General features: G+C 52.2%; 14 protein-coding genes and 1 pseudogene across 26 annotated transcripts in view; 9 read left to right on the top strand and 6 right to left on the bottom strand.

The window, feature by feature from the left end:
- Nucleotides 1-1,904, top strand: part of LOC133277030 (dromaiocalcin-1-like) — a 5,347-nt gene extending 3,443 nt beyond the window's left edge. Inside the window, exons 4-5 of the mRNA XM_061468542.1 lie at nucleotides 1,489-1,594; nucleotides 1,747-1,904. Coding sequence (XP_061324526.1) covers nucleotides 1,489-1,594; nucleotides 1,747-1,814 — 174 coding nt within the window. The 3' untranslated portion in view covers nucleotides 1,815-1,904. The remainder of the gene's footprint in view (nucleotides 1-1,488; nucleotides 1,595-1,746) is intronic.
- A 269-nt stretch (nucleotides 1,905-2,173) lies between these two features.
- LOC133277029 (C-type lectin Cal-like) lies at nucleotides 2,174-4,716 on the bottom strand. Its single transcript, XM_061468541.1, has 6 exons — nucleotides 4,523-4,716; nucleotides 4,352-4,423; nucleotides 3,724-3,857; nucleotides 3,506-3,646; nucleotides 2,692-2,806; nucleotides 2,174-2,301 (listed from the first exon to the last, which is right to left on the bottom strand). Exons 2-6 carry the CDS (start codon nucleotides 4,416-4,418, stop codon nucleotides 2,234-2,236), a joined length of 525 nt encoding a protein of 174 aa, XP_061324525.1. The 5' UTR covers nucleotides 4,419-4,423; nucleotides 4,523-4,716; the 3' UTR covers nucleotides 2,174-2,233.
- LOC133277043 (dentin sialophosphoprotein-like) lies at nucleotides 4,512-5,155 on the top strand. The gene has a single exon (XM_061468552.1). The coding sequence runs from the start codon at nucleotides 4,512-4,514 to the stop codon at nucleotides 5,073-5,075; it is 564 nt and encodes a 187-aa protein (XP_061324536.1). The 3' UTR covers nucleotides 5,076-5,155.
- Nucleotides 5,156-9,830: 4,675 nt separating this feature from the next.
- On the top strand, nucleotides 9,831-12,640 carry LOC133277028 (struthiocalcin-2-like). The gene is made up of 5 exons (XM_061468540.1): nucleotides 9,831-9,923; nucleotides 10,162-10,256; nucleotides 10,730-10,897; nucleotides 10,965-11,070; nucleotides 12,524-12,640. The coding sequence occupies exons 1-5, from the start codon at nucleotides 9,863-9,865 to the stop codon at nucleotides 12,589-12,591; spliced, it is 498 nt and encodes a 165-aa protein (XP_061324524.1). The 5' UTR covers nucleotides 9,831-9,862; the 3' UTR covers nucleotides 12,592-12,640.
- Nucleotides 12,641-34,589: 21,949 nt separating this feature from the next.
- LOC133277041 (SH3 and multiple ankyrin repeat domains protein 3-like) lies at nucleotides 34,590-336,679 on the top strand. The gene is given in 24 exon segments (XM_061468551.1): nucleotides 34,590-34,710; nucleotides 35,251-35,375; nucleotides 35,378-35,644; nucleotides 57,358-57,561; nucleotides 60,787-60,858; nucleotides 69,573-69,681; nucleotides 86,559-86,710; nucleotides 87,215-87,382; nucleotides 88,381-88,497; nucleotides 89,868-89,945; nucleotides 108,947-109,013; nucleotides 123,052-123,385; nucleotides 158,011-158,198; nucleotides 205,701-205,814; nucleotides 228,030-228,105; nucleotides 258,231-258,313; nucleotides 268,686-268,810; nucleotides 290,029-290,164; nucleotides 292,729-292,809; nucleotides 295,444-295,467; nucleotides 298,369-298,496; nucleotides 299,224-299,329; nucleotides 310,199-312,524; nucleotides 336,048-336,679. Coding segments are annotated over 24 exon segments (5,745 nt in total). The 3' UTR covers nucleotides 336,592-336,679.
- A 6,779-nt stretch (nucleotides 336,680-343,458) lies between these two features.
- Nucleotides 343,459-355,204, bottom strand: MAPK8IP2 (mitogen-activated protein kinase 8 interacting protein 2). The gene is made up of 12 exons (XM_061468575.1): nucleotides 355,058-355,204; nucleotides 351,384-351,489; nucleotides 350,597-350,836; nucleotides 349,160-349,262; nucleotides 346,694-349,030; nucleotides 346,127-346,202; nucleotides 345,834-346,006; nucleotides 345,640-345,749; nucleotides 345,425-345,544; nucleotides 345,273-345,343; nucleotides 344,978-345,076; nucleotides 343,459-344,512 (listed from the first exon to the last, which is right to left on the bottom strand). The coding sequence occupies exons 1-12, from the start codon at nucleotides 355,120-355,122 to the stop codon at nucleotides 344,440-344,442; spliced, it is 3,573 nt and encodes a 1,190-aa protein (XP_061324559.1). The 5' UTR covers nucleotides 355,123-355,204; the 3' UTR covers nucleotides 343,459-344,439.
- A 4,644-nt stretch (nucleotides 355,205-359,848) lies between these two features.
- On the top strand, nucleotides 359,849-361,135 carry LOC133277040 (acrosin-like). The gene is made up of 2 exons (XM_061468550.1): nucleotides 359,849-360,097; nucleotides 360,548-361,135. Exons 1-2 carry the CDS (start codon nucleotides 359,849-359,851, stop codon nucleotides 360,947-360,949), a joined length of 651 nt encoding a protein of 216 aa, XP_061324534.1. The 3' UTR covers nucleotides 360,950-361,135.
- A 334-nt stretch (nucleotides 361,136-361,469) lies between these two features.
- On the bottom strand, nucleotides 361,470-365,466 carry LOC133277055 (arylsulfatase A-like). The gene is made up of 8 exons (XM_061468574.1): nucleotides 365,156-365,466; nucleotides 364,615-364,855; nucleotides 363,946-364,164; nucleotides 363,326-363,495; nucleotides 362,700-362,824; nucleotides 362,411-362,538; nucleotides 362,008-362,110; nucleotides 361,470-361,896 (listed from the first exon to the last, which is right to left on the bottom strand). Exons 1-8 carry the CDS (start codon nucleotides 365,446-365,448, stop codon nucleotides 361,595-361,597), a joined length of 1,581 nt encoding a protein of 526 aa, XP_061324558.1. The 5' UTR covers nucleotides 365,449-365,466; the 3' UTR covers nucleotides 361,470-361,594.
- Nucleotides 365,467-366,901: 1,435 nt separating this feature from the next.
- On the bottom strand, nucleotides 366,902-378,551 carry LOC133277053 (rab-like protein 2A). 5 transcript variants are annotated; one of them, XR_009746076.1, is made up of 9 exons: nucleotides 378,415-378,551; nucleotides 378,303-378,332; nucleotides 378,089-378,168; nucleotides 372,039-372,118; nucleotides 371,068-371,179; nucleotides 369,100-369,197; nucleotides 368,771-368,854; nucleotides 368,133-368,519; nucleotides 366,902-367,854 (listed from the first exon to the last, which is right to left on the bottom strand). XR_009746076.1 is itself a non-coding variant. In XM_061468573.1 (9 exons), exons 5-9 carry the CDS (start codon nucleotides 372,078-372,080, stop codon nucleotides 368,442-368,444), a joined length of 414 nt encoding a protein of 137 aa, XP_061324557.1. In that variant the 5' UTR covers nucleotides 372,081-372,118; nucleotides 377,522-377,569; nucleotides 378,089-378,168; nucleotides 378,303-378,332; nucleotides 378,415-378,431; the 3' UTR covers nucleotides 368,005-368,441. The 5 variants fall into 5 exon arrangements, 4 of the variants coding, with proteins under 4 accessions (XP_061324557.1, XP_061324554.1, XP_061324556.1 ...); XM_061468573.1 differs by lacking the exon at nucleotides 366,902-367,854 and adding an exon at nucleotides 377,522-377,569 and having other exon boundaries at nucleotides 368,005-368,519; nucleotides 378,415-378,431; XM_061468570.1 differs by lacking the exon at nucleotides 366,902-367,854 and having other exon boundaries at nucleotides 368,005-368,519.
- A 29-nt stretch (nucleotides 378,552-378,580) lies between these two features.
- On the top strand, nucleotides 378,581-382,038 carry LOC133277052 (nucleoside diphosphate kinase 6-like). The gene is made up of 6 exons (XM_061468569.1): nucleotides 378,581-378,716; nucleotides 379,012-379,114; nucleotides 379,200-379,239; nucleotides 379,671-379,831; nucleotides 380,086-380,262; nucleotides 381,729-382,038. The coding sequence occupies exons 1-5, from the start codon at nucleotides 378,627-378,629 to the stop codon at nucleotides 380,229-380,231; spliced, it is 540 nt and encodes a 179-aa protein (XP_061324553.1). The 5' UTR covers nucleotides 378,581-378,626; the 3' UTR covers nucleotides 380,232-380,262; nucleotides 381,729-382,038.
- An 8,118-nt stretch (nucleotides 382,039-390,156) lies between these two features.
- On the top strand, nucleotides 390,157-391,780 carry LOC133277039 (olfactory receptor 1G1-like; annotated as a pseudogene).
- Nucleotides 391,781-393,681: 1,901 nt separating this feature from the next.
- On the bottom strand, nucleotides 393,682-411,589 carry LOC133277051 (hematopoietic lineage cell-specific protein-like). Its single transcript, XM_061468568.1, has 15 exons — nucleotides 411,284-411,589; nucleotides 409,185-409,268; nucleotides 407,483-407,556; nucleotides 406,601-406,730; nucleotides 405,305-405,415; nucleotides 404,639-404,693; nucleotides 401,861-401,971; nucleotides 401,296-401,406; nucleotides 400,633-400,688; nucleotides 398,666-398,735; nucleotides 398,287-398,420; nucleotides 397,208-397,324; nucleotides 396,438-396,729; nucleotides 395,649-395,720; nucleotides 393,682-395,289 (listed from the first exon to the last, which is right to left on the bottom strand). The coding sequence occupies exons 2-15, from the start codon at nucleotides 409,266-409,268 to the stop codon at nucleotides 395,153-395,155; spliced, it is 1,554 nt and encodes a 517-aa protein (XP_061324552.1). The 5' UTR covers nucleotides 411,284-411,589; the 3' UTR covers nucleotides 393,682-395,152.
- A 3,781-nt stretch (nucleotides 411,590-415,370) lies between these two features.
- LOC133277050 (golgin subfamily B member 1-like) lies at nucleotides 415,371-460,660 on the bottom strand. Of its 8 annotated transcripts, XM_061468559.1 has the most exons (23): nucleotides 460,586-460,660; nucleotides 458,218-458,335; nucleotides 457,468-457,620; nucleotides 456,553-456,705; nucleotides 453,051-453,209; nucleotides 450,980-451,102; nucleotides 450,437-450,550; nucleotides 448,371-448,782; nucleotides 447,610-447,701; nucleotides 447,227-447,326; nucleotides 441,598-441,671; nucleotides 438,840-438,924; nucleotides 438,039-438,106; nucleotides 432,203-437,223; nucleotides 429,236-431,183; nucleotides 427,905-428,083; nucleotides 426,532-426,697; nucleotides 424,716-424,847; nucleotides 420,970-421,128; nucleotides 420,738-420,835; nucleotides 419,665-419,799; nucleotides 417,420-417,525; nucleotides 415,371-416,209 (listed from the first exon to the last, which is right to left on the bottom strand). In XM_061468559.1, exons 2-23 carry the CDS (start codon nucleotides 458,329-458,331, stop codon nucleotides 416,075-416,077), a joined length of 9,726 nt encoding a protein of 3,241 aa, XP_061324543.1. In that variant the 5' UTR covers nucleotides 458,332-458,335; nucleotides 460,586-460,660; the 3' UTR covers nucleotides 415,371-416,074. The 8 variants fall into 8 exon arrangements, with proteins under 8 accessions (XP_061324543.1, XP_061324544.1, XP_061324545.1 ...); XM_061468560.1 differs by lacking the exon at nucleotides 460,586-460,660 and having other exon boundaries at nucleotides 447,230-447,326; nucleotides 458,218-458,697; XM_061468561.1 differs by lacking the exon at nucleotides 460,586-460,660 and having other exon boundaries at nucleotides 450,980-451,087; nucleotides 458,218-458,697.
- A 1,806-nt stretch (nucleotides 460,661-462,466) lies between these two features.
- LOC133277049 (guanylyl cyclase-activating protein 1-like) lies at nucleotides 462,467-473,868 on the top strand. The gene is made up of 4 exons (XM_061468558.1): nucleotides 462,467-463,929; nucleotides 469,609-469,758; nucleotides 472,036-472,126; nucleotides 473,153-473,868. Exons 1-4 carry the CDS (start codon nucleotides 463,732-463,734, stop codon nucleotides 473,278-473,280), a joined length of 567 nt encoding a protein of 188 aa, XP_061324542.1. The 5' UTR covers nucleotides 462,467-463,731; the 3' UTR covers nucleotides 473,281-473,868.
- A 2,634-nt stretch (nucleotides 473,869-476,502) lies between these two features.
- Nucleotides 476,503-480,814, top strand: LOC133277048 (N-alpha-acetyltransferase 20). Of its 2 annotated transcripts, none has more exons than XM_061468557.1 (6): nucleotides 476,503-476,592; nucleotides 476,737-476,761; nucleotides 476,838-476,928; nucleotides 478,385-478,445; nucleotides 479,457-479,602; nucleotides 480,487-480,814. In XM_061468557.1, exons 1-6 carry the CDS (start codon nucleotides 476,540-476,542, stop codon nucleotides 480,570-480,572), a joined length of 462 nt encoding a protein of 153 aa, XP_061324541.1. In that variant the 5' UTR covers nucleotides 476,503-476,539; the 3' UTR covers nucleotides 480,573-480,814. The 2 variants fall into 2 exon arrangements, with proteins under 2 accessions (XP_061324541.1, XP_061324540.1); XM_061468556.1 differs by having other exon boundaries at nucleotides 476,504-476,592; nucleotides 478,310-478,445.
- The last annotated feature ends 19,186 nt before the right edge of the window (nucleotides 480,815-500,000 follow it).

Raw genomic sequence — 500,000 nt, 5'->3', positions numbered from 1 at the left:
TGTCCCTGCCCGTCCTTGTCCCTGTCCCTGTCCCCATCCCTTTCCCCTCCTTGCTTGTCCCTGTCCCTGCCCATCCTTGTCTCTGTCCCCGTCCTTGTCCCTGTCCCTGCCCGTCCTTGTCTCTGTCCCCGTCCTTATCCCTGTCCCTGCCCGTCCTTGTCCCTGTCCCTGTCCCCATCCCTTTCCCCTCCTTGCTTGTCCCTGTCCCTGCCCATCCTTGTCTCTGTCCCCGTCCTTGTCCCTGTCCCTGCCCGTCCTTGTCTCTGTCCCCGTCCTTGTCCCTGTCCCTGCCCATCCTTGTCCCTGTCCCTGTCCCCGTCCTTGTCCCTGTCCCTGCCCATCCTTGTCCCTGTCCCCGTCCTTGTCCCTGTCCCTGCCCATCCTTGTCTCTGTCCCCGTCCTTGTCCCTGTCCCTGCCCGTCCTTGTCTCTGTCCCCGTCCTTGTCCCTGTCCCTGCCCATCCTTGTCCCTGTCCCTGTCCCCGTCCTTGTCCCTGTCCCTGCCCATCCTTGTCCCTGTCCCCGTCCTTGTCCCTGTCCCTGCCCATCCTTGTCCCTGTCCCTGTCCCCGTCCTTGTCCCTGTCCCCGTCCTTGTCCCTGTCCCTGCCCATCCTTGTCCCTGTCCCCATCCTTGTCCCTGTCCCTGCCCATCCTTGTCCCTGTCCCCATCCTTGTCCCTGTCCCTGCCCATCCTTGTCTCTGTCCCCGTCCTTGTCCCTGTCCCCGTCCTTGTCCCTGTCCCTGCCCATCCTTGTCCCTGTCCCCATCCTTGTCCCTGTCCCTGCCCATCCTTGTCTCTGTCCCCGTCCTTGTCCCTGTCCCCGTCCTTGTCCCTGTCCCTGCCCATCCTTGTCCCTGTCCCCATCCTTGTCCCTGTCCCTGCCCATCCTTGTCTCTGTCCCCGTCCTTATCCCTGTCCCCGTCCTTGTCCCTGTCCCTGTCCCCGTCCCTGCCCATCCTTGTCCCTGTCCCTGCCCATCCTTATCCCTGTCCCCGTCCTTGTCCCTGTCCCTGCCCATCCTTGTCCCTGTCCCCGTCCTTGTCCCTGTCCCCGTCCTTGTCCCTGTCCCCGTCCCCGTCCCTGTCCCCGTCCTTGTCCCTGTCCCTGTCCCCGTCCCTGTCCCCGTCCTTGTCCCTGTCCCTGTCCCCGTCCCTGCCCATTCTTGTCCCTGTCCCGTCCTTGTCCCTGTCCCGTCCTTGTCCCTGTCCCTGCCCATCCTTGTCCCTGTCCCATCCTTGTCCCTGTCCCCATCCTTGTCCCTGTCCCTGCCCATCCCTGTCCCTGTCCCGTCCTTGTCCCTGTCCCCATCCTTGTCCCTGCCCATCCTTGTCCCTGTCCCGTCCTTGTCCCTGTCCCCGTCCTTGTCCCTGTCCCCGTCCTTGTCCCTGTCCCCGTCCTTGTCCCTGTCCCTGCCCATCCTTGTCCCTGTCCCGTCCTTGTCCCTGTCCCCGTCCCCGCCTCTGTGGCTGACCCGTGGCGGTGCCCAGGGCCAGGCCTGGTCCTGGGTGGATGGGTCCCGGCGGCGCTACTCGGCCTGGGACGGGGACGACGGGGCCGCGGGGCCGCGCTGCGCCGCGCTGGAGGATGCGGCCGGTGAGCGCCTGACAGGGATGATGGGCGGGGGGATGCGGGTGATGGAGGGGGATGTGGGGTGGTGGAGGGTGGTTGGGGGTGATGTGGGGCAGCTGGGGGAGGTTGGGGGGCAGTTACGGGGCCTGGCCTAAGTGCTGGTGCCTCTCCTGCAGGTTTCATGTCCTGGGACATCGAGTCCTGCAGCGAGAGGAAACCCTTCATCTGCAAATACGCGGCCTAAGGAGGGGCACCCAGAGACCTGTCCCCCCCCATCAGCCCCGTCACCTCCCGCCACCCCCGGACCTCCACGTCCCTCCCCTACAATAAAGTCCCCCCGAGCACGCCTGGCCCCGCGTGTTCTCTGCTGTGTCCAGGAGGCGTCCCCGTGGCAGCAGGAGTCCCCCATGGCAGGGGTGCTCCCACAGCCCCCCTTTGTCCCCGCTGCCCCCATCCATGGGAAACAGGTGGTTCTGGCGGGTGCCCACCCGTGTGGTGGGAGAAGAACGGGCGGGTGCTGGGTGCTGGGGACGAACTTTATTGGTGCCCGGGGTACTGGGGGGGTCATGGGGAGGTGCACGAGGGGGATGCAGGGCTGGGGATACACTGCGGGGTGCAGGCAGGAGAGCTTCGCAGGGTCCCCCCTTCCCAGGGCGCAGCTCCTCAGAGCTGGTTCTGGCACAGGAAGGAGAACTTCCTGTCGCAGGGGTAGTCGTGCCACAGCTTGAAACCTGGGCATGGGCAAGGGTTTTCAGAGGCACCGCCGGCACCAACCAGCACCCACAGGCACCCACCAGAACTCCCCTCCCACCACCGGCACACCCCTTAGACCACCAGCCCCCACTGGCACACCCGAGCACCCCTCTTCCACCAGCAGCACCCGCCAGCAGCCCCCTTCCACCAGCAGCACCCCACGTCACACTCTTTTACATCCATCGCCCCGTCTCTGTCACCCCTTTCTCCATCATTCCCATCTCCATTTTCCACCTACGTCATCTCATCTCCATCACCCCACCTCCATCACCTCTGTCACCCCTTTAGCACCGACGCCCCGACTCCCCCAGGGTTACCACACACCCTCATGTCCCATGCCCCCATGTCCCCTTGTCCTCGTGGCTCACCTGAGAGGTGGTACAGCACCACACAGTCCTCCTTGTCCCACATGTTGTTGGGTTGTCCCACGTCCCACTTTTTGAAGTCGTAGACTGAGTCATCCGTCCACTTCCACTGTCGGGACTGGAGGCACATGGGGGGTCCGTGTGTCTTATGGGGGTCAGGGGGTGCCATGGTGTGTTCATGTCCCCATGCTGTGTCTGTGCGCCCATGCTGGGTCTGTGTGTCCCATGTTGGGTCCACGTCCCTGCACTGGGTCTGGGTGCCCATGCTGTGTCAATGTGTTTCATGGTGTGTCCGTGTCCCCACGTGTGTCTGGGTGCCCATGCTGTGTCAATGTGTTTCATGGTGTGTTCGTGTCCCCACGTGTGTCTCTGTGCCCATGCTGGGTCCGTGTGTCCCAGGCTGTGCCCATGCTGGGTCCGTGTGTCCCAGGCTGTGCCCATGCTGGGTCCGTGTGTCCCAGGCTGTGCCCATGCTGGATCCATGTGTCCCAGGCTGTGCCCATGCTGGGTCCATGTGTCCCAGGCTGTGCCCATGCTGGGTCCGTGTGTCCCAGGCTGTGCCCATGCTGGGTCCATGTGTCCCAGGCTGTGCCCATGCTGGGTCCATGTGTCCCAGGCTGTGCCCATGCTGGGTCCGTGTGTCCCAGGCTGTGCCCATGCTGGATCCATGTGTCCCAGGCTGTGCCCATGCTGGATCCATGTGTCCCAGGCTGTGCCCATGCTGGGTCCGTGTGTCCCAGGCTGTGCCCATGCTGGGTCTGTGTCCCCCATGTCCCCATGGTCTCCCCGTGTCCCGGGTCAGCCCCACATCACTCACGTGCTCCTCGTCATGGAGCCCGATCCAGATGTGGTCTGTGGCGTGGCTCTGGCTCTCCAGGTACGCGGCCAGGACACGGCTGGTGCCTTGGCTGTGGATGGAGGCCAAGTGCCCCTTGGGCCCGTAGCGCTCACACTCAGCCTGGGGGGCACGGGAACGTCAGCATCCAGCACCAGCACCCCCGGACCCCCCCCTGCCCCCGGACCCCCTGGACCTACCTCAGCCTCATCCCACGTCAGCTTCTCCTGGAAGAACCCATAGCAATAGCCCCTGAAGAGGCGCCAGTTCTGGGGGCAGGAGGCTGCGACTCCCCCCTGCACAGGGGCGGGGGCCGGCAGGGCACCCAGGCACCCTGCAATGCACCGGGCACACAGTGATGGGGGGGCACCCAGAGCACCCTCTGCTCCCTAAACCCAGGGACACCCCTTCATGGGACCCCCCATCCAGGGACACCCCCATTTCCCTCAGGGGAGTCCCTGGGAGGGGTTCCATGGGCAGGGCTGGGACTTGGGCTCCCATGGGATGGAGATGAGGATGGGATCAGGGACTGGGGACCAGGGGCTGGGAACTGTGGAGCAGGGAGTAGGAACTGAGATCTGGGAACAGGGATTGGGGTTGGGAATTGGGGTTTAAGAAGCAGGGAGTGGAGATGATCGGGGAGCTGGGATCAGGGAAGAGGTGTCAGAGATCTGGGATGAGGGATTTGGGATCAGGGATGGGGGTGTTGTGGTTTCAGGGTTCAGGGGTGCAAGAGATGGGGGTTTCGGGGGGTGTTGGATCGGGCGCTGCCCGCGGGGGGGTCACAAGGAATTCCAGCGGTGTCCCAGGGCTGGGCTCAGGAATCACCTCCCAGGCAGGCAGCGAGGAGCAGGCAGCCGAGCAGGCGAGGAGGGAGCCAGGACCCTGCGCGCATCCTGCCTGCGGATGGGACGGCATCGGGACGATGGGTGGGGCTGTGCACCCCACGGCTGGGTGTAGGATGGGTGCTGTTTGGGTGCTGGCTCCCATGGCACTCACCAGTCAGCTCCGACGTGTCTCTGGCGGTCAGTGGGTGTCGGGGCCCAGGCTGGTCCCTCGGTCGCTCCCTGTGTCCGAGCTGATCCGGCCCCGGTGCTCAGAGCTTTTATGGCTGATCCGGGGGCACGTTCCTGGAACCCCCAACTTCTGCTTTCCTGGAATGGGGCTGGTATTGCAGTGCCTCTGCAACGGCTCTGGTGACACCAGCGAGACCAGTGACACCAGCAGCACCAGTGAGACCAGTGACACCAATGAGACCAGTGACACCAGCAGCACCAGTGAGACCAGTGACGCCAGCAGCACCAGTGAGACCAGTGACACCAATGAGACCAGTAAGACCAGTGACACCAGTGAGACCAGTGATATCAGTGACACCAGTAAGACCGGTGGCACCAGTGATATCAGTGACATCAGTGAGACCAGTGGCACCAATGTGACCAGTGACACCAGTGAGAGCAGCGAGACCAGTGAGACCAGTGTTAACAGTGAGACCAGTGAGATCAGTGTTAACAGTGAGACCAGTGAGATCAGTGAGACCAGTGGCACCAGTTAGACCAGTGGCACCAGTGACATCAGTGACACCTCCTGTGGGGCAGCAGCAGTAGGACCGCAGTGTCCTGAGGAGTGGATCATGGCATGGGATAGGTTGGAAGGGAATTACCATGGAGTCAGTGCACCGGCAAGAGAGGGGACAGCAAAGAAGCTCCGTGTGACCACGGGTCCCCTCCCTGAGCTGCTGCTCACGCTCTGGGGGTGCAGCCCAGCACTCGGGGGGGGGGGTTCTGGGCTCAAGCACACCCTGCAGCCGGGTCATGGGGAGCTTCTCCTCACTCAACACCCCAGGTCCTTCTCCTCAGGCTGCTCCATCCTGTCCCCCCCAGCCTGTGTTTGTGCTGGGGCCTGCCCTGACCCCGGGGCAGGACCTTGCACTTGGCCTTGTTGAGCTCCATGATGTTCACATGGTCCCACCTTTTCCACCCCGAATGTTCAGCTCTGGGCCCCTCACTTCAGGAGAGACATTGAGGGGCTGGAGCAGGGCCAGAGCAGGGCAATGGGGCTGGTGCAGGGCCTGGAGCACAGGGGTGATGGGGAAGGGCTGAGGGACCTGGGGGGTTCAGTGTGGAGAAGAGAAGGCTCAGGGGGACCTGATGGCTGCCTACAAGTGCCTGACAGGAGGATGGAGCCAGGAGGGGCTGGGCTCTGCTCCCAAGGAACAAGGGATGGGACAAGAGGAAACGGCCTCAAGCTGCACCAGGGCAGGTTTAGATGGAGCTGAGGAACAATTCCTGCCCCAGAGGGTGCTCAGGCATTGGAACAGGCTGCCCAGGGCAGGGCTGCAGTCACCGTCCCTGCAAGTGTTCACACAGCGTGGAGACGAGGCCTCAGTGCTGTGGGGCAGTGGTGGCCTTGGCAGTGCTGGGAACGGTTGGACTGGATGAGCTTGACGCTGTTTCCCAGCCTGGTTGGTTCTGTAGTTTTATGGTTCCATAGATGTTCTATAGGCAGCTGTATGTGTTGCATAGGAGCATGTGCATATTATGTGGGCATCCATGTATGTTGTGTAAGAGCCCATGTATGCCGTATAGGAGCCTGTATGTGATGTACAGGAGCCTGTGTATGTTGGGTAGGGGCCTATATGAGCTGTGTAGGAGCCCATATGTGTCGTTTAGGCACCTGTATGTTGTGTAGGAGCCTGTTTATGTTGTGTAGGCACCCATATGCTTTGTAGCGTCTGTATTTGCTGTGCAGGAGCCCATATGTGTTGCTTAGAAGCCCATATGTGATGTGTAGGAACCCACATATGTTGTGTAGGAGCCCATACATGTGGTGTAGGAGCCCATATGTACTGTGTGGTCCCTCCTGGCACCCGGCACAATTGCCCTTTGGCTGCGCTGATGCTGCTGCTCCTCATCCTCTCATGTTTTGGGAACACACAGACACATTCTGCAGTGTTCTGACCCCCAGCACCACTGCAGCTCACCCGGCTCCAGCACCCGGCCCAGGGATGCCCAGGCCATGACATGCCTGGAGAGGGGCCAAAGACCATCACCATAGCCAGAATGGGGTGTCCTGGTGTGTTTATCACCTCCAGCATCTTCTCCCCTCATCACTGGCCATGCTCCCCCTTCAGCACAGCCGGGGCTGAGGCTGGTTTGTGACTGTTGTGGTTGTCGGCTCTTGACACAACCAGGACCCAAAGGCAGGTACTCACTCCCCTGCATCTCCTCTGCATCCCTCCTCTGCATCCCCCCTGCATCCCCCCTCCGCATCCCCTCTGCATCCCCCTCTGCACCCCAGCATCCCACTCCACACCTACCCCTGCACCCCAGTATCCCCTCTGCGTCCCTGCTCCCTCCATCCCACTCTCAGCCGCCCCATCTCCATTTTCCATGGCTGCCAGGGGCTGACATGGCTCTGAGAAGCAGCACCGGCCGTTGCCCACTTCTGCTTTCCTGGAAGGGCGGCTCGTCCTCACTATCATTGTTCTCGTTATCACCGTTATCTCTACCGCCGTTATCGTTATCACCGTTACCGTTATCGGCGTTCTCGTTGTCTCGCTATCTGGTGATCAGCGTTGCGCGGTCCCTGGGCCCTGTCAAGCGCCGCAGGCTCCAGCCAGGGCGGCTCCTTCCACATCAGTAGCTTTCCATTACAGCCGCTGCCCCGCGCTGCCTGCCAAAACAGTGCTGAGCCCCACGGCTGCCTGCCTATCCCATAGATGGGTATCAAACCCCATTGCTGTGGGCTGAGTCCCACGGCAGGCGCTGAGCCCCAGCCCGTGGCACCGCGGGGAAGTTCTGTTCCTTTCCGGGCCGTGCAAGGTTTGATCTCGGGGCGTGAAGCGCTGGGGGAACCTGGCACAGGACCCCCGGGTTCGGAGCCAGGGACACGGAGGCACCCAGGAACCGGCACCGCGGCCAGGGGTTGCGGCTGCAGTGGGGCCGGGGGCACCCGCGGGCACTGTCCTGCAGAGCATCCCCTGCCCTCATCCCGCACGGAGCTGGGCATCCCCTGCCCTCATCCCGCACGGAGCTGGGCATCCCCTGCCCTCATCCCGCACGGAGCTGGGCATCCCCTGCCCTCATCCCGCACGGAGCTGGGCTCCCCTGCCCTCATCCCGCACGGAGCTGGGCTCCCCTGCCCTCATCCCGCACGGAGCTGGGCATCCCCTGCCCTCATCCCGCACGGAGCTGGGCATCCCCTGCCCTCATCCCGCACGGAGCTGGGCTCCCCTGCCCTCATCCCGCACGGAGCTGGGCTCCCCTGCCCTCATCCCGCACGGAGCTGGGCTCCCCTGCCCTCATCCCGCACGGAGCTGAGCATCCCCTGCCCTCATCCCGCACGGAGCTGGGCATCCCCTGCCCTCATCCCGCACGGAGCTGGGCTCCCCTGCCCTCATCCCGCACGGAGCTGGGCATCCCCTGCCCTCATCCCGCACGGAGCTGGGCATCCCCTGCCCTCATCCCGCACGGAGCTGGGCTCCCCTGCCCTCATCCCGCACGGAGCTGGGCTCCCCTGCCCTCATCCCGCACGGAGCTGGGCTCCCCTGCCCTCATCCCGCACGGAGCTGAGCATCCCCTGCCCTCATCCCGCACGGAGCTGGGCATCCCCTGCCCTCATCCCGCACGGAGCTGGGCTCCCCTGCCCTCATCCCGCACGGAGCTGGGCATCCCCTGCCCTCATCCCGCACGGAGCAGGGCATCCCCTGCCCTCATCCCGCACGGAGCTGGGCATCCCCTGCCCTCATCCCGCACGGAGCTGGGCATCCCCTGCCCTCATCCCGCACGGAGCTGGGCATCCCCTGCCCTCATCCCAGGGCTACAAATTGCACATCCCTTGCACAGCACACTTCCCAGTGGAGCACCCTGAGCTCTGGATGCTTCTCCCTGTGCCCTGAATCCCTGCTACTGGTGATCAGTGCAGCGGCAGCACCCACCAGCTGTGCAGGAGTCAGCATGAGGTGAGAGGCCACCGGAGCAGCACTGGTGGTGGGGGACACACAGCACCCACAGCACCCACAGCACCCACAGCATCCACTGCTCACGTTGCTCCCATGGCACGTGGCACATGCGTCATACACGTCACACGTTACACGCATCACACGCGGTACACGTGGCACAGGTGGCACCTGCAGCACATCACACACTGCACACGCAGCGCACGCGTCACGCAGGGCCCATGGAGCCTCTTTCATCTCTCCTGTGCTGGCTCCCATCAAAGGCTTCGGGGCCACGCGTGGCTGAGCTGCGGCACTGGGGCCAGGTGACACCGTGGGGCCAGGCCCGGTTGCGTTGGGGTGATGCTGTGGGGCCGGGTGACGCTGTGGGGCCGGGTGACTGTGGTCCTGGGGTGACACACGGGCGGCTCCCGGGCCAACATGGATAAATCCCTCCAGTGCAGCCGGTGGTGCTCAGGTCCCGCCAGCGCTGCGGCAGCACTGAGCACCGACACGTGAGTCCCTGCGGCACCGGGGCTTGGGGCTGCAGCTCTGCCTGAGGGTGCTCTGGGCGTGGGGTGGCCGCTGGAGACACTGCACCCCACCCCTGCACCCCAAAACCTGCTCCCTTGCACCCCAATCCCCTGCACCCCAAATCCCTGTAACCCTGCTCCCTGCATCTACATGCCCTATTGCTCCCTCCTTGCACCCCTGCATGCTGCACCCTAAATCCCCCTGTCCTGCACCCCTGCTCACTGCATCCTTGCTGCCCCCGCAACCCCACTCTGCAGCCACAACTCTTCAGGCCCCTGCACCCCTGTATGACTGCACCCTGCACCTTTGCACCCCTGCACCCTGCACCCCTGCACATAACACCCTGCACCCTCTGTCCTGTATCCCAGGACTCCTATACCACACAGCATGAGTCTGCACCCATGCATCCCATGCTCCACACCCTGCACCCTAGCTCCCTGCATTCACCACATGTGCTGTTCCTCACACCATGCACCCCTGCGCCCCAAATCCCTCTGTCCTGCAGCTCCCACTCTGCACTCCTGCACCCCATAACACTGCAACCACTGATCCTGCATCTCTCCTGCGTCTCTCCCCATAATCCTTCAACTCTCCTGCACTCCTCAATCCTGTACCTTGCACCCCATAACCCTTCAACCCTGCACCCCTTCTTCACTTTGCACCCCACAACCCTGCACCCCATAACCCTGCATCCCTGCACCCCACTGCTGCTCCCTGTGCACTGCTGGAGCACCCTGACCCCTGAAGCTGCACCCCATGGCCTCCTCCCGGCCAGGCTGGGGGTGCCCATGCCCCTGCCATGGGGTCTGGGGGCTCAGCACGGAGCTAAGCATCCCCCATCCTGCCCAGTGCCCCCTGGGAAGGGACTGATGGCCCCCACCAGGACACTGGGGCTGCTGAGCTGCCTCCTGCTTCTGCCCCGGCTGCACGGTGAGCACAGGGACACACAGGGGACATGGAGGGCACAGGGGGACATGGGGGGATGGGAATGTGGGGGGACACGGAATGCAGGAGTACATGGGGGGACACAGAGGGACACGGTGGGGGGACATGAGGAGGCAGAGGGGACATGAGGGTACAAGGGGAGGACAGTGGGACATGGGATGCACAGGGGGGCACAGGGAGGACACTGGGGATGCGGGTGTCCCCCCGCCTGACCCCCCTGCAGGGCAGGACGCAGCCGCCTGTGCCTGGGGCTGGGTGTCCTTCCAGGACGGGTGCTACCGGGTGTTCTGTGAGGAGCTCAGCTGGACGCGGGCCGAGGTGAGGAGAGGAGAGGCCTGGAGGGACCAAAGGGGGGGGTGGTCTGGGCCGCGACCCCAGTTCTGCATCCAGACCCCAGCCCCCGCTCCCCAACCCCTGTCCCAGACCCAACCCCTGACCAAACCCCCAGTCCCATTCCCAGACCCCAATTCCCATTCCCAGTCCCCAGCCCCTGCTCCCACTGGGGGACTCTCCCCCACAGCAGCCCTATGGCCGCCCTGTGCGGCACTGTGGGCACCGCAGCACCCATTCTGCCCCTCTCCTGCTGCGTGCAGGCAAGGGGGGACCAGGGGCTGGGTTGGAGCGTGTCGGGTCTGGGATGAGGACGGGGGGTCTAGCGCAGTCTTTGAGGAGCCGGGGCTGGGTCGGGGCCAGGCACTGGTGCCGGTGCCCGGGGCTGGCGTCGGTGATGGGGGCTCAGGGTCAGGTCCCGCGGTGGGGCCGGCACCGGCGTCACCCCCGTCCCCCCACAGGCCTTCTGCCGGCGCTTCGGGGCTGAGGCTCACCTGGCCTCGGTGCACAGCTCCGGCGAGCACCGCGCCATCGCCGCCATGCTGCGCTCCGGCCCCTGCGACAGCGACGAGGACGACGAGGAGAGCAGCAGCGCTGGCCTCTGGATCGGGCTGCACCGTCCAGAGGGGGTGAGTGCGGGACCCGGCCCCCCATGCTCCGGTGTCACCGCCGGTGTCACGGCGTCCCCCCTTGCAGAGCCACCGCTGGCACTGGTCCGACAGCTCCGAGCTGGACTACGGCTCCTGGCACCAGGCACCCACCGCCGAGAAGAGAACCTGCGCTGCGCTGCGGGGCACGGGAGGTGAGCGCCACACCGGGGACACGGGGACATGGGGACACGGGGACACGGGGATATGGGGATATGGGGGCACGGGGATATGGGGACATGGGGACATGGGGATATGGGGACATGGGGATATGGGGATATGGGGACATGGGGATATGGGGATATGGGGGCATGGGGACATGGGGACATGGGGATATGGGGATATGGGGACATGGGGATATGGGGATATGGGGACATGGGGATATGGGGACATGGGGACATGGGGATATGGGGACATGGGGACATGGGGACATGGGGATATGGGGACATGGGGATATGGGGACATGGGGACATGGGGACATGGGGATATGGGGGCATGGGGACATGGGGACATGGGGACATAGGAACATGGGGACATGGGGACATAGGAACATGGGGACATGGGGATATGGGGATATGGGGACATGGGGGCATGGGGACATGGACACTGACATCCCACACCCCCCCATCCCCGGCCATCAGCATCCCTGGTCACTGGCACCACTGCTCACCACTGTCAATGGTGACTGCCATTCCTGGTCACCAGCATCCCGAGCCAATGCGTGTCCCCAGTCCCCCTGGCTCCTGCCAGCACGGTGGCGGCTGGCACCTGGGTGTGCACACACATGAACACGTGCACAGGCACACACATGCTGCGTGGCATCAAACACGCACATGTATGTGCACACATGTGCACACTGCATGCACACACATGAACATGTGCATACAGACACAAGTGCACACACACTCGTGCACACACACACACATACACAGACACAAGTGCACACACACGTGTGCACACACACATGCACACACACACACACCCCCTCACACGTGTGCACACACACATGCACACACGCACACCCTCACACGTGTGCACACACACATGCACACACACGCACACCCTCACACGTGTGCGCACACACATGCACACACACACGCATACCCTCACACGTGTGCACACACACATGCACACACACACACGCATACCCTCACACGTGTGCACACACACACGCACACACATGCACACACCCCCTCACACGTGTGCGCACACACATGCACACACACACGCACACCCTCACACGTGTGCACACACATGCGCACACACGTGTGCGCACACACACATGCACACATACACACACGTGTGCACACACACACATACACACACACATGCACACCCTCACACGTGTACACACACATGCGCACACACGTGTGCACACACACACATGCGCACACACACACATGCACACCCTCACACGTGTACACACACACATGCGCACACACGTGTGCACACACACACATGCGCACACACACACATGCACACACACACATACACACACACGTACACACACGTACACACACATGCACACTCACAAGTGTGCACACACACACGTGCACACACACATTGCACACACGTGTGTCTCAGGGTGACGGCCACCTTCCCTTCCAGACCTCAAGCCCTGGTTCAGCGACTCCTGCACCAAAAGGAAACCTTTTGTCTGCAAGTGCAGTGCCTAAAGCTGCACCAGCGCCGACACTGGCACCCAGCACCCAGCACCCGGCACCCCTGCAGGACTGCACCCAGCACCCTGCTCCCGGCCACTGGCCACAGTAAAGGTCCCTGAAGCCATCCTGGTCTGTGTCCTTCATCGCCCCTGACCCGGTGTAATGATGGAAGCACAGACTGGGCACCCTACCCCACCCCAGAGCCTCGCCACCCGCACAGCACAGGACCCCTCCTTACATCCAACCAGCTGCCCTTTGCCAACCACCCTCCCCAGGCCATGAGCCCAGCCCCGAGCTGGCCAGGCCATGCAAGGACCCTCCTGGCCACTTCCAGGCTCGGTGGTAGGGCCGGGAATGCTGCCTGGAGCAGGGGGGGAGCTGTGCACCCACAGTGCATCCTGCACTGGGTCTGGGGACATGAAATGCCTCAAGCAGCTCCAGGGTGCAGCTGGGGGCATCCAGAAAGCCCTGGATGAGCCGTGCTCTTCTCTGGCCCAGGGAAGCTGTGGCTGCCCCATCCCTGGCAGTGCTCAAGGCCAGGTTGGACACAGGGGCTTGGAGCAAGCTGCTCCAGTGGAAGGGGTCCCTGCCCATGGCAGGGGCTGGAGCTGGAGGAGCTTTAAGGGCCCTTCCAACCCAAACCATTCCATGTTCTATGATTCCATGTGGTGCCGTAGGAGATGCCTCAATGTGATCATGACATGGGTTTGGGGAGTCACAGGCAGGGGCTGGGCGCTGCCATCGGTCTGCTCCAGCCTGGATCAGGCTCATCCCAGATGCTCAGCGGGATGCAGGTGCTCACAAAGCCTGTGCTGCCGGAAACATGGAATATCCTTACAGCAGGCTCAGAGGCTGCTGCTGGCAGAGCCCCAGGCTCACCTCTGTCAGCCTGGGAGATGTGACATTTCAGAGGTGCTCCACCACCCGAGCACGAGGAGAAGACAGAACTGCTCCTTCTGCCCTCATCAGAGCTGGGAAATGCAAACCTCACCCTGCGTTTGTGCGGTTTTAGAGCTTCCTTGGACCACCAGCTTTCTGTCGGACACCCCGGGATGGCCGTGAAGGGAGCAGCAGGGGATCCAGCCCATGGGACGTGGCACAGAGGAGCAATCCTGGGAAATACCAGCTTATTCTGCGGGCGGCCACAGAGGACTCAGTGCAGGGGCAGGATGCGGCCAGGCAGGGCTCGGTGCAGGGGAAGGTGCATCCAGGTCCAAGCAGACCCCAGCTGCAGCGATTGCACTCACTCCAGGAGCACTGCCGGGCGTTGGACATGGAAGGGTGATGGGGGATAAATGCTGGGTGCCTTGGTGGTGTCAGAGAAGAGCAGGGGCTGGAAGGAGCCTGGTTTGCTCTCAGCAACCCGGCCCTGAGCTGCCACGGCTCATCCTGGCTGGGAGCAGGGTCCCTGTGCCCGAGGAGCCACGTGCTCAGCCATGGCCTCATCCAGAGCTTCAGGCTCCTTGTGCTGGACCAGCCCACGGTGCACTCTGCAGACAGGGACCCACCCTGAACCCAGCTCTCCAGGCGGTGGGGCTTGTAGCACACAGAGAGCGGGGTCCAGAGAAGGGCACGGAGCTGGTGCAGGGCCTGGAGCACAGGGGTGATGGGGAAGGGCTGAGGGACCTGGGGGGTTCAGTGTGGAGAAGAGAAGGCTCAGGGGGGACCTGATGGCTCCCTACAAGTGCCTGACAGGAGGATGGAGCCAGGAGGGGCTGGGCTCTGCTCCCAAGGAACAAGGGATGGGACAAGAGGAACCGGCCTCAAGCTGCCCCAGGGCAGGTTTAGATGGAGCTGAGGAACAATTCCTGCCCCAGAGGGTGCTCAGGCATTGGAACAGGCTGCCCAGGGCAGGGCTGCAGGAACCGTCCCTGCAAGTGCTCACACAGCGTGGAGACGAGGCCTCAGTGCTGTGGGTCAGTGGTGGCCTTGGCAGGGCTGGGAACGGTTGGACTGGATGAGCTTGAAGGGCTTTTCCAGCCTGGTTGACTCCATGGTTCCATGGTTCTACGATTCCTCTCCTGGGAGCCATCCCTGAGCACACCGAGTGCCTCAGCAGTGGTGTCTCTGTGCTGAGAGGCGTTTGCTGGCAGTCATGCAACGGTCGGGAAGGGGCCTTCCAGCCCAAACCAGTCATGATTCAATGACTCTTCCCGAGGCCATGACCAGAGCTCCTTCCCTGCGGGTGTGTGTCAGCACCAGGGCCTGCTCAGCTCCCTCTGCATGGTTCCCAGCCCTGCCCCGTGACTCAGGCTCTGCCTCTTCCCCAGACCCTGCCTGCTCTGCACCACCCTCCTGCTGCCAGGCTGAGGGACCAGATGGGCTCTGCCTCCGTCTGGCCGTGCTCCTGTCGGGACAGCTTCCTGCTGCGTCCCACCCGCCACACTGCCGCTGCCACTGCTGGGCTCTGCCCTTTGCAGAGGGGAGCGCAGGCAGAGAGCTCCGATCTGCGCGCTGAGCCCTTGTCTGCAGCCCTGCTGCTGCTCCCTGCGGATGGGGTCCTCAGAGCGTGTCCCCCACAACCAACTGCCTCATGGCTGGGCCCCTGTTCGGGACCCCCCTGAGCCAGAGCACATCTGTTCACGTGCTCATTCAACCTCCGGCCTGATCACAACAGCCTGACCTGCCTGAGGAGCTTCCACATGTCGTGTCATGCCCAGGCATCTCTTTGGAGCATGAGTGTCCACTGGGACAAGCACAGCCCGTGGTCATCCAGGGTTGTGTCCATAAACTTCATCTCTACATGGACACAAGCATCGGTCCCCTCCACAGGACTGCGCTGGGGCTGGGGTGAGTCCAGAAGAGGCCAGAGGAGGCCATGGAGATGCTGCAAGGGCTGGAGCAGCTCTGCTCTGGAGCCAGGCTGAGAGAGCTGGGCTGGGGCAGCCTGGAGAAGAGAAGGCTCCTGAAGGGGAGACCTGAGAGCAGCTCCAGTGCCTGAAGGGGCTGCAGGAAAGCTGGAGAGGGGCTTGGGACAAGGACCTGTAGGGCCAGGCCAAGGGGAATGGCTTGAACCTGCCCGAGGGGAGACTGAGCTGAGCTCTTAGGCAGAAGCTCTTCCCTGGGAGGGTGCTGAGGCGCTGGCCCAGGGTGCCCAGAGAAGCTGTGGCTGCCCCATCCCTGGCAGTGTTCAAGGCCAGGTTGGACACAGGGGCTTGGAGCAAGCTGCTCCAGTGGAAGGGGTCCCTGCCCGTGGCAGGGGTTGGAGCTGGAGGAGCTTTAAGCTCCTTTTCCAAAGTCTGGGATTCCATGATCCCTGTCTTGGGGGTGCTGTGTGTGCGTGTTGTGGCTCATGCATGTATAGACATTGTGTGGGGCTCCTCATCCACACTACATGTGTCAACGGCTGCAGGGGCCCCGTGGCCAAGCACATCTTTGTCTCTTCTCCCCTCAGTGGTGTCTCTCCTCCCAGCTCACTCCAACTCCGTTTCACATTTGGTTGGTCCCAAGGGAGCTGCCACATTCCATGTCAGATGCTGCTCTTGCCGTGCCTGGTGTGGTGTGAAGGAGCTCAGGAATGAGCTCCCCTAGCACAGCTCAGGGACACCTGGAAAGCGTCTCCCATTGCCCTCCCTGCTGCTGCTGGGCACAGGAACTCGTTCTGCCAATGGTGCCCTCGCAGTTCTTACCATGATGGAATGGTTTGGGGTGGAAAGCACCTTAAGATCATCCAGCTTCAGGATCTGCTTGGCCTTGTGTGGTTTTGCGTTGGAGGGACATTCAGGGCTGTGACTGCAGCGCCATCCCACTGCCCTGCGTCCAAAGTCGGTCCCATTCCCACACCCCAGGACCTGTTTCCCTGATGGAACGTGTTCCCAGTGCTGCGGTGCTGCAGACATGGGCACAGCACCAGCTCTGAGCTGCTGATGTGAGCCCTGCAGCACCTGGAGAGCACTGGGAGCAATGGGACCAGGGGAAGGTGTCAGCTCCACAGGAACAGCGCGTCCTTGGCTTTCCAGGATCCTGAGGGAAATCCGGAAAGTTTGGCTTCATGATCTAAAAACTACCCAAAGGATCACAGCTGAGCATCTCCTCATCAAAACCAGGCCAAAGGCAGAGGCTGGTGCTGCTTCCCAGCCCCTGGAGTGGCAGCACGGACCTGGGGAGCAGCAAAGACATCCACTGATGGCTGCAGCTGGGATGAGAGGGATGGGGATGGGGGGACACCAGGAGGCAGATGATGGGGACGGGGGACACCAGGAGGCAGATGATGGGGATGGGGGACACCAGGAGGCAGATGATGGGGACGGGGGACACCAGGAGGCAGATGATGGGGACGGGGGACACCAGGAGGCAGATGATGGGGACGGGGGGACACCAGGAGGCAGATGATGGGGACGGGGGACACCAGGAGGCAGATGATGGGGATGGGGGGACACCAGGAGGCAGATGATGGGGATGGGGGGACACCAGGAGGCAGATGATGGGGACGGGGGACACCAGGAGGCAGATGATGGGGAGGGGGGACACCAGGAGGCAGATGATGGGGACGGGGGACACCAGGAGGCAGATGATGGGGACGGGGGACACCAGGAGGCAGATGATGGGGACGGGGGACACCAGGAGGCAGATGATGGGGACGGGGGACACCAGGAGGCAGATGATGGGGACGGGGGACACCAGGAGGCAGATGATGGGGACGGGGGACACCAGGAGGCAGATGATGGGGACGGGGGACACCAGGAGGCAGATGATGGGTATGCGGGGACTGTCTGTTCGTCCGGCCGGCACTGCTGCAGCTCTCAGGCTTCCGTCGGGGTTTCCTCCCGGATCGCGGTGCTCCCACAGGAAGGGAGAATCCCGGCTCCAGCAAAAGGTGCTTCCTGGCTCCCAGATAGGCTGCAGAGTCACATCCTGACCCCCGAGAGCGAAGCTCAGCACCCCCCGATGATGCTCAACATCCTCAGGTGACGCTCAGGACCCCCCGGTGTTGCTCAGCACATCCCAGTGATGCTCAGCACCCTCTGGTGATGCTCAGCACGCCCCAGTGATGCCCAGAACCCTCCAGTGATGCTCAGCACCCCGCGATGATGTTCAGCACCCCCTTTTGGTGCTCAACATGCCCCACTGATGCTCAGCACGCCCCGCTGATGCTCAGCACAAGCCGTCGATGCTCAGCACCCCCCGATGATGCCGGTGATGTGTGGGGTGACACACGCGCGTGCACGACGGGACCTGCGACCTTGCCCTGGCACGGGACATCCGGAGGCTGAGGCCGGACACCGGGAGCGGAGGGCGCGGAAGCCTGGCGGGGGCCGGGGGTGTCCCGTCCCCTTCCTGGCAGGAAAGGGGCTGAGCTGGCGGCCGCGGGCTTCCTGGAGGCTCCAGCTCCGAGGGCGCCGGGAGCTTGTGCAGGAGCACCGGGATCTGCCAGGTAATGGCACCACGGGGACTGGGCCTCGGCCGGGTGACGGCGGCACCGGGGCTGGGGCTCCTCTGCTCGCTGCCGGGACAGCCCGGGCAAGGGCAGCCGGGTAGCGCCGTCGGGGCCAGCGGCGCCGGGGCTCCTCGCCCTGGGGTCACCGGGCGGGCTGGCCCCGGTACTGTGCAGCGGGACCGGTGGGGCGGGACGGGACCGGCAGCGCCGTGAAGTGGCCTCGACGTGAGGGTCCCTGCCCGGCTCTGGGGGCAGCCCCCGTTGCCGGGGCTCGCTGGGGCCTGGCGCTTCCGCTGCCCGCAGATGGCGAGGGGGGAGGGAGGTCCGAAGCGGGGCCGGGGCAATGGAGGGGTCGCGGCGCGGCGGGACCGGGGCAATGGAGGGGTCCGAAGCGCGGCCGGGGCAGTGGGGGGTCCGAAGCGGGACCGTGGCAATGGTGGGGTCGCGGCGCGGCAGGGCCGGGGCAATGGGGGGCTCCGAAGCGGGGCCGGGGCAATGGGGGGTCCCGGTGCGGCGGGGCCGGGGCAATGGGGGGCTCCGAAGCGGGGCCGGGGCAATGGGGGGGTCCGAAGCGGGGCCGGGGCAGTGGGGGGGGGGCAATGGGGGTTCGCGGCGGGACCGGGGCAGTGCCGGGGGTGCCGGTGCCGCGGTGGGCGGGCCCGGTCCCGCCGAGGTTCCCGCCCGCCGCCCCGCCGTTGCCATGGCAACTCCCTAAACTAACGCCCGCTGCCGGCGGGGGCCGCGCTCGCAGCTTCGGCCGCCCCCGCCCCGCCCCGCCCCGCTCCCGGCGGCCGCCGCCGCTGCCCCCCGGCCGCGCCGCCGCGATGGTGGCTGGGGCCGCGCCGAGCCCCGCAGGTAACGGGGGGAGCGGCTGCGGGGGGTCCGGACCCGGGGGTGGCTCCGAGTTCGGGTCCGGCTCCGGCTCCGGCTTCGGTTTCGGCCCCGGTTTTGGCCCCGGGTTCGACTCTGGGTTGGGCTTCGCGTTCGGCTTCGAGTTCTGCTTTGGCTCCGGTTTCGGCTCCTGCTTCGGGTCCTAGTTCGGCTTCGGCTTCGGCCCCGGGCTGGGTCCGAGATCGGGTTCGGCTCCGGGTCCGGTTGTGGATCCGGCTCCGGGAGGGCTCTGCCGCCGCGGGCTGCCCCCGTTGCCGCGGGTGCGGGTGCAGGGCGGGTGGGATGGCGGCGGCAGCAGCCCCCGATACCGGCGGAGCTCGGCGGCGGGGGCCGGGGTCTGTGCGCTGCTGTGTGTGGGATGCCGGGGGCGGGACCGGTGTCAGGGTCTGTGGTTGGTGCTACCGGGGCTGTGTGCCGGGGAACTGGGCCGGTCGGTGCCCATCCAGGGCTCGCGGTGGGATGTGCGTATGGGGCGGCAGCAGCGCTGTTTGCAGTGGGATGCCTGCGGATTGGGGCCGTGGCTGGCACCGGGATCCGGCGCTTGGGACCAGCAGCTGTGTCGGAGCCGGGAGCTGTGCTGGGCTGTGCCGTGCTTTGGGGTGTGTGGGATGGAGAGCGGGGGCTGCGGCTGTCGCGGGAGGCTGTTTCGGGGTAAGGGCTGAGACTCGCCGCAGCTCGATGTGCTCGGGGGTAGGTGCTGTCTGCAGCCACACGGACGTGCTGGAAGCAGGGGCCGCAGTTTGGGACTGGGGATGTGCTGAGAACATACTCGCTGCTTTTCAGAGCCTGCATCAGGGATGGGGACCATGACACCCGCGGGGTGGTCCAAAAGCATCAGGTAGGAGTGGGACTTGTGGGGAATGCATTTGCTCTGGTAGTGTGGTTGCTTTTGGAACAACCTGTTTGTGGTCCTTGTACCCGTGCACAATTGGGTGTATCTGCTCCCAGGACTCTGCTTGGATGCTCAACACACCATTTTCCTGTGCTCCTTTGTGTGTAAGCACCGTTTGCCTAGTAAGACGGGACAAGAGAGAATGGCTTTAACCTGCCCGAGGGGAGACTGAGATGAGCTCTTAGGCAGAAGCTCTTCCCTGGGAGGGTGCTGAGGCGCTGGCACAGGGTGCCCAGAGAAGCTGTGGCTGCCCCATCCCTGGCAGTGCTCAAGGCCAGGTTGGACACAGGGGCTTGGAGCAAGCTGCTCCAGTGGAAGGGGTCCCTGCCCGTGGCAGGGGTTGGAGCTGGAGGAGCTTTAAGGTCCCTTCCAGTCCAAACCATTCCAAGGTTCTGTGATTTCAAAGCCATCTCCCCCTCAGGAAGTCATGGATAAGGAGCTGTTCTCTGGGATGGGTTGCACGGGGCAGTCTTTGTAGGGGTTTTGTGTGGGTTTGGTCTCGTTTCTGGGCCTCAGCTTGTGATTTTGTGTGTCCCAGGGAACTGCTAGAGAAGTGACTGTGCCACATCCTGCTCCTCAGACCTGGGACAGGGGAGCAGGATGCTCCAGAGCTGGGTTTACCTGCCCTGGTGCTGGTACCCCTAAGTGCCTGTGAGTGCCTGTGTAAATCCCGGTGCCAGGGTGGAGGGAGCAATGGATTAAGCAAACAGGATTCAAACAAGTGCTGTACCTGCTGCTTCTTGCCTTGATGCCAATGGGCAGGGACCCTCAAAGCCTTCAGTGATGGAAAGGTTGCAGCTGCCAGGCATCGGTGAGAAACAGCCTCAGACACGAGGCTAGCTCTGCAATGGCACCTGTGGCAGGGCATGGTGGATAGACTCTGGCTGTTCCGGCCCATGAGATGCTCTCTTGCCTCCTGTGGGTTTGTGCCAAGGATGTGGGTTGTAAGGGGAGGAGCTGGGGACTTGGCATCAGCTTCTGCATGGACCTGCTCTTGGTCCAGCTCTCCCGAGGGATAAACTTCACTCACAACTTCCACTGTCCTTCTGTCTCAACAGCGACATGCGGGTAATGGAGACACAGAACAAGGTTCCATAATGTCAATGTCTTTTTATACCCACACTTTAATGTAAGATAAGGTTTGTGCACACTTTGCACTGCACAGGACCCCTTTGTGCTCTGCCCATCTGGCCAGATATGTGGTGAAAGGGGCTGAGGGCAAAGAAGGGCGTGAAAGAGATTATTACAAGGTCGTCTTCGATAATAACTGTTTGTGTTGTTGCTGTACAGGCTGTGTAACACCTCAATACGCAGAGAATCATAGGGCTGCTGGAGTTGGAAGGGGCCTCAGGATAACACCCAAGTATTCCTAATATTAGTACTGTGGTATGAGTAATGCTGTACTGTGTATTCTCTCACACCAGTGCTGTGTCCGGGGGGGGGCACAGGAACAGGCACCAGCAGCTCACTATAGAGTGTGCTGCTGAGATTTCATCAGCTAAAAATTCCCGCTGCTGCCTCCGCACTCCCGAGCAGGAGCACATCTGCAAGTGGTGAGGAGCACCATGGTGATGGGCACGGGAGTGGGGATGGGGTGCAGAGCACAGCAATGCATGTGTGGAGCTGAGGGGTCTCGGTGGGATGCGGGTCCCTGAACATGGGGGTTATGGAGGCTGGGCCTGCCCTGGAACGCAGCACAGGATGTGGGGCAGCGGTGGGGCTGCATGGAGCTGGGCCCAGGCTGAGGGTGGCGTTTGGGGTATCACAGAATCATGGGATGGTTTGTGTTAAAGGGACCTTAAAGCTCCTCCAGCTGCAACCCCTGCCACGGGCAGGGACCCCTTCCACTGGAGCAGCTTGCTCCAAGCCCCTGTGTCCAACTTGGCCTTGAACACTGCCAGGGATGGGGCAGCCACAGCTTCTCTGGGCACCCTGTGCCAGCACCTCAGCACCCTCACAGGGAAGAGCTGTGTGATGAGATGTGGGATTGGAGCAGCCTTTGGGTCTGAGGAACAGTCCCAGGACAGGAGGTCAGGCTGGGAGGGCTCCTGCCCTGTTCTCCTCTGCTCAGCAGGGCTGGAGGGGCAGAGAGGAAGGGTCCTCTCCATGTCCTGCCCTGCTCCAGCCCAGTGCTGACCGCTAACCCGGGAGGTGGGATGTGGTGGCCCCTTGGCACCAGGAATACAGGGGGGAGGAGCCGGGGTGCAGCAGGAGCTTGATGGCCTGGTGGGGCAGGACCACACCCCCTCTGTGGGGCAGACTCCCCTATGGGGCAGGACTGGATGGGGGGGAGGGGGGCGTGCAGCTGAGAGGAGCACAGGGAGTGAATTGCCATCCCACTCCTGCACACACGGAGCTGCTGTAACTGTGACAACAGGCACTGCGCTGGTTCCGTGTCTTGGCTCCTGATGGCAGCGTGGGAAGGGCAGCGCTGCCTTTGTGCGGGATCAGCCCGAACTTCCCTGAGCGGGGCCCTGTGCCACCGCCACCACCATCATCATCATCATCAGCAGCAGCAGCAGCAGCACCTCGGTGCGGGGACAGGGACTCGGTAACCGGAGAAGCGGGTCGAGAGCAGGCTCCGCTCATTAAACATTGATGGAAGCGCTCCGACCGCAGCGAGAGCTGCCCGCACCGGCCCCGCGCGGGGCCTCTGGGTGCTGCAGGGACCCGGCTGTGCCCACCCGGGTGGCTCTGGGGAGCACGGGGCTGAGCAGAGCCCGGGGTGTGCAGGATGCGCCCCACGAGCATCCTCCCGCTCGCTCTGTTTTCAGGGGCTGCTGGCTGGGGAGGAGCTGGGGCTTTGGGCTGCTCTTCCATGCCAGGGCGATGACCGCAGGACAGTGGGGACCTCAGCGGGTTGGTGGTTGGTTGGGCTCGTTGGCACTGAGAAGCCTTCAGGTCAGAACCGCTGTGTCCTGCCCCCCCCGGGGCTTCGGGCTGCCTCCCCGGGACACACTGGCATTCCCGGCTCCTTTAGGGTGTGGTTGGGCTTCCAGGTCTGGATCTGTCGGCTTTTTATAGACATCCTCATGGGAGCGCAGAGAATGGGAGGAAACGGGAGCGCTCGAGCCTGGCCGCGGCTGTTCCGCAGGGCGGAAGCGGGTCCGGGCAGCACGGGGGCACCTTCCTGCCCGCAGGAGGCTCCGGCCCGGCCCCGCAGCGTGGCGGAGGATCCCTGGGGAAGGGAGTGCGGCTCCTGCGTGCGGGGTACGGGACATAGGGCACTGGAGCATGGGGGCTGCGGGCTGAGCCCCATCCTCTGTGTCTCCTACTTGAGTGAGTCCAGAGGAGGCCACGGAGCTGCTGCGAGGGCTGGAGCAGCTCTGCTCTGGAGCCAGGCTGAGAGAGCTGGGCTGGGGCAGCCTGGAGAAGAGAAGGCTCCTGAAGGGGAGACCTGAGAGCAGCTCCAGTGCCTGAAGGGGCTGCAGGAAAGCTGGAGAGGGGCTTGGGACAAGGGATGTAGGGACAGGCCAAGGGGAATGGCTTTAACCTGCCCGAGGGGAGACTGAGCTGAGCTCTTAGGCAGAAGCTCTTCCCTGTGAGGGTGCTGAGGTGCTCGTAACCCTATGGACATTCCCCTGTGTACAAGGGCATTCCCACAGTCTCCTGACATAGGAGTCTCCAGATGCTCCCCAGCTCCCAGCTGTCTTGGGGCTGATTTTACTTCCCCTGACTTGTTCCTGATCATGTCGTGTCTGTTGGGTGGCTGGGACCTGCTGCTGTGCTTACTGTGAGTCTGCAGCTGCCGCTTATCATAGAATCATAGAACCCCAGCCTGGTTTGGGCTGGAAGGGACCTTAAAGCTCCTCCAGCTCCAACCCCTGCCACAGGCAGGGACCCCTTCCACTAGAGCAGCTTGCTCCAAGCCCCTGTGTCCAACCTGGCCTTGAACACTGCCAGGGATGGGGCAGCCACAGCTTCTCTGGGCACCCTGTGCCAGTGCCTCAGCACCCTCACAGGGAAGAGCTTCTGCCTAAGAGCTCATCTCAGTCTCCCCCGTTCCAGTTTTTATCCCGGAAAGGGAAAAAGCTGCAGGAAAAGACAGGAATGTGGATGTTTGTCATCCAAGAGTCAGACTTAGACAAGCATGAGGCAGAATTGCCGTTCAGGAGCAGGAGGAGTAGCAGCCTCCCTGGCGCGCTCCCTGCTCCTCTGAACACAGCCCCTCTGGCTCCAGAGCCTGCAGGATCCTCAGGGATTGAGGGCCGGGATCCTGCAAGCTGCAGCCTAAATACATTGCGTATCGTCTGCATAATTTGTTCTTCTGTGAAGAGTTTAATTTGTCAGGTCCAATAATAAACTCATAAATCTCCTCTGCTTGTTATCAGCGCTGGGAGAAGATGCTCCTGTTCCAAGCATTTCATTTATCTCCTGAGCCGCTTCCTGTGCCTCTGCTGTGACCGGTTGTGTGTTCCCATGGCTGATGCTGCTCTGGGGCCTGCTTACCTGGGGGCAGGAAGGATGGAGCTCGGGGGCAGAAGGTTGTGCTGGCCCCACTGTGTGCTGCAGGTCCTGGTGGAATGGGGATGGGGTGGATGAGAGCCAAGAGACGGAGCGAGGCCGAGCAGCCGCTCTGCAGCTCGGAGCCACCCTCAGGACCAGCTCCCTGCCCTCTCCTGCCTCTGGCACTGCCGTGACCTGCTGGGGGTGATCCCGGCACAGCCCCATCGCTTGCTGGTGTCAGCCATTGGTATCCTCGCTCGTGGGACCCTCCACACAGGGAGGGAACCGTCGCTGTTCTGACCCCATGGGCTCCCCCGCAGGCAGCTGCACCATTCAGTTACGGTGCCACATCCCAGTGTTCCCTCAGTGCCACATCCAGGCCATTTCCCACTGCCCTCGTGCTGTGAGATGAGGACAGCAGAAGCGCTGCCTCCTTCCCACAGTGTCCAGGGTGCTGCAGGCTTTTACCATGTCCCCTGTCACTACACCTGCTTGGGCACTGATCTCGCTCCTGCCTTTCTCTGAGGCCAGTTTTTCTTTCCCTTTGGTCATTCCTTCCTCCTGTTTCTGAGTCCTCCTGGCTCTGCACCTTCCCAGGGAGCCTGGTGGGTTCCCTGAGGCCACACAACTGATGGTGCCCAGTCCTGCACCCATCAGAGGTGTGTGGCTGTGTCCGGGCTCTGCAGACACCTGTTCCCCATGGGAATAGCTCCAGCCCAAGCCCACTGTATCCGTGGGCCCTTGTTGGCTTTGGACCATGCTCTGTGCTGCAGGAAGAGATTCTGGATGGCGCATGGATGGAGGGGGGCTGGTCGGTCCCACCCTGTGCATCCCTGTGCCCAGCAGTGTTTCCCCCAATGCTTGTCCAGGCCTGATGTCAGGCAGCTGAGTGGTTTCCTGTGTTTCATGGCACACGTGGTCCCATGAGCTGCTCTCAGGAGGGGTGTCAATGGGGCGGCAGCAGCTCTGTCTAGAGCACCCTGTGATGGCCCCATGGGACTTCAACAGTGTCGCTTTACACTTGTCCAGGTGCCAGCAGTGCTCCCGCTGGAGCTGCTCTTAGGAAGGTTTCAGCCCAGTGTCACCCCCCTGTCCCCGTGCACCCACAGGTAGGGTCCTGGCCCTCGCCCCCCACAGCACGCAGCGCCCGCTGGCACCGCTGCAGCCCTGCTCCATGGGATATGGCTCATCCATGTTCAATGTTCCACCTTGGAGCAGCCATCTCAGCCGCTCGCCCGGGCAGGAGCCGTGGTGAGGAGCGAGCAGAGAGCTCACCGTGCCCAGCACAGAGCAGTGTTACGGACACCTCTCTGCTTCACCTGCCCGTGCCTGCTCCTGTCTTAGCCCGGGGCACTGCAGTCACCTGCTGGAGGTGGTGAGAGGTGCCGGAGGACCCCGACCGACCCATGGTGGCTGCATCACCTTCCCTGGTGCTCTGACCTGGGCTGTTCCCTTGGGAAGCTGCGTTATCCTCATGCATGGTCCCACTGAGCTGTGCTGTGGAGCAGGGGCTTGAGGGGCAGAGCACCTGTGGCTCCCCTTGGAGGGCAGTGAATGTGCTGTCTGTGGGGTGAGGATGGGCCCACAGGGCTCAGGCTGCTGCTGCAGTGGGGCAGCACATGCTGGAGGTGACTCTGCCCCTCTCTTTGGTGTCCTGCATGGCACTGGTGTGGTGTTGGTGTGGCACTGGTGCACTGACTATGTACTGGTGCTGCAGTGATGCTGCAGTGATGCTGAACTGGTTCCCTGCTGACGCTGTCCTTGCTCTCTTGTCCACAGGTTGATGAAGAGGGAGCGCTGTGACCCCGTGCCCGTGCCTCTCATTCCAGGTAAGCTCTGCCCTGTCCCTAGGGAGCACCCTGGGAGGTAATGGCAGAGGCTGGGGCTTGGGGTCCAGCACTCATCCTGGGGTGGGGTGACCTGCCCAGGACACTGGGACAGAGCCCCCAGCCCTGGTGCTGGGGGCAGAGCTGAGGATGCAGGGGTTGGGGTGAGATCAGGCTGTGAGTGGTGCAGGAGAGGGTCCGAGTCAGGGGTGGGTCATTGCTACGTGATGTGTTTGAGGAGATGTCAAGGGGAGAGGTCCTGGGGGGATGGACCAGCCAGGTCTGCACAGGCCCATCCTGCTGGTGTCCCTGCCCGTGGCAGGGGGTTGGAATGGGACAAGCTTTAAGGTCCCTTCCCACCCAAACTTGGTCAAGTTCTGTGATTCTAAGTCCATCCTGCCTGCTCCCAGAGCACATCCGTGACTTGCAGGTCCCAAACCCGTTGTGTGGCAGTGTCACAAGAACACTTGGAGCAGGTCACTCCACAGCAGACAGCTCTGTCCTGGTCCTTCTCCCTCCACAGCAGATCCCGGCGGGAGCAGGGCCGTGGAGCTGGACCTGGCTCAGCAATCCCTGTTGCTTGTCCTGTTCCCAGCCCTGCAGGGGAAGGTCCTTCCCTCCCTGTGCAGCAGGAGCCCAGGTCTGTGGGACACGGGGAGGTTGTTCATCATCACCAGGTGCTGCCCCTGCTGTGCCCATCCTGTGGCTGCTGCCTGGACCCTCTTCCCAAGCAGGATGGGAGCAGGAAGGGGAGGGATGCCGAAGGGATTAGTCCCAGACAGGCAGATGGAGGCAGCGTTATCCTATTAGGCAGGAGCTAAGCGGGAGCAGCTCAGGGTGGTGGCGGTGCAGGATGTTCCTGTGGGCTGGTGGCCACCCCGGCACCAGCTCTGGAGAGTGTCTGTGCCAGGCGGCACCGAGCCCTTGGGAACAGGTCAGAGCCGCACCGAGGCACGGGCTCAGCACCCCTGCGCTCTGCTGGGGGGCTTGGGGGAGCCCCAGAGGGGCTGGGGTGGTGCTGGCGCTGTGCTGGGACAGGGACCCACTGCAGAGAGGCTGGGTGAGGGCACGGTGATGGGACCGCGCTGGTGGTGGTGGTGAGAACGGGGAGCAGGTCCTGCACAGCGGGTTTCTTGCTTCTTTCTGCCGTGGGTCTGTGCTCCACGTGAGGACACAGAGGAGCTTGTGAGTGAGGGCGGGATGTGTGAGAACATAATGACTGGGCTTCCTTGTCCTTGGGCAGCCGCACCCTCCCGGGCTGTGCTGACCTGCAGGGGTGCCCATGACAGGGGCTGGAGCTGGAGGAGCTGTAAGGTCCCTTCCAACACAAACCGGGCTTGGGACCCTGTGACTGTGTGTGCTTTCTGCCAGGGCCTTGTTCCTCCTGGCTGTGTCCTCGTGTGTCCGTCCCGGGCATGATCCTTTCCTGCCCTGAGATTGTGCCTGTGTCCTTATGCTCTGGCTCCATGTGAGGAGCTGATGGGTTCAGTGACTTGTGGGATGGGAGGAGATTCCAGTCCATCCCATGCACATGGAGGAGATGGCAGAGGGCAGGACCCGGCACCGCGCAGGGCACGCATGCTAGGATCAGGGACCCCAGGGCAGGATCAGGGACCCCAGGGCAGGATCAGGGACCCCAGGGCAGCATCAGGGACCCTGCAGGGCATGCAGGGCCTCGCATGTGCTCGGTGGCAGCGTGTTGTGCTGATGGCAGCATGTTGTGCTGGTGACAGTGTGTGGCTCTGGTTTCCATGGTGACTGTGTTCAGTGATGTTCCCATGGCTACACCCGTGCTCAGTGGCTTCGGGGGAGCACGAAGCCCCTGGATCCCAGTGCATCCCGGTGAGGCTGCCCCATTGAGCCCTGCTCCGGGGTGGCAGAGGCTGCAGGGGCAGGGTTCAGTGCAAGAAACAGATCCCGAGAAGTGGCATGTGACAGGAACCTGGATTTGGGAGGCTACAGATGCTCTGTAAGGTCCCTTCCAGCCCTAACCTGGGATTCTATGGTAGAGGCACCGCCAGGGCTGTGTGTGCAGTGTGATGGGGCTGGTACTGACTTCCTACCCCAGGCCTTCACTCCTGCTCCTGTGTCAGTTTGCTCTACAGCACAGCAGGAGGGGTAGCTGCCTTCAGGGCAAACCAGGCTGGGACATAACCTGGGCCAGCAGCGTGGCTGTGATGGGGAGGGACGGGGCTGGGAGAGTGGATCCATCCTGGAGCTGGGGATGTGCGACCTGGAGCTGTGCAGGCTGTGACCTGCAGGAAAACCAGTGTTCAGGGACAGGGGTTCCCAGTGCCCATCCTGTGGGGACTGGGGTCCAGCTGGGACAGTGGCTGGAGAGAGCAGGAAACTTTGTCTTGGCCGAGTGAGGCTGAACAGACCTATTCTGTGTTCCATTCTGGACCCCTCACTACAGGAGAGACATTGAGGTGCTGGAGTGGAGCCAGAGCAAGGCAATGGGGCTGGTGCAGGGCCTGGAGCCCAAGTGTGATGGGGAAGGGCTGAGGGACCTGGGGGGTTCAGTGTGGAGAAGAGAAGGCTCAGGGGGACCTGATGGCTCCCTACAAGTGCCTGACAGGAGGATGGAGCCAGGAGGGGCTGGGCTCTGCTCCCAAGGAACAAGGGATGGGACAAGAGGAAACGGCCTCAAGCTGCCCCAGGGCAGGTTTAGATGGAGCTGAGGAACAATTCCTGCCCCAGAGGGTGCTCAGGCATTGGAACAGGCTGCCCAGGGCAGGGCTGCAGGCACCGTCCCTGCAAGTGTTCACACCCCGTGGAGACGAGGCCTCAGTGCCATGGGGCAGTGGTGGCCTTGGCAGTGCTGGGAACGGTTGGACTGGATGAGCTTGAAGGGCTTTTCCCACCTGGGTAATTGTATCATTCCCCAGCAGGGAATCTGCTCCTGTGATTCCTCAGTGCTGCACTCACTGGTGGCTGGGCTCTGGGCTCCTTTCCTGCAGCAGATGCAGGCAGCGAGGGGCAGCTCTCAGGAATCCCTGTGCCCAGCACTATCGCCCAGCACCCCACAGACAGGATCCCTGTGTGGGCACAGGATGCTGCTCCTCATCCCGCTGCTCTCTCTGGGGTCAGCACCACTCTGCAACCCCTGCCTGCTGGGGCAGTGGGTTTGCTCCCATGAGCAGTGCAGTGGGACTTGCCCTTTAGTCATCCACATATCCCAGGTGACCCAGTGACCCTGAAAAACGGGCAAAGGGAAAATCCATGGGCATTAGCATTAGCCATCAGGTGCTGCAGGACACCGCTGGCAGGCGAAGGCGGATCAATGGGCTCCGCTCCTGCTGCTCATGAGCTCCCTCCATCCCGAAACTGTGGGGCGAGATCTGTGCCTGCCCTGCCCTGCCCTGCCCTATGGGTCAGCTCTGGAGGCCGGGGCAGCGGTGGCAAAGGGCAAGGCTGGGCTGGTACAGACCACGCTACCGTTGACGTGGCGCTGGGACGGAGCCACGGCAAACACTGGTGCTGGGTGACCTGGACCTGCTTGTGCCAGATAAGCACCGAGGGCGGCTCCGGCCCTGCGGGGCCCTGGCGCTGGGCAGGACACCAGGACCAGCCCTGGGTGCTGGGAGCGTGGCCTGGGGGAGCTCTGGGCTCCTGACACAGGTCAGGTGTGCGGTGGGGACAGAGCCCCCCCAGGGAGCCCGTCCGGTGCCTGTCCCCGTGTCGGTGCCTGCGGGCATTGACCGCGGCCCCGATCAATCGGTAACGCTGGGGCTGTGCGGGAGGAGGCTCTGCTGGTCCATGGGCTCTGCCTGCGGCGAGCATGAGCGCTCGGACCCATTGAGGTGGGGGTGCTGAAGGGGCTGGGGGGCTGCAGGCAGTGCTGGAAGCGTGACCAGGGGCTCCCGGTGTTGGGAGCAGTCGGAACTCCCGTGATGGAGCTGGAGCAGGCTCCCAGGGGGAGCCTCTGGAGCGAGCACGGCGCCGGTCTGTAGAGGGGGGCTCTGAGGCAGGGGGGATGCTGGTGTGGGCAGGTGGATGTGCCCTGTCCCAGTGCAATGCCTCGGTGCTGGTCTGGAGCAGAACCATGTAATAGTTCAGGTTGAAGGAACTTTAAAACTCAACCATTTCCACCCCCCTGTGTTAACAGGGACTCAACTGCAACAAATCCCAACCCCCAGCAACCTCTCTAATCATTAGGGCAGAAATCCTGACTCGTTTTTGCTCTCTGACGCAATGAAGATTAAATTAGTTAATGCAAATCATGTATTTGAACAGGACAGGTCAAGAGTTTCCCTTCACCAGCTGCCTGATGGTATCCTAGGATTAGAACCATAGAATCACAGAACCCCAGACTGGTTTGTGTTGAAAGGGACCTTAAGATCATCCAGCTCCAACCCCTGCCACGGGCAGGGACCCCTTCCACTGGAGCAGCTTGCTCCAAGCCCCTGTGTCCAACCTGGCCTTGAACACTGCCAGGGATGGGGCAGCCACAGCTTCTCTGGGCACCCTGTGCCAGCGCCTCAGCACCCTCCCAGGGAAGCGCTCCTTCCTTACACACGTGCAAGCGGACACCACAGAAGCAGCGCTTGTTCAGGTGCAGTGAAGCCTGAGCCTGGATCCAGTTGCTGCTGTCATGTGTGTGTAGAGACTGCCACAAACAAAGGAGCAGAGAGCTGCCCGGCGAGGGTGAACCTGGGATGTGTGCTGGAAACCAGGCCATTGCAAAAGCAAGGAAGGGTCAGAAACAGCTTTCCAGAAAGAGGGGAGGGTGCGAGGGCAGACCTGGAGGAACGAGTTTGGAGGGAGGATTCCGAATGTGGTTCTGGGTGCCAGCAGCCGTGTCCCTGGGGATGGGAAGAGCACATCCCACCTCCTGCAGCCCCCAGCCTCGGCTGCAGGACCCGGGGCTGATGCTGACAGCAGCCACAGGTCTTCACCTCCCACTCTGGGCTGCCTTTAGCTGCACCGAACTGCCCTTCCCTGCCACAGGAGTAGTTCCACCCCGGCTGCTGCTTCCTGCTCTTCTTGTGACCCGGGGCTGCTGGTCTTCACGTCTGACCTGGGGCACCTTCTGGGGTCTCACCGCTGTGGTGCTAGTGCTGAGCAGTGCTAGCGCTGCTCATTCCCAGGCTTTCCCAGCAGGATGCTTCCCTCCAGAGCAGTGATAAGGCAGTAATACATGGTGTGGTGGCCACGGTTCTCTTATCTCTAACCCAGGGGGATCCGGAGGCCTGATGGACGCCAGTGGGTTTGAGCAGCGTGGGATGATCCCTGTGGCATGGCTGCCTTGTCACAGGGATGTGGGAAGTGGCTTCGGCTCTGTAGCCCCAGGGACAGGGGAGTGGGGCAGCCCATAGGGGAACACTGATCCCACTGCATGAGAAGTAACGGGGGCTCAGCTTTACACCGTGCTGTGGGGGCTGCTGTGTGGTGACCCAACCCAACTGCTCCGCTCCGGGTTTCGCTCACTGGTGCTCCTGTGGCACGTGCGGGAGCTCTGCTGGACCAGGGAGGGGTGATGGACGCATCCCTGGTTTGTGCCTCTTGCTGGGAAATCCTCTTGAAAGGGTTTCTGACTCCTCTTGATGGTTTCTCACCGTTTTCCTGGGCTCGGAACGGGACTCTCTGGATTATCATTTCTGAGCTACTCAACTTGTATCTTTTCCTCCAAGATAAGGGATTTTTTTCTCGCCTCAGCAGAGAAGTTGATTCAATAAGAGCAAATGAATGTGAATGACTCTGCAAGTCTGTGATGGAGTTCGGGGGTGGCCACTGCATTTCCCAACCATTCACAGTTGTGGCTTAGACATTATTGGGAACTAATGAGGGGCCAGAAGATTGGGGGAAAAGAAGCAGGAATAATCCTGGCAATTACCATCTGGAGCGTTGGATTTCTCCCCTTAGTGAAGTAGCAAGACAGGAAACAGGGAAGAAAGGAACCCCATGAATGTCAGCAGTTGAACAGAGCTAGGGCAGCAGCATGTGGGCAGGGGGAGGGATGTCCCCGAGAGGCCATGAGTGGAGCCCACTGGGACCCCCCGGCTATGGGTGGCTCCTGCTGCCGAGCGGATGGAGGTTGGTGCCTGCGGGTGGCTGAGGCAGCGCCAGGGGGTGGTCGTGGTGCTCCTTCCCTGAATTCCCAGAGGTGGGAGCTGGGCCCCTCCTCAGAGGAGAGCTGGAGCTCCCTGCAGCTGCCTGAGAAGGGGATGGAGCCAGGATGGGGCTGGTCTCTGCTCCCAAGGACTTCAACCTGCCCGAGGGGAGACTGAGATGAGCTCTTAGGCAGAAGCTCTTCCCTGTGAGGGTGCTGAGGCGCTGGCACAGGGTGCCCAGAGAAGCTGTGGCTGCCCCATCCCTGGCAGGGATGGACAAGGCCAGGTTCAAGGTTCAAGGCCAGGTTGGACACAGGGGCTTGGAGCAAGCTGCTCCAGTGGAAGGGGTCCCTGCCCGTGGCAGGGGTTGGAGCTGGAGGAGCTTTCAGGTCCCTTCCAACCCAACGCACTCCGTGACAGGCAGAGGGACTTGTGTCTGCAGCGCAGGGCACAGGGCACAGCGCTGGTCGGAGGAAAGGAGGAGCCCGGAGGCTTTGGGTGCTCCTGGGCTGATCTCATTGTTTGTCAGGATCCACACTTGGTTTCCGTTCTGGGGCTGGTGCCAGTCGCGGCGCTCGTTCTGCAGGACCCAGCACCGTGGGTGCAGCCTCCTCCACCAGTCCCTGTCCTGCAGCTCCGGCTGGGAATGCTGCTGGGGTGCTCTCGCGGGTGCAGTGCCCTGGCCTCGAGGTGGAGGAAGAGCCGTTAGTCATTTCCTGGATGGATCCAGGCCATTCCCTAAAGCTCTCTGGCTCTCAGTGGTCTGGGGGCTATTTGTGTTTGAGGATTGCCATGTAGATCAAAGTCTTCACTCCCAGCCATTGGACGGGCCACAGCCCCAGGCACAGTCCTGCAGGGATCAGCCCATCTGCTCCTGTCCCAGCAAGGGAGCAAGGAGCAAGGGCTTGACCTGCTGGGCAGGGTCCCTGTGGCTGTCATCAGCTGGGCACGGGCAGGAAGAGCAGCCCGTGGTGGGGGCTGCTTGTGTCCCTGCTCTGTGCTGGATCTCATGGAACCTGAGCCTGCCCTGGGTCAGTGTGAGTGCACGCGGTCCCCCTGAGACGGGTTTCTGGGACAACACAGGTCAGTGGCCTCCCATTCCTGAACCCCTGGCACAAGGGCGCAGCTGCATCCTGCGGTTTGGGAACCCCCTGGCAGAGCCCTGGCTGGTGGGAGCTGCTGGAGCCAGGAGCATGGGGCTGGTCCGTGTGGGTGGGCACTGAGTGGTGACCACCTAGAGCAGGACATCAGGACCTCACAGAGGGCAGCAGGGCCAGGGCAGGGATTGTGCCCCTGCACTGGGCACCGGTGAGGCTGCACCTTGAATCCTGTGTTCAGCTCTGGGGACCTCACTGCAAGAGAGACATTGAGGTGCTGGAGTGGGGCCAGAGAAGGGCAGAGGAGCAGGAGCAGGGCCTGGAGCACAGGGGTGATGGGGAAGGGCTGAGGGACCTGGGGGGTTCAGTGGGGAGAAGAGAAGGCTCAGGGGGGACCTGATGGCCCCCTACAAGTGCCTGACAGGAGGATGGAGCCAGGAGGGGCTGGGCTCTGCTCCCAAGGAACAAGGGATGGGACAAGAGGAACCGGCCTCAAGCTGCCCCAGGGCAGGTTTAGATGGAGCTGAGGAACAATTCCTGCCCCAGAGGGTGCTCAGGCATTGGAACAGGCTGCCCAGGGCAGGGCTGCAGGAACCGTCCCTGCAAGTGCTCACACAGCGTGGAGACAAAGACCTCAGTGCCATGGGTCAGTGGTGGCCTTGGCAGTGCTGGGAACGGTTGGACTGGATGAGCTTAAAGGGCTTTTGCAACCTGGTTGATTCTGTGATCAATACAGCATGAACAGTTGATAGAACCAGAGCCAGGAACTTTCCCTGTGAAACCCACAGATGGGCTGAGCCTGCTGGTCTCCAGCGTCCCTTGTAACAGGGAAGGAGCCAGGCAGGCCTTCAGACATGCTGGCGCAAATGTGGAGATGGAGAACCATGGTTGCAGGGGGGGGGAACAGGGCTGTTCGGGAGATGGTGGTTATCCAAGATGATGGAGAGAAGATGGCTCTCAAATGAGCAGAGCAGCCCCCATAAGCTGGGACAACCTGTCCTCTGCCCCAGGGTGCAGTGTCCAGACCCTTTGTGCTGGCCCTGGTGGCCAGGGTGAGCAGAGGCTCTGGTGTCCATGTGCCTGGGGTGGGCTCAGCTGGGGCAGGTCTGTGCTCTGCTGTGAGGATGAGGAAGGGTCCCTGCAGGGTGGCTGGTGGGACTCGGCGTCGGGGGGTAGGGAGGGGATGCAGTGGCATTAGACCTTGTGGGGGAGGGAGGGCACATGTGGGAATCTCTGTATGGTGGGGGGCTGCTTGGTGATGTCTGTCCCTGACATGGGGTTTCCCATGTACGGTCGGGGGGTCAACACAAGGATCCCTGTGTGTGTGTGTGTGTGTGTGTGTGTTATTCCTGCCATGGGGAGCCCCATGGGATGCCTCTATGAAATCCCTGCGTGGATGACCGGGGGCTCCTTGGGGAGGGCCCCAAGATGGGGATCTCTGAGTGCCCACTCAGGAGTCCTGTAAAGGTCCCTGTGGGGGTGGCCGGGGTGCAGCGTGAAGTCCTTTGCTGGGGTCCCCCCGCGGTCCCTGCAGGGGTGTCCGCCTGCAGTGAGGGTGCCCCCGCGGGTCCCTGCAGGGGTGTCCGTGTGCAGTGAGGGTGTCCCCGCGGGTCCCTGCAGGGGTGTCCGTGTGCAGTGAGGGTGTCCCCGCGGGTCCCTGCAGGGGTGTCCGTGTGCAGTGAGGGTGTCCCCGCGGGTCCCTGCAGGGGTGTCCGTGTGCAGTGAGGGTCCCCCCGCGGTCCCTGCAGGGGTGTCCGTGTGCAGTGAGGGTCCCCCCGCGGTCCCTGCAGGGGTGTCCGTGTGCAGTGAGGGTCCCCCCGCGGGTCCCTGCAGGGGTGTCCGTGTGCAGTGAGGGTGCCCCCGCGGGTCCCTGCAGGGGTGTCCGTGTGCAGTGAGGGTCCCCCCGCGGTCCCTGCAGGGGTGTCCGTGTGCAGTGAGGGTGTCCCCGCGGGTCCCTGCAGGGGTGTCCGCGTGCAGTGAGGGTCCCCCCGCGGTCCCTGCAGGGGTGTCCGCCTGCAGTGAGGGTCCCCCCGCGGGTCCCTGCAGGGGTGTCCGCGTGCAGTGAGGGTCCCCCCGCGGGTCCCTGCAGGGGTGTCCGCGTGCAGTGAGGGTCCCCCCGCGGTCCCTGCCGCCGCGCTGACCGCCTCTCCCCACCCGCAGGGCCCCCGGGCGGGCTGTGAGCGCGGCCGCCGGTGCCGGTGCCGGTGCCGGTCGGGCCGCCCCGCCGCGCCGCACGGAGCATGCCTCTGAGCCCCGCCGGCAGCAAACATGAGAGCCCGGAGTCGCCGCCGCCAGAGCCGCCGCCGGAGCGACAGCCCCGTTCCGGAGAGCCGGGCGCCAGCCTGCGGGAGGATTCGCGGCTCGACCCGGCCCGGAGCCCCGCCGGGCCCCGCTCTCCCAAGCTGGCGGCAGCGGCGCGCATGGAGGAGCCCGCACCCGGCGCCATCGTCGTCCGCATCGGCATCCCCGACCTGCAGCAGACGGTGAGTACGCGATCGGCCCCGCTCCCTGCGCAGCCGCCCCGGCGCCACCCGGCAAACTTCGCACCGCCGCGGCGGCCGCGGGCCCGGCAGGACGGCTCCGGCCCGGACCCGCTCCGCTGCCCCCGCTCCCCATTGCCTGACTCCCCGGTGCCTGGCTCCCCGCTGTCCCCGCTCCCATTGCCCCGCTGTCCCCGCTCCCATTGCCCCGCTGCCCCCGCTCCCCATTGCCCCGGTGTCCCCCCGCTCCCCATTGCCCCGGTGTCCCCCCCGCTCCCCATTGCCCCGCTGCTCCCGCTCCCCATTGCCCCGCTGCTCCCGCTCCCCATTGCCCCGGTGTCCCCCCGCTCCCCATTGCCCCGGTGTCCCTCCGCTCCCCATTGCCTCGCTCCCCGGTTTCCCGTTCCCCTTCTCCCCGCAGGCGCGGACGCGGGTGCAGCCCCGCTGCAGCGCTGCTTTTCCGGGGCACAGCGCGGCCGGGGCGCTCCGGGGCTCCCGGTGCTGCCGCAGCCCGGGGCCGCTTCCACCGCCGGGGACCCTCATCGGCCCGGGACCGGCTGCGCTGCGCCGCCTGCCCCGAGCGCGGGGACAGCTGGGCTGGGCGAGGGAGCAGCACCCAGCACGGGCAGGATGCCGGTACCAGCCCTGCTCCAGCACGGCACCAGCACCGGCTGGGCCGGACTGCGGGAGCTGGCGGGCGCTTGCCTGCAGACGGGACCCGGCAGGGTGCCTGCAGCCGCGTGTGACATGGAGGACATGGGCACCGTGCAGTGTTGGAGGGGTGGCTGTGCCACGGGGAACCGGGTGGCATGGAGAGGTGGAGGGTGACATGGAGGGGCGGAGGGTGACATGGTGATTGCTGACCCCAGGACGGTGGGTGTTCGTCACGGCACAGTGACCCACAGAGGCTGTAGGGTGGCTGTTGCTGACCGGGGCAGTGCTGGGGGTTACCTGGGGCATTGGGTGCAAGTGGTTCAGCGCTGGGAAGAAGTTTCCTGAAGGGTAGTGGTAGCTGTGGCCCTCACGAAGAAGTGCGTTCATGAGAGCTGGGAGCAGGGTTCAATGTTGGGTGGACTGAGAGGAGCCTGTGCTCTGGGGCAAGTCACTGTGGGCAGGAGATGAGGTGCCCCTGGGGGATGAGGGGTGCAGGATATGAAACGGACATGGGGTGAGCAGAGCATTGCTGGGTGCGTAGGGGATGAAGGCAAGTGAGAGCTCCCCTCATGGATGGGGAAAGAGCTCTGTCGGAGACTGGCATGGTTGCGGTGCTGCTCTGGTGCTGCTGGATAGGGAGCAGGCACGCTGGGGTGCTGGCGTGCTCCCAGCACTGCTCTGCAGGCTCGGCTGCCAAGCACAGGGCAGCAGCAGCATTGCCTTTGCTGTCGAAGAACTGGACTCAGGCTCTGCTCTAGCGAGCGCTGACTTTGTGCTTCAGGGAGGGCTCTGTCCCTGCTCCTCCTGCCCCAGCCCCTGCTGGGGTTGTGGGCAAGGGCTGGGTCTCTTTCCCTTCACATCAGCTCCTCCTTATTACCCCCCTGTGCTCATTCAGCCCTGATGCACAGCTCCAGATCTGGTCCTGCTCCAGCCTCACCCTGTGCGATGCAGCACGGCAGGGTCCAAGGGCTGTCAGCGCGGGCCCCTGCTCTGCACATTGCCATGGTATCCACCTCTCTCCTCTGCTGTTCCTTGGGCACTGCTCCGCAGCTCCCTGCCCTGCCTTTGTTCTGGGAGTGTGCGTGGGCACGGGAGGGAGCAGCGATGCTGGAGTTCTGTGATGCTGCGTTGTAACCCCTTCTCCTTACACAGCCCCCGCTGCAACCCGCCGAGTCAGTGAAATAGCTCAGCCTGGAGGCAGGGGAAGGGATGGGGCAGTTCCTGCAAAGCTGGGTATCTTTGCACGGTACAAAGCAGGAATCTCCCTCTCAGACCTCCCTTGCTCCTGGGGCAGATGCTTACCAGAGAGCTGGAGGGTGGAAATGTCTCTGGTGCAAGCTCTGAGCTGGGATCCAGCACCCGGCAGACCCATGGGCTGCCAGGGGCTGGGGGTGGGGGTGTTGCTCCCATGGGAGGGTCACTGTGGGGGGCAGGCAGCACTCTGGGGGCTGACAGGGTGCAGTGGGGAGCACTGGGGCCGTGGTGCAGTGCAGAGCAGCACAGTGCGTCCTGCCCAGCACCAGCGTCCTGCCCAGTGCAGCCTGGTCCTTGTGCAGGGGGACCTGGCTCTGGCGCTGCAGGGTGAGGAGCAGGAGCTCCTGGGCTGTGCAGGGTGCCCATGGGCCGCAGGACAGTGCAGTGGGTTTCTGCCAGACTCCTGCAGCCCCACAGGCGAGGGGACCCGGATACCCTGTGCTGCGCCCTGTGCGGTGCTCCCCTGCTGACACCAGCACCCAGACCCAGCTGTGCTCGGGAGGGGGTCAGGGCATCCCCTCCTGCAGACCAAGGCAGTGCATGCAGAGGGCTGCTGCATTCATGGCTCAGGTGCATTCATGGCTCAGCTGCATTCATGGTTCATCTGCATCCATGGCTCAGGCGGGGGCTGACTCCCCAAATAGAAGCTGCCTGGTTTGCCGTGTTAGCTGAGGTACCTTCACTTAAAGGGAAGCAGGGAAATGCAGCTGGCTTAACAGTGCATCCATAAGAGCTGTGTCCTGTGACTGACCCTGAGCTTCTGCATCATCCCTGTGCACCAGGTCTGATCTGGGGACTCTCAGTGCTCATTCCTGGTGCCCTGAGGGTCCCTATCAGAGCACTGTGAAAAGGGAAGGGGGAAAATGAGGAACTGAGCCTGTCCCATCTGCCACTGCTGGGCTTGCCATGACCCCATTGGCTCCATGAGGCACTCTGGGATGTGCGGGATGTTTGCTGGCTTCTGGAGAAGCTCATGGGAAGCTCCAGAGCCATGTGTGTTCCCTGCCTCCTCTTCCCCTCCTACAGGCCCTTCCCCTGCCCTGCTGCTCCTTGCCTGGCTCCTGTGGCTGTGGCCCTGCCGATGGGCAGCAGTAGGAATGTAGATGCTTTGGCTGCTCTGGGGGCTCTGCTCCAGGCCAGGAGCAGTGTCTGTGCCCCAGGAGGGATCCCATAGGTGCACAGCGGGACTCAGGTGGGCTGAGGAAGGTGAAGGTTATATGCTCTGCGGGCAGGAAGAAGGAACAGGACGCTGATGGCACCTCTCAGATGCCTGCCTGGTGATGGGAGCACAGGAGCACCCCACGCCTGCTGTGACCTGGGAACAATCCTGCCCATCAGAAGGAAGGGCCATGTGCAAGTTCTGCTGGTCCAGACCCCGCGGGTCTATCACCTCTTAGAACAGAGTGTGGAATGCACAGCAGGGAATGCCACCAGCTACTTCTGCACTGCAAGGAAGAGGCTCCTTTTGGAAATCCAGATGTACTCCGTTCCCATTCCAGCACATCCCTCCTGTTTCTGCACTGCAGGAGGGCCCAAGCTTCCGTCCCCCCTCCGCCTGCCTCTCTGCATGCCCTGTGCGGAGCAGGAGGAAGGAGATGGGTCCTGTTTTCTCCCTCACGGCAGGTCCCATCTCAAGCTGTTTGGACACTGGAGGATATCTCCGTCAGTTCCCAGAGATTCAGCCTGGAAGTGCTGGCCCATCATGAGGACATCAGCAGCGATGTCTCTGGAGAGGCCGCCTTTCAGGGACGAGGTCACAGTCTGGGTGGGGATTGCCCAGAACAATGGAAAGCACTAGCGGAGAATTCCAAGGCTTTCAGCTGAATAAACACGGTGCTGGGGGTTGCAAAGGAACCGAAAAGGCTTGGAGACAGCTCCGGGATTTCTGGAAAACCCCGACCGGAGACATGAGCTTGAATAAACACAAATGTGATGGGATCGGCTGAGGGACCTGCGGGGGTCAGTCAGGAGAAGAGAAGGCTCAGGGGGGACCTGATGGCTCCCTACAAGTGCCTGACAGGAGGATGGAGCCAGGAGGGGCTGGGCCCTGCTCCCAAGGAGCGAGGGACATGGACAGTGGAATTGATGGAGCTCTCTTGGTGAGAGGCTGTTGAAGTCTTGCCGAGGCCAGGGATGGAGCTGCTCATTCCCTCCTGTAGCTGCAGAAGTCTCTGCCCTCAGTCCTGTTCTCAGGCACCTCCTCAGTTCAGGTTCATATTCTGGCTCTTATCTCCTTAATGCAAAGGAAAGAAGAGCCTGAAAACCAGTGCACGAAGCATTGATTCCCCTCTTAAGCCAGGTGAAGGGAAGGAGTAACTTTTCATATTCCAAAACAGAGAGAGGCAAAGATTTCCTGAGCTTCTGCTCAGCCAGGGCTGGTGGGAAGGCAGGCTGCCATGGGACGGCACCATTCCCTTGGGATTTGAACTCCCATGAGTGGTTGCAGAGCATTCTGTGAGCTCTACTGCTGGGCAGGTGGGGAGGGAGCCGAGGCACCTCTCTGCTGTGGCTCTGGGTGCTGCAGAGGGACACTGGCTCTGACCGGTGGTTTGCAGAGCAGGGCTGTTGTGTGTGTCCTGTGGGAGGACGTAAGCAGTAAAAGGCGCCGTCTGTGCTACCTTCTGGGCTGTTTCCTCTCCCTAGCAGAAAAGCAGAGAGCAGCCGTGTAGGAATTGCCAGTGGACGTGTGTCCTCCCAGCCAGCGAGTGCCAGTCTCTTGTTCTGCTGCAGTGTCAAGGCCAGGCTGGATGGGGCTTGGAGCAAGCTGCTCTAGTGGAAGGGGTCCCTGCGCGTGGCAGGGGCTGGAGCTGGAGGAGCTTTAGGCTGCCTTCCAACACAAATCAACCTGTGGTTCTATTCTGTGACTCCTCCCTTAGCTCTGCTCTGTGTGCACTGGTGCGCACTGGTGCTGGCCTGTGCCCGGGGAAGATGTGTAAGCCTGGGCAGAGGAGGCTGATGGGCAAGGCCCTGGGGATGCTCCCTAACGCTGGTGTAGCTCCCTTGTCCCTCTTGCCCGCTCTGGATGCAGGCTGGGGCTGCCGATCCCTCAGGAAGAGCTCGGTGCTGGGCTGTGCATCACCCTGCCGAGGGGGTGGTGGGCATCCGGCTAAAATTATCCCAAACACCCACAGGACTCGGGAGCTGCCAGCCTGGTTTTTAAGGAGGCAGCAGCAAGCCGAGGCTGAGCTTTGTGCCTCTGAAGCAGTGATGGACTGTGGGTCTGCAGCGTCCCACCGCATCTGGCACCTATCCCCAAAGCCTTTCAGTGAGAGCATTTGGAAGTGGGATCCCCCTCGTTTGGGGCTTGGTACAGGAGAAGGTGGTGAAGCAGGAATGACACTGGGGGAGCTCGGCAGCGTCTCAGTGCTCACTGGAGTCCCCTGTGTGCTGGGACTGCCTTCCCGCGGGTGTCTGACCAAACCTGGGGTGTATCCCATGGGAAGCCACGTCCTGCAGCCTCCGGTGGGCAGCAGTGCCTGCCCTCCATGGCCTCTTCCCAGCGTGGCTGGGATTGCAGAGCATGAGGTGCAGGTTTTGTGCTTACTTCTGCTCAGGAAGCTGGGAAAGCGCATCCCAAGGAATTGCCGCGCAGCAACCCCATAAAAAATGCATAGGTAGAGACAAGAGGCTCCTGCTGTGAGTGGTGCTTGGGAAGCTGCTCACTGCCAGCGGGCTGAGCCCGGGGAAGTAGAGCAGCAAGAGCCAGAGGGACAGCGAGGAGCAGCGGATGGGACTCGCTCCTGGAGGGTTCCAGGGATTTCTCCTCCATCGTGTGCCGGCAACTGCTCTTCTTTAACCTTTAATCCACGTTCAAGCAGACCGAGGAGCTGCTCTAGGTTAAAACAACTTTCCCCCCCATTAGCTTTAACCTGCAGCAGCAGCCTGACGTGTCTGAGAACCAGCGATGCGCGTTCCTGCCCCCAGGAGCCAGCACTGGTGCTGCGGGTGGATCAGGGGGCTCAGGGAGGTGCTGTCCAGCTTTATTGCAGCTGTGGACACCGCCTGCCCTGAGGGATGCGTTGTGAGCCCTGGCAGTGTGAATGGTGCCCGCTGCTTAAATATATGCACCCTCCCACACGGTGCTCTACTTAGGTCCTGATCTGCGCTCACAAAGCAGAAGTAAAAAGCTCAAATCATGTTCCTGCATTTTATATTCTCTGAGGTAATTTTAAATGTGAGGAATGGAAAGAGTTTGCCTTTTCCCACTGGAGCCCTGAATCCAGCTCTGGGGCAGCAGCACAAGAGGGACGTGGAGCTGCTGGAGCAAGGCCAGAGGAGGCCATGGAGATGCTGCGAGGGCTGGAGCAGCTCTGCTCTGGAGCCAGGCTGAGAGAGCTGGGCTGGGGCAGCCTGGAGAAGAGAAGGCTCCTGAAGGGGAGACCTGAGAGCAGCTCCAGTGCCTGAAGGGGCTGCAGGAAACCTGGAGAGGGGCTTGGGACAAGGGATGTAGGGACAGGCCAAGGGGAATGGCTTTAACCTGCCCGAGGGGAGACTGAGATGAGCTCTTAGGCAGAAGCTCTTCCCTGTGAGGGTGCTGAGGCGCTGGCACAGGGTGCCCAGAGAAGCTGTGGCTGCCCCATCCCTGGCAGTGTTCAAGGCCAAGTTGGACACAGGGGCTTGGAGCAAGCTGCTCCAGTGGAAGGGGTCCCTGCCCGTGGCAGGGGTTGGAGCTGGAGTAGCTTTAGGGTCCCTTCAACACAAAGCAGGCTGTGGTTCTATGACACATCCCAATGTCTGCAGCTGTGTGGGAAGGAGGAAGAGGCAGGAGGCATCCTGAGCACCTGGTGCTTTTCTGTGCAGGAGCAAGATGAGGAGAGCAGGGTTTGTGCTGCAGCTCCCGAGGGGCAGGAGCGTGGCCGCTGCCCCGGCTCCATCCCCCTGCTCCCAGGCAGAATAAAAGCACGAGAACTTCTCTGCTGCAGAGGGGAGGTCTGGAGGCGAGGAGCTGACCCCTGCAATGGCCTAAAGCTGGGCTGAAGAGTTTGATCCTTGGCCACAGCAGCTGCTTTCTGCTGCTGTGAAGATCTCTGGCTGTCAGTTGCTGTATTGGGTTTCTCCCCCCTTCAGAGGAGAATCAAAGCACTCGTGCACACGCTCCGAGATGCGTTTTGCTTACCAGCCGTGCATTGTTGTTCCATAGGAAGTGGCCTCTTTCCGAACAGATTACCCATGAATGAAGCAGCTGCTCCTCTTTGCTTTGTGTCCTCACTCACTGAGCAGCCCCACGCTCGCTCCTGTGTGCGGCTCAGTGCGGCCCATTTTAAAGTCCCTTTGTAGCTCTTTCTGCGCCTGTTTCCCTAACGCGGACGGTTGAGCTCTGTCAGCATCCAGACAGGATCCCTGCGACAGCGGACTGAGGTCCTCAGTGTAACAAAGCACTGCGTCATACCCGGTGCCCCTTGAAGCAGGGTGAAGCGGTTGGGGTTAGGGGCAGCACTGGCCCCACGGCGTCCAGGGAGCGTGTCCCATCAGTGTGTCTGATTCATAGAACCATGGAAGGGTTTGGGTTGGAAGGGACCTTAGGGCTCACGGGGAAGAGCTTCTGCCCAGGAGCTCACCTCAGTCTCCCCTCCGGCAGGTTAAAGCCATTCCCCTTGGCCGGTCCCTTTTTATGCTTGCTTGTAGGTGCAGGAGGTGTTTTTGTTGCTTACACATTTCCTACAGCCCAGCACAGGCAGTTTTGAGTACTTGTATTTAATTTATTAGTACTGAGAAGTATCTTAACACGATAAATGAACATAATTTAGTGCCAATTTTTCTCTCAGTCCACGCTGAGTTAAATCAAGTCAAAAGCTGCTCATCCGCTTGTTAAGTGAGAATTCTGCTACTGGCTCCCTTCTACAATTGGGTGGAGCTAAAAACTGGAATGTGGATTCTGATTTAGCTTACATTTTAGCCTGTGATTTCGATTATAATTGCTCAGATAGATGCACAATGCGCATGGTTACAGGGGATGTACTCAGGAAAAAGCACTTTTGGTTGTAAAGTCTCTATTTCATTGCAAATTAATCTAATGTAACGGTGAGGAATTGATCCGGCTCAGCCTTTCTTTAGGAAAACTGCTGAGGACGATGCTGCAAAACAGCATCAGCTCCATTATTCATATCCAGATCCTCTGCCAGGGATTTACCATGGTTAAAACTGGTGATTGCCCTGACTGAAATCAATCCACTCTGCTTTATCCTGCGTGGAGGCTTTAGCCTGCAGCGGGGAGCTGCGGGTCACTGTGCTGGAGCTGTGCCTGAGGTTGATGGGTTTGGGACTGGGACGTTCAGCTGCTGAGTGCTGTGTGATATCCCTTGTGCTGCGCAACATCCCTTGTGCTGTGCCACGTTCCTTGTGCTGTGCCACATCCCTTGTGCTCTGCTCTGGAGCCAGGCTGTGAGAGCTGGGCTGGGGCAGCCTGGAGAAGAGAAGGCTCCTGAAGGGGAGACCTGAGAGCAGCTCCAGTGCCTGAAGGGGCTGCAGGAAACCTGGAGAGGGGCTTGGGACAAGGGATGTAGGGACAGGCCAAGGGGAATGGCTTTAACCTGCCCGAGGGGAGACTGAGATGAGCTCTGAGGCAGAAGCTCTTCCCTGTGAGGGTGCTGAGGCTCTGGCACAGGGTGCCCAGAGAAGCTGTGGCTGCCCCATCCCTGGCAGTGTTCAAGGCCAGGTTGGACACAGGGGCTTGGAGCAAGCTGCTCCAGTGGAAGGGGTCCCTGCCCGTGGCAGGGGTTGGAGCTGGAGGAGATTTAAGGTCCCTTCCACCCAAACCAGTCTGGGTTTCCATGAATTTTAAAGCTAAGTCAGATGTACATATGTACAACTTGCTCTCTATATCAGGGCATTAGGGACATAGTGAACATGTGTTGTCGAGATGGGCTTTTCTCTCCTTGTTCTGAGCTCTGTGCCCATAGTGGTTGCAGTAGATTCCAGGGCTCTGTAGCTCAAGGCTTCAAGAGCTGATCCATGCCAGGAGCTGGAGTTTTGTTTGGAGCAGCACAGGAAGGATCTCACAGACCCTCAGAGGGAAGCTGGTCACAAAACGTGCTGTGAGGAGGCGTCGGGAGCGGGCACAGGCCTGTGCCGTGCATCTTGGGTTGGAAAGAAGCCACAGGGGCAGCACCTCCCCTTTCCTTGTCTGTGTTTAGAGGCCAAAGTAAGCATAATTGAGCCATAACTCTCATTTACTGGTGAGAAAGCCTGGGCCGTGGTGTGAGGGGCTCTATATTACAGCTCTCTCCAGGGGGGAGTGTATTTATTACAGTCTGGGTTGGTGGAAAACTCTGCGATCAGCTCCATTTTTAACGTATGGCTCCCTGTGGATCAGCCCCAAGGGGCTTTCCTGCCGCCTCCAGCTGCTGCTGGTGTGCCTGTGCCGGCAGTGCCATGACAGCACCGGATGTTCTGAAGGTGCCCGCATGGAAATAACCCCCGGCGTTCGTCAGCATCCCCCAGATCGGGAGTCGTTCAGTGACAGAAGCCCCATAAATTACCAGGAACTTGCAGTGGAAGTGACCCGAGCTGCAGAGGCACCTCCTGAGCCCCCCTCAGCTCCGTTCCCATGAGCAGACGTGCGATGCCAGGGGTGGAAGCGCAGCTGAGGGAGGAGCAGCTCTGTCCGTGGGGAGCTGTCACAGCTCTGGGGGGTGGGAGCAAAGTGCCCCATTGCTGGGAGCTCTTGAGGCCGGTTCCTCTTGTCCCATCCCTTGTTCCTTGGGAGCAGAGCCCAGCCCCTCCTGGCTCCATCCTCCTGTCAGGCACTTGTAGGGAGCCATCAGGTCCCCCTGAGCCTTCTCTTCTCCCCACTGAACCCCCCAGGTCCCTCAGCCCTTCCCCATCACCCTTGGGCTCCAGGCCCTGCACCAGCTCCATTGCCCTGCTCTGGCCCCACTCCAGCACCTCAATGTCTCTCTTGCAGTGAGGTCCCCAGAGCTGAGCACAGGATTCAAGGTGCAGCCTCACCAGTGCCCAGTGCAGGGGCACAATCCCTGCCCTGGCCCTGCTGCCGCACTGGTGCTGATGCAGGGCAGGATGCTGGGGGCTTCCTGGCTGCCTGGGCACAAGCTGCTCACGTTCAGCTCCATCAATCAGCACCCCCAGCTCCTTTCCCATGAGCAGTTTCCAGCCGCTCTTCCCAAGCCTGGAGCGTTCCATGGGGTTGGTGTGGCCCTAGTGCAGGACCCGGCACTTTGCCTCCTTGAACCTCATCCCATTGGGCACAGCCCATGGATCCAGCCTGGCCAGATCCCTCAGCAGAGCCCTCCGTGGCTGCCATGTGCTCCAGCACAGCCGGGGCTGCTCCGTGCCCACGTGGTGCCTCCGCGGAGCTCAGCACTGTCCCTGAATTTTTAGGTCACGTCTCAACAATTCCTGATGCACTTTCACACTCGGGCTTTTCCCTGCTCATGGCCCAGCGGCAGCGGCTCGGGACTGATCCCATCTGCTAATGGATAACTCTGGGTTCATCTGAGCGTGTGCCTGCAGTGATGAGCGCTCCGGGGCTTCGTCCTGTTGGCCCTGTTCCCTGCTCCTGCTCGTGGTCTGTGCCCGTCGTGTTCGTGGGAGAGGAGGGGAATCGCTTCCCTGTGCGGGGCTCAGCCCCGGCTCTCGCTGCTGCTCTTCCCCCCAGCGAGCCCATTGACTTGTGTTAATGAGGGGTAACCCTCCCTCCCCAGGCGTGCGCTGGAGGAGCTTTTGGTGCCCACGTTTCACAGCTCAGTGGCATCCGTCAGCACCTGCTGCTCCTTCGCAGAACCAGCTCTGGGTGAGGTGACTCACGAGGGCTCTCCCTGCGTGCTGGAGGATGTGACCGTGCCGAGAGGGGCTGTCTGCAGGCTCCGTTCCCCCCTGGTCCTGCCGTGCTATTCAGCATCCACCCCTGGCTTCAGGTTGTTTTCTGCTGTCCCAGCCCTCCTCATCCTGTGGGTAGAGCCTGTGAATCACCACCTCAGCAAGTGAGTATCTGCACAGTGCTGGAGGAACAACAGCAATTACTCCTGCCTTAGCGCTGTGCAGGGAGCAAAAGCAGTGCAGGAAGTTAAAGGAGCAGGGTTCAAGGGGGAGGAACGGGAGTGCACAGTGTACTGCTCCGGAGCAAGCTCCCAGCACCACCGTCTCGTGCTGTGTCAAGAAGTTTCTTCTGCATTTAGTTGGTGTATTTGGAAGAACTCGCAGAGCTCTTCCCTGGGAGGGTGCTGAGGCGCTGGCACAGGGTGCCCAGAGAAGCTGTGGCTGCCCCATCCCTGGCAGTGTTCAAGGCCAGGTTGGACACAGGGGCTTGGAGCAAGCTGCTCCAGTGGAAGGGGTCCCTGCCCATGGCAGGGGTTGGAGCTGGAGGAGCTTCTTCCAGCCCAACCCAGTCTGGATTCTATGATTCTGTGTTGTGCAGGGGTGTGGATGGATGGATGGATGGATGGATGGATGGATGGAGGTGCTGTCAACCCATGTCCTTCTGGCTGCAGCTGGTGAGGTTGCACCAAAAGTGAGGGTTTGGCAGCAGGCTGTAATTGCAAATCTAGAGATGTTCAAACTTGGACTCCCCAGATCTCCTGAAGCTTGTTCTGCAGTGGGTTCCCTCCTTTGTGGGCTCCCTCCTTCCCATCTCTCATTGTGTCTCATTCCAGATATTCTTGTGGCAACACGGGCTGTTTTGTAGAACGCTGGGCCTCTTGTCTCCTGTCTGCTTGGTGTCAGGGGTTGTGGAACAGCACTGTCTTGGTGAGATGCACCAATACATCAGTCAGAGCTCTCCCAGCCTCGGGAATGAGTGGAGGGCCTGAAGCCCTGCTGCCTTCAGCTGTATCAATCAGCTCAGTTGCAGTGAGCAGTGCCTCATGCCCTGTATCACACAGCGTGGATGCGGTGTCGCTGCTGCCATTGCCAGAGGAGTGTGGGGTGCAAGTGTCTGTGAAGATGTCTTTCCTCTCCTGGCCTTTCCTCTCCCGGCCTGTGGAATGGGAGCAGGATGTGGGAAGAGCTGTGTGGATGAAGCTGTAAGTGTACCCTGCCAGCAAACAGTCCCGATTCCTGGGCATTCCCGAGTCCTGGTTCCTCAATGTGCAGAGGCCTCAGGGGGTTGTTCCCAGCACGGTTGATGGAGTCACCACTCAAGAAGGAATAGCGTGGTTCTGTTCGCCCAAATGTTCTTTATGCCATGGGCAAGCTCAGGGTGCAAACATGAGCTTTGAGCCAGGGAAAGGCAACGTTAATCTCGGATGACAGAGCCAGCAGAGCAGTACACAAGAGGTGACAGAGCGCTGCCTCAGAGTGGCTCTTGCATTGCCATTTCTTCCAGCTGCAGGCAGCTGAGTGTTCTGCCTGTTCTGTGTCCAAGTTACTCATCTGGAGCAGATTCCGATGCACAAATCTTGGTCTTCACTTTATCCTTGTTATTTCCAAGTTAGCTTATACACAGTCTCGAAGCTTATCCTGGCACCTTCATGCTTCTCTGATGATGGCACCTCTTGGTGTTGTGACTGTGCCTTTACGGGGTTGTTTCTTTGCCCAGCAGAACGTGTAAGCATCTTTGAGAAAAGGCATCTCTGATATCAGGGTACTTCTGCTTCATCTCCAGCCTATTCATCTGTTCTTTCAATGAGCCAGTAGAATTAGCTCCATCAATTCACGTATTGCAAACTATGGAGTCATAAGGCTTTGGTGCAGTTTCCAGTTTGGCTTTTGGTTTACTAAGGTGCCCAGAGAAGCTGTGGCTGCCCCATCCCTGGCAGTGTTCAAGGCCAGGTTGGACACAGGGGCTTGGAGCAAGCTGCTCCAGTGGAAGGGGTCCCTGCCTGTGGCAGGGGTTGGAAGCTTTAAGGTCCCTTCAACCCAAACTAGGCTGGGATTCACTCACAGTTTATGGTTTGGCATTAGATGGTGTTACACACCGTGGTCCCAGGGTCAGTGCCCACCACTGGCTTTGCCTCAGAGCAGTGTTCCCCCCTCAGCTTTCGCCACGTTGAATTCTCATCCTCATTTCACTTGGTTTGGTCGCTGAATCCCTGCAGGATGAGGAGTGACCCTGTGGTGGTGGCTGGAAGGGGACATGATGGATTGGCCATGCACTGGGGAGCAAGGCAGCCTCCCTGTGCTCACACTGCCTGCACTGGGGCAGGACCACGGGAATCCCATTGGGAAGCGGGGTGGAAAGGCTGCTCTGGTAGTGATGGAGGTTTGGGTGGAAGTTGCACCCTTGCCGTTGATAATTCCACCTGAGGCACTCATTTTCCCTATAGCTTTGCAGCAGCCTGCACTGGGCACACTGCTCCTGGCTACACAGTCGTTGGAGATGCTGGTACATGTTTATGGCAACAGCGGGTTCTCACTTGCGATCCCAGTTTCAGTCTGGAAGATGTTGTATGAACACAAAGTTCCAGCCAGCAAATGTTCCTGTTTCTGTTTTCCTGCTTGAAGTTACATTGCAGCTGAAGCTTTTTCCCAGCTAATTGCATAAAAAAGGGAGTGTAGGAGCACTGATTTACTTTCACTAATAACCATTAATTATTTGTCTCTGTAATTGCACAACACTGCAGTGATCTATGAACACAACTGTTGTGTTTGGTATTTGTGTCCCTACCCTCCCTTTCTGTTGGCCACTCTGGGTTAATTTATGTGTCTGAACTGTTTCAGACTCCCTTTCGTTCTTCCTGGTACTTTTCTGGTACTGAAGAGTCCTAACACGAGTACATGGGCTTAAATGACTTCACCTGAGCCGTTCTTTGGTGTAATCGCTTTACAATGCAGCTCCAGATCCAAGAGCCAAATCAGTGACAAGATCTATCCCTGTTTTCCCAGCATAACTCATCACGTTGACACTTCCTTGCCACCCTGGTTATCCTGGGCAAGGAAGTCACTTGCTCCTAGGGAGGTCAGAGCACAGGCTGCTGTCCCTGCCTGTGGGAAGGGGTGCTTGCTGGTGCTGTCTTTGCTCCTTACCTGCTCTCACTCTGTATGAGCTTCAGGTGGTGCCAGGCACTGCTGGTGTAAGGACACTTATGCGGCAGTGGGTACCTGGCTCAGCTCAACCCGAGGCTCAGAAGCTGCTCTGGGATCTGGGCTCTGGTTCAGCACAGCTCACTGTGCAGAACTGAACTTCATTCACAGCATAGAGCTTTAAGCATCGTGAAGCCCATTTAGATCCTCCCATTTGAATCCCTCCTGTTTGTACCAGACACGCACGTGGTGCCGGTGGAGGGATGAAGCAGCCGTGTCCTGTCTCCCAGGGGATCAAAACCTGGAGCTGTGCTGGTGCTTTGTCCTGGGGTTGGCCTGGCCCAGGCCCGAGCTGCGTGTTTGCGCTTGCTGGGCATTTGAGGAGCTAAACCTGAATGCTGTTTCTTCCCACTGCTACTGCTTGTTGTCAGGCACGGGTTGGTTTGGGGACTAGTGCTCCAAGTGAAGCTGAGCTGGTGCTGAGATGGGGGTCACTCCCCACCTCTGTGATCTGACAAAGTGTATTTTCCCATAACATTCCTTTTTCTCTCCTCCCTTCCTCTCCCCCAGCCCCCTTATTGCTGGTAAATGTTTTTTTATTGCCGGTAAATCCGTTCCTGATTTGCTGTCTCACGTGCAGGTCGGTATCAGGCATCACAACTTGTGTAGTTCCTCTCTTTTGCTGAGTGTGTGTGTACAGAACAGGATCAGGTTCTGCTGAGTCTCATCTCACTGTCCAGGAACGTGTTGCACGTTGTGGAATAGCCTTTAACAGCGTACACTCGATGCTATAACAACTTGCTTATTGAGGGTGCAAACTTTATTAGTGCCACCTTCTTCCCTTTCAGTATCTTTGCTGTTTGAATGACCCCAGATGCCATCCGACCTCATTTCTCTAGGCTTTGAACAGTATTTACTGTGGTTAGTGTACATTTCCCCAGCCCTCAGCTGGTGTGATGCTGCCATATCCGTGACAATTCTGATTAATTCAAATCATGCAAACCAGATGTCACCAAGCACCATCAATCAGCGCCTCCAGACTACGGCATCCAGTCTGTTGCCATGCCCCAGTGATTTTACAGTTCTCAAGAGAAAGAAACCTTCTGTCAGTCCGTTAAAAGTCAGCTTCTCCTGATGGTCCAGTTTCAATAAACCAGCCCAGCAGTGCCTCTGGCCTGTAGTTTGCTGCGACCACTGCAAATGCGGCCTGACATTCACAGCTCATTGGCATCCTTCAAGCCTCAACTGAGTAATTCAACAGCCCAACAAAATCATCCTGCTCCTGCCTGGCTCTTCTCTGGTACCGGTCAATGGATGAGAATCTGGACTTTGCTTTTTAGATATCCATTGCTTTCCAGAATTGAGTGGCATGTAATGAGTGGAAGGAAGCACGGAGGGGTGACAGGAGAAGGCAGCGAATGCCCGGAGTCAGGACACACTGGGATGGCAGCAGTGTGTGCTGGGATGGCAGCAGTGTTTGCAGAAAAGCAGAGAAAAGCCATGTAGGAGTTGCCATCTCTTTCCAGCCAGGGAGTGCAAGAGCCTCTTGCTCTGCTGCAGTGTTCAAGGCCAGGCTGGATGGGGCTTGGAGCAAGCTGCTCTAGTGGAAGGTGTCCCTGCCAGTGGCAGGGATTGGGACTGGAGGAGCTTTAAGGTCCCTTCTGACACAAACCAGTCTGGGATTCTGTGATAAGATCATGAAGATCCATAAGGACTTAAGCTTACATTAAGTCCTGAGTTCTTTCATCAACAACCTGTCCCATAAAGATCTTATGGATTGATCCTGATCTTTATCGACCAGGTTGTTAGAACCTGTTAGAAATAACTGGTTTGCAATATGCTAAGTATAAAAATACAGAAGCAGGAGTAAATCTATGTCCTGGGTTTAGCAGTAGGAGTCATTACCTCTGTGAATGAATCTGTCTGTATTTAAAGCAGTAGTGAAGTTATGGATGAAGGTGTCAGCAAGGTGCCATGAACAAGAGCAAAACAAAGCCCCACTGGACTAAAGCAGAGTCTGTCTGACCCACTACCATCCCCAGCAGTGGCCACAGGGGCTCAGGAGGGCACTTCCTGCAGTTCCGTTCCCCCCCTGCTCCTCCTGTTTCAGTTGGTTTTGCTTTGGGGTTTGGAGAGGCTCCATCCTCCTCTTCTCTCTTTATACATGTGAGGCACATTAGAGCTGAGCCCATGAAACTAGACTCTGTCTTTTAATTCACGCAGATGCCGAGTTTGGCCGGTAGCTAAGGACCAATGGCACATGTAGAAACCAGGGAGCGGGGTCCTGGGAAGGATGTGCGATTTGGCTGTCTGAAAGGAGTGGAGAGGTCAAAGTCAACTGGACCCCCGGTAGTGACAGCACTGCTGTGATGCCTGGAGATGGAAGCAGGTGGATGGGGGTTGAGGTGAGGACTGTATTTTATAGCTGTCTCTGACAGCTGGGAGACAGACACTGGAATGTTGCCTCTGGCTCTGCTCCTGCGCTTTCTGAAGTGTGTTTGGGATTAAAGAGGGTGCTGAAAGAGCAACAGAAATCATTCGAGATTTGGAGAAAATGCATTATGAACATCAGCCTCTTCTCGCCCTCAACAAGTCTGAGCAGTGACAGCGTTAAATGGAGCTACTCTTGTGGCCAGAAACTGAGCACTGAGGAGCTCTGAGCATCACAGAGAAAGGCAGAACAAGGAATTATGATTGTATCAGAAGTTTAAACAAGGGGAATGGAATGACAGCTCAGACACACCTCCTTTCATTGAGGATGGGTGTTCGCTTATTACCTTATCCAGGGAGGGAGCGTGGTTTCCACCATGGAATGTTTTAGACTCAAGTCGAGTGCTTGTCAGGAAAGTGGCATCCCGTTCAAGTACTTGAGTTCAACATGGGAGTCACTGGTTGGACCTGATGGGGCGGTGATGCTGCTGATACAGGGTGATTGTTCGGGCCCTCTTGGCTTTGAATTTGCTGGGCCAGAGCCCTGCTGAGCATGCGCTATGCAGGCAGCTACAGTTTGCTCTCGCTGGTTTCCTCCATTCTCTACTCAAACTTGATTTCATTTGCTCCTTAATGCTGAGAAGTTCCGTACCTCTTTTGCATGTGTTTATTAGGACCTGCCCATCCAACTGGCATGTCTGTCTTTATGCTGGATGAACAGAAGATCTTGCTCCATCCTTTCCAGAAGAACCTTTGCTCTTTGTGGCAGGTTTTCAGTCCTAGATAGAGTTCAAGCCTTCCAGACCCTCATTTTCCAAGTGAGCATGGGTTAGACATGTACCTTGGGTTGTGGTGTTGCAATGAGCCAAGCAGGAAACATTCCCAGGTCTCTGAAGGTAACGGGAATCTCTTTAACCTGTCTTGAGCTCTTCGGTGAGGTCAGCTTGGTCCAACACCTTTGGATGTGTATGGGGAGTTCAGCAGCTGGATGCAGCTGGCTGGTGACTGTGCTCCTCAGCAGCCCCATCCTTGCAGGTGGCCAATAGTAAAGCTGTTGTAGCTCTGGGTGAGAGGAAGGGTTGGCCTGAACCACTCACGTAGAGTTAATCAGGACTTGAGTCTCTTTAAACATTCATTTCAAGCTGTGTTTGGATCAGAGGCAGCTGCTCCTTTGAAAGCACTGGCTGCTGCGACTGGAGGATGGGGCTGCTTGTCACTGCCAGTGCTGCTCGAGGGTTGTACTAAGGGCTCTTGGACCTCTTGTTTGAGCAGCAGTAGCTGGATGGTTTCTTGTCTGGGCAGCAGATGCTGGGGGTGACGCAGCCATCCCCAGCATCCCTCCAGGCTGGCTCACAAGCAGCTGGAAAACCCATGGAGCCAAATGCGTTGCTATCTGCAGCACGTAAGCGCAAGACGGGCTTGTGCGTCGGTGCCTTCCTGCTGCACGCCGAGATCCTCCCTCTGCTCTTTATCTTGTTTCCTTTAGGTGGAGGCAGATCTCCCAGCGTGGCACTCAGCACCATGCGTGGCAGGGCCGCAGCTTTCCTCAGGAGGTGATCTAAGCCCAGGAATTCCTGTTGTGTTGCCAGCACACACAGTGCTTGCTGAGCCAGACCCGGGTTGCCTTTTGCCAACATCCAGTGCACAGAAACCTCACGCTGATTTCTCCTCCATTCAAACACAGAGCAGTGGTTGCCCTGCCCTGGGCTCTGCAGAGCCCTGGACCGTGGTCATAAAGGGAAACAAGTCACAAAAGGGATGTTCAACCCATCCCATGGTCCCTGCATGTGGGGGCTGTGGTTGCTCCCCAGCCCCTGCCTGCAGAGGTGTGAGGGGCTGCGGGTGGGAGCGCTCCTGCTCCAGGCAGTTCCCGGTCAGGGCTGTCCCTTGGCTCTGATCCCTCCTCCCAACAGCATGAGAGCACTGGGGACCTGCTGGAGCGAGTCCAGAGATGCTGCGAGGGCTGGAGCAGCTCTGCTCTGGAGCCAGGCTGAGAGAGCTGGGCTGGGGCAGCCTGGAGAAGAGAAGGCTCCTGAAGGGGAGACCTGAGAGCAGCTCCAGTGCCTGAAGGGGCTGCAGGAAAGCTGGAGAGGGGCTTGGGACAAGGGATGTAGGGACAGGCCAAGGGGAATGGCTTGAACCTGCCAGAGGGGAGACTGAGATGAGCTCTTAGGCAGAAGCTCTTCCCTGTGAGGGTGCTGAGGCGCTGGCACAGGGTGCCCAGAGAAGCTGTGGCTGCCCCATCCCTGGCAGTGTTCAAGGCCAGGTTGGACACAGGGGCTTGGAGCAAGCTGCTCCAGTGGAAGGGGTCCCTGCCCGTGGCAGGGGTTGGAGCTGGAGGAGCTTTAAGGCCCCTTCAACCCAAACTGCTCTGAGGTTCTGTGATGCTGTGGAATTTCACATGCTGCAGGGGACCAGTGGTGTCTGCCCCAGTCCATAGGAAACATTCGCTGCTGAAACCACTGCCGGAGGGGCTGAGCTTTTAACAAGTGACTGAGAACAAAATGTGTATGATTGGAGAAGACCCAACAGAAGCTCAGGGAAAAGTGACCAAGTTCCTTGGGTTTGTTTCGCACACAGCGCCTGTCCCGTAACTTTGTCCCAGTCCTGGTGCCCAGTGCAGGTGCCTGGCTCAGTGCTGCAGCCCTTCAGGCTCCTCTGGGACACTCCTCGTGTGGGTTTGTCCTGTGCCTCTCTCACCTTTGTCTCCTTTCCCTTTACCTCTTTCCTGTTTCTGTTGTTTCCTGAAGGCAGGACCACCAGCCCTGCCGGGATGGGGAGGATCTGGATGTGCTGCCAACTCAGGAGTGTCACAGCAGCCCTCGCTGCATCCCCTCAGCTCCAATCCCAGCATGGCCCCCGTGGGGTGCTGCTGCCAAGCTCTCGTGTCAGGAAGCCTCCCTGCTTGACCTTCACCTCTGTTTACTCTCCCGTTTGTGAGGGATGCAGAGAGCGTGTCCCTGCTCCTGGGCCTTTATGGCAGCAGGGACCTTGCTGCAGGTGCTCTGCGCATGCACGTGTGTGCTGGGAGCGGGCCAGCGTGTTCTGGTGGTCACGGGTTTCCTCGGGGCTCTGCTCGGAGGTGTGAGGGTGACTCCGCAGAGCACAAGCACGTTTTGAGCGCAGGGTGTGTGTTGCAGCTCCTGCCCGTGTTCCAGAGATGGAGCACAGGTTCTGTGCCTGAACCATGGAGCTGCTCCTGGGTACCAGCATCTCCTGCATGTGCTCTGCTCCTGGGAGGGTTTGCACCGGCTGCAGGCGATGGGTACCACTTGCCCTTGTGTGTTCATATCCACCGTGCTCCTGCACCTAAGGGGGACCTTTATTCCCTCATTCCTTGTCTGTGGACCCTTTGCATTGGCATCGGATGGATGGCAAACAGCGAGGAGCCCGTCCTGCCCCGGGGCTCCTCCTTGGTGCCCCTTCTGCCTCTCCTGCTTGGCCTCACCCACCCCTCCACCTGCCCCCTGTGTCTGCCAGCGGTGCTGACCCCGTTGTCGCTGTGATTCCGCACGTGCTGTGCAGGATTGTGCTCGATGCCGTTCCCATTCACAGGCAGCTCCCGTTTTCCAAAGGACACCTTGTGATAAAGGCTCCGTTGGTTTGGCTGCTCCGTCTTTCTGGGGGGGCATCTCAGAGGCTGTTGGTTCATTTGTGCCATACATCTGCCCAGAGCCTCCCATGTGATGTTACGAAATGCGCTCCCTGCAGCCCGCAAGCACATTCATTACCTTTTCAGCTGCTCCTCTTTAATTTCCTTTCAACTCTTTCTCATCGTGTGCTCCTCGATGAAGAATTTTTGGCTTTTTTTGCTCTTAAGGGGTTGTTGAATGTCAGTTCTTTGTTGTCATTATTGCACTTGAATAGGTTGAATATTGAATAGATCTTGTCTGTCACCCTGCTCACTGCTGAGGGTTGAATCTGAAGCTCTATGCTCGTTCTTCCTTCAGGAAGGAGGAATCCATGCTGTAGAAGTGGAGGAGCTGGACCATTTGCTGTCAGGAGTTCCTCTGTTGCGCTCAGAGCTTGCAATGGTAGGGGAGAAATTACCCCTTGTAACTGCAAACCAGAGCGAGCAACTCATCCTGAGTGCTGTTTCCACCCCGCCTGGCTCTGGGACCTGCCCCAGGTCAGGGTGGGCTCTGTGGGTGCAGTGCCATGCTGTGCCATGCCATGCTGTGCCGTGCCATGCTGTGCCGTGCCATGCTGTGTGCCAGAGGAAGGGGCAGGGACCTTCCCTCTGCCTGCAAGTTTGGGATGGGACAAGGCAATTTGGTTCCCTTTAAGTCAGCGTTGATTGGAGTGTCCGGACGCTGGGGTTGGAAGCTTCTCACACCCGAGAACGGCTGTCCCGGGGCTGGGCTCCCCCTGCAGTGGTGGCCGGTGCCCGGCACTGCCCCAGCTCAGCCCCATTTCCCGATGGCCTGGGGCCAGCCCCTGTAGTGCGGGTCCGGCCGGGACCAGCCCCGTGCCGGTGTGGAGCTGCCGGTGCCCAGCTCTGTGATGAATGGAGCAGGGCACAGCCCTGGGGGGCACGGCAGGGGCAGGGAGGGTTCCCTTTGCCCCCAGCACAAACCCAGGGGCACAGAACGGGGCTGAGGGCTGCGGCTTCGGGAGGAAGCGCTGCAGGAGCGGAACGCAGAGTGACGGGGGGAGAAACAAAGCTGGAGGCGAGATGGGTCAAACACAGCCCCGGCTGCTGGGAGGGGACGGGCGGCTGCCATGGGGACAGGCTGTTGTCCACGGCGCTTCCTGCCCTCCGGCACCAATGCGGAGCTGGTGGCTCTGCCAGGGCAGGATCTAGGGCCCCGGCCCGCAGCCAGCCCGGAGCGCAGTGGGAAGCGCAGTGTGGAGGGGATGGGCTGTGGGTATTGGATGAGCGGGGTCCCCGGGAGGAAGGGAAACTGGTTACGGTGCTGGGAAACCTGCTGCGGTCACAGGGTCGGGGGGGGGGGGAATGGCGACTTGCCATGCAGGAGGCAGAGGGACCTTCTCCATTCCTTTTTCCAATGGGAAGACCTCACTGGATGCCTTCAGCTCCTGTCAGGGCTGGTGGTGTTGCTGCTGCCCATCCCTCTGTTGTCTGCACACCTGTGAGGTCCACGGTGGAGAAGGCAAATGACTCTTTACACCCCACTGGGGTTTTTTAAGTGAAGTTTTGCTATTTTACTGTTATTAGGCCATAAAATATTCTTTGATGCTTCTCAACAGCATGATACTGCATGGAGTGTCTGAATTTCCCTGAGCCCCACAAAACACATTTGGGGGGAGGAGGGGGAGAATCTGCTGAGCTCATCCTTCCCTAACCCTTTTTTCCTTCTCTTCCTGTAGCTCACTGACATGGAAGAGGTGGTGACTTTCCCATTTATCCTTCTCCTTGTTCTTACTGTGACAGTTCCCGGGAGGAGCTGTGAGACCCTTGGTGATGCCCAACCCTAATCGCCCTCTGTGTCTCTCCACAGAAGTGTCTACGGTTGAATCCAGATGTTCCCGTGTGGGTTTCCAAGCAGCGCATCCTCTGCACTTTGAACCACAGCCTGAAGGATGTTCTCAACTATGGGCTCTTCCAGCCGGCCTTCAACGGCCGGGCCGGGAAGTTTCTGGATGAGGAGCGCCTGCTGAGGGAGTACCCCCTGAATCCAGACACTCCTGTTCCCTACTTGGAGGTACCCAGCTTTTGCGTGCTTTGCTCTTTAAAATGCATGTCTGTCTATCTATCTATCTATCTATCTATCTATCTATCTATCTATCTATCTATCTATCATCTATCTATCTATCTATCTATCTATCTATCAACATATGGACATATATATTCATGTACATATATGTTTATGTAAGCACGTAGGGCTTCTCTGATGCCTGTAGTCTCTATAGGCACCTCAGATATCAATGCCCACTGTGCTCTCCCCCCGCCTTTTCCCCGTTTCTCTTCCGGGGCTGGGAGCACAGGATCCCGTGTGGGTGTGTGTTTACTCATGGAGAACTCACTGAGGGGAAGCCAAGGCAAATGCTCTGAGTTTTGGTTGCTCGTGACTGCTCGAGAGCTCCACATCATCCGTCACAGCCCCCGGACCAGCCTCCGGCTTTTCTGGCCCTGGTGGGCACAGTTCCTTTCCTTCTAGTGCCCTGGGGCTGCTAGGGGGAATTGCAGGAGAAGGAAAGCCAGTCTCGTAGGTCCAGAGGGAAAATCACAGGGAGGGCTCTGAATGTGAGGCTGAAGGACTTCGATGTTTAACTTACAGTTACCGCAGGGACTGGGACACCACCGTGTGCCCTGTGTGTCCCTGCACGGGCCTCACCGGTGTGATGAGCACAGGGGGTGATCTGTTCTGATTTCTGTTCCAGTTAACTAGAACAGACATTAACTGAATTCGCTCCGTATTTGCAACCACTAATAGGCTTTGTCTTGGGCTGGGATTCAGGTAACCACAGATAGGGGTTTATCCTATGGGGACCTGCAGCACTTCTTGGGCTCCAGTGCCTGTCACTGTGGCCATCTCCACTGGCTGCAATGGGACTCCACTTATCCACACGTGGACTTCTAAACTCAGGGATCTTGTGCTATATTTTGCCCACAAAGTCTCTTTAGGAGGCTTTACGCATTTAAGCTGCACAAGCTCTTATACATTCAAGTGTGAGTGCTGTTATTTCACCTAATCCCGACTAATTTGGGAAGAAAGTGCAGCACAATTTCTGAGCAAACTAACATTTAATGTAGACAAAAACATTTGGAACAACATTAGGAATGCTTGCAAATAAACCTCCGAGGCAGCAAATTCCTCAATGTTCCTTATACAGGGTTTAATGCTTTGGTTTTGTGTAATTCAGCATCATGTCCACACTTGGTGTCTTAGCACACATCTGAATGCAGACTCAACACAGGTATTTGCCGTGTGTCATTTAGATTCTTCATAACTTGCTCAGAATGGCAGTGGAGCACTGGAGAATCCCATTGGAAAACCAAATCCAGAGTCTTGTTTACAAGTCATAAATCCTGTGCTGACACCACTGAGGTGTCCTGAACCAGTGATAAATGAGCCCTCGGGGCTGCAGATGAAGATAATCACATAAGTGAGGGCTTTGGGGACATTGACAAGGAAATGGCATTAACGCAGGTATGTGCAGTAGTTCTCTGGAGAGTTAGGATGCTGGCGCTGCTGTGAGCCAGGGAGAGCTGCAGGGATTCCACATTCCTTTATCAGGATACAGTAGCTGCAGCACAGCGTGTTTGCGAGCAAGGAATGTGCAGCCCAGGGGTCTACCTGCCGTCTGCTGAGATCCAGTCACCCCATGTTTGGGGGTATTGGCTGTATCCCATAATATCTTACTGGGGTTTACCTGCTGTCACTGTGTCCTCCTCAGTGAGGTAGTTACTTCGCTTGCAGGCCAAACACACGTGTGTGTTCTCCCCATCACTTATCATCACACATTCAGTGCACACACCTTGTACATGGGAATGAGACCTGGAAGCTCTTGTGCCTGTTTGTCCTCCCTGCATCAACCTGATCCATGGGCAAAGTAATCTGGGGCTGGGCGTAAAGAGGAGCCACTGGAGGATGCTTCATGGCTGCGCAGGGATGCACAGAGGATCCTGAGACTGGGAGCATCTGCCAAGGCCCAACTGCTGTCTGTACATCAGTGGACAAGACAGCTTTTACCTCAGAATGATTGAAAAAGGAAGAAGTTGTTTGAGAAAACATCTGCCCAGTGCAGTCTGTGATAGACTGAAAATGTGCTGGTGTTTTGCCAGCGTTGAAAAGTAAGTGGGATGAGCTTAGTAACTGCAGTCCAAAGATAACGTGGTGTCAGTCCCAGCTGAACTAATGAGGCGCTGATGGAGGATTAATAGTAACTGCAAATCTCAGAATACAATTCATGCATTGAGGGAAGATCTCGTCGAACAAATCCAATTTCATTCTTTAAGGAACTTGTAATTCTGCTTGATGAAGATAACCAGACAAAGGTGGCAGCAGCTGGGGGCCTTGGTTTTGTTGTACACGATATTCCAGCCCAGGATCAGCACTGTGAACCATCCGTAGGCCAAGTGCCACTGGCCCGGTCGATGGTAGAAAGCAGTTGTCACTGTGGTCACCGCTGCCCAGATTTATTTCTGGTGGGGTTTCCTGGTGTCAAGCTTGATGTGGCTGCCCCAGGGATCTGCTGGTAAAGCCTGATTACACAGGGTTTGGCAGGGAATGTAACAGCGTTGACTGTGCTGCCTGGGTCATTGGCTCAGCATGGGTTCCATCAAAGCATGCTCCAGGTCAGCCAAATGGCAAACATCCAGGGACAAGCACTCCCGGTGTGGAAAACAAAGCTGCCGAAGATTTCTGAGCCCTTTGGCCAAGGAACGTCACGGCAATTCCCGGTGTGGCACAACATGACGTGGTGACCCTTCCGCGTGTCCCCTGGCAAGCGGGGAGCTGTGTTCAGGAGTGGCTGGGGTGGAAGGGGCTGGAGCAGTGTTTGGGAACACCAATGCACTTGAAACAACTTTGGGAAGAGAATGGCACAGAAAGAGCACAGAAATGGTGCGAGGACAGAAGAAAAGATCCCTCAACGAGGGATTGAGAGCTCAGGCAGCTGCAGGGGAGTCACCTCTAGACCTGTGTGAGAGCTGTCCATCCCGTTGTCAGAGAGGTCCCCGTTCACAGGGAAGAGCAGAGCAAAGCCCGCACTGGAAGTTGAAGCCAGGCAGATTGGTATCAGAAACTGGTCCAAATTTCTTTAGTGAGGAAAGCAGTTAACTCCCAGAGCAAATCCTGAGGAGAACAGTGACTGCTGTTCGCAGCTCTGGACCAAATGGCTTCTTTAGGCTGATGTTTGCTCCAGAGCAGGCTGATGCCAAGTGCATTTTGTCCATCTCAGCTCTGCCTTTCTTCCTCTTGCAGTTCCGGTACAAGAGGCGTGTGTACACCCAGGCTCTGCTGGATGACAAGCAGTTTGCCAAGCTCCATACGAAGGTAAGGCTGGAGGCTAGCCTGTAAAGCCCTGGTGACACTTGGTGGCTGGTGGTGGCCTCTTGCAGGGGGGATGCTGGGTTTGGGGACGTTCTGGTCCTCCCTGCTTTGCCAGGCTCCCGAGGGATGATGGTGCTTGCTGAACCTGGGGTGGTGTGGGAGGGAGCACGGGCTGGAGCACCCATTGAGCCGTGGCGGGGTGGGCACACAGGGAGGCACTCGCAAAGCTGGACTGGGCTCTGCGGGAGAGCCGGGAGTCCCTGGGGTGGGGGCAGAGGAACGCGTGGAGGCTGCTGAAGAGGAGCTTTGTTCGCTGGTGTGGAGGAGAGCACAATGTGCACATTGAGAGCGCACCTTCCCCTCCCACCCCCGCGGCTGCAGCATGCCTCTGCTCACACACTGCTCCTGCCTTTCCCCGTGTGTCTGGGTGAGGGTCTCACTGGTGGGACCCACAAGTGAAGTAGAAAGTGCTCTGGGTCTGCTGCAGCTCCCATGTGTCGCAGGCAGCAGCTGAGGTGTGTGTGCAGTGCAGGCACTGGGTGGACCATCCGGGTGTTTGGAGAACAGGAATGGTGCTTTGGGTGCAGGGGTGGGGTGTGCCAAAGCCACCAGCACTGCGGCCAGGGACACCCCGGTTGGCACAGCGGAGGGTCAGGGATGCTCACAGGACTAGGTCTTGAGTGTGTGTTGGCTGGATGCCCTCTCGCATTGCTTCTCCCCTTGCATTGTGGCTCTCTCCAGTGTCATTTCTTGCTTTAGAAACAGAGATCAGTGACTGTGGAGAGGCCTGGAACCATCAGATTTCTGCTGCGACTAATAATTGTGCCTTGTGATGGCAAGTGGCCCTGTGGGGACGCTGCTGGCTCCTGAGAGGCCAGGGCCATGGCAGCTGTGAGGCAGGAGGATGGAGCTGGACTTGGTGGCCACTGCACTGCTGGGTGTCACTGGAACTGCTGGTGGCATGAGGATGCTACAGATCCATCAGACTGGGTGGGGGCAAGGAGCGGTGGTGTGGAGAGGCTGATGTGGTTGGACCTCGTGTGGAGGGCTTGTAAACGTCCAGTGAACAGGTACAGCAGCAAGAGCTGAGCAAGGTGGAGCCACAGAGTGGAGCAGAAAGCAGGAAAACTTCCCAAAGGGCTTTCACCGAAAGGTGAAAATCACTTGGAGAAGGACGTGATCATCAGTGCATCCTAGGAGCTCCCCAGACTGCCTGTGCCCTGCTGTCCCTCCAGCAGGTAAAGGGGTGGTTGAAGTCCCCTGTGAGGACCAGGGCTTGTGAAAAAGAAACCTGGAGAGGGGCTTGGGCCAAGGGCCTGTAGGAACAGGCCAATGGGAATGGCTTGAACCTGCCCGAGGGGAGACTGAGATGAGCTCTTAGGCAGAAGCTCTTCCCTGTGAGGGTGCTGAGGCGCTGGCACAGGGTGCCCAGAGAAGCTGTGGCTGCCCCATCCCTGGCAGTGTTCAAGGGCAGGTTGGACACAGGGGCTTGGAGCAAGCTGCTCCAGTGGAAGGTGTTGGAGCTGGGTGAGCTTTAAGCTCTCTTCCAACACAAACCAGTCTGGATTCTGTGAGAGGTGAAAATCTCCGTGGGAAGCAGCAGATTCTCTGTCTCCGGTTTGCAGAGCTGCAGAAACAAGAAACAAAATGGGTTCAGGTTTGAGTCACAAAGACTGGAGTCACGAGGCTTCCGTCTGGTGGCATAAGAATATCCAGGCAGCAAATCTGGAAAGCTCTCAGCATCTTCCTGGCGCCAGGAAGCGTGAATCATGGTCCTCCTGAGCCCCACCAGCCGCAGCCTGTGGAGGGAGGGCTGGAGGCGCTGGCATTAGGGGGACCCGGGCGGCAGCAGCCAAGGGGTTCCCCACACGTGTGCAGGAGCCGTGAATGTGCTGTATTAAATACTCACTGAACCCAATGCTTTAATTTCCACTTAAAAACCAAATTCCCTTCACGTTGTTCCTTTATTTTAAACCATCCGGCATTGGGCGTGCTCCTGCTTCTGCCTTTGTCTCCATCAGAAGGGGGCTGATGCGTGGCTCCTTTGGCTGGGGTGTCCCCCAGAGCCTGTGGGCTCCGTGGTGCTTTGAGCACAGAGAGGAGGCCTCATCCTGCTGGGGCTGCTCCTTCACATGGGGGTACAAGTGGGAGACGTGTTGGAGTGATGCTGGTGCTGAGCATCGCTGTGATGTACCTGCCCAGCGCAGACTGATGCTGCTGTACTGGGAGAGGGTGGGAGCAGGCGATGTGTGTGCAGGATCCTGGCTCGTGGCTTGAGGGAGGGAGGGGTCAGAATGGAGGGACAAGGTCTCCTCTTTGGGATGGCAGAGAGGAAACGGGCAAGAGACCCTGAGTGAAGAGCATGGTGCTGCTTCTGCCCCTCTGCTGAGCTGCCTCCACTGAGCCCCACTGGGAGAGGGGCTACAGAAGGGCAGAGAATCATCACAGGGTCATGGAAGGTTTGTGTTGGAAGGGAACTTAAAGCTCCTCCAGCTCCAACCCCTGCCACGGGCAGGGACCCCTTCCACTGGAGCAGCTTGCTCCAAGCCCCTGTGTCCAACCTGGCCTTGAACACTGCCAGGGATGGGGCAGCCACAGCTTCTCTGGGCACCCTGTGCCAGCGCCTCAGCGCCCTCACAGGGAAGAGCTTCTGCCTAAGAGCTCAGCTCAGTCCACCCTCCCACCGTGTCACTGACCCATGGAGGGATGCTGTGGGACTGTAGGGCCGGTGGCAGGTTAGGAGCAGGGGCTCATTCCCATGTTGAACATGGTGGGAAGGTGTTTCTGGCTCCTCCATCACTGCAGCCATGACCAGGCCTGTACCCGCTCTCATCAGCTCAGCTGAGCAGCAGTTTCTGCTGCTGTCTGTGGTCAGGGCTGGTGTTTTCCTCTGGGAGCAGATGCACAAGGTAATGCCCCTGCGGCGCGTTCGCTCCACCCCTGAGGCTTCCCTTTTATTTGCAGCGATGCTACTAGCTCGGGCAGGGAGATGCTGTTTTCTGTGAGATGCCATAATTTAAAGGGCTGTGAAGGATGAGCCCAAAAGGCTGGTGAGACCGCTCCTGAGGCCGTGGCATGTGTGAAATCTTTAGGCCTAGGGCTGGTGGCCTCATGCAAATGAGAGCAAAGTATGGAACTGTTCAGAGTTCAGAGCTGGCTTTGGTGGGATGCACTGCTTGAATCTTTTCATGACCCTGAAGTCTGATTCTTTACTGCCACTAAAAGAGAAAAGCCAGACAAATAAACCCCTCCTTTTGTTGAGTGCCAGGGAACGTGTTCTGAGAAGTGAGGAAGCTCATTCTTGTGTGGCTGGCAGTAACAAGTGAGTTGTAAACCCAGTCAGTCAGCCTCAGCCCCTTGTGCCTCCTGGGACCACAGGCTGTGGCAGCTCTTAGGAGTGCTTTTCCCACTGAATTCAGAAGACCATTCAGAAACGGGAGTGCAAAACCTGTGTGTTGGGAAAGGGCAATCCCATTGTGCTGAGACACAAAATCCGTGGCATTTACCAAACGTGCACAAAGGACATTGTGTTACCCAAAGACTGCATGTTCCCACCTTGGAAAGGTGCTGTAGGCGATGGGCAGCATAGAGCCAGTGATCCCTTGTGATGTGAGCTACCCATAGAGGGGAGCAGCACCCTGGTGTGGGCTGGGGTGTGGGCAGGGGCAAGAGGCAGGCTCTGGGTGATGAAGCAACAGGGAAGTGTCACCCTGGTGGACAACACCCGCAGTGTGACTGTCACCAGCTTTCCTGTTGGGGCTGCTGTGTGCAGAGCCGGCGGTGGCCCTGCTCCGGGGGGCAGTGGGATGTGGGGCAAGTCATAGCTCTGAGCTGGGTGGGGGCAGCGAACACCATGACCGTGGCGGTGCAGGGAGGAGGCAGCAGAGGATGGCACAGGCTGGGAAGGCCCTTGGGAAGAGATGGGCTGCTGGAGCTGGATGTGGGAGCAGCCGTGCGTGCTGGCACGGTGTGTGCTGGTGGAGGCAGCGTGTGATGGGGGAATGGAGGGCTGTGCTTCCCAGGCCAGTTTGTGTTAGCAGCGGCTGAAGTTGATCAAGGCTGGGGCAAGGATCCAAGACTTGAGGATGAAACACAGTGGCCTCTTGCTGCTTTGCACTGCCATAGGTGTCATCTGTGTCCTGGGCCCCCCTCTATGGCAAGAAACACACAACCATTGAATCGCAGGGTGGTTTGGGTTGGAAGGGACCTTAAAGCTCCTCCAGTTCCCCCCAATCCAAATAGACGGTTTGACTTTCCTGTGGGATCGATGAGTGTCTGCTTGCTGCTGCCCAGTGGCCTGAGTGGCTCTTGTCACACAGCCGGTGGGAGGGCGAGGACCCCCCGTGCTGGTGTCCTGCCTTCTCCCCATAGTGTCAGGTCTGTGGACTGCAGCAACCGCTGAACGTGGGCCCGAGCTGCGTGTCCGTAGCCGATGGGTAGCTCCAAGCGACGGAAAGGGATGTTTGTTCTGTGTGAACATTAACTGGTTAAACCTCTGGCCTTTATTAATGATTTGTGAAGCACTGCTGTGGATTTGGTCTGAGACCTTGGGAAGCTGCATGAACCTTCTCTGTTCTTCAGCTGGAAATGCAGGGTAGGCATTGATTTCCCCCGAAGGGAAATTCCATGTGCAGACACATTCATGCGTGCCTGGTGCACAGGACGCTGGTGACAAACGAACATCTACACAGGAGAATGCAGCTCCCAGAGCTAGGATGCCTCTCTGCATCCTCCTTTGATCACGTACTTGCTCTCCAGCTTCCTTTCTGAAAGGTGTCATTAAAAGCTGACACAGCGCATCAGCTTCCTGATGCCAAGAAATGCTTTCAGTTCCGTAGCACTGGGAAGCCCAGGAATACATGTGAGCAGAGTGCTGCTGGGTGCTGCTGGGTGGGATGTGTTCCTGGGGATGTGAATGAGAGGCACTGGCAGACCCTCAAGAGCAGAACTTCAGGTTAGTGCCTGGGATGTGTCTGGTGGGAGCATAAAAGCAGAACTGCTCTGAGCCACTATTGCATATGCCAAGGTACAGTGTTGGGCTGTGTCTCGGTCCCTGGAGCCCCCAGGAATCATGGAATCAGTTTGGGTTGGAAGGGACCTTAAAGCTCACCCGGTTCCAACCCCTGCCACGGGCAGGGACCCCTTCCACTGGAGCAGCTTGCTCCAAGCCCCTGTGTCCAACCTGGCCTTGGACACTGCCAGGGATGGGGCAGCCACAGCTTCTCTGGGCACCCTGGGCCAGCGCCTCAGCACCCTCACAGGGAAGAGCTTCTGCCTTATCTCCAACCTGAACTTCCCCTGTTTCAGTTTGAACTCATCACCCATTGTCCTATCACTCCAGTCCCTGATGAAGAGTCCCTCTCCAGCATCCTTGTAGCCCCCTTCAGATACTGGAAGCTGCTCTGAGGTCTCCACACAGCTTCTCTTCTCCAGGCTGAACAGCCCCAATGTTCTCAGCCTGTCCCCATATGGGAGGTGCTCCAGCCCCTGATCACCCTTGCGGCCTCCTCCAGACTTGCTCCAAGCGCTCCAGGTCCTTATGCTGAGGACACCAGCACTGCACACAGTGCTGCAAGTGGGGTCTCAGCAGAGTGCAGTAGAGGGGCAGGATCACCCCCATGACCTGCTGGAGGAGGTGGTCCTTAGTGCCCAGGGACAGCAGTGCAGCAAGGCAAGAGCCAAGAAGAGCAGGGATTTACCAAGACAGCTGATCCCCTGGTGCAAAGCACAGCCCTGCACCCCATCCCAACAGTGCTGCCCATCCCTGGATGCTCACTCGCATGCCTCGGGATGCACCAGCCCCGGCTGGGCCGCCAGGACAGATGCAACACCACCATGGAACAGGGAGCACAAGAACCACCACGCAGGGGGTGAAACAGGTCAGGTCACCCACACAGGAGGTACTGGGAACATCTACACACAGTGTAAATGATTCCCACAGCACCAAACCTCATCACCAGCGCGGCAGAGGATGATGGCCTCAACTGCGGGCACAAGCACTGCTCTTCCAGGGGGTAAAACATTGCCCCAGCCCTCACTGCTCAGGGTCACTTCTCCCTCAGAGCTCTCTCACCTCACAAGTGACTGGAAGAAAAATCCACCTCCTGCTTCGAGTCCCTTCAGCTCGTGCAGGAGAACAGAAGCCCTGCAGGAAGCCACAGCTGCTGCCAGCAATAGCACAGCTGGGATTGACAGCTCCAGCACCCGTCCCCAGGACACCAGCCCAAGATCTCTTCCCATCACCTCACTGTGTAGATTTAACCCTGCTCCTTCCACTCCCGCCTGTCCACACCCCTCAGCTCCTCCCCGCTGCCCTTCAGTGCTTATGTGAACCCATCCCAAGGGATGATGCTTCGAGTGTGGCCCTGCTAAACCCCTGTGGCCAAGAGCAGCAGTGCCAGGGGAGACTGAGCTGAGCTCTTAGGCAGAAGCTCTTCCCTGTGAGGGTGCTGAGGCACTGGCACAGGGTGCCCAGAGAAGCTGTGGCTGCCCCATCCCTGGCAGTGCTCAAGGCCAGGTTGGACACAGGGGCTTGGAGCAAGCTGCTCCAGTGGAAGGGGTCCCTGCCTGTGGCAGGGGTTGGAACTGCGTGAGCTTGAAGGTCCCTTCCAACCCAAACCAGGCTGGGATTCCACGAATTTTGAAGCAGCTTTAAGGTCCCTTCAATCCAAACTGTTCCATGGTTCTAGGAGGAGTGAACCTTGTACCTGAATTGTGTGTCTGGTGCTTTGTGTGTTACCTTTAGTGTCCCCATGGCACCCACATCCTGCAGGTAGCCAGGGTGAGGGGTCAGGGACTGCACGGCTGCAGTGGAATTCATCAGTGCAGGGCTCTGCCTCAGCTCCTGGGCTCTGCTGGGATGGGGCAGTGTGGCACGTACTGCTCAAAGGGCTCTATAATAGTAGATACGTGACCTGGCTGCTCCATAGCATGCCTCTGTAATGTTAGATATGTGACTTGCCTGCTCCATAGCATGGCTCTGTACTGCTGGACCCATGACCTGCTGCTTTATAACACAGCTCCATGGTGCTGACTTGAGAAAAGATGTCTGGTTCTGCAGACTGACCACTCTGAGACTGAATTGGTTTAAGCAGGGTTCACAGCCCAGCATGGATTGGTCTCATTCTTGGAAGTTCCATCTGGGTGGTGTTTTCTGACTGACATCTTACTACAATCTCCTCAGCATGTGAGAGAAATAGCACAGCTGAATGTTGGGGCCAAGCTTTGGGATACGCAGGCTCCTCAGCAGAGCTGCTTCTAGAAGTATGAAGCTTTTCCTCCTAGAAAATGGAATCTTGACGAGATAAAATATGCAAGGTAATATGTGATTGCATTTGGGACAGGAGGCCCCTGAGAAGAACCGGGCAGGTTTCTGCATCCCATTTGGTATTTTCAGATTTATCTTTCTTCTATTTTCCAATCTTCAAAGAGAGATTGGAAGTGAAGCACTTGGGAATTCATTTTTCTCCATAAAAGATAGAATTTTTCTATATCAAATTAGGGGAAAATGTTGAAAATTGTTTTTTTTTCTCTGGGTGAAGTCACTTTGTGCACGCAGTGGCTGCGCAGGGGCTCCGGGAGCCAAAGCAGCTCCTGAGCCTTGGCTGCAGCTCCAAGCCTTTCCACAGACTTCCCTCAGCCCACGGCAGCATCTCTGCTGTGTCAGACCCTGTCCCAAAGCTGCTGCCAGCTCCGAGTTAAATAAACCCAAACCCAGCCAGCTCGCAGGCAAAGGCTGGAAAACCTGCCCGGGGAGAGCGTGAGCTGGGGGTTCGCACACGGTCGGTGGCCAGTGTCTGCCTGGCAGGGCCGCAGCTTCTGGAGTCCAGCAACGCAATGAAGTGATGTGTTCATCAAGTGCAGCTACCCAGGAGGGGAGAAGGGGAAAACCACAACGTGCAGCAGCCAGGCGGGCTCACAGGAGGGTCTCGTGGGCCCTCGGCCCCCTCAGAACACACAGGTTTAGTCTTGGGCAGAAGACAGCAGTGACAGCAAATACAAAGCCCAGTTCCACGCAGCTGGTCAGCAGCTGTACCCATTGCGCTGTACAGCAATGGTCGGTGTGGGAGTAGTTTGGTTTCTCCTGACGTGGTTTAGGTTCAGAAGGCAGGTGGGTGAGAGGCCCGTGAGATGAGTTTGTGACACGACCACTGGACCTGATGCTGCAGCAGGATGCGGGTACAGCTGGGATGCAGCTCAGCACCATCCACAACCAGTGCCACACTGCACCATGGACGAACACACTCCGTTACATGGGTGTTGGTGTGCCTGCTGTGTATGAACTGAAAGTGCTTTAGCAGGGGTTTTGCGCTGGGACAGAGTGGGGTGGCAGTCCCTGATGGTTTCCATGGGGTGATCCTGCATTCCCAGTCTTGAGGAGAGCGATAGGAGGATCATGTCCATTGTATATTCACTGCCCTGGCTCCTGGTGGGTGCTGCCCCATTATTTTTCATAGAATCCCAGCCTGGTTTGGGTTGAAGGGACCTTAAAGCTCCTCCAGCTCCAACCCCTGCCACGGGCAGGGACACCTTCCACTGGAGCAGCTTGGTCCAAGCCCCTGTGTCCAACCTGGCCTTGAGCACTGCCAGGGATGGGGCAGCCACAGCTTCTCTGGGCCTTGGGTCTCCTGAGTAGGGATATTCCTCTGGTGGCTTCTTTCTTCGTGTCAGGCGGTTAACACCGTGTTGTGTGTTTCCCTGGGCTTTCCTGGCTGCAGGCAAACCTGAAGAAGTTCATGGAGTATGTGCAGATGCTGAATGTGGAGAAGGTCTGCAGGCTGCTGGAGAAGGGACTGGACCCCAACTTTCATGATCCGGATACTGGAGGTGAGGCTGGCTTCTACAGAGAGGGGAGGGTGACAGAGGAGGGGTAGGGGAGAAAGGATCTGGGGACACAGTGGGGACTTGGGGGTGACTGTTCTTGAGGGGCTGAACAAATGATGTGTTATGGTCTGCAGTGTAAGGTTTGGAACATAGGGACGTGGGTGGAATTTCTCAGCAGTGTGTCTTCTTATGACGCTGGGTCTTGGGAGCATGAAGTTACAGCAGGCTCTTGGGAGGAGATGGTGTGTGTGGGGAGCACACGGAGCTTGGGAGTACGGCACAAAGTGACAGCTGTGGGGCTGCGCAGCCTTGGCCAGGATTCTGGGGGGATGAGGCTGTCTCTGGGGCAGGGTGGATGCGACTGGCTGCTCGAGGGTCTCTTCATGAAGCCATCAGAAAGCTCAAGAAGTGCTTTGGGGGTCAAGAAAATAAAACCTTGGCCTCTGGTTTCCTCGTTTTACTTTTCTCTGTGTCTGAGCAAAGTTCGCCCCACGAAGCTGGTCACTGGAGCGCCGGCTTCTGGGGTTCCTGCAGGCTCCTGGCTGTGAAGAGTGAGAACGGGACCCCAGCACTGGTAGGGTGGGGAGGAGGGAGCTCTGCCCATCTGCCCTGCTGTGGAGTCTTGTTCTGAGCGAGGGGTTTCTGCTTCTGTTGCTCCTGTTTAAAAGCAATGCCGCTGATCAGTATTTACCATGGAGCTGAGGGGCTGTGTGTGAGCCAGGGGCATGTTTCCAGCCCAGGAGCAGGCTCCAAGCTGGTAATTAATTCTCTGTGTTTGTGGTTCAGTGGGATGATTTCTCAGGCTGTTTCTGGAGCGCCGGCCACCTCTGTACTCGATATTTAGTGTGCCCAGACCATGCCTCAGCCCTGAGGTCAGGCAGCAACGTGTGGTGCTGTTCACAGTTAACCTCTCTTGTCCTCTTGGATAATGCGGCTGCAAACAGGCTCCCTCTGGGAATGGCTCTTGCCAGCTCCTGAGCTGGGAGGTGAAAGCTGGTGCAGCCAAACTCTGGCAAGAGCCATTTGAACAGTGCCCAGGAACACTCACACTGTTCATTTGCTGCTGTAGCTGCTCTGGCTGAACCCACTGGTGTCCTGATGAACAACTGCTCATATGGAAAATAGCTGGTAGCCTGTAAATGTGGTCCCTGTCCACCCCAGAGCATTCCCAAGCAGCTCGGCTCCGTGTGGCTTCCAGTTTTGCCCAAGCCGTTACAAGTATTTTGAGGGATCGGTCCTGAAGGAGATTCTCTGAGCTGATGCAGCTTTCAGAGCACATTCCATTGCAGAGTTCAGTGTGCTGCTTGAAAAGATGCTGTGAGTTTTGGATCTTGTACATTTGAACCCAGGCATCCCTTCACAGGAGGGAAATGGCTCTTAGGAGTATAGTGAGAGACTGTGTGAAGTGTAGAGGGGGAGAAGGAAAAACATGACCCAAACAGTTGCTTGGATCCAGTTCAGAACCAAGGGCAAAACCAGAGTGGATGCGATGAGATGTGAAAACAGTGTTGGAGCAGACGAGGCTTGGACACTTCGCTCTGGACTCCTGGTGCAAGCCCATGTCATTACTGTTTGCTTTACAAGTTTTGTGAACAGGAAAGAACGACATAAACCTGCTGTTCAATATTCAGGGCTCCTGGAATGTGCGACCAGATGGAGCTATTGTCCCATCGACCTGACCCCCTATCCCTCGCAGGATGCTCTTCACCCCCTGTGTGTGTGCTCGCTAAGCAAAGCTAACCATGTTTTCCAGAAAGCCATCAATCCTTCAGGGAACAGGGGATCCGTTTTCCTCCTTCCTCTGGTTAATCACCCTCACTGTTTAAAATTCCCATCTCATTTAAATCTGTGCTTCAGCTTCCAGCTGTCCTTACACTTTATCTTCTAGATTAAAGAGCACTTTAGTACCTGGTGTGTCTTCACATGAAGGTATTTATACGCGGTAATCAAGTCAACCTTCTGTCTTCCTTGCCTTAATTAAAGAGAGGCCAAACTCCTCCAGTCTTGCATTTGAAGGTATTTTCTCCAGCTTTCCCATCATTTCTGTGGTTAAGGTGTCACTATTCCATTCTGAAGAGGTTTTTAACAGCGCAGGTACAAGCCTGTGCCACTCACAGCTCTTCCTGCAGCTCCCTGCTCCCCGCATTTGGGAGGACGGGGGTGAACGTGTGGCTCTGGATGTTACGTCCTGCTAGATGGAGGGGATTTGGGGTTTTCTTCCAGTCCTTCCTCCGCTGTGTCCTACCCCCACCTTAACATGGGGTTACTTGGCCTATGTTGGTTGAAGTGGAACCACAGAGAAGTTCCGTGCTTGGGAACTTCCAGAGCAGGGCAATGGAGCTGGTGCAGGCCCTGGAGCCCAAGTGTGATGGGGAAGGGCTGAGGGACCTGGGGGATTCAGTGTGGAGAAGAGAAGGCTCAGGGGGACCTGATGGCTCCCTACAAGTGCCTGAGAGGAGGATGGAGCCAGGAGGGGCTGGGCTCTGCTCCCAAGGAACAAGAGGAAACGGCCTCAAGCTGCACCAGGGCAGGTTTAGATGGAGCTGAGGAACAATTCCTGCCCCAGAGGGTGCTCAGGCATTGGAACAGGCTGCCCAGGGCAGGGCTGCAGTCACCGTCCCTGCAAGTGTTCACACCCCGTGGAGACGAGGCCTCAGTGCTGTGGGTCAGTGGTGGCCTTGGCAGTGCTGGGAGCGGTTGGACTGGATGAGCTTAAAGGGAATCAATCACTCAGGTTGATCCCATGGTGTGATTTTTTTTCAGAGGTTGTTTTCCTTCCTGCTTGTTCCCAGGTGGATGATGGAAGGGCATCAGCTGCTACTCCCCCAGCATTGCTGACCCACAGTGTAGCCCTCAGGCTGGAGCATTCCACAGAACCCTGACCACAGGGAGCAGTTGCTGCAGCACGTCCCTCCCAGCCTGTAGCATCTCAAATGCATCCTGCTGGGTTTCCATATCTTCTTGTTCCTTAGTGCCCAGCCCTGGTTGCTCCTCGAGCTCTTCCTGTGGCATCTACGGATGTATCAGTGATGTGCATTCACTTCAGGATAATTAGGGTCTCAACAGAGTCAAGTCCAGCACCTGAAGAGCCTCTTCATCACCCTCGTGGTTGCCACATTCCCCAGTGATCGCTCTTAGTGCTGCTCTTCACAGGGATTTTGGATCCCTGGGATGTGTCTGACTGATGTTTTACACCCCCCATTTTAATGCCATGTAGGATGCAGCCAAGCGTGAGCCTTGCATCAGCACAGCTATCTGCATCCGTCAGACTCTTAATTTACCGAGGAAGATCTAGTTACTGTAAAGCCTGATAGAGCAATATTAATAATCTAAGTGTTCTTTATTAAATTCCAAATCAGTTTTCCCAGGGTCAGTGTTACTGTTTGACTTGTAGCTTCATGGATCATTTTACTTGCCCCTTTTTGAACGTTGGCCTGACACTGATTTTCTTCTGGCCTTTTGGAATGCCCAAACCCTTCAAACTCTATGAAAGTTGAACTGTTCTTGCACCAGGAAGATCTTTAGGGAGAAGAGAAGGAGCATGATACCCAGCATTCGCTAGGTGCAAACAATTCATTCCGTCTCGGGTAGCTCATGCCAAAAATCCTTGCTTGGTCATGGGAAGGAAACCAGTTTATTTCCACAGCAGCAAAGGGAAAGTAAGTGATGGGACATTCTGCTGCCTGCATTTATTCGCAGTCAGACACTCCCTGCTGGTGACTGACCGGCTTGCACAGGGCTGGGACATCACTGTGGTATGATCGGATTTAAACTGCTCTCTGATCATCGTTTGCTAGGCCAAAGGTGCATTTCTTCTCTCTGATGTCCTTTGTTCTGTTGTTACTCTTCATTTTCCAATGGCCAGTTCATATTGAGCACTCTCTGTTTATCATGTCCTGTTGTTGGGTTGTCTCTGTCCCCTCACCACTGACCTGTGAGCAGCACGTGCCGTTGGGTGTCTTCTTTGCTTTATGGAGCTGTAGCTCTAGGTCACACTTAAATTGTTCTTTAGGACTTCCCAGTCACCTTATACTTTTAATTTTAAATCTCCTACATTACCTGTGATCGATTTTCTCATCCACTCCCCTTGGTTGATTCCCTTAGGAAGCATCAAATACTCACCTGGCTAGTTGGGACTTCTTTCAGTGTCATTCCTAGTTGACTTGATAGCAGTCAAGTATTTAACAGGTTATTATTCCTTACATTGAGATCCAAAGCAGCATTCCCTTATGTTTCAGTGAAACAGGATCTATAGAAAAGGGTTCTTTTTTCTCCTTTTCAGAAAATGATGTATTTTATGCCTGCTGGATGGGACACCCAGCACTCCCCTTCAAGCTGAAGTTGCCCCAGGAGTGATTTGTGTGACTTGGAGAGGAACACTTTGAAGTTAGTGCTTTTGTTTTTAGGTAGTGATCTGCAGCGTCATCTTATGAAGGACCTTTTCACTTCCTAATCCACAGACATTCAAAGCCCTGCTCTGACTAATCAGTGGCCCTACAAGAGATGATGGGATTGTATTTTAAACTCTCCTCCTTGCCCACTCACGTAGCAGCAAGTGACTGCAACGACACTTTCTCACTCTCGTAACAAGTGCCCGGTATGCTCTAGGCTGGGGTGATTCTCTACAATTGTACTGCCAATTATGGCACCGCGCTTCCAGCAGTAAGAGCAGTTCAGGTCCTCCTTCTTGTTCTCTAGCATTTTGCAATGAGCAAAGAGGAAGACAAAGAATCCTCCTCACAGTCTTTGTCAGATGGATTTAATCACATCTGGCACTGCACTGGGGCTGCGCCTCCCTCTTTGGAACCATTTCATCTGTGTTCTTAGGTTAAGCTCTTCCTGATGGCTCTGCCCATTTCTCAGCCACCATCATTATCTCGTCTCAGAGAAGTGGCGTTCCCTGAGGATCCTCCCGGATGGGCTGGTGTTCCCCAACCCAATGTTCTTGGGTTTGCTCCCATCACGTGGCTGGTGAGTCACTTCCAGTGGGTTTTGCCTGATGCCTCCTCTTGCTTGTAGGACTGACGGGATCTCTGGGATGAGCACATGGACTTTCTGTCCTTCAGCTTTCCTTCATGTCCTCGTGCCCCACTACTAGCAAATTTCTGCCCTTTAATTCCACAGGCTCATCCGGTGCTAAAGACAATTTGTGGGCTCTCTCTCTGTGTTCAGACATGGAACTACAAGCGTGTGGTTCCCCTCCTTTGGCTACCTTTCCAGTCTGGGGTGAAGGGCACCCAGATTGCTTCAGCAGCCAGCTCTGGGGCTCGACTCAGGTGCCTCGACTGGGCATCTCATGCTGAGGAGCCCAAGACCCGAGCATGGACCTGGCAGGGTTGGTGTGGGGCTGGCAGGAGAACTGCCTCTGGCTGTGGCTGCAGGGCCGGGTGGGATCGGATGGGTCCTGGCTGGGGTGGCCAAGTCTGCCTGCTCCAGATGAGCTCAGCTGTGCTCCACCGGGTCATCCACCACCTCTCCACAGGTGTGGTGGGACCTCACATACCACACTTGTGTGTCCAGGCTGAGCCCTGTCTCTTGTGGTTCAGCTCGAGGAAGACAGTCACTGTTTCTTTCTCATGCTTAGAACCGTCTTTCTTGTGATGCCTTTCAACCTGAGCCTCTCATGAATCTTAGTATAAAAAGAGCCGATGGTCTCACTGGAAGCAGATAGAAATCACAAAATAAAAGAGATTTGTCTGTTTTGGGTGACTATTTCACTTTTGGCCATAACAGTAGTGGATGCAGAGACAGACCAGGAAAGCAAACTATGCCAAGCTCCCTTCTCCATCCGTCTTTGATGTTCCCATTTTGTTTTGTTGTGGATGTGGGTGTTTGTGCAGTGACTGTTTGCTCCCCCACTCGGGTTCCTCACAAAGATGCTGATCATGGCTGGTTCTCCTGTTCTGTTGCCCATCTTGATGCTCTGCTCTCCTGCTTTCTCTGTCTCCCCTGTTCCCTGCCTGCAGATCCTTGTCCCTGGGCTACCTCGCGGGCTGGCTCCTGAGCCCAGCTGTCCAGCTCTCCTCCCGTAAGTGTTCATGTCTCAGATGCTGCACAGCGCTGCAATTTGCACTTCTGATTCACATCTGTCATTTACCACCAGCTCACACTTCATACACAGGACTGGTTCTTCCCCTCTGTAGAAAGAGAAGCATAGTGCATCCAGCCTGCCATAGCTCTTCCACTCACGCATAGAGTCATAGAATCATAGAAGGAACCTTAGAGCTCATCCAGTTCCAACCCCCTGCCACGGGCAGGGGCACCTTCCACTAGAGCAGCTTGCTCCAAGCCCCATCCAACCTGGTCTTGTGCAGCTGGAATAGATCCGTGTCTGAAAAGAGAAACCGTATTCCCTATGAGGCTCCTCTTTGGCAGTCCTGATCTCAGGGACTTGTTATTAAACTGGAATTAACTGAAAGCTGATGAAAGCTGAGGAGGGAGGGACCCTGTGTGGTGGAGCAGGAGAGCAGCACTGTGATCTGGTGACAGACCTGAGCAGGCAGTCACACTGGCACAGCGTGGTGCTGCGTGTGCAGCGCTGTGGTGCTGCTGTGCTGTGCCCACTCCTGGGTGATGCAGGAGGTCTGCTCTCGAAGGGCTCCTCATGGGGCTGCCTCTGTCATTGCTGTGTGCTATACTTGCAGTGCTTGGGGGGCCTTGCTGATAGTGGTGGGACCTAAAGACTCATTAAACAAGGACTCTTCCAGATAGACTCCAAAGGACAGGAGCTCTGTGCCCATCTCTAGCGCTCTTTATTGTTTCATCACCTATAGGACTGCTTTGGCTATATAGCTGAGATAGAATCATAGAATTGTAGAATGGTTTGGGTTGAAGGGACCTTAAAGCTCATCCAGCTCCAACCCCTGCCACGGGCAGGGACCCCTTCCACTGGAGCAGCTTGCTCCAAGCCCCTGTGTCCAACCTGGCCTTGGACACTGCCAGGGATGGGGCAGCCACAGCTTCTCTGGGCACCCTGTGCCAGCGCCTCAGCACCTTCACAGGGAAGAGCTTCTGCCTTAGATCTCAGCTGAACTTCCCCTGTTTCAGTTTGAGATCCTGGATCTGGAGATGCTCTATGTGGTTGCATGGCCACTCTGATGCGGTCATGCTCAGGCAATGGAGGCACACAGCAGCTCCCATCAAGGAAACATTTCTGGAGTTTGTTGTGGTCTCCTGGTTCCAGCCCGCCTCCCCTCTGTTCCTTTGCGGGAGGGGAGTTAGTTTTCTCAAGTACATAACTATGCAAATAGGCCAAGTCTGGGGATAAAAAGTGCTAGTCACTGCAGAGCATTGGGTGAGAGTCCTGTGAAGAGCTGAGCGAGGATGCTGGGTTGAAGGCCCTCCAAATGTGGGGTAGGGGCAAACATGGGGGAAGGCTGGGGAGGCAGTTTGCCGACCAGCACAATTGCAGGTGAAAGAGGATGTTCTAACAAACCTTCAGAGTGTTCTGTACTTCAGAGTGGAATTGCACTGGTGTGTTGTATGGGGTGATGTTTAAAGGCTGCACAAAGCCGTGGAGACAGTTATTTTAATACAAAGATCTTGAAGCTGGTTTGGACCAGGATTAACAAACAGCTCCTTTAGAAATACAGTTTTGGGCTTTAGTTTCTGTAGTTTTGCTGTTTCTTCTTTTTCCTTTTTTAAAGTAAACATCTGTACCATGGCAGCACATGGATATATGGATCTGACGTATGGATAGAGTGTTAGGTTAGAGTTCTGTCTGCAAACCTGTGAGGAAAAGCAAGATTAGAAAGGTTGCTCTCTTATCTCCTGATAAAGTTCTCATTGTTATCAGTGACGCCTGTTGTGTCATGCTGATCATTACAAGGAGTCACCAGTGCTAAAATCCAAGAGCATCTTTGTGGTGTCTCACTCCCATACCTAGAGGCCTCTCCCTGTTTCCATCAATGCTTTGGTGCTGTTGTTAAGAGCCCAATGTATTTCAGCTGAGTTTCAGGGTACTGGACAGGAAGAAAGTGAAGCATTTTCTTCAGATTCTTTGTTTTGCCCTAGAAGTTTCATACTCCCACTTTCTGGGAGCACGTTGACAGTGTGACTGATGCGTGTCACTTGGGATCCTGCCGTGTACCATCTTGTTCTGGGAGAAGATACACACACGTGCAGGGTAGAGTTCTATTTTGGCGAATGGTAAAGTAAACCTGTAATTGTTGTCTGTCCCCCCTGCTCCCTTGATGCTGCTGAGCCAGGGGTGAGGGGCGGAAGAATGTTCTGTCTGGTGGGTTTAGTTTCAAGGGGTTTAACCACGTCTCAGTCTGCTAAAGTGAGTATGCTCAGTGCCTGGGGTGAATCGGGGCTGCTGGCTTCTCCAGTCTGAGGAGGGCAGACCCAGGAGACCTGGGAACAGAGGGAACTGCTGAGGATGCAGCCAGTGAAGGCTTGTTGAAGGGCACATTGGCTTGTGAAGGACACATCCCCTCCTTGCCACCCCCTGTGGCAGCAGAGGAAGGGTGTAGAGAGAAAGAAGAGCATTAATTTAATACTTAATACCTTCTTCCAGAAGGGGAAGACCCTGGGTGATTCGGCCTTTGGTCCACCACGGCCAGCTGGCTCATAGTGATATTTCAGTTTAACAGCTGAAACAGAAGCAGTTACTGGTAATAAATCCTTCTCCAGCACTCCCACTTTCTGAAGACAACGGTGCCACAAACCGCCATAGATGTTCTCTGTTCAGGAGCCATCCCCCATTGCACCATGTCCAGAAACCTAAAATCTTTCAGTTCTTGGGGCTTGGGTTTTTAGCTTTGGCCTTCTTCAGCTTCTCAGGGAGTGTTTGAACGTCCTTGTCCCAAGTCCTTCTGGAGCAGTGGTCCTCCCATCTCTGCCAGGGGATGCCCACCTCATCCATCGGCCAGATGTGGGAATCTGGTAGCACTTGAAACTAAAGAGGATACAGGCAAAAGGAGGAAAAACTCTTTCCAAAAGGTCTTGGGAGTTTCTTGCCTTTCTCCTTTAAGGACCTGCAGGTACTGTGCATGGGAGAAAAGGTCACTGCTGCCAAGTCCAGCCTCCTCTCTCCTGGGTACCTTGCAAACTGAAGTCTGCCTTTGGTTGGGAATACTTCAGTACTGAGTTGTTAACCCAGAGCGCTCAGGTTTATCTATACCTTGATGGGCCCATGGGCAGATGTCCAAGTATGAATTCCAAGAGAAGCAATAAATGAAGGGTGGTATTTCCAGTGCTTGGTATTTAGCAAAGAAAGAAAAAGCTGCAGCACATAAATGCTATTCTTAACTCCTCAGACACCCTTTACAGAATCACTGTAGTAAATCTACTCTCCTTTTAGGCAGAGCAGCTTCGCTATTAGCAATGCTCTTTTATCCACTGTGTCTCTAGGGATGACTCTACCAGGGATATTGCAAATAGGCTCTGACACCAACTGCTGCTTTCTGTGTGGCTGGGTCTTCAGCAGCTCGGATAATTACAAACACCATTTACTCTCCTTCCTCTTGCAAAAGCGGGGGGGGGGGAGCATCCAAACCTTTGAGATTTTCGACATTCAGCTCTTCAGCAGCTAAAGCTTGTTCTTCACCCACTCCTGGGAACACAAGTGTTCCATTTGTCCCCATCCAAAGGCAGCGTGTTCCTGCCCTGCTGTTCTTGCTGTCTCAGAGGCTTTGCAGAACAGATGCCTGATTAAACTGATTCACCCTCTGCTCAGTTTCTGCAGCCTTTTATTCTACCTCTCTTGACCTGGGTTAAAAACTCTCCCAGCAGAAACCACTTGTGGGTCATTATCCACGATCCTCTTCCTCACAGGGAGAGAGATGAGCACTTACCTGCAGCCTGCGAGGTCTCTTCCCTCACTCATGAACTATTTCTTTTTAAATCGAAGTCCTGTCACCCTGCCAGAGGTTTGAACAGCGGTGCTCAGAGGGATGGACCTGTGCTGCATGTGAGAAGGGCAATGCACCTCTGCCCACGTCACCTGGACCACCAGAATCCCTGTGCTTGCTCTCGGTTTCTCTTCCCAGCTTGTGCTGTTCTTTCTCCCCCAGGACACGCAGCAGCCATGCTCTGGGAATTCTCAGGCAGGGTGTCCCCAGTGTTAGGAGGGAAACGCTTCTCTTCTTCAGCCATTAGCACAGCACATTTGTATGTGTAATCCTAGTACAGGGGGAGTTGCAGCCCAGTCACACCAGGGGCTCCTCATGCCTCATGTGTGCGGGTGTGACATGCTTGTCCTGTGCTGAGTTCTTCTAGCAGAGCAGCTCCCTTGCACACGGGTGGTGCACGTGGGAGCTCCCCAAGGCACACGCTGGGCTGCCCTGCTCGGAGGAATGTTCTTCTGCGGAGTTAAATCCAGTCAATGGGCTCAGAATAACACTGGCTGCACCATGAAATGTTGTGTGCTTTGTGGTGCCACCCTCCCAGCAGAGCCAGCAGGAAGATCCAGCATCATCCTGGGCTGTTACCTTCATTTCAGCTGCTTTTGGGGGTGGTTTTAAGCAGCACGTGTTTCCCTTCCTCTGGCTCTGCTCAGTCATGAGCCATCGCAGCCTCATTTGCCACCTCACTTGTTCAGGTTTCAGTGCTGCAGGATGATGTTCTGGCCAAGATCAACCGTCTGGAAGAGACTAAAGGGGAAATTTCACAGCGGTTCCTGTAGGTACATTTTGAGGCTGTTAAAAAAATACTTGAGCAGTTTTACCGTTATTCTAAAATTAGCCCCGAGCCCGAGTGAGAGTTCAGCATGTGGGAAAGAGGGAGGCAATCCTCAGGATTTAACACGGGGAGGCCACTGGGGAGCAGCAGGGAATGAGGCAGTGATTGCATTGACAGAGAGCGTTCTTGACTGCACAGAGCACGGCCCCAGGACGATGTGAGGACGAATAGCAGCAGGAACAGGTAATTGGGGAGAAATACTTGCTGTGCACAGCACTGCCTCCCCGCCTGCTGCTGGCCGCAAGGAACAGCCCTGTGCCCAAGTGCGGGAGCTTGCTCCTTTCCTGCTCTGGCTGTGCTGCATCCAGCCTGTGCTGGCTGTGGAGTGGTGCTTGTGTTTGATGAACAACCTGAATAACTCACCTTCGTGTGTGATGTATTTCCTCTTGCTTTCAATTTTAGTAGCTGGAACTTAGAGGTGAAAGGGCTGGTTTGGCCAGAATTGTGGTTAGATGGGGAGACACCAGATGAAACCCAATGGCTTGTGGTTTGTGAAGTTCTTGCCCTTCTCCATTCGAAATCTGTTTATCTCATTGCAAACTGTTAAAACTCACTGCAGTCTGTTAATCTCATTGCAATCTCATATGCAAACTGGTGGCATCTCTTTGAATCTGATATGCCACAGGAGATTAATGAAATGGTATGTTTGCATTCAGCTGAAATTGGAGATGAAATGTTATCTTCTAATTCTTTCATCTACTGCTGAAAATCTCAACTATGGGGTTCTACCTATAGGTAGTAGCTGTCACAGGCAGAAACTTTCTGTTGCTGTGCACTGTAGGTCTGTAGGCACTCTGGGGAGAGAGAGACCCTCCTCTCCGGTAGCTTGCATGAACTTTCGTATGGAGCCTGTTGTCATCTCAGCTTGAACAGAGATTCCCCCCTTTTGCTAAATGATTTTGGTATTAGAATGAGGAGCTCGTTCCTGCTGGTGTTGGAGCAATCTCTGGGGTTTCCCAGCTTCCCTCAATGGCTTTGCCTTAGAATCACCGAGTATAGAATTCTTTGCCTTATGAATAGAATATGCTCATATAGTTTGGGTTGGAAGGGACCTTAAAGCTCATCCAGTTCTAACCCCCTGCCACGGGCAGGGACCCCTTCCACTGGAGCAGCTTGCTCCAAGCCCCTGTGTCCAACCTGGCCTTGAACACTGCCAGGGATGGGGCAGCCACAGCTTCTCTGGGCACCCTGTGCCAGCGCCTCAGCACCCTCACAGGGAAGAGCTTCTGCCTAAGAGCTCATCCTAGTCTCCCCTCGGGCAGGTTAAAGCCATTCCCCTTGGCCTGTCCCTACATCCCTTGTCCCAAGCCCCTCTCCAGCTTTCCTGCAGCCCCTTCAGGCACTGGAGCTGCTCTCAGGTCTCCCCTTCAGGAGCCTTCTCTTCTCCAGGCTGCCCCAGCCCAGCTCTCTCAGCCTGGCTCCAGAGCAGAGCTGCTCCAGCCCTCACAGCATCTCCATGGCCTCCTCTGGCCTCTCTCCAACAGTTCCACGTCCCTCTTGTGCTGCTGCCCCAGAGCTGGATCAGGACTGCAGGGGAGGTCTCCCCAGAGCACAGCAGAGGGGCAGGATCCCCTCCCTGAGCTGCCGCTCACGCTCTGGGGGTGCAGCCCAGCACACGGGGGGGTTCTGGGCTCAAGCACACACTGGCAGGTCAGGTTGAGCCCTACCACATGAACCCCATTTCTCCTGACACCCCCAGTGTGAGGGGGTAACACCCTCAATCCAGCTCTCATCTGCCAAAGGCAAAGTCCAACTGCAGCTCCTTCCTGCATCCGTTAATCAGATTTTACACCAGGGAACATGCAATGTGTTGCTGGTTCTTGTTTTCTGCTGTGGATCTTGTGCACTTGTTAGTGAATTACTTGAAGCATGTCTTAGGATACGCACGTTTCCAAGAATTACCAGAGGTAATCACTAAACCCCACATTAGGCAGTGATTACATTAGATTTAGTGAACAAATTGCTATCTGCAGTTTCTCCAGAGCATCTTGAAATGCCCCATTTGGACCTTTCTCAGTCTTTGGGATTCAGGATAACATGACAGATTTTTCAGTTGCTTTTGGCATGTTAATAACTGAGACCAAAGGAACATTTGGAGCCTTTTTTTCTGCGTCTTTTGCCTCTTTGAAAAGTTTGCCTCATTTAAGCTGAGATATTGAAAGAAGTCTGATGATTTAGCTGCATGTGGGAATGAGAATGGAGCAGGGGCTGGTGAGGGTTTCTCTGTTCATATTCACAACCTGAAGTTCCTATCATACTGCAAGGGCCCAACATGTGCTTTCCAAATAAGTATCCATCGTTAAGGATGAGATTTTATAGAAGTTATGGTGCAAACCAGTATCCGAAAGTCAGTGCTAATGAACAGACATCAAAGCAATTCTCTTTGGCACAGAAGGTAAGTGATGGTCCTTAAAAGACTGTTACTGTCCTCTAGCTTCCCTTCGCCTTTGGGTGGAGGTGGCCCCAGCTGAAGAGCAGGGGAATGAGAGCTGGTGGAGCGGATGGGGAAAGCTCCCCTGGCTCAGAAGCTCACCCACAGTCACTCTTCGTCCCCTTGGTGTGTGGTGTGTGTGTGAACCGGGACCCACCATCCCCATCCTGCCTTGGCTGGGGATGGAACAGACTGGGCTTCCACCGTGGCCACCACCTCCTGTGCACTGCAGGAACCGCAGCCGTGACTCTCTGTCTCTTTGTCCTTGGTGTGACAAGGGGTGGCATTACCTACCGTTTCTTGTGCTGCACCAGGCACTGCTCTGTGCCGGTGTCCGCATGCAGTGAGAAGGGATGCAGCCTTCCACTAAATCGTGTCTTCACGGCTATTGCTGAGCGAAGGAAGTATTTCTGCTGCTTATTCTCTGGTGGCATTGCTGGTCATGTGGATGCCATCCCGTTCCCATGTAATATGTTAGTTGTGTGGATGCCATCCCATTCCCATCTAATATGCATGTTACAGTGGTAATTACCCTCCTTTTTAAAATGCATCCCTTGTTTTCCCGCTGTCAGGGATCACACCCAGCCCTGGCTATAGTCCGATGCTGGGCAATGGGTGCAAGGAGCCATTGCACTTATTAGTCCATTGACTTTGCCAGGCATACAAGATAGCGTGTGTCTGTGTGTTTGTGTGTGCGTCTGTGTGTCTGTGTGTTTGTGTGTGCGTCTGTGTGTCTGTGTGTTTGTGTGTGCGTCTGTGTGTCTGTGTGTTTGTGTGTACGTCTGTGTGTCTGTGTGTGTTTTTGTGTGTGCGCCTGTGTGTCTGTGTGTGTTTTTGTGTGTGTCTGTGTGTGTTTGTGTGTGTGTGCCTGTGTGTCTGTGTGTGTTTTTGTGTGTGTCTGTGTGTGTTTGTGTGTGTGTGCCTGTGTGTCTGTGTGTGCTTTTGTGTGTGTGCCTGTGTGTCTGTGTGTGTTTTTGTGTGTGTCTGTGTGTGTTTGTGTGTGTGTGCCTGTGTGTCTGTGTGTGCTTTTGTGTGTGCGCCTGTGTGTCTGTGTGTGTTTTTGTGTGTGTCTGTGTGTGTTTGTGTGTGTGTGCCTGTGTGTCTGTGTGTGTTTTTGTGTGTGTCTGTGTGTGTTTTTGTGTGTGTCTGTGTGTGTTTGTGTGTGTGTGCCTGTGTGTGTTTTTGTGTGTGTCTGTGTGTGTTTTTGTGTGTGTCTGTGTGTGTTTGTGTGTGTGTGCCTGTGTGTCTGTGTGTGTTTTTGTGTGTGTCTGTGTGTGTTTTTGTGTGTGTCTGTGTGTGTTTTTGTGTGTGTGCCTGTGTGTCTGTGTGTGTTTTTGTGTGTGTCTGTGTGTGTTTTTGTGTGTGTCTGTGTGTGTTTGTGTGTGTGTGCCTGTGTGTCTGTGTGTGTTTTTGTGTGTGCCTGTGTGTCTGTGTGTGTTTTTGTGTGTGTCTGTGTGTGTTTTTGTGTGTGTCTGTGTGTGTTTTTGTGTGTGTCTGTGTGTGTTTTTGTGTGTGCCTGTGTGTCTGTGTGTGTTTTTGTGTGTGCGCCTGTGTGTCTGTGTGTGTGTCTTTTACTGGTGATTCCTGTTACCGATGAACCCATCTTTAATCCTTGTGACAAGGCTTCAGCAATCCTCATTTCCTCTATCGGTGTCTTGTAGCACAAGCCCAGAATTTCAGCAAAGCCACAGAACCATCCGCCCTCCACCTTCTTGTTTCAAACTGTGCCTAGCAGCAATGCCCTGGAACGAATCACCATCTGCTTTCTTATTTGTATCTCAGACCATTTATTGTCCTCTTTTAAACAGTTATTTCTAGTAAAGAGAGAAATTCTAATTTATGTGCAAATGAGGGACCTTTCTGAAAAAGACTCGACTGTATTTTTGAGGCACCTTGTTTCAGGCAGTGTTCACATCCTCCATTCACGGTGTGGAGGTTTGGATCTACAGACAGAGGGATTTGTTGGAGAAAGGAGACGTGCTTTTCTTTTCCATAGTGCACTCTGAGGAAAACAAATTCACTTTATTAGAATCAAAATGGTCAGAAAAATGTTCTGCCTCACAAGGGGACTTTACTCATTTTATATGAAAGAACATTTTGCCTCCTCCTCTATCGCATCAGCTGTGGGCAGGTGAGCACGGTCCCTCTTGCAGCTCGGGTCCAGCAACACTGCTGGGGTAGGGCAGAAGCCTGGTCCCGTGTCAGCGCCATGACCCCTCCGAGGAGGGTGCGTGACCCATGTCCGTGGGGCTCAGAGTGGACAAAGACACCGAGCCCCTGGGGGAAGGATGTAGCAGCTCCCATGGGAAGAGCCTTTGCCTGCCCTGCAGGCAGCGGCAGAACAATGGGGGCTCCTGCACCCCAGAGCAGCAGCAGAGCAGGGCTGGGGCTGGTGGGGACCTCCACTGAAGGCATTCCCATACTTGCTCCATTATATCCCGCAACGGAGCGAGCCCCAGGCTCTGGGCAGCGCTGGGCTTAGGGCTGGTACTGCTGGGAGTGGGACTGACGCAGTTTGTGTGGGTTCTGCCGCTGGGTTCCCTGGAGGTGAGCGGAGGTCACGGGATCCAGGGAAGCTGCTCCCATCTGGGGTGGGTGGTTCACATTTGGAGCTGGCTGGTGGTGGCATGAGGCAGTGAGGAACCGGCTGTGGGACAGCTCTGGATGCTGCTGGTGGTGCTGGGACAGGCACTGGTGCACGGGGCTATCACTGGTGTGTGGGACACCACCATCATGGGGGTGTCTCTGGTACTGAGCTGTCTCTCTGTGGTGCTGAGCAGTGTCTCTGGTGCTGAGCAGTGTCTCTGGTGCTGAGCTGTGTCTGTGGTGCGGTGCTGAGCAGTGTCTGTGGTGCTGAGCAGTGTCTGTGGTGCTGAGCAGTATCTCTGGTGCTGAGCTGTGTCTGTGGTGCTGAGCAGTGTCTGTGGTGCTGAGCAGTGTCTCTGGTGCTGAGCAGTGTCTGTGGTGCTGAGCAGTATCTCTGGTGCTGAGCTGTGTCTGTGGTGCTGAGCTGTGTCTGTGGTGCTGAGCAGTGTCTCTGGTGCTGAGCAGTGTCTCTGGTGCTGAGCTGTGTCTGTGGTGCTGAGCAGTGTCTGTGGTGCTGAGCAGTGTCTCTGGTGCTGAGCTGTGTCTGTGGTGCTGAGCAGTGTCTGTGGTGCTGAGCAGTGTCTCTGGTGCTGAGCAGTGTCTCTGGTGCTGAGCTGTGTCTGTGGTGCTGAGCAGTGTCTCTGGTGCTGAGCAGTGTCTGTGGTGCTGAGCAGTGTCTGTGGTGCTGAGCTGTGTCTCTGGTGCTGAGCAGTGTCTGTGGTGCTGAGCAGTGTCTCTGGTGCTGAGCAGTGTCTGTGGTGCTGAGCTGTGTCTGTGGTGCTGAGCAGTGTCTCTGGTGCTGAGCTGTGTCTGTGGTGCTGAGCAGTGTCTCTGGTGCTGAGCAGTGTCTGTGGTGCTGAGCTGTGTCTGTGGTGCTGAGCAGTGTCTCTGGTGCTGAGCAGTGTCTGTGGTGCTGAGCAGTGTCTCTGGTGCTGAGCAGTGTCTCTGGTGCTGAGCTGTGTCTCTGGTGCTGAGCAGTGTCTGTGGTGCTGAGCAGTGTCTGTGGTGCTGAGCTGTGTCTCTGGTGCTGAGCAGTGTCTCTGGTGCTGAGCTGTGTCTCTGGTGCTGAGCTGTGTCTCTGGTGCTGAGCAGTGTCTGTGGTGCTGAGCAGTGTCTCTGGTGCTGAGCAGTGTCTCTGGTGCTGAGCAGTGTCTCTGGTGCTGTCTCTCCATGCCCACAGAGTGTCCCCTGACGGCGGCGGCCCAGCTGGAGCTCAGCACCGACATGATCAAGGCCCTGCGCAACGGGGGCGCGCACCTGGACTTCCGCACGCGCGAGGGGATGACGGCGCTGCACAGGGCCGTGCGGTGCCGCAACCACGCCGCGCTGCTGGTGAGCGTGATGGGGAAGGGCTGAGGGACCTGAGGGGTTCAGAGGGCTCAGGGGGACCTGATGGCTCCCTACAAGTGCCTGACAGGAGGATGGAGCCAGGAGGGGCTGGGCTCTGCTCCCAAGGAACAAGGGATGGGACAAGAGGAAACGGCCTCAAGCTGCCCCAGGGCAGGTTTAGATGGAGCTGAGGAACAATTCCTGCCCCAGAGGGTGCTCAGGCATTGGAACAGGCTGCCCAGGGCAGGGCTGCAGGCACCGTCCCTGCAAGTGTTCACACAGCATGGAGACGAGGCCTCAGTGCTGTGGGTCAGTGGTGGCCTTGGCAGTGCTGGGAACGGTTGGACTGGATGAGCTTGAAGGGCTTTTCCAGGCTGGTTGATGCTGTGGTTCTGTGCTGGGGTGATCCCTGTGCTGCTGTGGCTGGAGCACCCCTGGCCCCATTCTGGGCCAGGCTTTCCCAGTGCACAGTCCCTGAGGCACAGTGAAGCTGCGCTTCTCTTTCAGACGCTGCTGGACCTCGGCGCCTCCCCAGACTACAAGGACAGCCGGGGGCTGACGCCGCTGTACCACAGCGCCATGGTGGGGGGCGATCCCTACTGCTGCGAGCTCCTCCTGCACGACTATGCCCGGCTCGGCTGCGTGGATGAGAACGGCTGGCAGGAGATCCACCAGGTGGGATGGGACCTGCATGGGATGACCCCTGCCAATGGAGGGCTCATCCCCTCCTCTAGGTGCTGCAGGCCGGGCAGGCACTGCTCAGCGCGGAGGCCTGGCTCCAGTGTGAAGCACTTGAACTTGGTGTGCCAGCTCTGGCTGCCATCCCAGGTCAATGCTCAGGATGGTCAGTAGTGCCTGGGATCCTCCCCAGGTTATGTCTGGCTCATAGGACAGTGTTTGGGACCTTGGTCCGCTGCCTGAGGCACCCTGGTTCCAAACCGCAGTTGTGTCTCTCCCTGCGTTACACACGGACAAGTGGATTTGGTGTATGGAAGACATGGGGTAGGAGTTAGGGAACCTGAGATGGCTTTGTGCTTCAAGGGTGAGACCTTTTGGGAGAAGGGAAGATGCTCTGGCTCTGCTTAGAGTCCTCTTGTCTTGAACCGTTGGGGGGCAGCTTGGCTTTGGGCCCATGGCCTCTTGAAGCACCCAGCTTTCAGCTCCTGAAGGTGGATGAGTATTGGACAGGTGAGCATGAGGATATAAAACAAAGAGATGCGTGTCTGTGATCTTGATTTACTGTCCTCCTTCTGCCTCTGTCCTACATTGCCTGAGCAGATCTTTGAGGACTGCTGGTCCCAGGAGAGATAAATTGTAGAGGAAAACAGCACAGCAGTTACTGGTGATGGAGGGCCACTGTCCTCCTCTTCGCCTGCTTGTGCTTCAGGGATCCTTTCACTGGGCAGTGATACTGAGATAGCAAACAGTGTGTGCAGGGCTCTGGTACCAGCATGATGCTGATCCAAACTTGCAGTCGATCCCAAGGTAATTTGTCCCATGATCATTCAGGTGCATACTGCTGTTAGGTGTGCTTATTGCAACAACAGTGTGTCTTCATGCGTGTTGATGGGACATTTCAGGTCACAGGTCCAGCCTCATTCACCTTTTCTAGCATGGATGAATCCAGCATCTATCTGCTGTTCCCTGATTTTCCCGTTTTGTGTTTGGAGCAGGCATGTCGCTATGGCCATGTTCAGCACCTGGAGCATCTTCTCTTCTATGGAGCTGATATGACTGCGCAGAATGCCTCAGGAAACACCGCTCTTCACATTTGTGCTCTCTACAACCAGGTACCTCTGCGTGAATTAGAATCACAGAATCACAGCATAGGTGGAAGGGACCATAAAGCTCATCCAGTCCCAACCCCTGCCACAGGCAGGGACCCCTTCCACTGGAGCAGCTTGCTCCAAGCCCCTGTGTCCAACCTGGCCTTGAACACTGCCAGGGATGGGGCAGCCACAGCTTCTCTGGGGACCCTGTGCCAGCGCCTCAGCACCCTCCCAGGGAAGAGCTTCTGCCTAAGAGCTCAGCTCAGTCTCCCCTTGGGCAGGTTAAAGCCTGTATCTGTGCTGGGATGGGGCTGTTCCTGTGTGCAGCCCCAGCCTGATTTGGGATTTCTCCAGAGGCAGGTGGCCAGGGAGGAGCCCCTGGGTCAATTTGTTCCCCTTCCCAAGCTGGTTTTGCTGATTCACTGCCTCAGGTGTTCTGTCATTTCCCTCTGATTCCTGTTGCTCCTTCCCAGTGAAGCCCCACTGTGGGTGGGGAGGGGGCAGTGTCCTGGGTGGAAGGTGCTAATTTGACCCAGGTGGTCACACTGAATTTAAGGTGGGCCCATGGCTCAGGCAGGGCTTGTTGGGCAGGTCTTGGGCTTTGCCCTGCTCTGAGGAAGGCCTGTGGGTCTTGGTCACCAGTGGCTCTAAAATCTTGCCGCTACTCTCTGAGCTCTGAAGACTGCCCAGGTGATGTAGGCATCGTTTCTGTTTAATTTTCTGTGTGGTCACTCTCACCTCAGTTCAGGAGGAGTTGAGGGTGGCAGAGGAGTCTCTGAGCTCTTGCACCTATTGTTCTCTTCCTGAGGTCTGGAGGTCAGTATCTAAGGATTTCTCCCATAGGTTTTGTTCTTCCCAGGGATTTTTGTACCTTGTATTATGTGCTTTTTAATTACAAAGGGAATTTTCAGTTTCTGAGGTGTGCATGCTTTAAACATTGACCACTGTCATAGGCAGTGGTATGCAGAGGCTCATTTGTGGCTTGTTAGGTGATGGGTGTGTTCTGCGTCTCAAGGAACCTGATACCCAAGTGCCTGTCCCCTGCGTGGATGATAGAGCAGCACTGAACAGTGCGGGAGCTTGTAAGCATGCATTAACATTGGTTAGAAGCACAGAGCACCCAATGCAAAGCCAGTAAAAGGCTTTAGGAAATGCCAGCACCTGGGAACATGTGGTAGCCACTGTGCTCCTGGGCTGATGCTTGGGGACAGCCGTGGTGATGGGTGGACTTGGCCAGCTTGGGTTGGGGTGCCCAGTTGGTAGTGCTGAGCATCCTTCCGGGCCCTTTCCAAGGCAAGCTTTCTGAGCACAGTGCCTCTGCGTGGTTTGGCTGCTCCGTTGTCTGTGATGCTAACCGGCCTCTACCCCTTACCCCTCGCTTGCCTCTACAGGAGAGCTGCGCTCGGGTTCTCCTCTTCCGCGGTGCCAGCAAAGAGATTCGCAACTACAACAGCCAGACAGCGTTCCAGGTGAGCTCCTCGTGCCCCTGCCAGGGGGGCTCTGCAGCGCATGTGGGGTGAGCAAACTGCAACCAGGATGTCTGCTCTGAGCCTGCCTCAGTCCTGGAGCTGGAGGGAGGAAAGGGACTGTGTGGTACACATGTAAAGTGCTGTGAAGGTGATGGCTTATGGTGGGAGACTGAAAGAGCTTTGGTTATGTGGCCATGTGTAATGGAGGTGGACAGAAGTTACTGCTGTCTGCAGAAGTGTTGCAGTAAATGTTACAGGAGCAGAATCCTCAGACATGAAGGACAGTATTGCCACAGAAGTCAATGCACTTAAAGTTGCCATTGGTAAACTTAACCTGGGAGTTAAGACGACCTTTAGCCACAAGAGGAGCGAAACTTTGGAATAGCTTCCTAGTAAGTACCCTGGGTAACATGGCTGGAAAAGGGAAACTGTCACTTTGTAGTGACTGCTTCCATAGGTTTGCAAATGCTGGGAAGTGCCTCTCTCAGGCTGCAATTTAATGCAGGAGTTCTCTTCCCATCCAAGTTCTGTTTTCTCCTGCTGTTTTCATGTTGCTGAGCTTGGACCAGTCATTCTGTCTGTGCTTGTACTGAAGCCCAGTCCTTTGCTGAGGACCTTCCAGAAATGCTGTGACTCAGTGTTCAGCTAATAGCAATGCTCAGGTGTCCCTTGAGAGTAGAGTGTATCTGTCAGCATCATGCTCCTGTACCAGCTCAGGTGCCTGCAGGTGAGCTCACTGATCACCAGCCCTTTGGAAATGCTTTTTTCTCACTTTTTCACTGTTGTTTCTGGAGGCTTTAGGCCATAGAGTCTCAGGTGTGACCATGCTGTGTTGTACAGTCCCTGCGAGCATCACACGTGGCCCGTGTGAGAAAGGGGCCTTATTACAGACACAGTTGTCGGAATGTTAAGTATAATTTCATGCAGCTTAAGAATATTGTCCTCGAAAGAGCAGCAGAACTCATGTGTGTGCCCACCATGAGTAGGTGCAGGGATCAGGCAGCCATGTGGAGTGGTGTAAGCACCACAAACACGTAGTTTCAGGAACTGATTAAACAGCCTAGTGTCTTATTGAAAAGTAATTTCTTAAGATTGAGACCAGCAGGCTCTTTACAAACTGTACTACATGTTGGCTGGGATGCTGAGAGGGACAATGACTTTGAAGGTCAAACTGAGCATCCTTGTGGGCAGTCTGGTGGCATCACCTGCAGGAACTTGAGACTTACTCCATGCAATTAATTCACCTATTAAATGGTGGTTGTCTGGTCATAGCTGATGCAGCTCTGGAGGTGGGAGTGCTACTTGTGTGATGAGGTGTGGGTGCCTGCAGAGAGGGGAAGACTGTCCTCCTCTCCATGATAGCCTGGGCACCCTAGGGTGCTCATGCACATGAGTGGCTGTGGTGGGCAGCCCTTTTCTCCATGAGCCCACCTTAGCTCAGCCCTTCCTCTGTCTGCTCTGTGTTACATCCTGCCTGGTGACAGGGGCTTGTGAAAGGGCTTGCTGTGGGGAGGTCTGCTTTCTGCAGAGAGCACTGCTGTCTGTGAAACTCTGCTCTGGGGGTTGAGGACAGTCCCATCTGACTGCTCTGGGGGTTGAGGACAGCCCCATCTGACTGCTCTGGGGGTTGAGGACAGTCCCATCTGACTGCTCTGGGGGTTGAGGACAGTCCCATCTGACTGCTCTGGGGGTTGAGGACAGTCCCATCTGACTGCTCTGGGGGTTGAGGACAGTCCCATCTGACTGCTCTGGGGGTTGAGGACAGTCCCATCTGACTGCTCTGGGGGTTGAGGACAGTCCCATCTGACTGCTCTGGGGGTTGAGGACAGCCCCATCTGACTGCTCTGGGGGTTGAGGACAGCCCCATCTGACTGCTCTCCAACCCAATGTAAAATACTTATCTCCAGGGAAAGGCTTCTTGCGGGAAACTGCTGCCTCCTTGAGATGAGCTGAGCTTTTGGAATCAGGAGATGGAGAAAGAGCAATCTTCCTGCTTGGGGTGTTTGCAGGACATAGGGTGGCTGTAGCAGGTGGTGGAGGGAGGCCCATGGCTCCCACTGCAAGCTTGCTCATGTCCTGTGGTGTCCTACAGGGTCTTAATGAAGAGAAACCAGTGTCTGCCTTTTCCTTTTTGAAGCAGTGGGACTAGTGGGCAATCTGTGTTGCAGAGAATGTTGGTAGCCCAACCACTTGTTTATTGGCAAACCCACACCAGTCTGGTACTAGTGTGACGAGCTCCCTTCAGTTCCCAGCCTTTAAAGAGAAGCTCTGACTCCTGCTTGGATCACTTCCTCAAGACTTCGGCATGTCATTGGGTCACTGCCTGCTGCCAAGTCTGCCACTTTCTCACCTATTCTCTTGCCATGGCTGTGGTGATGGGAGCTGCCATGGCTTTCAGCCTGGCAGGGGAGAGCCACCTGTGTGCTGCCCACGGCTCTCTGCCTGCTGGGAGCTCACCCAAGTGCCCCTGCTGCTGTGGGGCTGTTTAGTCCATTCACTGCACATCCCTTGGGCTAATTTGACTGCTGTTGCTAATCAGACAGCTCCCTGTTGGTGGCCTGAGGGGACTCAAGATAGCAGTGAGTAGAGGGTTTAGAAGCTGTAATCACTTCCCTAAGGCCAATCGGCATCCCATTGCCTGGGCTGATAGGCCACCTCTTTCTGCCTTGGGTTCCTCCTGTGACAAAGGCATCTGACCCCAGCTCATGGCCTGTGTGGTGGGGCAGGAGCGCTGGGAGAGTCTCACCTCTTCATGGCTTGTAGCAGGCTTCAAGCAGGGTGCTCTAGAGGTGAGAGTTTTCCCAAAGTATCTTCCCAGCTTCTGGCAATCTCAGTCTCTGTTTTCCTGAGCCGGGTTTGTACCTGCATCTGTCTTCAATTGCTCTTGGCTGACTCTTCATCCATCACTCATGTAAGGGAGTCCCCTGTGCAGGTGCAGCCGTTCCCAAAGCTCCCCAGCCTCATCTAAATATGTCCTCACAGGATGGAGATGACCTTTCTCAGGGAGGATGCTGCATACTCAAAATGAGTTGGATGAGAGGAATGTTGGGATTTTGGTGTCACTTTTTTGCTTTTTCCCTTCCAGCTGCTTTAGCAGCATCACTGATCAGAAACAAAGTGCTGCCAAAGCACCAGTTGTCTCTCCAAGCTCCCATATGCCTTAAGGTGCTCACTGGCTGCACTTGGGTGTTGGTTGGAGTATGCTATGGGTCAGGAGCCCATGGTGAGAAGGAAGAACAAGCACTAAAGCTGGGACTGTGAAACCAGCAGCTGCTGCTGTTTGTGGGCTGAACCCACCACCATATTCAAACCACAGGAAGGTCACAGCAGAAGAGTGGGATGTGTGGCCAGGCACACGGGTGGCAGTTGTGTGAACCCTGTGAGTGGTGGTTCAGGCAGTCACTGGTGTTCTCCCTCCCACCGGTGGTTTGTGCTGGATCCTGGGGAACTGAAATCCTGGATTCACAAGGTTAAGTTCAGGATGGCAATGCTGGGTAGTGTTTTGCCTCTTTGGAGGGTGAAGACTCGTGAGTCTTCTTTCAAGAGGTACTTTTTTATGTTGTGATAAGGGTATTCACCCTCACTACTACAGCTTTTTCCTAGCGTGGGATAGCTCAAAGGTCAACCTGTCCACAGCTTCTCATGGTTGTTAGAAAAAGTCTGAGTGCAGCTGCAGCATTCTGGGTTTCTCTTTCCCCTAATGCCAGGTTGACAGAATGATTGCAGAAGACCTTTCAAATGCTGCGAGTGGCTCCGTCCCTCTTGGAGCATGCAAATTGCACGATTTGACTTGGAAATGAAATCACTCACCTTTGCAAGCTGAATGTCACCAGAATGATGATCCATGCGTGGTGCTGTGGACCAGCGATGTGAGAGCCTTTCTGTGCTACTCTGGGCATCACCACCAGCTCATGAGCAAGGCTTCGGTGGGGTCTTCGTTAACACTTGTGCTAGAGGGAAGGAGATTCCCTCTGTTCAGAAAGTCCCTATCCCTGTGGCTCTGGTCCAGCTTGCTGTCTACCAACACCTCCAGGGCCTTTTCTGCTGAGCTGCTCCTCAGCCTGTGTCGTTGCAAAGCTGCTGCTTTCCTGGACATGGGACTTTGCATTTGTACTTTTCCAACTTCATGGGGATCTTGCTGACCTATTCTTCCAGCTTGCCCAGGTTCCTCTGCATGGCACCTCTGTTCCTGTGGCTATTGACCATTCCCTCCAGTTTGGTGTTACCTGCAAACTTGGTGTCCTCTGTGGTGTCCTCCAGTCACTGGCCATTGGGTAGAGAATGACCCATTAACATTCCCATCTAGCTTGTCCACCCATCCACACTGGGTTGTCCTAATGTCTGTACAGATAAAGATGAGAGATAGAAGACTCCATGTGTTCTACTTCTCTGTGTTCTCTGAGATAACTGCTGGTTTTCCTATCCCCATATCAGAGAGGTTGGGCCACTCCTGTCTCTCTGCACCCTGCCCTGTGTGGGGCTGGAAGTTTGCTGGAGAGCCCTGTTCTTTTCCCTGTAAGCAGCAGGAGAACGCTAAGCTGCTGCTGTTCAGTAGCTGCACCACAGACTTTGTCTCTGCTCCCTGTTCCTGTGCATCGTTTCCCCATCAGTCCCAGCTGCTTGTGTGGTTGGTGTGAGCTGGGGGTAAGACCCTGCCCTGGATGGGTCAAGTCCTTCGATTTCATCTCACTTGGCTTGTCCCTGCCACTGCATCGGGTCTCACTTTGCTTTCCCTCACTGGCTCTCTAGATGTCTTAAGGACTTGCTTGCGTGTTCTTTCTGAGGGCCCAGGTCTCTGATGGGGTTAATACAGGTGTCACATGGTGGCACTTTGAACCTCTGGGTCATTTTTCACCTTTTGTTTAAGAGAAGTAGCTTTTACAGTTGCCTTCACCCCTACTTAAAGCACAGGACAAGTCCAAGTCCTTATTGTCAGGCCATCACCTGCCCGGCACTGTATTTTTCAGTGGCCTGTTAGAGATGCCAGCAGCTTCCTTCTAAGAAGCATCCAAGTTTTACCATCTTTACAATGCTTACTTCCCAGTTTTCTTTTCTAAACCTCACATCACCACCATGGAGTCTGAACTCTGTGTTCTCAGTGTCAAGATGGATCTTTCTTGTCTGGAAAGTTTTGGAGGCTCCTTGTGCTGCCCCTGGACGTTCCTGGAAGGTCTGTGGGTCGACCACAACGGCTGTATGAGAAACCTTGCTGTAGTTGGCTGTAGGGAAGGCTCCAGCCCTGATCAGAGGAGGTTATTATTGCCCTGGTGACTTCAGAACCAGTTGTTGATATTTCTGGTGTGAGCACCTGGAGCCTGGCCCAAAATACCATTCCCAGAGGAACTGGTTCATAACCAGCCATGAGCTGGACTCCGTATGGCCCATCACCACCGGTCCAGCCAGCTTTCCACCTACCTCATCACCGACTTGCCCAGGCCATCCCTGTCCCATCCTGCAAAAGGGATGCTGCAGGAGACCACACTGAACATTCCCAAAGCCCAGGGCTGGCACCTTCCCTGCATTCCCTTTACTCCGATCCAGGTGCCTGCTGGAGGAGGCACTAGAGCTGTGGCTGAGAAGGAACCTGAGGGGTGGTTTTGGGCCCTTGTGCCCCAGCTCCCAGGATCAGCCCTGTCTGAAGGTGTTATGCTGGTGTTTGCTCGCCTGCTTGTGACCCCCTGTGCTGGGTGCTGCACTCCCAAGGTCTGCTCCTGGCTGGAAGATGCCCGTGCTCTCCAAAAGCATTTCCTGACATCTGGCCTGAATCTCCCCTATTGAATGTGAAGCCCGTTACTTTTCTGTGCTTATTGGGAACAGATTATTTTTGTCCTCGCTGCAGCTGCCTTTTCTGTTTTTGTAGTCGGATCACCCCTTCCCACCCGATCTGTTCTCTGGGCTGAGAACATCCAGCACACACAGGTTTTCCTGCAGAGACCTTGAAAGCATAATCTGATCGTTGCTATTGATTTACGCATATCTTTTATTCTCTTGCTAAAAGTAGTGTTCTGCGGCTGAAACCCAACATGTTCTGCATGGAGCCAGGGGGGTAACATTGCACGTGTGAGGCTGCTAATTGTAAATCCTGGTGTGTTTTCCCTTTTCTTCCACAGTGTGACTTTGTTGACTCATTTTCAGCTTCTGATCCTGCAAGCCTCAGATCCTCTTCATCAGGACGCTGCCTGCTGGCTCCTGGCTTATAGAATCATAGAATGGTTAGGGTTGGAAAGGACCTTAAAATCATCCAGTTCCAACCCCCCTGCGTGGGCAGGGACACCTTACGCTAAATCATGTCACCCAAGGCCTCGTCCAACCTGGCCTTGAACACTGCCAGGGATGGAGCATTCACAACCTTCCTGGGCAGCCCATTCCAATGCCTCACCACCCTAACAGGAAAGAATTTCTTCCTTAGATCCAATCTAAACTTCCCCTGTTTAAGTTTTAACCCGTTACCCCTTGTCCTGTCACTACAGTCCCTAATGAAGAGTCCCTCCCCAGCATCCCTATAGGCCCCCTTCAGATACTGGAAGCTGCTCTGAGCTCTCCACGCAGCCTTCTCTTCTCCAGGCTGAACAGCCCCAACTTTCTCAGCCTGTCTTCATACAGGAGGTGCTCCAGTCCCTGAGCATCCTCATGGCCTCCTCTGGACTTGTTCCAACAGCTCCATGTCCTTTTTATGCTGAGGACACCAGAACTGCACACAATGCTCCAGGTGAGGTCTCACAAGAGCAGAGCAGAGGGGCAGGATCACCTCCTTCGACCTGCTGGTCACGCTCCACTTGATGCAGCCCAGGATACAGTTCCTTTCTGGGCTGCAAGCGCACACTGAAGCCGGTTCATGTTCATTTTCTCATCAACCAACACCCCCAGTCCTTCTCCTTGGGCTGCTCTGAATCTTTTCTCTGCCCAACCTGTAGCTGTGCCTGGGATTGCCCTGACCCAGCTGTAGGACCTTGCACTTGGCATGGTTAAACCTCATGAGGTTGGCATCAGCCCACCTCACAAGCATGTCGAGGTCCCTCTGGATGGCATTCCTTCCCTCCAGGGTATCAACTGAACCCCACAGCTCGGTGTCATCAGCAAACTTGCTGAGGGCGCACTCAATCCCACTGTCCATGTCAGCAATGAAGATGTTGAACAAGACCGGTCCCAACACCGATCCCTGAGGGACACCACTCGTTACTGGTCTCCAGCCGGACATTGAGCCATTGACCACAACTCTTTGTGTGCGGCCATCCAGCCAGTTCTTTATCCACCGAGTGGTCCATCCATCAAATTGATGTCTCTCCAATTTAGGGACAAGGATGTCATGTGGGACAGTGTCTAACAGGAGCTCCTGAGGAAAATTCAAATGAAAAAAGAGGCTTATAATAAGTGGAAGCAAGGACAGGTGGCATGGGAAGAGTACAGGGATGTTGTCTGGGAAGCTAGGGACCAGGTTAGGAAAGGTAAGGCCCAGTTAGAATTAAAGTTGTCTAGGGATGTGAATGGTAACAGGAAGGGATCCTATAGGTACACTGCAAATAAAAGACAGACTAGGGGCAATGTGGGCCCTCAGGAAGCTCTCGGGAGAACTGGCTACCCGGGATTTGGAGAAGGCTGAGGTTCTGAATGACTTCTTTGCCTCGGTCTTCACTGGCAAATGCTATGACCACACCACACAAGTCTTGGAAGGCAGAAGCAGGGACTGTGAGAATGAAGACCTTGTGCCCACTGTAGGAGAGGATCTGGTTCGAGACCATCTTAAGAAACTGAATGTACACAAGTCCATGGGACCTGATGAAATCCATCTGCGGGTCCTGAAGGAGCTGGCGAATGAAGTTGCTAAGCCACGGTCAATCATATTTGAGAAATCATGGCAGTCAGGTGAAGTTCCCATGACTGGAAAAAGGGAAATATAACCCCCATTTTCAAGAAGGGGGAAACGGATGACCCGGGGAATTACAGAGCAGTCAGTCTCACCTCTGTGCCTGGTAAAATCTTGGAGCAGATTCTCCTGGCAGGCATGCTAAGGCACATGAAAGTCAACAAGGTGCTTGGTGACAGCCAGCAGGGCTTCACTAAGGGGAAATCCTGCCTGGCCAATTTGGTGGCCTTCTATGGTGGGGCTACAGAACTCATGGACAGGGGTAGAGCAGTTGATGTCATCTACCTGGAATTGTCAAAGAATCCAGGCTGGTTTGAGTTGGAAAGGACCTTAAAGCTCCTCCAACTCCAACCCTGGCACAGGCAGGGACCCCTTCCACTAGAGCAGCTTGCTCCAAGCCCCTGTGTCCAGCCTGGCCTTGAACACTGCCAGGGATGGGGCAGCCACAGCTTCTCTGGGCACCCTGGGGCAGCGCCTCAGCACCCTCACAGGGAAGAGCTTCTGCCTAAGAGCTCATCTCAGTCTCCCCTCGGGCAGGTTAAAGCCATTCCCCTTGGCCTGTCCCTACATCCCTTGTCCCAAGCCCCTCTCCAGGTTTCCTGCAGCCCCTTCAGGCACTGGAGCTGCTCTCAGGTCTCCCCTTCAGGAGCCTTCTCTTCTCCAGGCTGACCCAGCCCAGCTCACTTGTGTTTGCACCAGGTGTCACAGACTCACTGAGCCTCCTGAACTGGGCTTGTTCTTCCTCCTGAGACCAGCCAGCCCCATGGCTGCTGAGGCTGCTCAGAGCCTTTCCTGGCCAGGCTTGGAGTGCTCCCGCCTTGGGGCTTTTTCCTGTACTCAACTCTTCTTCTCATGTAGAGCCTTTTCATTGTGCCCATTGCATCTTGTTCCCATTGACTCTTGTTCTTTGTACTCCTCGGAGAAGAGGCTGGCTCTGTCTTCTGCAATCCCTGTAAAGAAACTGTCATTACATTTGTCTCTATTGACTAAATCGCTGCACTCTCCGCCTGTTCCTTGACTTTCCAACAATCATTTCAATTCTAATCCTCTAATGACTTTGCATCTCCTTCCAGCTTGGTCTAATCTAGGAGTTTGATAAGCGCATTCTGCACTCCATCATCCAGATTGCTAATGAAAGAATTGAATACTACTGAGCCTGGGGGAGGGCCCTGTGAAATCCATTTGGCATACATCTGACAGTCAGGGATTAGTTTTGTGATCAGTGTTTCATCACTTGGCAGCAGTTTCATCTGGGTTTCATTTCTCTCGTTTCTGTGAATGTCAGGATTTCTGCAGACAGCTATGTGGTATCTTCAGTTTTATGCTCTGCCCAAAGCCTGGCCTGCTGTCGGCTCCTGGAAGTCACCTGGATCCTTAAACTGGGTTTCCTCTCTACAGATCACTAGTTCTGCTCGGCTCTGTTCACAAACTCTGCTTTGCCCAGAGCTTTTCTGGAAGCCGCAATCAAGTTCCCTGCCCTGAGGAGCAGAGCTCTGCTCCTTGCAGCACGTGTCTACGGCCGGTTCTGGTTCCTCTCCTTTCCCAGGCATCTGGAGCTGTCCCACATGGTCAGAGCTCACTGCGAGTGCCCAGGGTTCTCCTCGCAAGGCTTTGGCAGCTCAGCCCGGGCTCTGCAGGTCTCTGTCAAAAAGCAAAGCTGCAGAAACGGGCTCCAAGGCAGATACTGTCCCCAGCAGTGCGTGGTGATACTGCCAGATACTGTCCCCAGCTGGTTTGGTGATAGCTGCTGCGTGGCTGCAGCCATTTGTGCAGTGAAAAGCTCAAGGAAAAGGCAGCAAAGCCTCTGGTGCTCGTCTTGCTGAGGCCATCCTGCTCTGTCTTTGTACCCCTTGCTTGTCGCATCCCACTTTGTACCTTGACCTTCCTCAACCTCTTCCGCATCTGTCACACTATAGTTGGGAATTAGAACATTATGAATGGTTCCCCTTAAAGCCTTAAAGATTTACACTTTGATGTTATCTTAACACCCCATTTGTATTGGCTTTTTGCTGCAATACAAACAGGTCGTTAGATGCATTTTCTTCAAAGACTTGTGTCTTGTTGCTTTAAAATAGACATCATGGGCTGAACTTTGCGATGTGCAGGCATGTTGCCCAGGCAACAGAATATTCCCAAATGGAGTAGTTTTGTTAAAGAATGTCTTCAGATAACTGTCATTTTGCTAATTTAAATTAAATTTTAGCTGATGGTGTTTGGATTTCTAATTTGGTGATGTCAGATCTTGTGATGTCATGGGAATGAATAAATGTCATGCTACATATATAGATTACAAGTGTTCAGTGTTAACACCTGGAAGGAAGCGCTGAAGCCAGTTGATATTTTGCCATTCAGCTCAGCTGGGAACTCTCATTGTTCCTCAACACATGTGAAACTCGGTAACAGCATAGAATCATAGAACAGTTTGGGTTGGAAAGGACCTTAAGTTCCAGCCCCCCTGCGTGGGCAGGGACACCTCACACTAAACCATCTCACCCAAGGCTCTGTCCAACCTGGCCTTGAACACCTCCAGGGTTGGAGCATTCACAACCTCCCTGGGCAACCCATTCCAGTGCCTCACCACCCTCAAAAGCAAAGAACTTCTTCCTTGCATCCAATCTAAACTTCCCCTGTTTAAGTCTTAACCCATTACCCCTTGTTCTATCAGTGCAGTCCCTGATGAAGAGTCCCTCCCCAGCATCCTTATAGGTCCTCTTCAGATACTGGAAGCTGCTCTGAGGCCTCCACGCAGCTTCTCTTCTCCAGGCTGAACAGCCCCAATGTTCTCAGTCTATCTTCATATGGGAGATGCTTCAGCCCCTGATCATCCTCATGGCCCTCCTCTGGAGTTGCTCCAAAAGCTCTATATCCTTATGTTGAGGACACCAGAACTGCACACAATGCTCCAGGTGAGGTCTCACAAGAACAGAGTAGAGGGGCAAGATCACCTCCTTCGACCTGCTGGTCACGCTCCTTTTGATGCAGCCCAGGATACGGTTGCTTTCTGGGCTGCAAGCGCACACTGAAGCCGGCTCATGTTCATTTTCTCATCGACCAACACCCCCAAGTCCTTCTCCTTGGGCTGCTCTGAATCCCTTCTCTGCCCAACCTGTAGCTGTGCCTGGGATTGGGTTGGAAAGGACCTTAACATCATCCAGTTGCAGCTCCCTGCCGTGGGCAGGGACACCTCACACTGAACCGTGTCACCCAATACTCTGTCCAACCTGGCCTTGAACACTGCCAGGGATGGGGCAGCCACAGCTTCTCTGGGCACCCTGTGCCAGCGCCTCAGCACCCTCACAGGGAAGAGCTTCTGTCTCAGAGCTCATCTCAGTTTCCCCTCTGGCAGGTAAAACCATCAGTGCTGCCTCCATCTTCCTCCGCTATAGCTGGGAGACTTCTTCTCCATGCCCCTTGTCATTTGGGAAGGATGCATTCCCCGGGTCCTCCTAAGCACCTGCCTTCTTGCCTCTTCTTATTGCTCTCTACAGTTGTATCATCTGCACCCATGGTGGACCAAGGACAGACCTGTGCCTTTTCTTCTTTGTGATAGATACAAAATGTTTTATCCTGGTAGATTACTGCTTTATTTAGCTTCTCTTATCAATCATAATGCAGTTGAACTCTGAGCTTCCCATTGCTGGAGTGAGAGTCTGAAGCCTATGAGCAGACTATGTGCCATGAACAGTTTCTATCATTGTGTACCAGGCTAGAAGTGGTTTTTCAGAGAGGACCAGCATGGTTGCACACAGATTGAGTACATGCCCAATGGAAATGCTCCAGCCCAGCTGCAGGCACAGGATGTGCATCCGCCTCTCCCACATGCCACCTGTGTGAGCTGGGGACGCGTGCCTGCTCTCGTCGCAGCCCTGGGCTCTGCTGCAGCACAGGGCTCTCTGCTTGCCAAGGAGCAGCTTCCATTTGCCTAATGAACTGCTACTAATTTTTTTCTCAATTTACCTGCTCTGAGCTTCCTTCGAAGCCTCCTTTGATTTCATTTGATTTGTTTTCTCTCTCTTTTCATTTGAAGTTTGTCTTGTAAAAATTGATCAGGTTTCTGGCCTCTTGGCTCCCTCCCACTCCTCCTCCAGTCTTCAGTGTGAGACTGAGCTAATTCTGAGTCAGATCCAGCTCGCTTTGATTATCCAGATGATGTTGCTGTCTTGAAATCTTCCCTGACCCGCAGCAGTTGCCTCTGGTTACAGATGTTATACAAGCCTGTGCTTTGCACAGGGAGCCCTGCGCTTCCCAGCCCTCAGGCTGAGACTGGAGGCTCTTGGAAGGTCTGTCAGACCCATCTCTAATTCTGGTGGTAAGGACCCTTGTCTGCTGCATAGTCCCTTTGGAGCATCCCTGAGTGCTGGCTGGACCCAAGACCAAGCTGACCAACTCTTCCTCAGGAGGACCAGCCTGTCCTCTGTATCCTCTTCTGCCTGCTCTAGACAGCACCATCCATCTCGTGTCCGTCTGAACACAGCAGACAAGAACCACCCTCACTGCTGTGTCTCCCCTCTTCCTGTGTCTGAGGAACTCTTTTTCCAGGCACTGATCGCCCATGGACCTTGCATTCATCTCCCTGTGACAAGGAACTGTGGCTTGATGTTTTAAGGCACGCTTTGTGTCACTGGGAGGTTTTTGTGCAGATGCCATCGTGGCTTTAGCCAAATCTGTCATTCTTCCTTTGCACACTCATCTCCTGAATTTTGGGAGATGCCCCAGCCCACCTTTGGTCCCTGCAGAAAGCTGAGGCTCATTTCCAGAGTCCTTCTGCAGCACAACTCATTCATGGAAGTTGTGCCTTCAGGACATGGCACTTGTCACCCTGCGTGACTGCCAGCACAGCACTGCAGTGGCCTGCAGGAGTCACAGTGGGGTGTAGGAGAGGTGACACCCCCTTGCCAAGCCTGCCACTGATGCTTGTACTGTGCTTCCTGGATACCACACCACTGCCCATCCTTACTGAGGGCTATCAGCCCTGCTGGGAAAGCCAGTCTTGACAGAGGTGAGATTCATGCCTCAGTCTGGAAGTCCCATTTCTCCTCCTCCAGCTCAAAGGCTTCCTGAGCATAATGGCTCCAAGGTGGCGCCTTATGGTTTGTTCCTGCTTCTCAGAAGTATTCAGAGAAATGATGGGGGACATCACAGCATAGAGTCATAGGGCCCCAGCCTGGTTAGGGTTGAAGGGACCTTAAAGCTCCTCCAGCTCCAACCCCTGCCACGGGCAGGGACCCCTTCCACTGGAGCAGCTTGCTCCAAGCCCCTGTGTCCAACCTGGCCTTGAACACTGCCAGGGATGGGGCAGCCACAGCTTCTCTGGGCACCCTGTGCCAGCGCCTCAGCACCCTCACAGGGAAGAACTTTATTATCTCCAACCTGAACTTCCCCTGTTTCAGTTTGAACCCATCACCCCTTGTCCTGTTGCTATAGTTCCTGATGAAGAGTCCCTCTTCAGCATCCTTGTAGCCCCCTTCAGACACTGGAAGCTGCTCTGAGATCTCCACACAACTTCTCCAGGCTGAGCAGTCTCAGTATCGATACCAAGTGATAGGATAGTTTTATGATGCATCTCTTTAGGAGAATCATCATGTTTTTCCAGTGGCTCCATGTGCCTCAACTGACAATACTGAGGATGTTCTCCATCTCTCTCTTAGCCTAGAGCTAAACGGTTGTAAGCTTTGGACAGTTTTGTTTCCCTTATATTTACATGTACCCATTATCTGAAGCAGCCCATTCACAGATGTGGCAGCATGTCTAGCTGCCTGGCTGAAGTGCTCCTTCAAAATCAAGAGCTCCAGGTGTGGTCCATAGGAGAAAATCAATGCTTATTTGCTGTGTTGGCAAGCTGGGTGTTGGAAGCATCGAATCTCCTGCATACACATGGCTGGTCTGCAGGCACAGAGGGCATTTGAGATGTGTTTGTCCCAGATCAGCTGTGTAGCTCACCACAGGAGCTTTGTCTATTGCCTTCAGGAGGTGTTGGGTCTACAGCATAGTCATAGTGAGTGACCCCAGTGACACTGCAGATGAGCTGCAATGGGATGGCAGCACACACTGCTGTGAACATATCTAGGCTCGATGCTCATATGGCAGCCAGATGGAGCTGCCATATGTGAGCAGTAGGATTGACCTAGTAGGATTGCCAGATTTCTGGAAATCTAGAACAAATGTAGAACATGCCTGAAGTCAGTCTGGCTGAGAAAAGCGAGAAACTTCAGTGGGTCCAGCTGTACAGCAGTGCTACCAGGGTCAACTGTGGTGAGGAAAAAGAACCATTCTCTGTTCTCTGGGATAATGGAGAGGTCGAAAATCCTCAATAATTGGAGAAGTTGAGGCCTTGGACACTTGCAGCCTTCTCCAGGCTGACCCAGCCCAGCTCTCTCAGCCTGGCTCCAGAGCAGAGCTGCTCCAGCCCTCGCAGCAGCTCCATGGCCTCCTCTGGACTCGCTCCAGCAGCTTCACGTCCCTCTTGTGCTGCTGCCCCAGAGCTGGATCAGGACTGCAGGGGAGGTCTCCCCAGAGCACAGCAGAGGGGCAGGATCCCCTCCCTGAGCTGCTGCTCACACTCTGGGGGTGCAGCCCAGCACACGGGGGGCTTCTGAGCTCAAGCACACACTGAATTCAGGTCATGGGGAGCTTCTTCTCACCCAACATCCCCAGGTCCTTCTCCTTGGGCTGCTTCATTCCATCTCCCCCAAACTGTGTTTGTGCTGGGGATTGGCCCAACCTGTGTGCAGGCTCTTGGTCATGTTGAACACCACGAGGTTCACACAGTCCCACCTCTCCAGCCTGTCCAGGTCCCTCTGGATCCCATCCCTTCCCTCCAGCATGTAACTGCACCACACTGCTCCATGTCATCAGTAAACCTGCTGACAGTGCTCATTCCCACTGTCCATGTCACCGACAAAGATGTTAAAACAGGATCAGTCTCAACCCTGACCCCTGAGTAACATCACTCGTCACTGGTCTCCACTTGGACATCAATTTGCTGATCTCACTTCTTTGGGTGCAACCATCCAGACAATTCCTGAGTGGTCCATCCATTAAATCTCTCCAATTCAGAGACAAGGATGCGGTGCAGGACAGTGTCAAATGCTTTGCACAAGTCCAGGTAGATGACATCAGCCGCTCTTCTCTTACCCACCAACGCTGTCACTCTGTTGTAGAAGGGCACCAATTTGTCAGGTGATTTGCCTTTAGTGAAGCCACATGCCTGTCACCAGCCGCCTCCTTATTTGCCACGTGCCTTTTCCATAAGCAGCAAAGAAAGTGGAGGTTGGTTTGATTCAGAAAGTCTTTCATTTCTCAAGCTAGAAAATCATAGAATCACAGAATGGTTTGGGTTGGAACGGACCTTAGGATCATCTAGTTCAACCCCCCTGCCGTGGCCAGGGACACCTCACACTAAACCATCTCACCCAAGGCTCTGTCCAACCTGGCCTTGAACATCGCCAGGGATGGAGCATTCACAACCTCCCTGGGCAACCCATTCCAGTGCCTCACCACCCTCACAGGAAAGAATTTCCTCCTTAGATCCAATCTAAACTTCCCCTGTTTCAGTTTGAACCCGTTACCCCTTGTCCTATCACTACAGTCCCTAATGAAGAGTCCCTTCCCAGCATCCCTATCATCCAGGTCACTTTTTAATGTATTGTCAAAGCTGTGAACTCCTGCCCCTGAACTTGAGCTCTTTGCCTTCCTCTCTTCCCACTTTGTGAAGATCTTAATAGCTTTTACACCAGCCGGATGCTTCCCTTGCTTCAGATGCATGTGCCTGGGAGTATGTGGCTCTCACCTGGTTGAAAAGTTTTGCTACTCTTCTGCCTCCCAGGTTCCTTGGTCTCCTCTTTGAGACCTTTACAAGGTGGTATATCCAGTGCTGGCAGCCTGTCTGTGGGCTTTGCATGTTGCAGGACCCATCCCTTCCTCATCACAGGGAATGGTGCATTATCCTGGATGCATGAGGTCTGCTGTCTCCATGGCATCAACAGGATGAGTAGCTTGGCTCTGATGTTAAGATGGCATTCCCATGTGGAACATCTGGCTCATTGCTTGACATCAGATCATTTATCTTCTGTGAGGAAGTCAGACTATCTTCTGGTAGTCACCAATTCCTCTCTCTTTGCTGTATGAGCACTAACATTGCTAGCAGTGGAACATTGAAATATTCCTGGAATTTCCATCCTTGAGACTTCCTTTTCTTTTTTACCTTTCCCCAAAGGCTGTTGCTTTTAACTTAGAGCTCACTGAACGCTCCCTTGTGCAGCCTCTCACAGGGTTTTATGTGCAGCACAGCCAGGTGGGTACAGGAACGCTGCCAGGGCTGGGGAAGCACCAGCCAAGGGGACAACACAACACGTGAAACCTTTTCATCTCCTTTGCTTTTTCCGGGTTGCATTGAGAAGTGTGACCAGCAGGGCTCTCCTCCCCCCCGGGATTTACATGAGGTTATACTGCTGACAGCTTCTCATTCGGTGTGTTTCTTCTCGTCTTTCCTGGCAGTTGTAATGCTTCCCAGGCAGGGAGAAGGGCAGCTCCTGGAGCATCCGCTGTCCCACCTCCGGGCCCGCTGCGAGTGGGGGGTGCAGTGGTGGGAGACCTCCACCTCCTGCAGCTGGACTGGGGGGCCCTGGGGAGCGTGCACTGGCAGGAGTTGCTCCTCTGCAGCACAGACACTCACTGTGCATCCTGTGAATCATTCCCAAATCATGCATCTAATGAGTCTCAGAACTGGTCCTTTGAAGCTGGATTTTCACAGAGATGATGTTCATTTGAGGAACTTTGAAGTTGGAATGCTTTTTCTCATTTCTGCTTTCCACTCTTTTGTCAGTTTGGTTGGATTTGCTTTCAGATTTCCCCAAATGCAGTCATTTGCCCTTTCCTTGCCTGCTCAAAGAATGTGACCTTTGGGAGAGCAAAGCTGGTAAATGTACACGTGTGCGTAAGGAGAGGCAGAGAAAGATCCTGGTTTGAAACAAGCTTGGGGGAAACCAGAGATTCGTACTTTGCTGCTGTGGCCTGATTTGCCAAAGGCAGAGGGAAGGTTTCCTGTTCTCCAGCCATCACCAACTGCTTCCAGCTCCAGCTGAGGAGGTGGAGCACAAATTCTGGGCCTCAGAAACACAAAACCCTCCACATAATCCTTGTTGTGCTGAGGATAGTAAGACTATTTCTGCTGATAAAGGATGATAGTAGAGGTGTGCGTGCTGTACTGAGTCACCACGTTAAATATATCCCTTCGTCACAAGTTGGTGGTGGAATGCAAATGAGCCTCGTGTTCCTAAAGCTGTTGTGGTGGGAGGGCAGGGAAGCGCTTGGCAGCTGGAGCTGCCAGCACTGCCCTGACTTTGCCAGTGTCGGGAGGGTTTGGTTTCTGCTGCCTGCCTCATCCAAGGCTTTCCTCTCAAATGCCAACCCTAGCTTTAAAAGAAAAAGGAGGTTTTGATGGTCCCAGCATGGACAGGCAAATCTCAGCCTGTTCTGACACCTTTTCATGCTCTGAGCTGCAACATAGGATCATAGAATGGTTTGGGTTAAAATCATCTAATTCCAACCCCCTGCCATGGGCAGGGACACCTCATACTAGACCATGTTGCCCAAGGCTCTGTCCGACCTGGCCTTGAACACTGCCAGGGATGGGGCAGCCACAGCTTCTCTGGGCACCCTGTGCCAGCGCCTCAGCACCCTCACAGGGAAGAGCTTCTGCCTTATCTCCAACCTGAACTTCCCCTCTTTCAGTCTGAACCCATCACCCCTTGTCCTGTCACTCCAGTCCCTAATGAAGAGTCCCTCCCCAGCATCCTTGTAGCCCCCTTCAGACACTGGAAGCTGCTCTGAGGTCTCCACCCAGCTTCTCTTCTTCAGGCACTTTGTTTTCACCCAGCCCAGCTTGATCCAGCTATTCCTTCCCCCATCAGCTGTGGGTGCTGCTGGGTGAGGGAATGGTCTGGGAGGCTCAGTGGGGACTGGGATTGCTGGGAGGGATGGGAAGGGCAGAGGGGGCTGCAGATTCCGGGGGCACTGCATGGAGGGATATACCAGGTTAGTCCAGAGCAGTTTTTCCAGTTTGTTTTCCTGACAAGCAGTCCTGGGTTTGCTGTACTCCCACCCACCTCCCTGTGGTTCTTTCACGTGATAAAAGAATGCTTTTCACCTTGTTCTGAAAACACTTTTGCCTCTGCTGGCTGTGGTGCAGCTCTGCTTTGGGGTTTATTTTTTTCTCAGATGTATAAGAAATCAACAAGGAGTTCAAGTGATTTCACCGATCATGGTATCCCAGCCTGGTTTGGGCTGAAGGGACCTTGCAGCTCATCCAGTTCCAGCCCCCTGCCATAGGCTGGGATACCTTCCACTAGAGCAGCTTGCTCCAGGCCCCTTCAGGAGCGTAGGTACTTCAGTTTCTCTCCTCTTACTCACGTGTTGAGCTCCCTTTGTGTTGGCTGCTGGTGTTCTGCAGTGTCTCAGGACACGAGCATCGCAGCAGCAGTTCCTGGAGTAAGACAGACCAGTTCTGCCTTTTTCTGGCAGACCCAGGGTCAGCTTCTCACTTCCCTTGTTCCTTTGAGCTCTCCAAGAGTCTTCCTGTGGAGAGAAGCCATGGGATGGGTGGGGGCAGAGCAATGTTTAATGTCTGTCTAAAGCACTGTGGCTTTGCTGGAGCGAGTGCTGCTGCAGCTTTGTGAGTGGAAGTGGTTCCTCGGCCAGCACAGCCTGGGGTGGGCAGGATTTAGTCCTGTGATGGTTCAGGTGGGATGTGCAGGCAGCTCAGCTATGGGCAAGTCACCTTTCACCAGCTAACCAGGACTCACTGGAAAGCCTCAGGCCCCAGAGCATCACGTCAGGACCTGCAAGACTTGAGATAAATTCCTGGCTGGTGTCAGGCGTATGAGCACCACCAGGCTCGGAAGGGAAGGGCTCTCTCAAGCTATTGGCCTCTCTTGTTGCACAAGCCATGGCCATACGCTCTCCCTGTGGTGGTGAGGGCGTGTTTCCACCTCGGGATGACTGACTGGGTGAGCTGAGGCAGAACAATCACTGGCTCTGCATCCCATGGGAAGCAGCTGTTGTTACTCCATATGGCAGACCCTGTGCAGGACCGGTGCTGCTCGGAGCCGCTCACCTCTCTTCCCTCCTCTCGTTGCAGGTGGCCATCATTGCAGGCAATTTTGAACTGGCTGAAATCATCAAAACCCACAAAGAGTCTGATGTTGGTGAGTTGGAGCTTTCTTCTTCCCCCTTTTCTCCCTTTTGAATCTTGCTGTGGAGCCCAGGGCTATGGGACTGTGTGTTGACGGTGGTTTCCTGGTGCTGCCGGCAGTGGCAGGTGGAAGCTGCAGCTTGCAGCCACTTTTGGGTGGGGGAGTGGCAGGACAGAGCTGCTTTCCTCCTGGGGCATCAGGATCTAGTCTGTTTATTCAGCCCAGCGCTTGCTTCTGACTGCTGAGATTGCCAAGATCAAGAGTCAGGCAAACATTTAGTCTGGAGTAGCTCTGAAAAGGTCTTCCATAAAATAGCTTACATTGCTCTCGCTCTCTGCACCCTTGAGGCCATTTCATCCTGGAGATCCTCTCCTGCTAAAGCTCTTAACTGGGCTGGAGCAAGGAGGAGACATTCTCTGTCTCAGCAGGGATAATGGTTATAGAGCTGCCCTACACTGAAGCTCGTGTAAGGCAAAGCAGCAAAGCAGCAGCCATCCTGTTTGTACTTGCTTCTTTATGGAGGAACGTTTTAGGGTTTTCTGGTCAGCCTTTTTCCTTGCAGCATCTCTTCTGTCCTCCTGTGGAGTGGGTATGACAGTGCGGTATGTTCCATGCCAGACTGAGCTTTAGTCAGGTATAAAATCAACACTTGTTGAGTTTTCTTGAATTATTCCGAGAATGTATTGGTCCAGAGCTCTGTGGAGCAGGGGAGGAAGCAGCGCACAGTCAGCTCTCAGCATGTGAGCCTCCACAGAATGTACGGAGTCACTGGGTCAGCAGCTGAAAAAAGGCTCGTGGAGTTTGAAAGAGCCACAAAGTATTGATCTTGGTTCTCAGAAGTGGCTGTGAGTGTAGCAGCCTGGGCCCCAGGACATCCTTCATCGCATCTTTTCTCAGCAAGGCATCGCTGATAGCTGCAATCAGCTGCTGGGGAGTTTTGGGAAGATTAAGCATCAGAAAGGACATGGAGAAAAGCCTGAAAATTCCTAAAACTGATGTCAGTGGACAGTGCTTGCAAGAAAGCCTCCCTATTATTTCAAGGGAAAAGTGACTCTTTGCTATGAGAGGGGCTTTGGAGCAGGTGACCTCCAAAAGTCCCTTCCAGCCAGGACCCATGATTGACTGGCGCAGTGACTTCTGTTGAAACAGTGGAAGGAAAAAGGCAGGGAAACACCTCAGGTCAGCGAGTTGTTCTTGCTTCAGGAAGGGCTGTCTATGTAAAGTAGGTCAGGTAACAGTTGCAAACTGAGAACAGGCAGACCAGCAGGTCCAGATGGTTTCCACCCGGGGTCAAGGGAGCTGGCAGAGAACTGCCCGAGCAAGGGGAAACTGTTTTCTGAAGTTCATTATGAACGGAGAGGTGCGAGTGTGTGACTGGGAGTGCAGAGTGGTGTTACTGGGGAGAGGAATGGGCTCTGCTGGGTCTGGGCTTTGATCTGATAGTTCCATCAGAACAGGTAAAGAAATACTGAAACAGAGAATCTGGGAAGAAAGGGAGCACAGGGAGTGCTGGCTAATGGAGAAATGGGTGTTGGCTGAGGAGAAGCTCCCCATGACCTGAATTCAGTGTGTGCTTGAGCCCAGAACCCCCCCCTGTCTGGGCTGCACCCCCAGGGAGTGAGCAGCAGCTCAGGGAGGGGATCCTGCCCCTCTGCTGCGCTCTGGGGAGACCTCCCCTGCAGTCCTGATCCAGCTCTGGGGCAGCAGCACAAGAGGGACGTGGAGCTGTTGGAGCGAGGCCAGAGGAGGCCATGGAGATGCTGCGAGGGCTGGAGCAGCTCTGCTCTGGAGCCAGGCTGAGAGAGCTGGGCTGGGGCAGCCTGGAGAAGAGAAGGCTCCTGAAGGGGAGACCTGAGAGCAGCTCCAGTGCCTGAAGGGGCTGCAGGAAAGCTGGAGAGGGGCTTGGGACAAGGGATGTAGGGACAGGCCAAGGGGAATGGCTTTAACCTGCCCGAGGGGAGACTGAGATGAGCTCTTAGGCAGAAGCTCTTCCCTGGGAGGGTGCTGAGGCGCTGGCCCAGGGTGCCCAGAGAAGCTGTGGCTGCCTCATCCCTGGCAGTGCTCAAGGCCAGGTTGGACACAGGGCTTGGAGCAAGCTGCTCCAGTGGAAGGGGTCCCTGCCCGTGGCAGGGGTTGGACTGGATGAACTTTAAGGTCTCATCCAGTCCAAACCAGCCTGGGGTTCTATGAATCTTCTCAAATTTCCAGTGTCAGGCTGCACTTGTCTGTCTCAGACAAGAATTGGTGGCCCCCACCGTCAGAATCATTTGGAGAGGACCTGCTGTGTTTAGGCTGATTTGGAAGGATGGTTTGCAGTAGCTTTTGCTCCATTCTGCAGGACAGCCCTTAGCACCCAGCTGTACTTCCAGGCTCCTGGAGCTTTTATGTGTTTCCGTCTGGATCCGGAGAGCTCTTCTGTGCTGGAGCTGACTGCCCCTGCCTGCTGTGCTTTGTTGTGCAATGTAGAGCAATGCTAGAGGGTGGGAACTGAATTTTTCAGGTGAAAATAACCCAGAAACTGTGTTCCAGAAGAAGACCCGATGTGCTCCATCTGCTGACAGGCAGCCACTGAGCTCACGGGTCCAGCCAGGGTTACTCAGTTTGAAGTGCAATGCCCAGTGTGGATGTGGAGGGGGATAGTAACAATTCTTCACAGCCCACAGGGCTGCAGGACTTCCCATGTGGGCTTCGCTGTGGTTCCCTGTGCTCAGGTCTCCATCCCTTCAGTCAGTGCTGTGTATTTGGTCCCAGACACCAGCACTGGAGTCCAAGATTGGAGTTGAAGGCTGCAAATATGGAGGATGGGGGAGAACATGTGCTTACAAATAGAAAACATGTGGAGACTGGAACTGGGCTGTTAAAGAACGTTCTTGCTCCAGGTTTCCCACAGCACAGCCTCAGAAGTCCAGTTCTTAGAAAATAACTTAGTAATTGAGTGGTCCAGGAATAGGAGCATCTTGAGCTGAGCTTTTATATCCTCATGTTCCCTGCCCCTGACCATCACACACTGTTCAGTGCCTTGTGTGCACCTCTTGGTCCAATGGTGAACGTTGGTCTGTGGTCTCCTCATCCATCATTGGGCTCTTTCCCATCACTGGGCCCTTTTGCTGAAGCCGCCTTAATTTTTTTCTTATGTGTGGTTTGTTGCTCCTTGCAACAGGTCTCAAGGCCTTGGTTTAGGCCTGAGCCTAAGCATAAGTTGGAAATAAAGTTCACCCTTACCTAGGTGGGGGTTGCTAGAGCCTTGGCCACAAGGAATTAACTTCAGCTTCCCATGCTCATCAGCTACTCATGCTAAGCAAGACCACCCAGTCAAAACAGCTGAGCTAAAGGAATCCAGCTAACTCAACTTAGTTCACAACAGGGCTGCTCCATCACTTCTGTCTGTTTCCTTATTCTCATGTTTTACGGATCTGCAGAGAGTGCCATGAATAGCAACTGCTGCACTTTACTGCCTTGGTTGGACCTGAGAGCTTGTATCCTGATGGCTTCTCAGTGCTACCAACAGCCTCTCTGTGGCGTGTCCTGGTGGGTATGCTTGTTGGTCAGTCCAGCCTCCGCCGTTGCTCATACGGGAATGGTTTCTGAGGAGCAGAGAGGGAAGCCCATTCCGTTTCCCAAAGCAGCAGGAGGGTCTCCTTGCACGTGGCTGCAGAGCCTTGGCTCCAAATGCTCCAGCACATTTGGAGATGATCTCAGTTGAGCGCATTTACTGGTGATGCCCTGGGGACGTTCTCAGGCCACCTGCTCCCTGCTCCAGGAATCTGCAGTGGTTTACATGGGCCGCGAAAGGAGAGCTTGCTCCCGGTGTCTGGCTCCCAGCACAGCCCCTGGCAAAGGCACTGGAAAAGGGCTGTGTGCTGAATGAGAACACCGGGAGCTGGCCAGTACCAAACAGTGCAACCAGGCTAGTGTCTGAACCTTGGGGCCTCCTGGCACGGACGTCTGCTTGTCACAGTGCTGTTCAAGTCTTAAATCCATGTCAACGTTTATCAGTGAAATGTGTGACTCTGAGGTCAGGTGTGCACCACAGGCCCCGGTTTTCACCACAACATCTGCAGTGGTGGTAATTGCACACGGTTTATATCAGCTGGGTGCTGTGCCAGCTCCTCAGTGGTTTCCATGAGCCATCTTTTGGGCAAGGTCTCTTAGCCTGCAAGTTTTAATGTATTTGTGTCAGAGAATTAGTGGCTGCCTCTGCTTTGTTATCCTGACACAAATGTGTCTTCCTGCTTCTTCTAGAAACACTTCTGCATCCACAGGACAGCCCAAAAAGTTTTTTTTGATGTTCCTTACATTCTGCAAAGCACTTCTTTCTCTTTACTGCTTGAGCTCCCCTTGAGTGCATTGTAACTTTACATTGATTTCAATTCTTTTCCACAATGACAGAATAAATACATTCTGCAGCACCCACTGATGTCTTCATTCTGCCCCTTTAGTCCAAACGGGGGTTTTACCCCAGCTACCTGACTTCTTAATTTTGAGGTTATAACTTCCATTTGTTTGCAAATGTTTCACAACCTCCTGATTTTCATTCATATTTTCTCTCCCTGCATGAAAGTCACTCTGGAGGAACAATATAACAGTAGTCCCATGATGGGAAATCAGCCCAAAGTGTTACATGTACGTAAGAGTGGTTGGGGCTGTCTTCCCCATGTAATATAGTCAGGTCATGATTCATGGTCACTAAGCAACCACCAGCTTCAAGTCAAAGGAATTAATTCATTATCAGTCATAAGGAGCCTCAAACAGTTACCCCATATGACACTGGACACCCTTTTGTTGGAGGATGAGCATCTGCAGCTCTGGATGAGATCACTGGCTTTTGTTTGCCGAACTGAAGTGCTCCATAACAACACAGGTTTTCCTTACGTGTGCTGGCAGGGGTGGGGCATAACCCCCATCCCTCAGTGACCCCGTGGTGGTCCTTGCTTTTGGGATGTGTTGGTCTCTTGGCTCACATCTGTTTGAGACCCCACAGGCCTGGGGTACATGAGCTGTGTCCCTGGCAGGACCTTTCTCTCTCCTGCTTTGGGTGAATTTCTTTCAAGGTATTGAGGCATAGAAACCTGGATTGGACATAGCAAAGCTCAGAAAACAAGCTGGTTGCCCAGCTCCTCGTGAGGTGTCCATCCCAGATGCGCGTGGCCTCATTCCCTAGACCCTTTTTTGTGTGAGCTGACACCAGCCTATTAAGGAGCATGATATACTAGGTAGGTTACAGGAGACTTTGGGCATTTAATTGTCAGTTGTTGCTGAGCAATCTCAGCTTTATGACATTTTACAGCTCAAAGCAAAGAATAAGTTATTTCTCATTAATGAGGGTGTCCTGGAGCCAGCCCAAGATCAGTGTCTCTTTGTCCTTGAGTGCCCTCTTTATCTGAAGCCCATCCCAGGTATGTCCATGTGCTGTGAAGCTGTCAGAAACTGTCTGTGGGAGCTCAGTCTGGGATTGCCCAGCATATAAACATCTTACATCTTCCAGTGCTGCTGATTCTTCAAGTTCTCCCCTATAAAGAGGAGAAATCCACCCCAAAGGATTTACAAGACGGCGTTTTGCTTCCTTAGGACACTATGACTTCATATCACTTGTCGCTAAGATTCAATAACTTGTTCATAATGGTCACCATTGATAAAACACAATGCCATTTCAGATCTTTGACCATCCCTGTTGCTCTGGTCTGACCTCTTCAGTCTCTACGATGTCTTTTGAGGTGGGGATTTCTACAGTGGCGCGAGGATGTCTGCTTTTGTTCTATGGTTTTGTCATGATATCCTGTGTGGGAACAGGGTTTTAACTAGTGCCAAGCTCAGAGGGAACTTTTACTTGTAGCTGTTCTGTAGGAGAGCTCGCACAGACAGACGTGTGTGACAAGCACAAGTAGAGGCTGTGACATTTCTTCTTCTTTCAAACCTTTCCCCTTGATCCCCTCTTGCAGACGTTTTTGGAATGTGCTAAATGAGGTAGATGTTGCAAATCTTTGTGTGGAGCCATGAATGTGGTATTGTATAATGGAAAGCTTGATTTCTTTTTGTCTATTTGTGTCCAGTTTCCTGGAATGTGTAACAAATGTGGATGCTCTTATTGAGCTTATTCTATTTATGAGGATACTTAGAAACCTGTGAGCTGGCAGTGCCCTCCTTTCTTGTGTGCTTTCTAAAATGAGAGCTTTTTGCTCACTGTTGTCAGACAGAACATTAAGCTCTGTGAGGGTTGGGCTCTGTTGGGCTCTGTTGGGCTGAGCAGCTCCTAAGAAAGGGTCTGGTTCTCTGCAGAAAATACAGGAAAATATTGTGGGACAAGTGGAGCAGGCCCTGGGTCCTGCCAGTGCTGGTCTTAATTACAGCAGAAGAGGGACAAGTTTCATGCTCTCCTTGGCACAAGTTCAGTCATCCAGACTAGGGATGTTCCACAGCGCGAGTCACAGGATGGTCACAGAGCACAGATACCCTGCAGAAATCACTCCTGGCTGGGAGGAGTGAGCTGGGTTGTATTTGGAGGCAGGAGCTGTTTGGAAACTGAGTTAAAATCTGGGCTGAGTAACCTCAACCAGCTTGAGCAATTGAGACCAGCAGCTCCTCACATTGTGGTTTCCCCTCTCTGAAGAGAAGCGCTGCTTGCACCTAGTGCTGTTGCTCAGACATAGTGCAGAAACTGCTGGGCAAGGAATCTTTCCCAGGATACAAACGTGACTGTGACTCTGTCACCTTGGTAAACCAGAGCACAGAATAGCTTCTGTTTCAGTATTTGCTTAATACAGATCAGGTTGACCAGCTTCTGAACCATTGCAGGGCTTCATTTTGAACACTTTCTGGGGTTTAACATCATTTTTAGAAGTGTAGACTGAATTTAGATGCATTTTTCTGTAGTAAGATTAGGGGCAAACAGACAACACTGCCACACCAGCTGGTTGTCTGCTCACTGCATCGGTCCTGGAGCCTCTCCTCATGCGGTTTGTGTCAGGACTCTTGGGCTTGTTTCGGTCTTGCTGCTTTTCAGGGAACAGTCCTATGGGGTGCAATTCCATTTGTGTTTCCCACATGCTTCGTCTTGCATCAGGCTGTGCTGAAGCGTGTTGGGATGACCCTGCCTTAACAAATGCGTGAGATTTCATTGTGTTGATACCCTTTCTTTTATGCCACAGAATCCCAGAGTGGTTTGGGTGGGAGGGACCTTAAAGCTCATCCAGTCCCAACCCCCTCCCACGGGCAGGGACCCCTTCCACTAGAGCAGCTTGCTCCAAGCCCCTGTGTCCAACCTGGCCTTGAGCACTGCCAGGGATGGGGCAGCCACAGCTTCTCTGGGCACCCTGTGCCAGCGCCTCACTGCCTTACTCCCATAAGTATTTCTTACTTATGTCCAATCTAAATCTGCCCATTTTGACCAAAGACATTTGGCCAGTGTCACTGCACCAGTCACTGCTTTGCCTGTACTTTTGTGGCTCACGATCTGTATTTTTCTACGGCATTGATAAAGTAAAAAATATAGATATGACTGTACCAGGAACTGATGGACTGGCTAATACCGGGCATTGTCCTCTCTGTTATTTGCCATTAACAGTTCATCATTGTGTCTGCTAAAATGTGCTCTGGTGACTTGTCCAGTAGCAGCACGTAACCAGAACATCTGAGGGGCAGCAGTTTCACCAGGCTTATGATGTCAGCAGGTACCTTTGTCAGCAAGATGTGAGCTGTCTAGGCCACCCTGCCTGGTATCAATTATATTCTCATTCCTTTTCATTAACTGATAAGTGTCCTAGTTCCATTTTTCCCAGCTTTCCCTAGAAGTGACATGGAGCTGAGCTCTCTGCGGGGTTCGGAATCATCCACTGCCCTTTCCAAAGCTGCCTCCCCATCCCTGGAGCTGTGGCAGGAGTATCAGCAATATAGGCCACGACTCCACAAGCTGCATTGCAAATTCCTTTGAACTTTGCTGCAGCAGCTTTCAACCTGCTGGTTTGCTGTACACCAGTGAGCAGGCGCTAGGGCTGCCCATGGGACTGGGGGGAGTGTTAAATGCTCCACCTTGGTCTGGAGTGCAGTTTTTGCCAGTACAGAAGGGTGTGGGGATTGGTTCCAAAGACAGGTCAGAAACCCTCTTTGAATAGTTGTAATTTCCTGTTGTTGTTGTGCACCTGTAAGTCTGACCGGTTAGGGGTTTCCTACGGGGGATGTAGCAAGAGCCTGACAGCGTGAGCAGGATCTTGCGTGCTGCCTGTGACAAGGTGAAACACAAGAATGAAAAATGCACCAGACTCCTGCCAGCAAAACTGTCCAGTGCTGAGATGCACCAGGGTGATGGATTTTATCTGAAGAGAAAGGCTGAACATCTCCTGTCCTAATATCACTCACAGGTGAATTGCCAGCACATGTCAGGAGTGCTTGGAGGGGAAAACTAGCAAGTTTCACTCACATGTATTTTAGGTTTCAGTTGACATTTTACAAATGCAGAGTAAAATGTGTTTCCAGCTGTGAAGGGCTGGTGCTGAGCAGGAAGATGGGAGAGCCGCGTTCGGGTGGAGTGAGGAGGGGCTGAGAGGTTCTGGTCTGCCTCATCATGGTACTTTTGATAGAATCACAGAATCCCAGCCTGTTTTGTGTTGGAAGAGACCTTAAAGCTCCTCCAGCTCCAACCCCTGCCACGGGCAGGGACCCCTTCCACTAGAGCAGCTTGCTCCAAGCCCCTGTGTCCAACCTGGCCTTGAACACTGCCAGGGATGGGGCAGCCACAGCTTCTCTGGGCACCCTGTGCCAGCGCCTCAGCACCCTCAAAAAGATAGATAGGAGGTATCTTGGAGTAGCCCCTTGGACAAGGGCGAGCGACCTGGGATGATGCACCGCATGAGGGGAGATGCTCTGCTCCTTCTCCAGTTTGCTTTGTAATTTTCCACTATTAAAATGTAAATGTGGCCTCTCAGCCTGGAGCTGTGCAGACATTTGCACTGCCAGCTTTGGCTCTTTCACATGAATATTTAACATCGAACCAGCACATCTAAATAACCTCCAAGTGTTGATTACACTTCGGTTCATTAGGCAGCAGCTTGGGGTTGTTTGGACCATGCTTCCGGTGCTGCCTGCCTGCCTGGGCAGTGCGGTGGTGCCGGGATCTCCTTGGGGAGCCGGGGCTGTGTCCTGCTCCCGCCACACCTGAGTGGTGTTCTGGCACCGAGATCCACGTGTTGTCCCTCTGGGAGGGCAAAAGACAGCCGTGGGAGCGCTGGCTGAGCCGGGCTGGCTGGGGCACGGCGGCGCTGCTCCGAGCAGCGCTGTCATGGAAACAGCAGTGATTCATTTCGCTGCGAGAAAGGCAGTAAACACACTTTGATTAAACTCTGGAGAAGGTGCAGAAGGAGCCTACAAAGCCGATGGGGGAACAGCACAAAGTTGTTTCGTTATTGCTCTCCTTCCCTTCCCCACTGGGGATGGTGCATCTGGGGGATGGGAAGAGGAAACCTTGGGCAGAATTGGCTGCTGCAGCAGCCCGAACCTGTCCTGATTCTGGCACCTGGTGGCTGGAGCTCAGGCGCAGCATTCATCATCATTACTGCTATTACCGTGACTTTGGGGCAGGCTGAGGAGCAGTGAGGAGCTGGTTGTGCAGCCACAGGCTGAAGCATGGCTTGGGATTCACACCGTCACTGGAACATCTCAGCATGCCAGAGCAGCCTGAGCCTCCCAGAGAGGAGGTCACCTGCCAACCCAGGGCAGATCACTCTGCCCAGTACAAACCGGTGTCACCAGGAAATTCATAGAACTTCCCCTCACACTGGGCACTGGTGAGGCCACACCTTGAACCCGGTGCTCAGCTCTGGACCCCTCACTGCAAGAGAGACATTGAGGTGCTGGAGCGGGGCCAGAGAAGGGCAATGGAGCTGGAGCAGGGCCTGGAGCACAAGTGTGATGGGGAACGGCTGAGGGACCTGGGGGGTTCAGTGGGGAGAAGAGAAGGCTCAGGGGGGACCTGATGGCTCCCTACAAGTGCCTGACAGGAGGATGGAGCCAGGAGGGGCTGGGCTCTGCTCCCAAGGAACAAGGGATGGGACAAGAGGAAACGGCCTCAAGCTGCACCAGGGCAGGTTTAGATGGAGCTGAGGAACAATTCCTGCCCCAGAGGGTGCTCAGGCATTGGAACAGGCTGCCCAGGGCAGGGCTGCAGGCACCGTCCCTGCAAGTGCTCACACAGCGTGGAGACGAGGCCTCAGTGCCATGGGTCAGTGGTGGCCTTGGCAGTGCTGGGGAACTGATGAGCTTGAAGCTGTTTTTTACCCTGGTTGATTCTGTGACTGTAATTCAGTGTCTCCAGCCCCATTAGGAAGTTGTTGTCTTTCATTCACCTCCCTCAGAACAGCAGCGGGTTTCCCCAAGTCTTTGCTGTTGGACACATGCTGCTCCCACCAGGAGAGGAGTAACCAGTGAGTCACACATTGGGGTGCTGGTCCCTTGCTTGCCCCTTCCAGCAAAGGACAGTTTAAACAGCAATAAGAGGATGCCTGGAGAGCTCCAGCACTGGGCCGGGCTCTGCTGGCAGTGCAGACTGTCGGTGTCCTTTGCCCACATCCCGCCCTTGTGTACCTGGGGGCCTTGGTTTTGTGTCTCCTGTAGCCCCTAGATGTGTTCCTGGAGCCTTTGCTGTCCTTGTGACCAAGTGCTGATCTGCTGGACTTTCTCATGCAAAGAAGTGCACCCGTAACACCCTTCAGCATCAAATTGCCTCCATCACTTCCTCTTGCTTCATGATCTGCAGTACAGATTTGCTGCAGCCCACATCCCATGCAGTGTGGGTACCTTTGCTGTCCTTTCTGCCATCTGGCTCTGGCACAGTCTCCTCCCTTGCTGTCTCCACCTTGTTGTGTAGCGCAGCTGATAACGTAGTTGTATCTCTGAGTATATCTAACTGCTGTCCAGAAAGACCCAGGCTGCATGGCAGAGCTTCCAGACTCACTGGACCTAAGTCTGTGCTTAGATGAGGGCTTTGGAAAAGCTCCAGGTGTCTGGGGAGACAAGTCCCATGTTGCTTATGAGCAGTAGCTTCCCTCTGAAGCTCGCTCATCCGGTGTTCCCGGTGAAAGCCAGGCTTTCCCGGGTGTCTGCTGTCATTTGTACCTCTCTGAGCTCTGTGCAGAAACATTTGATGTTGGTCCAGGGCTGGCTGCTGCTCCAGCCTCTCCCAGGGCAAGGGAGGAAGGTCCAGGCAGATTTTTCTAGCTCTGGAGTTTTTCTGGCTGAATACTTCCTGCTTAACTGATGTGGTGGGGTCCAGCCTTGGCCTTTCTGCAGCTGCTGCACTGCCCATTGGTGCAGCACCACTGACTGGGTGTTGCTGGTCCCCAGCTCAGGTGTAATGGGCTCACACTGACTCTCTTCTGGCAGGAGGGCTCTGAGCTCTGTTTGGTTGACTGATGCTGTGAGCACAAGGCCTTTCTCAGGTGGTGACCCCATGATCCCCTGGTTTCACCGATGGTGCTGATCCCTGGAAGCACCGTGGATGCACTCACTCAACTAGTATGTGCCCTGCCCTTTGGTTTGGAAAGTGCCCAGGCAGTGACTTAAGTGCTTTTATTACTGGGCAGCGTCTGGCACTTGGACTTAGAGTAATTCTGTACTTTTTTCCAAGAGCAGCTTTAGGTGACTGACTTGGCTTGGTTTGAGAGCAGCACTTGGAGCCTGGGAGAAGTTTCCTTCTGTTTCCAGTGGCTATTTACAATTTCTAATAATGTTTAAATCTGCCAGTACCATGACATGCATCCATTTAATATTTGCTGCTCTGATCATTTAAAGTGGTTTTCTATGAGAAGTGATACAGTATGAAATTAAATGTCTCCTGGAGATCCATCCTATGTCTGGATGACACATGAGCTCACATCAGCTGTCCTTGGCAACCAGACCCGTTCAGCATTGCTTGATGTAGCCAGCCTGACCGTGGCTTCCTCTCCAGTGTGTTGCATTGATAGAACAGGCTGTACATCAGCATGTTTTACCCCAGGGACTGCATCACATCCATGGCCCACACTTTGCTTCTTTCCATTCAACATCCCTCCTTGACTGTGGCCATTGAGTGACAAGGCTGAGAGAGCTGTGCTGGGGCAGCCGGGAGAAGAGAAGGCTCCTGAAGGGGAGACCTTAGAGCAGCTCCAGTGCCTAAAGGGGCTGCAGGAAACCTGGAGAGGGGCTTGGGACAAGGGATGTAGGGACAGGGCAAGGGGAATGGCTTGAACCTGCCTGAGGGGAGACTGAGATGAGCTCTGAGACAGAAGCTCTTCCCTGTGAGGGTGCTGAGGCGCTGGCACAGGGTGCCCAGAGAAGCTGTGGCTGCCCCATCCCTGGCAGTGTTCAAGGCCAGGTTGGACACAGGGGCTTGGAGCAAGCTGCTCCAGTGGAAGGGGTCCCTGCCCGTGGCAGGGGTTGGAGCTGGAGGAGCTTTAAGGTCCCTTCCACCCAAACCATTCCATGATTCCATGATTTGGGCCTGTTGTCCCAGTGGGCAGCCTGGACACGGGCACTGGCAGCACCGCGCCAGGCAGTGGGGCTGAGCCGCAGCAGTGCAGCCACTGCGGCAGAAACTCCCCCACCACGTGGTTGAAACTCATCCGAGACCAAGCTCATCGTGTTGCCATGGCAATGGGGAGGTTTACGGGAGCCTGGAATTCTTGTACTTTGAAGTGAAACTATTGGGAGTGCTCCGCACAGCACGGCTGGGATGTGCCTTCAGGGGGTGCCGCCAAGGCTGACACCGGTTGAGGCCTCCTCCAGTGTGGGGCAGCGTCCTGGTCAGAGCCCTGGCTGCTCCCGTCCTCTGCAGCCCTTCGGTGGTGGCCACGTGTTCAGGCCTCCTGTGCCTTTGTGCAGATTGCTGTGGGATTACGTGGCCTTGGGAGGGTGAAGCTGGGGAGTCCTGAACGTGGATGGGCTGGGGTCCCCTTTGGCAGGACCATGCCACATCTGAACGTGCCTTTGCGCAGCACAGGAGACCTCTGCGTGCTCTACCTGTCCCCTTGCTTTTGCCACTACATTTGCACCAGAAATGGGTGACTGTTGTTGACTCAAGCTCCTGCTGGTCACTGCCACCCGTCAGCAAACTGAAGCATCTTAAGCTTCAGGAAGGAAATGTGTTCATTAAAATCTAGGAGCATACATTCTTCCTGACCTGAGGTCTGCGGTGCTGCAGCTCCGCAGCCCTTCACCCTTCCAACCACCCTGCACTTCCTGTGTCCGCTCCTTCTCCTTCTGCAGAGCTCCAGCCTGAGGCAGAAGTTTGCATCCTCAGGTGCCTTCGTGAGGTCCGTTTTCTTCCACACGCTTCCAAGGGCTGGGTGGGTGGCAGGCAGGGCTGGGAGTCGCTGGTGGTTTATTTGGGGCACTGTATGTGCTAGGCTTGCTCCTGGCACATGCCTGGAGCTACAGATTCTTTTCCTCCCTGTGAGGGTGCCGAGGCACTGGCACAGGGTGCCCAGAGAAGCTGTGGCTGCCCCATCCCTGGCAGTGTTCAAGGCCAGGTTGGACACAGGGGCTTGGAGCAAGCTGCTCCAGTGGAAGGGGTCCCTGCCCGTGGCAGGGGTTGGAGCTGGATGGGATTTAAGGTCCCTTCCAACACAAACCAGGCTGGGGTTCTTTGATCCTATGATTTAGGCCTTTTGTCAGTCAGAGGAAGCAGTGGTTGGGGTGACTGCTGGTGTCAGTGTCCTGTGCATGTGTCTCCACCTCCGAGCTGGGATCACAGGGGTCCTGCTGGTGGCCCTGTACCCTCGTTGATTGCTGTTGCTGCCTCCCCCTCTAGCAATGCTCCTTGATGCTGTCTGAAATGCCACCTCCAACCCCTCCCGTGTGCCACGCTGGGCTCGCCTCTCCCGTGTGCTCCTGGGGCAGTTTCACTGCGGTGCTGCAGGGAGAGGGGCTGGAAGCAGGCGGAGCTGCATCCTCCTGGCCCTTCCTGCCCTCCCACCCGGCTCCACGTGCTCTCCCAGCCCTCCTGCCTTGCCGCCATCTTCCCCCCCAACCATGGTGGCTCTGTGCTGTGCTTTGGTGTCTAACGGCCCTTTCCGCTCTCTTGCAGTGCCTTTCCGAGAGACGCCCAGCTACACGAAGCGGCGGCGGCTGCTGGGCGCGGGCGGCCTGGCCTCCCCACGCGTGCTGCAGCGCTCAGCCAGCGACAACAACCTGAAGGCCGAGAGCCGGGCGTCCTACTCGCCGGTGCCGTCGCTACGCAGCCTCCCGCCGCAGCTGCTGGCGCAGATGCAGGAGGCGGCGGCGGCGGCGGCAGACGGCAGCGTGGGCAGCTCCGGCAGCGCCCGCAGCGCGCACAGCCGCTCCCCGTCCCTGCAGCGCGTGCAGGAGGAGAGGGAGGCCGACGTGCCCTCGCTCCGCAGGAGCAGCCGCGGCAAGGCCAGGTGAGGGGTCGGGGGGAGGCAGCTCCGTGCCATGGCCCGTGCGTGCTGTGGGCCCCACCAGAGACACCGTGGGCCAGCGGGCGAGGAGCGGGGAGGCTGGCGGAGCCCACGGAAGCCCCACGTCCCCTGTCTGTGTTGCTCTGGCTCAAGCACCGAGGGGTTCGTTCCTTGATTTCCTCAGCCCTCGCTCTCATCTCGTGTCTCAGGGAAGTGGTGAGTGCATCAACGCCGCGTTGTGCCGGTTGTTGCTATGACAATGATGCATCTTGAAAACCAACACTTCGAGGTGGCACATTGTGGATGAGCGAACACCTAACGCTGGTGTCCCGCCCGGCCGGTGATAGCGGTGGTTGCAGTTAGCAGTGTTCTGCCAATGGGCCATGGTGGTGGCCTTGCTCTCCTGGACCCACCAGGCCCGGAGTGGCAGATGGGTGCCCTCGCCTGACCCCCTGAGAAGTGCAGGAGCCTTCCCTGTGTGTTCTGTGGTTATGATGGACCACGGCTATTGGGAGCGATGCAGAACTTGTGTCCTCCTGCTGCTTCCCATCCCTTGCTGTCCACGTGCGGCGCGAGTGTCAGCTGTGACACTGCTCGCCACTGCTGGCACTTGCCTGCAGCTGGGAGCCAGGTCTGGGTGCCCACTTGATACAGGGGGATGGCTGCCGCTGCCCTCAGACAGCTGAGGTCTGGCTGCTTCAGCTCAGAACCCCCCGTGTGCTGGGTGTGCTGGAAGGCGTCCCTGCCTGTGGTGGGGTTTGGAACTGTGTGAGTGTAAGGTCCTTTCCAAGCCAGGCCAGTCCATGGCTCTTTGAGGTGCTGCGGAGAGTCTTTGGGGTCGAGGGTCCCTTCGGTGACAACTGGGCTCAGGCTTTGCTGTTAGTGGAGAGGACAGACCGACCACAGTCGTGGCTGATGTGAAGTGATATCTGCTCAGAGAGGACTAATGAGAACCTCTGGTACCGTGAGGCCAGAGCAGGAGTTCAGAGCATGGGCACCAGCTCTGCCTTGTAGCTGTGTTCACTAATGTCCAAATGGATTTGAGCGTTGAAGAGTCAGTCTGCATATGGCAGCTATTTACATTAGCTCCAGAGCAGGAACAGCTCAGAGGCCCTTTGAGCCAATCTAAATAATTTTGGGGAAAAGAAACATGTCAGGGAATAAAAAATAATGAAGATAAATGTAAAATAGCTACTGGAGGAGAAAAAAGTGACCCAGTGAAGTACCTGAGAAGATTCTTAATGATAGTTTAACTCAGGAGGAGTTGCAGGATGACTCTAAAGAGCTCAGCGGAGGCCTCTGCTCAGTGGCAGCTTGAGCATAGTATTCAGCACTCTTGGATGACCAAAGTGTGATGGATGATGGATGATCATACAGAAAACAGTCTAATGCCTCAGTCAGAATCAGTGATGACACCTCTGGGTGCTGCAGCCCAGCCTGGGCACTGCCTGTCAGCAGGAGCAGTAGGAGCTGAAGGGTTCAGAGATGTTCACAGGAGCGGGATCATTACCTTAGAAACAAGAGGAATATAGGAAGTATGTTAAAAACATTGAAAATGCCACATTCTTGGCTGAGGGAAAGGGGGAACCTCTGCCTGTGTCAAGGCACAAGGAGGGAGGAACTTGCAATAAGAGGAGTAGGAAGCACACTCAAACCAGTACAAACCAGTGGGTTTTCCACACCCTGCAGTGAACTCAGAATTCAGTGCCTTGGAACCTGCTGAAGCTACAGCACAGTGCATTAGGAGGCTGGTGTGGCTGAAAAGAATACTGTGGGCTTCTGTAATCAGAGGTTTGGGAAGTGTTCCCAGAAGTACCTGGAGCAGCTGATGGCCAGGCAGGAGCAGGGCAGCAGGAAGGAAGGGTTGAGCCATTCCCAGCCAGGCAGTTCCCAGGAACGGGAAAGTAGGATCATGACTGGGCTGGAGACACAGGGGGGTTGGGGTCCGCCATGAGCAGCAGCACGAGGGGGATGTACAAGTGGGTTTGTAGTGCTGCAGCAAGATACAGTGGTCAGCAGCAGGGTGCAGTGGTCAGCAGTGGGTGCAGTGATCAGCAGCAATGGGTGCAGTGGTCACCAGAGGATGCAGCGGTCAGCAGAGGGTGCAGTGGTCAGCAGTGGATTCAGTGGTCAGCAGCAGGGTGCAGTGGTCAGCAGTGGGTGCAGTGGTCAGCAACAATGGGTGCAGTGGTCAGCAACAATGGGTGCAGTGGTCAGCAGAGGGTGCAGTGGTCAGCAGTGGATTCAGTGGTCAGCAGCAGGGTGCAGTGGTCAGCAGTGGGTGCAGTGGTCAGCAGAGGGTGCAGTGGTCAGTAGTGGATTCAGTGGTCAGCAGCAGGGTGCAGTGGTCAGCAGTGGGTGCAGTGGTCAGCAACAATGGGTGCAGTGGTCAGCAGAGGGTGCAGTGGTCAGTAGTGGATTCAGTGGTCAGCAGTGGGTGCAGTGGTCAGTAGTGGATTCAGTGGTCAGCAGCAGGGTGCAGCGGTCAGCAATGGGGGCAGTGGTCAGCAGAGGGTGCAGTGGTCAGTAGTGGATTCAGTGGTCAGTAGTGGATTCAGTGGTCAGCAGTGGGTGCAGTGGTCAGCAGTGGGTGCAGTGGTCAGTAGTGGATTCAGTGGTCAGCAGCAGGGTGCAGCGGTCAGCAATGGGGGCAGTGGTCAGCAGTGGGGGCAGTGGTCAGCAGCAGGGGGCAGTGATCAGCAATGGGGGCAGTGGTCAGCAGTGAGGGCAGTGGTCAGCAATGGTTGCAGTGGTCAGCAGTGGGTTAGAACTGGATGAGCTTTAAGGTCCCCTTCAACCCAACCCACGCTGTGACTCTGACACTCTAAGTGACACATCACCCGCTCACAGCGCTGCTGTTCAGCAGGATGCTGTGCGCTCACCAGTGCTCAGAGCAGCTCATTAACAGCAGCATTTTGTGTAACTCGGTGTTTCTTTCACTCCTGTTTGGCCTTTTCACCCTCCTGGTCTGTTCCCAGAGTGGTTGTGTCGGTTTGACAGAGCTGCTGTGTCGGGCGATGCGGTGATCCCTATCACTGAGGGCTCCCATCCCAGGGATGTTTCATTTTCCAACAAGAAAGCCTTTGCTGTGTGCTAAGTGACAAGTCATCGCATCCATAAACATGTGGAGTTCTCACATGTCTTGCTCCAGAAGTTGTGCAGAAAAATTCCTTCTGGATCAGATTTTTATTAGAATATCAGGTAAATGTAGTGTCTGCAAATGTTACCCCAAAACTCTTCTCTATGGGAAAAGTCCCCAGCAAAACTCTGATTGTTTTGCAGATGTATTCCAGATGGCAAAGGGAATGTAAATGAGCACAAGCTCAGCGCTGGCATCTCGGCTTGTCCAGCAGTGATGCGCAGCAGCCCCTCGCACTGTGTCCTACAGCCTCAGTGCTGGCTCTCAGCGCTGCTGGCTGCAGGAGATGTTCCTCATCTGTGTTTCCCCCTTGACTTCAGCCACACCAATAGTTCTGGTGGCCGAGTCCTCCCGTGGGCTTCTCTTGTGGGAGCACAGGTCTGACCAAGCAGCAGGGCTGGGGGTGCAAACCCAGGGTGGACTCCAGGCTCCTGGGAGCCCTGTCTGTCTCAGCTGAGGGGCTCTTGACCATGGTGCATCCCTGCAGCAAGGGATGGACCATGGTCGGTCCATAGCTGATGTGTGCAATCCATGTTGCTGGAGTAAGGTCAGAATCCATATTTCTCCCATTGGTGAGTGCAGTTCTAGCACAGATGAGCAAGTCAGCAAGAGGGAACTGTGGGCCCTCACCAGCTGTGAAAATCATCTATGGAAACAGGACAATTGTCTATTTATTTTCATAATGGAATTTCTACTCCCACAGAATTCAGAAGTATTTGAGAAGTATTTGAGAGTATTGCCATCTGTGCAGCAAGGGATGGACTGTGGTCAAGATCTTCCCAAATGGGGCAGGCAGGATTCCAAGGAGCCTAGTGTGAAGGACCTGGGTGATGCTGGACGTTAATCCACCCCAGCAGTGCCTGGGTGAGCCTTTCACAGTGTGTCCCCAAATGCTGGTTGGTGGCTGGCTGCTGTGGTGCTAATAATCCACTGCAGGGAGTGAGCCCTGGGGCTGGCTGTTGCTGATGCAGTTGGCTCTAAATCCTCCAGTTCTGCTGGGGAGCATCAGAGGTCCAGGGAGGAGCAGTGGGAAGGGTCTAACCCACAGACCTCCACTGTGCTCACCCCGCCTGTTCTTGGGAACCCTGTGATGAACGTGCCCAATGTTTCCCTCACTCCTGCCTCTCCCTGTCCCCACCACTCGGAATTCTAATGTCCGTTCTGAGTATTTCTTCCTCTAGTTTGCTTTGCTATGTTTGCTCCACATAGGTGCAGCGAAGAGCTCCCTCACGTGCCCTTCACAGGTGTCTTGCACATGCTGAAGAACACTTGCCACATTTTCCTTGATGTCATCTCCTGTGCTGGCTGTTAAGCCCCATTGCCTCGCCCTTCCCAAAGCTCTGTCTTCTCCAAGCTCCTGCTGTGGCTCTTCTCTGGGCTCCCCTGCCCCAGTGCTTCCCTGTGGCATGGTGTTGGAGCAGGCACTCTGCAGAGCAGTGGAGTTAGGCTGTGTGTTTCCCAGGCTGTAGTTGACAGCTGCTCACCCTGTGCTCTGTGGTGTGATGTGTGACTCACACTCAGTGTGTGATAGCCTTCATGGCTTATACCCCTCAGACGCCACCACATTACCGGTGTTTCCCTGTCTGAATCCTTGTGCAGTTGATGATTCCTGTGTAGATTCAGTACCTGGAGGTTATCAGGATCCTGTTCTTTGGAGTGTCTTGCATCCGCTTTAGAGCACCTGTAGATTTGGCAGGGATCTTCTCCATTCCATCGTTGGGTGTGCTGAAGGAGATGCTGACCTGTGCACAACCCCGTTCACAGCCCCTGGGTACATGTCCATGGGGAGGCATCAGGGGTCATTCTGTGCCCACCATTCTGGGTGGTCTCGGGGCACGTGTGGGGCCAGAAGGAGCCCAGCCAAGGCCGATGTGTGCGGCTGCTCCTCTCACCCTCTGTCCTTGACAAATCCCTTCTGCCTGTTGCTGTGTTGCTTCCTTCCAGGCAGGTGCAAACACTTCAGCTTGTTATTTGGTCTGATGTTGTTTTTCATCATGACAGTGTTCTTAAGTCTTCTTCTCCCCCCCGTTTGACCATTTGCTACTTTCCGCCCTTTTGGATGCACTCTCTATAACATGAGCCTTCAAAGATGACCTCAGTTGTTCTTCGATTGCTTTAATCTGTTCTAACTTCCTCCCCATGTGTAGTCAGGCAATCCAAACGTTCTTAATTAATTTCTGCTCCTGGTTTCCAGGTAGGATCTTAACTCTCTGCCTCTGAAATCTCGTGGTTGATCTCTGATTTAAAGACAAACAAGTACTAAGCACATTGGTGTTTCTAGCTCCATCCATTGAAAGCTTTCACTCTCTTAATCAGCCAAAGGAGCACCAGTAATTACCGGCAATTTCTGGGATCTTCTTGCTGTCAGTGTATTTACCTGCTTCTCTCAATGGTGGCGTTTCCTCTCATGCTTGTGCTGTCCACAAGTTTGCTTCTTTTGGCTTGTGCTTTTCCTTCATGTGTGTCCATAGCGAACACTCGTGTTTTCCAGTGCAGTCTGGAACTGCAGTCCATGCAGTGTGTTCCAATTCAATGACTGGCTTATGGTTTCTTACTTCACTGCTTATGCACCCCCCACATTGGGGTAGGTCTGAAGTCTGTTTTCCTTTGCCATCCTCATCATAGCATCGTGTAGTAGTTCGGGGTTTTAACCTCTGGAGGCTCATCTCTGTCCCATCCTGCACTGCCCTTTCATTTATCCTTGCCCTAGGATTCAAGAACGGCTGGAGTTTGGCCTCAAAAGGCATTGCTCATATTTTGCTGGTCTTTCTCGCTTTCTTCCTAAGAAGTGCCAAACACTTATCATCTCATGGTTGTTCCTGCCAACATTACCTCTGCCTTCACATTTCCAGCCACTTGGAATCAAAATGCTAAAAGAGCTTCTATGGCTGTTTTCTGCACCTGCACTATAAAAATTAATTGTTGTGAATATCATCCAGGAGCGGGCAGTGTCCTCATCCTCCCCAGCAGGTCTCTGGATAAATGCAGTCTCTTCTTAGCCCATCCCTGGCAGTGTTCAAGGCCAGGTTGGACACAGGGGCTTGGAGCAAGCTGCTCTAGTGGAAGGTGTCCCTGCCCGTGGCAGGGGTTGGAGCTGGAGGAGCTTTAAGGTCCCTTCCAACACAAACCACTCTGGGATTCTGTGATCATCCCTAAGCCCCATAAGCTTGCATCAGAGGGGCATAGCGCATGACACTGGCTCAGAATAGACATCTGCCAAGGCTGGTATCTTGTCTGATGGCTGCTCCTGGCATGTGCCTAAAGAACAGGACACGTGCTGAGGAAACAGGGAGTGTTTTCCCCACACTGAAATATCTCCTTCTTTGGTCCTACCCGTGAGCATCTCTGCAGCAGGGGTTGTGCTTTGCTTCTGCGTGGCTGCTGCAGAGTCCTGCTCAGATACATTCTCTCATAAGGACTTCAGGTAGCACTGTGCTCTTCAGCAGGTGACTGCAGAGAACATCCTTTTCTAGCACCAACACTGACAAGCTTTGGCACTTTTCCACCTCAAACATACATCCTTCCTCTGAAATTGCTAAAACTGTGGTTATTGCATCAACTGGAACCTGGGGACTTGATTTCTAATATTCTTGACCTCTCCTTGGGGGATTTAATAAAATAAATGCCTTGTCCCAATATCTCTTTTTTGTATTATTACTTTTAACAGTATTAACTGATTCAGTACTCCCAAGCCCTTTTATTCCTCAACAGTGTGAATGAGATCTTTGCCCTAAGTACTAAGTCACACAATATATTTATTTATTAAAAGCCTCAGATGATTTGTTTTCTGTCCCTGCCTTTGGGAAGGGTGAGATCTGCTTCATTTGTTCCGCCTTCATCAGGGAGTTGAGAAGAAATTGCCACAATTTGTTCCATTCTCTCCTCTGTGCCTCGGTTTGCATCTTGGAATCAGCTGCTGATCTGAGGCCCCTCCTCATCTCAGCTGTAGCCTTGTTCCCCCCCTGCAGCAGCTCCTCAGAATTAGATGGGGGGGGGGGGGGGGGGAACCTGAAGGTGGGTGGTGCAAGAGCCACCACTTCTCTGGATGCTCCTGGGGTCACCAGGCTGCTTATGGTCCTTCTGTGCTGCTTGCAGAAACGCCAACACCGTGCCCAGCACCTCGGGTGTGATGGTGCATGGTGAGGAGACCAGAGATGGAGTTATCAGAGTGGAGGTGGAGACCTTGTGCAGGAAATATGGGGCGTTTGCCCGGGGGTTACAGGTTTGGAGAGTAATTGAAGTGAGGGACATCTGGAAGTCATCTGGTCCAGCCCTGCCTGCCATCTAAAAGAGAAAACTGGGCTCCAAAAGCTTGTTGGTAACACAGCTGGAAGGGCCACCATGTGTGCTCATGCTCCTGCTCCTGTGGAGGGCTTCGACTGCCCCAGGCAGGGTCAGGCTCTGTATGGGGTTGAGTCAAGCGTATGCAAGAAAGCCTGGTTGGGGCAGCCCCTGGGCGGAGGGGCTGTTCCTGAGCTGGTGCTGGTGCCTGGTGGGCTCTCGGACCGGCCTCATGCCCCAGGGCTTGCCTGGCAGCTCTGGGATCCGCGTCCTGCTGGGGAGTGCCGGAGTTCCCTGGGACTGTGCCCTGTCCATGGAGCCCCTCCACAGCCCCCGTGTGCACCCAGACCCAGCTCCCCTCCACCACCCACCCGCTGCAGGAGAGGGGCCTGCTCCAGCCCAACGTCTCCTCAGGACAGTCTCACCTCGAGCGTGTGAGTGCCCGCCTGCACCACAGACATCCCTGCGCCGCGCGGCTCCCTCTGCGCCTCCAGACCCAGGAGCCAGGGCAAATGCCCCTTGAGTTCTGCTCTACCGAGAGGGAACGTGAGCAATATCCAAGGGAGATCAGCTCCCTGCCAGGCGCGTTTGTCTCTCTAATAGCTTTTCTGTTGCCTCAGCGTTCCCATAAGGATATCTGCTGTCAGTCTGGGGTACCGGGAAGCTTCAGGAATATTTATTTCAGTTGGGCAGCATTAAAATGGGACTCAATCAGATGAGCGGAGATGCTCATCAGAGCACTGTGCTGGGGTGAAGGTGCCTGCCCTGCCTCCGGGACTGCAGGGAGCTTTCGCTGGGCTGTTCTTACCAGATCTCTACCGAATCCTGCAGTGGTTCAGCAAGCACCACGATCCATTTGGCTCTTGCAGGAAATGGAGCTCAGCACCCGGATAAACAGCAGAGCATTCTGACAGGGCTTCACGCATGCTTTTGGTTAAAAGACCGAATTTTGTGTCTGAACTATCTTGAGGAATTCCTGAAATGTGACAGTTTGCAGGACCCTCCTGGACAGCTGTTTTGTTCCAGCTGGACTGGAGCGCTTGGCAGTGCAAAAAGGTCTGGCATGATGGTAGGGTGAGGAGATAGGACAGGTTAGCATTAAATCTGATCTGCCAGGTGGAAGAGGAGATGAGATCCGGGATGGTTAGAGCAGTGTGTGGGGTTTGACCAGTATTTGGGAAGGTTTGGAAGTCTGAGGAGTTTGAATGGCTGCGGGGAGCCAGAGCTGCCATGGAGACCAGCCTCGGTCCTGGGGATGGGGAAGGGCTGAATGCTGAGAGCCGTGGGGAGGTGTATCCCAGACCAGGATCTCTGGGGGTGGCTCATGCTCCATCGATGATTCCCTGGGGACCACTGCCTCTGGAGCACATTGGAGGAGAGGCTGTGCTGATCTGCACATCACGCTGGCACTGCCTGTGCCGCCTCCCAGGAAATCTGGAGCAGGGAATGACAACAGGTTCACTGGGCTCAGCATCTCGAGGAGGGTGACACACTGGGTCAGCTTCAGAAGAGGGATTTCAGAAACAATAGGATTTCATCAGAAAGGCCTGAAAAATCAAAAGCAGAACGACCTCCATGAGGGTGCTATGGGAAGCACTGCATGGTGCTATGGGAAGAGATGCATGAGACAGGACCTTTGGAAGAGATCATAGAATCATAGAATAGTTAGGGTTGGAAAGAACCTAAAGATCGTCCAGTTCAACCCCCCTGCCATGGGCAGGGACAGCCCACACTAAACCATCTCACCCAAGGCTTCGTCCAGCCTGGCCTTGAACACTGCCAGGGATGGAGCATTCACAACCTTCCTGGGCAACCCATTCCAGTGCCTCACCACCCTCACAGGAAAGAACTTCTTCCTTCTATCCAATCTAAACTTCCCCTGTTTAAGTTTTAACCCGTTACCCCTTGTTCTGTTACTACAGTCCCTAATAAAGGGTCCATCCCCGGCATCCCTATAGGCCCCCTTCAGATACTGGAAGCTGCTATGAGGTCTCCATGCACCCTTCTCTTCTCCAGGCTGAACAGCCCCAACTTTCTCAGCCTGTCTTCATACGGGAGGTGCTCCAGTCCCTGATCATCTTTGTGGCCTCCTCTGGACTTGTTCCAACAGTTCCATGTCCTTTTTATGCTGAGGACACCAGAACTGCACACAATGCTCCAGGTGAGGTCTCATGAGAGCAGAGCAGAGGGGCAGGATCACCTCCTTCGACCTGCTGGTCACGCTCCTTTGGATGCAGCCCAAGATACGGTTGCTTTCTTGGCTGCAAGCGCACACTGAAGCCGGCTCATGTTCATTTTCTCATCGACCAGCACCCCCAAGTCCTTCTCCTTGGGCTGCTCTGAATCTCTTTTCTGCCCAGCTTGTAGCTGTCCCTGGGATTGCTCCGACCCATCTGTAGGACCTTGCACTTGGCATGGTTAAACCTCATGAGGTTGGCATCAGCCCACCTCACAAGCATGTCGAGGTCCCTCTGGATGGCATTCCTTCCCTCCAGGGTATCAACCGAACCCCACAGCTCGGTGTCATCGGCAAACTTGCTGAGGGCGCACTCAATCCCACTGTCCATGTCAGTGACAAAGATGTTGAACAAGACCGGTCCCAACACTGATCCCTGAGGGACACCACTCGTTACTGGTCTCCAGCCGGACATTGAGCCATTGACCACAACTCTTTGCGTGCGGCCATGCAGCCAGTTCTGTATCCACCGAGTGGTCCATCCATCAAATTGATGTCTCTCCAATTTAGAGACAAGGATGTCATGTGGGACAGTGTCGAACGCTTTGCACAATTCCAGGTAGATGACATCAGCTGCTCTACCCCTGTCCATCAGTTCTGTAGCCCCATCATAGAAGGCCACTGAATTGGTCAGGCAGGATTTCCCCTAGTGAAGCCCTGCTGGCTGTCACCAAGCACCTTGTTGATTTTCATGTGCCTTAGCATGCCTGCCAGGAGAATCTGCTCCAAGATTTTGCCAGGCACAGAAGTGAGACTGACTGCTCTGTAATTCCCTGGTCGTCTGTTTTCCCCTTCTTGAAAGTGGGGGTTATATTTCCCTTTTTCCAGTCATCACAGGTCACCAATAATACATTGGAGCTGGTCTAGGAGATTATCCCAGAATAAAGGGACTCCTGGGAGTGGCACTCTGGGTTTGGGAAAGACAGCAGGAGCTGCCAAGAGCAAAGTGATGCTGTCTTCCAGAGGAGGAATTTGCATGGACACTGGTGGTATCTGACATCTGCAGCCAAGGTGAGGTCACAGGGCATGAGTGTTCCAAAGCTGAATTCCTTTCCTGCCCTCTCCTCCTGAGCTAGACAGGCACATGGAGGTTTTGGAAGAGAAACTGTCTTCTTGAGCAGAGCACTGTGATGGCAAGTGGTGGTAGTGCCATGCAGCGTGTTCATGTTTAGCAGGTACTGCTTATGGGGGGGGAGAAGGGCTTAAGCTGCAGTGGGATGTCTACCAGGGGATTTCAGTTTCACCAGTCCAAACCATTAAAACCTTACATTATAAATGTCACAATAATGTACAAATAGCATGTTAGAGTGGCTTTCCACCCCCCATCCAGTGTTTTAATCTTTCTCATAGCACAGGGCTGGGAGCAGCAGGATGATGATGGAGGTGAGGAGCAAAGGCCAAATGGGGAATGGAAGTGGGGAAACACAGAGGGTAAAGCAAAGCAGGCCTCTGACTGGAGCTGGTGCTTGAGGGCTTTGAGAGCTTTCCCTGGGTTTCCTCTTGTGTGAGGTTAACACAGGCAGCAGGTGCTTAGGGGTATGATGCAGAGCAGTGCCATCAACTTCATCTAAGAGAAAGAAAATGACCCCTGTTAAGAATGACTGCTGCAGTGAGAGCAGTAAAGCCTCTCACTGCTGTTGCGGTTGGGCTCACAGCCTTGGAGGGCAGTGTGCCAGTCCCTGCTTTCACCCGAGCTGGAGGTGATGTCTGCTCCTGACTCCTGCTCTGCAGCCCAAGAACTGGCAGCAGCAATCCGTCTTCTGCTCTCCTGACTCAGGACAGCCTGGGGCCCTGGGCTCCAGAGCTGGTCCTGGGCCCCCCTTGCTCTGTCCCCTCTTTGCTGGGCCCAGCCTTAGTTATTTTGTGCTAGAGGGAACTGGGGCATGAACGGCGGATGGAGTTTGTTGGTAAATTCAGGTGATTCATCCTGTGAGGAGGAAATCCAGCCAGCTGCTCCATCGTGCTGGACTTCAAATGGGCTGCAATTGCACTGTTCCTTGTCAGTGCCGCCGTGAACCATCCCTGCTCTTTCTGAGGACTCGCTCATTGAAACACAGGATGTACAAAATGGGGTGTAAAATGGTGTCAGTGCCATGATAAGGCCATTCTGTTGCTTGATGGGACACTGTGGGCTGGAGCGGGCTGTCCACCTCCTGTGATGGGGCGTACCTGTTGGGCACGTTGCCTGTGCCAGCCCTGGGGTGATCCCGTGGGGCTGTGCCAGGGGGCTGCTGGTATCCTTCCCAGTGCACCAATCCCAGACCATTGCTGGGAGGTACCTTTTCCAGACAAGCTCTTCAATCCGCAGAATACATCTGCTTAGGGCTTTTTAACTCCTCCTCTAATTGTCCTAATAATTCCTCTCCTTTTCTCATCTTTTTGTCTCCTTCCCTTTCCTTTCCCTTTCAAGGGGTCTCTGCCTGCAGCTGCAGGGTCTCACTGTGAGTTGCTCACCCCTCACTGTTTACAGAACAGGGGCTGCTGCTCCCCCCAGGCCTATGAGATGCCCCTGAGTGTTCCTCTGCTGGGGACGGGTTGTCCTTGGAAGACCCAGTGTGAGTTTGGCATCGCTGTGGGATCCTGGCAGGATATGAGTGGCTGCGTGGCTCTGAGCAGCGAGGGCAGTGCCTGGAGTGCGGGGGAGCGTGTGACTGAGCAGCCACATCTCCTCGCAGGGACCTGGGAGCAGACAGCAGAGCAGAGTGGGTCAGGGGGTGATGCTGTCCCAGGTGAAGGTTTGCCAGGAGGGAAGCAGCGCTGCAGCGGTCACACTGCAGGGTTGTCTGCTCTGATGCGATGCCCCGCTGCTGGGCTGGTTCCAGTGATGTGTTTTCTGGATAGTGATGTGTCACAGCTCTCAACTTGTGGCTTCCCACATGTTCTCTGTGCATCCAGCTGCTCTCCACAGATATGTTAGTACAACAATATTTCCCTGCTCTCCAGCATCATCCAGCTGTGATCTCTGAGTGCTTCACACTGGGCAGTCCCTTGGAGAGAGATGACAGACTCGCTGTGCTTTGCTCCTGTCTTTGAGGAGCTGCAGGTTATGTCCCTCAGCCCTCCTGTAGTAACTTCACCTTCACCTCCTGCTGCCTGTCTCTGCGTTGGTCCACTGCCCTTCACACTGTCTGTGCCGTTTCAGTGCTGTCTTTCTCAGTGCTGCACCTGCAGCTGGTGCTGGGCTGGAGCCCAGATGTCATTGCAGCCACCGTGGGGAGGCTCTGCCCACTCTGCAGGTACTGCCAGGGATTAAACAGGCATTTGGCAGTGTGAGAGATAGCACAGGAACAGCAGTAATGATATCCTGGTGCCTTTGCATGTGTAATGGCACAGTCTGGTATGAATGTTGTGAGCAGTACTGGGCAACCAGCAACGAACAGATCCGTGTGTGATCACACGGCAGAGATGAATGGTCTGAATTAGTGAGGCCTGGAGATGGTCTTGTATGCAGAGAGGTTGGAAAGAACGGGATTAAACAAGAAGGATGTGATTTAATATGACCACTGGATACCAGAGAGGAACTCTTCATCAGGGACTACAGTGATAGGACAAGGGGTGATGGGTTCAAACTGAAAGAGGGGAAGTTCAGGTTGGAGATAAGGCAGAAGCTCTTCCCTGTGAGGGTGCTGAGGCGCTGGCACAGGGTGCCCAGAGAAGTTGTGGCTGCCCCATCCCTGGCAGTGTTCAAGGCCAGGTTGGACACAGGGGCTTGGAGCAAGCTGCTCTAGTGGAAGGGGTCCCTGCCCGCGGGAGGGGGCTGGGACTGGATGAGCTTTAAGATCCCTTTCAACCATTGCATTAGGACATTTGTTTGGGAGAAGCAGGTCAAAAGTGGGATTACCACAGAACCACGGAATGGTTTGGGTTGGAAGGGCATCTGTTTTCTGCTCTGAGGCTTCAGTGATGTAGTTTGGATTCAGACCTCAAGCCCAGCCTGAACGCTCACCGGTGGGAGGCCAGGTTAATTCAGATGGTAGAAATCCCTGCAGCACAAGCCAGAACAGCCTGCCCACACACAGGCAGGCTTCTTCTGCTTAGAAATTCCCACACCTCCTGACGGGAGCTGTAACATCCCTGATGTAACTCCTGTGAGCAGGACTTCTCATACCATGTCCAGGAGCATCTGTGTGTCCCCAGGTGCTGGGCACAGGCTGCTCCTGCCCAGGGAGCTCCACAGGCTCCTAATGAACAGCAAAGATTCCCTTTACAGCTCAGCATTCCAGTGTTCTTTGTGCCGTGAGTGAGCCCTGAGCCAGTACCAGCTTTAAGCACTCTGCACTGGCAAAACTGAACCCATCCACCGACTCCCTTCACCACACACAGCATCGCTGTGCCCTGCCTGGGCAACCAGCTCAGCACAGCTCTGTGCTCCACGCTGAGGAGCACAGTCAACATTGACAGGCCCAGCTCTGCCTGCTTATCTGCCACCCTGTAAATGAAGGGCTATCTGCTCACACTCACAGAACAGCAGCACTGGGGAAAACACGAGGGGATCACTGCAAGGAGGGCACATGGTGAACGGGAGCCTCCATCCTGCTCCGAACAGACAACCAGCTCTGTGGCTCCTCCAGACAAATCATAGAACCAGACTGGTCTGGGTTGGAAAGCACCTCCAGATCGTTCAGTTCCAACCCCTGCCACAGACAGGGACCCCTTCCACTGGAGCAGCTTGCTCCAAGCCCCTGTGTCCAACCTGGCCTTGAACACTGCCAGGGATGGGGCAGCCACAGCTTCTCTGGGCACCCTGTGCCAGCGCCTCAGCACCCTCACGGGGAAGAGCTTCTGCCTAAGAGCTCATCTCAGTCTCCCCTCAGGCAGGTTAAAGCCATTCCCCTTGGCCTGTCCCTATAGGTCAAAATGCCCAGGAGTTGGAGACTTTGACATTACAATTCTTGTCTCCCTGCCTAGAGATCAGCTCAGGTTTGGCTCTGGTTGGGACAGTGCAAACTCTTGGCTGAGGTGCTGTTTTGGGAGTGTCATTGGTTCCACTTCCAGGACATCAGCTGCAGCTTCTCCCAAGTTCCTCCTGCTCCATGGCATGCACACCCATCCGCTTCCCAGCAGAGACTGGGCATGGCATGGGCACTGCTGCAGCCACAGCCTCCAGGGCACCTCTGCTGCTCCATGGGAAGCTCAGGCAGGCTTCCCAGAGGGGCCAGGGTGGTGAGAGGTGCTCTTCATGAGGCCGGGCTTCAGCCCAAAATGTCTGATGTTTTCAGAATGTTATGTCTTGTTTTACTGCTTATGTGGCTCATAACCAGTGAGCAGAAGAAACTTCCCTGTCAGGCTGCCAAGGGACCCCTGGAGCTCTCTGCTGTGATCCGTATGGAATGACCCTGTGCTGAAGTAGTGATGGGATCACCGCTGCCATTTCAGTGATGCAGCATTTATTACACATTTTTATGAGGCTCCCAAGCTATGGGATCTGCATCCCAAATAGGAGCACGCGTTATGGCTTGGCATGAAATTGCTAATACTGCTGGAACTCAGCACTGCTGACACCAGGCAGCAATCTCGGCTGCTGTAACGTGCTGTTGTTCCCCATTTATGGAGCTATTACTTTATGGTGGGTAGCAGTCTCGCCGGTGGCATTTACTGAGCTGGGCTGCTCGTAGTAAAGGATTCCTTTCAGCTGGTTTTAATCTTTCTGTTCAAATCCCTTCCCGTCTGAAATTTCCCAGGTTTTTCATTGCTTCTGGCTCAGTTTCAGCTAAAATGGACTAGAATTTTTGAAATGAAGCAAGGTGGAGGAAAAATGGTGGCATATATTCTCTGTGTAGACGTGCTTTTAAAAAGCCCCAACATTATAGAAAGCTCATATTTTACATGGGTGTTAGCAGCAAAGCAGATAGGTGACAGTGAGTGCTTCAGAGGGGGTGAATTCTGACTTCGCATGCTAGCAGGGATTAGAAAAATCGGGGTTTGTAGCTGTGTGTTTATTTGTGAATGGCAATCTCTCAATCAGTCTCTAAATGCTGCTGTGGTCAAGGTCATACCTCTACAGAGGGATCTGCCTTGGCTTCACTCCCCCTCTCCTGCAGTCACTTGCTGATCCTTGCCCCAGCCAGTGCCAGGAGTCTTTGGGTGAGCTGCAGATGGAAGGCGGCCTTCGTGAGTGTCAGCACTGTGCCGTGCCCCAGCCTGCCCGTTCTGGCTCCACCAGGTCCTGCTTCTGCAGTGGCTGAAGCCTGCCAGGGGAGAGGTTGGGTCAGTGTCAGACAGCCCTTTCCTAACCCAGCGCAAACAGGCTGGAGGTTTCCTGCAGCTCAAGAGCACTGAGGGCACAATCCCTCCCTGGGAGCCTGGGCACTCGCGGAAGGGTGCAGTTACCTTTCCTGGTCTGGTCCTGTGAGTCTCTTAGCTTGCACCCTGTGGCAGTAGTGGCAGGTTAGGAGCTGGTTTGTCCTGCAGCGTCCTTGCGCAGAGCTGCTCAGGTTGTATCGCAGGCCTGAGAATTGCACCTTCACTGAGCAAGCTGAAGACTGTCTCTGTAGGCACTGCAGTGTCCTTGCCCTCAGCCCCTGCCCCAGCGCTGCCTCCAGACTGACTCCAGCTCTGTGGAGATGGCTCCTTGTGTCCTCTGCTGTGCTGTGGTTTCTCCCATCCCTGTGACCAGAGTCCGCTCGTGTTGCTCCAGCACTTCCCCAGGCGTGGCTCAGCTACGTCCCCCTTGTATGTGGAACATACCTGCTGGAGCTTATGGTCACCTGTGGGTTCTTGTGGACTGCTTCACCAGGAGGAAAATGAAATGGAAACTCCAAAGTCCCTTTGTTTTTCTCCTACAGTTTCATTTAAGGTATTTTCATCCTCTACGGTCTTCTTGCACGCTGACTGCCAGGCACATCTCACTCTTTCCATCAACTCTTCCTCCTAATCTGATTCACATATTCAAGAACCAGGTCTAAAATTCAATCAGATCCCCTTTCCAGTTGCCTAATATACTCCAGCCAAGTTTTTATTATTGGAATATATTAAATTATGTTGTTGTTCTTTTGCATTTCTTAAAGGTGCAGTTCTAGTTTCTCCTTTTTTTCCCCAAATGAATAACTGCATATCCTGCAAACCCACGTGCCCAGGACTGCGGCGAGCGGAGCGCAATGTTTGCTCATTCACTGTCCCCATAGAGAGCAAGGGTTGACACGCTCTTCAGCTCAGGCACTTCAGTGAAGTAATGTTTTCTGACAGCCTTAAACCCAGTTATTTTGCTGCTGGCTAATTTGTCTGCCGGGGTGAGGCATAATTCAGAGGGTATCAGTTGTGCTGGCAGGTAACTTGCTGGTACATGCAGTGATTCCAGCTTTGCTGCTTAGGTGCAGGCTTTGTCTGTGCACCAGCTTCCCCACCTTTAGGGGGGGACCTTGTGGAAGGGAAGGGCACAGGGCTGGAGTGGTTTGTAACCTTGTAGTTCCCGGGTTTTGGGTGAGGAAACAGCCTTGGCTGTCACTGCTGCAGGAGGAATTTATCACACCAAAATCTTAATGCTTAGTCAAAGACAAAGAATAGATATTGTGACGATCCAACTGAAGAATTACAGCTGCTGATAAGCAGCATCTTCCCCTCAGTTGAATCCCAGTTTGTATATTTATAATCTGCTTATCTAAATTCCCCGTGTACATGCAATTGAAGATGGCATTCGGCCTCACTTGCCATACTAAACTGATCCTCAGCGCCGCCACGCACAGCAAAGCAGCTCTCGTCTCGCACCCCAGCCATGGCAAATTCCTTGAACAGGGAGGTTACCGTCCCTGAGCCTTTCCCTGAGAGGCACTGTGAGCCCTGTTCGCTGCTGCAGGTCCTGAAGCTCTGCCTGAAGGAGCCGGTGCAAGCACCAGTTACTGCCTGGAGCTGGACCATAGCGGCTGATGGCGCAGGAGGGCATCCCCGAAATCACAGAATCCCAGCTTGCTTGGGGGTGGGAAGGACCTTAAGATCATCCAGCTCCAACCCCTGCCACAGGCAGGGACCCCTTCCACTGGAGCAGCTTGCTCCAAGCCCCTGTGTCCAACCTGGCCTTGAACACTGCCAGGGATGGGGCAGCCACAGCTTCTCTGGGCACCCTGTGCCAGCGCCTCAGCACCCTCACAGGGAAGAGCTTCTGCCTAAGAGCTCATCTCAGTCTCCCCTCAGGCAGGTTAAAGCCATTCCCCTTGGCCTGTCCCTACAGGCCCTTGTCCCAAGCCCCTCTCCAGCTTTCCTGCAGCCCCTTTAGGCACTGGAGCTGCTCTAAGGTTTCCCTGGGCCTTCTCTTCTCCAGGCTGGTCATACCAGGACAGGGATTACTGTGTGGCATCAGGGCACTGATAAGAACCGTGTTGCTCTGGGACCTGTGGCTTTCTTTTTCTTGACTGATGTGCCTGAGGTCTGCTTGGGGTGACACAACTGTGCCACTGCAGCAGGGAGCTCTGCCATGGCTGGGGTGCCAGACCTGCTGCTACCTTCGCTGGGGCTTGAGTTTCCCTGTTGCTCTTGTCTCTTTGTGATTTGCAGTCAGGGGGAGGGACGGGCTGATGTGAAGCCTCTGCAGAGAGCTGCAGTACAGGAGATGCGTGTTGGGTGGTGGCAGCTATCAGCCTTCCATGGGACCTGCCCTAAATATGGTATCATACTGGAACAGGGTGCCCGGAGCACCTGCCCTGGAAGTGTTCACAAACAGCGTAGCTGAGGCCCTCAGTGACACGGGTTAGTGGTAGCCTAACAGGACCTAGTTGGTTCTTTTCTATTCTGTTCCATTCCAGGTAGGAATTGGCATACCCAGCTGCCAGAGCCATGAGAGCATCATCAGGGTGGGAGGACTGGTTGGTGTAAGAGGCTGCTGAACCCCAGGGTTCCAGCCTGGCGTGGATAAGGAGGGGAGGCATGGGTGTGAAAAGTTCCAATCTGGAAAATGTGCTGCAGGGAAAGCCGGAGCAGCAACACATGGGTGCTGGAGAAGGGAGCGGGGGGAACAAGGCAATGTGGGGGGGGATGGTGCCCTACCTGGCAGCAGCAGAAAACATGATGTGGGAGAGCTGGACCCTTGGGAAGTGGCTCCACAAAGGCTGAGGCAATGACGAGAATTGCTGCACCCCATGGAGAAGTGCTCCTGGGACACATCCCCACTGGAACCAGGGGCTGGGCAGGGTCCTGTGCTTGGGGCACTGCTGTTCCCACTGCTGTTCCCACTGCTGTTCCCACTGCTGTCGGTGTCACCCACCCCACAGAGTTGTGCAGCACACCACAGGAATCAGAGCATGGTGACACAAGGATCAGGGACATGCAGAGTCTCCTCCTGCCTGGCCAGAGCACGTGGAAGCTGAATCCATGTTTTACAGCACTGTGAAAGTGCACACACATTTATACATGCATATATAATATATATATAAATAATTGATGGTTGTTTGCCCTTTATAATCCGTGATTCAGGTTTTAGGGAGCATGTGCATCTTTTTATATCATCACTAAATCTTAGATTTAGTCCTCTTAGCCCTCTTAGATTTATACTTGCTACATGTGCAGTTCCCCAGCAAAGGTGAACTCAGCAGGTCTCGTGTGTCTGGTAACGGTGCACATTGGATATAACACCCCATGTTAAATGGTTTTCCTCATGAAGAACATGGCAGAGTGCAGAGATGAATGTAACTAAGCAGTGACCTGAATGTACAAGAGCAATGGGAATGCATAAGAGCTGAATGGGGAAGTGCTGGGACAGAAGGTGTTTAGTAGGAAAAAATCAAGTTTTGGTCTTGTGAATGATCTTTAGTCTTTCCTCCAGTGTCCTTGGCATGAGAAGCACATTCTGGAACTTTATTGAGGATGTGAAGTTGGTGCTGAGGAGGACTGGATTATTAGGAAGAATCTGAAGTATGGGAAAGCTCAACTTAAGATAAAAGAGTCAGCTTTAAATCTGTATTTAAAAGATAAATCCCAAAATTTCTTCTGTGAGCTCAAAGTTGCTTTATCTCTTAGAATCATAGAATCATAGAAGCAATAAAGGAAAATATTTGGCAGCATTACTCAGATGGCGGCCAGTGTCTGTTGTGAAGACGAGTGCTCGCACAGTTGTACAACATCCCCTAAGAGCTTACTTAAAACACCGTGCACTGTTCATTGTGACAGATAAAGGCAAACAGAAACCAGAGCAGAGGGGGCTGATGCAGGCCCCAGGACACGGGGTGACCATCCTGGGAACAGGCTTCCCCTGGCACCCCGGATCCTGCCCCAGCACATCTATAGGGCATACACAGGGAAAAGTCACAACATGGAGTGAATGGCAAGGAGATGAGGAGCAAGTTACTGGTGAGCAGCAGTCAGAGCTCCCTGAGATGAAGGCTGTCCATTAGCATTTCCATTAACCATCGGTGGATTATCCCTCACGAGCTTGTCTAATCCCTTCTTGAAACCCTGTCTGCTCTTGGCAGTTGTAACATCCTGCGCCACTGTCTCTCAGCTGAGCAAAACGGCGTTTCCTCCTTGTGTTAAACGCCGTGTCCCTGCCCTCTCCATTCCTATAAAAGCTCTGGAAAGTGGGCTTGTTTGTCCTGGAGAACTGGAGACAGAGCTGGGACTAAGCATCAAAAAAGGGCAAAATTAACACAAGCGAGAGACAATGTTGGCACAGGTGCCAGTTGATGCCCAGAGAAGCTGTGGCTGCCCCATCCCTGGCAGTGTTCAAGGCCAGGTTGGACACAGGGGCTTGGAGCAAGCTGCTCCAGTGGAAGGGGTCCCTGCCTGTGGCAGGGGTTGGAGCTGGATGATCTTAAGGTCCCTTCCACCCAAACCATTCTATGATTCCTTGCTTCTTATAACCTTACGTGCCCTGCTATTATTCAGGTATTTCTATTTTCCTTCTTGACAGGTAGTATGTGGCTGAGCATCCAGTAAGGTGTCTTAAGATAGTCTCTAGGACTCAAGCAAAGGTTTTACTTTTAATGGTCCTTTTTAGTTTCTTACCAACATGAATTTCTAGGAATTTAGAGTCCCTGTGCTTTAACTGAGCACAGAGGCAAATGACTGATCACGTCCCATTGAATCTACAACAGTACACCCTTGTATGTGTAGCTGTATTGGGGTTACTGTTAAATAATGACTCCTAATGAATGAGATTATGAGCTATAGCATGTTCCCTGGTCACTGCAAGGTCAGGAATGCATCTTCCTGCAGCCCATTCCCTGCCTGGCTGCTCCGCTGGCCGTGCTAAAGTCCAGTCTGTCGTCTCTGGTGTTTGCTCTGTTTGGGCAGAATTCAGGGGTGAGTCTCACTGCCCTGTGTTCAATGACCTCACTGCTCTGTGGTATCACCAGGGTGCCTGGCGCGTGGACCTCATCACCCATGTCTCCTGCCGGAGCATCAGCCCAGGACTAACCTACGCTCGTTGCTGGCAGAGTCCACTTGTTCATCTGGTGTAGCTGAAAGCCATCTTTGCACTGAGGCACCTCCTTCCTCCCCACCAGCGCTGGCTCGGAACGCTCTGTGTTACGTTTCCTGCTGTGCCTTTCTTCCCCTGCGTTCCCAGTGCATCCGTTGTATCGATATTAAAACCAGGATTCTGGGTCTCCTGTCTCACTTCTCAGACCTCCAGCTCCAGCAGAGGAACAGATGCACGAGTCCGGGTGTCTGTTTGTGCAACTGCTCCCCGTGGAGCAGTTACCTCACTTTTGCCAGCTTCTGTCCGCTCTCTTTATGGCTTCACCCCTACAGCATGAGTCAGCCCCAAAGCAGGTGCTTGTTTGCATATGCCAGTTTTCCTAACCCTTTAGCTAAAAGCTCTCCTACAACCTGTTTGTGTTAAACCCAGCAGCTTGCTTCCACCGAGATTTAGTTTAGGTTTCCTGTGCCTCTCCTGCCCGGGAATCCTATTGTCAGAGTTTTCCCCAGTCTCTAGTCACTACACATCCTTCTTTTCTCCCAGCCATGCAGTGGGATTTACCTCCCTGCTCCCATCTGGCTTCTGCATGAGATCCTGAGGGTATTTCAGAAAGCATTTCCATGCAGATCTCGCTCTTCAGCTCCCTCAAAGCTGCCTCTCCCACCCCTCCCCATTTCACAGGCCCCCGGGGGCCTCCAACCCAGGATCCTTCCTGGTGCGTCCATATATCCCATAAGGTCTGTGATCTTACCTGTGTTTTACAAACCTGGTCATCCCTGCGGCAGCCACACTGAGCACTCACTCTGCCATTTGCCTTGTCTGGCAGCATTTCCCCTTTCTGAGCTTTATTCTTTTCTGCCATGAGACTTGCCCCTCTCTTCCCAGCAGCACCAGGACTGGTCAGAGTGGAGCCAGCTCCACGCAGCGGGATTTCAGCTCTTCTCCTCAGACTCTGTAGCCATGGCTGGGCCTCCCCCTTGGCCGGACCTGCTCCTCATCCAGTGATTTCCTTAACTGCTTACTTAGCGCCTTAGATCTCTGCAGGGTTTCGCGTTTTAATGCTGTCAGTGTTGTCTTTGCTGTTGAAATCTTGGATGCTCGTACTCTGTGCCTCTTGGCTCCGTGCAGAGCTCCAGCTCACGTGCACAGCTTGTCACTAGAACTCCTTCTGGCACAAGATTTGGGGTTCGACTTCCCAGACTTGGCGCTCCATAATAAACCCAACCTGCGAGACTTGAGTGGCTCTGAGCAAGTGGCTCGTCTGCAGGATGAAGCTGGCGCTAAGCAAGCTGAGGAGCCACTTTGCAGCGCAGAAGCTGTGCATTTTAAACAAAATGGGTCTTTGCTGTGTCTGCTCCATATTCCCAAGCACGCATTCCTTTCATTTCCTGGGATGACACTTGCAAGCTTTCCATCTAATCCCAAGTGATGATGCTGTGTTATCTGGGAGTGAAATGTGTTGCACCGTCTGTGCTGATACCCTGAGCACTTCTGCTGTCCAGCCCTGCGCTGGCTGAGCAGGGGCAGTAAGAAAGGACTACACCACCCCTTGTCCTACAGGGGACCTTCTTGTCAGGAGCTTTGGTAGATCTCAGCTGGTCGGGGTTAGTGGTGCAAACCTCAGTGCTGGTGTCTTCTGCACAGTCACTGCCACGCTGAGAGGTGAGGGACAAACTGGTGGGTTTGGTCTGGTCCCGGTGCCACTGGTCCCAGTGCTGCCTGCTGCAGCCTTGTCTTTGCTGAAGCTCCTGATCCTGAAAATGGAGCACCAGGAAATGCTGGGGCTGGGGCTGAGGTCAGGTCCCGTGCGAAGGTCACCCCACTGCTGCGGTGAGCGCTGGATGCCACCACATCTGCAGGAGCTGCGTCACTGTGCGCATCCTCAGTCAGACTTGGTGGTGGCAGCGAAGCAGAGGATCTTCCTGGTGCCTGTGTGCTAGAGGTGTCCCAGCAACCCGGCCTGCCCCCGTGTGCCTCACACGGGCTCCATTTGTTACGGAATATAGATGTGGAGTAAATGGGAATCAGTGACAAAGATTTGACATTTGGCACAGGCACATCCTCCCTTCCAAGGGAATAAACCTGAGAATCAGCTTGAGTTCCAGGGACATTTCAGTTATGAACATTCCTCCCCCCTGGGAAGGCATTTGCTGAGAAGAATCCCCCAGGACCACCAGTGGGGCAGGGCTGTGCTTGGAAAGGGGAAGCAGCAGCAGCTCCATCCATGGGGGAAGGACCCACGCAGCACCCGCAGCACTGGGGTGGAATAAGCTGCCCCAGGAGCATGGTTCTCCATAGGCAGTGCTTGGATGCACCAGACCCGGTGTTAATGTACAAGAGACACCTGTGGTTGATGTCTGGGTGAAGGAGAAGGGCTGGTTTAACTGCTGACGACCAGGGAGCTGTGAGGTGAGGGGTGGGACATTCATCACAACCTTTGCTTGTTGCCCTGTCTCTCAGGCAGAGGCAGGCACAGGGTGAGGTGCACGAGTGCTCTTGAGGACACCATCAGTGACAGAGCAGCTCTCTGCAGTCTTGGGTGGCTCAAAATGGATCTGTTTGCAGGCACCATAGGGAAAATGCCTGAACTCCTGTCCTGGGGCTCATCACAAAGAAAGTTGTGTTTGTGTCCGGGCGAGGAGTTTCTTTCCTCCGCGTTCTTCCCTATTTTGCTTTATCCAAACAATAATATGGAAAACAAAACAGGGAAAAGGAAAAATAATCAGTATATCAAGCAGGACCACAGTTGTTCCCAGGTCTCTTTTCCTGGAGATGGATACCGGCAGCTCCAGGCAGCTGCAGACATGGTGTCAGTGTGTCCGCTGTGCTCATGGTACCCCCTCATCGCATCTGCTGGCTTGGGCTGCAGCTCCAGCAGCTCCAGCTCTCCCTGCTGGAGGTTCACCATGTCCTAGACAAACACCCATAGCACAGAATTCAGGTAAAACATTATTCAGGACTGAGTGTCCTGCAGTGTTATGGAAGAAAAAACATCAGCATTCCCACGCTGCCAGCCCTTTGGGAAGAAATCTTTTTCTCTGTGCCACAGAGCTCAGTAGTTGTCTTTGATCAGTCTTTGGGCAATTACAGTTTTAATGAATCCCAGACTGGTTTGTGTTGGAAGGGACCTTAAATCTCCAACCCCTGCCACAGGCAGGGACCCCTTCCACTGGAGCAGCTTGCTCCAAGCCCCTGTGTCCAACCTGGCCTTGAACACTGCCAGGGATGGGGCAGCCACAGCTTCTCTGGGCACCCTGGGCCAGCGCCTCAGCACCCTCACAGGGAAGAGCTTCTGCCTAAGAGCTCATCTCAGTCTCCCCTCGGGCAGGTTAAAGCCATTCCCCTTGGCCTGTCCCTACATCCCTTGTCCCAAGCCCCTCTCCAGCTTTCCTGCAGCCCCTTCAGGCACTGGAGCTGCTCTCAGGTCTCCCCTTCAGGAACCTTCTCTTCTCCAGGCTGACCCAGCCCAGCTCTCACAGCCTGGCTCCAGAGCAGAGCTGCTCCAGCCCTCAGAAAGAGCAATTCCCAGCAAGATGTGGGTCCAAGCGACATGCAGACCACAAGGAGATGGCTGCAGCCATCCTGGAAGTCCTCCTGGGGCCGTGTCCCAGGCTGGAGCTGGTTTTCATGGCTCAAACACAGAATAGTTTGGTCTCAGCTTTCTTGGTGAAGTGCTTTCCAGTCCCAATTTCAAAGCTGCTCTTTGTGTGATGCCTGAGCAGGGACTTTGCTGCCAGGGCTGTGATGTTCCTGGGATGATCAGTCAGGCCCTGCTCAGCTCCGTCCCTCTGATGTATTCTCTGGTGCCTCAGCCCCGCTCCCCAATGCTCCCTCAGCACCTCCTGCCCTCCCGGTGTCACAGCAATGGCTGTGGCTCCTCTCTCAGCTGTACGAGGAGAGGGAAAGGAGGGTTATGGAGCAGCCAAGGGGCAATGCCCTGCTCGCTCTGCCAGTGCAGTGGGAATGCCGTGCAAAGTCGCTGTCTTTTCTGGAGCAGAGGCATGTCCCAGCTCCTCTCACATCGAGGGCTGCTTCCGAAGCATGGCTGCAGGGATGGTGCGGTTGATGTCCCTGCCCCTTTCTCCCTCTGGGACATCCTGAGCTGTGCTCTGGCAGTACAGGAGATGCTTTTGTGCAAGTCCCAGGTCTTTGGCCTTGGTTTCATTCTTTACCAGCTCCAAGCGGTTTCAGTCACTTCTGGACTCAGCCATGGCTCTGTCCCAGCCACTGTTCAGTGATTCAGGAACTATTGGGCAGAAGAGGGAATATCATTTGGTCAAATTATTTAAATTCATCATCAAAAGAGAGTTGGGAAGTATCTTACAGCTGCGGCCATTGAGACAGAGGATGAGGGATCTGGGAGGGAGCGATCCATTTGGAAACTGTATTTCCAGCAGCAGGGACAAAGAGGGTGATGAGCTATGGGCATTAGTCCAGGCAAGCCAGAGCATCAGCTAAACAGAGCTCAGAGTAATGATGGTCGTGTTTGGAATAGAATTACTGGGACGTTTGTGGTGACTCTGGGGACAAACTTTCAGGAGCTGCGGATTTACCTGGGTAAAGGCAGTTTCAGCATCACCTTTGCTGGTTTCTCCGTGGTGGTTTCTCAGGGCTGCGCATCTCTGGCTGAAGGGGGTGTGAGGAGGGGGCCTTAGGCCAGAGAATCTGGGAAATGCACGAGGGAGAACTCAGAAGTGGGCTGATAAAGTTGTTCTTGGGTGAGCTGACCAAGAGATGACATGATTTTCCTCCGGGAAAAGCTAATGCAGTTCAGGGAGTCAGCTGCAGGCTTCTGATTAATAAAATAATGGGAATGGTAATGAGCTCAGCTAAGAGACCTGCAAAAGGAGTGCTCAGCATCGCTGAGCTGTGAAGCCATACGTCTCTGCTGGTGCATGCACGTGCTTATCCTGGTATTCTTGATGAGCTGGGATGGGTTTGGAAAGCTCTGTGCATGCAGCCTGTTCTTGTGTCTGTAACGTATGGCGTGTATAAAGGGGTAGCAGCACAGGAGGATGTTGGTGCTGCAGCGACCAGCACGGGGGTACCGCAAGTGAAGTGTGTGGCAAACAAATGGGATCTGCTGTCCTGCTGAGGTGTTCGGGCTCTGGATACAGAGCATGAGATGGATGAGGGTCTACGAGGGTGGAAGCAGAGGGCTGCACTATGGAACGTCCTCGTTACCTCAGCCTCCCTGCACTGCCTTGCCGTGAACTGATTACTCCTCCCATGACCTGACCCTTCCTGGGCTGATGTGCTGGTCCTTACTGGTAAGGAGGGTGAGAGGATGGGGGTGCCATGTCCCCCCACTTCATCCAGTAGCTCAGTGCCTTCAATGGAGAATCTGGATGGTTTAGTGAACTCTTGGTAAAAAGCACAGTGTGCAAGTCGTGTGGGACCCACTGTGTTTGGTGGGAGCTGCCAAGGCTTGCTAAGGGTTGGATGCAGCAGGTCAGGGCAAGGGACAGCAGCTGATGGCAGCAGAGCAGCTTGTGCACTGTCGAGGCTGAGGAGCCCTGGTTTTACTGGCAGCACCGGAGAGATGCTGCGGGTGTCAGCCTCTGACGATGTGACAAGAGCTGAATAATCTTGAGGACAGGCGTTTCTGATGGTGGTGCCAAAGTCTCAGCTCATTCTCCCTGAGGTTCATGCTCCAGCTGCCTGTAACCATCTACAGGGTTTTCCCAAGGTAACGTCAGTGAAGGCAGAAGGTGTCAAGCTGAGGGTTGTGGAGTCAGTGGTGCTGGAGTAACGAGATCTATCTCAGTATTCCATCTCTGTGGAGCTGCCGGGGCACGTGGGGAGGACCTTCTAGAAAAGGTCCTTCTAGACCTCTACTTCTGCTCAGTGTCTGACCATATGTGGGGAGGTGGAGGTGTGAGTATTTGTTTAGGAGGGTTGGAATGTGTTCCCCAAGCCCAGTTGCACACAGCAGATGCTGGATGCCATGTGTAGGCATGTGTAGGTTTTGACTGAGACGTGCATAAGGACTTGTCAACCGGAATGTTAAAGGTTTTGTAGACACAGGCTCTGCAAATTATTTCCTTCTTCACCAAGTAGCTCCTGCCTCAGAGTGGTGATGGGTTCCATCACCTCGAGGAGCTGCAAAGCCATGGACCTCCTGGGTTTTGGAGGTTTATGGTGCCTAAGTAAGGAGGGGCTGTTTGTCATCTCCTGTCACTCCTGGCTAACACTGACCACGAGAGATTCTGGAATGGTTCTTTTTCATAGAGCAAAGTTTTTGAAATGGCTTGTCTTGACCAGCAGCGTCTTGTGAAGATCCACCTGGACCTTTGCCTCCATCCCCAGTGAGGTATGAGGTTTGGAAATCCTCTTGCAGCTCTTTTTAAATACCATCTAATGTAAACTCATCCTGCACCTTGAGCAGAGCCTGTGACTGGTTTCACCTGCCAGGGGTGAGGTGCACGGTCATGCATGGCTGCTTTTGCCAGGCTTATAGACAGGTTGTCCAAGCTCCCAAGGACTGGGAGCTTGCAGGATAGGCAGGATTAGAGGCATAATGTTCAAAAACCCTGTTACGCTCTTTGCCACCTGCTAAAACTAGATTTTGTCTTTTCAGTGGAGCTCTCAAATGTGCTGGAGGTGCCCAGTGATACAGAACACTTGCAGCTGTCAGGGGAGAGAGGCACGGATCCAGCCACCAGTGGGATGCTTCTCTGGCTGGGATGCACACGTAGAGCTTTCAGGAGTGAATCAATAGCTGTGATTATACCAAGGGAGACAAACCCTCTTAATGAATTGCCTCTGTCGGGTTTCCAGTTCTGCTCCGTGTTCTCCAGCGCGTCGGCAATGCTGCGGCAGAGGCAGGCGGAGGTGTTGGTGTTCGGGGGGATCATCGCCGTGACGCCTCGGGGAGGACGCTGCCTGCAGGAGCTCTCCCTCCCGGCTGCCGCTTTGGCAGCGCCACAGCGTTACCAGGCAGCGGCTCTCACTCCAGCTTCCACAGCATCTTGTAGGGCATGAGAGCCGGCGCTGCCTGGCCTCTGCCAAGGGCTTTCCCGTGCAGGCACTGTCTCTGTGGCTCATGTCCCATGCTGTTTCCCATGTGCATCCTCCCTGCGCTACAGCAGGAGCTGCCCCCGAGCTCCCACTGCTCCTGAGAGATGCCCTGATCCACCTGAGGGCTCTGTGGCTCCGGCTGAATGCGCGGTGTGCGTGAACTGGAGCCTGGTGCAGGCGTTCTGAGGAGGAGCAGCAAGGGTGAGAGGCTACTGTCCTCCTGTTGCCTCCCTGTTCGCGAGCAGTGGGAATCTGGCTCCCTCACTAACTGGCTCCCATCAGCGGGTGCTGTGCGGGTCGCATGGAGCTGTGCAGAGACGATCTGAGAGCAGACGTTTCACAGCAGACTGCACAGCAAAGCTGCATGAGCCCTGCTCCAGCAGCAGCCAGTTTGTGCAAGAGCACTGGCAGCCGGCCCCAGAACCAGCCCAGGTCTGCCTCGTCACCCAGCCTGGAGTGCATGGGGGCAGAGGGTGGGGGTCCTGCTCTGCTCCTGTGGCTGGAGGGAGCCCCAACAATGAGGCATAAAGCTCTCCATGCCAGAAACTGCCTCCTGAATTTTGGACAGCCTGGAAAAGAGAAGGCTCCTTAAGGGGAGACCTTAGAGCAGCTCCAGTGCCTAAAGGGGCTGCAGGAAAGCTGGAGAGGGGCTTGGGACAAGGGCCTGTAGGGACAGGCCAAGGGGAATGGCTTGAACCTGCCCGAGGGGAGACTGAGCTGAGCTCTTAGGCAGAAGCTCTTCCCTGTGAGGGTGCTGAGGCGCTGCCCCAGGGTGCCCAGAGAAGCTGTGGCTGCCCCATCCCTGGCAGTGCTCAAGGCCAGGTTGGACACAGGGGCTTGGAGCAAGCTGCTCTAGTGGAAGGGGTCCCTGCCCGTGGCAGGGAGTTGGAGCTGGAGGAGCTTTAAGGTCCCTTCAACCCAAGCTATTCTATGATTCTATGATGCTATGCCTGAGCAGGAAGTTGGACCGGATGCCTCCGAGGTCCCTGCCAGCCACAACCGTTCTGTTTGATTCCATGAATCAGGGGAAGTTTTAGAAGTGCCGAAGCTGCTATTTTCTTGCTGGAGCTGAAATCATTTCCATCAAGCCCAGTCTATTTCTGTAGCTGTCAGCCACGCTTGTAGTAACAATTTGAAACTCCAGAACAGCAAAACCATCTCTTCCAAAGGACACATAGTAAGCGCCACTGGAGAAGCTGTCTTTGGTTGCCAGTCAAATTCCATCTAATGGTACCAGTTTATAAGGACCTGATGGACTCTGCAATGCTGCTGTGTGACAGCAGAGCCTCCCTTATCCAAACACTGAAGAGTGCAATGCACAAAGCGCATTGCTGTGGCTCTCACTTCCGGGCAAAGCTGGAAGACCCATGGCAGGGCACGTGTTGTGTGCTTCTTCCCACCAAGCTTTGGGTATGGATGTATCCAGAAAGGTTCCTACAGAGGAATCCCCTCCAGGTATCCCATGGGCACAGAGCTGTGTCTGTGAGAGCACGTAAATGTTCTCAGAACAAGAGGAGTAGTTTACAAATCCTTCCTTCCATGGCTGACGTGAAAGGCAACTCCAGCACCAAAGACATCTCACAAAACCACTCAAAAAGCAGCAGCACAGTTCTGGGATTGGTGCCTTGTGGACAAGAGCCATTTAGCAGTCAGAGTTCCTAGGAGAGGCTGGCAGGTTAACTGCAGAGATGCCAAATCCACTTCATCCCTGAAGGGCTCAGTTTTGAGCACAGTACGTAGCTCCCCCATGCAAAAACCTTTGTGTATCTGAAAGCAACAAAAAATGTGATATTGAGCTCTCAGGGGGAAGGAAAGCAGGATGTGAAACAGCTCCTTTGTGAGAACGTGAGAGACGCTGTGGGACGTTCACTGCTCCCAAAGAGCCACAGAAACACAGCAAGGCAAAGCTGGGTTATTCCCACAGCTCCAGCACTGCCTTGTGGGCTTGGACCTGTCACGTCCCCATGTCCTGCCCTCACAGCCCGTGCTGCAGCACCCAGGGATCATCGGCTGCACTCTCTGAACACCTTCACTTCACCCCATGGGTGCCCTGCTGGGATAGCACTAAGCAGGAATTCCCAACAGAAGGAAGGAGAAAAGGTTGTTTAAACCTAAACTGAGAATCCTTCAGCCAGAACTCACCTGACACAAAGGGATTCTCTTTTGATCAGCCCCTTGAGGGCACAGAAATTAAAGCCACCATCCTGGTTGCTCTGGGACTGCTTCATGTATCTGAAGTAATTGTGGAGACTGTTATGGTCTGTTAATTCACTTGCAGTGATTTGAACCTTCCACCAGCCAGTGGAAGGGAAGTTTGTCTTCCTCACAAATGGCCGTGGCTTGTTGAGGGGATTAATATTGAATGTCCCATCCCTGGCAGGCATCAAGGCCAGGTTGGACAGAGCTTGGAGCAACCTGGTCTAGTGGAAAGTGTGCCTGCCCGTGTCAGGGGGTTGAAGCTGGATGAGCTTGGGTTGGTCCCTCCCAACCCAAACGATTCCATGATTCTATGATGATTCTATGATTATGGTAAGCGTCTGCTCTGGTGAGGAAATTCTTCTGTACTGGGACCAACACCGTTTCTGATGGAGTCACCCTGTCAGATTGCCAGGTTACTGTCACTCTCTACAGGCAATATCGAGTCTGGATGCTTCCGGGGGCTAAAATACCACTAGAAGTATGAGATGTGGAGTCACACATCAAATCCATCTCAAATAGTTATTTTCAACAGGCAGGGCAAGAGTGAGAACCCAGGAATTTCAGAGAAAGGTGAGCATCAGATCTCCATACTGGACATAGGCTCACATCAGTGCTTCTGGAGCACTCATTTATCTGGAGGAGAACCAGACCTGGACTCAGAGCAGCCTCTCTGCTGCCATGCACCAGCAGCTCAGGCTCCTCCTGGCTTCAGGTGAAGCATTCAGAGAAATCGGGTTTCAGCTCACCAGCTTCCAGGGCATGTTGCTGGCCACAGAGGCAGCAGGAAACACTGGGAGGATGAGTCCTGCATCTGCTTTTGAGACTTGCCAACCAGACGTGTCCCTCTGCAGTAGAACGATACCTGCGGCTGGGCCGATGTCCCAGCATCACTCTGCGGTCACTCGGTGAACTCTGATGTGCAGGTTGGATGACGAGTGTCAAGTAAACAGCCACCACCAAGAGAAGCCCTGTGGGCAGCAGGGGCTCTGTATGAAGGGACAAAGGGCTTCTCACAGCGATCATGTTTTACTTGAGCTGCCTCTGCTTGGCACCCCTGATGGACTGGTCCCCTCTGGTACCCATGTCTCGGCCATGGCGTCCATCCTGTGTGGATGAGGATGAGGAGGATGTGGGCATCATGTGTGACCAGATGACAGTTAAACTCTGGGGGTGCAAGAAGCTCCTTGGCTACTCCAACAAACACTGCCATGGTCGTGTTCGGTTTATTCAGGATCTACACAGTGCTCTGGCTGCGGTTCAGGAATAAGCTATGGATCCAGCAGCCAGCAGCACAGCTTCACTGAGTGAGGAGCAGGAGGAAACACTCCCTGTGGCCTCAAGGTGCCTCATGGCGTGGGGTGATAAAGTGGGTGAAGAAACACATTGTCAGTTTGTGGGCAATTACACCAAGGGCTGCTCCGCTCTGGCCTGCTGGAAAAACAACCTGAGCCACGCAATTCTCCTCGCGTTTTCCAGTTGGGAATACAGGTAGAAATGTTCCCAGAGTAGGGGCTGGACCTGGAGCAGCTGCAAGGCTGACACAGGTCTCTATCAAACAGGCATTAACATGAAATATGATTAAACTAATTAATATCCTTTAATTGAAATGGAGCCAAAACAGCCCAGACCAAACTGGTGGTGCTCTTCGAAGCGGTTGCAGAACGTGCTCTAAATATACCTGTGATCTAATGGATGGAGGCTTCTGAGACATCCTGACTTAGTAACTCCTTAATGGCTAGAAAACGAGTGTGCTACAAAATCAATATGGCAAAGAGGGATTGGCTTGGGAGGCTCAGGATTGATGCTTCCCTGGCACAACTGCTGAGGAGGAGCTTTGGGCTCTTGTGATCCTTGTGGCACCTGTGCAGGGCCCAGCGGCTGGTGCAGCTCCAGGATTTGCCAAAGTCATGTGGAAAATGGTGCAAGTTTGTTGCTGAGAAAATGCATGAGCGACAGTGCATGAAAGTGCTGCAGTGCTGCAGAGGGTGCAGCACTGGAGCTGCGTGTTGGTGGTTTGAGACCAGCACTGGTGTTGCTGCGAGGGAATGGTCATGTAGGCAGGAGCTTGGAGAAGTGGAATGGCTGGTGAGGGATCCCACTTGCCAACATGGAGGTCTGCGTGAGCACCCATAAGTGTTCAGTGGAGCTGGAGGGAGTTGATGGCCCCAGTGCTGCAGTGGTCTCACTTTGCATCAGCCAGTGTTCCCACCACACATTAGCCAGTGACCTACGATGCACTGGCCAGTGATGCCAATGTGCATCAGCCAGTGTCCTCACCGTGCACAGTGACCCACCATGCACTGTCCAGTGATCCCACCATGTGCTAGCCAGTGATCGCACTGTGCACTGGCCAGTGATCCCACTGTGCATTGGCTAGTGATCCCAATGTGCATCAGCCCATGATCCCACTGTGCGCTGGCCAACGATCCCACTGTGCCCCAGCAGCCCCACTGCAGCAATCCCACCATGCACTGGCAGCCCCGTGCCTGTGTACCCACATCCGTGCACAGCCAGAAGTGGGAGCACCGGCCCTGTGGACGCTAGCGTGCAGAGTGCAGGGAGCAGTCATACAGGGGTGCAGGGAGCAGGATGCAAGGAGCAGGGTGCAGGGAACAGGGTGCAGAGCACAAGGTGCATAGTGCAGGGTACAGGGAACAGGATGCAAGGAGCAGGGTGTATGGTGCAGGAAGCAGGGTGCATGGTGCAGGGAGTAGGATGCAGGGAGCAGCATGTCTGGTGCATGGCTGCAGCCTGGCCAGGCACGCTGCAGCAAGCACACTCTCAGCTCTGCAATACCTACGTCTTCTGCGAGCTTCTCGTGGCTGTTTCTAACAACATAAAGGGCCTTTTGGAGATCTGAGCTGGTGTTCAGCATCTCCGCACTGCCTAAAAGCGGTACTGGAGTGACATTTAGAAGCAGTGTAAGGGAAGGGCAGCTATTTATTCCTGATGAGATGTTTTTCCTTCGGGGCCGGGAGTGTAGCGCAGTGCTGGAGCAGCAGGCGATGATGGGTCGGCTGGGGCTGGTCGCATCCCGGCGCATATTCAGGGTGTGACGGGTGCCTTTGGCAGAAGGCTGCCGAGGGTTGTGCCTGCCAATGGGGGGATCGCCGAGGGGGTTCGGGCATCCTGCTCACCCCGGGCGCGGAGCAGCTTGTTCCGGAGCCGGGTCCCGTTCCCGGCTCTCCGCTGCTGTCCGAGCCGCGGGCAGCGCTGCTCCGTGACGGCGGTGTCGCTCCTTGGGGAAGCTCAGGCTGTCCCAGGCCGAGGGGCACCATCCCCGCTCCTTGTTCTGTGGGGAGCCAGGAGCCCCTTTGGCTCACAGCCATACCTGGGGTGCTCTTCCCGCCGCAGCAGCCCTTCCTCCCTATCTGCACCTCTCCCGGCAGCACCTCCAGCTGCAGGAGGAGACCCCACAGCTCTGCCAGGCTGGGGGGGCAGCCGGAGGGAGGGGCGGAGCAGCCCCACGAGGCTATGGAAGCCCCATGTACCAGGGGGACGTGGAGTCTGTGGGGTGGGGATGTATGAGCCCAGCGGGGGCTGCGAGTGTGCAACAGGGCGGCTGCAGCTGCGGGGCAAGGGAGATGCAAGGATGGAGCTGGGGGCGGCTGCAGCGCAGAGCTGGGGCTGCAGCACAAAACAGGGCGCCGCAGAGGGGCGGCGGCGGGGGCCGGGGCCGGGGCCGGGTCCCTGACAGTGATGCTGCGGCCACCCCGACCCCCCCGCTGTGGGGCTCCGCGGTGCGGGCGCCGGGGGAACCCCGGCCCCGGTCTTGCCGCCGTGCAGCGCCGCCGCTGCTGTGCCCCCGCCCGGGACCTGGGCACCCCCCCCCTCCTCCCCCTGCTCCTCCTTGAGCCCCTCCCCGCCCGCCCGCCGGTGTTCCCGTCCCGCCCCGTCCCGTCCCGCCCCGTCCCGCCCCGTCCCGCTCCTCCGGCCCGGGCAGCGCCACGGCCGCCAGGGGGCGGGTCTGTGCGCGGCCCCGGAGCCCCGGCAGCGCCGGGCCGGGGCGGGAGGCGCCGGGGGGCGGTGGCGGCGCCGTCCCCGCCCGCAGGGGGAGGAGCTGCCGGCGGCGGCACCTGCCCCGGGCCATGGTGCGCGCGGCAGCGGCGCGGCGCCGGAGGGAGCGGAGCGCGGCGCGGGGCGGGCGGCGCCGCGCCATGGAGCCGGCGGCGGGCGGCGGCCCCCCCGCAGCCGGTGCCCCCCCAGCCGCAGCCGGTGCCGGTGCCCGCGCCCGGGCGGTGCCGCGGCGGCCGGGGCTGCGCTGAGCCCCCCGCGGCCCCGCCGGGCATTGCCCCCCCCCCCTCCCCTTCCCCGCCCCGGCCCCCCGCCATGGCGCAGCCCGCGGGCCGCGGCGGGCCGAGCCGCGAGCTGCCGGGCATCAGCACCGTAACGTACGTCTTCGTTTACAGCCCCGGCGGACCGGCGGGGCCCCCCGGCCCCGGCACCGAGCCCGCGCCGCACGCCGCGCCCGCCCCGCTGCGCGGGCCCAAGCGGAAGCTGTACAGCGCCGTGCCCGGCCGCAAGTTCATCGTGGTGAAGAGCTACGCGCCGCAGGGCGAGGGCGAGATCCAGCTCAACCGGGGCGAAGCCGTCAAGGGTGAGTACGGGAGGGCGGCGGCGGGCGGGGACCGGGACGGGGGAGGGCGGGGACGGCAGCCAGCAGCGGGGATCCAGCCCGGGGATCCCGCTCCAGGCGCGGGCTGGGCACCGGCAGCACTTGTCCTGTCTGGGGCTGCAGGACCCGGCTGCGGGGCTGTGGGGTCCCTGCACAGCTCCAGTCCCAGGTCCCTCGGTCAGACGGCAGGGCCACGGGGCAAGCGGCCATAGGCCAGCCCTTGGTGCAGGTCCCTCAGCCCTGGGGTGCTGCCTGGGCTATGGGGTGCTGCCTGGGCTATGGGGTGCTGCCTGGGCTATGGGGTGCTGCCTGGGCTATGGGATGCTGCCTGGGCTATGGGATGCTGCCTGGGCTATGGGATGCTGGTCAGGCCCCACAGGTGGCTCCTTGCTGTGGCCCAGCGATTCTGGTCCTGCAGCCAGGCCCTGGGGTGTCAGTCCTGCCTTCTGACACGTGGCTGTGGTGACTGCACTCTGCTGGGACCCCCAGGAGAAGCGGGTGCCTCTCTGAGCCTTCCTCCCCAGCCCGTGGTTGATGGTGCTCCCTGCGAGATGCTTCTGCCTTTCGCCGTGCCTGGGCCACCAGCAAAGCTCCCAGCTGCAAGCCCAGCTCTTGGTGGGTGTGGGCTGAGCAGGAAGGTGGGCAAGGGAGCGCTTCCTCAACGAACCTCCCAACCACACGCACTAGGAGCCAGGGCGATGCAGAGCTCACGGGTAGATGAGAGGCTTAGAGGGATAATGGCATTGCCCATTATGTTGGGCAGGCTTCCCGAAAGACATGTAAACCCTGCGGTAGGTTGTAAGTCAGCTTCCAGCAGGCAGGGATAAGAAAAGGCTTGCTCTGCACGCGGGCTAATTCCATAGTTTTTCACAGAAAGTTGAAGGATCTCCTTTTCATCTTCCTGCCTCCGCTTTTTGCTGATGCCTCGTAAAATGCAGGCTGGAGCAGTTGCTGATCTGACTGGTTGCATTAGCTGGAATGTGGATCTGAGCTTGGGAGTGGGAGATAGGGCTTGCTGTGCCGTGCTCTGAATTGCTGCTTCAGAAGCTCCTTGGAGCTCCAAGTCCTGTGCTGTGAATGCTGAAAACCTCCCCTTGGAGGTGGCAGCCTCGCAGACCTGCTGTTGTCCTCCCGACGTGGTAGTATCCCCTGAGTGGAGGAGGAGGGAGACGTGAAGTGCTGTGACTTGGCTGATGGCGAGGTTTCCTGCACGGGTTAGTTGGAGGTAACGGGTGTTTGATGTGTGGAGCTGTGTGTTGAGCGGTTGTGGGGTATCCAGGAGGCTCAAGGAATCAACAGATGGATGCAGCTTTGGTCAGAAGTGCTTTTCCCAGCTCTTGTTGTCACCCAGTGTTTTCCATCACACCCTGCTGTGTCTCCTCACACTCTTGCAGTAAGCATGTGGTCCTGATGCCAGTCCTTAGTCATTGCAACAGAATCCTCGGTTCGCATATTCACCTGCACTTGTTTGCATGTCTTCTTCGTGTGCTCTCCAGAGAGAAAGCAAGGGGTGGGAAGCTCTGTGGGGAGGAACCGTGGATCAGGATGGGCAGCAGCTCCTCGGGGCTGGAGGTGCTCTCAGCAGCCTTACATGTGGCCGAGAAGGCTTGGCAGGAGTTAAAAGAGAATCCCTTGAGCGAGATCTCTCCAGGCCATGCAGACGGGCAGCGCTCAGCTATTTGCTGCCTGGAGATGCTGATTAATTTCTGTGGAGATGGGGATATGGCAGTTCCTGGGTAGGGTGCCCTTGTGCTGTAAACGGGCACAACGATGGGAATGAACGGAAACCAGCCTGAGTGGAGCCGATGCGCTGGTGCTTTGTCATGTTTGGTGGAGTCGTGACTCCTTTGGAAGCAGGGTGATCTCAGTTGGTGGCAAGAACTTGCTCCCACCCGGCCTCTGGGAAATAGAAGCTGGTGCAAGTGAAGGTCCCTGACTGAGCTGGTGCTGGACCCCTGCTCTGAGCTAACGGAAATGCCCACAGATGAGCAGCGGCAGTGAGAGGTGCTGGGGGAGTGTGTTTTGGCTGTGGGCAGTTGTTTTGTCAGCATGGGGACTTCAGATGAGGGTTCTGCAAAGGGTGTTCCAGCTCTGTGGAGACTGCCTGAGCTGCCCGGGAAGCTGCGTGCTCGGGGTGGAGGGTCCTGGAAGGAGAGGGTGGCAGTGGAGGAAGTGTTGAAGTGTGGTGGGTATGAGCAGCAGAGCTGCTTAGGGAAGGGTAGGAGACGATCTGGGGAGTGTTGTCAAAGAACTGATGGAGGCTGTTGCCTTATGAGAGGAGCTGCGTCTGGGGAGATGTGCCAGGGCAAGAGCCCTGCAAGGAGGACCTCTGAGAGTGCGATGCTGAGGGAGAAACCTGTCCCGAGTTGCAGGTCTGAGTGTTCACAGGCAGGAGTGTGCTGTGGAAAGGAGGGCAGCATAGGGCAGGCACAGGCTGGGACGGGATGGCTGGTGTTGAAGCCGTGATAGGGCCCATGTCTCATCTTCACTTGTGTTAGTGACAGACTTGACAGCCCTTCCTTCAGTGCAGTGCAGCTCACTGCTTTCAAATGTCTGGGGCTGCACTCACACTGATCTCAGATGGCTGGGGCTGCACTCACTGATCTCAGATGGCTGGGGCTGCACTCACTGATCTCAGGTGGCTGGGGTTGCCCTCACTGATCTCAGATGGCTGGGGTTGCCCTCACTGATCTCAGATGGCTGGGGCTGCACTCACTGATCTCAGATGGCTGGGGCTGCCCTCACACTGATCTCAGATGGCTGGGGCTGCCCTCACACTGATCTCAGATGGCTGGGGCTGCACTCACTGATCTCAGATGGTTGGGGCTGCACTCACTGATCTCAGATGGCTGGGGCTGCACTCACTGATCTCAGATGGCTGGGGCTGCACTCACTGATCTCAGATGGCTGGGGCTGCACTCACTGATCTCAGATGGCTGGGGCTGCACTCACACTGATCTCAGATGGCTGGGGCTGCACTCACTGATCTCAGATGGCTGGGGCTGCACTCACTGATCTCAGATGGCTGGGGCTGCACTCACTGATCTCAGATGGCTGGGGCTGCACTCACTGATCTCAGATGGCTGGGGCTGCACTCACACTGATCTCAGATGGCTGGGGCTGCACTCACTGATCTCAGATGGTTGGGGCTGCACTCACTGATCTCAGATGGCTGGGGCTGCACTCACTGATCTCAGATGGCTGGGGCTGCACTCACTGATCTCAGATGGCTGGGGCTGCACTCACTGATCTCAGATGGCTGGGGCTGCACTCACACTGATCTCAGATGGCTGGGGCTGCACTCACACTGATCTCAGATGGCTGGGGCTGCACTCACTGATCTCAGATGGCTGGGGCTGCACTCACTGATTTCAGATGGCTGGGGCTGCACTCACTGATCTCAGATGGCTGGGGCTGCACTCACTGATCTCAGATGGCTGGGGCTGCACTCACTGATCTCAGATGGCTGGGGCTGCCCTCACACTGATCTCAGATGGCTGGGGCTGCCCTCACACTGATCTCAGATGGCTGGGGCTGCCCTCACACTGATCTCAGATGGCTGGGGCTGCACTCACACTGATCTCAGATGGCTGGGGCTGCACTCACTGATCTCAGATGGCTGGGGCTGCACTCACTGATCTCAGATGGCTGGGGCTGCCCTCACACTGATCTCAGATGGCTGGGGCTGCACTCACTGATCTCAGATGGCTGGGGCTGCACTCACTGATCTCAGATGGCTGGGGCTGCACTCACTGATTTCAGATGGCTGGGGCTGCACTCACACTGATCTCAGATGGCTGGGGCTGCCCTCACACTGATCTCAGATGGCTGGGGCTGCCCTCACACTGATCTCAGATGGCTGGGGCTGCCCTCACACTGATCTCAGATGGCTGGGGCTGCACTCACACTGATCTCAGATGGCTGGGGCTGCACTCACTGATCTCAGATGGCTGGGGCTGCCCTCACACTGATCTCAGATGGCTGGGGCTGCACTCACTGATCTCAGATGGCTGGGGCTGCACTCACTGATCTCAGATGGCTGGGGTTCTGAGCAGTTACTGTCAGCGGAGAATGGCAAAACGTCTGGCAGCTTTTATCTTGGGAATTGCAGAGAAGATGGAGAAGAGTTTGAGCTGGAGCAGCACGAGCTCTGTACTGTGTATGTAAGCCATGCAAGGGTTTGAGTGTGGCCCTAGTTCAAGCGCAACTACGTTGCAGAGCAAATGCTGCTTGTTGGTGTGGTGTGTTGAGAGAAAGCTGGGGACCCTTGAACATTCACCCAGGGTCGTGTTCAGAGGTGATGTTCCTTGTTGACAGCAATGGACTTCTGCTGAACACTGGTGTTTAGCAATGTTTGTGTACTGGCCTTGGTGAAGCAGAGATGCACTGAACCTTGTGTTGTGGGATGTGTTTCCTCAGGGCTTTCCTGTAGGAATTGGGGTCTGCTTTCAAGAGCACAGGGAAAGTTAAAGGTGTCTCTCTTTACTACACTGTCACTGTGCTGTTAGCTGTTGGATGACAACAGGCAATAATCAATATAGGTATTTTGTTTGTGCGATAGCTAAAGAATTCAAGCAGAGGAGAGTCTGTCCTTGATCTGCTTGTTACTGATAATGAGAAAAGAAATGAGATGTGAGCGCCCCAAGCAAAGGGAAAACCAGTAGTCACCAGCACTGGAATCACAAGGTCACAGGGAGAAATGGTTCATGGGCAGGGCATGATGAGGACTTAATCTCCAGCCTGGAAAGCAGGGAGAAATTCGGAGCGCTTTGAACATGCTGGTTTTTGAGTCTTATTTCTTTGCACTTTGTGATTAGGAGGTGTTATTCTGGAGCAACTGTTACCATGTGCATCCGACAGGAGGTTTTCCTCTCCAGTGTGGCTCCTTATTGACATTCTGTGCTGCAGTATCGAAGCCAACCCTCTGTGAAATAAAAGACAAACTGATTTCTTTGGCTGTGGCTATGGTTTTGTTGAATTATTATTGTAGCAGTTCTCAGCTGCGCCGGAGGTTGTTCAGATGGAGGGGATTATTTTACTTGTGAGTGAAGTTGTTATTGCACAGAGGATACAGCTTTTGTTGGTGGACGGGTTTTGCAGTTTCTCTTTGAGCAGCCACCTTGTTTCCTCTGGATTCCTTTATCCAGCAGCTCATACACTGTGGGATGTGGCTGTGGGATCCTGCAGGAAGGCGGCTGTTCCTTTGGTTGGATGCAGGTGGTTGGACATGGAGCCATTGATAACTTGGAAGGTTAAGGCAAAGCTGTAAACTTCACCATCAAACTCTCTGTGCCCGTGGTGATCTGGAGCAAAGGGGTGACAAGCAGCTGCCTCCTCACCAGGCTGCTACTCCTGTGTTATTCGTATTCCCAGTATTGGAAGAACAGGGCTGGAGGGAGTCTCGTGGTCAGTGTTGAATGCTTGGTCCTGCACGGCTTTACCATCATCTGTAAACTGGTCCCACTTCACCTGTAAAACCACTGAAGCCCTCCTCCTGCTGTGGTGGTGGGGAGGCTGCTCTAGAGCCTTCCAGGCTTCATCTCTCTGCCTTCTGAAATCAGTGTTTGTTGCCGGTGTAATTGTCTTCTGCTGTGTCTTTAGACCCCACAGGCTGCTGTGGCCTGGCTGTGAGACATGGGAGGTGCTGGGACAGGGTCCTCCTTTGGAGAAGGGAGACTGCTTTTCTTTTCCCTAGCAAGTGATGTGGCTCAGTCACGAATGCAAGTCCTTCCTGCTGGCCTTGTTGTAGTGATCTACTGAGCAGGGGACCAGGCTTCACTGAGTGTTGGGAGCAGTATCCAGCTGATGCTGCAGAGCATCTCTTGATGCTCGTTGCCTCCATGGTCTCCTCGGCTCAGCCACCCTATGCTGTGGGTGCTGACTCCAGAGTGTCCTCCACAGCAGCAAAGCTGGGAGTCATAGAATCATGGACTGGTTTGGGTTGGAAAGGACCTTAAAGCTCACCCAGCTCCAACCCCTGCCACAGGCAGGGACCCCTTCCACTAGAGCAGCTTGCTCCAAGCCCCTGTGTCCAGCCTGGCCTTGAGCACTGCCAGGGATGGGGCAGCCACAGCTTCTCTGGGCATCCTGTGCCAGTGCCTCAGCACCCTCACAGGAAGAGCTTCTGCCTTTGATCCAACCTGAACTTCCCCTCTTTCAGTTTGAACCCATCATGCCTTGTCCTATCACTACAGTCATCGAGAGCCTATTGCCCTCTGAGCTGTGGTGCTTCACTGCCCGTTCTCTTGTAGCCCTTAGTCACTGAGTGTTCATGTTTCCCATCCGAGGAACTCTTCAACTCTTTGGGGACTGAAATGCATTCAGACGCTGTTCTTGACCGTAGCATGGTGAGCTTGCTGAGAACTGGACTATGGGAATGGATGAATGCTGCTCCAGTTCTTTGCAGCCCCAAGTTCCTTGGAAGTTATTAGGCACAAGTGTGGATGTACTAGGCCTTTGGAGAACCAGAGCTGTTGCCTCTCAGGATGTGAGGGAGGGAAGTGATGGCACAGAGCTGTGCAGAGCTGGCCCCATTGCTGTGGTGTGTTCCCATGGCTTGAGCAACACCTCATGTGGGAACTGAGCCCAAGGCGTCCTAATGGAGTGACCGAGGTGGCTGGCCGTTGTGGGAGTGGGGCAGCTGTGCTTCTGTGCTGTTGGTTCTGTGCAGTCAGTGTTTGGAAGTGAAAAGATGTTTTGGGAACGCCGAGAGGTTCTTGAGACATGGATAAATTATTTCCTCTTGTTGTTGGGCACTTTGAAAAATGAGTCATGGAAGAGCAAAAGGAGAAGAATTGCTCATGAAAGGCAAGAGAAAATGAACTGAATCAAACTCGGATATCTCAGAGACGTGAAAAAACATGATTGGGAAGAAGTTGGGTTTGTTGTTTGATATGTACAACTGCATGGCCAAGCTTGTGGTGACCTGGTGCCAGGGAATGACCCTGTCCCCTTTCATGTCAGTGGGACATACAAATAATACTTATCCACCACAGGCTTGGGTAATTTCTCTCCTAGGTCTAAGCAAGGTTCTGGCCCTGTGTGGTAATGGTTGTTTAGGTAATGAGCTCACACTGGGGATCCTGGAAAGGGTACAGTCGAGGACTGCCCCACAGCAGAACTGGTCCTGGTCTGGGTCCTGCCCCCCATGGGAAGCTCCACGGTCCCTGCTGTTCAGCTGTTCTCCTGAGGCAGGTGGACACAAGCAGCCGCTGTTTCTCTTCTTTGGTTTGTTCCATGCTCACTTTCGAGCCACTTGAACATTTTCTACTCATTTTGTTGGAATTGGGGGTTTAAAGAGGCTGCTTGAGACACGGCAGCCGAGGGAGGGAATGCAGCCCGGCAAGGACCACGGAGCCCAGTGGTCCTGCCACAGAGACTGCAGCTCCAGGACAGCCATGGTGTGAGCTCCATAGCACAAGAGGTAGAGGGTGACTGGGAATATTGCAGTGGGAAGAGGTGCTGGGGCTATGTGTGGAGCAGGTCATGTTGGGCTGGGGAGATGCTGTGGGTGCATAGGGAGCTGTGGATGGGGGGTGATGGGGTTTGTAGGACATGGGCTTCCAAACTCTGGCTCCGTATGGGCTGCAGAGCAGCGGACTCAGTTGTATCTTGCCTCATGCATCTCTGGCTGTTCTTGTTTTCATAGAATGGTTTGGGTTGAAGGGACCTTTAAAGGTGACCTAGGCCGACCCCCATGCAATGAGCAGGGACATCTTCATCTCGGCCAGGTTGCTCAGGGACCCCATTCAGCCTGGCCTTAAGTATCTTCAGGGATGGGGCATCTGCCACCTCTCTGGCAACCTGTGCCCCTGTCTCAGTACCCTGTGTTTTCTGTTTAAAGATCTGACCTCTTTCTGCTCCCTGCTGTGCTCCTGATGCCGGTCATGTCATAAGACAGCTATAATTATGCCTGATGGTAGAAGAGTATCTCATCTGGCTGGTTTCTAAATATGTTACTCTTCAGATTAAGTGTTCTCTTGTTCAGATGCTCTCTTTGGTTTCGTTTTTAAATCCACTCACCTCTATATGCCTGTTTTGTATGTGCTTACATCCACATTGCTGTGCCATTGCTGTGCCCTGTTCTTTACATCTTTCCCTGCACTTAATGTTTTTATACCTCAGATCAACCTTCTGCTCTTCCCTAACCCAGTTTGCTCTCTGTTCCAAATAAATAGATCTTTGATTGCAGTCTTGGGCAGTGTCCAGGTGGATCTTGCATCGCTTTGGTTAAGTGATTTCAGATAAAGAGAACACAGAATTTATACACCCTCTTTACTTTTGTAAATCAAATCAACTTTACAGAGTTTAGGAGCATCAAATGCACATTTGAGCTGTGAGGACCTCCCCTTCCTCTCTTTTTGCGCGTTTAGTTCCTTGTTAAATGCTGATAACAGCCCATGTAAGTCACAGGTGATGGTGACGGTTCTGTGCCGTTCCCTCAGGGTGGCACAGCTTGGGTTGCAGTTTGCATGTTTGTTCCAGGGCTATCCTGGGCCTGAAGCCTCCTGACTGTAGAGGAGGGGGCTGGAGAGCCGGGTTCTATTGGGAAGTGGCTCCTCAGGCCGTGTAGCACCAGCAGCTCCAGGGGCTGAGCTGGGTTCCTCTGGGATTGTGCAGGAGGCTGGCTCTTGGTAACTAGCACTGAGCTGGGTCCTGACACCCCAGTGTCACTCGCTGGTCGTGTGGTGCTTTGAACAGATCTGGAGCGCAGGGAGGGGTGTGATTTTTGGAGGGAAGTGTTATTTAGAATCAGACTGGTTTGGTTTGAGGTGGAAGGGACCTTAGAGCTCCTCCAGTTCCAACCCCTGCCACGGGCAGGGACCCCTTCCACTGGAGCAGCTTGCTCCAAGCCCCTGTGTCCAACCTGGCCTGGAACACTGCCAGGGATGGGGCATTTCATAGGCAGCCTCTTCCCTTCAGAGCTGGCTGCAGTTCTGGGGTGGTTTGGAGTTCTGCCACCCCAGCAACATAACTTAGAATGAAAGCAAGAAACCAGGAGCCTGGGTAGGAATGCAAAGGTTCCAGCTCTGAGGACCTGGCTGATGGAAGGAGGTGATGAGAAGTCCGCTAGATATGTGTGTGCACTGGGACAGTCGCTTGCACCGGGGATGTGGCTGATGTTGAGGCTCTGAGTGTTTGCAAAAAATGGCCATCGGATCCCGTGAGTCCATGAGATACGTTAGGACACTGGGGAGAAGGGAACAGCGGTTTGTTAGAGACATTCATGGCTTGCTGGAATGCTGTTTCCGTCTGGTATCAGTCAAGGTTTAAGAAGGTTGGGTGAGATCTCAAGAGGATAATGCAACAGGAAGAAGTGTCAAAATCTACTTTAGCACTAAGAAGGGATGGAGATTCCCTGAGGACACGTGGAACAAGTAGTTCCTCTATGATTATTAAAGCTGCACCACTTGGCATTAGGAACTCTATTTTTAGCAATCCCAAGCTGTGGCTGGAAAAATTGGTCTGGCCTAAAATGTTCTGACTGTTTAAAGTTTAATTTTTGCCACAGATGAGGCTGCATGTTCAGCCTCTTTGTGTCTTCCGGTGGGACAAGCGTGCCTGCTTTGGGGATTGCTGCTGTGCCTGGGGCTCAGAGCAGCGAGCCCACCTGGGACATGCAATCCCAGCCCCTTTCCTGCAGGAGCAGGGAGTGTGCACACACCAATTGCATGAGCTTTGTTCTGGCATCAGGGCTTATTCTCCAGAGTGGTTGTATTTGAGTGCAGCATTGGCCACCAAGAGCTGTGCTGCTGCTGGAGGCCCCTCGGGTGGTTGGCTGGATCAGGCTCCACTGACTCTGAGCTTAAGCTTGAGTGGTTTTGGGATCATGAGCAGCAAAAGTTAACAAGAAGCTCTTGATTCTGTGTGTCCCTTTCTAGCTGTATTGCTGTGAATGAGTTTATTAGTGCTGCACTTCAGGGCTATGAGGGGAATCACTCCTGAAGCTTTTCCTTCGTACCAGGGTCAAGAAATACTCCTTCTGATCCTTCTTGGTTTGTCGACTGGGAAGGTCATTCTGAAAGTGATGGGAAGAAGCCAAATGCGTCTGGCTGCTAGAGCCTGGTATGAGAATTATACAGCCTCTTGGGACTGCTGTCTGTCATAAGTCCTGCTTTCTGCTGTGCTAAATTTCTTTACTTGAGGTTAGGACAGAATTTTTCCACTGAGATCTTAATGTGTTGCAGGTCAACAGCATGGTTTCTGGATTGTTGGAGCTACTAAAAATGTCCTGCTAAGACCAAATAACGTTTCTGGAAATCAGGGGGTCATGGGTAAGAAATCCTCCACATAAGAATTTGGAGAAACAAAATTCATGGCACAAAGGAAGGATTTAGAGGTGATGTCAGATTGAACAGTATCAGTATCCTGGTTTCTCTGCTGCACATAGGAAGAACAAAACTGGCCTGAGCTGTTGCAATCCACTTGCCTCCAGCTCCACTTTCATTTATGTTTACTGGTGGAGGGGTTCTGCTTGCTTGGGATAGCCCAGCTCTGAAACTGGCTCATACTTTCATTTCTCTTCAGCATAGATTCCTCTGGCAGGGAGCAACAAGTTTCCAAGCTTGCCTTAGATCTCAGCTTTCTTCAGTACCAGCTTTCTCCAGAGATGCTCCCTGTATAGGTAGCACCAGACTGCTGAGATGCTGGAAGAACAGCCATGTAAGACACAGAGTTTGTGCTCACGGTATTGTCCGGGTTTGGGTCTGTCCTGTTGTGCTTGTTGCCTGCACAGGACTCGGCTCTGCTGCCTTTGAGTATCCGCTCTGAAGCTTTAAAGTGCTTGAAACCCTTTAGGTCAATTTTCTGTAGTGTTCTGTTTTTTTTCCATTCTTCTTCACTCACCTGTTTTTAATGGGATTTCTTCTCTCCTTTGTTCAGAGGAGGTGATAAGCGTTTGTGAAGTCAACATTTGCTTATTCAGCAGTAAGGTTGCCCAGAGTCTGTCTGAAATACACCAAAAGGAGATTCTTTAGCGTGTGGATGAAATACCATTTGACAGTAATATATAGGTACGAGTGTGAGGTTGGATTATTGCATATTGCCATGAAAATGATAGCATTTGTACTTGGCATCTGTGATGATACATTGAGAATTCTTATCAGCTTGTCACCACAGGAGAAGAAACCATGCTGGCAAGTCAGAAGAATGAGAGACCATTGTGGGCTTCTCACTCTGTAGCAGATGTTCCATGTCTCCTGCATTCTTATCCTCAGGTTAATGTTATCTGTGTCTGTGTCCTCAGCCCAAGTGTGCAGTGGAAATCGGAAAGTTCCCAGCAGAGTTTATGGAGCCATTGGTTGTCCATGGCTCAAGTGCATCAGTTCAGTAGCTGGACCCAAGTATGGAGGACACACATGTGCTTGAGACTGGCCAGCACAGGAATGGTCCTTCGGTTTCAGCCTTATTTAGGATATGGAACTGTTGGAGCAAGTCCAGAGGAGGCCATAAGGATGACCAGGGGCTGGAGCACCTCCCGTATGAAGATAGGCTGAGAACACGGGCTGTTCAGCCTGGAGAAGAGAAGCTGCATGGAGACCTCAGAGCAGCTTCCAGTTTCTAAAGGGGGCTACAAGGATGCTGGGGAGGGACTCTTCATTAGGACTGTAGTGATAGGACAAGGGGTGATGTGCTGAAACTGAAACAGGGGAAGTTCAGGTTGGAGATAAGGCAGAAGCTCTTCCCTGTGAGGGTGCTGAGGCGCTGGCACAGGGTGCCCAGAGAAGCTGTGGCTGCCCCATCCCTGGCAGTGTTCAAGGCCAGGTTGGACACAGGGGCTTGGAGCAAGCTGCTCTAGTGGAAGGGGTCCCTGCCCGTGGCAGGGGTTGGAGCTGGAGGAGCTTTAAGGTCCTTTCCAACCCAACCCATTCCATGGTTCTGTGGTTTCCAGCAGGTTGTTCAGGGAGCCTCTGTTCACTACTGCTTGCTTTTAGTGAACCTTTTCATTTGAAGAAAAGTTGTTTTTTTCTCATAAAGATAGACCTCTATTTCTTTATTTATTTATTTTAACTAAGCCTGTGGTTCAGTTTGTCCTTCACATGCTGGGTTCTCTTCCAGCACTGCAGTACTTACGATGTCAGGTTTTTTGGGAAACGTGAAATCAGTCAATGTAACATTGGAGTGCTCTGAAGGTGTGTTTGAGGGGGTGGATTTATGCTCCTGAATTCACTCTGAAGGTCTTTCTCCACTTCCTGTGCTTTGCCTCCATCTGAATTCTACATCAGAGTGAAATTTGTCTCTAAATCACACTGATAAACAGTATGTTTGAAAGCACCAGGAATTTCAAAACCATCCTCAGGAGCGGCTGCTGAGCTGAGCCTGAATAATAGCCAAGGTTATTCCCTCCAGGTTTCTTCCAGCAAGGCAGAGCTCTCCTTAACACCGTGACATTTCCTGCCTGTTGACACAGGAGGCACAGGACAAACACAAATGTCTCATCTCATCCCATCCACCACGTGCTCCTCCACTTCCTGCATCCATTACATGCACTTTCAGGATGAGTGAGCCCCAGCAGCTTCTGTTGCCTCCTGGTCCAAAATCCAGGCACAGCGAGCTTGGCTTTAGCTGCCGAGTGCCTTCAGTCATCCCTGGCACCTCACAGCAGCTCCAGTGCCTAAAGGGGCTGCAGGAAAGCTGGAGAGGGGCTTGGGACAAGGGCCTGTAGGGACAGGCCAAGGGGAATGGCTTTAACCTGCCTGAGGGGAGACTGAGATGAGCTCTTAGGCAGAAGCTCTTCCCTGTGAGGGTGCTGAGGCACTGGCACAGGGTGCCCAGAGAAGCTGTGGCTGCCCCATCCCTGGCAGTGTTCAAGGCCAGGTTGGACACAGGGGCTTGGAGCAAGCTGCTCCAGTGGAAGGGGTCCCTGCCCGTGGCAGGGGTTGGAATTGAATGAGCTTTAAGGTCTTTCCCAACCCAAGCCATCCCATGAGTTCTGTCTATTGCACACAGATACTCCACAACCCATCGGCTTTCTGTAGGGGCTCTCTGGCTGAGCTGGCAGCCTTAGAAAGGAGAGGCTCAGGAGGAAGATGCATTCTCCCAAAGCCTGGGGTCTTTAGAGCTGCTCCTGAGGTGGTCATGGTCTTCCTCAGGGCAAAGCCACCTCTGACTGAGCATGTCCTTAGGGCAGGAGGTGGTGAGCACAAGCCAGGAGCAGTTGGTGGCTGTTCTGGAGAGCCTCTGCGGGTTCAGCCTGAGGTGCTGGGTGCAGTGGCCTTGTGCAGGGTAATGGTGGGGTTGGGGTCCCCCGGTCCTGCAGAGCTGTCGTGTTCAAAGCACTGCGTTGGTCTCTGCAATGGTCCAGGGGGTGAAAGGCTGCTGGGGGGGAGGGAGTTGATTCATCCTGTGTGTGAGGCTGCGGTGCGCAGCTACACCTGAGGTGCTTGTCTAGACTCCCTGTAGTCAGTGGTAAGAAATAGCTCTTCCCAAGAGTAATTTATCTCTCCGAAGTTAGACATTTAAAATAAGTCTGATGAATCACGCTCTGAAATAGCCTATTTCTCTGTTGACTAGCTCAGATGTAGAGAGCCTCTTAGCTGTGTCTTTCATCTGTCTTGGCCATTAGCAGTGGCTCTTGCATGCCACATCAAGGGTTTGCTGGGCTTCAGCATCTGTTTTCTGTCCAGAAAGCCTGCTCTGCTGTTGTCTGTGACGTCCTGCTGTGGAAGCGAATGAAAAGGTCAGTCATCAATCTGACGCCCCTCACCTGTCCCAGGTGGGTGTTAACCCAAGTTATGGGTCTTCTCTTGGGGCGAGCCAAAGGTTCCCCAATGAATCATTGTGTTTTCCCAGTGGAAGGCTGCTTTCTGCACGGCTGGAACATGGCTCTGCAGCAGGAGCAGGGGCAGATGTTGGTGCTGCCTCAGCGTCTGCTGCTGCATTTGAAGAGTCAATTCAGATCTTTAATCTTCTGAGGGTGAAGTTAATTACCGACGGGGGAACCCGCCGGTGGGTGTCTTCCCATGGAGATCAGATGTGTTTCTATTCAAGGTTTCCCAGCCCAGGAGAGGTGAGACTGGCGCTTCAGCAGTTTGCTCCCGAGGTAGCTCTGTTGTTTGCCTGTCTGGGACTCTGCTGGCACAGAGGCTTGCAAGATAGACTGAGTGTTCAGCTCTGGGGAGAAGCGTGCCAGCAGGCATCTCTGAGCCTGACAAGTAACAGCTTGCTTCGAATCCAGCCACATGTTTGTGGATTAAATATGGACCTTGGGTCTAACACCTGTAGAACAAGCCGGGGGCTGCCTCTCCCAGGCTCTCCAAGTGATGTGTCACTGTCTCTCCAAAGCAGGGCACTGCTGGGAATAGCTGCTGGGCTGGAGGGGTTCCCCCTGGTGCGTTTGTTTCTTGTCTTGATGAAGAATTAGTGACGATCCACACACTCTACTCCCTGTTTAAAGCTGGCTGTCAAATCACTGCTGCGTATTACCATTTTCCTTTGATCCCTGCTGCCTGTCAGAAGCAGAATTTCCTTCTCAGTGAGCTCATGATAGATGCAGTTGAGTAAAACGTTGGGACAGTTATTCATACAGTCAGCCTGCAGCCTGGGCAGGAGATGCTGCTGCTTTTGAGTGTCCCAGTGCCGGCACAGCATTCCTAACTCATAGGGAGCCTTTGGGAAGGAAAGCTTGAGTCTGAACTGAGTCTTGGGAATTGCTCAGCTCTGAGCAGATGTGAAAGCTAAACCAGTGTGCAGGATGAGAAGCTCCCCATGACGTGGTGTCCGGAGTTCAGCAGTAGCAGTCATTTTTTTCCTTCTCAGTAGCTGGAGCAGCGCTGTGTTTTTGACTTTGGGCCTGGAGCAGCGCTGATAACACCGATGTTTTCAGTTACTGCTCAAATGTTTACCCTGACCAAGGACTTTGTGAGCCACATGCTCTGCCAGGGAGGAGGGGAAGCCGGGAGGAAGCAGAGACAGGACACCTGACCCAAACTGACCAAAGAGGTATTCCATACCAGAGCATGTCATGCCCAGGATGTAACTGGGAGTTACCTGGAAGGGCTGGGAGACTGCGGGGTTGGGCTGGGTATCGGCAGGTGGTGAGTGGTTGTATTCTCTTCCCTTGTTATTTCCCTTATTATTATTGGTGGCAGCAGCAGTGATCTGTGTTATACCTTAGTTACTAAACTGTTCTTATCTCAACCCGTGGGAGTTACATTCTTTCAGTTCTCCTCCCCATCCCCCTGGGAGCACGGGGAAGAAAGGCCGGGGGGGGAGTAGACTGCGTGGTTCTGATTTATGGCCTGGGCTTAAACCACGACACCCGGCTTCAGTGTGCGCTTGCGCCCAGAACCCCCCCCATGTGCTGGGCTGGGAGGGAGGGGGATAACAGCAGAGTTTCAGGAGCCTGACAGGGAGAAGTGTGTTACATATTTCTGGGATACAGTAGCGCTGAGAATGATGTTCTGTAATTCCTGCATGTTACCTGGAAATACTCTTTGGTTAGTTTTTAATTCTCAGAGTAATTGCAGTTTATGGGGAGCACAAGTTACTGTTCAAGGGGCTGTAGAGGGTAAGTCCAGTGCTCCATATGAGCTCATACACCTGAAGGACAAGTGTGACCTTCTCTGCTGGACTGCTGGAGGTCATCTGGGGCAGACTGTGGGTCAGGAACAGGCATCTTTGGAGCATCTTTTGGCCCGTCTGCTGCAGGTCTGCGTGGAGAGGCTCTTGCTTGACGGAGATCCACAAGGCACACGCTCGGAGAAAGATTGTGCTATGTGGCTTGTGGTTGCTGGACTGGTGTCCAGCCCTATCCTGATCTGCCTTCAGGGCAGGAGGTGCTGGGTGAGGGCAGAAGGTGCTGGGTGAGGGCAGAAGGTGCTGGGTGAGGGCAGAAGGTGCTGGGTGAGGGCAGAAGGTGCTGGAGGGATCACACTGGCTGTGATTTGCCCTCTGGCCTCATCCTGAGCGCCTTTTGGCCTTTGCCACTCACTTTGATGAGAGTGTTCTTGGCACATGTGCTGGGCTCTGCTTGTGGCCTGGCCCCGAGATGTGCTACTGGTCACTTGTTCAGCTGAAAGATCTGATGAGCATCTTTGAAGTCAGGGATTTCTTGTTAATTGTCCACAATGAGCAGCAGCTTTGGTAGGACTTGTGCTCATCAACAGCCTGGTACTCGGAGCTCCTGTTCCTTAGATCCTGCAGTGGATTTGTAGCTTTATGGCTTGGCTGGATGGGGAAATGAGAAGAGCTGATCCATGCTGCCCTTGTCATAGACCAGTTCACCCAGTTAAAGTGGTTGTGGCCTCTGACTTTGAACTCAAATAGTTCATTTAGTTGAGTTCAGTTCACTCCAGACGCTATAATTATAATAAAATATATTCACTTTAGTTCTGCGTAAGAACATTCACTTCTAAATAGGATGTGCTTTTACTAATGCATTTCAGTCCAGATCACTGCTATAAATTAACTAATCTTTTAGCACATCAGAGCCTTGACATTCTTCATCAGTGACAGGTAAAGGGGATGTCCCTGGTGCTATACCTTTGCTGATCTGTACACAGTGGTCTGGATGCGTGCACATCTTTCACCAAGGTTGCTATTTACAACAAATAGTAAATGTAGAAGCAAACTACTGTAGTTTTAAAAAACAAACAGTCTCCCCTCTTTTTTTTGAAGGCTTAATTAGGATTGTTCTGTGTTCCCTGGCACTTCTTACTGCATGTGTGAGGTCGTGGTTTGGTCCTTGAGCACTGCTTTGCTCTGTCCTCTGGGAAAAGGGTTTCCCTGTTCTCTCCCTTCCTCGCTGAGGTTTCTGCAGGCTGCAGATCACTTTCCAGACAGTGATGGGGCATTCCTACAAATGCATGTAAAAAAGTATACAGTATTCCTGTATCCTGTATTCCCCTTGGGAATGGGATGCTCTCTGGGGCTTGGGAGTGGTTTTGGCAATGTTGGCCAGACTACACTGGGAGCACAGGAAGGGCTTGATCTTGCCTTGGCTGCAGACAAACCTGGTAACGTAGCAGAGATTTCTCCCACTCTGCTCTGGGGAAACCCCCCTGCAGCCCTGATCCAGCTCTGGGGCAGCAGCACAAGAGGGATGTGGAGCTGCTGGAGTGAGGCCAGAGGAGGCCATGGAGATGCTGCGAGGGCTGGAGCAGCTCTGCTCTGGAGCCAGGCTGAGAGAGCTGGGCTGGGTGAGCCTGGAGAAGAGAAGGCTCCTGAAGGGGAGACCTGAGAGCAGCTCCAGTGCCTAAAGGGGCTGCAGGAAACCTGGAGAGGGGCTTGGGACAAGGGATGTAGGGACAGGCCAAGGGGAATGGCTTTAACCTGCCCAAGGGGAGACTGAGCTGAGCTCTTAGGCAGAAGCTCTTCCCTGTGAGGGTGCTGAGGCGCTGGCACAGGGTGCCCAGAGAAGCTGTGGCTGCCCCATCCCTGGCAGTGCTCAAGGCCAGGTTGGACACAGGGGCTTGGAGGAAGCTGCTCCAGTGGAAGGGGTCCCTGCCTGTGGCAGGGGTTGGGGCTAGAGGAGCTTTAAGATCCCTTCCAACCCAAACCAGTCTGGGATTCTATGATTCTATGTGTCTTCCTGCCTGATACAATGGCAAATAAATTAAGGGCTAAAATGTGTTTTGTAGGTCACCTCTAAGCATGAGCTATTGAAATTTGGGATGCCATTTTAGCCATGCGTAGCCTGTTGTTCCTTGGAAGCTAAATTAGGAGGACACTCAGTCAGATGCACTGAGGTGTGCTCTGAGCTGGCAGCTGGCCCTATTTACCTTCCAGAATTAGAAAATGCTTCATTAATTCAAGTCAGCATCCTCTGTATCTCAGCTTGACCTTAGTAGTGTCCCAGTTTTCAACCATGGGGCACGCAGGCCTATTATTAGAGGGAGAAGTTGGGTGTGAGCTCACACAGCTCTGCTTGCCATGGGATAGATGTGCACCAGGGCAGCTTTCTGGTCGCTGAGAGCGCGTGTGCTGTGCCCACGGCGAGGCAGGGCTGTGCTCGGGGACAGCTCCGTGAAGGACCTGAAGCACTGGCTCTATGCTCTCATGTTCTCCAGGAGCCTGTTTATGTAGTCAAGTCCTGAGACATCCCAGATTGCTGCCTTGGGAACCTGTGCCTCCTCTCTTTATGGGTGCATGTTCTTTGTGCCTGTCAGTTTAATGTTAGCACCAGCTTTGAAAGGGCTGTCTAAGAGTGGGACCTGGGTGTTCCGCCTGCGCCGGGACTCCGTGTGCAGGGTGCTGACCATCGTGTGCAGCACAGTGTGTGTCAGAGCAGGTTTCAGTGTCCTTCACCCAGCTGAGCTCAACAGCTTAGAGCTGAACCTGGGAGCAAGTGGGTCTGAAGTGCCCTGAGGGCAGGAGCTCAGGGACAGGCAGGCCTGTGCTCTCCTTAGAAGAGGACAACCTTATTGCTCTGTAGCTTCCTGAGGAGGGACGTGGGGAGGGATGTGCCGAGCTCTTCTCCCCAGGACCCAGGGGCAGGGCGCATGGGGATGGCTCAGAGCTGTGCCAGGGGAGCTTCAAACTGGATGCAAGGATGCGATTCTTTATGGAGAAGGTGGTCAAACCCTGGCACATCCTGAAGGAGTGGTTGATGCCCAAAGCCTGTCAGTATTTGAGGCACTTGGACAATGCCTTATGCTCTAACTTTTGGTCAGCCCTGAAGTGTATAAGCAATTGGACTTGATGATTATTGTGGGTCCCTTCCAACTGAAATACTCCATTCTGACTGAATGTAGGCCAGAGGAAAAGCAAGGATTCAGTGAAGAAAGGCAGCAAAGAATGATCATTTAGGAAGTAGTGGTTGGAGGACAGGTATTGATGTGTTCTTGATGGCATCAAGATGTTCAGATCTGGAATCACTTGGCGTTTCTTGAGGACTTCAGTGGACAAACCAGAGCTCATCTGTTTGGGCTGAGTTCTCGGGACCACCAGGCAGGAGGGACAGAGGAGGCATTTGTATTTTTTTCTCTAATGTGTGACTGTTTTATGAATTGAATTTCCTTCTCTGCTGCGGCCCAGCAGCGCCCTGCAGGATGGCTTTGTCTCGTGGATGGAGGCCGTGGCAGGGAGGAGGCAAGGACTGTTGTCATCTAAAGGCTGTATGGTTAGGAAGTGCCTGGAGCTCTGGGTTCTGGTTAACCAGTCACAGTGGGCTGCAGGATGCCAGTGCCCTGTCACTACCCATGGCCCAGATGTGTCCTGGTGACTGAGCTGGAGGCAACTCCTGTGCTTCATTTCTGTGGTGTTTGGTTTTGCTCTCAGCCTGTGCATGTGTCCCATGACTTTTCTCTTTCATTTCCATTCATGCTTCACAGTAGATGAGCAGCTCCGTGAACTGGGTAACTATGGATTGTTTCTTCTTTCTCTCCACTCTGCTCCATCCTTTCCCACTTCTCTGCTTGCCGTGTCCTCCGTGTGTGGTAGTGGTAGCTTACAGTGGCTACTGTAGATCAGTCTTTCCTCTTCTTTCCTTGATTCCTGATGTCTAGCCTGGATGGGGTTGGGGCACACCACAGGAAGGGACCTTCCTTTCCCATCCTGCCGGTTTTCCCAGTTGCTGGAGTTTTGGAGTTTCTCTGTTCTTGTATGTCTCTTGTGGTGTACACAGGAACACCAGCTCTGAGGAGATGCACATGCCTCCTAAGAAGATCTTACCACTCTCTACAAGTGCCTGACAGGAGGATGGAGCCAGGAGGGGCTGGGCTCTGCTCCCAAGGAACAAGGGATGGGACAAGAGGAACCGGCCTCAAGCTGCCCCAGGGCAGGTTTAGATGGAGCTGAGGAACAATTCCTGCCCCAGAGGGTGCTCAGGCATTGGAACAGGCTGCCCAGGGCAGGGCTGCAGGCACCGTCCCTGCAAGCGCTCACACCCCGTGGAGACGAGGCCTCAGTGCTGTGGGTCAGTGGTGGCCTTGGCAGTGCTGGGAACGGTTGGACTGGATGAGCTTGGAGCTCTTTTCCAACCCATGCTTCTATGATGCCATGATTCTAAGGTACTCGTGTGGTGCCAGGTGGGAGCTGTGGAGAGGATCCAGCTGATCCCAGCAGTCTCTGCAGAGCCTGGCTCTCTGCGTGCTGTGAGGGGCGCAGGACAGCAGGAAGGGGCAGCACCAGACCCTTCTGCCCTGCTGCTGCTGGGAGTTCACGCTCCGTTCGTCTGGGCTTGGTGTACGTGGTTTGGGTTGTTCAGGGCCAGGATATGAGAGCTTAGGAGGGAAATATGCCACGGGGCCCTTTGGGATACCAGTCCCCTCAGGCTGGAGCCCACTGCCCTGCCTGGTGCCAGGGTGGCGGTGGGTGAAGCAGAGCTGACCCAGCAGTGTTCCTGTCTGCTCCCATCCCCTCCAAGGCTGAGGTCAGTGTCTCTATCCCGTGTCGCAGAGGAAGCCGTGCTCATGCCAGATGTGTCCCCCCACTGACAAACGGGTGTTTCCAGCACGGGGCGGGGGGGCAGGTACGTGGGGCTGCCTCCTGCCAGCTGCCATTCCTGATGATAAAACCGCTGATAGTGGATGCAGGAAGCTCGGCATGGAAAGCAAATTATCTTCCTGATTCACAAGGGATGATGGTTGGCTTCTGCCCATAAAGGTCGTGGTAGTTCACAGCTCCAGGCAGGGCTGGCAGCTGAGACTGAGGCTTTCCCAAGCTTCAGGGAGGGATGCAGCAGAGAGCACAGAAAGGAGCGGGGCAGGAGTCCAGGGGTGGGTTTGGAAGTGCTTTTCTTCCTTTTAGCCTGTCAGAGCAAAGTGTTCTGGGTGGGAACAGAACTTCAGAAATGCACCTGCAGACTGGGAGGAGTGACCGTGAGATGTGTTCAGCTGGAATTCTGTCCTTTTTTTATAGCTCCAGCTGTTCCCAAATGGGGTTGTTTGTGTTGGTGGCTGTCAGCACCCTGCTGCCAGATTGAAGTGAGTTGTGCCCAAGGGCTCAGCTGCCTCTTCAGAATGTGGCTGAGAGGTTTTGTTTGTTTTAGACCCCGTGAAGATGTGTTTCCTTCAGCTCTGGTTCTGAACCACAACTGGCTCCAGTTCACTTCCAGGCTCAGCCAGAACTTGTTGTTGGAAGGGTCATTGAGGCAAATCCATGGTAGAGGAGAAGTCACAGCAAGCAGCTCCAGGTACACCAGGGCTGCTGGAAGCAGCATGGTTTAGTGAAAGGATGTGAGACCTCGGAGCGTGCTGGCAGCGTCGCCGCAGGGATTGATCCTGCTGGAGCGCTTGCCAGCACTTCCCTGAAATGCCGTTAGCCTGGCAAAGGCTGATCCTGCTCTGGAGGTTTCCTGGGGCGCTGCTGACTCACAGGACAGATCTGTGCAGTCACGTCTCAGCCCGGCCAGGCGGGAGGTGTGGGCAGTGCATCGTGATCCAGAGCCCTGCTGGAAACGGGTGCATGGCTCTTCCCAGCGGGTCAGGGAGGGGATCCTGCCCCTCTGCTGCGCTCTGGGGAGAACCCCCTGCAGCCCTGATGCAGCTCTGGGGCAGCAGCACAAGAGGAACGTGGAGCTGTTGGAGAGAATCCAGAGGAGGCCATGGAGCTGCTGCGAGGGCTGGAGCAGCTCTGCTCTGGAGCCAGGCTGAGAGAGCTGGGCTGGGGCAGCCTGGAGAAGAGAAGGCTCCTGAAGGGGAGACCTGAGAGCAGCTCCAGTGCCTGAAGGGGCTGCAGGAAAGCTGGAGAGGGGCTTGGGACAAGGGACGTAGGGACAGGCCAAGGGGAATGGCTTGAACCTGCCCGAGGGGAGACTGAGATGAGCTCTTAGGCAGAAGCTCTTCCCTGTGAGGGTGCTGAGGCGCTGGCCCAGGGTGCCCAGAGAAGCTGTGGCTGCCCCATCCCTGGCAGTGTTCAAGGGCAGGTTGGACACAGGGGCTTGGAGCAAGCTGCTCTAGTGGAAGGGGTCCCTGCTTGTGGCAGGGGTTGTTGCTGGATGAGCTTTAGGGTCCCTTCTGACACAAACCAGTCTGGGATTCTCAGATTCTTTAAGGAACAGCGGTGCTTGCCTGTTTACCATGAAGTGCTCTCATGGCTGAGCACAGGGAGGTGCACAGTAAGGTGCTCTGTTAAAGTGAAAGCACTGCTTCAAAAAGGAGCTGAGAAATGGTGTTATTAATATCTCCTTCAAGTGTTGCAGTATTGGTGCTGCTGCTGCTGGGCCTCTCTTGCTGCTGTTACTGGGAGCACAGCAGTGCTCCATCCTGTCCATATTAAAGTTTGGATCCAGTACCTGTCAGTAGCCTTTCACTCTTCATTAAGAAATGGGGGCACTTCTTCTGCTATATACTGGCTTCTTGCTCCTCATCCTTGGCTTCCTTGGGCTGCTTCAGATCCACTCCACTAAAAGCTTCCATACAAATGGAATATTTTTCTTTTCCTCCCTTGCAGTTTTCTTCCTTCCCTCCCCATTGCTCTGTGCCGGGGATGCTGCTCATGGACTTGTGTGGAGCGTGGCTGTGAAGGACTCGCAGCTCCTTCCCGTCCTCCCAGCAGGAACCTCTCGCTTTCCCAGGCAGCTTCATTCATTAGCACATTTCCTTCCCCCTGCAAGGCTTCCCCTCACTTTGCAGCACTACAACACGGCAGCATATGTTGCCAAGCGTGCACCATACCAAGTGTTTACTGCACATTCGTCTTACTGGGTCACCAACTTCTAGTCTGCTGAGCACCCGCGTGGCAGCGGGATTGTGAGGAGATTTCACACTGAAGAGCCCTTTCTTCACATCAAACCTGCCTTTCATTATTGCATTTCTTCATAGTTTCTCCCCTTTTTCCCCGTTTTTCTATGTTCCAGTGATTTTCTGTCTTTTACCATAAAAAGCCCTTTTGTGGCTCTGGTCACATCACTTGCTGGTCTCTAATTTATCTGTAGCTCTGAAGTGCTCTTGCAGTGAAGTGGCCCCTCGGCGTGTGGACGAGGTAACCCGTTCATTGTGATGTGCTTCGTTCCCATGTTATTTGCAAAGGATTTTATAGTGATGGCAGCCAGCCAGAATCCCAGCACACGCTTGTCCTGCTCCTGAGGTCTCCTTGCTCTGGGGTATACTTAGTTTGAAGGCAGTGACGTGTGAGCTGCTCATACCAGTTCACTGCACATCATACAAGCTGCTGTCCACAGTGATATGACCCAGCTACCCTTCGAGCCCATGTGCTTTTCCTGTTCCTCACTTAATCACCTTGTCCCAGTTAGCAACAGGAGGTGTGTGATGTCAGCTCAGTGCAGGGGGCTCAAGTTGTCATCTTGAGCTGGCAGCTCCAGTTGTCATCTTTCAGTATAGGGGTGTAGGAACAGTTGTGTTGGATCAGGGCAAAGGACCGCCCGGTTCTGCTTCTCATAGGTGAGAGTGGCCCAAAGCAGCTGGCTGCAGAAGACTAAGAAGGAAGGGAGGAAGGTGCATGGGTTGCCCAGGGAAGTTGTGAATGCTCCATCCCTGGCAGTGTTCAAGGCCGGGTTGGACAGAGCCTTGGGTGCCATGGTTTAGTGTGAGGTGTCCCTGCCCATGGCAGGGGGGTTGGAACTTGATGATCTTAAGGTCCTTTCCAACCCTAACAATTCTATGATTGATACTAAGGTGCATGCAGTGCTTGGCTGGCCTTTGGAAGTTGCACTTGTAATGACTCGAGGTTAATTTGGTGGTTTTCTTTTCTTTCATTAATTCCTCCAGTGGCCTGTGTAACCCATGAGAGCTTGTACCCTCAGTGACGTCCAGTGGCAGAGCGTTCCTCAGCTTAGTAAGCACTGCCTGAGGAGTTGTTCCCTCAGTTTCCAGATGTGCTGCCCAGTGGTTGGGTTGGCACAACCCACCTCTTGTGTTGGGAGAGGTGGTGATGCGTGCTCATCCTTCCCTGGCCACGTATGATTCCGCTGTTCTCCCACCCCACTGCTCTTGGTCTGTGCGTTATTTCATGTGCAGGAGCTATTCCAGCCCCATGTTCTCATTCCCCTCCTCTGGAGCTTCTCCCAGTTCTCTGGGTCACTTTGGAAACGGGGAGACTGGAGCTGTGGTGCTCTTCCATAGGTGAGCATGCTCGGGATGGTCCTGAGCCATGGCTCAGTGACAGCTTTGCTTGTGCCTGATGTTAGTGAACCTCCAGCAGTGATAGAACAAAATGTTTCAGACCCTTCCTAAGCTAAGGAAGGAAGTGCTGGGAGCAAAGGCACTGCTGGAGCTGGTTGTCACTGCGCGATAGTGTGCTAAAGAGTGGTTATTTCCACCAGCTTGTTCTTTTTTTTGCAGAAACTGGATTGAAAAGCCCTTTAGCCCTGCATTAACTATGGAAATTAAAGGAAAAACCACTCTAAAAAATACAAAGCCATTAATAAGACTTTGAATTTAACATTTCCTTGCAGTGTCCAAAAGCCCCATGCTTGACCATTTTTGTTGGTACTGCCATTTTGGGGCGGGGGGGTGTAAAGTGGAAGTCGGCTGTGATGATCCAGAGCAGTGGGTGGAATCCATCCTTTCAAGACAGGACAAAACATTTTCTGCTCCTGATGCAGCTTTGGGTACCTGTGCACTGAACTACCCTGTGCAGCATAAGCACATCCTTCCTTTCAGACCTGCTGCCTGGAAAGCGCTGCAGGAGCACGAAGTATCATCAGCCCTTCAGAGCCCTGATGAGCTCATCTCGCTTCGAGGCTCTCCCAGGCTCTGTTGCCTTCAGCTGCTTCTGGTCAGATGTCCAACGTGGCATTATGTTCCTCATAAGTTGAGCTCAGCTTTTCCCAAGAGGTGGGAAGGGTAAGAAACACGGTAATAGTAGAGGGGTGAAGTGGAAGTGCATGGAGAAGGCAGGGGAGGAAAGGTGTGGGGACAAGGATCAGTGCCTGGTGCTTGATGGAGGAGGTGGGAAGCTGCTGATGGCAGCTGCTGTCTGGGATCTGTGGGCAAGCCCATGGCATCGCAGGGCTGTTGGAAGCACTGCCATGAGGAGGCCTGTCACAAGATGAGGGTTGTCAAAAGCTGCTTTGCCGGGGTGTCTGTGGGTCTGGCTGATGCCATGCCTGGTTCAGCCGGTGGTGTCGGTGCGATGGCTGCTGTGCTGAGCACCCGTGTAATGGGTCTGGTGTTTGGACCTCAGCCAGCAGTCCCTTCCCCCCCCAGCCTTGCTGGCGTTAAGTAGAGAATTTCCAGCGTCTCTTCTGCCCCCCGGCTGTAATTGTTTCCTACACAGCTTTAAAGTTCTCAGGTTGATGCTGAAGTCATTGAATCCCAGCCTGGTTTGTGTTGGGAGGGACCTTAAAGCTCCTCCAGCTCCAACCCCTGCCACAGGCAGGGACCCCTTCCACTGGAGCAGCTTGCTCCAAGCCCCTGTGTCCAACCTGGCCTTGAGCACTGCCAGGGATGGGGCAGCCACAGCTTCTCTGGGCACCCTGTGCCAGCGCCTCAGCACCCTCACAGGGAAGAGCTTCTGCCTAAGAGCTCATCTCAGTCTCCCCTCTGGCAGGTTAAAGCCATTCCCCTTGGCCTGTCCCTACAGGCCCTTGTCCCAAGCCCCTCTGTGGGTTTCTTGTAGGAAAAATCTTCTGACTGTACTTGCACAGGGGGTGACACCGATCCTCTTGGGCTGTAGCAGGACAAGGGGTGAATCTGGAAGCACAGCAGCTCTCCTTGGCCCTTTTGCAGTGCCTCGGTGATGGTGCAGCTGTGCTGGGATGCGCACCCGTGTGGGTGCCAGGGCAACTTGTCCTCTTGGTTGCTTTGTACTCTGCCATTGTGGGAGACAGTATCCCTCTGGAAGCTGCTATGGTGAGGCAAGTGGCCTAAGCAGTGCTCTAGTCATGGGCCTTGTACATCTGTGTCTAATTCGGTGTATTTAATACCACAGAAGAGGTTTAATTTTCCAAGTGCTTTGCTTGTGTTCCAGAGAAGTGCAGTGTCATCCTGCACAGCGCCTTGGACAGGAGGAGAGGTCTGTGATGCTAATTGTGCAGCCAGCTCTTGGCATTTGGAACTGCAGAGGTGTCCGTGGGCTGCTTGGGATGATGTATTAGTGAGCTGTGTTTAAAAGAAGCAGCAGTGGAACAGCCACGAGTGTTAGAAGCAAAGGGGCATGTTGGTGCTCACAGAGCTGCCAGTGCTGCTGCTGCTGAGTCCTCTTCCCAGCTCTCTGCACCATCTGCCGGGCAGGGAGAGCGGGAGTGCTGCTGCTGGGAGCTGTGGAGGGTGGCGTGGGGCAGAGCGAGCAGTGGGATGTTGGGGTTCAGAGCTGATAAATGCAAATTATGAAGCTGTCAGTCTGCACTTCAGTGTGCTGGGCTGCACCCCCAGAGTGTGAGCAGCAGCTCGGGGGGGGATCCTGCCCCTCTGCTGTGCTCTGGGGAGAACCCCCACCCCGCAGTCCTGATCCAGCTGTGGGGCAGCAGCACAAGAGGGACGTGGAGCTGCTGGAGCGAGGCCAGAGGAGGCCATGGAGATGCTGCGAGGACTGGAGCAGCTCTGCTCTGGAGCCAGGCTGAGAGAGCTGGGCTGGGTCAGCCTGGAGAAGAGAAGGCTCCTGAAGGGGAGACCTGAGAGCAGCTCCAGTGCCTGAAGGGGCTGCAGGAAAGCTGGAGAGGGGCTTGGGACAAGGGATGTAGGGACAGGCCAAGGGGAATGGCTTGAACCTGCCCGAGGGGAGACTGAGATGAGCTCTTAGGCAGAAGCTCTTCCCTGTGAGGGTGCTGAGGTGCTGGCCCAGGGTGCCCAGAGAAGCTGTGGCTGCCCCATCCCTGGCAGTGCTCAAGGCCAGGTTGGACACAGGGGCTTGGAGCAAGCTGCTCTAGTGGAAGGGGTCCCTGCCTGTGGCAGGGGACTGGAACTGGAGGAGCTTTAGGGTCCTTTCCAACACAAACCAGTCTGGGACTCTGTTAAATCATGCATGTAGTGAAGAGTAGCCTAAGTAAGTGATACATACAGTAGTGGTGGGAGTCAATTAGCTATTGGTATTGAGATAGTAGAGCTTGGAGTAGCAGTTTGTTTGTAGGATTGCAAATAATAATTAGAAATAAAACAAAACCAGCAATGCTCTCTGTGAAATCTGTGCAGTGCTCCAGAACTGCTCAACCCCACTCAAACTGATGGGAAGTTGGGAAGTATTGGGAAAACTTGTCAGAGCAAAGCAAAGCCCATGAACACACATGATTTAAATCCATTCTGTGCCTCACTGGCAGCTGAAGTCCCCTCTCCCCATGGTGTACAGTGGCAGTGGTGAAGTACAGGGGGTAAGGAAGGTGATGGAAGCCTCCAGCAGCACCTGCACAAGGAGATTCATTCCCCTCTGCAGTTCAGGTGTGAGAGCAGGCTGTGGTTTCATAGTTGGAGCAAGGCTCCTCACTAATCCTCTGATACAGGAACCTGGAGGTGCACAAAGAAATATTAGCTGCAGCCTTAAGGCAGAGGAGAGCACTTCTTGTGCAGTGTGGTGTTCAACTGCAGAATTTATTGCTGCAGGACACACGCCGTGGAGGCCAGGAATGTGAATGGGTTTTAAAGGAGCAGCAGGTTCATTTCTAAGAGCAGGTTTGTCTTGTCAGCACCCACTGGGCAGCATGAGTGCTGCAAGCTGCGGCTCGGGGGGTCATGGAGCCCTCCGGCAGCCGCTATTGTGTGTGGGTGCTGGGAATGGGGTGGCGGGTGTCTTCTGGCCAGGTCTGGGATGGGTGCTGGGTGCCTAAGCCTGCCACGCACCAGGGCTAAGGTGGCATTGCCCACAGCTGCTGTCAGACATGGAACCAGGTTCTCTGTTTCTCGGGACTTTGCTGGCTGCCTGAACTGGGGTGATCTCTGCGGCCGTTGTTTTCAGTCCAAGATGGGAGCATGAGAAATGAGAGTAATTTTGTGCTCTGTGCTGCTCTCGATGTGCAAGGGGAGGAGGGAGGATGTGAGTGCGGCGCAGGGTGAAGTGGGGTGCTCTCTGCAGGCTCAACCTCCTCAGGTCTCCTGGGCTCCGGGTGCTGGGTTTGGCGCAGCTCTGCCCTGCGGGAGTGGTTTGGATGCAGCCCTCGCTCTGAGCTCCCGGTGATGGATGGCACCGAGCTCCAGGCTGATGGATGGCTGTGGCCACCTCCACAGTGAGAGGTACAGTCACTGTTTCCTGCCTGCTTCTCCGGAGTGATGCGTCAGGGTGGGGATTCCTTCCCAAGAGGCCACCAAGTGCTTTTACAGTTCAGGATTTCCTTTCTATATGGCTCTTGAGTGGATCTGGGGGATTCCTAATCCTTCTGTCTTTAAGGACAAGCTTTCTCAGCTGCAGCAGTAAATTAGAATTGCAACTGCCAGTGCCTGCGTAAGTGTCTGATCCCAAAATGTTCCTCAGCATGGGGCTCATTCAGCAGGGGTTTAGAAAAATCTCATCAGCCTGTAATAACCTCCAAGGCGCTTTCTTGCTTTCTTTGACAAGACATTTTAGCTGCTTGAGTGGTGTTAATACGTCAAAAGCACGTCAGGGCACTTCAATGGCAAGAGGATTCAGGCAGCAGACAAAGGGATTTCCTGAACTCTGGGGCTCTGACAGGGCTCCTCCTCCAGGAAAACAGCTTGTGGGGAGGATGGGGGGAACAGGCAGCATGATGCAGCTTGGCAATGGGCTTGCGTTTGTCCTGGCTCCCTCCTTGCTGGCAGCTGGCGCAGTGTGTGGCTGTGTGTTTGTGGGGAGTGCTGAGCTCTGGGTGCTCTGACCGAGAGCTCTCCCTGCTGCTCCGTGTTCCCCAGCTAGGGAAACATGAGCTGCGGCTGCTGCCTTCACACCAGCAACGCCACCAGTGCCATGGAGACCCTGCACACCCACAGCACCAGGCACAGAACCACAGAGTGGTTTGTGTTGGAAGGGACCTTAAGGCTCATCCGGTTCCACCCCCTGCCACGGGCAGGGACACCTTGCACAGAGCAGGAGATGGCTGCGACCACCACTGGTCCATGCGGCAGGGCAGTGACAATGCTGGCTCTGCAGCTTAGTGCTCTGACGACCCCACGCTTCTCTGATTGCCCACCAGAGGCTTGGGAGTGTGATGGGCAAAGGGCATGTGAGGGTAATGAGAGAAAAACTGCAAAGGGTCGTGTGCCGAGGAGAAAACAAGAGTTTTCTTGGCTTTTTTTTTTCTTGTGCCGAGGGGCTGCTGAGTCTGTGTCAGCCTTTGTGCAGAAGATGAGGGCGATGTAAAGCCCCCTCCCTTCCTCCCCCCCATGGACTGCTGAGCTGTGGGTTCTGAATCCAGACAGTCCTCCCGTGCTGGAGCTGCCAGTACAGAGCTGGGGGCAGCACAGAGCAGCCCTCCAGAGGGCATTCTCCACTCGAGGGGATGCATTAACTTGTGTAACCTGTTCAGAACCAGGAAATGGACACCGTGAGTGCTCTGTGCAGGGCAGCTCCTGCTTTTCCCTCTGCTTTCCCCACTGGGGAAGGAGGATGCTGGCTACTCTTCAGCCCGTTGTCACCATCATGTCTGCTCCCTGCATGTGCTGCATGCAGCACAAGAAGTGGAGGCTCTCCCTCCTTCTTTCCTTTCATGTGCTGGGAAGTCAGGCAGGGATTATGTATCACTTTTCATTAATATATTACACTTATTGAGTGTGTATGTATTAGCAATAAGAAAAAAAACAACCCGAAGAACCCACCAGCACCCTGGGAGAGAGAGAAGAGGCCTCGGTGTTTCCTCTCCTGCAGCAAGAAACTGCCCGAGGAGCAAACAGCATCTCCTTGGCTCTTCCTCCAGGTCTGTGGTCCTTTCAGGTGCTCGGAGACAAGCCAGGGCAGATGCTGGTGTGCAGTTGCCTGGTGCATGTGTGGCTGCAGGGACACTTGGGCTCTGGGGGACCTTGGCCCTCAGGTTTCAGGTTTGCTGTCTGTTATATCTAGTAGTGTGAAAATAAGGCCAGGCTGTTGTCCTTCGGGTGACATTGAGCCTGCAGATGACCAAGCATCACGCAGGTGGTTTCTGTACATACTGCTCTGCAGTGCTCACTCTGTGAGGATTCCAGGAACCTCCTGAGCTTCCTCTGTGTAATTATATGTTAAAAAGAAACCCAAACACCACATCTGCAAAGTTGCGTCTTTCACAGAGAGCTGGGCTGGGTCAGCCTGGAGAAGAGAAGGCTCCTGAAGGGGAGACCTGAGAGCAGCTCCAGTGCCTGAAGGGGCTGCAGGAAAGCTGGAGAGGGGCTTGGGACAAGGGATGTAGGGACAGGCCAAGGGGAATGGCTTTAACCTGCCTGAGGGGAGACTGAGATGAGCTCTTAGGCAGAAGTCAGGGTGCTGAGGCGCTGGCACAGGGTGCCCAGAGAAGCTGTGGCTGCCCCATCCCTGGCAGTGTTCAAGGCCAGGCTGGACACAGGGGCTTGGAGCAAGCTGCTCCAGTGGCAGGGGTCCCTGCCTGTGGCAGGGGTTGGAACTGAAAGAGCTTTAAGATCCCTTCCAACCCAGACCAGTCCCTGATCCTATGTGCTGTTCAGGAGTTGGGGCCCAGCTTCATCTCCTGTTACTCTGGGCACTGAGCTGAACCACCAAGAGGGGAGGTGCTGCAGCACGTGGTGTTGTGTGGACTTGGCTGCTCTTTATCTGTCTTCATGCACCGCAGCCCCCAGCTGGGACTCATCTCCTCATGTGTGCTCAGGTGGGTGCTGTGGTTGGGTAACTCGTCAGCCAAGATGAACTGGCCTGTTTGTGACCAACGTGATGGGTGGGCAAGTGAGAGAGCTTGACCAGTGTGAATGGGAGCACACGGCGCAGCACCAAGACCACCCCGTGGGTGGGTGTGCTCAGCAGCAGGAGTCTCTGCGGCTCAGCAGTCTCAGGCTGTGTGCTGGTATCTCGTCGCCAGCAAAGCTGGAAGTGGCATTTTCAGGATTTTGTTTGCTGCTTCTGAGCGGGGATTATTGACTGGTTTCTGCTTGATCCCTCTGAGGCAGACACTGGTGCAGCCTTCGGCTCATCCCCAGACATCATCTCTTCGGTTGGCCTGTCTGGATCCAGAGGCTCTCAGGTGTGACGGCTGCTGCGATACAGGCTGGTGCTGGCAGACTGCAGGAGGAGGGGAGGAGTGGGGCTGTCTGTGTGGTTTGTATATTATGCAAGGTGCACAGCACTTCTCGTTCTCTCCCTTTCCTCCTTTTATTTCCCTGGAATGCCTCCGTGGTCATTCCTCTGTAACGGAAAGGAAGGAAAGCAGGAGGAGCATCACAAAGAGCTGTCTCTGCACTGCTGTGTCACTCCCAGCATTGTTCTTGCGGTGCCTCACGCTCGGACAATCCCCAGATGCTGTTCTTCACCCCAGTGCTGGCTGAGCCCACCACTTGCAGGTACCACTGAGCCCTCTTCCTGCCCCACACTCCGCAGCTGGTTGTGATGGGAGGGGATCTGTTGCTGTCTAATTACTGACTCTATGTCCTGATCGGGGCTCTTTGAAATCAATCCCTGTTGTGCTGTGCACATCTATCAAATCTTGGGCACATGCAGTGCCACATGCCCATGGTGTTGACCCTTGCACACACGTGTGAATCCTGCTCCGAGTGTGTGCTGAACAGCTCTGCCCTGGTGCAACCCCTGCTCACAGCTCTGCTCCCTGGCATGGGGCAGCGCGGCTGCGCCTGTCACCTGCACACAGCTGGACTTAGGTCACAGAACCACAGCCTGGTTTGGGTTAAAGGGACCTCAAAGCTCCTCCAGCTCCAACCCCTGCCACGGGCAGGGACCCCTTCCACTGGAGCAGCTTGCTCCAAGCCCCTGTGTCCAACCTGGCCTTGAACACTGCCAGGGATGGGGCAGCCACAGCTTCTCTGGGCACCCTGTGCCAGCACCTCCCCATGTATCTGAGGTGCCTGCCCATGATTTTCCAAAAGTCTTTCCATGTTGCGAGGCAGATGCTGATGAGCAAAGGGGAGGAAGAAAGGAGTGGAAGTGTTGCAGGCTGAACTGTCCATGTTTCTGGTATGTGAAGGGCATCAGTGGGACCAGTTACCGGTTCAAATTGGCTTACTTTGGGACACTGTCAGTGCCAGAGGAAGCGGAGCCTGGGCTTCTCCCTCCCTTTCTCTGTCTCAGTGCAATCAGCCATGCTGGGAATGGATGAGGAGCTGTGATGAATCCAACTGAAGTATGCAGTACCAGAACTCCCAGAGGATTCCCCATCAGGTCTGGTGTGTCACCTTGAAATGGGAGGGTGCTGAACACATAGAAAGCTTTAGAGGCAGGACATGATACCAGGCTTGTGGTGAGTTTGCACCAGTAACAGGGAGAAATGTGTTAGGGGGGCTCTTGGGTCAGTCCTGGTGGGATCTCTTCGGGGGATGGAGGCATTTCTCTGGAGACCTCAGAAAGGGATGGATGGATGGATGTATGGATGGGTGGATGTACGGATGGATGGACATCCTTGGCAGTGTTCAAGGCCAGGCTGGATGGGGCTTTCAGCACCCTGGTCTAGCGGAAGTTGTTCCTGCCTGTGGCAGGGGTTTGGAGCTGAGTGAGCTTTAAGGTCCAACCCAAACCAGTGTGGGGTTCTATGGTTTCTCTTCCTGCTGCTCTGTTATTTCCCTGTGTGCTTTTGCAAAGCGGAGGAGGAAGGACGTGGTCACACACATTGGCTCAGGTTTCCCTGCACCATGGCTGTAGCAGTGGCTGGGACGGGGAATGTCCCTGCTGTCCAGTGCATGTGGGTGGCAGGTGCTGATGGTTCATGTGGGCAGCAGAGCGGCCGGAGCTCCTCCAGCATCCTGTGGATGCCCTCGGGACAGGCTTTGGCTCCTGTCCTGTGGTCCCTGCACTGCTGGGGCTGCCCCGGGGGTTTGGGGTACCAGGGGAGGAAGGATCTCCGCCCCCTGAGCCAGAGGAATCTGTGGTGGGAGTTGCTGAGTGCAAGGGTGCCTGCTCTGGGTGTCAGGCACAGGGCAAGGTGAGCTGGGCATGGGCTGCAGGAGGGACCACAGCAGTCACCTTTCAGCCCACTCCGTCTGGGTCAGGGCTGCTCCCATCCCACATCCTGAATCTGCTGCCGGGTACCAGGTTCTCAAGCTCTGCTGAGGCTGAAAGCCCTTATTAACATTTTGGGAATATGTTCATTCCTTTCCTTTCCTTTTCCAACCTGCAGCTTTGATTGGCACTATTTTTTACAATAAATGCTTAATTAAAGGCGTAATGACTGTCTAATGATTGTATTAAAAGCAAGATGATTATAAAAATCAGCTCAGCAGCTGGAGGCTGCAGGGCTGGAATAGCTTGGGGCAGGAGTTGGTGTAGTGGAGGATGTGCTCACAGTGGATTATATACAGCATCTCTGCGGACCCCGAGCCCACAGCCCCTCATTCCACATGCTGTAGGACATGCTGGAGGAATACCTTCTGCCTGAAGGGACTGGAGCCTGAGCCAGCAGGAGGTGGGGAGAGGCAGATGTGCTCTTGTTGCCTGCTCCTGGGGTGGCTGCAGATGTGGAGCATGGAGGAAGCTACGCCTGCTCCTGCGCTGCTGCAGCCGCGGCTCTCTGTGTGCTACAAGCCCCACCGCCTGGAGAGCTGGGTTCAGGGTGGGTCCCTGTCTGCAGAGTGCACCGTGGGCTGGTCCAGCACAAGGAGCCTGAAGCTCTGGATGAGGCCATGGCTGAGCACGTGGCTCCTCGGGCACAGGGACCCTGCTCCCAGCCAGGATGAGCCGTGGCAGCTCAGGGCCGGGTTGCTGAGAGCAAACCAGGCTCCTTCCAGCCCCTGCTCCTGTGCCGGTGTCACGCACGGTGGGTGTGTGGCCACACCAGGTCCTTCCCTGCCCAGTCGCTCCCTGCGCACACGGACCTTGTTCCTGAGGAGTGGTGGGCGTGAAACGTGGCAGTGGGGGACATTGGCCAGCCTTGTGGTGTGTCCTCGTAGCGCTGATGAGCGCAATGTGGAGGGGGAGCATGACAAACCCTTGCAGAGCATGTCTTCTGTTGGAGCATGTGTTGTGCTGCCTGCGGGTGCCGGGCAAGGGTGGTGTGTTCTGCTCTCATCGCTGTCCTACGGGCTCCTACCCTTCCCTTCTCATGGCTCTCGGGTGGATCCCATCTGCTCCTGGAGACTTTTCGTGTCCCCAGGCCTTGAGCTTAATTGCTTTTACCTGCCTGTCTGAAGGTGCCAGGCAGGTTCCAGTGTCACTGGTGGCAGATGGTGCAGGCAAGGGTGGTCTGAGCTCCCTCTGCAGTGCCAGCTCCCTCCTGTGCCCTTTCCTCAGGCCGTGTCCCCGTTCATCCGCAGTGATCTCATTTCCTATACTGCTGTACCCGAGTCCTGCACCACCTTGGACCTCCTGGACCCAGCTGTGCCTCTGTTCCTCCATGGGAGCTGGAGCCCCAGGCGTAAGGTGATGGGGAAGGGGCAGGTTCGAAAGTGCCCCTCAGCCCAGGCTGTTACTGCGCTGGCCGCAGGAGCCTGTGTGCAAAGCCCAAAGTGGCAGGTTTAAACAGCAGCATTCCCTGTCCTCATCCCTGTCCATCAAACCAGCAGTTCCATGGGATCACTGGGGGCTGCAGTTTGAGCAAGCCAAGGCACAAGGCTGTGTTGGACATTTGATACACTGGGGCTTTCTGTGCCCAGGGCTAATGGGATCTCAAAGCCTACTCTGGTGTGATGGTCATTTCCAACTCTTAAATTCTTAGTGAGGCAATTCAAAAGCAGATTCAGGTCTCTTACGTGTGGTCTGAACATTTCTCTTACTTGCTCTCGTAGCCCATACTGTGATTCAAGGGAAGAGAAGCTCAAAGGGGCGGGAATTCTCCAGTCTTTATTCATTTATAATCTTCTTTATTTGAGAGAGAAACATTATTCTGATGCAAGAGGAAACTTGCGCAGAGACTGCAGCTCTCCTTTAATTGGTCATTTTCACTGATGGGTTGTTGGTCAAGATCTCTACCAGCCACCAAGTTTAATCTGTCTCTGGTCATAGAGAGCATTTGCAAACTCAGCAGAGGTAAATAAAGGACCAGAGAGCCCACCAGCTTCCACCAATCCACATGGAGAGCTGGCAGGTTTGTGGCAGGGTATCTGAAGACTCTGAGCTAACGCTTTGTGTGGGAATTCTTTCTGGAGTAATTTGTTATAATGTTATGAAGAAAACGTCATATTTGGGTGAGAGAAGTCCACTTACTCTGCTTTGAGACTTTTTTATCCCCAAATACTAGTACAGGTAGGGGAAATAGCTGTGATTTGAGAATGCCAGATGGCCCTTGCGGAGAGCAGTCACACAGACCCTGTTTGGATGGGAATGACTGGAGGCTGTTGTAGGAAGCTCTGTGCACACTTACGTCCTGGTGTAACTGCATTTGAGCTGCTTGATTGTTGGTGAAGTGCTCTGAACACCAGCGCTGGACTCCCTTAGGGGCGGTGCTGAGGAAGAGTCTGGCTGCAGAGAGCATGTTAGATCCAGGTGAGACCACTGGGGTGAGGGCTTCTAAGGCAGGTAGCACTCCTACAGCAGGATCTAATGCAGAGTGCCTCTGGTAGGGAGAATTACACACGTGCAAAGGGCTGGGAGAGGATCCAGCCTCAGGATGTGTGCAGAACTTCCCACTGGAGAGCAAAATGGTTTCCTGGATGCATCAGAATCCCACTGGAGTGTGCTTTGCTCCTGGGCAGTGGGGGGGTGGCTCATTGTGCATGGCTCTGAGGTGGGTTTGAGGTCTGTGTCAATGCAGGTGTGTTCACTGGGTGCGGGATGTGTCTGTGGAGTGGCAGGTGCCTAATCCAGGCCTGACTGACAGGAGGACTCCGTTTCATGTTGCGTGCGGGCTCCGCCTTCTCCTCCGTTGTCAATGAAGGAGCCAGTGGTGTCTGATGAAGGTGTCATTAGTGAAGGTGTCTGAAGGCTTGTTCAAGTGTAACCAGGGTATTTCAATGAAGGTGATGAGGCTGATGGACAAACCACTTTTTAAGTCCATCTGGGGGCCCCATGTGAATCTTTCCCATTTTCCCTGATACTGCCAAGTTGTCTCTCCCTTCATTTTTTATTAATAAGCCCAAGTGAGATGTGTCGTTGTGCTGACAGGACCCTGCACCATCTGCCAGATGGATGCTACACACTAGGTTTATTAATGAAATGGGGCATTTAAAAATCCACTTTGCTAATTGCACTTTAGGTTTGTAACAGATCCAGCAGCTGAACAGAGTGAAGAGTGGGGCTCTTGTGGCACACACCGGGGGGGTGCTGGCTCTATAAGTGCCTTGGAGTTTTAGAGCTTCACCCACCAGGGGTCTGGGAAGTTCACCAGACTGGAGAGGCTCCCAGCTGTGGAGGTCAGGAAGGCTGTAGCCTCATAGTGCTGCTACTAGAGACTACACCTTCCCAGGTCTGACATCCCTGAGACCTGCATGGCACAGCGGGTGGGCTGCTTCTGGGGTGAGGATCCTGCTGACAGTGGCTCACAAACACCCCTGGGATTTGGGTATCAAGAGTGTGAGTAGTTGTGCACTAGAGAATATGCTGCCTGTGTGCGATATGTGAATACAAGACTGGGCAGTGTGCTCAGGTGTTGAGACGAGCTGGGAGTTTGCAGAAGGGTTGGAAGCCATGTGAAGCTTTATGTTGCTTGGCTTACTTCCAGTTTAGATATGGCTCAGTACAGACATAGCAAATTGAATGGAAAGGAGGAGAAACCTGTCCTGGTGTGGGAACACAGTAATAGGAAGGAACTGAGAGCCTGATGAGCTCTGGAGCTGAGTGAAGGTCACAGAGCAATGCTGCTGCTCAGATGAGGGACTTGACCAAAAAATAGGTCAGTTGCTGGTGATTTCTCTGAGCTCAGCAGCAGTGATTTAGAGCTGACACTGGGCAGAACTTGCTGCTGCAGATTCTGGCACCTTCTCTTTTTCTGGGTCCCCAGTGCAGCACTAGCTCAGAGGTGAAAAACGTGAAGGTGAAGAGCGTGGTTGAGATGCCACATCATCTCCATGTTGGCCTACCAAACAGATTTGAGTGCTCTGTACAATACCCAGCTAACAGGAGAGATTGTCCCGGACATGGAGTTGTGCAAGCTGAGGCAGCATTTGCTTGTTTGCTGGTACACAGCCAAGAGACTTGTGTACCCTGTTCCTCTGGACTTGACCTTGGGTTGTACCTATGTGCTGGTGGTGTTTCCAGGTGTGCATCCAGTCTTGCAGTGCGGTCAGAGTAGCTATGTTTTGCTGTTTTTCTCTCTGGACTTTGTCTTTGCTTGTGCCAGGTCTTCCTGGCTCTGCTGGGGTAGGATTGACTGGGACAGGATCTTAGCAATGCAGGCAAGTTGATGGCTTCAGCCACACTTGGCAGCTGCATATTGGAACTGCAAGTGGTCCTGCTTGCTGGGATTTAGGAAGTCCTGTGGCATATGGAAAGCAGTAGTGCTGGTAGCAAAAGGGTCCCAGATGATCATCATCATGGGTTACCAAGCACTGCAGATATGCCAGTTAGAATCCCAGACTGGTTTGGGTTGGAAGGGACCTTAAAGCTCCTCCAGCTCCAACCCCTGCCACGGGCAGGGACCCCTTCCACTGGAGCAGCTTGCTCCAAGCCCCTGTGTCCAACCTGGCCTTGAGCACTGCCAGGGATGGGGCAGCCACAGCTTCTCTGGGCACCCTGTGCCAGCGCCTCAGCACCCTCCCAGGGAAGAGCTTCTGCCTAAGAGCTCATCTCAGTCTCCCCTCGGGCAGGTTAAAGCCATTCCCCTTGGCCTGTCCCTACATCCCTTATCCCAAGCCCCTCTCCAGGTTTCCTGCAGCCCCTTTAGGCACTGGAAGGAGACTTGTAGTCACGTATCAGGTTTGAGAGAAACACAGACTCTCTGTGCTGTTCTGCCTCACTGCTGAGGGCATCTTTCATGGTCAGGGTGGCTTTGGGATGTCCTTTCCACCAGAGTGGCCAAGGAGGGTCCCTGAATCCTGACTCCGATGCCCCTCTCTGGGGTCAGTGCAGGTCTCTGCTGCTGTTGCATGATGTTATCTGCAGGGTTTGGGTGAGCCTCATCACAAGGGTTGGGAGTCTCTGGACTCATATTCTATTCCTGTCCCCATATGGCTTCCTGATAGTCATCTCATAGGGAAACCAGGCAGAACAGATTTGTCCCTTGTTTGTGGCTCAGGACATAAGATGGGAATTCCAGTGTTTTTCTGCCCCTTGGGAGCTGAAGTTAAATGAACTTGTTATTTAGGAATGTGGCCATGATGGCTCCTGAGGACACAGCAAACCCCACACACGGCAGTGCTGAGATCCGGGTGAGGCCTGAGGAGGTGACGGGGACCTGCAGGGGATTGGAATTGATGGGAATGCATCACAGTGCCCAGGTCAGTGAAGGAAAAGGCAAGTCTGAGCAGTGCCAGAGGTGCCTGCAGGGAGCCAGGATGAGCAGGTTTGTGCTGGAGCGGCACAGGGAGCACCAGGGTGGTCCCGAGTCACTGATGGTGATGCTTTGCTGGCAGTGCTGGAAGCAGCACTCATCCCTGCCGAGGAGTCGGGATTTGGGGACATCGTTAGAGCAGGTGGGAAGCCTGGGCTGGGAGCTGAGCTTGAGGGACCTCAGCAGAGTTCACTGTGGGAGTGCGAAGGGGAGATGAGCGGAGCTGTGGGAAGGGTTGATTCCAGGAAGCCTGTCAGAAATGGAACTGAGGGTGTTCCATGCTGGGAAGAAGGGCCCACAGAGGCTTCCTTGGCACATGCCAGGTTGTTACTTCTCTTCATGCATTAACTTGTCCCAAGCACAGCAGAATCTGAACTGGAAGTCACGTCCGCACACAGTAGGAGCTATGCTGATGTCACCAGGGTCCTTTCAGCTTCTCATCAGGTGTTTCTCAGCGCTGGTCTGAGACAAGGGAGGACAGGGCTCACATGTGCTTGGCTGTGGAATAGCTTGTCCGTTTGATTTCAGTGTCCTGGAGCAGATAATGGAGATGGATGCAGTAAGTTATGAACTTCTGATTCTGTGTCGTTAGCTCTGGGGTGACGAGTGCAAATGGGACCTCCCGACGCAAGAGCTGGCCAGTGTGTAGGATTTGGGCAGCAGCTGTGCTGTGCACCCTTTCTGGTGTCTTCATCTGGGAACAGAGGTGGTCAATGGATGGCTGTGTTGGAGAAAACCTCTGTGGCACCACTGCTGTAAGTGCAGTGAGGGTCCCAGGGTGGGCTCTGTTCTCCTTTACACTGTGTGCCAGACCTTCACACATGGCTCATGGCTGACCCCACAGGTAGCCCTTCGGAGGAAACTTTCCAGGGCATGTTCCCTGCAGCCCAGGTGGATCCAAGTCTTCCAGCTCTCATATCTCCTTGTAGTACTGGCTTTAGGCAGGGATAACAACCAAAATGTTACAAGGTACCACTGACTGCAAAGGCCAAAGTGGTCTGTGGGCAGATCAGGTCCAAGCTGAGTGTGCAGATGCAGGTAGATGGTTTGTGCAGATGCAGGTGGATGGTTGGTGCAGATGCAGGTGGATGGCTGGTGCAGATGCAGGTAGATGGTTTGTGCAGATGCAGGTAGATGGGTTGTGCAGATGCAGGTAGATGGGTTGTGCAGATGCAGGTGGATGGGTTGTGCAGATGTAGGTGGATGGGTTGTGCAGATGCAGGTAGATGGGTTGTGCAGATGTAGGTGGATGGGTTGTGCAGATGTAGGTAGATGGCTTGTGCAGATGTAGGTGGATGGGTTGTGCAGATGTAGGTAGATGGCTTGTGCAGATGTAGGTGGATGGGTTGTGCAGATGCAGGTAGATGGTTTGTGCAGATGTAGGTGGATGGGTTGTGCAGATGCAGGTAGATGGGTTGTGCAGATGCAGGTAGATGGTTTGTGCAGATGCAGGTAGATGGGTTGTGCAGATGCAGGTGGATGGCTGGTGCAGATGCAGGTAGATGGTTTGTGCAGATGTAGGTAGATGGGTTGTGCAGATGTAGGTAGATGGTTTGTGCAGATGTAGGTAGATGGCTTGTGCAGATGCAGGTGGATGGCTTGTGCAGATGCAGGTGGATGGCTGGTGCAGATGCAGGTGGATGGCTGGTGCAGATGCAGGTAGATGGTTTGTGCAGATGCAGGTAGATGGTTTGTGCAGATGCAGGTGGATGGGTGGTGCAGATGTAGGTAGATGGGTTGTGCAGATGCAGGTGGATGGGTGGTGCAGATGTAGGTAGATGGGTTGTGCAGATGCAGGTGGATGGGTGGTGCAGATGCAGGTGGATGGGTGGTGCAGATGCAGGTGGATGGGTGGTGCAGATGCAGGTGGATGGGTCATGCAGCTTCTCAAGGAAGACCTGGAATGGGAGCACTCTGCAGGCTGTGCTGCATTCCAAGCACGGTGCCATCATCAGGACTCACCACAGAGAAGCTGGGAGGACAAATATGGTGGGGCAACCTCTGACGATGAAGAGAGATCTTGTGTTCCTCAGAGCAAGATGGTACCATGCCTCATGCGCAGACACCACGGGAACTGGGCCAGTGGCTGCTGCATCCTCAGGGATCCCTGCACTAACAGAGCAGGAGAGGGAAGTTGTCTGCGAGACAGAAAGAAGATCCTGCTTGAGCAGTGAATGAGACAAGGTTAGGCCTGAGCCCAGCCCATGAGTAAATGATTAGTTTGGGTGCTGGGAGTGACAGTTCTGATAGGGAGGAAGCAGGAACAAATCAAAGTCGGGCAAACCTGTACCTGGGGGCCTGTGTAAAAAGGCAGCTCTGGGATTACTGTGGAAAGGAGCATCCATCCTTGTGCAGGGACTCTAGAAGGGGAAACCCACAACTGCCAGCAGTTATTTCTTTCCTTTTTTCCTTTTTCATGTTTTCATTTCTTTTGGCCTTGGAACCTGTGAAGCGGAGACCGGGAGCTTTGAGAGGAACAGAGGGGGTAGCAACCAGCTAAAGAGTTGTGCGGTCCCAGCCGCCCGGGATGCTGTTAGCCCACGTGAAAGGCACATCTTGGTGGCATCTGGAGTTCTGACAGGCTGAATGCCTCCTTTGTGCTGTGCAACAAAGGGGCAGGACTAGATCCTGGAACTGCAGGTTGTAGAGTCAAAGAGCTGCAAAGCAAGTATGGGGTGTAGAGAAGTGGTCTTGAAGAGCTGACACTGGTAAGGTGGTTCTATGTGTAGGCTTTAAGGGTTAAATGGGGCTGAAATGAATAGAAGGAGCACAAAGGAAAACAGTCTTTGGTGAGGACAGCTGCTTTGTCATCTGCAGCTGGCTGGGGTCCATGAGCATCACCTCAGTAGGGAATTTTCCACAAGACCTGAAGGATGCTACATTGGATTCTCCAAAGGAGAAGTTTGCAGGTACAGTGAAGCGTGTAGGTAGCAGCATAAAATGATCTGGAAGACATGTTTATGATGAGTGAGAGCTGTGATTGAAGTGAGGGAAAGAAGGGGCAGGTCCATGGTAGCACAGCTGGGGAAGGTGGGTTTGTGCCTCACAGGGGAAGGGTAGGAATGTCTACATTTGGTGTGAGAGTGGGGAGAGAGCCAGTGAGGGAATCCTCCGGAGTGGCTGGGAGAATGCCCATAGGATTTCAGCAGCTTCTGTGGGCTTTTCCCCCAGGGCCCTGCAGCAGGAGGCTGAGGGGTTCTTGCAGGCAAACCCAACCGAGAACATGGTCACTTGGCTGCTTTGGGGCCATGGGGCACAGTGCGGCACAGCAGGGCACGGGGAGGTGGCAGCGGGACCTGACTGGGATGCAGAGTGCCCTGCCTGTGACTTCCTCAGTAGAGGAATTTATCCCCAGCGTGTCTTGTTTGTTAATAGCTTCAAGGCATATTTAAGCGCTTTGGCTGCGCATCCCAACGTGAGTCAGGATTTGCCTCATTACCGTGTTTACAGCTCTTCAAATTACCAGTGACCTTCAGAGCTGGTGGTTGTATGAGTCTCCAGCTGGCCCCAGTGATTTGTAGGCCTCAGCAGACCATTTATTTCTCTCCTCGTGTCAGTGCCAGCTTTTTCTTGACCGCTGTGGATTTCCTGTGTAAGGCCCCCATGGAAGAGCAGGGCTGTCCCGGGGAGCTGGGTTCATGGGGCATTCTGAGCCTGGAGCTGAAGAAGAGTGTGACTTTGCAGAAGAAAATCACAGAACCATCACAGGATCGTAGAATGCTTTGTGTTGAAGGGATGTTAAAGCTCATCCAGCTCCAACCCTGCCGCGGGCAGGGACACCTTCCGTTAGAGCAGCTTGCTCCAAGCCCCGTCCGGCCTCGCCTTGGACACTTTTGGAGTGACTTGTCAGGAGAGACTGCTGAAAGGCAGCATCCATGCGCCGAGCCAGGCCCTGCTTAAGTCCTGCTGAATGCAAGCTGCTGCTTTGAGCGTGGTCCTGTCAGCTTGGCAAACATGAACTGCTGTAGCCTCAGAGCTCCTTGGCACCCATCTGCTCCTCTCCCTGGCAGCCCAAAGCTCAGGCTCTCTGTACCTCATTTCTGATGAAGTGTGTGTTTGTACAGCAAGAAGGGTTTGAATGAGCTGACTGGGCTGAGGTATCCATCTTCACCTCAGCCTTCACTGGCAAGAGCAGGCTTCAGCAATCCCAGGTCCCTGGGATAGAAACTGAAACAGGGGAGGTTCAGGTTAGATATAAGGAAGAAGCTCTTCCCTGTGAGGGTGCTGAGGTACTGGAACAGGTTGGCCAAAGAAGTGGTGAATGCCCCATCGCTGGCAGTGTTCAAGGCCAGGTTGGACAGAGCCTTGGGTGATATGGTTTAGTGTGAGGCGTCCCTGCCCGTTGCAGGGGGTTGGAACTGGATGATCTTGAGGTCCTTTCCAACCCAAACCGTTCTCTGATAGGCCATGGCAAGGTAGACGTAGCTCAGTGGAGGAGGATCAGTTTAGGGAACATTCAGAGTGGACATACGTGAGTCCGTGGCCTGATGAGATGCACCACTGAATGCTGAAGGAGCTGCCTGATGGCTTTGCCAGGCCACTCTCCATCGTCTCTGAGAGGTTGTGGTGGTCAGGAGAGGTTCCTGATGACTGGAAGAAAGCAAATGTCTCTCCTGATTTCCAGAAGAGCAAGGCTGAGGTGTGGCGAACTCCAGGCTGGTCAATGTCACCTTGATCCCTGGGAAGGTGATGGAGCAACTAACCCTGGAAACATTTTCCAAAGACACGAAGGGCAGGATGGTGATAGGGAGTAGCCAGCCTGGATTTGTGAAGGGGAAGTCCTGCTTAACTAAGCTGATAGCCTTCTCCAGTGAGGTGGCTGCTTGTTGGATGAGGGGAGAGCCATGGTTGTTGCTGATTTTGAGCAAAGGTTTTGTATTGTGCCAGGTAACATCCTTAGAGACAAGACAGTGAAATACGGACAACTTCAGATGTTCCCTTTCATTAGAACAGCCTCAATTTGCTGTTACCTTAAAATATGTATTCAGGTTGATGGCAGACAGGCTGCAACCTTGGTCCTTCCAACCCTCCAAAGCAACAAATCTGGAGAAGGAGCCCTGTGTGACCGAAGAGCCAAGCGTAGCAGGCAAGAACAGAAGGCTCTGGAGAGCTGGATGAGCTCTGCTCCACGAAGGGCTGCTTTGGAAGCTGGAAACACAAAGTACTAGAAAAGAGAAATTTTCGACTGGGAAGTGTTAGCAGAGCTTCTAAAGCTTGGATGAGAGCAATGGGAAATAAGGTACGGGATTTGGGTCTGTTCCAAGCTGTGACTACATCATAACCTTTGGAGAGCAGGAGCATTTGCATCTCAAAAAAGATCTAGAGAAGAGACTGAAATGAGTCTCCTGTTTGGCTTGTAAATCAGGCTGCCTTGTTTGTTTGCTTTTCCCTTGCTTCCGATAGGACTAATGCCTCCATACAGGCAATCGTGAAGTTCCTGTTCTCTGGGAATTCGCTGTGTCTGGCATGGAGCAGTGCTTAATCTGTTGGTAACTTTAATGTTTGGATGTAGCTGGGAATGACGCATGGGCACTGTGGTGATGGGCGCAGGGATAAATCCAGGAGTGCTGTGTGTGGAGGGCTGGGAGGGAGCTGGATTGGGAAGGTGCTGTACATGGTAGTATGGATGTGCCTGTGACTTCTGCCAGTCGGGATATCGAATACCACCGTCATTCCACCCAGTACGAGGAATTCCAGCCTGGCAGTGGGGCCATGCTGCATGTCTGGGGCAAGGTGTGCTGCTCTGTCCCTGAGCTGAAAGTCCCCTAAATCTGCCAGCGGGGACTTAAGCCTTATGTTGTATTCCCACTGCTGGCACTGCCCAGGAAGGGCAGATCAGAGTGCCCTGCCAGGGCGGGTGGTGAACGGGCCCCAGAGACCCCGGCCTCAAGGGACGTACCGAGAGCACATGGATCCCTGCGCAGTCGGTGCTGCTGGTGTGTTGGGTCAGAACAGGAAAAGAGGAAGGAAACCGTTTCCCTGAGAGATTTCATGCTGGAAGGCAGCGCTGCACTGGTGAGGAGAGCTGATTGCACGGGGGGTTGTGTAGAGATTACCAGCTGGGGCACAGAGCCGTGCAGCCAACACACATGGAGCCCCGTGCGGAAAGGAGGGACCCCGGGAGGAGCAGGGGAAGGACACAGGGGACAGGCAGCAGGGACATCCAGAGAGCGGAATCAGCCTCCGCAGCCCCTCGTGGCATTCAGGGCAGATGCCTCACCGTGGTTCAGCTGTAGGTGGACATGTCCACATGGGGAGGTGGTCTGAGAGGACGTCTTTTGGGGAGTGGGGCTCACCCTTCAAACCAGGCATCTCTGTGCTCTGCAGAGGGCCCAGCCAGTTCTGAGGTGATGGGTACAAAGTGAGGTGGTGGGGATACTGGGAATTGTGCAGAATCCTTGTGCCGTGGTGAAGAGGAGCAGTAGCTGCTCTGACACCACAAACAGCCAGAGAGTACGTGTATAGCCTTGAGGTACAAATCTCATGATTATCAAAGAGTTTATCTTGAGAGCTGTTCCTCCTGAGGACCAAAATGTGGTCTCTGGGGACAGTGTCGTACCAGTGGTCTCTGCTTGGTGGTTTCTTGCATCTAGAGCTGAAGAGCACTGAGCAGCTCTGCTCCTGCCAGGCTGCAGTGCAGCTTTAGGACAAGCAGACCATAAGGTTTCCCTGTGCTTGCTGGTTGCCTCGTAACTGTCAGCCCATTGCCAAAGAGCCTTTTTGGTGATCGGCCGCAGGAGGTTCCTCATCTTCTATAGGCCCTGCAGGATGGTCGGGAGAAGCATCCAGCAGCCTCCAAGGTCACTGCCCTTGTGCTGGGCCAGGTCCCAAGGCTTGTGTGTGAACCTGCCGCCTGTGGGAGGAGCAGCTCCTGCTGTCACTGCCACATTCACTCCAGAGCGTTTCTGATGCAGGCGAGCTTAAGTTATGGTTACAAAGTTGGAGAAGCAGCCCTAGGGAAAGCACAAGATAAGATGATTCAAGTTTAAACTAGAGCCAGCGTCAGCCTTTTCTTGTTGCCTGTTGCCCAGGGATTTGCTGAGGAGCTGAAGAACCCAGTGCGTGTGTCCCCTCTGTTCTGTGGGGCTTTACAATGGCTCCCGAAGTTTCAAAGCAAGTCCCAAGAGCACCCCCATCTCTGTGCTAGTCAGGGGGATCTCTTGATGTGCTGGGCTTGTTTTTAAGAGCTTGTGATCCAGCTGATGCTGAGGGAATGCATGTGAGATCACTGAGAGCAGGAACCCGGGATGCTGACTCTGCTGGTTTCTGTCAGGATGTCAAATGAATGGCTGTTCTGGATGCCACAATGTAGTGTTTTCTGAAGGATGTGTCAAGAGCTTATCACTTTGGGGTGATGTGCAGCACTTTCTCTTGATCTTTATAGACTTCATCTAACACAGGAATTCAGAGTCTGTTCCAGAAACCACTGAGTTACAAAGGGTTAGGGAAGTGTTGTGAGCCACATTAACCTGAGAACATGTAACTGCTCCTCTCCCACTTCCTTGGATCAGGATGCTGCAGTTCATTGGCCTTGCAAATGCTTGAATTCAAGTGGGAAGTGCACATCAGCCATTCCCTGGATAAAATGGGGGTAATATCTGGGCACCCTGGGTGTGAGCTATAAATGGGAAACTTCCAGAAAGATCAGTAACAATTCTCACATCCCTCTTCCTCTCTTGCACTGTTGCATTGTTGCTATGCTCTGGCAGTGACAGTCTTTTTCTCTGTTGCTGTAGGAAATGGAATGGTCACATCTGATTCATTTTACATATCCCAGACCAATCCAGATCTTTCTTGCAGGGCTGCTAGCCTTAGAGTGGGGAATTGGAGCAATCCCAGGCACAGCTACAGGTTGGGCAGAGAAGAGATTCACAGCAGCCCTGCGGAGAAGGACTTGGGGGTGCTGGTCGATGAGAAAATGAACATGAGCCGGCTTCAGTGTGCGCTTGCAGCCCAGAAAACCAGCTGGTCAAAGGAGGTGATCCTGCCCCTCTGCTCTGCTCTTGTGAGACCTCACCTGGAGCACTGTGTGCAGTTCTGGTGTCCTCAACATAGGAAGGACATGGAACTGTTGGAACAAGTCCAGAGGAGGCCATGAGGATGACTGGGGACTGGAGCACCTCCTGTATGAAGACAGGCTGAGAAAGCTGAGGCTGTGAATGCTCCATCCCTGGCAGTGTTCAAGGCCAGGCTGGACGAAGCCTTGGGTGAGATGGTTTAGTGTGAGGTGTCCCTGCCCATGGCAGGGGAGTTGGAACTGGACGATGTTAAGGTCCTTTCCAACCCTAGCTATTCTATGATTCTATAATTTTATGAATCCAGTTGCAGGGAGCTGGAGATGGCAGCTTACATCAGGCTGGTTTTCCCAACAAACCTCAGGGTGCTTTGTAACCTGGGCCTGTGCTGGGGCTTTGGTTCTTTCTGTGGGTACAATAAGAAGTGCTGGTTTCTCTGTAGCTCCTCAGCAGTTTCTTCTGGCTCCCTGATGCTGTCCTCTCCAGCAGCAGTTGGTGAGGAACTCAAGCTGATGGTCCCTGGTTTAATGAGGATGCTCCTGATGCGATTCCCCGTTAAAGTCTCCTTGACTCTGAATTCATTTAATCTTCAGAGCACATTTCAAGATTTCCTCTGTGTTTTTCTAAGCTTTGAGCATCTAAAACCAGGGCTTAATGGGTTGGGAGAGTTTTGCTGTGGCAGGGAAGTGCTTTCCTGTTTGCTATGTCATTTGGAGTGAAACAGCTCTTGGATTTTTCAACACAGGCCAGCCAGGATTCCCCATTCTCAGTGACTTGTGTTATCGCCTTGGCCAGTTTCTTTCTCTCTTGGCCTCGCTTTGGTCATGGGGCTGCCTTCTCTACTGCTCTGAGGGTCTCAGCAGCTAACAGTCAGTGGCAGGTTTCCAGGAACTGGTGTTACCAAAGCCCATGCTATGGCTGGGTCCCCCTTAACAACTCTTCGTACAAAGAAGGATGCTGCCAACTCATTGTTTCGTTTTCACAGCACGTGGCTGCATGAGGGCCATTGACTACACTGTCTCTCTTCTGGACATGGGTGAAGGAAGCTTTTAAAGGTGCTTATCGAGGTGCTTTCTTCCTCCAGAGCACGCCTGACCCCAGGCAGAGGTTCCACGCTGTGCTTTTCGTGTTTCCACTGTGTTAACACTGTACAATGGTCATTCCAGCGTTCCCCTTCCCCGGGAGCCTGCTCATTCTCACATGCCTGTTTCTTTCTCCCCACAGTGCTGAGCATTGGTGAAGGTGGCTTTTGGGAAGGAACCGTGAAGGGCAGGACTGGCTGGTTCCCGGCAGAATGTGTTGAGGAGGTGCAGATGCGACAGTATGATTCCCGGCAAGGTAAGCTGCTCCAGCAGCAGTGTCCCTCAGCACTGGGAGCTGTTGATTATAAATTGCCAGCAGTCTCCGAGTTTGCCCTTTCTTTGCGATGGGTGCAGCTGAAGAATTGTATCTCTAGGTGTTAGTTTCTGTTACTGGGTGCATTAGCATCCAGCAGCGGACATGCTGATCCACGGTAAGTGTGTGGTGCTGTCGTGAGAAGAGCACTCAGGATCCCTTTAGTGGAGATCACTGCAATGGCTGGTCTTACGGAGGTGATGATGAGTGGTGGAGCAAGAGACTTTCTCTTGACCTAAACCCCCAACCCCACATTATGTTTTGGGGGACTTCCAAAGGAAGCAGTGGTTTGCACGTGTTTGTTCTGGTCCAACAGAAGCATTAAAAGTGGCCGTAACTCAGCCCCAGCCCTCCTGACACTCCACCACCCCACAGGAATTTGCTGTTCCCTGAGGACAGCGGTGTCAGGAGGAGCTGCACGTTGCGTGTGCCAACAAAGTGGTGCTCTTGGACGTCACCACGACTGAATGGGTCTCCTGCTGTTGTGGGGCATATCCCACAGCTTGCCCCTTAGCACCAGGAGTTGCTGGGCAGCGTTCCTCCCCCAGCCTGAGCATGGAGTGGGAAACGCTTCCAGCAAGCCTAAACATGTCCTGGTGTAAAGCAGCTGAGGAGAACATCTGGATTACTGTTTTTCCAATGTATTACTTGGGAGATAAGTGGCCTTGATTTGTCACATTCACTGCAGTTCACTTTGCATAGTAAATGAGCTTTAAAATTCACACAGCTGGATTCTGGTAAGTGACAGTTGAACCTAGATTGTGAAGTTGAAACAAAGTTGTGGAAAAAGCCCTCAGTAAAATACAGGTCTCTGGGTTGCACACAACTGGTTTTGTTTCTGGAAGCCTGAACCCACTTACAGACTCTTTTCTTTGCTTTAATGCCAGTCCTTCTGGAGAGTTGTAAATGTGCAGCCTTGGGCACATCCTTTACCAGGATGACTGGAATCCAAAGTGAGCGACTAACCACGTGTGTGCTGTGATGAGTATGTGGCAGGTCGGGTGTGCTCTAGGACACTTGCACATCGGTCCCTGTGGATAAAGTATCGGGTGCCTCTGGGACCTGATCTTGTGGCCATGGAGGGTGTCGTGGGAGCAGGGCTCCACCACCAGCACCTCAAACCTGCACCCAGCAAAGCTTTTCTTCTCCCCCACCTCCCTCCCCCCGATTTGTTCAGTTCCTGGCTCTCCATCTGCAGTTCCAGCTCATGTTCCCAGTGCTCATTCTTATTCTTCCTTCAGATTAGCCCTGTATGTGCCCATCTTGCTGTGCTGGGCACCGCTGCTTTTGCCCTCCCTCCTGCATTCACTTGTGCAGCTGGGCCCATCAGAGGTGGAGCAGAAGTGTTCGTGCTGATGGGAAACATTTGATGACAGTAAAGACTTGATCAGGATATTCTTCCTTTTTTCAGGGATGATTAGGGCTGATGAGTTGGGAATTCCACTGAGATTCCACCTTCCCCCCTCTTGTGCTGCTTTGGAGCAGTGCTCTGGAGCCATTTCAGTGCACAGGGCTGCTTGCTCTGTCCTTTTGTGATGCTAAATGAAAAAGAGAATAGACTAATCCATATGGTTCAGAAGCCCTTCCTGTTTCTGTGAGTTCATGCTTGCTAGGTGCTTTCTTGGAGGCTGCTCCATGTTTGGGTTGAACTGAAACTGTGCAGTGAGATGTGAAACCTGAAGCTGGAGCAGAGGCATGAGCGCTTTCCTCCAGTTGTCCATCCTGGCTGGCTCTTGGCGTGTCCTCCAGCCTGGCTTTGGCTTTGCCAACTTTTCCAGACAAAGCTTGGGCCCAGCACTGAGGTACAGATGGTTTGTGGGAGGTGGTTTGAATGCAGCCACGACGCTTGGGCACAGAAGGAAGTTTCACTGTATAGACGTGGTGTTGCTCTGCCACTTCTCATCAAGATCAAAGACGGTGCCTGTTCCATCAGCTTAGGCACAGCCCAGCAGCCGGGCCAGCTCTGCACTGGTGGAAGAGTTCTGGCCTGACTGTGTTTTGCTGGGGAAGAAAACCACATCAGAGCTGTGGACATCTCCAGCTCTGTTTGTCGATGGAGGAGGGTGGCAGGGCTGCATGGCAGAGACATGACTAGACTCTTGTTGAGACAGACCGAAGGTGACTGGTGAGGGTGGGAGCAGCTCAGGAAATTCGTTGTGATCTTCATTGAAATTCAGAGTGCAACTGCCAGGGTTGACATTTTGGAGCTGGTATTAGGATCTTCCTTTAACCTGCATGTATTTTCATGCTTTGAGGGAAAAGGCCATGAGCTGCATATTGATCTACCTAAATGAGCCAAGTTCTTCTCCAGGGGTGCCTCTGGGTCAGCACTTCCCTCCCAGGTCCCAGCTCATAGGTGCTGCAGTGGTTCTTGGCTGTGGAGGGAGATGTTCTGTTGCACACCTCTGTTACAAGCCCCAAGGCAGAAACCAACATTTCTCACTTCCCAGTGAGGGTCTCCTTAGACACCTCCTGCCTGTGCAACTGAAATCCTTTGGGGCCTAAACAGAGTTTCTTTGGTAAATAACTAAAACTTTCTGTATGTTCTCAGTTTATTTCTTCTGGCCCTACTGAGATCTCTGCTTTTGGCCATTTTCCCATAGAGATGATCCTTCTTGTATCATCCTGACATTCCAAGAGGAGATCCAAGTTCAACCCCATCACTTCACTATACCCTTTTATTCCTGTCTGCACCTCCTCTAACACCATGCCCTGTATTTGACTGAAAGCGGTGACATTTCTAGTGGATCCAGGGAACTCATCTTTTTGTGCCTTCCCTGTGGTTGACACAGGACCAAGCTCATCAGGTGTCCCTCAGCTTTCAGTACTTGGAGATCTGTGGGTGTAAGAACCTGCGTGTGGCTGCCGGCTGGTCTCTGGGTCCCTTATGAGTTCATGGTGTGTAGACCGGCTGCTGGGCAGTGGGGTCTCCTCGGATCCCAGCTGCAGCAGTGGTTCTGCACAGGAGTGACTTTGTCTCCCTGAGCAGAGGCACTGGTAGAGCTTTGCAGTGGAGGAACTGTGCTCTGCTTGTTGAGCAGCCACTGGGAGCTTCATTCACTCACAGAGGTGCAGTGGGGTGTCACCAGGGGATCTGACAGCTACTGGAGGTGGGCAGCACTTGTACAAGTACCTGAGAGACTCCATATCTACCCACAGGTGATGCAGGAACATGGTCTTTCAGTGTGAAAGCATGTAGGGCTCTGATTAAAATGAAGCAGGAAAAGGTGGCCTGTCAGTGACCATTTTCCAGCACATCCAGCCCAAGTGTATGTCTACCTCCCATTCTCCTGCCTCTCTGCGTCAGCGTGTTCCCAGGGACCACGTAGTTCAGGGCCTAGAGAGCATCAGGTCACCGCGCGTGAGCTGCCTGATGTGCCTGATCAGTGATGGAAGGAGGCACATGCGGCTTGCGCTGGAGCTAAAGCCCTTTGCCTGCAGAGGTGATGCCCCAGCACGTGCCCGTGGTGGTTCCCAGTGCTGATAAGTCACCGGCTGTTTAGATACAAAGTGTTTGGAGAAGGAGCACTTGGTAAAGGACCTACCCTGCATATGGTCCCTCAGAAATGGCTTTAAACCAAGAATGAGGGGGGTGATGTGGACATCAGTGCACATGATGTCCACATGTCTGCATTGCTGGTTTTAGTCCAAGAAGAGGAAAATCAGACAGATGTTGGCATACCTTTGCCTGAAGGGACACAAGAGAGGAGCTGGTGGTCAGGTGAAAGCAGCAGGCAGGCTGCTCCCAAAGAGGCTGTCTCTTCTGCTGATGGAACTGACAGTGGCCAGTGAGGTAAGGCTCAGGTATTTGGAATACAAATGCCAGCTCAGGAGTGCAGAGGAGAAGCTGAGCCAAGTGATTTGTTCAGTCCAGCAGCTCCTAAAGGTGAGAACAGCGCAGAGGGGCATGTGTGTGCTTTAGGGAAAGGCAGAGGCAATGGTGAAGCTGAGGGTGGGAGGGGTGTGTGGTGCAGGGCCAGAGGTAGGACAAAGCCATAAACCTTTATACGGCTTTGGAAAAGGACATTGTCGGGAATCCTGGTTTTTGTATTTGGTAAAGAAGAAGAGTGTAGTGAAGTGAATGGAACTGAGCATCTTCAGTGAGCAGCCTTCCAGTATCTGAAGGGGGCCTATAGGGATGCTGGGGAGGGGCTCTCCATTCGGGACAGTAGTGACAGGACAAGGGGTAACGGGTTAAAACTTAAACAGGGGAAGTTTAGGTAGGATATAAAAAGGAAATTCTTTCCTGTGAGGGTGGTGAGGCACTGGAATGGATTGCCCAGGGAGGTTGTGAATGCTCCATCCCTGGCAGTGTTCAAGACCAGGTTGGACAAGGCCTTGGGTGATACGATTTAGCGTAAGGTGTCCCTGCCCATGGCAGGAGGGTTGGAACTGGATGATCTTAAGGTCCTTTCCAACCCTAACGATTCTATGATTCTATGAAGGAGAGGTGGGATTTTGAGTGAATATTTTAAGTTGAAGCTACAAAAACTTGCCCAAAAATGTATTCCTGGCAAAAGATAAATCCTGCAGGTAGAGAATCCAAATGTGATTGTCCCCAGGCTTCCAGGAATAAGCAAAGCTCTCAAAGAACAAAGACTAGGATTCATCTGCAAAAAAACCCTGTATCAGGGGATCTGAAATCATGAATGTGAGATGCAGTTTGCCAGGAACTCAGCTGAGCTAGACCTGGAGAACGCTGAGAGGAGTAATAGTAAGTTCTTCAGCTCTGCAAATAAGAGTAAGGAAAGAGGATGTAGAGCTATTAAGCCACAAGAATGAGTAAGATCAAAGATAATTAGATAAAGTCCAAACTTACCAGAACAATTCCCTCTCACAAGGAGCACGATGTTGGCTGGCTTGGAAACAGCAGGACGGGTACTGCCAGCTGGAGAGAGCAGCAGCAGCAGGGCCCTGACAGCACTAAGACATCTTCATGTCCATGACCAGCTTACCTGGGATCTCCTCCCACACCACTGGTCCCTGGAGCTCTGTTTAAGCTGCAGCTTTCAGTGCCTGCCTGAAATGGGGTGAAGGGGCCCTGGTCTCCAGTTCACTCGTTGTCATGCCTGGGGCTGGCCATGGAGTCCTGATGCAGACTCCAACCCATGGACTGATTTCCCAGCTTGATCTCAGACCTGCCTCATGACTCTGGACCTGCCTGGGGAGCATAAGACCTGGCCTTAACTGTGACCTGTGCTTGGCTTCCTGCCTTGTCTGGAGACCTGCCCCATCGCTGTGCCACTGCCTTTTGAGCTGGACCCCTGCTTGGACTTGGCCACCATCTCTGGTTGGTCCTGCTGGCCTGGCTGTGGGGTCTCGGGTTCCTGACCCACCTCCCTTAGAGAGCAGCCCCACCAAAACAATGACACCAGCATTCTGGAAAAGTAATAGGGAAAACTGCTGGCACATTAGCAAAGGTGAGGTGAGGGTGAAGCCCATGCATGGGAGTGCTCTGAGCAGCCCAGTCTGAGGTGCTGTGTGTGAACTGGTTCAAGAGTGTCCAGAACAGATTTTGAAGGAAGAGGAAGGTGGGAAAAGGTGTAGGACAGAACAGTGTTTATCCAGGGACATTTTTGTGCTAAAGGAGATTGACTGACTGTGTTGGCTAAGGAAATGTTCCAGCTCATTTGGATTTCAGGACAGTGTCATGTGGCAAATGGTCAGTAAAGTTGGAGGAAATGTGGGGTAGCACTGAAAATCTGTCATCTGTCACTACCTGATTAATGATTTAGCCTCTGAAATGCTTTCACTAATAGCTGTGGCAAAAAGAAAACTGGAATATGCTGCTAATGCGGCATCTTATGAGGTGAGAACATTTTACTTTCAGAAGGGGATGAGTTAGCATAATAAATAGGATGAAATTCAGTAGGATAAAACACAAGATCTTGCACTTGAAACAAGATGTTCTCAGTAGTTATGCACGGACGTTTAACTTCTTCAAACAACAAGAGGAGGCCCGTAAGTGGTTCAGGAGGTGGCTGTAGCATCGTGTGTCTGTGGACGAGGCAGATGAGAGCTGGGCATGTCTCATACGAGGCATTTCCAGTGTGTGGGAGATGTTAGTGCGATGCACAAGGAGCTGTTAACATCTGATGGGGAGCTGGTTGTCATCCTGATCACTGCAGGAAGCTGGATTCACGTTGGTCTCCCTGGTGGGACAAGAGACGTTCACAGTGTGTGGGCAGCCTCTATGTGCTCGGCCAGGAACGAAGCCTCAATGGGGGAATCCCTTCTTGGATGGGAACTGAGTAACGGCTGCAGGGCCAGGTGAGACAGGGCTTGGAGCAAGCTGCTCCAGTGGAAGGGGTCCCTGCCCGTGGCAGGGGTTGGAGCTGGAGGAGCTTTAAGGTCCCTTCCAACCCAAACCATTCTGTGGTGATTCTGTGCTGTGACTCTGGGCATGCTGACCTTGCACACACGAATCTCAGTAATGTAATTAGGGAGTATTTACACTATATCAAATGAAATATGAGTACTAATTCTTCAGGACCTAGTTTGCCAGTTGTTGGACAAGGTTCTGCTGAAGCAGGCACTGGAATGGCTGCTTTGAACATGGCTCGCTCGTGCTTTGGATTAATTACAGAGTAGTCTGAGGCTGGTCTAGGGAGTTATTGGGAGCAGGACCTGCAGCTTTGTTTAAGATTGCAAAGGGACATTTGGTAGCTGTAGTTAAGACAAAATAGCTCTTTAGGATAGGTTGCAGGCACTGTAAAATGTGCATTTACTTACTACACGTTGGAATGTGGCAGTCTTGTGGCAGTCTTATGGTAGTGCCGGCATGCAGTTTGGGCTCATTTTGTCCTGAACCATTGTCCCTCCCCTGATCTTCACTCGCCTGTGTTTTTCAGAATTCACCACTAAGGTGAATCCTGCCTGTCTCCCACATGGATCAGGGGTGGAACAGGCCTCACCTGCTCGCTCATCTCCCGGGAAGAGACACCCAGAAACTAAAGGGCAAGTTTGGGTGTGGAGCAGAACATACCAAACACTCTGACATGGGTGCTGAGCAGCCCTTTTGTCACAGCCCCTTGGCCGTGGAGTGAGGAAGGTGTGAGAGCGGAGCATATGCTCCCATGCACTGCGAGCCTGCAGCCTGGCCCCGGTGGAGATCCACGGCTTCTGGGTATCACCTCCTGCTGGGTGTCACCTTGTTGCTCTTCACCTCTCTCAAGCTGTGTCTGTTTGCAGATGCTGTAGTGTCTCCTCTGGGAAGCGCTCTGTGGTGGTGTCTGCTTCCACGTGCAGATCTGCCTTTTGTGGAGAGGGGGTGTCAGGAAGCTCTGAGGCTGTTGGAGCTGCTGGGATAAGAGCACTTGCAGACACAGGGGTCTGGGGTTTCCTGGGATGTTCAGCTGCCTCCTGGAACCTGGCAGCTCTGGCAGTGCTGGGTTCAGGCGGATACGGGGCTGAGGGGTTGCTCTCCAGGACTGGGATTCTGGAAGGAGCGGAAGGTCCTCGGCATGGGGAGATGCAGGGACACAGCCTGGGAAGGCACCAGCACTGGGTGTGGAGAACATGTTGTGGGATGCTGGGGCTGACCAAGACCTAGAGCTGTTTCTGGGTGTGCAATGACCATGGATTGAGAACCTTCTTTGTCAGAGCTTTTCCTTGATATCATACATTGATGCCTGTGGAGGATGTGGGAGTCAGTGGTCTCCAGGGAACTGCCTGTTTTGCCTGGGAGAGACTTCTCCTTTACTGCTCCTTGTCTGCCCATATATTTGTGGCAACATTTCCAGTTGTTTGCCATCATCACAGCGTTTAAATTGCTAATACATGAAACCACATTACCAAAGTCCCAGCGGGCCCAGCTTTGACATTTCCTCTTTTTCTGAGAAAAGACAAATAATTTTAAGAGTGGAATAAACCCTCCTGGTGTGCCAGGGATGTATTTAGTTACCTGCTCGGTACCTGGGTTGGAGCAGCTCTGCTCTGGAGCCAGGCTGAGAGAGCTGGGCTGGGTCAGCCTGGAGAAGAGAAGGCTCCTGAAGGGGAGACCTGAGAGCAGCTCCAGTGCCTGAAGGGGCTGCAGGAAAGCTGGAGAGGGGCTTGGGACAAGGGATGTAGGGACAGGCCAAGGGGAATGGCTTGAACCTGCCCGAGGGGAGACTGAGATGAGCTCTTAGGCAGAAGCTCTTCCCTGTGAGGGTGCTGAGGCGCTGGCCCAGGGTGCCCAGAGAAGCTGTGGCTGCCCCATCCCTGGCAGTGTTCAAGGGCAGGTTGGACACAGGGGCTTGGAGCAAGCTGCTCCAGTGGAAGGTGTCCCTGCCCATGGCAGGGGCTGGAGCTGGATGAGCTTCAACCCAAACCATTGTGGGATTCTACCTGTGGGTAGCAGTGGAGGTGGTGGAAGTGTTACCACTTCTTTCCGTTGCAGAAAGCCTTTCTGAAGAAACAATTAGAAGCTTGAAGCATCTTTAGATCAAAAAATTACTTTTCTGTGTAATAAATGTTTTGAAATTGAAATGGCAGTTGTTGAGTACCTCAAATTATTTAGAAGTCTAATAGTGAGAGCATCTTTCTGGCTAGGCCTGTCCCCTCATTGTCTGTATTAGTCGTCAGAATGGGTACTGGAAGGGCGGACTGGATAACAATGGGATTAAAAGAGGATTACTAGCACCACTGTTTGGCTCATTCATGCCTGTGTTGTGCAGCAGCCAAGGTAGTTTCCAGCCTGGTGCATCGGAGGCACCAACACATCACCACCAAGGAGGATGAGGTGCTGGTGGTCATGCTTGGCCCCAGGGGCCTGAACCTGGGCCATGTCACCTGGAGCCCAGCCTGAGCCAAGGTTCCTATGGAGAACGGGGCTGTTCCTGTCCCGGCTGCCTGGGCTCGGGAGGGAGGCTGCCGGAGTCGTTGGCTGTTTCATTTGGTAGAGGGCACTGTTGTTCTTCACTGTCTCTGATGGCACCCCCAGGTGATGCAATGCATAGGGTGCAGAGGAGGAGGAGGATTTTGGTGCTTAAATGAAATACAGCTCTGATTTCCTGCAGGGAATTGATCGTCTCCCTCCTGGAGCTCTGCACCAGCCATTGGGGAGGTCAGCTTGTTTTGTTATGCTACCCATTTCATAATTCATTGTCTGTGTGTCCTGCATGTGGAGGGATGAGTTGTCTGTTCCACCTTCTCTTTTGTTTTCTTGGTACATTATGGAGTCTGCCTCAACTGTCCATGATCCTCCTCTGGAGAACTCGATCCTGAAGCCAGATTGGGGTGGTGGTGAAGTAACAGGGGTTGCAGCCTCACCCACAGAGAGACTGGATGGTGTGTAGAGCAATGGCATGGAGTTGTCCTGCAGCTGAGGTGCTGTTGGTGTCTCCAGTGGCCGTGTGTGGGTTGTGTCTCATTGGATATAGTGAGTTCCATGTAGCACCCGTGTGCCTTGTTGTGACTTGGCAATCATTGCTTTTGACAAATACCTTTGGTTTTTGGAGAAAGCCCACACCAGGACGTGGCAAACAGGCAGCAGGAAATGGAGAATTCAGTGGGCTGAACTTCCCAGGGTGGAAGGGAGCAGCCCTGGCTGAGCAGCGAGCACCAGGGGATGGGGTTGGAAGGGACCTTAAAGCTGCTCCAGCTCCAACCCCTGCCACGGGCAGGGACCCCTTCCACTGGAGCAGCTTGCTCCAAGCCCCTGCGTCCAACCTGGCCTTGAACACTGCCAGGGATGGGGCAGCCGCAGCTTCTCTGGGCACCCTGTGCCAGCGCCTCAGCACCCTCACAGCGAAGACCTTATTCCTTATATCCAGCCTGAATTTTCCCTGTTTGAGTTTGAACCCAAACCCTTGTCCCTGTCGCTACAGTCCCAACACTGTGGCTTTGCTGAGCAGGTCTTTGAGAATCCCTACAGAGGGAAGGAGCTCCCAGGGAGGCATCTGCCTGGGAGCAGCAGGTTGGGAGGCAAAGCGGCGTAAGCCTCAGGAGCTGGAGTGCTGCCCTGAGAGCCCCTGCAGGGAGGAAGGTCCCTCCTTTGCTCTTCCAGCTCTTCCATGTGGTGGTGCAGAGCGATCAGTTAGAAGATGGACAGGAAGCAGTGGCAGAGGAGCACGGAGCTGTACCTTGGTGCTGCGTGACAAGTGCCTGTGTGTGCTTGGTGACAACTGGGGGCATCTCTCAGAGGATACTCAGGGACAGCTCACACTGGGAGCAGCACAAGTGCTGTGAAAGTCCTGCTGGGACTCTGCATCTCACCTTCTGCCTTGAGTTCAGTCCCCTCCTTTAGTCTGTGCACTTAATGGTCCTGGAGAGAGACATCAGCATGAGCTGTGCTGGAAGCCTTCTTGGCCTGCTGGCCACCAAGTCATGGTGTGTGACCAGCCAGCATGCATCTGACTTCACCCAGGTAGACCAGCAGCCTGATGAAAGCTTGGGGCAAGAGGAGCAAGGGAATCGGAGGAGCAAAGCATGGCATGACCAGAATGAATTTACCATGGACAAATTGTGGCTGGCATTGCCTGAATCATCACAGAATCAAATTCCAGGTTGGAAGGGACCTCAAGGGTCATCTGGGCCAACCTTTCTAGGCAAAGCATGACCTAGACTAGATGTCCTGATGGCCTTCTGCACTAGGATGGCTGGCTCTGTGCACAAAGTGAGGCTGGTGGTTGTTATTCACCTTGGCTGTTATCAAAGCCTGTGGTACAGTCTCCGGTATTATCCTTATAGCTGTTTACTTCTGCATGAAGAGGGTGGTAAGAGTAGAGCCAAGCCTAAAATAACTTCCTGCTTAACAGCCAAATGTGCATGCTTTTACCACAGTCTCCTGGCTGAAGACAGATGAGTCTTCCCATTTGGACACTCAGAAGGTGGCAGTTCCCTGACAGGATGGGACATGAGCGTTTCCTCATCTGCAGCTGGAAAGTGAATGTTGATGTTCCTGAGCTGGGAGCTGCTGTCCCACTGGAGTTCCACATGCAGCACACGAACACATGGGAGCCTGTGCAAGACCGCTGAAGAGCGGATAACCATAGAGCTGTAGGTGATGGAGTGTTGGCTGGCACAGCCAACCGGCTGCTGCTGGAAAAACGTGCTCGTGGAATCCATGTCCATGGGCTCCTGTAACCTCCCATCTTCCCCAGGCCTGGTGACCCTGCAGGCTTCCAAGCAGAGCTGCTTTTCCCTCTTGTCATGCAGGAGGTGGGAGCCAGTCCCTTCCTGCTCTGTGCCAGCATTTCAAACTCCTCTCGGTTTCTCTCTCATTTGCTTCCCTTCAAGTCTGATCCTGTCTCCATTCCACTGCTGCTTGTGTTGGCTTCCTCCATGCTGTGCTGCCTTTCACTTCATCCCTCGTTTCTCTGAACCTTCCTTCTGTCTCAGTTTGTCTGTGGCTCCGCCGGCAGCTTCCTCTTGTGATCAGGAGTAGAGGTTGGTGTGTGAATATCCCAAGGTGCTGCTGAGGTTTTACAGCTGACAGCTGGTAGATTTGCTGATTTTTGCCCTTCAGAGAGTGGGAACTTTGAAGTTTTGACACTGGTTTCACTTTTCCTTAATATTTCCAATAACAACACTTCCTGCTGATTTGACCACTGAACTACTCATGATGCAAGTATGGTTTTGTTGCTTAGTGGTCACGTTTGGGTACTACAGATGTTCTGGGCATGAACTGAAGGTCCATATTCCTTGAAGTCATGGGTATAAGAGTGCTAAGGTCAAGCAGGACAGTACAAAGTGCCAAGATTCCCATGTTATTACATAGGAACCTCTTAGCAATGCCTTGGCACTTGTAACCCATTTATCTTCCTTGCATTGTGTCTCCAAGGTGTGATGTAGCTGTGTTAAAGCGCTTTTAGGCTGATGTTCGAACTTCAGGATGCAAGGGAATTTAAAGTAAAAAAAAAACAACCCACAGTTGGTTAAAGTGGTTTCTCCTGATTTGTTTAGGTCTGTACACGAATGAAAAGGTCTGAGGCATTACTGAGTTTTAAACCTCAACCACATTGTGGCTATTTGGCCTCCTGCAGAAGGAATTTAGACTCAGCAGAGTAGTTCTACTGACATTACAGAGCACAATGGACAAGAGGCTCCTGAGCAAAGATCTGCACTGCTACTTCTGGGAGGAGCATTGATTCTGGGTTCTGTGTCTCTGGTGTCGGCCAGGTACTGGCTGCACATGGGGACTCAGGCTGGGCCCTGCTCCAGAATTCATCACAGAATTCTGTCCTTTTTATCACTATTCAGCTCTGTACGTTTCCTGCTGCTCTCCTGCTGCTCTGCAGGGTGCTCTGGTCACTGTCTACTCATCACTTTTGTTGTAGGCTGACTTAGATTTTATTAATTTCTGGCACTCTGCTGTTAGCTCAGATGATGTGTTAGAATTTCTGCCTGATTTTAAGCAACTGTATCATTATTAGCTGCTGATACCTTAGAATCATAGAACCACAAGCTGGTTTGTGTGGGAAGGGACCTTAAAGCTCATCCAGTTCCAACTCCCTGCCATGAGCAGGGACACCTTCCAGTAGAGCAGCTTGCTCCAAGCCCCTGTGTCCAACCTGACCTTGAACACTGCCAGGGATGGGGCAGCTGCAGCTTCTCTGGGCACCCTGTGCCAGCGCCTCAGCACCCTCACACTAAATAACTTGTTCATTATCTCCAGCCTGAACTTCCCCTCTTTCAGTCTGAACCTATCACCCCTTGCCCTATCGCTACAGTCCCTGACAAAGAGCCCCTCTCCAGCATCCTTGTAGTCCCCTTCAAACACTGGAAGCTGCTCTGAGGTCTCCACACAGCCTTCTCCAGGCTCAACAGCCCCGGTGTTCTCAGCCTGTCTTCACACAGGAGGTGCTCCAGTCCCTGATCATCTTTGTGGCCTCCTCTGGACTTGGTCCAGCAGCTCCATGTCCTTCTTATGCTGAGGACACCAGAACTGCACACAATGCTGCACCTGGGGTCTCTCAAGAGCAGAGCAGAGGGGCAGGATCACCGCCTTTGACCTGCTGATCACGCTCCCCTTGATGCAGCCCAGGATACGGTTGCTTTCTGGGCTGCAAGCGCACACTGAAGCCGGCTCATGTTCATTTTCTCATCGACCAGCACCCCCAAGTCCTTCTCCGCAGGGCTGCTGTGAATCTCTTCTCTGCCCAACCTGTAGCTGTGCCTGGGATTGCTCCGACCCAGCTGTAGGACCTTGCACTTGGCATGGTTAAACTCCATGAGGTTGGCATCAGCCCACCTCACAAGCGTGTCAAGGTCCCTCTGGATGGCATTCCTTCCCTCCAGCGTATCAACCGAACCACACAGCTTGGTGTCATCGGCAAACTTGCTGAGGGCGCACTCAATCCCACTGTCCATGTCAGTGACGAAGATGTTGAACAAGACCGGTCCCAACCCTGATCCCTGAGGGACACCACTCGTTACTGGTCTCCAGCCAGACATTGAGCCATTGACCACAACTCTTTGTGTGCGGCCATGCAGCCAGTTCTTTATCCACCGAGTGGTCCGTCCATCTGATTGATGTTTCTGACTGGTCTGTAATTCCCCGGGTCATCCGTTTCCCCCTTCTTGAAAATGGGGGTTATATTTCCCTTTTTCCAGTCATGGAAACTTCACCTGACTGCCATGATTTCTCAAATATGATTGACCGTGGCTTAGCAACTTCATTCGCCAGCTCCTTCAGGCCCCGCAGATGGATTTCATCAGGTCCCATGGACTTGTGCACGTTCAGGTTCTTAAGATGGTCTCGAACCAGATCCTCTCCTACAGTGGGCACAAGGTCTTCATTCTCACAGTCCCTGCATCTGCCTTCCAAAACTTGTGTGGTGTGGTCATAGCATTTGCCAGTGAAGACTGAGGCAAAGAAGTCATTCAGAACCTCAGCCTTATCCAAATCCCGGGTAGCCAGTTCTCCCGAGAGCTTCCTGAGGGCCCACGTTGCCCCTAGTCTGTCTTTTATTTGCAATGTACCTATAGGATCCCTTCCTGTTACCTTTCACATCCCCAGCCAAGTTTAATCCTGACTGGGCCTTAGCTCTCCTAACCTGGTCCCTAGCTTCCCAGACAACATCCCTGTATTATTCCCAGGCCGCCTGTCCTTGCTTCCGCCTTTTATAAGCCTCTTTTTTCCCTCTAAGCTTCCTCAGCAGCTCCTTATCCATCCAAGGGGGTCTCCTGGCCCTCCTGCTGCACTTCCTTCTGGTTGGGATGCAGCACTCCTGAGCTTGTAGCTGGTGATCCTTGAATATCAACCAACAGTCTTGGGCCCCCCTGCCCTCTAGGGCTGTATCCCATGGAACCTTACTGAGCAGGTTCCTGAAGAGGCCAAGACTTTCTTTTGAAGTCCAGGGCAATGAGCTTGCTGTGTGCCCTTTTCACTGCCCTAAGGGTCTCAGACTCTACCCTCTCATGATCACTGCAGCCAAGGCTACCTTGAAGCATCACATTCACTCTTGCTTAGAGCTCAGCGTCAGCTGCATTATTTCTCATTCTCATAACAGAGCAGCACCACAGTCAGGATAGAAAGACCAGTAGGTCTGGGGTTTTGTTCTTCTGCATCTTGCAAATCAGTGTAAACCAGGAGTAAGCAGTATTTTATTGACTGTCCCTCATTTAAAACCTTTTTAGGGGGAAGCCCACTAGATGTCCTACAAGTCTTTGAAGTAGTCAGTAAGCCCTGGTGAAGGATTGATGCAGCCTACCAGGGCTCTCAGCATGCTGCTGGGAGGCTTTCTCCAAGTCTGCTTTTAGAAAATAACTGGTTGGATGATGAAAAGCAAAGGGTGGAAACAAGCAGGCAGGTTCTGCAGCAGATTGCCAGTGGTGGCCACCGGACTTCCCAGGTGGGGAGAAACTGAATCAAAAGAAGAGGCAAGCATGGGGAGATTCAGGAGAATACAGTGGGGATCCGAGACCATCTGGAGAAATGGAGTGGTTGTTGGTCTAAACATGAGAATTAAGGGGTGGTCAGTGAAGTCAGGCAGCCATGTTCAGACACAGAATGAACTCTGTCCACACCAGCACGCAGCTGTGGGTCTTGCTGCAGTCAGTGCAGGTTAAAGGCTCCAAAAGGAGGTTAGGCCAGTCCATGGGGGTTGTGTTCCTGAGGTTTAGTAGAACAATGACCCTGATAGTCCTGTTCCTGAGGGGAAAAAATGAAGCCTTTTCCAGCCCTGAAACTATCCTCCTGATCCTAGTGGAAGATGTCCCTGCTCATTGCAGAGAGGTTGGACAAGATGAGTTTTGAAGGTCCCTTCTGATGCAGACTACTCTGTGACAGATTTTATGATTGATTCTCCTGAAAGGTCCAACTCCAGACCCTTCCTGGGACCTGGGAAGTCTTTTAAGTCAGTGTGGAGAATGAGAGCACGCAGTCTTTGATGCCAGTCCCAATTCTCCTTCTTCAGCAGGAGTGTGAGTTGGAGGATCAGCAGACAGAAGCTCAAATGATGCTACCCAGCCTTGCTGTGATGTAATTCCTAAACTGCTTGCAGTGTCACCATCCAGTGGGTGCCTCTATCTCCAGAATCTCCATTCTCTGTAGCTGGCACCAAGTTCCAGGTTGATTGTGCAGTTGGGTTTTCTGGCTTGGCAATGAGCTTCTGCAGGGGAGCAGATCTGACTTGCCAGCTTCCCCTCTTTGTGATGCCCTCTCTTGGCTGGCATGGGGACAGCACTCCTCAAAGAGCAGTGTTTTGCAGAGGCGTGATTCCTGCATTGGAAGATGCTTTCCATGCTCTGTGTGCCTACTGAAGATCATTGCAGGGTCTCTTTAGCAGGATGTCAGGCTTCTTGCATTTTTGCACACCGTGAGCAGTATGAACCTATGTGCTCTTGGATGTCTGACACCCTACAGCTTCTGTCAAAGTGACCCTGTCCATCAGTAAGGTTATGTTATAATAACCCTCCTACAATATAATAATATAACCCTGTTATAATAACGCTGCAACGGCCGTCTGGCCTTCCTACTCCTGCTAAACCTCCAAAAATAGAGCTAGTACCAGAATTCAAGCAAGAGCTTCAGTTACCATTGTGGACCTTACTTTGACTCTGATGGTCCTGACTGCCACTTGAAGGTCTAATTGAGATAAGCCTTTAGGTCAAGACCCAAGAAAATTCAATGCTGTGGGCAAAAGAGCATAGTCCAGAGGCATTGCTATTTGTTCACTTACCCTGATGGCCAGGCACACTTAATTTGTGAGGTATAACACCCTCAGATACCTTTACCTGTGTCTACGTCCATGTACTCTAACTGCAGAAAGGACATTACAAGCATTGGTTAAGATCCAGCTCTCAGGCAGAACTTCAGTGCTGCCTGCCCTGAGGGTCATGGGCACTGAATGTTCACAGGCTTAGCCATGGTCACATCTTCAGTGTGATCCTTTCGACTCTTTAGCCCTGACTCTACTAGAAACACGCAGTGTGTGGCGTGGCTGTTCCTCTCTGTGGTGTCATCCTCACATTGAGGGCAAATGTGACATTCACAGGGGGGTTGCAGCTGTGTCCATGTGCAGACAAAGGGGTCGGAGGGTTCAGCCTGTTGATGTGAGTCAGCACTGGGTGTGCTTCAGTGAGCAGGATCGGCTACGGGAAGGGTTTCTGTAGGTACCTTGTTCTGGAAGACATGGGGACGTCGGTTCAGTCTGCACAGGGCAGGGCTGGGAAGCTTAAGTGTGACTGTGAAGGGCTTTTGTCCCAGTAGCATGATGCAGTTGGTAGGTGTGGAGGTGGTTCGTTGAGCATTTGGCATAGAGGGTTTTGGTGTAAATTCAGTGATGTAAAAGGGAGATGTTGCATCCAGGGATGGGGCAGCCACAGCTCTGGGCAGCCTGAGCACCTCACCATCCTCACAGGGAAGAACTTGCTCGCAGGGAGCATCTTGGTGGCCTCCTCTAGACTCGCTCCACATCCCTCTTCTGTTGGGACCATGTTTCCACTGACTTGCATGTTACTGCTTTTAGTTGGCATTTCAACTGAAAAGAGAGAATCTATGTTCAGTCCTCTTTCTTGACTAGCACAGAGTCTGACTGGTACCTCCCTTCCTCAGTTCCTTATCTGCCTGATGGCTCTGTGGTTTGCTGTGGCCTGGACTCTCAGGTGGTTTGATGCAGTTCTTGGATGATCATGATGTCCCTGGTGCTGCATCAGATGATTAGAGATCAGTTAGAATCATAGAATCATAGAATAGTTAGGGTTGGAAAGGATCTTAAGATCATCCAGTTCCAACCCCCCTGCCATGGGCAGGGACACCTCACACTAAACCATCTCACCCAAGGCTTTGTCCAACCTGTCCTTGAACACTGCCAGGGATAGAGCATTCACAACCTCCCTGGGCAACCCATTCCAGTGCCTCACCACCCTCACAGGAAAGAATTTCTTCCTTCTATCCAATCTAAACTTCCCCTGTTTAAGTTTTAACCCATTACCCCTTGTTCTATCAGTGCAGTCCCTGATGAAGAGTCCCTCCCCAGCATCCTTGTAGGTCCTCTTCAGATACTGGAAGCTGCTCTGAGGTCTCCACGCAGCCTTCTCCTCTCCAGGCTGAACAGCCCCAACTTCCTCAGCCTGTCTTCGTATGAGAGTCCCCTCCAGTCCCCTGATCATCCTCGTGGCCTCCTCTGGACTTGTTCCAACAGCTCCATGTCCTTTTTGTGTTGAGGACACCAGAACTGCACACAGTGCTCCAGGTGAGGTCTCACGAGAGCAGAGTAGAGGGGCAGGATCACCTCCTTCGACCTGCTGGTCATGCTCCTTTGGATGCAGCCCAGGATACGGTTGCTTTCTGGGCTGTGAGCACCGAAGAGTTATTTGTTTCTGTTTGCAACCCTGTATTGGTGCCTGAGAGAAGAGAGGATGGGATGGGGTGAGGCAATCCCAGTGCTGGAGGGTGCCTGGGAATGGCACCAGAGCTTTCTGTCACAGTGCTCGGGCTCAGCAGCGTGCTCTGGTCACTATGGGAGCTGCCTCTCTCCCAGAACCTTCTCTCTGGCACATCCAGCGTGTTCTTGGCCAGCCCTGGGATGTGATACCCTGTGTTTTCATCTAATATATTAGGCAGCCTTACTAGGAAGAATTGCCTCTTGCAAAAGCACTTTGCAGGCAGGGTACAGAGCAGCTTGACACCAGCCTGCACCAACCACCTACTCCTGGTGTCCATGCTGTCGTTTTCTGGCATTCTGTATTCCCTGTTCCTGTTTTCCTGCTTGTGCCTGTCCCACCGGCCTGCCCCAGTGTCCTCTTGCTTCCTCTTCTCTTAATATAGAGCCTCCCTCTCCACACCTATCTCCAAGTGATTCGCTCATCTCCATCCATCAGCCTCATTCCCTGGTGCCTTTGTGACGGCTCCATTAAACATGCGCTTGGCAGCAGCTATATTTAGGGGTTTGGAAGAGAATGAGCCTTTGGGGTGTGGGCAGCCCATAAATCCAGCTCCCGTCACCAAATTACCATTCTGCTGAGATCAATAGAGGTGTGTGCAGATGAGGTGCAAGTGTCAGTGCATGCGTGGAGGGAGGCAGGGAGTAGGAGGCAGAGTAGGGCAGAGAAGAGGGAGGAGAAGGGACCGAAGCAGTCACGTGGGGCCGGTTGTGAACGTTGTGAGTGCCAACTTGTTCACAGGCACAACAAGCAAGGTTCATCTTGATGTTTTAGGTGTTCTTTAGGCCTCTGGTGTCACATTCCCCGGTGGTTAGCACCGGGGGGTCCCTGCCGTGCTCATGGCGTGCTGGCAGAGCTGGAGCAGGTTGCCATGTGCTGCCATTGTCTGGGCGCTCTCGCAGCAGTGGGGAAGGAGCCGGTGTGTGATGCATGTGCTTCTCCAGCAGCACATCAGTCCCTGTGAGAGCACATGGTGCCTCCTTCTCCTTACGGCCGTGCTGCTGTGGGCAGGGTCCGGTACCCCCAGCTCAGAGCTGAGGAGCCCCTGCCTCCAGAAGGAGGGTAAGCAAGGTGAGAAGCTGCCTGGGATGACCAAGGTGAACAGGTTCTGTCCTTTAGCTCTTTGCAGCAGGTTGCTGTGCTTATCACTCCCTGACATCCCTGTTTCTTGGCATAAGGTGTTGTTTTGCCAGTAAGATTAATTCCTTGGTTCTTTGAGACAGTTCTTCCCAGGACCGCAGGGCCGGGGCTCGGTGGACAGCCACCTAATCGGAAGATTCCTGGGAAGCCATCAGCCCCCCTTGCACCACCTGGCTGCAGGAAGTCTCTCTCTGGATTAGGTAAATGCATCCGGTGATGCACCGCGGCGAGGCTGGAATCACACCCTGTGTCACCGGGGGCTGCTCCCCACTCGGTGCCATCTCCTCCACGCTCCCGAGCCGCAGCACAGTGCGGGCTGGGCTGCACCACACTTTGTCCTTGCTGCACACTCGCTGCTTCTGGGGGGATCACCAGAGCACCCGCGGTAACCTCTGTGATGCTGCATGTCCCGTGTGTTGGGGTCTCACTGTTTGCATCACCTACCACTTGGTAAAACAATCTTTTTGAGCACACACCCTCCCCCGTACATGCATATATACTTATGAATGATGTAGCTGTGCTGCTCTGCTAATGTACGATGTGCACTGCAAAACATATGCAAAAATAGAAACTAAAAAATGGTGAGATACAGCTGGAATTAAACACCATTTACAAGGATTCTCAGATTTTACTAAGGGGGTACCAAAGGCGTTCCTTCCTGCACACCTGCAGGTTGTGTTGTGTGCCCCACACTGGAGACCAAGGCCTTAGGAAGGGGGCCAGGACCATAAGTGCAGGGTGTTACTCTGTGGGGAGCAAGTGCCACCACCCCAGGGCTCTCCTTCAGCTCTTCTGAGAAAGAAGGGAAGAGGCTAAAAATTCCCACAAGCACATGCATAAGAGAAGCAAAGGGGGAAACAAGAACTGGGGGGGAGCAAGGCTGTTTTCAATGGTGAAGACACTTTGGTGGTCTTATTTGTGAACTTGGGTGAAGTTAATTGTTCTTTCAACCTTCATAAAATCACAGAACCCCAGGCTGGTTTGGGTTGGGAGGAACCTTAAAGCTCACCCACTTTCAACCCCTGCCACGGCCAGGGACCCCTTCCACTGGAGCAGCTTGCTCCAAGCCCCTGTGTCCAACCTGGCCTTGAGCACTGCCAGGGATGGGGCAGCCACAGCTTCTCTGGGCACCCTGTGCCAGCGCCTCAGCACCCTCCCAGGGAAGAGCTTCTGCCTAAGAGCTCATCTCAGTCTCCCCTCTGGCAGGTTAAAGCCATTCCCCTTGGCCTGTCCCTACAGGTGCTTCTCTGAAGTCCCTCTCCAGCCAGCTTTGCCCACAGTCAGTATGTTTTGCAAGTGAACTGGAGATGCATGCTAAGGGTGAGGGTCCCCAGAGCAGGACATCTGTGCTGAAGTATGGACCTTGCTCCCCATGCAGAGGCACCTTTGGGATCAGGAGGCCACAGCCTGATCTCTGGCAGCAGTGCCCGGCAGCAGGGGACAGGGAGTGCGTGTCACGGGGGCAGGACAGAGTGTCAGTGCGGTGACGTGATGCTGCTGCTGCCGCTGCCTGTAGCGCTCTTGTCAGGCCCCAGGCAGGATCCTGGTGTTGTGGCTGCTGTGGAAGCATTTTCCTCTGCCGGCAGTGATGGATTGATAGAGTCATGAGACCAGGATGGATGGATTGACAATGCACCCTGTCCTGAGCTTAGAACAAAGTTCATTGGATCAATGGTGCTGTAATAACAGTAAAAACCTGCCCCTCTGCTCCTGCAGCCCCTTTCACAGGCTGTTGCCATTCTGAATTCCAGCGCAGGTCAAACAAATGTTTATTTTGTGCTGTAACTGCTTTGGGTGCAAACGCTTTGTGTCCCTACTGAAGAAAAACGGTGAGTCCCATCTATACTTTGCTCTTTATTTCCTCTTATTTATTCCCTTTCTTCATTCCTTCTATCCATCTGCCCTAGTTAGCATGCTTAAATTGCTGAATTCATAGAATCCCAGAGTGATTTGGGTTGAAGGACCTTAAAGCTCCTCCAGCTCCAGTCCCCTGCCACGGGCAGGGACACCTTCCACTAGAGCAGCTTGCTCCAAGCCCAGTCCAGGCTGGCCTTGAACACTAAGTTAAATTAAACGTAAAGCAGACCAGCAGCCAGTTGTGCAGTGAGCAGCACGCAGGCCTACAAAAGAAACTGGTTGCAAAGTAGAGGAGTGGAGTTCCCTGATTGCTCGGAGTCCCATCACCCTGTTATAGCCATGGTGAGCTGGTTCAGTGTGGTGTGCTCAAGTCACGTTACTGGAGGAGCCAGTTGCTTTCTGCAGGGTGAATGTGCAGTAGAAATCCCGGGGCAGGCAGTAGATGGGGGTTAGGTAGTGTGATGCAAATTCCTTCTGTGTTAAGGGAATGTCTGGCTTGTGTCTGTTGCATCCCTTTGCCATGTCTCCCTTTGAGCCATTAGTGCAGACCTGTTCCAGGTGTCTCCAGTGGCATCTCTCCTCTCCTCACAGGCTGTGAGTCAGGCTGTGTCCCCTCAGCACCCAGCAACTGGGGGGCTCTGCATCTCTCTTCTTGTTCCCTGGTCAGGCTAGCAGGGTCTGGGGCTTTTTCACACCCGAGAGGCAGGCGGGTGGACTCCTGAGCTGTCCCTAAAGGGGAGATGTGGTCCAAGAAGTATGGCCTGTCATGTCTGCTGTCAGGGATGGTGCCAGTGTTAGTAGACGAGAAGAGAAGAAACCTCTCTGGGTTCTTCCTCAGAACTCTGTGCATGTGGAGAGCGCGGTGACCACCAGGGGAGGAGAAGGGCAGTCAGGGCTGGTGCCATCTCCTCCGTGGGAGCCGCATCCCTCTGCGCTGAGGCATTGTCGTGCTTTAAGCCCAGCCAGTAACTCAGAACCGTGCAGCCACTTGCTCATGAGGTGGATGTCGCCAAACAGAGCATGGGAAGAAATCTTGCCACTGCCTTGGGACATGGAACGTGTGTTTGCCTCGATTCTCCTCTTTGGCTCTGCTTTGGAATCTTCATTGAAATTTCACGCTGTGGTTTAGTAGTTTTGGTGAAGAGATCTTGTATCACAGAAGCTGTGTGCGTGTGGGACTGTACCCCAGCACGTGTGGGGCTGATCACATTGACACACGTGTGCACACAGATGATGGTTTATTGATAAATGCTTGCATGAAGGTGACACTGACTGTATACATGTAGGGAAGCAGAGACCATGGGAAGTGTTCCTTTGACTCTCAGCTTTGTGATGTCTTCTTTCTTGCAGAAACCAGAGAAGACAGAACAAAGCGCCTCTTTCGACATTATACTGTGGGCTCTTACGACAATTTCACCTCTCACAGGTAAGCATCAGCACCTTTGCCTCATGATTTTGAGGAGATTCATTTCCATGGGAGAAGTATCTCCTTTTCCTGATGGAGCAAAACGCGTCCATTTAATGTCATGGGAAGGAAACTCTTCTGGTTGTTTTGGTCAGTTCAGTTACAGTCTAAATTATAAGGCCTAGATGAGGCCTCAGTGAATGAAGGCTGAAGCTGCAGGGCAGTGTGGCTCAGGTCTGAGTGGGGGAGCAAATGTTCTGGAGAATTTCTGGTGTGCTCCAGGATGTGTTGGATGCAGATGCAGAGTTACAGCTTGCTTGGAAAGGCAGAGGAGGATGCTGTTGTGCAGGGACGGCACGAAGGCAGCTGGCAGCCCAGCCTGACAGCAGCACTGGATGTGGTACAGGCTGCAGGGCTGTTCACCAGGGCTCTTCTGGTACGTGGCAATTGAGTGTTCTCACCTCAGCGTGGAGGCCAGCCATTGGGGAGATGATTGAACTCAATGTGGAGTCAGTCATGAAACAGGGGTGATGTTGCTGGTCTGTGCTTGGTCTTGGTCCAGCAGCACATGTGGACACATTCATAGGAGGTTGGGCTGTAGGGATGGGTCTGCTGGTTGGATTCAGGAATATGCTTTGGGCACTGGGGTTCTGTGTTTGAGGGATAAATGTGGGGTGACTCTGCGGAGCATGGTCTCTGTTTGCAGTCAAGCTTGGTGCTCTTAAGAACTGTTGGTCATTGAAGCAGTTGGATGGGTGCTACTGATCGTGATGTGTCAGGAGCATATTGTGAGAATTCATTATACAAAACCTAAGTTATCCTGTGGTGTTGGAGCTTGCCAACACAGCAGTGAATGTGTCCTGGTTTACTGAGCTTCTAAACCTTGCTGAGTGGCCCCATGTCCCCAGGATCCACCATCAGAGAAGGGGGCGGAGGTTGTCTTTACATATGTGCCTTTAGCTGCACCCTTAGGCGGGAGAAAGACGCAATCTTTCCACCCTGAAGTCCTGCTGGACTGCATGTCAGGAGCTTGTAAACTCTCTTCTGGACCCAGTTATCTGTGTCTTCTTGCAGATCATAGTCCGTAGGTCTTGGCATTTGCAGCTGATGCTTGCAAAGTGCTGACAAACTGGACTGCTCTGCTAAAGCATGACTGGGATCTGCTGGGGTCACAGTAACAGTGCTGAAATGGGCTGTTAAAACTTGGGATTTTGGCAAGTTTTGGTGGGTTGAACTTGCCAAATCCTCCAGTCTCTTCTCTTGGAAGAAGAGACTGGAAGAGACCAGTCTCTTGTCTTGGAAGAGACTGGAGGATTTCAGCTGCATCCCCATGGTATGGTGTGTAGTCATGCGCATGAAAGCATGAGGAGCACACCACATGTCCATCAGGCCACCTTCATGTGTTTGCATGGTGGCAACCAGCAGGTGCTTGGTGTTCATGAGAACAGAACAAGCAACCCAGAACATTCCTGCCTGCAGCAATATTGTGTTCAGAGTCTCCTGGGCCAGAGGCAGTCTGGGTATGCAGTAGCTTTGGATGGATCATTGTTCCATTCATTCGCTCAGTGATGTGCCACTCGAGTGCCTTCCCTCTCTCCAGAAATGGAGCTGGGGTTGGCTTTGGTGGAGACAGTGTGACAGTGGTGGTGCTCAGCAGTGGGGTGCTGTGTCTCCTGCTCCTGCAGTGTCACAATACTTGTAGTGAGGTGACAGGGAACAAGAAGAGCTTCTCAAAGTGCGTGTGTGTGCTCATCATTCACTCACAGGTTGCTCTGAGCACAGCAGTGAAACAGCCTCAGCCTTCAGTTAAGGAAAATTGGTGTGAAGCAGAACAAGTGGCTGCCTTTGTTGCGCACCTTAAGACCATCACCCTGCCTCAGGGACTGGTGCTGCTGGAGCCATGAGCCACCCAGCCAGCAAAAGACATCCCACCGTGGAGGCACCCGGTGGTCACATAATCATAGAATCATGGAATCAACCAGGCTGCAAAAGCCCTTCAAGCTCATCCAGTCCAACCGTTCCCAGCCCTGCCAAGGTCACCACTGACCCACGGCACTGAGGCCTCGTCTCCACGCTGTGTGAGCACTTGCAGGGACGGTGACTGCAGCCCTGCCCTGGGCAGCCTGTTCCAATGCCTGAGCACCCTCTGGGGCAGGAATTGTTCCTCAGCTCCATCTAAACCTGCCCTGGTGCAGCTTGAGGCCGTTTCCTCTTGTCCCATCCCTTGTTCCTTGGGAGCAGAGCCCAGCCCCTCCTGGCTCCATCCTCCTGTCAGGCACTTGTAGGGAGCCATCAGGTCCCCCTGAGCCTTCTCTTCTCCCCACTGAACCCCCCAGGTCCCTCAGCCCTTCCCCATCACACTTAGGCTCCAGGCCCTGCACCAGCTCCGCTGCCCTTCTCTGGCCCCACTCCATTCAGTGGAAGCTTCCTGCTCTGATTGCTGGAGTTCAGAGCGTGGCTGTTGCTGAAGCAGGGATGGATGGAGGTGGTGCTGGTGGCCGGGAAGCAGAGAGCACGGGGAGCAGAGCCTCAGGAGTGCAAGGGTGTGTTTTGCAGTATTATGGGATGGAAGTGGTGCTCTGACTCGATAACAGGAGGCTTGGGGCCATGGGGTTACCATCAGGGGTTGTGAGGATTCACATGTGGGGTTTAGGATCACCTTAAAAAATAAGATAAACAAAATGGGGTTTTCCCCTATTTTTTTAAATATTAAATGCTTGGGCCAGTAGGTTCCTGGAGAGCAGGAATGAAGAGCTGAGGTGCTGTAGGACCGCTGCAGCAGATGATTAACATGATTTGCAGGAGAGTGCTTATTCCATCATCTCTGACTTCACTGGAGTGCTCAGACGTGGGAGCGGATTAACATAATGACAATGTTGGAGGAACAGCTTTAAAAGTACTTGAGAAAATTACACGAGTGACTTCAGATTTCAGGTAAAGCCTTTGAAATAGGGTTGAATGGGTGCCCCATGCATAGAGCAAGGAGCAGCATCCACACGGCTGAGTTCAGGTTTGGGTAGGGTGTATAATTTACTCTTTTCTGGCTTAATAAGTGAAAAGCAAGCTGAGGATGTATATTTGAGAACATAGAAGGTACTAGGTGGTATAATGAACACAAGTGTTTTCTTTTGTGGAATCAGCCTCCAGGGAAGCAACGTTCCCAGGTTGCAGCTTCACCAGCACGTGGCCGGTTTCAGAGGGGAGGTTGAGGTCTGTATTGGTGGAGGGTGAGAGTCTGTTCTGGGGCAGGCCCCACTGCTCATGGACATCGCTTTGAAGCGTAACTGTGGTTAGAACCGTAAGAGAACACGAGGCTGCTCTGTTGGCGAGGTGTGCTGGGGTCACCAGGGGGCAGTGAGCCTTCCCCAGACCTCTGAGGATGAGGAGCACAGGGCAGGGCTCAGCAAGCCTAATCTGCTCTGAAATAGGAATAAGGGAAACGGGGAGAGAAGCTTGGGCTTGTTCTTATCAGCAAGAGGCAATCGCGGGGGGAATTGACTTCTCTGATGAACTATGTTAAGGGAAGAGATTAAAGTGATTCAAAATTAACTATAAAATTAAGAGCCCACATTCTCCATGGCACAGCTGGGAAGGAAAAGAATTGGGAGCAATTGTCAATTTAGGATTTATTTTTTATTGTTACTCAATCACAGGGATTAGTTGACCAGGGAGAGAGATTACAACCACGAGTAGTCACAAGCCATCTGGATGGACCTCCCCTTAGAAGGCAGGGAAAACTGGAAGTCTCTGAGCAGGGATTTCAGTGCCCTTAGATGCTGTGACTGGCCAGATACGTCGATACACAGAATTACACAATAATTTAGGTCGGGAGGGATGTCTGGAGGGTTTTAGCACACCCAGTTGCTCAGAGCAGAGCCAGCTACATCATGGTGATTTGCATGTCTCCAAGGCTGGAGGTCCCACAGCTCCTGCAGACCTGTGTCCCAGTCTTTGTTTCCAGGGTGAAAAACATTTCTGTATATCTCACAGTGATTTCTTGTGCATTTGCATTCATTGTCTGTTGTCCCATCCCTTTGTGCATTTGCATTCATTGTCTGTTGTCCCATCCGTCTCTGCCTCCAACAGCCTCTTCTCTCTTCTGTACAGCCTCCCATGAGCAGTAGCAGGTGGCAGTGAGGCATCCACTATCCTTTCCCCAAGCTGAGACAGCCCAGTGCTCCCAGCCTCCCCTCATTGTAGGTATGCATTCACTCAGGTGAACTAACCAAACTGGGAATGTAAGGGATGTGTATAATCACCTACAAATCATTGGGAATGCACCTGGACTTTGTGTTGCTCCATTCCCCTGACACTCATGACAGCGGTACCCATGTGTGCGCCGCATGGTGCAGTTCAGTGGCTGCTGTTCCCGTCTCTTCTCTAGGTCCTGCTCAGGGCTCACCCCTCTTGGCAGTGTGGTCATAGCTCGTCCTCCCCATTGAAATCAGCATCTTTGCTGTGGTGATTTAACCTCAACCAGGAACTGAGCCCCACGCAGCCGCTCTCTCATCCCAGCAGAATGGGGGAGAGAATCAGAAGGGTAAAGTGAGAAAACCGTGGGCTGAGATAAGAACAGTTCAATAATTGAAATAAAATATGATGATGATGATAGTAATATATAATGAAAAGGAAACTTACAAAGAGGGAAAAAAGCCCAAGAAAACCAAATGATGCAAATGAAAACCATTGCTCACAAGAGCTGACCCATGCCCAGCAGCTTCCTTCACCAGTCTTTCCTGTTTTATTGCTGAGCTCAATGTCCTATGGTCTGGAATGTCCCTTTGGTCAGTTGGGGTCACTGTTCTGGCTGTGTCCCCTCCCAGCTCCTCATGCACCCCCAGCCTGCTCTGTGGTGCGTGGGGCGAGGAGCAGAACAACCCTTGATGCTGTGTAAGTACTGCTCTGCAGTAATGAAAATATCCCTGTTATCAACCCTGTTTCCAGCACAGATCCAAACACAGCCCCTTAGGAGCTACTGCAGACAGCATTCGCTCTACCCCAGTCCAGACCAGCAAACCTCTGTCAGGCACTGGGATCCCAATCCCCTGAGCACCTCCTGCATGCTGCTTTCCCAAGGCTTTATGGAGCTGTGCAGGGGATGGGGACACAAGAGCCAAGAGCTGCTTCCCATCCTTCTAGACCAAACCAAGGAAAAGCAGTCGCTCTGGATTTCCTTGAGCTTCATGCTGTGTGTGCTCTGGGACAACTTCCTTTAGTCTTCTCCATCCTGCCTCAGCAGTCCCTGTGTGCTGTTTGGTCAGGATTGGTCTCGGAGCAGTAGAACCCTCCTGATTCCTGCCCTGTGAGGTAGCACTGGGAGGCAAGTGGCAGTCAGGGAGCTGGAATGTGCTCGGCATTGTCTTTCTCTCTTGTGGTATTCATAAGCAAGCCTGGAGGGACACTGTGTGAACTGGCAGGGCTCAGCATGAAGCAGGGGCCATGGGAATGGCCTAGGAATGGCTGGGAATGGTCAGGGAATGGCTGGGGAATGGCTGGAATGGCCTTCTAGGGCACAGCATCGAAAATACCCCGGCAAAAGGAGCTTCCTGCTCAGAAACAGGAGAAGGGGAATGAATCTTTGACACGTGTTGTGCAGCCTGAGCTGCTGGGCAGGCAGTGGTGGCAGATCTGGAGAGGTCTCTGCTCTGATGTATAGCTGGAGACGGGTTTTCAGCAGCAGCCCATCTAGTTGGAAGAAGGTAATTTGTGCTGGGCTGGTACAACCTTTGTTGCTATGGCAACAGAAGTATAGAGGGAGAAAATGAAATCTCTTCCTGAAAAGGCTTCTGTATAATCCCACTTGTCAAATTAACGTGCCTTCAGAATAGTCTGTTAAGATCTTTTGGTGAACAATATCTGTTGGGACCGCTTAGGTCTTTCACAGAGAGTTTCAGGAACATGGAATGGTAAGAAGAGAGCTCCTCCAGGCCCATGGTCTCCCTCAGCAGCCCCTGTGCTGGGGTCCTGCTCAGCTTTCTCTGAAATTCAGAATTTCATAGAATCACAGAATCCCAGCTTGAAGGGACCTCAAGAATCATGTGCTCCAACCTTTCCCGCAAAGCATGACTTAGACTGGATGTCCCAGCACCCTGTGCAGCCCAGTCTTAACAGTGTCCAACGCTGGGGAGTCACCACTTCCCTGGGGACATTATTCCAGTGGCTGGTGGTTCTCAATGTTAAAAAATTTCCTCTAATTCCCAATCAGAATCTCCCCAGGAGTAACTCGTGCCCATCACCATCCACATCTTTTTTGTACAGCAGTGACCAGAACTGGACACAGTATTCCAGATGCGGCCTGGCAATCACCAAGTAGAGTGGGGGCAAGAGTTGATGGTTAACAGGAGGCTTTGTGACCTGTTTCATGCCAGAAACAGGACCAGGTGTGATGAACTGATAGAAGCTGAGTGCCAACAGCCAGTGGAAGCTGTTGAGAGATGCCCAAGCTGAGCAGCTCCAGCCTGAGGGGCTGCTTGTTAAAGGAGCAGTGGGAAGGGGAACTGTTCATTAAAGCAGACTCTTCATCAGGACTGTAGTGATAGGACAAGGGGTAATGGGTTAAAACTTGAACAGGGGAAGTTTAGGTTAGATATCAGGAAGAAGTTCTTCCCTGTGAGGGTGCTGAGGCACTGGAACAGGTTAGCCAAAGAAGTGGTGAATGCTCCATCCCTGGTGGTGTTCAAGGCCACGTTGGACAGAGCCTTGGGTGATACGGTCTAGTGTGAGGTGTCCCTGCCCATGGTAGGGGATTGGAACTGGATGATCCTTAAGGTCCTTTCCAACCCAAACCAGTCTGTGATTCTATGATTCACACTCTTTAGAAGCAGACTCAGGACAAGGGTTTAGCAGTTGGAAAGCAGGTCCTGGGAAAGTGTGTGAACAACCTGTCCAAGGGCTCTTTGTTGGCTGCAGAACAGTTTGTGGGGTTTCCCTTTTGCTTTTCCTTCTTTCTGCAGGAAAGGAAAGGTGCCGAGCCCAGAGTCAGTGCTGTGAGTGTCGCTATAGGTGAAGTGCTGGAGCAAAGGGCTTGGAGCAAAGGAAGGATGGACACACACACTTGGTCTCAGGAGTCCTGCTTTCTGCAGTGTGTTTGAATAAGCTTTGGTGAGGTAGCAGATGGAGTACAACCACAACTTGGAAGAGGTGGTGACTGATAGAGCTGTTGGTCACGAAGCAGCTCGTCTGTCTGAGGCTGAAGTCTTTCTGGCTCCTGCTGTCTCTTGGGTTTGAAGCCTCTGAAGCACAAACCTACTTAGTGATAGATTTCTGTGAGGCATCTTACTCTGAGATTCTGGAATCATGTGGGTTGTTCTCAGCAACGTCAGCAGGGCAGCAGCTGATGACACATGTAGGATGTTAGGAAATAGGAAAGAAATAGAAAGTCTACTAAAAATAGTGTTAAACTTCTATGTAAACCCACGGTTTGACAGTCTCTTACTTGCAATTGTAGTTTTCCCATCTGAATAAGAAGAACTAGAAAAGGTTCAGGGACAGCCAGCAAGGGTGACCCACAGCATGGACCACCTTGCCTTTGAGAAGGGATTAAATAGCCTGGAATTCTTCAGCTCAGGGAAGAGTTGCCCAAGGAAGATTTGTCAGAGGTTTATGAAATCATGAGTAGGCAAGGAGAAGGTGAATATGGAACAATAGTGATTTCTTAGTACAAAGGAATGAGGTGGCACTCTGTGGAATTAGCAAGCAGCAAGATTAAAATAAAACAAAGTACTTTGTCACTTTGCAGCTGATTAAATTGTAGAATTTATGCCTACTGCATGTTGTGGAGGCCAGAACTATAAATGGATTTGAACTGGGAGTGCAGAATTACTGAAGGGTAAATCTGTGACCAGGAAACACTGTGTGCTCAGGGCTTGAGATGAGGGGTGTACTTACTGGCTTCCAGAAGCAGGAAGGTATCACGAGGGTGGATCACTGGCCCTTTCTTCTGTTTCTTATACTCCTTCCTTTAGTGCTTGCTACTGACCGTTACTCACCAAAGGATGCTGGTGTCAAGCCCCAGTCTTCTGCAGTACCTCGTCCTTGTGTTCTGGTATAGGAAAGGACAATAGGAGGAAGGACGCAGCCTCCCTCTGTACTTCAATGAAGTGCTGTTGAACACTTAAGACTGACTTTAAAAGAACAACAAGCCAGCGATGGCAAAGTCACAGACTCGGTCTGTTCGTGTTCCTTCATGCTAACTGGAAGAACAGAGCAAGTTGGACCATGTTGAAGCCTTTCATTCCTTCTTGAGACATGGACTTGGTTCTCTGAGTATTTTACAACCATTAAACTCAGTTGGTTTTCTTCTGCAGTGCAGTTCTTTGGTTGGTCTTTGAGCACTTTATTTTCCTACCAACCATTTGGTGTCTTGGAGCACAGCATGGATGTTTCCTGTGATGTTCCCCTTGTGTAATGGTTTTCTCCCTCTACTGAGTGGAGAGAGAGAGGAGAGGTTTTTTTGTCATGTGTTAGTGGAGAGGTTCATCTTGTGTAACTACAGACAGCTCAATGCCTGTCTGCCCAACCTTATCGTCTGGGACTTCTTTAGAAGCACGGAGCAGCAAAAGGAGACTTACAGGGTGCAGTTACTTTTCATCCAAACCCATCATTTAAGTCAGATGAATCACGACCTCGTTGTGTATTTTCACTCATAGGATGTGTGGGAACCATAGGAGTACTCATGAACATAGAGACAGGTGTAACATCACTGTGAAAACCTAGGCAAGATGCAGCCTACTCTAGGTGCTGCCAGCAGGAGGTCTTCATTCAACTACCCACTTAACCCCAGTGGTTTGATGGGGAAAAATAGGGGTTTCCACAGCAAAATTGACCTGACTGCAGATATATCCCCTAATAGCACATAACTCATCCCATGCAGTCACTTCCTTTCCCCTCATTGCACCAAGACGTACTGTTGCTGTGGTCCCTTCTGCTGTGTTGTGTCCCAGTTCTGTGAATGTCTTCAGCATCCTTCTTCTTGTTTACTGACTTGGAGAGCTGAAGGAGCAGAGGAGAAGCCCGCGGCTTCTCTGCTAATTTCAGCTCCTCAAAGTGTTTAAGCACTGGAGCAGGTGTCATCCTCCCCTTTTCTGGACAACAGGCCATGCTTACCGGGGGACAGAAGCTGTTGCAGATGCCTTCAGTGAGTCACTGCAGACTTGTAGGCAGGAAGAGAATTCGGAATCATCTGGAGGGATGGAAACTCTTGTTTGAAAACACTCAGATGCAGTTCAGTGAGGAGAGATGCAAATGATGACACTTGCAGAAAAGTGCTCAGCTGTGCAGTGCAGGAGAGAGAAGGAGGGGGAAAAGGTTCAAGATGTTCATAGAATCCCAGACTGGGTTGGGCTGGAAGGAACCTTAAAGCTCATCCAGTTCCAAACCCCTACCATGGGCAGGGACCCCTTCCACTGGAGCAGCTTGCTCCAAGCCCCTGTGTCCAACCTGGCCTTGGACACTGCTCCCCAGCCACAGCTTCTCTGGGCACCCTGTGCCAGCGCCTCAGCACCCTCTCAAGGAAGTTCAGTGAATCCCAAGCTGAACATCAATGAGCAAACTCTTGTGAAAACCCAGGGAAATGGGCCGTGGAAACATGAGTCCAGCAAACCTTCTCCTTAGCACTGGTACAGTATAAATTGAGGTGCTGGGCAAGTGTCTGTGTGGTAACAGTCTTCATATGTGTAATTTAAACTGCAGAGGTGGGAATAAACCCTGCTCCATGGCTTTTGGAACAGAACAAGAGGCAATCAGCAACAATCACAGCAAACAAAATTTGAGCTCAGCAGTAGGAAAAAATTCCTCATTATAAGGGTAGGAAAGCATTAGAGGAGATTGTCTCAGCAGTTATTTAAAGGTCCCTCATTGGAAAATAAAGAACATTTTAGACAAACATCTGTTAGGAATGTTTTGGTATAATTGATTCTGCAGACTGGGGGTTCTTTGGCTTTTGTCATTCCTGCACTGAATGTGTTCCACCACTGGTGGACGGGGCGGGTGTCACTGTGAGCCTTGAGTGTCATGAGGCAAGGGAACCAAAAGTGTTTCTTCAGCATGACCAGTTGTAAGTTATTTGTACTTCTCTCCAGAGAGCAATTAAAAGCAGGTATTGCAGGAGACTGTCTTGTATCTCTTGAGCTGAATCATTAGCTGCAGAAGCTTGAATTATGAAAAGTACTGCAGATTCTTACAATATCTTCCAGTGACTTTGGGTGGGTTTTCCTTTTCGTGAGAGTCTGCTGGTCCTTGTTCTTCCAGGCAGAAGCTAATCAGATCATTACAAAAAATGACAGTAAAGAACTGTCACCGTTCTTTCCTCTCGCACTTCTTCAGCTCTGAGTAGTTCAGTTGTATCTGTAAGAATTGCCAAAACCGTTTTCTGATTGGGTAAAACATGAGTGAGAAGGGGCAGAGTGAGAAGGGGCAATTGCACTGGATTTGCCTTCCTGTGCAGAACTGCCTTTTACATTTTACCTGGATGTTGGATTTGATTGTGAAGACTTTTGGTAGACTAAAACGTGAGCGTATTCACATGACCAAACTGTTCCTGGTGTCCAGAGCCCTTCCACAGTTCAGGATTTACCAGATGCAGTTTTCCAGCAGAGGACAAGCATCATCCATGCAAAGGAAGTGAAAAGCCCTGGATCTTTTGCCAGTCTAATTTGGGAAATTGTTTGTTCCCCTCTTCAAATACAGTGATGATTTGACAGGAGCGAGTGACCTGGGGGGCCTTCGCGAGCTGGCTCGTCCCATCCGCTGTCCTCCATCCTTCTCTGACCAGTTTCTAGTTTCACCTTCTGAAGCTGCACCCACAAAGGGAGCAGGAAGGGGAAGTCGTTGTGGTGGGGGTGAGCAATGCAAATTGCAAGAGCAAAAGCAGTCACAGCTTCCAAAGAGCCTGGTCCTCTCCCATATGGAATTTGGAGAAGCAAGAGTCCGCGTTTTGCCACAGAGTTCAATGTTTAGTTGCCACCTCCAGTGGGAATTCTGCTTAGTTCAAGCAGAAATCTGAGATCCCTTCTCAGCATTTCTTGAAAATTCTAAAATACTGGAAGTATTTTCCTTTCAGTTTGTACTTACAAAAAGTGATGTAGATGCCTTGACCTTCTTTCCATGGGAATAAATCTCTGATAGGAATTTCACATTGTGAGACTTTCCTACGCCTGGGATTCTGTTTTCTTTGCCTTGTGGTCTCAAATGTTTCTGTGTCATTCTTGAGGACACCAGCTGGACTGTTATGCTCTGAGAAGGTCATGGGTACAGAGGGAATAGTGTTTCCTTTCCATTTGTGGAAGTCCACAGGTTGCCTTTCTTCTTGAGCACAGTGAGAGCTCATGTTGTGGACCACTGACTGTAGCACAGGTTTGGAGTGATCCTCATGGGGCTAACTGGAGGCAGCTGCCCCACCGTGTCTGTGTGCTTCTGATTACATTTTTTGGCCTTTTGGTGAGCTTATTACATGTAGGACGCTAATGTCCTATGAGAAGGTTGTGATATCTTGGGTTAATTCACGTGCAGTGGTACCAAACTCTTAAGCCATAGTAGATGATCTTCTGGGGTTGCCATCATCTATTATATTGGGATCTTGACAAGGTGCTTGACAGATTTAACCTCCCATTAACTACACTGGTGAGATTTCCTCTTTGATCTTCTAAATGAAGCAGTCTGTTAATTTACTTAGGATTGGAGCCTGCTGATAGTTTATAGTTCCTGTGTCATTCCTGGCAGTCCCTCCAAGGTCTAGAATTTCCCATGTTTCCAGACTTTCTTAAATATAGACATTTGTTACTGAGATGGTGCCTCAGCTGGTTTCTCTAAAGCTCTGCAATGTAAAGTATTCTGGCTTATGGATTAGGAAATGCTTTATTTTAGCAGATGCTGCCTCATGCTCTCCGTAGAGGTGACAAGTTTTCTATTCCACCCACATTGTTTTAGTAGATGATGACTGTGCCCTTCTCTGTTCCAAATTCAGCAGCAAAGCACCTACTGGACATTTCTGCCTACATTACAGTTTGCAGTTTCTCACCTAGCTCAGTGCTGGTCTTGTACTTGACCCACCCATAACTTGTAGCCAATCTCTTGTTGCAATGGCGATGCTGTAGGAGCTGTGAAGTATACATGCTAAAGTGGTAGTTGCTATATACTACACATTGTAAATGCTCTTGAAGTGCTTCAGGAGAAATCATAGAACCACAGACTGGGTTGGGCTGGAAGAGACCTTAAAGCTCATCCAGTTCCAACTACCTGCCATGGGCAGGGTCAACTTCCTCTGTACCAAGTTGCTCCAAGCCCTGTCCAGTCTGGCCTTGAACACTGCCAGGGATGAGACATGAGCCTTGACACTCATCAAGGGGTCAAAAGGCATTTTGGCCCATGTAACCTGTCCAGATTCAGCCCACCAGAGGTCTTTGTGAGAGCAGGTTATTTCAACAGGGCTCATTTTAACTTTGCAGCCAAAGCAGGATCTGCAGCATCCCTTGTGCTCAGTTAAAATGAGAGAGGTTTCTATTGCAGGTTTGTTGGCTTGTGTGTTTTAACCTGTCCTTGGGCAAATGTTTGCCAAGATCTTCTTTATGCCAGTGGTGTCCTGGAGATCAGATGCAGTGTGTGCTCTTGGTTTATGGTGACATTTCCTCTCGGATTGTGTGCCTGGAGTTCAGCTGCCTGTAACTTCCAGCACAGTAACTCGTGACTTGTGCTAAGATTACAGAGAAGGGTAATTCAAACCCTTGTGATGCATCTGCGAGAAGCATCACGCTTTGTAAGAGCAAGGACTAAAAATGTGATGCATGTATCATCTAGTCAGAACAGGAAAGCTGTGAGCGCTGTTTCAGTGCGAGCTTGCTCTGATCACGACGTGGGGCTGTGCACGGATGTGGAGCTGCCCCTCACAGGTCACATCCTGCAGCATCGGACACGGACAGGCGGGAGTCTGCTGCCTGGGGCCCAGCACCATCACTTGGGCTTGAACAGCGAGGGTGATTTCTTGTTCAAGAGCTGAAGCATCTGTGGGGCTCCGCTCCGAGGGGCAACCCGACAGCACCGGGTGGACGAGCACTGGAGCAGGACCAACACGGTGAGAATCTGTCCCTTATGGGAAGTGTCCTCGGTGAGGAGTCACCTTCCTTGAGGCAGGGGTTGAGATTGATTGTGAGTAGGCAGGGCTGCTGCAGCCAGTGCCCGGTGCTGGTCTCTGTTGGCCGTGGGTGCCAGGGCAAGTGATGCTGTGTCCCACTGGAGAGCGTGGGGCAAGTGCGGGCATGGCCAGGGCACATCGGGGCAGGATCATACTGAGACCTTGTGCCATGGTGGCTGTTTCGGTGTGAGCTGCCTGTGCTTATCCAGACACTGGCTGCGCCCTCAGGGCTGGACAGGGGTTGTGGGAGCAGCCACGTGCAGGAGCTTGAGGCTGCCGGCGCGGTGCAGACTACACTAATAACAGGTCTTTGGTTTGCGATTTGGGTATGATCCAGTTAGTACAACGTTTAATATGCTGACATCAGTTGTGGGGATTTGAAAGTAGCTTCTTGGCCCATCTTCTGTAGGAGATGCTGAGGAAGAGAAGATTCATTCCAGAGAAATGATTATAGCTTGTTCTGGCACTTCACATAAAGGCCAAGTAGGGCTTTAGGAGGGGGGTTCAATCACCAAATGGGAAACTGGATGTTTTAGTCAGAGATGTCATTTAATAATGGATCCTGCTGGTATTCCAGAAGAGCTGTTTTCATCCTCATGAAACATCTTGCTTTCTCCAGCAGGTTTTATAGACCTTGTGACAAGAAAAGGTTGAACCTCAGATCTTGGAGGTAATAGACTTGGAGAATCATAGGATCATTTATGTTGGAAAAGACCCTAAAGATCATCAAGTCCAACCATAAACCCAGCACTTGGCAGTGTCAGGTTCACTGCTAAACCATGTCACCAAATGCCATATCTACATGGCTTTTAAATTCCTTGAGGGATGGTGACTGCAGCCCTGCCCTGGGCAGCCTGTTCCAATGCCTGAGCACCCTCTGGGGCAGGAATTGTTCCTCAGCTCCATCTAAACCTGCCCTGGGGCAGCTTGAGGCCGTTTCCTCTTGTCCCATCCCTTGTTCCTTGGGAGCAGAGCCCAGCCCCTCCTGGCTCCATCCTCCTGTCAGGCACTTGTAGGGAGCCATCAGGTCCCCCTGAGCCTTCTCTTCTCCCCACTGAACCCCCCAGGTCCCTCAGCCCTTCCCCATCACACTGGGGCTCCAGGCCCTGCACCAGCTCCATTGCCCTTCTCTGGCCCAGCTCCAGCACCTCAATGTCTCTCTTGCAGTGAGGTCCCCAGAGCTGAACACAGGATTCAAGGTGTGGCCTCATCAGTGTCCAGCACAATGAGGGGCTGCTGCTGCTTTCCCAGCCGCGCATGAGAACTGAACTGCTGAGACTTTCCTCCCTGTGAGGGTGCTGAGGCACTGGCACAGGGTGCCCAGAGAAGCTGTGGCTGCCCCATCCCTGGCAGTGTTCAAGGCCAGGTTGGACACAGGGGCTTGGAGCAAGCTGCTCTAGTGTGAGGTGTCCCTGCCCTGTCCATGCAGCTGGATCAGCTTTAAGGTCCTTTCCAACCCAAACCAGGCTGTGATACTGTGATGCTGTGAAATGACCTCAGTGGTGGACAAAGCTTCGTGGTACAGAGGAAGGCAGAAGAAGTAAGCGTATGACGGGAACCTGCAGTGCTCAGCGGTCTGACATAGCATGCTTTGGTAGCTCCAGGTTAGCTCCGGGCACATGAACGGCACGTGCCAGCCTACTGCCTGTTTGAGGCATGTTTGAGATGTGCTGTGAGCAGCAACGTGCACAAGTGACCACCCTTCCTGAGAAGGTGGATCCAGCACTTTGGAGAGGCACAGGCAGTGCTGAGCCCAGCCCTAGGCAGGGGTGACAGCAGAGCAGCAGATGCTGTGGGGTGTTGTACTGGTGCAACATCGGCGTGGGCTGAGTGAGCAGAAGGAACCGTCTTCACCTCTGCACCCATCTTCCCGTCTCCAGACTGTGCTGGTCATAGATTCCTGACTATAAATACTAAGTTAAGTCTGTCAGCAGCAGACCTGAATGCTGATTACCAACCTCAGCTCCATAGCTGATGACACCGGTGGAAAAAGGCCTTTACTCTGCCCTGCAGTCCCTCCTGCCACGCTTGTGAAGGGCATCTGTAAGAGCAGTATGAAGGCTCTCAGATCAGTCTGTCCCCACGGGGCTTGGCTAGGCAGGAGGTGCCTCCAGCTGTGGTTTGTGTGGCTCAGAGCCCGAGCAGGGCGCCCTCAGCTTGCTCAGGCCCTTCCCTCCTGCTGGGAGCAGGCTCTTGGCTCCTCGGACAGGGAACACTTGCGCAGCCCCGGGCAGTGTGAGCAGCTACCCATATGTTGAGTGCATCTATTTGCATGCATGAATACCAACAGTCGTGTGCACAGTGGGAAGAACACGCTAACAAATCACAGCGGGTTTTCTAATTACTTTGTGTGGGTGTGAATTACTACTGAGCTGCAGGGCAGAGCAGAATCAAACCTGGATCTGTCCCTCTTCCTCCCTGCGCTGGCTTCAGAGCAGTCGGGGGTGCTGGGACACTGCTGCTGCTGCTGCTTGGGAATGTGCTGTGAGGGTGGTTTTCTTGTAATGCTGGCTTTGTTGGGAATGCTGATTAACTTTCAGGCTGGTGATTACTTGGAATACTTACTCTTTTATGAAACAACAGTGTTCTCGTTGCTTTCCTCAAGTTTCTGCTGCAGTTGTGTTCTTTTCTGTCTTTTCAGGCACAGTTGTCAGGGTCGCTATATGCATTCCCATGGTGCAAGTATTATCAAAGTATTTCCATTCCTATGACTGTCTTGGCGTTTTTCATGTGTGGTCTTCATATGTGTTCTTCACTTCCTTGTTGTTTAAACTGAAGTGGACTAGTAAGTACATAATACAAGATAATAAGTACATAATATGAGAAGTCGACAAGTCCAAAGTTAATGGTGGGATCTTTCTGCTACTTCACCATCCCCTGGTGTTAAGGGAAGCCTCTGTTGTGTTACTCTGATATTACTGGTGAATTGTGGCTTGTTAAGAGTTTGAATGAGAAAGAGGGAAATGAAATGTGGAGTCAGCAAGGCCGAGGTGACGATTGGTGTCTGCAGAACTGCTGGTGCATCCAGTGTGATGATTGGAGGGGTTTTCTTGGCTTGGGACAGCCACAGAACACAAGGCTTAAGATCCACATGTTCTTCTGCTTCCCTGAGTAGCAGTCATGCCTGAAAGCCATTTTCCACATGTTCTTCAGCAGATTGTTACTTTCTCCCACACAAACCTTACCTCATTACATGCCTATGTCATGGTCATATTGGCCTTTTCAGTTTTTGAAGGCTGCTTGTAAGCTTAATGCTGTGACAAACAGCTTACTTAGCAGCAAGGCAAGCTGGGCTAAGCATATTAGGTATGCACTGCATTGATCTCCAGTTCAAACCAGCAGTGCTGAACAAGGCTCTCTGGAAAACGAGCATGAACTCTTCCATAATGGAGCCTTGGGATGTACTGGTGGAGCGAGGGGGCCTGGTGCCTCGGGAGTGTGCCCTGGGCAGGGAATGACTCCCTTGCTCTTCAGTTGGCCTGTGTGGTGCTGTGGTCGTGATCTTGTTCAGAGATGGGTCTAAGATGGTCTCTCATTGCAGTATGTGTCATTTCTAGGTGGGTTTTTTGTGGGTGGTAGGACACTTGCCATCTGGACAACCAACATGTGTTAGTGTCAGTACAAAACTGAAAGAAGTAAACACATTTCTGCAGCAGGTTGCTGAAAGAGAGATTTGGGGTTGTCTGCAGTTGTGTATGTGACAGTCAGGGAGGACAGGACAGAAAGGGGAGGTGATGGATTGTTAACTAAAATTCAGTAACACATGGAAAAGTGGCTCGTGCCAGGGGTGAGGGGCTCTTGGTTCACATCTGCATCCAATCTCTTTGGGAGTTTGAGGACTCACTTTCCACATCTCGCTGGACTCGGAGCAAAGGAGCTCTCCTGTTGAATAGTAACAGCATTAGGGTTGTGCAAACAGAATTTCACTAACACTGCTTCTAGTGGTGTCATAGAATCATAGAATCGTTAGATCATCTAGTTCCAACCCCCCTGCCGTGGGCAGGGACACTTAACGCTAAATCATATCACCCAAGGCCTCGTCCAAGCTGGTCTTGAACACTGCCAGGGATGGAGCATTCACAACCTCCCTGGACAACCCATTCCAGTGCCTCACCACCCTAACAGGAAAGAACTTCCTTCTTATATCCAACCTAAACTTCCCCTGTTTAAGTTTTAACCCGTTACCCCTTGTCCTGTCACTACAGTCCCTAATGAAGAGTCCCTCTCCAGCATCCCTATAGGCCCCCTTCAGATACTGGAATAGGGGCCACTGTCACTGATGCCAGTAGAATTACAGAGTGGTTTGGGTTAGGAGGGATGTTAAAGCTCCTCCAGTTCCAACCCCTGCCACGGGCAGGGACCCCTTCCACTGGAGCAGCTTGCTCCAAGCCCCTGTGTCCAACCTGGCCTTGAACACTGCCAGGGATGGGGCAGCCACAGCTTCTACCCACAGAAGTAGGAGGTAAACACGGGAGGTGGCCTCGTGAATGAGTTGGTTTTCACAGGATGTCTTTGCTGGTTGGAAACCCTCTGTAAGCACTGAACGTTAAATTGCCAACATGGAAGCTACAAAAAAGAGGTTTTGTTTCAGGGTGTTCATGTTCTAAACAGAGATGACAAAATATATAGTGAGAGCCCATGTGTTAACTGGAAGTTATTCTTAATTACAGTAAAAAGTTAATGATAATTATTACAGAGGAAATGTGTCAGCCCCAAGGGAAACAGCCGCTGTGTTGGAATGAGAATTGTGCAAATTACTGAATATCCTAAGTGCGACCTGGAAATGTGAGTCCAGGAAGAAAAGCAATGGTGGGGGCTGCAGCGTAGGGATCTCCACGAGGATTTTCCAGCCTATCGCAGAGCCCTGGGGAGCCGGTTTGTGAAATGGACCCATCCAGTGTGGTGGGATGAGTAAGTCTGAAACAATCTTTGTGTGATGCTGCCCCTTCACATGAGGCAGGAAGCAGAGCTGGGGCTGCTGAGCTGCTCCTGGTCTCTCAGCCATGTTGGGGTGAGAGGTGAGGATTGAACCCTGAGCCCTTCATGCATCCTGGCTGGAGCGATGTGTGGTTCCGGTGCTCCTTGCGGAGCTCCGTGTGACCTCACGGGTCAGGGGAGCTGCAGCTCCAGCCTGGTGTGATTCATGGCAGCGCAGCACAGCCTGACAGCTGAAGACATAAACCCAAAGCCATCATTCAGGGTTTTTTTCATTCTGAAGGTGGTAAATCATTTGTTAAAGAGACAGAAGCTGTCACTTAGACCATAAAGGATGTGTTGATCAATAGCGACTATACTGCTTGTGTTCAGTCTGGAACAGTTGCAGTCGCAGTGTACACAAGGAATGGATGTGACTATGTGCTAAGCGTATTTCTTGTTGCAGACATCATGGAAGGGATCTGTGTGTGTGCAGGCAGGGAAAGCCTCACCTTGGAGCTAGCAGCTGGTGATGATGGTGGCAGTGCTGTCCAGGGACACACTCTGATGGTTAGAGCAGAGACAGGGGCATCTTGTATTCTGAGACATACAGAGCTGCCTTGGGGTGGGCACAGCCATTCATGGCATCCCCAGGAAATCATCAAGGTCCCTTGACTCACCTGCTGAACCAGCTGGTGACACGAGGCTGCTGGTACTGGAAGTCATCCCTGTGGATTGCCACAACAGCACGAAAACAGCCACAGCACACAATGCTGCATAAGTGACATCTGTACTCTTGGAGAAATGAAATAATTGCTATTGAGCTCTTAGAGAATTAGGACTAAATTGGTCAAATCTCAGGTTGCAGCAGTACTCCTGGTAAAATACAACCATTTGTAAGACAGCAAGGATGAATTGATGCCTCACTGAGTACCGCCTCCACTGAGGAGCTGTTCTAAATCAGTTCCGACGTGTGACCCTCCAGCAAGTTTCTGCGTCATTCCACGAGGGTTTGGTGTGCACTCGTGGTCCTCAAACAGGGCCCTCTGGGGTCCTGTGCTTCTGGTATTCCAGCAAGAGTGGGAAACTCTGATCCCCCGCAGCTGTGTGAAATGGTGGTGTTCCTCCCTCCTGCAGGCACGAGGTGTGGAGCTGTGGCTCATTGCATTCACTGCTCCATTTAGGGGACACAAGCTGCTTCTCTGATTGTTTTGATTGTCCTGTAACTCAAAGGACTTTTGAAAGACAGTAAGACAGTTGTTCTCAGTGATTTTGGGGCCTACCTGTGGGCTTCGTGAGGATGATGTCAGAGTTGCAGCTATCACAGGGAGCTGGATTTACCTTTGATGCAGACTGCTGTGACTTGAAGAAATGGTGCCATATCTTGGGCCATGTCGCCATCAGTACAAGAAAGACAGAGAGTGCCTGCAGAGTGCAGCAGTTTCCAGTATTACAGGACCGAAGTGCTGCCCAAGGATGTTCAGCTCGTTAGACAAGTGTGTGTCAAGAAAACCCGGCACCTCCTGCCCTTGGATGAGTTGGTGCCCTCCAGCACTATTTCACCAAAGCAAGTGTGCCTGTAGGGCCAGGCCAAGGGGAATGGCTTGAACCTGCCAGAGGGGAGACTGAGATGAGCTCTTAGGCAGAAGCTCTTCCCTGTGAGGGTGCTGAGGCGCTGGCACAGGGTGCCCAGAGAAGCTGTGGCTGCCCCATCCCTGGCAGTGTTCAAGGCCAGGCTGGACACAGGGGCTTGGAGCAAGCTGCTCCAGTGGAAGGGGTCCCTGCCCATGGCAGGGGTTGGAGCTGGAGAAGCTCTGAGTTCCCTCCCAACACAAACCAGCCTATGATCTGGTCTATGATGGCCAACGCCACGACTGGAGCTGGTTGGCATGGCCAGCAGCAGGCTGTGACAGGTACCAACATTACTGCCAGGAGGACAGGACTCCCGGACACCAGGTGAGTCCTGGTGTGGACATTCTGTAAGAGACATACAAAGAATGGTATGATTACAGTATCAATGGAAACATCTGTAGGAGAGGGCAACAGCAGAGGCAGCAGACTAGGGATCAACGGCATGGCCTGCACTGATAGCCCCAAACACTCTGAGCTGTAAAACCTCTGCTGACCGGGGCTGACCACAATGCAGATGTTGGCTGGAGCTCTGCTTGTTCCAGTTGCTAGAGCCTTGCCCACTGAGGCATTAGGATGATGAGCCTGCAGCACCTTCTTTCTCTGCTGATATCCCTGTGAAAAGGGGCCTCCCATGTCTGCCAGCCCAGCCTGAGTCCTGCTGTGCCTCTGGGCACCATGAGTGGCACATCTATCACCCACAATGTACCTGAGACACTGTAGTTGTCTGCTGCCTGGCCCTGGTGGGTGATCCTCTCCTTTTTACTCCATAACCTCTTGTAGAAACATAGGGAAGCACAAGCTGTAGTTAGTTTCTCTGGAGTGGCCCTACCTTCTCTGAGTGCTGCTTTGATACCATGGTCATCTGAGCCTGCTCTGACAGGCTTCCTGCTCCATAGCAACTGATGTAGTATCAGTTTTGATGTCTTTGCAAATTGTTCCACAGATTCATGTTTTGCCCATCATGCTGTGTTTCTACATTTAACTTGCAAGAGATCACGATTCTCTCCCCGTTCCTCATTTGAACGTGGTTTCAGCTCTATGAAGGATCTTTTCTTGGTTTTAATAACCTCCCTTCCCTGCTGTTTAGCCATGCCAGCTTCTTCCTGTTCTTTCTCAATCTGTGGCATGTATTCATACTGTGTCTCCAGCACGGTGCCCTTAAACAGTCTCCATCTGTCTCTTTTGCTGAGGATGGAATAAATCCATGCTGTAGAATTTGGATTTTCTAGGACCTGTTTTTGTTATTTATAGAAATAATTGTTCTTTCCTGAATGCACCTCGGGCAAGAGGCAGAGATAATGTTCTTAAATCTCCTTCCCAAGCAAAGGGAGATCTCAGGTGTCATCTCTCCTTCTCCAGTGCATGTGGCAGCCTCAGGCAGTGCTGGGGTAACTCCTGGAGCATCCCTCTGTCTGTGACCATTTTCCCCTTTGAAGAGAAGCAGGATGAATTGTGTGAGCTCGTGGTACATGGAAAGCCTGGAGCTGCTGCCGTGCGTTACCACCTCTGTGCCTCTGGGCAGCCAAACGGCTCCACCTCGGCTGGGAACAACGCTGTTCCCAAGGAGCAGAATTCCCACGGCTGACATCGGCAGCGCTGAGCCTGGATCAGAGCCTGCCTTTGCCTTCTAGTTGAGAAGACACCATTTGGCACTGAAGAAGGGGTAATGGGAGGCTTTGAGTGGTGGACATGACCTCGCCTCCCAGTGGACTGAGCCCATGTTTGCTCTCCCCTGGTCAGTTGTCACTGTCAGTGTCAGGCTCTGTGGAGCACATCCAGGGGGAAGGAGCTGGACAGAATCCCCTCATCAGCTGCAACACCTGTTCTGGCAACGCCTCTTCTGGGGATGAGAACCCAGCACAGAGAGGTTTCTCCTGCCAGTATAAATATCAGCCTGATTATTCCAGGGGCTTGCTTATCTTTTGTGCCTCTCTGCAATGGCATCTTTTCCTTGACTGCTTGTTGGTGTTTGCAGCAAGGTCTCAGTGGCTTTCTCAGTATTGCGACTGGTTTGAGTCAGGCAAAGCATATCTTGAGCATTCTTAGACTTCGTGCTCCCTTTAATGAGCTGTCCTATTGTCTGTTCGAATGTTTTGGTTAATGCCCTAGAAGTCACCAGCTTGATGTGCTTAAATGAAATTTTCCAGTGCTGAGAACTTCCTGTGAAAGCTGCCTTTGTTTGAATGGGGAAGATGCTGCCTTCCAGCTCCTTTCCCTAATGCTCTTCCTCACCTTCTGCCATAGCCCATCTTCAGAATTCGTCTGGTACTCACAGCTCCCATTTCACCTTGGACTGGGCAATGGTGAGTTTGGTTTTTAACTGGTCTCTGAAATCCTGGCAGGCATGCTAAGGCACATGAAAATCAACAAGGTGCTTGGTGACAGCCAGCAGGGCTTCACTAAGGGGAAATCCTGCCTGACCAATTTGGTGGCCTTCTATGATGGGGCTACAGAACTGATGGACAGGGGTAGAGCAGTTGATGTCATCTACCTGGACTTGTGCAAAGCATTTGACACTGTCCCACACAACATCCTTGTCTCTAAATTGGAGAGACATCAATTTGATGGATGGACCACTCGGTGGATAAAGAACTGGCTGCATGGCCACACGCAAAGAGTTGTGGTCAATGGCTCAATGTCTGGCTGGAGACCAGTAACGAGTGATGTCCCTCAGGGATCGGTGTTGGGACCACTCTTGTTCAACATCTCTGTCGCTGACATGGACAGTGGGATTGAGTGCGCCCTCAGCAAGTTTGCCGATGACACCAAGCTGTGTGGTTCGGTTGATACCCTGGAGGGAAGGAATGCCATCCAGAGGGACCTTGACACGCTTGTGAGGTGGGCTGATGCCAACCTCATGGAGTTTAACCATGCCAAGTGCAAGGTCCTACAGCTGGGTCGGAGCAATCCCAGGCACAGCTACAGGTTGGGCAGAGAAGAGATTCACAGCAGCCCTGTGGAGAAGGACTTGGGGGTGCTGGTCGATGAGAAAATGAACATGAGCCGGCTTCAGTGTGCGCTTGCAGCCAAGAAAACCAGCTGGTCAAAGGAGGTGATCCTGCCCCTCTGCTCTGCTCTTGTGAGACCTCACCTGGAGCATTGTGTGCAGTTCTGGTGTCCTCAACATAAAAAGGACATGGAACTGTTGGAACAAGTCCAGAGAAGGGCCATGAGGATGATCAGGGACTGGAGCACCTCCCGTATGAAGACAGGCTGAGAAAGTTGGAGCTGTTCAGCCTGGAGAAGAGAAGGCTGCGTGGAGACCTCAGAGCTTCCAGTGTCTGAAGGGGGCTATAGGGTGCTGGAGAGGGACTCTTCATTAGGGACTGTAGTGACAGGACAAGGGGTAACGGGTTCAAACTGAAACTGGGGAAGTTTAGATTGGATATAAGGAAGAAATTCTTTCCTGTGAGGATGGTGAGGCACTGGAATGGGTTGCCCAGGGAGGCTGTGAATGCTCCATCCCTGGCAGTGTTCAAGACCAGGTAGGAGGAAGCCTTGGGTGATATGATTTAGCTTAAGGTGTCCCTGACCACAGCAGGGGGGTTGGAACTGGATGATCTTAAGGTCCTTTCCAACCCTAACGAGTCTATGATTCTATGTATTTGACCAGTGCTGGAGGGAACGTGACCTGGAGCCAGGCATCCTTCCTGGGGCCTGGGGGTGTGGGACTGGAAGATGGTTTCTTCTGAACCTGGAGTTGCTTTTCATCTGTCAGTTTGCTTTTGACATAGTTCATCATCAGAGCCTTGATGAGCTGCCTCCTGACTGAATTAAACAAAAAATCTTACTGATGATAATCAGTGCTCCAGGACCAGTTCGGAGCATAAACAGGCTCCATTCCAGCCCCCTCTCCATTTCCTGCTGTCATAGAAGCACAGAACCACAGGTTGGTTTGGATTGAAGGGGCCTTAAATCTCCTCCAGCTCCAACCCCTGCCACGGGCAGGGACCCCTTCCACTGGAGCAGCTTGCTCCAAGCCCCTGTGTCCAGCCTGGCCTTGAACACTGCCAGGGATGGGGCAGCCACAGCTTCTCTGGGCACCCTGTGCCAGTGCCTCAGCACCCTCACAGGGAAGAGCTTCTGCCTAAGAGCTCATCTCAGTCTCCCCTCGGGCAGGTTCAAGCCATTCCCCTTGGCCTGTCCCTACATCCCTTGTCCAAAGGCTCTCTCCTGTCCTTTGCTTTCCCTACTGAAGAACCCCTGTCACCTGCATTCCCAGAGGTATCCTCATCTACAGAGGAGATTTAAGTGGTTTACTTTCCCATTTGGGATAGGGCTTTTCCTAGTTTCAGTTCAGATGTTGTTGCTGAGGTCCTCTGGCTCCAGTCTCTGGGCTGGGAGCTCTTCCAAGCCAGCAGTAGGTCACTTCAGACCTGCTCCTTTCTGCTTTTCCAGGCCACTGCTCTCAGCATATGTTCAAGACAAAACTCTTGCTTGTGACCCACTGTGGTCGTTCTTTTCCTCTCCTGTTCAGATAGATGCAAGCAATGCAGTTCCAGGACACTGTGCCTGGCATCGTGCTGCAGAGGAACAGGACTGTGGCATCAGCCCCTCGGAGCCCTTGGGGCTGGGCAGCTCAATAGCGACCTGCTCCTGATCCCAGCCCCCCGGGACATGCCATGCCCCAGTGATTCCTGCTAGGAACTGTTTGCAAATAAACCCAACCCTCTCCCTAAAGCTTCATCTCTCTCAAGTGAGACCTGGCTGCTGTCCCCTGTTATTGCTAGCTTGCTGCATAGCATAGATTTCATCCCGGCCAACTTGCTCTGTCCTGGATGAGCACAGCCATAGGGCATAGGGCAAGGCCAACCCTGGCCAGAGGCAGTCTCTAGAATGCAGTTTGGAATGAGCTACCCTGTTTGTGGCTTTGATGTTTTGCAGGGAGAGAAGAACGTTTGTCTACAAGGACTAAGGCTATACCACATGCTCTTGGGGCCACAGCATGGTCTGTGCCCCATGTATTTAATATAAATAATCCCTCTGCTGTGGGAGATGTTTCCTGCACAAGCAGAATTGAACTCCTCCCAATGCCTGGCTGGAGGTGTGGAACACCACGGTATCTGAGTGAGGTTTCTAATGGGAGAGGCCTGAAATGGTCCGTTTCTCCACCAACAGCAGCTTCAGCTGAACTTTAATTTGAGAGAGATCTCTCTAAAAGTTCCCAGAGAGGGGCCTTCCATCACCACCCCCTTCCCATGCTTCAGCAGTGTTAGTCCTGAGCAGCTGTGCGACACCTTTTAAGCATTTTCTCATGGGAATAATCAAGCCAATCAATCAAACCAGGCTTTTACTTTCCTGCTGGGCCTTTTACCTTCTAGTGTACCCCTTGGGACTCTCCCCTCCTGACCCACATCCTTCTGGAATTGTGGTGCTATGAGCTGGGCAACTGGAGTGTTACCTAACCTCATGATGTGGTTCCCATCACTTGTAGGTGTGTGAGCTCCTCCGATGCAGATGTGTGCAGTCGCTGGAGCCATTCACTTGACAAAATGTGGGAGTTGTTTCAGCATGGGGTGACTCACAGCTCCATTGACTTCATGGAGCAGCTCCTCTCCATTGAGTCCAACAGGAGCCCAGAGGATTTCTCACTGCAGGTGCCTTTTTTGTATACACCCACATTTCAGTAGGTGACTCCCAAGGCTACTGCAGCACGGGGTAGGGCAAGAGGATTATTTCAGGGTCCAGACAACATTCCTGCTCATGTATCCCAGTCAGTTTGTCATCCTGTTTTTACAAAAGCACAACGCTGCTGCCAATGCTTCCCAAATCCAGGATGAAGTTGGTGGCCCCTCCTGCCAGCTGGCTGCCCAGACATCTTCTGGTTTGCTTTTCTGAGTTCCTGCCTGCAGGACCATGCATTTCTCCTTTGTCCTCTGTGACTCTTCATCAGGGACTTGTAGCGATAGGACAAGGGGTGATGGCTTCAAACTGAAAGAGGGGAAGTTCAGGTTGGAGATAAGGCAGAAGCTCTTCCCTGTGAGGGTGCTGAGGTGCTGGCCCAGGGTGCCCAGAGAAGCTGTGGCTGCCCCATCCCTGGCAGTGTTCAAGGCCAGGTTGGACACAGGGGCTTGGAGCAAGCTGCTCTAGTGGAAGGGGTCCCTGCCCGTGGCAGGGAGTTGGAACTGGATGATCTTAGGGTCCTTTCCAACCTAAACCAGTCTGGGTTTATGATTTTTCAGACCATCTCTCCAATGGTAGTACCACGTGAATCCAAATCTGCTCTTCCAACATGCTGCTGCCCTCTCAGATGGGATCTTCTGCAAATTTCACTTTACTCTTTGTTACATCCTACTCATTGATGAATATGTTGAGCTTGTCCCACGACAGACCCCTGTGAAATCCCACTTGATACATCCTTCAGGGGTGAAAAATGTGTCAAACCTGCTACCTACTTTGCAGTAGTTTATATTCCCCTTGATTTTTATGAGAATGCCTTGTGAGAGCGTTCAGAATGCTTAACTGACACCCTAAAAGGTATCACAGAACTGCCTACCCCATGTTCATGAGCCCTATTATGTTCAAATAGAAATGAGGTTCATTTAGCACCATCAGTTCTTTCAAATCCCTGCCACCTGCTCTTTATCCCTTTCTTTTCTTCTGAATGTTTTTAAACTGTTGTGCTGTTTGTTAGAGGATTTTCCTGGGAATTAAAGATGAGTTGCTTTGTGTTATTCTTCCTTTTACCACCTGTTTTTAAAGAAAGACAAGCATCATCCCTTTTTCACATCCTCATCCCATCCCACATCCAGAGACAGCCCATCACTGGCGTCAGGTGCTTTCCACTGCTGAGGCCCAGCACTGAAACAAAACCTGAATTCTATGAACTGCATGTTTTTGACTTTAGGATCAGAGCTGATCTTTGCTGTTTAGACAAAAGTCAAACCAGGAGAAAGTCTGGCACTCAACCCTGCAGAAACAGGATGGTCTGGAAACCTCGTGTCATCTCAAGGAGCAGCTCTGAAGAGCCGTGCCCTCTGTGTCGTTGCATTGGCTCATCTGTGTGTTCATTTCCTGGTGCTGTGTGGGGCACAGTGCCCTGGCAGTGAACTCAAGGTGCTCTGTTCCATTGCCTATCAGAACTTTATTTAAGCATCTATGTCACAAGGGTATTGCATCATTATTTTGCTTAGTCCTTCTCTGATACCTTAAAATACCTTCCTACTACTTTTGGAAAGTTCCTATTTTCATTTAGACAGAAATAAGAAAATGAGTAATCCAGGTTATTTTTCGGTCTGACACTGTCACGGGTCTTTGATGACACTGCTTCAGCTGCTTCCCAGGCAGGGTTTTACTGCTACTTCCAGCAGTGCTGATCAGCAGCACTCTGGTGTCTCTCTGTTCCCCATGGTTCTAGTTCACAAAAGTGGAGGGACTTTTAATTTCACTTTCTAGGTGTATCTGTCTATAGAACTGATTAGTGTGGTTCTATCAAAATGTGAAGGTGACCAATGGATTTTATGAACCTGAGGACTTTTCGGCACCTGTAGAGCTGAATGGCAGGAGGCAAAGGGTTTGCAGGTTCTGTATGGACTGAAACTGGGAGTGCTCTTGCAAGATCCTTCTTGCAGATCTTAACTTTATAAATCCTTCTGTGGATGACACAGAGCAAGAGAGTGAGCTAAATCCATGTCCAACATGCCCAAAAATCCCACAGGGAGCTCTGCACAAGGACTTCTGGAGGCTCGGGGACAGAAAGCAGCACGTTAGGGAGTTCTCCTATTGCTTCTGACAAGTTTATGGGGTTGGATTAAGGTACTTCTTGTCAGTTTATTTGGAGGAGGAGGAATAATTTGGAGGTGGTGGAAAGAATCAAAGATTCCTTTTGCAGAATAACTTGTGGTAAGAGCAGCAGCAGGTTGAACACATCTAAAGTCTTGGTAGAGGAGGACTGGGGGGAGGCTGGGTGAAATTGTGCTTACACAGGGTACATGCAGTTTTGGCAAGACTTTTTTCACTTTATCATGTGGGTGGACGAACCCCAAAGGAATCGGAGGTACCGGATTTCCTTTCATTGTGGATTCCTGACTTTCTCAGTGACAAAGCCGTTACAGCAGCACTGACAGAGCACCTGAGCCCACCACAGGAGATCATGATTTTGTACTTAAACATTTGTTTCTCTTTCTTCTCTTTCACTTGCATACACACGTGCACAAGCACATTCTTAGAGGTGGCATGGGGTTATGGTATAGCGGAGGACTTCTACAAGGATTGACATGTCAGGTGGAAAAGGAAGTATGTCTCTCCCTGTGGATACAAAATGTCTTAGGTCTAGGTCTCTTGCTAATGGTAAGTCATGGTTCAAGTAGGTGACAAAGGCTTATCACAGGTTTGGGTTGGAAGAGACCTTAAAGCTCATCCCGTCCCAACCCCCGGCCACAGGCAGGGACAGCTTGCTCCAAGCCCCTGTGTCCAGCCTGGCCTTGAACGCTGCCAGGTGTGGGGTAGTCACAACTATTCTGATAGAGGAGTCAAAGGTCTGAGGTTGCCTGGCTCTTGGTACAGGGACAGGAGAGTTATGTTGCTGTTATGACCTCTTCTGGGCATGGTAGTCATGAACCTGTTTCCAGTAGGACACGCTACACTTTGGAAGGGAGGATTTTGTTGTAGAGGGGAGAGAGTTTTATGCATATTGAGGAACATATGTACAACCAGCTCTGCTTTGGAGAGACAGGCAGTGTGTTGAAAATGTGACATAAAGGGATGACTCTGACAGCAGCTGCCTCCTGTGAAGTGGTTCACTGGTTTTGTTGAAGTTTATCCATGTCTGGGTACTTTGTTGCAGGAAGTCAGTGGTTTTATAGATACCCTGTTTTTTCATGGATGATGCCTAAGCAAGTCCAAAATTAGAGCACAAAGTGGAATTTCAGGGAAGCCCAAGGAATTCAGGCTAATGTGTGTTGCGTTAGTTTCTGTGGATGATGTCTGTTGGATATCTTCTGGACTGCCTCGGTACCTGCAGCCGTTGCATCTTTCTGTGATCACCTTCCTTTGGTCTGGAAAACAAAGGGATATTTCTATCCCTCTTGCTAGGAGCTGGATACTGTTATGGCAATCACGGGATTACCTACCCAGAAAGGGGCTGTGATGCCTGCGAGCGCCGCACTGCCATATGAGGGATACAGAAGGTGTGTCCTGTCCCGCTGTGTGCTGGTCGCAGCCCATGGCTGCTAGAAAGCGTGCACAGCAACGCGGGATGTCAGCACACACCCCCTCCATCCACAGCATCAGCTGCCTCCCGACCCTGGTGCCGGCGGGATGACGGGGTCCAGCCTCAGGCGCCGCAAGCGGACCCCTTCCCCGCAGCAAGGGGCATGGGCTGTGTGCCGGCGGGGTGCGTGCCCGCCTGCAGCTCCGGTACCGCATGTTGGAGCCCCTCATACCGCAGTGTGTGAACCAGCCCGCTCGGTGCCGGCACGGCCTCCTCCGACGAGCGCCTTTCCCTGCCCCTGGCAGTGTGCTGGGTGCGGTGCCGCACCGGGCAGACCCATCGCTGACTGCGCGCACCGTGTCGGGGGCCGGCCCGCGCCATCGCTCCCTCCCCGCCTCTCGCAGCCTTGGCTTGGTGTGTAAAGCTCCATCCCCGCGGAGCAGCGAGGCCCTTGATTAATTCCACGCTGATGTCAGCCATGCGGCTCTGCTGGGAGGGATCTGCAGGGCTGCGTTTCAGCCGCCCTTCGCTGCGAGGATCCCCCTCCCGCCGCCCCCCGGCGCACGCAGGGCTGGGCTGGTGGAAGGGTCGCTGCCGGCCTCGCTGAGCTGCGCCTCCATCCATCCATCCCTCCCTCCCTCTCCAATGCCGGATTTTCCCTGCCGGTCGCTCTCGCCCGGCCGCGGGAGCAGCGTAGTTAAACTGGGACAATGCGCCGCGTCCCCCCTCTGCTCCTGACAGCCCGTTCCTTAGCAACGCGGGGGGGGATTTTAAGAGAAGATCAGAGCGCCGGGATGAGGATATAAACTCTGCTGTTCTCCCTCCCGGGGAACTTACCAAAGAGGCACCTCTCCTGTCGTCAAGCATCTGATTTCTTTCCATACAAGAGGCAACGGGAAAGTCTCCGAGAGCTGCTTCCCTGATGGATGGCTGCCCGTCCCCCCCCAGCAGCTCCTCTGCTCCGGCGCTTCACTCTTCAGTTCCACGCCCGGGGCAACATTTAAAGGGAAGCCCGAAGCGGGATCAGTAAGCTCCCTGCATGCGTATGCAGGTGACTGAGCAGGGGGCCGGTGGGCAGACGGGGGACCCAGGCAGCCGGGGCTTTCCTCCTCCTCCTCCACGCTGAGGGAAAGTAGCTTTCGTCTTTTTGTTCTGACTTTGGGCAAGGGAGGGCGGGAAGCAGACTGAGCCCAGCTCCTTGCTGAGATGAAACGGTCGATGAGAAGAGGTCTCCTTGTCACAGGCACAAAGGCCACCTCCGCCTGGCAGCATGGTGCTGAAATCTAACCCTAGCATCATTCTCTTGTGCTCTTTCCTGCCCAGTGACTACATCATTGAGGAGAAGACGGCCGTGCTGCAGAAGAGGGAGCATGAGGGATTCGGGTTTGTATTGCGAGGGGCCAAAGGTAAGGGCTGCTTCTTTCGCTTGGTCCTGGGGCTGGGAGGGAAAGCTGCTTCTGCTCGCTTCACCCGGGGCCCCAGACCCTGTGTCCCTGTGTGAGCCCCTGTGCTCTGGGGTCTTGGAAGGACCCTTCCCTGGCAGCAGGGGATGGGAGTGAGCTGGGCTCTGGTTACCTGCATCCTGCAGGAATGCCATTCATGGCAGATGTGCATCACTCACACTCTGGGGTGTTTCTCTGGTGCAGATGCTGTTGTTCATGGCTTTGCATTTGTAGTTTTCACTTCTGCCTGTTTGTTGGGTGTCTAATGCGCATCTGCCCTGTATCAGGCATAGATGTGAGCCCCATGGGGCTGGGCCTGTGCCCTCTGTGGCTTTTTAGTGCTTACAGTATTTAGAGTTGTGATCCTCCTGCTGGGAGCCCTGGCTCTGTTGGGGTTCAGCCCCAGCATGAGGGCAAGCTGAAAGATGTCTGTCCTGCATCGTGCCTTTGACCCTGTACTCCTGGGAGCCTCAGCTCATGCCAGGGCACCATCCCCTGAGATCCCTGGAGTGCCTGAGCTCCTGCAGCTGGGACCTTGCACTGGCTTGTTACTGGGGCTCCTCTTGCCAGAAACCAACCTTTTTGCTGCAAAAGAAAGAGAGTCCCTTGGGGACTGGTAATGAATGTGCTTGTGTTCGCATAGGAAATAGGCTTGAGCCCCTGTGCTTGGGAGGCAAGTCCACCTCAGCTGGAGGCTCCTCTCTCCAGCATTCCAGCCTGGAGGCTGGTGAGAGGCAGGGGGATCTCAGAAATGCAGCTGCTGGCAGCAGAGCTCAGCGAGGCATGTAGGGTGCAAGATGCAGGAGGGGAAGCTCAGATGGTGGCTGCCAGCTGGTTTGGTGGTGCTGCTCCTTCCCTGAACCTCCGGGTGGTTGCAGACTGTTGTGATTTGGGCTTTAATGTTGGGTGTGATTGTCTGGGGGGGGGTCATGAGTTGTCTTTGTTTTGGGGGTACCGCAGCAGGACTCTGTGTGCCAGTGGGTGCGTTTGAATTCCTGTCGGAATACGGTTGCTGCCTCTTCCTCCCCTGTCTCCCCTTCCCTATATATGTGACATATGTGTCTGTCCATGTGCTGCTCACATCAGTTTGTGCAACATGAAGTGAAACTTCACAGCTCAAAATGGCATCCATTTTTTTGCCAGATCAGATTTGCAGTTATTGTGCTAGGGAAAACGGGATAGATTTTTTCCTGTTTCCTTTTTTCTTTCCTTTTCCTCGTTTGCCCTCCCAGCATCCGTAGGCTCTACAATCCCCTTTGTCTGCTGAGGCTGGAGAGGGGACTTGCAGTGGGTCGAGTGGTGGGCGTGAGGCTGTGTGGGACTTCGGTCGGGCTGTGCTGCAGGGGCCGTGAGCAGCGCAGCTGCAGAGGGTCGTGGCTCAGGAGTGGGTATGGTCTGTCCTGCTGGGATAGAGGCACTGGAGGCTCTGCTGATCCCCCTTGGGGAGCAGCAGACCCATGACAAGGAGGTGGACGTGGTGGCTCTGCATCACCCCCATGTTTCCCAGCCTGGTGCTTCGTGCTGCTGTGGAGCTGAAGCTGGGAATGCTCTGTCTCGTTCCTGTCGAGTCTCACCACCACTCATGCTTCATTTAGACACTGTGCAAAATGCTTCCGGCCTCATGGGGTGAACTGCAGAAGGGGTCTGTAAATGGGAGGGACCAGAGCATCAGCAAAGTCTCTGCAGAGGGAGGGGGCTGGTTGTTAGGTGAGACTCAGCTGGATGATCCCCAAAGGAAACTGCCCTTTGTGCTGCAGAGGATGGTGAAAACCTTGCATGGCTTCTGCCAGTTTTGCTGAGGGTTGAGTCCTTCGCAAGCCCAGCCTTGCCCATCCATGTGAGCTGCCCCATCATCTGCACCCAGCAGAGAACACCCACCACCACGCTGGGGAGCCAGTGCTTCCTAACCCGTCCTCTCTCCACCTCAGTCCAGTAGTGGGAGGTGATGTCCCAGTCAAACCAACTGAGCGTTTGAATATAGGTTATTTTATCCTAGCCCCAGCAACAGATGAGCTACAGCTTTTGGACATGAGGCTTGCTGCAGCCATTGCCTATGGGAATCATGTGGAGCAGATGGGAGGGATGTAGCAGCCCCTTCATGCAGCACTGTAGTGGGAAGTGATGAGCAGGTGGATTCATTTCTTTGTTTCTTGGCCCAGAAAGGCCATCCTGCCTTTCACATACACAAATGATAGGTCTGTTCTCAGAATGCTGAAAGATGATATTTCTTGGCTTGTACTATGCTGAACTCAACCCATCAACCTTCCATGCCTAGACCAGAGCAACCTCCTTCCTCCTGGCCAACTACCACAGGTCTGTTTAGTGATATGATTCATAAAATGCTCATACATTGCTCCCCAGGGCCACCCTGTAAACAGTGGTTGCAGCAGCTTGTACAGTGACTGCATCTCACGTGGCCACAGCAAATCCCTGCTACCAGTTTCCTGGATAGAGGAATATTGTTCCTAGGCCATTCGTGCTCGTTGGTGTCTGGTTGTGGTGGGTGCTGTGGAAATGGTAGGGAACATGGAGCTCGTGTTGGGAGGATCTCTGCCTGTATGTCAGCTGCTCTCTTCTCAAGCTCCCACTGTTTTTTTGCCACATTTTCTCCACAGGAAGGTTGAAGTTTGCTGCTCAGCATCACATGTTTGTGTGCAAAGACCAGCCAGGGCAAGTGGTATTCAGTTACTGAGACCAACCACCCTGGGGGAATCCAGCAAACCAACCACCCAAGTGCAGAATGTGCTTGGATCTGCAGCAATAGGTGGATCATCAGAAGGGATTTGGGGTTTGTTTTCTGTGCAGCCCTTGCTGTGAGGACCTTAAGGTCAGACATCTCTGCAAGCTGAGGTCTGGTGCTGTGCAGTGCCTGGTGCTGGGTCTCTTTGACCTGATGGGTCTCCAGCAGCCACATCTGCTGCCTGCAGCCCTGGGGCATGAGAAGGGGTACAGTGAGGAAAGGGCAGACAAAGCTCAGGGATCTTGCTGTTGGACTGGGGCAGAGGGCAGGTTGTCCTCAAGCCCTGCAGCAAGTTCTGGAACACGATGCTGGTATCATAAAGTCCCATGGAAATGCAAGAGCTCGCTGATGGTTTTCAGAACTTGGCTCTTTTGCAGAGGAGTGTTGTGACACTGACCCTCAGGGTGGACAGAGATTTGGACTGGAGATGTTTAGACAGAGTATGTCAAACACCAAGTGTGTCGTCTGATGGTGGTGGTGAGGTGCTGGTGAAGGGTACCCAGAGAAGCTGTGGCTGCCCCATCCCTAGCAGTGTTCAAGGCCAGGTTGGACACAGGGGCTTGGAGCAAGCTGCTCTAGTGGAAGGGGTCCCTGCCCGTGGCAGGGGTTGGAGCTGGTTGAGCTCTAAGGTTTATTCCAGCCCAAACCAGGCTGTGGTTCTGTGTCTTCATTATGGAGATCTAATGGAAAGCTGGAAACAAGACCCAGAAGAGTCTCACTATGGAGAATGCTACTTGTGGCACACCTTTAGTACCCTTAGGAATTTAAATATTCCAGAACTGATGTTAACCAACTGCAACTGCACCCCTGTTCGCTGCCTCAAATACGCGCTCTCCATCAGAAAGTGTCATCTGTTGGCCACCAGCTGCAAGCAGGTACCTGCAGCTCCAGTGCTCAGGTCAGAACCGTGGTGTGTATCTGCCTGCCCTGGCGTTAGCGGCTTTAGGTGGGAAGCACCAAGGCAGCTATTGCATTATTTTTTTTTTCCACTCTATAAATGTGTTTCTGGTGAAGTTCCTGTGATCTTGCTGTGGTTTAACCCAGCCAACAGCTCAGCCCCACACAGCCGCTCCGGCGCTGTCCCCTGCTGGGATGGGGAGGGAATCGAAAGGGTAGAAGTGAGAAAACCAGTGGGTTGAGGTAGAGACAATTGAATAGGTAAAGCAAAAGCTGTGTGTGCACAAGCAAAGCAAAACTGGGAATTCATTCCCAACTTCCCATCACAGGTGGGTGTTCAACCCTCCCCGGGGCAGTGGGCTCCACCCTGCATAACAGCGAATTGGGAAGACAAACCCCACCACTCCCAATGCCCCCCTTCTTTCTTCTTCCCCCCATTCGTATGCTGAGTGCGATGTCCTATAGCATGGGATGTCCCTTAGGTGAGTCGGGGTCACTGTCAACAGCTGTGTCCCCTCCCAAATTCTTGTGAACCCCCAGCTTGCTCACTGAGATGAGGAGCAGAAGAGGCCTTGACTGCAAGGAAATACGCCTGTGTAATCAGCCCTGCTCCAGCACAAACCCAAATACAGCCCATAGGAACTGCAGTGAAGAAAATTTACTCTACCCCAGCCCAAACCAGCACAGATCTCAACAGTTCACTCTGCTTGAAATAACTTGTAATGTTTTTCACTGCTAATCTTGGCTAGTAATAAAAGTAACTTGTCCAAGAAAAGCAGTGTTTGCAATGAGTAGAGTATGGTAGGGTGCGGATAGGATATAGGATAGGATAGGACAGGACAGAACAGAACAGAATAATGATTCTTTTCAGGGAAGGGACTTAAGTGCTGCCCGACTTCTCCAGGGCTGATCAGAAGTCAGAGCATGTCCTTAAGGGCATTGCCCAAATGCCTCTTGAACCCTGACAGACTTGGGGCATTGACCACCCCTTCAGAAAGCTGGTGCCAGGGTTTGACCACCCTCTAGGTAAACAAACGCTTCCTCACCTCCAGTCTGAAGCTCCCCTGGCACAGCAATGAGCCATCGCTATGCATCCTGTCCCAGGGTCCTGGGGAGAGGAGCTCAGCACATCCCTCACCATGGCCCCCCTTAGGAAGCTGCAGAGCGATGAGGTCTCCCCTCAGCCTTCTCTTCTCCAAGAAGACAAATCCCTTGTGCTCAGCACTGCTCAGAGGCCAGCCCTTCACCAGCTTGGTTGTCCTCCTGTGGACCCATATGAGGACCTTCACATCCTTCTCCAATGGTGGGGCCCAGCACTGCACACAGTGCTCCAGATGAGACCACACCAACACAGAATACAGCAGGACAGTCCCTTCTCTGGTTCTTCTGTGGCTGATGCACCCCAGGATGTGGTTTCCCTCCTGGAGCCAGGAATCCCAGGAAACCTGCATCTTGAAGTGCAGTCAACTGTAAAGCTGCAATAAAAATCAGGGCAGGGGGTTATTGTGTCAGGTCCTGGAGTGCAATTCCTTGTGGAGCTGGGCAGCCCAGGGGAAGAGACAGTGCAGAAGGGCAGGGGAACAGAGCTTTGGTCTGGGCACGCTTATGGCCATGTCAGGTAACCCTGTGGCATGGCCATCCCTTTTAGGATACCACTGCATGCCAGCGGTGATGCTGTATTCCCAGTGGCAGAGCCAATGCCTCTCAGGACCCTCCCCTTGGTTTTGGGGGGCTGCCAGTGCCCCACAGCACAGGGCAGTGTTGGGGGGCTGCAGGGCCTTTGTTCCCAGACCTCTGGTGTTGATGGGCTGTCAGAGCGGTGATCCAGCTCTGCCAGGGCTTCTCCAGGTGCGGGAAGCTGGTGTTCCTGGTGGGAGCAGCCCAGGCATCAAGGGTTTAAGGCAGTTTTAAGACCAGGAAATGGCTGCTGTGATAAAATTGCACAACCAGAGCTGTGGTGTTAACATGAAAGCTCCTCAAGGGGTACAGACTGTGGTTCCTGAGGTTTAAAGCCACAAGCTTTTGCAGGGAGCAGCAGTCCTCCTTGTTAGGGCATTTTACTTCATTACCAGTGAGACTTTCTGTAATGGAATTCCAGACCTTTTGATCAAGTTTTGCCATTGCCAAACTGAATGGGAAATGGCAAAAGTTGGATAAGAGCCTCCTTTAAACTGTGTTACCTTCCTGGGCAGGCACTTCCAGATGAACTGTCACCAAGTGGCATAGTCCTGGCCTAAAGCTTCTCACAGGCTCTGATCGGGAAACAGTATTTGGAGGGTCTGGTCCCAAGCTGGGTTTTGGGGTGGCTCCGCTCAGCCTTTGCTCGGGTCTCCATGAGAGGCATAGGTCAGGATTCCCAGGTTGCATAAAGGGTACTGGTGTCCTCCTCCTCCTCCATCAGTGGGGCTACAACCACCCCTGAGCACTGTGGGTTGTTCTGGTTGATAATTCTTGTTTCATTGGTTTGGGGGCTAACAATACTGAGATTAAGCTTAGCAGCAGGAGGCCAAGGATGACTGGATGTGGTGATTACCTGGGCAGTGGCATTGAAAATACTGGATTTGAGTGCAGATGCAGCAAAACTGGGGTGAATGGGGAAAAAGTCACTAGAGGCAGATTTTTGCTGGGGCATCAAAAAGGAGTGTTAAGATCCATGGACAAGGTTATGGAGGTACATGAATGATGTGAGTGGGGCTGTTTAGTGGTTCTGTGCTTGATCACCACAGCCCAGGTCAGGGCAATAAACCAGATCTGTTCTTCTGACCATCCCTGTGTGTCCAACCTGCTCCTTGTTATCTAGCTGTCAGCAGAAGCCTACGAATGGATCAAGAATCTTGGTGCCAGGTTGGTGCTTGCTTCAGTCCTGTCAGCAGCTGTGGCTGCCCAATCCCTGGCAGTGTTCAAGGCCAGGTTGGACACAGGGGCTTGGAGCAAGCTGCTCTAGTAGAAGGTGTCCCTGCATGTGGCAGGCGTTGGAGCTGGATGGGCTTTAAGGTCCCTTCCAACACAAACCATCCCATGGTTTTATGAGATACCCCCACCACCAAGTTCTCCTGCACATGGTGTTGTCTGCAGGAGCTCCATGGAGTTGCTGTCAATGTACATTTCGTGTTGTTCTATTCTGTTCTGATAGAATGATGTGCCCAGGACCCATCGGCATAACAAGCAGGGCAGGACTGAGCTTTCAGGCAGTAACTTTTCTGGCACTTGCTCAGTGTTTGGATTGCTGTTGCTGCAGGAGAACTTTCCCCCTTTGCAGGTCCTTTGCAGTAAATGCAGAGCAGTCTCTGTGCTGATGGGGTATGAGCACAGCCTGGGGATACTGGACTGGATGACAACTAAAAGCAGCTGTAAGGGAAGGTTCTGATACAAGGGAGCCCAGTTGCAGGCTCCAGTGAACTGAAGGTTTCTCCTGCATTGCCAGTTAATTGGGGCAAATGGGAAACCAGTGCTAGATTGTACCTCCTCCTGGAGGCCATAGCTGGGGGCCTCCATCCACTGCCCGACATGGCTGTTGGAGACACCGGCAGCCATCAGACCTCCGGACCTTGTTCTCTGCATAGATCCAGGGGTGTGCATGTGTGTTATTTTAGATTATTTGTCCATTCCTAGAGCTTTTTCCTCATTCCCTCTGAGTGAGTGCTGGGACTTCAGGCAGTAGAAGGGAGCTAGTTGCTTCCTCGGTCTGTCTTTCTCTCCTTCCTGTATGAAACTCTGCTTCACCAGAGTTCAGAATTCAACAGAACAAGCAGTTCTGACTTCAGGATGCATCTTCTTGTTTACTGAGTCTTCGAGGCACTGGTGACACTTTGCAGATGTGGAACACAGCGTGTGGTCCCTGTAGATACAGAGCTTCCAGAGCGGTTATGCCGGGAGTCCTGGTGTCACACGTCAATAGTGCAGGTGACACAGCTGGCTAGAAGGCTGGGTTCCTGGGTTGATATTGTCCATGCGCCCTCTCGGGTTTTGTCTTCTCTTACCAGTATGAAAAATGGATCCTGAGGTGGCTCTTCTCTGGGCTGTGGCTTAGGATTTCTCTGGGGTATCTGGAGCCACTGTGGTAACTGTCATCTGTTCAACTCCATCCTCCCCAGGGATCGGGGCTTCCACTTAACCTTTCCATGACTTAATTATGCTGCATGTAGGCTGAGGGGGCAGCACTGGTGTGTGGTGCTGATGGTGTGTTTGTGAAGCGTGGGGACCGTGTGGCTCATCATCGTTAGCTGTACTTGACATGCTGAGAGCCCGAGTCTCCCCTTGTCTCATTTTCAGAGGCTCAGGCAATGCACAAGGTCTTTTTCACCTTAAACCTCGTACCCTTCTAGGCCTGGGGTTAACGTAACTTAATGCCCACTTAGTTTTGCAGTTGCACTCTGTAGCAGGATCATGTTTGTGGTTCTTTCAACTTAAGACTATTGAAAGCAGTTGCTGGTCAACACTGATCCTAAGAGTTGGATTTAATACTGGGGAAGTCCCGAAGGATTTGGAGAAATCAGATGTTACACTGGCATTTCTAAGAATAGGTGGGATGACTTGGCGGCTCCTTGCTGCTTAAGTTAGCTTCCATCAAAGGAAGGAGTCATGGGAAGCTGTTGATAAAAGATAGATATCTAAGATCATCCAGGACATGGCATGTCAGGCAAACCTGGCCTTGGTCTGGTGCCAGCCAGTGGCTGGCTGAGGTAGCAGAAAAAAGTCTTGCATAAAGATTTTAATTAAAATAATCAAGAAGCAGCGTGGTAAATGCTGGAAATCATTTCATCTGGATAAGATCAGCATCTCTATGTTCTGCACAAATGAAAGAGAATGTGGGTCACATTTACTGGAGTGACCTGACATCAAAAGAGATGCTTGCTAAGATTATCCATGGACTCTGATATTAAATCTGCTGCTTCATTAGGGGATTGACACAGCTCTTAAAAACTGTATTGTGTTGGTAGTAGACATAGAGGGATGGGTAACTACAGTGCATCATTATCTATACTGATAACAAAAGTACACCATGCTGTCTGCATCCATCAGCTGGGGTGAGAGGTGGCCCTACAGGGACCTTAGCTGAAGGCTCTGGCCCGTCATGCTACCAAGGGGAGGTAGGGCTGGAATGACCCTGTAGAGATACTGCTCCCTGGAAGGCTGCCCAGGGAAATGGCCGGGTATCCTAATGCTGGGAAGCAGCACTTTTCTTGGCAAGGTGACTTCCCTCTTTCCCCACCTGCAGCACTGGCTGTTGGGAACAGCTGTAACGTGAAAGCTGGTAAAGAGATCACATGCTGTTAGAAAAGGGCATCGTGAGCTTCTCCTGCATCCGCTTCGGGTGTTTCCAGTCAAATAAGGCCTAGGGAAGAAGTCTTCGCTGATCCAAAGCTGTGATCTAGTGTAGGAAGAGACAAATCCCCCCTGCACAGTGCAGGTTCACAGGTAGCAGGTCTGTTTGCAGACAAAAACGGGGAAATAGAAACCTTCTCAGAGAATCATGACCAGCCCCCGAAACAGCCACAGTTCATAGAATCCTCCCAGACTGATAGAAGGGGCCTTAAAGCTCATCCAGTTCCATCCCCCTGCCACGGGCAGGTACACCTTCCACTAGAGCAGCTTGCTCCAAGCCCCTGTGTCCAACCTGGCCTTGAACACTGCCAGGGATGGGGCAGCCACAGCTTCTCTGGGCACCCTGTGCCAGCGCCTCAGCACCCTCACAGGGAAGAGCTTCTGCCTAATGTCTCATGTTGACCCACTCTGTGCTGGGGACAGCATCATCTAAGTGCCACTGGTAGTTTGAGGTGAGCAGAGTCTGGCCAGCATGTATAGAGTAGCCATGGCCTTTTTGCTCCATGTCTTTAACGGATCGATGTTTCTGAACATCCGCAATGGCCTTTTCTTGATAGACAAGGGAAGTGTGTCCCTTTGTCACATCACACAAGGCAGCACCCACCACACAAGTGTCTCTGCCTTAAGATGGGCATAACCTGTGCAAAATTCCTTCATCCTGATGGGCAATGATCCTTCATCCAGGATGGGCTGGGACTGGAAAATGTAAGTGCACTGCCTTACATTAATTATGTTGTGCATCTGCAGAAGTCCCTTCCCTGGAAGTGGTGTTCTTCTGGGGGCAGGAGCAGGTTTTCCACCAGAAACGTAATTTATACCTCACTGGTGAAGAATGGGGTTCATCTGACTAATGTAGATGTCCATCAACAGGGGTACCTCTGCTCCTGAGCTGATGGTCTTCTGTAGGACCCCTATGAAGGGCACTTCTCCAGGGCACTGAGAGCAGGCATCATGTCTGCAGCAGCACAGGTGCTCATGTTTTTGCTGTCTGGCTATGAAAGAGGCCTGGAGCTCCTAACTCAGATGTAGACACTGAAGTGAGTTCTTCCCTTCCTGGTGGTGTTCATTTATGTTGTTCGCATTTCATCTGTGGTACCAGGAGATGGAGGAGGCTTTGGGGACCCTGTGGGAGCAGATACAACTCTTGGGGCTACCTGGGGGTCTAAGCTGATGAATGCAGTATGCATGTAGCACTAGCTCTGCCTCCTGTAGCACTAGCTCTGGTTCCTACACTGATGTTAAACTAAGCTTTGGATGCGTATTCTTTCTTAAGCAAAATACAGAGACTTTCCCATGCTCCTGGACATCCTTGACCACCTTCTGCTTGGTTTCTGCCACAGCATCTCAATCTCACTCTCCCTTTGTGTTTTGCAGCTGAAACCCCAATCGAGGAGTTCACCCCGACCCCGGCCTTCCCTGCGCTCCAGTACCTGGAATCAGTGGATGTGGAAGGTGTCGCCTGGAGAGCAGGGCTTCGCACGGGGGACTTTCTGATTGAGGTGAGCCAGGAAGAGGCAGGGAGGATGAGCAGTGGCTGCCACCAGCATCTGCCTCTGCAGGTTCTGTGTCTTGCATGAAATTGGTTTGCTCTATAAGGTATTTTGAGAGCTGGGTAATAATTGTTACTGACATGACTGCTGCCTGATGTCTTGATGAAAAGCTGCAGTTCAGATACAATAATTCAAACAGTTGCATATTCTCTGTGCTAGAAGATGAGCTGACAGGTTCCCTCCTGTTAACTGAAAACAGAGGTTGGAGAAAAGACTCGTCAGATGCTCTCTCTGGAGGCCAATGTCAGGGTTGTTTTCTAGTGCTATTTATTGTAGCTTTGCCCAATGTGGTGCAAGTATTGGGGTGTATAGAGAAGATTGATCAGGTATGAAGGGCTCTGCTCTGGTATCACCCCTCTGGAGGAGGCGATGCTGGGGCTGTGCATCACCTTCATTCCGCTCCAAGGCCACAGCCGGATGGATTTTCCTGATCATGTTTAACAGAAAGGAAAGCAAGGACTAGAGTCATGTTAAACAAGTGCCCGGGGGGCTCAGCAGCATGATACAGTGAGGTGAGATTGAGGTGCAGACTCCCTGGGACACAGGCAGGAGACAGAAGAGAAATGACACAGGAGCAGACAGGGCATGGAGCGGTCATGACACATGACCTGCCTCATGGTGAGTGAGCGCAGCAGAGGATGGACTTAAGGAGTGACTTAAAAGAAAGCAATAACAGTAATTTTTTTACAAGGATGCTCCTCACTGAATGAGGAAGGTGTAGGAGACAGCAGTGTGGTGCTTGCGAGGGAAAATGGTGTTCAGAACCCAGTGGGTGTGAAGAGCCCAGGTCTGCGTTCTTACAGCCGAGGGAAAGGCTGTTGCGATGCAGTGTCATTCTGATGAGGAATGATTCAGGTGCTTGTGAATCACGCAATCATGATGCCCATGTCTGGGTCTTCATTGTAAAGGGATCCCAGAGAGTTTGTTTCAAAGATGAGTCAGTGCAGGAAGGGGTGTGAGATGGATCCTGCCCTTTCCAAGAGAGCAACAGGGGCAGGAGAGGTGGAGTGAGGCCAACCGTGCACTAGGTGGGATGGGAACTGTGAAGGTTTGAGGTTGTTATGTGGTTTTACTCCACTGCAAGTCTCTTTGCAGCAAGTCTGAGCAGGACGCACGGGATGGGCAGTTATACAGCCGGAGGAAGGGCTGGCATCCCCTGGGATTCTTCTCTCTTGCATCATCCCGTGCAAAAATCATGAGGCTTTAAACCCAGTAATGGAGGATGTGATACCTCTGCTGCTCTGAGGTAGGGGGAGGGGATGTAGGTTGTGGTAGTGTGTGGTGTTGGGCAAGCAGAGCTGCACCTTCTGGCAGGCAGACGAGGGAGGTTGTGCTGATTGTGGGGCTGGGACCGGGAGGCGGGTGATGAGGCTTGCTCAGCTCGGCTGCCGCAGTTCACTCTGCTGACAAACACTCCCTTTGCCAGGGGTGGTCATCACCACGTACCAGGCAGTTGGTTGAGGCACCCTGGAGCTCCCAGCAGTGCTCTGGGGGTTCACTGCAGCAAGGACCTCTGACACAGCCATGGACTTGACAGTGGATGTGTGGCTGATGGAAAGCCTTTGCCTGAAGCAGGGCTGGCTGAGGTGTGTCCATGTTGTGATGTGTCTGTGCTGAGGTGCTGAATGTGCTGTGCCCTTCGTGGGAGACATGAAGTCCCACAGTGGTGCTGGGCAGGCGGGAGGATGGACGGGTAGCATGTGGGACATGGACCCACATAGCCAGGGACACTAGGAATGCCACAGTGAGTGAACCATGGGTTTCACCCATCAGCAGAGGTGCAGGTCAGGAAGAGCACATCCCTCTGCTGCTCTCTTTCCTGCTGTTAGTGGGCTTAGATCTCCCCCCCCATACCAGCAGCAAACCTTTGGAGAGCAGCTCCCAGTAGGACCGTTCACTCCATCCATCCTGGGCCCAGGTCCTGCAGCCAGAATGTCCTCGAAAGCTATGATTAGGAGGTTGCTGGCAAAGGCTGCGTGACCCAGATAGCCTCATGCCAACAGCTCTTCTCTCCTTGGGGTGTCTTCTGCTGTGCCCTTGGGGTGTCTCCCGCAGCCTCCAAAGAAAGCCGGTGAAGTGCCAGTTGCCATAAGCCTGACAAACCCGTTATAGAGCTGGTACATTTTCTGATATGTGCTATTACAAAGCCAGGAAGAATTTCAGATGCACATAAAGCCACATGGGGTGCAAGGAGTAGGCTAAAGAGCAGGTCAGTCCTACAGCAGAGCAGCCTCATCTGGACTGGAATTTGTGGTCCTTCTCCTCTCCCTCCCAGTTGGGATGTTGAGCTGCAGAATGGATGCATTTACAGGTTGCCATTTCCTTGGGATCAGCTAGCTGAGCTGGCTTCCCCTGTGGCTGCATGATCATTAAATCTGTGGCAATAAGCATGTGTGGTTTCCCTGGGAAGGGAAGCCGGAGGTGGGTTTAGAATAAGCACAGCAGCTTTGCCGCAGTGTAAAGCTAGTTCCCATGGGCAATAGTCAGAAAATGAGATGCTGTGATATGGCTTGAAGCCTTGTACAGGTCTCTGGGACCATCTTCAACCTGTCCAAGTGTATGAATTAGAGGTGTTAAATTTAGATGGAAGGTGCATGGGCATTTTGAGACTTCATTTCTAGCCTTGTAACTTGTATCCTGAGAGCATCTCTTGCTGAAATTAATCTTTAGCCTTTTAGCTTTAAGGGTATCCTAGTATTGGACATCAGTGCTAGATGTAGGTAAGGTGCTTTAACACTGGAGTTAGCAAATCAGAATCACAGACTGGTGTGGGTTCGAAGGGATCTTAAAACTCATACAGTTCCAACACCCTGCCATGGGCAGGGATGCCTTCCACTGGAGCAGGTTGTTCCGGGCCCCATCCAGGGGCTCTGAGCACCTTCTGCATGAATGAAGGGCCATGAGTGGTCTTGCCCAACATGGAAAGCTGAAGCCTGCTTGGTTGGCAGGTTGGGGTGGCTTTGTCAGTGGGATCCATGGAATGGCTGTATGGAGCTCAAGACACTTGTTTGGCAAGTGCTGGTGTCCTCACCTGGTACTTCCTTCAGCAAGGCTGGTCTGTGTTTGTGTTTAACTAGGAAACGTCTCCCTGATTTTGTGAAGGTGGAGAATTCCATCAGACCCCTCCCTGGCTCCTCCAGTCTCCCCAGTTGCTGGCACTTGAGTGCATGAACCCCTGAGACCCCTTTGTTGGTACTCGGATCTCTTGGTACACGTGCACACTCACGTGCACATGCACATGCACTGGGTCCCACAGGCCTTTAGACACTGGATCTGTCCAGCAGCTGGTCTCCAGCCCCCAGGTCTCCCTGGCTGCCTAATGCACAGGCACCCCCAGACACAAGCAGTCTCCCTGGCTGCTCCGGACACTGTGTTTACCAGTAGCTGACTTCCAACCCACTGCTCAGCCTGGTCCTTCTGTAGTAAATCCCCAGACCCCAGTCCCTTTGTTCTCCTCTGCTTGTTCTTGCCCAATCCACTATCATCCCACCCTGCTCCTGCCTTCAGTCCTTTCATTGGGCATCTTGATAGGTCTCACACATGACAACACAGAGTTAACACAAGATCCAGCAGTAACAACCCATCCTGTCTTCAGTCTGTACATACTGATGTACGCTGCCTGCTTCCCCCTCTCTGCTGGGATTTATCTCCAGTTGATCCCAGCTTTAACAGCATCTGCTGCATGACTGCCCAGCTCCCTTATGCTCCTCCACCTTGGGTTGTCTTCTGGCTCTGAGCTGTGGCAGAGGGAGCTGGGAGCTGTGGAGAGACGTAACCTTAGTCCTGCAATGCCACCTACCAACAGAAATCCAGCATCAGAAGCAGCATGTTTAAAATGCTGTCCTCATGGCTTATGCTGGGGCCCCTACACCAGCCTAGTCCCTGGTCTTCCAAGTCTTTGCAGCTCTAGAGTACCATAATAATAGACTGGAATATGTTGCTCTCATTCCACTGGCTCTTTTCCCCTTGCTTTCTGTGTTTGTTGCTTTTTCTGGTCTCCTTTGTTGTGCTTCAAATCCTCTCTCAGGAGGTGCGGACACCGTTCTCACTGGAGTGAACAGGTTTAGTTTCTAATCCCAGCACATCCTGTGGAGTGCCCACAAGTGCTGAATCTGCTTTTTGTGTTGGCTCAGCCTCTGCTTGCTGCAAAGCAGTCAGTGGAAATCTGATCTGGAGTTTGTTACTACTGAAGGTTGAAGCACTGTCTGGGTTTTAAGCTTGCAGAAGAACCCTCTGATGCTGGACCGGATTGTCCAGACCCTTCAGTGCCCAGCTCTCAAAGGGGAAATTCTGCCTCGAGGAGCACAAAGCCTGCAGGGCAGCGGCTTGTCTACGTATCACACGAGCAGGGCAGGGAGATGCATCACACAGCACTGCTCCTTGCTTCATTGAAAGCCTGCACAGGGGCTTCCTGCCCACCAGCTGTGTGCTGGGCTGAGTGGAGCCAGGGAATGGGCAGAGAATGGGAAGGACAGTGGCAGGGCTGCGCTTTGGTCTGCTGGGGGAACCAGGCAAGTCACTCGTGGTTGTCTTGCAGTTCTTCAGCTCTATCCCATGAGCTGCTGCTCACCACCGGTCTCACTGTTCCATTCACTTCCTAATCCCTTAATATACTTCCCAGCCCCTGTCTCTCTGTTTCCTGGCTTGACTCCCCCATGGCCACTGTCAGAACCGCACATCTGGTTGTGCTTTCTGATGCGCACAATTGCTGCTTCCTCCCTTTATCTGTCAAAAGCCCAGAGGCCGCCAAACAGTGCATGTGCTCACGTGTCTGGAGAAGCCACCCAGGTGAAACTCCAGCAATAACTGCTCAGCATCTTTGTTATCTGCTGATTCAGCAGCCAGAGGATCCCACTTTGCAGATTCTTGTGCTAAAACAAGTACATGAACCAAGTTATTTGGTATCATGAGGTCTTCTAAAGACAGATCCTCAGTTCATCACCAGTGTGGAGGCTGCCCTTTGTTCCTTGTGGCTGACCTTGCCCATCTGTCAGGAGTGGGATTCGGATCAGCCACGGGCAGAGCCGCCTGTGGTGCTGGTTGACACAGGCTGTGCCTGGAGTGTGAAGGGACAGACAATTCCCAGGGCTTCTGCTTGCTTAGAGCAGGTAGGTCAGAGGCACCAAGCTCAGGCCTTCACCTTCCAGTTCTGAGATCTCCACCCCTCTCCCTCTCTCACACAGTATTTCTATGTATAGATGAGTAACCTCAGTGTTTACGCAGCATCTCTTTTAGCTGCACTTCCATCATATCTGCTCCAAGAAGAGTGGTCGGAGGAAGCCCTAATGTGAAGCCAAGTGGCTGCTTTTCTTGACTTGTCCATGTCCTTATTTCAACACCATGGTGCCAGTTGTCCGTGGGGCACTGTAATCTCCAAAATACCACCATGGTCCTACAACCATGAGGCTGCTGCAACAGCACAGACTCAGGTGACCTTAGCACATGGCTTTGGTAGAGATCTGTGGTGGGATTCATCTCACCTCACCTCCGACTTCAGTTACCTGGGGGCCTGCACTGCCTGCCTTGCCTGATCTGCCAGTGCTACCTGTGGAGACCAAATACATGTGGAGATGGAATTTGGGGCAGTGAATTCATCTGACCTGGCCCTGTGTCTGACATGGATGTGACAAGTCTGGTAGATTCTGGAGAGGGGCTTTGGACAAGGGCCTGTAGGGACAGGACAAAGGGAATGGCTTTAACCTGCCTGAGGGGAGACTGAGCTGAGCTCTTAGGCAGAAGCTCTTCCCTGTGAGGGTGCTGAGGCACTGGCACAGGGTGCCCAGAGAAGCTGTGGCTGCCCCATCCCTGGCAGTGTTCAAGGCCAGGCTGGACACAGGGGCTTGGAGCAAGCTGCTCCAGTGGAAGGGGTCCCTGCCCGTGGCAGGGGTTGGAGCTGGAGGAGCTTTAAGGGCCCTTCTGACACAAACCGTTCCATGGTTCCAACCAGCTCTCCCCTGAACGTACAGGAATCCCAGGAAAGCTTTTTCCAGGGCAGGTGCCTATTGTGTGGACAGCAAGTTGGGTCAGGTGAATCCCAGCACGGCAGCCTCTTCACAGAGGTGCATTATTCTGTAGTGCTGTGGGTACTAAACATGGAGCATCTCCGTGGAGCATCTCCTTGGAGCATGTGGGGTTTGTTTGCTGTGCTCTCGGGGGCTTCTCTCAGAGGAGCTGCCAGAGTCTGAGCACTCTCGACACTGGGGGTGCCGCTGCGTGTGCCGTTGCCACTGACTGGTTCTCCTCAGGTTTATGGTGGCAAAGCCTTCAGGAGGAACCAGCGATGACTCTCCCATGTGAAGTCGGGGAACTTTGTGGTGTCCGTGTGCTCTGAGGTGCTGACCTCTGGAGGCTCAGAAGCAGCGCTGAGGTTGCTGTGAGTCTGTCCTGTTTGCTGGTCTGCGGCAGCAGGCACAGGAGAAGGAAACCCTTCCTGGACGCAGTGTTTCAATTTGGAGGTTCAGTCTTCGAACACGATAGCGGTGTCTGTAAAGAAAGGCTAAACACACACACCCGCACACATGCGCACACACACTCCGCTTTCACGAGTCGTTCCACTTTATTCACTCAGGCATGGTAATATACAGCACACAAATACGGGTCCGAGCCGTGAAGCCAAACAGAAACCACATCATTCCCAGTGACTGTTTTCAGTCACTATAAATTCCATTCTATAAACAATCACTCCCCAGCCTCCTTCCCAGCCCAACCTTGCATCCAAACACTCCTTGGCTTACTCAAGACCCAGGGGCACTATCAGCAATTATTCTTCTTTAATTATCCGCATAGCGGGAACAGGAGGGGTTGCAGTTCCCACACATGATTCTGAGCATGGTATCTCCATCACCTCAAGAGGAGATTTGGTTCATTTCTCCCATTCCATCCCACTTGCTCATTGCAGTCCACCTGTCCCACAGAAATCGTTTTGAGTTGATGGTGGACCCAGAACTTCAATAGCACAAGGTTTCATCACAGCTCTGAAACTTTCCTCAAGTTCCTCGCTGTGGAGGCCATCACGTAGAGTTGTGTTGAGCCATATGGCAGCAGGGGACAGTGTTGGAGGCCTGGCTTTACTCTGTGTGTAGTACTGGATTCTATACTGTGACTGTGTTGCTAGAGATGCCTTCATCAGCAGTACCTTCAGTGGTGGCAAGATGTGACCAGTCTCTGACAAGAATGTGGATGGTTTTTACTTCCCCATCACTGCAAGTCCCTCTTTGTGCTGCTGAGTGCACCCTGCAGCATCCCCAGCTCCCACATGGGTTGTCTTGGCTATCTGGAAACTCCAGCTTTCAGTGAGTGGCCTGGATGTCAGGTAGCTCTGAGGACTCCTTTTAGTAACAGAAAGACCATGAGCAAATGTGGTTAAGTAGCTTGGTGGACCGTGTTTTCATCCTGAGCTGTGGCCAGGTCCTTACCCACTGCAAAACCTTGAGTCCTGGTTACATACGAGTCTTTTACATCCTCAAATGGAGGGATTTTCTCTTAGTTCTCTGAGCATGTGTCTCAGTAGAGTTTCCACATAGCTTTTAGTGGGAAAATGAAGAGCATCTTCTCCCATTGCTCCTGTCAGGGCTCTCTGGGTATGGCTTTTTCCATCAATGAGTTACTCTGTTGCACAGTGAAACTGTAAGTTTGGGCTGATCTTCTTCCTGAGCCAGCTTTTGAACCCACAGCAGGGTGTTCTCTTCTCTGTAGAGGCACAAAAGTGCTGGTTGGAAGGGTTCTTTGGGATCCTGCTCTGAGAAAGACTACATCAGGTCAACTGTGGCTCTGTCCAGCCAAGCGTTGGGAACCTTCTGTAGGAAACCATGTGCATGTTGGTGCTGCTCTGGTCCCTCTGGTGGCCTGCTGTGGAGCCCTTCTGTGCTCCTGGAGTCTCGTTCTTTATCTAGAGTCTGAGCCCAGCCTGAGCCTCCCAAACCACAGTCTGTGGCTACTGGCCATGTTCGTTACATGAGCTGCTCCTTCAGGAGCAGTTCAGCTCAGTCATCTCTGTAAGTCCCTGTGAGCAGTCACAGGCTCCTAGCTGGCTTTTTGTTGTGGGATCTGGGTCTGGAGCCTCTTCAGTGTGTTCCCATCTCTTGAACTCAGTGGCTGAAAACTGAGCACAGTATTCCAGTGCAGCCTCCCCAGCGCTGAGGGGAAAGGGTGATAACTCCCCTCAGGCTGCTGGGCCGGCTGGGAGCCCAGCCTTGTTCAACAGGAGCGTGTGTTACAGGCTCCTAGTCAGGGCAGAAGCTGTAGAATCATGGAATGGTTTGGACTGGGAGGGACCTTAAAGCTCCTCCAGCTCCAACCCCTGCCACGGGCAGGGACCCCTTCCACTGGAGCAGCTTGCTCCAAGCCCCTGTGTCCAACCTGGCCTTGAGCACTGCCAGGGATGGGGCAGCCACAGCTTCTCTGGGCACCCTGTACCAGCGCCTCAGCACCCTCACAGGGAAGAGCTTCTGCCTAAGAGCTCATCTCAGTCTCCCCTCGGGCAGGTTCAAGCCATTCCCCTTGGCCTGTCCCTACAGGCCCTTGTCCCAAGTCCCTCTCCAGGTTTCCTGCAGCCCCTTTAGGCACTGGAGCTGCTCTCAGGTCTCCCCTTCAGGAGCCTTCTCTTCTCCAGGCTGACCCAGCTCTTTCAGCCTTTCCTCATAGAAGAGATGCTCCATCTCTCCGGCCATTTTTGTGTCTCTCCTCTTGAACTCTTCCAATGGATGCAGCAGCTGTTGCAAAGAACCTGTTGCTTTCCCACTACTGGCTGTCTATCTTGTATTGTCTGTCAGGCTCCAAGGTCTGTGAGCACACTTTGTCCATGAGCACTGAGACACAGCACAGAGTTAAGCACTTTGGTCACACCTGTATTGGCCACGACTGATTTTTCATCAGCACACTCACATTTTCCCAAACTTCCTTTTGGTGCCAGTGAACCCCAGAAGATGTCTGTGTTCTACTGAATGTCTTCTGATATAGTCTTTGCTCCAGCTGGGCTTTGGCCTTCCTGATCCTGCGCTTTGTGCTTGAGCATTGTTTTCATTGCTTTGGTTACCTGTCATTGTTTCTCCTCACATGTTTTGTTTCAGGTCATTAAGAAGCTTGATTTCTCCCCAGGCTGCCCCTCTGCAAAGTGCCTAAATGACAGGGGAGGTGGGTTGTTACTGACATTCAACAACTTCTCTTTGCAAAGCATCCACCCCTTCCCTTCAGGGTCTTCTCAGGGAGCTGAAGTCTGTCCTGAGCCTCCTCCAGGTGCTCCGTGCAGCCACCTCGCCCTTGCTGCCCCATCACCACATTCCCCACCAGTTTTGCCCTCTTGGTGAGCAGCAGGTCAAGCAGAGATCACCTCTAGCAGGCAGTGTTTGTTTTGTTTGGAAATTGTCACCAGTGGTCTGGGATCCTCCTGGGCTCCCTGGCAGTGATCCGTTGCCTTCCCAGCAGACATCTGGACAGTTGAAATCCTGGAGAGAATAAGAACTTGCAAGACTTTCACTAGTTGTTTGTGGATGACCTCACCCACCGCCTCCTCTTGGGTGATGGTGACAGACCCCACTGCTCCTCTCCTACCCTCAGGAGGCAGGTGTTAGACACATGTATTAGGCAGGTATGGGTTAGATCTTAGGCAGAAGCTCTTCCCTGTGAGGGTGCTGAGGCGCTGGCACAGGGTGCCCAGAGAAGCTGTGGCTGCCCCATCCCTGGCAGTGTTCAAGGCCAGGTTGGACACAGGGGCTTGGAGCAAGCTGCTCTAGTGAACCTTTACTGGAATACTTCCTCCAGACCTTCCTCTGATCTCTGGGCTTAGGTCCCCATTCTCTGATGACCCAGTTTAAAGCCATTCTCTGCACTGCAGCAAGGGTGGTTGCTGAGGTGTTCTTCCCTCTCGCAGTTACACAGGGTCTTTCTCTTCCTGACAATCTTCTGTCATCCCCCAGTGGGGCACTAGGATCAGGGAAGCTCTCTCACAGTGGGCAGCATCAGCTGCAGGGCCAGGCATGGCTCTGGCAGACGTGTGTGCTCCAGTGGGTCTGTACTTCAGCCTGAAGAGTTTTTGGGGACAGACTGTTGAGAATGGAGCTGGAACACGCTCTTGCTGTGTCTCAAGGGCCTATGGCCCCAAAGCCTTGCAGACTTCAAGCTACTCAGTGTGTTCCCTGAATGTGTCACTGTGACCCACCTGGATGAGCAGCAAGGGGTAGTGATCAGAAGGACAGGGTCTCCAAATCATTCCACAGCACTGCCAATGCAGTGGGGCAGGCAGCAAACCTTCCAGGATAGTAGTTCTGGCTGGCATATGGTGTCTGTGTCCCATGTCTGGTGACAGCCTTCACTGTGACAATACCAAGGGATGCGGTAGATAGCAGAAGACCTGCTTATGCTTCCTCACTCTTTCAGCACAAGGTCACCCGGCAGAACTACTGAAGGTTTTTCACCAGGGTGGCCTCTGATTTGTGTGGCTCCTTTCCTGAATTCTGTTCTTCTAAGGCAGAGCTCTCTCTGCATTTAAATGTGTTTTGTTCTTCTTTATTGTAGAATCATAGAACGATTGGGGTTGGAAAGGCCCATAAGATAAACTAGTTCTAGCCCTCTGCCATGGGCAGGGATGCCTCACACCACACTATGTCACCCAAGGCTCTGTCCAGCCTGGCCTTGAGCATCGCCAGGAATGGAGCATTTACCACTTCTCTGGACAGGCTGTTCCTTATCCATTTGACAAATCCTGTTCAGAAGTCACCTGCATTTCCCACCCTCTGCAGGAGAGGTGTCCCAGGAGGCAGCATCTGAGTGCCGAGACTCCTGCAGGAGAGCAGCAGGGCATGATTGGGTGGCTGAGGTGGAGCTGCCGGCAGCTCTCCGTGTTATCCTAGAAGTGGATACATCACCCAGTGCTGGTTTCAGGTCATTAGATTTATACATAAGAGGTACAAGGTGGAACGCTCCCAGTTACAATGATTGCTCAGTAATCTACTACTACTGCTGTCAGTAATTGTTGTGTCTTTCCTGCTAATCACTGTCCATGGGGGTCTCTTGATGGTCATCGGTGGTCATTTAATGAGGTTTCTCCCCAGAAATTCTCTGCCAGGATCAGCCATCAGTCTACTTCAAGCTGTTTGAATGGCCTTGATTGCAACATCAGTTTTCCTGGTTTATATCCAACAGTTCTTGGATTCAGAGCCAGGGATCTCTGCTGGTTTTACATAAACAATGCACTATCCCTCAACGTCAAACTCCAGTTACAAGGTCATCCTCACAGAAATAAACCAGTTTTGCTTGTAACATCTGGGTGTGTTTCAGTAGGGCTCAGGTGTCCTCCGGGTCACCTTTGGGAAGCATCTCCATTCTTGAGTTCCCTGTATACTCAGGGAATTCCCATGTCAATGCCAGCGCTGCAGCCGTTAGGTAGGACACAGGGTTGGAGAGGTTCCATCACCTCCGTGGCCAGGAGCTGTCTTCTGCTGTCACCTCTTTGGTTTGGTGCTGCTGCATGGTGTGAACTGCCAAGGAAGGATGCACATAGGTAGGTGGGTTGAAGTGGAAAGGAGCACTAGGAATTTTGAGGAATTCAGTATTCACAGTCACAACACCTGAGCTCCTTTGCTCAGAGCTGAACAGCTTGGCAGGGTGTAGGGGTAGGTGGGTTTACTCTTGTGTGCCTCACTTGGACAGTCTGGGTCAAGAAACCTGCAGATGCTGCTGAAGCAAAGGGTGCCTGTGCTTTGGCTGAGGATATGTCCTCGGCCAGAGACTGGAGGGGCTTGTGGACAGTACATGTGGAGGTGCTCTGCTCACTGGTAGAGGTTTTCAGAGGGCAAGGAAAGTGGATGTGGCTGTTAAAATGTGGTCTAGCTGGATAAAATGCAGCGACACAAAGATGTGGCTTTTCTTGAGGGAAGGCTCCAAGCTGCAGGGATTGAGGTGGCCATGCAGAGAACAGCAACAGGCTGTGTTGAAATACCTTTGAATGAGGTGGGATGTGAATGCAGTAGCTGCTGCAGACGGCACCTGGTGACAGCCTCTCCAAACCCATCACCAGCATGAAAGACAAGGCAATGACACCCTTGTGCAGTTAGTGCTTGCCTGGCTTGCTGCAGTCAGTGAGGCAGTGCCAGGCTGTGGAAGTGTCAGCATCTGGGACAAGATGAGACCTGTCAGGGTGTGGGGTTTGCAATTCCTGCCATGTCTGACCGGTATTGAAGAGCACAGCCCATAGTGTTGAGCCATGTCTTCAATCTGAGCCTGGCAGGGTTTAGAGCCTGGATTTTTTCCCTTGAGGAGCTTGTAACAAGTGATGTGAACAACAGCCTTTGGGCTTACACTTCCATTTTATACATATGTTGAGCATGCATGTGTCTGCACATAGGATTTACGGACATTAGATACAAAACTGGGTATAAATTTGTGGATATTGTCATTATTTGGGGCTTTATTTCACAGTCATACAAAAGCATTGTTAAAATTACAATTAGCAACTGACAAGGGATCTCAGTGCCAAAGCCAGGTGTGTGGGCAGGGAAAGGCTGCTGGGGCAGTGTCTGCACTGGGGATGAAGGGACCCCGCAGTCACCTTTCCCTGTGGGTAAAGAGAAAACCTGCTGGGGCAGAGACTGGTTCAACAGGGAAACATTTCCTGAATGTCTCTTCTGCCTCTAGTGAAATACTGTTGCTGTGGGATACACGCAAGAGGGACACGGAGCTGTTGGAGCGAGTCCAGAGAAGGACATGAAGGTGCTGGCTGACCATGAGCTGCTCTGCCTGCAGAGACCAAATACATGTGGAGATGGAATGTGGGGCAGTGAATTCATCTGACCTAGCCTGGGGTCTGCCTTAGAATGTGACAAGTTTGGCGGATTCTGAAGGGGGGCTTTGGACAAGGGATGAAGGGACAGGATAAGAAGAATGGCTTGAACCTGCCAGAGGGAAGACTGAGCTGAGCTCTTAGGCAGAAGCTCTTCCCTGTGAGGGTGCTGAGGCGCTGGCACAGGGTGCCCAGAGAAGCTGTGGCTGCCCCATCCCTGGCAGTGTTCAAGGCCAGGTTGGACACAGGGGCTTGGAGCAAGCTGCTCTAGTGGAAGGGGTCCCTGCCCGTGGCAGGGGTTGGAGCTGGAAGAACTGTTCCTTTCCAGCCCAACCATCCCATGATTCTGTGAATTTCATTTCACACATTTGAAAACAGAATCGGTTGCTCAGTGGCACTGTACAGGTGTAGCAGCAGATCCAGTTGTGGGGCCCTGATCATGTGCAGAGCATGGCAGCAGCCTGGAGCATCTCATGGACAAGAGTGAGACCTTTGTCTGAACCTCAGTTTCTCATAGTTGGGTACATCAATTTGACATAATTAACGCAATCAAAGGGTTATGTGAGGACACGCTGCTAAATGCAGTCCAGAAATCAAGGCGGGGGAAATCTGCTGGGCCATCACCCACTTGAGTGAAATAATGAAGGAGCAGTTAAATATTGCTTACAGACACACATATCCCCTTCTTGCTGGAAAGGTTAGCAAGGGAAGGAGAAGGAAATGTGGTTAATTTGAGCTGGAGTGTGTAGGAGGTTGATAAGGGGAGCCAAAGGAAATATCAAAGGCCGATATGTAAAGATAATAAGAAATTTTGGAGCATTAGAAGGGAAAAAAAGTCTGGTAGAGATCCATTTCTATATGTAAATGATGAAATTGTATATTCTGGTGCAAAAGAAGAAAAAAAGGCAGAAATGTTCTGCGCTGAGTTTGGAACAAATCAGGAAGATGTATCTATCCATATGATGTGCTTGGAACAGAAAGTTTCCCAGCTGTAACCAAGGAGAAAGTGAGATAGTATTTGCTAAAAATAAAGCTACTCAAATTAACAGGCTTGAATAACAAATCCCAAGTGTCGAGGAGCCTGGTGAAGAGCTGCTTCGGGTGCCTTCTAGTCTTGGGCTCCATGAGCTCCCCAAGAGCTGGTAGAGGGCTACTGCTGTTCTGTATGCCGGGGTGTAAAATAGGTGATTGTGGAAACAAGAGCTCGTTTAGCTCAGCATTGATGCTGGAGAAAGTAACGAAGTGATTCATGGGGAGCACAATCAACAAAGAATTAGGGAAGGAAAGATTGGATGAACAGCGTGCAGTGTGGTGCCATGGGAGGTGGGAGCAAACATGGTGTCTTCTCTTGAGAGCACCATGGGACTGGTCAAAGGAAGGCCTATGGTCACAAAGGTTTGACTCCCTTAATAACCACATGGCTCATGTATAAATGAACTCACAATAAAAATAGCTTAGAAGCGCTGTGAAGTGAAGCAGGGGGACATTGCCAAAAGCATCTGCTAAGGGGAAGGTACAAGCAGGGCCATCACCATCAAGGTCTCTTTACATTTTTGGTGCCTACAGCTCAACATTCCTGTCAGTGTTTCAAAATAGTGCCAAATCCCCAGGTTGAGAGGACCGCAGGTACCAGACAGAGGGGATAGCTGATGCTGGAGGAACTGCTGCAGAGGGATCCGACTTTCCTGCTGAAGCAGACCCATCCCGGGTGAGGACGTGTCTGCAAGCAGGGAATGTAGGTTACAGAATGTGAAATCACCCTGGAAAATTGTAATTCAGTGAAGGACATAGGTTTCTCCAAGATAATTGTGTTACTGTTCATTTGATTGAGTAGGATGTGGCAGAGATTTAGCGTATGTAAAGGACAAACTTCCCCGGTTCTGTGGACTCGCCTGTGCTGGTTGCAGCTTCAGAAGATCACTAGAACGTCACTTTGTGCAAGTCAGACATACGCACCTATGGTCTGATGTCACCAAGTGGGATTCTAAAAGGCCCTCAGGGTGATTCACAGGCTGAAAGAGGAATTGAGGCATCCTGCTCAGGATCCTGAAGGAGGGCTGATGGGGGCAGCAGCTCTGCCTGGTGGGTGCCTAATTCCATCACCCAGCTTGGAGGAGACAGCTCACTGCAGATCTGGGGGCATGTGCAGAAGATCCCCAGGATAACCACAATCATGGATTTTAGTGAAACAACGTTTCAAAGCACTTCTGCACCAGTAAACCCTATGATTGGAGAATGACATTGCCTGGAGAGGTGGGAAAGACAGTTTAGGGTTCAAGTTCTCAGAAGGAGCATTTTAGGGTGTGGATAATCTTGCAGCTTGTCTCCAGGTTGAGCACTTTGAAATGCTGAAAGGGTGAAGTTGTCAGAAGCCCTCTGCTCTGCTCTCTGGAGGGATGGACAGGTTTGTTCTTGTCGGTGAAGGTTGATCCCCAAGTCCCCAGGCCCAGCTGTCTGTGCTTGTCCTGGTTGATGGACCCATTGCTCTCCTGGTGGGTGGCTGTGATGGAGCTCTGGGGTAGAACAAACCTAATTCAAACTTCAGAGCTTACGTTCATTTAAGTAACAACTTGTTCCTTGGACATGTATGATTCAGGTGATTCATTGTCAGGTCAGGCTTCTTCTGTACAGATACCACATAAGGAAGGTGCAGACAGATACCATCACATCACGTGTGGTTCTTCCAGTCTTTCCTCAGAACTCAACTTGGCCTTTCTCATTTTCTGAGAATACTGTGCATTTCTCAAAGCTGCCTCTCACTCATCAACATAATTTGGGTTTTGAAGTGTCCAGAATGGACCGGAGCATGCTTGCTGAAGCTGTGGTGATAGCACCTTCACCCTCCTCCAACAATCAAACACTACATTGTAGTGCATTGTAGATACTGGTGGCCATTAAAGGATTCCTTCCTTCACAGGGACAGTGGCAATACAAGATGCTGTTAATTAAGGAGATCACATGTCCCTGGCTGTTTCCCATGTGCCTTCCAGCATCCAGCATCGTTGTACTGAGGGCATTAGCAGGAATGACCCTGCTCAGCCATCTTAGTGTCTGTGCATGGACCTATTCCCAAGGAATTCATCTGATCTCTCTCCAGATCTGCCAGCACTGTCCACCTCAGGCCTCCCATGGCAGTGAGCTCCAGAAGACCATTGCATGCTGCATAAAGACTTCTTGCTCTTGTCTGGTTTCACCTGATCTGCCACTAGTCCCACTGAGAGCCCTGTCCTGACACTGCAGGATGTAGTGAACAGCAGTGCTGCCTTTGCTGGGGCCTCTGCCTTGGGGAGTTCTGTAAGCCTTGGCCATGCACATGCTTCAGCCTTCTCTTCCCCAGCTGCAGTCCCAGCCTTCCCAGTCTGTCTCATTGGCCAGTTTCTCTATTCCCTTGACCATCTTGGTTGCTCTTCTCTAGTTCTACCACTTCTTCCTTGAGCTGCTGATCCAGACTTGCACACAGCACCGAAGCTATGCATGTGCAGGGTCAGCACAGATGACGTTCCCCAACTTGGTTTCACTCTCTGCCATGATATATTTTCTTGGCTGCTGTTGTGCATGGAGCCCATGACTTTTGAGACCAGTCGGTGTCAGCTCCAAGGCTTGTCTGGAGCTGCACCCACCAAGTCTGTATTCAGCATCAGCATAAATTCAGAGGGCTCTTCCCTACAAGCATTACTCTGCATCTATTTGCATGATGGCCTATCTGCCACCTTTTGCCCTCTCACTTGGTTTGGGAATCCTCCTGGATGCACCATTTGGCTCCTCAGAAGGTAGTTGCAGCAGTTTATAATGCCCAGACTTTGATATTGTGTCTCCACATCTGTGTGTATGTTCTTTTATGTTTTGTAGACCTTTTCTGCATGATTTTATCTCCTGTCCTCTTCCAGGCCAAATGCACATCTCCAAGAGCAGGGCATCTTCATTAGGCAGTTGTTGGAATTCATTATTGCTGGATCACATTGAGTCACGGGTCCACCGCTGTCCAATCTTTCTCATCCCAACACCTCCCCAGTTGAAGGCCAGCAGTGATGTGGAATGTGTAGTTCAATGGGCAGGACTCCCAGCTGCTGGTCTTCTTGAAGGTTCATCTCTTCACTTCATAGACTGGGACCAAAAACTGATTTGTGGGTCTGTGTCTCAGGCATCCCTCGTGTAGCTCCAGCATCATCAGACAGCCCTGTGCTGTCAGCTGCAGAGATCCTCCGTACACAGGTCTGCTCAGGGGCTGGAACACCGCTTGATTTATTTTGCTGCCTCGTCCTTTTATGTCTAAGTGCTTTATTGCCCCTGTGGGAGATGGTTTTGTGCTCCTGAGAGCACAGTTCTGATGTTCCTTACTGCTGCAGGTGGGGATGGCCTGGCTGAGACCGTCGCCCAATCTATTAGAGCAGCTTGCTCCAAGCCCCTGTGTCCAGCCTGCCCTTGAACACTGCCAGGGATGGGGCAGCCACAGCTTCTCTGGGCACCCTGTGCCAGCACCTCAGCACCCTCACAGGGAAGAGCTTCTGCCTAAGAGCTCATCTCAGTCTCCCCTCGGGCAGGTTCAAGCCATTCCCCCTTGGCCTGTCCCTACGGGCCCGTGTCCAAAGCCCCTCTCCAGCTTTCCTGCAGCCCTTTTGGGCACTGGAGCTGCTCTCAGGTCTCCCCTTCAGGAGCCTTCTCTTCTCCAGGCTGACCCAGCCCAGCTCTCTCAGCCTGGCTCCAGAGCAGAGCTGCTCCAGCCCTCGCAGCATCTCCATGGCCTCCTCTGGACTTGCTCCAACAGCTCCACGTCCCTCTTGTGCTGCTGCCCCAGAGCTGGATCAGGGCTGCAGGGGAGGTCTCCCCAGAGAGCAGCAGAGGGGGAAAATCATGACCTGGGGGTCATGCTCTGGGGGTGCTGACGGCTTCCCCTTGGGCACCTCGCTCTGTGTCTGTTGCCACCAGCAGCTCACTGCTGGTGTCTGACCTCCCTCCCACTGCAGAACAGTGGCTGCACATGACCACTGGTTCCCTCGGTGGTGGTGAGAGCTCAGCTCCCTGCAGGTTACAGCCGCTGGGAGCTCGTTTTCTGGTGCTGTGTTGGTTCAGGGCAGATTTGAAGCTGAAAGAGAACTGAAAATCTTCCCACCCTCATCTCAGTGGGGTAACCTCATGAGACATGCATTTCTCTTTGTATTTTGAATTCTTCAGGAGCATCTGTTAGAGAAACTTTGCTGTTGGTTTAGCCAAAGTTGTTTGCAGTTGGAGGGTTCTGTAGTTTATGTTCTTGACCATCAGCAGGAATTGGGGATAAATCAGGGTTTCATATTTCTCAGGAATTGTTTTTTTCTGTACGTTATTGCTTAGTGCAAGCAACTGTCTGACCAGTCTCCCTGTGATCAGCTTAACTGTAACATCCATTCATCACCTTCTAGGTTACTGTAGCCTCTTGACTGCTTCTCTTACCTGCTTTCTGCAATATGTTACTCCTTGAACTACAGTTCCTCAGCTTTGAGCGCATCCTTGGATTTACTCCATCTTTCACAGAAAAGACCTGGGGACTTGGGACACCTTTCATGTGCTGTTCCCTCTGTTTTAAACAATGCAGAGGTGTTTGTTTTCCCAAAGGACAGACTCCTCATACTCCCACACCAGTGACCAAGCTGTCCTTTGCAGACTGGGGAACTTCACCCAGCTCTGGCACATTTCTGGCCACTTTGGTTGTAGCTTTGGGTTGATGTCCTCTGGCCAAGGAGGTTTCAGAGAGTCGCAGCATCAAGTCAGGGCTCCTGAGCAAGCGTGGCACAGGGACTCTCTGCTTACTGGCCAGTGTCATGTCCTTCTTGTCCTTCACAGCTGGGCTTTAGTGTGCTGGGTAAAGCTGGTGTTGATCTCCCTGAGCTGCTCCAGACAGCCAAGGAGCACCCAGCAGAAGATGAAGATGCGCAGTGAGGTTGGCATCTTACAGCTGCATGACTGCATGGGGACCTCAGAGCAGCTGCCAGTGTCTGAAGTGGGTTATGAGGATGCCTGAGACGGGACTGTAGCTTCATCAGGGACTGTAGCAGGACAGGGGGTGATGGGCTCAAACTAAAACTGGGGAAGTTCAGGTTACATCTAAGGCAGAAGCTCTTCCCTGTGAGGGTGCTGAGGCACTGGCACAGGGTGCCCAGAGAAGCTGTTGCTGCCCCATCCCTGGCAGTGTTCAAGGCCAGGTTGGACACAGGGGCTTGGAGCAAGCTGCTTTAGTGGAAGGTGTCCCTGCTCATGGCAGGGGTTGGGACTGGATCAGCTTTAAGGTCCCTCCTGACCCAAACCATTCCTTGATTCTGTGAAAAATATCTGATCTGCTGCCCATTTGGGTGGACAGGGTTGGATGATGAAAAATGAAACAGAAAGCCCAGGCATGTTTTGTCAGTGTTTGTTCTTTATTTGGAAGGGAGCAGGGTGCTGTGCACTGTCACATGCGGATGATGAAACGTCTTCCAAGCCATTAGTAACTGAAGCTGGAAGCATCTGCCAGGTGGTAATTTGTCAGTGTTTGCAGTTGGTGGCTGTGGTGCTGGGGCAGGGCCAGGATACTGGCACAGTGCTGGCATCTGGAAGGGGCAAGGGGAATGATCCCGTTGATCATAAACCTCTGAGTCTGGTGTCAGTTACTGGCAAAAAGTAACTGTTCAGATACTGCTGATGGATATAATGACCAGCAGAAACCTTCACAAAATAAGCTTTATTTCATATTTTGAGGTGTCAGGTTTGTTGGATGAATGTACCGTTGAGATGTAACAGGTTTAGTTCACCACTCTCTTAATGTCCCCATTGTAAAACCCACAGAGCAATGGGAAGTGGTTCACAAGCATACCACATAATGGGACTTGGCAAGTCCTTGTGGGTGAGGAACCATCATGAGACACGGCCTCTGGTGGATCTGTCCAGGGCTAAGCTCTAGACCTGCTGCTGCACGGTGACCAGACCCACTCTAGAGGGACCCGCAGTCATGACTGGTCTGTAAGGGAACTGCAGCCTGAGGTCGGTAGAGCAAAGGGGCTTGGTATGATGAAAGGGAGTTTATCCAAAAAAAAAGATTAAGAGATGATTTAACTGGAGCAGGTTTGTGATTTCACCAAAATCAGATTTCAGGAGGGGATCCTGCCCCTCTGCTGCTCTCTGGGGAGACCCCCCGGCAGTCCTGATCCAGCTCTGGGGCAGCAGCACAAGAGGGACATGGAGCTGCTGGAGCGAGGCCAGAGGAGGCCATGGAGATGCTGCGAGGGCTGGAGCAGCTCTGCTCTGGAGCCAGGCTGAGAGAGCTGGGCTGGGGCAGCCTGGAGAAGAGAAGGCTCCTGAAGGGGAGACCTGAGAGCAGCTCCAGTGCCTGAAGGGGCTGCAGGAAAGCTGGAGAGGGGCTTGGGACAAGGGATGTAGGGACAGGCCAAGGGGAATGGCTTTAACCTGCCAGAGGGGAGACTGAGCTGAGCTCTTAGGCAGAAGCTCTTCCCTGTGAGGGTGCTGAGGCACTGGCACAGGGTGCCCAGAGAAGCTGTGGCTGCCCCATCCCTGGCAGTGTTCAAGGGCAGGTTGGACACAGGGGCTTGGAGCAAGCTGCTCCAGTGGAAGGGGTCCCTGCCCGTGGCAGGGGTTGGAGCTGGATGGGCTTTAAGGTCCCTTCAACCCAAACTCATCCCTGTTACATCTAAACCTCTGTTACCCATGGTAAGGGTCCGTCTGTTAACACCTGTGGAGAACCTGGTGTTGGTTGGTGTTTGGTAGATATCCAAGTACTGAGATTGCATTTTCCTGTATTTCTGGGGTTTGTGTCCCAGGGGTTGTCTGACCTGTCCTCTCAGCCCAGCGCTCGTTGGCCAGGGAGCCCCAGTAGGTTATATTAGCACTAAAAACAACCACAGCAATGAGCTTCAGTTTGTGTCCTATAGACACTGGAAGGAGCAGATCAGCGTGTTGGTAGCTGGGGGAGCAGTTTGCATCTCTGCACACACGGGTGGGTGCTGTGGGGACAGGGCAGCTGCATGGGTTGGGGTTATCCCCCTCCATGTGCTCTGTGGCTCTTGCAGCACCTCTTCCAGCTCCTGCAGCAGCAGCGCAGGACTTGCAGGTCCAGAAGCCCCCCCGTGGTTGCCAAACCTCCCGGCAGCACTAGGAAGTGCCCAGTGTTTAGGGATCTGCCTTTGTGGGCAGTAGGAACAGGAGGTACCTCCTGCCACTTGCGTGCACAGGTTCACACTGATCTCGCTGCAGGTTCCTCTGCTTCTCCAGAAGGTTGTGGTCACTTGTGACATTCCACAGGGATAGCTGAAATATGAGAACATGCTGGGCTGTAAAACCAGGTGCAAAATCATCACATTTCGTGCCTGGACATCGGCCTTGCTCTGTGGCAGCCAGCCCTTACACTGCTCTCTTGTTTGTGTCCTAGGTGAATGGCGTCAACGTGGTGAAGGTGGGGCACAAGCAGGTCGTCTCCTTGATCCGGCAGGGGGGGAACCACCTGGTGATGAAGGTTGTTTCTGTCAGCCGCAAGCCAGAATCAGAAGAAGTTGTTCGGAAGAAGGGTAGGTCTGGAGTTGCGTGTTTCCCCCAGTGGGGGTTGTGTGGCCTGAATGCGAGCAGCTGTGCAGAGACCCATGGCGCTGCCAGGAGGAGCCGTAGGACAAGCCCACTGCACACACCCACAGTATGAGCCCGCTGCATTAGCCTGCTGCATGCAGGCACTGAATGAGCCTGCTGCATGCACCCACTGTATGAGCCTGCTGCATGCACCCACTGTATGACCCTGCTTCAGGAGCGCAGCGTGAGCCCACTCGATGCACCTGCTGCATGAGCCTGCTGCATGCACCTACTACATGGGTGGGCACCATGAGGCTGTGGAGCTGCAGCTGGTGAGGAAGGAGGGCACGAGTGGACAACCACCCATCCTGGGCATAGAAACCTCCACACGTGCAGCGCTGCCGCACCAGGATGCGCTGGTGGCTGCGGCTGGGAACAACACAGGGGCATGGGGATGGTAGTCTGGTAGCAGGGCAGCAGCAGAGCACCGCAGCTGCTGGCCAGGACACCGGTGGGTGCCATCCTCAGTCAGGCTGCAGGACACCAGCAGCTTCGTTCTCACAAGGGAGCCGCTCTCACACCTTCTCAGGAGCAGAGCTGCTTCTTGTGCCTGCGCTCTGTCGTGCCAGTGGGAGCCGGTGCTGCAGAGCAGGGACAGGGACTCCCCCTGCCCTGAGGGGTGTCAGGGTGGGCAACAGGCCCTGCGCTGGCAGGCAGGGGGTGTCATGGTAAAGAATTTACTTTGGTGTGTGAGGGGAGTTGTGATGGAGAGCTGCCCCCTCTAAATGTGCATTGTTGCAGATCTGTCCCTGTGGGGGCTTCAGGGTGGAGGATGGTGCCCACAGGAGCACAGGGGATGCCAGGGTGGAGGACAGACCCCATGGTGGTGTGGGGTGCCAGGCTGGAGCCTGTCCTCTCTCGGGCAGTTGCCGTGCCTGGGAGCTGCCCATGGCCTGGTTTCTTCTGTGGTCATGGCCAGTCTAGGGGCTGCTGGGCATGTGTGGGCCCCCAGAAGGTTCTGGTTCACCCTGCCGTTCCCAGGGCAGAGCTGAGACCATTGGCTAGAAGTGAGGCCTAAAGGAGAGTTTGGTGGTGGGCTTATGTGCTCCTGGCCTGCGGGGCAGCCCTCGGGTTGCTGGGCATCCAGCTGAGGAGTGCAGGGCCAATATGGAGGGCAGCTAGATGGGAAGCTGTCAGCTGTATGCAGCGGAGACACATCATGGCATGCAGCTATGGAAGGAAGCAGCACATCTAGGGCAGCTGGCAGCACAGGGCTGGGAGCAGCCTGTGGGGTGTGTGGGGAGGCAGCTGTGGGGCAGAGCCTGGGGGGGGGGGGGGGGGGAGGCACGTGGGGAGGGAGGAGGCAGCTCTGCGCTGACACCAAGAGCTGCAATTATACTGTCACAGCATGAAAGCACGAGTCAGTGGGAAAGGCTGAGGGAATCGGTGCTGGGATCACTGCTTGTTGCTCCTCCTGGTGCTTCCAGCCCTGCAGCCAGTGAGCAGCTGCCTGTCGCTGCCCATTGCTGCCTGTCGCTGTCCATCGCTGCCTGTCTCTACTGTCGCTGCCCATTGCTGCCCTGAGCCAACGGAGCTGGACGGACGCTCTTCAAAACAGGGTGCGGGGACCGGAGCCACGTCCCCACTGCAGGACCACAGCAAAAGCCCCCGCCTCAGTCCCCCCCTTCTTCTGGGGGAGATGGAGGCCTGTGTGGGACTGGCGTTTTCTGGCTGAATCCGCCCCTGATGGGGTCTCTGATGCAGGCAAAGCCTGGAGCTCCGGTTGCCATGGCAATGCCTGAGCGTTGAATCCAGCCTTGTCAGCGAGGAGGAGGAGGAGGCGCCCCAAGTGAAGAGAAAGAGCCTTCAACTGGTCTCTGCTCGGTGGGCTCATGGCATGCAGCGCCTCAGGGGCAGCCCTGCGGGCCGGCCAGGCTAGGCAGCCCCTGGGGATAAGCCGCCGGACACCACCAGCCCTTGGCTAGGGCACGGAGCCTCGGGCCGGACGCAGCGCAGGGTGGGTGGGTTGTGCTATGCTGGGCTGTGCTGGGCTGTGCTGTGCTGCGCCGGGATGTGCCGTGCCGAGGCGGGAATGAGAGACTGAGCCCTGGCCTGTTGGATGCGTTTCTGCCTCCTACCCTCCACCCATGGCGTGTGCGGAGGGGAAGCAGCCATCAGAGCTGGTTGCTGAGTCCCGCAGGCAGGCAGGCAGCTGCCTGGGACACAGCTAATCGGCAAGAGGCGTTCATAGCATCTCCGGTAGCTGCAGGGGGGCAGGTACAGCTGGGGACATGACTTGGACTCTCCTCCTCCTCCTTTGCTGAGGGGGCCTGCGGGAGCCACTGGCCCCTCCACACCGGGGCCGGCCCCGTGCCCCGGGACTGTGCTACCGAGACCATGAAGAAGTTTGCTTCCACGCGCAGCCTCAATAAGATCCTGCAGCAGTGCGACTCCTCATCCCGCGAGTACGAGGAGATCCAGGCTGTGGAGAAGAAGTGGCACCTGCATCTGGCCACTCCTCGTAAGTTCCTGGACAAGAAATGCAAAATGCCGTCTCTCTTCCTTTCAGCTCCGCCGCCTCCCAAGAGAGCGCCCAGCACCACCCTGACACTGCGTTCCAAGTCCATGACAGCGGAGCTGGAGGAGCTGGGTAAGCGGCGGTGGGCATCGCGCCGGGAGCAGGGGGAGCATGCGGGGCCGTGTGTGGAGCCGGGAGCACAGGGAGCGCGCGGGGCTGTGCCTGGAGCCAGCAGCACCTGTTTGCCAGTGGGAGCACGAGCACGAGGCGACGCGTCTCCTGCTGTCAGGTCTCCATCGTGCTCAGCAGCATATGGGACACAGCGGGGCTGAAAGCCCATCATAGGGGTGCAGGACCCCCCATAGAGCCAGCCCACCCCTTCCATGCTGCCTCTCCGGCAGGCTCCATGTGCCTGAAGAGCATCTGTCCATCCATTCCCTGCTCCTCCTGCACCACAAACAGCTCCTTGTTCCCATTTTCCTCTCCCTGCCGGATTAGCTGCACCCCCCCTCGGCACTTCCCGCTTACACACACACACGACCGTGCGCACACACTCACACGTTCTGCTGTCACTACAGAGCCAGCCCACGGTTCCAGATGCCTTGGTATCCCAGCTTCCATCTCCATGTTCCTGTATTCTCTTAAAGCCTCTCCACCCCCACCCCATCCTTGCTTCCCCGTGCCCTGTGCCAGAGCCCCTCAGTCTTCCCAGCTGTCCTGGAAACCTCACTGAGCCCCCACCTTCCCAGTAGCACTGGGTTCCCCCCAGTAGCACCCCACCAGTGGAGAGCCATGGCAGTGCCGGTGTTCACGCTGCGGCTGGCTGCGTGGATGGTGTTGCCATGCAGAGACACGGTGATGGGTGCAGATGCGCTCGCTGGCCGTGGCGCAGGGGCTCTGCGTGGCAGATTCCTGTCCTGCCTGGCAGGAGAACCACCCGAGAGGCATGAGCCTCAATGGAGACCCCACTACCCCTCTGTTTTTTGGGGTCCACTCCCTGTCCTACCGGCACGTCCAAGCTTTACAACCCTGTGGGGTTCTCCTGAAAGAACAGACCTTTAGGGCTCTGGCTCATACTCAAATATGGGTTTGAAGGGACAAATCTCAGCATTTTAGTGTTTGCATCAGCTGGTTGATGGCCACTGTGATTTATTTGCTGAGCCCACTGCCTTGATCTTCACCCCAGCCCGCTCTCACTTCTCCAGAGCTTTATCCCTAAACCTGAAGGCACTGTGTTTGCTGGTAGCCATTAGGAGAGGCTTCAGAATAGCCTATTTCTTCCACTTTTTGCTCTTTCTTTTGCACAGACATGGCGCAGACCCCAGGGTTCATGTTTTCTCTCTCGCTTGCTGGCCCTGAGAGCAGTTCCTACCAGCATGAGGGTGGCTACTGGCACACACAGGCAGCACGTTACACATTTCCTGGCAGCACGTGCCCATCTGTGGTGAACATAGGGCCCCAGTCGAAGCCTGGCATGTGTCATGCGGGTGCCTTCACTGGGGGACAGGCCCCCAGCCAGTGGGACATGGCCACGACAGCCCTGTATGTGTGTTTTGGGAAGCAGAGCTGCTGGGCTCGAGGGGGGGCGAGCTGGTGGAAAGAGAAGTCACGAAAAGCGGAGAACCAGCCCTGCCAGCGAGTCTGTTAAAGATGAGTCCTCCAGGTCTGCCTCAGGATTCTGCATCTATTCGCTGCCTCTCGTATCTGGAGAGGGACCAGGAGCAGCAGCTGCCCATGTCTGCTGGTGGGGGAGAACTGTAGCTAGTGACTGGTCTTAGTCCATGGACTTTCCAGGGAACTGCAGTGGCTAGTCCCTGCCTCATGTCCTGTGGATCAGGAGTGAGCTGTAGCCAGGCCCAGCAGACATCCCAGGGAAAATGGGGATGGTTCTTCCTCCCGCTCTTTGTTTTCTGGTGTTGATCCTCCAGCTTTTACTGCCAAGGGGGAGGTTTTGTGCAGGTTCCCATCCCCACGCCTTGGCACTGTGCAGGATTAGAGCCCGCTGTCCTCTTCTGAGGGGACAGTGGTGTTGAGGAAAGGGACATTTCTACCTGCAGCTTCTTACAGGGAGCTTTGCCCCTGTGAGGGTCCCTGCCCCTTTTCGCTTGGATCCTGTCCCTGTCCTGCAGCTTGCAGAACATCCCTTGTGACTGTAGCTGTACCATAATGTTTTCTTGCTGCATGTTGTGCCAGTGCCCTTGGAAAAGCAGATTCCCAGGAAGCTGCTAACAAAGCACTCCTGTCCTGCAGTCCTGCCATTTGCTGGGTGCTGAGGAAACTGGCTCTGGGAGATGCACAGGTTGCAGTCTCCTGCCTTGGAGAGCAGGGAGTGATGGAAAGCTTTAAAAAGACTTACTCCATGGCTTGGGCATTAAATGCTGTCCAGACCTCCTCCTGGTCGTACTTCCTTCTGACATGGCACCTCCCCTCAGCTTTCTCAGTCTGAGGAAAAGGAGGAGGGCTTGTCCCTGTGGTGGGGCTGGTGGAAAGCTGGTGCCAGTCCCTGCCCATGGGGCCCGTATGAGCACTCAGGTTCCCTCCAAGGAGTACAAGGAGGATGCTCGAGGTGCTGCTCCTCTGCCTTCATCCCCAGAGCCCCAGTGAGGCCGGGATGTGCTCCTCTGCCAGGGCCAGATCCTGCAGCATGCTGGGAGGCAGTAGAGCTTGCAGGATTAGGCACGGCAGGCAGGCAGCAAGGCTGGAGCTGGGAATGAAAGCAGGAACTGTGCATGCCATTCATGTTGTCTTCTGTTTCTTGATTCCAAGCCTCCATGCGGAGAAGAAAAGGGGGTGAGTGAAACCAAACCGCACTTCCTGGGGGTCCTCCCTTCCCCTTCAGCCACCCACGCAGTGCCCAGGCAGCGCCCAGACAGCACCCAGGCCACAGCCCACACAGTGCACCCAAGGCACCGGCACCAGTCACATCCCCTGGTTGTCCTGATTGTGTTGGGATCCTTCAGGGCACAGGCAGAAATGGCCATTTGCCAGCCAGGGCTGACTTCTCCTGGTAGTGTGCTTGCTCTTTCTTTGCTCCGTGGTGGAAATACGTTGCACAGGGATGTCCCCTTGTGTGGGGAACGAAGCACGGCCTCCTTCAGCCCCAGGTCAGGCCTCTAGCTCAGTCGGATGAAATGGCAGCCACGGTATTTGCTGGGTCCAGCAGTGCAAGTACTGCTTCTCCTCCTGCTGCCATGCAGCCTGTCAGCATAGAATCATGGAACCATGGAATGGTTTGTGTTGGGAGAGACCTTAAGGCTCATCCAGCTCCAACCCCTGCCACAGGCAGGGACACCTTCCACTAGAGCAGCTTGATCCTAGCCCCTGTGTCCAACCTGGCCTTGAACACTGCCAGGGATGGGGCAGCCACAGCTTCTCTGGGCACCCTGTGCCAGCGCCTCAGCACCCTCACAGGGAAGAGCTTCTGCCTAAGAGCTCATCTCAGTCTCCCCTCGGGCAGGTTAAAGCCATTCCCCTTGGCCTGTCCCTACATCCCTTATCCCAAGCCCCTCTCCAGGTTTCCTGCAGCCCCTTCAGGCACTGGAGCTGCTCTCAGGTCTCCCCTTCAGGAGCCTTCTCTCTCCAGGCTGGACCAGCCCAGCTCTCTCAGCCTGGCTCCAGAGCAGAGCTGCTCCAGCCCTTGCAGCAGCTCTGTGGCCTCCTCCGAGGGAGTTGGATCTCTGAAGGGACCTGCTCAGACCTCTGTACCGAGCAAATGTGTCAGTACCCAAAGGTGAGGCAAAGCAGAGGTCCCATGAGTCAGAATGATCAGCTGGAGTTCACCATGGGTGTCCTGATTTTGAAGATGGCCATCTCCAAGTGCTTGGTGGAGAGCTCTTGCCACTTTGGACATGAACCACCCATTTCTGGGAGTTCTCTCTTGAAGGTGTCTCCAGCACTTCCTCATCTCCCACCCCAGCAGCCCAGACAGACAGTGTCCGCTCCTGGATTTTCTGTCACCTCCTGCAAGGGCACAGCAGGTACAAAGTGCAGTGAGTGCTGATTTGTCTCCCTGTGCTCTAATGGCATTGAGAGATGGGAAGTAGAACTGGCCCCAGCTGTTTCTTGGAGCAGTGCAGATCCTTAGCCTCAGGGCCTTGGTGGATACCTGCCCCCAAGTGTGCTGGCCTCAGAGAGGACTAGTCCTCTTGGCAAAGACAGCTCGGCATCAGCGTTCGTGCAGGGCTCACCCCTCTAGGCTGGGCTTCCGAAGCACTTGGGGCTCAGTTTTAGTTTGCTAAGTGACGCATGAGTCCCATCAGGCCCTGGCAGGGTGTTGTAGGAGGAACACAGGCTGATGGTCACAGCACCCCAGGGCACCCATATCCTGAGGACCAGCAAAGCCATCACCACAGTGGTGATGTTTCATAGTCCCAAGTCCAACAGCCAGAAGTTATATGTCTTAACCTGAACGCAGGCAGAGCAGAGAACATTTCTCATGTTCTCCCATCTCCACGGTCTAGTGAAAGGTTTCCCTGCCCGCAGCATGGGGCTGGAACTGGAAGAGCTTTAAGGCCCCTTCAACCCAAACCATTCCATGATTCTGTGGTTCCCTGGGCAGTTTACTGGCACAGAGCACTGGTTATGCCATGGAGGTGGAGGGGTCCAGTTGTGACGAGTGCCATGGCAGCTACATCGGCTCCAGTGCAGCACCATGAGGCCACGCTCCAGGGCCTGCTGACTCATTTATGACATGGAGCCCACAGACTGAACTGGGCCTATCCTGGAAGCTCCCGAAGCTGGGGCAGCCACAGCACCAGCCCCACAGCCTGCATTAGCTGCATCAGACCTTGCCTGGCTCCATCAGAGGGAGCGGAGGGGGTCAGTGGTGACAGGGGCCAGCATCCGCTTGTTGCCCTTCCACAAGTCCTAAGTTTGGGGGTACTTTACAGTCCCAGGCAGAAGACCCTGTCACAGCCAGGGCTGGTGCTGTGTGAGAGTGCTGCAGGCTGGCGAGCAGTGAGGCATAGATGTGGTGCACAGCTGGAGGACCGGCCCCACCGCCTGAGCACCCTTGGACATGGGGGTGCACAGGGGCCAGGTTACTCGTGCCAGGGCCATTCGGGTGCATGAGTTCATTTGGAGAGGAAACATCCCAGTTTGTCCCAGGCAGACACTGGAGTCACACTGGTTGTGCTGGAGTCTGACTGAGTCCTGTGGAGTCCCACGGACTCCTGTGTTGCTTGTGGTCCCTGCGGCACTGGGTTCCCCTTGCCCACACCTCCCTCACCCAACATGGGGAACTCATTCTGAATATCAACAGCAGATCTGGGCAAAAAATCTGCTCTTTTAATGTAAGGATGGAGACTTGCTCAAAGCGTGATCCCCTTGGGCACAGACCCCACAGCTCAGGCCGGCTGGGCAGCGTGCAGCTGGGGTGGGAATGCTGTGCGACATGGCATGGCATGGCACGGCACAGTGCCACTGCACCAGGTCCCAAAACTGAGCCTGGATGTGCATCGTGGCGGGTGGGTGGCTCTAAAACACCTCCATAATCTTCATCAGCCTTCATTAGGCTGGGGAGGGGAGAACCGGCTGCATCCTCACCCCAGTGTTCAACAGGCCTTGGAGCCACTCTCCCTGCAGGAGATGACTCCCAGCTTGGCCACGCTGCAGGGGCAGGGCTGTGGCTGGGGAGCTGCCTCGGTGCGCTGGCCCTTGCTAACCCCTTGTCTTGTGCGTTTGGGTTTCCAGAGAAGCTGGATGAGATTCTGGCAGCCGCCGAGCCAGCACTGAGGGCAGACATCGTCGAAGCAGATTCCAGGGCAGCCACTGTGAAGCAGCGACCAACAAGCCGGCGCATCACGCCAGCAGAAATCAGTGTGAGAGAGGAGGGCTTGTGGTGGGAGAATGGGGGCACATGGTGCACCAGCACCATGAACCTGGGACGGGGACCTTGGGGAAAGCAGGAGGAGAGAGGCTGTGGGGTGGCTGGGACATTTGGGCATTTGGTCACCAGCACAGGATTGCCATGAGGAGGACGTAAGAGCTGCTCTGAAAGGAGTGTGGAAAGCTGAGCAGGAGAGCTTTGGCTGGGATTTTCTGGATGTAAAACTGGAGATGAGGAGGAATCAAGAGGGGAAGCATGGAGGGAGTAGGAGTGGGGCTGCCAGCTCCAGCCTGTCTGGATTGGGAAAGTGCTGCAAGTGGTGGGAGGCAGCTTCTGGAGCGGGAGGTAAAATGGGACAGGCAGCTTCTGAGCAGAGTGGCCTGAGTAGAGCCTTCCCACGGGAGGAAACTGCTGCTGGAGTCAGCAGCACTGTGCAGCTACACAAAGGGCCTGAGAGCAGGCAGGGGAGTAGGCAGGGGGAGAGAGGGAAGATTAGCCCTTCAAAGGGCACTAGCAGAGTTTGGGAGGTGCTGGATGGGGCAGCTCTTCTGGTCAGCTGAAGGCAGAGGTGGGGAAGGCTCCATCCATGTCCCTGGGAAGCCTCCCCATGCCGGGGCTGTGTCAGAGCTTCACCCACTGCCTGAGGGATGGGGTGGTCTGAGGTGAAGTGCCCTTTCAGCTGCCATCGAGACTGGGAATGTCCCTTTTCTCTCTTGCAGTCACTCTTTGAACGCCAGGGCATGGCTGCACACTCCGGGGTCCTTGCGGGAGCTGAGAAGCCCCACGTGTCACTGCGCAAAGGAATTCCACGGACAAAATCTGTAGGTAAGGCAGGCTGGGGGGGAAATCCCTTCCTCGAGAGAATAGAACATCCTTGTAGAGCGTTTGTGCCTGTGCAGGAATCAGCAGGAATGGCTCAACCCTCTCCACTGGCTTGTAGCTAAAGAGCTTTGAAAAGGGGATGTTTCATGTGATCTCTGCTTGGAAGGTCACCTGTGCCTCGAGAAGGCTGTTCTGATTCTGACTCTGATCGTGCTCTGAGCAGGAGTGGGCGGGGGGGGGAGCCCCCAGGGTCCCTCTCAGTCCTTTCATGGCACTGCTGGGGTAGGGGAACCTGTCCAACCTCTGTGTTGGCACATGAGGGTTGCAGGGTGTCTGTCAGTCCATGGAGCAGTCGGGGGGTGTGAGGTGGTGAGCGTGTGGTGGTTGAGCATCAGACCATGAGTGTCACAGACTGACACAGGAGCAGGGAACAACGGAAAAGGAATAAGGAAAAACAGGGCAGGCAGGGTCTGGAGCAGACTACATGAAGTCCATGGGCTATGCTGGGATCTTTAGACAGTGTCCCAAAAGGTTTATGGTGCAACTAAACCTGAAAGTGCTGGAGGAGGGAGATGGGAGGACAAGGCAGTGAGCTAGGGCTAATGGCACAATGGCTGTGGGAGGTTCTCATTTTCTGTCTGGATTTTGTGTGTTTTATCTGGGTGTTGGTAGGGTCTAAAGGTGCAGGAGTGTGTGTGGTCACTCGCATGGAGGCTGAGGGGCAGGAGGGAAAGGGCAGAGAGAACAGTGCTGTGCTGTGTGTCAAGTGATCCCCTAAGGCATCACTGGATGGTAATAGTGATGCCAAAACAGATTGTGAGTTTAAGACACAAAATAAGTGAACAGAAAATAAATTCTGCTTCGACCTACAGATGAGAGCAGGATGATCCCAGCAAGAGTGTAAAAACTAGTTGGAAACTGCAAGGATTTGTATTCAAAATGTGCTTTTTCAAGTACAGAGCGGTGCATATGTGCCTCATGCTCCTGTTCGTATGAGGGCGGCTGGTACCTGTAGTCCCACATGAGATTGCTCTGAGAGTAATAGATAGCTAGAGGGAATCATATGTGTGTATGATTCATCTGGAAAACAAATAGGAAGAGATAATCTTTAAAACATTAAAGATTGGGTGTTCAAGGGCTGCCCTGGTGTGGACTGACAACACCATGCTGGTAAAGCTGCTGGTAATTTCTGCTCTGAAATCCAGAGTCAGAAGCTCCTGTAATGCCCAAGAGCTGAACTGAAACGTGGTCAGAGAGGTGATGAGATGCAGAGGGGTGTCCCTACAGGCCATTGTCCAAAGCCCCTCTCCAAGTTTCCTGTAGCCCCTTTAGGCACTGGAGCTGCTCCAAGGTCTCCTCTTCAGGAGCCTTCTCTTCTCCAGGCTGAACCAGCGCAGCTCTCTCAGCCTGGCTCCAGAGCAGAGCTGTTCCAGCCCTCTCCTATGAATCACACTCCCCTAAAATCACACATAGCTCTTCACTGTGCTCAATCCAAGAGTGGCATGAGACCGTCTGCACCCAAAGGGAGCAATTCCTGTTGAGGGGCCAGCAACTTCTTATTCCAGTTTTCCTGCCCCAGTGCACACCAGAAGCAGTGCCTCTTATAGATCAGCTCATTCCTGTGGAATTCCAGATAAGCTAAAATCGAAAATAGCCAAACAGTAGAAATGGGGTGGCAATTGGCTTGTTTTAGACGTCCTCCCTGAGCTGTCATTTCACACCCACAGTGACAGGCTCATACGCTGCACAGTCAGTTGACTTCATGATAAAAATCACTACTAAAAGTAAGAAACTAGCAGAAAAATAAGCAGGGGTTGCTTGGTGGTTTGGGGTTTTGGTGAAGACAGACTCTGAAGTATTTGCATATCACACAACTGGTTTAGATTCCCAGGGCCTTGTGATAAAAGATCAAAAGATTCCATGTTTGCATCTAAAAATTTCTTGAGCAAAGATGGGTGGCTCTCAACAGACTGCAGAAAAAGCAGGATGGGAGAATTGCTTTGACAAAATGTGCAGGAATGCACTGCAGTGGGGAGGCTGAGAGAAAAGGACATCTTTGTCAGACTTCCAAGATAACCGCCACGTCATCTGCTCCAGCATCGGAAGATGCAAACACTGGGAGTCTGCAGAGCTGCCCTGATGCTGCTGAGGCTCCCCTGCACATCTCCAGGTGCTGCAGAGGATGGTTCTGCTCACATAGAAGTAGTTGTGTCCCCACAGCAGAGACCCACGACGGGCTCCAGGCACTGCCTCTAGGTGGCAGATGCACCTCGGCAAGTGCTGCCTGTTCAACCAGTCCCTGAGGATGCCGAGCTCCTGCTCTGCCAGCTCAGGGCAGTGAGTGCAGCAAGGGGGCTGGCTGCTCACCCTGATCCTGGTCCAGGACTGTCTTTCCCCAATCCTGGGTGAATCCCAATGCTTTCCCCTCTTCTAAACAAGTTCTCAGGATCATTCTAGCTGCAGTTTAGGCTTTGTGCCACAGCAGCCAGCATAAGACTGTTATTTCCCTGCTCTCTGACGGGCAGTGGGCTTTCCTCCTCCTGCCAGTTCTGTTGTTGCCTGGGGCTGATGCCAGCCCCATGCACCAGAGGATGGTGATGCTTACCCAGTTTAGGATCACAGACTGGTTTGGGTTGGAAGAGACCTTAAAGCTCATCCAGTTCCAGCCTCTGCCACGGACAGGGACCCCTTCCACTAGAGCAGCTTGCTGCAAGCCCCTGTGTCCAACCTGCCCTTGAACACTGCCAGGGATGGGGCAGCCACAGCTTCTCTGGGCACCCTGTGCCAGCGCCTCAGCACCCTCACAGGGAAGAGCTTCTGCCTAAGAGCTCAGCTCAGTCTCCCCTCGGGCAGGTTAAAGCCATTCCCACTTGTCCTGTCCCTACATCCCTTGTCCCAAGCCCCTCTCCAGCTTTCCTGGAGCCCCTTTAGGCACTGGAGCTGCTCTAAGGTCTCCCCTTCAGGAGCCTTCTCTTCTCCAGGCTGAAGAAGACCAGCTCTCTCAGCCTGTGTCCCCCAGCCTGTGTTTGTCCTTGGAATAACCCTGAGCCATGTGCAGGACCTTGCAGTTGTCCTTGTTGAACTCCACGAGGTTCACACAGTCCCACCTCTCCAGCCTGTCCAGGTCCCTCTGAATCCCATCCTTTCCCTCCAGTGTGTCAACTGCACCACACAGCTCGGTGTCATCAGCAAACGTGCCGAGGGTTCTCGATCCCACTGTCCATGTCACTGACAAAGCTGTTAAACAATGCTGGTTCCAACACAGATGCTTGAGGAATGCCACTTGTGACTGCTTGCCTCTTGGATATCGAGCCATTGACCACAACTCAAGTGCAACCATCCACCCAGATCCTCATTTATTGAGTCAACCATCAATCAAATCCATGTCTCTACAACTTAGAGGCAAGGGTGTCATGCAGGATAGTGTCAGATGCCTTGCACAAGTCCAGCTTGATGGCAACAGTTGCTCTTCACTTACCCTCCATCATAGAAGGTCACCAGATTTGTCAGGCACAATTTGCCTTTTCTGCTTCTGAGCATGAGTGGAGCCACGGCATTGGAACCTTTCTGCTGTAGCTCGGGTGGCTTTGGGAGCTGCTCTGTCATCCCTGCACAGAGGAAACAAGGCTGGAAACAGTGAGGAGTGCTCTGGAGAGAGCCACCTCATCAGCTAGCCCAAATACATGCACAGTTCCATTCTCACAGGGATTGAGGCTGTTATAGCAACAGGCCCAGAAGCATTATGGAGAGGTTTTATGTTCTCCTTGGAGATGAACAATGCACCAAGCGTGCTGTGAGCTGCAGAGGGGTTGCCATGAGGCATTGCCAGGCTGCTTCAGGCATGCGCCCCAGAGCATGACTCTCATTGCAGACCACTTTCCTCTTTGTGCTGGGAGGCTGGGCTGTTTGCTGGTCCTGCTGGTCACTGGAGGCTCTGTTTTGGCTCAGGCTCTTTATTCCTGCATGCACTGAGCTCTAGTTTGATCCGGTGATGTTGGGTTGCTCTTCGCATATACTCTTGCACTGTGAAGATACAGTTTATGCTGTTTGAGGGGAACTGAGGGAAAAAATCTCAAGGGCAGTTAGCAAAGGAACAGGTCTGTTAATTGGGGCGGGGCCAGAGAAGGGCAGCGGAGCTGGTGCGGGGCCTGGAGCACAAGTGTGATGGGGAACAGCTGAGGGACCTGGGGGGTTCAGAAGGCTCAGGGGGGACCTGATGGCTCCCTACAAGTACCTGACAGGAGGATGGAGCCAGGAGGGGCTGGGCTCTGCTCCCAAGGAACAAGGGATGGGACAAGAGGAAACGGCCTCAAGCTGCCCCAGGGCAGGTTTAGATGGAGCTGAGGAACAATTCCTGCCCCAGAGGGTGCTCAGGCATTGGAACAGGCTGCCCAGGGCAGGGCTGCAGTCACCGTCCCTGCAAGTGTTCACACCCCGTGGAGACAGGGCCCTTAAGTGACATGGAGGATGATCAGGGGCTGGAGCACCTCCCATCGGAAGACAGGCTGAGAACACTGGGGCTGTTCAGCCTGGAGAAGAGAAGCTGCTTGAAGACCTCAGAGCAGCTTCCCGTGTCTGAATGGGGCTACAAGGATGCTGGAGAGGAACTATACAGGGACTGTAGCGATAGGACAAGGGGTAATGGGTTCAAACTGAAAAGGGAAGTTCAGGTTAGATGTAAGGCAGAAGTTCTTCCCTGTGAGGGTGGTGAGGCGCTGGCACAGGGTGCCCATTGCAGCTGTGACTGCCCCATCCCAAACCATTCTATGATTCTATGGTTTAGTGGTGGCCTTGACAGTGCTGGAGAACAGTTGGACTTGATGATCTTGAAGGTCTTTTTCAACCTGGTTGTTTCTGATTCCATGATTTGTCATGGAAGTTTAATCTTCCAGTTATGCACATAAAGAGGGACCAGGCACAGAGGGAGGTCCTGGGCAGCACATGAAGGGTCATGCTGTTTGTGACAGACAGATTCTGTCTTTTCTCAGAGATCATTCCCACCTCCACCACCCCTCTTGAGAACATGGAATAGCACACAAGGTTTCAGTCATCTGGCAGATCACTGGTGTGTGGTGGAGGGACGTCTGGAGGAGGTGGAGGGCTCAGACCTCGTGCGTGTTCCTAGTCATAGGAATAGCGAAGGGCAGGTTGGTAATTGCTGGGTTGAGATGCGATGAAATGAAAGGACAATCTAATTCGTGTGCTACCAGTTGGAAGGAGCTGCCTTTCCCCAGTGTTGTGCTGCGTATTAAGAGAGTCTGGCTGAGGCTCGGCATTGGAGACTTGGCCTGTTGGCTGATGGCCTGTTCTGTGGGTGGTGAAGTGCTGCTCTGCTATGTCTTGGGTACGTCCAAGTTGTGTAGAAGGGCTTCAAATGCTGCAGGAGTTAGTCAGGCTCCTTCTGCAGATCACCCATCCCTGGGCCAGGTCTGCCCATTGCCCAACACGACATTTAGCAACAGGCAAGTGAGAAAAGTGAAAAGTGAACATATTTACAACAGGTAACCAACAGTTAATGCTTCAGTGGGTAGGAGAGAGCTGTGCTTCCAGTCACCAGCATTTCAGGTAGATTCAAACAGATTCTCTCTCCATTTCAAGTTAAAATCTGGAATAGTTTCAGCAGTCCATCATGATTTAGGAGGACCCTTGTCCTCGACGCTGCTTCCAAGGGGATCTCTGTAGGCTGTAGGCCTTGCTCTGCAAGGACTGAATACAACTCATAAATCCACTCCTTAAACCAGAAGTCAGGTTTCAAGCTGGCTCCTGAGGTGTTACTGGTTGCCTTTGTTCAACTTCAGACTCCCCGAGCAGAACTGCATCCTGTAAATAGAACTCAGCAGTGATTAGTCTCATGCTTAGCTATGAACAAATGCTTCTCTGTGTCAAGGGAGAGGTTTCATTTTGCCCTTGTGATCACATTTAAACATCAGGGAAGGCTTCCTTTCTGTGGAGACTGTATTCTACAAAATTCACTGTCACAGTAGGAGCGAGCAGTGAAAGATTTGGGTAAGACAACATAATAACACAGCAACAGGATTCAAAGAAAGCCTTGTGAAGGGTCTTTACAGGCTAGGTGGGCATGAAATTAGGTTTGAGGCAGAAGCTCTTCCTGTGAGGGTGCTGAGGCGCTGGCACAGGGTGCCCAGAGAAGCTGTGGCTGCCCCATCCCTGACAGTGTTCAAGGCCAGGTTGGACGCAGGGGCTTGGAGCAAACTGCTCTAGTGGAAGGGGTCCCTGCCCGTGGCAGGGGTTGGAGCTGGAGGAGCTTGAAGATCCTTTCAACACAAACCATTCCATGATTCTGGTGTTCTATGACTTGAACTGGTGGATGGAGTTTCAGAAGACAGAAGAGGAGGTGATACTGCACACGGGGCTGGTGGAATACAGAGCTCAGTGCTCAGGTTATTGGGAGTGCAAGAAAGCTGCCTGGGCTCCCAGAGCACTGCCACGGGGGTGAAGGAAGAACATCTGCCAAGGGTTAAGCACCAGTGTGACTGAGGCAGCTCTGGATCAGTAGGCTCTGGGAGCCTCTGCATCCTTGGGCTCTGTACGCTTCCTCATGGGATTACTACTGGCCGCTGCAGGCAGCACATGGGACTGGATGTGCCTTTGATCTGCTGTACTGGAGGGGAGGTGGGGAGTGCAGTATGGAGGCAGTCTCAGCTGATGAGCAAGCTGCATGGAGGGAAGGAGAGACACATGAGTAAAGGGGTGTAGTTGTTTATGCAGGGCTCAGATGCAAGCATGCAGATAGGGTGAGCAGAGGAGCTGTGTCAGTGGTGAGCTGCAGGTAGTGGAGAAAGACTGCCAAGAATTTGCTTTCCTCCCCCTCTCCTCAGGAGAGATCTCTGATGGGGAGGAGCAATGGGAGACATTCGTTGTCATGGGAAACGGACACTATTCCTGCTGCTCCAAAGAGTGGGGTTGTAGAGACAGTCAGCTTGGGGACCAGAACTGTAGTGAAGCCTCTGTTCTTCTGTCATAGGATCAAAATTCAGGTTGGAAGGAGAAGGTCTCTAGTCCAACCTCCATCTCAAAGCAGGGTCAGCTGTGCCATCAGTTGATGTTGCTCAGGGGTTTATCCATTCTGGTCTTGAAAACCTGTGAGGATGGAGCCTACCCGCCCTCTCTGGGCAGCCTGTTCCACTGCAGGAATCATCATCACATTTCTCCTCTGACTAGTCAGAACCCTTGTCTCAGTTTTGCCCGTTGCCTCCTCTCCCCCAGCCATGGCCTCTTGTCCTCCACTCTGAAAAGCCTGGCTTTATCTTCTTTGTAGCCTCCCATAGGTACCAGAAGGCTGGTATTAAGTTCCCTCCAAAGCCATTCCTTCTGCAGGCTGGACAAGCCCAGCTCCCTCAGCCTCTCCAGACAGAGCAAGCTGTGACTGTCTTGGTAGCTCTCCACTGAACTCCCTTGAGTTTGTGGATGTGTTTCTTGTGTTGGGGGCCCGAAAACTGGATGCAGCATTGTAGTGTGGTGTGTCCTGGGTTCAGCAGTAGCAGTCATGTTTTTTCCTTTGTGTTAACTGGTGCAGTGCTGTGTTTTGACTTCTAGTTTGAGAACAGTGTTGGTGAAGCCGATGTTGTCGGTTGTTGCTAAGTGATGTTTACCCTGACCAAGGACTCTGTGAGGCTCATGCTCTGCCAGGGAGGAGGGGAAGCTGTGAGGAAGCAGAGACAGGGCGCCTGACCCGGGCTAGCCGGGGAGGTATTCCATACCACAGCACGTCATGCCCGGGGTGGGGGGTAACTGGGAGTTACCCGGAAGGACAGGAGCTTCCGGGTGGAACTCGTTTTCTTGGCCGGTGGTATCGTATTCTCTTCCCTTGTTATTTTCCCTTATCATTGTTTTAGCTGATAGTAGCGGTGGTGATTTGTTGCTGGACTGTTCTTGTCTCAACCCGTAGGAGTTGCACTCTCTCGATCCTCCTCCCCGTTCCTCCGGGAGAGGGGAAGGGGAGAGCCCCGGTGCAGGGGGGGGGGGGAGACGGACACGGACCTTGATTGTTGTCAGCTCGGCACCACTCACTGGGAGTGAGTGAACAAGTTACCTGACTGGGTTTAAACCACGACATGGTGTCATGGGAGGGCAGGTAGGGGTAACCTCTTTGCTCTGTTGCCTTTGCTCCTGTTCATGCAGCCCTGGGCACTGTTGGCTCTGCTGCTGAGGCGCTGGGTTACCAGCCTACCAGCCCCGCAGGTTCTCACCCGCAGAGCTGCTGCCCAGGCACCAGTCCACAGCCTCCTGCACAGGGAACTTCCTCCTCAGCTGCGGGACTCTGTGTCTGTCCTTGTGGGAATTCATGGAGATCCTGCTGGCCCGTTCCTGTCGGGGTCCTTTTGTGATCTCCAGCTGGTCACTGATAGTGCTTCAGATCCTGTTTTCCATAGTGCTCCCCTCCTCATTTAAGAAAAAAATGGAGTAGTGCTCCCCTCCTCATTTAGGAAAAAAATGGAGGAGAAACACAGCACAGAAAAATAACAAGTGGGGAATAGCGCAACTAAAGCAGAGCTTGCAGAAGCAGGTACCTAAAATAAAACAAAAACTAATACCCACATCTTCAATACATTCAGATTCTCTGCCCCCTTCCCCTTCCTTCACTGGCAGTTCTTCGCCTTTGGTGCTTTATAAGAACTTTACACAGAAGGTAGAACAGGGGCTCCCAATCCATCAACTCTTCAGTCAACAGCTGAGAACTTGGAGCAGCAGCATCTGCTGGTAGTTGGTGTCTTCTCTGGTCTGGGAGGTGTTGGCCAGGCCACTCTTTGCAGATCACAAGAAGGTGCAGCAGCTTTCTGGTTTTCGTTTCCTGTAGTCAGCACAGTGGTGCCAATCCACAGGACGGTCAGCACATCCCTGCAACAAGCTCCAGTGGCACTAGACCATGTTCTGGAACAGGCTGCGCATGGTAACAGAGCTTAGTACTGCATAAATCTCCTTGGTTTAACTCCTGCCCATTTCCGTGTGAGAAGCAGAAATAAGCACGAAGGGATGTGGGTGTTTTTTTGGATCTTCATGCTGTTGAGAACATGATGATGTCTGATCTGAATCAGCCGCTGCTCCACCTAGTGCAGAAACCTGTCGTAAGCGTTGCTCTTAAGCAGATGCCCAGGGAAGAGTGAAAACACAGCAAGGATATGATGTTTCTCCAGAATACTCACTCAGGCAGCTACTGACTTCAGTTCACAGGTTTCTGTGCACATAATAGCCCACAAAAAGTGCATCCTCCAACACTTTGTCCAGTGTCTCTATGAACTCGTTTCATGTCTCCACTCTGTTGCCTTGGCATTAAAAATCCCCAAATGGTGCTCAGCAAAAACAGCCCATTTTTGCTCTTTGAGCACAGCAATGGTCTGAGCAATGTGGTGAGATGTAAAAGTTGCTGGTCACTGGCCAAAATATTCCTTTTATCCCCTGCAAACTCTACATCTGCAGGCATTGGGTGAAATTGCTCACTTAAGACAGAGCACAGTTGCCAAAGCACTTTGAGTGCTAGGGAATGTTACAGGAAAAGCACTAGAGCCAAAAAAGCAGGTGGTCACGGTGCTGCTGTGATGAAACATGGCCCTCTGCCAGCTCCAGCATTCTCTGAAGAGCAAAATCCTTGAAAACAGCTGAGCTGAGACTGAAAAGAAGGAGCTGTAGCAAGTGGGTGATGAGCACAGCAGGGTCTGGTGTGGAGGGCAGGGTCTGGAGCAAGCTGGGCTGATCCGCTAGTGTCCAGGCAAGTACCTGCCCCGTACTTACTGTGGTAATGGATTTTTTCTCCTATTCCTTTCCTTAGCAAGATTCTCATACTCTTTGCCCAATTATTACAAGTACCTTCTAAAGGAGTATGTCCTTGTAAAGAGTATGTCCGTGTAAGGACAAGATAATTACAAGTATCTGCAGAAGAGAAGGCTCCTTAAGGGGAGACCTTAGAGCAGCTCCAGTGCCTAAAGGGGCTGCAGGAAACCTGGAGAGGGGCTTGGGACAAGGGCCTGTAGGGACAGGCCAAGGGGAATGGATTGAACCTGCCCGAGGGGAGACTGAGATGAGCTCTTAGGCAGAAGTTCTTCCCTGTGAGGGTGCTGAGGCGCTGGCACAGGGTGCCCAGAGAAGCTGTGGCTGCCCCATCCCTGGCAGTGTTCAAGGGCAGGTTGGACACAGGGGCTTGGAGCAAGCTGCTCCAGTGGAAGGGGTCCCTGCCCGTGGCAGGGGTTGGAACTGGAGGAGCTTTAAGTTCTCTTCAACCCAAACCAGTCTGGGATTCTATGATACCTGAAAAAGCTCTCATGGTGCACCCAGGTAGTAAGTTATTAGTAAGAATGACAGAATCTGGCTTCCTTGAGTACTTCCAGTTCTTGAAATACATAACTTAAGTTTCTGGTAGACCCTGCTTCAGAATTCAGTCTCGCACATAGAACCGTATGTAACTCGCTGTGGGGAAGGGGGACGTGTGACACGAGAACGGATGCTGGGATGTGGCACCGTTGGCTGCAAGTTGCACAACCTGCTTGCACTCGGCTGTCTCACGCGTTGACAGTTGGGTGTTGGGAGGTTTGATGGAGCAAGTGTTCAATTCTGTCTGTTGGGTTGGTCTGAGAGCGTGCAGCCTGCCTGGAGAATGTTGGGCACAACTATCTGGATCTAAACCAGTACAAGGCGTTGTAAGAGTGTGGCTGCCCTCTGTGCCAAGTGAATATGAGCAAAGGGCCAGAATGCAACCGCATGCACCAGGAGAATGAACGATGAAGTGAAAAGTCACCTCAGCATGAAGGGGTTTATAAGGGGGGGAGAGAAAGGGATATCACATCCCATTTATGGTGACTGACACAACCTGGTCTGTCTGAAGACATCCTGTCTGACTTCACTCTTCTTGTTTTCCAGGTGAAGATGAGAAACTTGCTGCTTCCTTGCTAGATGGGAAGTTTCCCCGGAGCACATCGATGCAAGACACTGTTAGGGAAGGACATGGGATTCCACCACCACCTCAAACAGCCCCACCTCCACCTCCTTCTCCATATTACTTTGACACAGGCCCCCCTCCATCCTTCTCACCACCTCCACCCCCAGGAAGAGCTTATGATACCATAAGATCAAGCTTTAAGCCAAGCCTGGAGGCCAAACTCCATGGACTCCCTCAAGTCCTTAGCGCAGCTGAGATGTATGATCAGGCAAGGACTTCCATTCCTTACCCTGAAAGGCAAAAGAGGGCCCGATCCATGATAATCCTACAGGATTCCTCTCATCTTCCCGTGGAGCCAACAGAGATCCCCCGCCCCGGCCCATCTGCGACTCCTCCGGAGAAGCTGAAGAGGAAAGGAAGAGTGATTGACAACCCTTATGCCAACATGGGTCAGTTCAACGTCAGCCTTTTCGCTCCCACCAAGCCACAGAGGAAGAAGAGCCCTCTGGTTAAGCAGTTACAAGTGGAGGATGCACAGGAGAGAGCAGCACTGGCCATCACTGGAGGCTTTTCAAGGGAGCCCTCTCCCACCCGCAGGAGCCATCGCCTGAGTGGTGTTGAATATCAGCACCATGCTGGCATTGCTCAAGTTGAAGCCACAGGCATCCCCTTCGCCACTGCCATCGCTGGAGTCATGAAGGACAGAGACCGTCGTCTGGATGAGAGGCGGAAATCCACTGTCTTCCTCTCGGTTGGGGCTATCGAGGGCAGCCCCCCCACCAGCGACATGCCATCCTTGCAGCAGTCCAGGTCTATTGATGAGCGGTTGTTAGGAAGCCGAGATGTTCTACTGCCTTCCCCTGTCTCAGCTTTAAAGCCATTGATCAGCAGCTCATCCTCTACGTTCATCCACCCCCTCACAGGAAAGCCCTTGGATCCAAACTCGCCTCTGGCACTTGCGCTGGCCGCAAGGGAACGGGCCCTCTCAACTCAAGTCCCATCCCGGTCGCCCACCCCAATCCACAGCCCAGACTCAGACCGAGCAGCACCCCTCTTTGTGGACATCCAAACCAAAGAACCAGAGCGCGGGGAGTTGGAGAGCTTGGTGTCCCCTGCGTACTCTCCTGGAGGCAAAGGGGTGATCGGAACAGACTCTGGGACTTTGGCCCCTGCAAAGAGCCCGTGGGGGACTCCATCCACGCTGAGGAAAGAAACGGAGGCCCGAGCAGAAACCCCAGGGAAGGACGAGAAGAAACAAGAAGACAAGAAGTCCATGATTATTAGCATAGTGGATACATCACAGCAGAAGACCGCTGGCCTCATCATGGTTCATGCCACAAGTAACGGCCAAGATGAGATAGGACTTGAGATAAAAGAGGAGACACCAGCTGTCCCTGAAGCATGCACAGAGCCAACAGAGTCCCCCAAAGCAGAGACGCAGCCCAGCCCCATGGGAAAGCCTCCAGTGAGTCCAGCCTCTGACAAGACGTTGGGACAAGGGAGTTCGGAGGAAGAAGTGGAGCCCTACACGGTCACCCTCCCACCAGCTCAGCTATCTTCAAGCGACGAAGAGACCAGGGAGGAGCTGGCCAAGATAGGGCTGGTACCTCCACCAGATGAGTTTGCGAATGGGGTACTGGTCACCACCCCTGGCACACCAGTCAGCCACCTGGCTACGCCCAGCACGCCATCCATACCAGCGGCAGCAGTAGCACCTTCTACCACTGGCGGAACACCCTCAGGGAAGCCCTCTGATGCCCCCGTAGCCCCAGAGTCTGCTGCAGACTCGGGAGTGGAAGAGGTGGACACCAGAAGTTCAAGTGACCATCATCTGGAGACCACAAGCACCATCTCTACGGTCTCCAGCATGTCAACATTGTCCTCAGAGAGCGGGGAGCCTACTGACACATACACTTCCTTTGCGGATGGACAAACTTTTATACTCGAGAAGCCACCAGTGCCTCCAAAGCCAAAACTCAAGTCCCAGCTCAGCAAGGGGCCAGTTACTTTCAGGGACCCACTTTTGAAGCAGTCTTCGGACAGCGAGCTCATCTCCCAGCAACATGCGGCCACTCTGGCATCAGCCAGCATTGGCCGGCCACGCTACCTCTTTCAGAGAAGGTCCAAGCTATGGGGGGACCCCATGGAGAGCAGGCCAATCCATGGGGCTGATGATGACAAGCCAACTGTGATCAGTGAGCTAAGTTCCCGACTACAGCAACTGAACAAGGATACACGATCACTGGGGGAGGAACCAGCCGGGTCCACGTTAGATCCCGGGAAGAAGTCACCGGTGGTCGCGGCACGGTAAGGCACTGGTCACTGGCCGGGAGTGGGTGGGTGTAGGGTTTAGGCTCCTAGGGACAGGGAGGCGTGTATGCGGAGCTTGACTGTGCCGAGTAACCCAGGGTGGTCTTGAAGGGCATTTCAGAGATGTGAGGGGAGAGGCAATGCTGGGACATGCCTCTCAGAAGTTGGTGTCACTTGTTCATGGCTCCTCTCTATGCACCGCACATGTAGCGAGCTCACGCTGTTGCTTTTCCCCTTTGAATTCCCTTCCTGTTGTGTCATGTCCCTTGTCTTGATGCTGCTGTTTAGCTGCTGTATTTACTTGTGGGTTTCACTTCCACATGTTTGCTCCTGACCAGCTGATAACGATGTGTGGTTCTGCAGTGCTTTTTCATTCCAGAGGGTCTCCAAATGTTGTCAGGCTGTGCCTTAGAGCTCTGGTCAGTCTCTGCTCAGTGGGATCATCATGAGGGTGGTCTGTGACAGCCCTCAGGCTGCACTCCACAGCACCCACCCTCCTTTGCCCTGTATCCTGGCACGAGCCGGCTCTGGTGACCACAGTGAGGTGTTCTGGTGGGGGTTACCTGCAGGGGTGCAGCCCATGTCCTGCTGGGCTCAGCAGTGGGTCACACATGACTCTAGGCTGGTGGCCACTGGGACAGCTGCTGGCTCAGAGGTGTCTGCACAGCACCAAAGTGTGGTAGATCCTCTCACTCCCTGTTGTTCTCCTGCACAGAGCCCAGACAGCCCAGGAGATCTGGAGGGTCACAGCAAAAGGACCACAGGACATGCAGGAGACTCTTTCTCTTACAAAGCCCTGCCTGGGTTCCCTCATCCCACAGAACTGAGGTTGCCTCTCAGAACTGTGGCCATCACACTCCTCGAGCAGCTCGAACCTCCCCATGCCCCTCACGCTGCCCTGTTGTCCCCAGTGGAGGTCACCCACTGCCTTGATCCCTGCTTTGCCCCATGCTCTCACCCTGACTCGCCCGCCAAACTAAACCATAAAGACTCTGTATTAGAGCCTGAGATTTGAGAGCAAACCTCACAGGGCTTTGCAACTCAGTCACATCAGGCAGTGAGTGACCCAGAATCTCCAGCCTTGCCACAGCGATGTGGCTGCGGTAAGCAGGTCCCACTGGTGTCACAGTGAGTTGGGGCAGGGAGCCCTGAGCTCAAGGGAGCCCTTCCTTTGGGAGCCCATCCCCATGATAGGTTACAAGTCCACGTGGTGCTAGCTCAGCTGGTGACATTTCATGCTGTAGCATGGAGGACAGAGTGTCCATAATGACATCCCCAGGGGAGCATCCCTGTAGCTCCAGCCTTTAGCAGCTCACGTCTCCATGCCAGTGTTGGCAGTGACAGCCCAGCCTCACCAGTGATCCACCTCTCAGCAGGTACCAAACCTGTGGTTATCACCAGTGTGGAACAAAACCCATGGATCTTGCTCTCCTACACAGTTTTATCTCTCAGGACTCAGCCCCATGATGCAGGTTAAGGCCATTCCCTGGGGCTAGTGTCTCACATGAGGTCCCTCCCTGCACTGCTCAGTGGGGAACCACATGGGTGCATGTAGTTTAACAGCATTTGGGGACCCTTTTGAGATCCAGCATGCCAGCCCTTGTCCTAAAAAGTGCTGACTGTGCACATCTGCTGTCACCCAGAGAAGTTGGACATTGCCAGCTTTTCATGGCAATTGGTGACAGCATCTCAAAGAGCTTCCCCACGCCAGGCAACAGCCCTTTACAATGCCTGTTCTGGGCCTGGCTGGTGGAGGAGCTGCTGCCTTCGGCCCCTTTGGTGTCCCAGAGCCCACGTGGTTTCAGGCCACGGCCCCGCAGCCTTCCTCGCTCCTGCCCTGGCCTCCACATTACCCTGTGCCCCCTGCAGAGATGTGCAGGTATACTCCATTCCTAGGAGACACCCTCCTCCGTCCTCTGCCTCTCTCTAACCCCCTCCTGTCCTTCGTTGCTACTCCCTTCAATTCCTGCACTTCCCACAGGCCGTGTCCTTCCCTTGCCCTATCTCCCTGGAGCAGACTCTGCCCAGGTTCCTGCTCCATGACATGCTGTTGCTGCATTTGCTCTCACGAGAGACCCCGTGCCCTGCCGCAGCCTCCTCCTCACCTGCTGCCACCCAGTGGCACTTCCCGCTGTCCCACAGAGTCAAACACTCCTGTTCCCTTGTCTGAAAGTCATTTCATCTCTGAAATCTTTATGCTCCCAGTTGATGTCAAAGACTTGAAATATTTCCCAGGAAGTCAGCTCTAAATAGAGTATCCAGTGATGTCAGCCACCCGCCTTCATTGTGAAAATGCTTCTTTTATGGAATTGCTGTAATCCAGAAAATAATGTAAGGAGTGGTTAGATAAGCTTCAGTGACCCATTTCAGGACACACTGTTCTGTCCCTGGGCCTGTCCAGAGAACACCAGGGTTACCTCAGCCTCCCACAACAGCCCCATAGGCAGCCTCCTACACAGACCCCACACTGCTGCGGAGCAGGGAGGGATGTGCCCATGGGCATCCATTGCTCAGGGGCTGGAGGCACTGACCCCCACATGATGCTGCGGTGTTTTCTGTCATTCTTACATTTAGCTCAGCTCCAGAAGGGATCAGGAGCCAGACTGAAGCTCTTCCCTGGAGCCAGAGGTGTCCTGAAGTGCCGCCCGGACAGTGAGGTGCCCTTGCAGGTAGCCCTGCAGCGGCCACAGGAGCAGGCGCAGGGTTTGTTGCTGGTTTTTCTTCCTCACCACATTAACTTCTGAATTCACAGTAGTTTTATCCAATAGCAGATGACTTCTCCATGCATGTGGGGCTGTAGAGCAGGCCCTGGCATGTTTCTCTTGCAGGGGCCTGTGAGGGTCCTGGCTGGGGACCCCTGGAGCAGGAGACACAAACCGCTTCCTCTGTAACTGTGACTGTCTCTATCTCCTTCCAAGACAGTCTTCCACAGGAGGACGTTTGACAAGAGTGACTGAGAAAGAGGCCAGGAGATACTGAGAAAGAGACCTTAAGGGCAGAGCTAAGGCAATTATTAGAGACAAGATTTATTCCCCCTCTGGGTGCTGTGTGACCAGCCGGGGCTAAACATGGCAAGGGAAGCTCTGATAGGCCCATGTGCACTCAGAGGAGGGCTCTACTCCCCAAGCAGCATGTGCCTGCTTGCTGAGATGCAGCTTCCTGCACGGGTAACAGCAGAGCGGATGGACAGCCTCCATTCTTCCTGTGCTTTGGGAATAAGCAATGAACTGGGGACACAGGAACTTTGCTCCCTGACTTAGTGTGTCTCTGAAGGCTGATGTGAAGCCAGCAGCAGCTCTCCATGTTTAACATGAACAGGATCCTTGAAGATCCGGTGCCCTGGCTAAGCTGGGCACCGGGCATCTTGGTGTGTCCCTGATCTGAAGCTCCTGGCCAGTCCCGGACACAGCTCCTGCAGCAGCAGATGCCCAGAGCAATGGCTGCACTGAGCAAGGACCCCGCAGCTCAGACCTGCTGCCAGCGCTGCAGTGGCCTCGTTGTGTCACATCTATCACCACAATAAAGCTGACGCTGTGGAACAGAGGTGTGCGTGTCTGACCAGTGACCCCCAGTCACAGCCAGCCCGGTGCCAGCCCAAGAGCTGTGATGGCACCAGAGCCCAATCCTGGGGTGACTCACGCGTTCCATGTGTGTTGAGGTGGTTCTTGTTGAGTGTCCCCTTGTCCTGTGACCGGCCATGGCCATCCATGCACATCAGGCTTGAGTCATTCCTCACTGTGCGTAGTCACACTCAGACCCCAGCTCCCACCTCACTGATGGGGCAGGGGCCATGCACTGGGCAGCCCTCGGAGGTGAGCACGAGCTTGTGTTGAGCTGAACATGGTGAGCTCACCTTGACTCAAGCCAGAAGCATCTGAAGTGTCAACACAGATCCGGTTTGGGGCTCCAGCTAATGTAGCCAAGAGCCTGGGTTAGAGAGAGCTTTGCAGAGGGTGTTTGTTTGTTTCTTTGCTTGTTTATCTTTGAGCAACAGCCGAACATGCCAAATGTATCCTGTGAAGCAGAATTCTAGATACAGAACTGAGTTTTCGAGGTGCTGTTTTGGAAACCCACCACTGCTTTGTATTTCTACAGATCTGAAAGAGAGAGAGAAGAAAAATAAGCCCCTTAGGCTTTTAGCTCCTAGGGTAAAGCTTCCTCTTTCTATATAAACTCATCAATTAATTCTGTTTCAGTTAAATGGTGTAACATTTCTGGTGCAAGCTTTCAGCCACTGCACTTACAACCCCCTGTTTCCTTGTAGGCTTTTGATCACTTCACGGTGTCTTAAACCCCTGCACAAAGCAGAGCTGAGATTTATTTCCACACTCAAGGGGATTGTCCACGGAGAGCTGATGAGATTGGCATCTTGGTACCTTCCCTAGAGGGAGTTTGGGGCTTATGGGAAGTTATTTGCACTACACTGAGGTGTGAAGAGGAGGTGGCCTCCCAGCTGAGTCCTAGGCAACAGTCCCAGTCTTGGGAAGCGCTTGGCAGGCGACAGCCCCGTCCTTTGGTGACATGAAGCAGGACATCCCTGCAGCCCTGTCTGAACTGTTGCTGCTGACACCACAACGGCTCTGGGTCCCACTGTCCTGTGAGTCCCGAGCTCCTCCAGCACCCCTGCTTTCCCCATGCATCACTGCAGCCACCAAGGAGGGAGGCAAACACACAGTGCCGTGACGGAGCCTTGGCAGGTCTCCAGCCCGCACTCCTGGGGCATCCGGACCTGAAGATGCTTTAATGCATCTCTGTAGGGGACTAAAAATGCTTCCTTCACTCCAAGGATCCCTTTCCATCCCGCGGGAGGAGGCTTCTGCTCATGGAAGTGCACTGCAGTGGGACCACCAGCATTGCAGTGAGGCCACTGGCACTGCAGTAGGGCCACCAGATACTGCAGCGGGGCTACTAGGTACTGCAGCAGGGGGTTCTGGGTGGCCTGGGGGGGGCCCACACATTCTGCTGGTGCAGTGTGCCATGCAGTGCCGTGCTGGGGGATGCTCTTGTCTCACAGTTGCCATGGCACTCACCACAGGAAGTCACGCTGAGGATGAGGCATTCCTGAGCCCAGTCCAGGAGTTTCCCATGAGGATGGGGAAGGAAAGCACAGGCTGGGTTGAGATATGCTGGTGGATGTCAGGTATTTGGAAAGTAGAGAGTTCCAGAGGATGGCTGTAAAAATCTCATGGTTGAGAGAGCAGCTCCCAGAGGGAAAGGCTTCCTCTGTCTGAGATGACACCGATCTGACACCAGCTCCAAGCTCCCAGCCAGGGGTGTCCAGGGAGAACCAGCTTTTGATGTTGATGTGCATTGCCTACAAGGAGACAGGGGCATTGTGGGCAAGGCTCAGCATGTGTCCATGTCACGGCAAGCACAGCTGGCTTCACCTCATCCAGTCACTAACATCTACTAATCACAGCTCACCCACTCATCCCTCTCAGTGAGTAGAAGAGCAAACCGTGACTCTGCCTCATGCTTGTCCAGCAAGACTTAGGAAGAGCAGTAAGGGGCTGGCCAGACCTGTGAGAACAGCTCTGGGTCCCACCAAGACTGGGCCATCACGAAAATGGCACGAAAGAGGGAAGAGTTAATGCCTGAAGGGTCGCTGGGTCTCACTCTGGGAAGGCCCCGCCATGCAGTTCTATGTTGCCCAAGTACAAAAGAGCTGTGGGGCTGTTCCTTTCAGGGCTGTAGCAGACTAGAAGTCCCATAAAAAGGGCTTTTCCTCTTGTATGGAGAAGTAGAAAGGGACCCATTCAAATTTAATCTCTTTTGTCAGTAAGGAAGAGTCAAAGCACTGTGTGGAAGGAGCCTGCATGCTGCCGTGGAGCCATTCTGTGGGCAGTCTGCCACTATTGGGCACACTTTCCAGTGAGAGCTTGGGAAGAGATTGGCTTGGAGAGTCCCAGGAGCAATACAGGGAGAATGGAAGTCTCCCATGGATAGTAGACCTAAATTAATTCCTTTTCTTATAAAGAAGAACAGGACAAAACAGGTTTGCTGCAGCAAGAGATGTAACATTTGGTTAAGGCATAAGCAGCTCTTAGGTCCATAATGACCTGACCCTGCTGGAACCTTTCTGTTGTAAACATTTACTGACACCCGGGCTTGTTCCCAATTGTCCCTGCTCCACAAGGGAGCGCAGGCAGGATGGCTGCAAAACTGACAAAGGAAAACCGTAGCTGGAGGTTGAGACCCTCTTGTGTGGGGAAGCATGAGAGGGGGAGCATTCAAAGCATGTTGAGAAGACCTCTTGCTCTTCTACATCACTCCCGCAGCACAGCAGGGTGATCACCATGACAGCCAGGACACTGTCCTTGGAGGTGCCCTTCCCCAGGGGATAACCGTGCGTCCCTCGGCCCGGGGGCTGCCCAGTGCCCCCAGCATGAGCTGCACAGCCTCGGCTGGATCCTGCAGCTGCATCAGCGCAGCCTTCTTTGGCCTTGCCATTAGTGACCCACAGCAGCTCCCAGTAGTGCCTTCCACCTGCATGGGCATGTTTGGCCAAGCAAACCCTGCCTGAGGCAGCAATACTGCCCTGCATGGTCCCTGGGTATTTCATAGAGCCACAGACTGGTCAGGTTGAAGGGACCTTAAAGCCCATCCAGTCCCAACCCCCTGCCACAGGCAGGGACCCCTTCCACTGGAGCAGCTTGCTCCAAGCCCCTGTGTCCAACGTGGCCTTGAACACTGCCAGGGATGGGGCAGCCACAGCTTCTCTGGGCACCCTGTGCCAGCGCCTCAGCACCCTCACAGGGAAGAGCTTCTTTATAAGGGCCTGTAGGGACAGGACAAGGGGAATGGTTTTAAACTCACAGAGGGAAGACTGAGATGAGATCTCAGGATGAAGTTCTTCCCCGTGAGAGTGGTGAGCAGACATTGAATTTCCCCTGCCAGCCCTGGCACAGATCTCAGCAAGGGGCTCAAGCAGAGCTCTGCATCAGAGGGACTGTGGTTATCCCCTCTGGGAAAAAAGAACTCTCCTGCAAGGCACTAATCCTGTCCCATTGCCCTTTAGCTGTAGCTGTTACTCAGTATCACAAAAGCAGAACGCTCAATACTACTGCTGGGTGAAGTCAGAGAAGATGTTGAACTGGCTTTGCCGCTCTTGTTCTTGCTGTGGGGCAGTTTTTCTCATGCTTATGTTGTTTCCTTCCCCTCCCTCTCCTGCCCTTCCCCAGCCTCTGTCCTGTCCCTTCCCTTCCTCCTCCTCCCAGCTGTTCCAAAGAGCACTGTCAAATCCTTCAGGCTTTGGCTGCCGAATTCATGCAGTGATGAATGTCCCATTGGCTGTAGTAAACACATGGATGCAACCTTCACCAGTGTGGAACATCCGCGACCTTCAGTGGCCCCGAAGCCCCGTGTTGGCCATTCCCTGGGTCCCCTCACTGCCCCCGGGCCCCCCCGATGGTGAAACCATTCTGCGCGGTGCTCCTGTCCCCATCTTGGGTGGGGCAGTGCTGTGCAGCGTTGGCCGGGCTCCGATGCTGCTGGCCTCGGGCCGTGCGATGAATTCCGTTCAGTCTTCTCTGTCTTGTTGCTGCCCGGACCGAAGCTAACATTCTCTCTCATTGCCTCTCTTCCTGCTCTCCATCTGCATGTCCGTGCTGCTCTGTCTAGAACCGCCTCTGGCCTCCGGAGGGTGGGCGAGTTGTGTAAGTGAGCATGTTCCCATCCCATAGCAAACACGTTGGCTCCCCGTGCCTGGGCTGACCCCGCTCCCTGCTCTCCCGCCCAGCCGGGAACAGGCAGCGGCGCTTGCCTGGCATGTGAGTGTCCCCTCCTGCCCTGTGTGCCCCAGTAGCATGTCCGTGTCCCTGTGCTGTGGTGTTGTGTGCTGCTGCTTGTAGGTGACCACTGAGGAAATTCCCTTGGGCTTCCATGGGATTGGTACCCGTGACCCAATGCGCCCCTGCTGCGGCTGCACTGCAGGGGACATCAGCAAGGGCTGGGCAGGGGCAGGGCCCCCTTGCCACAGCTCAGCCCCATGGGGAGGGATGCCAGGAGGCACCATCCCCTCTCCGAGCCCCAGCAACTCCCCCCAGTACACAAGGCTCCCCCTTCCTGCACATTCACCACTCCCCAGTCATGGTGTGTCCCTCAGTCACCTCTCTGGAGCAAACACCCCATGGGACAGAGAAGGCAGTTCTAATGCTGCTGCCCCCTGAGGTCACACAGCTGTCCCTGGCTGGGTCCTGGTGACCGCTGGGAGTGGGGCTGGAAGGGACCAGCACCGCACTGCTGCCTGCCACCAGTACACCATGGCCATGGGAGCTCCAGCCTGGTGACCCACAGCAGGTGGATATCCCCAAGGAAGTCACTGTTGGCACAAGCTTAAACAATACCTGGTTATCCGAGACAGCTGTAGGGACATCAGGATACAGAAAACTGCCCCCTCACATATCCCCCTTCTCCCAAAGTGGTTAATGAAGGACTTCTTGCTGGCAGAGCTTGGCCATGACCCCAGCAGGTCTCCGTGTCCTTGCTGGCAGAGTTCCTTGGCTGTGTCCCCAGCAGGTCTCAGTAGCTACCAGTGCTGCTGGAGTACCTTCACAAGCCCATGGCTGATGACCATGTGCACTCACCAGGAGCAAGATACTGTTCCTGTTGGCATGAGGTCATTTGGGCTGGGTGTCAGGACCCCTCTCCCTCCCCGGAGGTGAATTTCCCCAGTGTGCATGGCCAGCGTGTGCTCTTGGTTGTGCTGCTTCCGTGTCTGTCTGTCTGTCCTAGTTTTTTTTACCCGTAGTGTGTGTGAAAGTAGCCCCCTACATCTGTGTGAACGAAACCCTAGAGCCCACGCAGTTCTGGGCAGTCTCACCTTTGATTTTACTTGTCATTTTCTGCCAAGTGCTGTATTTCCAAGTCTGCCTCCCAGTGCCAAGCGGGACAGGGCCAGCCTCGAGGGCAGAGCGGCCGCTGTCCTTCCCAACATGGATGCCTTCCCCAGGGATCAGCTCTGCTCCAGGCCCAGGCTGTAGCACACACTGGGTTAAGCAGAAGTGTGGGATACTCAGAAGCCATCTGGCCCACCTTGGACCTTCTGGTGAAGCAAAAACTGGTAGTCTGTAGGTCTGGCCAGAGCTGGGTGGAGAGACTTGTGCCTCGAGTCCTGCACAGCAGATCCTGCTTCGTTTGTGTGCGGCCAGGGGTGGGAAGGTCCTCATGTCACTGCATATGCCCATGTCTTCATGCATTCAGTCCTGTTGCTGGTGTCGCAGTGTCTGAGTGTTTGAGGTTGCACCCAGGGGAGATCTGCTGCCAGCGTTAGCACTGCAGGCGTGTGGCTCATCCCTCAGCTTTGGCTGCCTGGTGTGGGACAGGGTGAATTTAGTCTGCCCAGTCCATCTTCTGCCCCCACATTGTTGGGACACTGCCAGGCAGCCCCAGTGGCAGCACCAGCAGGTCAGAAAGTGTTTGGGGATGTCGGCTGAATGGGCTCGTCCCCAGTCGCTGCGCCAGCGTTTCAGACAATAGCAGTGCCTGCTCCCGTCCAGCACCATCTGACCATGACTGTCAGCTGATGTTTCCTCTCTGCTGGACAGCCCTGTTGGTCTGAAAGCTTTAGACATTGTTCCACAACCCTTCAGCCACCCTGCTCTGAGCAGGGCCCTGAGCAGGGGCCCAGGGCTGCAGACAGGCTGCGCTCAGTGCTGTGTGCTGCAGCCCTATGCCCTGCTCAGGGTGCTGTGATGGCTGCGCCCCATGCCTTTCTAAGGGTGCTGCATGTCCCCACCCTCCCCACAGCACCAGCAGCAGTACCATTCCCATTCATGGCTGAAGAGATTTCGGGTCAGGGGAAGAGTTAAGATTAGGATGAGGATTAGAATATAGGGTTAGATCTGGGGTTGAGGTTAGGGTATAAGGTTAGTCTTAGAGTTAGGGTATAGGGTTAGGGTTAGGTTATAGGGTTAGGGTATAAGGTTAGTCTTAGAGTTAGGGTATAGGGTTAGGGTTAGGTTATAGGGTTAGGGTTTAGGTTAGGCTACAGGGTCAGGTCTTAGATTTAGGTTTAGGGGTAGGGTATAGGGTTAGGGTTAGGTTATAGGGTTAAGGTTTAGGTTAGGCTACAGGGTCAGGTCTTAGATTTAGGTTTAGGGGTAGGGTATAGGGTTAGGGTTAGGTTATAGGGTTAAGGCTGGGGTTAGGGTTAGGATATAGGATTAGGCTTAGGGCATAGGGTTAGGGTTTGGATTAGGACTGGGGTTAGGGTTTAGGTTAGGCTGTAGGGTACAGCGATAGCCCTAGGGCTGGTGTTAGCTTCTGTCATGATCCAAAAGGATCATCAATGACCCTTGTTCTGCATAATCCACATACCTTTCCCAAATTCCTGCTTAGCTCAGCACCTTTGATATATTCTTAGCACAGGTTTTTTCATTCCATTCCCTGGAAAGGAGCCTGCTAGAAAGCCAGTGCATTTTGTGGGCACTGAAGTAAATACTGAGTTCTACAGCAGTTCTTAAATCACCATCAGTTCCAGTGCACAAGGGCTTGCTGCTGCTCGCAGCACGGGGTTATTTGTCTGCAACATTGGATGCATTCATACCAAATAGATCAGCTTTCTATGTCATCCCCTTGGCCAGCTCCCTCTCATCAGCTGCACCTAGGGTGCGGGATTCCCTGCAGGCTGAGGGCGTTCTCCCTGCTGTATAGTTTCTCACCTGGAACATAAACCTTCAGCCCTGGAGCAGAAATCCAGCTCTAGGGCTTGGCCACAGGCTGCAGTGAGGGGTGCTCGGCCCCACACTCAGCCCACTTCTGGCACCCAAACCCATAACCCTCAGGTTTTAGTTGTGGGTGAGATGCACAGTCTGAAGGAAAGCAGTGAAACAGCTCCCCTGAGCCCATGTCCAGCCACAGTGCCTGTGCTCTGCCCAAGTCTTGGGAGACCATTGCAGGGTTCCAGTGCTGCAAGAGGAGATCCCAGGGTTTCTCAAACAGCACCTGCTGCTCCCTTCTTCTTACAGCACTCGTGGTGAACCTCATGCAGGCCACATGAAGCCTTTTTCCCATGTGCACCCTAATGCAGGGCAGCAGTGGTGTCCCCAGGGCAACACGTGGCCTGTGTGGAGCCCGCAATCGGGTGGTGGGAGAAGGTTCATAGTGTCACAGACTGGTTTGGGTTGGAAGGGGCCTTAAAGCTCTGCCAGCTCCAACCCCTGCCACAGGCAGGGACCCCTTCCACTGGAGCAGCTTGCTCCAAGCCCCTGTGTCCAGCCTGGCCTTGAACACTGCCAGGGATGGGGCAGCCACAGCTTCTCTGGGCACCCTGTGCCAGCGCCTCAGCACCCTCACAGGGAAGAGCTTCTGCCTAAGAGCTCATCTCAGTCTCCCCTCGGGCAGGTTAAAGCCATTCCCCTTGGCCTGTCCCTATATCCCTTGTCCCAAGCCCCTCTCCAGCTTTCCTGCAGCCCCTTTAGGCACTGGAGCTGCTCTAAGGTCTTCCCTTCAGGAGCCTTCTCTTCTCCAGGCTGCCCCAGCCCAGCTCTCTCAGCCTGGCTCCAGAGCAGAGCTGCTCCAGCCCTCGCAGCATCTCCATGGCCTCCTCTGGCCTCGCTCCAACAGCTCCACGTCCCTCTTGTGCTGCTGCCCCAGAGCTGGATCAGGACTGCAGGGGAGGTCTCCCCAGAGCACAGCAGAGGGGCAGGATCCCCTCCCTGAGCTGCTGCTCATGCTCTTCGGGTGCAGCCCAGCACACGGGGGGGTTCTGGGCTCAAGCTCACACTGAAGCAGGGTCATGAGGAGCTTCTTCTCACCCAACACCTCCAGGTCCTTCTCCTTAGGCTGCTGCATCCAGTCTTTGCACACCCTGTGTTTGTGCTGGGGATTGCCCTGACCTAGGGGTAGGACCTTGCACTTCGCTTCAGCTTTGTCCTCCCACAATGAGGTAAAACTGTGGCAACCACCAGAGCTTTCTGGAGTGGAATTTTGTACTCTGCTTAAAATGATCAGACACGAATTCAGAAAATCATGGGTTAAACTCAGCATAGCTTTTACCCCCCAGTCTGAGATGTTCCTCAGTCAGAGAAGAGCTTCAAGCCCCCCTGATTGTCTTTTCAGGCATCTCCCAGAGGTGCACCAAGAGCTGATGGCTCTTTGAAGGCATCCAGAGCTGGAATCATAGAATCACAGAATGGTTTTGGTTGGAAACTAACTTAAAGCTCATACAGTTCTAACCCACTTCCACTAGACCAGGTTGCTCCAAGCTTTGTCTAACATCATGGATGCCTCTTTTGCCGTTGCTTCAGTCAGGTCTGCATTTTTGTGTGCCGTATTTCTCATTCATGTCAGCTTGCCTTCTCCTTCCATGGATTTATTCATTTTCCCATCCCTGTGGGACCACACAGAGTGTCTCATGGTTGGTGTTTCCTGTGCGTCCCTGGCCCCAGTCTTCCCCCTCCATGACAGGACACACACACGCAGGCTGCCTCCAGCCAGAAAGCCTGCCCAGAGTGGAGTTACCATCCTGTGCCGTGGCACATAGGAAACCATGGCTTAAGCATCTTCGTATGTTAGACCAAACTGAACAGCACTTGTCTACTGTAAAGCATCTTCCCACTTTGTAGACCCTGTGATCATGGATCATCTGGCCACATCACTGAGCTCCTATCCTGCAGTCTGAAGTGTGATCTACAAACTTTGCCAGTCCTCCATGATGTAGCATTAGGGTTTATTAAGACCTTGCACTGTTCAATGAGGGTCTCTTGCTTAACATCAGAGCAGCAGCACGGAGCTGGTTTGGTCACACTGCTGTTTGTTACATGTGTTCATGTGCTCATTAAGCTATGGGAATCAGCTTTCCCATCTCTTTGTCAGCCCCGTGTCAAGGAAGATGCTGAATCTGTTCTAGTTTAAGGACTTCTTCCCTCATCTGCTCTTGCAATAGGCAGAAGGGATTCAGATCCTGAGCAGACTCAGGAGATGTGGAAGGACTTGACTTAGATGTAGAAACTAAAACCTCACCCCTCCTTTTTCAGCAAAAAGAGAAGGTTCACCTTGTACCATTGTGAGACTTAGATGCTGGAGGCACTGGCTGTAACAAGTCCCTGGCTCAGTGGTGTGTCAGTAGTACACACACAGCATCATAGAATCATCACAGGCTGGGAGGGATCTCAAGGATCATCTGGTCCAACCTTTCTAGGTAAAGCATGACCTAGGCCAGATGTCCTAGCACTCTGTCCAGCCAATCTTAACAGTGTCCAATGCTGGGGAGTCACCACATCCCTGGGGAGATTGTTCCAGTGGCTGGTTGTGCTCGTTGTTCTCATTGTGAAAAAATGACTTCAGGCAGGGAGGGTTTCAGTGCCCTGAATATCTTCCACCGCTTCAGTCCTGGCACATCTGCACTCATCTGGAGACTGAAGTCTTTGTGTGCTGCCTACACAGTGGCCCAGCACTTCCAGTGAGGTGCAAGGGGCACTTTGGGTTCCTTTGCTTTCCCCAAACCAGACAAAAAATTACAAGTGGATTGGTCCTGGTTTGTTGTCTTACAGTAGCTGCACACTGCAATGAGACCTGAGCAGAACACGGCATGCTCCGAAATGGAGACACTTGGCTCAGGGCATCTGTGTGTGTTCCACAGCGATTTTCATCAGGAAGGCCACCCGGGGCAGGCAGTGTGAAGAGTGGAAGTAGCTTATCAGTGTTCATTGTGGAGAAGGGTTAACACAAGCAGGTATTCTGCAGTAGGGTCCCATTTCATTTAATAGATGTATTAATTGTATGAAAACCATCATGATTAGTGAGACTCTCTGATGTGCAGAAAACATGTTGTTCTGGGGGATCCTGAACTTAGGACAGTGAAGAACTGGAGGGAAACCAGCTAAGCTCAATGAGTGACGTGCATGAGAGCAGGGACAGTTCAGTGCTAAGTAAAAAGTTGAGCAGCTGAGGGCAGAAGCTGATTCTGCAGGTCAGAGAGCACAGTCCCCATGAATTGTGCCTACCTGATGTTGGCTTCAACTGACTCCAGTGCACCACAGGCAATGAGGAGTGAAAGCTAGTGCTGCAGTGGTGCGGCTGGCAGGCACTGATGGTGCTGCAGGAATAGTTGCTGTTTGCTGCGTATGCACCAGAGAATCCCAGACTGGTTTGGGTTGGAAGGGACCTTAAAGCTGATCCAGCTGCATGGACAGGGCAGGGATACCTTCCACTAGAGCAGATTGCTCCAAGCCCAATCCAGCCTGGCCTTGAACACTGCCAGGGATGGGGCAGCCACAGCTTCTCATTTTGTGTCATCTGCACACAATGGGTGTCATCTCTGTTTGTTGAGGATGCTCTCTTCCTATCATCCAGGGATTTGATAAAGACATTAAGAGATATTGGCCCCAGTACCAACCCAGGGGATTGTGTAACCCACAGGTCAACAGTTTCCAGCTGGACTTTGTGCTGCTGACCACAGCTCTTAGATCCTACCATTTCATCCAGTTCCTGATCAACCTAACCGTCCACGTGTCCTGTGCATGCTTCACCAATTTGTCAGTAGGAATGCTATGGGAGATGCTTTTGAAAGCCTTGCTAAGTGAAGGTAAAGAAAGCCCATTGCTCGTCCCTCACCTACCAACCGTCTTTTGGTGGCAGAAGGCTGCTGGGTCGGCCAGGCAAGATTTCTGCTCTCTAAAGCCGCACTGTCTACTGTAGTTGCTTTCTCGTCCTCGGTATGTTTAGAGATGTCTTCCAGAATGATTTGCTCCATCATCTTCCAGTACATGGTGTAGGCTGCACCTCGTTCCCTGGTCCTCCTCCAAACAGGGGTTGCTGTGGTGTTATGTGGCCACTTTGTTCTGGATGGCAAGGTGCAGCTTTGCTGGAGGACTAGCACAAGGCAAAGCCCCTGCAAATACCCCCATAGTTGCTCCTGCCCAAGCACCTCCCAGCTCCCCTTTCCCACTGCACCAAAGGAGTCTAGAAGCTTCCCTGCCTGGTGCCATAGGGACAGCTTTCCCAAACACCTGGTTAACGGATGATCCCCTGGATGTCTTGGCACTCTCACTGACCATCTTCCTGAAGGGAACAGACCAGTCTGGTGAGCGACCTGCTCTAATGGAAGCTGTCCCTGCTCATGGCATGGCGTTGGAACTAGACGAGCGTTAAAGTCCCTTCCAGTCCAAACCATTCTACGATTCTATGATTCTGTGATCATAAGTGCTGCCCATAGGTTTTCATAGAATCATAGAATAGTTAGGGTTGGAAAGGACCTTAAGATAATCTAGTTCCAGCCCCCCTGCCATGGGCAGAGACACCTCACACTAAACCATGCCACCCAAGGCTCTGTCCAACCTTGAACACAGCCAGGGATGGAGCATTCACAACTTCCCTGGTTAATCCATCCCAGTGCCTCACCACGCTAACAGGAAAGAACTTCCTCCTTATACCCAGTCTAAACTTCCCCTGTTTCAGTTTTAACCCGTTACCCCTTGTCCTGTCCCTACAGTCCCTAATGAAGAGTCCCTCCCCAGCATCCCTATAGGCCCCCTTCAGATACTGGAAGGCTGCTATGAGGTCTCCACACAGCCTTCTCTTCTTCAGGCTGAACAGCCCCAACTTCCTCAGCCTGTCTTCATACAGGAGGTGCTCCAGTCCCCTGATCATCCTCATGGCCCTTCTCTGGACTTGTTCCAACAGTTCCATGTCCTTCCTATGTTGAGGACACCAGAACTGCACACAATACTCCAGGTGAGGTCTCACAAGAGCAGAGCAGAGGGGCAGGATCACTTCCTTGGACCTGCTGGTCACGCTCCTTTTGGTGTAGCCCAGGATACGGTTGCTTTCTTGGCTGCAAGCGCACACTGAAGCCGGCTCATGTTCATTTTCTCATCAACCAACACCCCCAAGTCCTTCTCCTTGGGCTGCTCTGAATCTCTTTTCTGCCCAGCTTGTAGCTGTCCCTGGGATTGCTCCGACCCAGCTGTAGGACCTTGCACTTGGCATGGTTAAACCTCATGAGGTTGGCATCAGCCCACCTCACAAGCATGTCGAGGTCCCTCTGGATGGCATTCCTTCCCTCCAGGGTATCAACCGAACCACACAGCTTGGTGTCATCAGCAAAGTTGCTGAGGGCGCACTCAATCCCACTGTCCATATCAGTGACAGAGATGTTGAACAAGACCGGTCCCAACACCGATCCCTGAGGGACACCACTCGTTACTGGTCTCCAGCCGGACATTGAGCCATTGACCACAACTCTTTGCGTGCGGCCATGCAGCCAGTTCTTTATCCACCGAGTGGTCCATCCATCAAATTGATGTCTCTCCAATTTAGAGACAAGGATGTCGTGTGGGACAGTGTCGAACGCTTTGCACAAGTCCAGGTAGATGACATCAACTCCTCTACCCCTGTCCATCAGTTCTGTAGCCCCATCATAGAAGGCCACCAAATTGGTCAGGCAGGATTTCCCCTTAGTGAAGCCCTGCTGGCTGTCACCAAGCACCTTGTTGATTTTCATGCCTGCCAGGAGAATCTGCTCCAAGATTTTACCAGGCACAGAGGTGAGACTGACTGCTCTGTAATTCCTCGGGTCATCCGTTTTCCCCTTCTTGAAAATGGGGGTTATATTTCCCTTTTTCCAGTCATGGGAACTTCACCTGACTGCCATGATTTCTCAAATATGATTGACCGTGGCTTAGCAACTTCATTCGCCAGCTCCTTCAGGACCCACAGATGGATTTCATCAGGTCCCATGGACTTGTGCACGTTCAGTTTCTTAAGATGGTCTCGAACCAGATCCTCTCCTACAGTGGGCCTAGGGTCTTCATTCTCACAGTCCCTGCATCTCCCTTCCAAGATTTGGGTGGTGTGGTCAGAGCCTTTGCCAGTGAAGACCGAGGCAAAGAAGTCATTCAGAACTTCAGCCTTCTCCACATCCCGGGTAGCCAGTTCTCCCGAGAGCTTCCTGAGGGCCCACGTTGCCCCTAGTCTGTCTTTTATTTGCAGTGTACCTATAGGATCCCTCTGTTACCTTTCACATCCCCAGCCAAGTTTAATCCTGACTGGGCCTTAGCTCTCCTAACGGGGTCACTAGCTTCCCAGACAACATCCCTGTATTATTCCCAGGCCGCCTGTCCTTGCTTCCGCCTTTTATAAGCCTCTTTTTTCCCTCTAAGCTTCCTCAGCAGCTCCTTATCCATCCAAGGGGGTCTCCTGGCCCTCCTGCTGCACTTCCTTCTGGTTGGTATGCAACACTCCTGAGCTTGTAGCTGGTGATCCTTGAATATCAACCAACAGTCTTGGGGCCCCCTGCCCTCTAGGGCTGTATCCCATGGAACCTTACTGAGGAGGTTCCTGAAGAGGCCAAAGTCTGCTCTCTTGAACTCCAGGGCAGTGAGCTTGCTGCACGCTCTTCTCACTGTCCTGAGGATCTTGAACTCCACCATCTCATGATTGATGCAACCAAGGCTGCCCTGGAGCGTTGCATTTCCAACCAGCCTTTCCCTGTTGGTGAGCACAAGGTCGAGCATGGTTCCTCTCCTTTCCGGCTCCTCTATTACTTGCAGAAGGAAGTTGTCTTCCACACAATCGAGGAACCTCCTGGATTGCTTGTGCTGGGCTGTACCGTCCTTCCAACAGATGTCAGGGTGGTTGAAGTCCCCCATGAGGACAAGGGCCTGCTAGCGTGAGGCTGTTCTTATTTGTCTATAGAGCGCTTCATCCACAGAGTCCTCTTGAGCAGGCAGTCTGTAACAGATCCCCACAGTAATGTCCCCCATTGCTGTTCTCCCTTTAACCCTGACCCACAAACTCCCTGTTAACTGCTCACCTGTCCCCAGACACAGTTCCATACTCTCCAGCCAGTCCCTAACTTAAAGGGCAATTCCCCCTCCCCGCCTGCCAGGCCTGTCTTTTCTAAAGAGCCTGAAACCTTCCATCCCAACACTCCAGTCATAGGGGCCATCCCACCATGTTTCTGTGATGCCCATTATATCATACCCCGTAGACATGCACACATCTCTAATTCCTCTTGTTTGTTCCCCATGCTACGGGCGTTTGTATAGAGCCATCTGAGCTGAGCTCCAAATGCAGGCAGCTCATTGGCTGGAGAGGCTGGAATATCTCTACATTCCTCCGAGCATTTATTATAGGTGCTGGCAACTGACTGGGTGTGTTGGGATGGAATGATGCCCTCCCCCCCTAGCACATCTCGTTTAAAGCTTTCTTAACCAGCCTGACAAGCCTCCTACCAAAACTGCTCAAACAGCTCCACGAGCCTCCAGTAGACTTGGCCTCCCAAATCGAGTCCCATGTTCTAAATACCCAAACTTCTGACTATGGCACCACTGTTCTAACCATTTATTAACCTGGAAAATCCGCCTAGGATAAGGTCCTCCCCTTTATCCTGTAGAATTGATGAAAAGACTGTCTGAGCTCCAGGACCCCTGTTTGCATTTATTTCTGCTCAAGATACTCCATACAGAGCTGTAGCAGCCCTTAGAGGTACAAATTTCAGCAGTTCTCTCCTGGTTTGCTCATTCTTTTGTTCATCTGAAGATAAGCTCTTCCAAAGCTTCTTCAGCTTCATCAGCCCTCCAAACACTGGTGGAGTTTCTGCCTTCCCTTCAGGAGGGACAGTACATTGGGTACAATTAACCCCACTTGTCTGCATCAGGTTGCAGTTGTTCCCTCACAGCATTCCTTTGTTTTTCTACTGTGAAAGAGAACTCAGGAGTGCCAGATTTATCTTCCCTAATGAAAGTGCTGGCTGCACAAGCAGAGTCTTGAGGAGCAAATGACAGCAGGAAATTAGACCACCTTCAGCAAAAACCTGTGTTCTCAGCAGTTCTTCAGATAAGCCTCATGCACTGCTGGGCACCCCTCTCCCTGTGGGCTCTCTTTATTGGGATAAGCTTATCCTCTCATCGGGTTCTTTAGCTGAGAGCCAGGAACAGATTTCTTGCCAAAATTCAGCATTTACAGAAGAGCAGCAGGTTGGCAAATGTTGCCTGAGACCAGCCCATCAAACCCATGGAATGATAGAATTGTATCATGGAATGGTTTAGGTTGGAAGGGACCCTAATGCTCATCCAGTCCCCTCCTTCGACCTGCTGGCCAACAAGAGAAAACTCGTATGAATGGAACCTGTCAGCAGGTGCCAGGGCATGGGCAAGGATGGGAGCTGCTTCCCTGACACCATTCTCACTTGCAGAGCAGCCTGTGAGAGCATCCGGCTCATGCCAGTAAGTTTGTCCTGTTTAGCAGTTGTGTTAATGTCCACAGTGACACGTAACACAAGTGCTTCTGGTCTTGTTCTGTGCACTGTTCAGAGACTTTCTCTTCTTTCTGTACTCCTCTCCCCTGTCCTTCCTTTTCAGGGACAGTTCTCAGGCAATTCTGGAAGTCAAAATCCTTTCAAAATGTGAACTGTAGTGGTGTCATGTCATCTGGGCATGCACTGCCCTAGGCAGGAAGCCTCCAAGTGTCCCTCTGCATTTCAGGCAAAGAGAGGATCAGTCCCCAACCCATCCCTAAAGCACAGCCTGGTCACAGATAGGCCGAGCTCTGCATTGGAGCCTTTGGGCGCACCGAGCTCTAGTGGAGATGCTCAAGAGCAGTCTCATGTCTCACTCATCAGCAGGCGGCGGTTGTTCATAACAGGAGGCGAGTCCTTCACACACTTCTAATGAAAAGCAATGGGAGATGCTTTTGAAGGCCAGGATGAGCATGCCTGGAAGCCAAGAGCACAAAAGACTTCACTGAGTGAAAGCAAAGCATTTCTCTTTGGAGTGATGAGGAGCATGTTCCCTCTGTGTCTGGATCTGCCCTTGCCTTTGTTACTCCTGAAGACATTCAGACTGAACAAGTTCAAAGGAAAAATCCTTATCCATTAATGACTCATTCATGGAATCTGCTTTTTAAGCCTATCAGTAAAAGTGTTCCCAGAAGGCTTAATTAGCTGTCCTACAGATCTCTTTCTTAGAACTTACATCAAGCTGGTGTGTCTTTGCTTGCGAGACTGCTTCCCACGGAACCTCTTCTCCCCCTTTGCTGATTCCAGTCAGTTCCACCCATGTGCTGTGGTGCAGAAGTCAGGCCTTGGCTTCTCTGTCTCAGGAGAGTAATTTTCCTGTATACACTGAAGAATCAATCTAGTCAACCGACCTACTGCTGGTGCTGACACCCTGCAAGACCAGGCTCTGTGCAGCAGAGGCCCAGAGATGCCAGAGCCTGGATTTTGTGTGTTCAGAGAAGACAAGCTTAAAGGCAGTCCTACAGTGGTGATGAGAACTGCCACGTCCCAGCTCACAGAGCTGGTGGCAACCAGCAATCCCACTATCTCAGGGTTACTGGTCTTCTGAGGCCCAGCTGGAGCACCTCCAGAAGTGGGAAGTGTAGGAAGCATTTCATAAAATCCCAGCCTGGATTGGGTTGGAAGAGACTTTAAAGCTCATCCAGTTTCAACCCTTGCCACGGGCAGGGACCCCTTCCACTAGAACAGCTTGCTCCAAGCCCCTGTGTCCAACCTGGCCTTGAACACTGCCAGGGATGGGGCAGCCACAGCTTCTCTGGGCACCCTGTGCCAGCGCCTCAGCACCCTCACAGGGAAGAGCTTCTGCCTAAGAGCTCATCTCAGTCTCCCCTCGGGCAGGTTAAAGCCATTCCCCTTGGCCTGTCTCTACAGGCCCTTGTCCAAAGCCCCTCTCCAGCTTTCCTGCAGCCCCTTTAGGTATTGGAAGACTCTTAAAAAGTCTCCCCTGAGCCTTCTCTTCTCTTAATTTTCTTATTAAGCTCCCCAGTTACATTGACTTGATGTTGCCTAAAGGAGAAGTGGGCAACACCACCGTGTTCAGGAAACCTGACAAAGGTTAAGACCTCAATAGAAACGTCCTGAGAGGTAGCAGCACTTGGCTTCAGCTTGGTTGCTGCTGGCTAGTGCATGCCTCCATCGGTGTGCATTCCTTGGACAAAGTACATGATAAACCAGCACTAACCTGGGACATCTGGTCTAGGTCATGCTTTCCCTGGAAGGGTTGGACCAGATGATCTTTGAGGTCCCTTCAACCTGGGATTCTGTAGTTCTGTGAACCTGCAATGAAGAAGAGCAGTGATCCAGGAAAACCCTCTAAGCAGATCTCATTGCTGTGCGTAATGTGCGAGTCTTCAGAAGGGTTCACATCCAGAAAAACTGACCTGGCTTCCGAGCAGGATGAAGTGCCTGTGTCTGACTAATTGGACTGATGGCCCATAATGAAGTCAGCATCTAGAGCTGGACAGGACACCAGAGACTGTCTGCAGAATAACGCATGGTTGGCAGAACTGCACTGCTGAAGGTGTTGAGAGCCAGCGGTACCTTGCCAGCCGCGCACCACAGTGACCGTTCCAGTGCTCAGCAGAGGAGAACAGACCTACAGGTTACATCCACTGACCAACCATGCCCGGAAGGGTCTGCTGTGACATCTCTGCCTTATTACTGTGAGGACACTCAGCCCTGGAAGCTGATTTCTCACATGTGGTTCCATTCACCCCATTTCCCAAGAGCAGGAATAGCCCGTTTCCAGACCCTGTAAACCACCAAATGAAAAAGAACCAGGGAGGCCCTGCAGCACAGTTTGCACAAGATGTGGGTCTCTGTGGGACCAACATCTCCACCACTGGCAAGGCCCATGATGCCAACAGCCTTTGAGCATCCACCCTGATGTGAGGAGCACACTCATGTGAGACTGCTGTAGGTCTTGGTCTTGGTACCCCTTGGACACATCTCTCTTCTTCTTTCACAGTTTCTGACAGCACTTTCTCCCCTGTCCCACCCTGCACAGGTTCAACAAGGCTTTGGCACACCAGCTGCAGTGCCTGCAGCCATTCCGGTTCCCATTGACCTTTCTCCAACGTAAGCGACCAGAACTGCTCAGAAATTCCAATGAAGTGTAGCAGTGTCTCCTGTGGCAATAGGATTGCATCCATACATCTGTAAGGAACCCTCCTTAGATTTGGCAGTGTTTGTTCTGCCCTTCCATGGCTACGGGAGTGCCTCCCAGCCACCCCCTCTTGGGGTCCATGAGCAGACCCAGAACTTTCTCTCCATCTCTTCCAGAAGATCCTTTGCCAGCCTCTGATCTGTACTTTGTACTGTCAATTTGCGTTCTGTTCTTGAGCCACAGCCCTCAAGGTCATTCAGCTCTTCCCCTTCCCAAATGCGATTCACCATCATGCTACTTGGTAACCCACTGTGCCAGGGTGGCAGGGAAATAATTAAGAGGAAGTACACTTGAGCCCACAGACTATGAACATATTCGTGTTCAGCTCATCTTGTGGGAGCCATCTCTCTTGAAAATCACGAGTGCTTGCTCATCTCCAAAAGTGTGGATCTTGTGTGGTGTGGCATCACTGGCAGTGGGTATGTGCTGTTAACTGTAGCCCTTGGACTCTTGTTGCCAGCAGCAGGTTTCCAGAGTGTCCATCAGTTCCAGGAAGGACCTGAGAGGGGAGAGCAGAGCTTGGAGGGTGGCAAGGAGTCAGGGTACTGATGAAGGTACCATACAGGCAGCCCAGGGGACCTCGTGTTTGGTAACCGACGTCCCATCCTGGAGCCAAGGAGCTGCAGGACTTGTGTTTGATCGATTAGTTTGGAGGATGAGCAGAGTGACATTGATTGACCCAAATGAGTGGTTGCGGACTGTTCAGTGAAGAGATAACCAGCCCAATCCCAGTGATGCCTCTTGGGCTGGACAGCCCTGAAGCAGCAGGGCCTTCCTCCCTTTCCTCCCTACTTACCATAGAATCCTAGATTGGTTTGGGTTGGAAGGGACCTTAAAGCTCATCCGGTTCCAAGCCCCTGCCACAGGCAGGGACACCTTCCACTAGAGCAGCTTGCTCCAAGCCCCTGTGTCCAACCTGGCCTTGAACACTGCCAGGGATGGGGCAGCCACACCAATTGACCAGACAGGAGCAGGCACCAACCCTGCACCAAGATGTTCAATCCATCTTTAGGGTTCTGCTGACAGCCAGAGACCAAGGGGCAGGCTGGACACAGAGAATGTGCCAGAAGGTTCTCTCTTGTCCCAGGAAGGGGCTATGTGCTCAGGAGCACTGTTTTGCTCCAGGTCCGGAGCAGGACCTGAGTATGCTGATGGTGGTGCATTAGCATGAGGGGATATGGGGGTCCCTGGTAGGAGCTGGGGCCAGTGGGCTTTGGTGCAGCTCCTCCGCAGCTTCCTGCTGCCCAGCAGGGGCATGGCAAGGTACATGGTCCTAGGCTGCAGCCAGTGTTCGTGTGCAGCCACGCTCCTCCCCCGTGGGTCTCAATGGGCTCTGGAGCCGTGGCAGTTAGGGCAGGTTTGACCAGGAACTGGAGGTACTGGAGATGCTGGCTGGAACCTCTTCTACGCACTCCGGAAGAGCCCTGGCAGGGCTGGCAAGGATGTCTTGGCTGGAGTGCACCTTGCCGTGTCCCCTGAGTGCTGCAGAGTCCCAGTCCCCCCCCATCCCAGCCTGCCCCATGTATACTCTGTGTGTGTGCTCCTGTGTCGGGACCTCGGCCTCACCCCTGCCCTCTGCTCTCTCCTCTCTCTCGCTGTACCATTCTTTCTGCAGACTTTTCAGTAGTTTAGGAGAACTCAGCACCATTTCCCAGCGGAGCTCCGGGACCACCTACACAGTCCGACCTGGCAGTCGCTACCCCGTAACCCGACGTACCCCCAGCCCCGTGAAGCCGGCTCTGGATCGGACAGAGCCCCTCAGCACCGTCCGGCCCTACGGTCTGACCCCTCCCACCATCCTCAAATCTTCCAGCCTCTCCATCCCACATGAGCCCAAGGAGGTGCGCTTTGTGGTGAGGAGTGTGAGCGCCCGGAGCCGCTCCCCATCCCCGTCCCCCTCGCCAGGGCCACCCCTGCACACCCTGCACCCGCCTCGGCCCTTCATGCAGAAACCCCTCCACCTCTGGAACAAGTACGACGTCGGGGACTGGCTGGAAAGTATCAATTTGGTGGAGCACCGAGACAAGTTTGAGGACCATGAAATAGAGGGCACGCACCTGCCTGCCCTCACCAAGGAGGACTTTGTGGAGTTGGGGGTGACCCGGGTCGGGCACCGGATGAACATTGAGCGGGCACTCAAGCAGCTTGTAGACAGCTGACCGTCCCCGGCAGCGCTGGCCTCTTCCAGAGCCACCGTGGGGGGTGGGGGGTGTTTCTACTAGACTAATAAAACCCACTTTGATTCTCTTTCTACTCTGAGCACTGCACTGAAGGGTGCGGAGCCAACAGGCTCCCGCCCGCTCCCACACCGCCCCAGTGTGCCACGCACACGCCAACCCCCCGCTCGGCCCCAGCGACGCCTTCAGGACAAGGAATGTTGCATGAAATACATCCTCGTTTCTGTTCCTCCCAGAGAGTCTGGCCTGTATATCTATCGCTTGATGTGCTCTTCCCTGCGGGCGTCGCTGGTGGCCAGCGCGGCCGAGGCACCGTGTGCTGCTGAGCCCAGGCGCCACATGGCCAACAGGCAGCACCCGGTCGGGGTGGGCAGTGGGGCCAGGCCAGTGGCGCCATGAGGAGCCAGGCCCTGGCTTAGGGACAAGGTTCTGGTGGAGGCCTAGTGCTGGCTGCGTTGCCCGGTGTGACAGGCAGGCTGGGGAACGGCAGGGCGGTGAGTGCACAGTGCGTACCTCTGTGCCATGTCTCGGACAGGTCGGGGTGGCCTATGGAGACCCCGAGCTGCTCCAGGCTGGCACAGCAGGGCAGGGGCTGCTGCAGGATGCAGGCGGTGCTGGCTCAGCAGAGCAGGCCGGAGGCACCACGGCTGCGGTGGTGGCCCCAGTCCCCTCTAGGGTCTGAGGCATCTGGCTGAGCTGGATCATCCCACTGGTGCTGCTGATGGGAAGGGCTCCATTGTGGAGAGGTCTCGGTGGCCGGGTGGACACCTGTGGTGACACCCAGACCTGCTCCCTCCTGTGCCAAGGCACGCCAGGAGCAGCCCAAGGAGTGATTCCCACCCAAGAGACCCTAGCCCTGGACTCTGTGCTGCTGCTCTGCTGGTTGCCCTCGGGTGCCCTGCTGAGAGGGGGACTGAAACCGCATGGATAGAAGCATGTCTGGGGATGGCGGAGGGAGGCTTGTGGGGAATCCAGCAGAATATGCTTTGCCAACCTTAAGTAGGGGGGTGGGGGGAGGGAGATGTTTTATTTCCTCTTGGTTTGGGGTCTTTGTTTCCAAGGGGGACACATTGATGGATAATATTTAATCTCCATGCAGCTATATAGAGAGCAGCTGATGACCTACAAGAGATGATACTGAACTACAGGATTCCCACTCCATCCTAGTCATCCTTATTTTGCATCTTTTTAATCAGCTATATATTTGAAAAGAGAGAACAAATATCTATATATCTATATCTATACTTAGAGCCACCTGATTTTGTTATAATTTTCCTAATCTCTATCTCTAGACATGTTGAGATGCTGGGAGGCGGTGCCCGCACCCCTTCATGGGGCGCCCGCGGCACCGGCAGTTTTTAGCGACTGAATGAATGTTAAAAGTATTTTTAAAAAAGAAAAGAAACAAAAAATCAACCCCCAGCAGCTCCTTCCGGACACTCGGGATTTTAATGAATCAGAAACACAAAACTCAACTCGGGTTTTTGGGACACACCGAGTCTTCCACCCGCAGAGACGTGGCAGCGGGTCCCTTGGCCATCACCACCATTGTGCTCAGTCCTCCACCAGCAGCCCAGTCACCACAGTGCCCTGAGGCTGCTCCTCCGGAGCTGCCGTAGGGGTCCAAGGGCCAGGCTGGAGAAACCATGGGCCGGTGGTGCCATGGCCATGGGGGCACCAGGTCAAGCTGGGCTTGGCAGGAGCCGCTCTTGTCTTCCAGGTATTTGGAGGACCCAGGGTGACCCTGTTCAGCCATGGCACTGGCAGAGGCAGCGTCCCTGTCCCCAGTGTGGTGCCTGGTGCCCCACATGCCCCCTCCTCGCTGTGTCATCCCCTAGGGCTGAGCAGGGCTCGCCTCGCCAGCTCTGGAGCAGGTGGCTTTGGCTTGGTGACTGGTGTTCCCAAAAAGCCGAGTCCCCCACAAAGGCATTAACTCTTCTGGTGCTAGAGGGAAGGACAAGGAGGTTCCTTCTGACCCTCACACATTTCCAAACCTTTACAACCTTCAGCCAGGGAAAAGGGCCAGGGTGGGGGTGGCAGTCCCTCCAGTGCATCAGGCCCTCCCTGGGATGGGTCCTGACTGGTGCCAGTGCACCAGACCCTCCCTGGGATGGATCCTGGAATGCTCTGGTGCCATCACCTTTTCCCTGAACTCCTGCTGGGTGTGTGCCCAAGCGGCTCCATCCAGAACTCTCCAGAAGCCACCGGGCCTGTGGGTTCAGGGCCTCTCCACCTCCCAGTTGCCATCTGGCAGCCTGGGGAGGGTGAGAGTGGCTCCGAGCTGGACTGGCGAGCAAACAGCTCACGGTCTATGCCCCAGGGCATGCCGGGCCTCAGGGCCTGTCACCCGGTGAGCCAAGAGGCGCCCAAATGGCAACAGCAGCCACCGTGTCTGCCTAACCCCTCCACTCACTTTACCTGCTGTGCCCATTGCACCCCATCCTGGCAGTGTCACCACTGCCCTGCGTGACCCAGAGCAGGACAGGACATGGCAGACCCAGTCCTGCCCCCTCCACCTCCCTGCCCAGCTCATCACCCCTCTGCCGACCATGCACCGCACCCTCTCCATCCACCCCACTGTTCCCTGCCATGCACCTTCCTCATAGCTGGCACCTTCATCCCTCCTGCGCAGCTCCCACCTCCTTCCTCTTTGTACCTGGTGCCTTCATGCTTTGAATCCCCTCCACCAGCCCCTGCATGCCTCGCCTGCACCCAGCAGCATGTGCAGCAGCACGTGCAGATACATGCACAGCAGGACACGCAGCTACGTACACCTACTTATCACCCTCCAGTGCTCCAGCTCCTTTGCCTGCGCTTGGCATCACCAGGCACTCTGCAATCACAAGGGCTTGTTGGCATGGTCCTGCACGCGCCCACAGAAATTCCATGCCGCCAGCGCAGTTGCTGCTCGCCTGCCGCGGCCACCTCTGCAGCCACTGCTCGCACATCCCCTGGCTGTGAACTGAACTTGCCACTTGTTCCCGGCAACCAGAGCTCGGCTCTCCTGGCTGATGCAGCTTCTCCAGCTTCCTGCCTGGCAAAGCAGCACCAGCACGTCCCGGGATGCCAGCATCTGGCTCCTCTGCATCCCTGCCTGGCTTTGGCCGTGGCTGCTGCATGCTTGCAGAGCCTGCGGTGACCCCATTCGGCTGCAGCCTCTGCATGCCCAAGGGCCAAGCCTCTGCTCTGCCTATGGCTCACCCCCTGCCCACCCGGCCAGCTTGTCCCACCACCGCCTGTCACCTCCTCACTGCTCTGCTTCATTCCCATCACACTGCCAGCTCTTCCCCCACCTCACCTGCAGGTAACGGAGACCCCAGCAGCCCTCAGAGACCCTGGTGTCCCTTAGACACCCTGGAGGTCCTCATGTCCCGGTACAGCCCCACAGCCTGTCTGCCCCACATGTCCCCTTGGGATGGTGGGAGGCTTTGCTGGGTGCTGCCCTGAGGAGCCACCGTGGCCCCTCAGCACAACCCTCACTCCTGGCAGCACTGGTGGTGGAAGTGATGGTGTGAGCCTGAGTGCAGGCTGCCCGGCGGGTTCCCGCTGGGTGAACCAGGGTCTTGGCCCCTTCAGCAGCTGTTTTGGGGGCTACTAAGAGAGACCCTCCTGCACCCGCCTCTTACTGCAAGAGGTCAGAAGTCTGCAGAGTGCAACTTTTCTGCAGAAAGTTCGGTCTGGGACAAGGAAAGCTGGACGCCTTCTTGCCATTTCTTAGGAGCCCTCTTCTTCCTCCTCTTCCTCCTTCTCCCCCTCCCTGATATCCCCTCTGCTGCCCCGATCCTCTTTGCAAGGGCTGGAAATGGTGGATGCACCCTCTGCCATGGCAGAGTCAGCGGCTATGTTGCCCCGTGTGCACCCCAGCTTCTGCCACCAAGCAGCTGCAGCCGTACCTGTGTTGGCAAACACTGCGTGTTCCCTCGGCTCCCAAGGGACACCACGGCTCGTCCCAGTCAGGCTTCACACAAAAGAAGGCGACTTCCAACCACACTGCCCAGGGGCTGCCAGGGGCTGCCGCAAACCTGCTCACCCTACACCAGCATCATCAACTTCATCACCCTCCCACCAGCGCTGCACCTTCCCTATGTCCCCTGCACCCATGGCAGAGCTAGATAATCATGGGCTCGGGGCACTGGTGATGGCATCATCCCCAGGCAGCACCGGGGTCCCCATCCTGTGCCCCTCTATGCACCCCGAGCCCACGCTCCTCCATACCACCGGCTCAGGGGTGGCCATGTCCCACACACCTGCAGCACCCATGGTCAGGTCACTCGCCCCTGCAGCGCAGTGCCTTTACTGGGGTTACAGGGTTGCCCAGTGGCTTTCGGACCTTGGGTGGCCCAATGGCCTTTGGAGCCTGGGTTGCCCAATGGCCAAAGGCCAAGATCTTCTCCCATGGCCATTCTCACCCCCCAGCAGAACCGTGCCCCTGCTAACACAGCTCCTGCTGATTTACTTTGATTTTCTTGGCTGAAGCGAAGCGGATTTCCCTGTGTAGATAACACTTCCCGGGCTCTGTATCTAGGCTGGCCTCATTGGCATCTCCACTCCAGACATCTCCAGACCCAGTGAAACATTTCATTTGGAAAAGCCATCCAGGAGAAGGCAGAGCGGGAGCGGGCGAGGAATCAACCCCACGAGCCTGCAGCCCTCGGCCATGCTGTCCCGGTGGCACCGGGACTGACCGCGCAGCGGTTACTGTGATTCTCATGGCTTCTCAATGACTTGGGTTATCTTCTGTAAAAAGGGATCCACTCTTTTGGGGGGGGCTTTGAAGGGGGTTTTTTAACAGTTATTGGTATTTTTCCTTTGTCCAGACTAACGCTGTCATCAACCCTGTTTTCCATCAGCTCCTGTCTGTAATTCTGACTGTAAAAGAAGAGAAACCAAAACCCAGCGCACTTTGTTCCTGGTGGTGAGGAGCTTCGCCAGCCGAACCCCGTCTCCATCCAGCGACAAAGTGCGGCGTGGTTTTCCATCCTTCCTCCTGCGGTTTTCCATCCTTCCTCCTGCGGTTTTCCATCCTTCCTCCTGCAGTTTTCCATCCTTCCTCCCACGGTTTTCCATTCTTCCTCCTGCAGTTTTCCATTCTCCCTCCTGCGGTTTTCCGTCCGTCCACGGTTTTCCTCCCTCCGGTTCGCCCGTGGGCAGCGCTCACTGCCGCATGCATGTGTCACCCGGGCGCACTCACAATCACTGCATGTGCACACACCGGCTCCCACCCTCGCACGCACGCGTGCGGCCACACACATGGCTCGAGCATCCACACTCTTGTTTCTCACCCCGACGGACTCACCTGTGGGTTTTTGTTCTGTTTTTAATTTTACAGGGTCAGTTTGACTTCACCCTTATTTTGTATGGAACTTTCGGAGGAGTTTTCTCCTTCTCCGGAGTCATGGAGGTGTGGCCATTCACCTCCCGCCCTTGACGTTGTGATACACATACCCCACAGAGATCTATGTTTCTTATATTATATTATTATTAATTATTATTATGTAATAAATTTATAAGAAAGCTCTGTGTTGTTCTGTGGTGTCTCTCAGCTCCAGCAGCCCCCAGACGAGGGCTGCCATCCAGGGACCCGCTGCACCCTACCATGATGGATTCGTGGCCACCACCGGACAAGTGGTCATCACAGCCATGGGCAAGTGATGGTGTGAAACCAGCCGTGGTGTCTGTGGGATTGCGCCAGGGTCTACAGTCTCACAGGCTCCATCACACCCCACCCATGGGGCCCTAACACCCCTGGGGACAGTGGCCACCCACTGCCCGGCAGTCAGCACTGGGGCCCCATCTGTGTGGCACCGGGGAACCAAGTGCCAAGAGCTAAGGGAAGCTCATGAAGCCTCACTCAGTGCTGGCAGCTGCAAGTGAACCCAGACACCATGTTTGCCTTGGGGAAAACAGTGTCTGAGGGAGGAAGAGGTGCTCCAGCACAAGGGGGACATGGAACTGTTGGAGCAAGTCCAGAGGAGGCCACAGAGCTGCTGAAAGGGCTGGAGCAGCTCTGCTCTGGAGCCAGGCTGAGAGAGCTGGGCTGGGTCAGCCTGGACAAGAGAAGGCTCCTGAAGGGGAGACCTGAGAGCAGCTCCAGTGCCTGAAGGGACTGCAGGAAAGCTGGAGAGGGACTTGGGACAAGGGCCTGTAGGGACAGGCCAAGGGGAATGGCTTGAACCTGCCCGAGGGGAGACTGAGATGAGCTCTTAGGCAGAAGCTCTTCCCTGTGAGGGTGCTGAGGTGCTGGCACAGGGTGCCCAGAGAAGCTGTGGCTGCCCCATCCCTGGCAGTGTTCAAGGCCAGGTTGGACACAGGGGCTTGGAGCAAGCTGCTCCAGTGGAAGGGGTCCCTGCCTGTGGCAGGGGTTGGAGCTGGATGAGCATTAAAGTCCCTCCCAACACAAACCAGTCTGTGGTTCTATGAATTTCATTTGAACATTTAAAAACAGGAATTATGGCTCCAATTAAGGTGTTTGGGTGTAACATCCCCACAACAATCCTCTGAAGCCCAGCAGCCCCCATGCCATCCTCAAGCCTGACACTCCCATCTCTCTGCCCAGCAGCACTGCCACTGCAGTGGCACCAGCACCTTCACCATCATCGCCACTAGCATGGGCCTGGACCCCACGCGCATACCAGGGTGTGCATGTGCCCCTACCCTCTGTTCCCTGTGCCTCCTGCACACGCTCATCCGCCCCATGTGGCTGTTGCACACACATTCCTGTTCAGCCTGCACCCCCCGCTCCTCCTGCACTCCCTCCTTATGCCCTGCTGAACCTCTGCCCTGGCAGCACCTCGCACTTGCACCCCCTTCTTCCTCCATCACACCCATAAAGCATCCCCAGTCTCGTGGTCACACCAAGCATATACTTTATTGAAAGACCAAATGGGTGATGACAAGGCGGTGAGGGGAGAAAACCTGGAACCAGGGTTTGGGCAAGTGGCAGCTGCTCAGGGCTCCTCCTGGTCTTGGAGTTAGGAGATAAATACCGGGACATTGAGCGCGTGGAGTCACCGTCACATTGAGCGCTGGGCGGATGGACACATGGGGCCGGCAAGCAAAGGAAACCACCACCAGGCACAGCAGCGAGGGGTGAGGGTGGCCACCGGCCCTCTGCCACACTGGCCAGGCTCCAGCACCGCCCTGAGCCTGCCTCTCACTGGGCAAGTACAGCCCAAGCGGGGGGTCCTGCGCCCCACAGCCAAGGGTCCTGCACCCCATGGATGGTGCGATAGTGGTGGGCAAGGGCTGGGGGCACCGGCAGAGGGACTGGGGCAGGAGGGGCCATACCAGGGTCCCCCCAGGGGTCATGGAGGGGCAGGGGCTATTCTTAGCGGGCTGTTCCAGGGGTGGCAGGTGCCACTGCCACTATGCAGGGGACACCATGGACTGGGGGTGGTTCATGGCTGGAGATGCTCACCCCAGCCCTCCAATAATCCCACCCGAGCCCCATTCACCTCCTTGAGCCCCCCCCAACCCCATTCACCCCCCAGTGTCTCCATCCCTGTGGCGCGGGCAGAACTGGTCCCCGCTCCTGTGCCCCCCACAGGCTGGCTTCACTCATGCAGAGGGGGGGCAGCTTCTGCCCCAGTGCCGTGGCTTGGCTGCAGCACCCCCGTGGTTGGGGTGATGCTGGGGGCACCCCCAATACCCAGTTGTGGTGCACGGCTGGGCCCCTGGCCCCCCGAGAAGCAGTGAGGATGGGGGGGGGAGCCCGTGGGGCTGGAACATGTGCAGGGGGGACCAAGGCAACTGGTTGGGGTTCAGACAGAGTCTCTGGCCGTCTGTGGGGCTGAGGGGGGGGCAGAAGCAGGAAAGGCAGCAGCTGCCCCCTTACTCCAGGTAGATGTCTTCTGTGGGGCAGGCATATTCCAGGTGCTCCTGGTAATATTCCTGAAACGCTCGGCTGTGAGGATGGGAACAATGGGGGGGCTCAGGGATGGGATGTGGCCTGGACCGCAGCTCCACAACTGCCTGCACCCCAACCCCCTGCACCCCCAGCCCCCCTGTATCCATACCTGCTGCATCCCTAGACCCCATGCACCCCCAGCACTGGCATGGCCAGACCAGATGCACCATGACCTTGGCACCCAGACCCCCTCCACACCCAGCACCATAACCCACCACACCTCCAGCCCCAGCACAGCCAGCATCCTGCATCCAGACCCCTGTATCCCAATCCCCAGCACCCCTGGACCCAGAAGCCCAGCACCCCCAGACTCCCTGTATCCAAACCTCCTGCATCCCTACCCCCTGCTCTTAACCTCAGCACAGCCAGCACCCTGTACCCCAACCCCCAGCACCCCAGCTCCTTGCACCCAGACCCCCAGCCGCACTATGCCCCACGCAGCTGCCCCCATCCCCATCTTACCCGACACACTCGGCCACATGCCTCATGGATTCCTGGGAGACGAATACGTGGCAGGCAAAGCGGCTCAGCACTGGGTGCTTGGTAATGAACCCGAAGTAGCTGCAATGGGGAAGCCAGGTGAGGGGGGCACACCCCACTCCTGCACCTTGGGGGGCACTGGGACAGCCTCACTGGGATGGAACGGGGCAGAGGGACCCAGTGTGGAACCACAGGAGCGTGCATGCCACAGGCAGGGGATGGAGGGGATGGACGGGGGTCCACTGGGGCTGCCTGGGGGGGACTGTGGGGGTCTCACCAGCTGTTCCGGGGGTGGCACCCACAGAAGGAGATGTTCTTCATCTGGAAGAAGTGGCTGCAGCGTTCAAACTGGAAGAGAGAAGCCACCAAGGTGTAGGCACCCTGTTCGGGCACAGGGGCTGCGTGGCACCCCACAGCCATGCCCCTCACCTCCTCGTCCCGGCTGTACTCCGTGACAGTCAGAATGAGCTTGATGCCCTGCAGCGTGATTTCCAGGTCACAGCTGGCTGGTGGGCGCAGATGCACCGTCAGCTTCCTAGTGGTGGCAATCTGGGGGTGCAGGTGAGGGCCATGAGGCTGAGGTCCCGCCAATGTGGGGAGCCAGGGATCATGCCACTGCCACTGTCACCCGCCCTGGGGCTCACCTTCTGCATGGCAGCGCAGAGGATGCCATTGCCCTGGTGGTACGGCACCTCCACTGAGCCCAGGAACTGCACGTTGAACCGCTCCACCCAACACGGGTTCCTCTTGAGGCCTGCATGGCGAGACAGGACAAGGAGACTGTGCACCAAGACCCCCATGTCCCCCAGTATCCCCCACAACCCCTGCAGGCTCCTACCAATGGAATCTCTGGCTTGGCCAACGACCTCATGGGCATAGAAGGCTGGGAAGATGCCCCTCTCCCCTGTCCGCATGTTGTAGCCCCGGTACCAGTAGTCATCCTCCTCCAGCTCCACCAGGATGGGGTCATCCACATCCAGCTCCAGCTCATCCTCGTGGCGTGGGATAAACCTGGGGGAAGCACAGTGGAAATGAGGATGTGGGCAGAGAGCAGAGCCATGGGAAAGAGGGTCCTGAAAGCCCCCGTGGTGGACCGTGCCCATCACCAGGGTGTCTGGGCTCACTGCTCACCTGAAGACGGCCCGGTGGGTTTGCTCCCGCTCCTCCCCATTCACCATGCAGGAGAACAGCCCGAAGGACTCCGTGCCTGCAGAGGAGGAGCAGGAGGCTGCCATAGGGTGAGAGTGCAGCTCCCACCCCATGGCATGGGAGGCATCCCCACCTCTGCCCACCCCTGGGGCCTGCAGCACCCTCAGGGTGACAGGAGCAGACCGGCCATCGCTCATAGGCTCAGGCTCTTTCCTGGGGGGGTTCCATCTGAGCCCCCCCACCTACAGCCCAGGGCAGAGGACCCCATAGGCCAAAGGGAAGCTGGGGATCAGCCACACAGAGAAACCTTGTGGCCCCATGGCGGAGAGCCCGCGGCCTTCGGGTCAAGCCCCACAACCCCTGCAGCTGCCCTCCCCCACCTCCTGCGCCATGCCATGCTGTGCCACATGGGGATGCCACCATGGCCAGGATGGCTGAGGAGAGATGGTACAGAGCAGCCAGCATGCCAACAGCATACAGACCAGCCCAGGACACCATGGCATGGCATGGCATGGCCCAGTGTGGCACAGCACGGCACACATCACTTACTGGAGGAGCGGGAGGTGCTGTTGACAAAGACATTGAGGAACTTCTTGGAGAACTGCAGGTCAGCCTCAGGGGACGAGTCCTCGGAGGAGCTGTGGCCATTGGGAGCTACCAGCCCATCCCCGAAGGCCGCCTCGTCCTCCAGGTCGCAGCGGTCGCAGGCACGGAGCAGGTCACTGTCATCGCTCAGCACCGAGGTGCAGCGCCGCAGGCTCACCAGCTCCAGCTGCGTGTGCTCATCCACCACCAGCGTGTACTTCATGGAGTCATAGGCCAGGGACTCATCCAGCGCCCGCGGCTCCAGCACCCCCGGGTCCGGCGGCAGTGGGTCCTCAGCAAAGGGCGAGCCCTTCAGGTAGGGTACCTCGTCCTCGTCTGTCGAGTAGGCCATGGTGAAGCCACGGTTGGTCTTGGCAGTGGAGACGTCCAGGTCGGGTGGGCCAGCACTGGGGCTCTGCCCCTGGGGCGCTAACCGGATGTCATCGATCATGTCATCGGCCTCCAGGACGCCGGAGTCCAGGTCCCTGTCGATGGCCCAGTCCCCCGGGCCGGTGGCCGGCAATTTAGCAGTGGGGGACTGCTCCCCAGTGCCAGGTGAGGTGCATGGAGGGCTGTAGCAGCCAAAGGTGGCCAGGACCTCAGAGGAGCCCAACCTGTCAAGGGTGACAGGGTGCCCCGGGAAGACAGGCGCAATGGTGTCATTTGTGGGGTTACTCAGGAAGAGGAAGGGCCCTGGGTCGTTGGCAGGCAGCTCTGGCACCGGCTCCATCGTGGTGGCAGCCAGAGCCCGCTCATCATCCTCAGCACGCTGCAGGGAGCTGCGCAGTGTCTCCATGTCCACCAGCTCAATGGCGCGCTGGCAGTGGGGTAGTGCAGCTGTGTCCCCGGGGGAGGCCCGTGAGCTTGAGTCCCCATCCAGTGCCTCGCTCAGGATCTCGGGCTCTAGGTCAGAGGCTGGCGAGATGGTGTCACAGAGCGAGTGGGTCTGCTGGAAGCACTCGTCCGGGCATTTGATGGGGTAAGAGCCCTCCGAGATCATTTTGTTGACAAGGTTGCTGAGCAGCCATGGCGAGTCTGAGTCCTCACTCAGGTCGGGCTCTGACTCTGAATCGGAGTCATACTCGCTGTTGTCATCCTCATCTGCCTCGGGCATCAGCTTGGGCCCCACGGGCAGGTAGAAGGAGCGTCGGATGCTCTCCAGGCTGTGGTCTGGGTCAATCTTCAGATCCAGGGGGCTGGAGGTGGAGACATCAGTCTGGCCAGCAGGCACAGAGGAGTCCTCTGGGTTCAGGCTGTCATAGTAGCCCTCCACCTTCAGCTCGGCCAGGCTCTCCCGCCGCACCATGCCATGCTCTGGGATCTCCATCTCCAGGATCTCCTCCTCCTTGCCCTTGTCCAGCAGCAGGGAGTCCTTGATGCCCATCAAGCCAGGGGCCTCCAGCTCCGTCTCCAGCTCAGCCTCTGAGGTGGGTGAACTGGCTTCCTCAATGGAGTTGGTGAGGTGGGAGGACCTGCCACTGCTGCTGTCGCTGCTCAGGTCCAGCTCCGTCTCCGAGATGGAGGAGATCATGTTGCTGACCAGGCGCCCACCAGCAAAGGCTGCCTCGATCTCCCCCTCCACATCCGAGTCAGAGCCGGGCGAGCTCAGGTCTTCTCCATGCCGGCCACCAGGCAGGAAGGGTTTGGTGGTCCTGCTGGTGAGGTCAGCCTCAATGCCAGGGTCTGAGGAGGGCGACGTGGTCTCCGAGGAGCCTGAGGGGTGCCCACGCACGCTTGCGGCTCGGCCAGACTGGGCGCCCTCCCCGTCAGAGCTGAGCAGCTCCGCTGGCCCCACAGCACACACGTAGGCACCAGAGCACCCATCATGCTGCTCAGCCACAGCCACTGGCTCCTCCTGCGGCCGTGGGGAGCTGGGCTGCTGGTGGGGTGCTGTGGGGGACCCCGGGCTCCCCCCTTCGCCAGGCACCGGCCTCTCCCGGGCACCAGATGCTTGGTGCCTTGGTGGGACACGGCAGCCGTCGGCGAGCAATGGTGAGACCGCGGCGGGGCCAGGAGGAGCCACAGGCCCTGTTGGAGAGAGACACTGTTTAGGGGGTGGCTGGTGGAGGCGTGATGGGGAGTGCGGAGCTTGGAGCACAGCGGAGATGAGATTCATGTTATGATCTGCCCCGGCTCTCAGGGGTGATGGGTTACCATGTGCCAGGGACTCATGGCTGTTGCCTTGCGAGTCCAAGGGTTTGGGCTGCAGTGGGGCAGGGGCCTGCCCAGCCCCTGCACTCGGCCCCTTCGGGCTTTCCAGGCAGGGTCCCTCTTGGATGCAGGCGTGGGGGGATGAGTGTCCTGTAAGGGAGAAAAGCACACCCCCATGTCAAACAGGTGAGAACCCTGCTGGGTTCCAACCAAAGGGGCTGTGGGACCCCCAGGCAGGAGGGTTCCCCACTCCGGGACCCCATCACTATCAGCACTCACCAGTGTGTGAGGAAGAGGAGGAGGAGGAGGAGTGAAGAAGGGCATCCTGCCAGCTGGTGCGGTGAGCGGGTGGTGGGAAGCTGCCGTTGTTGTTTAGGGAGTCCTAGGGGAAGAGCAGAGCCACAGTCGGGGGTAAGCCCTCGGGACATTTGGGAACCAGGGGCACCAAACACATCCAGACCACCCCAGGAACATCCCCTGACACAGCTCAGTGCTCCCCACCAGCTTGGCAGCACCAGAGCCACGTGCCCAGAGATTTATCTGGATTAGGGCCATGACATCCCCAGCTCCCCTGCCCAGCTGGAGCAGGACCATGGGATGGCACTGCACAGGGGACTGGTGCTGACCCCCACCATGAGGGCCCTGCTGTGCTATGTGCCCCCAAAAGCAGATCCTGACCCCAGTAAGTGGCACCCCAAAGAGCCACCAGCCCAGGAGCCAGCAGGGCCAGGGCTGCCCATCCAGCATGGAGATGGCTGTGGATTAGTCCTGGCAGGAAGCACAGGCAGAGATAATCCCACTGAGCAGGAGATGAGGGAGTGGGGTTATATGCCACAGGACGTGCACCAGTAAGCAGTGGGAGACGGGAATGTGTACTGGGAGGATGGCAATGGGTACTGGGGGAGATGGCACCCAAAGAGCAGGGTGGAGCCTCCTCCTGGCACCAGTGCACATGAACCAGAGCTGGGATTACCAGGATTTGCACCCTGGGAGCACCAACAAAGACCGAACCTGGCAATTGCTGGGGATTCTGCTCACACCACAGGGACAATGAACCAGGGTGGCTGGTGCTGCTGCATCAGGTTGGGGCTGGCAGCCCCCTGGCACCCTCCAGCCCCTCCCAGGAGGGGGTCCAAGAATCCCGATATCCCCCCCCGGCACCATGGCAACACAGCCGGATGCAGGCAGCACCGCAAGCACCGTGCACGGCTGCCCACGCACTGCGGTGGGGCGGCAGCTCAGGGCTGGCACCACTCACACGTGTGGTGGGGACACCCCTGCAGAGCCCCACGCCTGCAGGGTCTCCCCTGAGCCCAGGGATGGAGGAGGAGGGACACAATGCACACCAGCACCCCTGCACATGCACATGCGCGATGCATGGGGCCCACAGCACTGACACATTCCAGACACCCCCAGGCACCGAACATGGGGATGGAGATCGCAAAGCCTCCAGGACCCCTCAGCTCAGGGCCTTGCACAAGCTTGCAGGGTCCCCTGAGAACTCCACGGACCCATCCCCAATGTTCCCACCTCAGTCCCACCATGGCAAAGCTGGAGCCAGCAGCGTCTCTGCCCGCTAGTGCTCCCCACTCTGGGGCAGAGCCTACCCCCTTAGGTCTCTCCCCACAATTCACCCCACAAAGCCCCTGCTGCTCCTCCACCAGCCCTAGAGTGTTGGGACAGGGACAGGGCCCCCCCCAGCCACCTCTCCCTCACCTGTGTGCCCGGGGCCATCAAGTTGAGGGTGGTGGGTCGGTGCTTCTGTGTCTCCTCCAGGCTGGGTGAGGGGATAGGTGAGGCCAAAGGGGATGGTGGAGCTTCCAGCTCATTGCCCTCCTCCTCCTCTTCCTCCTCTTCCTCCTCCTCGTTGTCGTCAATCATCTCAAACTCCTGGAAGTCATCCTGGAAGGTGCAGACTGGATGCGGCTGCTCGCCACGCTCCAGCACCAGGCAGTCCTGGGGATGTGGCACAGGGTTAGCAGCCACCAGGCTCGTGCTGTCCACAACCATGGCCACCACACCGGCCATGGCCACCACAGCACATCCCTCCCAGCACTGGGCTGGCAGTGCCTTTGCTCATGCCCCAGCAGCATGGTGGCAACATCCCCAAGGGGAATGTGCCCTCTGCCAGGCACCAGGGATCCCCTATCTCTGCCAGCACCCTGCCTGTCCCAGCCCCAACAGGCAGTGCCTCATCCCACCCAGTGCTGGGCAGAGCTGGGAAGAGCTGAGTAAGTGGAAGCCACTGGAGCCACTAGAACCACAAAATTGTAGTTGTTTGGTGAAGCCAGTGTGGGTCTGGCTGCTGAGCCACACATGTCCCCCATGGAGCTCACCAGATGTGGTGGGAGGCCCCACTGTGCCTAGGCTCAGACCCCTGCAGCACATCCCCTTGGGGCCCTGGTACACCCATTCCAGGAAGGGACAGTGCCCATGGCCAGTCCCCACCACAGCCCTGTGCAGCATCATGGCCCCAGGGGACACAGCCCCACAGCTCCTGCACCTTCTCATAGTGGTCTGAGTCGTAGTTCAGCCCAATGCCGCAGTCATCTGTGATCTCTGACAGGTCCTCATCATCAAACTCCTCCAAACTGATGTCCTGGGGGGCCCTGGAGAGAGGGGACGTGCTGGAGTCACCCCACCACTCGGGAGCTCTGGCCAAGCCGATGCAGCACACTATGGCCAGGGGGTGCAGAGCTTGGGGGTCAGCACCACACCAGAAGCCAGGCGAGGCTTGAGGAGCTGGGAGGGTGATGGGCACATCGCTGCACAGGGCGCTGCTCTCAGCACTGCGCTCCCTCCTGCCCAGTGTGAGCCCAGTGCAGACCATGGCCACCCCACCACAGTTGCCCCTGACCGAGCAGAGGTCCTGAGGCCACCATGGTGGGCAGCACCATCTTCCCAATTTCCCTTCAAAATCTGTCAAGCCAAACCCAAGACACACGCCAGGGTCCCAGCAGTCAGGGAAACCAAACTGAGCCGATCCTGTCAGGAACAACGGGGGAGCCATGGAAACCAGCGGTTTCTGCAGGGAAAGGGCGAAAATAAAGAAAAAGATGACAACTGGCAGGATTCAGTGTCAGGAAACGGAAACGAGATGATTGCAGTGGCTCTGTAAGGCGGGAGGTGCAGTGGCACCCTGCGCTGGTGGAGATCCTCTGCCCACCCCTGGGGACACCCAGGGATGCCCCCAGCCTGGCCTCACAGAAGCATGGCAGCACCCAGTGGAGCTCCTCTGGTGGGGACAGGACTGGGGTCTCACTGGGGTCCTGCTGGGGTAGCATTTGAGTTCATGAGGGTCTCACTGGGGTTCCACTGAGGTCCATTGCAGTCCTGTTGGGATCTCACTGGGTTCTCATTTGGATCTCATTTGGGCTCATCTGGGTCTCAGCAGGGTCTCACTGAGGTCCCACTGGGGCTCATAAGGGTCTCATTAGGGCTCAGTCCTGGCATTCAGCTGACAGCGGAGCCCCTCATGGGGTTGGGGGGGTCACAGCCATGGCTGCCTCTGGAGATGCCCCACTCCCTGTCTTTGCCCCCAAAGCCCCCTCCCAGCCTGTCACTCAGCCCCTCACCCAGCACTTCCTCCCCTTTCCCAGGGAGAACAATTCTCCCTAATCACATAATTCCCAGAAGTAGGGCACTGAGGCTGCATCAAATATCCACAGATTTGTGGCAAAAGCATCATGAGCTGTGCAGCACGGCATGGGGCTGTGCCAGACCACAGACCCCAGCCAGGGTTGGGGGAGCTCCAGGGCAGTGGGAGCAGAGCTCTGGGGCCTCAGCGGTCTCCCATCCCAGCCGAGAGGAAACACAACGGGACAGCATAGCCCAGCACGGCATGTCACAAATGGGCTGGGGTCCCTGCCCCACACTGGGGTCCTGCCTGCTGGCAGCCAGGCTTGGGCTTGCCAGGGACACCGTTCTGCCATTGGGGAGGAACTGAGAGCTGCCACAAACCATGGCTGAGATTTCTAGGTTACAGCACGGCAGAGGTGGGGTTGCCATGGTGGGATGGGTCTGCCACGGTGGAATAGGGATGCCACAGAAGGATGGGGCTGCTGCAGTGGGATGGGGAGAAGGGTCACCATGGTGGGAAGGGGCTGCCATGGTGGGATTGAGGCCACCAGTAAGAGCCATCCTGGACCTACAGTGTCCTGAAGGGACCCTTGGGGACATTGGCCATGGCCTCGCTGGATCGAAGAAGAGGCAGCCCCACCACTGTGGGTGCAGGGATACAGCAGCAGGCACCCAGACACACAGGTGCTGTGCAGCAGGCAGGAAGGACAGCGGCTGTCCCTGTGATGGGTGCACCAGACACTGAAGCCAGGGTGATGGGGAGCAGCCAAGTGAGGTTCGGAGCTGAAGTGGAACCAGGGTGGTGGACTGGGGAGGCGGCAGCTGGCCTCAATCAGGAGAGAGCTGGAGATGGACCACAAAAGGGTCCCAACATCACTCACCCTAGGGTGCAGGGAGCCCTATAGTGAGTCCATAGCAGGTCTGTGGGGGGGACAGGCATGGAGAGCAGGGTGTGGGGGTGTTTGCCCCAGGGCTGGCGGGGCCGGGCTTCCCGGGGCAGCAGTGACTGCTGAACAAGCCATTGGAGATTGGATTTCCTCCCTGTTTCCAGAGCAGCTCCCTTGACAGTTTGTCCTGGCAGCAACGGTTCTGCAGCGGCTTCTCCAGCAGGGATGAGCCAGGGATGCGTGCCCAGGGCTGGGCAGAGGACACAGGGAGCTCAGGGCTGAGTGTCCCGCACCCCAGCCAGTGACCAGCACCGGGGCTCCCATGGTTGCACCTTGCCCTGACTGGGAGGCAAGAGCTGTCCATGCCAAGGCCCTGTCACTGCACCACGGCCTTCCCACACCTATCCCTCTGATGGATCCCACCAAGCCCTAGGCTGGACACAACCTCCCTCCTCAGAAGGAGCACATCCCAGATCCGATGCTGCCAACAGCTGGGCTCTCTCCTGCCTGCACCGAGCATCCATGGGTGCTCACCGGGACCCGGGTGCTCTTGCAATCCCCGGGGATGTGACCTGGTTCCAGCACCCACTCTCTTGGGGCAGGGACATGAGGGGTCCAGGCTGGGGCGGGGATCTGACCTCACTGTCCCCCACTGGGACATGGGCCCAGCCCAGGCCTGTGCAGCAGCGAAGGGCAGGAACAGGACTTGCTGAGGCCAGCCCTGACCTCACACTGGGAGTTGGATGGGAAGTATGGTGAGGGGGACACCTCCAAGACACCCCAAAAACTCCGGGGCCTGGGCGAGAGGCAGGGCGAAGCCGAGCAGAGGCCATGTCCTCCATCCTGCATCCCAGTATCCTAGGATCCTGCTGTGTGGCATGGCTGGCGAAGGGGTGCCAGAGAAATGGGGGAATGCCAGGAAAAGGGGAGATGCCAGGGAAAGGGGGGATGCCAGGGAAAGGGGGATGCTCAGGGAAAGGGGGGATGCTCAGGGAAAGGGGGCTGCCTGGAGAAGGGGGGAGCCCTTGAAAGGGGGAGGGGGTATAGCCCTGGGAGTAGCCACGACACCTCCCCAGCAGAGGCCAACCAGCCAAGGGCACATCCTGCGCTCCACTCCCGGCTCCATCGCCCCGCAGCTCTCGCACCTCCACGTCCGTGTCCCCCCCTCCCCCATCCACCGCCACCTCCCCGTTCCCATCCCGCTGCCGGGACCCCCCAGCCCCGCAACCCTCGGCACCGCCGCTCCAAGGGGTCCCGCCAAGGTCAGGCGAGGTGCGGGGAATGGAGGGGCTGAATCCCGCCGAGCCCCAGCCCTCCCCGGTGCGGGGGTCACCCGCGGGGCCCTCTCCCGGTGCCGGTATCCGGTGTCCCTGAGAGAGACAAAGAGGCGGCGGCGGCTCCACCGCAGCGGCGGGATGCGGGAGGGACACACGCACACAGGGGGGGAGACCTCCAGCATCCCCCGCCCCGAGGGAGCGACGGGTGATGGCGAGGAGAGGGGAGGGGGCTGCGCCTGCGGCTGCTGCGTCGTTAATCCCGGGACGGAGCCTGCGCGGCTCCGGTATCCCAAGGGTGAACGGGCCCGGCGGGGGGGCGGCACGGGCCTGGGACCACCCCCCCTTTCCTCTGCCGCTGCACCGAGAAGGGCAGCCCCGGCCCCGTTGTGCCCCGCACAGGAGCTCCCCCCCGTCCCGGTGCCGGCGGTTCCCACCTGCAGCCGGGCGGCGAGAGCGAGTGGAAGGTGGAGAGCGAGAACATCTCGGCGCGATCCGCCATCTTCTCCCGGCCGGGGCTGCGCCGGACTGCGGAGGAGCGCGGGGGGGGCCGCGGGGCGAGCGGGCGGGGGGGGGGGAGCGGCGGGAGCGCGGCCGGGCGGGGCGCGGGGGCGGCGGGAGCGCGCGGGGGGCGGAGCCAGAGAGAGGGAGGGGCCGGGAGGTATGAAGGGGGGGCGGGATGTATGGGGAGGGGTTGGGGGTGGGTAGGAAGGGGGGGGTGTTATAGGCAAGGGGAAGGGATGTACAAGGGAGGGGAGACTGGGGGAGGAGAACGGGGAGGCTATGAATGGGGAGGGATGTATAGGGAGGGGGCTATTGGGGGAGGTAAAGGGGTGGTGTAGAGAGTGGTAGGGGGTGTATGGGGGAAGGGATGTAATGTGGGTATTGGGGTTCTAGAGGTTATAGGTTGGGGGGAGCAGCGAGGGCATAAAGATGGGAGCGAGGGGTATGGAGGAGGCGGGATGTAGGTGGGGTATTGGGGGAGTACGGGGTAGTATAGGCGGGGGCCTATCTAGAGTGGAGGAGAGGCTGTGGGGTGGTGCAGGGGGCTATGGGTGGGAAGAGACGGTGCCGGAATATGGTCATGGCTGAACATGGAGAGGGTGGGAGGCTGTGAGGGAAGAAGCTGTATAGAGGGTGGGAAGGAGGGGGAAGGGAGATCTGCGCAAGAGTCGGGGCAGGGGAGGGGGGTTACGTGAGGGCACTGTGAAGGGGATGCAGGGGGACTCATAGCGAGGTGTAAGAAGATGTATAGAAGGAATTCGGGGGGTACAGGAACGGAAAGCGGGGTTCGGGGGCATAGGAGAGGGGCAGGGGGTCTATGGGTCTATAGTGGGTGCAGGAGATGCAGAGAGGTTGCATAAGGGGGGGTGCAGGGGCTGGGAGCCGCACTGGGTAGGCCTAGGGGGGCAGACGCTGCCCCGGGGCTGCGCGGCGGGAGCTGTCCGGTATCCGGTGCTGAAAGAGCTGTCCGGTATCCGGTGCTGACGGGACGGAGGTGTCTGATGTACGGGACTGTATCGCGCACGGGGCTCGCCGGTGCCCAGTGCCCGGAGCTGACGGCCGGAGCATGGGACTGTCCGGGCCCGGTGCTAAAGGCCCGGAGCTCTCTGGTGTTCGAGGCTCTCTGGTGCCAGGATGGAAGTCTGAGGCTGTCAGGGTTCCGCTGCTGTAGGCCCAGGGCTCTCCACTGCATGGTGTCGGTGCTGTAGGCCCGGGGCTGCCCGGTGAAGGTGCTGCTAGACAGGGTAGGGGTCCAGAAGGAGTGGGCGGTTAGTGCTTCGGGAGCGGGGTGCAGCGGCTGAGGCCTGGGAGGTGCAGGGTGGGTGCCAGGAGGCTTGGGGGGGGGGGGGGGGGGGGGTCTGCATCGAGAGGGCACAGTGAAGGGGGGGAAGAGGGAATGGAAGCCACAAGGGGCCCTGCAGGATTTGGAGGGCGGGGGGGGCCTTGTACTGTGGGGCAGGAGGATGCAGTGAGGGCACCATGCTCCATGGCGGGCTGGAAAGTCGGGGGTGGGGAAACAGAAGCAGGGAACAGGGGAGATCCAGGGAGCACAGGAGGCCACAGGGGACAGTAGGTGCCAAGAGCTGGTGCATCTGGGCACGCCTCACAGTGGGTGATAGCGGGGGAAGGGCTGCTGGGAGCACTGGAGGTGGCGGGGTCATGTTGTAGAGTGCACACATGGTGCATGCGCATGCAGAGTGCACCACACAAAACAGTACACCTGCAGGTCCACCCAGACACACGCCTACATCCACTGTGCCCTGTGAGGGTGTGCTGGACTTGTCCCGCTCGCACATCACTGCTTGAGTGCCGTGATCGTAACCACATCAGGCCTTCAACACCCAAACATGTGCATACTGCCTGTAGTAATGTTCTCTGGTGTATGTTTCTTGGAAGTACCTGGTGGTAGACAGCTGCAGAGAGCATGGTGGCAGCGAACTCTCAGAGGCTCTGATGCCACACTGGTTTGTTTCCCTGCTAGCTGGGAGCAGCAGTGCTCATAGGCAGGTGCTGCTGCCGCCACAGGGCTGCATCCCTTATCCCACAAGCAGAGTGTTCAGAAGGGCTGTGCAGGGGGTGCCCAGTCCCAGGTCCTGCCTCCCCTCGTGCCTGGAACCCCCCATGGAACCAGCCCTTCCGTGACTTCAGCCCCAGCATCAAGGGCAACGTGGGTGCTGTGGCAGTTTGGCAGCTGCTGCAGTGGTGGCCGTCAGCCCTCAGATCGTCAGTGCTCGTGGGCATATGGCACTAATGGATTTGCTCCCCCTTTCATCCTGCTGGCCATGTGCTGGCCTGCCCATGGCACATGGGACAGCTGTGGGTAAGTGGCCTGAGGCTCTGGGAGAGAGCTTGGGGTCCCAGCTATGATGGGATTCACTGGAGGGTGTCTGCTTGTCCGCCAAGGCCACACCACCACCACACCCAAACCCTATATGAGGGCCTCTGTTCCCTGCCAGCCCCAGGCTGTTGGCACAACTCATCTATGGACTACAATAGAAACAGAGGCAGAGGGACACACATCCCACAGGGTTCCCTGGTCCTGCTGTCTATGCAGTGCCCTGTGGGGAAGGGACTGACCTTCAGCCCCAGCAGCAGCAGCCATCAGGCAGGACAGTGATGAGTTTGTCTCACAGGACCTGAGGGCTGCAGCCCATGGCTGTGTCTCATGGCACATCACGTGTTGTTGGGGGCACAGATGCCCAGCCAAGCTCCTGGCCATGGATCATCAGCATCCAGACAACCTTGCACAGAGGCATGGCACACATCTGCGGAGGGTCACTCATCAGCCCACAGTGGGTTCTCTCACAGCCCACTGCTTTGCGGCATCCAGGTCAGAGGTCCAGGGCACAGGAACATCTCCACAACACCAGCAGGTGCTGTCCACAGCACCACATGCTATTCCCATCACATTTCCCTGCAGAATACCCAGTGCCTGGGCACTGCAGAGCCCAGTGAGAGACTGCTCAGAGAAAGCTGGGCTTGTGCTACAGCCCCCTAGCAGCCTCCAGCTCAACCCTCCTTGAGCCTAAGGCACGCTGGGGGAGTCGCATCCTCCGTAACACTGTTACTACATTAGTTGAGAAACACAGGGCTATGGATGTTGTCTATCTGCACTTCTGTAAAGCCTGACACAGTCCCTCACAACATCCTAAACTGGAGAGGTATGATTTGATGAGTGGACTGTTTGGTGGATTAGGAATTGGCTGGATGGTCGCATCCAGAGGGTAGTGGTCAATGACTCAATGTCTGAATGGACACCAGTGACAAGTGGCATCCCTCAGTGTCTGTACTGGAACCAGTACTCTTTAGTGTCTTCATCAACAACACAGACAGTGGGATTGAGTGCATTGTCAGCAAGTTTGCAGATGACATGCAGCTAAGTGGTGCAGTTGACATGCCTGAGGGAGAAGATGCCATCCACAGGAACTCAGATAGGCTTGAGGCTCATGCAAACCTCATGAGGCTCAACAGGGCTAAGTGTAGGGTCCTGCATGTGGGCCAGGGCAACCTCCAGTATCAATACAGGCTGGAGGATAGAGGGATTGAGAGTAGCCCTAAGGAGAAGGACTTGGGGGTACTGGCAGATGGAAGATTGGCCATGAGCAGGCAATATGCACTCACAGCCCAGAGGCCAATCATATCTTTGGCTGCAACCAGAGGAGCATGGCCAGCAGGTCAAGGGAGGTGATCCTTCCCCTCTTCTCTGGTGAGATCCCACCTGGAGTCTGCATCCAGCTCTCGAGTCCTCAGTACAGGAAAGACATGGACCTGTTGGAGAGGCTCATGAGAAGGACCTCAAAAATTATCAGAGGGCTAAGACTTTCTTCTACTATGAAGAATAGCTGAGAGAGTTGGAGCTGTTGACCCTGGAGAAGAGAAGGCGCTGGTGCCTTTCAGTTCTTAAAAGGGGCCTGTAAGAAACTTGGGGACAGACTTCAGCAGGGCCTATTGGGAGAGGATGAGGGGTGATGTTTTTAAACTTGAAGAGGGGAGACTCAGGCTGGATGTGAGGAAGAAATTCTTTACAATGAGGGTGGTAAAATATAGGAAGGTGGTGGATGCCCCATCACTGGAGACATTCAAGGTCAGGCTGGATGTGGTCCTAGGAAACATGGTCTAGTTGAACATGTCCCTGCTCATTGCAGGGTGGGGGTGGACTAGATAAGCTTTGAAGGTCCCTTCCAACTCAAACCATTCTCTGATCATACATTCCTATTCTATGACTGCTTTCCTCTCTCCCTTGGGAAGCAGCAGGCATGCGGCTGTGCTCCCTCTGAGCCCTCTTTCCATCTGACTACTAGGCATGTCCCAGTGTAGCGCGTGGTGATCGGGGCCACCCAAGTGTCTCAGCTGGGCCCTGAGGTCCAAGTACACAGGATTAAGCAAGTGATTGTTCATGAACCCTACACCAACATCTCAGAGGGGAATGACATCGCCTTGCTGGAACTGGACCAGCCTGTCCAGTGCAGCGATTATGTTCAGCTTGCCTGTGTGCCCAATGCCTCACTGGCAGTGTCCCAGCTGACAGACTGCTACATCAGCGGCTGGGGTTTGATGGATGCAAGATGCGAGTTCCCAAAAAGCACTTGTGTCCCCAGGGCAAGCTTGGCACACAGGGGGCACGGGCCAGGCTCCCCAGCAGCAGAGGCAAGAGGCAAATGTCAGGGATGTGTGCCTCAAGAGATGGGCCTGACCCACTGTGCGGAGCAAGACAGAAGGGAAACATGGGTCCAATGCCTCTCAACGGGCAAAACCATGCGCTAAGGAAAGGGCTCACCCAGACAGGGCAGGAAAACTGGTCACAAGCTGCTGTTTCTGTGCTCACAGTTGGAAAAGTAGCTGATAGTGTGCAGGAGGCCAGGGTCTATCTCATTGATATCAACGCCTGTAACAGCAGCCGGAGGTATCCAGGGGACATCCTTAGCCACAACTTATGCACCGGGTACCTGCAGAGCGGCATCGACTCGTGCCAGGTAGGAGCGTGGAACAGGTCAACCCCCAGCAGCACAGGCAGCCCAAACAGAACGTGGCACATGCTTTGCCTGGCAAGTCACCTCCCACCCTGGGGTCCACAGCACTGCTGGGGCTTCCCTCCCCTCTTCCATCTGCAGCTGCTTGCCCAGTGCCCCCCTCATCCCAGGGTACTCTGCTCAGGAAGCCCATCCAGTGCTTCTGGCAGCCCAGAGGTCCAGTTCCCAATCCTGGAATGTCCGTCTTCCTCACACCCAGGATCCCTACACAGAGATGAGGGAGAGCCCAACCTCACAGCCCTGCAGCCCCCTCCAGACAAGGTTCTGTAGGCTCTGGCACCTGAGCAGAGCTTCTGTGCAGTGAATGCAGCTCTGGCAGCTCTGTGAGAGAAGGAGCCAGCCTTAGTGCCAATGGCCACCAACAGCACCCTCATCCACTCTCTTCCGCTGCAGGGTGACAGTGGTGGTCCCCTTGCATGCAAAGATAACAATGCTGACTACTACTGGGTTGTGGGAGTGACCAGCTGGGGGAAAGGCTGCGTGAGAGCACAACAGCCAGGAGTCTACACCTCCACTCTGCACTTCTATGAATGGATCCTCGTACAGATGGGACTGCACCCAGGAACAACAGCTAATCCAACACTACAGCCAGTCTTCACCTCACCTCCTACTCAGAGGCCAAGGCCAAAGCCAAAGCCAAAATCAAAGTCAAAGTCAAAGCCAAAGCCAAGACCAACAGAATCAGGCACCATTAACTCCTGCCCATTTCCACAACAGAAGCTGGTGAAACTCCTTACTCAGGTGCAGGAGCTCCTGAAGGCCCTAAAGGAAAAAAGGCTTTCAGCAGCAGGATGAACAGGAGCCAGGGTAGGCTGCAGTGTACCACAGCCATTTCCCTCTGGGGCAATGCATGCTTACTCAAAAGCTGCCTCACTATCAAAGGCCTGCTCCATCTTTCCATGCTCTTCATAATTCAGACAAATGTTGACTTGTTCCTGAAATAAAGCTAGTTGTTTTCACAGCTAACATGCATCAGTACAACTCAGTCTCCTGTGCAAGGCAAGCACTTCCATGCCCAGCACCTGCAAAATGAGGCTGCAGGCAGTTAACTCGGGCACAAAGAGAAGTGGTCTCCCAAAGGGGCTGAAACTTTGCCTGCTCAGAGAGAAGGGTGCTCAGAGCCTCTATTGGATGAGTAAGACTGGCCAATCGAGACTAGGAAGAGGGTAGGAAAAACAGATGTGCCATGCAGACAACACCGGTTGTTTGCATTAAAGCACGCAAGCTCACGTTCAGGGGTTGGCATAAGCATTAGCAAACTGAACTGATTAGGGGGAACTCCTGAGCATGATGAGAGAAATTGCTGACCACAGCAAACAGTTAAAAGTTGACAGGATTTAAGGTGCCATGAGGAAGAGCCCGATTTCTCTGGCAGCTCAGGGTAAGAGTGTCTGGTGGGTTTGGGATAGTGTTCCAGTATGGAGGTAGAGCAGCAAGAGGTTAGGAGCAGTGGCAGCAGGAAGGCTTAGGAGTGCAGTTTGGTACACAGCAGGGCTGCAGGGAAGGATCCCTGCCCTTTCTGATCTGGCTTCCCCCAAACTCCATGCGCTGCTCAAAAAGCACTTTGTGCAGTTGGATCTCCTTCAGGACCTGCAGAAGCTCTGGCCCCACACCGCTCTGCAGCAGATCGTAGTTCTCAGCTGGGTCAGACTCCAGGTCAAACAGCAGTGGGGGCAGGTGGGGTGTCAGCGGGGTGAGCCCATGGCAGGCCTCATCTGGGGTTGTATCACTGTGCAAGGAACCTGCAAAAGAATCCCCTGGAGCAGCTCAGTTTCTTCTCTTGGAGCTTTGGACAGCAAAACCAAGTGGGACATCATAAAGCTGCTATGCAGAGGAGAGGAGGCAGCACTAACCTTGTGTGAAGTAATGGGCCTTGTACTTCCCAAGCCTGACAGCAAAGGGACCATGCAATGGATCAGGGGATGGCGGGTAGAAGAACATCGTCTGACGGGGACTCTGTGGGAAGCAGCAGAGTGAAGCTCACCCATCCAGCCATGAGGCTAAAGAGTCTGCAACAGGGCCAGGCAGAGACTCCAGGGATGCTACACAGAGCACAGATGCTGCACTGAACACATGGCCAGATGGGGGGGGGAGCTGACGAGCAGCAGCATCTGACTGCTCTGACTGCTCCCTACTCAGAGATACTGGGGCTCTGCCCATGCACTGCAGCCATGGACTGGGCTTGGCAACATGCTGCAGTTGTTAAAGCAGCCTGAAGAAGCTGCTTCCCAGGCCAGACCAGCCCTCAAGACTCACCTTCCCCGACCCAAACAGCACCGGGCTCAGGTCATAGCCATCCAGGGCAACTTTGGGAAGAGATGCTCCAGCCAGGGCAGTCAGTGTTGGCAGGATGTCCAGGGTGCTTGCCAGCTCATGCGTCACTCCTATCACTCACCATAGCCAGGCATAAGGAAACATTCAAGTACCTGATCCCACTCCCATCCCTGCATTCCCACTTCCCTTCCATCCTCTGCTTGTCCCGGGGCAGCCAAGCTGCTTCAGCTGGCATCAGCACTCAAAAGGGACAAGCAGTGCCAAGTCTCACCTGGAGTGATACGGCCTGGCCAATAAGCCACCGCTGGCTCCCGCATGCCACCTTCGTATGTTGTGCCCTTCCCACACTTCAGAAGGCCAGAGCTGCCTCCACGTGCCATCCGCAAGGTGGAAGGGCTGTGAGAGAGAAGAACCACCTACCATCAAGTTTCACAGGTCCACACTACCCCTTCCCTAGTACTGCTAAGAGGGTCATGACAAGAGAGACATGGTGTTAGCAAGTGACACTGCCATCCTTCTCAGCCTCAGGAGGCAGGAGGCATGGGGCAGGTGAAGAAGCCAAGGTGTGCAAGAGGCCTAAGCAGGGCACCAGAGACCAACTACACCCCCACACCAATGGAACTGGGTCTATTTGGGCTACTGGCCACTCCTGGCCTGAACCCTGTGAGGTTTCTGTCCACAAGGGGCACAGCTGAGTCACAAGAACAAGGAGCAGATCATGCACTGGGTCCTCTCCAGAGCAGGATCCACCTCTTGTCTCACTTCAGGTCATTGAGATCTCACCTGGCAATGCCATGTGCCCTTTCCCCAAGCAAACCAATGCCTCATGCCACTTCCCTCGCACCATGGATGCAGAATCTTACCAGTAACGAAGTCCCCCCAGCTGAGCCCACTCACCCATTGTCAGAGGTGAAAAACACCAAGGTTGTGTTTGCGAGGCCACTTTCCTGCAGTGCCTGTAGCAGCTGTCCCACTGAACCATCAAACTCTGCAAGTGCATCTCCAAATGGCCCACGCCTTGACTGCCCTGTGTACTCCTGGCTTGCAAACTGGGGGTAGTGGGTATGCTGGAGAAAGGGCAGAGAAGACCGCTACGAAAACTCCCAGAGCTGCTTCTTGTTCCCAGTTCACCCAGAGACGGTCAGCACCCCAGCTAGGACATGGAGATAGGTGACAATACCCATGAGGTGAAAGAAGGCTTGTCCCCAAGCTTCAGAAGCATCTCTCAGAAATGGCACAAAGGAGACGTGCAAACTTGGGGTGGGAAGTTTTCCTGGGTGAACACTTGGCCCAGGGAAGCAGGCAAAGCTCCAGAAAGAAGCAGCCCAAGAACATCATAAGCACGGTGCTGCCACAAGGCAAGGGCACATGAGCACCACCCCCAGGTCACCCAGCAGCAGGTACTGACTACTCAGCACAGTTCTGGGCTGCAGGAGCTGAGACACTCACTGCTCTCCATGGAGGATAAAGGGTCCCTTCCCCACCCCTGGACCCGCAACAGTGCTCCCCTCTCCTACGTGGGAGGCATAGTAGAGCAGGAAGGGGATGCCTTGTCGGGCGCAGTCAGCGATGAAGTTCCGTGAGAATTTGTTGTAGAGTGGCACCAGATCAGGGAAAGAGACCGGCTGCTGCACAATGCTCTGGTTCCAGAGGAGCGGGACTGGCACTACACCTTGGTCACAAGTCCCAAAACACTTGATGTCAGGTGGGAAGCAGGTTAGATTCTGGCAGGGGCCCTGGAGAGAACAAGTAACACCTTTTGGTTTACCTGTGTTGCAGGACAGGGAGGGGAGCACTCTCACAGCAGCCCACCACAAGGTCCTACAGGCACCCTTTGGGGAGCCTCTCCCAGAAAGCCAGGGCTCTGTGCCCACCCACCCATCCAAGGATCATACTGCCTCACCCCAATTTCTCATGGAAGCTCTGCAGATGTTTCTTTGTAGCCCAGAATCTGACCCTCTCTCCCCTGACAAAGGACAATGTCCCCATGCACAAGTACCCAACCACACGAGCACCTCAGAGATGGCCTTTCTCCATCAGCACCCATCTCCCTGGCCTGCAGCCACCCTCACCCATCTGCCCAGGAAAGCACTGGCCTGCCCCACATGCTCTCAAGCAGCTTCATCTGTGGGGCACTGCCCCCAGCCAGTTCCAGGACACCCCTCAGAGCTCGGCAGGCCTCTCACCTGGTCATGGGAGTAAGGGATCCCCAAGAAGTGGTCAAAGCCCTGGTGGACGGGCAGGAAGGAGCCATTCATCCCCAAGCCAAGGTGCCACTTGCCAACCATGGCTGTGGCATAGCCCGCAGCCTTCAGCACCTCTGCAATGGTGACCTCAGACAGCGGCAGCCCCCCCCGCGAGCCTGGGCTGAACACCCCCGGGTAGACCCCGGAGCGCATCTGGAACCGGCCTGTCAGCAGGGCTGCCCTAGGGGAGAGAAGACCGGATAGAGCACGGCACGGGTCCCTCTCCAAAGAGGGATCCCTATCCCCGCCTCGGGCCCTGGCAGCCCACAGCTGCCCCGGCCGCATATATCCGGTCTGCACCGGCCCCGCACCGAGCAGCCCCCAGGGCACAGCGACCTCCTCACCCCCCCACCCCGTTCCTCCCAGCACCGCAGCTCCCGGTGGGTGCCCAGCCCTGCCCCGACGCTTCCCGAGCTCGGTGCCCTCCCCGGGGCCCCGCAGCAGCCACCGGCCAGCGGGCTGGGAGCCGCGGGGCACGTACCGGGACGGGCTGCACACGGGGGAGCTGCTGTAGAAGTCGGTGAACCGCAGCCCTCGGGACGCCATCCAGTCCAGGTGCGGCGTGGCAGACGAGGGGTGCCCGTAGCTGCCCAGGTCCCCGAAGCCCAAATCGTCCGCCAGCACCAGGACGAAGTTGGGGGCGGCGGCGGCCGCTCCGCGCAAGGCCAAGAGGGCCAAAACCGCCACGGCCCGGGACAGCCGCAGGACCCACTGCCCCATTGCGCTGCCGCCAGAGAGGCCCCGCCGGTACCGGGCACCGACACCGCGCACCATGTGACCTAGCGCCGCCGCGGGGCGTGCTGGGAGCCGTTGTAAGTAGCGGGAAGCTGCGAGCGGCGGAGCCGGACCGGGACTGCCCCGGCGGGACACGGGTGGCAGCGAGCGGATGTCTCCTGCGCTGGGGCTGGGTGGCCCGGGGGAAAGGCCGCTGTCCCCCTTCCGTGGCTGGCAGCAGGTGCCGGCCCAGGCCGTTGCTCCGGGCTTCCTGCCTTCGGGAAGAGCCGAGGAAGCCGCTGTTCTGGTGCGCGCAGGGTGCAGGACCCACGGGACACGCAGAGCTGCCGGGAGCAGGCTGCGCTCTGTGGGAGCCTGGGCGCTCTTCAAGCAAGTGTGTTTGCGTACAGCAACGGCAGTTTCGCCTTCAGCCTCACAGACTGCTGCTTGTGCCTGAATATAGGAGCCCATATCGGGCAGATCTGTGACGTGTAAACAGAGCAGGGACAGTGCAAAGAGCAGCAGCAGCTCTCTGAGGGAAGGGAGTGATAAGGAGAACAAGGGAAAAAGGGGTAGGTTCAGCACCCGGGAAGGCTGCACCCGACTGCAGTGTCTGCTTTTGAAAACCAGAAAAAGCTCAAGAACAGGCAGAGAAGGGAACTGAGGAGAATGTCCTGAAGGCCTCTGTCTGCACAGTTTATCCAGAAGAGTACAGCAGGACCCGAGATGCTGCACAAAGCACAGGCACTTTGCTCTGTATCTCTGCATGTATGAAGTGTGGGCATGTGCTTATGCCTGTATGTGTGCGTGGACATGCATGCATGCATGCACATGTGAGTTTGCATGTGCATCTATAGGAGGTGCATTCTACGTGGCATACAGCACTTGGTATGCTGTGAGCATGCATGTGGGCAGACGGATGGGTGCATACTGTACGCAGGGTGTAGGGGTGGGTGCATTCTGCATGTATGTGTCCTGTACGGTGTGCATGCACTGCCTGTGTATGTGTGTGGGGGGGTGTGTGTGAGCCAGTTTTGCGCACACAGGCATTCTTTGTGTATGTGAACATTCTGCATTGCCCTTGTGCTCAAAACAGGTGTTTCAGAGTCTGGGTGTGCACACTCTGGTTGTGCACTGCACCTTCTCTTTGTACCCCATGTGTGTCTCTATGCACCCTGTGTGTGAATACAGGGTGTGCACACGGTTTTTGTGCATGCTGTGTTTGTGCTCCCAGGGAATTCCTCCTTGCAGAAGACCTGGAGCTGAACTGGGAGCACTCCCATTCTCAGGAGGTTTCTCCTGTCTCAACCCAATGATGTGAGTTGCTTAGTTGGGCTTCTAAAGAGCCAGATCACATTCAAGAACATGCACACATACTTCAAAGGCATGAACGGCAAACCAAAATAGCATAGAGCAGGACCTTTCCCAGAACCCACTTAACACAAAAAGCAGAACCCAGTACTCATCTTCCTCTCCAGCTGATCAGGACTGGAACATACACACAAATCACTCCTTAGATTCACAAGCACAGCATGTTCATAGGTTCCTTAAATATGAGCATGGGAATTCAGTTAATGTCTCTGGCTGGATGTCAAGCTACTTACCCAGCAGCTGGCACAGACCTTGGGTCTTTCCAGATCTATGTCTCCTCTTGCTTGTGACCTGGTCCAGCTTCAAGTTCGCTAGTGAACTGCACACACCCCCAGAGCACTCCCACCAGCAGCTGGCTGGTGATTCCAGCTGCTGGGTCCCTATGGCCTATGTTCCTTCTGCCATTGCTGCAGCCAGGTACAGGCTGGGGCTACTCAGAACAGCATCTGGAGTCACTCTCAAAAAGGTTGGACAGACCATGATTAGGTGCAAGGCTCAGTCAAACAAGCAAAACAATCAGCAGTTGCTTATCTGTAACTGGCTCCTTTATCCCTGTTTCTGTCCATTTTCCATGCTTATACATCCCCCCATCCTCCTTGACTCCTCTTTCTCCACCCTTTTCTTGTCCCAAACAAGTGATCTGCCCCTGGTTATTTTCCCCACCTTCCTCTGAGATTTGCTGCATTTGTGAACAGATTTGACGTTTGAGGTGCAGACAGCAAGGTCACCTTGGACTTCCATCACACTGCCTGGGTGGTGCTGTCCCTGTCAGATGCCTCTCCCTAAAATGCTCCCACCTCTCCCTTCAGTTATCTGTGAGGTGTCACTCAAATGGGCCTGCTCAGAGGAGGGTGAGGGTACAGTGGAAGAAGGGCACAGAGGTTACAGGGACAGCAGTTGGAAACACAACATGTCTTAGGCCAGCTACTGGTGGGATCCCTGTAGGTGTGTACAATGCACTGGTGAACTTGAAACTAGACTTGTGCAGCACAAGTATCCTGAACACACACATGGGAGCAGCAGCAGCCACATCCATCAGGCTGGGATAGGACAAGCCTCCTGGGTGTGATTCCACCTGATTCAGCTCTAGCAGACCTGAAAGGAGAAGGTGTGCTGGAAGCCTACTGGATCTGGCTGCTCCGTAACAGAATGGGGAAGAAAACCCAAAGAAATTATACCAGAGCTCACACACATGGACAGAGGCAGTGCTGGTTGGGAAAAGCAATGGGGAGGGCTGGCAGTTGGGATTTAATACTGTACAGTAACTGGACTACTGCTTTAGAACAGAAGTGCAGGAAGGATGTAGGCTCAAAGTTTTATATATATATATAAAATACAAATAGTTTTTAGTGTTTGTTTTCTCCAATAGGTACCATTAAAGCTTCCAGACAGGTCCCTTCCCTGTAGGTCCCAGAGTGGCTGAACTCTCCAGGCAAGCTTTGCCTTGAAGAAGCAAGCAGTAACCAGCAGCCTTGTGGATATTCTCACCCTCTCCTTGACAATGATACGCAGCAGCTCAGGCCACATCAAGAAAAGTCATGGCTAGAGAATCTCCCACAAGAGTGGGAGAACCCCAGCTGAGCTCTCAGGGCAAGAGAAAAATCACTTTCCTTTATGAAGGCCAGCTTTAATTAGCCCCAGAAATCTAGAACAAAGGGAAACTCAGACTCAGGGTCCAGGGCTTAGGCAGATGGGGGATTCTCTTCAGGGCAGCTCTCCTCTTGATCCAACAAATTCTCACTTTTCTGCAGGTCAAAGCTCTGGAAAGGAGCAGGACAAGGAACTGCTGAGAAGCATGAGAGCCACAGCTATACTGTGCTGTGATTCTTTCAAATTTGGTCTAGGGTAGTGCAGGCTCTTCAGAGGATCATCACCTCACCCCTTCCAACCTAGACATGAGCAGCACACAAACCCCATAGTGTCACTACTATAAGGCAAATCTTCCCATGCGTACAAGGTTTTGGCCTACAGCTGCTCTTAGGAGGAGGGCAGTAAGTAGAGCCTTTCTTACCTCCAGTTCTCGCATGACCTCGTCCATGAAATCTCCTGAATTCTGTTTGTAAGCAACTGCCAGTTTGATGGCATCATTGAAGAGCTGACGAGGAGGAGAATACTTGTCACTCAAAGTGAAGGGGCACTGGGTTTCTGTAACATACAGAAACTGTTCCCACATCTCAAGAAAAACAAAACCGAAACTCTGCAAGTACATATAGCTACCAGACCTCATAAATAGGCAAACATGTACCAGCCCATTTCCTGCTCTCTGTGCCTACAGCAGTCTCCATGTTCTTGGACCACACAGAGGTCTCATGTATGCTGAGTCAAATATCTGTGTCCTACCTTCACTACATTGGTGCCATCTGCAGCAGACACAAAGTAAAAGGGCAAACTGAACTTCCGGGGAAAATTGAAGCTTTTCTGGGTCACCTTCATATCCGCTGGGGACAAGAAAAGGAGAAATGGTCAGCAAGATATCACTGCAGGCAGAATGTCAACATGTGCAGGAGTGGTGGAACAGATGTGATCACAGCCCAGCTGAGCAGTCAAGGCCCCCTCACTGTAGTACAAGGCTAGGAGAGTCCTCCCCAACAGCTTCAGGGCTTTAAAAGCAACAGCATCAGCAAACCATTGATGAGAGACACTAAGAGTTCTTGTTGATTATCCATGGTGTTTCACTAAATTATAGATGGATTCTGATGTGCTATAAATGAACAAGGGCTTAGAAAATACCCACTCCCTTCCCCTGCAGCAACTATGAATGTTTCCCATGCACATCCCTGTTATTTTAGCTGTGTCCATATGACCTGGACACCATCACTGTTACAAGTAATGCCTCTCCCTTCAGTCTGGCCTATTAGCCAGAACTCCTCCCTGCCTTTATGGCATATACCTATACTCCTGTGTGTCCAGGGCATGCTCACAGTATATAAATGACCCTACTGTTACATATTTTTACTTAACATGCAGTTAGGTCCAGCTGTCCCAACCTCAGTAGGCCAGAGGCTTTATTTCAGGTTTGGAACAACTCTACTGCATAATTAGATGCCGTGCTGGCAGAGCAGGAGCAGCTCAGTTGTGATTGATAGGCAGCCTGTATGCTGCACAGGGGAACGATCTGCCTTGTCTCACAGAGCAGCAGCTGAATTAGTTCAGACTCTAAGTGCTGCCCATGAGCAGTGCCTCGGCAGCCGCTCCCGGCCTCTCTGCAGGAAGCTGGATCAACTGTTCTGCATACTGGGCCTGTGTTAAGAGCTGTGAGCTGATCATTTCCTAGTCCAGGTGCAATACAGCAAAGGAAGGCACGGCAAAGGACTCCTCTGGAATAGTGTGCGCTCACACACAGAGCACCATGATCAGGATTCATCTACACAGAGGTTCTGCCTACAATATGCCTGTCAACACCAAGTCCATTTGCCTTGGACTTCCTCTACAGTCCATGCAACCAGTGGATTCAAGGCTGGCTTGACACATCCTATAGGAAAGGCTTTCATTAGGTAAGCTCAATCATGCCCTAAGCCACACCACTGAACCAAATGAACTGCTGTAGACTGCAGTGGAAGCCCGGACACCTTATTGAGGTGGACACAACTATTCATAGCTGTGATGATTTCTACCACGAATGTCAGCAAGGAAGCCCACGTCTGACACTGTATTTGACAGAGAACAGCAGGAGACTGTGGTCCTAAGGGTATGTGTTCTCTTGTTGATGCTGAGGAGAAAGCTGATGGCGTTATGCACTCTCACAGGATGGAGGAGACAAGTCACAACCCAAGTGACAGCACTAATGTGTGGAATGCCTAGCCGGCATTCCTAAGAAGAGGGAGGCATCTAGTCAATGGCAGAGGAAGGTAAACAATTTTGCCATCAGGTATATTATAGACACTTCAGCACAGAGTTCCACAGAAACCTGCAGCCTGAATTAGCAATATAAGGGCAGTTACTGACTGTGCCAGGGGATGCCACGTAATAGGTTATGCTCCTCTTCCAGCAAGACATCCTGCAATTTTTGAATAGGTACTGCTCCAACCAGCTTTTGGTTTCTTGCTGGATGCAAAGGGCAGTGTGGTAAGGACAGAATTGGAAGGACAACACTTGAATAAACTTTAAATGGATCAAATTGTATTTTCAAGTGCCTGTAAGACTGCATCAAGGTCAGCAGAGGGCCCAGCTATTCACTGGTAAAATACAGCCCTGAGGGACTAATACTCAAGAACTCATCTGGACCTAACAGATGAACGACATTCTCAGCCTGATTCTCTGAAGAGAATCACATCACAATCCTGAGAGGCTGAAAGAAGATCTACTCACCATCAATTTTGTTGGCCACCACAATGCACGGAATCTCTGAACGGAATTCCCTCAGCTCCTTGTACCAGCTGTTCAAGTTCTTGTAAGTGACTTTCCGCTGCACATCAAACACCTTCCAAGAAAGAACCAGCTATGATGTGCCATAGCAGGAGAGCTCCTGATCGACCACCAAATAGAGAATCCAGAATTCTCCGAGGAGGACATCAATAAAGGAAACTGGTGTTTGTTAGAAAGTGTGAAAGACAAGGGAGAGTATCCAGAAAGCCTTGAAACATGCAGCCAGCCCACTTCTTTGCATGAGGCAGGGAACAGTCCCTCATTTTCCTTTACAATCTTATTTTGTACTATGACAAATACTGTATCACTTATGACAAGTCAACAAGTGTAGGAAAGATCTGCTCTAAATAGGGTCAGAAGTAAGACCTCTCCAGTTTAACAATTAAAATACCAATGAAGTTGACTAATGCTCACAAGTGATAAGAAAGAATGGAAAGGTTGAGCAACAGTACAAAGCAAGAGACCTCAGGGGGTTAGAAGTCAGGAAAAAAGACTTATTTGAGCTAATAAACGGGAAGAGCAAATTACAGGAAAACAGAAAGGGCAGAAGACCAGAGAAGAATGTCTTATGTAGCACCCCTGTGGAACATGTCAGAACAGTTTTGTACTACATAATCCAATAGTCAAATAACAGAACAAGAAAGGAATGCTTACAAAAGTAAGGAAATTTAGAAGACAGCAAAGCCAGGGAATATAGTAAGAGTGCTATGAGGAAAGACAGAATAGAGCTAAACATACCCAAGTACACTGCTTTTATCTGGTGAGAGAAGAAAGAACAATATAGGAAAGTTTTTTAAACCACTGGAAGAGATAAATCTAAAGCAGCATTGTCACAAGTAACACACAGGCCGCGTGTCAGCTGGTACTGCATTAGTCAAAACTCCACCAAATCACAGCTGAGACACTGCCCTTACCAGGATACAAGCATGAGCGTTATGGTAATAAGATGCATGCATGCTCTGGAACCTCTCCTGTCCAGCTGTGTCCCAGAAGTCTGTAAGACACAAAAAACAAACTTAGAATGACACATCTTTTCAAGTTCTGTTTTCCTTAGAACTTAAACCCAGGAGACAAAGCCCAGTCCATCTACTCAGGGTCACAGATGGTGGTTTCACCTCACTAATCTGAAACATTCCAGGGCTAAGAGATTATGCAGAACTACAACCTTTTCTTAGCTACGCTTAACTATGAGTTGTGCTGACACTGAACATGGCTATAAACATATCAGCAAAAGAGAAGTCATCAGTAGATATGACTTGTAAAGAACAGAAAGACAAAGCTAGTCAAAAGTGCAGAGTGGTAACAATGCATAGTGCTTTGTCACTAGAGATGACAACAGGAAACAAAACTTGAACCTCTTGTAACTGGCTTGATTTCTGACACCTTGGTATACAGCCAGGTGCCTGCCCTAGGTAATATTCTCCCTGCTTTCACAGACAGTCCAACTCTACTTTTCCCAGGGGCAAAACTCATTCTAAAATTACTAAGGGCCCAGGGCCCAGTTCAGGGTCCCAAGGGAGGAGACAGGCAGATCCCAATTCATTAAGTACCTCGTAGACTGGGTATCATAACGCATACCTGAACAGTCAGCAACATTCTAATGCCCTTTTCTGTCTGTGTGTCTAGGTAGGGCTCCTCCCCACCCCAATCCTTTTAATGTCCCATTTCAGAATCCTCACTTAGAAGGACAAAAGAGGTGCCAGTGATCATGACCTACTGAATGCCCCTAAATTAAGTTCCCAGGCAATGCAGCAGCTGTCCCAAGAGAACTTGCCATGCCTTACTGAAAAACACTGCTGCTTTTATTACCAAATCCTCCAGATTTGTCTGTCATACCCCATGTCACTCCAGAACCTTAAAATCCTTGGGAAAAGTAAGATTCATAAATATGAATACAGCACATTTTAATGCAATCCTAACTCTACCATGCGGAATTTGGCGATGGCCTCAGCTCAGCAGAGTAAAAATTAAACCAGCAAGGGAAGTGGTAATTCTGTACAGTCTGAGTCTTCAGATCACATTATCTGCCTTTACAAACCACACTTCATGAGAGGTCTTCTCTGCAAAGTAGCTTGGATGATCAGCCTTATGTTCATAAATGGTGCAGAAGACACTGTGAACACTTGCAAAACATTAGCCACACGAATTACTTAAACTAGACCAAGTTACTTCATAAAGTACTAAATCCATGTTAAAAATAAGTCCCTGACTTTTGCAAGTTGTCCTAACTGTATTTCACTTAACAGTTAAAAAAGCTCCCCACCTCATCTTTTATATGAGTGTACCTAACATCAGAGTCTGTTAAATATTTCTTGTTACGCTGAAACCTCCTTTTGTACAAAGTTCCTGTTCTCTAATATTTTACCTTCACCCTGAGAAGCCAGAGTTCCTCATCATTAGGCCACTTTTTACCATCTTTCAAGTGTTCTCATGGCTTTTCTCTGAAACCTTTTATTAGGTGTAAATGGCAAGGTTTGTGTAAGGGGCAGGGGATGCTGGGATGGCTTCTGTGAGAAGACACTGAAGCTCACCCCATGCCAGGCTGAGCCAGTTTCAGTCAGCTCCAAGACAGACAGACCCCCTCTGGCCAAATCACTCCCAGTCAGCAATGCTGGTGATAACATATTTAAGGAGTCAAAAATGCTGCAGAGGAGAGTGAGGGAATGAAAGAGAACCAGCTCTGCAGGCACCAAGCTCAGAAGAAGGAGGGAGACAAGATCATAGAATCACAGAATCACAGACTGGTTTGGGTTGGAAGGGACCTTAAAGCTCCTCCAGTTCCAACCCCCTGTCACAGGCAGGGACATCTTCCACTAGAGCAGCTTGCTCCAAGCCCTGTCCAACCTGGTCTTGAACGCTGCCAGGGATGGGGAAGCCACAGCTTCTCTAGGCACCCTGTGCCAGTGGTTCCCCAGTGTAACCACCCTCAGCATGAAACATTTCTTCCTCATGTCCAATTTACACCTACCCACTTTCAGTTTAAAACTGTTGTGCCTTGCTCTGCCACTACAGGCCCTGATAAAAAGGTTTTCTTCATCTTTCTTATAAACCCCCTTTATATACTGAAAGGCCACAATAAGGCCTTCCTGGAGCCTTCTCTTCTCCAGGCTGAACAACCCCAATCTCTCAGCCTCTCGGCATAGTAGTGGTGCTCCGTCCCTGCGATAGTTTTTGTGAACCTGTTCTAATAGATCCATGTTTATCTTGTACTGGGGATCCCACAGGTGGATGCAGGACTCCTGGTGGGGGCTCTAGCAGAGCAGAGCAGAACTGCCTCCTTCAACCTGCTGGTCATACTATTCTCATGCAGCCCAAGTCAATTTGCTTTCCGGGCTGCAGTTGCACATTGCTGGCCTGTGTCCAGTTTTTCATTCACCAGCAAAGGGGAAAGGTGCACTGCTCAAACATGTAGAAAGCTGGCAAAAACAGGAAGGGGGAAAAAAATTGTTCAGTATCCAGGAAACACAGGAAATAAATGGTTCACCTTGAACAAGGAAGATTTGCATTAAGTATCAAGAAAGAATTTCTAGCAGTAAGAACCCTAATAGGCTGGAGTAGATGGCCTAAGCAGGCTTTGTCACTGGAAGTCTTTGAATATGTGTTTTATAAATATTTATCTATTTATATCTATATATATATATATACAGATATGACCTGATACATATATATATATATATGACCTTATGGGGTGACCCTATGATAGATACGTATCAGTGAAAAGCATCATTAAGTAAAGAGTTTCTCCTGTGTGGAGATGTGCAAGATGTCCTCTCACAGTCCCTTCCAAAAGCTGTAATACTCTGGAAACACAATGATTGCAGTGACAGACGCAGCACTACAGAATATCCACTCAAACCACGGAATAAGATCATGCTTTTCTTGAGCTTCCATCTGTAACACACAGTGAACAGCACTGTGCTATGAGGCTACATCTCACAGGTTAAAACAATGCTTCTTTGGCATAAAAAATAGAAAGTTCACACTTGTGATAAACCTGACGTTATGGGACAGTTGAGAGTGTGGCTGATAAAGAGATGCCTGATAAAGCCACGCTGCTTGTATTCTACCAAAAAAAAACCTAACAAAGCTAGAGATAAAACAGGTGGGATTTTATGATAAGATCTGACAGGCTGGACATATCCAGCAAAAAAATTTAAATTCTATAAACTTGAAGTACAGCAATTGGTACATACACCAGAAGTAATGAACCAAGTGAGAATACCCAAGAAAAGGATAACCAGTGATAGGAAGATTGTATTAAAATATATTAAAACCTCAGCAACTAAAATAGCAGATCTACTGGAGTAATGCATGGCATGGGTTTTAGAATTGATGTCGACAGGCAGCTAAATCTCACTGCAGACTCTGTTGTTATAAGCATGTGGAATATTTCTTCTCATTTATTTACTATATTGACAGAGTAGATGAGTCTGAAGACAGCTTCGTACTGCAGCTAAAGTGATTAATATCCAGCTTGCAAGCCAGAGCAAGCCCCCTCTGTGCTCTTCCTTACTTTGCCAGTGCTTCCCCACCTGCCCCTTCCACTAGCACAGGTGTGTATAAGCCCCCATACAGAGATGCTTTAGGAAGCCAAATGAGAAGAAATCCATTCCCTTCTTTTGTGAGTGGTTAATACGCACGGTATACTTTCTGGACTGGCCTGACAGTGGACAGGACTAGGCTATAAGTGAACACTGGTGGTACATAAGGGAACAGGACTACAACATTCCTGGGCAGCTAGCTTAGCTTCGTGGTAAATCTGAAATGTCACTTAGCTCAGTTTCATCATAACACTGCATCCTGAGCAGCAGGCACTCACTGAACAGTGACTAACACAGTTAAATCAGGATTCTTGCAGCAATTGCTTTGACAGGTATTCAACTCCTTGAAAAAAACAGAGCTGATCCTTCACTCAGAGATCCCCTTGCATGGGGATTAGTGGCATAGCTGAAGAACCTATTAACTGAACAGTGATCTGGCATGGTAGATGAGCGAAGAGTAGTGGCTGTTCTTAGACTTCAGTGAGGCTTTTGGCACCGTCTCCCATAGGAGACTCATAGAGAAAATGTTGATGCAGGGGCTGGATGAGCAGATGGTGAGGTGGCCTGAAAACTGGCTGAATGTCCAGCAAGAGGCTGGTGATCAGCAGCTGAGTCTGCCTGGAAGCCAGTAACTTAGCAGTGTACCCCAGGGGTCAATACTGGATCTGATCCTGTTCAACATCTTCATTAATGATCTGGATGATAGGGTGTCCTGGGTTCAGAGAGAGCAGGGGGAGGGCAAGAAAGGGGGGGAAGTGAGCGAACGAATTACCTGACTGGGTTTAAACCACGACATAGGGCAAGACTGCACCCTCAGCAAGCTTGGAGATGGCACAAAACTGGGAGAAGTTGCTGGTACACAAGAAGGTTCTGCTGCCATCCAGAGGGACCTGGATAGGCTGGAGAAACAGGCTGATAGGAACCTTATGAAGTTTAACAAGTAGAAGTACATAGAAACAAACCCATAGCACCAGTTTCGGCTGGGCACCATCCAGCTGGGAAGCAGCTTTGCAAAGAAAGGGCCCTGGGGGTCCTGGCTGACACCAAGCTGTGCCCTTGCCGCAAAGCAAGCTATTGGCATCTGTTGTGGTTTAAACCCAGTCAGGTAACTTGTTCACTCACTCCCAGTGAGTGGTGCCGAGCTGACAACAATCGAGGTCCGTGTCCGTCTCCCCCCCCCCCAGCACCGGGGCTCTCCCCTTCCCCGCTCCCGGAGGAACGGGGAGGAGGATCGAGAGAGTGCAACTCCTACGGGTTGAGACAAGAACAGTCCAGCAACAAATCACCACCGCTACTATCAGCTAAAACAATGATAAGGGAAAATAACAAGGGAAGAGAATACGATACCACCGGCCAAGAAAGCGAGTTCCACCCGGAAGCCCCTGTCCTTCTGGGTAACTCCCAGTTACCCCCCCCACCCCGGGCATGACGTGCTGTGGTATGGAATACCTCCCCGGCTAGCCCGGGTCAGGCGCCCCGTCTCTGCTTCCTCACAACTTCCCCTCCTCCCTGGCAGAGCATGGGCCTCACAGAGTCCTTGGTCAGGGTAAACATCACTTAGCAACAACCGAAAACATCGGCTTCACCAACACTGTTCTCAAGCTAGAAGTCAAAACACAGCACTGCACCAGTTAACACAAAGGAAAAACATGACTGCTACTGCTGAACCCAGGACAGCATCCTTAACTGCATTAGGCAAAATATTCCTTCGCCTCTACTCTGCACTGGAGAGGCCACACCTGCAGGACTGTGTCCAGTTCTGAGCTCCTGAGTACAGGAGAGACATGGACATGAAGATGATGAAGGGACTGGAGCACCTCTTATGAGGAAAGGCAGAGAGGGTCGGAATTCTTTACCCTGGTGAAGAGAAGGCTCAGGGGGATCTCATCAATGAGTATAAATACCTGAAGGAAGAGAGTAAAGAAGATGGAGTTAGGCTTTTTCAGTGGTGTGCAATGACATGCGCAGAGGGGGCAAACTGAAACACAGTTTTCCTCTGAGCATCAGGAAACACTTTCCATTGTGAAGGTGGCTGGACACAGGCCCAGGAAGGTTGCAGAGTCTCCATCCTTGGAGACATTCAGAAGCCACCCAGACATGGTCCTGGGCAACTGGCTGCAGGTGGCCCTGCTTCAGCAGGGGTTGGACAGGAGCTTCAGAGCCCCCTTCTGATCACCCCCATTCTGTGATCCTCTGATCCCTCCATTCCCCCATTTCCCTGCCTACAAACAGCTCTTTGACACCCCACTGCCCAGTGCAGGAAACTGCCGCGGTCTGGGGTCCGTGCGCTGCTGCCTCTGCCCACAGCACCGCCGCCGTGCCCGCTCTGCACGCAGCCGGCACAGCCCGTCCCCGTTCCCGTGCCCGTCCCTGTGCCCGTGCCCGTGCCCCGCGCAACACCCAGCGGCGCGCTCTCCACTTACCCACGAGGACCGCCCGCCCGTCCACCCGGGCGCGGTGCTTGTAGAGCGTCAGGGCGAAGGTGGAGAGCTGCTGGGAGCAGCTGCGTCCGCGTTAAGGAACCGACGGAGGAGGGCGGCCCCCCGCGCCGCAGCGACCGCTCCCCCGGCCGGGCCCGCCGCTCTTCCCCAGGCCCCCGCCGCGCAGGGCGGTCAGCAAGGGGCAGCACAAGGATACAAGCTGTGGAGCAGGAACCTCTCCAGCAGCCTGCGGAAAGAGTAGGGCGCTGCCGTTAGGCCGGGGGACCTCCCCGAGCCGCCCCTGCCCTACCCGCGGGGAACGCACGCACTTGGACTTGCCCACGGCGCTGTCGCCCAGGCAGATGATCTTCACGGTCTCCTCCGCGCCGGCCGCCGCCTCGGCCCGGGCCTGCTCCGGCGCCTCCGCCATGGCCCCGCCTCCGCGTCCCCGCTGCTACGCGATGTGTGGGACCGGGACCAGCCTCAGGCCCCGCATCACGGAGCGCGACGTTCCGCTGATGTCACAGGCGCGCCGGGGGCCATGGCGGCGGCGAGGCCGTGTGGGCGGCCGCTGCAGCTCACGCTGGCTCTGCTGAAGCCGGACGCCGTGGCCCACCCGCTGGTGCTGGAGGTGAGCGCTGGGCGCCCCGCATCGTCCCGCACAGCCTCGTCTTTCCCCTCACTGTCCCGCACCAGTCCTCTTCGTCCTGCTCTCGCCCCGCTTCGTCCCTCCCCGCATCATCCCGCACCGCCCCGCTTCGTCCCTCCCCTCATCGTCCCGCACCAGTCCTCTTCGTCCCGCCCCGCATGGTCCCGCACAGCCCCGCTTCCTCCCGCTCCGCCCCGAGACACCGGGCCAGGCCGTGCGGTGCGGAGCGTCCCGGCGGTGGCCGCCGCCCGCCCAGCCGCTGCGCCTCTGCCCGCAGGCCGTGCACGAAACCATCCTCAGCAATCGGTTCCTCATAGTGCGCGCCAAGAAGCTGCGGTGCGGGCGGGAGGAGAGCCGCCGGTTCTACCGGGAGCACGCGGGTAGGCGGCACGGGGCGGGGGGGGGACGAGCGTGTCCGGGGCCGGCGGCGCTGCGCGGTTTGACCCGCCCGTCTTTCTCCCGCAGGGCGGTTCTTCTACCAGCGGCTGGTGGAGTTCATGGCCAGGTACCTGCCGTGCCCGCAGTCGGTCCCTGCGGAGCGCCAGGAGGGCGCTCCCTTCACTTCACAGAGGACCCTTGTCCCGCCTTTGGGTGGAGGGGCCACTTTGGTGTGGGACGTGTCTCACCCAAGGTGGAAGGCCCTGGGCTCAGGGGTGGAGAAGTGCCAGGAGATAACCCTGCTGTGACTATAGTAGGACTTAGTGGGGTGGCAGCCCCAAGGGTGGTGGGTGCCATCACCTAGGAGGAGGGCATTCACACAAATGCTTTGCTCTGAGCCACAGACTCAGGGTCTATGCCATGGTAGGGCTGTGTGGCCTCCCAAAAGCACTGGAAGACAGTTGCACTTCCTTGTTTGCACTTGCTGTATCTATAAGAATGAAGCTGTGCCCTTTTGCAGCCTTATCTGCTTCTCCTCTTCCTTGGTCTTTTTCTCAGTGGCCCCATGTGGGCTTACATCTTGGCCCATGAGAACGCTGTCCCTCTCTGGAGATCCCTGATGGGACCCACCAAAGTATTCCGAGCCCGAAACAGCGTCCCAGACTCCATTCGAGGAGCTTATGGCCTCACTGACACCAGGAATACCACTCATGGCTCAGGTAGACCCATCCTTCTTTGTTGAGTATTGGGCAAAGGCTGGAGCTCGGGAAGGTGTGAGCACTGGTGTTTTGCTTGCTTTCCAGTCTAGAAGTCACAGTTAGTGATTTACTCACTTCTGCAGACTCCGCTCACCCCTGTCCTGGTGTGACTTGAGCCTGGTGCTTTTCTTGTGGCTTTTGCCCTTCCCTTTGGAATGTAGCACGTTTGTAGTGTCACACTGCCATCACTCACCTTCTCCTCTGTTTTCCAACAGATTCACCAGCATCAGCCAGCAGAGAAATTGCCTTTTTCTTCCCAGAGTTCGATGAGCAGCTCTGGTACCAGCAGGAAGAGCCACGTCTGCGCCAAGGGCAGGTGTATTACAATGCAGAGGAGCGTGTCCACTGTGTTCAGGGATGAAGAGACAAGAGTTGACATGAGTTACCCGGGGGTATGCTTTGCTGAGCTGGGAGTAGCTGCTAGACACACTGTGTCAGCCTCATAACAAGACATAGAGCTATGGCATGTTTTAAGGAGCGTGGGGGAGAGAAAGACCTAATGCACATCATGTTGTGTGACCTGGAGTTAACGTTGTTCATGCAGCGTCCAGGCACTGGGGCAGTTTAGGGAAAAACTTCTCAAGTAGCAGTACTCCATCTGGATGTAGAGATCTAGCCATGGAGTTCACTGGTCCCTGGTGTTTTATTTAGACATAAGCGGTACAGGTGAGTCCAGCAACAGGGTAGGTGAAAGGGGGTTGCTAGTTCCAGTTAGGATATGGTTTGTTTTGCTGATGGTAGTCCTGAGAGTCTTAATATTTGCTCTGTTCCCAGAGTCCCATAAGGAGAAAAGAGAGGGAAAAAATTATGAAAAAAGGCCTCAATAAGCAGGGTAATACTAACTCTCCTGTCCTTGCTTTCCTGGATCCAAGCTGAAAACAAGGTTCTCTTCAGTTTTGTATCATAATTCTGATCTTGAGCTTCTGGTGGAGGGGCACAGTTAGAAGCCGTTCCCAAGAGGAAAGCAGCGTATCCCATTTGGTTTATTTGGGCTGGGCTGACAAGTCTGCAGCACGAGTTCTAGGGGAAGATGCAGAAAGGTGTGGAATACTCCAGTGACTCTGAAGGATCTTCTGTTTGTGCTTTTTAGATTGCCTGGGGGATGAGATCTGCAGTTCTGATGAGACTTGATAGTGGCCATTAGAGCTATGGATTTCTCAAATCCATAATAAAAGGCCAGAGAAGCTGATTTGAATGCTGGTACAAAGGGGCTGTAGAATTTCTGCCGGGCATTGAAGTACTGAGTTGCATGTCCTTTGTAAATTATATGGACAAAGTAATTTCGTTATGCAGTAATTGATATAATATCCTGGTGTGTGAGGACTTGGTTTTGAGGTACAAAGCAAGGTTCTGATATGCTTATTTATGTTTCCCTGTTTGATGCATTTTGAGCTCTGTTCCTGTACCAGTTTTTAATCCGTTTAAACTGCCCCAGATTGCAGTTACAATGCTAATATTTTTAATTAAGGTGCCATGTTGTACTGAGTGGATTTCTTTCAGCTAATTTCAAATGCACTGTATTGGTGAAGGTACCGTTGTACTGCGTTTGGGACAAGAAGTTTGTTAGTGATTCCCTCTTCTGAAGTTATGCATGACTAGCACTGAGGATACCTTTCCCTACAGTTCTTGACTAGATTGTTGACTGAGTCGCAAATTCATTAGTGCATCATTATAGTACAGATCAAAGGGAAGTTGCTGTGGCTAGTTTAAGACAACTATGTGAAATGCTGGGCATTTGATTGAAAAATGTGTAATTGTAAGAAATGCTCATGTAGAGTTTCCTTGACCAAATGCATCAACATGTTTGTTCCTTCATTACCATTATATGAGATTAAATGCAGTCATTGTTTTGTTCCAGGTACAGATCAAAAGGATCTGCGGAATATTTCTGCATTTTTGCATTGCTGTTTTATTTTCACCAGCAGTATCCAAAGGTGGATCTGCTTATGACTGAGTTTGTGTTTATACAGCTCTGGAATCTTGCTGTCCATAATGCTACTGTCAGTTGATATTTTATTGATTCCCTCAGTGTCTGTCAGTTTTGTGGGGTTTTCATGTGATTAGTAACCCTTACGATTTTATTTTCATCTTTCTTCTTTATTTATATTGTGCTTTCTTTTTTTGGCTATTCATTTGGGGTGCCATTAAATGACAATTCCTGGCTTACACTTCTTGTTTGCAATGTGTTAATGTTCCTAGTCATTTGACATTATTACATTTGGAGAAACCAATCCTTTTAAAATTTCAAGTACAAACAGCACTGGCTTAGTGGTGCAGTGTTTTCACAGAGTGATTATCAGGTGACCGGCACCATTCCTTAGGTTACTGCCAGTTGTTATGTCCATATTAACATTTCTTTGGTCCACCAAGACTGCACCTGAGAAGAGGTTGTCGGAACTGTGCAGTGCCATTGCCCTACATAGAGCATTTGTTTTGTAAATCTAAAGATGTTCTGTGAAGTCTGTCAGGAGATCTAATATAAGGAAGAAGTTGTTCTCTGTGAGGGTGCTGAGGCGCTGGCACAGGGTGCCCAGAGAAGCTGTGGCTGCCCCATCCCTGGCAGTGTTCAAGGCCAGGTTGGACACAGGGGCTTGGAGCACTGTGCTCTAGTGGAAGGTGTCCCTGCCTGTGGCAGGGAGTTGGAGCTGGATGAGCTTTAAGGTCCCTTCCAACCCAGATCCTCCCATGATTCTGATAATACTGAAATATTTGGTGTTAGATGGAGGAGATAGTGTCAAAATAATGCTTTTAATATCAAAGGAAGCCTTTGGATTTTAGCAGAAGCTCTGCTTTGAGGCCTCTTGGGAAAGTCTTTCTTTTATTGTTTTTTTTTCCTCTCTTTGTAAGTGCTGAAGATATGTTTCACTTCTTTAGTGTGTCATAGCACTGTACCAGCTACTAGGAAGAAAAATAACTGTTAGAGCTGAAACCAGTTCATAATGACAATTCATGTGTGTTCTGTGTACCTCCTTGTGCCTCCCAGTCCTGTGCTGTACACTTGAATTTGTAACTTCCCATGGCTTTAATTTAAAACAATTTCTTGTACCCTTTCTCACTTTTCTTCCTGCCCCTTCCCTGTCCCTAATCTGCTTTTACAGAACAAGTTGAAACCTCTGATTATTTTTAATAAATCCTGGTAATGCCCAGCACAGGCTATTTCTTCTCTTTTGTAAAGATTTTTGGTTTCTTTATTTGACTTGCAAACATTATGTTGTGAAATAATAAAGGCAAGCTATCTAAATGCTGGTTTAGCTTAAATATGTAATATCTGATGCTGCAAAAATCTCATGTACAGTCAACATTTGTATTTTGGTTGTTGTCCTCTTCTTACTAATGCTTAAATGCCTTCTGCCTGTTTGCACAGAAGCGTGGTACCTGAATTAGACTGAAGGCTGCTGAACCAGAGTTTCTGCTTTCCAAAGGAAGTGCTCCCCCCGTATTTCACAGAAACAATACCTACCTGACACGGCCGTAGTATACATCTATAGTGTAGCTACACTGCCTCAGAGTAGAGAGGAAATCTGGGCAAGAGGGCACAATCATTATTACAAATGACTGTGGAACTTCAGCTTTGTATTTGCTGAAGTTTTCCATAAAGTTTACTGTCATTCAGGTTAAATTATTTACCTTTTTCTCCTTTTAGTACTTCAACAACTTTATGTGTTTCTTTGCCTAGAGTATGAACATTTCAAAGATCGGGAGTCTGCACAGAACAAAGACATTCTTCTCACATGTCTCACTCTGCTGCTTATGACATGATGATGCAGTTGGTTACAGCAGATGTGAACAGCTTCAAAGTTACTCTTGAGTGACTGCCTCAAACTTTTAATAAGCCACTCTAAGCCTTGGTTACAGGTCTCACAAAAACCTGCGAAGGGAGAAAGTGCAGTGCTCTGGGCTCTTAGTAATGGGCACTGAAGCTCTGATGGCATTTTCTCTGTGGAGAGAAGCCTGTGGGGAATGGGAACCAAGCAGACAAACTGGAAACAAATCTCTCTCTCAAACTTCAGCCTTCTATTTAAAGTATCTTGTTTAAAGTGCACTAATTGGCCTCTAGGGCAGACTGGATGCCCAAGCCTGGGCAAGGCTTAGGTGAGAAGCCTTGGAGAGCTGGCTCCGTGCAGTGAGAGGACAGAGCTGGCCATAGGGACTGTGAGGAGCGGAGCTGTGAGTGCAGGGCCACAGCTGACCAGGTAGGACAAGGTTACAATCAGTAGGCAAACCTGCTGCTCGGTGACTTCCTTGTTGCTTTCTGAGTACAAGTTGGCCAGAAACAGTGACCCTGAGGCTGATGCCAAGTGGAGCATCACAGGTATCTGAGCTGGGACCTGTCCTGTTTAACATCTTCATTAGTGATAGGAAAGGTGACAGAGTGTGCAGGTTGAGGGGACCAGTGAATATGCTGAAGAGCAGGGCTGCCATCCAGAGGGACCTGGACAGACCAGAGGAATAAGCCAGAAATAACTGCATGAAGTTCAGCAAGGACAAATGGCGAGTCCTGTGCCTGGGAAGCAAGAGCCCTGAAAACATACATTCTGGGGGTGCCTTGCTGAGCAGCAGCTCTGTGGAAAAGGCCGTAGGGGCCCTTGGTGAGCTGCAAATCAGACATGAGTGTGCCCTGACAGCAGAGGTGGTCAACAGCATCTTGAGCTGTGTGAACAGCACCAAAGAGAGTGGAATGAGGGAAGTGGTTATGGCCCTCTAGTCAGTACATCTGATGTCATATCAAAGTGCTGCATCCAGTGCTGGGTTCCCTGAAACAAGGAATACACCAGCAGACTCAGAAGAGCTCAGTGAAGAGCCACCAAGATGGCCAGGGCTGGAGCATTTCCACTGTGATCAAAGGCAGAGGGAGTTGGGCTTGCTCAGCCTGCAGAAGGAATGGCTTTGTGAGGACCACCTAACAGTCTGTTACCTGTGGCAAGGCTATCAAGAAAACAATGCCAGGCTCATCACTGGGGCAGGGAGTGAGGATGAGAGGCAGCAGGCAAAATTCAGACAGGAGGTTTCAAGTTCATAAAATCATGCAATATTCTCAGTGGGAAGGGACCTGTGAGGATTGCTGAGTCCAACTCTACACTCCATATTGGGCAACCTAAAAGTTAAACCAAGTATGTGTTGTCCAAATGCTTCCTGAACACTTCCCCCATGACCTCAGGGAAATGGTCATGGCAGGCTTGGAGCCATGACCATTTCCCTGGGGAGCTTGTTCAAGTGCTTGACTGCTTTTCCCTAATATCCAATCTGAACTTCCCCTGACAGCTTCAAGCCATTCCCTCATGCTTTATCACTGCAACACCAGAGAGAAATCAGAATCACCCGCTCCACCTCCTTCCCCTCATGAGCAAGTTGTAGACAGCAATGAAGTCACCTCAGTCTCCCGTAAGCTGAACAAATTCAGTACCTGCTGCTTGTAAGTCGTGTCCTCCAGTCCTTTCACCATCTTTGTGATGCACACAGTACTGAGGTACAGCTAAGCACAGTGGGACAGTCACTTCTTTTGACCAGTTAGCTATACTGTGCCTGATGCATTCTAGGATACAGCTGGCCCTTTTGGCCAGCAGGACAAATTGTTGACTCATATTGAACTTCTCATAAACAAAACCCCCAGAGTTTTCAGAGTTGGAGGTTCAAGAGGTTTCCTTCCACCTGGAGGTAAGGCACAACAGTCACTCTGAGGATCATTACGTAGTGGAGCAGGGTCTCAGGAAGGCTTTGAGATCTGGATGCAGCCCACAGCAGCTTTGACCATGGAGCTGGCTGTGCTTTGGGTAGGGGTTGGATGCAGCAAGCAGATTCCCACCACCCTGAACGCCATGATTTGCATAGGTCTTCCTGTCTCTGTGTCCCAAGGAAGCATTTGTGCACAAGTGGAAACGACAAACAGTGAGCAGCACTGCTGTAGTGATCTGCAATACAAGCTATGGTGTGTTTTGCTCAAGAAGGAATTCTTGAGCTGGAAGGATGCATCTCTCCGAACAAGTAGGGAAACTTGACTTGGGGAAGTTCCCAGTTTTGCAACAGTACAGTTGGGTTTTGGAAAGTGCAACACTTACCCTTGGAGAAGGTAAGGGCCCTGCACCCAGGTTAGAGTCTGATTTCCTAAAGTGCTGAGTGGTTGCAGGAGCTGGGCCTGATCCTTGTGGATGCTCACCCAAATTTAGGCATTCAGTTTAAAACACCCCCCCTGACCCTTCACAAATTCATGGAGATTTGATTTCTCACCAGGCCCACAAGGCTAGATTTAGTATGCCTCAATAGACCAGAGGAGGACACAAACATTGATATTTCTTCTCATAAAGGCCGTCCTGAAGACATTACCACAGAAAACAGACATGGATCAGATTTTCGCCCTCACTGAGGTAGTAGCTCCTCTGCTGTCTATGCTGGTTTCCACATGGGGCATTCCTTCCCCTCAAGTGTTGGTGCCTGTCCAGTCCCTACTCAAATGACATTTCTGCTCAGCTCCTCAACTCTTAAAGCTTCAGACACAGAGCTTGTTACAGGATCAGCTCCTATAGGATCATCAGGAAACAGGGATGAAAAAAGACTGCAATAAAGCAATGCTGTATTCCTGCTGCAGAACTGCAGAATCATGTCTCAGTCCTGATCTCCAGATTCACTCCCTGTTGCAGTCTTCACATTTCCTGGGTTTCCTACTTTACATTTCCATGGCACCATGTGGTGAACTCCAGCTAAACCTGCTGTTCCTATCAGGAGGGGCTCCAGGCTCAGAGCAGAAAGCATTCACTCTGTGTAAATCCATGTAATCCTGCTGCCCAGCTCTTCAAGAACTCACAGGACTACTTGGTGCCTTAATCAAGTCCAATCAGAGCTGCTGTCAGATCACAGTCCCGCTGTGGCCAGGTTCCCCTGGTCCCTTGGACCACACTCCACCCCAGAGCCCTGCCCAGCTTGGGCTGGGCAGGCAGTTATCACAGATGGTGGGAGCATGGCTTTCCGTTGCCAATAGCTAGCCCTCCTCATTGCTGCCTCTCTGCTGGCATCGGCCAGTGTATGCACCTCATAGCCCTGCAAGAGATAAAACTGGCTCGTAAGGAAGGACTTAGGGCATAGGGAATGTAGCTCCTGGCCACCCCAGCCAGCCACCCTCCTGTAGCCCTGAGCTCCTGGCATGGGGACCTGCTTGGAGCTGCAGCCCAGGCACCCCAAGAGCTGCCACAGGCCTGGAGCAGGAGGCAGAGGCTAGAGAGCTCTGGCTGGTCTGCACTTCGCACAGCCCAGAGCAGAACAGGAGATCAAGGTGGGTCCTGTGCCAGGAGGGCTTTGTGCTGTAGGTGCAAGTATCACTTGTGCAGGTTGAGTGAGGGATGCTCCTCTGCTGCTTGCTCCTGCCACTGAACAAGAGCTACTTGTGAATGCCTCTCCCTAAGTGCCCTCACAGGGTTAAAAGGCTCTCCTCCACTCACAAGCCTTGAGGACTCTTCCTCATGCAGGTAAGACAGCTGGACAGCAGCTGGGCACATCATTGCTAGTTTTTTCTTCTTTCCAAGCATTGGATGCCGTCCACTGCTCTTGGACATGGAGGTAAGGGAGAGCTGGAAGGGAGAGCTGGAAGGGCAGGACTGCTGCCTGGGGTGGGGCAGGGCCTCAGTCATGGTTGGACTCTCACAGGGTTCCCTATAGGCACATTACTTGGGAGCAAACCTAGTAGTGTCACGCAGGGCTCTTGGGTGGTCTGGGTTGTGTCTGTTGGTGATGCCTCAAACAAAGCAATCCAGTCCTTTTCAGAGGTTAACCATGTGTAATTGCTGGCTCCCTCAGTCCAGCTATCACCTGGAACTGGGGCTGGACCATGCCCAAGGTTCAGGACCTTACCTCCCATGGTGATGTGCTCTGGCTATCTGGTCTGCCCACCCAAGTGCAAATGGAATGCGGTGGCTCTGTGAGGAAAGCCACATCCTGCAGGAGCAGCCGGCTTCCCAGGGTGGGCATGGGGCACATCTGCCCACTGTAGGAGGAAGGGTGAGGGCATCTGCCCTCAGACGCTGGAGCTATGCAGAAGTGCATCGTGGTGACATAAGGCACCCTGCTTTAGGGACTGCACCAGCACTGAGCTGGGTCTCACACTGGTGCATCACCATCACAGTGGCCAGGGGAACCTTCCTTCCCTCAGCAGGAATGACAGAAACCAGCTGTATCCCCAGCACTGGTGGCATCAGTACTCCCCCTCTGCCCCCTGTACAGTGTTTCTGGACTAGTCAGCACTGAGCAGAGGTGTCACTGCACTGCAAAATACTTGGTAAGTCATTAGTTACCGTGAGAAACCGCATCAGTGCAAGTGAGAGAGAGAGGAAAGCAGCTGAAGCAAGATGGAGATTCTTTCAAGGCTCATTCCTATGCAGCCCAGGAGAAAAAGGGAGATTTTCCTATTATATCTTCCTCTTTGTCCATTGTGTACAGGATGTCTGAGGTTTAAATCTGACATTTCTTGTCATGTGGCTGGGTCTACTGACTACCACATTGCTCCAGATGATGGTGAAAAACTGGCGTCATTCCTCTGCAGGTTTCCTGTGGCTGTACTGTAGCCCTGTAGCTCCACGCCTAATCCAGCCTGGATTTGTCAGCATGGGGAAAGCGCCATCTGCAGCTCTCCAGAACTCACTGTCCCTCCTGCAGTGGAACTAACAATTCCCTCCTGCTGCTGCAAACACGATGACCCACAGGTCATGGCTGTGTACCCACAGTAGACCAAGGGCTGATTGATAGCATGTGATGGTCTCACACTCTTGCTCACCTGCTCCTATTTCCAAGTGTTGAACCCCAGTTCAGAGCACAAGGTGACATGCCCAACCTCCTACTATCAAATTTATTCTCATTTTTATCACTCTGGTTCCTGAGGTGCCCCATTCCTCCCGTGTAGCAGGCAGGTCCCCACCTTCACTGGTGCCAGCTTCACCGTAACTTGTCAGCAGACTCCTGCCTCTGTCTTACAGGTCACAGGTAAAAGCGTCCAACAAGGTTCTGGACAGACTCTTCCCCTCTCACACCGACACCATGGAGGCACTTGTGCCTTAAGAAATCCACTGCCTGAGCACTCTGACAGTTCACAAACGCCTATCTTGAAATGATACAGATCAACATGTGCATTTTGCAGCTTTGCAGACAGGGACAGCTCGAGACAAAACAATTTCTGAGAATACTGCTGTTGCCCCTCCCAGCGCTGGCCCCTCTCAGGCTCCTGCTCCTGGCTGCAATACTGGAACAAACAAGTTGGGCTGTTCTTGCATCAAAATGCACACAGCTTTGGCTGTGGGCTGGCCGGAAGCAGCGATGGTCTGAGATTTCCAGAATCTTGGATGAGACAGTCCTTATGTACCTGTCCAATGGATGCAAAACAAGTAACAAAAAAAAACACTTCAACACTAGTTCTCAGCCTTGTAACACCCACATCCAGGATGGAGAGACAAGTTTGGACGTCATGCATGAGGCAAAACATCTTTTGACTGAAGGTTTTCCTCTCAATATTTTTTGTTGTTGTTGTTGTTTAAGTTGAAAAACTGGAGAGTAAAAGAGAAATGAATCAGAACTTGGCTCTTCTACTTAGCAAACACTGATACTGATCACAGTGTGCAAGTAGAAACAAGGAGAGAACACTATTAGAGTGCAGGGTCCTTAATTAGGAAGAGAAAGACCTGAAAATTATGAATGAGACAGAGATGACATTTGAGCAATTCCAACAGGAAAAAGGCCCACAATGAGCAACTGCTTGGACAGATTATTGCAGTAAGTAGCTGTAAGAAAAAAACTCCCAACAGAATCAGTGAATTCTCCATTGGTCAACTTTTTAAAATCGTGACTGATGTGGAGATACAACGCATTGGACAGAGAAATTAAGATTTGCCATGCAGTCACAGTCTGTGCTGGTGCTTCCAGCCCTGGTGCTCCCTTATCAACATATATGTGAGCTTAAACCTCTCTGGATCCTTTCCCTCACCCAGCCAAGAGCAGCTGCTAGTTTCAGGCTGGCCGAGTGCAGTCTGTGCCTGTGCCAAGTGCTGTCTGGGACAGGTCTGCACCCAAGCCAAGGCAACTGCAGGTGGATTTTTACCTCTCTCAGCCCCATTTCTTCAGCAGCCTCACACCGTATCTGCTGTATTTGTGCACCAGAACACTCAGCCTCCATCTGCTGGGCTTCCTGGCACTGGCATGGGGGGGCTGCAGCAGCCCTCGTCACAAGCACCCAGTAAGCACCAGCTTCAGCAGCCCTTATCTGAGCTTTATGAGCAATAACTGCTTCCTCATGCTTCAACCACCATGTGGACATGGTAGTCATAGCTGCGCATGGCAGTAAGCAGAACCCTTGTGTCATGGTGAGACTTGAAATAGTATGATGGAAGAAAGGCCAGTTGAGATCCCTGATAATGTAAATTTGCCTGTGGCTTAACAAACAATGTCTCGAGTCACCCCCAGTTAGAACTTGTGCTTTTCTAAGTGTTGGCTATCACAGAGCAAAGCACCCCCAAAATGGTAAAGATAAAGAAAAAAACTCTTCTGACTGGTGCAGGGTGATGCCACATCCCCAGCCAGTGGCTTGGGAAGAGCAAACTTAGTGGCTGTGGCATCTAAGAAATGATGCGACCATGTCTAGGGGCAGGAAAGTATATAGTCACTGTATAAGTGCCACCAGGAGGATGAGACGTGTGTGGTATACTTATCAAGACCAGGGGTTGGGCTGGCAGGAGAACCCAAGAGGTGTGGTTTCACCTTGATGCATACTGTTCTTGGTTTCTTCTGTGTGATTCTCTTGCAGTCAGGTATCCAACACTGACTGGCAGCTCGCTGGACTCTAAAACCTAGTGCATGTGAAATCCCAACATGGGAAGCTTTCAACCGCTATGGAGATAGGACCAAAGCCATCCTACCAGTAAAACCTTTGCCTTCTGGTTGGTGGTGCTTTGGTCCCCTGGCTCACAATCACCACCTCCTCCTCATAGTGCTCATTTCTGCCCAAAGGCCAACTCAAGTGGCCCCATGGCAGGTTCGTGCTGACTCAGGTGTCAGAGTTCGTGTGCCTGGGCTTTCACCACGGTCAGCCCTTCCTTTTTGCTTTTTTCCTGGCTATTTACCTGGCCACACTGCTGGGAAACTCTGCAATCCTCACCCTCGTGTTCCTGGATCCCCATCTCCACAGCCCCAGGTACTTCTTCCTCAGTCACCTGTCCTGCTTGGACATTTGCTGCTCTTCAGTGACAATGCCCAAGATGCTGGCAAATGCCCTGCGTCAGCAGGCAACCATCTCCTGCCATGGGTGCCTGGCAGAGACGTTCTTCCTGATGGGGTGCGTGGGGTCCAAGTGCACACTCCTGGCTGTCATGGCCTATGACCGCTACGCAGCCATGTGCCAGCCCTTGTGCTATGCACAGGCCATGAACCGTGGAGCCTGCATGGCCGCTGCAGCTTGCTGCTGGCTCTGGGGGCTGCTGGACTCTGCCATGCCCACCCTCCTGGCCTCCAGGCTCTCCTTCTGCGCAGCTCCAGCACATCTGTGATGTCCCCTTGCTGCTGAGGGCTGCCTGCAGCAACACCCGCCCCGGCAAAGTGGCAGTCCATACTGCCAGTGTCTCTGTTTGTCGTTGTCTCCTACCTCCACATCCTCACCACCATTCTTGGGATGCCCATGGCCATCAGCCGCTGCAAGGTCTTCTCCACATCCTCTGCCCACCTGTTTGTGGTCGCCGTGTACTTTGTGACAGCCAACCTGAACTACAACTGGCCCAGCTCCGGCTACTCCCTGGCAGCCGACACACTGGTCTCTGCACTGTACTGCATCATTACCCCCATGCTGAGCCCTCTCATCTACAGCTTCGAAACCAGGAGGTGCGGGGGGCCCTGCAGAAGGCTGTGTGGGGTTGGGGCACACTGGGCTCCCCTGGCAGCAATGCATAAGCAGTACCAGGGCTGCCACAGGGTGCTGATGTGGCACCAGTGCCCGTCTAGGGGAAATCTTTGATTTCAGGGCCCCTTGCGCAGACCATGGCTGCTTGTGGCACTCTACCATCACCTGTCTGACCCTCAGCACATCACTGATGGAAGAATGGCAAAATCAAGTGGGGAGCAAGGCTACAGTTCCAGGATTATGTTTATATATTGCAAGTGTTGTGTGCTGAGCTCAGCACAGGACCTGTTGCAGCTGCACTGCCTCCAGGGAATGCTGTAAAAGTTAATTTCATGTGGTACCAGACATGTTCTGGCTCTGAACAAGGCCATGAGCATTCACTTGGGGCTGCCCAAGGTGCACAGCCAGGCGCTGCATAGGACAAGGGGCAGTGTCTATGACTGCAAAATGTGGCCTCCGCAAAAGGGCTGTTACACCATCCTCCTTCCACGCGTGCTTTGGCACAGAGTCTCCTGTCTGTTGGGTTTCTCGAGGCTGCCATGAAAGCTCTGTGGCATTTTGCACATTAGCCCAGCAGCCAGTCATTTAAACAGGCCACCCATTATTCTCCATGCTTTGGTCAAACAGCAAGTCATCAGCACTCAGCCATGAGCTGGAACTGCTTAAATCCTCACCCGAAATGCTTGTTTCACTTTACAGCCATAGCAGAATCAAACTGCAGTTGTGAGCTGTGGCTGGGGATGACAGTGGCTGAGGGCTGGTTGGTGGCATGGGGCGGTTGTGACACTCCCTTTAACCTCTTCCTGGGGCTCTGCAATGGACCCAAGCTCAAATGACTGCAGGGGGATGGGGCAACCCCACTGATGGCCAAACCTGCAGGCAGCTGCATGAGTCAGTGTCCGACGCCATGGCAGAAGAAACGCACAGGCAGCCACCAGTGCAAAGGGCTGCGGGGAAGGAAGCTGGCACAGGCTGCGCAAGCAGATGAGCCCCTGTCTGCAGCTGCGCCACAGAGGGGCACATGCTCACCTATAGCTCAGTTACAAGAGATACCCAGCAAAATCCAGTCTGTTCCCAAAGAAAACTGCTGGAGAGTCAAACCCCAGGCCCATGAGGCATACAGCTTGCTGGGAACAGTTTGCCAGTTCTCGTACACAACACACACTGATTTTATCCTTCAGGGAAAGAAATGCTTCTGCAGCCCATGTGCTGGAACGGCTGCTGCTCCCAGCCAAACAGGTTGCAAGCCTTGCAGCTGGCTCTGCTTGCTATACACCCTTCTTGATTGTATGAAGTTATTAAAAACACCCCTAGTTCAGAGTCTCACTGGGACACACAGAGTCTGTCACAACCAGACCTATTCTGGTGAGCCTCCTGGAAAGGAACATCAGGAAATAATGGGTGAACTGCATGAGGAAAAAAATCAGGGAAGTGATTTCAGAGAGAAAAAACAATAAACCCCAACCCCCCCCCCCAAAAAAAAAAAAAATCAATAGCAGAAAATTGACACTAAAATTGGAAGTTTCTAACCCAAATCACAGTGTGTCATGATGTAAAGGCAGAGACTGTGATTTTTCTCAATATCAAACACTACAGTTTCTCACACACTGCACACATCCCACCCCCCCACACCCCCCCCCCCCCCAGTGTGTCCCTTATTTATTCCTATTGTGATGGTATTTGCATACCACAAAAGAACAACAACTCCTAGAGTGGTATGTTGAGAATCTAGCCTGGAATATACCAGTTCAAGGGAGGGCTTCAGTTTGTGTTGCATTATTACTGAAACCTGTTTTGAACATTAAAAATTCACCTCGTCTTGTATCCCACCTGCTCAGCCTTTCCCCACACCCAGGACGAAGGAGGGCTAGAATCAGGGGCCCTTTTCACTGTGCAAGGAACTGAGCCTCCAACAAACACAGGGACATGTGCTGTCACAGAACAACCAGGATGCAATTTTAGTCAGTTTATTACTACAGCTATGAGAGAGTGACAGATGCTGCCCGGATGAATTCTGCCCAAAGGGGGCAGTTACGAAGTTTATGTACCTTCAGGTTATGCAACTCATTCTTCTCCAAACAGTGTCAGATACGCAGGATATTGTAAATAAAAGCAGCATCCTTTAGATAAGGAGGCTATAGCCAGCACCCTCCAAGTAACTAACTCCATTGTTAATTAAACTGCAGTATTTCTTGACTAGTAAGTCACGCAAAGGCCTGTTTAGGTGTACCTATATTACTGCCACACTGAGGAGGCCTGGCTTCAGCACAGGGACTCACCCAACAGCATGGAGAAGAGGCTGAGCCAAATACTGGATAGGGGAACCTACCTTTAGCACGGACCGCAAAACACACTGGAGCCCTTAGGTTAGAAACAAGCTGTGGGATGGCTCTTCCGGCCCCATCTGCATGTCTACCCTTAGTTACACTGTCAGAGCAGTTAACAGGAGATATGGCACTGTCCTAAAAGTATTCTACTGCCTGTATCAAGCAGCACTTATTCTGATTAATTTGCTAGATTGAAAGGATTTCCCTAGCAGAACAGTCCTCTGATGGGCTGCCCAGATGAGGACAAGGGCAGTAGTTATTAACAAACTCTTTGTTAAGTGAAGCCTTTTAGTATTTTACTCTTGCTCCAAGACAGATTTTCCAGAGTATTTTTTCCTATAAAACAATCTATTTTTTACAGTTCTTTTTTCAAGGTTTATCCCAGAAAATGACAAAACTCCCAACAGCATTCCTGGCACACAGAGGAAAACCAAGTGAGTAATCTCCTACCCTAGCAATGTCATCCCACATTTTCATTGAGCCGGAACACACTTCTGTTGTTTAATGGAACAGTTCACTACAGCCAAGCTTGTGTTTATGTACAGGAAAAGGCAGCAGTGTTCCTGGGATGGTGAAAAGTTCCCAGGACCCAGCCCTGCAATTTGCCCAGATAAACCAGCCTCATGCTGCTTGTGACCAAAGGCAGGTTTGCCCTTCATGGTCCTCTTTTCCTTGACCCCTGGGTACGATAAAATCCAGGGCCCCAGCAACTTAAAAAGGTCCCATAGATTATGTCCCCTCTGCCTTGACTAGGTTAGAGTTGGTGTTTCTTTTCTGTGAATGGCCCTTTCAGAAACAGGAATGGACATAGCTCTGTTTGCAGGCTGACACTGCAGGGCAGGTTAGGTAGAAAAGATGTCTTATACTGCACTCACATGCACTTAAAACATCCCACCTTTCCCATCTGGAAGTGGAGGGGAACCAAAGTCCTTTTGGGCACAGGCTGAAATATTCCCGCAGACACTGCCAGTTTGTTTCTTTGTATTTCTTGCATGCAGACACGCCGGGCCAAGCCAAATCAAGCCAATACCATGCAAAAGCCTGAAGCAGAGAAATGCAGAAGTTTGGACACAAGCTCCTTGGACAATGCCGGTCTCACTGGAGAAGCCTCACATAATTTGCTGGAAAGAGGCCTATTTTGCCCCGGCACTGCCCCCGCCACCAGCCTTCATCTACCATCTCGATGTGTGTGATTATGTCATCAGCATCAAAATAAATCTCATCATCGCCATCTGCAAAAATTGTTCAGAAAAGATAGTCACAATGCAAAAATAACCCAGAAAGAGCTGGATTTACATACACCCATCCCCAAGAGAAGAATATAGAACAAGAATTCTGATAACCCCCAGAGTCCATCTCACCCGACCCCCATCAAACAACACAGATAAATCAGAGAAGGAGCAAGACTTCACATATGAAAGGTGAAGCTTCTCTGTTCCCAAGTCAGGTCCCATTCTGCTTTCCAAGAAGAAGAAATTTAAACCACCTACATCGAAATCACCACTGCTGATGGTGTAAGCCACCACCTCCCTGCCTCACCATGCCAGCCAGCTCCCAGTGCCTCTACTCACAGCCTGGATGGCAGACCCACCTCCTTGGTAATCATAGAGAGCCACTGCACAGGTCCCAGGGTTCTCCACATCATAAACATTGTCCATTTCCCCTGCAGAAGACAGGATGGGCAGATGAGAAAGCTGGAAGCAGCCATATAGGTCTGGTCAGTGCCACCCTCCATCCAGCTGTCAGCCTTCGGGTGAACAACATCCAACCACATCCCTATCAACAGGAAGAGGTTTCCCATGGCTCAAAACATGGTAGGACTTCCCTCCCTTCTGCAACGAGAGAGATGGGGTCCTGATGCTTCATGTTCTTCTCCCAGGAAAAGGCTGGATGTTAACTCCAACCTCTCCACTTACCATCTCCACTACCAGCGAAGCTGCAACAGAAACATCAACAGTAGCCTATGCAGTTTGCTTACATGCTTTGAGGAAGACCACCCTGCACTCCTCATGTGCAGGAGACACCACCAGATCAGGTCTAATGCGCACCAGTCATGTGAGCAACAGGCAGAATTGAGAGGGCACCCCCAGGGCTCAGTGCAGCACCAGCAGTCACTTGCCAGGAGTCACTGTCAAGAGGCAGTGCACCAAGAGAGTCCAGGTCAGCTTCTTTAGAGCTCTCTGGTCCTCCTGCCTGAGCACTGCTCCAGCAGATACTTGCTGCCTGGCCCAGCACCCCATGCAGCATCATCATGGGCTGCTCCCCTGGCCACAGGAGACTTCAGGATAGAAATTCCCTCTGGAGTCTGTCCCATACACCCAGTGTGGTTAGCAGACAGATACAAGCTCCCCCAGACATGGGCTCTTCCATTAGTACTCACCAACAAGCAGCTGGCTCTGGCTGGGCTCCTCAGGAAGCATATTCTCATAGTCCTCATCTCCATCTCCTCCACAGTCATAGATGGCATCCTTTCCCAAGGGGGCTGGCAGCTCCTCATAGTCAGCACCTCCACTAGTACTGTCACAGTAGTCAGAGGGGTCTGGCAGCTCCTCATAGTCTCCACCAACACCCAAACCTTCACTGTAGATTGGCTGATCCTGGCTGGGGTTCTTGCACAGTTCTTCGCTCAGATCTGCTGGCCTTGGTGGCAAAGCGGGTGATGTTTCCTCATCCTTTTCTGTCTCCTGCCATGAAATGAGAAAGTGACAGGGAGGTCACCTACAAAGCACCCACTGCAGGCATCTCTCCCATGACTGCACAGCACTCAACACAAGGGAGCCTGCTCCACTGCAGGTGCTTTTAGTGCTACCATTACACAAATGGAGCACCATCTTCTGGACAATAAGGTCTGTGCTGAACTGGCGCCTGGGATTGCTGTGAAGACCCTCTTGGCCCATGTGTTTGAACCTCTCTCACATACTTAGCTGCAGCTCACTGCACTGCCACTGCACTGACCCAAGAGCTCGTCTCACGGTGTAAGGTGCTGTGCAGCCATGTCCCATCACCATCCCAACATTTTCCCCCTTACTCCTTCCAAAGCCTTTCCCATGCTACAGCTGCACCTCATTTCTTCCTGCAGAGGTTCCCATGAAGCACAGCCCCTCTGTGGTGCAATCCCCTCTGCCTGCTCCCCTTCCTGCCCTCCCTCACCTGCCTTGGCACCTCTTCTTGTGACACAGGTCTGTCTTGGTCAGCACTCCTGGGCACCCTTGCTGGCACAGTGGCAGAGGCTGCCTCTGTGTGATCCTTCTCTCTCTGTGGGACTTCCTGATGGAGAAAAGTCATAAGATCCTCTCAATCCCTTTGAATGAAATCCAGAGCAATGTCCATTCCCAACAGAGCAACTCAGAAAATTCTCCTTCAGCTGAAATCTGTTCCAGCCCACATGAAGCAGCCCTAGGACTGGACACCAGCAGGCCTGTAACCACCATGCGGTCAGCAGAAACTATGTTCAAGGAGAGAACATATCAGGGAGTGCTTTACTGGTGAAACCTTATCTGCACACTGAATGCAGAAACAGCACAGTGTAGAAGGAGGTCTTCTAACTGTGAAGTTTTGGGTGCAATCTCCAGTTTGTAAGACCCTGAATGCAGACTGCTGGGATGGTGATACTGGGGACGTGTGACTGAAGGAGCCTGGGCCAAAGCACGGGAGGTTATGTCTGGGTGCAGACACATTCTGATCTGTGCTGAAAGGAGAAATCCAGTGACAGTTGTGAAGCTCAGCAGCAGTTCCTGGCAGTTACAGGGAAGCAATTTAGGCAAGAGATTACTGTAAAGAGATGAGGTAAAAAGGATGTGGAGCTGCACGGCCCTGAGGAGAAGTCTGCTTTGCGTGGAGGTTGCGTGGAGGCCTCAGAGCAACCTTCCAGTATCTGAAGGGGGCCTATAAGGATGCTGGAGAGGGACTCTTCACCACGGACTGTAGTGACAGGACAAGGGGTAACGTGTTCAAACTTAAATAGGGGAAGTTCAGGTTAGATTTAAGGCAGAAGTTCTTCCCTGTGAGGGTGCTGAGGTGCTGGCACAGGGTGCCCAGAGAAGCTGTGGCTGCCCCATCCCTGGCACTGCTCAAGGCCAGGTTGGACAAGCCCTGGGCAACGTGGTCTAGGGTGAGGCATCCCTGTCCATGGCAGGGGGCTAGGAACTGGATGATCTTAAGGTCCTTTCCATCCCAACCCACTATATAATTCTGTGATTCTGTGATATGTCAAGATGGCCATGGCTCACCTTCCACCGAGCTGCCAGGCACTTGCGACCTTGCCACCTCACCCGGTCCCCCTCTGCCTGCCTTCTCTCCTCCTCTGCTGCCTTAGCCATGTTTTCAAATCGTGACCGCAGGCTGCTGGTGCCACTGGAAGCTCCTGTGGAGAAGGCAGCAGATGAAGTCTGCTCAGTGACTCCCTTCTACACCCCAAGCATCCAGGACAAACCCAGACCTCTGCTCTCCCAGAGCAGCCTGCAGCTCAGCCACCCTCTCCTGCACTTTAACACAGGTCAAATCCACATCCCACCACAGCACATGCCTGCCAGTCTGCTGCCACAGAGGTACCGTGAGGCCCATCCACAGCTTCCCACCAAGCCCAGGACTGGTACTCGACTGTCTCACCTGCCTCCAGTGGTCTCGTTTTCTCATAGCGGGAGGTGGGAGCAGCCATCTCACTGAAGCCAGCAGCACTCTGTGAGAGGAAGTGTCCAGCAGGTTAGACAGGGCTAGTGCTCAGTTTCCCTGCTGGATTTGGCTACTGGTGTCTGCAGGCTTTGTTCCCAGTTGTGTCTGTCTTCATCTGTACAAGTGCCACAGCCCTGAGGAGGCTGCTGGCTGTATCCTGCCCTGCTCTGGGACTGTCTGTTGCCCTCCAGCCAAAGCCAAGGGCTGCTCCTGTTGCAAAGAGAGGCGCTCAGGAGGGCTGAGTGTGGAGCCAAATGGAGGAGGCTGCACTGGCAAGACAAGTGCTGCTCGGAGCAGCAAGGGCTGGGCATTCAAGGCAGAAATGCGTGCTAGAAACATCACAAAGAGCTGAGCAGACAGCTGGCAGTCTACCGCTTCCTGAGGTCCAGGGCCCCGATGTCCCTGTTCCCTGCACTCCCAGTGGGTATGAGACATGGAAGCACTTCCCTATTGGATGCAGAGCTGCAGCTGCCTAACCACGAAAAATCGTGTCCCTTCAGCGAGTTGCTGCCTTCAGTATGTGCATTACGGAGGCATGGGCTGGAAAACATCCAAGTGCAAACCTGTGTGAACAACTGAGATACCGCTGGCTTCATGAGGTGTGAAGAGATGCCTAAACTGGTAATAGCATCGATGGGGTGTTTGCAGCAAAAAAGAAAGTGCAATAGAGTGGCTTAATCTACTTTAATGAGAACACTATTTAATACAAAAAGGAAAGTGTGGGTACGATCCAGCTTTCAGACGAATACAGCCACATTCAGGGTTCTACCTGCAGGTGTCACCAACAGGGTGGTTGGCAAGTTCCTGCCAGCCCCATCCCTGGTTTTGTTAAGGTTTGCAGGCAGATGACTACCCCCTGGACTGAGATTTAGCCAGCTGAACAGACCATAAGAAACTCCTGAACAGGACAGAAAAGCCTGCAGAAGGTAACAACACACCTGCAGAAGGTTACACACACCACCACGAGGAATGGCTAGATTTCACCAGTAGTTAGAGAGGGTGTTATGGGACCAATCATTCACACACAAAGCTGCACTAGCTGGTGAGTAGTACAAGAGGATAAAGAGCCAGACACTGGATCCAGACATGGATCTCTGTAAGGTTCAGAAGAGACTGGGAAGGTCTGCACGTCGAGGGACCAAAGATTCAAGCCAGCTTCTGGGAAGCCTCGTTTATGTCTGGGTGTGACAGCTGCTAACAAACCTTACACCTTATGTAAGACAGCAAGAGGAATGGCAGCCTCAGTGGTACCACCTCACTGGAGGTACTCCAAGGCAAGAACCTCTCTGTATGCATACTGCTCCCTGCATTATCACCTGCCAGTCAGTGCTGGGGACGCCAGGTGGGTCTTCAGTCTGATCCAGCACCTCTCCTGTGTAAGAGACAGTTCCTGCCCAGTGCAATAGCCTGTGGCCTCTCAGACTTCTCAAAAGGCTGCACTTACAAAATTTCTTCTCCAAGGAGCTACCTCAGCTCATCCTGGCTGAATTGGTACTCACAGGACCTGCAGGAGTGACAGCAAAGCAGCCAGAGAGAACACTCCCGGTATCTCATACAGTACTAGATATCCAAGAGGAGACAGCTTAGAAACCTCTTTGTGGCTCTGCTATTAAATCCTGCCCCAAAGCAGGTCTATGACTCTCAGTCTGAGAGTTTAATGCTTCAAGAGCGGCTGACAGTGGAAAAAAAAAAATCCTTTCTTGCATTATAGTCTCCCTGGGCTCATATGGTATCCATCTTCCTCTGCACTCTGGTATTCATACTGGGCCAGCTCCCTCACCCCTGCAGCAGCTGTGCTCTGAGCAGTGAGACCTCACTGCATCTGGGAAGTCTCTGCTCTTGCAGCAGTGCAATGAGCACTGACTAGCAGGAAGCAATTGCAGGCTGCAAGTATAAAGTCTTACCTTATCAACTCTGTCCTTCTGGACCCCGTAACGACCTCCAAATCCCTTGGCATAGTCTGTATGGAAAAATAATGAGGTGTTGTATAATATTTTACATTTTGAGTGCGCCTCTCACTTCAGCATGCTGTGACCAATGATACATGATAGCTTTGTCTGCATCTTATCATATATGGAACTAAATATAATACAGGCAAAATGCTCTGGGCACTAGCTTGTAAGACTAATTCTTCATTTCCTTCAGGAAAGGGCACAATCGTTCAGTGCTGTACACTGGCAGATCTGTTTCCCAGGCACTGGGGTGAGAAGACAGTCATGCCATTTGACTGCAAAGTTGACTTGATCACTGAAGTTAAGCACACAGTCATGCCTTTCCTGGAACCTGCTTTGCCTTGTTCCCATGTGCTCATCTGCTCAATGAGCTTATGATCAGGCATGTAGCTCCCAGAGAAAGCACAATATAGTCTGGGAAGCCTCATTCAGGGACTTGCACTTACCCAGTCATGCACCTACTCTGGCTGAGTTTACCCTTGTGCTTTGAGGATTCACAACATACTGTACGCATTCAGTTTCCATCAGCTAAATCACTGTCAAGTACGAAGCACTAACTCTAGGTCTGTGTGTGCTCCAAGGCAATTGTGCCGCTACCTCTGGCAGCAGTCCTACCTGTTTGGGACGCATGAGGCTGCACTTCCTCCTGATGGTCCCAGCCAAGGGCACTCTTGTCCTGACGATCTCTCTGGACCCCAAATTTCCCACCGAAGCCCACAGAATAGTCTTCAGCCACAGGGATCCAGATCACAGCATGGAAGAGAACAGACAAGGGAGGGAAAGAGAAAAGTGGCAGCACTGTGAGTTGAGGCTTTTCTCACAGGGGCAACAGTCTTTTCCCTTGCTAGGATTTAGAGAAAGACACGGGGCAAGGTCAGACTCCCCTACTGGTGTCTGCAGCAACAGCCCTTCCACTTCCCTGGGGCATGTCACCTGCTATTAGCCCCTGGGTCTCCTCTGCACCCCTCCTTTGGTGACATACTGCCCAGATCCCTGTGCCCATAGAAACCTGCTGCTCCTCTTCATTTAGCTGGAACTTTTCCCAGCAGTCACACCCCAGGTAATGGCTTTCCTCACCTGACCAAGCCCATCCATGCAGCAGGTTGCAAACACCAAGGAAAGCCCCAGCAGCACATTCCCGAGCTCAAGTACTGACATGCCTGATGCACCCCCAGCTCACCTTTCTGAGAGTCGTGCTTCTCTGCCTCACTCTTGTAGTCGAATCCCACTGCCGCTTTGTCCACCTTATCCCTCTCCAAACCATAACGGCCACCAAAACCCTTGGAGTAATCTGAGGTGGTGCATGGAGTGAAATACTGCCCTGAGCACAGGGCTAATGAAGGGAGGGGGTAAAGATGGGGAGCAGCACTGGGGAGGCGCAGCAAGGAGGAGGAAGAACAGCAGGGATGATGGAAAATGCTAGAGAAAGCAAGGAGTTTGGAGGGGACTGGGTAGATGGCAGGGAGCACCATGAGGACCCTTACGGATGAGGGCCCATGAGAATGGGTGCCCAGGGCAAGTGTGGGTGATGGCAGCAAGAGAGCCTGAGGGTTGTGGGCAGCAGGAGATACAGCAGGCTGAAAGGGCAAGGAAAAAAAGCAACATGGCAAGAGCAGCGAGGGAGGCTGTAGGAGCTCAGCCACTCAAGGACGCAAAGCCAAGACAAGATTTCGGCACTGACAGTCTGGGCATCCACCCACTAATGAACCACCAGAGAGAGGATTTCAGCCTGTGGTCTGCCAGTCTCTGAAAAGGTCTGTGCATAAGTATACTGAGCCCTTGAAAGCACAAAAGATGGCAAAGTTTTGTTGTACAGCTTACATTTGCTATAATGGAATCTCAGCTTCTACAAGGAAACCACTGCCTAGAATCAGCAGCAAAGGCTGAAACCCATGTTTCTGCAGACATGCTCCAGCTCTTCCCCCACATTGTCTCTGACACACTCGACCATTATGTGATAGAGGCACAGCAAATCTTCCTTACACATCCCCTTTCCCATCTGCTGAACTAGTAATGTATTAACTACTTCAGCTGTGTTTACTTACTCTCCAAGGACTACTTGTTATTGTCCTAAGAAATTTCAGCCTCTATCCTAGCTTCTGGCTGCATAAAGACACCTTCCTCTCAGCGGACTGGTCTGCCAGCTCTGTTTCCAAATCCTTCTGAAGAAGTAAATCGCAGTTACTTTCTGTTCCCTGACCCTATTCTTACAGGTGTGCATTTCATAGGAGTTGAGGATTCTCCAGCAAATTCAGCCTTATCAACTCATGAAGACTGTAATCTACAGAAATAGGCATGAAAACATTTTGTATTCAAGAATGGCTGTTTCATGGCAGCTCAGTCACTTAAGGATGAGTCTGTAAATCCCAGAAATTTCTTAAACTTTCCTCAATTAAACTATTATTTACGCATTAGGCCACTATAAAATGGACTTTTTAGGATGCTGCTTTCAGCAAATACAGATTTTATGACTGTTACCTTGACGGCAGGGTTTCCAGCATGGACACATTTTTATGAAAAACAATCCTTACACCTTCCCCTATTTCTAACATTTTCATTTTGTCCTGAGTGGTTTCTGTGGTTTTAAACAGCCTGATGAATTTCTGTGTCCACAATCTAGTATATGGGAATGCATTAACGTAGCACAAGTGCATGCAATTTGTTAACTTACGATCAACCAAGAATGCCTCAGAATATCTTCCTTCTTTTATAATTTTCTCTGAAATGAACAGTTCTTTTCCCGGTAACGCAGTATTCCTCACGTGTATCGGACCTTGCCTCTGATCTTCTCTTGGTTGCAAAATGTTTAAAACATCTTTAGCTTCAGTTGTTGCAATGAAAATTCTTAATGAATTGTAATGGCTTAAGCCCAGCCGGTAACTCAGAACCATGCAGCTGCTCTCTCACGCCCCCCTTTCTTCCTCCACTGCTCCCAGAGGAATGGGGAGGAGAATCAAAAGAATGTAAGTCCCATGGGTTGAGATAAGAGCAGTCCAGTAACTAAGGTATAACACAGACCACTGCTGCTACCACCAGTAATGATAATGATAAGGGAAATAACAAGGGCAGAGAATATAAAACTAAAAGGGGAAAAGGAAGCAATAACCACAAGTGATCCCAATGCAATTGCTCAGCACCCACCAACCAATACCCAGCCCAACCCCAGCAGCAATCTGGGCCTTGCGGGTGATTCCCCCCAGTTTCTATACCGGGCACGAGGTGCTGTGGTATGGAATACCCCTTTGGCTAGTTTGGGTCAGGTGTCCTGTCTCTGCTTCCTCCCAGCTTCCCATGCCCGTCTTCACTGGCAGAGCATGAGATTGGAAAAGTCCTTGATTGGAGTAAACATTACTTAGCAACAGCTAAAACACTGGTGCGTTATCAGCACTGTTCTCAGACTAAAGCCAAAAACAGCTCTGCACCAACTACTAAGAAGGAGAAAAATAACTGTTACTGCTGAACCCAGGACATAAATATAGCTGCTTGTATGGACATGTCAAAGTTCGCTGAATCATCTCCAGAACTGTGCACAAGTTTGGGTGCTGTGGAGGCTTTTGTTCACGTATTTATTGTTGTTCCTTTTCTTATATGCCACTTTTTCAGAAACCACTTCTAAAGTGCTTGGGTTCCTTCTGGAGCAGCTGCTCAGAAGGACTTTTAGACAAAAGAAAGCATCATCCCTCCATCAGGAGTGCATGTGGGGGTGTCTTCCCTGCTCACTTATCATGTGGTTTCTGTCAAAGCAAAACTAGAGATAAGTGGAATATACAACAGAAGAGTGGTGACAGGATAGCAGGGAATGGGGCTGTAAGGGTGTCTGACTGGGAACAGGAATCTTAAACAAGAGACGGGACAGGGGTAACAAAGGCGACTGTGCCACAGCATACAGCAGGGGATATTGGGAGCAAAAGAGAAGCTTGGAAAAGTGTCAAGGAGCCACGTGTGCCCATGGACTTGCCTGTCTGGGACGAGTGTTTCTCCACCTCACCTTTGTATTCAAACCCCAGTGCTGACTGGAACAAGAAGGGAAGGAATGTCAGTGGTCCTGTGGACCAAGCTGGGTCCCATCACCCTCCCCCAGGGGACAGGCTGGGACCTCGGGACCCTGCTCTCTGTCTTGTGGTGGCTGGTACAGGTCTCCTCAGCCTCTCACACCATCCCTGCTGTCCCTGTTAGCAGTGTGCCCAGGAACAGGCCCTTGCAAGAGCCCATGCACTCCAGGAAAGAGGGCCACAATCCTGACCCCACAGGCAAGGTGCCTGGGCAGCATCTGATGCCAGGATGTGCACAGCAGGGGCACCATCCTGCTGTCCCCATCCAGTCCTGCTACTGCCATCACAGTGCATGGCACAGCTTGGGGCTTTGGAGATGCAAAATGCCACAGTCCCCAAGACAAATGCAGTGATGCCTGGATAGGACAGTGCAAACATGTTAATGCACACCGGAGAGTTAATCTCCACAGCTGCCCTGCAATTTGTCCTGAATCACTGTCCTGCATACAGGAGGTGAGCTCCCTGCTGGACCTGCACCCACCAGCCCTTTGAAAGCTGCAGCCACAATCCTAAAGGTAGGACGGGGTTTTAGGGGCAGCACTGAGCACAGATCGCTGCCCTGTCCAACACACCTGGTCAGCCCGGTCCCGCTGGACTCCATACTTCCCCCCAAAGCCTTGGGCTGCATCTGTCTGCGAGGAGTGTTTCCCAACATTGGCAATGTACTCGTGGCCAACTGCACACTGAGAAGAGAGACAGCATGACATGAGCACCCATGGGCAGACTGGCAGGGTAGACAGAGACACAGGCACCACACAATTGCTCTGCCCCACTGCCGAGTGCTTGCAGCCACGACGTGACAGGTCCAAACTGGTGGTTCAGTGCTGGTGGTGGCAATCCCTTCTGCCCAGCCTTTGCCAGTACCAGCTGTGCACTCAGACCTGTGGTGCAGCTTCAAAGGCAACCATCACATACAGCTGGCCCCACTGCCAGCTCATCATGCACACTGTGGGATTCTGAATACCTGCTGCTCCCAAATGCCAGTGGAGTAGAGTCATGGACAATCACATGGGGAAACTGCGGCAGACACAGCTGAACACCCACAGGCAGCAGGGCTGGTGCCTGCTGCCTGTCTGAGAATGAGGGTCAGCACACATGGCTGGGATAACCCTTTATGCCTAACACAGGGCAAGCCAGGGTCCTGCTGCTACCTGCCAGAGGCAGCGTGGCCAGGAATCGCTCACGCTCCTTGGGAGAAGGGCCAGAGGCTGAATGATTGCAACATCCTGGTGAGAGTGGATGAAGGCTGAGGAACTGCTCAACAAAAACAGCCTCACTGCTCCAGCAGAAGGGTCTGAGCTTGGCTGGTTCATTTCTGCCTCCTGGAAAGGTCTGTTTCTCACCCTGCCATCCTGGCATCATGCATACCCACAGCAACCCCATATATCGAGTGCTACTGCAATCTTATCACTTCACTTCTGAAAACAAGTAAGTATTAAATGCTGAAAGGTATACCAAGATTATGATTATCAGAAACATAAACCAGATGTTACGTGAGAACAGAGAATATGAACTAGAGCTTCACCATGGGGAGATATGACAGAGGTCTGCAGTGGAGAACATGAGGAGAGAATTATTACTCATTAGTTCTCCAAGCACAAGTAGGGAAGTACCTAATGTCATTGTTATGCAGCAGGTTTGAAACAAGCCACAGAAAGTCCTTTTTCACAGCTAAGGGGAGTGTTGCAAGGAAGTTCTAGAGACGTATTATACAAATGGGTTCAAACAGATCCTGAAGAAAGATTATGGGCCAGCTAGACATGTGCAAATGTGCTCAGCTATGCCATTCTCTCCCTTGAGAAAAGAGGGATGCTTTTTCCTTTATGAGGAGAAGACATCCACTGGGGACAAAGGAAGCCCTCTGTTACCTTATCCATTCGGTCCCTCTCTGTTCCAAATTTGCCCCCGTAACCATAGGAGGCCTTGGGGCCAGTCTCCAGCTCCTTCTTCTTGGTGACTTCATGCTCCTCTGACACCTTGTTCCTCAGCTGGTGGATGCTGGTGAGATAAGAGAGGGTAAATCACTGTGGGATTTTGCAGACCCATGCAACCAGGTGGAGTGTCCCAGCGCCACTGTACCAGAGCACAGTACAGGGCAGGATGTAAACCTGCTGCCAGCTGCCACCACATGCCCCCACACCGGGCCCCTCTGTGTGGCAGCCACACATACACACCCACTGCACACGGGCAGGGCATGCCGCTACCCTAGGGCTGGCGATAAGACCCAGAGCTGCAGGCTCAGTGAGCGCATCCAGCCCCCAGCCTGCAGATCCCACTCAAGGCTACACCCCACCTTCAACGGGAGACCACACTTCCGTGTGCCTGTGTGCTGCACTGGCCACACTGTGCGGGGCACTACGGGGATGTGCAGGGCAGTACTGGGATGTGCAGGGAGCTGCTGGATAGGGTCTGGTTTGGCCACGGAAGGTGCAGGAAGCCTTTGCCGTGGGGACAGCCGCTGCCTGGACATACGGAACAGTTCCCCTCTCAGCACACGGGCGGTCTCTGAGCTCTACCCGTGGTGCAGCCCCAGCCCCAGCCCCAGCCCCAGCCTCAGCCCCCGGCAGCACCCGCGCAGGCCGCAGCCCCGATCCCCTCCTGCCCGGGGCCAGGCCACCGCCGCGCTGTTCCCCGTACGAGGCTCCCAGAGGCGGGGCCCCGACGCCCTCTCCCTCCCGCCCCGCCGAGCATCCGCCCTCATGTGGCGGGTTTCAGCCCCGGCGTAGCGCTCCGCATCCGGCCGCACTCACTCGATGTGCTCGCCGCGGCCGGAGCCCTCGATGGTTTTCGCTCCCCAGCGCTGCTCCTTCTCGGAGATGTCGTTCTGCGGAGCGAACCGCAGCCGTCAGCGGGCCCGCAGCACGGGGCTCCGGCCAGCAGGGCTGCGCCTGGGTCCGGGCACGGCCCACGGAGCCGTGCAGGGCTGGCAGCGGGGCTGCGAGCGGCTCCATCCCCCCTGCTCTGGGAGGAGCTGGGAAACGAAACCGCTGTGGAGATGAATTGTGTAGGAAAATATGGGGAAAACACCGACGCGAACGTTTCACCCAGGTCCGCTTGAGGTCCGCCTCAGCTTTGTTCTGAGAGCGCTTGTTTTGTCCACGTGTGGAGGTTTATTTGATGAAGCGTCAGTAACGGTAAAGCTTAACATATGCATATGCAAAATAAAATCTGAAATTAAGACAAAGTTTTTTTTCTGTGCAGGCTTATTTTAATGCCCCCACAAGTAGAAAAAGTGAAATAAAATCTCAAAATACTGGGAGTGCTGGGGGGGGCGGGGGGGGGGGGAAGGTAATCATTAATGATTTGGAACTTAGGGGAGGGGAATTGCTTTTGTCCCAAACTAGAATTTCTTACTGGAAATAACCAGGCAAAGCTGAATGTTGAAAACATCAAGCTCTTATGTAACAGAAGAGACTCCATCAATAAACTGTCTTGGAAAGGAAACCAAAATCTCAGCAGCACTCAGAAGAGACCTGTGGCTCTAAAGCATGGCTGGCGCTCCCCAGCACCAAGAGGAGAAGGACTTGCTGTGCTCTGTGCTCCTAAGAGTTTTAGAAAATGGGTATGAAGAATGAGATGTCAGTGTCTTGATGCAGCAAAGGACCGTTCAGGTCACCCAAACCCAGAAGGTAAAGCAGTGCAGAAAAATCATGTAAAGTCAAAACAATGGGTGATAAATTGGAAATGAATGGTAATGTAGCAAGTACAAAAGTAAAGCATATAGAAAAAAAATAATCCTAATTGTATCTGCTCAACGATGGTTCCAAAATATTTACCATTAAGGAGGGAGTACTAAACATGGGATTATGTGCAATTATGTGCAAGAGTAGCAACTGTGCTTTGGCCAAAAAGCCAAAGTGCAAGTAACTTAATAGGAAAGAAATAGAGAATCAAATAGAAAAAGACAGTCATGACACCAAATGCATGAGGTTCCCACAGGCTGAGACTTTCTATTCTTTTACCATCTCACCTAGAGAATTAGACTGGAAGAAAACAAGGTTATTTGGAGGGATGGAGCTCCATCTGCCCAAGGTGACATAAATAGAGTAGGATTCTTTCGTTTCGACAAAAGACAGATGAGGGCAATGCTGAAACCCTGTACAATTACAAACATCTTGGGAAAGAGAAAATGTAAGTCTTTGCTATTTTTGTAATATAAGTTGTGAGGACAACTTGGTGAAGTTACCAGGGAGCAAGTTCAAAAGAAACTAAATATTTTATACTTGTGATACACTGATGTAGGAAGTTCTGGAGACTAAACATAGGTATAGGTCAGAAATGGATTACCTGACCTGACAGTAACAGCAAGGAGCTGTTGGGACTTGGCTGATCTGCTCAGGCAGTGGTGCTCTCACCACAGCCAAGCTCCAAGCCCTGGCCCAGCTGAGCAGCATGTGCCAAGGGCCCTTCACAGCACCACCAGCACTGTGAATTAGCCCACCAAACACTCACCACGAAGTCAGGGTCAGTGTCCCAGTCGTCTCCCTGCGCCTCAACCTTCACTGACACGTCATGTCCCACAGCTGCTTTCCACATCTGCACAAGGAGGACATGGCATTACCCAGAGCCAAGCCTGTGGACACTGCTGGCTCACAGCCATGGGAATGTCAGACCACAGGAGTCATGACAGAACTTGGCTGGAAAGGACCCCTTGCATCTGCCTTGCTAGTCTCAGTCTCTCACACAGTGCAAGGCACCCAAAATAGTTAACTTTTGAGCCCCAGCAACACTAAGTGAAAACCACAGTCCTCAGGCACACTGACTCCACAGTTCAAATGCACACCGTATTCTAATGCAAATTAGTACTAGTAAAGTACAGTTCCCTGCTTTAACTTCCTTTCTGCCACCATGATGCAATGCTTATTTACCTGAGGTTGGACTCAAGTTTCTGTGTGTTTTCCAACCTTTTCATCACACCTAGTGTGCTAGAGAAGGTTCAGAGAAAAGCTGCATGTGCTCTGACAATACTGGTACAGTGCACTGTGTGGGGTTTATGTCTGTTGGGGGGTAAAAACGGGCTAAAATCCTAAAGTGTGCAGGGCGGAAAAGGCTGAAGCTGCTGTGCTGTGGCTTGTACAGGGTGTCCAGAGAAGCCTGGAGGAAGTGATAGGCCCATGAAGAGGAAGTTAAATAAAAGTAATGTGAAATCTAAAACTCCTGCATTTCATTTTCAAGGTGACAGTGAAAAAACACGATGAAAAGGTGCCTTCCAAACAACACAGTTCATACAAAATGAGAAACAGACGATGAAACAGTTTGCTTGTCCCTGCACAACAGAGCCACCATTCTCAGCAGAGCTCTCACATCCCACCACCTATTACTGCCTGTGGTGCTGAGGAGCTCTGTTGTTCTTACTGATGCTCAAAGCAGCTTTTCACTGGAGCAGAGACAAAGATGGATCAGAATGAGAATGTGCAGCTAAGATGAGGCTGCTGAGCCCTATTTCTATCACTGCAAACATCACATAAACCTGTAAACAAACCAACAGGAGGGAAGAGAAAAACTTTGTGATGGATCCTCATTTAACAGCACATTTTTATTAAGTGCTTCTTGACACCACTAACTCCTGAATGCTACAACCATACAGTACAAACTAGCCCCAAGTGCCCAGGACAGTTGCTTTCTGTGCAAGAAAATGCTTATGCTGAACAAGTCATTGATTGTACAACACAAAAAGCTGTCAAGTGAATCACCTTCCAGTTCAGCACAGTGCACTGCTCAGTTCAGTTGCAAGCTACCCTTACCAACTGTCTAGAGAATCCACAGCGTAAGACTGGAGAGCAAAGACAACAGAAACTGAAAGAGCACAGCAGAACACAGCAGGTCTGCAGCATGATTCCGCTGTGTGTGTATGCACTGACACTAATCTTATGACAAACTGAATATAGTCAATTGCAAATAGAAGCAGGTGAAGTAGGAAGGCTCATGTGGACAATATATAGCATGATAAATGCCCCTCAGTAATTTATTGGCATCTCTCACTCCAAAGATTTTGAAAGCTTGTGTCTCATTTTTTGTTAAGGATAACTCAAGAGCAGTATCCAGCTGGCACAGGGCTGGTCCACAGGGCAGTTCTTTGAGCAGCTAGCTCAGGTGCAGGTGCTTCAGGATTTTAAAGACAACTGTAAATGGGTCTTGACCGCCTCTTGTCCACAGCCAGCCACCATGCATCTTGGGAACCATGACAAACCTCAGACTCTAATCACACCACAAGGCTCCAGATACTCTCTGTAATGATGAACATCAGAGTAGCAGCTCAAACCTTCAGTTTGTTTCATCCCATTTTTCCCCCCTGAAAGTATCCACTACAGCACAAATACAGGGCTGCCACACCAACACAGTCATACTAGTTGACTTAGAAGCATGTTTCTTCAGAGCCTCAAGCGCAAGAGGAACTAGGATGACCAAAGAACAGACTGAGAAGCAAAAGCTGAGCACTATCAGCTCACACAAGCTGCGTCAGGAAGGAAGGAGTGCTCTTTGCCCACCAAAACCCTACATTTTTTGATGTTTCTCACTTTCCATTCTCAGCCCCCACTCAGCTTTCTTACCTTAAAGGTGCACCAGCTCCTGCTGGCAAACCTGCTGCTTTCTGCTCAGGCACCTGTTGGTCGCAGCAGCTTTTGGACTATGGCTGACTCTGAGTTCCTGGTTTAGCTTCAGCTATCTTCACTTCCTGTGTCCCAGCCCCCAGTTCTGCTCAGTTATGAGCACCAAAACCTGCCCTGGTGGCTGTGGTTCCCTTGCATGCTGCCTGTGCTCTGTGGGACTGACAAGGCTTATACCAAGGATCCAAACTGCTGACTCCGTGCGTAGTGCTGGATGGGGCACAATTACATTTCTTAGTGTGCAAAACCAGATTGTGATTTCCATCTTCAGCTCTTCCAGAAAACCATTCTGCCATAAGAGTACAAGAGAGTTAAAAGGCTGAAGCCCTTGGGCTTCACAGTTACAAGGAGATCCAAAGAAAGCAAGCTACTGCTTACAGAACTTGTTACGGAATTTGACTCAGTGCTTTAAAACACAATTAAAAATATATATACAGACAGACTGACAGACATACATGAAAGATCTTCCAGGTATTACACATACATGTATTCCAGGTATTCCATACATGTATTCCAGGTATTACACATACATGTATATACAGGTATTACACATTCCATGTATTACACATACATGAAAGATCTTCCAGGACCAGAAAAAAAAAAAACACAACAAAAAAATGGAGATTAAACTAGGAAGAGGGAAAGCATGTAGTTAAAGAATCCTATGCACTTACAGATCAAACTCTTTGGTACAGTGCTTACTGATGGGAAGTGCACATTTGGAATGAGTAGCATGAATCACACTAGTTTAACACTAGATAAACATCTCAAAACAAAATAACATCCTTACCGAATGAGCGAAACAAGAAAAGCTCCTGGAGGAGTCATTTCTGATTGACACAATGGCAAAACATACAGGGCTTAGAATAGAACAGAGTAGAATAGTTCAGTCGGAAGAGACCTACAGTGATCACCTAGTGCCTGACTACTTCATGGCTGACCAAAAGTTAAAGCATTTTCCATGTTAAAGACATTGTCCCAGTGCCTGTTAAACACTGAAGCTTTGGGCATCTCTCCAGGAAGCCTCTTCCAGTGTGTGATCACCCTCTTGGTAAAGAAATGGTTCCTAATTTAACACTACACTGCACAATAGTGTTGTCTCTAAACTGGAGAGGCCTGGATTTGATGCACGGACCACTTGGTGAATAAGGAATTGGCTGGATGGTCACATTTAAAAAGAGCTAAGGTCAATTGCTCAATGTCCACATAGTGGCCAGGGACAAATAGTGTTCCATAGGGGTGAGTACTGGGACTGGTGCTGTTTAAAATCCTTATCAGTGACATGGATAGTGGGATTGAGCACCCTCAGCAAGTTTGCTGATGACATCATGGTGTGTGGTGTGATCGACAGGCTGGAGGGAAAGGATGGGATCCAGAGGGACCTGGACAGGCTGGAGAGGTGGGACTGTGTGAACCTCATGGAGTTCAACAAGTTCAAGAAGGACAAGCAAGGTCTGCACACAGCTCAGAACCACCCCCTCCCCCCCACCGGATGCTGGGTTGCACCCCCAGAGCATGAGCAGCAGCTCAGGGAGGGGATTCTCCCCCTCTGCTGTGCTCTGGGGAGAGCCCCCCTGCAGTCCTGATCCAGCTGAGATAGATCCTCATTTCAGGGATCTCATGACCTGAAAAACAAGGTGCTTGGTTACAGCCAACATGGCTTCACTAAGGGGAAATTCTGCCTGACCAATTTGGTGGCCTTCTATGATGGGGCTACAGAACTGATGGACAGGGGTAGAGCAGTTGATGTCATCTATCTGGACTTGTGCAAAGCATTCGACACTGTCCCACATGACATCCTTGTCTCTAAATTGGAGAGACATCAATTTGATGGATGGACCACTCGGTGGATAAAGAATTGGCTGCATGGCCGCACACAAAGAGTTGTGGTCAATGGCTCAATGTCTGGCTGGAGACCAGTAACGAGTGATGTCCCTCAGGGATCGGTGTTGGGACCGGTCTTGTTCAACATCTTTGTCGCTGACATGGACAGTGGGATTGAGTGCGCCCTCAGCAAGTTTGCCGATGACACAGAGCTGTGTGGTTCGGTTGATACCCTGGAGGGAAGGAATGCCATCCAGAGGGACCTTGACACGCTTGTGAGGTGGGCTGATGCCAACCTCATGGAGTTTAACCATGCCAAGTGCAAGGTCCTACAGCTGGGTCGGAGCAATCCCAGGCACAGCTACAGGTTGGGCAGAGAAGAGATTCACAGCAGCCCTGCGGAGAAGGACTTGGGGGTGCTGGTCGATGAGAAAATGAACATGAGCCAGCTTCAGTGTGCGCTTGCAGCCAAGAAAACCAACTGTATCCTGGGCTGCATCAAAAGGAGCGTGACCAGCGGGTCAAAGGAAGTGATCCTGCCCCTCTACTCTGCTCTTGTGAGACCTCACCTGAAGTACTGCGTGCAGTTCTGGTGTCCTCAGCATAAAAAGGACATGGAACTGTTGGAACAAGTCCAGAGGAGGCCACGAGGATGATCAGGGGACTGGAGCACCTCCTGTATGAAGACAGGCTGAGGAAGTTGGGGCTGTTCAGCCTGGAGAAGAAAAGCTGTGTGGAGACATCATGGAAGTCTTCTGATGTCTGAAGGGGGCCTATAAGGATGCTGGGGAGGGATTCTTCATTAGGGACCGTAGTGGTAGGACAAGGTGTAATGGGTTCAAACTGTAACAGGAAGTTTAGATTGGATATAAGAAAGAAGTTTTTTACTGTGATGGTGGTGAGGCCAGGTTGTGAATGCTCCATCCCTGGTGGTGTTCAAGGCCTGCCTGGACAGAGCCTTGGATGAGATGGTTTAGTGTGAGGTGTCCCTGCCCATGGCTGGGGGAGTTGGAACTGGGTGATGTTAAGGTCCTTTCCAATCCTAACTGTACTATGATTCCATGAAATATGCCCAAATGCAAAGACAAGCAAATCCAAGCAGGTCTTGTTTTACTGAAATTGCTTTCATTATTAAAGTGCTATTTTGTTCTTTCGTCATGGCAGTAAAAGCTGAAAAAGGCTGAGGGAGAGGTGAGACAGAAGAAAAAGGTAATCTCCAGAGGCATTCAAATAATACGAAGAAACAGAGCTTCTGCTATCAGCGTACAAGGAAGTGTACACAAAAGTGACCTACAGTCCTGTGATGATCTTGTAAAAGTTATGATACAGCAGCTCCATACCCATCAGCAGACCTTACATGACAATAATATACAAATTTCACCAGAAAAATAATTTTTATTATATATACATGTCCCAGGAAGCTATAGGCAAAGTATTTGGTCTCTCAATTTTATAAAGTTGAGGAAGTCCACACAGATAATCAAGGGTAGTGCACAAATGGATATGTAATGCCAATGTTCTGGACCTGCCAGAAATCCAGTTATTTTACCATGATGAAATCATGTCAGCCTCAAACAGGCTTTGTTTACTGGCTAGAGAAATCTTACTTTACCAGCAATATCAGAAGCATTATTTCTTTCCCATGGGAAAAAAACATGACTGTTAATGCTATAGTAAGAGGCAAACAGAATCCTTCTAGCAAGTACTCTGAACAGAATGACCACTTGGTCTCTTGACAGGGAACTTAACTGGAGCTATCTTCTTTGCATTCAGCATTCTCCCCTTGGAACAGGGTGGTCTCAATTCCAGGACATACTCAAGAGCTCTTTAGAAAAGACAGCTTTCCATGTATGAAATAAGATCAAGTCCATTTACATCAGTTTGCTTTAGATCCAATGACCAGCACTAGCTTTCTACAATAGACTTTTCCTAACGCAGAGATGTCAGAAGGTTTTGAAATTGCAGTCCCCTCCTCAGCATAGGGAAAACAGCTTATTTCTGGAGCTTCTGCTTTTGATTTGGGCCCACATTCCACATTCCGGAACCCTTAAACACAGCCTGCACAGGTTTAATCTTGTGGCAAGGCTTCAGTGGATTAGAATGCTGGAGCATGGCTGCTCTGATTTCAAGAGGTATGCAAGCACCTTCCATCACTTAGAGCTAAAAAGTTTTTTCCTATTCCTTTTCAATAGCTAAGTTACTGGCATTATTTTACAAGCTTGTCAGGGCAGACATATGACTGCTTCTAAATGGAACGCTCAGCAGGTCTGGATATACTAATTCTGGCCTTTTTTCAACAGGAGATGCAACTAAGCAGGAATCACAATTTTGCAATTCAATTCATGTTCCTTAAAGTGTCCACAACTTCCTTAGGATGTGCATTTTAAGCAGCACTGAGCCACGGAGCAAATCTAAGGGATGGAAGAAAGAGAAGAAGCTGCTCTTTCTTGTACCTAGCTGCAGGGTTTCCCCAACCCAACTCACTTACCGGTCTAAGAGCGGGAAGGTTCTGCAGTTCCTAGAAGTGCTGTAGTACTGCAGCAATTCAAGAATATTTTTCTTATTCCTACCACAGCACAATACTATCTAAAATGAGTGGTGCTACCTCCAGGTACAGGAAGAAATGCTATCCTTGAAGCCTGTAGCATGAGGACCCTGGCTTAGAAAACATACCACTCATTTATAACACCGAAGGAATGGCATATGTCCTGGAAACAGATCCCAAGCATCAGCCCTGGCTGCTGCATACTTAACAGCAACCAACCTAGGCACAAGGTGCTGGCTGCAGCTGCTCCTTATGGGCTGACTTGGAAAAAGAAGGCAGTTGAGTGAAGTGCTACCATGTCAATATAGAATGCAAGCCCTCATTACAAGGAGGGTTGTGGCTCCAGAAAAGACTGTTATTCCTGTTCATAGGTGGCCTGTAAAGCACAGGAAGAGAAGGACATGGAGAGCAAGCAGATACATGGCCGCTAGCAGAGGCAAGTGCGTCCGAGAACGGAAGAGAGAGCGTAACAGGCGTCGTAGTCCAAGGATATTCCGAGTCTGGAAGAGTAAAAGAGAGACCAGTCAGTACCAGGAATGGATATGTCCCCAGCTGCCTTCACCTAGAGCTCTCCAGACCATGAAGGTTAATGAGCATGAATCTTCCCAAACCTGTTCCACTGTCAGATTTGACCTCTAGAGCAAATCCTCTGTGAAATATTCCCCTTCTCCTGCTCTCTGCAGGTTTCTCATGAACCAGCTTTCTCTAATTCTGCTTGAGAAAAGGCAGCAGAATGCAGAACATCTCCCTTTAACATTTGGTCCCTATGAATTTATAGGCCCTCCAAGTGAAATATAAACAAATGGATCAATGGTACTTCTCTGCTAGAGCCTCGAGCTACTAGGAATCTGGCCTAAAAGAATAAAATTATTATTTGCTGTATCACACTTGCAGTGAAAGGACTTCTGAAGCTGTTGAACCAGCTGTTGTACAGTGACTTTATTCTACAGGGGCTCTTCCAGGAGTCAGTGTAACATCAACTGGCAAAGTTCCAGTAGAAAAAAAAAACAACTGTCTATTCTGGTCACAAACCCCAAGCACGAGCACAGAACAGCATCCAGTTATGGATGGCTCTTGTCATAATTCTGCTGATGCTGCTCTTGAAAGCATCACCCCCAAATCTTGGAGAGACCAGAGGGAAACTCTTCAGCAGGGCTTCATCTTTAGCAAAACAGGACAGGTTACTGCCAGGCTGTCATCCAGCAGTGAAAAAGCAGCTCCCCATTTCAGCTTCCAGATTGACTGATGCAGGTTTGAAAGACCATGAGTGAGAAAAATATGAGATGGTTGCTAAACAAAAAAGGCAGATTATCCAGACATTACAGATGCTAGGGCCAGTAACACATACATTTGTTATGCATGAGATTGCACACTGTTTGCACAGACTTTGCCTATTTGCTCACCACTGAGGCCTTGCATATTCTACAAGGAACACAGGACCATGTTTTAGGCACAGACAATGCTGGCCTACACTTTGGTGAGCCCTGAAATTTAGTCTGCTTATGCAGACTGTAGCACAGCCATGATAAGAACAGTATGTGGTTTTTGGCTTGAAAACCAGAGCAAGACAAGTAGAAACCTACACAAACCCTAAGGATTTACATGTGCCTACAGAAGGGTTTAGCTGCGACAGGTTCAGAGTTTTCAGTTCACACTTTCTTGCATCAGCCAGGGCTCACATCACTGACAGCTGTGGATGTAAATTCTTACTTTGCTGTAATTATTATCCATGGAGTCAATCAGCAAGGAGTGCTCTTGACTTGGAGTCATATCAGCGCTAGCACTTAAGGAAGATGTCCACTCACTTGACTGCAACCTGGCACAAACAAAACATGAAATGAGAATAAATTTCTTGTGATATCCCAAACCAGCACTCCAGACAAGCTCAGGAAAGAAGGTACTTCTTCAAACAGAAACCAAAAATTGCAAGCTATCTGTGGCCTCACTTGACAAGAACTGGTTTTGTTTGCACTACTGTAGTGCCTGCTGAACTCAAGCTGTGCAGAAGGACTGGGTAATCCTACTTTCTCCACCAGGAGACTGGTGAAACCATGACAGAGAAGGCATATTGTGCTTCCTCAGTGCCAGCCACTTCCTGTGTCCATTGTTATAACTCTAGTCAGAGAGAAGAGTAAAACTTCCATCTGCATGATGTGCAGATTACCATTCCTCTCCAGTAGGACAGCTCAGCTGCTGGCAGCAGAGTTCTCCCTAATTTATATTCTGTCACTTCAACTCATTGCTCTTTTGGTGCTGTTTGGCTTGTTTTTAACTTTTTTGTCTTTCAGAAATTTCAAGCTCTTTAACTTAACTGAGGTTTCTGTGTTCTACTGGGGGCCTCCAAGTGAAATTTCATAGTGTGTGACTTGAAAGAAACCAGGGCAGATGATTTAACTGTATATTTTTAATTTTATGAAATTATTTTGGAAACCAGCTCTGGTCCCAGTAGTGCCGGTTCTAGCTAACTATTTTTTAGTAACAGATATTCAAGATGGATAAGATACTATTAAATGATGGAATGTAGAAGCAGCACTGTCAAATCTTCAGGCCAGCTTTAATTAGTGAAGTGAAACCAGTTGTAGGAGGCTTACATAGACTTTGATGCTAGAAGAGGCTACACTTGTCTGAGTCATGTAGTGATCACCAGGGAACCGAGGCCTAGAAGTCTTCCACATACCATTTTCCTTCTGAGTAAGCATGTGTCAGAAGAAAGCCATTGCTTTCACGTAAAAGACTCCAATAGTGAGGTTTATTTTAACTTGCACAGCACAAGTGCCTACAATCAAGTTATATGATAAAACCCACTTTTAGAGTCAATGAAGAGAAACAGGCTATGTGCCTCACTGCATCCTTATCCTAACATCTAGTGTAGGTCAGGTTCCTTTTCTCTACTGAGTATAATGGCATCTGTCAAGTAACCTGAGATACATGTGTTTCAGGTATAAACAGCAAGGCTTTGCAAGGCAGAGCTGTGTGGCAGGAGGCCATGAAGTGCCCTGCACCAGTCACAGCTGGCTCGGTAATGTGTGATGCCTTACTGTGGCTAAAACTACAACCAGAGGAGCATATGGTGCTTCTGCTCAAATGTATTTAACAAAGGGTAGCGACTGGGAAGGAGGAAATGGGTAAGAAACAAGGAGCAGCACTGATAAGTCACTACATGCTGATCCCAGCCTCCTATGCTGCCCTTTGCCTCACAAAAGGGACAGAGTGTAATGTGCAGTGCAAGCAAGGAGGCACTAGAAAGGGGAAAGGCGCCTAGGCTGAGTTGAGCTTGGGAAAGGCAGGGAGGGGAAAGTGTTTTTCCCAAATGTTTAATTGTTTCTCAATATTGAAATTAATTAAAAGTTTATGTTAATTAGCAATAATTAAAATTGAGTGACATTCTTCAAGTCCAGACCGTTTTGCCCATGACACACAGGTGCTTACTGAGGAGACAGATCCCCTGGAAGTATGAAAACTCCTCTTTTACCTTTACCCGATTCCCAGTCTCCAAACTATATTTTCCAATAGTTAATTTAATTCATTGAAAAAGCTGGCATCTCTAGTCAGAATTTGTCTTAATGTCTAGCCAGTTGTCTCATTCTTTGTCTACAATTGAAGGATAGGCTGAACATCAGGAAACACGTCTTTTTTTTTTAATGTAAGGGTGACTGAGCACTGGCACAAGCTGCTCAGGATGATTATGAAGTCTTCATCCTTGGAGATACTAAGAAGCCATCTGGACATGGTCCCAGGCAACTGACACTAGATAGCCCTGCTTGAGCAGGGGCATTGGACAGGATGACCTCCAGAGGCCCCTTCCAACCTCAGCCATTCTGTCAGAGACATGGTATAATCATTTCCATGCTCCCAGTGACACTCAACAGTAGGATGTAATGCTGTGCTAAACGAACACAGATTAGGATCACCATACTTCTATGGTGACACTGCCTGTTTGCCCAGGCTCCCTCACCTCCTGATCTGATCCTGTGCTGCAGACAGCGCCTCCTCCACAGCAAGACGACGGTCCCGTTCTTCCTCCAGCTGCTCCTCCAAATACCTCATATCCTGCTTTGTGCTGCTATGTAAATGTTCTGTTTCAGACAACCTGTTAGAAAATAACCAAGCATACACCAAAAAAAGGACTAATTTGTAGATCATTCTGTTTCTATTATATTCATCTATGCAGGATGTGAACAGAGTCCAATTCCTTTCCATTTCACAGAAGACTTAATAATATTTTATTAATATATTTCATAAAATCATAGAATCAGTGAGGTTGGAAAAGACCTTTAAGATCATCAAGTCCAACCTTTACCCCAGGACTGCCAAGGCCACCAATAACCCATGTCACTAAGGGCCTCATCTACGCATTTCTTGAATGCTTCAGGGAACAGTGGAATTTAAATTATTTGGAAAGCAAGAGAGAAGGGTAAATCTCTTGAAGCTTCTGTGTCACATCAAGGTGTTCTTTGGCTCTGCCATCCACAGCCCCACCTCCTAAAAATTATTTTGAAAGGGTACGAGTAATCATGTAATAGATCTTAGTTCCAGAAGGTTACTAGGAATCGTGTGCTAGGTCTTAATTCCAGACACTCTCAGGCTAACAGCCTTGAGACCAGGACCACTGATATACTTCAGCAGTTAATGAAGACCAAGCCCATCAAATCAAAGATGATCATTTGGCTGGTAATGGTCAAAAGAAATTGCTGCTGCATATTGTCTCTTCATTTTTTCATTTTCATCCATCCAAAGGGATGGACAGAGCCTTGGGCGACATGGTCTAGGATGAGGAGTCCGTGCATATGGCAGGGGGGGTTGGAATTAGATGATCTTAAGGTCTTTTCCAACCCAAACAATTCTATGATTCTATGACTGATGACAGCAGTCATATAACATATAACAGTTCCTCCACTTCCACAAGGCCCTAGTGTGAAAGCAGGTTTTTCCAACATTGAGGCAGTAACAGAAATATGTTCATCACTAGTCCAAAGACTTCTATCAGGACTAACACCTCCCACTCCTGTTTTCTCAGGTGTTCTTTACCTCAGCTGCAACTCCTGCAGTTCTGGTGTGTAACTGCCTCTCTGAGGCTCATTCTTTTCTTGAGGTGCTCCTGGAGCAGCATCTGATGCAAACAACTCCTGAAAGAAAGCAAGAATGTATGGCAGATACACAGCACTGAATGAAGAGGATAGAAAGTAGCTGCAATGCTGCAGTTAGTGAAGCCATTTGCAGCAAGCTTTCCCCTCCCTTGCACCAAGAAGACCACCCTTACCATGCCCTTGTCCGCAGACTGCAGCTCCTGGAGCTGCCTCTCAAGCACCAAGCAGCGGTTCAGAACCTCACTGTAGTGCTGATGGCTCTCACAGATATGCCGACTGCTACCACGCAACTGGAGGGAGAGAGCATTTTTCTCCTCAAAGACCTGAGACAGCTGAGAAGAGGACACAACTGCTGAGTAAAGAACTCATATTTTTGTGAAAGCAAAATTGTTCTTTGTGTAAGTGAGGGTAAGAATTCTATTGAGAACATGGAAACTGCCCCACTGCATGTTACTAAGGTCCAAAGACGAGTGATAATATCCAACAGTAGCTTGTGGTTAAGGTTTCCAGAAAGGAGTCTCAAAACATCAACACAATATAAAGAATAACATAAATCTTTCCTAAATCTCACCTAAATCTTTCAGAAATATAATCAATAAATTATAATTTTATATTCTTACTTTCTCCTTGAATGCAGCTCTGAAGATTGATAAATTCTGAGATTTCCATTTCATTGTGGGAATTGGACAGCTTTGTCTAAGAATAATATTGACAACACATGGGTGTTTTAGTTGTTGCTCAGTAGCACTTACCCTGATCAAGGCCTTTTCAAACTCTCATGCTGTCAATGAGGAGGGGCATGAGAAGAGCATGATAGAACACTTGACCCAAACTAGCGAACAGGATATTCCTTACCACAGCAAGTCATGCTTGGGATAGAAATGAGGGGGAGTTGGTCAGGAGCTGATAGCTGCTCGGGTCAGGCTGGGTATCAGCCAGCAGGTGCTGAGCAACCATACAGGGCATCACTGTTTGGGATTTTTTGTTTTGTCTCTCTGTTATTTCCCTTTTTATTGTTATTAATAGTAGTAGAATTAAATTATACCTTATTTTAATTATTAAACTATTCTCATCCCAACCCACGTTTTACTTTTTTTTCCGATCCCTTCTCCTCCCCATAAGGTGGGGGTCTGGTGGGGATGTGAGCTGCTGCATGGTACTTGGGTGCCAGAAAGGACTGTCATGGTTTAACTCCAGCTGGCAACTAACATGGGGCATGAGGGTTGAGATAACAACAGATCTGACTGGAGAGTGTTAAAAACAAATGTGTTACAAGCATTCACTGTATTGGTTTAAGATCACTGGTCACAGTGTTGATTTATTTGCTCTCAGAGTTGTTGCATTTGTTCTCAGGGTTGTCATATGTGATACCTCACCTCTGCAGTGATGTTTATTATCCTTGAGGCCAGGCTAAGATAATAATTTTTATGTACTCTGTAACACTGGCTTACGATAGAAAGAATAGTCATGAAACTAATCTGCTATGTGTATTCAGCATGGTCATCACCTCTGTAATTTGGGAGTCATCTACTCAGAACTACTAATAATTGTATCTTTTCCCATTTCTTCTTGAAGGGACAACCTATGGGGGAGATGTCTTCCTACAGCTTTCTTTATTCTTTTCTTTCCTCTTTCCTTTCTTCTGAAATCTTCATTCTCCTCTAGGCTGAATATGGTTCATAGAATCATAGAATAATTTGGGTTGGAAAGGACCTTAAGAACATGTAGTTCCAACCCCCTGACATGGGCAGGAACACCTCACACTAGACCAGGTTGCTCAAAGCACCATCCAAGAACACTGCCGGGGATGGAGCAATCAAAACTTCCTTGGGCAAACTGTTCCAGTCCCTCACTACTCTCACAATAAAGAATTTCTTCCTTACATCCTATATAAATCTCCCCTAAGTTTAAACCTATTACCCCTTTTCCTATCACTACAGTCCCTGATGAAGAGTTGCTTTAGGCCCCTTTCAGATATTGGAAGCTGCTCTGAGGTCTCCACGCAGCCTTCTCTTCTCCAGGCTGAATGCCTCAATTTTCTCAGCCTGTCTTCATATGGGAGGTGCTCCAGCTCTCGTGGCCTCCTCTGGACTTGCTCCAACAGCTCCATGTCCTTTTTACACGAGAACTGTACACAATACTCCAACTGGGGCCTCATGAGAGCAGAGTAGAGGGGCAGGATCACCTCCTTTGACCTGCTGGTCATGCTGCTGGTGATGCAGCCCAGCACACAGGTGGTTTCTGGGCTGTGTGTGCACACTGAAGCCAGCTCATGTTCAGTTTCTCATTAACCAACACCCCCAAATCCTTCTCATCAGGGCTGCTCTCAATGCATTCTCCACCCAGCCTGTATTTGTCCTTGGGATTGCCTCAACCCAGCTGTAGGACCTTGCACATTGTCTTGTGGAACTTCATAAGATTTGCATTGGCCCACCTCTCCAGCCTGTCCAGGTCCCTCTGGATGGCACCCCTTCCCTCCAGGAAGTCAAAAAGCATGTTCAGGTTTTATTTAAGGTTAAACAACTATTTAAGAATAAAAAAATCTATGCCATCGACAGACTGGATTGATGGGCTGCGGCCAACTGTATGAGGTTCAACAAGATGAAGTGCCAGGTCCTGCACTTAGGCCACAACAACCCCATGCAGCACTCCAGGCTTGCGGAAGAGTGGCTGGAAAGCTTCCTGGCAGAAAAGGACGCAGGGGTGCTGGTTGACAGTGCTGAATGAGCTGACAGCTGTTTCCTGGTGGCCAAGAAGGCCAGTAGCATCCTGGCTTATATTAGAAATTGTGTGCCCAGCAGGCCCCCTTGTGCTCAGCACTAGGTGAGTGGCACCTTGAATCCTGTGTTCAGTTTTGGGTCCCTCACTACAGGAAGGACATTGAGGTGTCGGAGCATCTCCAAAGAAGAGCAGCAAAGCTGGTGAAGGGTCTAGAGAACAAGTCTTACGAGGAGCAGCTGACTGGAACTGGATTTGATTCGTCTGAAGAAAAGGAAGCTAAGGAGAGACCTTACTGCTCTCTACAACTACCTAAAAGGAGGTTGCAATGAGGTGGGGGTCAGTCTCTTCTCTCAAGTAACAAGTCATTGGACAAGGTGAAATGGCCTCAAGTTGCACCAGGGGAAGTCAGACTGGATATTAGGAAACATTTCTTCACCAAAAGGGTCATCAAGCTTTGGAACAGCCTGCCCAGAGTAGTGGGTGAGTCACCATCCTTGCAGGTATTTAAAAGACCTGTAGATGTGGCATGGAGGGACATGGTTTAGTGGTGTTATTTGGCAGTGTTAGGTTAATGGTTGGTCTCCATAAGTCTTTTCCAAACTAAATGATTCTAAAATGGATAGAGAAATGGGAAGGAGTCCAAGGAAAAGGCTGCTGAGATCACTGAGAGATCGGAGCAGATGGTGCCTGTAAGAGCTGGGCTGCTTTAGCCTGCTAAAGAGAACATGCTAAAGGGTCGTTTTACAATAGCTTACAATGAAATTAAAGGGAGTCATAAAGCTGAAAAAGCCGACTTCTTGATAGTGGCAGAAAATACTGTAAGGGGTCACAGCCACAGATTGTTGCTCGGAAGAGTCAGAATAAACATTAAGAAAAATATTTGTGTTAGAAGTGTACAGTAGTATTGGACAAAGGTCCAGTGTGTTTCTGGAATCTCTATTTTTTCAGCAAGCAGCCAGGCAAAGTCATGGCTGACCTGATCTAATATTTGTGACAGTGCTGCTTTGAGCATCAGAATGATGTATTAGATCATCTCCAGAAGTGTCTTCCAACTAATATTTCTGATTTTGTGTAACTTCACTAAATGTCCACAAGAACAGAAAGATTCATTCCTGCTACCCAAGCCCTATTCAAGCCTACCTTCCTCCCCAAACTCCTTATTCCCAGACTGCAAGTACGTATAAAATGTAATCAGTACCTTGCTGTTTAACTGATGAATTCTGAGCTCTTTTTGGTGCAGTTCTTTCAGGCTGTCATTTAACTGGGCCTGGAGATGTTTTGTCTCTGTTTCAAGGCTTGAGAAGTCCCCTCTCAGAGTTTCTGAAGAAATCTGCCAGGGAAAGAACAATACTGCACACATGGCAACCCACTCCTGTATTCGTCCTTTCTGTTTAGTATTCCAAGGTCAAAGCCCAACATTATTCCTGGTACTTTATCTGCTCAAGTGAAACAGCAAATGGGGAATAAACAGAAATATCCTAAAAGCCCTCTGAAAATCCAAACAATTAGGAAAGATCACTGAAGTTGCACATACGATGGGTCTCTGGCCTGGTTTCAGCTGGGGTAGAGTTAATTTTCTTCCTAGTAGCTGGTGCAGTGCTGCATTTTGGCTCTAGTCTGAGAATAACACTGGTAACACACCAATGGTTTAGTTGTTGCTCAGTGGCAATTGCCAAGGACTTTTCAGTCTCTCGTGCTCTGCCAGTGAGGAGGGGCATGAGAAGCCGGGAGGAAGCAGAGACAGGACACCTGACCTGAACTAGCCAAAGGGATATTCCATACCACAGCTCATAATGCCCAGTATAGAAACTGGTGGGAGTTAGACAGAAGGAGCCAGTCACTGCTTGGGAATGAGCTGGGCATCAGTTAGCAGGTGGTGAGTAATTGTATTGTGCACCACTTGTTTATTCCTTCCTTTCTCTTTTTTATTTCCTATCATTATTGTTATTTTGCTTTTTATTTCAATTATTAAACTGGTTTTATCTCAACCTGTGGGTTTTTACATTTTTATCTCATTCTCCTCCCCATCCGACTGATGGTGAGAGGGAAGAATTGTGCAAATGGCTGCACAGAACTTAGTTGCTGGCTGGGCTTAAATCATGCCAATCCTTCTCAGAAGTTGTCTTAAAACTGTCTACAATACAGGAAGGGGGGAAAAAAGCATTTGAATGAGAACAAGAAAAACAAACAAAAAAATCAAAGCAATGTCCACACTGCTCTCACTCAACACAGACTAAAAGTTCCAGCACAAACACATTGTCCTGGAAAGCATCACATGCAAATTGTTCCAGTTTCTTCTTTGCGTATAGACACGTGTGTCAAAGGGATAAGGGAGGATTTCCTCTTTCCCCCTACTGACATAAAAGCTTCTTACTGGAACATTACAGATGTGGGCAGGAGAGTTCTTTCCTTGCTCATAAGATACTAGTATTATTGTACATGCGGCAGGCAAGTGCCCTTCCCCAGACCAAGCAAAATACTCAGCATACTACACTGAACTTTTAGCACTGTGATACAGGGGAAAGAAGGCAGGAAGTGCAATGTTCTATCTTCAGCCTCTCTGGGCTTAAGCCAGGATTGTGGATATCCATCACAGTAAAAAAAGCACTAAAAATGCAATAGTAAACTTACAAATTAGAAAGTGACATTGAAAGGAGAACCAAACCAGAAGATGTTAGTTTCAAACACAGTGCAAGAGGTGATTCTAAAATAGCCAGAAAGACCTGAGAATTCCATACTGCTGAGAAGAACCTAAGGTGTCTAGGAAGCCCTGTCTCTCCTACTCTCTTGAAACATTAGGAACCATGAGCTAAGGGAAGAGCACATAAGCGTATGCCAGTTTTCTAAAGGTTCTCAATTATTCAAGTCGCAATGTTGTGATAGTCCTTTGAGGCCACATAACAAAATCCAATACTGTGGTCTGTACGAGCTGAATACAAGCAACACACACTACTTTGGCTGAATTTCAAGCTTCACATTTTGATGCAATGAAGGGTCTGTGTATTTCCACCCACCTTTGTTTGGTACTGCTCCTCTACAACTTGAGACTTGTTGAGGGGCAGTCCCATTTCTTGCATAATTCTTTGTAAATGGCTCAGTTGCTTGTCTTTTTCTGCTATGACCATCAGGTACTGCTCCTTTATGCTGCTGTTCTGCTTTTCCCAGGTAGTTTTCTCCTGCCTGCCCAATACAACACAAAAGAAAATCACCAGGAAGTTACAAGTATCACTTACGATATCCAGGTATTGATTTGATTCTATTTCCTATGATCACCCCATGCCAGAAAAGAAGTTTTACAACTAAACCAAACCAAAACAACCCACTTAAGCACAGGAACCTTAAAAGCAGGTTTAGAGAAGTATTCTGTATTTGCTCAACAGATTGCTCAATGCTCACACTTTCAGTATTCCTGGACACTGTTTTGATCTTCCTGCAAAGACAGCTTTGTGAAGCAGGTCACTGGCAATGCCACTTGTCATTATATCATTATCGCTGCTTCAGTCAGATACATACCAGAACCATAGCATGGATCTCGGTATGCAAGCTTGATGCCTTAGCTTATTTACACTGTAGAAGCTAGACAGGAAATAAATCTCCTTTTATCAGAAGATAATTAAAATTTGTAAGCTGCTTCAAACTTCACAAGGTATGAAGTGTAGTTTGAGAGTCAGATCAGTGGCAGGGGGAGGGTGCACTACAAGTTTTTGTATCGCTTTGAACAAGAATAAGCCATGTATCTTGCCACAAAAAAAAACCTCACCCCTTTCACTCCAGGTTCAGTCATTCTTAGATGGATCTCTGAAGTACCCAAAAGGAATTTTTTCCTGTTTTTAGAATACAGCATATTTGTCTAACTAGTTTTAGTCCAGCCAGAGATGACAATTTACTAGACTTGAATTACAGACATTTTTAAAAATAGAAAACATAAAACAAGTGAAACAAAGGATTAGACAGTCATAAAAAATGACCATTTTCTTATCAATGGTATCAGTGGGATATTAAATGGTATTCATTATCAGCTTGGAGAGTTTTGTAATTATATACATAAGCTCCAATACAAGAAACAGCCCAAGTTTCCTCTCAAACAGATGATATTGGCCACCACTGGATGAAGAAAATAAAAATTAAAAGATCATTGATCTATTTCTCACAGGCATTTCCTTCCTATACATTGGGCTGTAATTCTTCACCCTAAGACTGAGGCAAAAGCTGAACAAGGAAAACACATAAATACCTGCCGAATCCGGAACATGACAGTGGTTTAGTGACAGATGACACAGGCAAACTGAGGTTCTCAATGCTTACTTTGCCTTCTGCCCACAATTGCTCTTGGAGTGAAAGAAATGGCTTATTTGCATCTCTGAGGCAGTGATCAGACAACTCTCACCTAAGCTGATGGATCTCCTGCTGGTAGGAAACACTTTCTTGCTTCAGCTGTTCTTGGAGACAATGCTGTTTATCTGCCTCTTGCTGGTATTCCTGCAGTTGTGCTTTTAAGCGAGAATTTTCAGCTGATTCTACCCCAACCAGGATATATTGCTGCTGCAGATTCTTCAACTCTCTTACCTTTAAAGGTAAATATAAAAAAATAATTAAAGGGAAATATCAGAGTGTGACAACTGAGCAAGCAGCTAGGATTATAAGTATTTAAGAGTATTTCTCTCTTTGGCAGTTGGAGAAAGAGAAGTCACACTCAGATGACAGAGAAACTAGACACTGAATCAGTGATTACAGCACTCTACTAAAAACTGTTCAGGAAAAAACAAAACCAACCCTCAAATCTTCAAAGAATTCTATTGTTAATGAGATTTAACATCCTGTCCTGGTTTCGGCCAAGGCGTATTCCATACCAAAGCATGTCATGCTCGGGGCAGAAACCAGGTGGAGTTACTCAGAAGGGACCAATTGCTGCTTGTGCCAGGCTGGGTATTTGTCAGCAGCTGCTGAGCAATTGTATTGTGCATCACTGCCAGTTGTGTTTTTTTTTCCTTCCCTCGTCTAGTTTTATATTCTCTCCCCTTGTTATTTCCCTTGTCATTATCATCATTAGTAGTAGCAGTAGGAGTATATTGTACTTTAGTTATTAAACTGTTCTCATCTTAGCCTGAACATTTTACATTCTCCTGATTCTCCTCCCCAGCCAGCCCCGGGGTGAGTGAATGGCTGCTGGTGCTGAGGTACCAGCTGGAGTTAAACCATAACACGTACATTAACAAAAAGAATCTGACATAGTGAGGCAACTCAATTCCCTTTGGAAGGTCACAGTGCCTGAGAGAAGTTCCTGAAGACTGGAGGAAAGCAAATGTCATCCCTACCTACAAGAAGGGCAAGAAGGAGGAATTGAAGAACTGCAGGCTGGTGAGCCTCATCTGCACCCCTGGGAAGGTGATGTAGCAACTAATTCCAGAAACCACTTCCAGATACATGAAAAAAACGGTGCACAGAGAAGTTGTAGAATGTCCACAAATGGAGATATTCAAAATCTGACTCTATGCTGTCTTGAGCAACCTATTCCAGTTAACCTTGTTTTGAGCAGGACAGTGGAATAGAAGATCTCTAGAAGTCCCTTCCAACCTCAATTATTTTATGACTGTGAAAACAAGTATCTGTGTTTCACACTGCAAATATGCAATCTAAGTGTGCTAAATTTTAAGATCCAAAGATCCAAATCTCCTATGGGTCTTTAAGTAAGAGCAAGAAGTGAGAACAAGGACTTACTACTCTGTCTCTGTCATTCTGCAAGGAGGACAGTGCCTTCTTAAGACTCTGCACTTCTGAAAGAGTGGTGGAAGTGCTCCCTTCTGCTTTTTGCTTTGCTTCTTCAATCTTACGTGTTTTCAATTCATTCAGCAGATGGTCTCGCTCATTTTGCAGGCTTGCCATAGCCTTGGAGAAAGATCTGACTTGGTTGGAAGAGCTTTCCAGTTCTGAAGACAAATGGAGGAGCTCATCATCTTTCATGCTGAGCTTCTGATTAAGTTTCTCAATCTCAGCCAAAAGACCTCTTTCATCAGTGGCTTTCTGCAGTTCTGCCAGCTCAGACCTTGCTGTATCTCGGTCCCTGGCAGTGAAATGCTGCTCCTCTTGTAGCTCAACCACCTCTTTCTGAAGATTTTGCACTAGAATCTTTTGTTCCTCTAAATCTGCAGAGTATTTCTGTTTCAAAACATGAAGCTCTTCATTGGCCTGGTCCCGGCTATCCTGAAGAGAGCTCATGGACTTCCCAAAAGACTGAATTTGAGCTCTGAGATCTTTGTTTTCATCTGTGACCGCAAGAAGTTTCTGTTCCATTTCCATCAAATCCCGTGCCAACTCTGCTACTCTCTCTTCTGCTGTTTCTGTTTCATTCCTCATTATCCCTGCATCATGATGCAGGTGCTTCAATTCCTTCCAAAGCCTGTCCTCAGCCTCTCCCACTTTCTTGGCTGCATCCCTTTGAATAGATACTAGTTCTGCCTCAAGTTCTGTTATCCTTTTATGAGAGAGGGAAAGCTTATGACTCAGCTCCTGTGCCTCTTCTGCTCGGACCTTCAGTTGTGCTTGATACTCCATGATAGCACTACCCTCACGTAATGCTGTCACCTCATTCTGCGCCTGAGACAGAGAAGATGTAAGGGTTTCAATCTCTTGCAACATACTGACTTTATCCTCTCTTAAAGCTTCCATGCACTTCCTGAGATCATCCTGAGTATGTTCAGACTCTTTCAGCTGTATTTCTATGACTGCCTTCTCCTTTTCCAGAGTCTGGCTCCGCTGAAGCTGTGTTTTGAGAAGTTGTTTCTGTTGGGAGTCCTTTATTGAAATCACTTGGTTCAGGTCCTCTCTATACCTCACCAATTCTGCATTCAGCTTGGCATTCTCAGAGTTTAGGTCATCCATCCGGCTATGAAAACTTCTGATTTCTTCCTTAAGCTTATTGTTTTCAGCAGCCGCCTCTTGAATTAGCTGGTCTTTTTCCAAGATTATAGTAAGATGACGTTCCTCAAGTTGCTTGTAGTTTCTCAGAATGCGGTCTCTGTCATCTTGTAAAGATAACATGGACTTAGTGAAAGAGTCCAGTTGTGCCTTCTGCTGCTTACTTTCTTCTCTGCTTATTTTCATCTTTTCAGTGAGAGAGTCAAGTTTGTCAAGAAATTTGTTCTTCTCATTCTCCAGGGTTTTTTTATCTTCTTCCTCTTTACTTAGTCTATTCTCCAACTCATTAATTTCTTCAGAATGTAGCTGCTGTAATTCAGAGAGAGCAGCCATAACTGCTTCCTCCTTGGCAGACAGCAAGCTAATGATCTTTTGATCTTTGGCACTAATTTCTTCATGTAGCTTATTGGTTAGATCCTTGGAAGCTTGCAGATCACCCTCAAGCTGTTCACAGGTGAATTTGAAATTCTGGATACTGGTCTCTTGTTGCTTGACCATGCTCCCCAGCTCTTCTCTGACTGATTCACATTTGGTGAAGGAATTCTGTAAGTCAGCAAGCTGATCTCTTAGGCTACTGATTTCTGACTCCAGTTTTTGCTGTTCATTTTGAGACTTGCTGTACAGTTTTTGAGACCCTTCAAGCTGAGTCAAAAGCTCCTTTTTTTCCTCCTCTAACATTTCACATGTTTTTTGATGATGCTGAATCTCCTTCCTGGATTCAGACTCCCAGTCTTTCTTGTTCCATTCCAGCCTACAAACAAAGATGAGAAAGTTGCAAATCAATAAAATACCTCAGTATCCAAAACCACAGTAAATTTTCATTGATTATACTGATTTAGAAAAGCCACAAAACTAGTTCTACTTTAAGCAAGCAAGCTGGCAACATCTAGGTGATTCGTTTTCCCTCAACTTGAAACTCAAGGCATCCTTCCCAGTTATGACTGCAGTAACGTCTGAAAGGGGTAATGCTAGGGGAATATGTTTTAGAAGTGGTCCAGTGAGATAAATCTTAATGTCAATATTGGAGAAATGGAGGAGGTTAAGCACTGAATGTTACCACCTCCTTCTCATTAAAATTATTTTCTGTCATCCATTGCAGCTAACAAATAAACAAATTTCAATGAAATCACTGTTGTCATATGCTTGATGTTCATTTCATGGTCCAGCATGCAAACATATAGTATTTTGATCACAAACTTTATAGAACAATTTTACTCATGTAAGAACAGTTAAGGCTTTGAGTTTTTGAAATTCCCAGATGCACATTTTCCCGTCAAAATCTACTTTGGGATTAAACTGTAATTATGTATCCCAATCCTCTCCTGACCTGCCAAGTTTAACCTCTGACTGCAACAACTACACAAAAGAATCTATTTCCAATTTGAGATTAATAAAGGCTCCAGATGGTATTTGGATGGCTGCTGCTTGTCATAGAGAACAGATTTAACATAGGTATTCCCTTTATCCTTGTGCAGACAACAAATACATAGTAACTCCCTACGACATAACTCCAAACCTCTTTTCCATCCAAACATAAGTGATCCAGGAGATAAGCTTTATGTTTATGGCTTTAGCAGGAAAATTAAATGTGCTCACCATCTTAGGCATTCATTAGTTTTGCCAATCATGTATCACTTTTAGCATATTTACACACTCCAGATTCTTTCTGGTATACTGCAAAAGGCAAGGCTATTCCCACCTCACCTGTGGTTGCTGCCTTGTCAAAAGGAAATACAAGAATACTAGCTGAGTAATTATCACTTTCTTTACCTGGATATATGAGTCTGAAGTTCTTCCACATGTAAGGTCATCTGCTTCATTTGGTCCTTTAGAGCAACGCAGATTTCCTCTTTTGAACGTATTTCTTCCTCCTTCTTTTGAATTGTTTCAGTGAATTTCTTCTCCCATGTTTTTGATTCATCTATTACTCTATCCCTGTCATCCTGAAGGGAAGACATGCTCCTGGTGAAGGCTGCAAGCTGGGCTAGTGTTTTGTTTAGGTTGCCTTCCAGCTGCTTGGCTTCTTGATCCTTTGTCTTCAAGGAGTTTTGAAGATCACCAACAGTCATTTCCAGGTAGCTTTTCTCCCTCTGCAAAGCTGCCAGCTTTCGTTCCATGCTTTTAACTTCCTTTGAGTGGTTGTCTTTTTCCTGCTCCAGTCTTCTCTCAAAGTCTTCATCTTTTTTCTTCATTTGATTTTTAATATTCTCCTTGTTTGTCTGCAACTCTTCTTTCACTTTGGCACTCTCTGCTAGAACCTTTGCTGCCTCACTCTGGGTGTCATCCAGTACTACTCTGCAGACAGCAAGTTCTGCCTGGGCTTTCTTGGTGTCTTCAACTGCTTTAGCTAAAGTCTCTCTGGCTGCTTCTATCTCTTTCTGAGACTCACTCTGCAGCAATTCCAGAGCTTTAACAGTTCTTTCTAAGCTACTGTTCTTTTCTTGGCTTTTAATACAGTCCTTCTGCAGCTGCTTAATCTCCTGCTGTTTCTGTTTCAGCAGTTCCTGAAGGTCCCTTACATACGTGCTGCTGTCTCCCCTCCAACTGCATTTTAGCTTTTCTACAAATTCCTTTTGCTTTTCCGAACTTGCTTTACTGTTCTCCTTTGCCATCTGACATTTCTCCTCCTCCAGTTCATGCATCATTCTCTGCAAACCCTGAAGCTCATGATGCAGTTGCTCATTTTTGATCTGCAAGTCTTTTGCATCCTGCTGATAGTTTCCAATACTCCCATTAAGTTCTGCCAACTGATTCATGAGCCTTTCTTCCAAATCATCCTTCTCAGCCTCTAGTGTGTCCTTCAATTCTGTCATCTTGATGAGGTCCTCTTTGGTTTTTTGGAGTGTTTGTTCCATCTTTGCAACTGTGTCCTGAAGAGAATTCAATTCATGGACTTTCTCTTCCATTTGGGTCTCTAAAGCCCTTTTCTCACCTGCTAAAGTCTCAGCACACATGTGGATGTCATCCAGCTGTTGTTCTGAAGCCTTCCTATTATCTTCTAGTTCTGTGATTCGCTTTGTGAGCTCAGCTATCTGCTGTATGTAGGTACCAAGATCTTCACAAGGACTACTACCTCCAAATGCATTTTGTTCCAGCTCTGCAGTAGAAGACTCTGGTCTAAAACTTACGTCCACTTGATTTTCAGTCCTCTCTATTGGTGGTGCTGTGACAACTGCCTCATTTGTTTCTTCCTCTATTGTCTTCTGAGAAACATACTTGTCTACCAGTTCTCTGCTTTCCTTCAGCTTAGATTCTGCTAACTCCAAGTGACGTTTTAAGTCTGTGATCTCTTGATTAAGAGACTTCTTTTCAGCCATTACTGTCTCAAGCTGAGTAGAAAGAGACTGGTAATCCCTCCTAGAACTCTCCATATCTTCTTTCAGGTTCGAATTTGTAATGACATCTACAGTCATGTGTGGCTCTCCATCTGTAAAATGCATCTCTGCTCTAAGCTTCTCATTCTCCTCCTCTAGTTCCAGGATCTTTTGCTGCTTTGATTTTGCAAATTTCCTCATTTTCTCCTTCATTCCATCAATTTCCTGTCCAGCTTCCTGTAGCTGCTTATCTGTTTCTTCTTTTTTTGCTTCAACACTTTTCAACTTAATGAAAATTTCCTGTTTTTCCTGCCTAACAGCTTCCAAAACACGCTGAATCCGCTCAGCCTCATTACTCACATTCTCATAGGACTGCAGGAGAGTTTCATATTCTTTCTGCAGCTCCCTGTATTTCTCATGCCACTCAGAATTCTCAGCAGCTTGAAAGCATTTCAAGGATCCCATTTCCTTCTCCAGCTGCTCCTTCTCTAAAACAACTTTATCCAGAGTAAATGTCAGGTTTTTACAGCATCCATCAAGATTCTGATTTTCTGTAAGTACTTTTTCAACTTCTGCAATAAGTTTTTCTCGCTGTTCCGTGAGGCCAGCTAACTTTTCTGTCAAAGTATCTCTTTCTTTAACATGGCCACATATTTGGCTTTCCATATTTGTCAACTTGACACAAAGATTTTCAATAGTAGTTTTTGCATTAGCCAGCTCCTCTTTTAGAGATCTGCTCTCCTTTAGTGCCTCTTTTCTAGAGATAAGCGCAGCTTGCAACTTTCTCTGCATTTGATTCTTCTGTTTAGCTGCTTCTGCACCGGCATCTTGCTTCTCCTGAATTTCAAGTAACTCTCTTTGCAGTCGCTTGCTTTGTTCCTCATGTACCTGAGCTTGAGTTTCCAATTGACTACATAGTCTCTTGACTGAATCCTCTTTTTCCAGCAACTGTGTCTGCACATGACTGAGAGCCTCACTTTTCTCCCTTAACTGCAAGTTAAGAAATTCAATTTCTTCATCCTTTTGGTGTGTAAGTGCTTTCAGGTCTTCCAGACTGCCCTCTCTAGAAATGTTTGCTCGACTCTCCTCCAGTTCTGCCTGAAGATTTGCTGCTTTAGCCTCAGCTTGGTCAGAGGTTCTCTTCAGCCTTTCTATCTCCAGAAACAACTGTGCTGTCTGTTCTTGCAAATGAAAGACTAATTCTGATTTGCAAGCAAGTTCACTTTGCACATGGCTAAGACTATATTCCAATTCCTCCTTCTTCACCCACAATTTTTCAAGTTTTTCCTCTTCCCCAGAAACACCTGCAACTTGTACAAGCTTGTTATTTGTTGTATTTTCTGTTTCTGTGCATGAAGACTCCAACACTCCTGGATTTAAAACAATACTCTCTCTTGATCCTTTCTGTTCTTGGAGTTGTCTGAGCTGAGCTTGGATGCTTTCCTTCTCTCTGCTTTGCTTATCAAATTGTTCTTGTAGGATGTTGTAATCGTCTTTCTGCTGTTTCAGCTGTTCCCTGTGATGCCTGTCTTTTTCTTGAGCTTTTTTTATAGTGTCTTTGCGAGATGCCAGAGCTTCCTGAAGTTTTTTTTGAAGTTGTTCTTTTTCTTGTTCAAGAGCTGAAATTCTCTCTCTCAGAGCAGACTTCTGGTTTTCTTCAAGATTTATAACTTCTGAAGTATTTTTTTCATTTTCTTCATTGTCTTTTGGGCTTTTATTGGTTTCAACAACTCTGTCAGCAATTGTCTGACTCCCCATGATTCCATCTTTAACTGGAACAATATCTGTCCTACCTTGCAACCTTTGCCTCATCTCCTCAATCATTGCCTGTAACTGTGCTTCAGTTGTTTCTTTATCTTGCAGGTCCTTCCGGATGCTCTGCAGCTCAGATTCCTTTTCAGAAAGCAGCTGAATTAGATACTCTTCACTGGGCTGGCTTTCAAGATTCACTTCTCTGCTTATCATGCTTGTTGAACTTTCTTCCCCTTCAGCTGCTTGAGCCACTGAGGGTTCTGATTCATGTTCTCTTTGCAACTGTAGTAATTCATTCTCCAGTTTGCTAACCTTCTTCAGAAGCTCCTTCCGGTTAGCAAGTGCTGCTTGCAGCTTCCGCTTTACTTGCTCATTTTCTTTTTTCAGAAGTTCAACTTTATTTACTAACAACTCAGTGTCTTTACACGCTGCCTCTGTCTCATACTGGTGCTCAGATACCCCACAAATCAGATACGTATCTTTTGCTTCTATGTTTTGGTCTTTTTCTTCCTGATGCTTTAGTAATAGACTTGTTTGCCCTTTCAGACTCTTCAGCTCATTTGCTAGAGAAAATTTCTCTTCATTCAGCAGAACCATTTTCTCAGACATGCTAACACTGATCTCTGTCATCTGTCGGTCTTTCTCCAGCAAGGTTTTTTGCAGGCTCTCTATAGACCTGGTATGTTCAGCAACAAGCTGTTTCAGGCTTGATGCTTCTTCCCCCTTTGAGGCTAAGTTTTGGTAAAGTTCTTTTACCTCAGCTGTACTCTTCCTCAAAAGCTGTTCTAGATCAAGTACTTCGCATTCCTTCCTCTCAATCTGGCTTCTCAGATCTTTTAGTTGCATGTCCTGGTCAGAAAGCTGAAGCTGTGCTTCATCCAGGTCATTTTGCAAAGCTTCAATTTTTATCTCCTTAGATTTGAATTCATTTCTAAGGCTCTGGATTTGTTCTCTGAGAAGACTGCTTTGACTGTCTGACAGCCTCTGCTTTTCTGAAAGAGCTAGATTGTCCTCAAGTTTCCTCACTTGCTCTTTTAGTTCTGCTATGGTAGAAAGTTCCTTCATCTGACACAGGAGCTGATCTCGTTCTTCAGTCAAAACACAAAATGCACTGTCAGACTCCTCTATTTTTTTTCTGTATTCCTCAGCCAACAGGTTTAGCCTGTTTATTTCTGTATCTTTTTCTCCTCGATCTTTCTTATAGGATTCTTCTGATTTCTGCAGAATTATTTGCAGTTCACTAATTTGTCTTTGCAACCTGAACAGTTCTTCAGACTGAGAGATGCCAGGCTCTGGATCTGCTGTAGAATCCTGCATTGCCTCATTCTCCTCTCTGCAGGGGACAGTACTCCCCTGGGGCACCTCTTGAAGACCAATTGTGTTTTCCTGAAGCACACCAATTTCTATTTCTCTCAGTAATGAGCAACTGCCAAACTCATTTTGTGTATGTGAAGCCTTCTGTTCTTCCCTCTCAAGAAACTGTGTCTGGGAATTACCTTCTGGCTGGTCAGCTGCTTTTCCTGTTTGGTTACCTGTATAAGTTAGATCATTCGGGCCCTTGAGCTGCCTTTTCAGAAAATTTATTTCTTCTTGGGCTTCTTTCAGTTCCAGCAGCAAAACTGATAGTTCTTTCTGTTTCTCTGCAGCAAGATATTCTAGAATTTCAGGTGGACAACTTCCCTCAGTAAACTGCTCACTTCCGGTGGGAAAGGCATCTGTTCTTGCCTAAAAGAAAGTAATAGGTTTCAATTTTCCTTTGAATCCTGTGAAAAAGTCACTTCTGGAAGTATCTGCATTCCCATTTAGTTTAGGAATACCGTTTCCTGAGCTGGCTATTGAAATGAATTGTAGCCTCACTAATAACAGGAGGACTTGTCAGGTTATTTCTGTTCATTTCAGTTCTGAAGTTGCAGCATGAAAGATTGTGGGTTTAGAATTAGACCATAACTATAACTTCCTATGCCATTATTTCCCATTCTCTCTTGATTACAAGACAGTATGATTCTGAAGTGTTTCAATTCTGCTGCAATTCTCAAAAGCCCTCCAGTGTACTTATCCAGCCACATTTTCCTGGCATCCTATCCATAGTCTCTGAATGAGGAGGTTTTGCTCCCCATTCTATCTGTCAATTTAAAACAGCAAAGAAAGGGTGTAGAAGCCCATATTCCCACCTGTGTCCATCTCAAAGTGAGAGCACTAGACAAAGCATCTGTATCAAAGTGCCTGGCTTTTTCCAAATAATTAAGGTTTCCTCCCACCCTCAAAAACAGATAACAAAAGAAAAGCAGTCACAAATCCTTCCCAGAAAGAATGAATCAGCAGCCCACCAATAAGTCAACTTCTTGTGTTATAAAGGCTCATGAGTCCGTTCCTCAGTCTGGAGAGCAGAAACAGTTTACAAGGAACCGCTAAAAGAGAGCCCTCTCTTACAACCTGCTGCAGTGTCAGGATGTTAATAAAACAGCTCTCTGGGGCTTTTAAATTAAACACAGATGCATACAATACCAAGAGGAAAAAAAAGTTACAGACCAAATTTTTACCTCAGGGAGCACTGAAGTGTCAATAAAAGGCTTTTGCACTTCAGAATTCACCAGTACTCCTGACACACCTAGTGATAAAAGAAACACCACCAGCATAACATGTTGCATGTAAAGTCAGTGTGTAAATGGACACAATAGATGACACTGGAGCTTCTCTAGTTTCCAAGGTGAGAAAGATTAAAAAAAAAAACAAAACAACAAAAAAAAACACCAACAAAAGAGTTTGAACCTGCATTACACCAGTCAATCCCAATAGCTCTGCATACGCAATGCATGTGCTGCATACTGGCATCACCTAAATCCGCACTATATCTAACCTCTGCAGAAGAATGAAGAGGTAAACAGACAAGTGAACTAGGCAGCAGACTAGTTTGGTTTGTTGGGGTTTTGTGTTCTGTTTTTTTTGTTGGTAGTGGTTGGATGGTGTTTTTTTTAATTTGGGTTAGTGGGGTGGTGGTAATTCCAGACATAAAAAGACATTTGCTGGCTTGCAGAGAGGAACCCACTTCATCTTAATTCTCTTCAGTGTCTTATACATCAACTTTTGCATCTACAAACACACTCTCCTTCAAACCCTTCTTTCCTTCCCATCTCAGGAACCACTTCTTTCTTCTCTTCTGATATATCCTATCCATCCCACATTACCATATTCTCTTCTACCTCATGTGCATCTTTTCTAAGTCCTAGAAATCTTTAGATTCTGACTTCAAAGATTCTGTTTCCAAATCACCTTAGATTTGTCCCTGAAACTTCTCAGATTTCCACAATTTTCTTGTCACATGCCTTATTCTGTGTCCTCACCTGCAGAAGAGCAGTCTATGTAAGAGGCTGGAGCTTCCGGAGTCTGCAGGTCTTGACATTTCACCTCAGGTCCAACTTTTTTGTTCTGTTCGTTGAAGAAAAAATACTTAGTTTTGATCTCTGCATTAGAAGACAGGTATCTTAGCTGCTCTGCCAAGTTTTAAGTAAAAACTATCAGTCCCAACTTTAGATGTAACTCTGATGCCTAAGAAAGATATTTTTAAAAACTGGTAAATTGGTTTTGATGTTAAGCAAAAGACTAACACCTGTCTCAGCAGGTTATGATATTCCTTCGCACCTTTACTGCTTCAAAGAGTCTCATTACAGATCCATAACCTTTCACCGAAACACCCAAGCAGAGAAAGTGAGAAGTCATGTGGTTACCACTACGCTCCCTGTGCCTCACTACTCCAGCAGATAAAGAATGTGGAGTCTTCCCAGGAAAGTTACACGAGGCTCCACCACACAGATAACAAATCACCCCACAACAATCTATTAACTGCTGTATGTCTCCCGCTTCTCTATCGGACAGGACAGAACCTGACTGTTGAACAAGACAGAACACGCTGGAAAAATGGGGAGATTTTGCTATTTCACACACACAAACTCTTTTTACCCACACAAAGATGCTGAATAAACTGCTCAGGAAATTGGTTAGTTTGCTGTTGACATCCGTACAGGAACTGAGACTTCATCTACTAATTTCTTCGTTCTGAAAAGTCCACTTACAAGTTAAAGAGCACCTAAACTGAATAGCAGTATTTCTGGCCAGCTCCCAGCACACATAGGCTTTCACCACAACAAAAAATTGACACTTGGTACTGCTTCTGTGGGAAAGGGTCTGCATTAGAATACAAAGAGACTGTAAGTAAAATGTCCCTAAGAAAAGCTACTCACTCCCACTCCAAAAAAAGCAACTGAAAAAAAAACCCTACCCAGCCCAACAATAGAAAGACTGAAAACAAAATGAAGTGTTCAGAATTGACTTTTGCTGTAAATACCTAGAATGTAAGTACAGAGCACTAACAGGTCCCAAGGAAATCATCGCTAGCCCAAACTTCTAGAGCACTTTGCCTTTGCAAGCGCCAAGCACTGAAATGGAACACATTATATGCATCAGAATAACTTCTGCACATCACCCAAACCCCTGAACTGTGTTTGGATCCACACATATCTTGGCCTAAAGTCATGGGTAAGATGCACAAATGCACAATATAGATGTGCAAGTGTAAATTCTTACGTGCAAGCTATTTAGCCAGACTCTTTTTAGAATTAAGCCATTGAAATGGACAATTCTAGGGTTGAATTCATTGACCCTTTGAGCCAGGAGGGAGCAGAGACAGGACACCTGGCCCAGACTAGCCAAAGGGATATTCCATATTCCATGTCATGCTTGGATAGAAACTGGGGGCAACTACCCAGAAGAGAGAGACTGCTGCTTCGACTGGGCTGGGTATTGGTCTGCGGGTGCTGAGCAATTGTATTGGGCATCACTGCTGGTTATTCTTCGTTTTTCCTTACCCCTTTTAGTTTCCCCTTGTTGTTTCCCTTATCATTAATAGTAGTAGTAGTATTATATTGTACTTTAGTTATTAAACTGCTCTTATCTCCACCCATGGGTTTTACATTTTTTTGATTCCCTTCCCCATTCCACACAGGGAAAGGGGTGAGTGAGCAGCTGTGTGGTGCTCAGTTACTGGCTGGGTCTCAACCAAGACACCCATCTTCAACACCCACCTTGGTCTAAGTGAATCATATGCTAAAGAACCCGTTATCTCCACTGTCTACAAAGAAGACTAGAAAATAGACATATCTGCCCCATATCAAGCTTGTATCTGCCCTCAAAAAGACCATATGTGTGTATGTGTGTGTGTGAGTGTACCCACTGATCTACCAGCATACACCTCAACTACAGACAGCTGGAATGTAAGGGTCTGAAGTCAAGCAGAATGACCTGACTCAAAATGCCTTCTCCAGTTCCAACACGAGTCCCAAATTTCAACTTTTGCCCTAATACTTCACAGTAACATATATACTATTAACTCTTTATTGGAGAGGAATATATGAGATAAAACACAGTATTTTCTTCCCTCTGCTGGCAGGCTGAAACAGAGCAGAGCAGCCTGGAAAGAGCCCAAGCCTTGCTCTAACCTAAAAATTCTACAAGTTCTTAGTACAGACATACAGAGGCAGTCATCTCCATCACCATGCTAACTGAGTATAAAGCAAAGCAGCAGGTATGTAACCCTGCACTGTTCTCACCAACAGACTGACTGCAATTGTACCTGCAGCTGTTCACAGTACAAGAGTACTACCAGAGTCTACTTGTCTCCCATTTAACAAAGAGAACTCGGCTTCCTCCACTCAGTCTGCCAGATCCCCATCAGGGCAGTGGGAATGGATAGGGTTGGCTGGCATCCTGGAATGGCAGCCGAACATTTGGAATTGTATTTCCTGAGATCTACCTCAGTTTAGCCTATGGTTTTGCTGAAGAACTGACTCATAAGAGGCAGAAAATAGCATGAATATGGATTAGGTAGATGAAGGACACAGGAATTCCACACAGCCGGCAAAGGGAAATCCAATCTGATAAGACAGTACAAGCAGTATTTGGAAGCTATTTCCATCTTTCATCATTAATCCAGTTAATAATAACCTTTCAAAGAGGATTGTTAAAAAAGGCCATAACAGCTTATCTGTTTAAGGCCAGTCCTTGACCTATTTTTATTTTAGCTTATTTCAGCAGCTTAATCATTACCTGCTTTGCATTTTCGGCAACCACCACAGCTCCCTGCTGAGGCTCCTGGAGTACAAGTTGCAAGTTTGGTTTTTCTGAAATATTCAAACACAAACAATTTCTTTGAAAGTTAAAAACCTGATTTAAAGAGTAAGAGGATATTCTTTCAGGAGCTTTCAAGAATAAGGCACACAGCTGTTAGTAACACTAGTAGTGAAGATATATAAATTATATAAACTCATATCTAGTTGAAGATGTCCCTGCTCATTGGAGAGGGGAAGGACTAGATGACCGCTGAAGGCCCCCTCCAACCCAACCCACTCCATGATTCTATAGTTTCTCATTGGATAATTTGTTTTGTGTTGGGTCTTTTTTTTTTTTTAATGTGAACCACCAAAAGAAGATGCTGGTGTAAGCATGTTTTAGAAAATAATAATTAACGGACAGCTGACAGAGTTATAGAGTTTCAAGTTTAAGAAACACTTTGATAAAGGAGAGAAAAGAAAGAATTAGCGTAGCAAAATGTTTTAAATTTTATTTGGCTAAAAGTTAAATGAGAAATTGTTAAAATTAGAGAAGAATAAGACACTCAAGGGCTATGGCCCAAGTCAAGACTGGTGCAAGAACTCAGCTGCTGTTTGACTCAGAAAATTTTTACACTTACATTTCTGTAAACTGGCATATACAGTAACATAGATTTGTTTTAGGTATGCCATGGTATGTGATAAAATGACTGGCTGCCTTCAATCTCTGTTCTGTTAGGGATAAAAATTTTATACTTTCCAATTCTGAGCATCCAAAGGACATATGTCCTGGTTTAAGCTGTAACAGAGCTCATTTTCTTCAGAAACTTCAGAATTAACTTCCAGAGTTAATTCTTCTTCAGCAGGTGCTGAGCAATTGTACCATGCATCACTGTCCTTTGTTAGTTTCTGGTTTGTTTGGGGGTTCGGTTTTGGGTTGTTTATTTTTTTTAGTTTTGTATTTCTCTTTTTGTTATTTCCCTTTTTACCATTTTCAGTAGTAGCATTACATTGTACTTTACTTAAATAATTAAACTGTTCTTATCTCAACCCATGGATTTACCCTTTTTCCAGTTCTCCTCCCTATCCCACTGGCTGTGTTGTGAACAAGCAGTTGTGTGGGACTTATTTGGCAGCTGGGGTTAAACCATGACAACACAGCATTAACATATGGCACAATGTTTTAATTTGTACCTCTTTCAACCCTTTTCTATATATAATCAGCCATACAAAATGGTATTTGCCAAGTTAAAAGTATGCATTTTGAGAAGGCTCAGATGAATTGGCTTTACGAATTCTAGTATCTGGAAAGCAGTCTGTCTGTTTGCAGTGAAACTGACTTTCCTTTATCAAGTCATACCATACTTGTAGTCTTAACAACTTTTTCTTCCTTAAGTGAACTAGGAAAAGCCCTATATCTAATGTTAAATTATCTATACAATGACTCTGAAAAGCAATCTTGAGCACCCAATCCAGATGTCTGCTATCTCTGAAACTGCCTGAATTTCATAGGCTTTTCCTGAAGATAACAGAATCAGAATCATTTACGTTGCAAAAGATCCTTAAGATCATGGAGTCCAACTGTTAACCTAACTCTTGTCTATTTTCTTAGTGTAGAGGTGAAACTGCTTCAAGAAAAGGTTAAGGAATCCAGGTGGCCAGTAAAGACAGCAAGAGGGATACTAGTAAAATGGGCTGCTAAGCCCATGAAAATAAAAAGACTGTACAAATACTTAAAAAATGTTTATATGTTAGAAAATGATACTTAAGTAGTTTGGAAGCATTTGCTGAATCACAGAATGGTTTGGAAGGGACCTTCAAAGGTCATCTAGTCCAAACCCCTGCAACAAGCAGGAACATCTTCAACTAGATCAGGTTGGCCAGAACTACATCCAGCCTGGCCTGGAATGTCTCCAGAGATGGTGCATCCACCACCTCTCTGGGCAACCTGAAGTCTGCTTGAAAATCATAAGAAATTGCAAAATATAAGGTAACTATATGTAAACCCTTACTTCATTCTACTCAAGTTAGGACTGGAGTACTGTTGGCATTTTTAGGCATCCCACTTGAAATAAGACTGACAAATTAGAAAATCATCAAGAGATGAACATGAATAATAAAATATTTAGAACCTACAGAGTAGGCTTTAAAGATTATGAGTTTTTACATGTTTCCATTTAATCTTTTGGTGTGTTTTTTTTTTTTGTAAAGAAATTACATCACCCAGTATTAAAATTGAAAAATAAGTCAGTAACCAAATGTTCAAGACACCCACTGGAAACAGAATTACAACAAAAAACAGCTTGTTTTGAAGTAAACATGTAGGCACACATGCATAGGAAAAGACCTTTTAAGTGATGTGACAGTGAAGTTCTAGAAGTCACTGCATGGTTCAGGTGGAATTCCTTTCCACAAAGGAAGGACTTGCTTTTATGGAATCCTTCCAGGTGCATTCTGGATATACTTAACTCAGGACATGATAACAGGAGGACTTCTGTAAGCAATTCTGTAAGGCCTTTGACAGGATTCCCCCACCAACATTCTTGCCACTAAACTGCAGAGATACAGGTTCGATGGATGGACCGTTGGATGGATAAGGAAATGGCTGGATGGTTGTGTGCAAAGAGTTGTAGTCAATGGCTCCATGGGCAAGTGGAAACCAGTAATAAGTGGTGTCCCTCAAGGGTCCATACTGGGACCAATACTATTTACTATAACACTGTACCTTGAAGTCAAAAACTGTGGGAATTCATCTTTTTATACTACAATTCTGACAGAGTGGTAATATTACTGCTACCAGTCTACATGACTAGACACTCAAAAACAAAGTCTTTTTTTTGTTTTAATGTGGCACATGTATGGGCCCTTTACTGTTTCAGCAAAATGTACCAAAAATACCCTCACCAGGAGCACAACCTGCAGATTGTCAGCATTCTGTATCAGGGAGGAGCTGCTACTTCAGTTTTATCTTGCTTTGTACAATCTAAGAAGGTGCTAGTGTGCAGTGTCTTGGAAAGAAAAAAATTTCCTACCATCCTTAGGCATAACTGACATTCAAATAAACCAAAATATTCACTGAACTTAGTATGCCTATCAAAATAAAGACAACCTTGGCACCCTTTTATGGAAAAGCTTACATAATATTACCTCCTTGCTTTCATCCTAGTTTTTTCATGTCTTCTCCCTGTTCTTTGCAATATCACCATAAATCATACACGCAGGAACATGAAACACATGAACCACACAGGTAACAAGTTGTACCCACTCATGGCCAAAACACCAACCATCGCTTCATATCACAGGACACCACCATGCAAGCAAGCCAATGGATGCACAGTCCAGATGGTTTACTTATTTGTCAGTCTGTTCACTGCCTGAGATTCAAGTAGTTCCTCTTCCCATTAAAATTAAATTCTATTTTAATCACTGGAAAGAATCATAAAGGGATTTTTTTAAGATCTTGGCAAGAAAAGCATAATGAAACAGTAACCATGGTCATGTTACAAGCTCAGGAGTGTGGCATTCTAACTAGAAGGAAGTGTAGCAGGAGGGCCAGGAGATCTCCTTGGATGGATAAGGAGCTGCTGAGGAAGCTTAGAGGGAAAAAAGAGGCTTATAAAAGGTGGAAGCAAGGACAGGCGGCCTGGGAATAATACAGGGATGTTGTCTAGGAAGCTATGGGCCCAGGTGAGAAAAGCTAAGGCCCAGTTAGAATTAAACTTGGCTAGGGATGTTAAGAATAACAGGAAGGGATCCTATAGGTACACTGCAAATAAAAGACAGACTAGGGGCAAAGTGGGCCCCCTCAGGAAGCTATCAGGAGAACTGGCTACCTGGGATTTGGAGAAGGCTGAGGTTCTGAATGACTTCTTCGCCTTGGTCTTCACTGGCAAATGCTATGACCACACCACACAAGTCTTGGAAGGCAGACGCAGGGACTGAGAGAATGAAGACCTTGTGCCCACTGTAGGAGAGGAACTGGTTCGAGACCATCTTAAGAACCTGAACGTGCACAAGTCCATGGGACCTGATGAAATCCATCTGCGGCGCCTGAAGGAGCTGGCGAATGAAGTTGCTAAGCCACGGTCAATCATATTTGAGAAATCATGGCAGTCAGGTGAAGTTTCCATGACTGGAAAAAGGGAAATATAACCCCCATTTTCAAGAAGGGGAAAATGGATGACCAGGGGAATTACAGACCAGTCAGTCTCACCTCTGTGCCTGGTAAAATCTTGGAGCAGATTCTCCTGGCAGGCATGCTAAGGCACATGAAAATCAAGGTGCTTGGTGACAGCCAGCAGGGCTTCACTAGGGGTAAATCCTGCCTGACCAATTTGGTGGCCTTCTATGATGGGGCTACAGAACTGATGGACAGGGGTAGAGCAGTTGATGTCATCTACCTGGACTTGTGCAAAGCATTCGACACTGTCCCACATGACATCCTTGTCTCTAAATTGGAGAGACATCAATTTGATGGATGGACCACTCGGTGGATAAAGAATTGGCTGCATGGCCGCACGCAAAGAGTTGTGGTCAATGGCTCAATGTCTGGCTGGAGACCAGTAACGAGTGATGTCCCTCAGGGATCGGTGTTGGGACCGGTCTTGTTCAACATCTTTGTCGCTGACATGGACAGTGGGATTGAGTGCGCCCTCAGCAAGTTTGCCGATGACACAGAGCTGTGTGGTTCGGTTGATACCCTGGAGGGAAGGAATGCCATCCAGAGGGACCTTGACACGCTTGTGAGGTGGGCTGATGCCAACCTCATGGAGTTTAACCATGCCAAGTGCAAGGTCCTACAGCTGGGTCGGAGCAATCCCAGGCACAGCTACAGGTTGGGCAGAGAAGAGATTCACAGCAGCCCTGCGGAGAAGGACTTGGGGGTGCTGGTCGATGAGAAAATGAACATGAGCCAGCTTCAGTGTGCGCTTGCAGCCAAGAAAACCAACTGTATCCTGGGCTGCATCAAAAGGAGCGTGACCAGCGGGTCAAAGGAAGTGATCCTGCCCCTCTACTCTGCTCTTGTGAGACCTCACCTGAAGTACTGCGTGCAGTTCTGGTGTCCTCAGCATAAAAAGGACATGGAACTGTTGGAACAAGTCCAGAGGAGGCCACGAGGATGATCAGGGGACTGGAGCACCTCCTGTATGAAGACAGGCTGAGAACGTTGGGGCTGTTCAGCCTGGAGAAGAGAAGGCTGCATGGAGACCTCATGGCAGTGTTCCGATATCTGAAGGGGGCCTATAAGAATGCTGTGGAGGGACTCTTCATCAGGGACTATAGTGACAGGACAAGGGGTAACGGGTTAAAACACAAACAGGAGAAGTTTAGATTGGATAGAAGGAAGAAATTCTTTACTGTGAGGGTGGTGATGCACTGGAATGGGTTGCCCAGGGTGGTTGTGAATACTCCATCCCTGCCGGTGTTTAAGGCCAGGTTGGACGAAGCCTTGGGTGAGATGGTTTAGTGTGAGGTGTCCCTGCCCATGGCAGGGGCGTTGGAACTAGATGATCTTAAGGTCCTTTCCAACCCTAACTATTCTATGATTCTATGTTTATTAGCTAAAAATAGGCAAGAATAATTCTTAAATTCTTTAAGAATATTAAAACAGGTAAGGATAATCATACCACCTTCAGTCTCCTGCATTTCCAAGTTTTTCGTGGGTAGAAGTGAAGTCTCTTTCTGATCCTCCTGATCTATTATTTTTTCCTGTGAAGTTGTTTCATCCTATTTAAATACAGGATGGAGGGGAGAAAGATACATTTCAATACAGTTTATACATGCACTTTAATCTTCCAGTGAACCAAATCCATTAGAAATTTTTAAATTACTCAGACTGACTCCTATTTCTTCCCAGGCTTCCATAGTTATAAATTGTCTGCACAGCAGCTAAGAGAACCCATAAAAGCCTTTCTCAAGAATATGGCAAAAAAGAACTTCAAACATTTAATTCCACTTCAGTTCTCCAGCATATGGGAAATTTCAGGAGACTGATATGAAAAGATCATACCTGTTTCTCCAATTCATGGACCTGCATTACTGACTGGGATTTCAGCTCATTCTGACAGCAGACAAATTCTTCAGATTTCTGTACAAGTTCTTCTAATGGAGAGGAAAAAGTGGAATTAGGGTGCAGACTCGCCTTTTTTGCTGAAACATCCAATTTACATGTATGCACAAGAGTATATGAGATCACTTATCTCTCGGTCACTGCTTCAGTTTTGGGACATAACAGGGCTGGGAAAAAAAACCCTTTCAAATAGTAGCTTGAGGCAAGATCAATGTTACTAGCTCTAATACGAGCTTAGAGAGAAAATGTTTTCCTTGGTTGTTTTACTTATAATTTCAGTAGAAATTCAGACTCTAATGAAAGTGGCATATCTAAAAATAACTTACGTAAGCTGACAGAAACAAATCCAACAAGTTATTAAAAATTAATTAAGAAACTTCAATCTGTTTCAAGAAATCTACAAGCCTCGAAAGATCATAGGCTGGGACAGTACACAAGAAAAGCATCAGATATGCTGCCCTGCTCTTACACTCCTCCTCTTGCAACTGGCTTTGTTCACCGCCAAAGACAGAAACGTGGGATCACAATAAAGAGATCTTTAGTTTGATACAATATAAGCCCTCCTATGTTCCTCTGCAATTAGGAACTGTTATACCAAGACTTTCTTATGAGTTACTATAAATACAAATACAAATAGAAGGCAGCTCAATGATCCTTAAGCTCATGAGAACGTGCTTCACTGAACCACTGTGCTTGCTTACCCTGTAGTTTCTGTATTGTAGCACTGTTGTTGGCAGACAGCATCAACAGCCGGTCAACATCCTCTTTCAGCCGATCATTTTCAGCTACAAGGGCAGCATGGCTAGATTGCAGCTCTTGCTTAGCCACCTTAAGACCACTGATCTGCAGGTTTTTCTCTTCCACCTCCAGCCTTTGTTCCTTCTTCAGGTCTTTACACTTGGCCTCTAATTCAGCTTGTGCTCTTCTTGCTTCTTCCAGCTGCACCGAGAGACACTGCACCTCCTCCTGCAAGCAATGGGAGGACAGCTTCCTCTCAGCTAGTTCTAGCTCCATCTTCTCTCTGAGATCCTGAGACCGTTGTCTCTCTGCATCTAGGCCATCCCTCAGGGAACTTAGATCCACTTCCATCTTCTGGCACTGACCTACAAGTGTCTGTAAAAGGATACGGAAATTAACTCTCAACTAATTCAACACCTTGCCAAGGCAAAATACCCAAATTATATTTTAAGCTTGACATTAAATCCTTTTCAAATACCTACATAGCAAAAAGGAGGAAATAAATATAGCATAAATCTCAATTTGTTTGAATGAAACTCCTCTACTATTTGCAAATTGGAAGAAAGCAATGCTGGGAGAAAAAAGAACTCTGAATTTTGGTATAGAAAAGTCTTAATTTAGAGGAAAGGAATGTAAAGGAAAGAAACAACAGAACAGTGGCCATGAGTTCTCTTTTAGAGGAAAGAAAGCTTCCCAAAAAGGGAAGGATGGCAACAGAGAGGAGACTCAACAATTACAGTAAAATTAAACAAAACAAAACAAAACCAGAACAAAAATGCGTGTGTGAAATGGGTTTAAAAAATGCTGAAATAGGCAACTGGAGGTAACAGAGTGCTTCATAGTGCTCTATGCTTCAAGAAAGATCCCAGAAAGTGGTTGACATTGATCGGAGATTTAAGAACCACAGAACAGAAAGAGACCATACATTTGCCAGAACTCCTTTCATCATACTTCCTCCTCCTGGAGCGGTGGAGGGTCAGAACAGCAGCATAGCCGGTTTCAGGAGGAGGCTGATGAGGAAGAAGCTCTCTTTAGCTATGGATAGGAAGAGAAGCTTCAGCCACATGGCCTCAAGATCTTCCAAGGTCTCTGTCTGACCTTATAATGTACATGAGGGGAGTTAAACACACAGAGGGGGAGTCAGGGAACCCCAGCATCCATGCCATTAAGGCATCTATGCCACCACTCCACAGAACACCCTGGTGAGCAATGTAATCAGTAGCAAGTACAAATCAGCTCACTGAGGTTCTTCACCTATTCCTGGTGGTAAGAGGTCCCACCAGTAATCCTGGCTGTGACACACAGTAAAAAAAAAATAAAAATAGAGTAGTGTGTGTGTAAAAGTTATCAAAGCGAGGTTCAGCACTAGACTGGCTAGAGATGGTGCAACCTTTTAATATGAGACCAATACAGTATTTTTCTAGAGGGATGGAGAATTATTTTTAGAAGTTCCGATATTATTAAAAAAAATAATTAAAATACAGTCATCCTATACCTGCAAATGAGCCTTTGAAGAGACTGCATACTAAACCCTGTCTCAAGAGGCACATGTATATATAACCATATCTGCACAACTTGACCTCATTCTCCTCACACTCCAAAATGATTAAATGAGAGTCAACACCTCTCCAAAAGCTATGTCATCTTATCAGCAAGTTCTCAGCGAGACATATCTCAGCGAGACATATCAAAGAATATCTGTCTATGCTCTGATCTAGCCAGGACAGTGCAGTCCAGAAACAGCAGCATGGAGTATGGATAGATTTTGTCTCTGTTCACCTGCCCAGAATATGGGTCACTAGAGGTGGCTGCTGTAGCATCCCTATTCCTGTTGTTTGCCTGCACCTACTACAACCTATGCATAGAAACCTGCAGCTCTAAAACATGAATGAGGGAGCCCCCAGCTGAGTTCACGATGGAAAACTGGTGCCAGAAACAACTTAATCTGGTAACTTCTGAGCTACTGACAAATGACACATCCACCACTTACACATGAGAGTAAGGCAATAAGCAAAACATGAAAAGGTACCTGGTTTTGTTGTTTAGCAGTACTTAGTTCCTGTTGCAACAATTCTACCACCTGAGTTCGCCCCAGAAGAACTGCTTCCTGCTCTTCTAGCTTTCTCTGAAGTGTACGCAGGTTCTGTGAGAAAGACAGTGCTATACCAGTATCTGGGAGGCTAACATAAGAAGGCAGGATTTCCTGGTTTCATCCATACATCTAGTTTTCGTAACAGTTACTTTAATAGCCTGGATAACTTAACTTTTGTTAATACTTATTCTGGAACCCCTGTGCAGTGGGAAGAGCTCACCATTGCTTCACAAAGAGGGAACTGAAGCACAATGATATAATACTTCTTTTAAACTGTTCTTTCTTTTTAACTGATAGCAAATGAGTGTTTTGAAGCTAGGACTCTGAAAATCCAAACCTGCATTTCCCCAAAACCCAAACAATCAAATCATATCTCTTCTCACCCCGAGTTACTTTGATGAGAATTGCTCTCTTGGGGTGTCATCAGACTATCAAAATTTCTTTTCCTTTCTCATCCCATAACAAGATTATCAAATATACCTGCTGCATTTCTACTTCCAGATCTGACTGGGCCACTATCTTGAGCAATTCAGCTTGGTGCTGGTGAGTCTGCTCCTCCAGGAGAGCTTCCTTCTCTTGAATCACTTCCTGCAAGGAGCTCAGCTGAAAACATAAGCTACAAAGTAAACAAAACAAACAAAAAACCCAACAAACCAAACCCAAGAAGGTGATGACCTTGACAGACACACAGGCTTGCTTTCAACATGCACCAGCATATTATGTATGCAATTAGGTCTTCAGCTTTATAATCCTATATGCCACCTTGGTCAAGTGGTACCTTTATCTGTCTAATACGTATATATTAACTGATAGTATTTCAGAAAGCAAAACCATAGAATTTCACCTAGAAATAAGCAAAATGATAAGAATATGATTACAACGTAATTCCAAGTCCATAAAACTTCTGGGGTTTTATTTGTACTGGAAAAAGCCCAATTCACAGATGAAAAGTTAAACCTGCAATGCAGAGTATTAACAGAAATCTTTCTAAAAATAAGCACAATGTAACATAAAACAGCTGTTACTTTATGTGATAAAAAGCTCCTCTGCACATTCACAGTAGAACACAGAGGGGCAATGGTAGGTCTAGGAGCTGAAAGAATATTTTCAGACTGTGGGTCAAAGGGCCTGTGTGTCCATGGTACCAGCAACTGTGGAGATTAGAGCAAGTGAACTTCAGTGCAGTTCTTCTGCACTTTCTGCAGTGGGACCACAGGTCAGAGTGCCTGTGTGTATATAGGGCCAGAAACAGGAATGAGTGTCAGTGTACAAGTCATTGTATGATCACTAGTGAGGATCAAGCCAGACTAGCTGACAAGTAGGCAAAGTAACCTGGGAGCTAAGACAGAGAGGGGATGTGGCCCAAGAGACCAACCACAGGCAGACTTGGCTACTGGATGGACCAGGGAAGTCCTGGCCAGCTACCAAACACCACAGGGTGTTGAAGGTCTCCAAGGATGAGACCTGCTTTTAGAGTCACAGAAATCAGTGAGGCTGGAAAAGACCTTTAAAATCATCAAGTCCAAGCCTTACCCCAGGACTGCCAAGCATACCACTTTTGTGTATGTGCAAATCTCTGAGGGAGCTGGCTACTGGAGAGACCAGGAGAGCCCTGCACATCCCTGTGTCTCTAAAAGTGAGAGCACATGGAGGTTGGCCACCAGAAGGATCAGGATCCCTGGTCAGGTGTGGTAATGGGGTACATGTGTGCACGCAAGCATTAACACACACATTTTTCTAAAATGCAAGCCAGCACAGGGGGGGTGGCTATTGGAGGGACCAGTGGAGTCCCAGCCAGCTCTGTGCACATGTGTGAGCAACAGCTCTGTACCAGCAGCTGGAGTGGAACCGTGGGTCCTGAGGCTTTGCATGTTCACATGCCAGCAACTGCAGAGACCTGAATCCAGGGACCAGTTACTGGGCAGACTGAGTGTCTAACCACAGGTTTTGGCAAGATCCACAATGTACATCTGTATACTCTCATCTGAGCTGCCACAGAGGGATAATGTGAGGATGCTGAACTGTGTGAGTGCTGGGTGCTTCTGGCTGTTATCTATGTGGCTGGTCATACATGTATACAGGAGTGGCACATGTGCACCAGCTAGAAACACATTCTCAGCCACATTACTGGCTGGACTGAGGAGCACGGAGCTTTGGCAGCCTTGCCTCTGCCAGGCTGCAGGACTTAGCCAGATTCCCTAGCAGCAGCATGGCCTCAGGAACAACTGAGTCTCAAGTTATCCAGTAACAACACACATGGGAACGGTTCAAAGCTGCACCAGAGGAAGTTCAAACTGTACATTAGGAAACCTTTATTTACCAAGAGAGCAGTCACACACTGGAACTGGATTACCAGAGCCTGTCAGTGTTAGAGGCATTTGGACAATGCCCTTAATAGAAACACTAACTTTTGGTCAGCCCTGAAGTGGTCAGGCAGCTGAATTAGATGATCACTGCAGGTCACTTACAGCTGAACTATCATTCAGCTGCTCAGTGTAAATAGCGGGGTGGGAAACAGACACAGACTGATGAACAGATAGTTTTTCTGTACCTGTGTGGCATATTTGATTTCAGCATCTTTCAGATTCACTTTGGCTAGAGCCAGCTGTTCCTTCAGATCCTGAACAGTCTCTTCTCGCTCCCTCAGGAGTTCTTTTAGTGCTTCAGCTTCCTCTCTATGCCTTTCACTTGTATTTTGGTTATTCTGACACTGCCAGAGGAAAGAAGTGGGGAAGAAAAACAGAAGAAAGTATTGCTGGTCAATGAAAAAAAAAATAAAAAATTTGGAATGCTTTTGCATGCTGGCTTCTTGACCAGATGCTTATTTCTACAGTTCTTAATTTTTTTAAACTTTACATTTTCTTTGCTTCTTTAAATGAAGTTGTCCTATATCATGTAACCACTTTCCCTGTTTCTGCGTAGATATGAACAAGGTGTCTCATTAGGAAGTATCAAATCACTTTGGAACAGCTAATACCATGAACACTTACCACAAACTAATATATATCATGTTCTTAAATAAAATATAATATTTAAACTACAATATGACCAGCTTGATTTGTGAGGCTTTTTAATTTCACAGATTTCTATAATACAAAAAATTAAAGTTTTTTAATTAGCAATAGAAGAGTATTCTCCATGTGACGAAAGGACAGACATTAAATATTCTAAATGACAGAAAATGCCTGTGGAAATCTCTTTAGACTAAAGGGATTTATAATAATGAACCTGTTAGAAACAAGCAAAGGGAACATGCAATCAATCATCAATTCTGCTCCCCTCTAAGGCACTAAAATCCTCTGTTTATGACCACCAAATTTAAACTTAGTCAACATTTTGCATAAAACACATGCTTCAGCTATGACACCTCAGACACACCAACACACTTACACCTGCACTGTCTTTCAAAGACCACCTGTATGGCAAGCAATTCTGAAACACCACAGTTGCACCTACTTAGCACAGAGTCAGGTATCAACCATGTCATTGAGAAGCAGGAAAAATATCCTTCTATTGTTATGATCTCAGCACTCCCAACTACTTCAAGCACTGAGTACTGGGGGCTTTTGACTGAATATATACAAAATGTATCTTCCTTTTCCTTGTTACAGGTATTGGGCCAAAGATCACCAATAACATATGGAGCATATGTGTATTTACATCCTTTAAACCCATTCTGAAAAATTTATGAAGGCTAAAACCACGATAGCTTGCAAGTCCATGTAATAAGAATAAGCAAGAAGTTGCTGTTGCTCAAAATACATGCCACTTATAGAGGTCTTTAGAAGCACACAGAATAGGCAGACAAGGAAAGCTCTAATTCCACTTAAGCTCAGTAGAACAGAGGAAAAAAAGAAACAACAGAAGTGAAGAAAGCTGTAAGAAGCCAGGGATAGATACAATTTATAAGGCTGGGGCTAAACAGGGGAAAGATCAGTGGATTACTTTGCTTTCTTAAGACTAGCTTTCAGGGCTTGGAAAAGATTCTAGTAAAGTCCTTACACACTGGCCACTACACGAAGTGCCACAATTAAGGAGAGTAACACAACCACAAAGTCACCAGAGCTCAAGCTTTCAAATATAATGTTTTTCCAAAATGTATAAATTAGAACATAATTTGTGTTTAGCCACTTTAAAAGTTTAAGCGGAGTCTCATCTGTTCTGCAGACACATGCCAACTATTTCATAAAAAGTTATAAGCTGGTATTTTGATTCTCAAAATCAGGCAGTCAAATATCTCATTGGTACTGTTACATTTTGGGCTTTTAACACAGAGCCTTTCCCTGGGCCCCCCCATAATGAAGAGGGATAAAAAAGCCCTTTGCTGTATTCATCCCTCATGATTCCCAAAGGAATCACTAATGTTCAACACCTCAGCACAACATACAACCCTAACCTAAATTTCTCCCCTTCAAATGACAGGTATCTGTCTACAAAATAACACCATTACTCAGGACAGCATCTACATGAGAAGTAATTATAAATAACTAAAGAAATCTGTAGCTTCTCAGTAGGTCTAACCTCACAAGAAAGAATCTAGAAAGTGCTTTCTGGGTCAAATACATAATATTGGAGATAATTGCTGTAACATGACTTGTCTTAAATGATGTGCTAACCCAAAACCAATAAGGCCATTTCCATACCATTTCCACCGGAGACAGCATCAAGGCCTCATTCCTCCAATTAGAAGGCCATTCATTGTATTCAATGACTAATTTACACCCATCCATTCACCTGCAAGTACTGTCCTTTCACTTTAACAGTTCTCCCAAGTTCTTGGTGTTTACCTTCCTCATACTGTTGTAGAAATTATGTTTCCTCTCTTCCTTGGGTTAACTAAATAGCCAAGCTATTTTGAGTGTCTAGTAAAAGCAGCTACTAAGATGATAGGAGAATGGAAAGTCTTTTGCTGCTCTCAGAATTTCTCTTTCCTAATTCTAAGTGAGCAGAACTCCACACAAGACATTGCCAGGCTTAGTAAAATAGCTGGAAGGGTAACTTTGTCTTACGTTAGGAAAAAAAAAAGAGTAGGCCTCTTTAAAAACCACATTACACTCACTAACTGATAAGCTTTTCCTCCTTTTCCTTCTTCTACTGATAAATTTGAATTTTGAAGCAAGAACACTCATTAGTCCGTAACAGCAAGTCTACATAAGGTAATGTAACAGCACACAGGTCTGCAAATGCTATATATGCAAAAGCTAAACAAAGCCTGTGCACTGGCACAGGTGGCCCAAGGATGATGTGAATGTCCCATCCCTGGCAGTGCTCTTGAACAGGGATGGAGCAACCTGGCCTAGTGAAAGGTGTCCCTGCCTGTGGCAAGAGGTTGGAACTGGATGATCTTAAGGTCCTTTCCAACCCAAACCATTCTATGATTGCAAATATCACTTGATGTCCTGCAAACTGTTTAGACTTTTATTACTTCTCCCTTGCCTAGTATTACTAACTTTAAACAAAACTATGTGGTCAGCAGAACAATTTTAGGTTTTAAAAAATTACCAGCATGAATGGGAGCAATAGCTTCTTTAATGTCTTGATATAGAACATTTTTCCCTCATTTTTTACCTAGCTTTACACAATTATGGCTTGTTAACCATAAAACTTTGTGGTGGCACAGAAGCTACATGGCTGGAAATCAGGTTTTTTATATTTAAGTTACTGCCTTTGACTTTTAATGGCCTCCTTACCTCCTTGTTCCTGAATTCCAGCCAACTTTCCCTCTCCTTTGCTTTACTCACATGACAGGTAACATTTTGAAACTTACAGCCCACACAGGCAACTTCTGCAGGGAAGAACTTTGCATATCTTCAGTAATCTGTTGTAGCCAAGTGAAACTGGCCCATACCCTTGAGGAGATCAGGTTGTGTATTCCAAAGGCATCTGCAGTACAAGAAAGCTAGACAGACCGGCTTCCTACAGCACAGACATCCTTGCTAACAATGTCCTGCTAACAAGACAAGACCTGCCAAGCTCACTGGGACCTAAAATGTAGGGTGGCACCAGATTATTAGTAGATGCTAACATCTTTTAAGTAGCCATGTTCTCCCAACCTTGGGACACACTTGCTCTTCTGGTAAGGTCTGTGCAGGCACCAGTGATCCTTTCTCTGTCAGCTCCTCAATGCGTTTGTTCAAAGAGGCCAGTCTGGCTTTGGCCTGAAGTTTAAGCTTCATCAGCTTGGCATCTGCAGCTTCTCGTTCTTCCTGGAAAAGAAGGATACAAACTGCACTTAAATGTCAGTGCCCTCACCCTGAAAGCACCACTTGGAAAGGTTATGTAATTTGTCTGTCTGCTGGTCTTTGCCCAAACCTGCCTTCAGTAACAGTGCTACCTAAAACACATCCAGGAAACAAATTTGCTCTGGAACACTAAATACAGCAGAACAGTTCACTTCTGCTCTAGCATTTTCTGTTCAAGGGACAGATCACTTGAGGGACTTTTCCTAGCAGTTAGTACAAACTCAGTTTGACTTCCTCTACTATATGCAGTCCCTCAACAACATCTTAAGTAACTGCATTTTCTTTCATGTCATGGCTCAGGATATTTAATATTTACCTTTGGTTACATACCAAAAAAAATCACTGGGCTATTGGGTGACTACAGCACAGAATACACTGTCTCAAACACTCTGAAGTGGGTAAAGAAAAACCTTACAAAAAGATGAGTATTTATTGCGAGCCACCAGGAAACTGCAGGGGCCTTGAGGAGCTCTGAGATAAAATGCTACATAACTTGGACATAACTTATCTCTCCTAGGAGGAATTACCTCTAACCAATACAAACAGAAGCTATCCTTCATCTCTTGGCTTAGGGTCCATTCTTTGTATTCCAGTAATTCTCTGGAATTGATGCATTTAGTAGTGAAGGTCTCAAATGTTCAAAAGAAACCAGAAACTAGCTTGCACAGAAAGCTGAAGCAGCATTTTCTACTCTTGCTCCCAGGTCCCCAGTGAAGGAAATGATACCTTTAGTACAGTTTCTTTTTGCTGGAGCAGGGTATCCTTTTCTCGGATCAAATCCTTTAGCTGAACAACCAGTTTTTCTGTTTGGGCCAGGCGCTCCAAGAGCTCCTCAGGTGCCTCCTCCATGCTTCCTGCTTCTGGTTCTACAGCTTGTACCTGAAACAGTGAAATAAGTGCTCTGGAAGGAAAAAAAAGCCTCAAAAGTCCAAAAGGGCAACATACAGGTCAAGCCTTCCACTGTCAGGCATTCATCCAGAGCTCCCCTTTACACTACACACAGTCACTGGTACTCTTAAAAAAAAAAATAATTAAAAATCTTTCTTAACCCAAATTCCAGTTTGTTTTCCAGGATTACCTTGACATATGGAAATTAAGGAGACAACTAAGCATGACAGATTTGGTGGCTTTTATGATGGGGTTGTGACACTTACAGATAAGGAAAAACTGACTGATGTGCAAGGCATTTGGCACTACCCCAATGACATCCTTGTCTCTAAATGGGAGAGACATGGATTTGATGGATGGACCACTTGGTAGATAAGGAATTAGTTGGATGGTCACACTCAAAAAGAGCTAAGGTCAATTGCTGACTTAAGGGGTCAGGAATCTAAGAGAAGCAGAGCAGAATGACAGCTTAGTCTAGTGCTCAGCAATGAAGAAGTAGGAAACAATTCTCACTGCAGTCAAATAATTCACACGCCCCAACCTATCTCTCAATAAGATCTGAAAGTCTTTATATAACATTATACTTACGGAGACAGAGGATTCAGTAACTGAATCTCCAGCTTCAGTAACTGCATCTCCATCATCGCCTGACAGCTCTTGTAAAACAGTACTTGCTAAACCTGACAAACGGCTCAGCATCATTAGCCTAAAGCAAAACAAAGAATCAGAATACAGTTACAGAGACAAAACTGCTAAGAAGAAAAGCATCACCTGATTTAGGAATGATAGAACCAACAGATGAATTATTGAAGTGGTATTAGAAATACAGAAGTAGAATCTACGCATCTGCAGGCATCCACTGTAACCAGAAATATGTGTGGAGCTCAGCACATATCTGCATGCTACAAGCATTACAATTTCAAGCATGCATACATGGACTATGTAAAGATTCCCTGGTCTCTGTCCAGGCTGGCTACATTAACCCAATACCGAACTCAAGCTAATACGCCCTACTTACATGGCTTGGCTCACAGCTGGCCTCCTTAAAATGCAAACAGAGGAACTAAGGTCTGCATCTATTTGCACATGGTATGGCCTGTTTCCTTTCACATGCAAATAGGTGCAGACAGGCCTTAGTTCCTCTGCATTTCGAGGTGAACTAAACACAACAACGGATATGAAGGGGAATTAAAAGTGATTCTACAATTATATAAACAGCAACAGGAACCCCAGGGAAAACACAGGCCCACTGCTAAATGGACACAATCCTGAACAATGTGCTCTAGGTAACCCTGCTTGAGCAGCAAGGTTGGACTAGATGAGCCCTGGCGATCTGTTGCTACCTCAACGATTCTATGATTCCATAAAAGTGACAGTGGACCTGACCACAGAAAAGGCTGAGGTACTCACTGTCTCCTTTCCCTCAGCTTTCTGTGGCAAGACCATACTTCAGGAATCCCCATCCACTGACACTTGATGGAAAGTTGGAGAAAAGAAGATCCTGGTCCTGGAACAAGCTGTCCAAAGTGGTGGCAAATGCTGTATCCCTGGCAGTTTTCAAGGCCAGGTTGGTCAGAGCTTTGGGTGACATGGTCTAGTGTGAGGCGTCCCTGCCCATGGCAGGGGGTTGAACTGGATGATCTTAAGATCCTTTCCAACCCAAACCATTCTATGATTCTATGAACTAGCACAATGTAGCTCTAAATACTGTCCCAAACCCAACAAGCCACACATGATGTGGCAGCTGTCTTATGTATTAACATCAAGGACTTGTGGCAGGAATACCTTGATGCTTGCACTTCATATTCACTTCTGAGTTCGTAGCAGGAAAGCATTATAAAATGCTGGCCGACTTCCTCATAAACAGGAGTAGTCAAACACAAAAGGTTATTCTGTGTTCCACCTCCTCCCCCAAATAAAGTAAACAGTACAGCTCTCAGAGGCAGGACTATTGCTCTTCCAGGATCATACTGACTTTGGTATGAATTTCCATTTTTGTAATGAATTGCAGAACACAAAAGCCCTACACTGTATTCATTATGTGAGCCCTTACAGCTTGTATCCTGTCTGTAGTTTAAAATAGTGTTTTACTCGGCATTCTTGTTGTGAGACTTTACTTTGAACACTGGGGCTACCAGTGGTGCTCTAGAAAAGGCTACTTTACTCTGATATATAATTCTCCTACCAACCCAAACAGCCTAAGTCCATTACTAGCCACAGGACAACCTGCATGCGAGCTATAAGCAGTGCATAAATCCATGTATTCTACCTCTAGGTTTCAGCCATAGGGAAGATAGACTTGACAGTGGCTTTCCCTAACTTATTTTAAGTTTATTCTACGTAAGTCTAACTCCTTGCATTTCGTTTCTTTTTAAGACAACCACGCATTGAAGGCGTTGCTGCTTTACACCAGCCCTGGATCAAACCTCTTGAACTGTGCAGAAGTGCTCGGAAAGGGACACGGATCCAAGCAGAGCAACAGATCATGACTACCGCAGTCACCTGGTGACAGGCCTCAGAAGCCAGCAACAACCCTTCATCAAGGGAAGGGGTGATACGGCTACAAGAACACTTGGATGCCCCACCAATCCCGCAGATACACCGAGAGCTTAGTTGTGCGCAATATCCCTGGCCGGCCTCACAAACCAGAAGCGTTTCCAGGCCCGGGTCCACTGCCGGTTACCGCTGGGCACCACACTCGGACCGTCGGCGAAGGACAGAGCTATCGCAGCGCTGGCACCGACGCACTGGGGCCGGGCCGGGCCGCGCCACGTAGCCCAAGAGCGAGAGAGCACACTAGCCCGCCCGCTGCTCCTCACCGCCCCGGACCCCAAGAAGCTGCCAACCAGCCCCCCTGCTCCTTCCGGCCTTGCACGCCGGCAGGAGAGCCCCAAAGCTGCACGGCGTAAGAGGCCCAGTCAGGGACCACCGCCGAGAGCCGAGCGACAGCGCCTACCCCGCGAACCGCGCACAGCGGAGGTACAACACCGAGCGGGGAACCACTGACCTGGCGACGGAGCCCGCCCCGCGAACCGCAGCGGAGGTACAACACCGAGAGCGGAACCACTGACCTGCCGACGGAGCCCGCCCCGCGAACCGTGCACAGCAGAGGTACAACACCGAGAGCGGAACCACTGACCTGCCAACGGAGCCCGCCCCGCGAACCGCGCACAGCGGAGGTACAACACCGAGAGCGGAACCACTGACCTGCCGACATCACGGGACCGCCAGCCGCAACGACACCCCCACCTCTCTAACCCAACTCCGCCCCCAGCCAGCTCACACCGGAACACCTCTCAGCCGCTTCCGCCTCCCAGCGGGCCAGCCAATCAGCTGCGAAGATACGGAGATAGACGTAACCATCAGCTAATTGAGGCGGAGCAGCCGCCTTGGCGCCATGGTTATCCTGCAACATGGCACAAAGTCACCAATCCCGAGCGGCCTTCTGGGACACGCCCAAAACCAAGGAAACAACCAATCAGAAAGGCGCTCTGGGTCACAGCTGGGGGCGTAGCAGTGACTGGGGTCGGGTGGCGCGGGTGTGGGCCGGGCGGGGAGGGGCCGGTAGGGATGGTGAAGCCCAGCCCTTGGTGGGGCAGCAGGGCCTCGGACCGTATCATATTACTTAAAGCCTGATCAGCGTGGTTCTGAACGGCTCCAGCGATGTGCAGGCTAAATCTCCCCCCCGCCAGCTTAAAACCGGTTCCCCTTCTCCAGTCACTACAGGCCCCGGTAAAAAGACTTTCGCCCGCGTCCCATTTATATATCGAAAGGCTGCAGAAGGTATCCCTGAAGCCCCTCTCTGGGCTAAACAGCCCCAACTCTCTCAGTGTTTATTCACAGAAGATGTGTTCCGGCCCTCTGACCACCGTCCATTGCCTCCTTTGGACCTGCTCTAACCTCATAACAGAAGGACATTGCAACAGTCTTCCAATACTTAAAGGGGTTGCAAACACCTGGAGAGGGGCTTTGGACAAGGGCCTGTAGGGACAGGCCAAGGGGAATGGCTTTAACCTGCCAGAGGGGAGACTGAGATGAGCTCTTAGGCAGAAGCTCTTCCCTGTGAGGGTGCTGAGGTGCTGGCACAGGGTGCCCAGAGAAGCTGTGGCTGCCCCATCCCTGGCAGTGTTCAAGGCCAGGTTGGACACAGGGGCTTGGAGCAAGCTGCTCTAGTGGAAGGGGTCCCTTCCCATGGCAGGGAGTTGGAGCTGGAGGAGCTTTAAGGGCCCTCCCAACCCAAACCAGTCTGGGATTCTATGATTCTAACAGGCACACGTTTCTTGTACTGAAGGTCACAAGGTTGGACACAACACTCCAGGTGGGGTATCACCAGAGCGGAGTAGAGGGTTGAGGTCTTCATCGACCCGTGGCTACCTCTTATGATGTAGCCCAACACACAGGGGGGTTCTGGGTTCAAGTGCACATTGCGAGGTCATGGGGAGCTTCTCCTCACCCAACACCCCAGTCCTTCTTGGGGCTGCTCCATTCCAGTCTCCCCCAGCCTGTGTTTGTGCTTGGGATTGCCCCAGCCCATGTGCAGGACTTTGCCCTTGGCCATGCTGAACTCCATGAGGTTCACACAGTCCCACCTCTTTGGCCCATCCAGGTCCCTGTCGATCCCATCCCTTCCCTCCAGTGTGTCAACTGCACCACACAGCGCGGTGTCATCACAGACGCTGAACAGTGTTGGTCCCAGTGCCGACCCCTGAGGAACACCACTCATCACTGGTCTCCATGTGGACATTGAGCCACTGACCACAACCCACCAAGTGCGATCATCCAACCAATTCCTTATCCACCAAGTGGTCCATCTATCAAATCCATGTCTCTCCAATTTAGAGAAAATGATGTCATATGTGCCAGGGAAGAAGCTGCTAAATAATTAATATCTCTCAACAGTGTGGAACAGTGTCAAACTTTGCACAGCTGCAGGCAGATGTCATCAGTCATTCTTCACTTATCTATTCACTTCAGTATGACCAACACTGTCATAGAAAGGCACCAAATTTGTCAGGCAGTTTGCCTTTAGTGAAGCCATGTTGGCTGTTACCAGTCACCTCCTTATTGTTCATGTGCCTGAGTGTATTTTTCCAGGAGGATCTGCTCATGAAGACTTTACGAAGTGTGAGCAGCACAAGCATTTTCCCATGCTTGTTCATCCCCAAACCACCTAGATCCATCCCTTTCCCTGTCTTTGGTTCCTCCCATAAACCTCCCATTATAACTTCTGCAATCCCCAAATGCTCTTCCCCTGCACTCAGCAAAGTTTCCCATACTCCTAGGCAGTAACCCCACTCAGCCTGTAAGGCATTCTGACAGCTTCTCCCATTGATTCATTGTGATAGGATCACCTCCAGGCCCACAGGGCTGATGGCTCCCCTATGACAGCCTTAGAAGGAGCTGGGACAGAGGCTTCATTTCTTCTACTGGGTTATTTGGGTTCCCCAGCTTGTGATTGTCTCTTTTTGCTCATTCATGTTTGTGCAAATGAGACTTGTATGGGTTGATTGCACTTCTCTGTGGTTCTGGGATTAGCCAGGTCAGGGCATTATTTGGGTTTCCCCACCTGCCATTGTCCCTATGTGTGTGTGAAGGTAAGCTTTTTCACACATAGCCTAACATTATGATGAGCTGCTTCTGTAACACTTTCTGGTCCTATACACTAAATTATCCGACATTTCTATTTGAGAAAAGAGACTTTCAAATCCAGTTAGAGGAGGAGATTTTTACTTCACCCCAAATCCCACATATAGTAGATTTTTCCTCTTACTTTCATGTATAGTTATACCAAGGATAAAAATAGAGTAGTGTACCAGTATAGCTCCTGAAGCCAGTGTCTGATTAACTTTCTCACCCTTTCTGATTTGGCTCCTGAAATAGCAGGGATTTGCTAGATTATCTTGCACCTCCTTTCCATTCTAAGAAGACAGTATCATTGAAACTTTCAGGTTTGTAAACTGTCCTCTAAGCAGATTAGATTTAGATCCCCCACTTAACTGACACTAATGTCAAACGTGGACAGGAGCAGACAGGCAGTGCTGTGAGAGTAACAGGAGGAAGAGGATCATTCCTGTAGCACCATTTTTCTGATCACGCATACATATGGGGAACAACAGCAGCTCCACAGTGGATGATCTACAGGCTGTCGAGATCCACCACTGGTACAAAAAGTTCATGATGGAGTGTCCTTCTGGACAGCTGACAGAGCATGAATTTAAACAATTCTTCGGGCTTCGAGGGCTGGATCCAGAGGCCAATGAGTACATTGAGCAGATGTTCCGCACATTTGATATGAATAAGGTGAGTTCTCCTGCAAGGAGATTAACTGCCACAGTTAATAGCACATTATTATCTAACCACCTTGTGCAAATTCATCCTTGAATTTTGAGAATTCCTAATTGTGTATTAATTGACTTGGCCTTATTTGACTAGCAAAATACTAACAAAAGGAGATTTCATTATTATTCTTATATGTTCTTATTACTCGAAAATGTATTTGTATTAGGTAGTAGAGACTTCAGGAATCAAAACCAATAGAAATCATTATTGCATTCACAGAGGAATTAATTTCCAGGTATTGGCATCTGAAATTCACACTGCAGACAGACTGGGCAGATGATCAATGGGGCTCTCCTCAGTGCTAGGAGGTGCTCAGTTCGCTCCCTCAATGCTAGGAGGTGTGCTCAGCTCGCTCCCTGGAATGTCTGTACACCAATGCGCGCAGCATGGGAAATAAGCAGGAGGAGTTGGAAACCTGTGTTAAGTCAGGAGACTATGATCTGGTGGCAATTACAGAGATGTGGTGGGACAGCTCACATGACTGGAATATAGTCATGGAGGGCTATGTCCTTTTCCGAAAAGACAGGCCAGCCAGGAAGGGTGGTGGGGTTGCTCTTTATGTGCGGGAGCAACTACAATGCACCGAGTTCTGTCCAGGGACAGATGACGAGCGAGTTGAGAGTCTGTGGGTGAGAATTAAGGGGCAGGCTGTTGTAGGTGTCTGTTACAGACCACCAGATCAGGGTGAGGAAGTTGATGAGGCCTTCTACAGGCAGCTGAGAGCGGCCTCACAGTCACAGGCTGTGGTTGTCGTGGGGGATTTTAACTTCCCTGATGTTTGCTGGAAGGACCACTCGGCAATCCAGCCACAGTCCAGGAGGTTCCTCCAGTGTATGGATGATAACTTCCTCCTGCAAATGGTGGATGAGCCGACCAGGAGAGGAGCGCTGCTGGATCTCATCCTCACTAACAAGGAGGATCTGGTTGAAGCAGTAAGGGTTGAGGGCTGCCTTGGTTGCAGCGACCACGAGATGGTGGAGTTCAGGATCTTGTGTGGTAGGACTAGTAGAATACCAAGTAGGATTGCAACCCTGGACTTTAGCAGGGCAAACTTTGGCCTTTTCAAGCAATTGCTAGGGGAAATCCCATGGGCAAGGCTGCTTGAAGGTAAAGGACCCCAAGATAGTTGGTTGACATTCAAGGACTGCTTTTTCCATGCTCAAGATCGGAGCATCCCGACATGTAGGAAGTCAAGGAAGAGGGCCAAGAGACCTGCGTGGCTAAATAGGGAATTGCTGGGTATGCTCAAGTGGAAGAGGAGAGTTTACAGGTCATGGAAGGAGGGGCTGGCCACTTGGGAGGAATATAAGGCTGCTGCTAGAGGAAGTAGGAAGACAGCTAGGAGGACTAAGGCATCCTTAGAATTAAACCTGGCGAGAAGGGTCAAGGACAGCAAAAAGAGCTTTTTTAAATACATGGCAGACAAAACTAACACCAGAGGCAATGTAGGCCCACTGATGAACGGGATGGGTGCCCTAGTGACAGAAGATACAGAGATGGCAGAGTTACTGAATGCCTTCTTTGTCTCTCTCTACTCTGCTGCAGGCAGTCCTGAAGAGCCCTGTACCCCTGAGACCTTAGATGAAGTCAGGTCGACGGAGCGGTTTGCCTTAGTCGATGAGGAATGGGTTAGAGACCAGTTGAGCAATCTGGACATCCATAAATCCATGGGTCCAGATGGGATGCACCCGCGGGTGCTGAGGGAACTGGCAGAAGTCATTGCTAGACCACTCTCCATCATCTTTAACAAGTCTTGTGAAACGGGAGAGGTGCCTGAGGACTGGAGGAAAGCAAATGTCACTCCAGTCTTCAAAAAGGGCAAGAAGGAGGACCTGGGTAACTATAGACCGGTCAGCCTCACCTCCATCCCTGGGAAAGTGATGGAACACCTTATCCTTGGTGCCATCTTAAGGCATATCAAGGATAAGAGGGTTATGAGGGGCAGTCAACATGGCTTCACCAGGGGGAAATCATGTTTGACCAATCTCTTAGCCTTTTATGAGGAAATAACACGGTGGATGGATGATGGCAGAGCGGTGGATGTGGTCTACCTTGACTTCAGCAAAGCATTTGACACAGTCTCCCACAGCATCCTCACAGCTAAATTGAGGAAGTGTGGACTGGATGATCAGGTAGTGAGGTGGACTGCGAACTGGCTGAAGGAGAGAAGCCAGAGAGTTGTAGTCTATGGGGCTGAGTCTAGTTGGAGGCCTGTAACTAGTGGAGTGCCTCAAGGGTCAGTACTGGGACCAGTATTATTTAATATATTCATCAACGATTTAGATGAGGGAATTGAGTGTACTATCAGCAAGTTTGCTGATGACACTAAGCTGGGAGGAGTGGCTGACACGTCAGAAGGCTGTGCTGCCATCCAGCGAGACCTGGACAGGCTGGAGAGTTGGGCAGGGAATAACTTGATGAAATATAACAAGGGGAAGGGTAGAGTCCTGCATCTGGGCAGGAACAACCCCAGGTTCCAGTATAGGTTGGGAAACGACCTGTTAGAGAGCAGTGTAGGGGAGAGGGACCTGGGGGTCCTAGTGGACGACAGGATGACCATGAGCCAACACTGTGCCCTTGTGGCTAAGAAGGCCAATGGCATCCTGGGGTGTATTAGAAGGGGGGTGGTTAGTAGGTCGAGAGAGGTCCTCCTTCCCCTCTACTCTGCCCTGGTGAGACCCCATCTGGAATATTGTGTCCAGTTCTGGGCCCTTCAGTTCAAGAACGACAGGGAGCTGCTGGAGAGAGTCCAGTGCAGGGCAACAAAGATGATTAAGGGAGTGGAGCATCTCCCTTATGAGGAAAGACTGAGGGAGCTGGGTCTGTATAGTTTGGAGGAGACTGAGGGGTGACCTTATAAGTGTCTATAAATATATAAAGGGGGAGTGTCACGAGGATGGAGCCAGGCTCTACTCAGTGGCAAACAATGATAGGACAAGGGGTAATGGGTACAAACTGGAGCACAAGAGGTTCCACTTAAACTTGAGAAGAAACTTCTTCTCAGTGAGGGTGACGGAACACTGGAACAGGCTGCCCAGGGAGGTTGTGGAGTCTCCTTCCCTGGAGACATTCAAAACCCGCCTGGACGCATTCCTGTGTAACATTATCTAGGTGTTCCTGCTCCAGCAGGGGGATTGGACTAGATGATCATTCGAGGTCCCTTCCAATCTCTAGCATACTGTGATACTGTGATACTGTGATAGCAGGTAGCAGGAGCTAGGAGGTAGGTAGTACTCCTCACTGTGACAGGCAACCACTGGCTGTCTTTAAGGTAAGAACCAGTAGCCCCCATAATTCCTTTAAGCATGCAATGGCCCTCATTTTTGCCTGTTTTTATCCATATATACTCAAGCCTATGCTTGAAGGCCTGTAACCTCAGTAACAGAGAAATTTGGTTTTATGGCAGCCTCGATAATTCAGCTTTGCTCTCTGCTCCAAGATTCTGAAATGGCTGGAGCAAATGTCTGTGAATCAGGGAGGGGCATGTCACAGGGACACATGAAACAGCTGGGAAATCACAGGGTCAGTTTTGAAGAAGGAAAGCCCAGGGACTGAGCAAAGAGCATTGGTTTGGACAACATGTGAGAAGGCGTAAGGTGTTAAGGAATTCTAAGGAATATTACAAAATTCTTAGAGCAGGCAGGCTCCATTAGGGTAGCTGAGACCTTGTGGTGCATGTAATGACTGGAAATCACTGCACATCTCAAAGAATATCCTTTCTAATCCTGAAGTTCTTTGTGCCCTGGATGATGACAGTGACGAGAAACAGTTTAATAAACTAAACCAATGCATTTAGAGGTCTTGCACAAGTCTTTCCCTTTACTTCTGCCATTTCTTGGGATATTTAAGGACTTCAAAATTTGCTCAAGGATGTTACACATCCCAAAGTTCTCCTGTAAGCCCCATGTTATGCAGTAAGCAATGTTTTAAAAAGACTCTCAAATTCAAATTTGGTTATAAAAAAGATATCTTCTAAATAAAGTGATAGTGATCTCAAGGGCAATGAAGTAAGATTGTGACAACTAGTGGAGATGGATCTACATCAGTTAATCTTAGCCTGTAACAGCCACTTAATCTAATCTCCTTTCATAAACAAGGGCAAGGAACAACAGCACCCAGAGGAAGAGCCACTCTGTTGTAATACAGATGCTGATGGATGGAATAATCTGCTCCCTGGACCTTCAGATGTTGAGGACCAAAAGGACAAATTTTCAATAGAGTTATTTTAAAAATTGCACTCATGCCCTTCTTGTCATCTTTGGAGCTGTTTTTGTTTTCCTTGACTTTGCTCAATGAAGTTGGGAAAAACTCACATAAGGGGAATACTACAGTGATCCTGGATGAGTATTTGAAAATGTCATGATGCTTGCTGTGAAGCAGCAGTGCTCTGCTAGCCCACCTGCAGTTGCTATTTATTTATATTGATTCTGGAAAGGCACCTGACTTCGTTTAAATACCTCAATAAATGAAAGCTTCATTTTTATGCTCTGTAATTTGTTGAAGTAATTATTCAGAATCTTTGACAGAAATACATTTTCTTTTTTGTTGTTTTTTCTTTTTAACCACTTCAAATTTTAGTCAGTGTTAAGTCTAGGGATTATGAACCTTTACTGTCTGGCATTTTTCTTCCAGAGGAAACAAGAGATTTTTAAGTTTCTTTGTAAATGCAAGAAATCAATTTTAAAAACCTAAATACAAAACAATTTTTCCAGCTGTCAAATCGTGTTCTATGTGTTTTAAAAAATATCTTCAGTCACTTCTTTTCTTCCAGAGAATGGAGATAAGATCTATGGCTCACTGAAATAACAGTAGTTTTCCACGATGACAAAGCAGACTAGTACAGAAAACCTAAGGCAGAATTACCTTCCACTTTTCTTGCAGCCAGGACTCTGGATCAGTTTTCTCTCCCAGTAGGCCATAGGCAGTCAGCTTTGGTGGGCAGAGAGGGGTTGTTCACACTGGCCATGAGAAGCTCTCCATGACCCGGCTTCAGTGTGCCCTTGAGCCCAGAACCCCCCCGTGTGCTGGGCTGCACCCCCAGAGTGTGAGCAGCAGCTCAGGGAGGGGATCCTGCCCGTCTGCTGTGCTCTGGGGAGACCTCCCCTGCAGTCCTGATCCAGCTCTGGGGCAGCAGGGCTAGAGGGACATGGAGCTGTTGGAGCGAGGCCAGAGGAGGCCATGGAGATGCTGCGAGGGCTGGAGCAGCTCTGCTCTGGAGCCAGGCTGAGAGAGCTGGGCTGGGTCAGCCTGGAGAAGAGAAGGCTCCTGAAGGGGAGACCTTAGAGCAGCTCCAGTGCCTAAAGGGGCTGCAGGAAACCTGGAGAGGGACTTGGGACAAGGGATGTAGGGACAGGCCAAGGGGAATGGCTTTAACCTGCCAGAGGGGAGGTTGAGATGAGCTCTTAGGCTCTTCCCTGTGCGGGTGCAGAGGCACTGGCACAGGGTGCCCAGAGAACCTGTGGCTGTCTTATCTCTGGCAGTGTTCAAGGCCAGGCTAGACGGGGCTTGGAGCAACCTGGTCAATTTTGGTTTTCTTTTTCTTTTTAGCTGTGAATCTAGAGAGCGAAAAGTTAAAAGAGCATCAGAGCAGCAAGTCCCTCAGTTTGTTCCTGTCACAGTTTGGTTTCCATTTTCCCACAGGATGGATATATTGACTTCATGGAATATGTGGCTGCCCTCAGCCTTGTTCTCCGTGGGAAGATGGAGCAGAAATTGCGGTGGTATTTCAAGCTGTATGATGTAGATGGCAACGGCTGCATTGATCGACATGAATTGCTCAACATCATTAAAGTGAGTCTGCAGGGATCTATGTTCTTTTCTCTTTCCTTAAAGACAAATTTCACCACGCATGTAAGACTTTTGCTGTTTCCTATATGGATGATCCTGGATGAGACCTTCTTTAACAGCATTCTTTTTTTTTAGCAGAATTCCCCACAATCTTGTAGTCCACCACAGCATATGTTCCAGCATAGCGAACTCCATACATTTTTTTAGCTGCCTAGGACCTAAATTGCACTTTCCAAGATTTCAGACCCCGTGACTGTCAGTTGTGGTCTCTGCAACGTGTCCTTCGTATCTCCTTTTCCCCATGCAAATTGTAGTTGGAGTGTTACTCCCAGTTAGCCTCTTAGAACCAGCTCCTAAATGCCAATGTAATACAAAATTTCTGACTCTGGGAAATAGTTTGAAGAAGAATGACTGTCAATTAAAAAACAACAACAAAAAAAGAAGTATACAAATAGCTATTGTGGAAGGTGTTGGAATTACAGGCATAAAGATGACCTTATGAGTATCTCAGAATGAATTATCTCTAGATACTGTAAAACTGAAAAGACGCAGGAAAGACTAAATGACCATAAAGAATTCATGTTTCTGAATAAGTAAGTCAGAAAATGGATTTGATAAAGATCTGAAGCCTGAGTTGTCACAAATAAAACCACTAAAAATATGTTAGCAATGAATTCTCATCTGGATATGAATTTTAGTGCTGGGCATGGAGAGACCAAATCAAATCGAAAATATACAGCCTCCTACCAATAACTTGCAATAGAAATACACAGACATCACAGTGAAGCAAGAAATATTAACTGTTTAACACAGAGCTCTTGAAAAACAAGTCCTGTGGGTGATAACTGGTGGCGATTGTCCTGGGTTCAGCAGTAACAGTTATTTTTCTCCTTCTTAGTAGTTGGTGCAGAGCTGTTTTTGGCTTTAGTCTGAGAACAGTGCTGATAACGCACCAGTGTTTTAGCTGTTGCTAAGTAATGTTTACTCCAATCAAGGACTTTTCCAATCTCATGCTCTGCCAGTGAAGACGGGCATGGGAAGCTGGGAGGAAGCAGAGACAGGACACCTGACCCAAACTAGCCAAAGGGGTATTCCATACCACAGCACCTCGTGCCCGGTATAGAAACTGGGGGGAATCACCCGCAAGGCCCAGATTGCTGCTGGGGTTGGGCTGGGTATTGGTTGGTGGGTGCTGAGCAATTGCATTGGGATCACTTGTGGTTATTGTTTCCTTTTCCCCTTTTAGTTTTATATTCTCTGCCCTTGTTACTACTGGTGGTAGCAGCAGTGGTTTGTGTTATACCTTAGTTACTGGACTGCTCTTATCTCAACCCATGGGACTTACTTTCTTTCAATTATTCTCCCCATCCCTCCACAAGTGGGGTGGGGGAGTGGAGGGGAAAAAAGTGTGGAGTGAGCAAGTGGCTGCGTGGTTCTGAGTTACCAGCTGGGCTTAAACCATAATAGCAATGAATTTACTGCCCTTTGGCTTTTGTGAGTTCAGTGTCTTTTTTGGCAGACTTAGCAAGTTGCTAAGGTGATACTTAGACTTAGTAAAACAGCATTTGAAAAAGAATGAAGAATCCACATATCAGAAGGTAAAAACTAGAAAATTAGTAGTCTTGGAATCAATGTGAAGGCTCTGGAATCACATAATTTCATGGACACCCTTAAACAAAGGAAAAAAAAAGGCGTAGAAAGGGAACCCTTCACTATATGGTTATGAATAAGATGAATTCCAATAAACAGTAATGAATAATGATTAACCTTTGTTTACTGAAAATTAATTTCCAGTGAGCTTCAGGGAGAAACATGACATACACAAAGCAGTATATAAATGGAAATAGGAAAAGCAAGAATAGAAATAAATGATCACAGCATATAACAAAGGAATTTCGTAATGTCAAATGTAAAGGGTGTTTGACAGTGTTTATGGGCCTTGGTGGACCATAGGTTAATAAAAAGTGAATCAAGTAGGTGGATCCTGATTCTGCCATTTCTGCAGTGCTTAACTGCTACCTAAGCAGATTTAGGGTGATCTTCTGGGTTTCCCTGCTCATTCCATGCTTCAGAACCATGCTCCCTTTGCACCTTTCAGTGCGAACTGTAAGGCCTGAATATTTCTGCTGTGTTTACCTATGATGCTGGTTCATTTGTATGGGGAAGGTACCAGGAATGACTGCCTTGTTCTGAATCAATGCTGGCAGGCTGCAGTGGAATCTCTCTCATTTTTTGGGAGCCATTAAGCAGCTTCCTGTTATTCTTGCTCTTTTCTTTTAGGCTATTCGAGCTATTAATGGTGGTGACCATGAAACTAGTGCAGAAGAATTCACCAACCGAGTCTTCAACAAAATTGATGTGAATGGAGATGGTAAAGGCCTTGTCTACATCATTCAACACAGATAGCCTCTTGTGCTAGAGAGAGACATCCATGTCTTCCTTTCTTGATTGAATTTTATGCCTCCTCATTTTATATTTGAATTCTCATCCAGGAATGCATTCTCCATGAATTTCGTGAAGCATTCTTTCCTTGCATCATACATAATCAGTATGACAGTTTTTTTTCCCCACACAAAGTCTCAGCTGTGTTCTGTCCACATGAGTTTGGTAGTGGGGTTTTGGAGCAGATTTGCTTGGTTTGGGTTTGTTTTTTTCTTTTTTCCTTTTTGTATGTTGCTGTGTAGCTGATGTCAGAGGTAGAAGTGGGAAATATCAACAGATGTCCCAAACTGCTCCTAAATATTTCAGCAGCAGGGAAAGGAAGAACTGGAATTTAATGAAGTTCACAGTTTCTTCACTGGGTCTGGTATAGGCAAGCAAGCACATGAAGTGCTGTGATCCAGTCAGTCAAAAGCTGGTCAAGGCCATTGTAGTTGCTATTTGTCCCTGACACATACATGCTGCTTCATGTGCTTATTATTTTCTGACATGCTCTTTTGTTATTCCAGAAGAACTCTGCCAAGCTGCTTCCCTGCATAGGGGCTTTTTGACCTAGGACAGAAAACCTATTTCTGCCTGCCACAGCTCCCTTCTGTCACTTCTTTTAAACATGATAACCAGCAAGTATGGGGTAGGTTAGGACCTTGACAGGTTAGGCCAAAAAGGAAGCAACTAATACAGCCTTATTTACAGGATGATCCCACTATGATCCCACTCTTTAGCTATGCACTTCCTCTATTCTTTCTTACGTACCCTTTCCCTGACGTCGGGAAAGGAAGGAAAGGAAGCTGGAATAGCCTGGATATTGGGGAAATTTCATATGAACTCAAAAAAGACTCTCTGAGGCCTCTTAGTGCTTTAGAACACTGTATGTATAGTAAGTGCTCTCTAAAGTTAGATTACCATACTCCTTGTGGATTGACATGATTGTAATTTTCTCTGTCTGTGCCTGACACAGGTGAACTTTCTCTGGAAGAATTTGTGGAGGGAGCAAGGAAGGATGACGAGTTCATGGAGGTTATGATGAAAAGTTTGGACCTGTCACACATTGTGGCCATGATCAACAACCGTCGTCATAGTGTATAAATCAAGCTGGGTGAAAACACTCTGCCAATAGCCAGAAGGATGTACATACACCAGGAAGGAGACACAGCATTTTTTACAACAAAAAAGTTTCCATAAACATGCATATGGAACTGCGAACAGAAAGATACTGTTGTATTTGTGTATCTGAGTGCCTGTTCCTGTAAAAATATTGAAGCTCAGCCACATACATGCAGGACAGGTTCAGAAAAAATGGATTTGCACGGCAATGCTTGACTTGACCTCCTAAAATTTAAAGGCCAAGTTTCAAGGCATGTATTTCCTCTTTATTCTGTGTCCCTGATTGCCAAGTGGCAATGGACTAAAAGTAACACTAAGTTTATGAAGACCACTGTCAGAACTGGATGATGGAATGTGGAGAATTTCTGATGTGTATAAAGAGGAGCATCAAACTGTTATCAATATAAAGAGCTATCAAAAGAATATAACTTCCACTGTTCTTGTTATTGTATTAGATCAGAAACACCAGCATGTTCGTCCATACAACATCTGGTTGGATTTTGTAGTCTCTACAGAAATAGCTTTATTCATAAGATCTCAGAACCAAAATAAAAACCAGTCTGACAACAAATCTGTTCCCAGCTGCACTGTCAGTAATGCTGTTTGCAGCTTTCTGTGATCAAAGAGCTCTTTACCAAACAAATCAACAGTTTAGGAACAGCTTCTGTAACTGAATAAAATGTGCTACTCTGTTTCCCAAAGCAGAAAAATTACCTGAGAAATTAACTATTTTTTACAGTAATTGTCTTACTTCTCTCATACAACTGAATAAATTATGTGAAGTTATTCTTAATATTGTTGCTTCACACATCTTTTATTGGTTTTTCTTTTTATTCTTGGGGAGAAAACCTAAGAAGCAAAAGAAACAACTCAGTGAGGTGACTTTGTGACTACTGAAGTTGATAGTTTAGATCAGCATGCCACAAATGACTCTGTGTCTTTGTACATGATGGGAAGAGCATGTAGCATAATAGAAACTGAGCAAACTCTGTCTTGTTTACTAACAAGACATTAGGTAAGGTCACAATCAGAAAGTCCTTTGAATCTGGAGAGAGAATCAGAAGTTAAGAGGAATTCAGGAAAAGTTCAGCAGAGTGCCTGTGCCAGTTGGAGAACTTGCAGACCAGTAACACGAAGACTTGAGAGTGGATTTAGTCTTGCCTATGTTTAACCTTCTGTGATGGCCTATGTATACCAAAGTGTCTAGGCTTACCTCTAAGTCACAGGAGATTTAGTTAGTATTGTCACTGGAGTGAGCGATCACATTTAGAGTAGGCACCAACATTTTCCCAGGTGGGCATATACCCATGTCCTACTGTTATGTTCATGTCTGCAGTCATAGAGCTTCTGAGAGGACTCAGAACCTGGGTATTGCAAATATCACTCATTTTGCCAGGGGATTATTTTAAGTATGTGCTGTTGGACTCTGTTGTTCCTTTGGACTGATTGTTGTGGTTTAAATACAGCCGGTAACTCAGCACCAGCAGCCGCCTGATCACCCCCAGGGTGGGATTGGGAGAATAATCACAAGAATATAAATCCCACGAGTGGAGATAAGAACAGTTTAGTAACTAAAGTACACTGTAATACTACTACTAACGATAAGGAAAATAACAAGGGACCAAAATATAAAACCAAAAAAGAGAAAAACAACACTAATTAGCAGTGATGCCCAATACAATCGTTCAGCACCCACTGATACCCAGCTTGGGCCAAGCAGTGATCAGCCCCTTCTGGGGAACTCCCCCCACTTTCTATCCCAAGCATGATGTGCTGTGGCATGGAATACCCCTTTGGCTAGTTCAGATCAGGTGTTCTGTCTCTGCTCCCTCCTGGCTTCTCATGCTTCTCCTCACTGCAGAGCATGAGAGACTGAAAAGTCTGTGGTGAGGGGAAGTGACTGAGCAACAACTAAACCATTGGTGTTATCAGCATTGTTCTCAGACTAAAGCCAAACCACAGCAATGCACCAGATACTTGGAAGGAAATTAACTCCATCCCAGCTGGAACCCGTATACTGATGAAGACTTGAGTTCTTCCCCCCAAGATTCTGTTGAACCTGTCCTGTTCCTGTTAGATGTCCTCAGTCCCCTGCAAGGGGGTTTTATGTAAATATAATTTAATTATCATGTGACATACAGAAACCACCTTCCCCCCCCCCCCCCTTTTTAGTTCTTGGGAAAGTGAAGAATTTTTTAAGTGCAGCTGACATATTGAAGAAATCACCAAGAAGCTGTAGCTGCCAGCAGTGTTACAGCAAGTTGCTATACACAATGTACAGATTTTTTCTCGACTTTGTAGTCTTTTGAGGACTCAGTAGTTCAGAACCCCTCCTGCATTCCCCGTTATGTCCCAAGGCTTTCTCTTACTCCCTTTGAACCCCTCTAGTCCACTTCCCATCCACTTGAGGTTACTTTAATGAGAAAGTATGATTTAGGCACAAGTGTGGCAAATATTGTAGGAACTGTAGCTCAGAGAGGTGAATAGTAGCCAGAGGGGTAGGGAACAGGCTGTACAAAGTGGACCACAGTGAATAGTATCCTTGTTCATTCGGCTTGAGTGAAATATATTACTATGCATTCACTCTGAGGTGTGCCCCCAGCAACTCAGCACCATAGCTGTGTCCCTCCCGTGTTCTCTCAGGTCCTTTTTGTTGCCATCCATCTGGGTATCACAGGCATTGCTTCTTACAGGCATCCAGTAGGTGTGTACTTCTGTAGTGGTCTTCCTTGGCATTTCCTAGAGAAGACGTGTGTTATCAATGCCCATAAAGATCCCAGGCCAAGGGCTGCCTTTTTTTTTTTTTTTTTTTCCCCTTTTTCCCCCATGTTTCGCGCAGTGTCGATCTGTGCGGCCGAACCGTACTGCCAGGGGCTCGCCACGGGGATACCCCTGGGCGCTGCTCAAGCTCTCCCTGCCGCTGCGCCGGGCTCCGAGGGCGACTCGGCCTCGCAGCCGCGCCGCTCCGCGCTGCGCCGAAAGCGGCCTCAACCTCCACAGCCCGACCCCCCCTCCACTGCCGCTCCCCGCCGCCTCTGCTCACTAGAACCCCCAGGGGCAGCTCTCCCGGCGGGCGTACATCGCTCCACTTCCGCCTCTCCGTGGCGGAAGGGGCCTTTGGGCGGCGGGAGTGCTTCCGGGGCGGCGATGACGACGTCTGGAGCTGTGGGGGTAGGTGTGGCGGCACCACCAGCACCGGCGCTACCGAGCGGCACCACCGAGCACCACCACCGGCATCGGTATGACGACGCTTCGGGCCTTCACGTGCGATGATCTCTTCTGCTTCAACAACATGTGAGCACCGGCCTGCCACGGCCCGGCCCCGCCGATCCGAGCTCCGTCTCACTCGGCCGTGGCTTCCCTCAGGCTCCCCGGGAGCTAGGGGCGCCGCTCGGCTGGCGGGGCCGGGCCGCGGTGACCGCTGTTCTTCCCCCGCAGCAACCTGGACCCGCTGACGGAGACCGTATCCTTCCTGCTGCCGGGGGGAGCGCGGGGCGCAGCCCGGGCTGCCGCAGATTGCTCCTTAACCGAGAGCCCAGTACGGGATCCCGTTCTACCTGCAGTACCTGGCGCACTGGCCCGAGTATTTCATTGTCGCCGAGGCGCCTGGCGGCGAGCTAATGGGTTACAGTGAGTGCGGGGTCCCGGCGCTGCCGTCTCGCTGTGCTGCATGTTGGGGGGGTTATAACGCAGGAGCTTTTCCTACTACTCACTTTTTCCAACAGGGAAGAGGACTGTCGCATAGCATCTTCCTGTTTCATACCTTTCTTAGGGTATTAGGTAGGACTCACAGCGCCAGTTTTTGATTTGGTGTTGCTAGCCAGCAAGAGCTCTTGACTGTGGTAGCAGGTTTTACACAGGTACAAGCATTTCTGTAATCATAGAATCGTAGAGTCATACAATAGTTAGGTTTGGAAAGGACCTTAAGATCATCCAGTCCCTGATGAAGAGTTGCTTTAGGCCCCCTTCAGTTACTGGAAGGCTGCTATGAGGTCTCCACGCAGCATTCTCTTCTCCAGGCTGAACAGCCCCAACTTTCTCAGCCTGTAAGCCTCACTCCCTGCGCTCAGCTCTGATCTCATGCTGTCAGTCATCATAAGTAAAAATTCTGAGCTTGGGTTTGGCATTGTCCTGTAAGGGAAAGCTCTGGGAATGGGTGTCTACTGCTTATTTGCTGTGGAATATTTGTATTTTGCAGAAATCATTCCACATGGAAACGTCGGTTTGTTTGTTCCTTCCCCCCTGTCTCTGACCTCCCTTGGGGAGCAGAATAAAGGGTCTTTAAGGGAAATAAATTACTTAACATAGTAAAGCTTAAAGCATTTGCTCTACGGAAGGTTTCTCTGTACCTACCACATCAGTTGCTTATTGGCAGTGACTGATGTTTATAAGAGTACCATGTAGAAGTGTGAGTATTCATTAGTGAACTAGCATTGATTTGGCTCTGTGTAGAAAGGAGAGGAAATACAGAGAAGCACCCAAAACACCCCAATAGCCCCTTGGTTTTTTTCTTAAACATTCTGTATTTACAGGGCCTTGGCTTCTGTTACCAGGTTGGCAAAGCTTCCCAGGCTCTGCTCCTCCACAGTCACCAAAAGTCTCCAGCAGTTTCCAGGATGGTGACTTAGTTTTGGCTTTCCAGCCCTCCATTCCTCCATTATTTTAGTTAGATCCTGGATTCTGCTCAGTTAAAGACTCACAAGAATTCCTTAAAATTTGCATTTGGCAGTCATGCCTGAAACAGGGATTTTCAGAATATTTGTGGCAGTTTTTTCCTTTTTTTTTTTTTTTTTCCTTTTACGCTATCAAGGAACAGCTGTAACACTTGAGCAAAATGACATTTGTAGTGGTTGCTGAAGCACCAAGTGATAACATAGACATCCCTGTGTGAGCCTTTACCACAGTCCTTCCAACGTTTATTTATATGCTGGGGGGTGTTTTGCTAAAGGTGTAGAGAGTGTGGTGCATTGTTCTAAAGATGTTGCTGTGCTGATGCTGTCTGTGTTCACAGTAATGGGTAAAGCAGAAGGCTCTGTGGCTAGGGAAGAATGGCATGGACATGTTACTGCTCTCTCTGTTGCACCAGAATTTCGACGCCTGGGTTTGGCTGCTAAACTGATGGAACTTCTGGAAGAAATTTCAGAAAAGTGAGTACTATCCTTAAATTTATCTTTTAAAACTTAAAGATTGAATTTATCTTTTAAACTAATCCTTCTACAGACACCTGTTCATGGCTTAGGTATTTGCATGAAACATGCCCAGAATTTTGTTTTAAGTAGTGTTCTAACTGACTGAAATTCCCTGTAGCTAGAGAAGATTTAAAAATGTTGCTTTGTTCTGTAAGATTTCAGGGTTCTGTGAAAGCTGACTTCCCAGGATGGGTAATAATTAGCCTGAATTCCAACAGAGATACTGTGTAAGAGGCCCTTTTCTTCACAGAAGAGAGCTTCATGAAACATCAACTGCTTCATGTAGGGCCTCAAACACACTTGTTCAGAATCTTGGGCTCCATGCAATTCCCACATGCAGAGTCTTGGAAAAATTTTGTAGGGCAAACAGTATTTTAGCTCGCTGTCCTGTGCTTGGGTGTTTGTACCTCCTGAAAGTTTAATTTAGCATCAGATGAATCCATGGGGGAATGTCCTCTCTTGTGCTGGTGGCACAGCCCAGTTGCAATCAGTAGGATCAGAAAGTAGTATCACGTTTTGAGAAATTTGCCATGTTGGGAGAAGGGTTGTCTCTGGTTGGGCAGCTGCCGAGTTGTGACTATTTCCATCACTCCCCCCAGCCATGCACTTGGAAGGACGCAGTCCCTAAGTCAGTGCAATCTAAAATGTGGATTAATTTATTTATTTATTTTTTATAATTTCTTGTGGCTGTGAGGCCTGTGTGGGTGTTCAGCCTGTCCTGTTCTTTCAGTTCATAATTCTGAACCTGCAGTGGCTGTAAAGGAATGGTCAATGACAAAAATAAAATGAAATTTGTACTAGATTTGTCCCTTGGTAAAGGAGTGCATCTGTTATCACAGTGTGACAGATGTTGGATTAGTGTTCCACATCAATGGACCTGCTCTTAATCTGATTACAAGTTATGGGTTATTATTTAGAAACATGTTCACTTGGTGCTGCTTACTGTGATTTTGGGATTTTTTTTCACAGAAAGGGTGGCTTTTTCGTCGATCTCTTTGTGAGGGTATCAAACCAGGTTGCAGTAAATATGTATAAGCAGCTAGGCTACAGTGTGTACCGAACAGTACTTGAGTACTACTCTGCTAGCAGTGGAGAGCCAGATGAAGATGCTTATGGTAAGTACTTGCTTATGGTAAGTACTCAAGCTGAATGGAAAGATTCTCATGTTGAGGGTTCCTGGGTTTGTTTGCATGATTTTTATTATTTTTTTTTAATTTGAAACAGGTTTGGATAGGTGTTGGTGAATAGAATTTTGCATACTTCTTTAGGTAGCTTCTCCTACTGAAGATTACATCAGTTATAAAACTTAATCTTGTAGTTTACACTTCTTGTAGCACCTGTGGCAAAATACAGAATAAGAATAAACTAAAAGTACAAAGACACTCATCCTGTATGTAAGATGAAAATAAAAATGCAGTTTCTAATCTAGTTTTTCTTGCTGAGAAGTGCTCACACCCAGTGGCTGGCCTTTTTGCTACTGTTACTGAGGGAAGGAGTTGCAGTGTTTTCCTCATTTCTTCCCACAAAAGGGACTTGAAGCTCTGTTTTTCTCAGATGTCCAGCTACAAATTTCCAGCTGTCAGTGGTCAACAGTGTGAAAGAACTGGGTGGCATTTTCAGTTTAAAAGGAAGGAACATAGAACTTCAAGTATGTTAATGTTAATTTTGTTAACAAAACTTAAGTACCAGCTTCCTCTTTCTAGACCTTCTTTCCTCTAAGATCCTCCCCAGTGGGTTACCTGGCCATGCTGTATATCACTGTGAAAAACAGGAGCTACAAACAGAAATCTACCAGTGTTGCAGACACCCTAATTTCTGTATTTAACCTTTCAGCCATTTGCTTTCCATTCAGTTGAGTTTCATGCAGTGTTATAATCCAATTTATAACGCTGCTGAGCAATTAAAACTGATCTTACTGCACTGCAGAATTCATTCACTTTGGCTTTGTGCATTGGCTGTCTTACTAGAATAGCTTTTTTTTTTTTCCCTTTTACTACAGATATGAGAAAAGCTCTTTCCAGAGATGCAGAGAAAAAATCAATTATACCTCTGCCTCATCCAGTGAGACCAGAAGATATTGAGTAACTGTAAGCTGTGGTCCTTGGGCAACTGAAGAGTGTCAGGTTCCTTCTATACCCCTGGCCCCCAAGAACTAATAGATGAGAAATCTTAATCTCAATGTTTTTCCCCATGAAATACCAAAAAGCAACATTGAGAAGCTTACTAGTGCAGCTCTGTTGGTAATGGCTGCATACTCCTGCACTTACCCCATTATTTTTCCTTTCAAATACTGGAAATTCAGAGACTATTAAAATGGAATTACCTCATGTATGATGTTTTCTTGGTTTTCCTTCAGCCCAAACATAACTGAAGTCAGTAACAGTAAAAACTCTTCATATGCATTTATTCATGACCAGTGAGAACACAATACAATATCCAAGAAGCACAGCAGGGGAAAGCAATGTATTAATACTGGCATAGAACATAAAGCTGTTACACATGTAGACATGTCTTTCCCCTCTTCATGGCACAGGCCTGGAACTGAACTGAGGTTTGATTTGAAAAAGCCAGACAGCCAAAGCAGTTGATGCTTTCTTTCCACCTTGGACCAGATTCAGGATGAGCTCTGTGTTCTGGGTACCCCCATACTTGCCTTAACATGCTGTGTTCACTGAAGTAATCTGTGGTCAAGATTTATTGTTTTTTTTCAACTCTTCTTGCTCAACTTCAAGGTCAGTGTAGGATTTCTGAGGAACCTGCATCTTCGGCATCTTCAAACAACTCTGTATCTAACACTCAAGATGGTTAATGGAGAAACATGGATAAATGTGGGATTGGCAGAAGTGAAATTCAGAGAACAGAGTATTAGTTTGCCATACAAGACAGGATTATGACTAAGCAGTATCAGATCTTGTGCACATAATTAATTTATCTTGCTCCTGTAAGCATGTTTGTCCTGCTTTATCATGGGTTTTACAGTGCTTTGTACCCTGCCAATAAACAAATGCAGGCTAAGCCACTGTGGTGAGTAATTCCATTCAAGATGGTAGATTATTTACATTTAATTGGCTGCACTGTGTAACAAATACTGGGGTTTGGTCCTGGTTTTCTTCCATCCTTATATCCAGCTTCCCATCCCTTTTTAGCTCTCACATTCTGTCTGATATCCAGTCTCTCTTGTTCCTCTCTTGTTCCCAATCCCTACTCCATTCTCCATCACTGTTTTGCTGTCTCTTGTTTTTTTCTTAAGAAGTGCCCTGTGACTTTTCCTTCACTCTCCCATTCCTCTGTCTTCTGCCATGTCCAATTTTCGAGGCCGAGGAATTGACATCAGGAGTGACAGGTTGCTAGAAGCAGGTCCTTCATGCCATTACTTCTCCGTCACTTTGTTCCTATCTGTATCTCTCTCTATTGCTCAATCCTTCTTCCCTGTTCTCTGTCCTACTTCTTTCTGTGTCTGGGTTTTAATTTGCTGTCCTCTCTTGCTCTTCCTCAGTGTGGTTGCTTTTAAAATGTTCTTTCAGTGGCTACTTTTACATCCTCACTGTATTTTATGAAATCTTTCCCCAAGTCCTGCAGAGCAGGCACATTCAGGGCTGTTCAGTGCCCATTACAGTTGGTTTTCCCCCAGTGCTGTCTTCTCTGTCCCTTTTTCTCTGTGTCATTGTCATGCTCCCTGTGCCTGTATTTAACCTCCTGTCTCTGTCCTGCAGCCCATCACTATTGTTTCCCTCTGCTCGGGGCTGGAGTGGTGGCTGCTTGGTTCCATTCTGCTCTGGGACCAGCACTGGGCAAGTGAGTGGTCAATCCCCCAGCCAGAGCCTCTGGTGCTCGCAGCCAGCAGAAGCAAGTTCGAGGATGCTGCAGAAACTGCGTGGGACCCAGAGAAAAGGCAGATTCGCTGCTGGTGCAGAAAATCTGATGAAAAATTGCAGTCAACAGAGCATGCCCCGTACCTGAACTGGTCCCTTGATAGGTAAGAATGTTTTCCTTGCAGGTAGAAGCATGAACTTTTATCCACGATAAATTAAGAACTGCTTGTTAATGTCTTTTGGACAGTTTCTTCTCTGTTTCATCATACTAATTTTGTGGGCAAATTTAAAGTAGCCTTTTAGTTTTATATGTATAACTAGATTTCTAGTAATACATGATGTCAGTATAGTTCGGTTATGAGCACCTAGATGCCAGTAGAAATGTAATTAATCTATGTTCCAAATGGCTATTTTTGAGAAACGTAAATATTCAAGAAATCAGGGTTGTGTGTGGCAAAACATGTCTGTGTGTCCTGCTGAGTAAATGGCATCAGTCAATAGCAGGTCCAGCAGCAGGGCTGTCATTGCCTACTCTCAATATTGCTGTAGTAGTGCTGCAATATTTAAATCTAACAGATTGGTTCTGAAATAGAAGGAGAATGCCATACCCTGTAGGGGCTATGAATGCTGACCCTTTTCTCTGCCTGCCTCTGCCATGCAGTGGAGCTGGTTTTTTTTTGTTCTGAGTCTAAATGTTTTGGGACATGTTGCTGCTGTGTGTTTGTAATTTGTTTTGCTGCTTTTTCACAGAGTTGGAGTTAGGGATCGCTTCCACTATGGCGAAGTGTCAAGATAACGGTTTTTGGTTTAAAGCCTCAGAAACCATGTTCACTGAACAGCGACGTTGGTGAAACTGATGTTGTGTGCGCTGCCATGCTCACAGGGATGCTCGGCAGCTCCTTGTAGAAACAACAGGCGTGTGTGGGCAGGCACAGGATTGTGCTCCGAGTCTTAGAGCGTTAAGTATTTTAGCTGTTGGGAGATGGAATAGAGCATGTGTCTGTTAAATCTTAGGATGGTCAGAAGCTGGGAGGCAGCCTCAGTCATGCCCTTAGGTGGCACACTTGCAGTTGTGAAAGATCTTGGCCATTTGGAGAAGTGGCCTGGAAAAATAAAAATAATTCAGTTTTTGCAAGGAGGCATTGACAAGGGCAGACGTGTTGCTGCACACTTTAACCAAAAAATATCCAACTTGGAACCAGCAGGGTGAGGAAGTCCTGGCTGTGCGTAGGCTCGAGAAAAAGCGTGTGGGTATCTGTGTCCCTCACCTTTGTGTTTCCGCCAGAGCAGTTCTACTGAAACTCAAAGCTGCCAGTGAGTTAGAGGCAGGGTTGTCTAAACAATGCAAAGCTCTAGCAGCCTCTATCACCAGCTGTAACAAAGATGATGAAAAATACTTTTACCTTGGCTTGGCTGTAGTCTTCACAAAGCTGCACCAACAAGGGAAGCTTTGGATTCCTATCCACCCTGATGTTAAAGGTTTTTTTTTCCTCTCTCGGCCTGAGGTTGGCTGCCACCATTTCACTGCAGTCGCCCTTTGTTCCATAATGAAAGGAAAAGGAAGAGGGATGAATCTGTAGAGGTCTTCAAGCACTAGGTATGTCAATGATATGTGTCTGGATTTTTCCAAAGGTACTTGTAGTATGGGCTTTAAAGTTGACATCAAGACTATGCCAACTCTCCTTCTCTGTTTTTTTCTATGGAATATTTTTAAGACAAATATTTAAAATAAGGTCTGTTGTGTAGCATGTGATGCTATGTGAAGCTTACTCCCCTCCATTTATTGTCTCCTGTAAGCACAATCTGTTTCTGTGCACTTAACAATTAAATGATACCGTGAAAATATTGCAGTGCTGAAAGAGAAAAGAAAGTGTTTGAAAGAGCTCAGATATTCACAAAGTTTTCTCTTTTCTCAGTTCATAAGTTTTTAAAAGAGCTTGCAGTAGTACTTGAGAACCTTGCTGTAAGGCATTAGTGCCTGTACTAGAAGCAACCAAGATTGCAGAGGAGCCATGGACCCAAGGGATAAATTAGTATTGCTTCTGTGTGTTTTCCAGGCTTTCTGGAGAAGCATAGGCAGCCTTGTAAGCAGGGATGGTGATTCTGGATGTGGTTTTGGTGAGTTGTTGCTTCAGTGGTGTCCTTTTTCCTTACCCTACGATGTATAAATTTTTATGTCAGTTGGAAAGAGATTTCTGGAAGAGAAAACTTTCTCAAAGAAATTGTGTTTGTGGAACTCTCCATCAGAGGGGATCTTCAGATCCCTTCTGCTGTACCTCACATCCCTTCTTGCTGTTCTAGGTAGTAAACTCATCAGCAAGAGGACTTTTCACCTTCTACAAAGAAAGAAAGTCCATTTCCTTCCAAAGACACAAGCACAGTGCAACTCCCAGAAGTTGATGGCATCACTGATGTCCTGGGTTCAGCAGTAGCAGTCATGTTTTTCCTTTGTGTTAGCTGGTGCAGTGCTGTGTTTTGACTTCCAGCCTGGGGACAGTGTTGGGGAAGCCGATGTTTTCGGTTGTTGCTAAGTGATGTTTACCCTGACCAAGGACTTTGTGAGGCTCGTGCTCTGCCAGGGAGGAGGGGAAGCTGTGAGGAAGCAGAGATGGGGCGCCTGACCCGGGCTGGCCGGGGAGGTATTCCATACCACAGCACGTCATGCCCGGGGTGGGGGGTAACTGGGAGTTACCTGGAAGGACACAGGCTTCCGGGTGGGACTCGTTTTCTTGGCCGGTGGTATCGTATTCTCTTCCCTTGTTATTTCCCCTTATCATTGTTGTAGTTGATAGTAGCGGTGGTGATTTGTGTTGTACATTGGTTGCAACCCGTAGGAGTTGCACTCTTTCGATTCTCCTCCCCGTTCCTCCGGGAGCGGGGAAGGGGAGAGCCCTGGTGCAGGGGGACGGACGGACGGACCTCGATTGTTGTCAGCTCGGCAGCACTCACTGGGAGTGAGTGAACAAGTTACCTGACTGGGTTTAAACCACGACAGTTATTTTTGGCGCCCAACGTGGGGCACGAGGGGTTGAGATAAGAACAGATCTGACTGGGTTGATAGTCAGTCGTCACAATGCTGATTTATTGGCTCTCAAGGTTGTTCCTCCTGATCTCACAGTTTCAGTATATCGTATCTTACTCCCATCCGGTATTTGCTATATTAGTGTTTTTCAAGTGTGGGGCTTGGGCTAAGGTTTTTGTCCCATTGTACTTTATGGTAATGACTTGTAATACAATAGAATCATTGATCATGAAACTGATCTGGCTTATGTTCCCAGTGTGGTCACCACCTTTATACTTTGGGAGGTATATGATGGAGGTGCTTAGCAATTACACATCTTTTTTTCTCCTTCTCAGGTGCTCAACCTGTGAAGGAGACATCCTTTTACCCTCCCAGTCGTCCCCCCAGACCATTTACATTTGAGAGTTTTGAATTTTTTGAATGGCCTTTTAATGCTGTTGAGACTTGTTTGCTGATGGTGATGGGAATCACCATGCTAGCACGCATACAGAGTGTGTTTTGCCCACGACTGATTTCAAGAGTTAAGCAGAGTCAGGTTTGGGTCTTGTCTGGGGTCAAACGACGGTGTAGGAGGACCAAGAGATTTTCCCTGAGGCTGGACAGCCATGAGTGGCAGGGTGTGTGGGATAGTATGGGCAAGTATCTATGTCAGTAGGCCCCTCCAGTACTTTGGAATTTGACTACTGAACAACTGCAAAATCCAGAAGAATTAGTAAAACACTTAAATGAGGTGTGTGGTCATTCTGGCCATACCAGAGATGGATAAATCACGGCAACGTGCTGGGGCTTGGCCTATGCTTACAGGGCCTTGTTCAACACTATCCAGCACCTTCAAAAGGAAAAGAATGTCGGCGGATCTGAGGGCAAAGCAACAGTCGCTACTCAAACTTTGGCTGCAATGAACAGCACAGCTACCCCAGTGGCAAGTACAGCAGCTGCTCAAACTTCAACTGCAACAGACAGCGTGGTTACCCCAGCTCCAAGCACAGCAGCTGCACCACCTCCAGCAACAAGTACAGTTGCTACTCAAACCACAGTGATAATTACTGCAGCCAAACCAGAGGACCAATTCGTACCAATATCGGTTGCCCCTGTACGCAAGAGAACAAGCAAAAAGGAGGCAAAAAGGGTGAAGCGAGATGAAGAACCAATGAATTCACCACCCGGTCCAGAATCTGATCAGGAGTCATCATCACATGACGAAGAAGAAGAAGAAGAGGTAACTTCTCGACCTCGGACCTCAACCGAGCTGCGGAATATGCGAAAAGATTTTACCCGTCAACCAGGGGAGCACATCATCACCTGGTTACTCCGATGCTGGGACAATGGGGCCGATGGTCACGAACTAGAAGGTACAGAGGCCAAGCAGCTGGGATCACTTGCTAGAGAAGGGGGAATTGACAAAGCAATTGCAAGAGAGAAAAAGTCCCTCAGCCTTTGGAGGAGGCTCTTGGCAGCTGTGAAAAAAAGGTTTCCGTACAAGGAAGATGTTACAAGTCGTTCGGCCAAGTGGACTACTATAGACAAAGGCATCCAGTCTCTGAGGGAATCGGCCATCGTAGAGATGATCTATCACATCAAGCCGAATAACGGGGATACACCTATAGATCCAGATGAAGTTGAATGTACATGACCCATGTGGCGAAAACTTACACGGAATGCACCGTCATCATACGCCTATTCACTGGCAACAGTAACCTGGAATGACATAGTACCACTAACAGTGGATGAAATGGTTCATAAACTCCGAGAGTTCAAAGACAATCTCACCCCTTCCATCATCTCAGCTGTGAAAAAACTGTCCCAGGACCTTGAACAATTGAGGGACGATCTATCTGATTTATCCAGCTCCTCATGTGTACCAACACACATCTCAGCTATTAACAAAAGGCATCCTATTGTTCAAGAGAGGAGATACAGAAGGTATATGCCACGGGGTACCCTATGGTTTTACCTGCTGGATCACGGAGAAGACATGACAAAGTGGGATGGAAAACCTACTTCAGCTTTGGAGGAACAGGTGAGTGGACTGAAGAGGGGAGCAAGGGCCAAGACTGATCGTCCCATGAGAGCTACGGCTTCAGTCTCTGGTGAGCAGTTTCCCAGATGGAATGGAAGAGCTGATTTTACTCCAGCTCCTGTGATAACGAAGAATAATCCCTTTCAACAAGACTTAAGTGTCCAATGCTGTGACGACCATTAGAGGGGCCCTGCCTCCAGCCAGGTGGAGGTAGGGAACAATCGGATTTACTGGACTGTGTGGATCAGATGGCCTGGCACATCAGTCCCACAGAAGTATAAGGCTCTAGTAGATACCGGTGCACAGTGTACCCTGATGCCATCAAGCTGTCAAGGGGTGGAACCCATCTATATTTCTGGAGTAACAGGAGGATCCCAAGAGTTGACTGTGCTGGAGGCTGAAATCAGCCTGACTGGGAGGGAGTGGCAAAAGCACCCTATTGTGACTGGTCCAGAGGCTCCATGCATCCTCGGCATAGACTACCTCAAGAGAGGGTACTTCAAAGACCCAAAAGGGTACCGGTGGGCTTTTGGTATTGCTGCTTTGGAGACTGAGGAAATTGAGCAGCTGTCCACCTTGCCTGGTCTCTCAGAAGATCCCTCTGCTGTGGGGTTGCTGAAAGTTGAAGAACAACAAGTGCCAATTGCGACCACAACAGTGCACCAGCGGCAATATCGCACCAACGGAGACTCCCTGATTCCCATCCATCAGCTGATCCATAGACTGGAGAGTCAGGGGGTGATCAGCAGGACCCGCTCACCCTTCAATAGCCCCATATGGCCAGTGCGAAAGTCTAATGGAGAATGGAGACTAACAGTAGACTGTTGTGGCCTGAATGAAGTCACACCACCATTGAGTGCTGCCGTACCGGACATGCTAGAACTTCAGTATGAACTAGAGTCAAAGGCAGCCAAGTGGTATGCCACGATTGATATTGCCAATGCATTTTTCTCAATTCCTTTGGCAGCAGAGTGCAGGCCACAGTTTACTTTTACTTGGAGGGGTGTCCAGTTCACTTGGAACCGACTGCCCCAGGGGTGGAAACACAGCCCTACCATTTGCCATGGACTGATCCAGACTGCACTGGAACAGGGGCAAGCTCCAGAACACCTGCAATACAATGATGACTTTATTGTGTGGGGCGATACAGCGGAAGAAGTCTTTGAGAAAGGGAGGAAAATAATCCAAATCCTGCTGAAAGCCGGTTTTGCCATAAAACGGAGTAAGGTCAAGGGACCTGCACAGGAGATTCAATTTTTGGGAATAAAATGGCAAGATGGACGTAGACAGATCCCCACAGATGTGATCAACAAGATAACAGCAATGTCTCCACCAACTAATAAGAAAGAAATGCAAGCTTTCTTGGGTGCAGTGGGGTTCTGGAGAATGCACATCCCAAATTACAGTTCGATTGTAAGCCCTCTATCATGTGACCCGGAAGAAGAATGATTTTAAATGGGGCCCTGAGCAGCAACAAGCCTTTGAGCAAATTAAACGCGAGATAGTTCATGCAGTAGCCCTTGGACCTGTCCGGTCCGGGCCAGATGTAAAAAATGTACTGTACACTGCAGCTGGGGAGAACGGTCGTACCTGGAGCCTCTGGCAGAAAGCTCCAGGGGAGACTCGAGGTTGACCCCTCGGCTTTTGGAGTCGGGGATATAAAGGATCTGAGGCCAGCTATACCCCAACTGAGAAAGAGATACTGGCAGCCTATGAAGAGGTTCGAGCTGCTTCGGAAGTGATTGGCACTGAAGCACAGCTCCTCCTGGCACCCCGGTTGCCCGTGCTGGGCTGAATGTTCAAAGGCAGGGTCTCCTCTACACATCATGCAACTGATGCTACATGGAGTAAATGGGCTGCACTAATTACACAACGAACTTGAATAGGAAATCCCAGTCGTCCAGGCATTCTAGAAGTCATCATGGACTGGCCAGAGGGCAAAGATTTTGGAATGTCACCAGAGGAGGAGGTGATGCGTGCTGAAGAGTCCCCACCATATAATAAACTGTCAGAAAGTGAAAAGCAGTATGCCTTGTTTACTGATGGCTCTTGCCGTATTGTGGGAAAGCATCGGAGATGGAAGGCAGCTGTATGGAGTCCTGGACGACAAGTTGCAGAAACTGCTGAAGGAGAGGGTGAATCAAGTCAGTTTGCCGAGGTGAAAGCCATCCAGCTGGCCCTGGACATTGCTGAATGAGAAAAGTGGCCAGTACTTTATCTCTATACTGACTCATGGATGGTGACAAATGCCCTGTGGGGGTGGTTGAACAATGGAAGCAGAGCAACTGGCAACGCAGAGGTAAACCCATCTGGGCTGCTGCACTGTGGAAAGATATTGCTGCCAGGGTGCAGAACCTGGTGGTGAAGGTACGTCATGTAGATGCCCATGTACCCAAGAGTCAGGCCACTGAGGAACACCAGAACAACCAACAAGTGGATAAAGCGGCTAAGATTGAAGTGGCTCAGATGGACTTAGATTGGCAACATAAAGGTGAATTATTTTTGGCCTGGTGGGCCCATGACACTTCAGGCCATCAGGGCAGAGATGCAACATATAGATGGGCCCGTGATCGAGGGGTGGACTTAACAATGGACACTATTGCCCAGGTTATTCATGAGTGTGAAACATGTGCTGCAATTAAACAAGCCAAGCGGTTAAAGCCTCTTTGGTATGCAGGACGATGGTTGAAGTATAAATATGGGGAGGCCTGGCAGATTGACTATATCACACTGCCACCAACCCGCCAAGGCAAGCGCCATGTGCTTACCATGGTGGAAGCAACCACCGGGTGGCTGGAAACATACGCTGTGCCCCATGCCACTGCCCGGAACACTATCCTGGGCCTTGAGAAACAGATTTTGTGGCGACACGGCACCCCAGAGAGAATTGAGTCAGACAATAGGACTCATTTCCGGAATAACCTTATAGATATTTGGGCCAAAGAGCATGGCATTGAGTGGGTATATCACATCCCCTACCATGCACCAGCCTCTGGGAAAATCGAACGGTACAATGGGCTGTTAAAAACTACACTGAGAGCAATGGGTGGGGGAACTTTCAAGCATTGGGATACACACTTACCAAAGGCCACCTGGTTGGTCAACACCAGAGGATCTGCCAACAGGGCTGGCCCAGCCCAGTCAGAACTTTTACATATTATAGAGGGGGACAAAGTTCCCGTGGTGCATACGAAGAATTTGCTGGGGAAGACAGTCTGGGTTATTCCTGCTTCAGGTAAAGGCAAACCCACTCGTGGGATTGCTTTTGCTCAGGGACCTGGATATACTTGGTGAGTAATGCGGGAAGATGGGGAAGTCCGATGTATACCTCAAGGGGATTTGATTTTAGGGGAAAACAGCCAGTGAACTCAATTGTATGCTGTTGCCTGCTGTGTAATACTTTTATAGCCCATCAACTAGATGTCTCCAGGTAACCAGCTACTGGCCCTGACTTCCCTCCAGCCATCATCCCAACAGAGAATGAACTTTGAACATCATGGGCCGAATGGACTCGGCAGCATTATAGGGATTGGTCCATGCACTAAGAAAATGATCTTTTCCTCTTGGTCTGTATGTATATGGATGTATATATATGGGAGAGCGATGGTGTATTGAAAATCACACAGTCACACACACACAGTATGCTAGAGATTGGAAGGGACCTTGAAAGATCATCTAGTCCAATCCCCCTGCCGGAGCAGGAACACCTAGATAATGTGGGATCTGAGCACGACGTGAATGGTGTGGAATAAGGGGTGGATAATGTCCTGGGTTCAGCAGTAGCAGTCATGTTTTTCCTTTGTGTTAGCTGGTGCAGTGCTGTGTTTTTACTTCCAGCCTGGGAACAGTGTTGGTGAAGCCGATGTTTTCGGTTGTTGCTAAGTGATGTTTACCCTGACCAAGGACTTTGTGAGGCTCATGCTCTGCCAGGGAGGAGGGGAAGCTGTGAGGAAGCAGAGATGGGGCGCCTGACCCGGGCTGGCCGGGGAGGTATTCCATACCACAGCACGTCATGCCCGGGGTGGGGGGTAACTGGGAGTTACCTGGAAGGACACGGGCTTCCGGGTGGGACTCGTTTTCTTGGCCGGTGGTATCGTATTCTCTTCCCTTGTTATTTCCCCTTATCATTGTTGTAGTTGATAGTAGCGGTGGTGATTTGTGTTGTACATTGGTTGCTGGACTGTTCTTGTCTCAACCCGTAGGAGTTGCACTCTTTCGATCCTCCTCCCCGTTCCTCCGGGAGCGGGGAAGGGGAGAGCCCCGGTGCAGGGGGACGGACGGACGGACCTCGATTGTTGTCAGCTTGGCAGCACTCACTGGGAGTGAGTGAACAAGTTACCTGACTGGGTTTAAACCATGACAACTGATTTTGCAGGTTTCAGTTTTAACAGTTAAAAACTGTTATTATGACAGGATAAAAACCTGTTCCTCTCTGTGTGCTTTGGGACAGCCAAAAGCATTGGCAAATCTACCAGTCCTTTTTTGGCAGCCTGATGGATTGCAGCGCTGGGGACTTGATCTCCTTCCTTCCCACTCCTCCTGCCAAGTAAAACCATGTGGGGATCTCTAACCTCACCAATTGTTATATCATCTGCCTTTGATTGCATCTATGTATGTTCTTCTGTGATCTTTTTTTTTTAACATGCGGAAACGTAATTTGGGATTTCTGTTTTTCAGGTGACTTGCTGCAGGCATCTAGTGATGCTCAACAGATACCTCTGAGCTCACAGGGACTGGGGACATTGTGCACTGAGGTGCCCATCCCAGCATGGGAATGGAGGGGGAATGTCACAGAGCAGAACCTGAGCAAGAGCCATGGCACCATCCTCCATAGCCTGTGGGACAGGGGCTGTGGGTGCTGTCCCTGTTGTTTCGTTCAAGCAGAGCCCCCCTTTTCTTAGGGGTGCATGTACCTGTGTAAATGGCAGTTATGAAAGTAATGAAGTAGCGAGCTGCTCCTTGGGATGTTTTTTTTTTTCATTTTTTGCAGGTGGTTTTTGGGTGGTAAAATAAAAAGGGTGATGTGTGGGAATCTGGGGATGGATGGTGTCATTTGGGGCACCCCAGTGTCACTGTGGCGGCTGATGATTTGGCAGAGGAGCAGATGAGAGGATGGGGGGCCCTCCAAACAAAGGAGGGTAACAGCTTGATTTGGGGCTGATTCCCCCAAAATGACCTTTCCATGATGGGCTGTGCTTGTGGAGCTGGAGTCACTCTGTTGGCCCAAAAATACTCCAAAACCCCTGATTCTGGGTCTGCAAGGGTTGGGGGGGGGGATTTCATAGAATTATAGAATGGTTTGGGTTGGAAAGGACTCTTTTTTTTTTTTTTTTTCTGGTGTTTACCCAGTGCCCATAGCAAGGAGAGTGAGAGGTCTGGGAGGCAGGCAGCTGTAAGCACACCTTCCCTGGGATACCTGCTGCACGCCTTGCTTTGCTTGTCTCTGGTTTAAATTCTGAGTTGTGAGAGTTAAATGAATCCCTTGATTTCAACAGAGCACTTCTGCGTGGAAATAGCTGCTCAGGAAGGAAGGATGTTGCATCAGTGTTTACTCTGAGAAATCTAAGTGCTTTATGAAACAGAATTGTAAAGACAGTTTGTTTTTTGACCCTCAGCTTCTCCCTTTTAAAAAGTAAGTATTAGGCACCCTTTATGCCCTTGTCACTGTCAGGAAGCTCGAGGCTCTGCAGGAAGCAAACCAGAATCTAATGTTTGATAACAGCTCTTTGCTGCTTCTTTTTTTTCCCATTTAGTTTTCTAATGGGGAAAAAAAATGTGAGGAAGCCACTGTCTAAAGGGCATTCGGAAAGGAAGGAGCAGGAGATTTGCAGTGGAGCCACTGGGGGCAATGGGATAACTGCTTCTCCATTTCATTTCAACTGCTTCATGCCATTTTTCAGCTTTAACCCCTCATGTGCCCCATCCTGCGCAGCTACAGTGCTACCAGCAGTAACTTCTTGAGGAAGCCTGTCTCAGAGGTAACATGGGAGGCATTTTGTTTGTGACTCCTAAAACCGTACTGCTTATTAAAACCAATACGAGACACACAGAGAACATGTATATAAAAATTATTTTAATAAAAATAAAAATTTCTACCTCCAAAAATAGGTCGAGTTAATTCTGGCAGACATAGTGTGGAAGGTAGGGAAAATGACATCAAAACCCCTGATTTGTCTTTATATATTTAGGATTAAAGTTTCCTCCCTACCATCATCTGTCATCGTGGGTGCAAAGGAAATCACAAATCACATTGCAAAACAAATTTTCGTATGTAACAGAAAATTGTAATGGAGTAATTCACAGTTTTTATAAAACTCAGAGACATTTTCAGTTCCTGGAAGCATATGGGAGCACTGCCCCTGGTTTTTAGCAAAGCAGATGTCGGTAAAGTCTGTATTTCTGAACCGGTTATAAAACACTGTATGGAAGGCTGCTGAAGAAGAATTGATTTCCTGTTTTTCCTGCACCTGGGCAGAGCGATGAGCGACGGGAACGTATTGCACAGGCCGTTGCTCTAAGTTTAATGGCTGCGAGGTGACTCTGGTTTTCCCCATAGCATTACAAAACATTGCTTTCCACGTTTTTCATTTCTTAATGCTTAGTCTGAATTATATTCACTACTGAAAGACCATATGCTTCATGGGGTTTTTCCACAAAACACACCTGAAATCAAAGCATTTCCTCGACATGAGGAAAGCAGTTCTTTTTGATAATGGACTATAGAAAATATTATAGTCTAGAAAATATTTCATTATTTTCTAGAGACAAAGAAGTCGTATAACGTTTAGTATTTTCTTCCGATGTATCTGCTATTATGGTTCTTACATCTGATAGCAAAGATCTTGCCTGACGAAAAGCAGTCTTTGTAACAAGTGGTCCACTTGTCTTGCATAGGCATGCTCTACTTGCACTGTTGAATGTGCATCCATAAATCCCGCTGTTCCCTATTTCAGGAGGGCTCCAGCTCTCTCAGTCATTACTCTTAATGCAATGTAAAGTCCAGGAGTGCTGCTTCTCCAGAACTGGGCAGTCACAGCTTTTTTGTAGCACAGTAACAGCAAATTACTGTGGTATTGACACGGTTGATCAGTTTTTATTTAGAAAGTGAGTAACAGGAGATCAGTGAGAAGTTGAATATCCTTCCCCCTTGGGGTTTTGGGTTCTTTTTAGTACAACTTCATTGAGTGACTGCAGCCATGTATTCCAACGTGAATGAGTTTATCTTTCTTCCCTTCTTTCCACCCAACTTCGGCCAAGGGTTCTTACATTTCATTTATGAAAGTGTGCATATACAGAATTCACTATGCATTTATCTATTAAATGGGTAATATAGAACAGTGCAATATGTAATTTGTAATAACAAAGGTATTTTATATGTATTTATCGCATCCATTTCCTTTTAACATATCTATGTAAACATACCAGCGCAACAGAACAGCATTCGTAGTTGGCACGCTGTGGTTTTTTACTGAATAAGGCTTTTCATTGATGTAAGCTATTAACCTCAGTTCACCTCTCTTCAGGCTGTGGTTGCCAAGTCTCTCACTCATCACCTCCATCAGTACCATATTTGTTGTGAACCCCAGTGAGGGCCATGGCAGAAATAAGTCTTCTGTGTTCAAGGTTCTTACCAAGAGGAACTAGATGGAAGTGATGCACATTTCAGACATTGACTGGGCAGGGTGCATGTGTCCCTGTTGGGGTCAGCCGCTGCAGCACCAGGAAGAACAGTTCTGGGGGTGTGCCTGGAAGCCTGGCATAGTTTGACCCCATCAGAACCATTCCCCTCTCCTGCGCACCTTGTTTCAGAGCCTTGGCCTTGCTTCCAGCCCGTCAGGACTCTGTGTTTACCTGCTCTGCACACTGCTCTCTCGAAACACATGCTCAAGAAGGAGTTTGGTTTTGGTGTGTTTTCTCACTGGCATCTGTATGCCAAGGAGCGGGGCCAGAACACAAAAAGATGGAGTGGATGCTTTCAGACTTTTAACATTATCTGTAAATGGTCCTTGGTAGCCAAATGGGCTTGAATTTGAGGGTCTTTGGTAGCAGTGTCTGTAGCTCCGGGGGGTGGGGAGAAAAGTACCTTCAAGGGCTTTTGCTGCAGATGTCTCGTGATGCTCAGTAGGTACGGGGCCCATGGTGCTCTGAGGTGCCTGTCCCAGCATGGGAGCAGAGAGGGAACATGGCGGAGCAGAGCCTGATCAAGAGCCATGGCACCATCCTCTGCAGCCTGTGGGACAGGACTGTGGGTGCTGTCCCCTCATCTTTCTGGCCTTTTCTTTGGGGTGTGTGTGCCTGTGTGAATGCAGTTACTGAAGTGATGAGCTGCTGCTGGGGGCCGCTTTCCTCGGATTTTGGAGAAAGGAGAGGGAAGCAAGGAGGGAGGGAAGGGAAAAAAGGAAGGAGGGAAGGAAGGAGGGAAAGACGGAGCCATTTATGGCCATTTCTATCCCATTTTTGCTCATTTCTTACCAGTTTAAGCCATTTTTTGGCTCTTTCTAACCCATTTTGAACCTTTTTTTCCCATTTCTAACCCAATTTTGGCCACTTCTAACCCTTTTTATGCCATTTTTTGCCACTTCAAACCAATTTTTGACCATTTCTAACCTGTTTTAAGCCATTTTTGGTAATTTCTAACCCATTTTAAGCCATTTTGACTTTTTTTTTTAAACACATTTTTCCCATTTCTAGCCCATTTTAATGTATTTTTTTCTTTGTATTTCTAAACTGGTTTTGACCATTTCCAACCCATTTTTTGCCAAATTCTAACCCATTTTAACCCTTCTTTGGCTATTTCTAGCTCATTTATGCCCACTTCTAAACTGTTGTAAGCTTTTATTTGCTATTTCTAAACTCTTTTTGCCACTTCTGACCCGATTTTGTCCACTTCTGTCCTGTTTAAAGCCATTTTTTTTCGATTTCCGTCTCTTTTTGGCTCATTTCTAACTCGGTTTAACCCACTTTTTTCTTTTTCTAACCAATTTTTACCATTTCTAACCCATTTTTGGCCACTTCTAACCCGATTTATGACGTTTTTAGACATTTGTAACCCTTTAATGTCCAATTCTAACCTGTTTTAAGCCATTTTGGCCATTTCTAAACCATTTTTCTTCATTTCTAACCAATATTTTTGCCACTTAAAACACATTATTGCCCATTTCTTACCCATTTTAAGCCATATTTTTCTGTTTCTAACCCATTTTTCCCCAATTCTGACCTATTTTAAGCCATTTTTGTCTATTACTAAACAATTTATGGCCATTTCTATCCCATTTTTGCCCATTTCTTACCAGTTTTAAGCCATTTTTGGCTATTTCTAACCCATCTTTCCCATTTCTAACCCATTTAAAGCTTTTTTTTTTGCTATTTCTGAACAATTTATGGCCATTTCTGTCTCATATTTGCCCACTTCTAACCCGTTTTAAGCCATTTTTGCCCATTTCTGACCCATTTTTACCCACTTCTTACCTGTTTTAATCCATTTGGGGCCATTTCTATTCTATTTTTGACCATTTGTAATGTGTTCTAAATCAATTTTTTTTCCTTTTCTAACCCGTTTTTGCCCATTTTAGGTATGGGGCGCCTAAAAAAAAAAGTTACTAAAAAGCAGGACAGCTGAAAAAAACCTGAATGAAAACTCAAATAAATAAAAATGCGTAAAGAGAATAAAAAGTACAAGAGCAGAATGTGATTATAAACTCCTGCAAAGCAAACATAAAGGGATAAAAGTGAACAAGCCTGAAAGAATCTCCAATAAAAGTTCCCTTAGCAACTTAGCCCAGCCCCAATAGTGCAGTCCTCAGGTCCCCAGTCAGCAGTGGGTGTTCCCCGGAGAACGTAAACTGGGCTGGGGACCGCTGTTGCGCTCAGCTCGGTCCCGAAAAGTGATCGTGTGCTGCCACCACGTGTCCAAACGACGGTACTACAGGTGGTGAGGTACGGGAGGGGCATGGCGTGGCGCAGGGCACGGCTCGCTGCTGCCATCATGTGTCCAAACCTCGGTACTGCAGGTGTTGGAGACGGGAGGGCAAAGGAGAGGCTCAGTGCAACGGTAGCTGCTGCCATCCTGTGGCCAAAACTGGGTACTGCAGGGGAGGAGCCGCAGCGCGGCAACCGGAGCGGCTTTCAGGCACCCGGTGGCCGCTATTGGCAGAGAAGCCCCTCAATCATTTGTAGCCCCCCCCCCCCCCCTTTTGGCACCGACCCCGCTGTCGCCATTGGCCGAGACTCCTGTCAATCACTCGTAGCCCGGCCCATGAGACAGCACAGTTTACAGCACTCCTTCCCCTCTTAACTGCCCCCAGTGCCCCCATTGCTCCCAATGCCCCCATTACCCTCATTGCTCCCAGTGCCCCCATCTCCCCGTTTGCACCCTCTCACATTCTCATAGTATTTAACCTCGTAGTCCAGGACGTGCCCCACCCCCCCTCCCCCCTCCCGGGAGTGGGGGCTGTGTTGGCCATGACAGGGTCACCCCCGTGGGGGACTCCCCGACCTGCATCATGTCCATCACTGGTAATGGCACTGGGGGGGGGGGGGGGGGGGGGGCAATTGGGGTTACTCCAGGTCATTTTGGGGTTACTATCGGTCATTGGGGTCACTTGGAGGTCACAATGGGGTTACTTCAGGTCATTGGGGGTCACTTGGGGTCATTTGGGTGGCTTGGGGGTTACTTGGGGTCATGTCTTCTGATTTTGAGCAACCCGGGGTTACTTCCGGTCAAGTGAGGTCACTTTCAGGGCCTCTTTGGGGTTACTTCAGGTCATTTTGGGGTTACTAGAGGTCACGTTGGGGTTACTCGGGGTCATTTTTGGCACTTTGGGGTTACTTGGGGTCACTTTGGGGTTACTTTGTGTCATTTTTGTCTCTTTGGGGTTACTTTAGGTCATTTTGGTCTGTATGGGGTTACTTTGGGTCATTTTGAGTGATTTTTGGGGGTAACTTTGGGCCATTTTGAGTGATTTTGGGCAGTTTTGGGTGACTTTGGGCCATTTTGAGTTGTTCTTAGAGCAGTTTGGGGTCACTTTGGGATTACTTGGTATCAGTTTACGGTCACTTTGGTTCATTTGGGGGGGGCATTTGGGGTCACTTTGGGTCCTTTGGGGTGACTTGGGGCACTTTGGGTTACTTCAGATCATTTTTGGGTCTATTTTGGGTAACTTCTGGTCACTCTGGATTAGTCAGGTCCATTCAGAGCAGTTTAGGTCAGCCCCGGTCCATTCAGGTCAGTTCGGGTCCATTCGGGTCAGTCCAGGTTAGGTTCGGATCCATTCGTATCAGTCCGGGTTTATTCGGGTCAGTCCGGGTCGGTTCGGATCCGTTCCGGTCAGTCCGGGTCCGTTCCGATCCATTGGGATCAGTCCGGATCAGTCCGGGTCCATTCGGATCCGTTCAGATCCATTCCGGACAGTCCGGGGCCGTTCCGGTCGGTCCAGATCCATTCGGATCCGTTCAGGTACGTTCCGGTCAGTCCAGATCCGTTCGGAACCGTTCAGGTCCGTTCCGGTCAGACCGAGTGCGTGCCGGGGGAGATAGAGGCGGAGGGGCGGAGCGGCTCCGAGCGCCGCTCGCTGCTGCCATCTTGTGTCGAAATCCCGGTACTGATGGGGGGGCGCGCTGTGGCCCCGGGCACCGCCCGCTGCTCTCGTTCCCTGTCGAAAATTCAGCACCGAAGCGGGCGGTGATAAGGGGAGAGCGGCTGGTGGCCGCGTTCCGGTGCTACCGTGTGTCCAAACCGCGGCACTGCCCGTGGGGAAGCAGAGGAACGGCGCCCGGAGACGATGGGTGCTGCGATCACATGGCCAATAATCGGTACGGCAAAGGGTGGAGAAAAGAGGCTGCACTTGCGGCGATGAACCAATCAGAACGGCGGGAGGGCCGGGCTACGAGAGATTGACGGGGGATTCAGCCAATGGCGACCCTGGGGGGGAGCCGCGGCATAACAGCGGGAAAAAGGAAAAGCTAAGAGTGACTGACGGGCGTATCAGCCAATGGCGACCGCGGGGAGGCGGTGGCAAAACTGACCGGAAAAGCGGCGGGGCTAAGAGTGACTGACGGGCGATAAAGCCAATGGGGGCCGCGGGGGCGCTAGAATGACAGACAGGAATAGAGGCGGAGCTAAGAGGGATGGACGGGAGCTGCAGCCAATGACGACCGGGGAAGGGGGAGGGGCAACGTCAAAACAGACCGGAAGCGGGGCGGGACTAAGAGAGATTGACAAGCCATCCAGCCAATGGCGGCCGCGGAGTGGCGGGAGGGGGACAGACCAGAAGTGGGGCGGGGCTAAGAGAGATTGACAAGAGCTAAAGCCAATAGCGATGGCAAAACAGACGGAAGTAGGGCGGGAATAAGAGATTGACAAGCGCTCCAGCCACTGGTCGCCGTGAAGGGGCAGTGGCAAAGCAGACCGAGAGCGGGGCGGAGCTAAGAGATTGACAACGGCTCCAGCCAATGGCGGCGGTGGCAAAAAAAGACAGGAAGCAGGGCGAGACTAAGAGAGATAGATAAGTGTTCCAGCCAATGGTCGCCGTGTTGGGGCGGAGGCATAAGAGACCGGATCTAGCCAATGACCGCGGGGGTTGGGGTGGGAGGTATCGTAACAGACCGGAAGCGGGTCAAGACTAAGAGAGATTGGCAAGCGCTCCAGCCAATGGCCGCCA

The sequence above is a fragment of the Pezoporus flaviventris genome, unplaced genomic scaffold (genome assembly GCF_033815535.1).
Source record: "Pezoporus flaviventris isolate CSIRO_AGI_PZ_B2104156 unplaced genomic scaffold, CSIRO_AGI_Pfla_v1 ptg000049l, whole genome shotgun sequence".
In the NCBI taxonomy this organism is placed as follows: domain Eukaryota; kingdom Metazoa; phylum Chordata; class Aves; order Psittaciformes; family Psittacidae; genus Pezoporus; species Pezoporus flaviventris.
This window is presented reverse-complemented; position numbering and strand designations above follow the sequence as displayed.

Excerpts from the sequence above, each read along its gene's own strand:
- LOC133277029 (XM_061468541.1), bottom strand. The coding sequence starts at position 4,418 with ATGCGCGCAGGGTCCTGGCTCCCTCCTCGCCTGCTCGGCTGCCTGCTC. Across the intron at positions 3,647-3,723 it reads TGACGTGGGATGAGGCTGAG|GCTGAGTGTGAGCGCTACGG; the intron begins GTAGGTCCAGGG and ends CGTGCCCCCCAG. Across the intron at positions 2,302-2,691 it reads GGTGCTGTACCACCTCTCAG|GTTTCAAGCTGTGGCACGAC; the intron begins GTGAGCCACGAG and ends GCCCATGCCCAG.
- LOC133277043 (XM_061468552.1), top strand. The coding sequence starts at position 4,512 with ATGGCACTCACCAGTCAGCTCCGACGTGTCTCTGGCGGTCAGTGGGTG.
- LOC133277028 (XM_061468540.1), top strand. The coding sequence starts at position 9,863 with ATGGCCCCCACCAGGACACTGGGGCTGCTGAGCTGCCTCCTGCTTCTG. Across the intron at positions 10,257-10,729 it reads TCAGCTGGACGCGGGCCGAG|GCCTTCTGCCGGCGCTTCGG; the intron begins GTGAGGAGAGGA and ends GTCCCCCCACAG. Across the intron at positions 10,898-10,964 it reads GGCTGCACCGTCCAGAGGGG|AGCCACCGCTGGCACTGGTC; the intron begins GTGAGTGCGGGA and ends CCCCCCTTGCAG.
- MAPK8IP2 (XM_061468575.1), bottom strand. The coding sequence starts at position 355,122 with ATGGCGGATCGCGCCGAGATGTTCTCGCTCTCCACCTTCCACTCGCTC. Across the intron at positions 349,031-349,159 it reads CTCCTCTTCCTCACACACTG|GACACTCATCCCCCCACGCC; the intron begins GTGAGTGCTGAT and ends TCTCCCTTACAG. Across the intron at positions 344,513-344,977 it reads CATGTGGCCGAGTGTGTCGG|CCGAGCGTTTCAGGAATATT; the intron begins GTAAGATGGGGA and ends CCATCCTCACAG.
- LOC133277040 (XM_061468550.1), top strand. The coding sequence starts at position 359,849 with ATGGGTCCAATGCCTCTCAACGGGCAAAACCATGCGCTAAGGAAAGGG. Across the intron at positions 360,098-360,547 it reads GCGGCATCGACTCGTGCCAG|GGTGACAGTGGTGGTCCCCT; the intron begins GTAGGAGCGTGG and ends CTTCCGCTGCAG.
- LOC133277055 (XM_061468574.1), bottom strand. The coding sequence starts at position 365,448 with ATGGTGCGCGGTGTCGGTGCCCGGTACCGGCGGGGCCTCTCTGGCGGC. Across the intron at positions 364,165-364,614 it reads TCCCTTACTCCCATGACCAG|GGCCCCTGCCAGAATCTAAC; the intron begins GTGAGAGGCCTG and ends TGTTCTCTCCAG. Across the intron at positions 362,825-363,325 it reads TTTTTCACCTCTGACAATGG|CCCTTCCACCTTGCGGATGG; the intron begins GTGAGTGGGCTC and ends TCTCTCTCACAG.
- LOC133277053 (XM_061468570.1), bottom strand. The coding sequence starts at position 378,515 with ATGGCGGAGGCGCCGGAGCAGGCCCGGGCCGAGGCGGCGGCCGGCGCG. Across the intron at positions 378,169-378,302 it reads AGGTTCCTGCTCCACAGCTT|CTGCTCCCAGCAGCTCTCCA; the intron begins GTATCCTTGTGC and ends ACGCGGACGCAG. Across the intron at positions 371,180-372,038 it reads ACGCTCATGCTTGTATCCTG|GTGTTTGATGTGCAGCGGAA; the intron begins GTAAGGGCAGTG and ends CTTTCTTGGAAG.
- LOC133277052 (XM_061468569.1), top strand. The coding sequence starts at position 378,627 with ATGGCGGCGGCGAGGCCGTGTGGGCGGCCGCTGCAGCTCACGCTGGCT. Across the intron at positions 378,717-379,011 it reads CCCACCCGCTGGTGCTGGAG|GCCGTGCACGAAACCATCCT; the intron begins GTGAGCGCTGGG and ends CTCTGCCCGCAG. Across the intron at positions 379,240-379,670 it reads CTGGTGGAGTTCATGGCCAG|TGGCCCCATGTGGGCTTACA; the intron begins GTACCTGCCGTG and ends TCTTTTTCTCAG.
- LOC133277051 (XM_061468568.1), bottom strand. The coding sequence starts at position 409,268 with ATGTGGAAAGCAGCTGTGGGACATGACGTGTCAGTGAAGGTTGAGGCG. Across the intron at positions 404,694-405,304 it reads AGCGGGACCGGGCTGACCAG|TCAGCACTGGGGTTTGAATA; the intron begins GTGTGTTGGACA and ends TTCTTGTTCCAG. Across the intron at positions 397,325-398,286 it reads GCCTGGCAGCTCGGTGGAAG|GAAGTCCCACAGAGAGAGAA; the intron begins GTGAGCCATGGC and ends TTTCTCCATCAG.
- LOC133277050 (XM_061468559.1), bottom strand. The coding sequence starts at position 458,331 with ATGATGCTGAGCCGTTTGTCAGGTTTAGCAAGTACTGTTTTACAAGAG. Across the intron at positions 438,107-438,839 it reads CATAGACTGCTCTTCTGCAG|GTGTGTCAGGAGTACTGGTG; the intron begins GTGAGGACACAG and ends TTTTATCACTAG. Across the intron at positions 431,184-432,202 it reads CTTCAGACTCATATATCCAG|GCTGGAATGGAACAAGAAAG; the intron begins GTAAAGAAAGTG and ends CTTTGTTTGTAG.
- LOC133277049 (XM_061468558.1), top strand. The coding sequence starts at position 463,732 with ATGGGGAACAACAGCAGCTCCACAGTGGATGATCTACAGGCTGTCGAG. Across the intron at positions 469,759-472,035 it reads AATTGCTCAACATCATTAAA|GCTATTCGAGCTATTAATGG; the intron begins GTGAGTCTGCAG and ends CTTTTCTTTTAG. Across the intron at positions 472,127-473,152 it reads AATTGATGTGAATGGAGATG|GTGAACTTTCTCTGGAAGAA; the intron begins GTAAAGGCCTTG and ends TGCCTGACACAG.
- LOC133277048 (XM_061468556.1), top strand. The coding sequence starts at position 476,540 with ATGACGACGCTTCGGGCCTTCACGTGCGATGATCTCTTCTGCTTCAAC. Across the intron at positions 476,762-476,837 it reads TGGACCCGCTGACGGAGACC|TACGGGATCCCGTTCTACCT; the intron begins GTATCCTTCCTG and ends CCGAGAGCCCAG. Across the intron at positions 478,446-479,456 it reads CTGGAAGAAATTTCAGAAAA|AAAGGGTGGCTTTTTCGTCG; the intron begins GTGAGTACTATC and ends TTTTTTTCACAG.